We start from the raw sequence: 491,264 nt of genomic DNA, 5'->3' as shown, positions 1-491,264 counted from the left end.
CTTGTGGAGATGGGGCCCATGCCCTTCTCTCATCCCATCCGTGGGAGCTTTGTCCTTGACCATGGCAGATGGATGTTTGCTTCCATGCCTGTTCCCTGCACAGGCTTGGAAAATTATCACACATGGTGGGAGTGGGAAGAAGGGTATGGGCTGCAGATCTGTCCTCAGCTCCCGTGCTTTGACTTCTGAGCTGCTGCCCAGATACAGATGGGCTTCAACCCCACTTCCCAGATTAGCTCTACAAGCAGCAAAACTGCAGTCAAGATGCAGATGGGTCTGGGTTAAACTTTTTCTGGGTTAAACCCTTCGCAGGGCATGTGGCATCCTCCTACCCCGTGCTCTTGCTGCCAGTTTACATCCCTTCTTCTCATTGAAATCTGACACACACAACTGCTTCATTTACAAAGCACCCCTCTCCTCCCTGCCGAAACTCTCACGCTCTGCACAGCTATATTTGTAACTATATAGAAATAAATTATATATAAGCCCAGCACCAGAAATAGAGAGGGACTGAATCAGACGCCTGGATCCAGCCTAACCAAAGGCACTGGAAGCTGGACCTGCCTCCAGACTTTGTGGCTGGAACTATCTTTAAAAACCAATATGAAAATAAAGAAGAAACCAAATAACATGGCATCTCCTCGCCTTGACCACAGCGTCCCTGGGGCAGCAATTGTCTTTTTGTGCATCTCAAGAAGAACAACTTTACTGTCTGCAAAAAAGAAGCTGGAGCAGGGTCAGAGTGTCTCACTGCGGGATGGGGCAGAGAGCAGCACAGCTCCCAGGGGGAGCTGGAAGAGCGAGCAGCAGGAAGAGCAGCAACAAACAGGGCTAGAAGGAAGGTTACGCTTCCCCTTCTTAATCCTTCCCCTATTCTATGTGTCCCCACATCTCCCAAAAATGTGGTGCCCTTGGCTGCCACCTCCTTGGCTTCCCCTGGAGCAGCCTGGACTCTGCAATGCCACCCCAAGGATGCTGTTGCTGGTAGCAGGCCTCACATCATGTCATGGCTAAGAGCTGCCAGGAGAGAGAAGGGAAGAGATCCAAGCCAGGGATTTAGGCTTTTGGCTGAAGAGACCTCACAGCCCTTGGGCAGGTCCAGAGAAGAGTGGGGCTAGTGGGGTTTGACCCTTCCCAACCAGAAAAGCCACTCACCCAGCTCAAGAAGTTCTAAGTCAGTGACCTGAACCTGCCCCTCTCGGTCTGAGCTATCCAGATCACATCAGGAAACAAGTGCATTTGGTTCCCCAAATGGGAGAAGCTTTTTTTGTCATCGTCGTCATTTTTTGAGTTTCAGTCTTCGTCAGCAGCCCTTCCTCTTCCTCCCTGCTCTCTGAAATAGCAGAAAGCTGCATCCTCCTCCCCAGCTGCCTCTGCAATTGCTGCAACACCCCAGCAGCCAGCCCTGTTTGGCAAAGGTCAGGGCCCATGTGGAGAGGACCAAGTCTGCAAGCTCAAGGGTTTGATAACTTGGTGGCCTGAGGCAGACACATGCAAAGTCTTGCTGGTCCCCTTCGGATGTGCAACGGGTCCTGCCAAGCCAAAAACACCCTTCCCATGTGTTCATCTCCCATGTCTCATGCTCCCTTCTTCCCTGAGCATGAGCCCTACAAAGATTATGGTCCTACAAATGTCTGCAAAGACCATGGTCAGTTTATGACACTGACACAATGGGAAACGCCTTCATGGGTGGCTTCAGTGCAATAGGGCCAAGAGAAGAGACCAGCGGTTGTGCAAGGAGTGGGTCAGATGCTCTCAGACAGAGGAAGGACTTGCTCTGGACCCCACAGCTTTGAGCCTCTCTGTTCCTCAACCCTTCTCCTTGACCAAACCCAGAGTCCTCCTCCTGGGTAAGTATTATTAGCACATTTACGTGTCTAGGAAAGGTCACCCAGGGCCGGGCTGAGCAGCTGGCTGGGAGGGTTATGACGCTGATAGTTTCATAATTTTCTCCCGTTTTGAGCTTTTTCTGCCTCCTTTGGGGTCAGTTACCATCTGACCCCAAAGTCAACCTCTGGTATGACCCAGCCTGTAGGACAGCTGTTTCCAGGGTTGGTGAGGATCTCAAACATGGGCGCAGGAAGGTCTGTATGTAACCCTATCCAACAAGCTGTTGGGCTACACAAATCCTGACATCCCCACACCCAAACCATCCGCCTGAAACCTACCAAGAGCCCTCAGAGCTCCCGCACACGCAATGCACCTGCATCTAGTGGCTCCAAACCCCAGGCCATACCAAACCTCGCAGGTCGACTCCCTCCTTCCACCCTTTCCACCCCTCTCCGGGCTTCCCTCCCCTCCGCACCTTCCCCGAGCCAGCTGCAGGCGCGTGACTGCGGCTCTATCCCACGCGCTGCTCCCCGGGGAGGAATCCAGCCTTTGATATGCGGAGCGTGGCTGCCTGCACCGTGCTCAGGCCTGTTGCCATGCGGTCTTCCCTGTCCAAGGAGCTGGCACAGGGGGGGAAAAACATTAGCGAGACACCGTCGTGCCGCTACTTGCGTGCATAGCTGAGCACAGGAGCAAAGCCCGCGGCCAAGCTGCAGCCCCTCTGCTGCTGTGCCTCCTCCCCCGGTGTTTTGGGGCAGTAAATCACTCAGCACCAAATCAGAGCCGCGCAGACCGAGGAAAGCTGGCCCTCAAAGGCTCGCCTCACCTGGGAAGCCGCTGGGGAATGCTTCTGATTTGGCAAGGCTTAGCAATGAGGCTACGGGGGTTAGAAGGGGCTTTGTTAAACCTGACTCCATCCCCAGGAAGCCGGAATTAATTCACCATGTCCAGGCTTTACACACTTCTCCCCCCTCCTTCCTGAGGCTCTGCCATGGCTTTAGCACCAAGACAGAGACCACCACAGGAGGACACGCAGAGCACCCATGTGCTGACAACAGCGAGCACAGGAGGCCCAGCACCAGCTCTCCTCCTCCCCATCCATCAGAGGGGAGAGGGAGGCAGATGTCTCCCCGGGGAGTTTGGAAGGTATCACCAGGGAGCAGGATAAATCAGGTCCCGGCACACACAGCCAGGGCAATTATTTACGGGTGATCAAATATTGGCTCCAAGAACCCTGGCAATAAACCACAGCCCGTGCCAAGTGGTGTGTTTGCCTTCTGCCTGTCCCTCATGGCAGGGAGCGGTGCGTGTGATGTGAGGAGGGACCAGCACAGGCTGTGCCCCAACCAGCACCTGTCAGGAGCAGCAGGACCTGCTTGGATGCAGCTTCACCGCCACCTCCACAGGGAACTGAGCAAGAAAAAATGAGGTCTTGGCTCTCAAAGCTGAGATGGTTAAAAAGAAAAAAAAAAAGAGTTGGTGCCACAGCAAGTGAAGCACCCCCAGGCCAAGGAAATGAGGAAAGTGAGGGGATTCAGCCCCAGCTCCCCCACCCTCTGCCTTGTGCCTGGCTGTCCCCGTGACACGAGCGGCAGCAAGCAAGGCCTGGTGAGACGCCCATATAAGAGCAAGCTCGGGCTCTAGATCACAGGCGAAACCCTCCTCTTTCATTTACTCATTCGACCCAGCGGTGCTGGAGCTGATAACGCCGGCTTTCTTTTAAGCAGACGCCAATCATAAATAAAACAAACCAGGCAAGCTTTGTGTTTCCACCGTGCCGCCTTTCATCCTCGCTCCTCAAAGCTGCTCGAGAGGAAAGTCCTGAGGAGGGAGCGGGAGCTGTGCCGGGGCTTGGCCTCAGCTGCACTTCCACGGTTCCTGGCCCCGGCCTGTGGTGGCATCACCAGTAGGGTGGGGACGGTGCACAGCCAGGAAGAGATTCTGGGGAAAGTGCGCGAAGATTTTGCATCTTATCACTCACACATTTGCCTGCAAAGAGGCAAAAATGTAGGATTTTGCACCCAGTAGCTGCAGCCAAGCTGCGATGGGGGGACACACCAGGCTCCCCTTCCCCAGCATTACTGCCCAGCTGGGAGGACACATGGACAGCAGCACAAAGCATGGACAAACTGACAAATGCAGTGACCACAGACCCGCCAGCACCAAGGCCGCTCCCCAAGGCTTGGCAGCTCATTAGGGCTGGCGGCGGAGCTGACACTTAACGAGCCTGGGCACAGGCAGCGTGTGCCGGTGGGTGTTTGCTTTTCCCTGTTTCTCTTGCCACCTCACGGGGTGTGATGTTTTGCTTTCCTGCTCTCCTTGTGATTTTTTTTTAGGCTGGGCAGCTGCGATGGGCTCACTCTGCAGGGCATTTTTGGAAGACCAGAAGTCTCTTTAAAGCAAGTGCCTGTTATAAGGAGAGGTGCAGGCTGCAGAGCCGACCACATCCCAGGAGGGAAGGCGCAGCGGGTGTTGCATCAGGCTGTGCTGGCATCAGACCCATGCACAGTTTTTCTGATGATTATCAGAAGTCTCAGGGATCTGCTGGGAGTCTCCAGCCCTCTTCTGGCAGGTCCCACAAAGCACAGCAGGGTGAGATAGAAACACGGCAGTACCATAGGCAGTAGCACTGAGTTTTGATGTATCCATAAATATTTTTTTCTAGTTCCATGGTTGATGCATTTGCATGGCAAAGAGAGGAGCCAACACCCTGTGCGGGGTAACACACTGGCGGGGCAGCACGTCTGCAGAAGGCTGCATCTCGATTCCACGGGGGAGTTTTAGGAATTCCCTCGAAGATCTGAAATTGCTGTGGAGGAGGTAGAGAATCTGCCAGCAGGCAGGCAAGTCTGGAGAAGCCTCACACAGATGCTCGCTATGGGGAAATCGCACCCCCTGCTTTGTCCTGGAGGAGGAAGGTCCAGGAGAAGAAAGGTCCAGGAGACCCACCTGGCCCTGGGGTAATCCAAACTCATGAGCCTGTCTGGGGTGATGCTCAAGAGGCTCTGCCTGCACCCACACCATTGTTTTGTGGCATGGCTTTTTTCTGCAAAGCTATTGTACTAAAACAAAGAGCATTGATTTTTAGGCAAACCAGTGGATCGCCCTGGCTCCAGGGATGGAGGAAAAGACCGAGAAAGAGTCATGGTGCTCCCCCCAACAGACAAGGACTGGCAGCTGGGTGGGGGTGCTCAAAGCCACAGTCATCCCCAAAATGTGACAGCCACCCTGCCCTGGCTGCTGGGTATCAAAACAGCCTCGCTTGCATTGGTGTATTCAGGGAGAGTGGGCTGATTTGTGAGCACAAGCCTCCAGGAGGTAGGTACCTATTACTGCGGTTTCCCAGCTGTTATATATATACATATGAGTACATATAAGGGTGAATATTAATAGGAGATAGCAGCGTGCAATAATATCTGAGGACATACATAGCACTATAACATGTGGGCACAACAGAGCAGTCCACGAGAACAGAAGGCAGTTGATGCACGGAGTGTAGATGCAAGGACTATGGCCAGGTCCTGAAAACCCATCCTGTGTGTTTGGAGACCTCTAGAGACTAATGGAAATCATCACGCTTGCACAGATGAAGCCATTTTCACACAGGGGACTGTGTGAAAATCCCCGTGGGAAGCGCGGTGCCAGGCTGCTCGCTGAGCGCCTGTCCCTCCCTGAACAGCAGGAGGAGGACTTGGGGACAAATGACCAAAAGTAGGACAAGGATAACAACAGCTTAAGGAAAGGTGCAAACTCTGCTGGCTGTATGACCAAATGGTTGACAAATGCGTAAGCAGGTCTGCCAGTAAGTGATCTGATAATCACCCAAGTGCCACGCTAACGAAGACACCCAGCAGCTAACAAGCCATCCTTCCACCTCAGACTGTGCCAGTCCTTGCCATGTCCCAACAGAGCACAATCAGTGTGTTTGGGGGGAAAAAAAGGGAAAAGTTACGACATAAAGAGCCAACCCAACAACCTACCTCCAACATCTGTCTTTAAACATATTCCTGCTCCCTTCCACCTTGCCGTGGTGGCAATGACTCCGGAGGAATGGCACTACAGGCAGAGGGCAAATAAAGGCTTACCTGTAAAACCAGTCAGCATTTGGGCATCACTTACTGGTGAAACATGTGTTTGCATCTTTCCCCAGTAGCTTTTCTTGCTCTTTCCAAAAAGCCAACAGGAAGCAAACTGAATTTGGGAAGCACTGAGCATCTCTGAAATTGCTCTCCCTGAAACCAGAGCAGCGTGAATCCCCCTCCCTCCACCAGAGCTTCCCCATCTCCCCAGACACAGTTTGGCTGTGTTATTTTTTGTTCTCCCATGGGCAGCCCTGCAGAAAACCACAGCTCCCGGTGCCACTTAGCCTGACATTGCTTTTAGCAGCGTGGGAGGAAATTCAGTGCTTGTCGCTGGTGGTGGCACCGGTGGCTGCGGTGAGAGCTGTAATGGGACCCAGCTGGGACGTCACCCTGCCAGGCCAGGCTGTCTGCACGGATCTGTGGCAAACACTTGGTTTCATGAGACATAACACAAGTCTCCAGCAGCTTCTCTAGAGGCTGTGACTCACTGGTGAGCGCCCTGTGTGGGTGAGAGGCAGGCACAGGGCACAGAAAGGAGCTGGTGTTTGCCCTGCCACTGCCTCTCTGGGCAGCACCCTCTGCTTTCCCACCACTCTGCAGCACTTTGACTTGCCCCGTGCTGCTCCACACTCCTACACACTTATTTTGTTAGCTTGGTTGTGCTAAACTCACTGTGATTATTTAGCTTGTAGCATGCTCTTTCCCATGTACACAGCTGCAATGCTGTCTGGTTCTGGCCACTGCCACGGGGAGGATCTCAGAAGCACCCCGAAGGGCTGTTTCCCCCTCTCTGCACAGCCCCTAGCCTGGCTGGCAGCAGAAACAAGCAGAAGAGGAAGACCTGGGGAGCAAAACCACATCTCTGAGCTCAGACCACAAGCAGGGGATACATATAGCCTGACAGATCAGGGATGCCAACGTGCAGCACCCTGCAGCAACCCGAGGAGGGATGGCCACGTATCCCCACCACCAGCTCAGCACCTCCACGGCTGCCTTGCACGTCCCGATGCTGCCATCTGTAGCACAGAGCCCTGCTCTGGTGCTCCCTGACACAGCCTTTTCTCACCGCGAGCACTGCCGTTTTGTAGGAGTCCAACTGGGCAAATCCCAGCCTGGGATTAGTTTTAGTTTTTTTTTTCAGCCCCCGGAGAGGCTGTTGGATTACACGCCTGCTAGATTGCGTTTTCAGTCATCTGCCAAGGGGCACTAGAGCCTGGGACAGCAGCTCTCATTCTGCTTATCTGCTGGAAATAAAACAAACATGTTCAATACCATTAGCACTACGGACAAAGAGCGAGGGGTTTTTCAGCCACAAAAGCCAGGAATTTCTGTAGGACCATCCGGGGAGTGCTGCAGCCTCCCATCCATGCAGGGATGGGCCAGCATGGGCCTTTCATGCATTCACCCTCTGAAAATGGGGGAGTGTAGTAGGGATGTGTGAAAATCCCTTTGCCCGGCTCAACTTTGCCCAGCTGTACATTATTACACACGCTAATGAAAAAACCTCCCATCACCAGTGAAGAGCAAAATTCATTTCATCACTACCTATTTCTTGGCGCATTTCCATGACAGCATATTTCTGACAAAAGCTCCCTCGCCCCGCTCCCAAATCCCTGCTTTGTTTCCAGCCAGGAAGGCAATCACACTGAGCTCAGCGCGGTGGCATCCCAAACCTGCTGGCCCCGCATCGGCTGGGACAGAGCTGCTGTCAGCTCGTTTCAGGCTGGGGTTCTGAGGGAGCAAAAATGCAGAGAGAAAATGAAAAGAGCAAAAAGAAAGCAGACTCTACGGACTTTGCAGCAGACAGGCCTTCTGGCATCTCCTCCAGCTTTGGGAGCCCCCGTCCTCCCTTTGTGCTCCCAGCACATCCACCCCATCACTGTCCCATGCTGCTTCCATCGTGTCACATCTCCAGCTCACCCCGCTGCCTTTGTGCAGGGCTGGATTATCCCTGCATGCCTCAGCAGGCTGACCCCGCCGGGGGGAGCAGGATTTGCTGCTCCCCAGCACCATCCAACAGACTGAAAAGGCGATCTGGGGATGCTGTCTCTGCTAATCCCTGTGCACAGGGCTCCCGGCCACCCGCCCCTATATAAACCCCCCCGACCACACACCCACATCTGCAGCAAGGGGCAGGCGAGCAGGATGGCACTGCGGGTAAGTGCTGGGGATGTGCTTAACCTGCATGTCCCCAAAATGCATTGGAAATGGGAAATTGTGGCAGAGAAAGGCAAGGGGTGCAGGAGCACTGAGCTATAGGGACCAGAAGCCAGGCACAGAGCTGGCAGTGGGGATGCCAAAGCTGGAGAGATTTTCCCAGCACGAGCAGTAAGTTTGGGAAAGGGAGATGCTCAGAAGTGCAAAATCATTAAAGTGCTAAAAAGTGCGGGGTGAAATGGCAAGCACTTCTTATTAAAATGAGTTATTTAATAAAACTATGAATTATTCAGAAAGGAACATTTTCCAGTTTGTTCTGTACGAGTTTAACCTTGGAGATGGGGGGAGCGGGTGGAACAGGAACAGGCAGGAGCTCTTGGGAAGGGTCCTCTGCCTAGTGCTGGATGGAGACAGGCTGGGTGCCACGTTACTCTCATTCCTTTATCAGTCCCTGCTTTTTCAGAGCACCACCAAGTTTTCTGCTTAGCTTGCTTCAGATTTTGCATTGTCCAGGAGGGGAGAAGAAGCAGGGTGTCTTTGTGCTGGGTGGGATTTGCTGCCCCTGAGGTCTTTTATAGAGAGCTGGGTGGAATCAGGGAGCAAAAATATTATATATATACACACTATATATATGTCTATTTATATATACACACACACTATATATATATATATATATATATATAATGCAAGTCCCTGAGCTTATTTAAAAGTCAAAAGAGAGCAGGGGCTTGAAAGCATGTCTATGTGGGAAAAGGGAGAAAAGGGAAGAGGGTGATAAAGATGGAGAAGTGTCTGGGGACGAGCTGGTGACACTCAGCTCCCCGCTGTGCCGTGCCTCACCATCACGTCCTTGCTGGCAGTTCGAGGCCCTGTACCCCGAGGGGATGTGTCCCGGCTGGAGCGTCGTGGTCAAGGGTGAAACCAGCTCCAGCACAAGCATGTAAGGCCACGAGCTGCTTGCAGACCCCCCCCAGCTCTCAGGATCCAGTGGTGCCGCTCCATGGCTCCCCACCATCTCTTTCTCTTTTAGGTTTGAAATTAATTTCCTCAGTTATCCTGGAGACCAAATCGCTTTCCACTTTAACCCCCGCTTTGCCAGCTCCAGGATTGTCTGCAACTCCTTCCTGGCCAACCACTGGGGGAGGGAAGAGGTTAACAGCACCTTCCCTTTCGAAGCAAAGGAGCCCTTCCAGGTAGCCCTGTGTCGCTCCACAGATGTCTGTGGGTGGGATGAAAGGATACAGAAAATACCAGGGTCTTCCTCAGGGAGCTAGCCAGCCCCATACCCAGTAATGTGCCCTCTCTGGCTCTGTCCCCTGCTAGTACTTCTGATTTTGCTGCTGACTTATACCCAGCCCTGGCACAGACATGCACAGCTCCAGCAATAATCTGTGGATTCTGCAGTTGTCACCAATTTAAGCTTTGCATTATCACCAGTTACTGCTGTCAGAAAACAAAGAATTCAGCTATTCCTTCCTTTTACCCAACAAAAATGTGTCCTGTCCACATGTCATTTTGGGGAGGATTTGTAGTGTATCATATGAGCACTCACATCAGGGCAAGTGCTTCTAACAGCAACCCTGGTGAGGACATGTGTCCACCCAGTGACCCTAACACAGTCTCTCTTCCAGGTGGAAATCTACTCCGACCACGACTACTTCCACATTTTCATTGATGAACACAAAATCTTGCAGTACAAGCATCGGCAAAAACAGCTCTCATCCATCACCAAGCTGCAGATTCTCAACGATATCACCATTTCTTCAGTGGAAATCACCAAACGAGGCCTTTACTAGAGGAAGGAGGTGGGACAGCCCCACAGCCCACTCCCCCTAGAGCTCCTGATCCAGCCAGGGGCCATCTCCTCCCCATCCCTACCCACTGCATGCTACCACCAGCCAGCCAGATGCTGCAGCACCTCCATGTAGAGGAAAAGGCGGTCACTCCCATTGCATACAGCACCCAGACACACTGCCATCTGTAGCCCAGATCATCAAGGACCTTCTTCCCCTACACCCCTAGGGTGCACAATGGGTTTTGTGGGTCTTATCTTTGCTGTTAGACAATTAGACAGCCTGACAGATCACTACTGCACATAGAAATCTACCTTGAGTAGTCTGGACATCTTAATGCTACCCTAGAAGTTGTGTTTGCCCAAGAGTAGGGTGTGAATTAATGCTAGTCCTCGGCTGGCCACCTGGTGATGGTCACAACGCGTATGGATGTTACTGACGGAAAGGGGCAGTTCTCTGCAAGAGCTGGGTAAAAACGTTGTTGCATTTGCTAATAAAATCAAACAAGGAAATCCCTGCTGAAATCCCATCTATCAACGAGCAGATCAACTGAGTTATTTGTTCACTGCAAATCTCCAGGTGCATGGTACAAGCAAGGGCTGGTGACTGGGCAGGAGGACACAGGATAGGGGTTGTTTTTTTTTCTGCAGTGGGATAATACTGCCTTTTTTTTTTTTTTTTTTTTTTTTTGCTCTGAGGGCTAATGAAGGTCCTTTCTACGTAGAGCAGGGTGATAAGATTTAAATCACAAGATATTTCCAGAGAATGCTTTTCACCAATTGAGGGATGTTTGCTCAGCCTGAGTCCTGCCAACTGCAGGCTTGTTAGGCAGATGCTGGGAGTGATGTAGTGGGTTCAAAAGAGGGTAAAGCTTAAAGGGACACACAAAAGCACACGGGCTCTCCAGCCTGCACCAGAAATACAGTTGGACTCCAAACAAAAGATCTGAAGAAACCAGGGTCTAGAAACTATAAGCTCAGAATGAACACATTGTTATTTTTCCTGTAGCTAGTCTCCAACTTCTCTCTTTGCTCTGATTTCCTTTTTTTTTTTTTCTTCCTTTTTAGTTGTCTTTTAACAGTCTGCCTGTCCCTTGCACCCTGTTCTCTTTTCTATTCTTTGTTTCTTGAAGTCCAGCATATCTCCGACTCCTTGACCGGGCCACTGCAGGCAAAAAGATGTTATTTTTACTATTTTAATTACACACATCATAAGCAGCATAATGTCACAGTGTTAAAATTGAACAGGAACTCGCTCCAAAAATGCAATTACAGCTGCCCCCAAATCACTCCTTTGCTCCTCAGACATAAGACAGACCACATTCCTGATGGTGAGCAAAAGGCAGAGACAATCCTGCCCTGCCAGTCCTTTCCATCAAGAAGACACTCGGTATCAAAGGCAGCCCTGACCCATCTTTGCCTTTGGGTGGGATCACCAAAGGTCACAGTTTTGCTCCGGCCTATTCTCAGTGCTTAAATTGGCCATTCCCAGCTTTCCCCTCTATTTATAATCTCAAGGACTTATGAGGAAGAGGTGACCATGTAGCCAACCACAACACAGGATGCCACAAAGACGACATTTATGAGTGTGCTGAAGTTTATAATGTTCTTCCAGACCATAAAAAACACTATGAGGAACTTATCCTTGTCCCAAAGCGTGCAACAGGAACATTAAATAGTCCCATCCAGTACCTTTTTGCTCCAAAACGGAGCAACTATCACTGGGGAATCATGACTGTCTTGGTTGCAAGTTGTGAGACTGTAGATGGTGAGACTTCCTCTGGTCTGGAACAAATCCATCACCCCTGGGACAAAGAAACTGCCTGGGACTGACTCAATTTGTAGTAGTTGTGATGCAACTCAGGGGTTCAACTCATTTCATTCTTACAACCACCCCTTCAGCAAAACAGACAAATGCAGATGGAATTCAGGCCCGCTGGGATCTCTGTGTCATACCTCTGACAATGCCGAGCTGAATTTGAAAGAAATTGTTCTTTTTATTCATGCTTGTTTGGGGGTTGATAGAGACAGATCATTTTTCATGGAGGAAAAGTGATGAAATGATTTATAAGGCTAATGCTTTGTACTTACATGGCTGCAAACTCCATCTACAGCCACCGCCACAGTAATACACCACGACTTCATTTTTCTCCAGAACCAAGCAGAGAGGACCTCAGACAAATGGGGCAAAAATATCTCAAGTACAAACAAATAAAGAGATGCCACAAAAAATCAGGCGGCGGCAGAGATTACACCGTGACTCCCGAGCACCTTCCCCAGAGCTCATGTCAGCGGCTGATCTCACCCCGTACCATCTGCGCCGAGAGAGCTCAATCTCTCCTGACATATCCACAGCACTGCCGCAGCATTCGGGATTTTATCTGCTGCCTCCTCCAGCCAAAACAGTCCCAAGGGTAAAGGGGTCTTTAGAGTTACGGGGCATCTCTGGCAGGAAAGCTCCAGGCCCAGCTGTTTATAGCTGTTTGGGGAGGATGCTCTCCAACCTCCTCCCTTGCTCCTTAAGGGGAAACTCCAGAGAAAAATGAAGCCACACAATTAGGATGGTCAGTTAAACTCTCAGGAGGGGGGCTGGCACATCAATAGCTGCACAGAGACACTGTGTGCTGGTATTGAGCTGGTTAGAGAGAACAAGCTGGTCTTTCTCCTACACTTTATGCAGCTTTCCTGCTCATGGCCTGGGGCTTGAAACTGTGGGGGGGGAACTGATGGAAATGAGCTTCTGCCCAGGGGTATATTTTGGAAAGCTGAAGGCCTTTTGAAAAGGAAGGGGCAGAGGAACCAATATTTCACTGCCCAACCTAAAGCCCAGGCTCGATATTTTTCTGTGGCCAAGCAGCAGCACCAGGCTGAAATGCTTCCAGGGAGAGCAATGGCTGCAGGAGGGGACGGGGACTGTACCTCAGAAGGCAAAGCCGGGAGAGGTGGTGACCCCTCTGATGAGCTCTCCCTTTCTTAATTTCTTCATCAGGATCCATGGAGCTCAGTGAACTGCTCTGGCTCATCCCCAGCTCAATGAGAGGGAAACCAAGCTCTCAAATCCTTCGTGCTTGAGCTGTGCCAGGACCCCCGGGGCCAAGGTGCCCCTGGCAGGCCGCAGTGCTGCAGATCTCCCGCGGAGCATCTGACAGCACACGGTCAGCTCCTTGGTGTCACTGACACTGCTGACAATTGTCACGCACTCATCTCCTCACAGGCTGGTGAGCAAACAGCCCCCATGTCAGTGATGGTCACATCCGACCAGCAGCCTGGAGACATCGGGCTGAATGACGCCACCTCTGCCAGCCTCAGAAGGGACACCTGAATATCAGACTCTTCAGATAAGGCAGAAGGAAAAAGGGCACAGACTCATCGCTAAAGCAGTGGGAAAGTTGTCTAGGAAAGCATTAAAAAAAGCCTCCTCCTGTTTGTGGTCCCAAAGAACAGCAGGGCCATGCCGAGGCATTGCTCCTCACCCCTAATAAAATGCAGCCATGCTGTGGTGCAGCCCAGCAAGCTGGGCCCACATCCCCAGCACCTCATTTCTCTCCTTCCCCAGGGCCTTGGCTTTCCCAGCACATTGCCACAGGAGCAGCTGCCAGGACAAGCAGAACTTAACTAGCAGTTACTTTCTTCCTTACACCTGAGCCCTTACCCAAGAGGCTGATTATTCAACATGTGGGCTGCAAAGCTCCTCAAGTGTTCAGTAGCCACAGCTGTCTGCCAGCAGGGCTGAGGAACATGAAGGGCAAGTGTTCAGCCTTTCCCCAAAGAGAGGAAAAAGAAACCCACAGCCACAAGACAGGAGTAACTCCCTGTTCTAGCTGGAATACAGCTCTGAGGCACTGGGCAGCCCCAGATCACAGCTGGAAAGGAGACTCTGCAGGAAAGCAGAGGGATATTTCTTTCACTGCGTTTAAGGAGAGCTTTATAAAGTCTCTAACTCACTATCTCCAGCCAAGAGCCAGCTCAGACAGGAAAATATATCTCCCAGCCCTGATCTTGCATTCATGGTGGCAGGTACCAGTTGCAGCCATTAAACACAGGCTGGAGAGGGATTATTTTCTGAAAGAAAGGATCTGCTGTAGAGGTTGAAGAATTGGAGTCTGATGGTATCACTTTACTTGACAGCTGCATTATTGTATACCGCTGCTGCCTAAGGAAAGGGTGACAGAAATTAGCCTTGCTCATAAATTTGCTGACCCTCCAGTCCTGCAGGCTCTTTAAGACCCTCTTGCCAGAGCTGGATGCCATCTATCATGTAATTCCTTCAAGCTGTATGAATATAGCTGGCCAAATCTGACTTTACCAGAACACAAGACAACAGCCAGTGGAGATCAGGAGGCTTTCTCTACACCATCACACCCAGCTGGGTCTTTTGAAAGATTTCACATCTGTAGCACTTTGTATTTACAAACCATAAGGAGAAGGAAGTGTCATAACACCATTATAAAGGTGAAGAAGCCAAGGTATGTGGTGAAAAATAGCAGACAGGAGGGAGAGAACCAGGCATTTTTCCCCCAGCATAGTGCTCTCACCCTGCAGCTCAGGGCCTGGTCACATAGCATGTGCGTTGGCTTGGCTGTGATCTATCAGAAGTTGCCTTAGTAAGCTAAGGGATCTTGTGCCAGACTCCTCTACAGCCTGCAGCACAGCCCAGATGGCATAGACTAACCAGCCCCTTGTCTTAAGTGAGGGGCCAGGGCTGCTGAGCAGCTCATTAACCCAAGTTTTCCATTCAGCTGTACATAGGTATCAGTGCCATGGTCTCAGCTGCTAATCAAGGTTTTTCTAGCTTGTTTCCTGCTCCAGCCAAAAAAACAGCCGAAGAGCCACAAACATCCCTTGATTCTTTCCGTTCCTTGACATGCCACTCATCCAAAGAACTGTTTAGCGATTGCTCTGAGATTTATTGCCCACAAGCTTGCTGGTTCTGAAGATTGTGAGTAAAACTGAGGTGCAGCTATTTCACCTCCTAACCCCAGCCTCTGCACCAAGCTCCAGTGACTGTCATGTTTCATTTCTTGAAGCTGCCTTGCACAGCAAATGTAGGCTGGAACCAGAGACAGACGTGGTCAGTGACAATGAGAGAGCAGTGATTGTACCTCCAGTAAATTGCCTGAGTCTTTCCAGATGAGTCACTGCACAATGAGAGGTTATGCGTTGTTACCAGAGAGAAAAACTTTGCAACTGATCCTCACCAAGCTTAACAACCTCTCAGAGCCTCTGATTTTGTACAACTCTGCTTGCGGAGATCCCTCTTAAAAGGCTGCCCAAGATAAATAAAAGCTCACAGATTTTTTTCTTATCTCATCAGAACATTAGAGCAGACTGCTGGAGAGGATTCAGACCCATGATCACATCTCTCCCTGCCTCCCAGCTGATCTCCCTCTTGAATCCACAGAAGTCCTAGGGATTTCCTGATTAGGAATGCAAAACATGGGAAGGCTTATTTTTAACATGTACCACTTGATCACAGAGCCCTTGTTGCAAAAGTGCTCAAACTCTAGTTCTCATTCCAACCTGATCCCAGTCACATCAGCCAGGAGTAAATCTTCATGCTCAGAAAAAAAGTCCCTGCTATTGTATTTTCCAAACCCCTTACCTCCTCCCCGACGCTAGCAGATGTGGATCTCACAAGTGCTTTTCTCAGAGCCTTTCCTTCCTGCCTCCACGCGTTTCCCCTCCACTTCTGCAAGCATCTGCAGCTGGGAAGATGCAAACAGTGGCGAATTTAAAGGCTTTGTCAGAGATTTCCCCCAGATGGCAATCAGCTGAGAAAGCTCCCTCATGTGAAGAGCTCTTTATTAGCCTGTTGCACCTGGGTATCGAGCACCAGAGAAGCAGGACTGTTATGCAGATCTGGCAGCCTCCAGGTGTAAGGACAGACTGCCTTAGCAGCTCTTGCTCTTGATTTTGTTGTATCCACCTCTCTCAGTAGTGGCACCCACTTAGAGCACCAGTATTACAAGAGGGTGAAACAGAGACCCGAAAACCTGGGCTTCTCTTAACCTCTCAAAGACTTGGCTTAGCAGGCATTCCCTGTCACTTCACATCCTTGTCTGTACAGCTGAGCAATAAATTAGGGATTTGCAACACTGATTTTTCCTAAAAAAGCCATCCTATTGTGCAGTGTATCTCCTTTTAATAATACAAGATCAAGTTCACTTGGTGCGGTCCTGTTTTAGGCAGGTCCCAGCAGGGCACATCCAGCCCCATACTCCTCAGGCTGCTACTTGCCTGACCTCCCGTACAAACCAAGACCAAAGATATCTGAGAGATTTTAAATCACACTAGTGCCAAAATGGTGTTTCATTGTTTCTGAGTGAGCAAATATCATATCAGACAAATTCTTCTGTGCAAAATTATCTTTTCATTTCAGCCACTACATTTCCGGAGCACTCAGTCTAAGAGGCTTCCAATAACAATGATAGAAGATAAAGAAGTTGGCACGTATCTGTTTATGAAAACAGACATCAGTGAATATTCCCAGGCAGAAAAATGCACACATTCTCCATTTAAAATCCTCAAAAGGACACTTTAAATAGTTTAAATGTTTCCTTCTTTGATTGAGAGGGAAAGAATAGAGGGAGAAGAAGGGGTTTAACTCTCATAAGAGTAATTACAAACAACAAACATCAATTCCCAGCTGTTTTGTATTTCTTTTGTGATTTTAGTTTCAAAGATTCCGAAGTGCACTTGGCATTATTTCTGTTTTGTCTTTGTGCACGGCATCGGCCTCTTGTCTCTACCCAGATTTACACCCATGGTAGTGCCAGCATCAGCAACCTCCACGCCGGAGCTGTGCTAAGGACCCGGACCACGGTGCCAGAAATAACTTTGTGTCCCCACCAAAACCACGGTGCTGGAGCTACACTGCCACATGGACAGAGCAGCCACCAGCAGAGGGAGCGGCAAACTCGGCACAGAGATCCCCGAAAAGAATAACACCGGGGATCTGGGGACTGCTGTTGCTGGGTATAAGAAAATGCCCCAGGGAAGGCTGGAGACTCTTTTGTCCAGTACATGCTAGCAAGTGGTGACACTGTTACTCTGTCCTGATAGCAAAAGAGAGCCAGAGATAGGTGTCAGTATTGCTCCTGTGGATATGAAGCTTTAGAAATGCACACATAGCCCTGCTGTGTGGCAGGGTCCCCAGGGGGATGCAAGGAGTGCACACAGCAGATCTAGGGCCTCTGGGAGCGTCCCATATCCCACGGTCCCCCCATCTCTGAGCCATCGACTGAAAAGTGTGAGGCACAGGAGCAAAGTGGCAATGAGGAACCACTCTGCGTTTTATCCAGTGCTTTCCAAGTGTTTTTCCTCCCAGCAAAACCAAAGGGAACCAGTTCCACCAGTGCCAGCTTTCCCAGCTCACCGTCTCTTCCCAAAGGCAGTGGGACCCAAGGCCAGCTGCCCATCCATCCCCTTCCACTCAGCACGTTCACACGGGGAAGGGACGTGAGCTGCTGTAGGCGCTCACAAGGAGCTGATCCATCCAGCCACCAGTTGGAAAAGCCTCAGGGTGTCCTTCATTTACACCACTTCTTGGGTCTGGGACAGTCAGAGCACATCGGTGCGGCCACGCAGCTCCCGCTGGTGCTGCAGAGGGAGCGGGGAGGTTGTGCTGAGCCAGCTCTGCTAAATTTACCCCACCCTGGGACTCTGACGTGAAGTGGGCACAGCAGGTTTGGGCAGACGTGCTGGGAGCTGCTGTGAGGTTTTTCTGAGATCCTGGCAATGCCCCAAAGCAGCTGACTCACTCCTCCTCTCAGGTCAGGGCTTCGCAGCTGTAACTCCGGTGAGACCAGGGGGTTATTTCTGATGCACATTGCTGTACAATCAGCGTCCACTCCATTACCCTTGCTGGTGAAGGATGGCTCCTGTCTCCAGCGAGCTTTCTTTAGCTTTTACTCCAAAGCCATTCAGTAATAGGGGAGCTGATGTAAAAAGGCTACAGCGTTTTCTTTTTGCTGGAGATTCCCCATCTTGAGTTATTTGGTGACTTTGAGCCTGCTGTAATCAATGAGCTTGTTGTAATCAACGTCCTTGTCCTTTCTGTCCGCCGTACGCAGCATATGGATTTGTGATTTGTTGCTAGAGATGACTTGGCATTTGTGAGTTGTGTCAATGGATGCAAAAGCAGATTCATCCTAATTATATCGAACCGCTGATCAACTTAGTAATCTAGCCTTAGGTTCCTGAGCAGTAAATCATGCAGGTTACAAACAAAGAGCATGGGATAAAAATGTTAACTGCATTCATTAGCTTGAACATTTGGAAGGCAATTACCTGGACAAAAATACGTTTAAAGAGCCCTGGCACATTTCTTTGCTCTCTCCTCTTGTAGCCTGTTAATACACTATTAAAAGTGATGACTTTAACACCTCCGTCGTGTTTTTTTCTGCATGTAACGATGTGTCTGCTTTGGGGAGGCTGGGCAGAGGCTGGCAAGGGCTTGTGTGCGTGGAGGTTCCCAGTGATGCCCGTGCCCCGGCCTGCCAAGTCGCCTGCTTGCCACACGTCAATTTGCTTGTGGAGCAGCTGTGAAATTGCAGCGGATTTTAGGTATCCGTGAGAGTTTCGGTGCATTTCCCTGTGTAGAATAATGTGTACCTTGTGCTCTGGGCGACATGCTATAATTAGTTTATGGAAGTTGTTTGTCTCTGAAGGTCTATAAATACACATACATAAAACTATAAGGGAACAAGCAGTCACATGCCCGAAGCAAACGCATTCTGATGCAGAAGAGCTTTATACGCTGACACCCCCCCGACGCTGTTCCACTGCTGATCTTTCTTTCACTTCACGTCAGGCTGACCAAAAATATTTACTTTCTTCTTAAACACAAATAGACTCAAACTGACGGAGAATCTTCTCCTGAAATGAAGGGTGTTCGCCACTCAGTGCCACTCTGGGCTTGCTCAGAAGGCAAAGAAAGAAACCAAAACCCAACCTCCCCAGGCAGAACTCTCCCTTCCTCTTGTCAAACATTTCCCCTCTGATTCCCTAGCATCACCCGAGTACCTCCAAGAGAAAAGCTCCATTTAACAACCCAGCCTCGCTCAGCCCAGCCAACCCCTCCAACTTTTTCAAGTGACTTTTTCCACGAAGGGCTCTCCCCATTCCTCTGGTTTGAGAGGAAAGCCACAACGCTGTGTGTCCCCCTGAGGGCTCGTTGCTCCAGTGGGCTTCCACCACCGCCACCACCACCACCACTACGTGCCGTGGTGGCAACCACTGGCTTCTGCTGGAGGTGCAGAAGGAGCGGGGTTGGTGTGACGGAGGTGGGCACGGAGTGCCTGGGATACTCGTCCTGGAGGAGAGGGGGGGACATAAGGGGAGGAGAAGGGCCCAGGGAAGAAGGGCCAAGGGGAGGGGAAGGGCACAGGGAGGGGAAGGGCCCTGCCCAGCCCTGCCCGGCTCGGGTGGAGCTGTCCCTTCAGCACCACGGCCCGGGCATCTGCAGCCCGGCACGGCTCGGCACAGCTCGGTTTGGCACGGCTCGGCACAGCTTGGCACGGTTCGGCACGGCTCAGCACGGCTCGGTTTGGCACGGCTCGGCACGGTTTGGCACGGCTCGGCTCGGTTTGGCACGGTTCGGCACAGCTTGGCACGGTTCGGCACGGCTCGGCTCGGTTTGGCACGGCTCGGTACAGCTTGGCACGGCTCGGCTCGGCATTTTCTCGGCACGGCTCTGCTCGAAGCGAGCCAACGCTCCCAGCAGAGGACAATCGGGGGGTGCCGTGCGGGTGCCAAGGGGGTGCAAAGCGAGATCCGTGCCGGCGGGGGGGTGCACGGGGAGAGGGGGGGACGGGAGGAGCCCGAAGGGGTGCGGGGCGGGTGTGCGGAGGGGGGCGGTGCGGGGTGGGGGGGCCAAAGGGGGGGCTGCACCCCGGTGTGAGCTTTGGGGGGGGTGGCATGGACCGGGAGAGCGCAGCGGGGTCTGCACGCAGCGCCGGGTGCGGCCGCGCACAGCTCGGGGGGGCAGGACGGGGCTGGGTGTGCCGAGCTGTGCCGAGCCGTGCCGTGCCCAGCCGAGCCGTGCCGAGCCGAGCCGTGCCGAGCTGCACCGAACCGTGCTGGACCGTGCCCAGCCCTACCGAGCCGTGCCGCGCCGAGCCGTGCCGAGCCGCGTCCAGCCGCACCAAGCCGAGCCGAGCCGAGCTGAGCCGTGCCAAGCTGCGTGTGCCCGTGCCCGTGCCCGTGGCAGCGGGTCCCGGTCCCGCACCTCCAGCACACGGCGGAGCAGCCGGCGGGGGGAGCCGCTGCCCGCCCCCGCCCGGTGAGTGCTGCCGAGCCGCGACCGGGGCACAACCGGGGGGGAAAAGGGGGATCGGGGGGAAACGGGGAGCACCGCGGGGAGAGGGGGGGACCGAGGGGGACCGGGGCTGAAGGGCAGGCAACTTTGCCGGGAGGACTGCGGGGGGGTGGGGGGGGACCGGGGCTGCGCGGCTGGGGCTGGGGCTGCTCTGCTGGGGCGCGGGGGGGATCGTGGCCCCCACCCCGGCTCCCCGAGGCTGGGCACTGACCCCCCCCCCCAAAAAAAAACAACAACACAACAACTCCATCTCCCCCAGGCATCTCCGCTGCCTGCTGCGCCCTCCCCGGCGCTCACAGCCGTGGCTGAACTAAGTTGCCCAGAAGCCATTCACCACCACCACCCCCCCCGCATCTTCTTCCCCCCGGGGGGAAAATGCCAGCAGCAGCCCTCACCCCCCCTCTCTGCACCCTCTTTTCCAGGCAGGGCTGCTCCCACGTAACCATGCCAGGATCGCTCGGTGCGGCGCGGGAGGCTCTGCCCTGGTAGCCCGGGGTGCTCGGGGGGGGCTCAGCCATGAATTCCTCGCCCCCCGTCCCCCGGGCCCCCCCCGGCTTGCTGCAGCTCTGGCAGGAGGAGAACCAGACCCAAGGCGGGCTGTGGAACGGGAGCCAGGAGCTGGGCTGGGAAGAGCTGGAGAAGATGCTCTTCCTCTTCGCCAAGGAGCCCGTCACCATCAGCCTGACGGCCATGTACCTGGTGTCCTTCGTGGTGGGCTTCGTGGGCAACATCATGTCCATCAGGGTGCTCACTCGCAAGCGCCCGAGCCGGGCGTCCAGCCTGAGTGCCACCCGCAGCCTCCTCATCAACCTGGCCGTCTGCGACCTCATGGTGGTGTGCGTCTGCATGCCCATCACCGTGGGGAACCTCATCTACAAAGCCTGGGTGTACGGGGACTTCCTCTGCCGGGCTGTGCCCTTCATCCAGGCCGTTTCAGTCTCTGCCAGCGTCCTCAGCCTGACCGTCATCAGCGTGAACCGGTACTACAGCGTGCACAACCCGCTCAACGCCCGCTCTTTCTTCACCCAGAAGCGGATCCTCAGCACCATCCTGGTGGTGTGGCTGCTGTCCTCGGGGATCTGCATGCCGCTCATCTTCATGAACAGACGGGATGAGATCGGGGTGGTGGAGGGCCTGCCCCTGGTGTTCTCCATCTGCAGGGAGATCTGGCCTCAGGAGAGGCTCAAGCAAGCCTACAACTTTCTGCTCTTCTGTGCTCTCTACTGCCTGCCGGTCCTGTTCAACATGGTCATCTGCTTCCTCACGGTGCGCCGGCTGTGGAGCCGTGGCAGCCAGCTGAAGGAGAGCAGCGCCCTGAACCGCTCTCTGCCAGCCTCCAGGCTGAAGATCCGGAAGAAGGTGGCCCAGATGGTGGTGGCCCTGGTCCTGCTCTTCGCCATCTCCTGGCTGCCCGTCTACCTGATGGACATCTGGATCGATTTCAACATCCCCAAGTCCCTGCAGGATGTGACTCCTTCTCCTTGGATCCTGCAGCTCAGGCCCTTTGCTCAGTGGCTTGGCCTCAACAATTCCAGCCTCAACCCTATATGCTATTGCTTTGTTGGGAACCTCTACAGGTCAGCCAAGGAGATGAAGAGCAAGTACCACCAAAGAATGGTTTCTCTCTTTAACTTCTCTCTGTCTGAGGGGACAACCCGTTCCTCGGTCCCAGAGCTGCTCTCTTACCAGAGCTCCACGCAGCCTGCGAGGAAAGGACCCTCTGCTACGGGCAGGAGGTTTCGGGGAGGGCAGGGCAATAAGAACAAGTGTGGGCGCTTGAATTCTTGCCAGCATCCAGCCCTGAACACTGTCTCCAGCGAGAACACTTCCTTGTAATCCTGCTCAGGCGGTGCACCTCACCTCCTCACCTGCATTTAAGGACTCTCAAGAGGTCTTTCTGAGTGAGATATTTTAACGATGGAAAAAACTTTCTTCTTATCACTCCCACCACCAGTTCGAAAATACAGAGACAGGGCAAGAAGGGAAGGATGTGAAAAAAAAAAAAAAAAAAACATTTTAACTCAGATCAAGCGTTAAGACAAATGATTTCTATCGGGGACAACTGGACGTGTACAACTGGACGTGTAACCTGTTGCTCAGCCAGCAGGCGCATGATCCGACAGACAGCTTCCCAACGAGAGGGCTCTCCCCTGCAGCTCCATCTCCGAGTGCTACAGCAGAGAAGCAGGTTGGATACAGCAGCAACGTGGCTGCTTGCTGCTCACCCTGCACCGATAAAAAGCAGCCAGAACAGGCACTCTCTGCTACAGATATGTCAGTTGTCATTACCAGCAGTGAAGAAACGCTAGAAACAGCATCATAAAAAAATTAGTGGGGAATTTCACACACTTTACCACTCGAGATTTCATTGTCTGATTGTATTGTTTCACTCCCCCGTGCAGATAAATTCTCCTGATGTGAAGAGACAGCGCCAGAAGTACTAAAGGAATCATCACCACTCCACGTTTGGAAATTCAGAAGGGATAATGGAGCCCTGGAGGTGATTTAGAAAATGCAATAGGAAAATATTCTTTGGGTATCAGCTGTCTTTTTCTTACCGCTAAGTTACCGTGTGCCGAGTCAAAAGAACCAGGCTTCTATTAATGTGATTTGCACTTGAAAAACCAGCGCTTGTTTGGCTGTGTCTGTACCAAGCAAAGTCAATGGCATGTGAAAATAAAAATAGAAAGTGTTTTATAGCTAGTAAAATCAGAATCAAATAATGCAATGCTATTTGTCTGGGAAGGAGAGAATCAAAGTGCTTTCTTCTCCCGAGGATCAGAAGTAGGTTAAAATCTATTTCTTCCATCATCTCTTTTAAAAGAGCCTTTGATAAATAAATTGTGTATTTTTATTACATTAGCATTGAAAGGCTGCATTAAAGCTTAAGAATCCCATTGCACCGAGCGCTGGGGCTGTATGATAAGGAGGGGAAACCTTTCTCCCAAAGATCTCCAAGTGCAAACACACCAGAGCAGGCAACAGGTGGGAGGAAAAAAAATACAGCAACGCTCGGCAGGGCTGGAATGAAACCACAGCTCAGCCCCTACCCTGTGCCTGCCCCATGCTGGCTACGAGGGGCAGCACGCTGCATCCTGATGCTGCCAGAAGAGTCCATCCACACCGACTTGGGCAGGGCTCCTCTCGTAGTGCCCCACAGAAAAAAACAGCAGGCATCCTGGGAGGGGATTTGGCATCTAATGGAACTCAGGCTTTTGAAGGCTGGGGGCTTTTTTTGTTACTGAGCAGTGGGATGATGCTATGGGAAATCTCAGTTTCACATAATATCCTCCTGCCTTCTGGGGAGTCTTTTGCTCACCAAACAAAAAAAAAAAATTGAGGCCAAAAATAGCCATTCATACCGTCAGGATTTCCACCTTCTTAATGCTTATTAAATACCATTTTATGTTACTAATGATTTGCCTGGGAAACAAGAGATTCTTCCTTAACAGGCAGCGCCCTCTGCAATTTGTATTCCCTTTCTGTGTGAAGGAGAAAGAAATTACAACTACTCAGATTTACTTTGGGTGAGAAATGTCTTTTATGTGTTCAGGGAGATGAGGGCATCTGCATTTTTGCAGGTGATACAGGAGTGTGCTACTGCTTGATCTTTTAGTGGCTGCAGAGTAAAGCCTGTGAAGATTTTATTTCCTTTTTCAGGGTGTATTTTTAGGGCTGGCAAAAATGTGCCAGGCTCTGGAGCATTAAAAGCTCGCTCCGAATGCCCACTGCGTGCAGGTCCCGGAGACAGATGTCTGCCACCCACAGACCAGATGTGACACGATGCTGAAACCTCCCCACCTTGCCCTGACCAACATATTTAATCCTGCCCTGATTAAATTGCAATGAAAGGAACATGAAAATGCCAGACCGGCTCCATCCCACGGGGCAGCCCAGCTCTGAAAAAGGCCAGGATGGAATGATGCAAGCAAAGATCCCAGAAATTCACATTCACAAAGCTTCCCAGAGGAATTTTATTTTTCTTTCCTCAGCTCACATGTCCTACCCTGCCGGTCTCTGTGTCCTCCATGGAGGCAGAAAATCCAGGGGCTGCAGGTTGTCCCGAAGGCTCCTGTGCCTTGCCCCTCTGCCAACAACCACCCCATGCCTTTCTCCAACCCCACAGAGCTCCTGCTCTCCAAGACACACTGTGGCAAGCACCCTTTCCACCGGGCAGGGTCATCTCTCCACACTCCTAAATGTTTCTAAGTTTCGTTCAGTGTTCCTGTTTTCCTATAATAAAGTCGAATCTCTCTGTTTAACTCCTCTTTGGCTCCCTCTGTCACTTCTCCCTCTCTCCCCTGCTTCGGCTGCTTCTCTGCCATTTCTATCGAGAGATCTCCCCTTGTCACTGCTCGGCGATGAATTCCCCTCGATCTCACTCCCTCACTCCTTCATGTCTCTGATGAAAATCCCTTCCTGTCCCGCTGATGCCAGCGGCTCCCTTCACGCAGCAGCCACCTGTTTGCTCCAGGGAGCCCTGGTTTATCTTGTGTGGCTTACCCGGCAGCTGCCAGGTGGTGATGAATTTCGGCCGCTATCACCCAAGGGTAAAGTAGGAGCGGTGACGTCAATACGAAAGCCACCACATCCCGTGAGCCACCCGGGCTCTGGCAGGAATTTTATTAACCTGAGCAGGGCTGTGCAGCGCAGCGGTGCCTCTGTGACTCACGCTGGCTCTGAAGCAACTTTTGTTCCCCTCCTATCTGATAAAACATCTCATAAAACATTCTGGTGCCTGATAAGGCATCTGAGGGTCCACCATGCCACACAAGCTCCTTGTTCCAGATGCCAGACACTCCGAGAGGCGTTCAGGAGACTCCTGGCCCTTGAGGAACTGGGAGCGGACATGGCTCCGGGTGGCGAGCATCGGTTGTTTCCTCAAAGGAGCTCAAGCCAGAAGTCTCTTTTAGAGAAAAGTGTGTTTCTCTCTAAATGCACCCAGGCAGGCTGGAAATGTGAATTTGAGATGTCTCGAGGACAAGGTTTTCCCGCAGCAATGCTGCTAATGCATCTCAGTCCCACTCTCAGCCCCGTGGGTCCTCCCTCTCTGCTTTGCCATTTGAGTCAATACAGGCGTTTTACCACATTACTGAAATAGCATGTTTAAAACGGCTTTACTTGAATCCCTGTGCTGCTGTAAGGACTTACAGATAGTTGCTGTTCAGTAACTCTCTCTGGGAATATCCTGTGGTCTTTTCTTGTACTGCCACTATTGTCTTAAAGATGCTATGGATTTATTCTCTGCCTGTGAACCACTGGAGAGAGAAAAAAAAAAAGGAAGAATCTTTCATATGGGGCATCACAGAGGCACGTAAAATCATGACTGGTATGTAGCAGTCATATGGAGAATGATGAATCACCCCTTCTTATAATAAAACACCCCAGGATGCCGATGAAACGATGAGGCAGCATGTGGCAGAGCACGGCAGCCCCCTGCCCCCCTGAGCAGCAGCAGGAGCTCACTGCAGGGGAGGTGCTGAGGGCTGAGAGCCATACAAAGGCTTCATGGGGAGACTGGAGTGTTCACAGCAAAAAGGGCTGCCGAGGGCTATTAAAAACAATGATTAAACCTGTGGCATAGAGGGCATTGGGTCTACAACCTATAAATACCGCTCTTACTCCTTCCCCAGGCTGCTATTGACTTACCATGGAAGCAGGATGCTGGGCTCAGCACGCTTTGGTCCATCCCATTCAGCTGCTCTTACATCCCTGTAATGGAAAAAAAAAAAGGCCCGCATTAGTCTGAGTCTTGTTTAAAAGAGCAGAAGGAGAGCAGGGGATGATTTCAGACCTGATCTAACTTGATCAAGAGTGAAACTTCACAGGACACAGCCACCTGGAGGGAGGACACGTTACCGCTGACGCAGCACGGGTGAGAAATGCTCACTCAGTCCCCTGCAGAGCGAACGCCCGAGGAGTCCCAGCGGACAGTACCCGGTGCCTCCTCCAGTGCAGCGAAACAGAAATAACAGCTCTGGCCCTCTTTTAATATTTGTCAGCCCTCTCGGTGGGTCAGCACCTTTGTTGCAGCAATCCTGAGCATCCCGGAAAGAAGAATCTCCTCCAAAGGGAAACTCCTGCCTGATGGTACGTTGCATGTTACACTCATTGATGCTGGGACTCGAAATCTTGCTGGTGAGTTATCTGCAACACCAGCAGCCCTAAGCATGGCTTTGGGGTCTCCTCCCACACCACAGCACATCCCATACACCAACACCTGCCCTGACTTGAAAGAATTAAACAAATAGGGAGAGTGCAGGAGACGCCTGAGCTTCCAGTGTTTGGTGACGGCCCTGTTGTTGTAAGCAGAGAACTACCAGCGCAAATTTTCTGGGGAAAATCAGTGTAGCTCAGTTTAGCTTTGTAATTATATTCAGCATAAAAACAAATCACCAGAGGCTGCTAGGAGAACAAACAAGAGCAGCTATGAGCAGGTACAGCCAAAAGAGATCACCGGAGCCCTTCAGGAAAGAGCCAGCATCCACAGAAGTGCTGCTTGCCTGGCAGACATGGGAATCGTGTAAGACTTTCCCAAACTCCCTAGGAATGAATGAGTACTGGTTAGGTCAGCCCCTGGGGCACAGAAGCTGCAGCACTTGCTTTCTCTGCCTGCTAAACATCTTTAGGTGAAGTCCCGGGACTCAAAGCTAACCCAAGGCAGCTGAAAGCAGTGCAGGCTCATGCTGCTGCCTGCTCCCACACTTCCTTGCCAGCCTGCAACAGAGGATCCTGGCTGCCCTAATTTTGGGATTTCACTCTGAGCTTGGATCAGCTGGGAAAACCTGATCTGGGGCAGAGGGAGAGCTGCGTTGGGGTAAGTGTTCTCTGGAGAGGAAAGGACGGTGCTTTCTGCCTTACAGGGGTACCGCTCACTGAAGGTTATGAGGCAATCTCATCACTTATTTCATTAATATTTTATTAAAGTAATCATTTAAAAATATTTCAGCAATAAAGGCAGATTCAGCACTTGCAGAGAACATTTTTTCCAAGGGAGGAATCTAGACCAGAGTCTTCCTGCTTGGTGTTTTGCTGACTGCAAGAAACCCCCAGAAGAAAGCAGTGCCTGGAGCACACAAGCGAAGGGACCAGAGCAGGGGCCCTGCTTACCTCGTGGTCATCTTCACTGCATGGGAATCCCACAGAGCTGCAGCACATCCTTGATTTCAAAGGTTTTCCATACCCAACCTTTTCCTCTTACCTCCTTGCACTCTGAATAAAACAGCTGGTTCGTGTTGCAGACTAAGGGGGGGTAATTATCCAAGGAGGCTGTGTTTTAAAACATCCACATGAAATATTTCTGCACCTGAGTTTCTAAAAGACCCAAGAATTAATAGCTTGTCCCCACGTGCCTCGCCCCTGTCTCTCTCAGTTTTTATGACAACAGGCAGATGCTGTGGAGCACAAGACGCTGTGTGCAGGACAGGATAGAATAGCCAAGCCTTAATCATTCCTTAATCAGACAGGCATTTCCCAATCGCAGCACCGTGCCAGGCTCTCTGGGTCCAATTTGCAGAGAAGTGAGCAGTCAGCACTGCTGATGCCCTGGCCCTGCCTGTCCCGCGTGCCTGCCCGCTTGGCCTCTCCCGGCCTCTGCAGGAGGTGGGGTTTTGGTACTCATCCAAGCAGCTCTGCACCTCCGAGCACCAAGGAGGATGGAAAAATTGAACCAGCCATCATTTTTGATCACTGCGGTGAGGGGGAGCTTGAGGAGGGTGGCTGGGATGGCCCCGAGCCGATGCTGCCCCCGTGTCTCTTGGTGGCTGTGCAGACATGCCCCTGCCACAGATGCTGCCCAGCCTTTTTGCCTTTTTTCTGTGTCCACTTGAGGTGTTTGCAGTTAGCCACCACTTCCCTCTCCTCAGCCACTTGCCACAAGGCTGCTGAATTAAGGATCTGTGCAAATGGGCGCTTGGGCAGACACACCCCGTTATCTGGTGCTCACAAGTCGTGAGCTGTTATTTCTCAGCGTGAGGAAGGAAAACGTGGTACAACATTCAGGAAATAAGCGAAAGAATTTAAAAAAAAAAAAAAAAAAAAAAAAAGGAACGAAAGAAAAGCAAACCCAGACAGCGAGATGAAACCATCTTAAGGCAATTACTGGGGAAGAAATAGTGCTGCCAAGGATATTGCAGCTCCCATACACCTGCTAATCTGTCCTGATAAAGGTCTGACCAGCTAAACTAATAACACCATTAAATCTGCAGTAATCAGTACCAGAGGCAGCCCAAGGATCTCACAAGCCACGTGCCCAGAGGAAGATTATTTCCAGCAGGAACGTGCTCATCCAGCCACAGGTACTGGGACCTGCACCCGAGATATCGGCGTAATTGGCCAAGCCGTGGTGACTCAGCCACAAGCTGAGCCAAGAGCTGACCCTGCTTTTCCTGAGGCTCCATCCAGCAGTTCTGCCTGTTTAGGCTGTTCTTTTGGGGTCTGTGTAGCACAGGAGAAAACACAGAGTTCCTACACAGCCTCACAGCGTGGATCAGCACTCGGAGTGGGCTGACTCATAAAGTCTCAGTGAAGGCTGGGATGTTCTCCTTCAAAATCTAATGACCTGGCACAGCCTCTGGCAGGAATGCCTCAAGGAGAGGGTGTGCAACAGGCAGAGAAAAGCAGCAAAAATCCTCCTAAATCCTCGGGGTGTAAAGCTTCAGCCCACTCCTTGGAGAGCAGGAGGGGACGCGGGTGGGGAAAGCATCACAGCAAGCACCACGCACGGGTCTTCTGAGCCCTGTCTCCAGCCTGGGGTCGGTGCTGAGATGTTTTTGGTGCCATCATTTCAGCACGGACCCGAGTGCTCAGCGAGGCGGCGGGATGCTGCCTCCCCCGTGATGCGTGTCCAAGCCTCCATTGTGGCAGGAGGGCGTGCAGACGTTATCTGCTGCCTGAAAGCACACAGATTGCCTTCTCTTTCTTTCCCTCTCCACCAGGGTTGACTTCAGCAGCGTTTCCTCTGATTTATACCAGCAGGAGCTTGCAGCGAAGCCCACGGTGAACGAAATACTGTCAAGGTGAGGCTGCTGTCATATCGGCTGCCGTAATTCCACTGACTTAAAGGATCCACTCCTAATTTACAAGTCAGAGCTGGATCCAGCTCCGCAGGCTGAGAACAAAGGTGCCATTTTTATATATCCAAATTTATACCTGAAATAAATACCACATTAGATCTTTCCAAGAGGTCTGAACTGCAATGTGTTCATTTTTCTCCCTGCAGAAAGGTGAAATTCTCATTACTGTTTTGGGGTAACCTTCCAGTCTCAAGGCTGGATGGTTTTCAGGAACCTCCTTGTTCCACAGGGACCCTCGGGGGCCAAAATGGGCAACTGTGTCCTCCAGGGAATCTCCCATCCATTCACTGTGTTGGATGTGAAGCCTCTTCTTGTGGTCACCATTTTCTGGAACCAATGCAGCAGCCCCTTGCAGTGAAAAATAAGATAATGAAGCTGAATTGGGTTTCCATCTCTATGAACTTTTCTTGTACACTTGAGGAATAATCAATATTTATATATAAATATACTTCTCTGCCAATAAAGGTAAAGGCATATGAAAACAGCATGGTCCCTCCAAAAAAAAAACCAACAGTGAATATCTCTGTGGACACAGATTGTGAATGGAAATTTGTGGCTTAGATAATATCATGTCACACAGGACAGGCACATCCAGACTGCAAGAGAGTGCAATGGATCCACACAGACACGTGTCCCAAAAGAGAAACCATCCACAGCCTTGGGTCTGCATCTGGAAGCACAGTGCAGGAAGGCTGGTTAGGGTGGGGGTGTCTTCTCTTTAAAGCAGAATACAAGAATTCTCTTCTTGATCTCATCTCCCATGTTCCCTTCCCAAAGTCAAGGCAGGACAGCCCAGAAGCCAGAACGCTGACATAATTGTCATGGAAACAGCAAAGCTTTTGTGCAGGGCACAATGCCAGAACTGGAAGCCAGAACTCCTAGCAACAGCAAACTCTTTCCTGAACCTTTAGCTCCAGCGAGCAATAAGCAAAACCTGGGAAAGCTGGAGCAGCAACAGGGGCAGGGGTCCAGGTGGTGGTGAAGGAGCAGCTCCACCTTGCTCTCTGCCAAGAGAGAACCACCAGGACACGGGGAAATCTCCCTCTTCATCTGGCTGCAAGGCTACAACGCAACCCAACAGCCAGATCTTGAACTTCTTATCTGCAGACTCGAAGCACTGAACAAGCCAGGCAGTCGGAGGCATCACTCGCTGCCTGATCTTGTAGCACAGAGGTATGGCCAATAATCCAGAGACCTTTTCCAGGTCTGCAATTGGAAATGACTGGAGGAAATCCTCAGGGCATGGCGCTCTTTGAGGAAGGTCTGTCTCCTGCTCTGTGGGGACAGAGATGTGTTCTGCTGATGAAAAGGGCTCAAAAGGAGTGAGAAAGAGAAAAGTAGTGTTTCATTTTTGCTGATAAGCGTAAGCGTGCTCAGATAAGCAGCTTTTGCCCATGGGGAATGTTTTGATAGATTATTGCTGGGGTTGTTTTGTTTTGTTTTGTTTTCCCAAGACCTTTCTTAACTGTGAGAAAAGTTAAGCATTATTTTGCATTATTATTATTATTCCTTGGCATGCTGTGCTGGAATAAAAGAAATCTGCAACTAAAGGGGTGAGATCATGGAGCGTGACCCTGAACAAAGAGCTGGACACATACAGACCTGAAAACAGCTAAGGTGGTGAAGTAGAAAGAAAGAACATAAAGAAATGTGCTTAGGGAAGTGCACATGTGCCTCCTCTGCTAGGAGGAGCTCCAAGAACCAGACAGCCAACATGGGAACTGGATGAATATCTTATTCATTATGACTTACCCTTTATCCTCCTTAGTACGTGAGGCCTGCTGTCCACCCAGGGGGAAGGGCAGCACAACTGGCTTTGGCAGTCTCTGCTGTCCTTTCCATAGCCCTCACAGAGGGAAAATCCCAAGCAGCTCTCCCCATGTCCCCCTCATACCCTTGCACATGCTGGGACTTGGCTTGCCTCTGTCCTGCCACCCCAGGGAGATGCTGGATCCCATAGGCATCACAGTGCAAGGCTTCGGTCCAGGGAAGGCTGGGCTGGAGCTGTAGGACCCTGTTGCAAGGGCTGGCCCCTCAAAGACAAGCTATCTGCATGTATTTGAAAGCATGGATATTTAATTTGTCCTTTCTTTGCTCCTATTTTTATTGCCAGCCGCTTAAATTATACAAATGAGTTTTTTTTTTCTTGTCTTGTCCCCAGAGAGTCAATGCATTAAACAAAACATTAAAATATACTCATAAGCACAGAATTTCTCTCATATATATTTATAATCTCTGAATTGCTCACATTAATGCAGAAGTGGTTTCTATGTGCTTATCTCTTCTCACTGCTTATATATCCAAAATGCACAGCACAAGAAAGATAAACACATTGAAACTAGCCATCCATTAACACATCTGCCATCCAGAAACAAATGCAAGGAACAAATTTACAAGGAAAAGCAGAGAAGGAGACAAACACAATTACTGTGATGCGGCTACACCGCTGTCTGATCATTAGGGACAAGGATAAGAGAATTAAGTGTCATCCCAAAGACTGGCTACTTGGTGGCTGCTTCCAGCATGGGAAGCACTAAGCAGGGTGGAAACCCACACTGAAATTGGGCAAACAAGCTGGTCTGCTACTTGCATGCAGCGCAGGGCCAACTGGTAAAGAAGGATTGAGTTAGCCGCTATTGTTAATGGTTGCACCCAAAATGCTTCTCTTTTTTGGACAGAAGCAAGATGCCAAGCACAGCCCTCAGCCATGCCATGCAGGAGAGGGGATAGAGCAGGATGAAGGCTCTCAGCAGTTCTCAGCACCAGCAGAGAGCAGCCACCACCCTTGCCCCAGCCCCTCCGTTACGCTCCTGACATGCTCAGCCCCATCCCTGCCACAGTCTGGTGCTGCTTTTGCAGACAGGCCATGCCCTTTGTCACCCCATAAACCACCCCGACACAGCTTTTCTCCAAAGATTTTTGAATGTGAAGGAGTTGCAGGAGTTGCTCCCCAGCCCACCAGCTCGATAATCTGACGTGTTTAATAGACCTCAGCCTCCGCTTCTCATTTCACATCGCTGCCTTGCGCCGGGCGCTGCTGAAGCAACTCGCTGTACGTGGCCAGCTGTCTGCTTGATTTGTGAGCACCCCCATACCGCCCGGCCTCGCTCACAAATTCAATCACCCTCCCCGGAGGGAATCACTCCCACAGCCGCACAAAATCCGAGGGATGTGACAGGAATGGCCAGCTGTGGAAATCTGACCTTCATCGCCAATAACTAACGCTGCGAAAGCTGACTCCTTAGACATGAGCAAGACGGACGGCTGCTCTCCGTCAGATGCATCGATGCCAAGTGCACCTTGAGTGTGTGTTAGTAATAAGTTACTGTAGGTGCCTCGCAGTTTCTTCAATCAAAAAGCAATCACCCTCCTCCCTTCCCCATGGCAACCAGGGTTCGGTAATCACCTCATCACCTATTCCAAATTGAGGCTGAAATACGTGTTCCCAACGACCGAGAGCTCCAGTCTTTATTCAACTGCAAATATTTGTTACTCGCTCAGACAAAGCATCTTCCAGTCTGCCGCTGGATAAATGTTCCCTTCTCCAGTTTGAAGTATGGTGAGATGGGAAGGGCAGGGGAGGTAAATATTTAAACAGCCTGCTGAAGGAAAACTGTGTTTTGAGACCCAGAAAACCAAATGCTCTGCAGGTGAAACTTCCAACAAAAAAGCAAACAAAGGATCAGGAATGAAGTATTGCATTTTGACCATAAGGCCACAGAACCATAAGCCTCCTCTTATTTTTTTTTCTGGCTTTTGCAGACAAATTGTCAGCCTGAATTATCAAAGCGTTTACGAGACACAGAAGGGTGTTCTCATTTTCAGGCTGATGCAGAAGAAGACATCTAAGCTAGAAATGAAGGTCACCATTTGTCTCTCTGCTGTCAGTTCTGGTTGCAAGAAATTAGCTATTCTGACATCCTTGCCATGGATAAAACCAGCGGTGGATATCTCAGTGCCTGCAGAGACACTGCCAAGCACTTGGAAAATGGAGATCCGAGACTCCCCTCAAGATGTGACCAAGAATGCTGAGCACTCGCTTGCAATATTCATTCTCCAAAACCACATGCTCCATACAGTTTTTCCAACATTAGATGCTGGCCTGATATAAAATCTGAGCACTGTATTTTGTATTTTACTCAAAAAAAAAAAAAAAAAAAAGAGAGAGAGAGAGAGAAAATCCAGCAATCCAACACTATTATGTAAACTTGAATGTGAGTTATCAGAATTTCATTTCTTCTTAAATGTTTGTACTCTAAAAGTGATACTAATTAGATAGCATGAGGAAAATTGGGAAAAATTCAGGGTACAAATTACCTCCCGAGATAATATTTAAGATCTCAAAAACAACAACAACAAAAAACTCTTTAAAAAGGGGGAAAGATAGGAATTATGATGCATAATAAGGCATGTGCAGTCCTCGAAGGAAACATAAAAAGCCTCCAGATAAAAAACCACGCAAATAAATGCATTACATTGTGGCACCATCTACTGTGTCAACAGAAACAACTGAGAAATGGAGGGATTGAAATCTTGCCTTTTGTTTTTTCCGAGAGACGCAAGTGAAGGATGTCTCAGGAAAGGCAGAGCAGGGTCAGGCTGCACCGTGGGACTGTCAGCGTGCAGGACAAACAAAAGCATCTTCAAAATGCAGGAGAGCTACTGGCTGCGTCTCACAGAGTCTGTCCCACTGGAGCACAGACGGGTCTGAGACCCTCTTCCACAGTCTCTTTCTGTCTGCAGTCTTCAAAGAAAATAGCAAAGTAGGGTGCACATATTCTCTTCTGGTAAAAGGAGAGGAAGTCCATGCTAGCTTTTAACTAGGAAATGCTATGTGCACATTTCTCCTACTTCCAAGAAATGCAAACACAAGGGAACATCCAACAGAAAAGTTAAGCAACTGCTTTTGATGCTTTGAACCAACTCCTCCTCTACCCACACTGTCAAGAGCATGGGACCCATTCAGAAGAAGGAATTAAAGTAAAGGCATGCATATGGTATGCACGAAGCCTTAGCAAAGGCCTCCCTGATGGATTCACCTCAGCTGACGTGCTGGGTTTCCAACGTGCCTAATCCTCGTGCTCTTTGGTGGCTCCAGGCCTCATCTCTGTCATGCACCAAAGCACTGGGCCCTTCCACAACTTCACAGAGGTGGACTCCCATGCCCTGGCTGCCCCATGGCCCTGAGGTCTGCAGGGATTTCCAACACCCCCCTGCTAAGCCCTGGCCTCCCAGTATTTCACAGACTTACCCCCTGCTCAGTTCACACTCTCTTCAAAGGCACTTTCCTTCTGCAGGAGTAGGCCCCAGAGCATTCTTATAAAGAATACATGACCTTAATCCTTTTTTTCCAAGTTTCATAGAGTAGATAAAGATTTCCCAAATAGTCATACATTGCTCCTAGAGAATCACCAGCTGCGTTAGCCTCTGAGTAACATGAAGCTACAAACTGCTCTAACAAGAAGATGCCGGACTGGTACTGGTCTCTGCTAAATGGCTTCACTCTAATCTTTTTGCAAGACTGCTTTCAGTTACGTGCCTCGTACATTTGATATCCGGATTTAATCTCCGCTGCCACATATCACTGTGGCTCTTGAAGAAGTAATAATCTTTTCCATGATATTGTCGGTGCAGAGATCCCTAAGATGCTACGAAATGAGTAGGAAGTCATGTGTCTTCCTAGGTCTGCTGCTGCAAAGTGATACCTCGTTAGGCCTACTGAGAAGCTAGAAGTACACCACTGTGCTCTAAAGACACCCTAGTGTCCTGAGAGTGAATTCTGAAATACCCAAAGTGATGGTTCATCATGTTTTGTCTTCTTCCAGCTCTGAAGCAACAGCTCAGGATTCCTACCCCATCTCTGAATCACATTGCACAGCCATTCTGTAAGCATCCCCATTTAAAAAGAAATGTCAAATTAAAAACCATCTTGAAAAGAATCCAGCGTTAAAATTAGTCGGCCTCTAGACTCTATAAAAAAAGGCCATTAAATTTAATTCCCATGCTTCTGTAGCATACATCAGATAGACAAATTGAGAGGGCTGTTTTTTAGAATCCAGCTTTGAAATCCAGCTGATGCCTCAGCAGAATTGCTGCCCTGCATCCCCCGCCTGCTTGCCTAGAGACTACAGCACCATGTCTCGAGGAAGACAAAGGGGATTTCCACAGGGATTTGTGATAGAACAGGACACAAACTGATTATCTTCATGATGACTTGATGAGATACTGGAATCTTCATTCTATCTAAGTGGAACTTAAATTATTTATAGATGGGTTGTGTTGACAATTAATTCTGTAAGCTGTAAGGAAATTCTAGATTTTGCCCAATTTCCCAGCTGGAGATAAAAGCAATTTGAGATTTTCTCATGACTTCATGGTGATTTTGAACTGCAGCATCCTCCCCATGCACAAGCTTGGTGTCCCCCACAGACGTGGATTTCATTACTTATGTCAGCTTTCATTAATGGGGAGAAAAACCTTACCTCTGCTATGAACGAGACACCTCCAATACCTGAACTTATAAAGCAAACAGCAAAACTGCACTTTGCATGACCTTGTAACATGTAAAATAATTTTAAAATTGTGTCTAGTGATGGTTCTATTTTTGCTCCAGCCATTGGTGATGACCACACTTTGCAATTTTTTATTTCTATTTTTAAGACCATCAGAAATACACTACTTGAGATGATTTGTGTATTTGCTACAGTGATATTTTGGCACATCGATTTTAAGACAAATAAATAGGCATGAGCTGAACTCCACAGAGCTGCGTTTTGCAAACCAGAGGAATATAAATAAAGGGCTTGTAAAAACCCTTGGCAAGGGTGCTGTTTTTCAGCTGCTGCAGGACCACTACAGAATGAGGTTTAGCAACATATGCTCCATAATACCAATCAATAAAGTAATTGAAATATTTCAGGTACTCCTTTCAGGTTTTTCTTTTCATTAGACGTGAATATTAGACATTGAACATATACTTTCAAAACACTTGAGAGCTGCAGCTCTTAAGTGATACAAAGCCCTGAACCTTTTCCTGCCTTTTCTCAGCCCCTTTGTATGTCTCAGGTTCACTTAGAAGCCATTAGTCACCTATTGGCGTATTTAGGAAGCTAATAGCTTTGCAAACCTAATCCTTGTAAGCAAAAGTGTTTGGTCATATTGGATGCACACAGCATCAGGTTATTTGTCAGTGCGAATACAAAGTGGCAGGAGGACATGCATGCAATTGTCTGTCCTTGCTGTTAAATCAGCCGCAGTGCTTGGTAATGTGATGACTGCTGATGGTGGAAGCAGGCAGCCTGGCTCTCCAGGTGGCACAGCACTCCCCCAGGTGCCCATCTCTCCAGGAGCATCCTCCAGGTGCCAGAGGAATGCTTCTGAAAGGCTCCTTTAGGACAGGATTTTCTGTCCAAAGTCATCTCTCTTCCACCACAAAGTCACTCTTTACATCTCCACCTGTTCAGAGACAGGATGGGAACAACAACAGTGGAACAATTTAGGATTTTGAGGTCTACCATAAATGAGACATCTGTAAGTGCTGTTGGCTACCAGTGAGTCTCACACATGGAAGTCCTAAATCTAAGCTCTTCTGTCACCTAGCTCTACGAAAATATTTATGCTCTTCCAAAAGAGCCACCCCTGGTGCTTTTGCCCAGAGCAGGCTGTGGCTGAGGTTCCCCGGCTGGGCACTAGGTGGCAAAGCATCCTGAAAAAGGGAATTTCACGTCTCGCCTGTCCCCTTTGGACGGGGCTGTGGGAGGTTGGGGTGTTTTTCAAACACAGCTAAAAATAAGGAATTTGCAAGCCTAATAGCAAAGAGCCCAGCAGGGACACGGGTGAATTTGTATTCCTGCCCTACCTCCAGGCTGAGGTATTTGCGTACGAGCGTCCAGAGCTGTTTCCTTCGTAGCTGCTCTCCCGCTGACAGATTGTGGCCATAGTGCTCCAAATATGCAAACACCGGCATCTGGTTAGAGAAGAGCCTCGCTATTTACAAAGATATGCTGGCTCCTTGCAACAGGCACGGGACAAGCAAATGCATGGCACGTGAACCACGGGTGTTTGCAAGCCTCTTGCTCCAGCACTGCTGCTGGCCTTGCCTGCTGGTGTCTCCAAAATGAGGAAAGAAACGTTTTGCCAGCGTGGTTTCTCCGTATATCTCTGTGCCTTGTGTAACTCGGCCCTTGGTGGTTTTCCCAATGTGGGTCCCCTCTCCTCCTCCCACATCCCCTTTGGGGTGGGGAAGGTGCAGCTGCTGTGTTCATGGAGGCAGATCCCCAGGAGGCTGGAAGACAGCCCTGGTTCAAGGGGAACTCAACCCAGAGCTGGTGCCTGACCTGGAAATGGGTCCTGTGGAATAACAAGTGAGGAGGCACAAACCCCACAGCTGTGGCAATGCCACCTGCTTTTTTATGGATCTCCATACCTGCAAGAGACCATGCACAAAGAGGACACCCCTCACAGCCTCCCACATCTCTCTCTTTTACCATGGAAGTTCCCCAGCCCGTCAGATGCAGCTCGACCCCATGGGGCTTGTCTGATGAAGGGGAGAATCCCGCTGTTCCCTATCGCTTGTAGGGGACACAGCATCGTTAGGGCCGTGTGAGTGACAGGCCCCAATATTTACCCATCAGGATCTTGTGCCAAGTCGCACACGTCCTCATGTCCTCAGCTCCTTGCCCTCAGGTTTCCCTGCTGGCAGGGACCATCTTCTTATTCTGCAGTAATCAGCCCCTCGATGTGACACACGGATGGAGCAGCCTCAGCCTGCAAAAGCTTGTCAGTCATTTAGCTCTGCCTTCCCTGCCACTTCTCTCCATCCCCCAGCCAGAAACCATCAGCACCACGCTTCACCGTGCAGCCTGGCAGGAGGGAGCTGGAATAAACCCGCAGAAACTTCACCTCACAAGCTGCTTTTGCCTCCTCCTTTAGCTCTCAGGATGTCAAATTCTCCCCCAGAGCTCTCCCAGCTCTTTACATTTCTACAGCCCCCTTGCCCAAAGGCACCGCAGCAATTTCAGGCTCATTTTGCAGATCACACAGGTAACATTGGCTGACAGAGGGGACAACCAGCAGGGTCCTGCTCCCTAACCCTTGATGCTCTGCACTGCTGGTAGCATCTACACGTGAAGAACCCTGTCAAGGGGGGATATGAGGAGATTTGGGGGCACACGGTGCCTGTGCCTCTGTTTTGGAGCAGGAGACATGAGTGGGCACTCTCAGCATGCACCACGCATGTGCCTGGTGGAGCAGTTTAGCCCTACGTGAAGGTATCGGAAAGGGATACTATGCCAACCCCACGGCTTGGCAAACAGAGGGGAAAATGTGTTAAAAAATGAGACTTCCGAGCATGTTCTCCGTCTGGAATCTGCCCGCAGAGCAACTCAAATTTCTCAAAGGGATTCATTATTCAAAACTATTTGCTGAATAATTTCTGAGTGTAATTGCAGGTCTGAAGCTTGCCTGCAAACAATTCATTAGGAGCATCCGGGCGGACAGCTAGGACTGCGCTCAGACTTCGGTTTGTGCTCCCTGGCTGCATGCGGATAAAGCCCAGAGCCAGGTGGGAAGGGTGAATAAACTTGTTTACAAAATCATGATCATGAAAAAAAAAAAAAAAAAAAAAAAAAAAAAAAAAAGGTAGAGGAATTAAAATTAGCTGCTTCCACAGACACTTCTGGATGTAACCATGGCTGAAATAGGCTGGCAGAGAGAACTGGGCACTGGGGGACCAACTGGACTCCCACATACCTTTGTGGAGAGCACGGCTCTGTCCTCCCAGTGCCCAAACACAGCTCGTCCTCGGGCAGGGCAGGGAGAGGAGCAGGAGGTGGGGAAGGAGAAGCTGCCTCCACCTCTGTCCTCGCAGGGTTCTGAGCATCACGGAGGGAGCTGCCTGTTGGAGGAGCATGTTGTGGAGCCGCCGTCCCTTGGAAATGTCACCAAGAAGCTCTGACAGCTCGCGTACACATTTGGAGAAGGAACAGAGAGTGACTGGAAGCACTTCCACAATGCAGGGCTCTGAAAGTGCACAGTGGTGCTGGGCTGGGTACCAAAGTCATCACTCAGGCTATGTTTCCTGCTGAAATCATGAAATAATAGATGTCCAATTAACTGGTAGAGCAAGATGCAAAGAGAAATATTGCTTACAGAGAGCTGGCATGGTTCCCATTCAGTTATAATAAGAATATTTTATTTGCCTAGGCTTTAGATAACCTATTTCTAGTCTCTCTTTTGCTGCCCCTGAGGCTCCTGAGAGTATATCAGTTTCTTGGAATAACTTTTCTTCTCCAGCATCTCTGAAGTCCTCTCCCGGCTCCACTTGCTCACCATAATCTTGAATGCTGCTAGACTAAACACAGAGCGAATTACTGGTGTGAAAGACCTGAGTATCAAACACACTTGAACCGCACAGACTGCAAGGTCTCTGGCTGTGGTACTCCCCGAAATGTGCCTGTGTGGGGAGCAGGGAAGGAGAACAGGCACTGCCCCACCTCAACCTTTAAAACAGGCAGAGCAAGCACAGTTAAAGCAGCAATAGGAAAAACATATAGGAAAATAATTATTTGGCAGAAAAAAAGCCTGCCTGAGCCGCGCTGCATTTTCCTAAGTCAAAGTAAATCCCATCAAGAGCCAATAGGACTAAAAGCTGTTAACTTACCATTGACCTGCCCAGCGAGCTATTGAAATCCAGAGGCTACCCCACGCAGAAAAGCATTTGTACAGTGCTCTGCAGCACGTACCACACATCCTGCAACATACAACGTTTTGATCGCCATGTACTGACCTATCGAATATGCGTGGTTTAGATTAAAGACAACTAGCATAAACCAAACCCCTGTACCAGATGTCCAGTGGAAGCAGATATTTAATGGGTCAGTACCTTCTTGCTGGCCCTGCAGCAGCAACCCAAACGTTTGCTTAACTTGCCTTGTAACCACAGCCTGAGGTAGCAAATAACATAAACATTTTAATTGCTGCAGCCATTAACCTAAATACACTTCCAGTAATTCTTGGTATCCGTCTGGCACAAGAACTTTTCCAAATCCTTAGGACCGTGCTTGTAGTTGTAACCCCAGGAAAACCAGAGGCCCCAAGCAGACCAGTGACTCACTGGGGATCAGGGCATGACCCAGTTGCAGAATGAGGAACGGAAAACCCTTTGTGTCGACATTTTCACACTTGCAGTTATCTCTGTTCTCAGAAAAGGCACCACAAAGGCAACCCCAACACATTCAAGCATGTGGGTCTTATTTGTATTAAACTGCTGTTGAAACAATCCAGAAACACAATCTGCAAATTGCTTCCCTTCCTTCTCTTTTATTTTTAAACCATTCATTTTGAGAAGTCTCTCTCTTTTTTTTTTTTTTTTTTTTTTTTTTTAACTCACAGAAAACTTTGCTGGAGAAAAACCTAAGATTTGTCACAAAAGGGAAGGGAGCCTTAAAATCTTCTGAAGGAGCCACGGCTTTGCCTTTATTTAATTCAACCCCAGTTGCTTCATCAATGCCCCAATCCTAAGAGCAGCTCTGTAGCACACAAGACAAAACCAACCCCATATTCACTGCAGAAGTGGAAATTCTGCAAACTGTGGCGATACAGCTCCGAGCTAGAAAAATCCTGCTGAGAATCTAATTCATCACCATCCCATTTAGGATTTCAGCTCCATCCATTTGGGATGGAGCTGGTGTCTGCTACGGTGGGCAGTGCAGAATGAGCAGTCAGCTCGGAGCTGTTCCAGAGACCTTGCAGGGACCCAGGTGGGCTCAGGATTTAACTCTGGAGGTGATGACAGAGTGACAAGAAAATCCCAGGACACGTCTGGGGGTGAGGATGCTTCCTCCTCTCCGTCAGCGCCGTGCTGGGAGCGCAGCAGAGCCCCAGTTCTCAGCAGTGGAAGCCTGGTGCAGGTGCAGAAACGCAGTGGAACAGCCGAAAACACAATGAGACAGCCTCTTCCTGTCTTTTCTTGACCTCATCCTTTCTCAAACCAAACACTGCTGCTCTTTCAGGGGGGAAATATCCCCCGTTGGTTTAGACCAAACAAGAAAAGAAGAAAAACAAATACAAATCCAGCCCCGGCTATCTTTGGGTAGATGTCTAAATAGGGCTGGGAAGAGCCATGCCTGCGCCACGTCGTCAAGCTGTGCAGCTGCTGGGCAGAGAGCTGCAGCAGCAAAAACAGCTTTAGAAATGCCTTGCCAGGGTCAGGCAGCAAATCAAGCCAAACACATCCATTTTCCCCATTTTTATAGGGGAAAAATGTCGGTTCAACCTCCGGGCTCAGCGCTGTGCAAAGACACGGAGGGCACCAAATGAGATCCCGGAGGTAAACACAGAGTGTCTGCCTCTCAGGAGGCAGAAATTGAGAAAAGGAGAGAAAAGCAGATTGTCTCCGGCTACGTGGCCACGTTCACCAACACCTTAACCCCATCCCGATGGGATTCTTCGATTCTCACCACTACACAGGTCTACACAGCCAAGGGTCCTGGGAAAACACTTGGCTTGTAGACGTCCGGGTGGTATCACGTCTGCAGTGTGGTGACTGGCTTGTCCAAAGCAAACACCAGCTAAAAAATAAAAATATCACAAAAAATATCAGGCTTGCAGTTAAAAACAAAGCAGCCACTTTCCATGTGTTCTCTCACTAAATAGTGTCACTGTAAGTCAGAACACTTGCACCAGGATGTTCCAACAAAGAATCTGTCTCTGGCAACTGGGCTGTATTGGAAATTTCCTTCCAATAGGCACCGCCAGGCAGGAGCTAACCCTGACAACAGCAACCTAATCTATGCTGAAAGCTTTTTCCTGTATGTTGAGGGACGAAAAAGCAAACAAACAACAACAAAAAAAGCAAACAAAGAAACACCTTGTCCCTAACTGTCTTTTCAGGCTGAGCTGACAAACTCAAGAGCTAGATTTCAGCCGGTATCTCGCTTCCAAAGGCGAGCTTTGCACGCAGGCTGTTTCCCTATTACAAATAAAAGGAAAAGCATTACTTCCAAACCTGCAGACTTTCCAAAAGTGAGGAACTGCATCCAAGCACACTGACCTTTTTGCTAAGCTCTAAAAAATGTAATAAATGCGAACTGCAACAGCATCTGGAGCCGGCCCCGACATCTTGAATTCACATTCTCACTTGCTGATGACAGAAACTTTGCCTTTTTTTTTTTTTTTTAAACAAAAACAGCAACAACAACAAAACACACTATGACCACAACAAAAAAACAGATTTGCTTCCAGAAACCGCTGCCTGGAGCAATGGCTGTGCTGGGGGACCAGTTTTGGGAGGTGAAGGGGACTTTACCCCTGCAGCTTCATCTTGCTGCTCTGCCTCCAGCTGGAGCTGCGGGGTGCCACAGAAACGTGGCTAATCCCGGTCTTACAAAGGGCTTTTGGTTTCACACTGGCTCCTAGCACCCTGCCTTTCCCCAGGAAAAGCAATATGCAATGCAAAACCAATCCCAGAAATGCCTTGTTTTGGCAGCACCTGCTGAATAGCTCCGAGTCTCACTATCCACCACGCGTTATATTCGTTCCCTTGTTGCAGCTGGCGGGCAGGTCTTGGAAGAAAAACCCGACACTATTTTGAGAATTCCAGAAAAGGGCCAGAAAGCTCAGATTTGAGGACTTTAAAAGAGAAGAAGGAAAACCAACACGATCCTGACTGCACCATTTCTGAGCAGGGATTAGCAGTAGCTTCCAGCCCCACTAACTGGCGACTCACTACAGGGGCCCGGATCCCACAGCGAAGACTGGCCACAGGCACTCAGTTCCCTCTGGCTGCTGACAGTAGCTGGAACAGGAAAAAAGCAAGCTGGCCTGGGGACACAGAGCTGGAGGGACACCCACACCCACTGCAATAACTGCTGGGAGGTTGCACAACACGAGCATCCCCAGGACACAGCTGGGGCCTGCTCAGGAGGGCTGGAGGGGATGAAGCTGCGGTAGCAGGGAGGAGCGACCGTCCTAGAGCTGATGGTCCATTGCAACACACCAACCGTAATCGTGAAAAATGATCCTCTGCTTATAGGAAACAGAAGGCCAGAACTTGTCTGCATTTCACCTTACAAAAAGTTTATTGAATTTGCTTAAGCAGCTCAGATGTGCTCACGTGTAGCTTGATTCTGACACCTGACTTTATATATAAATACGTACCTTCTTAAAAACACAGTATTATATAATAATAACCATGAAACACAAGTCCAGGTCATGCTGACCTGATGCAAGAACCTTTACCCAGAAGATCTGCCTGCCCAGAACTGGTATTGGATACCTGGGTTATGCCAGGTTGGGTCCCCACCATGTGCGGCATTACCCAGCATTTGGGAAAGGCTTGCATACACTTGGTTCATCGATTTCCCATTAGCTAAAGGTCACTGAAGCCTTTGTACAAAGCTTTATACTCTCAGCATGATTATTCTAGGTAGCAAATACTTCTGATTTACCCAAGAGCCAAAATATATACAGTCTGAAATCAATAAGGCACGCAAAGGTTGAGAGAGGGAAATGGAAACAGAGGCACCCAATACCCCAAGAAAGGTCATTGGCACCTCCTCTCCTGCACGTCCATCCCCTGTCTGGTCACACCGCTTTTGCGGAACAGTTCTTCATGGTATTTCATCCCAGTTGGCACCGCTGATTTAAACAAAAAGGGTCAGTTCATCCCTGCTCTGTTTTGTAATCTGGGGACAGCTTGCATGGCACGCTTGTGATCTCCCAAGCACAGCAGCAGCTGCACCACATAGATGTCACCTTCTTGCAGAGCCCAAGGGCTGGCAAAGCTGCAAGCCTTCCTGTGCCAGCACAGGCAAGGAGCACTTCAGCCCACTGCTGATGCTAGCCTGCCTCTAAACAGCTGCTTGGGTGGGCTGAGTCTACGAGAACCACCGCCATTCGCAGAGCCACACCTATCCCAAATGTCTGACCCTGCATCTTGTAGCAGAATTCCTTGGATTTTGCTCAGGGTGTTATGATAAGCTTTCATCACTTGGTTATTCAATTATTTCTGCCGTGGCCCCTGCTCCCACCCTTGGAGAAGTACACAGGGCAGCTCCCCATGCTGCAGAGGATGGCCCTTGCCTTCTCAGCAGTCCCTCCTGCTCCTCTCAGCATTTACCCGCTCCGTAGCGGTCTCATTTTGTTTGTAGATGCCCTCAGCTCCCCACACCCTTTTTTTCCCCTCCAGAAACACATCCCCGGCTCCGCTCCACTCCCTGCTGACCACATTTTGGCTGCTGCTGTCTTTTTGACACACGTCTTGCTGGCTCATCGCTATCCCCTGCGCTCCTCCCTTTTTTCCACAGAGGACTGTCCAGGCTCCAACCAAAACAAGAGGCAATCCCGGTCGCGTTCTCTCCCATCCATTTTGAATTCCTGCAGAGAATGACAGAGAAATAAACACTGAAGCTGCAGCTTCCCTGCCACAAAACGCAGCTTTGCCAAAGCCGTGTGTGATCCGTCTGCCCGGGGGATAAAACACGAGGTTTGTTAAGGCACTGCCCGGTGGGTCAGGAAAAGTCTCCCACGTTTGTTTAATGTCTCAGACTGTTTGTTTAATGGTTCAGACAGGGATGGGAGTATTTTGGTATCGGTACGGTCTGGCAACCAGATTCAGCCTAATCTAAGGATAAGAACCTGAGACACAACTGTTAAACCCTTCACTAGGTGAAAAGCAGAAGTCCTTCAATGCTCATGGACATCTTAGCTGGCTGAGCACCCCCCAGCTCTTCCCTGGCCCCCATGGAAAGTCAAGGATAGGCAGCATCTTCCAAGATAGAAAAAAAAATTAAAAAAAAAGACACTTTGTTCAGAGGGATGGCACGCTCTGCACCTCGAGCTGCCTGGAAGCCAGCCAGGGACGGAGCGGGGCAGCCAGCCACGGCCTCCATGAATTTCCTCAGCTGAGTTCTGCCCATGGACCCATGCAAGCCCTTGAGGTCTCCGAAGAGTAAGGACTTCGTGAATCAATACACATATTTTTCATGCCAACAGCCTCCAGGCTCACCCCGTGGCACAAAAAGACTGGATTGAGGGGGGATTGTGTGACTTTTGTTGCTGAATGCTGCAGCCGAGGCTCTCAGTCTGGGCGCTGCTGAGGCCTGCTCTGCCCCGAGGCCTCCGGGCCTCCCGCAGGCACAGCTCGCCCCAAAAAGCCACCAGAAAGCAGGTACCTCCCGCTGTCCCCAGCACAGGGACAGGCAGGAGACAGCCTCAGCAAGCAGCAAACAATTAGCAGCACTGCTAATCAAAAACACGCTCTCATCTGTCTCTGGGCCTGAGGACACGGGCAATTGTGAGAGTGCCTGGGTTTGTCACGGGTACCGACATCAGCTCCCGCAAGGGGAACTCCGAACGCTCCTCATCTCCCAGCCCCAGGGGGTCATCATCTCTCCCCAAATCCCCCACCCACACCGCAGTAATCTCTGGTATTCTGCAGCAGCAATGCATTTTTCAAGCCCAGGGAAAGGCTCAGCGAAAAGCTGTGAGCAGCGTCGAGCAGCGTGAGAGCTTTCTCCAGGGGGCTCCGGTGCCCCTGCTGCCAGGTCTGGAAATGGTGAGAGCCTGAATCCTTGCAGCCCAGTACCACCAAGCCCCACACGTCGCCTGCTCGCTGCTGGCCTCTTACAACCCCAATCACAGAATCACAGAATTTCCAGGTTGGAAGAGACCTCAAGATCATCGAGTCCAACCTCTGACCTAACGCTAGCAGTCCCCACTAAACCATATCCCTAAGCTCTACAACTTGTTCCCAACTTGTTCCCCAGGGCAGAAATGCAGCACAAAAGAGTGGCTGAGGCTGCAGCCCCACTCCAAAGCCTCCCAGGGCAAGGAAATAGCAGCTGCAGGTAGGGCAGCTGGGTTTTCTGAGTATCGGAGAGCAAGGAAGGCCCCAAAAGGTTTTACTTGGGGTGCCCAAACTCACAGCCAGAGCATTTTGGTGTGGAAACTTCCTTCTCTCCCATCCCAGCATCACACCGCTGATTTCACATCTCCCTCCCAACAGGAACTGAGCTGAGCTGCTATGACTTCTCCACTTCCTTTTTTTTTTTTTTTTTTTAAATTATTTAAAGCTTTCTCTGAAATATGCACAACCACAAAAGCAAAGATGAAGCGAAAACGAAGCGGGGCTGGGAGGACATTGGGCTGCTGCAACAACTCTGCAGGAAGGCGCTGCGGCACGTCGGGATGCTCGAGGGGATGCTGGAGCCGAGCTGCAAAAGTTCTCGAGATGGAACCCGCCACCACAGGAGCCAGGCTGGGAGCTGCAGCCTGCCTGGCAGCAACGACACTGCTCCTCAGAGCCCAGGAACAGCAAATGGGTTTCAGATGGGCCACTGAGGAGCTGCCACAGCCCCGGCGCCGCTCGCAGACCCAGCGCCTGCAGTGAGCGAGTCGCTGCCCAGCATCGCTGCCAGGTTCCCCCGCAGCTGAGCACTACCCAGCTCCTGCAGGAGCCAACACCAGCCTCTGCAGGCCGAGCTGGATCCCTGAGTTAAGCAAATAGAACAGAAGGGCTGCCTTAACCCTGCTTCAGACCCAGGCATCATTGTCTTCATTAAATCCCATCTTTCTTTTTCCCCCTACCCTCAATGGGAAGGTTTCCTAGCGGGCTCATGGGCAAGCCCTTAAATTCCAGCCACCCCAGTTGCTTGTCCAGTCACCGCACCCCACACCCTCCCTGGCACCGTTCTGCACCACGGCCACACGTGATCCTGCCAAGTCACCGGCTTTCCCCGCACTCCAGCTTACATAAAGAGGAACAAACTCGCTTTTCTTCGCCACCCTTTCAATGCTGCCATTCATCCCTGCCCTCCACCCTCCCAGTGCCACCTGGAGGGATTCAAAGTGCACAGCCAAATCCCTCCACAAATTATCCCAGGGAAACTTTTTGCCCCATGGGTTGTCCGTGGGTGATGGGTCTACAATCTTATCCCAAAATGTGAATTAAATGGTTAAAGCAAAAATTTCCGAGATGCAAAGGAATCCATGAGTTAAGGACTCTCGGTACCCTGGCAAAGCCATGCCACTGCTCAAAAAGCAAAGAGCTCTGAGGCCTGACAGTCCTTCCCTGGAGCATGCAGGGGCTGTGGGGACAGGTCACATACCTCGTGCTGTAGAGGTAAGTCCTGCATCGAACAGCAAGGGACCCCATCTGTCAAATGGCTGCACAAAGACTTCAGTTGTGACGCTGAGCAAGCACAAAAACTGGTTGCAGTTCCACCTGGGAACACCTCGGTCAAACCCCAGGTTATTTTTGCATCTGCACTTCGGTTCTGCCTGGTTGGAGACACCGGGCTGGCTTTTGCCAAGTGGTCAACCCCAGGGAAAAGCAAGCCAGAAGGGGAACAGGACATAATTTTGCAGGCTGAGCATGAAACGACAAAGCCAGGTTTATTTAGACACAAGTAGGCCACTTCAAAGCATTTTTCTATCCCTTATAAAATCAGTACTGGCATCAAAGCCATCTAAACTTGGGATTTTTAGCCCCTCTCCTGACTTGAGTCCAGCACGGATGCATACTGCCTGCCTTTGCCAATCATTCTGCCATTATTTGTCAAATACCGAATTCCAGCTCATTTAGAAAACCAGGGAGAGGAAGCACGGCTGGTTTGAACTCTTTGTCCTCCCCCTCCCCAACCCCTCCACTTTTACATCATCAGAACCGAGCAAGAAACCCACAAAAAATGCACATTCCCGAAGCCGGAGGCTCTGTCCCAGTTCTGGCAACGCAGTGGTCTCACCACAAAGCTCAGCGCAGCCTGGATCGCCTTGGACTCCGTAACAATACGTTCACAGTGGTGGAAGGGTGGGGAGAGAGGGCTTCAAAAGAAAAAGCAGCGAGGAACAAGCTATTTGCAAGCCAGAAGCCACCCGCTGCAAAGCGACCCTCTCCATCGGAGCTTCTTGCTCCTCCCTGCAAGCGTTTTGGAGCGTGGCAAGGGGAAGCACAGAGAGCTCTGGCTGGGTGTGGGTCTGCAAAGACTGAAATTGCTTAAATGCAAAAGCAGGCTGGACTTGGGTGAAAGAGGGTAAGCATGGAAGACAGCCCTCTTGAACCATCCTTACCACCCTGACCACAACTACTGAGGGTGAAGCTGCTGAGGAGCCTGCAGGCAGCTTCCCAAACCTTGCATGTCGAGCACGATGGACCTAAGAGTGCCTCGGGGTGGTATTAGCACATAATGCTGGAATTTACCCACTTTGCCCAGCTTCGTGGGGGAACAGAGGAGGGAGGGCAGTGCAGAGTCCCCTCTCTGAGGTTTGCAAAGGGAGGGAGGATTTTTTCTTCTCCTGCTGTTAAAATTACAAGGCAGATGGAAAGAGAGGATGCTCTCCCATCATGCAGCTGCCGGGTAGATTTGCAGCCACCCTGAGTGTTCTCTGCCAATTGCACAACCACCAAAAACAAGAGTCGAGAGGGGTAACACCCTGCAACCAATTCCTCCTCCGCCCACAACAAGCGACTTACAGCCGGGGACCACGGAAAGATGCTCTCGCTCTGCCTGGGACAAGCCACAGCCATGAATCACAGGGTGGCTGCAGGTGAGGATGCAGCTGCAGCTGCTTTGCAGGACGAGCATCACGGGGGGCACATGGGCTGAGCACGGTTCAGAGGGGCAGGAAGAGACAGGGCTCGGTCAAGAGGCGTAGGGGAAGCAGCTGGAAGGAAGTTTGCACAGCTCATGCTATGCTGCGCTTGGCAGCGCATCTGCGCGATGTTCCCAGCTGCCCACGTCTGCAAATACTAAACATCAATTAAATTGAAATTAAAAGAAAAAAAAATAAACACGTTGTAATGACAACAGCCTAAAACATCCATGCTGTATCTTTGAAGAGCAGGATGAACCCGCCCTGAAGAAATGTAAATATCACAGGAACTGTGAGACTCTCGGGATTACTCATTACAGGAGACGAAGAGTCTCAACATTTTTCTGTTTTTCAGCGATTAGCTTGTAATTGAAAAAAAAATGAATAGATCAACACTTTTCTATTATTAGTTTTAAATAATGACTCAGAAACAGGAACTTCCTTTTTCCCCAAGCTGTGAAGATCTAAGCACTAAGAATCAGATCATGGCTTCAGGCTCATTTAAACTGCAAATATCTCTGCAGAAATTACAGGAGAGTGCTGTGAATACAATGAGAAACAGATTCTTTGCCTCCAGCATAACTACTTGCTATTACCTTTCACTTAAAGAATAAAAAGCTTGATGCAGCCTATTTACCAGGAAGAGAGCACTATGCCAAGACGACACATGTACAGAGGTTGGAGAAGTAAAGAAATGGGGAGGAAAAGTCATGCCTGCTGATGGCCTCCGAGAGAAACTGAGAAAATGTCAGCTCAGAGAAGCCTGCCCAGAACACAGAGCTGCCTCCCAAAGCCTGAACCTGGGCTTTAATCACTGATACCATTCACAGCTCAAGAAGTAATTAAGCATTTCAGCTCTAAAGGAGTTCCCTGCCCAATCTGCAACGCAGGCTGTTTTTGCAGAGCAATTCAGAGAGAAGCAGATTCAGCTGATTAGATACAAAAAGTGTCTCTAAAAGCATTAATTTCCTTTGGGAAGCAGCCCACAGGCTCCTAGCACAGTGGGCAACCATCACTCCTGCAGCAGGTCCCAGCGAGGCAGATGATTAAATCTGCATCAGTCAGTTGGTATAAACAGAAATGCAGCGGATGAGGATGCAGTGTCACGAGCAATAGTCAGCACTCTGAAAACAAATGAATTTTGAGACCACCTTGGCACACACCAATTGAAAGCAATCGTTTGGGTTTTATTCTTTCTGGGATAAGTATCTGCACCTCTGCCCTGTCCCCTTAAAGCACTCACAGTGATGGGGGTGTAACACAGCAGCGACTAGGTCATGGAGCAGAAGACCTCAGCCCCATCCTGCAACAGGATGAACTGTTCCTGCCTCAGCTGCTGTGGTGTGGAGCTGTGATGCTGATTTTTTTCATCCAGGAGCACGCTCTGCCCATCCACATTGGCCACAACCCCCAAAAGGACCGTTGTGGGAGATGCAAGGCATGGAAGCAGGGGCTGAGCAAACATGTTTTTGGAAAGCAGAGCCCCTCCACCACTTTGCTGCAAGTGGAAGCAGTGCAGGGGTGCTGGGCTGGCCACGGGTGTTGGCATCAGTGCTCCCAACAGCCACTTCCCTTCAGTGATGCCAGCTGCGAGCATCACCAGAGCTCTGGTACTATTCCAGGGATGTTTGGCAGAGTCAAAGAGCTGCCCCAGCTGCCTTGCATCCAGCTCAGAGCGACCATGAGCAGACGTGGCAGGTAAAAGGCACTACTGACAAACCCAGCTCCCAAAGAGATTCGAGCACTCTGCCAACACCACACCTCCAGCACAAACAGCCCCGAGACAACACAGAGAGGCAGATGCACCACTTCGTTTTTTTTTTCTTTGACTTTTTGTTTTTTTATTCCTTCCTTTCCTTTGCCACAACACACGCTTCGTATTAAATATCTTAAATATATTAATTTTAAAAAAGTATTAATAAAAAGCTACTGAAGGACACAGCTGGCAGAGTGACCATGGGCAGCAACCCATTGCAAACATGGGGACATTAAAAAAAAAAGAAAACCCAGAAAACAATGATAAAAAACAGGCTTTTTTTTTTTTTTTTTTTTTGCATATGCACAGCTGGCTGGAATATCCTGGACTCCAGCATTATTGCAAAAATGGAAGGGGAAGCAGTAGAAAAAATATATTCCATTGTACCAACCTGTACGGGGAAGGGAGTTAAGAGCAAAAATGAGGAGGCTTTAAACATTTTTGGTATTTCAGATGTTCCCTCCCACACCCACAGCCCAATCACTTTTAGTCTTTAAGCAAGTTTTCTGGCTTGGGATAGCCAAAGAGTACAAAATCTGCTTCATAAAGCTTGTAGAGCTGCTGCCTCCAGGCCAGTGGGATTTTGGCAAACCAGTCATCCTCCCAGCTGCTGGCAGTCCTGTTCCTGTAGCTGGGGGGGAAGCGGAGCAGCCTGTCCACTTTGAGGAGCTGCAGTAGATAAGCAGCATCCTCATCCAGCGTCTCCAGCTTCCCAATGAAATCATAGTCTATCTGGCACGGGTGGCACAGCCGGTAAACCTGCCTCCAGTGCTCGTTGAAGGGGGCCATCTTCTCTGTCCTGGGATCCAGTAAGTACTGGATGAAGTCAGAAAAGGAGACTCGGAGGCCTGCCCCAAAGGCCTCGCTAACAGAGGTGGGAAGGTTGGTATGGTTGGAGTACAGCTTTAGCATGGGGACGGCAAAACGCCGGTAGAACTCCTCGTTCTCCAGCTCAAATTTGCTGCGGAAGGCAGAGATGAGGCGGACAAAAGGGTCCCGTACGAAGAGGAACTTAGTGTACTTCTTCAGCTTGATCTTCATGAGGTGCCGGGAGAATTTCCCGTAGCGACGCCAGAATTTGTTGAAAGTCAAGTGGGTGCTGGTGTTGTGAACGTGCTCCCGCGGGATATCCAGGGGGTTTCGGTAGGGAACCCCCTGGTCCAGCAGGCTCTCGCTCAGCACGATCATCACCCGTTTCCAGTTGGTGCAGGCCACCTTGGGGACGTAACAGTAGATGATGCCGTGGCGGTCGTCCACAATCAGGTGGTTGAGCTCATAGTTCGGGATGTCATCAAAGGAGCGCTCCTTGGTGGGGAAGGCGAAGCTGGAATTGGCACAGAACTCCCGCAACGTTCTCTGCCTCTCTATTTGCAGTTTCTCCTGGTCCAAGCTGTTCCTGGCATTGTGTGTAGACCAGTCGTAGCCCCGTACGTTCTCTTCCAAATTGCTCACCACGGGCTTGCTGGAGCCCTGGACAAGCAGCTGCTCTGTCTTTCGGGAGGTAGAGCTGTTCTGTTTCAGGTTCGAACTAAGCAGCTTGGCCAAAAATTCATCCACTTCTGGCAAGGCTTCCCAGTCTCCACCTGCAGTGATACCAGGGATGGCCCCTGGGGAGTGAGGCCTGGAAAAGGACGTGTGCAGGTAGAAGTGCGCCGTTCCCACGTTGTCCCAGTACACGATGATCAGGAGGATCATGAAGATGGAGACCAGCACCACGGAGAGACGGAGGAGCCGTGCTTTGGTCATCCTGACAGCTACTGCGATAGCTGGCTTTCACTTGGGTTCACCTCCGGCTTGCAGAGTGAGGGTTGGGATCCAGCATGGTGCTGCAGACCAGGAGCCTGGAAAGATACCAGAAACAAAGTTAATTAATCCCTTAATCACTCCGTTTTGGAGAGAATGACCTTGCATGGGGCTGACCATCTGGTTCTATGCAGGAAGAGCTGCGTGCTCCTCAGGTACCCATAGGGACTACACGGAGAAGCGCTGATTCTCCTGGAGACAAAGCCTGACTTTCCCTCCTGTAGGTCCTCCCGTGTCAGTTTTAATAGCGCCTGGCTCTACAACTGCACAGATGGGGTCATCAGACCTCAAAGCATCCTGACAGCTGACTACAGCCTTTGTCTTCTGCTTCAGCTCTCACTAGCTCCTCCTTCCAGGGAGGACGATAAATTGCACTTGTCCTGTGAACCAGGGACACGGTCAGGAAGGGATTTTGGGGCCTTCCGAATCCAGCCTGTCACTGACTTGAAAGCTCTGAGTTTATGGCCAAAAGGAGGCATAACAAGTTTACTGGTTTCCATAGCAATCTTGGTTTGTTCATCAACCTCAAGCTTCTTGAGTCACATGATTTCATGAGAAGCTGTTTTCATTTAAAAAAAATAAATAAAATATTAAGATTTCAGGCCTCAAGTTTTCCGAGAGAAATCTGAGAGTATTCCAAAAATGCAACCGTATACACAAAGTACACAGAACCAACTACCTTTCGGACCTCCTTGATTTACAAACATCTCAAATACAACAGGAGGAAAGAGGGCTTGAGCCATGACTTCAGCATCTGGTATCACGCTGTGGTCTTGTCTCCCCCGTGAAGATGCTCTGCTCCACTGTGCTGAAAACTAGGTCCTTATCAGAGTTATAAATATGTAGCCGAAGATGCCAGTGCCTGAGTGGCTAAACACAGCCCCTGTTGACAGAATATCACCGACTCAACACACTGTTTTATCTCATCTGTGTGAAGGTACCCCGTAGATGTCACTTCCACCGTATTTCTTGATAGCTACTTCATTTTATCAAGAACAGAGATTACACAAACAGTTTTCCTGTGAAAACTCACAGGGACACAGCCCCGATAACAGCCAAGCATCAATAAAAATCTAGAAGAATGATTATTTTTAACTGAATGATTTCTGAGGCTAAGGATGCTCTGGTAAACCTGTCTGCGTCTGGCCTGTGTGTTGAGCCAGTACCTCCCCGTAGCTTACCATAACTGATGTTTCTGACTCACTTTTCCCTCACAACTCTTGATCACCAAAGACAGGCGAGAAATCACTGGTAGAAAGGCAGTGAACAGAATCTTTCTTGGGGAGCAAAGTGATTTTCTTATCTTCAGCCAGTCCCATCCCTTCACTGCTGCCCGCTGCTTCCTTGCTGCCTCCCAGCCCCTCTCCACCTGCAGGTTCCCCCAGGAGATGTCTCCCCACCCTGCCGTGTGTTTTCTGCACTGTGAGGCTCACTCCTCACATCACCAGCTGGGGGAAAAGCTGAGAGCACCTGGCTGCCACAGGTGAAGCATCTCTGGGTGCCTGACAGAGGGTGCAAGCAGCCAGACCTGCAAGAAGGAAACAAGGAACATTTCCAGATAACATCTCTTGGGCTCACACAGCTGATCCATCTACCCCCAGCTCTGTCACAGGACCTCACATAAATCATTTAATCTCCGTGCCATTGTTTCTCCTGCCAAGGACACCCATTCTACCTGTTTAGCTCCTAGGTTTGTCCAAGCACCACGGGACTAAGGAGCAGGCACTGACAGCCATGGGCGAGTAACGCAGCGAAGCGAGGAGCAGCTAGCTGATGTTTTGAGAGAACCCAAGGTCAGCTGTTTGACACAAACCCTCTCTGCAAGGTTTACCGTGAAAAGCCAAGTGAAAAAAGTGGCTGCTCCACAATCTCCCTCTCCCCTTCAAGCACAGTCCAGCCCCCGATTATAAACCCAGAAGAGGACATACAGATCTAGGACAGGAGCTGCTCTTTCTGCAAACATCCCCATTCTGTTTAACGGCCTCAGCACAAACCCTACCAGCATCAGCTCTGAAAACAAAACAACTTTAAGCAGCCAGCAGCCCTGAAATGCTTTTCAAAACGAGGACTGGGTCTCTCTTCACTCCCAGACTGGAAATATCATTCCCCAAAAAGCTGACATTCACACACAGCTCTTGAACAGCACCAACCTCCCACTCACGGGGATGCAAAGAACCCCGGAGTCCAGATCCACAGAAGGTCTGAGCCCCGTAGCCCCCACTGGGCAGTGTGCTCTGCTACTCTGAAACTCACAGAAGCATTAAATCACTGACTTGTCTGAGGGGCCATCTGCATGGCTGTGCTTACGCCTCAGGGATGCCAGATTTTAACAAGTCCTGGCTTCAAACACTAGACCAAAAGCATTGGGCCAGGATTTACTAATGAACAGGAGTGGTATCAGATACGGTTATATATCAAAGTATCGGCTCGGTTTGTCCCAAAAGACATAAAATGCAGAAGCGAAGGTTTGGGGTTTTTCCACCCTGGTGTATTTATTTACATTTTGGAGGTGGAGATTGCCAGAAATTCAGCGTAGCTGTAGCCTGCCACGTGGTTTCACGCTGCAACACCAAACACTGCGTTTCTTGGAGTCAGGCTCTGATTCTACATGTTAAAAGGAGCTGGAGGAACTGTGCAGACATAACACACAGTACCCTGCAGAGCAAGAAGCAGGTATTACTCAGCAGTAATTCCTTGCATTTATCTAGTTAAGGCTGAGCACGGGTCAGATCTAAGAACAATCACCCAGAGAGATGAGCACAGAGTTAAGGAAGGGGAAAATTATATACGTACGTCAGCACTTCAGGCCAAGCATCTCGGTCCAACAGCAGAAGATAATGGAGTGATGCTGCCAAGCCTGCTGCTTGGCACATTCCTGGCTTTGCATTTTGCCTGAATCTGTTCTTGCTTTTGAGACAGCTAGCTGCTCAGCACAGGGAATGCTTCCTATTCTGTATGAATACGGTACCCGCTGCGCACCAAATCCCTAACGTACTGGCTTTCCAGCATCGCTCGAGACCTTGAGGGTGGCTGGAAAAGAGCGAGTCTGGAGAGCTGCAGAGAGCATCCCTTTTTGCCATCCCCGTACCCCGCAGCTCCCACAGCTTCGGGCCGTGCAGCAGCCTGCCAGCATTCCTGCAAAGCTGTCCCAGCCCCGCGCAGACAGATCACCCTCGTGGCGCTGATGGAAGCGAGCGAGGCGCTGTGTGTGGCAGGGCAGGCACACGCATTCCTTTGGGAAAACGGAAGGATGCTCTTCGTTAAAGCCACTGTGCTCACACAGCTTTACCCAGCGCACCCCAAGGGCTCGAGCCTGCTTTCCAGGACGCAGCACACAGGCCTGCCAGAGCATTCGGCTTTCCCAAGACACGCAGCAGTGAGCAGCACAGAATCAAAATGACTCCGCTTCCACTGACTCTGTCAGTGCCAGAGAGCAACCCTGGGAAAGAACAATAATGCAACTTAATTTCTCCTCCTGAGAAAGCTGCTGCAGAACACAGAGTTACTCTGTTGACTGCGATACATCCTCTTTCCGAGCACTTCATAAAAGACGCCAGATTGAAAGCACAAATTAGAGGTCTCTGAGCACATCAGAGGGAATGTGCCTTCATCCTCCCCTTGCCAGAATCAAAAGGAAAAGCCTCCAGGAGAAGCCAAGAATTTACATTCAAGTTTAACCCAAAGTCACCAGCCAACAAGAATGTGCACCGGGATGCACACAAAGCTGCTTCTGTGACACGATGCCGGCAAACTGGGAAACAGACCAAGTGCTATAATCATCCTGCACAGCCTCCTGAACAGCCATAACAGGATTATCTCCAACCTGAGCGTGGCCTGGGTGCGAACCAATGACTCTTCTCCCCATCCCAGGCCTGAAAAAGACACCAAGGTGCAAGGTCACTGCTGGCATCCTCTCCTATCACAAGCTGCCATGTCAAATACCTCTCTAGATTGCTCAAACTCCAGTCTAAAACCAGAAAGGAGGGGGGGGATGCATCCCCAGCACTCTTATTGCAAAAGCTATTGCAGATCCAGCTCCTTGGGGATTTGGAAACCTTACTTGCACTTCACAGCCAGTTTGCAATCGTTTGTTCTCAGGGCAAACGGCAGCTTAAGTAATCCCTGTCTCTTTCTTCCTGTCTTCTCTACAACATATCCGTGCAGTGACTACATTCTTTTGCTGCCTCTCTTCGCAAAAGAAAGTAACTCCAGATCTGCTCATTCCCTTGCTGGAGCAGTAAGGTCTACAGAACATAAAAGAGTGAGTATGTACACGTACACGTATGTACTAGGGACAGTGGACATAATCCCACTCTGTTAACAGCAATGGTTTCTAATGAACTGTGCCTCCAAAGGCTTCAGCGCAGCTTCCACCTCTTCTCTCTGCTCTGTATTTCCCCACGTTTGCCCTTCTCACACTGCTCCCAGGTTCCTCTGAGGACTCACAGGCCACAAATCAGGCACTAAGCACCCGCTCATCTGCTCATCTGTTCATTCAAATGCAGGAAGCTACAAGATGTCAGATAGCTTGTTCAGGCTTTGGCTGCTTCTGAAGGTACAACAGGGCAGAAAGAAAACTTTTAAAAACACACACACAAAAAAACTTAAACCAACACTTTCCTTGCAGCACCTTCATTCAGCAGCAGTCACTTGACCCATGCAGCCTTCTATCCCCACGTGTAGTGGCACACTCCTGTTACTTGTTAGGCTCAAGCAGTAAGCAGGCTCCATCCAGAGCAGGACAACCAAACTAACCTCTGTAGGTGCAGAAGAACAAGCTCCTCTCATCCATAACAAATGTACAACGCACTAAGAACCAGAAAAGAATTTCACGCACTCGGCCATCACTCAACAAATTGCTTCTCCACAGCTTTCCAGTATCTGGTGTACTCTGCCGACGAGGGAAGTTTTAATCCATGTAATATCATTCACTATCTACACACGTGCATGCTGTAAGAAAAAAAAAGTGCTTGCATTGCCTGTTTTACCCCAGCTTAGCACATGTATGCTAGAGACCAGCAGAAGAACATCTTAATCAAGGTAGCCGTGCCAGCGCCTTCCCTCCCACAAAGCCTGGTTTGTACAGCCTTGGCAGCGCCAGGCTCCTCTTTTATAGCACCCATCTTAGGAAGCTGTCCCCACAACCATCCTTCTACCCCTTCCAGCAGGGAACACGCCGAAGGCAGCCCGTTCTGTCCATTTGCTCACTGCATTTGTTGCGAGCCTGAAGCACTCCCACAGCTCCTGGCCTTAGCACCTGGGGAAGAGTCTGAGCGCGTCCCGGTGCCTGCAGCACAGCCCTGGGACAGTTGTGGTGCGCCAGCAGCAGCTCCCTGCAACTCACCCCATCCGCGTCTGCCCTGGGAACGCTTTATTAAAGCGCAGCCTTCTCCTGCTCGTAGCCCAGCTCTGAAGCTTTTCTCTTTTAAAGTTCAGATGTGAGGGCTGGCCGTGCTGGGTGAGCGATGGGAGCCGCTCCCCCAGGGGCACCGCTCCCAGCCTGTGCGCCGGGGGCTGAAGGCGGCGGGTCCTGAGGCGGCCGGGACTCGGGGAACAGCCCGGGGGGACAGGGGGACAGGAGGGAGGACAGGGAGACAGGAGGACAGGAGGACAGAGGGACAGGAGGACAGGAGCCGCCTCAGAGCTCGGGGATTTGGGGGGGGGGGAGGCATCGAGGGGAAGGCGAGCGGGGCCGTGCAGCCCTACCTGCTGCCCGGGCTGGGCGCTGATGGCAGAGCGGGGGCTGCTGCTGGCGGCGGGATGGAGTCACCGGAGGGCCCGTCCGTCCCTCTGTCCGTCTGTCCGTGCCTCTGTCTGTCCGTCCCGTCCCCACTGCAAGCACCGAGCCCCGCGCCCTCAGCCCGGCCCGCCCCCGCCGTGGGCGGCTCCGCGCTCACCTCCGCCCGGGCGGCGGCGGCGGCGGCGCCTTCCTCCACCTCCTCCTCCTTCTTCTCCTCCTCCTCCTCCTCCTTTTCGCCTTCCTCCTCCTCCTCCTCCTCCTCCTCCTCCTCCTCCTCGGCCCTCTCGCGAGACGCCGGGCACCGGGGGTCCCCCCTCAGGGCCGCGGCGCAGGCGCCGCTCCGCCCGCAGCCCTCAGGGCCCGGCCCCGGAGCCGTGGGGGGGGCACCCAGGGAAGGGCTCTCGGCTCCCCTCAGGGCTCCCCCGAAACGTGGCCGCCTCGCCAGCTCGTCCCGTTGGGCAGGGAGAGGCTGGGGGAGCGTTGTTAGCCAGGGGGGTGCTGGTAGCTTGGTCACAGGCAGCGTGCCCGTGTGTTTGGGGAGAAGGAGCGAAGCCTCTCCTGTGACGGTGTGGGGACAGGACAGCCAGAGATGGATGTGACGGCGGTCATCCTCGTCCTGACATGAGCACAGCATCCTGAGGCATCTGTGTGCTGGAGCTTACACTTACATGCAGCCACTTTGTTATAAATTAGACCACACAATTTACTGGTCTATTGAAATTATTTTATTAATCAAGTAAGCAGACACAAGCAAAACAGCGCTGGGCGGCTGGGGAGTCTCCGCTCCGCAACAGCACGCACCTTCCCTTTCCAGGGTAGCTATTTTATAGCAGTCGAGTTCCAGCTTATCGAGACCTATTGAACTGGCTGAGGCTGCGCAGTTTATTGTTGAGAGGGGGGGTCGTTGTTCCTCTGCTGGTGTTCACACGTTGTGCTCGTATTCAGGTGGGGGTAATGAAGCGGCAGACAGGATGTCTGGTTTCACTCAAGGATGTGTATCCAATACTCCCTCCTGTTATCTGCTTGCTTTAATCCTCCCCTTTACCAAGGCCGTTAATTTGTACAACCTTATCTCTTCAGCAGTTTCTCCAAATTCCTCAAAGACAATGAACAAACCCCCCACTAATTTATCACACACTTGAAGCTTTTTGAGGGGAGAAAGAAACTGTGCAGCTCCTTGGGGTCTGTCCCACTGGGCCCTTTAGAGCAGGGCACAGCACGGCTAGAAAGTGCTGCTCAAAAAGCCCAGAACAGCTTCAGCTCCCTTTTCTACTCCTACCCGTTGTGACCAAGAACCAAATCCCCAGAAAAGGAGCAGGGCCCTGCTTTGTGCAGGAGCTGGGTCTGGGACGTGGGTTGAAGCCTCAGTTACAGCAATCCTTCAAGCTGCAAAGCACATTTACGCATTCCACCTCAGATTTCAATGGCCAAGTTTCACATTTATTCACATAGGCTTAAAATATAGGTTTTACAAACAGGAAAATGAGCACATCGTTAGTCCCGTGCTCTTTACAACAGTCATGGCAAATTATCAAACCGTTGTTACGCAACCCCCGTATAGAGATGGAGCCTCAGTGCCGTGCATTAGACTCAAACATCCCAGTCTCTGCTTCAAATAGCTCTGAACACTGCAACTTTTCATAGTGATTCAGCCCAAAGGTATTTAGTGGAGATGTGTGCACTTGGAAAACTTGATTTTCCTTCGCTTTTGGTCCTTCAGTGCCTGCAGGTCACGTGAGGTCTTGTAAATAGCGGCTTGGCTCGAGACTGGCTGGCCCAGGTTTGTTTTACACACACACTGGGTTTATTTTATCTGTCTGCCTTTTTTTATATCTTTGTTTAGGTGAAATAGATAAGCAAACAGACGGGTTTTCCTGACCTTTCTGTTTTGCAATTGCACCTCTTCCTGCTTCTTCCTGTTTAATTAGGAAAATCAGCCGCCTTCTTATGCCAGTTTATACACTTGTATTGCATCCCACTTCAGCAGTTTATGGCATTTTATAAACAAAGTAAATTAAGTTTCCTTAGCTCTGGAGTGAACTATCCCTCATCTTCTGAACAGGTAGCAAAGCAAGAGGCTGAGGGGTAGGGAAGGTGAGCGGTGTCACAGCAAGTGAGAAAGAGCACGTAGGAGAATTCTTTGCGAGCGCTGCAGCTATAAAAATGTTCTTGAACTGTTTGAGAAGTGCATGGACCTACCGGAGACTGGCATCGTAGACACTTTGGCAGACCCAGGAGAAAACACTTTATTTGTAACATCTTTAAAAAGTAGGAACCCACTTAAAAAATTTAAAAAGTCCCTTATGCTGGAGATTTTTTAATTTTTTTTTTTTTCCAAAAATAAAAACACTTCTGCCATTGACCTCCAGGTCACCTCTTATCAGGGTCTTCACCTATCACCATGCTGCTTCTCCTGGCCGCAGTCTGATCCAAAATGCTACTTAGGTGGAAAAGAGCTTAGAGCAGTGCCTGGCTGCTCTCACAGCCAAACATCTGCTCACCCAAACAGCATTCCAGGTGTTCACTGCACCTCCCCACCTCACAGCAACACGCGGGGACAGCAGGGAAGAAAGCCAAAGGTGTTTCTCAGGCATTTACATTTGGTTTGAATAATCAGGGAGCCTTTTGGGTGCATGGGTGGCATCCACACCTTTGTCCTGGGAAAAAGGCAGCTTGGGCTCCACGCTGACATCTGGGAGGAGAACACTGCTGGGAAAATGATGTTTTCCTCTTCTCTTGGACTCTGTTTACACCTTAGTTGTCTTTAATTAAAGCTAACAGCTACAGCACGCAGTATAGAAGAAAGACTTGAGGTAAGGGTATAGAGAAAGCCATGTCCAAATGTAAGGTCCCTCTCTGCTAACCTTCCCTCTGCTTTCCAGCATCACAACACAAGCTAAAACAGATTTTAAGGCATGCTACCCCTGCACCCACTTCCCTTACTTCTGACAGTCCCCAGACTGCACTCCCTTAGGGCCAGGGGCAGTCCTGCTCCCCTGGTGACTTTTATCCAGTCCTCTGCTCGTTCCCCACATGGGTGAAAAGCCGCTGCTTTTGGCGGCTGCTGGCACCATCTGCAGGCCCTGCACAGGAGGGAAGTGAAGAACTTGACCAAGTTTCTCCGCTTCAGTTTGAGTCCCGTTGCTGGTCAGAAAGGAAAGAAGCGGATTGCCATGAGCTCAGCAGAGGTGAGATCTGCAAGGGCCCGAGATTTGCACATCATTGTCTTGAGAATTTCCCAAGGCAATGCGTTCAGTGGAAGCAGTGCATTGTCACATGGCTAATTCAGATTAAACTTTGTACTCCAAACATGGATTAAACTAGGATTATGAACACCTCTGAACATGTTATTTTCTCTTCCTAAAAGGATTTTTTTTTGGCTAAGAGGCTGACAGAGTGTAACTCATTCTGGAATATTGCCAATGTCATCTGTTGGGGAAAAAAAAAAAAAAAAAAAAAAAGGCTTCAGACTTGGCTGCAAAACACACACCTGTGTGACTGCTTTCCCAAGTGGACAGTTTGTGTTGCATTTACAGCTCTTCAGGTTCAGACAGTAACAGAGCAACTGCTGAAGAATATCCTAGTGCCTCTTGAGCCAGCTGCCTGCTATTTCAGGTACTCACCCTTGATTTGCTTCTGTAGGACCCGTCCTTTGATGCAGAGTTGCTCTGCTGAGCAATGCTCACAGGAGTGTTGTCTCCTGGCAGCAGTGGTGGTGGAGTCCCCTCTACCAAAAACAGGGAAAATTTCTTTATGATTGCAACAGAGCTGATACACGGTGTCACCAGCTCTTCTGTGGCCCCTGCCTGAATGGGGGGTGATAGGAATTGGTACTGCAATTGGTGCTGTGTTTCTCTTTATGTAAAAACCACCCTAGCTCCACTGTGCCTGTGCCTCCTGCTCAGTCTATTCCCATCAGGAAGAAACACCCTGTGGGAGTTTGGTTTGAGAGAGTGAGATCTTCTCTTTCTGGCTGTCCTCACAGCGGGAATCTCCCAGTCTCTCAGCACTCACCTGGCTGGGGAGCACAGCTGGCTCCCAGCTGCAGGCTCTGGCAGCAGACTCCTGATACTTATATTGATTTTCATCCAACTCTTAGGGGTGAATTGGCCCCTGGACACCTCATTTTGAGTAAATCCTCCTCACATTAGGCAGCTGAGGAGACTTCACTCCCAGGGTCTCTGTGTCAGGCTCTGGAACAGCGACTGGCTGGAATGAGGGAGATGCTTTTGGTGCTGGCAGCAATTCCTTCAAGGTCTCCAGACTCCGAACAGCAGCAAGGTGTGCAGCTGGCTTTTTCCTGCGGGAACCTAGAGAGGTGGGGGAATGCAGCCTGGGAGTCACCTGTCCTGCAGCAACACCAGCTGGTTTCCACTACATATAAGACAGCTCCGTATCTGCTTTTCATCCAAAGCTCCTATCCTTTTTCCCTTCAAAGCACTTGGAAGCATTCAGAAGACAGCGCATTGGCCTGCAGCTCCTGTTGCCAAGCTAAAGCTCATGGGGCCTGCAGAGCAGCCTTAGCACCTCCTGCTGCTAATCCCTGCTGATTTGTCTGGGTAAAAGCCCCTCTGTCTGGGCAGCTTTTTCCTCGGCATTTGCTAAGTGCTGCTCCAGTTTTGACTGTAGGAGAGAGATAGGAGTTTGTCAAGGCAGCTCAGCTTCTCAGGATAACAAAGGCATCTTAACAAATCTCTGCTGTGCCCTTTATGCTGAGATTAAAGTAACATCTACATGAAGTATTTGGCTTACTCCAGCAGCAGCCACCACGTTTCAGTCAGGGCAGATACAGCTAGAGGCAGAGCTCTTGCACAGAGGAGCAAACAAACTTTAATATTAGTTACCAAAAATATAACAACCAGAAGCAAGTAGCAAAACATTGAACAGCCAGTGATTTTTATCCTCAAAACATCCCTGCCAGGGGAATATGGGAAGAATTAGGTCTCTAGTGGGCAAGCTCAGACAGAGGATTTGGGATTTTCCTTCACCGTAAAACCCACAGGGATGGAGGCAGGATGCAAATATCAATGTTCTCCTTCTGTTCCTTCAGCAGCCTGAGGAGCCCAGCTGCGATACGAGTGCCATGCTGCATTCACAGTGCTAATCCTAAACCTTGAGAATCCCAGAGTTAGGTTTCTGCCATCCTGCCCCAAGCACCGCTGGGCAGAGATCAATCTTCTGGTGCTTCTTCACCTCCGCACTACTCCAGGAGCCAGCTGCTTGGTCCCTGTGTGCATTTCTTCATGGGAATCCTCTTACTTCTGCTGTCTCTTGGATTCAATCATGTGCTTAATAAATCTATTGTGTCTGCATGTGATTATATTATCAGCAATGAATAGTTTTCATTGTTACTGCTTTTGTGAGTATTAGGAAGATGCTGCATTGTAGGGACATCTCTTCCCCTTTCCTACCCACCAAAAATAAAAAGATATCAGTTTTCTGTCCTCGTTGTCCAGAAATAACCTTGGGTATTGGTAGCAGAGGCTTCATATCTCATCCGTCAGAGGACTTGACTATTTTTCTTTTATTCCTTGCCAGATTCACTGACAAAAGGAACAATCCCTGGGGCAGAACAATCAATATTTTAAAAGCTTTGCCCTGCCTCCCTCGTGACTTTTTAAAATGTATCACAATGGGCCACACAACCCAGCTCCCCGTCCTGACGCAGTGTCGGTGCCTGTGATGACGCAAGCTACAGACTCCTCGTTTCTCCATAACAAAACACACTTCTCCCTAAAAGTCACGAGTTTCCACAGCAAATACCACCCCTTGATATCAAAGCTCTTCTTCTCAGCAGCAGGTTTGTGTAATTTATTGGATTTTAATGTTGGGGAAGATGGTGAAAAGATTGAATGTGTTGTCCCTGACTGAATTCTGGGAAATTCCCAAAAAGCAACAAAGAAAAGACAGGGACCTTGTGTCCACAGGGAAAACACAGAATCACAAAGAGTGAAAACCCTGAGTAGATTGTTGCTCATCATCCTTCACCCCGTAAGACTTCTCCTTTCATTCCTCCTTTCTACAGGTCCTCAGTTCCTCTCCCAGCACCAGCAGTCCCCACTGGGACATCCCCTACTTGTTGCCCTCCAAACTGCTCTCGTCCATCCATCACTCCTTGTGTTCTGCACCCAGGTCTGTACCAGGCACATCATCCTCTGCCTTTCCATTGATCTGCCCTCTTGTTTTGTCCCTCGTATTCCTCTTCCCATCCACCACCCTCACAATTTGCTTTCAGCTGTTCCCTTTGTCTGTTTTCCTTCTCCTCTCCCACTTTGTGTCACTCACCCTGAGCCTCTGCTCCATCCTGCACCAACCCCCTGAGGTCTGCTTTCCCTTCATATGCTGCATCCTCCATTTCCACGACGCTTTTAAACTCCAGCCCCGCTCCGTGAGCTGTTTGCTCATTTACCTGCCTTGATGCTTTCAGCTTGATAGGCACAGCCCAAGGTCATTCACAATTCTCCAAAGGAGGTGCTGGCAGGGCTGAGGTGTGCAACCAGGCAGTCCTGCCCTTGTCCCCTAACGAGTCCCGGGGGGATGTGACAGCACCGTGGTCAGCTCGGGGTGATGGGGGTGACGGGGGCTCGCTGCTCGGTGGTAAATGCTGTGGCTGGGCACCCTGCAAGCAGTTCATTGAGATTCTAGCAGAGAATCCCAATTAGGAGTGAAGGAAGTGCTGGTAAAAAGACCATTCATTAGGCCCTCGTTCCGTCAACAGCAAAATCAATAACTAATTAACTTTTTACCAAAAGGAAAAAGAATTTTTGCAAGAAAATCACCATTTCTAAAGGAATGCTGGCAGCTTTTCCATTCTGCCTGCAACAGAAGCCTTCCGCTTTTCTCCATCACTTCTCCTCCCCGCCATCCTCTAGAGAACACATCTGCCAGGCAGCGTCAGGGGTAGCTCAGCACCGAGCCTTGAGGAAAGGTTCGTAAACAAAGTTGTAAAGGATCCATAAAATAACCAGTGTGGCAAGAAGTGTGCCCACAACCTTTCTGATTTCCTAAGGGAGAGATGACTTATGACAGCACCATCACTCTCAGTCACTCTTCCTCCTGCCCCAATAACACCCAAATTTATTGGCCAATTTCAGCCAAACCTTACAGAAGAGATGAGACACTCAAAGGCTGTAAGGTTACAGAAATGACTGGTCACCTCTCAAGCCCTGACTGTGCAGCAAAGCCCACTCGAGACCCCAAAGGAGTGCTCCAAGCCAGATAAAGACAGCACACGGAGACATTCAGGGACCATCTCTTGATGCAAGCACACCAAGCTCCTCATTGACCCATGGTGCACGATACCTTCAACAACCACATGAGTTTGCTGTCTTGAAAATGGACAACTGGGTGCAGCTCCCCCCTTCCCACTCAAGGCCTCAATGCAGTTGCCCAGAGCCAGCAGCAAGTGGTTGATGTGGGCTCCTTCTTTCACTCCTTTGCCCTGGTTCTGGGTCTGGTTGGAGGGTGGGAAGGGAAGGGGGACAGAGGGACAATGTACACGTTTCACAGTGGTGGCCCTGCTCTTGGGGAACACGTGCAGCATCGCCTGGGTCAAGATTTAGATGTCAAAGTAATGTCTCCAGCAAAGCCAACCTGAAAGCACAGGATTAAACCCTATACCAAGGCACAGAGCTGCAGGTAAGAGTAAGCCCTTCTCCTGCAAAAGGTGACCCAGCTCCAGTCTCTCAGTTCTTAAAGGATAGCTCTTCAATCTCTTCTAAAGATGATTTCCAAAATTAAAATGCATAGCTGCACCACACCAAAAGTCCTGGTCTCAACAGAAATACTGGTTATTTAAAATCTCTCCCTCAAATCACCTCTCCGAGCTCCAGTGTTTCCTCCCTCCCCTAGGAGCCAGCTGCTTTATTTTCCACCCGCCAGCATCCCTCTGTTCTGCTGGTACCCGGCACGTTTTCTCTCAGAGGGCCCAGCTGATCCCTAACTGAACTCAGCTGTGAAATGTGATGCTGCTTTCTAAGACCTGAAAAAGGCTGCACTCAAAAGCTGGGTTACATTTTTCCAAGTAATACTTGTTCACCTAATAAAATATATTAATTTATTTGTAGTGCTAATGTTAAATTGGTATTAATAGTTGATGTTAATAGTAATAATAAAAAATCATGCCAATACTTTTATTTAGTTTTAGGCTGCTTGAGCTACCAACCACTGCTCTAAAGCAACAGAGGAGCACGGAGTGCTGGTTTCTTCAGGGCTGAGGATGCCACACAGCATGCCAGTGAATCCAGCCTTGTCTCACCAAAAGCTGCTGAGCTCTAGGAATACCTGGCTGTCCTTTCTGACCTTGATACTTGGGCTGCTCAGACACCCTCATCTCCTCTTCCTTGTTAATGGTAAGATTTGTCTCCACTGATTTCATCCTAATTAAGTGACTCTTCAGACTTAGGAAAGCTTTAGCATTTAAGGAAGATCCACACTTCCCCACGAGAACAGCATTTTAATGCCTCAATCTTGTCCCTGCAGTAAGCAGTTAATTAGCAATATAACTCCCTTTGGTTTGTCCAGATGTATTTTATTCACCTGGAGCAGTGCAGCTACAGGGAGGACTTTACCTGTTGGACCATATGAAGAGAAATGGTTGCACTGTAGCCAGAAATGACTCCTCCTATCAGGCTTTTGGTCATGAACACATAATTCTTAAATCTTTCAAAAAAACATAAACTTACAGTCAGGCACTACAGCTGTCCAAATAATCTATATATAATTGCATTCCCCATGATTTTCTCAGTCAGTTTTACAAGATTCCTGGGCTTTGGAACAATTTGTGAACAATTTGAATACTGACACATCAAAATAAGCAGAAAAGCACAGAGGTTTATTGAATTTTCTCAACAAAAGCAAGATGCAAGAGCTTACTAAAATAGAGGTCTTTATATTTGTTCTCTTGGACTCTGAACATGGAATGCTTAGTTTATTTTTTATGAGTGCTGAAGAAGGGAGTAAATTCACTCCTTGACCTTCTCCTTTCTATTGAGAAGTACCAGTGGGCCTCCAAAAACATGCCTTGGGTAGCGTGGAAGTGTGCTACGCTGGAGTTTCATATGAAAGAAAATGGAATCTGAATTGTTTGTGAGAAGTAAGGCTGCAGTCACGCTATGGTGATCGCAAAACGCAGGTGCTGATTAAACCCTCATGCTGCACCTTACAGCTGGCTGCAAAGCACAGCTCGGTCAGGGCGCTACCACTCAGTGCCTCAGCCTGTAAAACAAGAGGCACGAGAAAGAAGAGCGTGAGCAAGAGAGCTGAACAGCGTGGCAGTGACCTTGCTGGCTGGAGACCTCAGACCAAGCTCTTCATCCCTGCTCATGTGCCCTGCACCGGGGCAGTCCCAGCACAGGAGGGAGAGGCAGAATGAGTGCTGTGAATATTCCTGCGTTTTTTCTCCATGTTGGGATGTTCAGTTTTTACTCACCTGCCAAAAGCATTCATCTAAGGAGAGAAAACAATGTGAACGTTAAGCCTTTGGGTAAAAAAAAAATAATAATAATAAAAAGGAGGGGGGGGGGGGGAGGAGAATGCTAGCTGGGCTGCTCTGTGTTCAAAAACCATATCAAATACAAGTGTTTTTTCCCAGGATCAATTAGGCCAGTGTCATCAGGATCTTTGTTGGATTCATCAGGGCAATTCTGTGTTACAAAATTAAGTCAGAATAAGAACTTTTTTGTCTGGGTTTAGTTAACCTACCTGGATTTCCTACAGCACCATCACCATATCACCATGGCATCTCTTAATAAAAGGAATGTGGCACTACAGGTTTACATAGAAAACGCTTACATGCAGAATGCTGGGGATGAGAAGCTTTGTTCTGCAACTGAGTTCACAGCCTCTGTGGTTTGGAAAATGAGCTGCTGAAAAGTCCCTGGTGCAGTGAGTCACTGGCATTGGTATGTGTGGTGGCTGCAGTGACGTTACATCCAACTAAACCCCATGCAGGCAGGGGGGCACGGGACCTCTTTTCTCCATTTTCAGCCAGGATTCAGACAGAGGAACTGTGACAGAATTAAATTATTTGGGAATCAATGTGCCTGAAGCCACCTTCCAAACCTCTCCTGCAGAAGTGCTGATAGAAACTTCTGCACTGCTGAAGGACCAAGATGTCATCTGTTTGTGGCTCTCATTCAGGGAAAAACAAAGGGGGGAGAGGAGTTGCACCAGGTTGCAGAACTGGTTCTGTTTCTATACAGCCCCCCCTGGATCTACTTTGGTACATAAATATCATAGCATATAATTACAGCATAGAAGGGCATTCTTTCTTCTCCACTGATATGGCCCAGGAGATGTTCAGGCCTCAAGGGAAGGGACAGAGAACCTGTGCCTTGTCCTCCAGAACAGCGTGCCCTCAGGTAAATAGATCATTAGATAAGCAATTAGAGCATAGACCAACTACTGCTTGTTCAGAATTACTGCTTTGGTGTGCCAGCCATGGCAAAGAGTCAAGGCTCTAGGACAAACGCCCATAAGAAATGCCAAGACTTTGATCGAGCTCTTTGATCTAGCAGGTATCTCTAGTTTTGATCTGCAAGTTTTCAGCTGCCAGAACCATATTTGTTCCTCTTTTCTTTTCACTAGTCCTTAAGAACTGAAGAAATCCAAGAGCAGGCACTGAGGGAAGCCCAGGTCTGTGCTCAGCAGCCGCTGCCTGCACAAGGAGGGCTGGCACAACCTTGTGCACATGCCAGTGTGGCACCAAGAGAAGTCCCTGGAGAACGCTCCCAGCCTGTTTCCTTCAGAAACTTGGTCTGTAACACTTTCTGACAGCTTTGATTCAGCCTTTGCAATGTAAAGGCTGGACCTGGTGTATAGGGACATGGTTTAGTGGGTGACATTGGTGATGCTTGGACCAGATGATCTCGAAGGCCTTTTCCAACCTTAATGATTCTACGTCCAAATTTTGCTTGCAGCATGCACGCGTGCAAAAGTCCCTCTGCCAGCTCCTTGAAGGTCTGTTTTTGTGAGGCTTAGGCAGCAATCTGGGGTTAGCACCTCATCTAGTCAGCACCACTCTAAAAGCATAGATCCGCTGCTGCTGCACAGAAGCATTAAAACATAAGACAACAACAGAGTCAGTTTTGATTTAGGATCAATAAGCAGATAGAAGCAGCTCTAAATAAGTTATGCTGGGAGTAAAAATAGCAGAGAATGTGATGTAATCCAAAACACGGCAAGAAATCTAAGTACTTCAAACGCCCAGTCAATTAATTTGCTTTCATAATACAATTATTTGTATTATTAAGAGAAACTCATTTTCGTGGATGAAATTTACTCAGACTAACATAATTCACGTTTCCTTCCCAGATTCCTATTAGAGAAAATAGATCTCAAGGCAGATGGTATGAGTCTGAATAAGCAGTATAAAAATAAAGCTGATGTCCTTGTGAGGTTAATGACTGCTGAGAATAAAAACAAAAGGCATTTCTCCAGTAAGGTGCTAAACAAAAATTACATTTGTAAGATAATCCATAAGGAGGAAAGAGAGATTCCTGCTCTTTGTTTCTGAGCTGCTATCATTTGAATATTGTGTAGACTTATTACAAAATTAGCATGTACTCAGAAAGGGTTCAGAGAAAGATCAGATGAAATTAGATAGAAAATAACGAGATTTACATTGGAAAAGAAGGCAAATAAAAAGGGCACAATAAAAATGTGTAAATAGATGTGGCGATGTAAAAAAAAAGTAGATCTGGACCTCCTGCTATCTGTGCCTCCTAAAATGAGAGCAAGAGGTGAAAGGGGCAGAACTGGAGAAAGGAAGCACGATGAGCACGAAGAGCCGTATCGGTGTCACAGTGAGGCCAGGAGTTTTGGGGGGTCTGAAAGTAAGTGTTTGGCCCTTCTGGCTCCCACACAACCTCATCGTGGTCCACACAGGCCTGGGGTCCTGCGTGGCCATCTCCCACTCCCTAAGGGGGCACAGCCACAGCCCCCCCAGCTTGCTCAGGCTGTGGGCGATGAGGGCAGCTCCCTCCTCTACCTCAGCTTGGTGGATGGGACGAATGCGAAGGGCCACCTACCGCCAACAGTGACTGCCTCTTGCTGCATATGTTCAACTGATGGGTCTTCAAGCCTCGAGCTCAGGGTCTGGAGACCTCACAGAGGCTTAAGCCAGTTGATTCTCCCATGATTCATACTTCTACCTTGACAAATTCTTCCTCCTCCTTCCCCGTTTCTGCCCCAGCACAGCAGGACAAGGCAGCATGAACTCAGCCGTGTCGGCGCTGCTGCCAGCAGCCTTCAGAGGTCATGGCACCACCAGCAGCAGAGCCGAGCAGGCCTGCGTATTTACCCTGTGCTCCCGAAACACTGATTAAAGTTACCCGTGACAAAGAAAGGGAATTGCACTTTGCTAAGTGCCCATTTCATTTAAACCCAGGCCGCGTTCACAATCAGCCTGTCAAGCAGATCAGAGCGGGTCGGCCCGGATCTGTGCAGGCCCGTGGTGTTCCCAGAGAGCTGCTTGCACACAATCTGGAGTGATTGCAAGTAGCAATTAACTACCAGCAATTAACTAATGCCACAACTCGATGGGTCAGGAGCATGGTGCTGTTCTGACCCCAGCTCACGTCACAGCAGCCCACGAGTTGCACGGTCACTGGTTCCGAGACTTCGGGCCTGGTGGAGGGGCACCAGAGAAGACCACCCACGCAAAACCCCACCTAAAAGCTGCCCTGGGAGTCTCAGCTAATTACAGACTTGAAAAATTATTTCCACCTTTCTGTGGCTCTTTCCCCCTTCGTAAAATAAAGCAGCATCTCTTCAGCAGCTCCTGAAAGGATGGCTGGTGCTGACAGAACACCGCGTAATGCATGTACGTAAATGGAGCCTTATCAGGAGGGTGCACAGTTATTTAAACAGACTTGTTTTATGGCCCCGCCAGTCACATGCAACAGGTTTCTATAGGAACCGAATTTATTTCCGTAATAACAAGTCAAGCTACCTGTCAATATAATGAGGGTTTTAGCGAGCAGCTCCAACTCTAAAGCACTGGGGTGGACGTTCTGGAGTAGTTCAAGTGGCAGCAAAATGACATTTCCAGCACAAGGTTCTGAGTACAGGGTGCACCACCTGGATTTCCATTGCTTTTGATATTCAGAAGAATGCAACAATTAACTTCATCTCCCTAAACACACTCATGCACCCAACTCCCGTGGGCCAAACTCTCCTTTCACTTCAGAGCATTATAGTATTTTGCACACCACAATCCCAAGTGTGGTGGAGCAGGGCATGACAAAAATCTCTCTTGGACAGCCTTAACCTCTGGAAGAGTCCCGTTAATCACTGTATTTGGCAACCCCAGGCCCTGAGGGTAAGAAAACAGACCCAAAGCAACAGCATGTGGAAGAGGGGTCACACCAAGGACTAAGGCTTTTTCCTGTATTAGAAAGGAATGAAAGGTATTGTGGATATTATTGACTTTATTTTAAGAGAGATTCTGCTTTGAGCAGAGGTTTGTGTGTGCACCCCACTTGTGTTTCAGCATGATGTAAAAGCAGTGCTTCAGTAAAAGAGAGACAGAGGATTGAAGGTTGAAACTTGGAAAAGCATTAATTTTCAAAGCATTCCTCTTACCCTGGTCAACAGAGAGATGCTGAGGACTGAGAATATCAATAAAGACTCCAGCAGGACTACAACCCCAGCTGTTCTTGGCTGCCTAATCAATACGGCACTCAAACACATCCCAAGGAGATGGGGACAGTTTGAAAATCCCTCTTCGAGAAGGATTTATTTCAAAAATTTATTTAAGAAACACAACAGGATCACTTTGTCTTCATTATTTATTTGGCAATAAAATTCAAAGCTCATAAGAATTACAGTAAGGTTTTATTTAAAAAAATATTCAAATTTAAGAAGTTAAAACTTGGTGTAGAAAGTGAACAAAGCTTGCTCTGTGAAGTTTGCATTAAGGACTGCAGATAGTTAAAAGGTCATGAGAATGTTTATTACAAATTCATAGTAAAGCCTGTAGACGTACAGATTAGACCAGGATTATATTAACTGCTCCAGTTATAGTCTTGCTGTTTAAAAAACAATCATTAAAAATACTTGAGAAAATGCTTCAGCAAACACAAGGAAGCACTATCCTACTTAATGCTCAAATTTTTGTCATCTTCTCTCCCTTTCCCTAATCGTAGGCCCTTGCAGGCAGAGGTACACCTGCTGGTGGAAGCCCTCCACAAGCCCTCTTGAAGCACGTTATCTACAAACCTGCTTCTCTTAATCATCCTTCAGAAAAACTCACAAAGGCTAAGGACTGCAGGCTGAAAGGCAGCAGCATGGAGCACTTGAAGCTATATCCCAGCATGGATTCAATCCAACAGGATCCTTCCTCCCTACTACTGCTCCTGCTGTTACTGAGAGATGTGCTGAACAAAGCAGCAAAATATATATACCAAATATATACCCATATAATATAATCTTGCCAAGTATATACCCATAAAGCAATTTCATAAGTAGTCCGTTTGTGGTAAAGACCTGAAGTAAGAAACACTACAGAAAAGACACAGAAGTTGAAGTGAACAGTGTCAGAAATACCAGTGTTACAGGTAAGAGGCCTTAATTACTGGTAAGAACATCTTGTCAACTTCCAGAGCATCAAGCTTTATTGTAATTACTTGCTCACTGATGATCCATGCTTCAGAGAAGCACATTAGGACTTAATTCATTTAACACAGGCATTTTATTTCCTTACTTTGAAAACAGCCAGGAATAAAACACAGTAGCTTATTAAAACTCCATTGCATGGAGGAAAAAAACACCTTTCAGTTCATAACTTAGAAAATGGTTAAGACAGCTCTTCACAACTCAAGGGTAATTAAGATCACTAGTGCTACAGAAGTTCAAGCCATTACCGAAAAATGGATGTGCTGGAACTTCTGCATTGTTTTGGCAGAAAGCAAATATTTGTTCCAGTCCAGTTGAGGGATGAGCTTGGTAAGCACTGCAGACCTAACTTTTATCATCATAATGTACATATTGATTATGAAGGAACAAATGCAGAAACTGGAAGCTAATACAGGCTCCGGTGAAAAACATCTGCTGTTTTAAAAGTGACCTATGGAAGCTTTGAATTAATACCATCATTATGGAACAATAATTTTCAAGAGCCTTCCTGGGAAGGGAACATGGGACTGAACTGAAGGACCTGAGCATTTGCTATCACAGTAAGTTCACCTAAGGTGAAAGGAAAGTGAGTGGTAAAAATGCTAATGTCCCTTGGTTGCTGCCAGCTGAGTGGGGGTACCCTTTGCCTTCCACTTTGGAACCGTCATAGAAACTGCTACGTAAGTAAGATCAGGTTGTAATAAAAGCAAATCAAGAGGGCTTGTATTAGCAATTACTGGCCAGGCCCTTGAAGGGAGACAGGTGAATACCTCCTTTTAAACTCTGCCCCTCAAAGGGAAAGCAGCAGGCCAGCAATCTCTGTCAATATACAGAAAAGAATTTCTACGTATAGGTACAAATATAGAGAAGTTGCACCACCAGCTTTAAGGACACTTTTCCCCTCTAAAGGAAGAGGTCTTTAGAAATGAAGTTACATGTGTAACAGTGAGAATAAGGCAAACATATACAGACCTTCTCAGAAGGCTTGCAGTGGTCATTAGTAAGACAAACTAATCTAGGAGTTCCCTAAGCTCATTTGAGTTTGCAAATGGCTTAAGAAACGCACTTATTTTCCAGTCACTTCACTACAGTTAGCAGGTTAATCTGTCCAATTAATGAGTTGTACCACCATAAAAGCAAAGAAAAAAAAAAACTTCAGCATTATACAAGAACAGGAACTTTGGGGAAAAAACAATCCAAAGCAACAATAAAGTGAATAGGGCAAACATTTGCATTAATCTGGGTATGCTTGATCATTCAGGGAAAGATTCCCTACAAACAACGCAGAGCCAGCCTGGTTTTAGTATCAGTCTGCTTTTATTTCCATATTCAGCTCTTTAAGGGAGACATCCTTTCACAATCTGAAAGGAGGAGGATATAGCCCGCTGTAGTGCTGCTTCAGCACACTAAAACACATCATACGAAAAATGGTTCTGGTGACTTTTCCCCAAACAAAGTGAACACCTGTCCATGCACTTGGGACATAAAGAGAGTCCTGGAACAGAAACATTGTGTGTGTGGGTTTGTGTAAGAGATGTCAACTGAGGAATTTCACTTCACTGGCAGTCGTCAAAAACTGCCAGTTGGCAAGTACTGCACAGGAGTCAGGAAGTAAATACTGGTAAGTAGTGGATTTAAAAAGAAAATTGAACCCTAAAAAAAATTTAAAAGCAGCGCCTTTTCAGTATCTCACTGCAGCAGGCAGCAAGACTTAAAGGCACTACAATGTGTCAGAATGGAGAAAATCTGATGCATCCACCCTTCCAGAGTGCAAGAATATGGATTAAAAATTCCAACGTAGGCTTTCTGAAAACGAACAAACTTCTTTTTAGCACAAGATATGGCGGTGCTGCGGAAAAGGAAAAAAAGAGATGAGTCAGTTACTGTGCCTTATACAAACAGCTCGACCTTAACCACAGATGCTATCTCATAAAAAGCTACAAAAGCATGTGTTTCACCTGCTTTTAAACTGTTTAACTCTAGAAACTACATAGCTTCTTTCCCTCCTTCTTCCATAAAAGATCTCCCACATACAGGACACAAACTAGAAACTAGATCTAAATACAACTGCAAATATCAAGGCTATTAGTTTTTCTTTAGGTACAAGAGGTGTACTGCTCTTTCATTTTGGCTCCATAGATACCAGGAAACTACTACAGAACTGTACAGTGACAGCTGCAAAAGGCATGCTTCCAGCCTCCGCTTCCTTACATGAAGTCCTAAACATGACAGAGCAGGAATGCAATTCAATTTTTACGTCCTACATGAGTGCCTTCACAAACTATTTCCTCCTGAACATAAATTTCAAACTCTTCAAAAGACGACCTTCTGCATCAGCTGCTGAAACTACCCTCAGTTTTCAACACACAACTACACCATATGAATTCACAAAGCAGAACTGGGACAAGCACTGGATTAAACAAAGATTTCAGCAACAAGCAGTGACAGTGAGAAAGTGCTGCTACCCAAATTCTAACCAATGTTTCTAGAAAGTGACAGCAGATTTCAAGTAGCTATTTAAACATCTGCTCAGAGTTATATCAGCCCATAGTCAACTTGCTTTATCTTTAGCATGGTATTTAAAGCCCTGACCAGTATTAACTACCATAACATTCTTACAAAAAGCAAAATTCCCATCTAATGCTAACTTCAACTTCTCCTAATAACAACTTTATGATCTTGCTATGTGTTGTGTTTAAAAGTTGACCCTAGCTCTATCACAGCTTTGATCACTCCGGAAAGATAGGGCATAGATGATATTCTGCTCAGTACAGCTTGTAAATCTCACAGTCTGATCACTTAAGAATGCTTTTGTTTGCTCTAACCACAGAGAAAACAAACGAACTCAAGAACAGCACGCACACCCACGCAACGAGCAGACAACCTTCTGAAACAAATTATTGAATCCGTAGTGGCAGCTAATAGAAAAAGTTCCCTTCCACTGAGAGGTAAGCTATCTTACCACAGTTTTATTAGATTACTCTGGTTCTGCAAGGGTAATAATTTCTTCATTGATAAAAAATTCAACAGTCTCCTCTTCCCAGTCATCAACATTGCTGTCCAGCTCATCTGTGTCTACCCCTGGAATAGAGAAAGTGTTAACACTATATTAAACAAGGCAACAAATGAAAGATTAGATACTCTTGCTAGGCACAGTCCTTAAAACAGCACCAAAATAAGAACTATTTGTTGCTTTAAATCATAACAAGGACATGTTAATAAAATTAAATGACAAACAAGGCATTACTTTCTCTCACTATAGAGCCTGAGGATTTTTTTGGATTATACACAACACCTGAATCTTTTCACAGGTTCATGCTAAGTTATGCTAAGGTCAACGCCAATGCTTGCCTTGAAGCAGAAATAATCTACATAAAACACAAAGCACTATTTGAGTTTTGTCCTGTGCAAAATCAAAATCGACTGTGATTCAGGAGAAGAAGGACAAAACCTTCAGAGAACAGGGGATAATAAGCTTTAGCAGGAAATAAAGAGAGACAATGTAAGTGGTTTTTTTTTTTTTTTTTTTTTTTTTTTTTTTTTTTAAAACACTTATTGCTTGGCAAGAAGTGGTAGTTATCTAACATCAAGTTTTTACAAGTACCGTGTGCATGGCTTACCTCCTCGAAGCTCTAAACGCTCGTTCCTCTGCTCCATGTACAGCTCTTGTGCCATCTTGCGGTACTTTCTGAATTCTTCCATCATTGTACGTCTCCTCTCCACCAGCTCCTACAGAGGCAAGAAGAGGTTGGTAGCTCCCGCAATAAAACAAATCCATACAGAATGCATTTGTTAGCAAGGCACTTTTTTTTTTGCCCCTTATGAACATACCTTCTACTGACTTAAAAAAATAAAAAAAAGCAAAATCTTTCATATAATCTAAAAGCTATTTTGATTATTCTTAAAAAGTTTTTTAATTTAAAGAGTGGCTAATACAGCAACTCACTAAGAACCCCCAAATTTTACCAACTTTTGCTTAATGAGGTATCACCAGTGACTCAGATTCATTACTGTTTATCCTGAGCTTAGTGGCATCTGTCTGAACTACATATGAGAATTGAGTCTAAACATCTGGATTAACGTGAACACAGATGTTTGTTATAAAAGGTAAAAATCTAACATATATAAACATTACAATGTAACAACATGCATGTTACAAGAGCTTCATCTACAGTATTATATTCCAAAATTGTCTTGCCTTTGAAGCTTTGGACTGGCTCAGGCGATCCTTCTGCTCGAATATCTTTGAGTATTTCTTCAGGTCCTTTTTAATTTGCTGTAAAACAGAATATTATTTCAACTAGGACATCAGACTAACAAGCAATTATCATATTCTGCAAGAATTCCTTTGGTAGGCCTAAACAGGTTTTGCATTTTTGGAAAACATCTCTTTTCTTGGCAATTCCCCTTCACTGTAATTCTGTTTGTTCTTCCTGGCTTACAGAAGATGTAAACACTTCCATAAATATTCAATTGTGGAAGCCTGGACAGCTAATTTCAGGTTTGTTGTTCTTTATAGCCTCTCGCTGTACCTTAAATTTAAGTACAACCGGCCACTACTTCTATTTCAAACTTAAAAAACAGGTAACATTTACAGTTGTTCCCAGAAATGAGGTCCCCTGTGGCAATATTTTCCCCCCACACACACACAAGTTTGGGAAGAAAGGCAATTCCGAAACTCTAACAGTTCAAACCTCATCCTTGAGAAAAGTAAACCTAGCATGCATATACACCAAAACAACATCAACAGGCATGTCAGTGGAACACACTACCTTTATCTGATCCTCACTGAGCAAGGTAGCTGGTCGTGGTCTCCACAGAAGCTGACAAAACCTGTCTTTATTGTTTTTCTGAAGTAGACGGCCTTGGAAGGTCCATAACCAATATGCATTGTCCACCTGGAAGAGTAGTGCAACGCCTCCGTCAAGATAAGCTCTAACTTTACTCTGATCCTCAATTAATTTTTGTTTTTAATAAAATTAGCATAATTAGTCAACAGAAGTGAGATGATCTTTTGTTTGTGTCTTTACTGCAGAAATTAAATTCTGCAGCAAAATAGAGTTCATGTGTTTCACTGAAGCTTTGCATAAAGTTATCTTCTGGATGATCACAACAATTTAAGACTAAGCAAGCCCTTCTAACATATTCTAAAAAACTCATTCTGTGCTTGTACAGGAAAGGATTACAGTACAGTGGCCGGAACCACATGAAAGTAGACATAGCAATTCTGTGTGGACCACACGGAAATCAAGTTCCCACACAGAGGATCAAGTTCCAAACAGGTAAAGACAATGAACATTCAGAAAAAGGATACTTGGTTTAGACTTGTAAACTGCCCTTCCAGAACTTACTCTGGACAACCAGTGAAGCCAATGGCCCAGGCAAATACTGATGTTTAGAAACAAACATAGAACTATGGTGCCAGGCACAAGTTGTATGACCAGTGACAGGCATTTTTTCTTCCTAACTAATAGCACTTGTCAATACCTCTGGAATAGGAAGGAAAGGAAGAATGAATGACTACCTTGTGGCTCCACCAAGACACAGAAGTCACAATGTATCTGCCTGTAGGATCCCATTCCACATCTGAAGCTGTATAGTGTTCAGCAATATTCATCATGGTGCAGTCGGATGTATCTACAAATGCTAAGGCACCGTTCATGCTGCAAAGACAAAACAAGAGATTGTTTTACATGCCAGCATAGCCCATTTTTTTAAAAACAGATTTCACAAGCTACATCTTTACAGCTCCTCACTACAATAAATCTTCTCAGCAAGCGACCAAGAAACATGCTCATACCAGTAACACGTGCCTGTGGCTAGAAAACAATGTGATGAATAAAACAAAAAATGCACGTAAGAATGCAACCGTCATTTTTATGTTCAGTGACCTTTAACCCATTTCACATCTGTTCCTAAAGTCACGATGAAAATATATTATAGCCACATTACAGCCAAAGTTTAAAAATCATATGCTTAGACATTTAAGGAGTGAAGTCCAAAACTAAAATGGATTTCTAAGATAAGTAGTGCTGTTCATCTGAAAGCATGTAAAGCCAAATACTATTCTTCTGGCTAAAATAAGTTTTACTTGCTCAAACATGAACTTTTTTTGATAACTTTTACAGTAGAGCTTTGTCATAAGAGTACTGTGAGAGTATTATTGCCCACCAGAAGGCATGAGGCTTTCACAACAACAAATGCATTACGGAGCCACATGGATTAGTCAGTGTTTAACAAGCAGCTAAGAAGTCTTTCTAAATATCCACTTTTTTGTTGAAAAGTTCATTTGTCTTTTGATGTGACTGAAATAGCAAGTAGAAGTTACAAAGTACACCATGGAACTGCATCTTGTTTTCCTTTATTTTGCAAAGACATATCAGAATTATAGCAAGGCAACTGGGAGAGAGTTTTAATTAAGTAATTTTAAGCCTTAATAAGGTCAAGTACCTATTAAAATCCAACTGACAAATTACCACAGGTCAAAATTAACATTCTTTTACAGAAAGCCTCTTCAATACAAGTAAACAGTTGAAGTCAGTAAGATTCTTTTGCCTATTTAAGTAATAAAAACTCATATTAAAGCATTCACATAGATAGCAAACACTTCTTCATGAGATACTCTAGTCTTTTTTCATGCTTTAAAAGGAATGTTGTGTCCAGTAACTTGAGCAATGCTCACCTTCTGAGGCCAGCCAACACTACAAACTGCCCTTGAGGACTCCAGAATATCGTGTTTGCCTGCTGTTTGTCAAACGTTTCTGGGAAGAAACAAGTCCAGAAAAAATCTCAATCCAATGTCATCAGTTAGCTTACAAGCAGTTACAACACCCATTCCCCAAAAGACATTTTTGAACTCTGCAAGCAAGCCCTCACAACAGTCCTTAGCTCTACATTTCTGAAGACAAAACCCAGTGGCACTAAAACATACAAAGCTAGCGGAAAAGAAGAGTGGATCAGAAAGCCCAATACCCAACTGGGGAAAAAAAAAATGTTGTCACATGTTAGCCAAATAAGTCTATGCTATTGCCTTGCACAAACCTCCCAAGACCACAAAATCATTCTGGCTTGTAAACATGTCACTCCCAGACCCTGGACTGATTCAATATGAAAACAGTTTAGCTGTCACCAGAGGCCTAGATTTCTTGAACGCAATGTCATTCATGCATAGCACCTAATGCCACACTATCTACCACAAACAGCCACAATTTGAGTTTACTGCCAGGCAAAATGCTTGGCATCTACATCTTTCACTGGCTTTTTAGTCACTTACTTATGAGTTCTATTTTCCCATTGTTTTTAACATGGTAAAAGGAAACTGAAATCCGTGGAGTTTCTCCATGCAATACAGCAAACTTGCTTCCATTTGGTTCCCAAGCAAAGGCTATGATGCTTTCTGTAACAAAAATAAAGAGGGATCAAAACTCTGTCAATTATAAAAAGCTTTCAGTTATCAAAGAACACCAGGATGCTAAGCAGAGGGAACATATCAGTTCAACTCAGCCACAAAGACTACCTTTTAAAACAAAGGTTGATAAGGCAAATGCAGGACATTATGGGAAGTGTTTTTGGTCAGACACAACAGCTCCAATATCTCTGATATGCTACAGAATGAATACATTCAGACTTTTTTTTTCCCCAAGTATTGTCAATTCTTTTTTTTTTTTTTTTCCCTGAAACTGAGCTACAAACATGAACAGCAATGAAAGTTTTTACTTCCCAGACTTTACATAAGTAGCCCAGCAACAGGAATAGTATAGCTACCATCAGAAGCGTAAATATCTTAATTGTCATCAACAAATGTCACATGTTGATGGAAGCTTTTAACAAACATGCAAGTGTCTACCAAAAAAAAATGTTGAATAAAATAGTTAAAGATCGGAAGTGAGTAAATAATTGGAATTACCTTTCATTTCTACCACATCCACTGGAACCTGTTTTTCTCTCATTCGGAATATTTCAAAGTTGGTCACTACTCCCTGTGAAGGTCAAGATCAACTCATTATTCAGTACAGAAGCAGTAGAACAAACAATTTGTTTTTTTAAACTGTCAGGCATAGGATGGCCTGTCAGATCTCAGGATGAGAACTGAGAGTCAACATTTCTTTCCTTAACGAGCAGAGAAATACTGTATGCCTCATTACTGAACACATTCTAAATCGTTCTGTTCTGATAAATAATAACAAAAGAATTGTATACAACAATCTGTTTCTTTCAGACTGTTAAGAAACTTAATTAAAGCAGATAAACATAAGATACATTGTGCAGCATGACCTATGAACTCAAAACCAACTTTAGCAGTAAGTAGGAAAAGATCTAAGGCATCTAGCTCTCATTTTAAAAATTAAGTCCAAAGTATGCCTAAATTCAAAACCAATCCTGGAGAGCCAAACGTATGTAATGTTTGCATCTACGTGATCTAAACTCAAGTCAAAACTATTTTTATTTTTTCCATCATGTAATTTACAGTGTTCATACCGAAAAATAGCACTATAAGAAAACTGAGTATCAGCATGAGGTGGAACCAAGTTTTATGAACACAGAATCCACATACCTGTGTGCCCTTTGGAGTCCTGTCTACCTTCACACACAGGTAATCCCCGTTCTTCTGCCAGTGTAGTTTACAGTCTACAACATTGAACAGATTCCGTACACGGATTTCTTGTCTAGCAGGCAGCTGCATTAAGGTCACTCTCGCTGGAATGTCTTTGTCCTCAGGCACCCAAAAAGCAATTATGTTACCACCTGGAGACCATGAGAAATCTCTACAGGAAGGAAATTAAACATAGTTCCATTTTAATTTGTAGTTAGACCACAAACAGAAACCATTTTCACCTCTGTATCTGAGTGTTGTAGATACAGATGAACAACTGAAGACAGTTTACTAACTTACATATATATCATAACTTATTTTTAACTGCCATTTAAAACTGCAGTATGTTCAATGTTACCAAAACAGCAAAAAAAATCACTAACTAGGTGTGACCCTTTTACTGTGTAAACCCAGAAGATCTAAGAAACATGATTAAACCAATTAGCAATTCCCCTCTATGAAATTACACTGGAGACAATGCTTTTGCAACTGTGTACACTTTTTTTTGTTGCTTTCCAAAAGGTACCTCAAAAAAGCCACAGGAATTAGTGTGCAAACATACACAAAAACAGACCAGTTCCTCGCCAACAGGCAGCATACAGTGCACTGCTTTAAGCCAGCACACAAATTAAAAGGTAGTCCCTAACAAGCTGCATTCCTGTTCCGTTTAGTACAAAAGGATACTAAGGTAGATCCTTGATTAAACGTTGCCACAAAGGGGATTTCCAAGCGCAGAAGCTGTCACCCTTGTACATCAGTAAGTGGAGAGCTATTTTTTTTTCCAGCTTGTCTAGATTGACCACTTCAGTACATGAGGTCATTTGCTCTAATCAGCATAAAGATTCATCTCATCACAAGAAAGTCTCTGATAAAAAGAGTGCTTATTTTTACAAAGGAATACACTCACCTTATCCCATTGATTTTCAAGCTTTTTTTGTCCAACAAACCCATAGACTAAAAGAGAAAATTGATAATTTTCAAGTTAGCAACACTCTTGCATGTACATGTGTCCCTTTATTCTTATTAAAAGAGCACAAACTAGGAAACTGGATGGTGTTGAGAGATCATTTCTCCCCTATTTTGTACTATGAACACACATATACCACAACTACCAATAGAATTAATCCTGTGATGATTTTTATGAGTACAGAAATCTGTATTATAATGAAAACATAAAACAAACTAGATTATGCTGCAATTTATAGTCTTCTGGGTGTTCTGGCACTCATTGGCTACTGAGAACTCAGAGGTATCACATAACTTTAATCCTACTGACTCTTGAGCAGTATATTGAGCTCTCCAGGGCTTCTAGAACCAATGTGAAACTTGCTGTCAGGGTCAGCTAAAGTTTTTTCACCCAGGAAAGATCAAGAGAAGAGAAGCAAATAGATTTACTCCCTTTTAAACTCTACAGAGCATTATTAAAACATGTATTTTAGAATAGACACCATGGGAAATGCTGACATTGTAATGCAAAAAAGCATTGTGCAAAAAAAAAAGTTAAAAAACACAAACAAAAAAACAAGAACTTACAGGTGTTTCATAGATACTGAGGGTATCTGAAGTCATTCGAGCAAAGAATTTACCATCATGACTCCATCTAAGCAAATATAAAAAGAACATTAGATAGGAATTATCTACTAATTAAACAACGTCTAGGACTACTTGTTCTCAAATGCTGCTTTGCAACCTACTTAAAAATAGGCCAGTGAGCTGAGTTTTCACAGTGGAATCCTCGTTTCTTTTGCCCAGTCAGAATATCCCAGATGATAATAGCCTGAGGGTCATCCTGCGTGTCCATCAAAGGGCTGAAGGTCACTAAATATCTATAAAGGAAATAAATCAATTTCACTTCTGAAATTTCATTTAACACATCAGTAACAAGCACACTTTCATCCATACAATATTAAAATAAAATGCACTTGCACACAGCACTTCTCCTAATGGGATTCTTGGAGACGAAAAAGTTTCAAGACACAGTAATCCCTAGCATCTCTAGCTGAAAAGCCTCTAGTTTTATGTGGAAGTTCTCTCACACTGATATTACAAGAGAGGAAATTCAACAAATACATTGGTAGTTACTATATAGGTTTGCCCTGAGAACAGAATTGGTTTTAAACCACATATAAATCCACCAGCCTTTGCCAACCTGATCTACAGGTATGCTAGACATCTCCGTTTAAAGATAAATAATCACATCCAAACATCTTGCTTGAAAACTAGCCAAACAAGATGCATCTCAGTCCTAAAATTATTGTAGCCTTTTCTCAAGAGCTCTTTAACGTGAAATAAAGTTTTTTTTAAAAAGTAATTTGAGTACTATAGACTTGGAAGATGCTATTCAGCTAATTTTTTTTTTCCAAAGAAATAGAAATCTAATACTAAGGACATCCTATCCAACTAAAGAGAGAAAATACCATTCTCTCAAATAACGAAGACTTCAAGGATACTCTATCAGCTCAGTTTTATAGAGCAATTATTCCAGATTATGTTAAGTATCTTTCCTGAAGTCAAAACAAAGTCAGGCAGAGTTCCACTCATTCTAAAATGTATGAAAAGCAGCACTTCCAAAGGCAGAAGAGAACCAAAGAGGGCAGTCACATACAATCTGAAAGCACACCAGACAGAACGCATGCACTTCATGCTTTTGTTCCCTTATCCCAAACCAACATCATACACCATACCTTTCACAGGGTGAGAAGTCAATAAGCTGTACTCCCTGGTGACTAAACCTTTGAATCTGCTTGAACTTCTCTCCACCCCAAAGTGCGATGCCCCTCTGGTGAAAGGTAGCCAGGTAGGTACCTTTTGGGGACCAACGCACGTAGGTTTCTGTCCAGCGCTGCAATTAAAAAAAGTTAAAATTAAAATGCATACAGAAAGGTTTAGCTTCATTCAGAATTACTGAAGGGGGATGACTTAGTGTGTGGCTCATAGCATCACATTTCACAAATCCACTTATTCAGTGAAGATCTCAGAATTAGTCATATGTTAAATTGTGGATTTAAATTCCATGCACATAATGCACAGTACTTATTCTTCAGGTTGAGAACTCATTTGAGACTGTTTGATCTTACTGATCACAAAAATATTTTGCAGGGACAGTGACAAGCGTTGTACGGTAACTGACAGTTGAATCACGCCAACAGGCTTGGTGGTCTTTGTTGCGTTTCAGCTCTAGCAAGAACATGCCCTTCTCAGAAGAGTAAGCAGGCAAGTTCCTAATAACACTACAGCTCTTGACCTTCAGAGAAGTTAGAGAGGTATCAGCCATATAGATCACGGCCAGTAACCATGGTGATAAGCAAAGCTGCCTCCATCCCAGAGCCACCTTTCTTTCTACTGCAGCACCTAATGGTTATGAAGAAAATGTTTCTGCAGTTTCCTTAGCAAGTGAACTTGGCTACAGCACACAGGCACGCTAACTCTCCCTTTTATATGGTGTTACCAAACCAGCTATTCCTCTTCAGCACCTCTGCAGTCAGCAGAAAGGCAAAAAGTGATGAGCAGCTGCATGCTTAAGAGCATATTCAGCACCAATGAATAGTATTCCTCAAACTGACTTTGCATACACAGATCTTTCTGAATCACTCATAATATACAGATGATGGAACTAACAGGCATCATGAAGAGGTAAAGAAAAGGAAAAACAGACAAGCGAACTCCACATTTGTTTCACCTAAGCAGCTAAGTCTAATTTTAAAGGATGTAATTTCACCGCTTCTCTTACAAAGGAAGAGAAAGTATTTCAATAATGGGGGGAAAAAAGATGTTTTTTAAATCAAGAAAACTGTAATGTTATAGAATGAATGAGACTGATGTGTATGTGCAATGTACAGCACTTCCAGGACACTCACTGCTCTGTCCTCAATTTGAACCGGTTCCTTGATATCATTCCAAAAAATGGAGGTCCGGTCTCCTGACTCAAAGATCACGCTATACTGATCCCTACAGTCAGGATCTTCCAGCCAGTAGCGCAGATTCCCCTAAAGAAAAACAAGAGATCATTAGTGAGTCAAAGGCTAGGAAGACAAGTTCTCCAAATTACTATCTACCTGGCAGGTGGAAGTCTGTCTTCAGAGAGCATGCAACTTCACAGTCTTACCATTACAAAGAAATTTTTTGAAGTGATATTAAATAATCCAGACCAGTGGTTACTGGAAACTAACAGAATATATCATAAGAAGTTGGACCTTTAAGGCAGTTCAATGATACTTGACACTTCTGGCACAAATTATTTTAAACTTTCTCCACAGGACATTTTACAAAGCTAGCGGTAAGAAACAGAGGTAGGCCTCAAACACTTTAAAAAAGAGATGCTTTCAAAATTCTATTTTTAAATTACTTGTGTGAAGTCATTATTTATCCTAAGTTCCTATGTGGAACTACTAAACACAACCTTTAAGTTCTTCCTGTCACTTTACAACAGTGAGTACAAAGGAGTATGTGGTATTGCTACTTTCATAACATCATTAATGTACATTATTAATAATCACTTAAAAAAAAAACAAAACAAAACACAACCTTACCAAATCTTTAAAAGGCTGTTTCTCAGGGATTTCCCACTCATCACTGATTGTCATGTACCTGGAAGAGCAATTTGTTTGGTTACACTTAGTGTAGGTACTCTCTTGATTAGAATCCCCAAAACTGTGTAGCATAATAGCTGCACTCACTTATCAAAGTCTGTGAAAAGGTTCACTCTGAAGGTGTGCTGCTTATCCAGCTTGTATCCATCTGCATTCTTCACAGCATCCACTGCATGAGACGGAGACATGTACTCCAGGAAGATGTACCTACGATGCAGGAATACAAAAATACGTTCATTGGTAAAATATGTTCATTGGTAAAAGGACAGAATCACAAAAAATTCCACACAATACAGATGAATTCGGAATTCAGTACCCACCATCTACAGAGTAACTTCTCGTTTTGTCCCTAATCAGTTACTGTAAAAATTTCCACTTTGACCATGGGCATACTTTATCAATATGGACTAGATATGAATTAACTGATATCCTTTCTGTAAAAGGGCTACAGTAGGTGAAAAATGTGAATTCACAAAACTGTAACGAAAGCTAGTAAAAAAAAAAAAAAAAGTGGCAAGTATGCAGCTCTTCCCAGCTGAATGACAGACCTTGTTTAAAAATTGCAAGCCTTGCTGTAGCTGCTCGTTTAGACCTTCAAAGTGCAGCTCTTATTTTTCATTTACTTTCAACATAATTCAGCTTCCTCCCTGCCACTAACACAATCTAATTTATAATCCAGCAGACTCAGGAAGTCTTTCAGTATCCTGAAGTAACCAGAAGTATCTTGAAGACTACCAGACACTGCCTCTGATATTTTCCCCTAAATATTAGATATTAATTTTTCAAAACAAGCACTAGCAGCAGCACTAAAAGGTGAAGAACACATGAACACAGAGATAGAATGATTTTTCTCCTCGTGTTGACCTTACAGAAATAAGGATCTCTCACCCCAGAAATCCCACTTTTAATGGATACCTCTCAATGGATATGCTACTCCAACCTCAGTAACAAGACTTAGTAAAACCTTCCAGGTATTAGATGGATTTTAGGGAGAGAAACCAGACAACAACTCTTTTCTGTGCCCTCTCCCTCTGGAGAAAATCATTTCTGGTCAGCTTTCTTCTCGATTTCAGGTGCTGCAATTAACCTGGAACAGTGATCAGAGGTTGGCAAAACAGCCCTGGGGAGGGCTACTTGAATTAAGGAAGCTCAAGTCATTAATGTTAACATAAGCACTGGCAGAGACAGAATACAATATCGACAGTCCATTCTGCAATAAACATTACATCCACTGCTGCCAAGTTTTAACTAAAATGGACTTTTAATCTATTTATTAACCACGGCAGGAAATTAACCAAAAAACTCATTTAGTACCACGCAGAAATTTGACTTCCAAACCCAGCTAAACTTTGTTTCCATAATTAACCTCCCCAGGCTGTAACTTAAGGAGTTACTAAGCTCCTCCATTCCCTCAGGAACTTCTGCTTGTTGCTCAGACTAGATGTCAAGATTGTACAGGCTAAGGTAGAAAACGATGCCCATGGTAAGAGACCACCATAAAAATTCACCATGAAGTCCTGACATTAATAACCAAGCGTAAATCAGTCAGAGCAGCACATCAAACCTATTTCCAGCAGGTGTGATCATGACCTACCCCTTTGTCTTGCCATCTGCTTCTGGGTAAAATTCATTGATGATTTTACCAAACTTGGAAAATATTTTGTGGATGACATTCTTCAGTTTTTCAAGTCGGTCTGGTCCAACCTGGGGAACGTTATCGACGACTATTACTGAGTCAATTCCATCTGCTTCCTGCGGCTGGTCTTTCAGTACATCACCAAGTAGTTCTGCAAACAAAAAGCACAAAAGAATTTGAGGCTCCAGTCTACACTGTGAAAGAGGAAGACTGAAGGATGAAACGAACAGTGACACGAACTGAAAGGTAAGGCTTCAAATTCAGGAAAATGGTTCAACAATCATATAAGAATCTGGGTGGTGAACAAAGCCTTTATCAGAGAAGCAACTGAAGTGAATACAGATCACTTCAACACTACTTCTTGTCAAAAGACACGATTCCTCAGTTTCTTCACAAATTTCGAGTTACTCTTGAAGCCTTAAAGAAATACCTTACCTAGAGGACACCAACGGGCATACTAGTAGCTCGTTTCAGGAGTTGGAACTGGCTCACAAAGTCCTCAAAACCCCTGAGAGAGCAGACAACCCTAGGATTTACTACCTGAACTCTGACAAGAAGACTTACCCAGATCATAACCTGATGACATTGATAAATTTAACATGCACCTCCCTTCCACGCTACCAGAGTTTTAGCATAATTCAAAACGATCTTCCACATTGGAAGCTCTGCATGCCTTAGCATCACTATAATTATCGCTGAGAACTCAAGCTCCATCAAAACCTTTAATTAAACATGAAAATGAAGGTGTTCTAAGTCAAGTCACATTAAGCACGCAACAAGTGAATGCAAGCACACACCTTTTCATACCCTGGATATTCTTCAGCCACACTAACCCCCTCCCCTTTCCTACCATCCCATAATGGTACTTGCTGGTGGGGTACTTTGTTCAGTCCTTGCACTGTGTGCTCTAAAGCCCCTACACACACACACTTCCCCACTTCCACTGGTACAAGAGAAGCAGAAGTTTTATGAATGAAGTCAGTTTTAGGTTGTGAAAGAGTCAGCTATCAGAACAAGTTGCCTAACAAGCCTAATGTATGAAACTTCTTATCCATTTTGAAAAGGGTTCATTCACAGAAGTCTCTAACAACTAACCAAGAGTGGCTGAAGATGAATTTACGCTGAATTTACGCTTCAGAACGAGGCGAGCAGTCAGTGAAGAGCGCACAATGCAAAGATTCCGGGTTACAGACCCAGGAAAAAAGGAGCACAGATGAGTGTTGCAAATATACTTGGAAGTTCAGACATTTTTTCAGGACTTTGCCAGTCTCTGGGTAGCTAACAATACATGGAGCTGTGGCTAGGTACTCACTTGCCTAAGATTTCTGAGACATGCAGTGAAACACCTGCAGTGCTTATGAGAACTAAGGACTGAAAGAAGGCATTTCAAAAACTGCTATTACAGCAAAATAACATGTACATCTATTTCTTATTCTAGAGTCCCCTATCTTAGATTTTCCCTGCATATAAAATGGAAGCGCATCCCACAAGGAACAGCAAGGACACTTCCACAGAAGCCTGCAAGAAAGAAAAAAAAAAAACAAAAGAAGAAATTTTTTTAGGCACTAATAGTCATTTTTCATACCACGTCTCACAAAAGGCTTCGTAGGCTGTAGACAAACCAAGGAAGGCAGAGTTAGATTCAATACAGGGCATTGTCTACTTGCATATGAATCAGAACTGTAGTGCCAATAACTGCATTGTACAACTCCTCTACCTTAAATTCAAAATTATGAACAAAGGGATCTTTCAAAAGGTAGGAAGCTGGTTTGGCCAGCTCTTTCCACCCACCAGAAGAGAGGGGTGTGGTGGGGACACAGCTATCTTCAGCTAGCAGAATTTTTAGGACACACAGCCATTTTCTGAGCTAAAACTTCTTCATTGCATCTGGGTGATTATCTGACACATTCTCTTGAATGTGAGCCAGCTGTTCTGCTATGCCAACACCATTCTGGAAATAAAAGAAGTTAAAATAACATCTGAGATGGTCTAATCCTAAAGCTGATTCACTTCCAAGTTGTTCTTGAAGAGGTAATGTTATCATAAGCATTGAGATAACCTTGGCTCAGTGACACTGATGGCCCGATGCTGCTTCTCCTGTGCAGCTCTCAAGGTAAGGCAAAAGAAATAAGGAAGCTCAAGAAGCAGCACACAGATGGAAAACCAGACCAGCAAGAGTGACTAAACCTAAACACTGCAATTCAGCCATTAACAGTATTATTCATACAGCTAAAGAGTTAACTAGATTAATCCTAAATAATACAATAGGAGCGGACAGGAAATATGCCTCGGTTCTGGAAACGAACATCATAAACCCAGATGTAGATAAAGCAAATAGAGCAAACACTTCACTAGACAAAAGAACCCAACTGGGTATTTGCAGACAATTTTGCCGAAGTCTCTTTGGGATACAAAAACATGTGTTCAAAGAGCTGCACAGTCAACTAAGAATAACATATGTTCTTAATCTAAGATACTTTCCTACTTATTTATCAAGCTAAACATAGGTCTGGAACACTAGAAAGCACAATTATCACCGGTATTCCACTGCCAGTTGAAAGAGCCAGCTGACTTAGGAACTATCACGTGCTTTAAGAAACGTTTTCCCAGTTCTGATACACATAACTATTAGGAGCTCCTACGAGAGCGCTTCTGTCAGAGTAAGCATTGGCAAAACAGACTCAAGAACTGACACGGCACATCGAGAAAGATTTACCTGAAAGAGAAAAATACTAAAACAGTTTTAATTCTCTTACACCAGAAGCAACTATTTGCATAATTAACCGTGTAGTTACACAAGGTTTAGCCATTTCAAAGAGCCAATACCCAACCCTATTAAAAAGCCTTGAGATTGAGCTTTCTCCTAACAATACGTTTTCCACATTTTCTGGCCACAGAGCACCTAGGCCAGCTCTTGACAAGCAGTAACTCACTCCAAACCCACGCTGCTTATCTACTTATTTTATTCAGGATGAATGGAAAAAGCACAAACCGACTGAACCAGGTTCATAGCAGCCGGGTAGGAATTTAAAGCCGCGGTCACAGCAGCTGACTTTAACTAACGGAGGCACACAGACAGCACTCCCCTCGCTGCCTGCAACTCACGAGGAGCTCCCACGGACCCGGAGCTCAGCAGGAAATTAACAACCCGCACTAATTAACCGCGTCCAGCACGACGGCGCCGGCCGCTGCCAACCCAGGCCCACGGCCCAGGCCCAGCTGCGGCCTCCCGGCCTCCCCCCGGCCCCCACCTTCATCGCTGATGTCGTCCACGAAGTCCTCGGGGTCGCTGAAGGAGAGCTCGTCCTCGGGCTCGGCGGGCGCGGCCTCCCCGGCCTTGTCCTCCTGAGGCGCTCCGGGCTCGGCCGGCGGCTCGGCCTCGGCGGGAGGCTCGGGCTTGGCCTCGGCCTCAGCTTCAGCCTCCCCCCCCTCCTTCACCTCCTCCTTCTCCTCCTCCTGCTGCTGCTCCTTCTCCTTCTCCTTCCCCTCCTCCTCCTGCTGGGCCTCGGGCTCTACCTCAGGCTGGGGCTCGGGCCCGGCCTCCTCCCTGTCAGGGCTCTGGCGGCCGGACCCCGGCTGAGGCGCGGCCTCGGGGGGCTGAGGCGCGGCCTCCTCAGCGGCCTCCTCAGCGGCGGCCTGCGGGGCTTCGTCAGGCCCCGTGGGCGCCTCGGGCTCGCCTCCCTCCTCGTCCCCTTCCTCCTTCTCGTCCTGAGGCGGCGGCTCGGCGGGCGGCGGCCCTGCGGGCTGCTCCTCGGCCGGCCCCTGGGCGCGGGGCGGCGCGGGGCTGGGCGCCGGGGCCTGCATGAGGCGCTCCCGGCTCCGCCGCCACGGCAAAGGGAGCGCGGGAGGGGCCGCCAGGGCCATGTGCGCCAGGCCCCGGCGCCTACCACCTGCCGCGGGGTGTGGGGGGGGTAAAAGGAGGGTTTAATCCGCCCTAGGTTCCATGCGACGATGGTTTCGCCACAATAAGACTTTTAATGTGGATGATGAGTGTTTGGGTGTCAGCTCGGTGCTCGGATGGCAGAGGAAAGGGGTTATTTCAAGCTTGGTGGTGCTGTGGTTTCCCCCGCTTGGCGGTGGTTGAGCCCAACATGGCGGCTCGGTGCAGGATACCGAGGTGGGGTTCGGCCGAACCATTCGCGGAGAAGCGGGAGGCGCCGCGGCAGTTAGCCGGCCGGATGAAGGCGCTCCCTGCGCTTCTGTCACCTCAGCGCATTTCTCAGTCCAACTTTATGCAGCCATCAGCAGCACGCCGAGCCAAAACCCACCCGCTTTCCCCAACTTAACACCACACTTTCCCCCCTACAACTCCCCGCCGTGGGCTCGCCCGAAGGCCGGCCGTAGCGCACGGGCGCTACCAAACCCACGAGAAAGGGGGAGGCGCAGGGCCGGCAGCGGCACCCCCCCCGCGGGGCCGCGTGGTCCGGCCCGCCGGGAGCCGCCACATCCAGCGCGGGCCCCGGCTCGCCTCATGGCGGCCCCGGCCGGGGCTGAGGGGAGCCCTGAGGGGACCCCTGGGGTGTGTGGGGCCGAAGGGAGGGCAGAGGCTTGCTGCCTGGCCCGCAGTCACCGCCAGGTCCGCTGAGAGTTGAGTGTTTGAGCCGTCTCTCAGAGTGGTCTCGGTGGTTTTTAACGGTGTTTTACCGTGAAGTAAAAAAAGGCACTCGCTGTCCCGCACCGTCTGTGCGGTGAGGCCGGCTGCATGCAGGTGGTCTGTCACTGACGCGACAAATACCCCTTCCTAATGTTCTCCTTTCTACTATTTTCCAGTGATCAGAAGCGTTACCTTGGCTGACCCTAGCATTTTAGTGTGACTTTTACACAGGTAACATTCTTTTCTCTCACACTGGCTAGCCAAGTGACAGACTGAGACAGCTGACCCCTCATAATCAATTAAATCATTACTTTTCAAGGGCTCTTAGGCTGATGCAAAAATACATTTTTCTTTCAGCATGCAGATATATCCAAACTAGTGAAGAGAACCTGGGATTTGTCTTGGATGCCATCCTGATGCTTCAACGAAGGTTTTAGAGGAAAAAAGAACAGTTCTTGAATAGTTCATGTACATTTGCTTCCCAGATGAACACCTGATTTTGCATATTTTTGTTGTTTTGGCCTAATGGTTTCTTTCAAATCATCAAAACATTCAGAACAAGAATGCCAGCATAGAAATTTCATGAGAAGCGCAGAACAGGTATTGCAGTTAGTAGCTTGAATTAATAACGCATGTTTTATATTGCAGTATCTTTCATATTCTGATCAAATTTTGAGAAGGTACTCAAAGAAAAAGCAGCTTTGTAATTTATCAGCTAGTCACAAGATGTCACCCTCACTCTATTCAAATGTAATTGCTGGAGTGTGTCAATTCCACATTTAAGCTATGGGCAATGCTGGTGAATGGAAATGATGACTGGCACTTTGGTACTTTCCCCACCCCGTTGTGTCATGGTAGTTGACCAGACGTTTTATTTCCTGAGTTGCAAAAGCACTGATGTGTGAAAGTAAAGAAAAAGCTGTTGCTCTTCCTGCCATCACAAGCATATTTTTTCCAAATATGAGGACATGCTGTGGTTCAATCCAGGGTCCCAGCTGGATCCTCAAGATTATAGGTCCCTTCCAAGTGCATGAGTGCAGTCTCTCATCTATGTTTTAGTTGCCTGTAATGTTGGAAAAGGCAATTTTCCATACTACCTTTCTTCCTGTTTGCAAGCTGCATACTACTTCTACAATCACTTTGGTAAAATACTGAATTTAAATGCTCAGTCCACTTTCCTGCCATTGTCTGCTATTTGCACTTTCTCTTACTTTACAGCAAATTTTGATTTATCTTCTCTTCTCTTCCTTCCTTCCTTCAATTTCCTTTCTCCTATTGAAAACTTTCAAATCCCTTCAGTCCCTGTGCTACTATCTCACTGCTATTCTTTGTATTCCAGTCCTTACTCAGCAATGAGGGTGAGTGGAACAACTTTGAAAACCAGAGATTGTGTCTGGCAGCTGGAGCTTGTTCCTGTAAGTATTCCACATGCAAAAATGCTAATCGATGGGAAGTTTGGGGTAAGGAGTCCAATGAGAATGACGTATTGTGTAACACAGTTGTCAAAACAGAAACACTTCATGTATTTTGCTGAGTACAAGTGATCTGAGAATGATGGAATTGAAAATACCGATTCCTAAACTGAATTCTGAAAGAGTAAGGAAGCTCTTATTTTTATGATCTGCATGAAATTTTACCTAATACTGATAGGACATACACCGAATGACCCATTGCAAGACCTCATGCAGTCCTGTACTTTTGCATTACATTTGTTACCTGGAAGTCGCTGACACATGCTCTTCCTTTATCTAGTGCTGATAGTTTCTTTATGCTATAGGTTTTCTGAAGTTTTTGCTGCATTTACAATAAATATGGAAGAGTTCAATAACTTATGTCAAGCACAATCTTTCTGGCTCTGTTCAAAAATCATTTCAGCAATTGAATTATTTCTTTCACAGTGTTTTTCTTCAAGACTCCTTCCATGGATTGCAAAAGCAATCTTCAGTGTAGAATGTCTTATTTATACCAAATAAATAGTTATGCTATTAGCTTAAGTACAGACCAATCAAAGATCTATAGCTAAATGAGAACATGTTGATTCCTTCATTCATTTTCTCAAAAAATGCTATATAGGGGAAAAATTGCGTAGCGCTTAGTTTTCTGAAGTGCTGAGCCTGCAAAACTCTCCACTCGGCTGCTGTATAAACACGATTTGAAGGGCCTCTCAGCTTAAATAATACCATGCTTTCTTAATTTTCTACATGGATTTAGTCTGCACCCATGGTTGTGGGGAAATAGCACTGAGGGAAGAGGCAGAAGGAAAAGGAGAATCAGTCAAATCATTCATGTCTTTGTAGCAGCATGAAAAGTTTCAAGGGAAAGCATTGTGATTGTAATGACAGCTGAAAAAATTCTGACTATAATTTCCTGTGGTTTAGTTCTCTTTGCATGTAGTGGAGATAATTGTTTATCTTCCAAATATTTATAAGGAACATTAATTAGTGAACGAATCCAATACTTTGGATGTTAGAAACAAACCGTTATTATGGATTGGTAGCATCTTAATCTGGAGATCCAAAATCTATACAAACTTTTGTGTCTTGCTTGTTTGATGGTGTTTTCAGGAAAGCACTGCGCAAAACATACATCTTATTTTCTACCAGTGTCAGCCGTATCATTCCTGATTAATAGAGCGTAAAAGAAGTGGAAAAAAAATATTGCTAATAAAGTTAGAGGCATTCATGCCTGAAATTCTTATTTTAGGCAGTTTTAGAAAATGTATTTGCATTTCAGATGTTTGTATTTCTATGCTTTCCTGAATAGGACAATGTTTGCTTCTTGTATTTACTTTTATTAGTGCATTCCTTCTGGTGCAAAGTATAAAATGCTGCAATTGCTTTTCCTTTGGAGAAAAAAAAATAATTATCTTCAGTAATGCGTCATAAAAATCTAAATACATCCAAAATGTAAAAAATATTTGGAATAGGAAATGTCCTGATCAAATGGCAGCAGAAATTAAATGCCGTGGAAAAACTTAAGAAAATACACCAAGAAGTTGTCTCGGTGTACGTTACCCGACTCGCAACGTGCAGCACTGCCCCCTGAGCTGTGTGCCTTCAAGGACAGCCTCACTGCCACTGCCACACATTTATTTCCTCACGTAGCACGCTGAATTCTGCCTGGCAGTCCACATCCCCACACCCACCACCTTTCTCAGCTTCCAGACAAAAAAAAAAAAATAAATCATTTTTGGAATAAAGCCTGCACTAGGCGTGTGAGCATATCACTTCTGGGAGCTACCTGAACGGCTCCTCGCTATCCCCGGCGCGGTTTGAGGCTCGCTGCGCCAAACCCAGCCCCGTGCCGGCGCCCTTGAGGCCCGGGACGCGAAGCTCGCGTTTGAGTTCGGCCTCTCCGCTGCCCTCAGCCTCCCGGACCCGCCACAACCACGGAAAAAAGGGCCCTGCCCGAGCTCTCCCGCGGGGCTCCGGCCGCTGGGAGGCGGCGTGGACCGCCCCGATCCCCCCCTTCCACCCCCTCGGGGCGGCCCCCGGCCCCGTGCCCGAGGCGGGAGGCGGCCTCCCCCGGCCGCTCCGCCCGCGCTGCGGAGGGAGGAAGGGGAGGGCGGCCGCCGGCCCCCGGCCTCACATGACCGAGGGCTGCCGCGATGGAGGGCGAGCCGCCCGCCGGCACCGCCGCCACAGGTACGGGGGCGAACGCGGGGCGACGCGGGGCTCGCCTCACGCCGCCGAAACCTGAGGTAAAAAAGGGGCCGCCGTGCCCTCAGAGCCCACCCCCCCCGGGGCGGGTTTCGGGCTGAGCGGGGAGCCCCGAGGTTTTGGCCGCTGTCGGAGGTGGCGGCAGGGCTGGGGTTCGCTCTGGGGATTTCGGCGGCTCTGAGGGGGTTTGGGGAAGGCTCGGGGAAGGTTGGCCCCAGCCCCAGGAGCCGCCCGGAGCCGGGGTGCCAGCAGCAAAAGGAGCCGTGTGGGGGGCGCTGAGGGGTGAGTCAGGAAAGTGACCGCTAAACTCGGTTAAACTGAGCAAACTTTGAGAGGAAAGCGCGCCTCTAAAGCGCTCTGCAAGTGGCTGGAGGGTCACGCTGATTGCTGCGTGTTTTGTTTTTTTCCTTTGGGAAGAAAAGCTGGTAGGGGTCACAGGTGAGTTAATATTTACGCAGGGTAGGGTGATTTGGTTGCATTACATTCAGGATCCAGTATAAGTGTTCTTTTGATTAGGCCTCTGACACTCCTGATGCAGATAACGCATTAATAAATAAACAAATTATTTTGGAATATTTCTGTCCAGGACTGATGTAAGATTTTGGGATATTGAGCAGCAGCCTTTGTGGAAAAAATGTCCTACTGTATCAAAGAGAGAGCTCACTCAGGTATGTGTTACGGTTTTACCATCTGCTTCAGGAGCCTTATAGAGATAAAGCTGAGCTGTCCTTGAGTGTTTCTCTTCTGATTCACTTCCACGCTAGCGATGGTGCTTCTGTAACTGTCTGATCTACTCAGCCTTGTCTAGAAAATTCATCTTCCTTTGACAGAGATTATATTGTGTAAACAGAGAAAGCAGCTCGTGATCTTAGTGAAATAGAAGTGTGCCATGAAAGGAGGCATCTCTTTAATTTCTAGCATCGTGCTGTGGGTTTGGTGATCTTGGGAATTTGATACTCATACTGCACGTTTTCAGAGATCAGCAATTAGTCGGTGAGTGTTCCAGTAGGATCTATATCCGAGCATCCTGGAAGGGCCTATTGAGGCACACCTATAACAGGACACACACATTCTTAATTTCACAAGATTAAAAGTACTTTAACGCAAGCCAAAGATAAGATAACGTCTGATGTATTAAAGTCATTTCTGCTAAGTTACTTGTATTGATCTTTTTCTTTATTTTTTTTGGCTCTTGCTCCCCTTTGAGCCTGTTTTGCAATGACTGCAGGGAGCTAATCCAGGTGTGCTGTCTGGAGAGGAAGGGGGGTGTCTCCTTGTCTTCTGGTGGTAAATCTTTAACTGTGTGTGCAGCCAGTGGGGAGGTTTGGTAGGGAACACACTGTACTGCTTGCAGATGGTAGAATTTGAACATAACCACTTGGATTGCCCCCAGAATCTTTGAGCTGTAGTGGGTTGGCACGGGTTGATGGAGAGAAATGGGGCAGTTACAGGCATTGAACTGGTAGAAAAGGATGGGAGCTGTAATAGAACTTGAAATATGAATGACCTTGTTCAGAATACAAAGAATGTGTAAAAAGACCATCCAAAGGCTGGAGTGGCATGTCATTTTTTAATACTTAAACACTTAGGTCAAAGTTTTGCCCAGTGTAATTAAGAGGATGAGAAATGTACAAGGAAGATAAGAAACAAAATAAAATAAAGGATAATTTCTTCTGATGGGGTTTCTTGGAAGGGGATGTTTGTGGAAACTTGGCAATTTTATAGTTAAGACAAACTGCTGTTGTAAAAGACTTGTGTGGGAATGGAGGTGGAATATAGCTATGTGGCTAACGGCTTTCTGAAAACTACCGTCACAGGAGGCTTCCTGCAGAAGACTTGCATGTATTGTGTCTGAATTTTTACGCTTCCAACCTCTTTGCTAGAGCTGGGTGTGAAGGGGGATAGCTCAGCAGTCCTCCACTGGAAGCATAAAGCTGTCCTAGTGAGGATTTGACTTCCGTCTCTGTAGCCTTTGCGAACGTTCCTCGATGGACTTTACTCCCTTAATACTGTTATTTCTTCAGTTCACTGTATAGCCTCATCTCACTTTGTGTTTGCTGTGGCTTGGGACTGTGGCCGCACAGCTGACTGGCTGATGGAATGTGAAGGAATGTGCTCCTTGTATTCCCAGACTGGGAAACTGCTTAATTAATCACTTGATCTAACAGCATGGTTAAAAGAACAGGGCATGAGCCTTAAAGTTAGTTCTCTGTTCTGGCATGCATATCTGTGATGTTGCCTTTTTTTCCCCTTTCTTTCTGCGTGCTCTATTTGATGATGATATTTTGAGAAGCCTATAGCTGCAGGGGAATGCAGAAATGCTACCACTCTTTTCTTTTTTCTTTTCTTTTTTTTTTTTTTTAATTATTACGAATACTTCTGAGTTGTAACATTGCTTTTGTGCTTCATCGTGGAAAGCACCAAGTCCTGAATAGCAATATGAAATTTAGCAATCTGAAGGGGAAAAAAAAACAAGCCACCACAAAACAACAGAATCATCCCCACGTCCTCAAAATAGAGGAAAAAACAACCCAGGCTAGCCAGCACAGAACACACATTTGATATGCGTGCTGAGAAGGCTGGGGATTTTAAGGAGGAAAGCAGAATGTTAGAACCTGTATCCCAACGTCTCGGCTTTTGGTAGAGTTTGTTACTTTATCTTGTTTTGGCATTGGATGGTTTGTATTTACAAATGAAATGTTGGGAAGAAGGAAGGCCACAATCACACCATTTCTTAATGAGTGAAACTAAATATGATAACTTTCCTTGTACCTAGTAAGGAACACAGACCTCTCCTTCGTGTTGAACATAGATCCGGGGATTGCTTTTGTTGGTCAAAGCAGGCTGATTCTTTTACAGTGCTCCTTTCTAAATAATAACTGTGTGGTTTAAAGTTCCTTATAAAATAGGGTTGCATACAGTTGTCTCAAGAAGATATGTAATGCACTTAATAAGAAGAAAGTTTTTTTTTTTTTTTTGTGGGACTTCTGTTTTTTTTTTTTTTTTTTTTTTTTCTTCTTTCCCTTGTCTTTAGGGGATTTCAAATTATGTAAGGTTTTTTTTTCTTTTTTTAAAAAAAGGGGAAGGGAATGGACTTGAAGTTGTAGCCGAAGTCTGTGTCAGCTTTTAGAGAGGCTGGTGTGTGTGGACACTGAAAGGGAGTTCTGGAATTAAGGAGGAATGTGTTTGACAGAACAAGGGGGAAAGGCATTTCCATAATTCCTGAGGCTTTTCATGAGAAGACAGAAAGGAAGGGGAAATGCTGATGAATGATATTTACATTGCTGTTAGAGTATGCCTGGTCCAGGAGCCTTCAGCTTTGCCAGGAGGAAATCTGAGGTATCAGTGTACAAAAATGCATGGTTCTTTTACTCCCCTGCGTTTCCTGTGAGCTGGATTACCTCTACTCCGTAAGGCAGTGGCCTGTGATAACGATGAGGAAATCTTAGTTCTTTTTCCTAAAGGCTTTCCTTCCTTTCAGATTCCTTTCTGCTTATAGAAGATCTGCCACAAACGTAATGAGCAATTCTATGGCATCTTCTATATAAGCGTGTCTAATAAATTTAGCGGATTAACACCCAAGTATAATACAGAGTTACGCTTGGCAGCCATCTGTGAAACAGAGATAAACCCTCCAAATGTGGCTGAGAGAGCCTCAGTGGGGAAGGGAGATCTGCTCTGTGATTTGAGAGGTATGCTTCCAGTCCTTATATTGCCCCTGTTGCCTACGTGTGCCTGCAAAACTCATGTGCAGCTCACCAGAGACCTGAAATTCCACACACACACGTGGTTGTAGAAGTTTTTGATTGAGGAACCCAGTAACTGCGGAGTTCTGCTGTATTGCTAGTTGTATGTAAGGGAGCTGTGAGCTCAGAGTGCTAACTAAACCTTGAAATGTGTGGCATAAAGCGATGTAGCGTTCTATTTGGGTTGTTCCTGGGATAAGTTTCTTAATTCCTTTCAGTCTAAAGGCTACCCAACTTCTTACCAAAATAAATAAATAAATAAATAAAAAAGGAGGAAAAAAAAGCCATGTTTTCACAGTTGTTTTCTTTTACAATAAAACAAAACAAAAAATCGGGCTATGCTTTGAATGCTTCTTTAAACTTCTATTTCTTGTCTTCTTGCTGCCTGCCAGTTTGCTCATGTGTATTCTTTTTAGCTGTTATATCAAGTTGTTTTCAGTTATACCAGGCTACTTCCTCATGTCTTATTGACACCAGATTGAGAAACTCTACAGTAGCAAAAGGATAGCTTTTACAAAAAGCTGATTGAATTTTATCTGCTTCCCTGTATGGGCATCCATTCCCTACCTCATTTCTATATTCATTTACCGCTCTATTTATATAAACTCTGTTAGATGATGATCTGAGACCAAAGGGAATGTTTTCAAAATTAGCTGTTCTCAAGGAGCGCGCGTGATGGGAAACAGTAAGTGTGTTGTTACAATGCATGTAAATCCTTGTATTGGTTGAACACAGGAGCTCATACCAATGAGCTCACACTATTATCCACCATTCCTGGCCAGGACTCTCCAGGCTGTTTCTGAATTGACTCTTTAGTAAGTAGAATGAAAGATGGGCTGATGAATAGTTTAAGGATACATTGTTCTGCAGGGTTAATGTTAATGCCAGGATGGTGTTTTCCAGACCAGGTTAACGGTTCCAAAGTAATCTCGCAGCATTCTCAGACTGGTGTTTGGGGGTGCACGTTCACCCCGACTAACTGTCTTGTTGACGTGGAAGAGAGATGATTAGTTAAACAGTAATTATTCAGGCTTGTTTATATGACTTTAGATATTTGGACAAGGTGGGATCTAAAGAAACTACAGAGTATTTCAGGAAGAGCCAAATGTGTGAACTGCTGAGAAAAGAAGGTATTTCCTGAAGGTGAATTTTAGAAAGCAAATTTAGAGAATAACTTGATGAAAAGTGGCAAAGTATTTCAGATAAAAGAAGCAGCATGACTGATTTGTTGAAGGAACATCGAGTCTTGACTAGATCTCTCTGTGGGGCTTCACTCTGCACTTGTCTTTGGGGTAACGTGGGTTCAGGTTAAGTAGGAGAGACCTTTTCAACACCGGGGGCTGACGGTTTGGATCATGCATCAGATTTCAGGACTTACAGGTGAAATACTGAGGGATTCACAGCTCATCCTGTTGGTCTTTTCTCCCAGTACTTATCTTTTCCCACTGGGAGTTTCAATAGTTCAGATGGTGCCGAGCCCCAGAGCAGGGAGCAGTTTGTGCCATGAAATCCCTGCTTTGTCTGCTGGCCAGCAGGAAAACGGAAAGCAGGGAGAGTGGTTCAGCAGGCAGGAGGAGTGTTGTGCTAGTGCAGGTTGGCACTGCTCTCAGGAAGCAGGTGGGCTGAATTTTGGCTAGCCCCTTTGGGGAGACTGGCGTGCTGTGACATCCCCTGAAAGGTGAGCTGCTGGTTCAGCACCACAGAGGACTGTGGAATTCTGTCAGGGCGTGTGTGCGTGCAGGGCAGAAATAACAAAATCTCTCGTGTCACGTTGCATTTCATTGATGTGTCTTGAGCAATTAAAACCAAGAATTAGAAGGGCGTGCACCCGGGGAACCGCTGCTCTGGGGAGTGAGGCTGTCTTGTGCTCTTCGTACTACTCCTTGTGTGTATTTTTAGGGCTTCCCCTTGGGAGAATGGTTTATTATAACTGTGCTGCGCCACCAAGTATCAGGTGGGAGGATTTTACTACACGAGAAAACCGTGTGCTTTATTCTCTGAATTTGGAGTTCTCTTTCCTCCTTTCCTTCTCGGTTCAGCATCTATCTGAAAAGTGGATACACAGGTGTGTGTGTTACCATGTTATCCAGCAGTGTCCCTTGTCAGCGTTGAATTAGCTCGAGTTTTCACTACAAATTTCTGGTAATTAACTGGAACTCTTCAGAAGCTGTTTGTAGGTGGGGCTAATAGGCGATACATTACTCCATTAAAGCAGAGGTGTTAAGACTTGCTTCTCTGAGTCACGTTCGCAGGAATCGGGAACCTGATGAGACATGTGGGATAAGGTCATTTGTCCTGGATTAGGTTTGGTTTCCTCAAGTCATTTACAAAACAAAGGCTGCAACTGTCTGAGGAATTGGAGGTTGCCTCCCCGTTTTCCAGGGCCTTGAGCACGTGAAGGAACAGGTGGGAAATCCTTATCAGGAGGTCAGGGCTGTCAAGGTAAGGTTATGAATCTGTATCTTCCTGAGGGAACTTCTTACCAACCTTTTGAACTATGTATCAAGGCTCACAGGAAAAATTCTTGCTTCTATCTTGTTACTGTCTTCTCGTAATATCAAACTTTTAGATGTGTTTAAGAAGGGCTGTAACTTTGACACACTTGCAAGGAGGGGATGGTTAATGCTCCTTAGCTTTTCTAGGTGGGTTTTCGTCAGTGGATACAACTTCTTTTGTAAAAGAACTTGCTCACAGTATCCCTTTTAAACAGATGAATGCAGACTGGAAGCAACCCATCTGTTCCAGACCCAGGTATGGGTTGAAGAGATTCCAGGGTTACAGCCACATTTTTCACCCTGTTGCTGGTTTTTCATATGTGTAAGATGGGTGGAAAAAACGATAGCTTTGTAAAAACAGTGTAAGCTTTGTTTGCAGTCTCATAACACGGAGCTATGAAGGCAAGTTCAGATAGTGGGCTTGAGTCAGTCATTAAGAGAGCGTTTTGAATCATCCTCTTTTCCCCTTCTTTGGTATAGTCTGCCTTCCAGGGCCATGCTCTTAGAGCCATCTTTATTCACTTTTGCATCTTGCTGGGAATTTGTTAGGATCTCTCTCTGTCCAAAGCTATCCAGCTAAAGCTGAATTCATTGTAAAAGACAAAACCAAACAAACCACAACAAAATAACCCTATCCTGTTTGTTTTTTAGCTACAAGCAGTAGAATTGATGTATTTGGAAGCTATTTCCTGAGCTTGCTGTGATGGAGTAAACTGTCTTGTTGGTAGACATTACTGGGATCCTTGTTCTCCTGCTATTGAACTTAAACATATTGACATAGTAAATTACCACAAATCATGCACGCTCTAGCATACTGTCATACGCTTTAATATAATTATGTCAAACAAAATATCTCTTTCCTTTGTAATGGCCTGTGAAATTAATGTATTAGATTTCTGCAGTGCAGTAAAATAGGACGTTTTCTTTACTTCCATGAGTTGTTCTAGGCAGGATCCAAAAGTGCTGAGCTAGGGTTTCGTTCATTTTGGCAGATCCTTCTGTGGTGGGAGCTGGACAGACAGGAAATGCAGGCCTCCTAGCTGATTCACGGAACAAATTTGGCCTGTGATTCTTCTTTTGCTTAGTGGAGATGGCTTTCTGACTCGGTGTAATTGGTAGCACTCCTGGGTGTAGCGAAGAGGGAGGTTCCAGTGCCTCGAACGTGTGGGAAGTAGCATAGCCTCCTGGGGGAGGAGTGGCTTCGGTGCTCTTCTGGTCATGTTGCACCACTGCAGGAGCACCGAGGGAACAGAATATTTTAAGGCTCCTTCTTTCAGTTTATCTTTGCAGGGTCTACTGGACTGTTTCTCCCTTTTTGTCTTTTAGATTTGGCAAAGCCTCCAGTAAATGAACCGAGGGAACCGGAACAATTTCTAATGCAGGCGCCCCAGGGAAATCCACTGCTGCTTTCCCACACCCTACAAGAGCTATTGAGCAAGGATAGTGTGCAGGTGGAGCTTATACCTGAGAAGAAGGGCCTTTTTCTGAAACATGTGGAATATGAGGTTTCCAGCAAGGTAATGTGAACAAGCAATGCTCTTAGTGAGAATGTGTCTTCTCAGGAACGTCCACGCAGTTGCTTTTGGCAAAGTCTTGTCTGATTGATGGGTGTGTTGGGTGATGCTGATTTTCAGTAGGCCGGTTGTGTTGATTTGCTCTAAATGCACCAACCCAGTGCTTTCTTGACCTTCATTTTGGCAGTATGGGACATCTAGCTGAGGTCTGGTGTGTAGTCAGTCAGCTAGTTCTGCAAAGTGAGTGGATACCATCAGGAGTGCTAACCCACCTGAGCTCTCTAGAAAAGCAGATGTGCAGCATAAATGGAATGATTCTGTAAGGGATTGGTGTGTCCTACTGCATATTTCAGACTATTTAGAGCTTGTGAAGAAATCATATTGTCCGTGCTAAACTGCAATCCTTTATAAACATAAAAGGTACTGCAAATAACTTCCGCAGAGTCTAGGCCACTTCCAGTTTGCTTGCCCTAAGCCTGACCTCAAGGTTCTGCTCTTGGTATTAATGAAGACTGAAGGTGGTGTATCTTTTAGTTATGGAACAGCCAGTGAAATAGCTCTCCAGGATCTTCTGTGTGTTTTTTCAAGACAGAAATTGGTCCTATTTAAAATGGACTATGAGCAATTTGCAGCTTCCAGTCCACCAAAGCACCAGTTAGTGAGTAGCACTCAAACTGTTGTGGTCACCATTGTCCATATTCAGCATCGCCTTTGGGTCACTTCCCTGCAGTGACGGCCAGGGATTTAGGCTGTGTCTGTAAGTTTCTCAAAGACTGTTGTGTGGGGGGAAAAGGGCAGACAGGGAATGTTTCTGTGGGCTCTTTAGGGCTCTGTTTCTTCCTGCAATATCAAGACACTATTGAGATCCTGGTGGTCTCTCTAGGTATTGAATTTAGGAAGAAACCCATTGCCAATTCCTTTCAGTTGCTGTCGTCCCTCTCAGTTCTAGCTGTAGAACTATGCTTCTGGGAGAAGAAACAGCTTGGCTTTGCACTTCATCTAAGATCTGCAACACAAATCAGCATCAGATTTCAAATCAGACAGGGGGAGGCCCTAAGGGCTGTACCCGTTGTGCTCCAGTTATGTGCCTCGTTGCTTTATTTCTGAAAATTCATAGTGTCATAGTAAGGGGTGTGTGATGTGCAACACAACAGTAGTGAGAATGCAGATAGTCATATGTAGGCTTTCTTACTAGCTGTTCAGTAGATCAATGTGTAGTAGTTGTGTTTGGTTTTTGGTTTTTGCTCTTATTTTTAATTATTTTTTAATGACTTTTACCTCTCAAATATCTCCTTGTAGCTGCCACTTAACTCCTTTTGGAATGAATGCCCAGTTTCCTTGGTCTGTTCTACACACTGATCTAAGGCAGAGTTAAAGGCTAAGGTTTTAATGGATCTTTAAGTGTTTGTTTATAGATCTAGCATCAATAGAAGGTCTCTTTTTGTCTTACGAGGTTTGCTTAAAAGGTCAGCCATTTGGGCTAATACTGAACATGTTCTAAGTTTGTTTTGCCACCTCTGGATCTGAAGCTGATTTAAGGAAAGTTCCCAGGAGCTAAAGCAGGCACTTGCAGTACTTCAAGAAAGGAGCTCTTTAGGGCACTTGAGTATTGGCACTAGTTCTAAGTGTTCTGTCTGATTTGAAAGAACAGGGAGTTTGAGGAAGTGTGGAACCACTACAGATTTAGATAGATCTGCCATTTTTTAGGAAACTTCTCCTTTTCATTTTCTCTCGTGTGTGAATGGAGTGTGACATAAACTTTTACCTGAAATCTTACTCTCAGAAGAATGTTACCTCTATTCATAATGGAAGGGTGGTTGCATTTAGAGACTTTTCTCCTTGTTTCCCACCACAAGACCTCTAAAAATAAGGAATATTTTATTTCTGCAGCCCTTTTGTGAGATTTCTTTCCTTTCTTTTCAGTGCAGCTGATGGTAGAAAATTAATGGAAATGCTCCTCATTGTCCAGCCTGTATTGATTTTTCTTTTTTCCCCTCTATTACAGAGATTCAAATGCTCGGTCTACAGGAGATATAATGACTTTGTGGTGTTCCATGAGATGCTGCTGCAGAAGTTTCCATATCGTATGGTGCCAGCACTGCCACCTAAGAGGATGCTGGGAGGTAAATTTGGGTCACTCTTCTGTCTGGAGGTGTTGCAGTGCGAGTATGATCAAGATGAAACCAATGAAAATAAATACTTGAAAGAATTGAATGTCTTTGCTTCTGCTTGGCTCAGAAAACAATTCTGTCAATCTAATACACAGTTTGGAGCTGTGAATTACTGCTGTCTTAGAAATCTTTAGAGGTAACATAATCTAAAGTTTCAGTGTGTGTGTGTGTTTTTTTCCTCCCGTACATTTTGGTATCTAATAACCTTTCTGGTAAGATTCAAGGGGTAATTCTACACAGGAGCATGGCAGAGTTGCAGCTATCATATTTTTAGGAAAATAGGTTATGAAGATCATGTGCGCTCTGTGATGATGCTTTGAGTGTAGAATTGCTACTGTACTGTTGAACAACTCTAGTATGTAGCACAATGTGCTGTTTTTGAGGTGCTCAGAATGGGAAAGATTCATGGAAGCACCATTGTTTTTCTGTAGTGAGAGAAGACCAAACATTAAAAAAAACAAAAAAACACAAAAAACCAAAAACATTATAAGGCTTTAGACTGCAGAGAAACTTACTGTGTAAAAACAACAGCAAGTATGTAGGATAACCAGAAATTAAAAACTGAGGCTGGAATGTCAGTTCACTCAAGTACATTGTAGCTATTAGAATAGAAACCAATGAAGTATCCCAGGACTGAAATCATATTGAAGTTCGTTCTGCTGCATTTTTCAATAATCCAAAATATTGGCATTGTTTTTAAACTTCTATTATTTAAAATGATGCATATCTGTATAAAATTCTATCTTGTTTTATGCTTTATCTATGGAAGAACAAGCTCATCACTGGTTTGTCTCCTGCCCGAGCTGCTAAGCTTGTTTAAAAAAATAATTGATTTCAGTCAAGGAATTGGTGAATTGCTACAATAAAAAGGAATTGGTAAACAGTGAACAGAGCAGGGTTTATAGCAAACAAGAAAAAAGCAAAATAACACTATTGAAAAGCTTCAGTGGTCATATTTTTTTTATAATGGAATGTGAATTGTAAAGACCTTTCTTTTGAGGTTGTGAAAACCAGTCTGTTGAATTTGGCCTGATTCAATGTTCTCAGCCAGAATTTCCAGAATTTCCACTTCATGCAACACCTGTGAGCAAAGTGACCTTCTCTGATTTATCTTGGTGGAGAGAGGATGCTTGAAAGAAGTTTCCAATACATATAATTTGTCAGTTGCTTATTTCCTGGCGTTTCTGATGTGTTGATACTTCTGTGCGTTCACTGGTGCATTTCTTCCCATACATATCAAATGTTTAAAAAAAAAAAAAAAATCTGGCAGGATTTGTTCCCAAACTGCGCTAATAGTACAGTTCTAACGTAGTCCACATCTGCGTGAAGGCAGACAGTGGTGATTGCCTTTAGTCCAGTTACTCTGAATATAGAAAAGCTGCGTAAGTGGTGTTAAATAGAAACTGCAAACAGGAAAAAGGAAATGGAATGGGTACTTCTTGTTTCTGAGTAGGTTAATTTTCTGATAAATGGAACAGTACAACGCAGGATTTGACAGATCAGTGTAGATGTGTGACTCTTGCATATTCCGTAGTGCCAGAGCCTGACGGATAAAGCTGTGCGACTTGTATGCTCCTGTAGTAAGTTACACTCTTACCTCCGGGTTGGTATAATGTGGTCTTGGTAAAACATGGCCTCACATCTGTCTGTCAGATGGAGGAAGATTGATAGTCTGCTCTGCTTGTTTTGGAGGATGGCAGCAAACTGGGACAGATCCTGTAGGAAGTGAGTAGATGACTTCTGAAATCTCCATGTAGGCTAAAGTATGAACAAAGCACAATCAAGATGTGGAACACTAATGAATGAAAAAAATAATTTGATTGCCTTACTAAAGATAATTATAGAGGCCTCCTGCAGCCTGCAAACTCCCAGCTTAAACGTGAAGGCACCTTTTGTAAACTTTAGGTATCCATTTGCCTGTGCATTCTTTTAATTTCAGTTTTGCTACTTCCTGTTCCTTCAGATTTATTTTAATATAGTTTTCCGCTTTTCCTGAAAAGATGCTAGCACCTCTGATTTACTGCTTTGCAGCAGTATCACCTGATTGAAACTCTTTCCTGCTTCAGGAAGGGAGATGAGCTGAACTTCTTTTAGTTTAACAAGTAAAGACTTTGGGTGGATGTGCTGCAGACTGTGATGCAGATAGATCTTCACAGTACTTTCAGAAGTCTTGCATGAAAAAGATGGGTTCTGATACTGGTGAAGCAACTGGGGAAAAAAAAAAAAAGGCACCATTTGCATTGCAGTAGCACCCAGGAGTCCCAAACAAAACGAGATCCTCTTTGGAGGCCACTTCTGGAATTCATTCAGAGGACTAAAGATCTTTGCATCCCCACGGTTTATAAGCAGAGCATTCAGATCTTAGACACGGTTGTTTATCCTACTTACTTGACCCGTCCTGTGGAAATACACCCAGGGATATATGTGCAGGATTTTGGTAGGATGTGAAGAACCACTTGAGGGAATTGTTGTCCTGGTGGTCAATCTAAAAGATGTGTTTTGGAGAGCCAACAGAGTACTGGTGACCATTCTTTGGTTTTGCTGAAGTGCTTTAGCAAGGTTTATAAGTGTAAAGAAATTACCGGGTTTCTTTTTTCTCTTTCTGAGCAGCTGTAATATGTGATCTATTAATTGAAGTTTAATGTTCCTTCCTGTAGCTGACCGAGAATTCATAGAATCAAGAAGGAGAGCTCTGAAGCGCTTTATAAACCTGGTGGCTCGACATCCTCCTTTCTCAGAAGATGTGCTCTTGAAGCTCTTTCTGTCATTCAGCGGCTCAGTGAGTACTTGTTAGTGGCAGTTTGAGTTTGCACACCTTCCTGTAACTGCTTTCCTGGGCACAGAGTTCAGAACTGCTTTTGACCTACAGATTGTTGCTCCCTATGACAAGGAACATTTTCTCTCAGTAGATATTTCTACAGCTGGATAGGGGAATGTAATTGCATTTGATGCCACGAGTACAGGATTTTGAAAATGGTAACTGTTATTAGGGGAATACATGTTACGATTTCCCTTGAACTAAACTTAACCTGGATAAAGCTGTACCTGCTAAATTGTGCCTTATTATGATAATATGAGAGACCCGTGTGAACTGCCTGTGTTTCACTTAATTCTTGCGTGCTCATTTGATTCTCTCTTCTTTAGGACGTACAGAATAAACTAAGAGAGTTGGTCCAGGGAGTGGGAGATGAGTTTATGACCTGCAGATTAGCTACCCAGGCCAAGGTACGTATACGTATTGCTTGCAACATATAATTCGGGTTTAAATGGCTCTTTCCTCTGGGTAAATCAGTTACAGCGTTTGTTTGATGATAGAGACCTTAGGTAGAGGAGAGTTGTTTCCAGAGTTTGAAAGACTTTTAAGCTTGTAATTTTTATAGAAAGTATATTTGACTCTTAAGGACCTGATATTTCTGGCTCAGTAGTGGTTCACAAACATGAGAAAGATTAAACAGTGAATCCTGCTCAGAGTGTGTTTCTTAGTAGTTAATTGTACTTGCATATCAAACAAATGAGCATACCACACCATTTAAAAGCTAATATCTAGATTGATATCTTCCACGTGTGTTCGTGTCATTGTTCTATATTTTTCTCCCTGTGGGAGAGTAATTTTGATTGTTTTAGAGAAGTCAGAAGTTCTGCATTTATCTGCTTATCTCAATGATTAGTGCTACAGCAGATTTTAAGCATACATTCTCTGTGCTCATTGAGCAATTTTAGATTGAGTTGTTGTTCAGGTTTCTGCACTGCTAGCAGAAGATTTTGCAATTGGAGCTTAATTCAGGCTCTTACTGGTGATGCACAGGTCAAAAAGAGCTTAGCTGAACTTTCAGTACGTGCTTGACTTTGCAATGCTGGCAGTTTAACAGCTTCAGATCAGAACCTGTGGGCTTGAAACCTCACAAACCCCATTTTAACTTCATAGTAGAGTTGCAGATTTTGCCGACTCTGTCTGCACCCTGTATTTGAACCTCTTTCCACCTCTGAAAGTTAGGGGTATTTGTACATGTATGACATCTGACTTGGAGATCTAAATTGCAAAGCTGAACTCATCAGGGTTGCTGCAGGGTGGAGAAAGAAAGAGAGTACAGAAGAGAAGTCTGTCTCTCTGCTGACTATAAAATGTGCCCAAAATTAAGATATGGGAGTATGTCTCTGCTACATCCACTAGTAATCTCTTGCACTTCTTCAGGACTTCCTTCCAGCTGACATACAGGCCCAGTTTGCTGCCAGCAGGGAACTCATCAGAAATATTTACAATAGCTTTTACAAGCTTCGGGACCGTGCAGAGAGGATAGCTTCTCGAGCCATTGATAATGCCTCGGATCTCCTCATATTTGGAAAGGAGCTAAGGTAGGTTGGGAGAAAGAAGATTTGCTAATGTGGATATTTCTTCTGTTGCTTCATAACTGAAAACTGCTGTGAGGTTTACTTGCAAATGGTCTGGTAAGAATGGGTATTTCAATGCATGCTGTAGGTTATAATCAAGTTTTCCTACTGCAAAAGAAGAAAATGCATGCTTTCCTCTAAGGTTGCATTCCATAAACCAACAAAAATAAACAGCAATATTTTGATGTTCAGGTACTGACCATGTTATCTCTTCCCCCACTATATACACAGCACTACTTTTGTGGCTGTGCAGTGGTAGCTCTGCACTGTGACCTGTTTAGACGTTTGAAACTCTGAACTGCTTTCTGCCAGTAAGTGCAGGTGCTCAGTGGAGTTTGTCTCCTAGTTTTAAACATTAATTTCTGTTCTCCTAGTGCTTTAGGCTCAGACACTACACCGCTTCCTTCCTGGGCTGCTTTGAATAATAGCACATGGGGGACTCTGAAGCAAGCCTTGAAGGGTCTATCTGTTGAATTTGCACTTCTGGCAGATAAGGCTGTGCAGCAGGTGAGTGATTTTATTTTTTTATTTATTAACTTTTTGTAAAATGAGGAAGATGCATTGGTGCCTTTAGAATCACAAATTCTGTGGGGATAGGCACTTAAAAAGTTTAAAAAGGAGATTGTAGTCCAAAGTCGCATCCTCCGCCACCAGCCTGCTTGTTCATGCTTGAATGAAAAACCTGTACTGTGTTTAAATGGGGAAAAAATATAATGGGCAAGGGCGTGGAGAGAAAGGCATGCTATTTTTTCCTTCTAAATGGTTATTGGACAAGTTAAGTTGTGCTGCTCCACTGAGCTGTCCAAAAATCCTGCGTTCTCTTATTTACCTGCTGCAGAGAATCCAGAAGAATTTCTGAATCAAGCTTTGACATTCACGTTACTTAAACAGTACATGAAAGTCATTCAGACAGAAGTGTCATATTCCTGTGTAAGCGTACAGCGTGATAATGACTGTTAGAATGATGTGACATCATGACAGTCTGGGAAGCAAAAATAATAGTTTTGTCTTCTTCTCATCTCCTTGTGTTAAAATACTTTGCATACCTTTATAGATCTGTTGGACTGGTTCTTTTTTTCTGCAGTTTATGCTCCAGGGAGCTCTATTGATATAGGAAGAAAAGGCAGTATTTAGAAAAAGGAGGAAAAAATAAAGTGGTGAAACTTAGCTTGGTGTCTCATTTGTGCTTTCTGGTGCATGAACTATTACGGGGAATATGCAGGTATTTATAGATTTAATGGATTAGTTATCTTGTAAGAAGGAAAGATGAAAGATTAGAGAAGGCTGCCAAAGCAAAAAATCCAAGGCAGAGAAAGCTGGAAGGACTGACATGCAGGACTGCGAAACTAACTCCTCTTGTTATAATGATCAGTCAATTGGAAAAGCTGTTCCTGCTCCAGTCAGATCTTTGTTCTGCATACTGAAGACTAAATGCCACTGTGACATCTGAAAGATTTTTGATGCAGTTGTGTAACCGTTGATATGCCCTGGGGAATACTGTGGAGAGCCTGTGTGGTGTAAGGATGTGAAGAGCTGTGATGTTGGTTCTTGCCAGGCTTACATAAAATGTACTTTTTCCTTGTTTTGTAGGGTAAACAGGAAGAGAATGATGTGGTGGAGAAGCTGAACCTTTTCCTGGATTTACTCCAGTCCTATAAAGTGAGCTCTGCTGTTCTTCTGCCAATGAAAAAGTTGTTTAGAACAAGCTTGTGCTTTTTAGAGGGTGTAATGCAACTAGATGGAAAACTGTGAGGCCAGTTCAGAGGCGCACTGGGCATCTGGCAGAGGGAGGGGAGTGGCTGTTGGCTTTAGTTAGCTCCATAGCCTTACTGATCAGCTATTCTTGTGATGAGATCTTGCCAAATGGCAAACCCCGCAAGAAATTCAGAAATACAACTGCTTGAATTACATGGATCAGCTAACCATTTTCCAGATTTAGCTGCTTCTGAGTCAAAGCAGTGAATTAAATGGCTACTGTTAGGCTCATGGAGACGATTCATGAGTTCAGTCACAAATGAAAGCGTTTTTGTTGATACTAATCTCACAGTCAAATGCACTTTTTAGAAGCACCTAGTGAAACTGTGCTTGGCAGCTGCTCCTGACATTCCCAGGCCTGGACTGAAATAGAAGGGCACTGGCAAGCTATTACTAGACTAATTGCCAGCACTTAATATTGAGAAGGTCACGGAAGATAAGTGGCCTGATAAGATCCAAAATGTTGGCTGAAGTGATGCTCCAGATTGCTTAGAACCATACCACTGAGCTTAAGTGGCAGTTTAGTTTCTTGAATTCCCATCTGCCAACATTTTTTTGACCCTCTTGAAAATAGAAACAAAAATCCGCAGCGGAGAAATTACAAAGTATGATTATGTGTTTGTGTTCCTGATGTACTTGGCTTGCCTCTGCCTGCTGTCCCTCAGCACTCTGCCCAGTTCCCACTAAGTACCTGGTTTTGTTCTTTTTTTCTGTCAAGGACCTATGTGAAAGACACGAGAAGGGGGTGTTGCACAAGCACCAGCGAGCATTGCATAAGTACAGCATGATGAAGAAGCAGATGATGAGTGCCACGGTGCAGAACAAAGAACCAGAATCAGTGGAGCAATTGGAGTCTCGGATTGTGGAGGTAGGGCAGATTACTTGGGAGAGCAAATGGTGGTAGTGGTCTGCTGTAATGACACCGCTGTGCGGCTCTGTCATATCTGCAGAAAGCCATTAGACAGAAATGGTAACTTGTACTTCGGGTAATTTGAGATACCTGCTGTGCCTCAAGGAAAATGTATTTGTTTTCCTCTATACTTATTACTGGCTCGCTGGCAACATGTCATTTGCAGGAGGTGTGGAAAGCAGCATCCTGTGCAGTTGCTGTCCTATCAAATGGGTCCAGGCACTTCTTTTTTAGGTTCTTAATAGGCGTTTGAATTGCCAGAGTGGTGAGGAATGCTGTTTTGACCTACTACAAGTGAAACTCCTTGGCACTGTCTTCCTGGCATTGTATTTGACTGAATTCCTCTTCTTTCAGCAAGAAAATGCTATCCTAACTATGGAGCTGCGGAATTACTTCTCTTTATATTGCCTGCATCAGGAAACACAGCTCATCCACATCTACCTGCCTCTCACCTCTCACATCCTGGGGGCCTTTGTCAACTCCCAGATCCAGGGTCACAAAGAGGTGAGTTCTTCTGGCCTATGCTCTTTTTCCCAAGATACAAATGAGAATTCTGAACTAATTTATTTTCTCCTGCGGGTCTTCTTCCTAAGCATCTGTCCAGCTCAGATCTTTTAAAACTTCTTAATAAGTTACCTAAGGTATTTCCAATAGGGAGTGAGGATCAAGGCTAGCCCATCACCCTTTTAAATGACTGCATCTTCTTATAGCAAGTTGTTCTGGCTGTTTGTTTTTTTTTTTCATCTGTGTGTGGCTTTACCCAAAAGATGAAAACTGTACTGTTAAATAACTAGCAATTCTGTAATGAACGATGTGTGCTTGCTAAATGAATCTGTTTTTTTGCTGTGCCATGGAGGAATATGACAAGGAAGAACTTCTTTGTTTTCTCTTTAAATCTAAGAGCTCCCTTTTGTTCATCCCTAAATATGAATTTCAGCATTCCCCATGCACGGACTTTATTGCATTCGTTGTATTACAAAATTTTTTATAACTGCAGTTTGTTCCTTCCCTTCAGTGAAGGAATTTGACCAAGGTATGGGAAGCTTCCCCTCCATCTCTGCTCAGTCAATGTAGCACCAGTCTAAAAGGAATGTCTGGGTCCACTGGACTTCTCCAAAATGCTTCAGAAAATTTGTGTTGTGGTTCTCAGTATCCTGAAATTGCTGCTAAAATCCAGTGTGGTGAGATAATAACCTATCTTGTTGTCTATTTCTTTTCTCTCCCTTTTTTTTTCCCACAGATGAGTAAAGTTTGGAATGAGTTGAAGCCGAAGTTGAGCTGTCTCTTTGTGGGACCTAGCAATATGCCAACTCCACCATTATCACCTCCAGAGGGAAACTTCTTCTCCAATTAATATTCTGAGCATCTAGCATGGAGCAAGAAGTGCAATCAAGGGAGGGGTGGGACCTCTACCTCCAGATGTTAGAATGGATCCTCCAAACAGCTTTTTTTTTTTTTTTTTTTTTTTTTTTTAAATACTGCTGCTTTGAGCTGCTCTCTGATTTAGACAGACTGGATGTGGGGCAGAACATACAGTTGTAAAGACAGTCTCTTAATTTTGAAATGCTCTGGGGCAGAGCTGGTTTTTGTTATCCAAAAGACACTCGTCACAGGGTCAGGATGTGACACAGTGCAGTGAGGGCTGCAGCGTTACTGCTGATGCCTCTGCATCTTGTTCTAACAGCCCTCCAATGATATTTATCTGCATAGATGCGGACAAGCTTCTGAAGTACTGAGATGAACAGGATGTCTGAGGCACGTGCTTACAGAAGGGAGGTGGATTGCCTTTTAAGCTTGGGAGGGAAGCTGAAAGCCATCCCATTGATAGTTGTCTGGATTCGATTTCTTACTGCTAGGCTTTAGAGCAAAAAAAAAAACATGAATGAAGTGGTTGGATTCCTTAACCCAGCTGGGCAGATGTCAGTGCTGCTGTGACACAGCAATTTTCCCAGTGAGGCTTAGCAAACTGTATGTCATCGTTGATTCAGCTCGTGGTTGCAGGGCAGCTTAGGGACTTGCTCACATTTCTCAGTTTGGGGCCAAAGATGGCTGGGTTCAGGAACTCAGACGAGTTTGCGTGGCATAAATGAGCAAAGAATTAAACGAAACACTCCTTAATTGTAAACCACTCCTATTACACAAGGAGAACAGCTACAGGGTAGCTTGTTTGTTTTCTTCTGGAGGTTCTGACATCTATCTGCTGAGTAGCTGTTTAGGGCTACTGGAGAACTGCTGACCTGATGGCTGGTGTTTCCTCTGGTCTAGTATCAGATGAAGTATCCTGTTACACCAGTAGGCTGGGACGCAATGCTGATGAAATTGATTAGCAAAAATCAGTATTTATCAGGATATTAATGTGTTTTCTGGCTCTGGATAACATTGGTGTGTGAAGAAAAGACAATTGAAGTGACAGTTTTTTATCTCTAAAAGGAGCACGGCCCTCAGTAATGTTTTTTTTTTTTTTTTTTTTTCTGACTGTGATAAAGGGACTAAACATTTTCCATGTCTCACTTTGTATCTCCAGTGACTTTCCCTCATGGGGGAAATGGCAGGGGGGAGAAGAACTTGCATGTCATGTTACTGTAGAGGAAATTGTGCATATCCTCTAGAGAAACTGATAAGTGAAGAAACTGCAAACGTGTGCAACAAAACTCTACACGAATAAGACTCCCCTGAACCTACCTTCTGTGGGACCAAATGAGTTGTCAAAGGGAAATTTGAGAGATGACATCTTAGCGTTTTCTCTGAGCGGGTAAAGAGGAAGCTTATTAACAGGAATGAATGCTTGCTGTTAAACTGGAACCATTACAGTATTTTCCCTTTTGGGGGTACTTTCAGTAGTAGGAAATATATTTAAATCACTTAAATCCTGTAATCACAAAAGCTTTTTTTTTCTTTTGTTTAGAAAATTAAATGCAGCATGAAGATCTTCCTAGACCAGGTGGAAATTATGGGTTAGTTTCTTCATTTAGGAGTAAGATAATAAGCTATTTGCCCAGATTCACGAGACAAGCATATCCATTACATACAGCCCTACCCCCCAGATACATGGTAAAGTGCACTGAATGTGGGTGAATTTCTTGGGTGCTGAGCCTTAAGCGTGTAGGATGCCTGGTTTAACAACCCTGCTCAGAATACACTATCAAGAGCTTTTTATAGCAGTTTAAATGTTAACTCTCTTCCAAGTCTTTCCTCCTACGTACTGGCCTTGTCCATTGAGGCACTAACTGGAAATGGCTGTGGCAGTTCTGATTCCCTCTCCTGAAGATTCCCAAAGTGACGTGGAAGAGGTTCTGCTCATAAACCAGAGCAAACTGGCTGGGGAGGGAAATGATTCTGCAGTATAATGACAAATGAGACATTGTCTCAAGAATGGCACAATTTGTTTTGTTTTGTTGCTTGACATTGCCTTGATTAGGAAGATAGTTTGTGGTTAAAAGTGCAAAGAGCATTTTACCGTATTTTTGGATGCTCTTCATTTCTCCTATCTGTAGAAGGTGCTGGCTGGTTAGAGATTGTGACTTGCTTTGTTTTAGTCATCCTTCGTTATTAAGGGTCGTTTCATTGATGTGAGCAGTCAAATTGAGAAAACGCTGTATGTTTTGGAGGAAGATCCGATGTTTTCTATGTTTCTTGTTTGGCTGGGATAGATGACGAGGGTATGTTCCGTGGGCTAGTACTTTGCAAGTTCTGAATGAAACGTTGCACTTCTCACATTTAGAAAAAGAAGTTGCGACTTCAGACTTCCAAAAAAACAAAACATAAACACAAAAACAGAGTTGGACTTCAGACTAATTAACTTATCTTTCCTGTTCTCCTTCAAAGCAATTATTCTTTAATTCAAAAAGTCTGTAATTCAAATGCACAGACTGCTACATGTGTGCATAGAGCACGTAACCTGTAAAAAACTGGAATTATGTTGATTTGAGCAAACACCCACTCCTCCACTGTCAGCCCTTGCCTCTTGGAGGACAACAGTTTTGGGGTGTGATTTTTTTGTTTTGCTTTTTTTTTTTTTTTTTTGCCCAATCTGTTCACCAAGCGTTTTGAGAATGTAGGCCAGGTATTCTCAGAGTTCATACAGCTAATGGCACTTTCAGAGTTCATTTCATACAGGACTGTCAAGCTTCTGTCTCACTCCTGAACAATGCACACTGTTTCATGCAACCCTTCGTTTGCAAACCTCGCTTCTGGGAGACTGGTCAGTGTGCAACTAGCAGTGTCACGTTTACCTCAGTAGGTGAGGGATTTCCTTGCTGTACTTGCCCTGTTCAGTTTAGGAATGTGTCGGACTCGAGGAGAGCAGCATCAAGTACAGCTTCCTTGCTCTAGAGGAATGTAGCAGGGAATTAATCACGTTAATTTCAGTTCTCTATCCTAGTTTACAATGTAGGGGAGCCAGTACTCATTACCTCTATGCTATTGCCCTCTGCAGCAAACAGTTCAGCTATGTACAGGGGAGAGAACAAGACTTCAGTTGTTGGTCCCGTTGCTGGTAGTAGGGTAGACTGCAATAAACACTAAGCAACCCATAAGCCTAACAGAAAAGCGTGTGCTGCCTAGCCAAGAACTGATAAATATAAGGTGTAGCACCAAAGAGTTAATGTGCCTTCTTGGATGGAAGCTTTCTGCGTAGCGCTTGAACTCATGGTGACTTCCTTGTGTTTAAAATAAAAATTGGAGAAAAGGCCTCCAATTTTTTCTGTCAGTGTCTCTGTCAAATATCATGGAGATACCAGGGTAGTAAACAGTGGAGAGCCTGAAGAATGTCTTTATCAAAAGGGCTATTTGTTTTGGTCACTGTTAAGGTCACCTCTGCTCTGAGCTGTGAAGTGGCAATATACAGGCTTTTTGACTGATACCACATGTTGAAAAGCTTCCCAACCTCTTAGTTTTACAGTACAACTTTGGTCTTTGCTTCTTTCCCTCTCCTTCCATCTGCCTTGAACTTTGCTCCTTGTAACACATTTTCCACTGTGCCTTGCTGCATTCCAGCGCTTTTACTCTTCTACTTTGATCACGCAAGGGTGTAATTCCTGGAATTTGTAAGAGGCTAATTCAGAGTCTTCAATTTCTGCTGTTCCTAGAAGACAAAGAGCACCAGCTGGGGACAGAATCAGCCTCCACAACTGCAGCAGGAACAATAAATAGTCACTACTTCTTGACATGAGCTAAAATTCAGTGCTGGTGGAAGTATCTTCATAAAAGGATTGAATTGACCTGAGAATAGGGGATAGCAAATACAAGTGCAGGCCTGAGCCAAACTTGTTCTTCCCCTACCTAAATTCCTGGAGGAATAGGAAGTAATTTGCTCCCTCTTGACCATGCAATTTACAGTTTCCACCAGGAAATAAATCAAGAGAACATAACAGGTATCAGCTGCCAGTCACTCCCTTTCCTACCGTGCAGTAAGGTTTTACATCCTGTTGTGAGCAACTTACACCCTTGTGCTTATTTTCTCTCCTCTGCTTGCCTCAAGCCATTCTCTCCACTAGAACAGTCAGAAACCCTTATTGCTACGTCAGAGGCAGAGGTATCAAAAACTCCATAAATAAGTCATTGTGCAGCACAAAAGGAAAGGTAAGAGTATAAGATGTTAACTCTTATCCTTTAAGTCTGACCTGTGGCTTATTGAGCATATGAAGAAGGGCATTTTTGGGTGGTATAAATTATTCAGGACTGCTGGAGGGAGATGAGAAGAAACAATCTTGTTCAGAGGGTATGAATTTTGCCTGCCTGGAATATCTTGTATCTTTGCTTTGCTCAAATAGCCTTATGTATGAAGCACTTTATCCAAATGCAGGAATTAAAGAACTATTACTACAGCTGGTAGACTGGAAATGTTTACAGATCCTATATTACATTCCAAGATTCTATCTGTAAGTGTTATATGTGTTTGTAAAAGTGTTTAAAAGAAAAAAAAAAAAGACCTTGTATAAAGTTACATATGTGATGTGTTATTTCTAGCAGTTTGATGCATCTTTCACTCCCCACCATGCAGAGCTGGGCCGAACAGGTCACCTGCTGCTGGCACGTGGCAGAGGCTGCAGCCCTGGGTGACTGCACTGTGTGACATGGACTTGCTGGAACCTGGGTGGGATTTTGTCCAGATTATTTTTACCTGTCAGTACAAAATGCTTGAAACAGCTAAGCTCACAGTCTAAAGTCCAAGTGAAACCAGGGCTCAAACAGTGCAATACATCTGCTTCAGACTTTTTGTTTTCTTAACTCCTATAATCTTATGCTGTCTTCAGCAGGGGAATCCTGAAAGGATCACTACCTAAACTTTTCAAAGGGTTTTCACAGCACTGATAAAATGTTACCTTCTCCCATGAACTAATGCTACATTGGGAACTATTTAGGAACAGGCACAGAGAATATACTTGACAGATTCTGCTTAGTCTGAGAAACAGTCCACTTAAGAGTTTCTGTGAAAGGAAGCCAATTCCTGAAAGGCCCTTAAACAGTCTAGAAATTAGCCAGATGTTCATAATAGGAAAACAAATTATTTTACTGAAAAATATTTTTAATCTTTTAAAAAAGAGTTACAGCCATGATGGAAAAGCCTACCACATTAACCACCTGAGAAACAAGGGTTAACTGCACGTTCTTCAGAGTTGTCATCAAGTAACCACTAAACCATACTACAGCCAGGGACTTCACAGCATGGAAAGTCTCCTTACATCTATATCTGCTTTAAGAAATGCCCTTACTTTCTTTACTTCCCAGTGACCCGGCAGATAAATCTCTGCTGGGGAGCTGAGAAAGGAGACCCCTGTAAGTACTCATGGCGTTCTAGCTCACTGTAGGCATCGTGTGGGATGAATGCGTCTGTTTTCTTCTTAAATTTCCTCCACTTCTTCCAGGGTGTGCTCCAGGATAGTGTCTTGTCCTTGGAACTTAAAGTAGCCACGAAACTTCTTTTTCTGAAGCAGCAGGGGAAACCAATAGGTATCATCTGGCCACATCTGACTGAATGGCACCTCATCCAGCTGAAACCACTGAGGCCGCATTTCTGGTGGGAGAAAACAACTTGGCATGAAATTGTGTCTTGCTTTTTTTGCTGCCTGGAGTTTTGAATGTCTGTCAAACAAACAGCTTCTGTTTACAGCCCGGCTGCCTCCCTTCTCAAAAGAAATTCTGTGTGAATACTTCTGCATTTATTTATGAGCAATACTGTCTCAAAGGAGAATGCCCATGCTTCTCCTCCACTAGAGGAGAGGTAGCACCTACCATCACTTTCTTTTGGCTCGCCGTTAAAATGATCTGCCCGGAAGACGTGAACTTCCAGGAGTTCAGGGCTGCCTACAAATTCAAATGTGATCTGGCCCATCTTCTGCAAGGTATCCACCGTCAGTCCGCTCTCTTCCTTGAGTTCCCTGTATGTGAAATAGACTTGACATCAAAACAAGCAGTGGGAGAACAAAAAAGCAGTTACTGCCTTTACATGCACATTCAAAACACCCAAAGTGAATTAAAGGTGAAAACTGTACCTGCAGCAAAGCAGAGTTCTGGCTTACGTTACGATATTAAGACTAGTACCAGAGTGGGGCAGTGTCAGACTGGCTTATGAGTGACTACGAGGCTCCAGATGCTGGTAGGAAGTAATCTGTGTCAGAGGGGTTAGATTCACAAAAACAGATTTGTGTAATTTACACCCCTTGCCATGGGCTGATCTTTCCCAAGATCTGTTAAAAAAAGGGCTAACTCGTATGTGCTAAGACTGTAGCTGGATGTGGCTTAAAAACTCTGAAATAGGCTTTATTTAGACAAGCAGAAGGCTTAGCCTACAAGCTAAGGCTTTTAGAACTGTGGGGACACAAGTAAGCACTATTAGAACATCTGTGCTTGCCACAAACTCAGCTACTTCTGAGGCAAAATGAAGCCCAAGTACTAACACGCACTATGTAACGTTATTTGCACATGGCACATCAGGAATAGCATCTCCCAGTCAGATGCCATATAGAAACACAAAGCAATTGTATAAAATTTCCATTTCTGCTCCTTGGAAATACACTTAGCGTAAGAGAGAGGCTACAAGGCAAGACTTCTAAGGGCACTCTGAGAGACTTGCTGAACAGCTGCTTTCAGTGCATCACCGCGTGTGGCTACTTGAAGCACATCAAATTATTTGCTGTTTATGCTACGCGTTCAGGGCTTTTCCTTTTAAAAACAAAACTTGCCTTTAAGAAAGCGTAGCTTTATGTTAGTCATGATTATTCTAGTGTACAAAAATAAGGAATACTTTGCAACGCTACTTCAGTTAAGGTTAATAATTAATCTAGTTGTGTGTTTGGCAGTGACTTAACAATTCACAAGATAATGGAAGTTATCTTAAAGGCTCCAGCTGTCTTTAGCATTAATTTCTTGGATTCTATCCATCAAAATTATATTCTAGTCTAATACCTTAACTAGTTTTAGTTGATCTTCCTGGGAAACCATGCCTAGAATAGAGGTAGTTTTCCAGCAAGAAAGCTAAAAGCCTAATTTTATGGACTGCAATAATTGAACAATGAGCACAACATTACTGTGATTTTCTAAGCTATTTATCTGTGAGCTGTTTGGCTCTGTAGATAGTAAATGGAAAAGTTAGAGGTAGCAAACTGGAAATAATGAACTGGCTAAATGTTCCCCTTACAGGATGGGACGCTGAAGAGCTGTGGGTGCCCAGGTACTTGGAACGTGCTATACCCAGTGGAGTACAGAATTCTTACAGGATTAATGTAACGTTCATGTTTCAGCTTCATATTTAACAATTTGGGCAACCTGAGACACACGGGGAACTGCAGCCTAATACCTCAAATTGTGATAAGGAGCAGAGCCTGTACAAAGAAGTTTTACTTGAGCTGCACCCAAGCTTCCCCCTGCGCCTGGCAGCACAACGTTTGTGTAGTTCCCAGCCGGCAATGAGAGCTGTGCACCCAGCCAGGCCTGGCTCTGGAATCTGTTTCCTCTTCAGCTGACTTTGATGGGAATCGGCCGTGTAATTCTGCAATAAACTCGAGCTGTGAGGAGAGGGCTGCAGATTGGACCATGCCACAGTCCATGCTGGCAGGCGCTGTTTGTACTGTGGCACGTTGCACTGAGATCACTGGCACTTTTACCACGTAGCGCGTTGTACGGGTTAAAGTTCCAGTTTCTAACTCCAAGTTAGCACAGATAAACAGGCATGTAGGAAGTCAGTCAATAAATTAATCAGATCATTTTACATCGTATGTGGCAGCAATGTGAATGAACAAAGATCTGCTTTAAGTAATGGGACTGATCTCCCACCCTCCACACAGAAATGACAAATTCTATGAAAAGTCACAATGTAAGCATCAGGTACATTAACCTAGTGCTCTGCTGAGCACGTATCTGCACGAAGGCCTCTTCTGCCCCCTTGATTAGCTCACCACAGAACCCAAGCAGTTGTGCTGGCACAGCTGAAGAGAATGTTTCAAGCAAAAGCTGTTGGTATCTGTGGAGCACACTGACATTAAACTTCCTGCAGGTGCGAGGTAAGCTTGGCCATGCATCAGAGAGTGAGGAGGTGGCAAAGTGTGGCTTTTTATCTATGACATTCATGTGAAGAACAAGGTGCAACATAATTTTTGGAAGAGTTCAGTGATTCGACTGATCTATTTCTTCATTACAATGACTAAACAGAAGAAAGTCCTGCAATGAACCACTGCTAATAGCTTCAGAAATGGTGCCATATCTCAGGAACAATGGAATTCAATTCCCTAACTCAACATTAGGCGTTTAAAATGCCTCTATGCAGTTAAGCAATAAATTTTCACCGTGCTGTTCATGAGGCATCTCCAAATTAAGTTTCTAATATTTTGTCACTACGTTTTCACATGGCACGAAAAATGCTACTGGAATTTAGCATCTATATAGCATCTTTAAAACATAAGCATTACGCTACTATAAATTGTAATTCTGCTGTATAGTCAAAAATAAACTAAGCACCTTTATGAACAGAGCCTCGGCTTGCAGACTAAGTCTCAGTTTAGGTAGAGTCCATAGGATGGATGGGAGGGAGAATGTTCAGTAACTTCCAGTTACACACAGACTGGAAGTTAAGAGATTTACAGGTGATGGCCAACGGGGAGCCATCCCGTTCCTTTGTACATCTCCTGTGGAGTGTTTTATTTTCTGCTCAGAGGTAGTTCGTGATTGCCCTGGCTGATGACAAGGGCATTACGGATCAGCTGAGCCACAGCAACCCCACCAAAAGCAGCCAAATGCCTTCAACCCCGACACCCTCACATCCCTCTCTCCCAGGGCTGGGTCTCACCTGTGAGCAGCCTCCTCGATGCTCTCTCCTGTCTGCACCTTTCCCCCAAAACCGTTCCAGAGCCCGGCTCCGAACCCGCGTTTCTTCATGCCCAGGAGGATGCGAGATGGTTGCACCACCAGGACGAGGGTGAAGAGGTTGCGCGTAGACATGGCTCCTGTGCGAGGCAGGGTCTGCTGAGGAGAGTGCTGAGACTGAGCACCTCTCAGAGGAGAGGCCGGGACTTGAAGCCCAGACCCTGTAGGCAGCCCCCCACCACCCAGTTCCCCTTCCCAAACCCCAGGGCCCCCCGCGCTGCCCCAAACACTACTCTGTAGCATTCCCCGTTAACCTTTGGTCCCTCACCCTCCCAACACCCCCCTAAAAACTTTCACTTCCCCAAACACCCCCTCCCCAACCCTTCCACTTCCCCAAAAACTCGCCCCCACACCTCCTCCTCACCCCCTTTGTCCCCGCACCCCTCCGTCCCCAACCCCTCGTCCCCTCAGCGTCCCTACCCCAACCCCCGACTTCCCCTACACCCAGATCCCCTCCGGACCTCTCCGATGGGCTCCCAATGGCGATGTCCCGCTCGCCACAACCTCGGCTCCGCTCTTCCCGCGCCGCTGAGGCTCCAGCACCGCCCTCGGCACCGCCCCGGAGCGGGCAGGGCCGGGGCCCGGCGGCCGCCATGTCGCGGCGCTGAGGGGAGGGTCCGGGGGCGGTGTGGCTGAGGCGAGGCGCAGGGGCTGGCCCCGCTGTGGGGGTGCCGACCCTCCTCTGCCCCGGGAGGTGCAGGGTTTGGCTCGGCGCCTTGGGTTTTCGTCACTGGAAATGCAGCAGGGGAGGTTGTGAAGGTGGAACGTGCCCCCGGCCGGCCGGCGTCCAGCGGCGTGTGCGGGATGAGGGCGGGCGTTGCGAGGTGGAGGCACGGGGCTGGGACAGGGCAGGGGCGGGCTGGGTGTCAGGGTCTGCACCCAGAGGTGCCGGGCGCTGGGGCAGGCTCCTCAGGGACGTGGTCAGAGCACTGAGAGTTAGGTCAGGGCGCTCAGACACATGGGCTGATTCTGGCGTGGTGCTGTGTGGAGCCAGGGGTTGGGCTCCGTGAGCCCTGTGGGATGTGCTGTGGTTCTGTTGGGCTGCTTGTGTAATCACCACAGCTCCCCTTCGCCTTAAGATGGTGGGTGCTTGGCTTTGAAAGGCTGTCATGGAAAGGGAAAGTAGCCCTTAGATGCTCAGGCACCCCTCATTCCCCTAAAACATCCCTCAGGGCTTGTGGGGAGTGTGGGTTGGTGAAGTCGTACCCCGGCTCCCACAAAGGCCCCTGCTTGCATGGAGGTTGCCGACCCCATGGGATGGCCGATTAACTTGTTCAAAGCATCAGGTGGCCACAGGTCTTGGACACAAATGCCTGAGCAGAACTGAAGCACCCTTTAGGGATGGGATCCTCTTTTTCCTCTGTGTTCAGAGAGAACCAGTGAGGTCTTGATCCAAACTGTGGCTCTTCTCATTGTATTTGGAGCAGGTAAATGAAGATGCCAAGTATACCCAAAATGTTGAGGGTTTTAGTGAGCTTGGTGATAAATAGGAAGAACTGTAGTCAATATAAGAACTAATGAGTATGTGTTTCAGAAGGCTTTAGTAACCATGCACTAATTGATTGTCACCTTTCTTCTTGGGCAGCTGTCAGCGTTTGGCGAGCCTTCATCTGCACTGCAGGTGTCTGCACACCACGGTGGGGTTCCTAAAGAAGAAAACTGCAACAGAGAACTGGTGGCTGGAGCGGCATTTGAAGGATCCCTTTGTCAGAGCAACGAAACAGCAGAACTACCGTTGTCGGAGTGCCTTCAAGTTACTGGAGATCGATGACAAGTTCCATATTCTCCGACCAGGACTCTCCGTTCTAGACTGTGGGGCAGCACCAGGTGCTTGGAGTCAGGTTGCTGTAGAGAGGGTCAACGCCTTAGGTACCGGTAAGTGCATGTTTTTGGCAGTCAAGATGGGGTTATACTCGCCTTGGAGTGTGTGAGGAAACTCAGCTGTGAGGTGGTGGAGTGGGCAAACACCAGAGTCACAGATAGAAGTGTGAAGGTGTGTGCCGGTGTCATGGTAAAGAACAGTAAATCTTCATGTGGTCTGCAGAAGTTATCTTTGTGAAGTAAGAATTTACCATGAGGTGTTACTATAGATGTAAATAAGTCTTCTAATTAACTGTGATGGGGAGAAGAGCCCTCATCCAGTTTGGAAATTCTTGTGGCTTCCAATAGGTTATGTGGCTTTTCTGAATTTTTATCTCCCTTCTTGAAAAATGGTAGCAACGTAAGGTTTGCGTGTTTTAAGCCATTAATGTTTATAATGCAAAGTATGATCATCTGTACTATTGTCTGGGATTTAGATTGACATCTGTGGAAAAAAAATAGAAAAAAACACAATAAAGTATCCCTTGCTTATCCAAAATAACTCATGTTTAAAGTTATAAATGGATTAGCTGAGAGCAGACCATTCATCATGATGCATGTAGCCGGCTGGTTGTGGAAGGAGAGGAAAATCATTTGTGGCAGGAAATAAGTTTTTGTTTATCAAATATTGTGGAGCTCATGTATCTGAAAGTTGTTTTCAACCATTTTAATAAGGATTCAGTGTGTCATTCATTCTTGTCATCTAGATCCTTCTGCCCCCACTGGCTTTGTCCTTGGAGTTGACCTCATGCGGATTTCCCCGCTGGAAGGAGCTGTCTTCCTACCAGAGGCTGACATTACAGACCCAAACACGCTGAGGGCAATCCAGAGCCTGCTTCCTGCAGGGAAGGTGGACGCTATCTTGAGCGACATGGCACCTAATGCAACAGGCATTAAAGACCTGGACCATCAGAAGTTGATCAGTTTATGTTTAGGCCTTGTGAATCTGGCACAAAGTATTTTAAAGCCTAAAGGAACGCTGCTGTGTAAGTTCTGGGATGGACACGAGTCCCGTGTTCTTCAAAACAGACTGAAGGAGCAGTTCCGGGAGGTGAAAACTTTAAAGCCTCAGGCCAGCCGGAAGGACTCTTCTGAATCTTATTTCTTGGCAAGACTGTACAAAGGGAAATGAAAGCGGAGAAATGCAGATTATCAAACAGGTGATCAGACACTGATGGGAAATCTGAATTTGGCAGGTGTTGAAAGAAAAATCCCAGCATTAAGAACCCCAGCTTGGGCTGTTACGTTGTTGAGAACAACCTGGGAAAATCTGCCACAATCCTCAGGAAGTACATCGTGCTTTTCAAATAGAGAAAGAAAACCAGGGAGGTGCCCCACTGAGCTTATCCTCTAATTACACATGCAGAGACGTCCAATCTTGCTTCTCACCTGCGGAGAAAAGGGTTGGCAACAGGGAGGAACAATCTGAAAGGCAACCTCTGGGGCTGGAACAATGGAAATGAAAATAAAACAGTGATTATACGATTTTTAATGTGTGCTTGAAAATCATTGCAGTACTAACGCTGTCGTATTGGAGACTAACCATAAAGGTGGTTGTCAGGAGGAGAGGGAATGGCAAGGGGGAGGTTGAGTCAATTTATTTCCTCTTCATCTTTCTTAAAAGCTGATGAAATTTATTAGCACACGCAATAACAGGCAGCATTCTCGTGCATGTCAGACTGTGTTGGCATGTAGGATCCCTAATGCAGGCATTCCCGATGTGTGGCGCTGGCTGTGGGCTGTTCAGCTGGGTGGCTTTGCTGCGTTTGCTGAAGACGAGGGTTATATTTAGAAATTGCTGCCTCACTGTGCTCCTAAATCCAGTAAGTGACAGCAGGGCAGGGTCTCATAGCCGAGAAGATAAATTTCCCCGTGTTTTCAGTAACGTTTTATAGCTGCCCAGCGGTGTTCATTAGGTAAAGTGACAGGATTTTCTTGAATCCCAGACAGGCGCAATTACTGATAGGATTGTGCTTGAATCACTGAATTCTGTTTGCAAAAATAAACTTAGCCACTGTCTACCTGGCAGTGACAACTTCTTAATTAAACAGCGCTTTTATCTGTGGTGTGGGTCATGAGGGGATGGTAGCACTGCCTGTTTGTAGGCTTCCAGATCTTTCTCTTTATAAACAGACCGCTTTGAACGGCTTAGTTATGCTAATAATATTAATAAGTAACGTTAATCAAACGTGCAATTGGGAAAAACTCGTGAAAATCTGCGTTTAGAGCTTTTTTTTTTCGGGTCGCCGCGGCTGGCGTTACGGTAGCGCCTCAGGCTGCGCGCCTCGTCCCGTCAGTACGGCGGCGCGGGCCGCTGGCCTCGCGAGAGCTGGCGCCGAGTTCCCGTGAGATCGCGGCGGCCGGGCGAGGAGGGAGATCCAAGCGGGGCAGGCGGCGGTGAGTGGCGGGTGGGGGGGGGGGCGCGCGTTCGGCTGCGCTCGGCCGGGCTCGGGTGGACTCGGCCGCGTTCGGCTGGGTTCGGCCGGGCTCGGCTGGGTTCGGCCGCGTCCGGCCGCGCTCGGGGCCCCCCTCACGGCGCTGTGGGGGGGGGCGGGGGGCTCATGGCGGGGCCCCGCTGCCCCTCGGCCGCCTCGGGGCTTCGTGGGGGGCAGCCCCCGAGATGCCCCCCTGTCCGCGGGTGCTCTGCTGTGGGGCGCTGGGCTGTGGAAATAAAATCAAATGAAGTAAAAGAGGTGTTGTGCAGCGAGGGGATGAGAGTTCTGGTTTTATTGCTGCTTTTCTTGTTTTTTTCCTGAGTGTTTTCAGAGCGGGTCTGCTGGAAGCCGGTCACCTGTTGGCGGTGGCCTCGTGTCTCTGTGCTGTGCTCGCTTCAAATAAACATTTTATTTGGGGTTTGGGCTGATTTGTCCCTAATGTGCTCCTGTTACACCACATCTCCGTGCTGATAGGAACCCAACGAGTAACCACTGTGTTGCTCTCAGGAGCACCTGAGCCTGAAAATCAGCCCTGAGCCTGGTCCTGGGGCACAGCTTTGGGGCCCAGAACCTTCTGGGCTTTGAGGGGCTTCAGGTGCCTGCAGGGGTTCACTTAGAGCCTCCTGAGGAAACCTCCCCAGCATCTTCGGCCTCCGTGCTTGATTTATCTTTGGTCTTTCAGTGTTACTCCAAATCTGAAGGAGGAATGGCAAATATTTATATGAGAACGAGGATTTACTGACAGAAGTGATGTGTGAAATGGGGAAGACTTGCTGCCAGTTAGGTACCAAAGTGCTTTTTGGAAACCAGAACCAGGTTGCGTACATGGTGGAGCCTGCTGTTCGCTTGGAATTAGTTCTCTTCCTGCCCTTAAGATGTTTGGAAGAAGAGTAACGAGTCCTGTTTGTGTTACGTGCTGCAGACCTTCTTGTCCTGCAATGGTAACTCATATTACCAAATCTACCTTCACGAGAAAAGAAGAGAGAATTCAGTTCTGCGCAACTTAAGACAGCTTTTATACTGTTGTTAACGGGCAGAGATTCAGGGGGAAGCTTATTTAAATGAAAGTAAGCTCTTTTGTGTATACCGTTAGGGGCAGAACAAACTGTTTTGCATCGGTTTCTCATCTTGGAGGTCTACAACTTCAGCCTTAGTTGGATATTAGTTTCTGGTTCGAGTTGGTCCCAGCAGTGACCAGCGGATTGGGTTCTGAACACGGTAAATCAGAATATCTTGCATTTAGTGATACTTCAGGGCAGCAATGTATTTTCTTTTATTTTTTTTGCTGACAACTTTCTGTGTGTTTCCAGAGCCATGGAGAACTTGGACGATAACACCACTGTCATCTCCACCCTGAGATCCTTCAACAACTTCATTTCACAGCGTATAGAGGGGATGTCTGGGCAGGCTACACCAGGATCGTCTCAGAACTCCTTGCAGATGCAGTACCAGCAGAGGGTGCAGGTGAGGTGTCCTTAGTTTGCTGGTGCCTGCAGTATTGCTTCAGCACGGTTGTATACTCCTTCAGGTTTTAAGCATCAGAGTTGGTTTCATTGAGATCTGACCATTCTTCCTAAAATTGCTGCTCATGCATGCTCAGGAACAGAAGTTTGTTTTTGTGAATATCCTAGAATCTTTAATTTCTCTTTGAAACGTCAGACTTGTACATATTTCTGCCCTGTAAAAAAAAAAAAAAAAAAAAAAAAGGGGGGTCCTTTGATTTTTTTTCCCAGCAATTATGTCTGCATACCAGTTTGGAAAAATAAACTGTAGCTTGTTTTCTTATTGCAAAATAAAATATGTGTGAAAAGACAAGGACCACAAATGTGATGATAGTTTCCTTGTAGTTTGTAAAACAATGTGCAGTTATCAGCTGAATAGTATAGGGTAGGAGATAACAACATTATCGCAGTGCTGTTAATGGTGTGTACTGTCCCTTTTCACATATGCACTGGGCAGTTGGAAGAACAAGCTGGGCGGATCCACTCCAAATCCCAGCTCCTGCAGGTGGAACGAGAGAAGATGCAGATGGAGCTTAGCCACAAACGAGCTCGCATTGAGCTGGAGAAAGCAGCTAATACCAATGCCAGAAACTATGAGGTAAGGATGACAGATGACACAGGCCTGAGTCAGAACACACGTAGTGCATCTGTGTTGGTGTTTCAGTTTGGATCAGGGAAATGCTTCTGACTGTTCTCACGTGCTGTGCTTTGGTTTGCCGTGCTGTGTCTCACAGTATGCATACTAGGCTCTTTTTGGAGGAAACTAAAGTAAAAGATGCAGTCCAGGAGCAAGCATAGTGCACCCCAGCTGCTAACGGACACTCAGTCTACAGAGCAAGAGTTGAGCTAATCTGTGGTAAATGCTCCTGCAAAGAAAATGGTGTTGGTGTCAAGTTCCTAGCACCATTTCTTTGCTCTGCAGACCACTTTGCACTACTTGCTAAATTACTAGCACATTGCACTACTTGCTAAAGTAGACAAGGCCAGTGTGAACGTCAGACCATGTTTGATCCTTGAGCTGTCTGATGATCTCATCACTAGGTTCTGTTAACTTAGCATTGAAGTTGTCGTGGGTAGCAGTAACAAAAGGGATTTGTTACTTGTTCCTCCCAGAAGTATTTAAGCATTTTTCTCCCAGATGAATTTAAACCTCTGCTGGCACAATTGCAAGCATTTAGATTGTGTGGCTGTAATTAACTGGAATGACAGCAATGCCAACCGTGCACTGTCACACAAGAGAGCTTGCATTGATCCATGAGCTCTTCTTGGTTTCCAGTTTTATATTTGCTTAACTCTGCCACTGAAATAAGCAGTAGAGCGGTGGGTTCTGTAGGATTCTAAAGGCCTTATATGCAGCTGATTAATTATTATTTAAAAAAACAAACAAAAAAAAAAAAAAAACAACCCCCTTTTTAAAAATAATTTAAAAGGGTGTTGGGTGACAGGTTTAGTGTGTAACTGTGAAATAGCAGGTCAGTGACTAAAGTTCTTGTTCTTGTCTGAAGTCAGGTGATTTAGGATTAAGCCCTGAAGAGTTCAAACCGGAATCTAGCTGAGTCAGTCACTGAAACCCTTGCAATACTAGTACAAAAAAGGGAGCAGCACTAATCCAGTACTGTGGTAATTACCCTGCTCAAATGCTGTGTTTTTTGAGTCATGTGGATATTGGTTTTAGGAACCTCACGTCGCTTTGTGTAATCCTTGCTTACTATGTAAATCTGCGTCTTGATTTGCTTTGATTAGGAAAGCAATTTACTACACATTTTTAAATAAGTGGTAATCAATTTGTGGTAGGACTAAACTGAAAAGCTATATGAAAGGTTGTCAGTGCAAAAATACTGGTTGTATTCATTGGTAATACTGTGCATTGAAACCTGTTTGCTTTTCTGTTAAATAGCCTCATACAGTTTCCAGAAGTTGCAGAGGGAAGTTTGTCCTATTAACCCAACCATTGAATTCTGAGATTCTTCAAATAAACTTGCTCTGTGTGGGTCAGTTTTAAATTGGGTTACCAAATGTTTTCATCTTTCATATGCCGTAGAGTGTGCAGTGGAGTCTGTGAGGCCCTGTCTGTGTTCTGATACTCAAGCCTCTAAAAGGCTGCAGAACACTTTCTATTTTCTATCTCTGTTGCCCTGGGTAATTCCTTGACATGGAGTTGCTGGTGGTAAGATTTTGACCTTGCTAGTGGAGGTGTTAAAAGCTATGGTCTGAGTAACATTGCTTCATGATGGTGCCATGGTGACCACAGTAATGAGGAGCAGAGACAAGGGAAGCAGAAAGGGCTTCACCTTTGTGCTACTTTCTTCTTATGTCTCTTTTTATATTTTTTTCTTTGCAAGCGAGAGGCTGACCGTAACCAGGAGCTGCTCACACGCATAAAGCAGTATCAGGAAAGGGAAACAGAAGCTGAAAATAAACTGAAAGAGCAAATGGAGATGAACAAATCCTATAAGAAGAGCATGGAGACAATGAGTAAGAAGTTGCAAGAGAAGGAGAGCAAATTAGCTGAAGCTAATGAAGTAAGAACGGAGTCGTTTTCTAATCTGTTCATAGCTTCAGGTGACTTTGCAGTTCTTGTGAACTGAAAATGGCCTTTTTGGTTTAAAAAAAAAAAAAAAGTGTAGGGCAAGATGCTGCATCTGGGTTTAGAAGCCAGGTTACAGGACGTTGAACAACGAACACAGGAAACAATGGAGGAGATGGTAAGATGGGAGGTGTTCAGGGAGGTAGGAGGAACTGCAGGGTGGATGAGACCAAAGTCACACACAGGGTGTTTCCAAACACATACCCACGTGTTTCACTGTAATATGAATGCTTGGATAATAATTTCAGTTCTTTTGGATTTTGGGTGAACAGACCATCTTTTCAACCCTCAGCCTTTTCAGATGTCCTTATAGTTAAGTTCAGCTGGTTTGTTTGTAACTTTCTGTTTTGATTTTTCTACACCAGCTGTGGATCAATAACTACTAAGTCCTTAAGCCTTCCTCTTGCTTAGGTGTCACAGGAAGTATGTTCAGGTGCTTTATCCCATCGATAATGTTTAGCACAGCAGTTATCAGTGATAAAAACAGAGAGACAATGACAGCATGTGAGAGAAACTAAATGCATGTAAGAAATGTGTGAAGCAGTTCTATTTCTATTTTTTATTTCCATATCTATCAGTATGGAGATAAATCCTGCGTGTCTCTCTGTCTAGAAAGAACCTTGTGTTTGTCAGGTTTTGAGTTTTTTTCACTTTTTTTTCTGTTAAAGGGAGCTAAGTAATGACTATTTGAAACAAATCTCTGCCTGACTTTTTCTTTGGAGTTTAGAATTAAATTTTAAAGGGCATTGGCTTTAGATTTCTAAGGAAAGCATAATAATCTGTTATTTGGCTGAGGCAAACCCAGACATTTTCCATTTTGAAACGCAGAAAAAAATGTTTGGAATGTTTGTGGGATAATTTTTAGATTTAATGTGTATCGTTGTATATTGACATCTTTTAGCTTTAAAGCTCGATATTTCTCATGCCAGTTTGAGGTCACCTGCCTATTAGGTAATGGGAATAATGATTTGGGTACAGATGAAAGCAACTAAATTTTTTTTTTCTTGCCTTTGTTTTGAGGTGAACTTGAAGGTCTGAAGGTTTTGCAAGAATCTGGGATTGTGTCTAAAACCAGTTTGTGCTCTTTAGTTGGAGTAGTGACTTCTGTGTATTACCATCCATAATCTCCAGCTTGGAGACTCATAGGCTTTCTGTTTATTTTCTTTCCACTGATGCAGACAATCACTATATTAAAAGGGAAAATATCTGAGCTGCAAAGGAATATAATGAATCAAGAGATGCAGATGACAAGCCAAGACTCTCAGAAGCAAGAGCTGATGGAACAGCTGGATGTTCAACATAAGTAAGCAGGGGCTGAATAACTGTAGGGAGAAAAAGGCAAACGGAACTTCAGCCTTGTGCAGATGTTGTCACTCAGAAAACTTTCAACAGTGTTTGATTTCCCCTCTTCAAAGGGGTTCTTTGATCTGGATGTGCAGGTTATAACTGTTGCTTGAAACTAGCTCTGAGGAGCAATTTATTAGTACCTTGAGGAGGAAAATACTCAAGCTTAAAATCTGTCTCAGTTATGTCTCATGTTCATACGGGAGAGTTAACAGAAGGCAGGTGGGTGGGAAAGGCTAATCTGAGTTTTATAGACTGAACGGAACAAAAATGTCAAGCCATAAATCTCAGTTGAGGGGTACTTGAAAGGTACGAGTGTTTTTCCTTGCTTTCCTTGTTTTTACTTCTAATTTACTGTGAGTGTATATTTGTTGGTTTCAGAATGAAGGTGACTTGATTAGCATTTTAAAAATATTTTTCAAGATGCATCATTTCAGTAAAAATGTATCTTTTCTCCTCTGAATTAGAGGAAGATGGTGTGAGTATGAAGCAGCGTGAGATAATATTACATAATAGTGCCATATACTTTGTTAGTGGTGGTTGGAAATGTTTGTGCAGCTGATACTTCTGCATGTGGCTTATTTCTGGTACATAATTCCTGGGTGCTGACTGTCTCTTGTGTCTACATCTCATAGAAAATGGCAAGAAGCTAATCAACAAATCCAGACGTTGCAAGCAAGCCAGTCCCTACTGGCAGAATATGAACAGAAAATTAAGGTAAGGAAATTGTGGCCTATATAAACCTTCAGTTTTTATTTTCTTCAATGTAAGAACAAAACAATTTTTTTTTTTTTAAAAAAAAGCCTATTGCAGAAATAAAAGGTTAGTTTGTCATGTAAGAATCTGATCTGGTGGCCTGCAAGAACTGAGATAGGGCTAATTGTAGAGATTGGATTTAGCCAAATATGATACTTTTCACCTTTGTTGTATCATTTCTTTGGGGAAGAAAAACCAAGAAAACAGCACACTTATGCTTTCTCTGAAGAGAGCATATCCTTATGCAGTATTCTGTCTGGATGAATGGTTTGTTTGATCTTGAGACCAGGGCATTATTATTCTAAAGCATTTTTTTTTTTATAATGATGGGGGATGAACCTAAGCAGCTATGGTTAGTTTCTGCTTCCCAGAAAATCCTTCCTCTGGAGCTGGGCTTAGCTCTCTTAAAAACTGCAATTGCTTGCAAAGCTTTTAAAGATGTAGTGACTTATAAAACATCTCTGCACTTATATGTGTCCTTTCAAATTAGCATGTAGGTTGGTGGGAGTGTCTTTGCCACTTGCTTTTTATCTTCCTGGGAGAGGCAGATGTAGAGAGTTACTCTGCTTTGAACAGATGCTGATTATGGCATTGCCTGTGGTTGCTGTAAAGCAAAGCTATACTGAAAGACAATCTCATTTCTGATTTTTGTGATTGCAAGAGGAGACTTCCTGCTGTAGGCAGAACCATGGGAAGGAAAGGTGGGGAAACAAGGTGTCAGACTACATTACTGCTCTAAATAAATGTTGTTTCTCCCCATCCAAAAAAAAAATCTTTACCATAATTATAAAATGTGCATTTATGTTTCTTTTAATTCCTAGTACTTCAAGGCCATCCAAGTGCCCATCTTTATGCTTAATTAATGGAGGGATAGAAGACAAGAAAATCAGGGATTTAGCTTCGTCAGTAGAAGGGCATTTTATTGATTTTATTAGGATTACTTTTTCCTTAGGAATTTAGAGTTAACAGAAAAGTGTAGAGGAGAGGCCAGCCAAGGTGTTACAGTTGTAACAAGTGTGTGTCATCCCTGCTTTGAGCTATGGATTGGATTAGGTGACCAACTGAGGTCCATTCTACCTTTGTTCATCAAGTCATTGATTAAAGTTTAAAAAGCACAGCAGAGATGAAGTTCTTAAGGGTTCCAAGTTAATCATTGCTGTCCTCTTGTCATCTGTTTTCCAGGACCTGGAACAGAAGTTCTCCCAGCAGGAGCATGATGCTGTAATTGTCAAGAACATGAAGGTAGAATTGGCCCGTTTCCCCAAAATGGAGCGTGAATTGCGTCAACTTAGAGAAGAAAATGCCTACTTCAGGTGAAAGAAGGGTTCAGTTGTTGAGAGGGTTATCTTCTGTCCTTCTGTAGCTTTGACAATTGCACTATATGCACTTTGAAATCCCTTTCTTAGGCTTACATGGTTTACAGTGTGGCACGATGCTATACTTCCACATGGGAAACTTCAGAAGGAAGTTTAAATGTTTCGTGTAAATACTGCATATCAATTGAGCAGTGCTGTGATGGTTACTAGGTGAGAGGTTTTAACAAGATCTGGGCAATCTTCCTGAACACAGCAAAAGCCTCACAGAACAAATATTGATCATTTTGGGTGGTGGTATCTATGTATAATAACACCACTCAGTGTTTAAAGATAGTGATGAACTCTGTACAGGTTTGGGAAAGAAATACTTGTAGAAAGAAGACAGCTTTACATTTCTGTAATAGCTTCTACTGCTTAGTTTTGTTACCACTATTTTAAAGACCTCTTGTTCTAGCATAATGTTTGGGAAGTTGTTTAAATTCCTTAAACACTTTGATATAGCCCCTGATAGAGCAGACTGTTTCTGGCTTTCTAAAGTGGTAATTACTTTAAAAAATGAAGTTTATATGTACTATGAAATAAACATAAAACTTTTTTTTGAAAATCGAACTTTCTTTCCATCTTTAGGTACATTTAGAAAAAAAAAAAACGTCTAAATTACATGATTGTCTGATCTTTCCAGCTTTTTCTTATGCTAAAATTAAGGAGTCTCCCTTGACTTTGTTCTTGTTAGTGTTTCATTATCACTTTTGTTTATTGTGGACTCTTTTCTCATTCTTGTTTTCGTGCACAAAATCATGGTATGAACAATGTAGAGGTCTCTTTTTTATAAACAGTTTATCTCACAGTTGCACACCTCTATTAAGGTAAAAGCAAGCAGTCTCAATACTGGCTCAGCCATCACAGAGTATAAAAAAGCCTGAGTGTGTACCGCTTGCTGTGTTCCAACCCTGCATTCAGCCCAACTGAAGATCAGAGTTGGAAGTCTTGCTAGCTTTCATGCTGTTTTGCCAATCAGTAAAGCTGACACAAAGCTTCAGGTTGTTTGGACATAATTAGGATGGTGCTTATACTGAAAAAATCCAGTTCACGAAAGCTGCTTTTTTTTTTTTTTTTTTTGTAGCAACAGCTTTGCAGTGAAGGCTGTAGAAACGAGTCAGTTAAATGTCATAATGTCTGCACACTGTCATATGTATGATTCCATTGTAATTACATGTGTATCTGCAGGTTTGTGAGAGCAAATGGAATTGCAAGGTTTTCAGTTGTTGTTTTGTCTTTTCACCACAGGGAAATGAAAGAAAACAATGGATTGCTTAAAGAGGAGGTAGAAGGTCTTCAAAGAAAACTGGAACGCTATGAGAAAGTCCAAGCGCAGCTAGTGACTGTTGAATTGGAAAATGAGGTGAGGAGCTAGGAATGTTTGGATGAGCAGAACGGCATTTCCTTTGTTGCCTGTCCTTCCTGTCTCGTAGGCTCATCCTGTGTTGTCTTGGTTCAGATGTGTGTTGTAAGTGGTGAGTTCAAGCCAGGCATTCCCAAAGTTAAATGTCAACATGAGGGAAGCTATGACAGTGAGGGAGAAAAAGGCAAAAGGAAGTCTGCTGCTGAGCCGAAGGTTGTCTGAAATGAACGTCTCGTTGTATTGTCTTTTTTTTTTTTTTGCCTTGTTTTCTTCTGCTGGAAATGCCTCTTCTTTTCCCTTCTCCTTTCTTTATTAAGTTCTACCGAAACCTGGTGTTACTGAGCATGCATGTAGTAAGAACCTTGATACCCAATTGCATTGCTGCCAAAGGCCAGAATGTGGTCTCAGATGACTATAATTGTCTTGTCTCCATCCCACCATATATCAAACATATATAAGTCAAGAGATCAACCTAAATGTATAAACATAATGATTTTACAGACTATGCTGGTGTCTGGTTTTAGATAGCATGATCTGGTACTGACTGAAAATAAGGAAGCTATAGGAAAAATGGGAAGAGAAGTGGACAGTTTAATTTGGCTGCTGAAGTATCAATGTTGAGATTGAAACTTGTTTTCTTCCTCTCTACAAACAGTCTAGTCTACCAAGGTCTAGTACAGTGGTAGTAGCTCATAGAGCTGGATAACAGAGAGAGCTGAAGCATAGGGTGGGTTCCATGTGGCACAAAGTGTTGGTGACTAAGAAAATGACTGAGGGCAGGAGAATAACAACCCAGGTGTGCTAGATAAGAAGATACTGAAATCCACGGGTGGAAAACATTGAGTTTGAATGAGAATTATGAGAAAACTGTAAAAAATGAGCCGTTAGAACATGCATCTGTCTCAAACTTTTCTTTTGCTCTATACTTTAGAAACTTCTGGGAAAATTAAAATGCTGGGAGAAACTGGACCAGAGTACTGGCTTGAACATCAGGTATGCGCTCACAGCATTGGAGGTAAAACTTTTCAACCACTTTCCTTTCCTCTTAGTCATCGGGACACCTGAAGTATGTTAATCATGCTTTCTTACTGTCTCTTCCTCATGTGGAAGCTCTTCCAGTACTTAGTATAAATAAAAAGAGCAGTAAGATAACATCCTGTTAAGAAGTATTTTTCACCAAGGCAGCTTGACAAGTGTCTCTGGTGACCGCAATTACTTGCGAGTTCTTTGAACTTCTTGCATATAGCTACATTTGTGTTTAGGTAGAGATTCTGCTTGCTTAATAAGAAAACTTAGAGAATTGTTTGATGTGTCCAGAGAAATGAATGAGGTTACTTGTGATAAATTATTATAAATATGTTTTCTTTGAGATTTGGATATCAAAATAAACTGCCAGATCACGTTTTGACATTTCTTCCTTCAAGTACCTGACTAGATTAACGACTGCTTTTTTATTTTATCTAATAAGAAATGGAATAAACTCATTTTCTTACAAATGGAGAAAAAAAAAAAAACAACACCCACCAAGCAAGCTACCAACTGGTGCATTTTAAAACCAGCTAGTTAAGTAATGGTACACAAAGGCAACTTTTTGACATCTAGAACATTGGACCAGCTTTTTTAAAGGTCTCTGGTATGTCTGTGGTGTAACGAAGGGCTGGAAATGGTGAATCTTCTGATATTTTTTTTCTTCCACTGCAGAAGGTTCTCTGCATAGATACGGTGTCTTTGTGTGTCATATATTTCAGCACTGTTTTTTTTCTATAAATATATGCATTATTGTGCTAGATGTAGAGATGCTTCTTTAAGAAATGTTTTGATATGAGCAGTCTTGCACAGGCTGCCTTTAATATTGGTTCATGCTCTGAGCTGCAGCATGTACCGCAAAACCTAATTATACCAATTGTTTCTTTATTACATTCATTCCACGTGCCTGATTTATATCTGCAGACTGCTGGGATTATTTGGAGCTAGGAGTGTTTGGATATGCACCTATGGTTTGGGCACGCTACTGCATCATGTAAAAGACACTTGTGTTCAACAGGGGAAAGCCCCCTTAAGTTTCTCAGTGTTTTGTCTTTAATGGGGATAATGAAACCTTTTCTAGAGGCCTGCAGGTAGATAACATGCTTGAGATTCTCTCCAGCTTCTGATGAGGATACATGCATTTAGATGAAGTTTGAATTGTGCTAAATCTCCAATGGCAAAGAATGGACAGAAATAGTATGAATCCTTTTCACAAAACTTGTTCCATCAGACAGTGGAGTAAAAGCTTTTTACTTACCTCAAGCTGTTAAAGGTTTAATGAGGTAATTTCACAGTGGGAGAGAAATGGAACCAAGTGATTCTGCCTGTTGAAGTCTAATAACTCCTTCATTTAAAATCAGAATATTCGCTCTAAAGTGTTAGGTTTTTGATTGGGCCATATTGTTTAGTGCTATTAATGGTATCTTCTCATTCAGAAAAGGGAATTGCTCTTGAGGGGAAAAATCATCTTTTGCATGCAATTGTAGCAAGTAGAACTGGGTGATTACCTCCCCATGCTCTTTTTTTTTTTTTTTTTTTTTTTGTTGCTCAGACTTCTTATGGCATGAGTTCTGTTCGTTTTTGGTCAGGAGTATGAAGATGAGAGATCACTGTCCTAGTCAGGTTCCTGGCGTATGCTGTAGGCGAGAGCTTGAGGAAAAATTAATCGCCCATCTCACAGTAGAAGAAAATAAGAAGTTGGATGGTTGTTCCAGAGAACCAGGGTGATGTGCTGTTTGCTAATAACTAGATCATCAAGGAAGAAGGGAGGGAGTGCATTAGGACTTTTTATGTTCTCTTATCACTTTTTTCATTGGTACAGAAAATGGAAGGGAAGCATGTACAGCCTGTGGCATGTTAGGAGAGGATGTTTTTTCATCTCCTCCAGCATTTCCACGGGGCTTGTTCTGTGTCTCCACTAGATGTTTTTTGTTCACTGATTGCCTAGTCCCAGCAGGCTTTTTGTCAGATTGGCTTAGAATCAGATTTGTGAGTCTAATTTTATGTAAAAGCACTTGGAAAGAAGATGCAGCTTTGAGGAGTGGAGTGGTAATCCTACTGTTTTAGTACTAGTCTCTTCTTGGGAACTTTGAAAGAGCTAAGTGTTTTATAATACTTTACCTTTTGGGAAAAAGCAAGTTCATTAACAGTTTACTCAAAGGCTATATTTATGTTTGCCAGTTCTGGATTCCCTCCCATGCCAGACGGTAAGGGAATGTACTCAGTTTCTTCTGCTGGGAAGCTCCTAGGTTTTCCCTCCTGCTCTCATAAACTTTGGGGGCAAAGACTGCTTATCCATTTTAGCTCTAGAGCATACGAGTATGTTTGCATTGCTGTTGTGTAGTGTTCTTTCCAGAATTTGCTCTTGGAATTATACCTGCCGTACACAAATATTACATAATACACTTGTAAGCTGCATGGTGTGCAGACAAGAAAATAATATGAGCCATATGTATATATATAGGGTCTGCGCATATACATGATGAATCCACATAATCTTTTTGTTTTCAGTTATATACTCCTGATATCTTGATCTTTTTACTGCCTACTTGACAGCGTAGTTGGCTCTAACTTTTATCTTGGATGTCATTTTGTCTATAGGAACCCTTCTAAATTTTCTTTGTATCTGTTACTGTTACACTGCTAGCAAACTTTGTACGCTTCTGATCCATCATTCTTGATTGTAGGATTTGTAAAAGGAAAGACAATGTTGTGAAATTCTTGTTTTGTGAATAGAAGGTCCTTATATTTGAGTTTACTCTTACTGAGTGTGGCTGTTGTTTGAGTCTGTTGTTAGGAAAGAGTTATGGTGAGAAAGCAAGCTTCTCTCCTTCTCTCTCACTTTTATTTCTACAAAATATGGTATTTGTGTAGTTGAGTTATTGATCATCTTTGATGAAGAACCAGGCAAATCTTAACAGACATAATTCTTTTCTCAGAGTTGCACTCCTAGCTTAGACGTTTTCCAGGTAGTTTCTTGACTGCCATTTGCAACATGTATTTAAAAGAAAATTATTTCTGGAAGGCTGTCTAGGTGTGTGAGGAGAAGGGGGGTGGTTTATTCTGATGACAATGTACAGATCCATCCACGAGATGGCATCCTTTCTCCTGCTGCTGGAGGAAGCTGGCTTTCTGCTTCAGACTAGCAGCCTCAGCCTGGTGTAAAAAAAAAAACAAAACAAAAAAAAACAAACTGGCCACATGAAGAAGACTCAGCTAGTCTAGTAAAAATCATTCATCTTTGCTATCAAACCTTTTGAAAATGACTTAATGCAGTGTACATAATCATTGTCTTCATGCCTTCTACTTTTAGGGTATTGGTATTAACATGATATGAAGATTTGAGCATATATTCTCTAATGACTGTGCTTTTTCCAACCAACTCAAACTTTATATTTACACCACACATCTTTCATTTCATCTGGTTTAATAGTTGTTTAATAGCTGTTGCTGCTCTTACTTCCTTTCCCTTCTGTGGCATGTAGAAGATACCCAAATACAAAACGAGGGTTCTTGTACTATGAGCTTTTCATCTAAATAACCACTTTTCCCCCTGCTTCTGGTCTGTTTGGCTGTTGCCTTTGTCCCCTAACGGATTAGCCAGGTGATGGTGCTATCCCTAAACAGACACACCCTGCACTGCTGAATGATGCAAAATGATCTGCAGCAGATATGTTTTAAAAACGAGGTGTTTATTAAGTCAGATACAATAGTCACTGGTAGCAGCTGACAGGGATTGATGCTGAAGTTGTCTTTGTTATTTATCTATAGTGGCAGAAGATTGCAGGTTTTCAAAGGCTGAAGTTTTGCTGAGAAATTTAGCAAACTTGTGGAGGCTGACAGAGATGGGCCACAGGCAGCAGCTTCAGTATTCAGAGAGTCTAAATATATTTTTTGAGAGAATAAATATTAAAGTATGTTTTTTTTTCTTTTTTTTCTTGTTGGTACTGGTTTAATTGGAAGCATTGACTCTTGAATTTTTCACATTTTCACCTCCTGGTTTCAAAGATCTTTGTATAGACAGCACAGTTGTTTATATCAGTGATAGCTTTTCATATTAGTGTGTAATCAGTGATTGGAAGATGATCATGTATATTGATAATGAACTATTTAGGTAGGTCTTTCCCTTTTTTAGGCACCATTTTCTATTGGAAATAGTATTGTCATCTCAGGCTCGGGGGGGGGGGAAGTGTGTGCGTGGAAAACAAAGCAAAAGGTTTTGTTCATATTACTCTTCAGAATTGTTTTCTTATTTTCCATGCCTATCACAGCGAAGCAAGGGGGAGAGAAATCAGCTGTCATTTTTGGAGGTGTTGTGGAATACAGTACAGACATTAAGGGTGAGGCTCACATAGCAGAAAGGAAAATACATGTAACGTGCTTGGACTTCTCTGTGCTGCTCAAAGGCAAGGTCTGGACCTTCTTGAGTGGCATCTACTACAGTTTTACTGGAAGGCAGGTCGTGGGCCCCTAGTGCCTGCCTGTGGTGTAAGGCTGACTTTGGAGAGCGCCTACAGTCGTCGTTCAATTTGCAGAGGTAAATTTAGTTAGCTTCAGCGATGAGATCACATTAAGCTGGTGGAGCTGTTTTGTGTGCTTGCTGTCCAGGCCTGTAAAGGGAAGTGCAGATTTGACAGGAATCGAGGCCAATGCTTAAGGACCGTTTTCACTTAGTGAAGCCTGCCAGCTGCAGGCAGCAGACACTGATCTGCTGACCTGTCGCCTAGAGCCAGAGAAGTGAACCTGTTAATGCTGACCTGGTTTTCTTTCTGAAACATCTGTGGGCTGGCTGGCTGACAAATCTTGGGGACTAGCTTCCTGCGATGTCTGAGACCAATTAGGAAGAGGAGATAGTGTGAATGTGTATGCATTTCCTCTCTAAGAAAGGGTCTAATTAAGTGGCAAGCATCTCTATTTAGTACAGTGGTTAGCACAGTTGTAATTTGTAATTACACAGGTGCTACACTCAGTACGGGAAGTCCTTCTATGCACATTCTGCTTTTGGAGTTGGGGGGAAGGGAGGAGAGAGGGAGGGAAAAGGGAATCAAATTCCTTGATTCTGCATTTAGTGGTGGATTAGTGCTCTTTTTTTTCAGTGAATAGGAGAGAAGGGAGAATATTGGAGTTCTCTACTTTCCTTTTTGAATCGTGATTAACTATGCTTAGCTACTCTGCACTCTCTCCCATCCAAGGCATTGAATATCTTTGCAGTAGTGAATGAAGCTCATAATCTTCTTTTTTTCTCACAAGGTAGTAATTTACCTTTCTCTGAATGTCCATTATGAATAAGTGGTTGCTGGTTTAAAAAAAAATCTGTTGACAGCTATACAAAGCAGTGCATGTTGAAATAATTTGAATTGCTCATATGCGTTTCTGGATACTTAATTAACTGCAACCAATCAAGGCAAGACTGGGGGGTTGCTGTTGCTAGTTCCAGCAGGGCCATAATGCTGGCACAGTTGTTCCATAGTCAAGGATATATTTTTATTGGAGTAGCCTATTGTAGCCCTGTGGTCTTTTGTCACCAATCAGACAATTAATCTGATTAAAAGTGTTTGATGTTGGCTGTAATTCTACCACTGACTTTGAACTTAAACTCTAATTTCTATTTTTTTGGTCATTTTTGCCCAAGTTGGATAGTGGCAGATCCCTACTTCCGAGTTGAGTCTCTAATTAGGAAAAAAAGAATTGACGTGGTACAAGGAGATAGAAACTTCATTTTGTGCATCTAAGTTTTATGTAAATAATTGTAATTTACAATCTGTGGACATACTGAAAATTGCACGACTGCTGTTGACAAGATTCCCAATGTAAAACAAGCTGTCTCATCACAGTGGGAATTCCCTGGGTACCAAAAAAAAAGGAGATAAACACTACATGAAGGGAAACCAAGCCAAAACAAACAAATAAGTGTATTTACAATAGAAAGTTTCATAGTTGCAAGGTCTCACATGACCTCATGGAAGGATTATCTGCTGTTCTCCTCTGTGGACACAATACTGTAACTTAGAGTTATTTTTTAAAGCTTAATTTTGGCATAAAAATCTTAGCCTTCCACTGAAGTTGGTGGTTTAAAAAATGTTGAAGAATTCACTCCGTGAACAGGGCAAATGTATGCAGGTTGCTAATATCCCACAAAATACCTCAAAATAAGGATTTCTGCTGGCTTCTGCTCAAGGATGAATGTTGTGTGAATTTCTCATGCACAGTGCTACCAGGACAATTTAGGCTCAGCTTACAGCAGTTCCACCACTTCAGTCCTGTGGGGCTTCTGACTCAAGTGCCTTGTGAAAAATGAGCTGTTCCTGCCCGTTACTTTATGGTTCTTTTAGCCGTGCAGCTGAAGAGGTGATCCTGCATAGCAAAAAGCAATCTAGAATGGAAAATGGATCGGCTTTCATCCAGGTCAGGTCCCTGCTTGCTGGTGGCTGCCGAAATACCTGTGCAGTTCCGAAGCAAGGCAGAGGAGTTGGGAATGAACAGCCAGGATTGGAAGGGCTGGTGCGGAGGATCTTTGTTTATTTAGAACCAAGTCTTACGTGCTTGGTATTTTAGGACTTAGTATGTCTAAAAGATGTAAGTATTGCTTTAGAAGCATTTAAAATCTTCTTGAAGAAGAAGTGCCTGAACAGTTCCAAAGGGAGCCTTTGTGTTTGGAAAGTGAGGTAGAAGTTTCAGGAGAAAATTTATTGCAGTTGTCTCAAAATAAGTGTGTATTTATTGAAGCCACCATTCTCTACAGAGGCAACCACGGAGGAGGCTGTTACCTGTTGAATGTGGCATTCAGCCTGTGCTGGCCTATTGCGCTAAGCTCTTCTGTTCTCCTGTATCATTTTATGTTCGAATGTACGTTATTCTTAACTTTGTGCAGTGCCTTAGGTTTTAGATTGCCTTTATAGAATGCTTTTCATGTGGTGGAGAGAAAAGTTTCCTTTGTCAACTCAAAACCTGAAGCTGTGGTTGTCAGAGTAGCCACAACATGGTTTTGGGGGACTTCAGGCCAGGCTCGGGTTTTGGAATAGATGAGTGTAGGTCAAGTTAACGTTTGGAGGCCTGATGTCAAGTCTGTGCTTTAGCACAGGGTTTAGTCTTCTCCCATCCCGATGGTGTTTAACTTTGTTTTAATATGGCAGCCATGTGTCCTCTTCTCATAGATTTCTTAGTGTAGGTCTGGTCCTGCCAGGACTTCACTGAAATGCTGGGCAGTCTCCTCCCCTATAATTTTCCTATCCAATATTGATTTTCTCCCCAAACACCGTACTTTTCTGATGTTCAAAAATACCAGTTTTCTTCATTGACATTAATGCTTTTATTTCCATTTAAATATATCAGGTCTTGAGGCTAAAGGGATGACAGAAGTGTGTAAGATGTAATGGGTCAGCACCTAACACGTAGGCAGACAGGCTGTAATGTGTAATCAGAGAAATCAGAGTAATAAGTAAGCAAGCTCACATCAAAAATACATCTGTCCTTTCTTTGCATTTCAAAGCCCTGTGAGGAGTGAGAGACTGGCTTTCTAGGAGCACAGATCTGGCATTCTGGAGACAGAGAGAACTGTTGGACACCAGCACGTTATCCATCTTCTGTGTCGAAGAATAATTTAGGGAACTGTGGTAGATCGCCTGCAGGAACTGTACTGAGAATAATGAAATTACTGAAACGATGGGTGATTCTTTATTTTGGAAGTGCAGATGATGGTAGACTTTTTTTATTTTTTCCTTTCCCCTGGAAAATATCACTTATTTTTCCATTGACTGTTTTTTATCAGATTCTACAGTATTGTCCCAGCTTGCATCGAGCTGCATTTCCCAAACCAATAAGCCTAAGGCTATTTTTCTCCTAGGTATATAAGTAGTTTTAGAAACGTGTGCTGGTGTTGCCTCCTGCATAGCAGGTGCTTTGTTTCCCACTGGAAACTCACTACCAGGTGCTTCATTTTGCATTGCTGCCATATTTCTTGCAAGCAGTGTTTGAGATGCTGTTGAAAAACATTTGGGTAAAGGTAGCTTGCTTTCCTCCAGCATGTAGTGACCCATGTAATGTGTAAATGGCTTGAACTCAGGTGCTCACTCTGCTGTGAAGGAGAAGCTTTCAAAAGCACAGACACTTTCACAAAGAGCCACTTTCCTTACATTAAGCAGTCCTGTTTCCCTTAAAGTGAAATTATCATTTAAATAGCAGAGACTAATCAGCAAGGGGATGGTTTGCTACTGTCAGAGGGCTCAAACGCTCCTGCTTGATTTTTATGCAGCCTCTCATCTTGTCATCTCCACACACCCAATAACCACTATAATCTCTAGCTCATTTCTAATTTTACCTTTTAATTTCCATTTTAGCATCTTTCCCTGTTTCAGTTCTAAATCTTCTGCTGGGACTGTGGCCGTACTGTGCCTTCCTTCTGCCTTAGATGTGCAGTGTATTACACTTCATCTATCCCCAAAGTTTTGTTTGTGCAGGGACACTTTCACAAACACGTAAAAATAGATGCTGTACCTGGTTACAGAGGATGCTTTTGTTTTAGCATAGCAATGCCCTTTTAAAAAACCCTTTTCAAAATATACAGGCCTCTTCTAAATAAGCACAAACCAAAATACTCCTGTAAGTATTCATACTCTTGCATTGTGCTACTCCCTTGTAGCAGTGGGCCTTTATCTACAGGGCAAGAAATTTACCTCCACCACTGGATCAAGGAGTACCAAGATGAGTCAGACTAACGTAACAACTTTCTTTGTCTAGGAAATTGATTATCTTGTCAAGCAAAACGCAATTTAATTGGACTTGTAACATTTGATCAAGAGAGCCATTTGGGAAAATATAAACCAAGCATGAGAAGATGGAAATTAATAGAAGAATCATGGGGTGTATAAGGAATTGTTTAAGCAGCAATAGATTTAGTATTGTTGAAAGAAAAATACAAGGATAAGCAGAATTTCTTAAAGATTAGCCTTAGGATATGCTTTACTTAATATTTCCATTAATGGTTTTGGTGCAAAAAATTGGTATATGCTGATAAAACTTGGCTAATGATGCCAAGTTCAGAGGATTTATGAATACTCAAAAGCTGGGTGTGCAGAACTGAGTGACCCTAAGGACTGGAGTAATGAAGTGGGACGAAATTCAGTGATACAAAACACAAGGCTACACTTATAAGCATAGTTTGTAAAACATAGCCCATGCAGTAGAAGGGACTAGAAGAGAAAAATAGTAAAAACTAAATGCAGAAGATGTTGCTGATGGGAGCTGGAGAGCCCCATGAGCCAGTGGAGACTAGAAGGGCTGGCCTGTTGTAGCAAAACCTGGCAGGAGATGTAATTGCTGCTAAGAAACAGAGGGGTGGAGGGGAGGAGAAGGGAGGGAGGGGAATCAATACCAGTGAGAGAGATGGAACCATCGATGCTGAAGATTAACATTGGCATTTAAATCAAATCTCTATAGCCTCACAATAAATACAACTTAGATGGAGGTTCTAACCTGTGGCAAGACTGCTCTGGATGCATCTTCCAGTGGAGTCAAAGGTACACAAATTACCACGAAGTTGAAGCTCCACAAGGTTATGAAAGAGATCACTTAATTATAGAAAGGTACTTCACAGTACCTACATTTAAACATCCTTTTCAGTCTCATGTTTGCATGAATGTGTATGTACCAACCTGTCAGCACGGGGATGGACTCAAGAATGTGAAGAATAAAGTATTTTTAGTTTGGAACTGCAGAGATTTAATATCAGGGTTTTGAAAACTGCAACTGGGGAAAAAAATGTTTTTAGTGAATAAATGTAGGTCGTGTTCATCCTTCTGCCCACGTGCTGTTTGTGTACAACAACGTGCCCTGATGTGGACAGGGACATGAACTGAGAACAGCTGACCCTTGCTCGTGTTGAGAAATACGCAGTTTACTGGAAAAAATGTGCTGAACTATTAAAAAGACCTTATCTACCCGTGTAGATAAGACAAAAATATGATCTGCATCAGCTCTCGTGCTTTTCTGTACCAGTTTGGTGCAGGTTATCTTGTTGGTGTTCTGCAAATGATTTGCTTCTGGTTAGTACTTAACCTTGTCAATGCCTGGAACAAGGATTTTGGTGGTGGCTGCGATGGTACCGCTTTAATCATTTGTCTTTGGTTTGCCATCAGGGCACAGGGGAGTTCTGTACTGAATCAGCCAGTGAAGTTCTAATTTTTTTGTTTTTAATCCCACTTAGTAGGTATCTAGTGCAGCAGCATCAAGATGGGGTGGGAGAAAAATGGAAGCGTATGAATACTGAAATTCAATTTTTTCAGCATCTTTACAATGCTCCGACAAGCTAGCTTAAATGCCTTGTGATATTGTTATGTAAGCCTTGTCCTTAAGCTTCAGTCTTTTCTCCCCTGGGACCTCTTTGCCAGTGAATATTTTTGATCAAAGCAGGTATTTACCTGGGCTATATTTTTGTTCCTCATAAGCTGTGTTATTAAAAGGAGTATGCTTGTAAAAATACATTTGCTTGTGGATTGTTTGGAGAGAAAAAACAAACAAACAAACAAAACCCTCTCTTCTAGTAGCAAAAGCACTGCACATTTGCAAACTGTTCTTTGAAAGATGTGGTGAACTTGAAATGTTTCTGTGTTAAAAGATTAATGTTGTAAGTGCCTCAAGGTTCTCTGTAACTAGCTGTGATTCTGTAAGTGTATTTGTTTCTTAAAATAATTTACAGCACAGAAATTGCTATTTCTGTGTATCAGATTGTTGGATCAGGTTGGTTACTGATGTGTGTCTGGTGCAGTGTTAGAGACAACAGAATCCTGGTCCAAATAAGACCCAAGTAATGTGCAAGATGTAAAGCAGACTTCATGAATGAAGATTAGTTAACTTTGGTCAGCATGAATTATACTTAGGTATAAAGAATTTTATTTGGTGTCCTCCCTGTTTTTAGTGTGAAAACTCCTGTAAATGGGAGGCATTATGTATTATGTGCATAGAATAAATAGAAAAATATTTTACTTTGATGCTCTTTCAGTTGCATTTCTTTTTAATTTCAAACAATATGTAAGAGTTATAAAGCATTGCACAGAGAGGTGATTCATAAATTACTGCTGTTTCTATAAATGAAGCCTTTCTCTTTTGCGGATTCGATTGAGGAGATGAAATGGAAAGCACTTTTTGTCTTAACCTGTGATCCAGTTTTCCTGTGTGGCTTCTGCTTCCCGTTGCTCCGTAGTGCCAATGTACTGAGCACTGTGTGCTGCACAGGTGTGTTGGCGTGCATCACTGCTCTCCCTGAGCTGGCGAGGAAGAACCGCAGGAAGAACAGCCTGACGTGAGAGCAGGCACCAAACCAGGCCCTCGCGAGAACTGGGCTGGGATAACTGGAAAGATTCCCATTTTGAAAGCAAAAATGGGGAGGTGCGGGGGGCTCAGTGGCTAGGTAGGTTTAGTAAACACCTGGAGCTGGTTACTGGCTGGAGGTTATTTTCAAGGTGCTGCTGGACAGCTGAAATCTAGAGCTAAGGCTGTTCTCAGGCACAGCATTGAGTGGGGCTAGAACAGCATGAAGGAAACAAAGCCAAGGCTTTTCACCAGGAAGAAGATAAAAACACAACTATTCTGTGTAGCTAAGGCAGGTGAGGTGGACGTGTATGGAACCTTCTTTCCCTCCCTACCACAGAAGTAGGATGCAGGGAGCACGTTGCTGAAGCTTATTTGTGCAAGTTCTTACAGTGTATAATGTTAATGCCTCGGGGCTGCTGGTGCACCGAAATGTGTTGTGCACACACCTTGCTCATCAGCTGGCAGTGAAGTGCTTCTCCTCATGAAGCCATGTCTGTTACAGAACAGCATTCTTGTAAGAGGATGATAAATTATGGAATAGTGTGTTAGAAACCTCTGTACATTGCAGCAGCATTAGACTTTTGCTGCCTATCACTAAAAATGGAATTGGGATTTAAAAATAAAAAGGGGGGAGCCTGACCTTCCAACATAGGTGCAGTTGCAGCTTTTCTAGAAACTATTTACTTGATATCTCGAGCATCTATTCTCTCTTTTTCTAGTACTACTTTGCCTCTGTCCTTACCCGATTCCTTTTTCCACATTATTCTCAACTTTTGTCAGCAAAGTTAATGGTTGCTATGCCTCTTGGTGGGCAGTGATGGGCAACTATTATGAGAACCATTTTCTAGCCCATTTTTTCTGAAATTGCTTTTGAATTCTTGTTACTTGTTTATACTCTCTTCCAGGGATATTCGGATGTGAGTAACACATCAGGCTCTCTGGAAGGGTGTGAAAGGAAGATAGATCTATTGGATAGGAAGGTATATGAAATTCTGGATTTCCCCTAGTTGACCAAGCTATATTTTTTCCTGCTTTAATGAAACAGTCATTCTTCCTGTGGCTTTCTGAAGCTGTTCTGTAAGGGCTTGACATGCAACTAATTTTCTAAGAAGGGCAGAAATAGAGTACCTGCCTTTGAGAATGTGTTCAATATCAAGATCCTCAATTAGAAAAGTCATCATCAGTTACCTTGGACAGGTTTTGGTGATACTTTGCAGCTTCTGTTATTGCCTTAGTTCGGAAGGTAATGCTTTAACCTAGTTAGGATTTCTTTAACTCAGTTTTGCTAGTGCATTTGTGAATAACATTTCTGTCTGTATGCTCTTGGTATTCCCAGAGTTAAAGCTTTTTGTGGCTTCAGGTGGTTTTCTGCAAATTTAACAGCCAAGGTTGATGGCATCAAGCCTGTTTTGTGACAAGCCTTTCATTTTGGTCTGATGCTTTCCAGTGCAACTTTGGCAAAGACATCGTCTGCCTTCTGGATAGCTGGCCCACTCGTCAAGGTGACGGAACACCTATCGGCTTGCCTGCCTGCCTGCAAGTAGCTGGCAAGGGGAAATGCAATTGGCACTTCATAATAACTGATATATTTGGAAGGCTGGTGGAGAGGAAGAGCGAAAAAGTGCTCTGAAAGTGGGTGTTTTTTTCTTTTTTGTTCCGATTGGGTAGACATAGGACTTTGGAAAATGTGTGCACTCCTGTCTATATGGCTGATGATAGCTGCTAAAGATATATGTGCCATTTCTCTATGTCAGTCTTTTGGCTGTAGTTAGGTGTTTAAAATGGCTTTTTTGGTAAAATATTTGTCCTGTATTCTGTACTGCTCTGTCCAACTGTGGTGTGTCTCTGTGAGTAGAGTTTGGAGGGTACGGGTTAAACCTGTAACTTTGCCTTAGTCAACTCTTCTGGTTTATTTTATGATGCGTGTTGGTTAAGTGTCTGTCACAATTGACTTTCACCATATGATGTTAGTAGTTAAATGCCAGACAAATCTGGTAATAAGATCTGCACTTCTGTGCCTGAGATTGACAGATGCTGATGTGTTTGACATAATCATATGCTAGTTTTTTGAGGAGCTGGTTAAGCTGATGCTTAACACTGGATATGAAAGTCATGCATAAGGCTGAAGGACTTGACTGTGCAAACTATAGCGAGGCAGAGTTAGTCATTTGCGATCTGCATCTGTCATCTGGGCATTTACCTATATGTATTAACGTTAATATTTTTCACAAGTTATGTTGTCCATATTTGTATAATCCCACGCACTTGTGTTGCTCCATAAGGAAGCACAAGACGTTCCCTGGGCCAATGTGCTGATCTAAAAAAGATAATGAGAGAAAAAGGGCAAGGTAAGGCAGCTAGGAAGGAATCATTAGTGACCAAGAGCAAGGCAGAGATGAATTGCCATGAGAACTGAGGTCAAGAGGATGCGAGGAGGTGCCATGAGATTTGAAAATGGGCACGGTTCCAGGGGAAGGAGCAGTATGAAGGAGGCGTGAGGGTGTGCAGGGACTACGAAGTATTTGGTCCTTCAGAACTGAAATATCAGACAGTTACCAGAGTTTTAAGACCCATATCAGTCCGTGGGTATTGTCTGAGATGCCTCTGGTATGAAGCTGAGATTCAGACCTGTAGTACAGGGACTCCACCACTACATGGGATTTGACAAAATGATGCCTGACAGCAACCTCACTGATTGCCTTGACTGCAGCATCTCATGATTTAAGGAACTGTCTCTCACTGTTCTGTACCTGATGACTTGGGATCATTAGGTCTGTATCTGTTGCACCCTGCATTTTCCACTTCTAGGGAATAACTGCCTTCTCCTCCACAGGCTCCTGCGTGTTGGAGGCAGCGTGAGGGCCTGGGCTGCCTTGGTGTTATGGCAGAGCTGCAGTTCCCTCCTGTCTGCACAATAAGCTTTGTATCTGTTTGTACAGTAATGAACTGCTTTTGTTTCCTTCAGAAACGTGCTCTGCTGTCTGGAGCGTTTCCATTTACAGACAACCCTTGCCAAATTAATTTTATTTAATTATCTCCCAGGGCTAAACTTGAATACATTTTGTGTTAAATTCACCGTTTCTCCCTCTTCTGAACGAAATGGACTTAATATCCTTGTTAAAATCTGATTAAAACTAAAATTGAGTTTTTTGAAGTCTGATTAGCCCATGAAATGGAATTTTTAAACCTAATTATGAATGGATTTGCATACATTTTTAACACCATTAAAAAGGAAGTTGAAATATATTTATTAATGGAATCCTCTGCTGCCGTCTCTTTGGGCCATGACGACTGCAGGAGAGTAAGGGAAGGCAGGGATAAAACCCCTTCCACTTTTGAAATTTACCCTTTCCCCCCCCCTCAAATTAATTCTAGAGGTGGTTTGACCCTGCCTCATTTTTATTCCTCTCTGCCACACAGCCCAATTTAGGTAACTGATGGCATTTTAGAGGGTAACTACACAGTTGAGCTGGTTTCACGTACTTAAAGCCTTTCTGCTTTCTGAAGGGAGGATGTCTGGGGTGGCAGCACTTGTTTCAGCACTGATATTCCTCCCCTTCTTTTCCAAAGTACCCTGATACACAATCAGTAGGTACCCCTCCTTTCTGCTTTCTGAGAAACTATATGTTTGGGCATTTCTTTTAAGCCCAATTTAAAAAAAAAAAGAAAAAAAAGTGGATCACTGTACAAGCTCAGGTGAATGTGCACATGGGACTTCTGATAGTTTATGTACTTCCCTGGGTTTGAAGCAGAGTTTGTAGGATGTATTTGAATCTCTCACTCCAGTAATTGTGCCCATTACTTCAGGATTTTGAATGTCTCTCTCCATGGGAAAAGGAGTGCCAGTGGAGAACGTATTTGCTTGTCCAAGTTCTTCTCTTTAGAGGAGGTGTAATAGGAAGCAAAATGCCCATGCAGAGAGCTGCAGATTTTGCATGAAGGCACATGCTGCTGATGCTGTGTTATTCTGATACTGTTTGAAAAGATCATCTGCTGACATGAAAGGTAGAACTTGGTGGGGAAGAAAAAATGGCCTTTTTTTTTTGGTTGTGGTCTTTTTTTTTTCTTACCCAGAGTTATAAAGAGCTCTTTGCACTGCATAAACATTAGTCACACAATTTTAAGAATGTCTTCTCTCTGTCATGTGCTGTCTGCAGACTTTTTTTTTATTTTCTGGCAAAAATTCTAATGAATTTGGTAGAAAGAAGGTGTGGCAGCTTGGAAATCCTGCACTTTACACACGACTGCAAAGAGTAAGTGTTTCATATGGAGCTCACTGTTCTGTAGCATTGGCAAAGTTACTTTTGAGAGACTTATTTTCCATATGCCTTTGTGATTTCATTTTAATCCTGATTTTGCAAAGGTTACGTATGGAACATGGTGGAGGTATCGAGTTCTGTAGGCAGCGCAGAATTCTGGCCCTGTTTCTTTGAGATGCTTCTCAAGCGGGAAGCTTAGGGAAGCTGTGGCTCAGTGGAGAAAGGAGGAATGAGCTACGACTGGAGAATACTTTTAGCTAGCAAAGGCTCAAGTTATAAACCAAAATGGTTGAAGTAAATTAAAAACAAAACAAAAACTGGAGAATTCAGAAAAGCTTAGGGAGAAAGAAGCTAACTGAGGCAGCTTTGCAACAGTGACTTCAAATTTTGTGGCTTAATGGCTGCTGCTTTCATTTGTTTGTTCATTGCATCTCTTGTTCAAAGTAGACGCTTATTGTCAGATCTATATAATTTACTGATATAAATATAATAAATGTAAATAGAACTCCCATTTAGACTGGTTATAGATGCTTTGCAGTATCTCTGCCTATGGCAGGGAGGTTGGAACTAGATGATCTTTAAGGTTCCTTCCAACAGGAGCCATTCTATGATCTTCCCAAACAAGCTCGAGAGGAATCTGAGGAGTTAGGAATATCTCATCTGCCTTGGAGCACGGAGCTGTTGTACAAACTGCAGTCACGCCAGCAATGAGCAGGACCTGGAAGCTGCACGTCCAGGTAGAGTTAGGGAGAGATCTTCAGAGGGGTAGGCATTAAGAAGACCTCAGTGATTTTTAACTTTTATTGTTAGCTGGTTGGTTCTGTAATGCCCATTTGCTAAAGAAAAAGTAACTGGCTGTGATAGTCTCATATGTGGTATTGTACAGCATGATGAAGTGAGATCTTAATTAAACATGCATGCAAGGAAGGATGCAGAAGTTAAATGATGGGATGTTAGATTGCTTCTCCTTATGGAGAGAATAGGTAGCTCTCTTCTGTGAATGTATTTCACCTTTTAGAAACTGTTTATCATTTAATTTTATTAGTGCTTCCCCTCATAGCCTCAGGCATTAAAAGTGACTAAAACTTTACGACAGCAGTAAGCCAGGATGGTGTCGGTGCCTGTGAAACCAGTCCAGTTGTTATCTTAATCCTCGTCGCAGGAGCCTGTGGCAAAGACACAGGGAAGTCATAATTGCTTTTGGCTGCCCCAAACCCTGTGCCTGATGCAGGCAGCTGAGCTCAAGTCCTGGTTTGTGAGAGTGAGCTGGCAAAAGGAGAGCAGTAATTGCTGAAATGCCTCTGTTTACATCTTTAATGCGATTACACTACAGCAGTTCCACTTTCTATGAACGAGTCTTTAAGTCTGCTTCTATTTCCTTCTGACATGAATTATTCATTATTTATGGCTGGTGGTGATTGGGGTTTGGCTTTCACAAGCAGGTTTATTATATCCACTTAGCGCTGACTGCTTTGGTATGTTCGAGGACTCAGTTATTTTCCCAGCATTTGTTCTTGTGGTCATCGTTCTTCTTGGTGCTAAAACTTTCAGAGTATGTAATTCAACTCAGTTTTTGGGGAATGCAGATTTGATGGAAAGGCATGTTGTTTTTACTTACTGTTTTAATGTGAAGCATAGTGAGAGTTGTTTATGTTTTTGTTTGTTTGTTTTTACTTAAATCATTGCTTAATTCCTCTGTAGCAACAGTGACACTGGTGCTTTTCTGTTCTAATGACTTGTGGCAACTGGTTTGCACTGGGACCTTGCTGTTTAGGTCTTGGTAAGTCTCATGTTTGCATTAGCTGTCTGGAGCTGATGTATGGATGAGCTTCCATAAAACTTTTGGTCTGAAATGTTGTTTGTCCTTCACTTTGAATGTTAAATTTTTTAGAAACTTTCAAAAAAAAAAAAAAAAAAAGTATGAGAGAGAATTACTGCATTTGTTTAAAGTTCTGAAAGCTTTTTTTAGCTAAACAGTTCAAAGAGTGCATCTCACTAATCAGAGGAATATTTTTACGTCCCTGGGGTGGTCACACTGTTTTAATTGGAACTCAGGCTTCTTTGAAGTCCTTTTTAATCCTCCCTGAGCTGGGGGAGAGGGTTTGAAGGCAGCACTGTAAATCTGAAATTTCTTCATTTTATTTACATGTGTCTGGGGACGCATGTAATTCATTTTCCTGAAGTTAAGCTCGCTTGCTGGCTTGTGGACAGCTGGGTGAGGGCTGTGCTTCATTAAGCGAGGAGGCCTGAGGTGGATGCTAGGGGTTACAGATAGTGAGCTCACGTGCTTATGGGGTTGGTAAACCTCGTACCTGAGCAGCAGGCTCTGAGGGGTGAAAACTTGATAGGAGGCACTGGGAGATGATGCCATAGCTGAATGTGAGGCTAGGCTCAGCAAAAAGCTGGGATTTAAACTCATGTCTCAGGATTAACTTATTAGTATGGCACTCATCAAAGTAGCGTTGCATACTGATGCATGGCTGCTTTACAGTTTAAGTAACCAAGTTTTAGGGTACAGCTCTTGTGGTTGATCATTTAAAGTTAACAGGGGGTTAAATTTTCTTTTATTGTGATTAAATTAGAGATTTTTTTTTTCAGGGGTGTCTTGAGTCAGATTGCTTAAACTTGGTGTCTTAGATCTAAACTTTAGGCCTTCCTTTGGTCTGTTTTGGAGAGTAGGAATCTACATTTCTCCAAACTTGTATATTATGTGTGATATATCCACCACGAATGGAGCCTTAGTGGTAGCTGATGCCTTTTATACCATGTTTATACAAATAACTTGCAGCAATATGCTGCTACTGACAATGCAAGCACCTTCCCTGAGCATTTTCTACTTCTTCCACTATTGATTCTTCTTGTGATAAATATAGTAATTTATAAGCCGTGTGTTTTCTGTTCTTCAGTAATGTTTTTTTAACATCACAAGCTTGCTGAAACCAGGTTGTTTCACTCTCTGCTTCTGCCAGAGGTAAGACATCTGCTGTGAAAAGCTTTGAAAAAATATTTGCTTGAGGTTTGGGTAGTTTTTAATTAATCGAAGCAATAGGTTTAACCTTAGCTTTCTGTCTAAAAGAATAACACTCCAGCTGAACATCTAAGCAGTATGTTCTTCATCCTTTCTAAAACTGTCACCATAAATTCACCTGACTGATATTATTGGATAATATTAAAAGAAAAAAAAAAGTTAAAATAACTCTTACTGTGGTTTAAAGTTGCAGTTTAAAATGGTATTCCTGCTGTGAGACGGAAGAGGTATGTGATTGTAATCAGATGTAAATGAAAATAATATATGGGATGTCAAATCCCACTGATATAAAATGGAGCTGAAAACACAGCCTAGGCTGTCACAAGGACTAGTAGGCAGTCATAACGAGTATCTCCTCTTCCTCAACGTGAGGGATTTTGTGTCACTGCTGGCTCGTATTTGCAGCTGACGAGGGTCTGGGAAATACTGAGCAATAAAGTTGTTGAAAACAATTGGAGAATTTCTTACATGAATTAGTATTCTGCAAGGATATTTCAGAGAAGTGTCAAAAGAAGACCGTCAATTTAGTGAAATCTGTTAAAGCAGTCAAATACACATTGTCAGTACCCAGTCCTAGGTACAGTATTTCTCTCCTTTTGCTATCGGAGAGAAGCCCTGGTTATCTATAAAAATATCTTCGTGTTGTTTATTTCCATATACATGGAAGTTATGCCAGAAGGGTATGTTTGATATGTGTATTTTCTTTCCTCCTTGAAAAGAAGCTCTGATGCCTGGGGTTTCTCAGCTGGTCCAAGTGTCTACAAACGCCTTGGAAATAACTTGGCATGCTAGGACTAGCAGAGATTCAACAGAAGTATGCAAGAACTTCTGACACAATCTGTTTTTGCATAAACGTTTCTAACTAATTTGAAGGCTGAGGAGTTAGTTTCTAGCTGAGACCCTTCCATTGGAACCAGCCATCCCTACTGGCCCTCAGCTTAGTGAGGAGCAAGTTTCTGAACTAGCTTCTTTCCACTGACATTAACTTTAGAAAGAGCGTCTGTGTCATGTCAGTGTCTGGCCCTTTGGAAATTCCATTTATTGCTTTTAGTTAGGCTGTCAGGACACTTTCCCAGCCTCGTGTAATCCCAGCAGTTGGCCTGGAATCTTCTTGGAGGTTTCTAATGATCCTCAGTTGCATGTTATCTCTCTAAAATATACTGCATCTCCATTTTCAGAATTCGTTTCCAATGAGCCTATCATCATATTTCAGTCTGTTTTTCAGATTTTTTTTTTTTTTTTGCATATGGCTACTTAAAATTATCCAGATATCTTGAAAATCTTAGGATGCACGCGTAGTTGGAAAAGAATACAAATTATTTATTCTAATTCTGTTCTTAGCCTGACATTCCCCTTGTCTTATGAAGCCTTATTCCTCCTCCCAGCAAACAGCTCATACTATCCTCCATTTGTTCCAGTTCGATTGACAAATGGAAACTACAGGGAAAAATACCTTAGTTATGGCTTCCTAAATTAAGTTATTTTGTGTATTTCATCACATTATTTTTGTTTTACCCATTTTTTCTCAAATTAAGTACACGATGGGTAAGAAAATTAAAATAGCTTTTGCTTCTGTACTAAAATAAACATTACGTTATTAAATGTATTTACAGTTTGTTTGAAATCTTAAGGGCAATAGGTTCAAAATTATACGCTACAGAAATTGCTTTTCAGCATCATCATTAATATGTAATTACATTTAATAAATTAAATTGCAAATTGAGAAAAACCATTTAATTGCAAAGATGATGCTGATATCTGCTGTGGTATGAGAGCAGCAACAGCCACTTCTGAAAATCCTTTATGATCACTCCAAACTTGACTGCTTCTGTGCTACTGACAGTATATACCTAAACTGTGCTTTAGAAGTTTCATGTTTTTTTTTTCCTTGCCGTTTGATGTTTAATCTGTGTTCATTTTGGGGGAGAAAAGTTAAGCAATAATAACTGTTATCCATAGAAATGATCTTGAGAGTCTCAAGTAGTACAAGGCTATAATTGGCCTTGTGAATGAAACAGTAAAACACCTACAGATTGCCCCCTTTAATGTAGGGCTTTTGGGTTTTGTTTAATAAGAGGTTGTATAGTGAGGAGATGTGAACCCACATAGAGAAGAGTGGGATGGAGAGGAGAGCCTTGGACAGCACTGTCTGACTTGGAGAAGATGCTGCTGCTGGTTTGGGAATTCTTTGTTGACAGGAGACCAGGGATTTTCCTCTCATCACACCAAACAATGGTTTGAAAGAACTTCAAAGACACAGGCTCTTATGGATTAGTAAGTACAATAGGCTTGTTATGCTTCCCTGGTAACCTACAAAAGGTAAAAGGGAAGACCTTAAGAACTGTTTGTTTTCCTATATTGGAAAAACATAGGATACAAAATATTTAATAGCTTTGCAAATAAGCTCTATGTTTCTTGAGTTATTATTAAATGGCTTATTGTTGCCCTTATAAATTGCTTCATTTTGTGCAACTGCATTTAAGCCTAATTAAAATTCTTTTGTGTTATGGCATGATTGGAATATGTGGACTATTGTCCCTTTTTTCCTTTGGGATAAGGCATAGCAATGGATGCTCCAAGGAGGAATTGATTTCATCTGTATCATAACACCAGAAAGATTGTTTTTTTAGTTTTGACTTAGGAGAGAGTCAAGAACAGGACCTGAGAAAGTCTGCTTTGATTGCTTCAGAAATGTCAAGCATAAGTAAGAGTTTGAGTCGATACAGCTCTTATTCATTATTTAGGCTACAAATCATTAGCTTCTGTGCAAAAAAAGTACTTGTAAAGAATGGCAGCTGAACAGAGTGGAGAGCAAAGCACGTTTTGCTCCAGTCATAGCAATTGGTCAGCTTTGTGCTGAAATGCCAGAGCAGCTGAAGGACGTCCCCATGGTCAGTACCAGTACAAACCGAACTCGTATGGAGATACACTTGTCATTAGTAAGAGCTCAACAGAGTTTATTCTGTTTGTCTAGTTCAGTCTGTGTTTCCCTTGTTACTTACGTACTTTCCTCTTAGGCAGTACATCTTTTTTTCTATTTAACATTTAGGTTAGTTTTGACTCTTAATGAAGGTTGGTCTTGACAGAAATCTGCGAGTTAGCATACAATTACTCATCCATCCCCCCCAAAACAATGACATGACAGTGAGTTTCTTCTATCAAAGCTAGCCTCTGACTTCTCACCTGTTTTTGAGAGCCAGGCTGACAGACGTGTGGCTCACACTGGAGCCCCCCTGTAGCTTTACCCAGGTGGCTGCTGTTACCTGCAGACTGCATCGCTCACTGCAAGCTCAGCGAGAGCTTGAGGATATGTTTTGATGAGAAGACAGCTGAGCCGGTTAACAGCTTCTTGTTGAAAGGTGTAATTTCAGCAAGCTGATTCAGAACTTCAGTGGCAGAAAATGAACCAAGCAAAACCAGTGACTGCTGCTTCGGTGGTAGCAGGCAATTAGATTTACTCCGCTGCTCTCCCTGAATTTGAACCGGAGAAGAGGAGCCTCCAGTGATGATTTGTGTGAGCTGGGTCCCATTTGGAAAGGCAACACTCTCTGGATTTGCTGTGTTCTAAGGAAAAAGGCAACTTGCCTTATGCCGTAATGCTTTTTAATCAAACTCTAGAAAATTGCTTTTCTTTCACCGTGACCTCTCTTAGACCTCTACATTGCAGGCTTTGTGGTTCAGTATGCAAGGACCTGGCATCTGGATGAAGGAAAAAAAAAAAAAAGGCAGCAAACTGGGGCTATCTTTACTCTCAAATCAACAGGTTTGATACTGCTCCGTGTAAATATTCCTTCTCCCTGAGGCCTGTTAAGGCCCCTCACATGCAAGGCCACATTCAATTACACAAGGTGTATGCTTACCAGGTTTCAGGGATGTGTTCGCTATTAGAGCAGCGGTAGGAATGAGAAAGAAGTCTGGAATGTTAAAATGACAGCCAAATGATAAGGTGCTTTTTTTTTTCCCTCCCCCAAAAGTGAGGTCGATTTGATCTTTTTGAGCTCTTAAATATATTTCTAAAGCAGAAATGAAACTTGAAGGATCAGTAGTTGTGATGCCATATCAATAACTTTGAGTGGAAAAAAAACTTTTTAATTAAAACCCATGGAAGCATATTGACTGGAATCAAGAGCATTTTCTCCCCTTTTTCCATTCAAGTTATGAGGTGATTAGATTAATTGCTAATTTTGCAGCTGTTTCAAAAGAGGCATCAATTAACTGTCTCTGGAATTGTCAAGCCAGTTTCAAAACGCTCAATGCTGTTTTACAAATAAGTTCTTCTTGTTAGTTCTTCTTATAACTTGTTCAAATACAAAGTTTATTTTTCTAAATGAAGGGAATTATTGCTTCCATTTACGCTTCAGATATCCTTCATTTGCTTTGTTTTTTAGATAAAATTATAAAGCATGTAATTTTTTGGGGAAAATGTAAGGTATACCCTAGTCTTTTTTTTTTTTTTTTTTTTTTTTTTTGACAGCTCTTGGCACCTTAATTTGAAAGAATAAAGGCAAATGATTGCTCTTCAACACATTTTAATCAAAGTGTTACAACAAACTGTGTCCTAATTGCCTAGGAAATTTTGAAAATTCATTTATTTTTGTGAACAATATGTGTAGCAGATTCCTTACCATATGGTTTAGTATAATACATTTTGCAATAGAAAGGGAGAATGTGGGCATTAAAAAATTAACAAATAGCTGTAACTGCTTGGGTTGGAGCTCGATAGGGCTTTTTGGCCAAGGAAGTATTATTGTGAAACTTAATCCTCAGAGCACCAGATCTTAGTGGCAGTATTTTCCTTTACTCCTATAAAGAGGAGCTCAGGTATGGTACCAGTAAGGTGACAAATGTTTGAGGAGAGGGACGTGTTGTGAGGTTAGTTTTCTGACAGAAACTTTGCCTTAGTTTGACCAAATTAAATTTAAGGACTTTGTGCTGCTGTATTTTGGGAGCTCTGTATGTACTGGTATGATTATTGTTGTTTGCTGCACTTTCTTGAAAGGCAAGTCATCACAGGAACTGTGCTGCTTCTGGAATTCCTGGTGAAGCTAAAGAAATGAGCAGGGATGCTGTAAATCGGAGATACAGGAGTTATAGCAGTTGCAGAACTCACATATACAGCAAGGCTCTTTGGGAGACTCACTTCAAACATGCAGGAACAGACTGGTAGAGATATTCAAAGCCTTTTTAATCACACGGAAATATTTAAAATAACTAAGTTGTGTTTTCAGAATTCTTCTGTTGTTGTCATGTTATTGTTCTGTGTTTGTTCTTCAGATGCTGTTGTCGTCTTGCTGAAGGAGCAGCAGAAGTTGTTCTTTAAAAATTGAGAAGGTTCTTTTGGGGAGAGGAAACCTTCAAAATCTTACTGTGTTTTTTATGTATAATATAAAAGCATATAAGGAACAAAATCCAGATTCTGTACTTCTAGGAGAATGTCTTTATATATTTTTTTAAAAGGAATTTATTTTGGATTGAAGATAAAGAAGCAGGTGTACTCTCACTTTGTGTGCCTGATTCTCTTTAGTCACTTTTTAGCAAAGATTTCTGTCTCTGGTCTTTATCAGTTAATTGTGCTTGGGTGTAAAAGTTTATGGATCCATCTAAAAAGCGGTGCCAAAAATCTGGGATGTTCCATTTTGGTTTAATATGACTTAGTTGAGACACAAATCTGTGTGTCATTTCATACTGAATTAAAACTATGTAGAGAATTGCTAATTCAAGAGACTTCCAAAAATAGGTATTCTGAGTAATTTAGTATGCATTATTAGTTCTGAAGCTCCAAACAAATTTAAGTTTATAAAAAAAACAACAACAAAAATGGAGAACTTAGTCCCCTGAAAAAAGTTGTATGTGGGCTGGTTTTTCAATTTAGTTTTACTTCTGTCTCGTACTTCCAAAGTTAAAATTTAATGTCGGATATCTATCTATAATCAAATCTATTCCTTTGCTGTGAAGTTTGAAGCACTTCACAGAAGCAATAAGAAGCTGACATTCTAATAAATTATAAATTAAAAAAATAATACAATTTTTACTTTTTCATTTGCGTCATGGTTTCATGTTACCTCAACAGCTCATTCTCAGTGAACAACTGTCAGAGTTGATAATGCAATGGTAATTGGTCCTTAACTAATACAGCTCAACAGAGCTTTATAGCAAGTGTCAATAAAACGCTGGTTGTGTGCATAAGAAAAATATTACATAAGCCATTTTGCATGTTTAAAATGAAAAAGTATGCCAGTGGGGGCTTGAACATCCTTTAGTGAAGAAAAGCGACTTGGACATATTCCATTAAGTTAATTTTTCACTTCATTTGAACAGTTTCAGGTTTTTCTTGTTCTCAAATTGCTCTTTTTCAAATTATCTGCACTTCAAAGGAAGTCAAAGAGCTTTGCTAAACAGCAATTCTGTACCTCCACTGCCTTACTCTGCTGCTAAGCTTTGCTGGACTAATTTGAACATATAAGACCAAAAAAACCCACAAAACACCTTTGTTTCCATATTAGTCTTAAATGCTCACATTTGTTTGGTTTTGGATTTTGCTTGAATGTTATTGTCAAAGGAAATACGATGTCAGGCTGAGACGGTGGGACAGAGGAAATGTGTTTTGGCTTCTGGGTAAGGAACTGAAGTCAGGGGTAAAATCTATGTTCACTGTTTGCAAACCTATTTTGTCATTTGTTCATCGTGTTGCCTTTATAATTGCGTAGCACAGCGTTCAGGCTGCTCCTGAATCTTGCCATCAAGTGAGTGTGTAGTTTTCTACCCAGGATTTTGCACGGCTGGTGCAAACTGGATTTGCAGCTTTTCCAAAGGGGGTCCTGGATACATTTATGTGAGGGCAGGGTTTCAAACTGCCCCCACATAGTGGTACTAAGCTGTGTTGTCAGGCTCTCTTAAAGCTGACTTCTTGACTTTTTAATACTAATTAAGGTACCAACTGTTTGATAGGGAATGGCTGGAGCTTTAACAAAAATTATACTCAGCTAGCCCATCAGACAGACTCCTGAGGCCAGTACGTGTTAAGTGTATGTTGGGATGCTGACAAATTTCTCTCTTAATGTGTCATTGTGTTCAGAAACTTGTGAAATGAGAGGGCTGTTTACAGCACCGAAGGCTGGATGGTATTTGGGAGTTTGACAAACTCTCTTCAAATGGAAAGCTCATCTGATTTAATTTTGTTGTGTATGCAGTGTCATTCCTGTGCTTGGAACTGGGTAAACCTGGCTTTTGCCAAACTGTGTGTGATCAGGATGGGAAGTGGACCTCAGAAACAGGTTTTGAAACCCCTCAGTAAAGGTGTTCAGTAACACTGCATGCAAGGGATGTCTGTGCCTTGTCATGTCACATAGTTTAGTTTTACAAAATTAATTTTTTAGAGGGGATTAATGCCTGTTGTCTTTGTTTTCTGTTATATCTGTGCCACTCCACTTTAAAAAAAAAAAAAAAAAAAAAAAAGGTATCTAATGCCAGTAAAACATCCTCCAGAAATAAGTACAAACCTACCACTCTGCCAGTTGCTGAAACTGAGATTGGAGGCTGGTTGTTGATTTGAATTGCCTAACAGCTGAGGATGATTTTTTTATTGGAAATCTGTCAGTAGCTACCATTACTAGAAATCTGTGGCTTTTATAATACCATCTCATTTTACTACTGGATTAATTTCAGTTCTCTGTCTGAGTCCTAATACATTATGGTACGAATTTCTGGGAACATGAGAATAATATCGAGGCAAATATACTGGTCTGGCCATTTACAAATTTGTGCAGCTATTTCATTGATGCAAGAACCAAACACTTGTGCTGGGGGAAAGCATTCAACATGGCAAAAAAGAGATGCCTGATATTATCCATGTGATAAATCTGCTATTTTGGGTGAATTTTGAGATGCTTAGAATTGTATTTTTCAGAGCCTTGTTGATTTGGCATTAAACTCTACAAAGATTGTTCATATTGAAATCAGCGTGTCTGCTTACAGCTTCTTTGTGCCAAACAGACCAAGCATGCCCAGTTCATTCTGTCTGGTTGGTGTTTTGTTTGTATTTTTTTTTTTTTGTTTTTTTTTTTTTTAAGTTTCTGGTGACTAGCAGGTGGAAGAGGCTGAAGTGGAAAGGGAAATACAAACCTTTTTTTCTTATCAACACTAAGACAGCTGCCTTTTATCCTTTCCTCATTTCTAGATTTTCTGGTTAGAAATGAGGGTCAAAAGACAACATCTGTTTCCTTAATTCATGCAAAAAAAAAAAAAAAATCTGAGTCAGAGGTCTTCTTGCAGATAGAAGCTACCGAACGTATGCTTAAATCAGGTTATAGCTTTATAGACTTTTCTTGTAAGGCTTTTTTACTGTTATTCTTTTTCTCCTGCAGACCTTGTGGAACAAGCAAAACCAACTGTCTTCCACTTCCTGGCATATGCTATCATTTAGTTCTCCATTTATGTGCCAGTAGAAAGAACCCAAGTCTTCTAACTTCAGAACCAAATTTAGTGCTAGATTGAGCCCTTCAGAGCTGAGATTACGAGAAACTGGTGGGTTTTGCTTGCTCCTGGGCTATGGGGAGCTGTGGCTTGCATCATACTTGGCCCTGTAGTCAGTGCTAACGTGGAGGTCAGCACACTGGGAGATGTGTGGGAACCCTGCTTGGCGAACAAATTCTTATGTATGGTTAAGAGAAAATGTGTATGCATTCAGGTGGTAAGCTCTCTGCTCACCTGGTGTAGGTTTTATGCAGACCTTTTGGTTTGAAGAATTTTCTTGGTCTTGCTGACTCCGTGGCTTTAGAGTTGGTTTGTGGGTTGAAGTGAATGGAGGTGAGGTGCTGCGAGGTAGACAATGATTACAACATACGGCAATAGCTTTAATTAAGTAGGCTTTTAAGAATTCTGAAGAGGATGCAACTCTGTGTTGTTTTAGGGAATTGGAGCAGTTTTGGACTGATGCAATTGCTTTATCTGTTTTTTTTTGTTTGTTTGTTTTGTTTTTTTTGGTGAGACTTTTTTATGATTGTATATGGAACATAGTCTTTCAACAAGTATTTTTGTTAAAAGTTTCTATTTTGTTTTGTGTAGGACACCTGATGATCTCTCAAGGCAAATTGTGGCCCTGCAGCAAAGGGAGCTTGTGCTGAAGGAGCAGAACTCCACCATCACAAACAGGTAAGTGATACCAGTGGCTGTTGGGTACAAGACGCTGAAGACACTGAAGCATGTAGAAAGAAAACAAGCACTGCAGCCTATGAGGATGGCTCTCTGGATTTCCCTGCTGTTCCTAAGTGCTTTCTATGCCATCGTTCTTTCCCACATTAAGAGTTTTCTGCTTGCTTAAATCCTTGCAGGAAGCAAAAGATGAACTGTGGGAGGATGTGGTGAGTTTATCCACCTTCACTTTATGAGCTGAAGTGTTTGTAAGGAGAAGTAAGAAGCTTTCTCAGACCACCACATCTGGAAGAGGATGTCACAGCAAAATGTGCAAAGTAATGATCTTGGGGTGGAAAACCACGTTTATAGTTCTGGTGGCAAAGCAGTGCAAGACTGTGGGAGGAGCAGTTGGTTTATAGAGCAGGGATATGTGTGGGAAACTACAGGGTGGCTAAGCCTTTGCCCTGGTGTGCAAGTGAGCATCTCCTAAGGGAAATGAATTTGTCTGCCAGAGCTTTACTTTCCAGAGTGCATTGGTTACACAGCATTTCTTAACACGCTTCCTTAGTGTGCCAGATAGCACACTGGGATGCTTCTTATCCTCTGTGCATGTGTTCTTGCTTTCCACAGTTTTATTTCCTCGCGTTAGGAACCTGTCGGCTGTTCCTGTTTATAAACAATACCTCTGTCTTTCAAAAAGGTTCCTGGGCTGTTTCCATTGCCAAGGTGTTAGCTGCCTTGTCTAAGCAACAGAAGTGTGGAGAATTTCCACTTTCTCTGTAAATGTGTTGAATGTAAAGCATTCAAATTCTGTGTAATTGAGCAGTGGACAAGTGCTTTTATTTGTCTTGGGCTGCATTTGCTAATGTGTCTCCTGAGGTATGTGGTAGATTTTGGCTCAAGAGATGATCGTGTTATGGACTCCTCCTTCCTAATGACGGGCAGAATTCAAGCTGGGTGTTAAAAGCTTTGTGTGAGCTGCTGCTATTAACAGGAGTGTTTAGTCAGTTGTAAAATTGTTAGCCAAGTATAAGCTCCCCTGAGTGCAGCCAGCCGGATTGTTTTGTGGTTTCTGCTAAGAAATTTAAGAGGAGGGGGAGGGAAATACTTTTTTTTTTTTTTTTTAAAAAAAGGCACTTCATATATTAAAAAATATACCAAGCTACCCCCATCCCCCCAAACTCTTAAATGATCAAATAAAAGAATTGTGGTAATGTTTGAATTACAGATCTCCCTCCCTCCCTCCGCAGTTGTCTTCTCACAGCCTGTCAGAGAAATGCTTTTTCTAAATTTATTAATGGCCAAAGGGAATCATCTGTTGAAAAAGCAGCCTTTTGGTAGTGCCTGTTCATGCTGGATGTAATCGTGCCAATTTAGTTTAAAAATAAAAACATGATTAAGATTACTTTTTGATTTCAGGTGAAATGGGCTGTAAAGCTGCTTAAATTAAAATTCTAACGTTTTCCTGATGAAACACTGCGTGTCATTTCCAAAAGTGATAATTTCAGCTTTCTTCTGTCACTTACCTTATTCTGTCTTAAAATGTAGGCAATATATATATATATATTTTTTTTAAAACCTTTCATTACAGATGATTTGAAAGTTCCCAGGAGAAGGTCTCGAGTCTTTGGAAATAAAACCTTGTTAAAGAAGCAAATCTAATTTTCTGTTTTCCCTTGAATGACATCCAGATTCAGCTGATGGTCTTCTTTTATTTGTTTCTTAATTGCGTTCCAAATGGTCTGGGTATTACAGTAACTTAGTGTGTGATCATAACTCCCTCTAGTGATTGAGCCCAGCAGTTATTCGCCTTTCTATTGTCTTAGCTACAGCTTCTTTAGCCCTTAGTTCAAATCTGTTACGTCTTCAGTCCTGATGGTGCTAAGCGTGACTTTATAAATAGCTGCTGGTTATGTGTGTAAAGAGCTGAGTGCAGGACCACGGCAAATAAACTTTGCTTATCCTAATAAGCTTTATTTTTTTTCCATTAAAATTAATGGCTTGGTAGCTACTTAAGGAAATATTATCAGAAGCTGGCATCTGAGTTTAGTTTTTGGCAATGAAGTGCGAATCACAGATAGTATTAGGTTGCTACAGTGCAAAGTTCAGTGTTTAGTAGAAAATATGTGAGTGTGATGTTACAGACAGTTAAGTAACAGTTCAGTCTCCCTTTGCTGCTCCCCTTTGAGCACCAGCACAGGGCAAGGACAGAGTTTCCAGGGCTTTATTAGTCAGCAGCCTCACTTGCTGGTCATACAACCCTCTTCCCAGACGGCTGGTATTGAGTCTGTGTGCACTGAATTTACTTCTGGTCATCAATGAGCTTTTAAACACAAGTGGAAGAGGACCTGGAAGGTTTTTTGCAAGCTGAGTATTCTTTCTGCCTTTCCACTGTAGTCGTCTTACTTCATTTTTATTCCCAGTTCTGGTACCTTGCCTGCATTGTTCAGTGGCTGCGGTAGGTGTTTGCCAGCTCCTGTCCACATCACAGCCTGGTGAGCAGTGCTCATTTCTGTTTGGTGAGAGGAGATGCTTGGTACTGAGGCTGGAGTTCATGGTTAATGTAGCCAAACATGGGCAGGAATTGACTTCAGAAAACAAGCCAGACATGCAAAAGATGGCACAAGGGACTGGTTTGCTAGATAAGCTCCCCTCCGTTGCTCCAGAACTAGAGACAGATGTGTGGCTCAGCTGCTCCGCAGCGTACTTCAGGTGGTCTAGAGTGGAAGGTTATGGCATGCAGTCACACTGCCGGCAATGTTTTCTGGATGGCACATGGCTTCGCTAAACAGGCTACATTTGTTTTGTCTCATACTTCCAGTCTTGAGCTGCTTTCCTGTTGCTACTATATACTATGTAGTGCCAGTTTCCGTTATTAAAAAAGCAGTAGAAGGTAATCACACCCCAAAAAGGCTTCATCATGACAAGTCAGCCTTTTGTGTTGGTATCTGTTTGTGTAACCTGTGCAATTGGCAGTGTCTGAAGGCCTCCTGGAGATCAAATGATGGTGCCTACCAGATTTGCTGTATTACTCAGACAGGATGCTTTCAGACAGTGCCACAGAACTGAATTTTCTGAACAGTGAGTCTAAATAGATTTATTTTAACAGTGAGTGCTTCATGCTTGAGTTGTGTAGAACCCCTTGGAGCATGCAGCTTTTTGTGTAGGGAGGAAAACCTTCCGTGGGGATGGAGGAGTGGGTCACCCTTTCACTGAAGATGTAAATAGCAGCAGCTCACCTTCCTCTTCACAACTTCACTATTGCTGAGTAATGTCTCTGAAATGCCATTAATAACGTGAGATGGACCCTTGCCGCTGTTTTGTAGTGTACTGCTGCAAGTTGTGTAAATAGAGTAAATTACACTTTTAGCAGGAACAGCGGGAAGTGCCCTGGAGCTCTGTAGGACACAGGTAACAATCCCGTAAAGGCTCAAGAGGAGATTGCTTTGGGCTGCTTTGGAAGCATGAGGCATACCTACTCCTCTGCTTAGAAGAAGGCAATAAAGGGAAGGTGTTTAAATAATGGGTCAGTTTAACCACGTAAATCATTGGTTTAAGCACATTTCCCCCCCAGAGTGTAAACATTATAGGCATTGAAATATTTTTTCAGGGAGAGACAGTAGTTGTAGCTTGTAATATGAAGTGTTGGCCAAGAGGTTTGTAAGTGTTTGTCTTAAAGAAAAAATGATGTGGTAGCTGCACAAACTTTTATTGAAATGGGAAAACTTGCATATTTATCTATCCTATCTCAGTATGTGTGTCTGTGGAAGGACTTCTTAAAATGATCACAGCAAAGCATTCTAGAATTCGAAATGTAGTGAAAGCTTATTTCTCATCAGTGTTGTCCTCTGAAGCAGCTAACTATGAAGGAATGACACTGCTTACAGCTGGATCGTTGATTCAACTCTGAAAGGCAGGCCATGAAAATGTGCTCTTTGGCTACTTATGGTCTTTCCCAAAGTGATAATTTATTTTTTGCTTTTGTTCTTGTTGTTCGTGGGTAATACTGATGTTGGACCACTACGGTATCTTGTAAAAGTCAAACACAAGGAAATGTGAAGTTAGTACCTTGAACAGAATAAAGGACACCTGAAGGAAGAGAGAGAAGCAATAAATCTTTGATGCTAATGTTGGGATCTTACAGCTGATAGTTTATTCCTGTCACCTAGCATCAGAAACCCAGCCATGAGTTTTGACATATAGTTTTGTATGTGAAAAGGGATAGTTAGAATGTGTTTGAAAGGAATTTTCCTCCTCCAAGTGCTCACAGATTTCTCTTAAGAGATATGACTGTTTACACCTTTATTCATATAAATAGCATAAAGCTGACTTACCAAATAGCCTGCTGTGTGTATTATCACTTACAAATGAAATAAAAACCTGAACCATTGAAGGCTGTGGAACATAGATTGCAAACTGAACGGAAAATGTTTCTGAGTGAGGCAGCGGGGATTTTTTCCAAGAAAAAAAAAACACAAACACAAAACATACACACAATGAGTGAGTAATAATAAGAATGGAGCCATCCATCTTTGTAAGTGCTGTTAGCTCAGAAGTGTTGTAAATCCATTGCCCATCTTCTTTTCCTTGGGTGTCCCAAGAAGCGTCAGTCACAAATATAAATAGAGCCTGTCAGACTTCCTCCCGTAATCTTCTGGAAAGTTGGACAGAAGTTTAATTACAGTGAAATGTCTTTTATCTGGCAGAGAGAGAAGTGCTGTTTTTTGATAGGCTTTATGAGTTATTTTGTGATCAAAAGAAGCACTTAATGTCTAATATAGGACAAAGTAGAGATTTTTTTTTCTCTCTTATGCAACTATATGACACATTGCACCCTAATTTATATGTGGAAGTGTACCTAATACCAGACAAATGTTTGTTCACAGTGCTTCGGGGCAATATTAACTGCTGGCAGGTTCTGCATTCATTTATAGACAAATATTATAAAGAAATGACTAATAGGTATTGCCTTTTCTTTCCTTCAGAACTGGTCTGTCTTGCATTTTTATACCAGAAAGTAGTTGATAGTGTCCCATTAAGTGACCCATCTACTTTTTCCAAATAAACATATTCAAATAGTAAGCTTCCAGGCAACATCTGGTTATTCATGATAATTTAGTAGATACAATTTTTTTCTGATTTCAGTTCCATTGTACAATAGTTAGTTCCTAGTAGAAAATAGGAAGGCAAAAAATAATTTAGTCAAGACATTGACTTTTGCTTCCAATTCTAAAAACATGGGATTTTGCCCAGACCTTTGCTTTTCATGGTTGTGCCATTTTTAGCCTGATTTCCTGAGGAAGTGAGGCTTATTACTGTGCTTTGTATGTGTATGTAGATGAGATTGTCAGTGCCTACCCTACACTTTTGAACTTGCTAGTTGTCTTCTGTCAAGTTTGGCAGATGCTTCAGGTCTCAAAAATAACAAATTTAACCAAGTTTAATGAAAACAGGTATCCAGCTACAACAGAGACATCTTTGTGCAATGTGAGGTCATCCCCTGTTGGGTATCGGAGTCCTGCAAGCAAGAGACTCTATTAAATATCACGTTGACAGAAGGGCTCCTGTCTGAGATTGTGTGTCCTTAGCTCCTGCTCACTTGGCCTTGAGACTGACTGTGAGTGAGCACTGTTCTCGTACCACAGCAGCATCATCATCTGTAATTTCTGCTGTACTAAATTCTCCAAAGGCTTGTGGCCTTTTGTAGTATGGGTTTTGATATTGTTTTCATGCTGTTGGTATGGAAAACGGAAGCGTATTGGAGTCAGTATTCACCGTTGGAGAGAGAAGTCCCCATAAACCAGGCAGCTTTAGTTCTGGAACTCATAGAAACAGTCTCTTGTCCTGCTGAAAGGAAGTATATAGAGAAAACAGCCTCAAGGGGATAGATATGGCAATAATTTTACCATATTTTCAGCCTGGAGTTCTGTGGAGACTGGTTTCTTCCCTTATATTTGACTGCTTCTTGGAGACCAGAACGTTCAAGGAAGACCAGTGGAATGCCTCTGTTCTGTGCTCTGATCACTCTTACAAATTGCAAAAGCTATTTAACTGTGTTCCTGTGCTTTTGTTTTCTTGTTTTCTCTTGCTCCAGGGTTGTAATTGACCCTTTGTGTTTATGCTAGCATCCCTGGTGTTTGTGTATCTTTTTATTACTGGAATGAATGGCGACTTTTACTTGCTAGTGCTCCTATGGAGATGCTGATTAAACATTCCCTTGGGTGTTCAGGTAACGGTATATATTATCTGACCAGAGAAATATATAAAATGTAACCAGTTAATTTGATAGAAAGCATAAACTATTGTTAATAGTATATTGTATAGCAGATGGTCCATGTTTCAACACTGAGCTGCACTGTAAAAGTTTGTGAAGGAGCCTGCCTACCTTGCTTTTATGTGAGGCACATCTGTGCTATAAATCTTTCACTTACATGAGAGTAAAATTCCTAAAATCCTAGCTGAAATAAACGTATGTTAATACCAGTCTACATTTCTCAGAAACTGTGGATATTTAGAATTATTGAAGTAATTTGAAGTCAAGACTTACTATGCATCTTCATTATTTGTATTCTTTTTAGCAGAGAGGTGCAATGATCAAACTAACGATTTGCATGAGGCTGGTGGGGCAAAGGATGAATACCCCACATCCGTGTTATATTTGTGATGCAAACAGAAAGGGAGAAATTATAATCTCAGCTATGCAGGAGGCGAGGCAGCACTACAAAAGTACTCTACTTTGAAGCCAGTAGTACTGTGTGAAGTCTTCAATTCATCCTGTCACCGTGCTTTGTACAGAGCTTTGGGAATTGCAGTACTTTAAGATTCTAGTGCTGAGGGATTTGTCTTTTCTGACTCATTGCAAAGGCAATAAGGTCTTGAAAAATTTGTGAGTTGGAAAAGAGGAAGGCCCTTCAGTTTGCCAGTCTCTTCAAAATCAGTCTTGAAGTCAGAAGTCCTGTGGACATGGTAGATGAATATGGCCTGAGAAGTCTAAATTTAGTTTCTGGAGAAGATTTGCTTGCTTGGGTTCTGTTGAGTAGTTTAATACAGTGACCTGAGTTTCTCATACTCTCATATTCAGATCCAGAAGAACATGTGAACAAAAACAAACTGATCTCCACTATGTGTGTCTTGTCTAGTCTGTACCGCTTAATTTTTTTTTAAGGTAACTGAAATACATTAATTTCTATCTATCTGTACCTGTTAAGATTTTATTCAATTTTTTTCTGTCCTAAAAGCACATCATGTGCATTATTATTTCTTTCCATGTAGTATTTTGAAATCATAGTATCTGTCTGTTTGTGTTTTTTGGCAAGTTATCAACAAACAAATAAGATTGTGTGTAACAGGTTTTTTCTGTCAAATTTTGTTGCTACAACTGCATTATAGCTTTTTTGAGTAGTCAAGGCAGAGAGGAATTGGTGACAGAATGCAGAATGAATTTTCTGATTTACCTGAATATCCTCTATTGCTGTAATAACAGGGGTATCAAAGACTGGATTTTTAAAAAAAGTATTTTAGGGCATTGTTTATTTTAAACAGATTGATAGTTTTCCGATGCTTTGGGGAGAGTACGGAATAGCCACAATACACTGAGGTATTTTACAGGGGTAAATGTGAATTCTCTAGGTTTCTGTAGCTGCTGTGAAGCAGGGTCTGTTCAAATGCTATACAAAATACTGTTAAGTCTAAAAATACTGTCTTGGCTGAGATGTCTCAATCAGTTGATTGTATCTGCATGTAAACTTTGTTCAGCTCTGCAGCTAATTGCTTGTTTAACAATTTCTCTTCCGGATCATGTCAGCTCTACTGCATGACTTCTTCAGACTGCTGTTATTGATGTTTTCATTTTAATATTCTGTGTTTGCTTGTATGGGTATGTCAATGTGTGGACCATGGTGTGATATGGTAAATAGAGGAAATGCTGCTGGTGGGGGGAGGGCATTTTAGTTACGAATATTTTTCGTAATGTGCAAGTTTTATCATTTGTACAAAAGACATGAAGCTTGAAGAGTTTAATCAAAAATAAATAAAAAAAATAAATAGCTGCCTTGTCTTTTTTAGCTGTGTAAGGCAAAAAAAAAAGCACCCAAAAACTTGTCATAAATTAGTCAAACCCACCACCACCAAAAAGCAGCTTTCTTTCGCAGCTCTGAAAGTTAAATGACTAATGTGCATAATTTATTTGAGCATCTGTGCTAAAAACTTGCATACCAAGTTTTAGTTCAATGTGATCAACAATGGCGAAAATTAGGATTTATCATGGAAATGCTGACGGATGTGAACATGTGTAGGCTAAACCGGTGCCTGACAAACCTTCTTATTGTGGGATGCTAATGGTGAAACGCATTTTTTTTTTCTGCTGTAATTGCATTTCAACTACCCCCTGCCCCCCGTCTGCTTAATTTTCTGCTTTTCAGATTCGGTGGGTTTAGTTGCACTTCCTTTTCGGATGCCTATTTATTTATTTATTTATTTATTTATTTTCTGTAGTCTGTACAAAACCTCCCAAGCTGGCCTGTGGTGTTGGAAGGGGAAGGCAGGGCCGCCTGCACTGAGGCGCTGCCGACACAAGATGGCGCCGGCAGCCTTGGCAGCTGCTTCCCCCCCCCCCTCCCCTCCTTGGATAGCCAGGCTGCTGTCACCAGGATTATAAATTCTGGAGCCAATTAGCTTAAAAAATGTTACAAGTGAAAGGAAAGAAACGACAAGCTGCAGGATGTGTCTTGATGTGAATGTGCCCGTTTCCAAAACTCTGCCTCTGAAGAGCACAGATGCTGCTTGTTACTACGGCGCTGCTGCAGCTTTCGTTGAAGCCTCGGATGCTTTTGAGGCATCTGGTTAAGTAAGGAGTAGTTGGGTTGGTGGAGTCGACCACAGGGAAATGAAGCAAGGCCATCATAGGAAACTGTCCTGATGACATAAGGCCTGTTGCTAAACACCAGAGAGATCCTGATGGGATGTTGGAGCCTCCACAGAGTCTCTTTGTGTCCCCATCCTTGTCCATGGGCTGTCTTGTTGAAGCAAATTTCACATGTGGGTTTTGTTTTGTGACAAGTCAGGCGGGTTGCTTTGCTATTGCATGGGCAACACAGAGGAGGAAGGTTTCTCTCAGTTTGCTGGTTTCTCTCCCTCTGTCTCAATGCCATAGCCAGGCTGTTTTCTGGCAACAGCAGTGTGGCCGTTCTCAGGCATTGGGAGAAATCCTCACAGCTCCTTGGTGCAGGCATGGTTTGGCAGGAACCTGTTGCTTCTTACAAAGGAGTTGGGATAGAATTGGAAAGAGATGTCATTTTATCCAGGCCCAAGTGACGATCTCATGTTCTCAGTGTTTCATTCGTTCTCTTCCTGCTTCTCCCTCTAATTCATTCAGAAGCTTCCTGTTCCTTGTTCTTTTCCTTTCTTTCTAAATTTGTCTATAGGTATAAGGAGGAAAAAAAAAGGCTTTATAAAGCAGTCAGTGCAGTCTCTGGGAGGAAGGAGAAAAAAAAAGGATAAGCACAGACTGCCGGTGTCACTGACCATGATGGAAACCATGATTCATCCCTTGTTCCATCTCTGTTTTTAACCAAAGGTTGGTGTCTGGTTCAGTTATTTTATTGGTGGTGACTGGGTATTTTTTCACTTTGGCCATACCAAAAGAATGATCAGAGGATCTGCCATTTAGAGGCTGGGCGGTTGGTCAGAAGTCTTAGACATTGTGCTTTGAAAGAATTTAGAATGGTGTTCTAGCAAAATGTAATTTCCTTTGTCATATTTTATGTATGTACTGTTTTTTACATATTTTCAATATTTAAAACAACATTCACATATTCATAAGTTTTAAAATATGTTCTCACTGTTAAGATGTGGAAATTAGTTTAAAACAAAACAAAAACAACAAAACCCCCATCTTCTCTTTTATCCAAGCAATAGAAATCAAATTCTTATGAGTGAAATAACCACTGAAGAGGCTTTCTGTTTCTCAGCCAGAAAAAGCTTTTGAAATATTTATGGAAATAAACCAAAATGTGTCCCTTTCTGGCTGTACAAATAAGGGATTATCAGATCTAGCCTATGGCAGTTGCACTGCAGAGAGTCCAAAGTATATAATACCAATAAAAGAGTGTATGTTTGTAAAAAAAAAAAAAAAAAAAAAAAAAAAAAAAAAAAAAAAAAGCTTTTTTTTGGTTTTGTTCTTAAATGAGACTCTACTGACAAAATATTGCATATCCATGTATTGTGGTAATGAAAAAACTAATTCCTGTGTTCTTGCACCTTGCAATGGAGGTAAAAATTGTCACCAAGGCAATGCACTAATTGATTTTTGGAAACCAAAGGTATCATTTATGGTGATGCATCTTTATCTACTAAAAGAGCCAGACTGCAGTCACTTTCTCTTGTTGCTGGAGCATAGAGCAGTGCTGTTTGCATCCCCTTTAGCAGAAAGCATCTCAATCCTGTGACATCAAGGATATAATTGCAACACAGGTTATCTGGCTGCATCACCCTCCCAATTTATTGAGTGAACTTGCTCATCTGGGTCTTATGCCTTGGTTTTTCATTCTATGAGTCTTGTACTGGTGTCAGAATTGGAGCTGGTTGAAGGCAGAGTGCATTTTGATCTCTCGGAGAAGAAACAGCAAAGCAAGGTTTGTAGGGAGAAGTAATACCTTTTATTAGACCAACTGATAGGATTAGAAGAAAGACATGCGTTTGGGCACACAGCCAATACTCGGATCCGAGGTAGAAGCAGAAGCCTTGAAGCTAAATACATGTTGAGAACAATTGCTCTGAGTTTAACTTGATTAATCAATTAGACAATTTGAGAGAGAAGGTAGTGGGCACGTGTAGAACTGGAAGGATGTCTAAAGAGAGGAAAAGGCTGTTAGTATCTATGAGAAACACCCTAAATTGTTCTGATACATGACCTAGGTTTGGGTAGTTTTTGGATACTTTGATAACACAAATGATTAAATAGTATGAACTTCTTCCATGTTAGAAACAGATTACGTTAGAAGCAGATACAGTGTGGGTCATGTTTTTGCTGGAGGCATATACCAAGAAGTACTGCGATTCACTGACTCAGCACTAATATGTCAGACTTGCAATTAAGGGGCTAGAGCTTCAATTTTATATTAACCAAAAATACGATTTTGTATACTGCCAATAAAATCATTTTATCATATTGTTTGACTTATCTCCTCTGGGCAGTCAGCTGCAGCAGCAAGTCTGAACCTGCCGTTACAATGACTGTTGAATGAGTTTTGCTTCATTTGTCCAGGCGTGTTTAGGATAAAGTTTTTTTTCTGAGACGTGGTATTTCTGCTTCTGGTGCTTGTGAGTACTGCAGGCTGTGCTGATGCTGGAAAAGGCCAGCTATTGATACCTAGTGGTGCTGGGTGTTGGTGCTCCTGGCTAAATCTGTTTTCAGTTTTGAATAACCACTTGGACTTAACAGCACAGGATACAGTGTCTTGTTTCTTTTATTAAATAGGACACAGTTTACAGGGAAAAAGATGTGCACCTGCTGGTGTGTTACCCAGTATCATTATGTAGTAGAGTGCGCAGCTATGGGTGGGATGTCTCTAACTTGCCTGTTTGATAGTAACATTATGTGTTGTGATAGCACATCATACATGAATGAGAGATGAGGTAAGGTAGGATGAAATAGAGAGCAATCTAAAAATCATGTTCCAGCTCCATCTCCTGCAGGAAAGGGGTGGAGTGTGAAGTGAAGAGAGAAGGTATGACATTACTGCAAACCAGCTGCAGCAAAACCATATCTGAGAGATGAGTAAATCATCAATATTTCAGATCACTACTTGTATAAACAAATTTTAGAAAGCAAGAAGGAAAACCTGAGGAAACAATGCAGAAGAACAAGTCTCTGTTAATGTCCCTTGAGTCCCTGGTAGGCAGGAGAAAAGGTTGTTTGAATTTTAAATTGATTTAAATTTCTTTTGATTTTGTAGTCCTTGACTATTCTGTGTGTGTTGTCCCTGGAAAGTGAGCAGGGGATGTTTAAGACTCCCTTATTGTTATACTTGGCTAATTTTATTGTTCTCCTATATTTTCTAGCTGTAAGTGTTGCAGACTTTATTACATTTAAACTGGTTTTAATATAGTAGGCCATAAAATCTAAGAAACAAGAGGTGGTGTCCACTGCAGGGATGGTTTTTAATGCACAGAAGATGTTTGGAAGTCACTGAAAAGCTTAAACTGAAACTCTAGGATCATCTGCTTAGTGAAGACGATTCAGAAATATATATATATATTTTTTAACGAAAACCTGTTACGGCTGAGAATGAATTTCATTGTTTAAAAAAAATTCCTCCTTTTCCTTTCATCTGAGTAGCTCTTTATGCTTTTAAGGCATCAACCCAAATCTGAAGAAGGGAAGCTCTGTTTCTTTTCATGAAAAGGTTCAGCAAGTTCTCGTGTGCAGCTATATGATGTACATTGCATGCATACATACATACATACATATATATATATATATATATATGTATATTACATGGTATAGCTGAGACCCTTCATAGTTGACTCCTCATTTTGAACCAAGAGCTATGAATGGAGCTGTCTCTATAAACTCTGAGCTAGGGGAGGAACAAGCAAGCAATCTGTAGATCAGGGTCTCTGTCAAACTCAGGATGGGATTACTAATGTGGAGACCATAAGCACTTCTAGTTTTTCTACTAATTGCAATTAGTTTTTCTGCAACTCATGATCCATATTTTTTTTTTATTTTTATTATTTTAAGATTTCATACATCTGCTTTCAGGAAGTTGATTACCTCTCCTGCATTTTAAAGCTAAAATAGCTTGGGAAGGGAGACAGTTATTTGAGTATGCTTTCATGGATGTATTTGACTGGGTGTATTTCTTAACTGTTGAATATTGGCTTTGAAACTTCCTCCAGAGAGTGGAAAACTTGGTCTCAGAGATCTGCACGTGGGTCAGAACTTCATTTAATACCTATTGGCATTAAAACTGTTTAAGAACTGGTGCTTGTGGTGGTGTCTGTTAGTTCCATTCACGGATTTCATCACAGCTTACTGGGTATTAAAATGTTCTTGTGAAATGTTTGTTGATTTCTTTGAGTGTCAGCTTCTAGCTCCTCTGTCACAAACCTTTCTCTCTTAGCAGCTACTTCATACCAAGCTGTGCATTCTGCACAGAAACTGAGAACCACAGAGGAAACAGACTGATCAAGCCTAAGTTGGAGCCTTTTCCATATCAGAACAGAGATTATTTGAGTTGCTGCTTCTGTTTAAAAAACAGAAAACCAAACAACACAACTTAGTCCGTCAAAATGTATTAAACCAACACCCTTCAATGGCAGTTGGTTAATGTAGGTTTTAGTACTGAAATTTTATTATTCTGCAAGTTGTTCGTGAACAGGCAATTTAAGCTTCTGCTGTTTTTCTAAAATGTCATGGAGCTGCTTAAAACTTGGTGCCAATGAAGGCGCCGTTAGCGTGTTGGAATCCTCTGTCCACAAACCTTAAGCCTCAGAGTAAAATTTAATGACTTTACAGGCTGCCGGTAATCTCCATGATAAATAAAGGCCCGCTTTTTGTTTGTGCAAATGATTTAATTGTCATATAACTTGCACACAGAACTTCATTAAGTACATGTATTTCAATAATTGTATTATTGCATCCTTTTAATCATCCTGGGAACCAGCTCAGATTTGTTTTGGAGTGTGCCGTTTTATTAAGGTTCTTCCCCATTAGCACGAGGGCTAGTAACTTGCTGTGAAAGTTGGTTCTGAAATTTTGAAAATCCACATTCATGATCCAGTAATTTAGGAAAAAAAAAGTTGTTTTGTAAGACTTCTAATAGCAGTAGCCTACTTTTACTTGTATTGTGTAGATTTTTTTTCTTTAAAGAAAATGCAGCGCTTTTTTTTGGAGAAAAAAAATAACTTTCACAGTGTATCAAGCAATCTTACACATGCAAGTGTTAATGTTTCTACTCTTCTACAGAAGAGATGTTTCTACATCTTCTAGAGGATGGTAGGCTTATATGTCTTGATAGACTTGTCTCTAAACAGTTCTATGATTTAGAAAGAATCCTCTTCTTTTAGAGACTTTGTTCTTGCAACTGTGATGACAAAGGAAAGTCAAAACCTTCTTTTCTAATACTGGGTGAGTTTTGAATTTAAGCAGCATCCTGTCCAGCCAGCAGTAAGGTCTGGTGCGCTTCCCACCTTACACAGCTGTGCTTCTGGAATGCCTCTGTGTGCAGTGGTAGGCTCTGCTAAGCAGAAAACTATCATGAATTGGAGAGGAGTCACAAATCTCTTCATCTGGAAATCAATCCAGCACTCAGATTCTTACCTTTTCCTCTTAGAACCCTAACACTGTCCACTGGAAAGGAGAAATGAGGCTTGAGTTAAGCCCAGGTGTGTATAAAAGGTACTAAAATAATGTCTTTGGCAGCATGTGTTTTGGCAAGATGAGTTAATGCATTTTACTGCTCCACAGTCAGAGATTTCACTCAGGCTCTTTTCATCCTTGTCTTTAATTTTTAAAATTTCATTTCTCTTTTTCTCATTCCTTTTTTTTGCCCCCTTTTTTTTTTTAGCTGCAATATGTTATATGGTCTTTTTGAAATAAACTGTTCTGTATAGAAATTATCAGCAGGGAGACCATTGGATGACACGTAGCATTCGTTCCTCTGCTGCACTGGGTAATGATTTGCAGGTTACAGAAGCAGGAGATTAAAATTCTGGTGAGAGGATTTGCCCCCTTCCTCACTCAGCAAGGCCCCTGTGCCAAGGCTCAATCACTTCCTCTGAAGCAGCAGGAGCAGAGGTAATGTGATACTGTGGTCATTCAATCAGAGGTAGCAATGCTTTAATCTCTTCTCTTCTGTCTGATAAATGCTTTCTTCTTTGTTATGAATTGCAGATCTCTAGTGTTCCTATTGTTGCAGGGATTGGGGAAGAAAAGAGATCATCCTGTCCAGTTAAGTGTTCGGTGATGATGCATTCCTTTATTCCCAGAGATACTTTGCAATTTAGTTAAAGTGCAGTTTTGGAAGGGCAGAAAAAGCATAGGGGAGAAGGTGGGACTGTCTGGTAAATCACACCACTGTTTGTAATTCTCCTAAGACAACGACAACTTGTATTCAGCGAGTGACTTTTATTTTCAAAAGCACGCTGTGAGATTAGAGCAGTTTCTGCTTCAGCGTGTGGTCTTTGCTGTGAACAGTCAGGATGCTCCATGTTAATTTGGAAGATGAACTTCTGATCTGTGCAGCCACCTCCTTTGTTGAGTGAGCCGCAGGAAAGTGAAGCTGTGGTCAGATCTGATGCCAAGTGTGGCTGGAGAGCCGGGGCAGCTCCGTGAGCTGTCCCTGATTTTGACCTATTTGTTCCCCTTCATTGCAGCAGTTGCACAAAAATTCAAGGGATGAGTATCGACTCTGCTGCTTTATTTTGCTCCCTTTGCTATATTGACATGAGTTAATAGGGCAGAAGCAGAAGACAGACGGGGTACAAAGTAGAAAGAGATTTTATGTCAATAGGGATTGTAAGATAAGAAATACAACATTAAGGGTGAGCACACAGGAGAGTTAAGAGCTAGCCAAATCACTCGATGTGGCCACGAGAGACAGACGGTGGCCCAGAGCCAGAAACCATTTTTCGATGGAAATACGTTTTCTTGTTTTGTGTGACATATTCTGTGATGCTAGTCATTGGATTTTTCTGAGTCCTGTCAAATTGCTGAAACATTGAGTTTGCTGAGTTTTGTAGTGCTGTTGGTGTTTCATAGCGTTGGCTTTGAGTTTCTGCTTGATTAGTTGATCATGTTATTAAAGGAGAGAGCCTACCATTTTTAATAATTGTACTAGGTCCATATGTTCCATTGATTCGGCCATCTAAAAAGTGGAAATGAGTGTTTCAAGTGAAATTTAAGCTTGAAGGCGATTGGAAATAAAAGGCAGAACAGATTTTGACTGAGTAATAACAGCTCAGCAAGACCCAGAAGGACGTAGATCATTTAAGCTACTTAATAAATGGAGTGCATAGTAGAGAACTTTAAAACAGTTTAGTGAGTAAGGAGCCCATTGGAAAACCATTCTGCCTGTATACTCAGATGAAGAAAAACATTTTAGATGTTCTGGTGCTCATTGGTTCAAAAAATCGTTCTGGCACGTAGCAGTAGCTTGAAAAAGTAAAGAAATACTCTCATTGGTATTGAGAAACGATTTGAAAGTCTGGAGAAAAAAAAAAAGAGAAAGTGATGTACCACTGCCGTACAGTGCTTTGTTGGTGCCTCACTTAGCATGTTGCTGAATTATAGAAAAGATACTGCCCTGGGCGAGAAGCAGCCCTGGATAATAAATTACAGCAGGTGTTTGGAAACCAGCTAAATATATGTTCAGTCGAAGATGAAAGGAGGCTCTTAGTATCTCTTATAATTACGGAAGAGATTACTAGTGCTGCTGGCAAAGTTATTTAGACAGGTTGACAATTAAAAAATGAGTAGTTTAGTTAAATGTTGGGAAGATAGAAATGAATGTGAGTGCTTAGACCAGGTTAGATTATGCGTGGATGTGTGCTGTAAGTATGGGGGAGAAAACTGAAAGGGGCCTGTTGACTTGTCCGAGTCTGGGCTCATAAAGCTCTTCTGGCTTTGCACTGGACCTAGGCAGAAGTAGGACAATGAATAAGTGTTGTTCAGTGCATGGCAGGCCAAAATATTAAGCCATGCTACCGATTACTAGTGGAGGGTTCCCTGGAGGTAACACTTTCTACTGAGCATTTGTGATCTCAGAAGGGAAATGAAGGAACCTTTCTTTTTCTGCTTTGGGTCTCATTTGTTCTTTGGGTCAAAACCTCTGGAACTAAACATATGAGGTATGAGTTTCTGCCGGGTTGGGATGGAGATAAGAAATCCATCGGTGATGAACGAAGTTACCCAGGTGTGTGTCTGTCTTGGTGAGGATCCCTCTGCCACTGAATTTGAAATGAGGTCTTGGCAAGTTGGACTAATGTCTTTTTTGGCAGTTACTTACCTTTTGTGGTTGCCTTTTGTCTTTGGAAAGTATTTACTATTCTTAGAAAAACAGCATGTGGAAGTAGCTTAAAGAAAAAAAAAAAAAAAGGAAAGAGGATTGTTCCAGATATTAAATGTTTCAAATAAAAGCACAGAAGTCCCCTTGGACACCAATCCTCACATCTGTTTGAATTGCTTTTGTAGTAATTAATGTATCTGATTCTATTAATAATTGAGAAATAAAAATGATAAACAAATGTAAATGAAGAAATCGGGTAATATATTGTTCATTTGCTAATGAGGTTTTTATAGAGCTCTCTGTGGTTGGGATAACTGCACGTTAAAGCTTCAGTAGTTAGCCACAAGATGGCAAACTAAATATCCCAACTCTAAAACATTGGTTGCCTTTCTCCTGTTGGTTCGTAAATTATCTTTCATGTTTTCTGAAGGAAGGTTGATATCTTGTTGTTTATCTGATGTGTTTTGATACGTTGCAGTAGTTAGGAACACCACTGTGAAATCCTAACTTACTGTCAAAATTCCTTCTGTCTTCAAATACCGAAATACCGGTATTTTGGTTTTTCCTTTTGTTTTGCTCACTAACTCTTTGTCCAGACATTAATTATTGCTGTTACATTATACAATCCTTTTCTAAATAAATTTTGAATACATATAATGCTAATTACATGGTTTCACATTGTATTTTCTTCGTAGTTATGTGGTGTGGTAATCTCAAAAATAACGTGTTTTTTTTTTTTTTCTTGTTACGTGTAAAAACTAATTGAATGAGCTTCTTTCATTATTATCCTTAATTCTTAAGTTGTGGTTGTAATACATACGTGATCAAGAATACATACTGCACTGTTAAAATGGAATTTTAACCGCTTCAGTTAGTCTGGTATTCAGCAAGGACAAACACCTTTTCAAATGTTGGCTGGAAAAGGACAGCGATAATTTAATCACGGTTTCAGCAGGAAGCAATCTTACCGGTGCTTGTTCCTTACGGCACCAAGACTCAGATTTCATGTACCTTTTGTACCTTTCCCTGTATGTTGATTGGTTTTGGCTTTCACCTCTTTGAGGTGGAACGTGGATGGGATGCACAGGGCTGTTGTACTGCTGGGCAGCTTGAGGAGGTGACAATAAGAGGGACTTAGAGAAACAGCGCTCCTGCAGAAGCTTGAGCATTGACTTTTTGTAGTAGCAGTAAGGTGTGGCATGATGTAGATGTTATTTTCTGCTTGTGGTTAATAATGGCTCACAGTTTTATGGTTCTCATCAGCAAGAATATTTTGAGCATTTTATTTGATGAGATTCCTAAAATCATGACACTACAGTGAGGATCATATAAACTCAACCTACAGGTCCATGTAAAATTCTTACCAAATAAATACTGGATCCTACATGAATCCTTTGATCCTACATGGTCAGCACATCCAGAAAATCCCCAGTACAAACTATTATGGTTACAGGGCCTGGATGCTTAAACTACCTGGTATCGCAAATCAGACTTTGTGTTCGTTATGAGATCACATTCCTTAGTTTGTTAGCTGTATTTGTTCAAGATTTTGAAATCAGGTCTGTTGTTCAAAGACTTTACCCTCTAAATATTTTTCATTTCTTGGTCTATATGCATTTTTAAGCTATCCAGACAAATGCTGAAAGTGGCATTCTGCTTTTGGGCAACCTGGCAATTAGTTGTTAATCAGAATGGACTTTGAATGGAACATTTAATTGTGAAAAGCTTTTTCCATCCTTTTGCAAATTTACCTGGATTACTCTTCTTTTAGTGTCTTCCATAAGGCTGGAGAACAGTGAATATTAATTCTGATGGGCAGTCTCCATGGGCTTTTAAAATGTCTGGCTGAGGTTAGAATATTTTTCCAGAATGCTATGTAGGAGACCAAAATTTTATTAAACCTCAGACTTTGGCTGACTCAGGGTTTGTAGGTGACAAAGATTTGAACCTTTGACTATTTGATTTTTTTTTTTTTTTTTTTCCTCCAGTGGTCTCCAGTTTTAATCCCATGCTGGTAAACAGATACAGAGGTCTTGAAGGTTTTGCATTGACTGCATCATAGCAGACTTTTTCTAGGCTGGCAGACCAGCTTATTTGAAAATAGAGGAAAAAAATAATTTTTGGGCTAGTTCCACATGGGAATGAAGTGTGTGTTGCTCATTGGTCTGCAGCCCTCCTTTCTCAACCTCTTGGCTGGCTTGGTCAAATGTGAGAGCTGTGGAAGTCTTTTAAAGCCACAACATTTTGTGCAAACCGAAAAAGAGGAAAGAAGTATCTTGCTTTCACTTAAGCAAAATGCAAAGACAGCTGGCTCGCTCAATTTAGTTTGAGAGTGGCAAGGAGAAGAGTATGTGCTTTCTCTAGCCCACATGTTCTTAAGCAGTAGAGGATATGAAGGGAGTGTGGGGAGGTGAGAGGAGAGGAAGCACGGGCAATGTCGGGCTGATAAGGGTGACGTGGGAGGGCATTTGATTTATTACCATACAGGGAGAGTTAGCAGATGTACAACAAAAATCCAAAGGAAATAGGGCTTTACTTGCTAGGTTGTTCTGTGGACAGCAGTAGTATCTGATGTTCTGTGTGTGTGCACAGAATAATTTCTCTTGGGCAGAGAAGTGCAGCAGTAAGGTGACTTGCTGAATGACAGCTGTTTAAAGAGAGTAGTGTTTTTTTCCTGACATGCATTTTGTGACTGAGCAAGTTAAGGACATAATTGACTTTCTTAGCCCCTTTTCCCCTGAAAATTTTGCACTTTGGAATTCTCCATACCAAAAATTTCTTCCTTTTTGTGTCTTCTGAACTTGTATTGAATGATTTTTCTGAGGATTAACAGTCCTGATGTTGTGCTAATTATAAAGAACTTTGTGGTAGAAAATTGCAGAAGAAGGACTATTTTGTATGTGTGTGTGTGGGTAAGTATACTCTGTGTTTGTGGACTGAATTATTTTCTCTTTTAATCTTAAAATGTAAGAGTTAACAGTTCAGCTGCTTACTACCAAAATGTCTGCTCAGCTTCTTTCATCACATCTAGGTGGTGTTCCCGGTAGGAAATAAAGATATATGCTGGCTATTCCAAGCAAGAGCATAGGAAACAATAAGAAGACTGATCCATGGATGGAATTGAGAGGGAGAAAAATTCAGGCATTGCAGGGAAAAATGCTTGATCCTTCAGATATGCCTATAATTAGGCTTAAATTGATTAGGTATAAATTTACTTAATTTATATAATTTATTATATAATTTATATTTACTTAATTAATTTTTTGCACTGCCTTTCTGTGATTCAATGTACCTCATCACAGTTTCTGGTCAGTATTACCTTTTGGCATCCTCACCTCGTGTTTTGCAGCCCTTGTGCTTGTCTCCCTTCCCCAGGGCAAGCAGTTTCTGGTTCCTTCCCTAGCAGCCTCAGCACGGCCTCTGCTGTCGGGATCCACCTGCTTCGTGTGGTGGAAAGGGAAGCTGAAGAGACAAGAAATTAGAGCTGAGCTAAGTGCCAGCAACCAAAAATAAACTGCAGTTTTAACTGTTGACTTTTAAAATCAGTCTCCTTCCTTAAAAATAAGTGTTGAATACTGCCAAATCTTATGATAAATGGCTGTATAGTCTTACATATATGGCTTTGTTAGATGTCAAATCTAATTTTGTTGTATAAAAAAAGAGTTACAGAACTGTAGTAACTCAAAATTTGTGCTTACCTACGTGTTACAACAGAGATTAAAATGCTATTTTTGAAGCTCACATCTACTGCTTTACAGAGGAGAAAATACCCTAATATGGGAAACCATGAAAATGCCGTTGTGTTTATTCTGGTTATTCTGTTGGAAAATTTCTGGAGGAGGTTATATAGAATTATATCTATTAATCACTTCTACCCAGAGTAGCAGTTTATGAAATGCAGCAAACAATAAAATTAGATCAATCCCCAAAACAGTAACTTGTATGTCTTGCAGTGGTGCCTGGGGCAAGCACAGAATCTTTGGGAAGCAGTAAGTAAAACGCTGTCTACAGACGATGTTTCTTCCATTTACAAGAAGATGCCTGGGTCCATGTGTGCAGGCCTGTCTTGTTTAGATCTAGCAAGAGAGGTTTTCCACAGAAATGGGCTTTTTTGGAAAGCTGACTTATGAAACAATTTTTTTTAGATGTGAAAATGTTACACTGTTCAGTCACTGCAGTAGGCGTGCGGGGCTGTAAGACTGACATTCAAACAGTGCTCTCATTAGTGAGTTGGATTTTCTTTGCCCTTATCTAAATATTCACATCTAATTTGTTTCCATGGGAGGAAAGTGGGAGTGGGAATGAGTTTGGTTTACTCACGCTGTTTAACCCAAGTAGTTGAGTACTTGAGCCTTCCTCCTAAAAGCTGCTGGTGCCTCAGGAAGGCACTTGTACATTGAAGACCAATGAACGACGATGGAAATGAAGAGTTTCAGGATTTCTGCACGAGAGCTTACTGAAATGATGTGTACATACGTCATGTGCCTTGAAAGACTCTTACGTGCAGTAACAACCACCCTTCACTTTCTCTGAAAGAAATATTTGGTCTCACCACGTGAGCAGAGGCCCTAGGTACTGTGTGGTTGTACACCACCTGTCCTCCTCTCCAGCTTGTCTTTAACACTGCGTTATTTATCTGAAGGTGTTAAACTCCACCTCTGGGGTAGCCAACTTACTGTTTGTCTTTACTACCCTGAGCCCATCAGAGATGAGAGGGATCTCATTGTTCCAGTTGCTTAACGAAAACACAGAGTGGTTCTTATCTTAATTAGTTTGCAGTGTAATTTAATTCAAGATGTAACAAGGAGGTGTAGAAACAGGTGGTAGGGGAAAACAGGAGGAAGGCATGATAAGCCTAGCTGAGTAGACTGTACAGTACGTCTAGATGGCCTTAAGTTGTTCTACCGTTTTAAGCGTTGAAATCCCTTTTCTGGTGAAAGTTATTTTATACGTGGGAAAGCTGAGACAGTTTAAATTGGGTTAAATAAGCTGGATTTAGAGCTTTGACCAAGCAATACTGATTCCGTTTTCATTTTGCATCACTGAATGATACAGTTCTTAATAAAGCGTTCAATAAACATTGACTTTTTTGTATTGGCGTCTGTTTTCCTTTAGGTTAAGGTGAAAGATAATGATTGAAACAATGGCTAAATTAAGATCATTGTTCATCTCTGGAGATTTTTATTTTGAGTTTTTTGCTTTGTAATAGACTTTATCTGATGCTGATACTGAGCTGAGTTTGTTGCATCTCTTCTGAGACTGAGGCTCAACTTCCAAGAGATTGTTGGATTTCAATAATCCTGTGTAGTTAATTCATGTTATTTTTATTCCTATTTAATCTCTGTCTCAGGATTGAAGTAGTCCGGAACTGATTCCTTGCCAAGTGATTCTAGAGGTGGTTTATGACAAATTTGGAATTTGTCCTTTCTTCTCCTTCCGAAGTTTGCACCGTTCCTTGCCAAATATCAAAGCCTTGTACAAAATTAAGGCTCTATTCCTATTTTTGGGTAAATAATGATACAGGAGGTGTGTACTTAGGGGCTTTGTGTATTCTCTAGCTGTTTGCAGTAGTTTATCTGCATCAAAAGTTGTTGTTTAGCAGATCAAATCCAGTGTAGATTGGATCAATACAGTGCAGAAATGAAGGTGGCAGAGCTGGATGCAGATGTGATCTTTAACAGCTTAAAATACGTTCTCATCTGAAGATACAGATTGCAACTATGCTCAAAATACGTTAGATCTGTTTTCCAATTCATTAGTTGTCCTGGACTCGGGATAGGTAGGCGCGAGTTAACTCTACAGTGACAAAGTATTTTTAATCAAACATTTCAGGGGTAAGATGCACAACAGTGTTGCTGCTGTGACCCTCATGCCTTTCATGTTTGCTTATATCAGACATTTTCTTGTTTGTTTACATTGCTAACATTTTTGCTACACAAAAGCATCAGACTCGCCCTCTTTTTTTTTCTTTTAATGCAGTGCAACAGCTACCACTGCCTGCTCAGTCCTCTGCTGTTAACGTGGTGCATTGAGAAAAACTTGGGGTGTTGTCTAATGCCGAGTTTGGTTTATTTGTTTATTCCAGGCCTGCGAACAGATTTGCTTCCTGTGTGGGAGCAGAGCGAGGCGCTCGCTTGATTGACTCATTCCTTGCAGGGACACAGAACCAGAGGGAGCTATCGATTCCCCGCAGCCGGCTGAACCCAGTTTGTAATACACTTAATTGCTCCTTATCAGACTTCACCTCACCCAGCCTAACTTTAGAAACAATGTTCTCTGCATTTGCGGCTGTATTTAAGATGTTTGTATTATGGCAGGCTCATCAATGTCCCTGTGATGGAGATGCTAATCTTAATTGTTTTGGAGATTAAGCGGGTACTAAGGCTGTGCCAGGTCTCCCTGTAGTCCATCTGTCCATCTCGTACTCCTGATTTTAGATTAGGAACAGTCCTTTCACAGGTGTTGCTAGCCTGATCTGTACCATTTTTTGTGCTAGCATCTTCTGTGCAGGCTGCTGTTTGTTCTCATTCTTTTTTTTTTTTTTTTTTTTTTTTTTTGATGTCTCTGTACACACATCTGCTACAGATTGAGCTATTTTTATCAAGTTACCTTTGGCAAAGTCCCAGATTCACCCTCTCCCTTTTCTTCAGTGTTGTTGGTGGCATTTGGGATTATCTTTTTCTTGTCTTTGTGGAAATTTAGGATGCCTCATATGGAAATTCATTGGATCTAGTTTGTGTAAGTGCTTATTATATATAAGCTTTGCTCTTAGTTTTTCCAAAGCAGAGTTTTTGTTTGAAGATGACCTGGAAAGATTGGAGAAAAAAACGAAAACAAAACCCAACAAACAAACAGACCACAACAGTGCTGTGTACTTTTTTGGTCACCTTGTGAAAGATTTCTAAAGGTCTTTGAAGATGTAAAGAAGACGTATAATGAAGTTATCTAATGGTAACTCTTCTGGTACCTGATTTACATATCACCACCAACTCCTATTAAACCTACATTTAAAAATAATGTTTCATGGTTTAGTGAAGAACTTCAGTCTGGTGCACGATTATAAGGCTGAAGTACTAAATACCAAAACAAAGAACCCTTCGTCATGTGTCATCTTTGTGCCAGAGTGACGTGATTAGCACCACAGCTGGAGTTTAAACCGAGTGATGATTTTGTTGTGGACGCTCTACATAGTTACCTGATTATTTTAAAACACTATTATCAGATGTGTGCTTCAAGGTCTTGCTGTAAAGGCTTGTTACATTACTTCTTGCTGATGCCTTGCTGTCCCGCCTCTGGCAGGGTGACATCCCGAACTATTCCAGCTATGGCAGCGATGGCTTTGTGCCCTCAGTTTGTCTCATGTCACGCCATAATTTCACTCCTTGCTAGTCTTAAAAACTGCTTCTGTCACTTGTAAATGTTTCTCTTATTTAAAGCACTCACCCAGCATTATTTTCCATTTTCAAGTCACCTTTAGACGGGTGCAGAGCAGGCTGCTGTGATTGATGGGCCTGTGGGCTGCTTCTCCTTTCTCCTACCCGCAGGTGCAGTGTAACCTAGGTGTGTATGATCGTATTCCTGATTGTCTGCATCCTTTGTGCTGGCACAAGTTGATAGAAAAAATAAAGTAGCTTGTTAAATAAAATTCTAACTTTGTATCTACCAAACTTAATCCAGCCTTGTGTGTTATGGACAAAATAGTTAGGAAAACAGGAAGAGGTGTGCTTTTATTTTTTTTCCTCTCTCTAAGGCTCCTGCTGGGGTTGGTAGAAGGACATTCTAACAATAGTCTGTTCTGGAGGCGCTGAGTTCGTGTTATGCTATCTATATTTCAGTAGGGAAAGATAGGATTGAATAGTCATAAGACCAAAATGCATCGTAGAAAGGTCCTTTAGTTAGAAATAGCCTGTTGTGCTTTGAAGCACACAGCATCTGCCACAAAGGCTGTGGTGGAGGCCAGTGAATAGCTGCAGCTTCTCACCCGTTTATTTTCATGGAAAACACAACGATTTGGAAACATTTCATTTCTTTCGCCTGGAAAATTGACAATTTCCATTAGCATCCTGACCCCCTTGGATGTGCTGCGCTCCTGACCCAGTGCATCCCACTTGCGATAAAGTTCTCCAAGAGGAGAATTTCTTAGCAGTAAATGAATTTGCTAATGAGCTTTCCTCCCAAAGCAACGAGGAGATGCCAAGTGACATGTTGGGAAGTGCCAAGCAGGAGGGAAATGGCTCTTCTGTGCTGTCATAAACAGGATGGGGTTTGTTTACAGCCCTGGCTCCAGCTCTGCAGCCCTCCTGTCAGTGCCGCGCATGGCTGAGAGTCCCACAATGGCCTGGAGGAACACACACGGCTTCTGAGCCAATATCAAATATCTTGTCAGAGGAGAAAGTGGCTTCGGGCTAGGGAGCAAACAAAATTAAGCAGTGTATCTTGGATTCTTCCATGCTTTTCTGGGGTATTTATCATTCTGACTGCACAGCTGCGCTGCAGTTGGCTGCAGAGCAGAGGGAATTTAATAAACTGTGGGGATAACACTTGGGTGACTAATTTGATGAGGAAATGCGCTGAGAAGTGATTGTGGTGGGCTAGCTTTGAATGGGTGGTTGGGAGGTATGTTAGAAGAAAACAAGTCCTGAAAGCTGTGAAAAGAACTTCATTTTCTGTTAATCCCATCACTGTCTCCCTGCCCTCAACAAAACCAACCAAATCAAAAACCACTCAAACCCAACAAATAAAATCCTTGGCACTTGTTGAACAGGCTCCCAGCACTATCCTGAGGGGATTCTGGTGGCTGTATTGAATTTTTTGGTACAGTTACTGCCCAAGTGTAGCACAGGGTTAGTGTTACAAAGCCTTGTCTGAGCTGTGTGATGAAAGCAAATGATCCTGGCTCTTGCCATCGGTACCAGTTCTTGACATTCGTGCCTACTGAACTCGTGTGCAATAAAATATCCACATACAGAAACATGGTGATAATCTGCTGCTGTTGCACGTGAAATTTCCTTGTGGAGCTATAGGGATGGTCAGAATACACCTGAGGTTACAGGGCTGTAGGAATGGCAATTGCTTTTCCTGTAGGTGAGCCTGTGAACAACCTTCTTAGGCCAAGTTCCAAGCTCTGTTCTTAAAGGCTTTATTGCCAATAAAGGTTACTCACTAGAAAAAAAAAAAAATGATGTAGTCGTAGCCTGGAGTAATGTGTGAGTTGCGTTAGAGCAGATTGTGAACATAAGGAAAAATTTTAAGTATCAAAGTAACTTAGAGACCTAAGTTCTACAGGAATTCAGTGTTAATTAAGCATTTCAGGACTGTTTCTAATAGCTTGCTAAGGAAAGGCTCTAATGATTGGGAGTTGAGATCCCTTTTTTCAACATACACAGATCTCTTCCTCTGTATTCCCTTATGCAGCATGAATATTTCAGTGCTTGTAAATAGACTGGGAAAGTCATGAATTTCTTTGATTGTTGTGTATTTTAATTGTTCGAGGTGTAAAAAATGAATGAAGTTAAAGTAGTGCTGTTTGCTCCTGAGAACCATTTGTGCACTTGTTTACCTGCTTTTCTCAAGTATTTCATTGTGCTTTGAATTCCTTAATTCTTTGTCCGTGAGTTACCAGCTCAAGTTTATCCGAAGAGCTGAGGGACATGTAGGTCTTGTTGTCTTTTTTGGAGTTGCAAAGACCACTAATGTTCCCTTGCTTTTTCAGACAGCCAGCTGCTTTGGCTGGTTTGGATAATGCATTAGTATTCGGAGTTTTCTGTTTGCCACCCATGAAGCTGACAACTGAAAAGGCTAATTGGGATAAGGAGTAGGAAGGAAGGGAAAATATCAGAACTGGGACGATATATGAAATGAATTTGTTTGGTGTATGGGTTGGGTTGTGAACCGAGGCTTTGTGTGTACCGTTTCTCATTTTAAAATGAAGCAACAACTTGCTTTCAGAACAAGAATAAATCATTCACAGAGTTTATCTAAACTCCCTGTGGCTGCAGACTTTTTTTAAGGATTTGTGGAGGGATTTAGCGGTGTGGCCTGACTCACCATGCTCTGCCTGACTGAGGAAATGAGCGCTGATGACTGCAAGCCGCTGCCGATCGGTCTGCTTTTTGTTTCTAAGTCACTGCTCATTATTGGGAAAAATAGCGTGAGGAGCTGCTGCTTATAGAATTTATAAAATTAAAAAGCAAACGTCATTCACAAACTGAGGCTACAAGATAGGATTGATGAATATTTCGGTAAGCGAAGTTATGACTTAAGTTATTAACAGACACTGAGGATTTCTAATAAACTGAAAGGGTGGTTGTAAGAAGCCAGCACTTCGCAATCTCACAAGAATAGGTGTTGTTTTTAACCCTTAAATCTAAGAGCCTGAAAGCATTTGTTTCCCATTTTACCTTGCTATTGTGCTTTCCCGTCCCCAGCTGGAGGAGAATAGGTGGCGTGGTAAGGGAAGAGTTACCACAAAATACAACCCTAGGAAAGTGAAGCTATCATCCCAGCGTGAAGCAGTCTTTCTTTACACAAACACCATTTAACCACAAGAAATTTAGAGTTCACCTCCTCGCACAGAAGATGTATGGGTATGCAATCTGTGGAGGGGAATATGAATCCAGCTGTTTGTATTATGATTATTATTTCTCCTTGATTATAGGTTGCTCATGGCAAAGGAGAACAGCCAAGCTGAAGAATGGCTTTGTGTTGTGCTGAGAAATCCAGTCTGGTACTTTGTCAGAGGCAAAGGGAAGGAGGCAGAAATACTAATGGATAAAAGGAGAAAACTAAATGGAGGGAGAAATGTTCTCCTAATAGCATCAAGGAAGCTACAACTTGATGGTGTGTTCTTGAAACCATTTTATCTAACACATTACGATTGTCAAGGGCTCCTCGTTAATTTTTAAGATGTGGTATTTATAATATGAAATGTATAAAAGACCTAGTTACTGAGAGGCTGTTTGGAGATCCAGGAACGATTGTGTGGTCAGTTTATTCTGTAAATAAATTTCCTTGGCTTATTAATAAACCGTATGTAGGAGAGTGTGGGATGTGTCTGTGGAAAAGAAAGAGCTGTGTAACTGCAGCTCTGCGGAGCCCAGGGAAGGTTCTCAAAGACTTGCTGGGGTCCTGTTCCTGTGCCATGGACCTACTGACACAGTGATGTCCCACGTCCACTCCACAGTATGCTTTATTCAGTGGTGAAGTGCATGCTGGGGATCTGACACTTCTCATGAGCATCAAAATTACCTACATGTGCCACACAACACACGCCTTGACTGCTCTGCTCGCATCTAATGTGTCTCTGGGAGCAGGCTTGCTGGTAGTATCCTCAGCCTGCCTGTCACTTCTCCCAGAGCACTCCTTCAGACACAGGCAGAGAGATGGAGGAATCGTTCTTGTGGTGTCTTGCTTTCAGCCTCTTCTCAGGACCTTGTGGTTTCCTCCTGATGTGTTTTTGATGCTGGCACACGAAGCTGCGGTGGCCTGAAATGGCCGCTCCGTTGGGGACAGGAGGCCTCAATCCTGTCAGGAGGCCTCGCTCAGCCCAAGCTCCGACATGCGAGGCATGGGCCGATGTGTGATTTTTCTGGTCAGTTTTAACGTCTCCCAAGGGACTACTTAAAACAGAGATGGGGAATGCGGAGGATGAATTTACACTGAGCTCCGCTTGCACCTCCTGTACCTCTGGAGATGCCTGGAAAGTGGCCAGCAGCAAGGCCGGGGGTGGCTGTGGCAGTGGGGCTGCACATGTGTGGGTTTTGATGCTGTGAGAACGTGCGGGTCGAAGGTTGGAAATATTGCACGAGCAGAAAAATAGTTGACAATTTGGATCAATTTTCTTAATGCTCTGTTAGATTGCGGTTTTGCGTTGTTTTGTGCTGAAGGGTTGGTTTTATATTTTCACTTTTGAGAAAATAAACAATAGTTTTGTTGAACCATCTTTGATACATTTTTCATGATGGTTTAATAATAGAACTACCATGAAAGCATGCTTCCCAACAATGTAATGTGATTTCCATACAGGGGGGGGAAAAGAAACTAAAACATTTTGATGTTTCATTAAAATTTAAAGAAAAATATATGAAATTCTTCCTGGTATTTCTAGAAAAGGGTCCTTGATTTTCATTATTTTTTTTTTTGACATAGTACACATGTTTTATTTTTGTTTTGTTTATTTATTTATTTATTTTCACTAGCACAGCTTTATAAATCATCAGGCTGCTGCTCTTCTCGGCAGGAACCGATCAAGACACCAGCAGGCAAGCCTGACCAAGCACCTAGAGTGATTATCACACAGGTTGCAGTCGTAATGTCTTTTTCTACATTAAGTCTTTGCACACCTGTACTTGCCATTTTCTGGGAGAATCTTCTTATTTTTTATAATTAAGGGGTTTGTAGAGCACGCTGTGTGGTTAACCACAGGCAGGTGCTGCTCAGCAACTTGTGGCTTGGTCATGACAGTACCATGGAAATGAAGGAACTGGAAGGAGCCTCGTGGATTCTAGACCAGACTTCAAATTTGGAGGTATTATGTCATATCCTTTTAATTGATTTCTTGAGGTTTTTGAATTCCGTGTTTCGTCCTCTGATCTGTATCAGAGGGAAAGTCCAATATGGCTGTGTCACAATCTATAATATTTAACATTCAATATATCCCTGAGCTACTAAAGATACTTTTCTTCTGGAGTAGTTCTTCTGTGTTGATTTAATTTGGTTGCCTGTAATGAAAGCTTCAGTTAAAATATTTAGAAGTTATATACACAATACTGTAGCCAAGATCTGACTTAAGGGCTAGCCTCTGCCAGATGCCTGAATTTTTATCCTAGGCAGTATTAACATAAATTCTGTTTAGTCGTAGAATTTTCTCTCAGTTCTGCTACTTATGATTTACCTCAATGTCTTTTTCTGCTGATCCAGCTAAAAATAACCGATGCTAAATATTTTGCTTTATGATTTAATGTCTTCCTCTTTTTTGTCTTCTCATTCTGTGATTCTGTACCTGGAACTGAGCTGAAAGTCAAATGTCTTCAGGGTTTTGGAGCTCCTAGGAAATGCTTATTACAGCTTCTGTTCTGTGTAAGGGACTTACAGTGGTATTGCTTTTAATTGCAGTGGTTGAAAATTATCTAAATGTGGTTCTCTGTTTGCTTTCAGTACACCTGACTTTTCCCTAATCTTTTCTGATACCTATTCAATACGCAGCTCCACCTCCTGTTGTTGCTGGAAAATGGATTGCTCACATAGGTGGTATTCTAGTTTATCTTCCTCATATATATGTAAAATCCTCTGTACCTATAGAAAGAACCATTTTTCTCATCCCTGGTACAATTCTCATTACATACAAAACTGTTTCTTTTATCCTGTGTTTGTATGTTGTATGCTTCCAGTGTTTTCTGAAGATAGCTGTTGGTTGTGTTTATCTTTTTTTTTCTTTGACTGCACTTGCTAATGTTGCCAGTCCTCTGCACTTCCATTTTCTTTGTATTAAGTGAGCTTTCTTGTACTGTTCCTTACCTCCCTACCTAGCTTCATTGATTTGTTGCATCATTTTAGCATGCTTGATTTTACAGGAAGGAGGCTTGACTTGTAACCTCCCTAACTGTATATTAAACACTTTTCATGCACTTATATTTGCTTTACCACACATTCCAGAGAAGTTGCCTTTTAAGAGTTAGACGTTTAAGGAACAAGCTTAAAATTCTTATTTGAAGTCCATATTTGCATGACTTCTCTTATGTACCTTCCGTTATGAATTCTCTGTGCTTCTTCTTTGATGGTATGACCTGTGTAATCTCTATCTAAATATTATTGATTGTAAGTTCATTAATTCTTCAGCAACTGAAATGCATGGCTTTTGATTTTCATGGAAGTCTACTTTTTATTAAAATGGATGGCTCTCTTGCCTCTTGTGACCCAGATGCAGCACTTAGGAACAGCTTAGTGGATCCTTTTTGCTTCACGATGAACTTTCAGGCAGGGGGCAGGAATGAATTGCAAGCCATGCGACTAATTTCAGTAGTCCACTCCCTGCAGTGTACTGTCACCTGCTGGAACCGTATTCTCTTGTTTGCAGGGTGTGTGTGTGGGCTTTGTGTAGTGATGTGGGAGATGCTGCTGAGTCCCGGCTGCCTTTTGGCTGTGCCATGAGGCGTGTGTTCTGCAGCAGCTTGGAGATCTGCCTGCTGTGTGACTAGATGTAGACAGTTCCCATCTCCTGAGCAGACACGACAGACGTTTATTACCTTCAGGTTCTTTGTAAAGGGTGCGGAGGCTTGTGCTTGCCAAGAGATTGTGCAAAATACAAGCGCTGTTGCTAATGTTGATCAGGGAACTCAAAATAACACCTGCCGGGAGGTGTGCTATCCAGAGACAAGGAATGTGCAGCCCAGTGTCCTGGTTAAGATAGCCCTTCACTGATGTATTAAAGGATTTTGCTGAAAAGACTTGAGATGTGGGTTTAGCAGGACAAGTGCTAGAGCCTGCCAAAAGCACAGTCAGTAGAGGATGAGAAAGTATGCAACTGGGATTGAGGATAACTTGAGTTTTATGGTGTTTCATTCAAATCAGGCATGAATTGAAATCTCTGAAGACAGTGATGCAAGTTAAGGTCTTTTTCTGATGTTTCAGGTTTGCAATAATAATATTTTAGTGATTTTTTTCCCAGACATTTATTTTGTCTGTTTTATAGTTACGGGTTTATTTAATACTGTGTGCTGGCTTTGTTTTGTATGTATGAAAGGAAAACAAATGTTCTTGGATAACCTGGAGAACTTCAGTATGAAAATACATAATTAAGGCAAACAGTTTTTTCAAGGGCAGGTTGATTTAAAATTGTTTATATTCTAACTGGAGTGTATGGTCATAAATGCAATATTGAAGTGAAAACACAGATAAGATTTTTGACTTGTTTCCAAGCCCAGGGGGTCATATGTTGTTTATAAGTTTTGAATATTAAGCATAATGGTACTGCTGGAGATATGTTCTAGCTCCCAAGTTATAGTAGCATGAAATAAATAGTCTTTTATTACTGGCAATCAATGAATACATTTTGTTTTGCATTAAATCTGACTTATTTGAAGAGAAACCTGCAATGAGCTTCTCCTTGATCAGCTTCTGCTGCTTGTATGGTTTTCCTGTGTTCATCTTCAGTAGGGGACAGAGAACAAGTGCAGTGTGATGCTGTCTCCAAGTAGTGTGGTTCTCAGTTCAAAGAAGAACTGGGACACTGGTGTGTTTTGTTTTAAACTGGATAGGATAAATGAGCATATGCTTAAATGTCTCTAAACATTTCTGAGATTTCCCAGTGACCCTAAAAGTCCTTTTTAGGTTTAAGTATGTCAAATATCAAATGGACCTGTAGCAGCTCATATCTGTAAGACCAAACAAGTAGTTTCATGAGCAGTGGAAAAGCCTTAGTTTCCTATGGATTTCTCCATCTTGGTTAATTAGCTTAAAAAAAAAAAAGGGAAGAATTGGGCTTAATTATACTGCTGATTCCTCATTAGTCTGGAAAACCACGTTTCTTTCTCTCTATCTGTTCCTTTCCTAAAGAGTGTTTTGGATAGCAGAATGTACCTGTATTTGACACTGGAGGTTAAATCATGACTAAAGAGTTGAGGGTGAATTTGTGAATTCTCAGTTCTCCTGTCACTAGCTGCTTATTTTCACAAGAGAATTATTCTTGAGGCATCTACCGTCAATCATGTGTAGATGAAGTTAGCAAGCAGGTATTACAGGGAAGGAAAAAGATGCATGCAATGATTGTCTGACTTTAAATAATAGTGATGGAAAAAACAAGAAACGTGGAGTTTGTATTGTTAGGTACTTATAGCTGTGTTACTTGTTTATTAGAATAGTTTAGAATATATTTACATATAAAGTACTGCGGTAACATTAAGCAATTTTCTTTTCTGAAGATGATTTAAAAAAAACACAGTGTTCTGTATAGGTACAAGCCAGCAGGAATTTGCAATGTGATTTCATAATCTGTGTCATACTTTGATAAAGAATCCTTAACTGGTTATTACTATATTAAAAAGAACCAACATTATTTTAATGAATGCTTTGTCTGTGCTTTCATTAAAAGTTTTTTTGTCATGCTGGCTTTGACCAGAACCTTTTACACCTTTTACATGATCTTTTCAATCAGTTTGTGAATGAACTACTCAGGGTGCATTTGGATATTATAGAGGTACCTCGCTTGCTTCTATGACTGGATGCACCTTGAGTCAGTTATCGTTGTTATGCATTCTGAATAATACATCTTAATTCCCTAATTATGTATTTACCTGCTACTCTAAATCCTCCATATTTGTCCAATGCTGTGTAATTAGGGAGTTACAGAATTTATACAATAGATTTTTTAAAAATCTTTTCTAGTTGGGAAAATATAGGGAATGGCTTAGGAGAGATATTCAAATAACTAAAACATTTTCATCAACAGTCGCTTCTCTTATTCTTAATACAGAGAACTGCACCTGTGCATTTATTTCCTCACAAGAACCATTAAATGGGAAATAAAGCACTGCCAAAATTAACGTTAAAACTGAAAGTTTGGACAGATACTTCGGCCTCCTCGACAAGCCTTTTTCTTAATACACAATAATGCCTAGTTAAATAATCCTTATTAAGTGACTCTTAGCTCATAACCTTGTTCTGTGTAGCTTTGTTGAACCCAAATATTAATTAAAGTAGCATGAATTTCCGTTTGTCCAGGAACTAGCCATGTTAGAGAGGACACATCTGACAACAAAATTTAAGAATGGTTGATTTGCTGACAATTAAAATGCCATGCTTATTAGTCGTGCTTGTCATTAGCATGGGTTTGTGCCTGTAACTAGGGAAAGGGGAGGGGGAATTGTTTGAAAGTGGCCATTTGGAAAACCCTCTTCTGCCTTCCCTTATTTACCTTGAATGCAAGAAGCCCATGCAATTAGTAAAACATTTGTTGCTTTTGTTGCTTGACATCTGAGAAGTGATGCAACTTTTTTTTTTTTCCTTTAAAAGAGAACCTAGAGCAAAACCACCCGTAGATTACTTTGAAAGCCAGGCCTTTCCTGGTAATCAAGTGTTTACAGAAAGATGCTTTGTTCAAACCTTTTCTGGGGCTCTGTATGCTTAAACAAAGGGCTTTTAGACTTAAACACAGCTGTTCATTTGAAAATGAAAAATCAAATTAAGCAGAACCAGCTTTTGAAAGTTAATGTTGTATAGCAACTGAAACAAAGGAAGAAAATACTGTGTTTTACGTTTCACTTAAATAACTTTTTTAACATAAAGTTTTCAACTAAAAAGTGTGGTTTCAAAGCTGCTCATCTCTTGCTGTATCCCGCAATAGAACATCTGCGTTCATTCTGACGCGGATGAATGACATGAATTAAACTAAAACCGTTGAAGTGCTCTTTTTAACATAATTACACCTTGTTCATTTTGGAGACACAATGCAGGGATGAAATGCCAATTAAGCCTGGTATGTTAATGAGATTGAGACTGAATAGGGGATTAGAGCGGACACAAATCCCAGTGGAATTGATTTGATATAATCCCTCAAGTTTGTTCTGTTGTCAAATGTACAATAACATTTCTATTAAAATTTCCAGCCATAGTATAAAAACAACAAAAAAAAATCTCCAGGCATATTTGATTTGGCGATATGGTTAAATAAACCGTAGACTGGGCCTTGGTTTGGTGGAGTTTTGGTTTTATTGTCTACGTTAATGTCAGATCAAAGGAAAACTTTGTAGGTCTTTGATTTTTGTCATGACGGAGATCTCTTGCCTGTTCATGCCATGCGAGTTCCCCACTCCATAAATATTACTTCCTTGCACGCCTCTCAGGCTGGTGAGATCAAGATGAGGATGTGGAATTCATGATGTAAACGTGGATTAGTTGGTAAGCTGCTCCTAAGAGTGAAGAAATTAAACTGTATTTAGAGATGGAAGATAGGCTGCTTTTAATCAGTTGCATTAAAAACAAAAACAACAAAGTTCACATAGTCAAAACAAAAAATTCCATACCTTTTCCTAGAAAAGCAGTAGTTTATCTACTCATATCCTTATGTTCTGTGGGTTGTAATACCTTAAAGTGAAAGATTCAGCATTGGTTGGATCCGAGTACAGATCGAGAGGGCTTTAGGAGCACAACCTCACCATCTCTTCAAGCTCATGCCAGATTTTACTATCATAAAATGTCATATCAGTGCCTGTAATTAATTCCTGTGTTTTCAGTAAATGGCTTCTGGTGTCAGATCAAGAGCTCTGGCTCATATGCTACAGGTACGTGGAGGACAGCTGGCTTTTTAGCCAGGGTCTGAATTGGAGAAAATTCAAGTCGGAGCACTTCAAATGCACACAGATCCTAGCAGAGGTCCTTGCTGAGTGCTGACGCTTATTCGGAAAACATGTTGGCCTGGTCTTTTCAGATTCCTGGTAACATATCCAACTCGCTGTCAGATTTATTTTTTCTGTCAAAGAAGTAGAAATTTTTTGTCTGCCCGACTGAGGATTTACCATGTTGTCAGTCACCCACAGTAGTTTTATAAAGCGAAAATTCACAGACATATGAGAAAAGAAAGGAGAAATTTCCTTTCTATTCTTCCTGTACGGTTTAATTTGTTCTTGTATTGCTCGTAGGTGGAAGACCTTGGGGCTATTTTTTATTTGTCTTATATTATAAGGTGTATTAAAGTCTGGATTCTCTTTGTGGCAGGGAGTTCGGTTTAAACAAGTATAATTCTTGTCTTTTGAGAGGTATTTGTAGGTTTTTAATAGAATTTTGGAAACGCTAAACAATAACTATTACCCTCCTGTGACACCTTGTGATTAGCTGATCTCTACACATCAGAAAAGCCATATACAGAAAAGTATCTGCTTGAATTAACCAAAATAAGGTATTTCACTACTGAATCTCGGATTCAACCTCTTAGAGAAAGGATTGCCTTCATTAAGCTGCTTTTTCTTCTACTTCTGTTAGCTTATGGCACCACCATTGCCTTCAGTCTATCTTCATGTTTGCCTCAAAGCTACCCTTGGGTTAACAGCTAGTATTAAAATGAATTATTACTGTTGCTGGAGATAATGCTGTCTTGTGGACTAAGATATTTGGAAAAATCAGGAGCTATGGTACAGCCTCCTGTGAATGGCAGGGCTGCTCTGTGCCTACAGCAGTTTTCCTGGCCTGTTTGGTTTAGCCCAAACTCTCGGTTTGTGTTCTGCCAGCTGGCTGGCAGCCTGTCCTCGTGCACGTGTACCTCTGTCTTTTCTTGACTGGGGTAGAGTATGCAGCAATTTACTGAAGTGTGATTCTGCTCTGGGATTACAAAATGTTTCAGGCTCAGCTGCATGGTCTGTGGCACAGCGATAAATCTGCTATTAAGGCTTTGCAGCGACTTCCCAGGGAAACTTACAGTCTCAATGGTTACGTTCACTAATTATCGGAGCCTGGGATATCTGAAAGACTTCTTGTAATGCTATCTCAGCTCTTTATGTAGAGCAGAGCTTTCTTAGGATCACTGTTTGAAGGGGTACTGTTTTCTTTAGGCTGTTCAAAAACTGAAACAAATTCTTTAAAACCACCATATATCTCCTACTTTTTCAGCTCAGTGTAACTTCAATATTACCCTCCATAACTAAAATAATGCTACCAGTTGGGAAAAGTTTAAAACATGGGTAATGAATTAAAGCTGCATACTTTGTGAATGGGAAGAAACACATGAGCTATGTGTCATGTCAAAGTTATAATGCTGCTGCTGTAACGGAACATAGTTGGGTGCCATGGTGATAGTGTAGGTGCGAGAATCCAAGTGGAATATGTTATAGAGGAGAGAAATTATATCTGTTACTCAATGCTCTATGCACTAATGCAAAATTTGCTGGCCCACTCTATCATTGCCATGGATCTAATTCAAAGCAGGATTAATCTTTTCACTTGCAGGATGCTGGCGTTTTGACTTATTTCTTACAGATTAGGTTAAATCTTTTTCTGTTTGGGTAGCAAAGCACCAAAGCGTTGCAGTGCGTGGCTCCTGCCTGTGCCCGTGAGTGGGATGAGGGGGGGATCCCAGTTCAGGAATGCTAATTTCTTGTAATGCTTCTGAAGCCAGGACGTTCATAAAACCAAAAAACATGCTGCTTGTTTGCTGTGTGTTTTTGCTGATTGTACTTTGACTTGAAGGGTGTACATAACCAGCCAGATTTGGATTCACCCGGCTTCTGAGATTGGGAATTCACATCTCTTGTATTAAATGCATTGGGAGCATTGGAATGAAATGCATAAGCATAAAGCAACATCATTTTTACGTTGAGTATTTACCCAGAAATGTAAAGTCATTTACCAAGACTGTTGGTTTAACAGAATTGCTTGATTATAAAATATATAACTGGAGCCGCCTTCTTGACGTTTTTTTTTTTTTTTTTTTTTTTTTTTTTTTTTTTTTTTTTATATAAAGCTGTTTTAACAGAGAAATTCTGGCTGATATGTTTCTGAATTCCAGTTTGGCTGTTTCAGTTGTCCTGTCCCTTAAAATAACATTGCCTAGTTAGGACTGTGCCTTTACTTTGTGCCTCTATTTATTTGGCTGCTCACATCTTGTTTATTTACCCTGAACTTGTTGCATCTCTTCTTACTTTTGTATTTTGCCTTTCCTTTTTTTTTTTTTTTTTTTCCAGAGCGCTTCATTGTAGATTTTTTTTGTAGGTGAGGAGTATTAGCATGCTGAATATTTCCAGGATTTGTTTCGTTTCTGTTGCATGTTGGACCTACAATTTACAGGCAGCTACAGTCTGTCAGTGAAGAGCTGTGCTTAAGGCCCTGTGCTGTTGAGCATCACTTTGTTATCCTTTGTGCCATTTCTCCCACAGTCACTTAAAATGGGGAAGTGATCCCTGTTTGTTTCAATACCGCTTTCTTATAATCAAACTTCAGTGACTTTAATAACAGCTACTGCATTATCACGCAGTCGAGCAGTGCAACTCTGATCGTTACTTATCTGTGTAGATGTTTTGCCCCAGGCAACTGGTTTAGATAAATTTCTGTCTTTATCTTTTAGTTTTCTAGATGTTAGCAGTGTACTGCGTTCTCTGTGATACTTCTCTGGGAAGCTTTTGCTGTAAAGATTATTTGTAGTGGTTACTTCGTCTTGCATTATATCAGCCTAGGGATCTAGAAGGGATCTGCAATTTGAGTTTCGCTAGATAAGGCTGCAGCTAGTACTGCAGCTTTACGATGTGCATGAGCCAGATGTCATCAGTATTTTAAGTTTACAAGGGCAAACACGAGTGAAACTGAAATTAGCAGTGCCCATTGTCTCCTAGCATCTTTCTGGCTTGGGCATGGTGAATTCCAAACTGTCATGGAGATGCTGTTTAGAAACCAGTTTTGGTGGCAGATTTCTTTTACTAATAATTGACCATCCTGACAGCTGCTTAAGGAGCCCATTGTATATATTGACTTTGCTAAAACATATAATTACAGCAGGTTTTACCCATGAAATGGCTGCCCATTTGTTCCATTCACGGGATGGATGGGCTAGCTGCCTTCAGCTCGGTAGAGTGGCTCACGGAAGAAGGAGCAGAGCTGCCCAGCCATGTGAACGTGCAGGTTTACAAAAATCAGATGCTGTGGAACTGCTCCCCAGCTGCAGTGGGTCATTTGACTCATCCCACTGTGGAATATTTGCTACTAACTTCCCCAAGCCTCTGGCTGGAGCAGTAGATAGTTGGTGGCAACGATCGTCCCTCAGTGGTATTGAGCTTGCTGGCTTCTGGCTGCGTAGCATCACAGCACCAACCTGATCGTAAATATGTGACCTAAGATTTTTGAGACAGTGAGCTAACAAACAAGAAAGCTTTTTTTTTTTTTTTTTTTTGTTTTAATTCCCTCGTATTACAAATACAGCTATACTTGACAAAACAAAGAGGTGAAGATTCTACCTAGCTAGAAAAAAATAAAAAGCTTTTATTTATATTGCCGGTAAGTTACTGAAATGGATCTGTTTACTTGTTTGCTTTATCCATGTTCTTTTGGTTTCGTTATTAATAATGTATGGTGAATATCGATTAAAAGCTAAACAGAAATTCAGGCCTTTCTCAGGGCCCACTGAAAACAAAACATTGTTTGAAAGGAATATTTTCTTAATTTAAGAGGAAAAAAGAAACTCATCAATTCAAAGTTGGTGTGGGAAATCCTGATAATTAGAAAATGATTCTTCTAGCTCACATATGACAGTGAATGGTAAATCTCTCGTGTATAAAAAGAAGAGATGGGAGTGGAAAGCAAATTGGTAGCCCCCTGTTCTTCACTGACAGGGAAGGCAGGTAATTAGGTGATTTTTCTCATCCTCTGGCATATGTAAATGAGAGTCTGTTAATAACAGAGCTGTAACATGTTAAAAAATGGAACAACAACAAAAAAATCAAGCTGTCAAGTATGGTCTGAGTGTGCAGGTGAACCTTCTGGCGGTGTGGTAAGCCAGATACTCACAGAGAACCCAGCCCCTGCCTTCGGCCGCCATCCCACAGGCCACTGAGCTGTGGTGGCAGGGGAGGCCTCTCACAGCTGGCTCCTGGGACACGTGAACCTGGCTTTGGAGCACAGTTAAAGCAAGGGATTGTCTCTTTATTTGCTTGCTTGGTAACAGAAACAAGTCCCACTGTGGTAGGATTTTGACTGGAGGCCGACGGGGTTTGTGGCCCAGCCCGTGCTGTGTGCTGGCGGGGCCTTCACAGAGCCCTGTGGTGGGGTCTGGGAACTGCTTTAGGGCAGGCTGTGGAGCTATCTCCTCAGACTTTGGGCTGAGCCCCACCGCCTGGAAATCCATTTTCTTAATGGATTTGGCTGTTGTTAGCTAGCCAACAAGATTCATGACCGCAGAGCTCAAGCGTTTGCTTTGCTTTGCGAGCAAAAAGGAAAACAAGGTGATGCATCCGATAGTGCTTTGCCTATCAGCAAAAAATCCCTTCCCTTGGTGCTTCTGCCTCAGTTCTGCCTGTGTTTATCGGTGGAGAGGCCGAGGGGCACCTTAGCGCCTTGTTCCTCCGAGCTCAGCACGTGCCTGGTGTCAGCAGCGGGGACGGAGGGACCTGCCAGCTTGGGGTGCTCTGCAGGACGTGTTTGCCATGTTTCTGTGGCAAGGGAAATCGTCAGCTCCAGGACTGGTGGGTTTTAATCAGGCCTTTCCTTTTCCTGTTTGCACTCTGCTCCATTTTCCTATTAAATGGTGATTGCACATTGTTGAAGAAGGCAGTCAAGTGTAAATTTCATTTTTTGCTTCAGCTAATGTTGCTGTTAGAGGTGGCTTTGCACATCTGTGAATGTTCCCTAAAGGAAGAGGAGGAAAATCAATAGACGTAGCTGAAATGTTTAAAAAAAAAAAAAAAAAGTGGTAGAGGAAACTGCCTGTTCTGATATGGAAACTTTCTGGTTTCATCTGCTTATTGGTGCTTCTCATCATTCCAGTTTTTGTTCTGAGTTTACTTGGAGTAGACAGAAATCTTCATTTTTTCTTTTGTGAATTCAGAGGTGGAAAGCAGTGGAAGACCCCTTCTGAATAAAGGGATCCAAGTGGGGAAGTAGTCTGCCTATGTGGGTTATTTGGATTTTTACATGAGTAAATGAGAGAGAGTGGGTTCACTTTTGGGGTGAAGGCTTCCTAAACTTCTCTTCCATGTCCTGCAAATTCGGTGTCTTTGTGCTGGGGATTCAACATAAGGAACAGAGCACATGGAAAAGCGGGTGCTAAGGTGTGCTAATGCACTGCCAGTGCAACATCACTCCCTGTGGTTGTTTCTAGCTCCTTACTTCTCTGTAGCATTGCAGAAGAAACCATGTACCACTTCCTTCAGTGTGCTCTTACTTTGAGCAGTGCTTTTAATGAAGGGGGAAGCACCAGGTATACTCCATCCTCCCTTCTCTGGTCGCCCTGAGAGCACATCCCTCTCTGCCTCGGGAGATCCCGTTATCCAGAGGGACTTCTGTAGCTTCCTGACAGCAGCATTGCTTCTAATCCAGCACTCTAATTTCAGTAGCAATTGTTGATTTATTTTTTTGTGTATATTTCACTGGTGGCTCAACTCCTTTTATTATTACCTTTTCATTTGCCCTGAAGTCTTTGAGCTTCTCTTTTCTGAGATTCTTCACTTTTTGTCTTTTTTCTTCCTTGCTTTAAATACAAGTCCTGGTTAGTTTTTGGATGTGTTATAGCTGCAGCACCCCCATCTGCCTTTTAAACTGTAAACCAAGTAAGGACAACAAGTCTGTATTTATTTTCCTTGTTCTTTCCATTGTCTTTTATATTCATTTATTATCCTGTCTTTTAAATGAAAGGTGTTCTGTGCAGCTACTCTGCCCTCTGTCTTATAAAATTTATCTGATACTTCAGGCTATAAAAAATCTAGTTGTAATCTGGTTTGGGATTTTCTTTTGAGATTTGTTATCTGTGTACTACCAGTGAAAACAATGTTGAAACAATTTAATTTGTAGGGGATTTTTGTTCATTTCTATGCAGTAGTTCCTGCAGCTAGACAGAGTATCTGTTTAGTGAAGCATTGTCTGACCCTTTACAATGTAGACATGTGTCTTTATTGCCTCAACTTCCTTTGCATGCACTCTTGTTACCGTCTTCTTGTATTCAGGATAACTTACTAGTCTCTCTAATGTTATCTGTCTGGCTGACATATGGTAACCAGAGAGAACCAAATGGAATTTGCTGTCTTAAACACAATCACGATGAACAGTGATTGAGCTTTGGGATAACATGCTGTAGGATGCTGCAGAAGTTCAAAGAGTAAAATCATTACAGGAAGAAAAATATATTTGGGGCTATTTGCAAAGGTATCAACCACATTTGATTCAGAACGTGTCTGAGCTGTAAGTTGCTAGCGACTGGGAGAATGTTCTGCAGAAGTTTTGCTGTCTCTGTCCTGCTCATGTACCTTTCCAAAGCCATCTGTCTACTTGGCTGCCAATGAAGACGGAGTGCTGGGCTGGATTAAATTTGGTTTGACCCAGTGAGACTGTTGTGACTGGTGTTTTGGAGGAACAGAGGCGGTCTGTAGAAACGAAATCCTCCTGCATTCGTTGCAAAGGGCGGCTGTATATAAATGTTAATAATAATGTAGATGGGTGTTGAGGAAGTCCATCTTCTGCATGACAAGACAGTTAAGCAAGTTTCTGTACACCAGGAGTATTCAAATAAATTGCAAATTATCGACGGAACAAATTCACCCTACATCAGAACCTGCTGGGTTTTAATCTCTAAGTCACCTCGCCATTCACGACATGAACGTGGGTTTAATTCACTAACTCTTTTAAATATGTCATTCTTCACGAAGAAACCTTGACACTCAAAGGCTTTGCACATGTTAAAATTTCATGGAACATCTTCGATTAAAATGAAGCTTTTGGAGCTGACACTGTTTATATGCAAAGAATGGTTATCATCATAAAAATCCCAGGAGGGGAGCAGAAAAATGCAATAAAATTTCACACTGTTTAATGTTCATCACCCTCGGGTATCTAGTAGATTTCCACTAACTAAATGCGAATGTGAATTCCATTTGCTTTAGCAGCTGAATCTGCTTTATCAGCCAACTTGCTTGTGCTGCTGCCCATGGAGAGCCTGTTATGAGCATCTTCTTCTGAAATGCATTCATATTTGTTCAGATTTCTCTCTTTACTTAACTGAACTGCATTTCTTTAAAGTGGTTTACTTCCAGTGACATGACTGAACATCTTCTGTTGGTTCATTTGATCAGTTCTTGGCTGCCTTCCTTCCTTATCTCTGGACTGAAGTTGCTTTGTGGACGCTCTGTAAGGAAGCACGAGTGTGGTTCTTGGCTCTGCATTTCCTTCTCATCCCCATTTGATTGTTAAATGAGAACTGTGTATTGCAATATCTAATGTATTGCTCAGGCTCATAAGGCAAATGTCTTTCATCTGATAATTCACACTAAAAGTCACTACCTGCCATCCTTGACCACATGTCACTGGAAGTGCTCAGGTTTTCAGAAAGCTGCAGGTTTTTATTTTTGCCTTTGTGGTCATTGTTCAACATCCACCCCCTCTTCTGTGTCTTGGAGTCTTGTGGCAGATTTCCCTCTGCAAAGACATCTGCCAAGTGTGCCGTCATCCCAGGACAGGCAGAAGATAAAGGTACTTCTGAAGGTAATGCTGTGTCCTCTGCTCTCCAGCACCTCCTGTTTGCTTCCCCTTTGGAAATCACTGGCACCGCATGTTGCCTCTAGCATGGCTCCCTCTGTAGCAGCAGGGAATAGCCAATTTCAGCAGAACTAACTGGTTTTGACTCTCATTTCTCTTTTGTTATCTGAAATTAAGGTGATTTTTTTTCCCTCTGAGCTGGCTGTAAGCAGCTTAGACCTCTCTATTTTTCGTTGTACTCTTGCACCGGGGCCACTGATACTGAGAGAAAACTTTTGCTCTTTCTTCTGACAGTTCTTTTATGACAATTTTTGGGCTTTCAGGAGAGGTGTGGATTTTTCCCCTCTTTTACAGAGAGGGATATTTGAGTGCTGAATGTTCTGTTGAGAACACTTGGTATTTTTTTTTTGCATCTTCTGCGTGTCCAGAGGCAACCACGTAGACCTGAGTGCTAGGATTTTTTGCACGTTTATCATATAAACCTCTCAGATAAGAAGCATTGTGACTTTCTTATTATATACAGTATTGTACAGATAAGTAACAGAGGTGCACAGGAGGTTAAATGAATTGCCCGAGGTTGAGCTGAAAGCCTGAGGCTCAGTGAGGCTTTGAACTGAGATCTGCTGAATCCCAGACAAGAGCCCTAGCCTGTTCATTTTCCTTCCTGCATGTATTGTTGCTGGGATTAATTTGTAATTATATCTACAAATGCAAAATATTCCAGTATCCAAACACAAAAGAGTTGTTTTAAGAATTTTAAATGCAATTTACCTTAAAGGACTAGACAACCCCTAATAAATATTTTCAAAGTATTATGAAAAGTAGAAGATAAATTGCTGTTCTGTCTTAAGTCCGTCTTCGGGCTAAGGATGTCCCTGTTTGTAACTGTGCACATTCAGCCAGTCACCTGGGAGATTTCTGTGTTCAGTTCAGATTTGCTGAGACTGAAGGTGACCATTTTGCAGCGACCTCTCTCCCATGGTGACAGTTGCGCAAGCCTATTAAATCCACTCAATTCTTCTTTGGTCCAAGTGTGTGATTGTTTTTCTAACGTGGGCTAGCCTTCTAACACTGTTGGTATTCCAAAGTGATACTCTCATTAAAGTGTTTTTCTTTTTAAGTAATAATTTAAAAAGGATACCCTTCTGTGCAAAGTGGAAACTCTGGTATTAATTGCTTGTCTCTGGAAGCACAGGCCAACACGTAGTTGCGCTGCTGGACCGTAGAAACCTATAGGTCAGTGCTTCAGTGTGTGCATAAGAAGTGGCTTCTCACGGAGATACATGCAGATTGCCTACGATGTTTTTTTTTAAAATGTGCTCTCCAATTACTTTATTTGAATTCTTTGGCCATATTTTCAGTATTTGTTGCAAGCTACTTCTGTGAAAACTAGTGTCGGAGTGGAGGAGAGAGGCTGGAGGAATTTTTCATCTGAAGAAAAGAAGTGCAGGGAGACTGCAAGCCTGTGCAGCAGAGCTTGTATAGCATGGAAGTGGAAACTCATTAGTGGAGATTTCATTAGAGCTCATATCTTCACAGCAGAGTCAGTCAAATATGAAATACAAGTTTGTGGAAGTCCAGACATCCCTGGTTCTGGCACTCATGCAAATACGCTGCTGCACTGTCTCTCCTGGACTTCCAGTGCCATGCAAGATGATGGCAGTTGCTGCTCCGAGACCTGCGTGCAGTTTGTTGAATGCCACGGCAGCCGTTCTGTAATCGAGTGGTAAACTGGGAAAACTCTCTAGGAGGTTAATAACGCTTTGCTCTTTTGAGAGTTAAATGACTGTAATGCTTCTGGTTGAGCTATGTAAAAGAGGTTTGTATATAGTGTTACTGTCTTTTATGGGAGCATATAATAATCTTCGTAAAATGGCACAAGCTTTCACAGTGAAAAGGCTGAGATATTTGAAAACTTGTCTCCTTCCACCTAGATCAATGGTGTAATAAGTTTTACTTTGTCTTCTGGAGAATGTTTCCTCTGTGCAAATGAAATTGCTCTGCAAGAGAGTTCGATAGCGATATCCCGTTACAAGATTGCAGAAATGGAGACTTGGGATCATGAAAGAAGGTATCTGGGACTGCGTTAATGAGAATGCTGTTTCTTAAAACAAGTCACCTGTGCTGGTGTTTGGAATTTGGGACATTTGGATAAGAAACAGTGGATACATATGTGGTCTCTTTTTAGGCAGAATTAGATACCTTTCTTATTACTTTTATCTAGATAGAGTACAAAATTCTTCAGCCTTTGTTCAGTCTGGGGAACTTCAAAGCTGTCATTGTCTGGAGTAGGATTTATAACTGAGGTTTGTTTTTTTTAAGACGTGCCTGCTAGCTGGTCCGTCATTATCATGGCTGTATTTGGATCTTAATGCCTGTGCACCTTAACTTCTGTGCCTGGAAATAATGTGTTCCACGATGTTGAAAGGGAAAGAAAGTAGTGTCGTAATGTTTCTGCAAGAAGAGATTCTCCTTGAAAAAAGAGATGGGAAACTTGAGAATGTGAAGCTTTCAGCCTTTCATTATAGGGTGCCTTTTTGTCTCATTTTAATGGGGCTGCATTGCCTGCTGGTTTTGACCATTAGAAATGTAAAAAGAGACTTCTTGAATATGTGTGTTGTAGATTTTTATTTCAAGCCTGGTTCTGTGTTCATTTGGAAAGTACGAATATCGTTTTTTAAAGTGCTAAGTGTTGTTTTTCATCCGTTTCTCACAGATCAGATATGGCAGGGCAAGGATCTGAAAGTTTTGAGATTTTAACTTCCAATCTCTTCAAATTTTTTCATGTAAAAAAACAAGAAGAAAGGGGCAAACTATACCAAGCTTAGAGAGTTTTGACACTAGGACAAAGCTAATTTGGTTCATGAATCCTGGTTTTATCCTGGCACTTGCAGACCCCAGCAGCACTAGTTACCTGCAGACTGAGTGGTGGCTTCCTTGGCTGTCTGACAGCTGAGACCAAGATGCTCATGTGAGAGCAGCACCTTACCCAGCACTTGTTTTTTCCTCCCAGAAATTCTCTTTTCACTTTTCTGTATTGGTAAAGAAAGAAGATTAGCCCTGTCCCTGCCAGGTCTGGTGAAGCCCTTAGTCATGAACTGCAGAGCTTTGAGGCTCACGTCTGCCAGGTTATCTGCTCGGGAAGGGCATCGTCTGTTTTCAGCGAGAAGTTGCCATGTGTGGAGGGCTCCAACACAGCCAGGGAGACCGTGAGAGTAGCAGCCTTGCTACTAGCCAGGCAAGAAACAAGGTATGGGGACTACACACATGAACCAAAGTACATCACCCCCTTTCAAACCAATTTTTCCACAGCTGAATAATTTCACACTGGTCAGACTCAAAGGGTTGCTAATTCTTTTAATTGCTGTTGTTCAGAGGTGGTTTTAGAAGCATCTTCCCTGTTTAGCATACTGCTAGCATACTTTGCTTTTCAGGCTTAATGTGTCTTGAGTGGAAGCAAAGCAAAATGCTTATATTATTTTCTTTGATGTTTGCACGCACGTCCGTGGATGGATGCTATCAGCAGGGCTCTGCATGGGGAAGGTGATGTTTAACTAAGTGCTATTTCAGGCTCACGGGGAAGACAGGATTTAAAATATACATTTCTTCTTATCCAAGCTGTGCCATTAACCGTGAATGTCATACTTCCCAATACATTATGTGGCTGTGCACACAGTCTTTGGGTTAGAGAATGAGATGCGTGGGTGAGCTAAGGGAAATGCTGCGCTTGGTCAGCCAGCAGCCCTCTGTCCCTGGGTGTGCTTTCTGGTTTGACGGATCAGTTTTGTCAAAGTGTAAAATACCCACTAAGCTGCCTTTTCATTTCGGAATGGGCAGTGATGAGAGCTGAAAAGAAGGAGCTGCCATGTATGAAAACCAGCTGGCCTCGAGAACTCCTCTTCCACCACATGCCCTGTGTTTTGTAGTAGTTTTCCTTTCCCAGTCCTTGGCTTGGGGAATACATTTGGGGGAATAATCAGAACAGAGGGTGGAAGCTACCCAGTTCTAGTCTCGATTCTAGGCACAAACCAGTTTCAGGACAGCTGGCTGTTTCCACTGAAATTATCCATTACAAAATAATTTACATCTCTCTGGTTAATTATCGCCACTATCCACAGCAAACACACAAAATGAATAGGAAATTTTCACTCTTGTTTTTGAATCGTATCTGCAGGCTGCATAAAATGGGACAGATTACATGTTTGTCAGGTGACCCTCCCAAGCACGAGCTCTGAATAGATTTAAAATACTTGAAGAATCGATGTGGCTGGATGAGAAATGTCAGTGCCTCCTGTGTACTGGTTGGGGCTGAAACTTCATCGGAATTGTTCAGAAGAAAGGCAAGTCCCCCACACGTCTGCCGTGCGCAACACAAAAAAGAGTGGAAAAAGCCTACTTGAGATATATGACCTTTGCTTGAAGATCAGAATATAAACTAAGCCGCTCAGCTGTTCTTTAGAAGCAGACTAAGCTTTATATTAACAGAATCACAGTTTATGGGGCCCAGAGGAGAGCAAGCAGGAGGCTCAGAACCTCCCTTTACAAATAAATAAGGTGTTCCTAAAGGCAAGACATTTACAGCTATTACAGTCTCATATTTATTTGTAGTCTGCTTTTCCTTTCACTTACACTTAGATCTACTGCTATGCCATTGTATGCAATCATTAGCTGTTTTACCTTATTTTTGGGAGGCATTGGGTTTTCAAATCAATTTCTAAAAACACAGAGCTACCAGCAGAGCGTTGTAGTTGATCACACTCCAATATCTCAGAATCTTTTTGTTTAATCGATACAAGCTAAATCTAGTACAAAACCGCACTAATTTTGTCTAACAAAACTATCTGGCGTGCAAGTTTGGCACTTGTACGCTTCTCAGAAATCCCGATTTTGCCTGTTGAGGTCAGAGCTCTGCCGCACGCAGCTTCATTAATGTGCCCCATGCAGGATTTCCGTGGGCCACTCGCTTAGGAAGACAGTGAGAATAACCACAATTAGTTGATGTCAAATTGATCTTGGTTTTCAGGATTCAGCGGGGAGTCTCACAAAGACGAGTAAAGATTGTTCGGGTAGCTGTATGGATCAGCTTATTTCTCTCTTTGGGGCTCCCTCCTGGCTTCAAAGAGTTGTCTTGGGATGTCAGTGAAACAGATATTTTTAATTAGCTTCATATAAAAAGGTTTGATGCTATTCAGTTTGACTGCTTATGATACTTTTGGAGTGGAATTAAAAAAAAAAAGTGGAATAAATATTGGAAATATTTTCATAGTCAGCATTGTTGCTGTCCCTGTTGGTAGTTTTCACAGAGTGGATGTCTGAATTGCCAGCACTTTTCCTAAGGAATAAAATGTATTTTCAAAAAACAACAGAAAAACAGAAAGTAAGAATGCCAACCTAGGCTGCAAAAGCTTTAAAATAAATATGTGTCCCATGTTTAAATAAATGTTGGAGGCTTGGCTAAATTTTACTTCATTTTTGGGCAAAACTGAAGTAATTTCTCTTACGTGCCTTAAGTTAAAGCAGTAACACTTTGTTATGGCTTTGGAGTAAGTGCTGATGGCTAAAGTAAGCAAGTAGTGCTTGTGTGTGCTGGGTTTAGAGAGGTGAGATTCTTAATAACCAGAGGAAAATTAATTAAATTTTGACGTGTATGAAATTTTCACAGAGTACCGGTATTTCACAAGATACTCTTTTCTTTGTCTGTCTAAAAGCGAGGTGTTTTATCATGCCTTCAATCCCAGTTGTTAAGTATACATGACAGCTTCACTTGAGTCCCACATGTCATGTGGCTAACCTGGGAAAGAATACATTTTTAGTTTCAGAAATGTTCATTTATTTAAGTTTAATACTTTAATTCAGCCTTAATAAAACACCATGAGGAGCCAGCAGACAAAATCTCTTTGCTCAGCCTTCGTACTCTTGATGATGGTGGCAGAAAGCAAAATGCAAGTTTCTCATTTGATTTAATTATATCAACTGGTCCTGGTAAGCTTTGCAAAATTCACTGTGCTGTGGTTAACAGTTATGATTTGAAAGTAGAGTGCAACAGAAGTGTTGGATTATACCTGTATTCTCTTTAATTTCAGTGCAATTAATTTTATCCTATGTACAGCACCACAGATGGATGAAACGAATTATTTCACAAATCCAGTTAAGAAAACGGAACTTCTGAAACTGCTGTTTTATTCTGTAAACACTACTGGTGACATATGAACATTAAATGTGTGTTTTTTGTCCAAAGGGATCATTTAATAACATACAATCAATAGAAGCATTTCTGTACCTTTTATAAAATGATGAAAAATGTTTGTTTCATTAGACTTTAATTGATATAAAATGTTGGAACACCAAGATCTTGAAAACTGAGAGTATGAACAGACTTGGAATTAGTAATTATAGTGGTCTAGATTTAGAGAAAAATATCAGGAAAACACTGATGAAATCAAGTAGGTTAGGCTTTGAAGTGAGCTTTAATGCAGTAAAAATACTTCTGTATGAAGTTTAACAGGTAATTAATTACAAGGTTATGGATTTTTAAATCATTCTCAGGTTGTTAAATGTTATCAGTAACTAATAGTTGGAGTTGTGAAATCAATAATCTCTAAATGGATTCGTGAATTCAATTGAAATTGATTGACTTTGTTTGATGGAAGTAATTCCAGATAGAGTTTTCAATTTATGTTCTTCTTTTTCTCTCTACGCGGTCTTTCCAAAAAATTAGTAGGATAGAGTAACTCCCCACGTCTTGTCATGATCACTCCTCTGAAAATGAGATCTGGGCGCATATATGTAAGAATTATTTGAACAACCAGTGTCTGAGGTCACGAGTCCCAGTTTTTACAGACTGGCACCTCTTTCCTTCCTTTATTGTCTCTCCAAATATTCAGATTTTCAGAAGATTCTCCTGATCTCTGTTCACAGTCATCTTCTCCCATAGGAGTGCCAAAGCACAGATATGAGTCCTTGAAGCAACTGAATGAAGACGATGATTTACCACAAGAAAAATGCCCTGGGACATGAATTGCTTTAATTAAAACCTTCCAGCACAAGTTAGAAGTCTCAAAGTACATCCCATGCAAATAGCATAGCAGTTTCTTACCCCTTTTTAATGTTGAGTTTGATGTGTGTTACAGATGAGCAGATCTGTTTTGCAGTAGTTATATACCTGCCACATAAATTTGTATTTTTATATATTCAGATTGCTGTACAGATGTTAGGGAGCCTGCTTATGCACGGGAGTCAGATTGCCATATGTAGCGTTCTGTGCATAAAAGCAATGATTGGAGGCTAAACACTGTTAAATTGACCATTAAAAACAAGTGATTGTACAGTAACTTTGAAAGTGGCAGTCCCTCTCATGCATTGCAAGAATGAACAGGTTTCTCTGAGACCTCTGGTGATTATATGCAGAGGAAAAGCCCCAGCAGAGGTATCAGCATCTTAAAATAAAAAAATCCTGTTGCCTGCTAATTTCACAACACCGTGTATGATAAAACAGGACACCTATTTTTTTTTTTTTTTAATGAGCATCGATAAATACTTCATCCATGTATGTGTTGTATTTCAGTGTAGGAATTTTCAGAGTCTTCCCTAGCAGTGAGACGCCAAGCCCTCATCTGAGAGTTTCCACTCGGCATCCCGCTGTTAGCTGTGGCTCCTTGTCGTGCCTCCAGCTCCACTGGAGAGCAAAGTATCGCTCCCCATCCCATCTCCCCCCGCTAATTTTTCTCAAGGCATGTTGCCTGATACCCAACCTTAGGAATAATGAGAGAAGTGATTCATTATTAATAAGTTAACTAGACTGTATAGGGCTTGACTTCTTCTGTCTGCCTCAGTGAGTTTGATGTGCTCTTTCCTTCCAGAGAAAAAGGGAAAAGTAAATTCTGCACAGAATCGCCTTGGGCTTCTCTTTATAAAACGTATGCTTCTGCTTAAGTGGGCTGATGGTAGGTTGGAAGTATTTCATTGCTGCTGATGGCAAAGTGATACTTCATAGTTCGCTGGAGATTCCTGAAGTCTGCGAGTCCTCTGCTTCTAGGAGTCAGCGTGGTTTGCTAGATGAGCATCAAGAGTAGGAAAAAAAAAATCATCGTTATTAGCACCCAGGGAAAGTACACTTATATGTCGCCAGCGTATTCCCAGGCCCGTTGGTGTCCTACATATTCTCTTTGTTCCTTTCCTGTCTCAAAACTCTTAGGTTATCCTCTGTTGCCACAAAATCTTTCAATTGCCTTTCTTTGGACATCTGGTGGTTTTAATTGTGTGGTGGACCTCAGACAAGAATATTCTGCCCAGTTACATTTCTGGCTACTGGTGTGGCAGAAAGTATTATTAGCAGCTATTGTTGCGTTTTCAAGCTGCCATTCATCGAAGACCGTTAATGAGCTATGTAGTGATTAATTTCTCTCTCAGCAGCTTCAGCAGGGATTGATGTGAGCAAAGTCACAAAAACCAGCTAGATGTCCCAAAATAGGAGTCCTGGTATCTTGCCGTGTCCCGCTGGCAGCAGGCCCTCCTGGCTGTTGTGTTTCAGTCTTGCCTGGGGGTGTGATTTAGGTAGAAGTTAGTGGCTGTACTTAATTTTAATCGTGCCTGCCCTGCTCGTGATGGATTGGAAGCAGTTCATTGTTGCTGGTGGCGAAGCGATGCTTCACTGGGGACTCCTGAACTCTGTGAGGCTGCTTGAGGTGACGGTTGTGTCTGTCCTGTGCGTAGATAAGGTCATGGTTTATGGCGGTAACATAGCTGGTCTTTTCCCTCTTGATTTAGGTCACCAGCTCCCAGGTTCTCCTCCAGCCTTGTGACTGATGGAACATGGTGTTTTTCTCGCTGCTGGTGAGAAAGGGGTGTTTGCATAGGAGATTTGCTCAGTACCTTGCTGTGCTGTGTAAGCAAAGAATCCTTCTATCAATTCGTACAAGAACTAACCCTGCCTTTTTAAAGGTCACTTCTGTCTCAGTCAGCTTTTAAAGTTCAAGAGGAAATAAACTGCTTAGAGTTGGCATTTTTCAAGTCAAGTGTCAACTTTCCAAGCCCCCAAGCCAGGGAATGTGGAGGAAGGAGAGATTAATAAGTGAGCTGCTTGCTTGTTACAGTGATTGTGCAGAAACATTCCTTTTTTCTTTCTTCTTTATGAGGCTTTGGAGTGAAATGGAACTTTGTTGAAATATCTCACTTTCTCCTTTTCACTTTGCAATGCAGAAGTATCCAAAGCTCTTTAGAAGTGCTTCTTTTCTTCTTAGTCCACTGACAGCAAGCCGTGAGTTTGTCAGCTCCGGTGAAGTAGGACACAAGGAACATTTTATGACAATGCCGATACCTCCAAGCTCCTTTAACCACAGAATCTTATTATCCACCGAGAATAAAATGCACTTTTGGAAAGTAGCTGAAGGGTGAAGTCTCCAAGCAGGTGCTTGCCCTTAACTGCATTGACGCCTTTGCCCATGCAGGAGATGGGGGGATCGATAAGGAAATAAACAGGAAGAATAGGCTATATTAATCAGGTACGATGGAGGCAGCGGGGGAGATGATAATGGAAGACAGTTGGCAATCGAAGGGCATGCTGAGCACAGACAAGCTACTGGCTGCCAAAGTGCCTGTATTGGATGTGGGAGGCGCAGGCTGCGGCAGTACCGGCGCCGCTAATTGCGGTGGGCAGCTGCAGGGAGAGTGAGCTGCACGTCCTGCCCCGTGTGGTGCGGAGCTCTGGCCGTGGCAGCTTCATCCTTGTGGATCGGTCTTACTGGGCTGTGTGTGGGCACGAGGCAGGTTTACTGCCTTCTGCGTTCATGCCCAGTCCATGATGTGGATGAGCCTAAAAACGCTGCCTTTCCTTCATAATGGTGTTTGCCAAAATAAACACAGCAGCAACGGTATCTTTTTTTGCTTTGCTTTCAAAAAACCCCAAACATCCCCCCCAAAAAACAACAACAACAACAAACAAACAAACAAACAACAACAACAAAAAACAACTAGAAAACCAACAACAAAACCCACAGTAAGTACTATTTTTTAAAGTGATAGATAAATCAGCCTTCCCAAGTATCTCTTTAAGGACATCTAACTGCAAAATAACCTTCTTGTTCTGGCTGGTGCAGTTACAAATTAGTGTAGGAATGCTCTGCCTGCCCATCATATCGTGAAAAATGGTGCTGATGGTGTGTGAAGGGCTGCATTTCCAAATAGCTTTTTTTTTTTTTTTTTTTTTAAATAAAAATGAGAATAATTTTCTGTTCTTCTCTACATGCAGGTGGACACTTGATGCAGAATCACACATGGTGTTATTTTTATTCTCTTTGGGTTTTTATGTAGTTTGTGTTTGGTTTCTCTAGATATGTGTTTCTTAAAAGAAGAGTTCTTGGAAAAATTTGGATCTTTGAAACTTTTTCTTGGTGGTCCTGCTTGCTGTTGTCCCCGGAGATCTCGGGAGGGGAGTGCTGTGTGTCTGTTAGCCTGAGAGAGTGACGTGGTGGCCGAGCTGGAGCTGGTGGCTGTGTCCTGCGGTGGCCTTTGGTCTGTAACGTGGTGCGACAGAAATAAAGCAGTTCTCTACAGATTGCCTTATCATTTCCAATGGCTGAGAAAGCCTGAACACAATTATGATAGACAGATACAGCCTTAATTCCTTGGTACGAGGAGCTTTTTGGCAATTCTTGAATACTCTTTTCAATGGGAAGCCTGTGGCAGCACACACTGATCAGGTGGACTGCTTGCTGCCATTGCCAAGAGCTGGCAAACTGCATCTGTGAGAAAAGATTTATTTTTTTTTCCTTCAGCTACTAATTTATAGTTTGGAAATTGAATATGACTCATGTATGAAAGAGATGAGATGACTGCATAGTCACCCAGGAAAATTCAATAAAAAAAGTGTACCAGAGTAAAATTTCAGCTAGATGAGATGTGCTGGTGTGCATTCAAAGTAAACAAACCCTCCCCCTACCTCTCTTCCCCAAATTTGCAATTAGAACAAAGATCCGCCTGAACCAGTGCCAAAAGCTTTGAGAAAGTCAAATAAAAGAGCAAATGTAGAGTGATACTTCTCACATTTTTCCACAGTTTGAAGTCTAAGGATTTCTTGAGCCAAAGGTGATACCTTTTAGTGGCTAACAGCCCGTGATGAATTTGCCTCCATTAATTTGTTTAGCTCTTCTATTGAAAGAGGCAGAGAACAATAGCTCCTCATTCACCTCCTGCCACTCATGATTTTGCAGACTCATGATTGTTTTCATTCTTCTCAGACAGCTGTAGCAGAATATAGTGCAGCTAAATAACTGATTTTCTGCATCAAATCAGTTTTTCCTAGTTGTGGAGTACCGGACAGACACCGTGTGACAGTGTTGTGAGGGTTTGGGCAGTGTTTATCAGGGCTGGTCTCCACTGTTCCCTGGGAAGTGGAGAGGGCAGAAAGGATGCCAGTAGGGTGAAGTGAGTTTTACAAGGCAAGAATGGGAACAAGAATGGTTGTGGAGATAGAAACCTGTGCCCCGATTATTGTGGGTTGGGAACGTGGGGAGCAAGCAGAGCAGAAATAACCCCAGTGTGCCTGGAGTTCCTGGAGATAAGCGTGTGATAATTTTGCTACAGAGCAACTGCCGTGAAGGTGGGGCGAAGGCTGTGCTTCTTCCACATCCCAGGAGAGAGAGAAATGAGCGCTGAGTCAACCACAGTGCCCCCAAAAGTCTCATGCCACAGGAAACTGAGGCAGTTTAGCACCGGGCTGTGCTCATGCAAGGCAAATTATTGGCTCTTGCGTGCTTTTGGCAGTGATGTTGGGCTGGGAAAGGAAGAGGTGAGGTCTGTGGCCTTCAAGATACACGGACCAAGTGCTCCAGATGTGGATGCCATGGTGTGAGCCCATACAAACCCTGCTGATGCACAAGGCTTCCTTCTGTGTCTTAATGCAATGTAAAGCTGCTGGGTTGAAAGCACCACTGAGTGCTTCGTACCTGTACTCAGATGTGTTCATCACAGCACTCGGGAGGTAATTACGGTGCTGCACTGGTGAGGGCAGAAACTTTACATGCTGTACCTGCTGAACCCACACTGGACTACCCACTCTTCCCTATAATGGCTTCACCCCCAAAATATTGAACCTTTTATGCTCATCTAATGATTTTGCAACATGAAACTTCTGCATAAAGCCTATCTGCTTGTCCACCTGACTGGGTTCTGTATGAAACATTCATTGCAAAGAGATTGCGTGGCATGTGGCATTGTTTTATTAAATGTTTAAAAATATTGATGCAGGAGAATTGATGTAGCTGAGCTCTAAATGTAGTTGTTCTGACAGTTCTTCTTTCCACAGTGACAGCTTTATTCCTGTTTAAAGGTGCGTTGAGCTAATTTGGGGGAAGGAAATTAGAGGGAAGTAGGTCTCTGTGCCCTGCAGATCGGTTGTAAGTGTCAGCAGTCTAGTGGAAGATTGAAATAGTGCTCTGCGTTTCTGGGTGGTAATAGGGCAGAAAACCACCCAAAGAATGTTTTAGCAATAAGGCTGGCGGAACTTGATGACTAAATGGGAAATGGCTGCCTGCAAGGCAGCAGCAGGGCTGCGAGGTGAAGCTCTCGGAGGTTGGAGGTGTCGGGGTTAGTCGCCTGGCACATCCCTAGTCTAGCTTCCTGTGAACGTGCCATGCAGGATTCCTGTTGCACTTGGCAGGGATGGTGGATTATGTCGACTTAATGAGCAAATATTTGTGAATTTCTACAGGAAAAAAATACTATTTTTTTTTTAGTTATTTCTTATGTTAGCTCTGCTATAGCAGATGCAAACCGAGGAGGAACTCTGGGCTTATTCTGCGGATGCCATTCTGGAATATTTAGAAATTGTCCTTTACACTTAGCATTACCCAAGACTTCGTGCTGTGAGTAGCTGCTCTTGATTTCGGCAGTGTTGTCAGTGCCCAGCACTCAAGCTCTGTTAAAAGCAACCTAATGACTAAGCCAAGGACTACCTCTGAAAAGCTCCCTGTATCAGCCAGGAGCTCTGGTGTAGGCGAGGACTGGAGCCATTTTTTTTTTGGGAGACTTTTTGGTTGCCTTCATGTGAGACCATTCTCTTTAAGCAATTTCTGTGCTTCGTTAATCTTCCAAATTCTGCAGGAAATGAGGCAGAGATCCTGCTGAGAACAGACACCGTTAGCAGAGGATCCTGGTTTGTTTTGAGAGCCTGATAGAAACGATCACACATTACCACGTCACGTTATTTCTACCCAAGGACAGGGTGGTGCTTGGAAGAGTCATGATTACAGGTCAGGTTATTTGGTCATGGCGTTTTTAAGACCTTTGCAGGCTCGGTATGCTCCCAATACACTTTTTCTATTTAGTAATTAGCAGGTCTTCTTACAGAGCTATGCTTAATGTAGCTTGTATCATGCTAGACTGCTTTGATGTAAGTTGAGTCAAAGCAGGTGGGAGGTGGAAAAGAGACGAAGTTAAATTGGTGCGGGCGAGAAGGAAAGGCCAAGAGCAGCGGTCTGTCGGAGCAGTCGTTGCAGATAGCTAAGTGGTTTGTCAGCCCTTCCTCTCCTTTTATCTGCTCTGGTGTCCCGTGGGTAAGTGCTGGGAGTAATACTTAATTCTTTGGGTTTATTTGTTGTCAACAGGTATCTGTTATGAATTCCCTCGTGAGTCCCCGTGAAAACCTGACAGGTTTTGATCACGTAACACGGTCAGGTTGTCACTGACACCAGCTTGCTGCTGAAATGCTGAGCTGTAGCTTTGGATTTTTTGGACACTTATGGTGGAGGTCCACCACTGAATTGCTCTGCGAGAAATATTTTAGACAATTTTGCTTCTGTAAATTTATTCAGGTATTTAAAATTCCTGTGTATGGAAAAAAGTGTGCCTGAACAGTAATATACTATGCTCATTTCACTGTGGAGTGCAGTAATGCACACTGGAAATGAGGTCTCATTGGGAAAGGTCATTTGAAACAGATCTGTAGAACCTTCACGAAGCTGCAAATGAGTCACGAGTCTGCAAGGTCTCACTTGTTATGTTGCAATGGAGAGTTTAATGTTTAGTTTTTCTCATCTAAGCGCTTTGATCCTCTTTATTTTATTAGGATAAGCTATTATCTAACTGTCAAGAGCCTAGAATTTCAGCATATTTGTTTGCTGACAAGTTGGTTCAGCACAACTGTTCTCCTACTCACTTCATTCCCTACTTCAAGCAAATTTTCCTTTTTTTCACTCCTCGTTATTAATCCTTTTCCTTTATCCTTTACAGCTCCTCAGCTCTCATGCTGCCTATTCCCAGATGACTTTTCCGCTCTCATGATAAGTGTTGGTTTGAATGTGTAGCAAAAATCTGAAATATTCTTAGTTCCTCTTGGTGTTTATGCCACCAGTTGTCTGTGCTGTGTTGCTGTGCTTCGCACCAGAGCTGTAGGGTCGGGCCCGTGACTTGACAGCTTGCTGGGAGGGAGAATGCTTACCAAATTTAGAGCTCTTAGAGGAGAATTTTTACAATGCACATAATACTGAATTGGATCGAGAAGATAACTGTGCCATGCATTCGTCTCACTTTTGACAGTGCAACAAATTGAAATCCTTCAGACAGTTCCATCTGGGGGTGAGCAGGGTTGGTGGGGAAGCATGGATACAGATCTGTATAGTGAGGGAGAAGCAGAAAAAGACTAGCACAAAAAATGTGAGAAGTTTTGACTTTTTTCTTCATACGAGTTCCTCCAGCCCACAAGTGTGTGATTATAGATCGGTAACTGATGGGGCCAACTGCATTATTCATTATGGTTCAGATTGAAATGAAATCATGGAGGGCAATTTTCTATCTCACACTTCAAGGTCAGATGAGAGTATTTATTATTCCCTCTCTGTTTATCTGTGGATGCAAATTGAATTTGGTGATTCAAATTGATGAAATGTTAGAAATATAAAACTCATCAGAGCTGACACGGAGAGAAATTACTGGGTAGAGCTGGCCAGTGACTTCACCATCCCATGTACAGGCCTCTCCTTTGATTAGTAATTATTTCAATCTTTGGGTTTTCTCATTCCCAGTTTTGTTTCAGTTGTTGTGATTTTTGTTTTCAAAGAAAAAAGTGTAATAACACTTCGAAGCATTTAGAATTTGAATTAGATGATGTAAATAAAACCAGCTGCGGAGAGGATGCTTGGATCCTGGCTGGAGAAAAGGTTTTCTTTCAAAATTCTTCCTCGGTATTTTTGTTTGTCAGGAGAGGGAGGAAAAACAAACAGTTCCCTTTCTCCAGTATTTGCTCCTTTTCATTCGTGGTGCTTCAGGGACTGTGCTGGATGCTCACAGCTGGCGTGGGGCCTGACGGGAAGGGATTGGGCATTGCCATCCTTTAGTGCTGAAGCTCCTTGTGTTTCCCTGTTGGCGGGTGGCCCACGGGCTGACCTTCATCACCGGTCAGAGCCGTCACGACAGCAAAAAGTCGAACCTGCAAAGGGACCAGATGAGCACAGCTCTCCTATTGAAATAATTGGAGCAGGGCTATTCTGTTCACCATACACTAGGACACATTTTAAACAAGTTAATGAACGCCTTTGCTCAGTTTGATGTATCAGTCTGTTGTCATAAGGCATTGTCATCGCATGTTTCCAGCTCTGCGCAGTGTTGGAAAGGCGCTTTTTAGACTTGTAAGGTGGGGATTATTCTTATCTCAGAGTGGGAGTGGAAAATCCTTATCAGTGAGTGCTCTTTAAAAACAGGCAGTCCTCTGTAATTGCCAAATGCCACATGCAAACTTATGGTGCAGAGACGGATGATGCGCGTTGGGCAGGCTGTCTGCTGTGCTAATAATTGTACAGGACTCTTGTTTTTAACTCCTGCTTTTTTAATTTCTTCCACTTTGTTAAGGATGCTTAGTATGTGCTTCTCTACCGAGCACTGCAAATAAAAGAGTAAGTTGGGGTCAGGATGCAAATGTTTCCAATTTGTTGTTGATTTGGAACAAGAGCGATGAGGATTTAGACATAGCAGAAGCCCTTAATAGGTTTGTGTACATAAGCTGCTACAGATCACTTGTGCGTTCAACTCTGTTTGAGTTTTGCTGCAGCCACTTTTACAGAAGATGGCAATGTTATCAAGTTACGAAGCATATGACAAGCAGTGTGGCTTCAGTGGTTTTAAAATATCAGTAAAAGTTTTACTCACCAAATAAATGTCTTTAATAGAAGCTTTGGTGTTATGGACACTCCAGGTTTAGAGGCTTAGAAGAAGGACTCATGCCTGGAGTTATCTCACTCTTGAAAGATTTGGCTTTCCAGAACTCAGTGATGTATGTATGTGACAAACTTCATTTTTCAAATTAAAATCAAAACAAGCCAGAGAAGTCTCTTATTTATGGTTAAATTAAGACATTGCTTTCATTCTCATCTAGCTGGTGGCTGTAGAAAGCATGTTTATTAGCGTGACAGTAAATCTCACGCTGCGTGCTTGATTAAATACCTGCTAGGCTGGAGCCACCCCGGCCTCTGCGCTTTGGCGATGTTCCTGTGGCTGGCTCCGGTGGGCTGTTGCAGTCAGCAAAGATGGCCCCGTGCTGAGAGCAAGGAGAGGGTGCCTGGTGTGAGTTTCTTTCAGTAAATCCTACCTCCTGTCACTCAGTTAAGGCCCCTGGATCACTGCCGGGACATAAAATTTGTCTTATTTCTGTTCTTTTAACTGTTCACTGTGAAGGAACTGAATTTCGGTGCCTGATATTTATACCCCTGCTTAGGGAGTAAAGTTAAATACTGCCTCAATGGCAAAACATTGTGTACCAATGAAGCTCCAAACATCTGGCTGCTTCTTACCCGTTTCATCTGACTTTATTATCAATTCAGTATGATTCAGGACTTCCCTGTATGTAGAGCAGCATCATGATGTATGAACCATTTATTTTTGAATGCTTTTTGATTTATGGAAGCCTGATGAGGGTGAGATGTATAAAGGTCTCGGAGAAAGCACGAAATCCAAGAGAAAGTTTGCAAATGTTAGCTGAAGACTTGGGAAAAATAGATGTCAGAAACAAAGCTGTTTTTTTTCTACTGACTTTTCTATGGACTCTGTTCCATGTAGTACATTCTGTAACAGTATTTCATATGGCTATAAAGAAGACACAGTTAAAGCTTTGAATGAAATATAGTTCATGTGTTAACTTCCCCTAAAGGTGTTAATATTTTGTATCATTGCTCCTTCTGAATGTGGTAGCCCCCTAGCAGCTAACAGCAGTATCAGTGCCTCGGTTCCCACTCGTGCACATCGCAGCCATAGCGCAGGGCGAGCAGGGGATGGATCCAGCTGCCTCAGTGTATTCTGAAGGGGCTGAGAAAGAAAGCAGAGTAAGATGTCAAAAGAATTTATTTTAACAAAAGCTAAAACCTTTACTTTTAAGCTGAAATACTTGTACCACTAAAACCATCTCTTCTTACTGTTTTTTCTTGTTTGCCTGCCTTAAATTTGTTGGTTGGCAACTCTGTTTGGTATTGAGAGCTGGCCCCGTCTTTCCAGCAATGTTTTACAATGGGTTAATTTTTCCTTTTTCATGTAAGATGAAAAAACTTTTTACTTTGCTGAACGCCAAATTTCTTTTCTTTGTGTATTTATGCCTTCATGTTGGTTCTTAAAACATGGAGAGGAGAATTAAAAAGGAAAAGATTTTATTCACCTCCCTAAGTTTCCAGTGCGGTGTGTCTTTATGCGTGCTGTCTGTCGATGCATCGCGAAGGACGCAAGTTGTCAAGGCTCAGGAACAGGTGTAGTTTTCTTCCTCCAAATGTCTTCCACAAAACAATTTCCCTTGCTCCTTTTTGCCTCATTAGCTCGTGCACTAACCTTTTTATTTTGGACCGTGTCACAAAGATGTTGATAGTTGCAGTACGCTTCTTTTTGCTGTTATGGATGTGCAGTAGCACTGTCACTGCTCTCCCTCTGCGCTTCCTCAATGTTCTTCCCATCCGTGCTCTGTTTCTCAGCATGTTCCCTTTGATGCGATTCTCGTTTCTGACAGTTGTCCCTGCTGTGTGCAAATGTCTCATCTTTTCCTGAGCTGCAACATGACCCAGACTGTGGTGCTCCTCTAATTGTCTCTGGGCCGCTGTGGACTTCTGGTTTTCCTCCCAGGTTGACGTACAGACGGCTTCTGGCGTTCTGTTTGCTTCTCCTGCTACTTTTTGGGTATCTGTGAGGTGGTAAGTTGGTTACCGAAAGAGCAGAACAATTAAAATAATGTTCCTTGGATCACGGAGGAGGAGCTGTGAGCTGCTGTTGTAATTTTTCTCAAAGCAAATTACTAAAATGTCTCTTACAGCTTCAGCGTTCGCTGTCTGCCGTCATTGTTCTCCGTCTTTCAAAGAACATTCTGGAAAATGAAGTTTTATCATTTAGATTACATTAAAGTAGATTACAGAAGAGAAGAGCAAAATATGAAGAGCCTCAAGAGCTCAGAACAGAAAGATGTTGGCATCTTATTCACTGGCATGTGGAACAAGGAGCATTAATGGGCTGATAAAGAGAAATGACTTTTTCTCTTTAAGGCTTAAAAGGTTTACTTTGAACTTGCAACGAATTTTAAAAATGCCGGATCCCCAAGCTTATGTCGAATGGAGAACTTTGGGCTTATTTTATTTTTCTTAAATGTTTGGTTTGAGTGAGCATTTACTTTTTGATAAGCCATAGATGTCATCAGTGTGGAAGATGAACGCCCATTTCGAACTTGAATGGCATTGGCTGCTGGGTTCCTACTTTCAAATCCTGTTTTTTGTCACTAAGGAATATAACTTTCTTTTTGTTTTATTTTTCTTCTTTTCTCTTCCCTTTCTTTCTTTTGTTTCTTTTATTTCTTTTATTTTTTTATTCTATCTTTTAGAGAGATGGTTTATGTTGTATTTGGTGCAGTTTCTGCTGGAAGAATTATCAATCTGTCCTAAGAGGGGAAGAAAGGATCTCAGTAATTTGCTTTGGCGGGGTGTGGAGAGTTGTAAGGAAGTTGAATTTCACACTTATTATATCAAGGAAACCTTTGGTAACAGAGTCAGTTCAGAGAGTTTAAGTATTGTCACTGCTTTTATAGACATCTCTGGCATTTAAATTTTATCTACATTAACATCACGTTTGAGCTGAGGCTGAAATACAGAAGATGTTTTTTTTCCATGTGCCATGCAACGGCTGAGGAAATTGCCCGTTTGTCTCCCGTTGCTGAGCTTTTCTCGTGTATTAAAACAATCATCTTCCAAGCTAGTTCGAGAAGAACGTGCCTGAACGCCTGTGCTATCTGTAAGATGTGAATTTCAAATATTATTCATTATTTTGAGAAGGAAACCTAACATATATCTCACTTTTTCTGAATGTCAGCGCAGTCATAATCCATCAGTTCACTCAGCATTTATAGAAATAGGTCACAGTATTGGGAGATTAGGAAAAAAGGTTTCTCCGTTGTCCTATCAAAATGTTTTGCAATAATCAAATGCGAGATTCTATCTGCTCTGTAATATTTAATCTTATGTTTGCATTTTATCTTCTGTTTTGACTAAGCAGGACTGTTTCTTTGATAGAGCGAATAATATTTGCAGTATGGTTTCTGTGGCTTGATTCAATTTGTTGTAACAGTTGGTGGGGTTTTGTGCTTATATTTACCCTATGCATAAAAAAATAAAATTGCTGAATAAGCTCTAGTGGGTCTTGGCAGTGGTTGGAGTTACCTGCACCAACGCAGCCGTTCTGCCCTGTATTGGACACCGACCTGTTGCAAACTCAACAGGCTGGCCCGTGGGCTTGGGCTGATTCAGTCTAAAGTCTGGCTTAGAACCAGATCCCAAGGAAAGGGGGTGGTGAGTGTTTTAAGCTTAGGGTTTGGGGAGGCACAGTGTGATGAATCTTTGTTATAGCTTCAGGTGTCTCCCGAGTTGTGTCTGCCTGCTGGCACTTATGGTCAGCCTGCATTGCCCCTGAAGCATTGTTTCAGGTGTAGGATGCTGTGCTGTGCTTGGCTTCTAGGAATTTTTTTAATAAAGATTAATTTCATATATGTCAAGAATTGATTATTTTAGCCAGTGGAACTTCTGCATTGTTGAATAAGAAAAGGTTTCATCTTGCTATTGAGTATCCACAAGAATGAAGTGGAGATGTTTACTGAGGCTGTGATGGATGAGGGAGCACCCAGTGCACGGCTGCTTCATGTTCCGTCTCCAGAGATAATGTTCTTGGGCACAGGTTCCCTTTTAAACTGATCAATTACACCAGAACCAAGGAAGTAATGGGGCCCAGGTAATTAAATTATCCATTTTCAAATGCAGATTTTGTCTTGTTGAACTTTCCCACCAGAATGCAAGAAGGAAGAGTCAATTTCACAGTTCCTGGTTGTTAAATTGGTCTCTGAATGTTTCCAAATTGAACTGGAGTTTTAAACAGTTTTCTCACTCACCTTGTGGTTTAAAATGCGTGTTTGTCTTCAAGGAGAAGGATGTTGAGGCTGGGGAATAGCTGCTTGGGGAGTCTGGAGAATTCCTCCATAAATTTCCCAAGTACAACTTGGTGACCTGGCAATGCAGGATGTACTTTAAATGAAGCTAAGAGAGTCTTTTGAAGCAGTGGTCTCTTTCAGATTTATTTAAGCAGTACCTTAAAATGATGGGGAACCGAGCTCTTCTGGCTCAATTGCGAGTCATGTCCACATTGCGAGCTATGTGCTAACTGCCTGGCCTTGGAAAACATTTCTCTTCCAATATAGGTTGCTGGCAAGAGCAATGTGCAGGTGGTGGCTATAATTACTAGCTGAATATTATCTTTCTGTCAAAACAGATCACATTAAACCTCAGTTTTACTTCTACTTTGTTTGGAGAGGGGAAAAAAAAAAGTAAAAGATGCAGTGGAAACCGAGCTCTTACGTTGTTTGTTGAAAATGAGCCATCTCTTCAAAGGCAAACTGATTGATTTTGAAATAGATGTGCAGTTATTTAAATGCCTAGTATATGTGAGATTCCAGTCATTTTTTGTGCTGAACAAGAAGGCTGACATGGGAATGGGGGTTCTTTCATAGCTTTTTCTGAGAAAAGCTGAAGAGACTGCAGCTCCTCAAGGTTGCAGTGGTGCATCTGTACAATGCAGTGGCAGCAGCCCCAGTGGTCTGGTGTTGTGGTCATGCTTCTCCTCTCATTTTTTTTCTGATCAATCTGACTAAGAGGCAGTGGTTAAATTTTCACGTGCCTGTGTTATCTTTTGTAGTGCCCGAACACTGGAGAAGGCCCGGCAGCAGCTACAGGAAGAAATATTGCAGATTCAGAGCCAGCTCCTGGAAGAGAAGAAGAAGCGTGAGCAGCACGAAGCACTGGTCAGACGGCTGCAGAAACGTGTATTGCTGCTCACCAAGGTGAGGGGCTGGAGAATGTCTAGTAAAGTACATGTCCTTATTTCCTTCTGGTGAAGGTCTAGATAATGTCTGGAAAAACACGTGCCCTTATTTCTTTCCTCCAGATGCAGCCCTTGATGTTTCTTATTTGTACCCCTCAGCAACTTGTATTGCAAAGTTGCTCTGGGGTCTTTGCATAGCTGATGCTGTGACAGAGATGCGACACTTGTCTCCTGGGCTGCAATGGAATTAAATTACTAGTACATTGTAGGGCCTTGCCAGCGTGCCCCTCCGTCTGGGCTCCTGCTGCATTGGCAATACATGGCTTAGTCTCGGGCCTGACACTTGTGCGAGGGCAGAGAATTGAATCATGTTGTCGCTGGAGTGTTTTGAGCCACCAAGGGGAATTTATAATGGCTTTTGCTGCCTCACCTCCTTTCCTAAAGAGAACGAAACAACTGCACCTTGTCAACTGTTCCTGTGGAAAAACAATTTACAGAGAGTAAGAGAATCGCCTTCCTCTTACGCTGAAAGTCTGTTCAAATATAATGGCAGGCACTAGACCAGTAAATTGAAAATACATTTTAAGATCCTTTCTATAGGATATTTCAGAGAACTCTGTATTATCCTATATCAGGTATGCTTCCATGATGGAAATTCTATACAATAATTTTGAAGTCTGTAGAGCATTGAAAAATGTTATATTAAATTCTGAGGGAGCTCTTTCCCCAAAGGGAATAATAATTCTCTCTAGTCGGTGTGATATGTTTTCCACTTTCCAAAAATATTCCTTACAAAACTTCACTCATCTTAAGCAATCTTCCTGATATCATGAAACTGCTCACGTTAAGTAAGCTTATGTGTGTGCTTAAGGTCAGAGACGAGCAGCTAGGGTGAGGGAGAGGAAGCCAGGCATGTCAGCCTGTATGGGGAGGAAAGATACTGGTATGGGAGTATCTGAGCAAGAGAAAAAGGACCTCTTATATTGCTAGTGCTTTAGGCTTTGATTTTCAGTGCCAACTAAAGCATTTTGATCAGTTCTAATTGTTCTACACCCAGTTCTGTGTAATTCTGTGTCAGTTTTGGGCCAAGGAGGCAGTGATTTATGGTAAGCAGGGCTTCTTGGAGCATGAAGCAACCATTTTACAAGAGGATATTTTTTCAGATCTTCTGACTGCAGAATTTGACGCCATGGATAGTTATGTAAGTGAGAAGGGAAAAGAGACAGCAGTTCTTTCTCCTTTGCACTAAGGGAAGCTGTGCAGTTTGGGTGGATGAACCAAACCCTCTCCATGGAAAATAAAAAGGCATTTCATCTGCTCAGCAGCAGCCAGCCCTCCATGTTCTAGTCTGATAATGTCATGGCTGGATATGACACAGGTGAATGCTGAAGCTGATAAAAGCTTTCCTTTACAACTTTCTCAGCTGTCTAACATTGCACTGGGCTGCTCAGCTTGAAGGGAATATCTCAGGTGGCTTCTAAAATATTCCCTTTAACTCATTTTGAGTCCTCAGCAGAAACATATTTTGCTGTAGAACACAAAATATCATTACATTTCTTTAAATACTGGCCAAAAAGACTACAGTACTTTGTCATATGAGGGATTGGACTCTAATTTATAATGAAAGACAAAGCCCTTGATTTGTTTGCTGTCCTTGTCACCTTCCCCATGAAGAGGAATAGAGGAAAAGTTGGAAGTGTCCTTCATCAGACCATGGCAAATAAACTTGTGTTTTGACAGTGGAAGTTTTCAATGTGTTGAATGATTCCTCAACTGGCCTGTTTTAAAGAAATAAAAGCTTTACTGTTCTCTGAAAATTTATATTCCGTCCAGGGAATGCTCGAGGTCCTTTGTGAAGAAGTGCATGCATTATGGTACTTGGGCAATCTCCTCTTGGCACTGCGTCTCCCACTAGTTGCACTCTCATGCAAAATCAGAAGAAGGAATATCATTTAATTAAAAAAGTATGATATTGTGATTTAAAATGAGATTGAGCAAGTATATTGTCTGTTAAAAATAATTATTTTACATTGAAAGCATATCACCTAGAATGGTATTTAATCATCTAATTAGTGGCATCAGTGCTACAGTGTGCTTCTATGTAATTTGAGAATGGAAAAGATGAGCTTTCTTTATTGAATCTTTGTCTTGTTAAACAGGACTGTGAAAATCTAATTTGGGGGAGACTATTATATATATATGATTGAATTGCTATTGTTTCGGACACTGATTTTTGCATTTGTCTATATCTGACCCTCTGGTAGGGCAATGAATCCGTTCCTGTATGCTGAGCAAATACGGTCTGAAAGACATCAGACATATTTAACGGTGCAAGTTTAATGCAGTGACAGCTATCTGTTATGTGGGATCAAATTGTAACCTGGAAGTCTCAGGTCTAGAATACATTTTCAAAGATCAGTAGAAACTGATAAGCTGTTCTTCATTCGATAACAGCAATGCCTCGTATTTCAGTAATGAACATGCTCCCTTCAGGTGGCACTCGCTTTGCTGATCTGATTCCTTCTTGGCTTACTTTATGGCTATTGAATATTATCTCAAGATACAAGCGATTTTTTTTTTTTGGCTTTCATGGATTGTCTGTCCTGTTTAGTCTTGTTCATTTTCTACTTGCCACAGTCTCTGTTTTACTTGGTTGCTCTTGTATTTCCATTTCAGTGCATTTAACTTCTCCTTCCATTGCTCGCTTCCTCGCCTCATTTGCTTCTTTTGGGCTTCCTTGACCTTACTCGGGCCTTTCCACTTGGTTTACTGTTTGCAATAGGCACAATTGTCAATCTGGGATACTTCTGTGACTCTTTACAAATCTTTCTTCCTTGGCAGACTTCAGGAACAGCATTCTCTCTGACATACTTGTGCAGTGGCCTAGCCCAATTAATTCCACCTCTGACAGTGGACTGGGGTAGGAAGTGTATCCTCATTATTATTGTTGACAAACTGCTGTTCAGAACGTGTTAGCTGATGACTTTCTCCTGTATGTCTTGTAAGTCAGAGTGGTACTTGAAGTTTTCTGATATGCATGTTTGCAGTGAAATAAGAGTCTCTTGGACACCTGAGAGCTTTTCAGACATTGATGGCTTGAAGGTATCTGCTGGAGTGTCAATCTGTTCACTTAGGGTAATGAAAAAGAAATTAATGTTTGAAGGGATGTATTTACTCACTCTGTTTGACATCCACTTGGCTTGGTTTGCTGACTGTTGTGCTGTCTTTTTGCTTTGGTTTTGCTCAGAGTTTTAGAGAAATCTTTTATCTTTGCTTGATGACACAAGGTAGCTTCAACACAGCAGTGCTGGGAGATACCTGAAGTGCTGGGGAAAGACCTGGTCTCTCTGTCCTTTTCCCGTTTGTTTTACCCCTATATTGGCTCTGAATGTTGTGTTTGCCTTCAGTTCTGTATTTGGCTTTTGTGTTGTCCTTAAGCTTGTGAGTATTTCTCTTTTCTGAGAGCTTTCCACACAGTTCATGGTCTTTATGAAGTGGGCTTATTAAAAGCAGGCAATTCTGCTATTGAATGACTAAAATTTGAATCTCTTGGGTAATTTTCTGTGACACGTAAGTCTCCCAGAATGAAAATCCCTTTCTGAAAATCCTTGTTTGAGTTCAAGTAGCTCGTTGAGCCTGTGTTTAACAAAACCAAAGCTCTGCTCTGTTTGTTCCTGGAGGGCAGCTTTCAAGGGGCACAAATGGACCCTCATGGACCAGCGATAAAAGCATGCTGAGGGGTTCTCAAAGCCCTCCGATGGAGGGTAAAAAGTTGTTTTGCATGGATCTTCACTGCATCATTACCTCCTCCTCTCCTCGCGTGATTTTTCCCTGGTCATGAGTCAGCCCTGGGCTGTATCTGTCACTCGGCTGCTGCTACGGTTCAGACCTGTCAGCCTCATCTCCTGCGTCGGTGATTCCTCGGGACGTTTTTTTCTTTGTGCACAAAGCTGTGTGGACATCACCGCGTGAGGCTGCAGAGCGAGAGCACCCCAGAGCGTGTGGCAGGTTTGACCCGAGCCCAAAGGCCCTGCTTGGTTGCAGCTGGTGCCTGATCCTGCGCGGGAGGCTCGTGCCTCTTTGCATGCACAAGCACTCCAAACGTGAAGTGCAATTTCAGTTACTTCTCGTAACATCCCAAATGAGCCCAATTTGCTTCTCAAATTGTAGACTTTGTGAATGTACACTGTCCTAATTGCATCCCTTGCTCTCATGAGAGGCGTAATGCAGCAAATGAATTAATCTGATTGTGCTGCATGTTGTTGTTTTGCCTTGTTTGTTTCCGGTCTGCGCATTTGTCTGCCTTCGGGTGCTCCGCTACCCGGAGCAGAGGCTGAAAAATTCTGTTTTGTTTTCTGAGCGTTCGAGCAGATCATGTGATCTGATAGGAAATCTGTTTTGGTTGAGACATAATTCAGGCCATCACCATAAAAGTTGGAGATTAAATAATTATTGATTAACCAACTCCAGCTGACTGTTGGCACCACATGTTCCTGGAGATATCTTCGCAAGAGTCAGTACGAGCTGTGTAAGTGACTCCAGAGCCGAGAATGGCAGAGATGCATCAGAAACGGGGCTAGGTAATTAAACTGTTCATTAAGCATGGCAGATGCAGAGTTCATGACTTGATTTGCCATCTGCTTTGTTTTGTAATCAGTAAAGATTTAAAATAATGCTGTTGGTTTCTCTGCCACATCGGGCCCTGCGTTGTGATGTTTCGGAGGAGGTGGATGATTTGGAAGTATAAGGAAGGATCTGGGAGTTTGGTGAAGGAGGTGAATTAACCCTTTTTCTGGGAGATGTATTTATCTTTAAATATTGCCTCAATAGCAATAAAAACAGTCTGGTAAACAGATGCCTTGCAGCGACCTTCGTTTGGGTGTTGCACCCTGTGCTCTGCATCCAGGTAGCATGGATGGGTTTGGAACAGAACTGAGCTGCTCCAGTGCGTTGTGGGCAGTATCAAACGCTTCTCCCTGGCTGTCACGGTGTGATGCCTCTTCCTCCCTTTGATCCCCTTCATGGCTCCGTGTATATCATTTAAGCAGTCCCATTACTCGTGCAGCACCAGCTGTGCTGCCACTCTGCACGTGATTGTTGTCTGCTGTCAGCCCGACCTGTGCCAGCCCCTTCCCTCTGCTCACCTTGTCTCTCCTCTGTAGGTTTTTAGAAACCCGTGGAAGTTGTCTTCCTTTTAATGGCTGCAAATAAAGAAGTTTGAAATAAATGAATCTGCTCCCTCTTCTGTGATTCCACGAGATGAGCTTTTAGGTGAGGTACTACCTGTTAGGTCGTCTTGCATACATATAAGAGGGGAGACAAGACAGACTTTGCGTTTGGCAGAGAAGAGGTGATTGGGAGTTCTGGGTGGAGGGGATGATAGCAAGGGATGAGAGATCATGAACTTCTGTGGGACAGGAGAGAGAGAGAGAGGTAATTGCTGTCTGCACGGTAAGAGGGGTTTCAGTGGGGTCTCTCCTGAACCACAATTTCCAGTCTCCAGTAACACCATGAATTTCAATTCTGAGACACCTCTATTGTGGAGTTGTGTTTTTTTTTTTTCCTTCTGAGGATGAGGACTCACAGGTCAGAGATGAAGTAGAAGTTTTTATGAAAAATCTTTTCCCTGTATTAGCTGGTATTATATTGATCCTGGGTTCAGTCTAGTGCAGCGCAGTTGTTTGGCTTTGTGCTCATGGTTTACACAAGAGTGTCTGGAGCAGGGGATAAAGCATGCGAAGTTTTGTGATGAGACAGTGGGATTCAGAGGTTTTGGCTGCTGCCAGAGATGTTTCCTGTTGAGGTTGAGGAAATATCAGGTTCTGTGTTTGCTTTTGTTGGTCTCCAACAGCCTGGTGTCTGTGTGAGATGAGGTGCCCCAGGGAAGGAGAGGTCTGGGTTTAATACTAGGTTTTTTCTTTTTCCCGCAGTCTAATCCAAATTTGTTATGATTGTTTTGAGTAAGTTCGTCTGCGGTGCAAGCAGGCTGTCCTGGCTTTTGAAATGCTCTGAACCAGAAGGTTGCCTGTTAGCCTTGCTGAGATTGTCTGTGGCTTAGAGTTGGTCCAAACCCACTTCTGTCTGGGTTAATTGCTATCTGCTAATGGCCCTTGCAGACTATAAAAGGCAGACAGAGGCCTGCGTTTGTAGAATATATAATTCATTCAGCTGAAAATCCTGCTCTGCTTTGAAAACTACCCTTGGACTCGATCCGGATGTTGTACAGATTACAGGCCTGGTGCCCCACAGGGACTCGGGCCACGTGATGAGCAAGGACCAGGAGCAGTTTCTGTGCTTAGAGGTCCTGCCATCTGTTCTGCTCAACTGCGGCGTCTGGATTTGCCACAGGAGGTGACAAAAAGTTGCTAAGCCAAGAGTTACTAAGTATGGAAAGGGCGCTGCTGAGATAGTCCCCGCTTCTGCCTTCGGTTGCTTCCTGTGCCATGTTTTAGTCCTAATTCACCCAACAACCTGCTGGAGCTGGGGCAGCTGGCTCCCAAGTGTAGCAGCTTGGAGATAATTTGCTCCACTGCTCTTTGCCTGTAATGGGTGCTCTACAAGAAAACTGCAAATATTTATTCTAACAACTCTTCTCTTTCCTTTTTTATTTTTTATTTTTTAATGTCTGGTACTGTTCTCCTTCTCCTTTCATGATTACCTTGCTGCCTGCATTGTAAGGACCTTTAAACTGTGATCTCCCCTTCCATACGGAACAGCTTTCTAGGATCTGTTGACCTGATTTCAAGTCTCTCTAGACCTGAGTTTGAGAGTGATTTCCCCCCCTCCTTCTTTTTTTCAGTGCTCTGTAACTTGTCTGCTTCTGGGTTTTATTTAGCTCATAACTGAGTGATCTGGCTGTAGAGGAACTTCATTTTCGTGGAAGTTGCTATAGAAAATACAAATGAACAGATATCAATTGTCAGCCTGACCATAGGCTTGACCAAGTCTGCTCTGCAGCTATGGAAACAGCCGTGCTGATGCTTTCACCCTAGCTGTCTCCTGAACCAGTCATAATATTTAATGAAATGATTTCATCTCTGTTCCTGTGCTGCTTTTCTCTCTAGCGTGGTGATCAGAATTCCACAATACTCTAACGGCAATTTTAGCAGAGTTTTGTACAATCACAGACTAACTTCGTGCTGATTTATACTTGACGCTCCATTATATTCATTACAAGATCCTATTTGCATGCTTGACATTTAAAAATATTGTGTTTGGAATGTGTTATTTATTTTGAGACCTTTATTAAGCAACCCCAGTCTAAGAAGGGTTTAATTGTTACTGATAGCTAAGAGTATAATTACCTCACTAAAATATCATGACTATATTAAGCAAATGGAAATTGTCTTCCAGAATAAAGTGAGCACGAACCATTTTGCTTTGAAACAGCCTGTTCTGTGAGACCTGCTAATACCACTTGCTAATAGAATTGCAGAATCTAGCTACAAAGAATAAATAAGGAGAGCTGAAAACAATGTCTTTGGAGAAGAGCTTGTCTGGAATAGTTTTGAAGAAGTATGCTAAGACCGTTTGGAAGGGGGAAGTGTCTTTAAAACAGAAAATGCTACCATTTTCAAGTGACATTTGTAGATTCCTGAAAGAGGAGAAATTCATGTTTTCTGACATGGCTCCCAGACAAGTGCATGCTTTGCTTTTGCGTGTTTTTCTTCATTTAATATTAGCTTTGTTACTTTGCCTGATTTGGTCATATGTTTACCACTCACTTCTCTTGAGTCAAATGAAGGAAACAGCAGCCTTGTTGAGCTCTCAGATGCTAATCCTGCTCCAGAATGGCTTTTTAAAGCCTACAGTGGTCTCTTAGTTTCTGACCTGTCTTTCTGCCTCTGGGTCCTCATCTGTTGAAGGGGTCTGAGATGACCGCACTTGTTCACTGTAGGGCTGCAGATGTGGGGGCATGGTCTGCCCCTTCCCTTGCTGTTTTCCACTGCATCCTCTCTAGTGATGCTTTCTGCTCTTCATCTGATATTGGCCTAATTCTTCACAGTAACGGATAGATTTTCCCTTTCACTGACTTTGGATATTCCACCTCTTCGTGTCCCTGTACAGGTACGTGAAGGAATTTGTACCACAGAGGCATAGTAGTTGTGTGCTTTGTTAGAGTAGAGATTAGTCACCTAAGGGCTTTCAACTTGGAAGCAGCGAACGCTACCTTCAAATGACCAGCCTGGAGGAAGGAGATGAATTGACTCGTGGGCCTTGCTTCCCATCCTCTCTTAGAGGCATGAAAGAGCTCGTAAAAATTCTTAGCATTTTTTTTTTTGAATCAGTGCTCTGTCATTCTCTTTCTTGCCTTATGATGTATCTGATAAACCTTGTAATTATAGAATGCAGAGTTGATTGCTATCTTTCTATCAGATGCTTTTTGGGGGTGGAGACACAAGGACAGCCTGTGTTCTTAATGTATGTTATGTCTGGTGGTTTCTATTTAAACAAGGTGTTTAGAGCTTTTTCAAACTTACAACAATTCAGAACATGCAGTGAAATTAAAAGTTAGGTATTAGTTTGATGGATTTCTGAAGGGCTATGAAAATACTTTTCCCCCAGAGTAGTGCCTGGATTTTGCTTCATCCTGTTGGCGCTAGATATTAGTGCTCAATGCTAAGAGGTTAGACTATGAAAATTAGAAATATACCCATAAAAGAATTTATTTGACCTTCAGTTCTCATATTTCTCTGAGAGAAAGGGCTGTATGACTTCTAAAGGTAAAATATTCAATAAAAAGAAATTAGGTTAATCCAGTGTTATGGCTGACAATTTAAACTCACCGAGGTCAGGTAATTCAAAGTTATAGTTCCCTTGATGCGTGTGCTGTAACATTTATTCCTTAGCTCCTCAACCCTGAATTATGAAGGATGCGGGGACAGATATGGCAGAGAAGCGAGTATGAAGATGGATGGGTGGAACGAGGGAGTTATTGTTGAGAGAAGTTAGGCAGAGCACGTTTTACCTCTGTGCCTGGCAAGCAAGGCAAAGGCTGACAACAAGAGGTGGCTGAGGGAGGTGGCTGGGCAACGGCTTGCACAGCATCCAAGGGCAAGGGTAGGGATGTAGGATTTCAGAACATCAGGCTCTAAATGATTAGCTGGAATAAGCTGCACAAAAAGGGCTTTTTGCATGTCTTTGTTCCCAAAATACTAATGGTTGGAAGGCATTAAGATCTGTGCCTCTTACAGTGGTGGTACTGCCACGAGAACTGCAGCTTTGAATCCCTGACTTCTCTCTATTTTAATTCTCAGCCATAAAACTGGATTAACTGGGTTTGCTTCAAGTTGAATCGCTGTGGGTTTTTTTTAAGGGATAGGAGAGAGAGATAATTAAGTAATTGCACAGTAGCTTATTCCAACATGTGATGTGAGCCTCTGGTAAGAACAGCTGCACTACTCAGACACCAGTCACTCAGAGCATCCTTGCAAATGAAGACCTAAAATCTCTATAAAACCCAAGGACTGTCTGGAGAATTAAGGAGTTTTGGATTGCTTCTAGCAGAGTGTCATGCAGTGCTAACTATTTTGTTCGATGCGTGTTCACATCATCTCAGGTCAAGCATTGCTTAAATTGATGAATATATTAGAAGTCAAATGAGTTTTTTTTCAAAAGATCGTGGAAATGGTCTTTGACCCGTGATTTGTTGCACTACGGAGAAATGAACTGTTCCCAATTTTATGAGCACATTTGCTCGAGTAGTATTTCAGATAGAGACAACATTCTTTAATAGCAACTATAGCAAATTTGAAGAATTGGTCTAGTTTCAGGTAATGAATTCTGATGTCATGAGAATATTATATTACAAGTTCTCAGTATGTGGGAGACTTGCCTTTTTTTTTCTTCTCAGTGCTGTGTAGGACATCTAGAGCAGGAGCTGTGAAGAACCATTAACCATAAATGTACCTGTTTGGGTGCAAGCAGTTTGGCACAGTGGGGTAGCTGGGGCTTGCTTTTCTCTCTGTTTAAATCCAGAGCCTCAGGATTTCCCTGAAAATATCACTACCTACCTAAATACATATATTTTCTTAAAGCTGAGAAATTGGAATGAGATTAATGGATAAATGAAGAATGAGCATGAGACAGGAAAAGATGAGCTTTCTACATCTAATTGATATTTAACTTTCTTCCTGCCAGGAGGAGGAGGAGAACTATTTTTGTTGAGTCGTATGATTTGTAGAGTTGTATGTGGGAAGATGCTATGATCCCATGGGGAATCCTGGCAGCTTTTAAGTGTAGGGAAGCAGAGCCAGAGCAGTGTTTGAATATGTCTGTATGTTGTCGTGTCTACATCTCTGCACTTTCCTTGGCTAGTGAAGAAAAAGGATTGTCAAAAAAATGCAAGCAAATGCGTCCCTTTGCTTGCCACTGTGCTGGGAAATGACCTCCTCCGGTGTCACATCACTTCAGGTACCTGCTCCAGCCTGAATACTAAGGGAACAGGGGAGTGTGCCCTATGTGGTCTTCTGGTCGATATCATTGTGGGTGCCACAAGACTGTGTGTAATGAATCGAGACGAAGTGGTTGAAGCAAAAGTCATTGAAGGGAGGAGGGGGGGCATTTTTAAACTGGTCACCTCTCTGCAAATGTTTGAGAACCTTTGTGCTGAGCTCATGCTTACACCTTCAAACACCTGGAAGGCTGGGTTTGATATTCATGGTCTGCCTATCTGTTGTGATAGTCGAAGCTGGAACTGCAAGACCTGTTATTTTGCTGCAGCTAAATACTCTTCATTTTTTTTCCCCCTTTGCTCCACCCAAGGTGCGAGTGCAGCTTCCTACATTCGGTTTTCTCCACTATGGCGATGGCACTCTGAGCTGCTGGGAAGACGAGTTCTGTGCATTAAAAGCACGTGATTAAATTAAAGATACCCATGAATGTGAAGGAACACTTCATTCAGTATGTGCTCTGTGCTGTGCGCTTCTACAGGGTGCGTGCAAAATGAGTTAGCAATCCATTAATGTGCGGTTCTCAGAACAGTCGTGTCTGAATTAGCATATGTCCTAATTTAGCTCCTCCCCAGTTGGATATATGCTTTTACTGTTTTTTTTTTCTTTTCACACTGACGTAAGCTGCAGAAATTTTCTGTTTTGCACACAGAACAGTTGTTCTTCTTTGTAAACAGTATTTTCAGTTTTAGAGATAAGGAAACACTTTCTGGCTTTAAAAAATTAATTTTCCATTGATAACGTACTACCTTTGGAGACCAACTTTCAGGGTTGACATTTCTATTATATTAATTACCAAAAAAAAAGAGAAAATCTGTACTTGTTTTGTTATAGGGAAATGCCATTTGCAAAGGTATTGGAAAGCTGACCTTGTCAGAAGTATTATTGCGTTATCCCTCCATGAGGGCCACCACAACCGAATGGCAAGAAAAAATGCAGAAAGAAAAAAGCAATTTCAGGAAATATAATGAAATCAAAATAAAATGCCTTTTATCCTCCTCTAAAGTGGAGATGTTTATTAAGATAGCATTTGTAGGAGAGCGGTGCTGGGGGAAAAAAATGCTTGTGAACCGCTGTGGGTTGTTTTTTAAAAATAAAACGTGCCATGTAAGAGAATTTTTGACCTTTTGCATGAAGTGAACGTGATCATGTGGCACTACTCACTCCAGTGACATCTCCTCACGTCCCTGTTGCAGCCCCAGTACCCTTGCTCGTCATCCCCCCATTCCCATCCCGTGCACCGGGCCACGCGTGCCCCAAGGGCCCAAGCCTCCCACGTGCCATGGTGTCAGGTACTTTCAGGGTTATTCCCCCACCTCCCACTCATTCTGACAGACCTTTAAGGAAATGCCCACGTTAAGCTCTGCTCCTACTGAAATACCAATGGCTCTATGACAAGAGACAGCGAGCGCCTGCTTCCTCTCAGCTCCCTGCTTCCTCCCGTGATGCAGCTGTCACAGGTAGCCCAGGGAAAACACAGAGCATGTTCATTCCACATTAAAGGCTTTAAAGGAAACCTTTTCTACCAAAGAAATGATTAAAAAAAAAATCTATGTAACCCACCCCCTCCTTTTGTGCTAGCCAAGATGTTCCTTATGTAACAGCTCCGCACATGAATTTGTCATGTGTGCTGGTAACCTGAGGCTGTGTTTGTAGCCCTCCCATTCCCAGATTGGCTTCTTACTTGCAAAAAAGAAGAGGAAAAAAAAACCTGCTGAAGCCACTGAAAATGTCCTGGATAGGATGCCGAACAGCTGTAAATAACAGCCAGGTTTGTAGTTTAACTCTCTAGAGACGTATGCAAGCTGAAGGACTTGAAATGTACATTCTAAATCCGCTGCTTCCCCTTAGATAACACGAGTAAACCTGAAATACAGGCACAAGTAATAAAATGTGTGTCTTCCCTGCATCGCTTTCCTCCTTACCCTGGGCATGGATCAGTGAGTTTTGAGGCTCTCAAGGTCCTTCTGCAGCTGTTGGTGCACCCTCTGCTGCTGAGTCTTGGTCTCTTTTGGAGTTTGCTCCTTAACCTTGGAGATGATTTGATCCCTCTGAAGGACCAGCTAAAGTTGACTTCTCCACATTACACAGGTTAGTTGTAAGGTCAGACTGCTTCATGAAGGAACCGGGTCTCTTAACTGCAGCCAAGACATTGCAGTCCGTGTTCCCAATCAAATTAGCAACAACAGAGGATGCAGGACTTATTGCTGACCCCAGCCTGGTAGGGTTTGTTCACTTTTGTAGGATTTGCTATATGTTGGACGTTCCTCTTCTGCTGTGGTTCTGCACGTGGCTGGTGGATGTGCTCCATGCAAATGAACTGATACCCAAAGATCTGCCTCAAAATTTTTGATTTTTAATTACTTTTAATATGGTTAAAGGTATGCTAATCAAATTAACTGTAAATTAGAGAGTTCACGTCTTTCATACAAATATAACTTAAGAAAAATGGTATCTTCTCATTTTGCCATGCTGTTGAGATTTAGAAGGCGAGGTCGCTGCTCTCCTTGGGGAGGGCTTTTGCAGTTGCAGGGTTTATTCATCCAGGCCAGCGAGTTTTTTCCTTGCAAATTTCTGTTTGCAGAGAAGTAGCGATAAGAAACTGGGGGGAGGGAGGAATCTTATGGTGCCTGTCCTTTCTCTTTTTTGTCTTGGAGCTCAGTCAGGAGTTAAATGTGGTAATAATATCTAAGTATCAACCCTTGGTAGACTTATGAGAGCTGTTAACAACTAATGAAGGTTAAATGCTCTCTATTTTGGGAATCTGAATGACACTGTCACTCATGATATTTTAGCAGTATGCACTGTGCGGTGTTGTACTTTTCCTTCTTTCATTGCTGGGAGATAGAGAAGCACTCAGATACCTCCGTTACATAAGGGGAACTGCGACACTGGATGAAACGGCTGGAAGGCTGAGCCCAAGTCAAACAGGAGTCCTGTGGAAGAGCTGTTAAGTCTTAAATTATTGCATCTCTTAATCAGAATATTTGACCCTTGTTTTTTTCACAGAGTCCTACAACACAGGCTGCAGTTTTGTGTCTCCTGTGTGAAAATGCCCTTCCTTCAGACAGCAAGTCCTTTGTGTGTATGTCCCTGGCGCTGCCTGCCCCCCTGTATTAACATCAGCATTTCACTGATTTTCTACATCTGCTGAGTCTTGTCATATCCTGGAAGCATCTAGTATGATTTTGGTGAACCTGTGTTAGTACAGGGATCTGCTTTGCTCCTGGAGCAATGTTGCTGGAGTGGGTTTGTTTGTGAGGCTGTGGTTTGCTGTCCAGGCACAGGATGGAGTCCCTTCCTTCTCCTGCAGGTCACCGCTGGCCAGCGTGTCCCTGGGGGTGTCACGTCCCCAGAGGGCATCCACCTCACCTCACCTACCTGGCAGATCATTGCTGGAAAGCTGCTTGCGTGCACGCTGTGTGAGATGTAGTATTTTTCCTTCCACTCTGCATTAAATTGCATTTGTGTGTTTGTGCTCAGTCTGCTTATCTGCGTTTGCTCTTCCCTCATTATTAATTTTTTTTAGCTGCTCCAGAATGCCTCACCCTTGTCTCTCGATTCTGCTAACATTAATATTTTATGTTGTCAGCACACATCTTGCTACTTGCCCCTGTTTTTCACACTAATAAGTACACTGAATGAAACTTCTGGCTCTAATCCCCATTGCAGCCTGCCACTAATTGCTTTCTGAGGTAGGGAAGAATAGTCTGCTCCTCCACGAGCCAGCTTTTACCCTGACAGGTATTTGACTCTCACGTAATGATTAAAACCGAGGGATGCTCAGTCATTTATATAGACTTTCAAAGCCCTGTATTCCCTAGTTAGCTCTCTTTTGAGTTCTCTCAAAGAATCGTTAACCAGTTAGGCTTAAATTACTTTAACAAAAGCTTGTGCTTATCTATCTCTATTTTATCCTGTTACACTTAACTAAAAAAGGTGCTTTGTAATTCTGAACCTTCTCAACTAATTTTCGTAGTGCTCAGGTGAAACTTCCTCGCCAGTGACTCTAATTTCCCAGAGCAACCTTATCTCCTTTTTCAAAACAGATAGGAGGATGTCTGCTGTCTAATACCTCCAAAACAATAGCCATTTCTAATGATAAATCATTTTATTCCTTTTGTCTGTTAACACCTTTCTTATTTGGGTCTTGGGTGAGTTTCTAGCTTTGAGATTATGATGATGTCTCCTCCTCAGTGCAGTGCAAGTTCTTGAAGCATTGGATTGCTTCTGTCACAGGTCTCTGAAATACGGCGGAGGAGCGGTGTAACTTTTCGGAGCCTGCATCTTTGCAGGGTCAGAGTCAAGCTGCAGCTGCATTTGCTCCTGGGCTCCTGACTTTTGATAGACTGAAGAATTGGTCTGCATACCCAGATGCCCATCTCCGTTTGTTTTGTTGTTGTATGTTTCCATTGTGAAATTTGTCTGCCTCTGAAATATAAATGATTATTGCTGCTGCAGCTTTTATTTACTTGAAATTCTCCATTACGTTTTACATTTACATGACCTTTCTTCACTTTATGCAAGCATCGAGACTTTTCATGTTTTGATGTTTGTCTTCATTTTCGTCTTTATGAAACGGGCGATGATAAAAAACAAACCAAACCAAACCAAAAAAAACAACATACTGTGGAGATTGGTAGGTTTATTTTCTTTCTAATTTTGACTTGAGATGCTCTTGCAAGTTCCTGTATTGCAACTGATAGTTTCTGAACCCATCATAGGTTCATTTTCTACTCCCTGTGTGACTTCTGAAATACCTCATGAGCTGTAGCAATGCTGTTGCAGAGAGTAAACAAATCGCTCTGTTCCTAGCTAAAGAAAAATAAATTGATCACAGTCACTGTCACTCCTGCCCATCTTGTAAGATGAATCGGTCCGCTGAAAGGTGGACCAGCGGGCTGTATGCAGAGCTAGATTAGTCTTGTTTTGTGTCATCATATCTCTCACACATTATCAGGGGTATTACATAGTGTATTTTTTCCCCACTTTTTTTTTGTTTTTAAAGTAAACTTTCCTGTTGATGGTGGCATACTGAAAATGAAACGATTGGATAGCAGATAAACTGAGGCCATGCCTTAGACGTTATCACTGCCAGGTATTCTTACCAGATGGCCAAAGTGCAGTCTTTTTAACTCATCCTGCCTATGGTTATAGTGTTTTTATGAAGTTATTCTAGTTTCATCTTCTATTTGTCTTCATAGCTGTTAAGAGCACTTTTTTATGGTGTTTCTTTCTGCTAAGAAAATCATATCAGATTTGAACATAGCTCCTCAAAGCTGCATGAGCTAATGCACGGTTTAAAGTGGGTTAGCAATCAGTATGAATAAGGACTGTTCTGTGTAAGGTGAATCTTCGAAGGAACACCTGCATCTTTAGTAATTTATGTGTCAGTAGAGATTTGCTTCTTCAGCTAGAACCTGTTATGGTAAAGGTCATTTTATTGAAATTCATGCTTATATATTCATAAAAGCAGGCATTGTTCTGAGCATTATCAGTCTCCAAGTATTTGTAGTTGCCATGCTGGATGTTTTTTGTATCTTCTAGCTCTGAAATCTGGTTTGATGAATAAAGTGAAATGTCTGCTCTTGATATTACAACATTACAATAAAATCAGAGGGGGTAGTGTGGTGGCTTATGGTCTCTATATCTAGTGTGGTTCAGCTGACAGGAGAACGTGAATTGATAGGAATGGGAGAACTAGCTGAAGGGTTTGGGGAAGCAGGTCTGGAGATGGTTATAGACTGATGCTGGAAAAACAAATTTCTTTGCTTAACAATATGCTTATGATCTGACGTGCCAAATCTTCTAGATCACCTTTTCCTTATTCTTTGGGAATTATTCTTTGAATCCTCTGAGAACAGCAGACTTAGCGAGATACGGTTTTGTAATTGGCTTTTGTATTGTTTTAAATTGTTTGTTAGAACAGCTCTGTAAGCATTGTAGAAACCTAGGCTGAGAAGGATGAGGGTAACCCTGGCTGTGGAAGGTAGAAATTTTTGTAACTGTCTCAATGGATCTTTGGTCTCTGTCCTGGGCATAGTGGACATTATAAAAGCTGGTGATCTGCCTTAAAGAAGCATCCTGTCTATTTTCTCCTCTTTTTCAGCTTTATTTACTTGCCTTTTGCATCATTTCACCAGGGAGATTTTCATGAATCTTATCTTTGCATTGTTTCCTATCTTCCTTGCATTTGTTGTGAAGTCTTAGCAAAGAAGGTGGCTGCTAATGTTGTTCTTCCTGCCATTCCCTGTGCTCTTCGTGTTGTGCTGGCTTTGTGCTATAGCCAGGGCTTCCCTTGGTTTACTGTTGGACTTCGGTGTCCTGAATTCTGCTGTTCCTTCCTTCAGCTCTGAAGAAGCCCAGGTGACTAAGAGCTTACTCTGCCTGGTGTGTACCCTTAAGCTGTTCCCAGTCACCCTGCAGGGAACTTTTTTTCCAGTGCTTTGGGGAATTTTACAGGTCAGCTCTCTGTGCCGTAAGGGGCCTCAAAGCGGTCTCTCCAAGACACAGCTGGAACCAGTGACCTTTCTGTGAGACTTGTACCAACACCCGTCAACCAGCAGGACGCCACTTCCACAGCTAAATCGGACCTGCTAGGTAATGTTATTTGACAATCTGCTGCTGCCAAAAACCGTGGCACTGCATCTCCTTCCATTAATCGTTAGATTTTTCACCTACCCAAATTTGCTTGAAATTTTCTATAGTAGAGCGTTATGAATAAAACGTGTCACTTAGGTTTGGAAAATGTAAGTCATTGAGGAGTGACTTCAGCTTACTCCTTTATAGTCTGCCACCCTTTTGACTGCTCAAGATTTGAAGGGCTGCATACTTCTATGTAGCTGTTTCATCAGGTTTTCTAACAATGAAATTGCTTTGCTCTTCAACCTTGATCATTTTGCCTTTTCTATAGGCTGAGGAAATGTGGCAGAGGGCAAAGATGTATGGAGTTGGAAACTGGAGAAGGCTGCCCTATGTGTATGCATGTGTGTGTCTGGGTGTGTGTGAGAGGTCTGGCACGCATACCCTGGGAGTGGGGGACTGGCTGTCAGACTGGTGTGAAGCACGCTATCATCTTGCTTACGGCATCTCTTTGTTTCCCATCCAGAGTCGGACTAATGACAGCTCTGATAATGCCAGATGGCAGTCACCAGTCATCATTTAATAGCAGAAAAATGTCTAAATATTGTCTCCAAAATTGGTTTGCTCATTCTTTCTCCTTGTTCTAGCCTGGCAGTGATCCGCAGGCAGCACTTAGGGACCTCCTAAGAAGATCCCGTGTAGAAAACTGTCAGAACAGATTGCTGTATGGATTTTCAGAGGATTAAAGTTAATTAAAGAGCTCTTCCTTGCTTTCATTTCCTCCTATCTGCCAGCTATTTACATGCTAATGTAGGGTCTGCCAGGGAGAATAGGAAAAGTGTCAGCATTGGGCATGTTATCACACATGGAAACAGTAGAAAATAATGAGATGAGCAATATATATGTGTGTGTGTGTGTAGCTTGACAACTCAAAGCCAGTAGCACTGCTTTTTGCATATTTTCAGTAGTGTGTGATCTTACTGAATATAATTCACTCTATTACATCTTGCACTGCATAATTTAATATTTCATTCACAATGCTAACTTTACATAAGCAATTTTATAAATAGAGAGATTTAAGCTTTTTTTTTTTTTTTTTTTTTTTTTTTTTTTTTTTTTTTAGATCTGTCTTGTTCTAAAGAAGAAGCTTCTTTTCTGCAGAAGGAATGAGTAATTTTACTAGGAGTACAAACCCGGGCGCATAGATTTTGGAGGGAACTGGTGTCTACTGTTGCCTTCTCTTGGAAATTTTATGCAGAGTAGGTGCTTGGTGTGTAAGCAAAACTGAGAGTGGATGTAATAGTTTTCTGCTCCAGTTGCATTATTATTTGCCCATTCCATTTTCACATTATTTCAGAGGATTATTCTTTCAGGTAGTTTTTCAATACCTTCCATTTTAACACTTTATTAAAACTACTACATAACAGATGAAATAAAATTGATCCCAGGTTGCATTTCAAGAGGGAGTTTAATGCTTTAGGAAAATGAGAAGCCTTGCCATCTGCGTTTAAAAAAACTGAAAAAAGAAAAACATCCATATTGTTAAGCATAGGTAAAGAAATCTTCCAGCTGCTGAAGGCAGTTGAAGTATTTTGAGGGTGCTGAGGGTAATTAAGCTTCCAGGGACCAAGGGCAGTCAAAGACAGATTTGTTTCCAGCAGCTTTTTTCCTGAACTGTGCAAGTAAAATGCAAAGTGACTAGCTTAGCAAAACACAACATGCTCTTAGAAGGGACTGCCATGGAGGCCAGAATCCCTTCGTTTCATGTGACCTTTGTGAAACATCTGTCGGGCATTAGTCTTTTTCTTCACTTCAGTCTTCTGTGGTTTTCCTAGTGGAAAACATGATGCTCTTGCTGTAAGATGTCAAGTGGCTGTTGCTTGGCCTTGAAAATCAATGTGACATTTTGTGAAAGAGTTAAAGAGGAGGGAGAGGGAAATACCTTTAGGAGACTTTATTGGGGGCAGGAGGGGGGAAAGTTCATCCCTGCTGAAAAGTCACAAGTTGATCCTCTGTGCGCTTACAAATTCTAACACAGCTTTCTAAACAGGTGCTGTGAGATGGATGTTAGGCGAGAGATGCCCTGGGATTTTGGTGTTTGCGTTGTTCTTGTACTTGATATTCCAAATCCTCTTCTGAGCAAGCCCAGTGGGTCTGAGCAGGATGAAATGCTACCGTGTAATAGGCCTCAGGCTGAATTTCTCCCTGATGTGTTTCTGCTAACGTCATCTGAGCTGCACCAGGGAGAACATTTTCCCTGGTGTCTAGATGTTGCTCAAGGCTTGTTACCCAAGCCTGGGGTTGTCTGAATAATTCAGAGAGCAACATGTTGTACTAGATTCCTCATAGTGGAGGAAACCAATATTGTTTCAGCATCTCTGCTGACTAAATCGTATTGCTAAGTGCGGTTGGGGAATGTGATATAGTTGCCAGCAGGAAAGGCAGTGAGTGCTCAGAATTTATTGAAGGAGGGACAGATGTGTGTGGTAGGCAAAAGGAAAGAAGCAACAAGTGGAGCAGGTAACTTGTACAGTCCCTGCCTGAGCTGCCTGGCCCTGCAGGGGCCAACACCAGCACTGCTTTTGGGAGCTCTGACATCTGGAAGTGAGAACCTGTGCTTAGGAGAAAAAAAAAAAAAAAAAGGAAAAAAAGGTATTTTAATTTGTAAAGTTTATTTCTTTTGCACAAACTGAAAGACTTGTGATTTTTGTGTGCATAATATTGGTTTGGGGCAAATATGAAAGCTTTTAAGAAAACCAGAGAACTACTTTCAAGCTTTTTTAGCAGTGGTATAAGTACATATTTATGTGCATATAGATATTATATGTACTTCTTGCTTTCATCTATGTTGTATTTCACATGAGGGAGGTTTTTATTATGTATATCATATGAATTCTTCAATTTTATCTTGCCTTGTGATCAAAGGAAAACTTCTGCTGTGTTGTTTGGTTGTAGAAAGGCGCAGACCTTTTTTGCTGTCTAACAAGTAGTCTGCTTATTCAGTCAAAACAGTTGGTCTATTTTCAGGCTGTATGGGAGCCACATCATGCAGTGCACTGGCTTACTAAATCTGTTTCCAGCTACTGTTAGGAAGGGAGCAGAAATAGCCCCCTGAGGGTAGGTCTAGTCACTGAGGTAAAAGACCCTGCCTTTCGCCAAATTTGTGAGGTGTTACGCAGAGCAAAAGTGCTCTCTGAGCCACGATTAGGAGCTTTTCTGCTGTAGTAGCTTGGGGTGAATGGGGTTTGAAAAAAACAAAAACACAAAACAAAACAGAAAACACCCAGACTGGCCCTGTCCCTGCTCCATGCTATCCCCTCAGGCCTTCAGAGCTCAGCGCCTGCCCCCCGCTCCCCTCATGAAGGAGCTGCAGGCTGCCATGAGGCCTCCCCTCGGCCTGCTCTGCTCTGGGCCGAGCAAACCCAGGGACCTCAGCTGCTCCTCGTACATCTTCCCCTCCAGAGCCTTCCACATCTTTGTAGCCCTCCTTTGGGCACTCCCTGATAGTTTTATGTCCTCTTATTGTGGTATCCAAAACTGCACACAGTACTTGAGGTAAGGCCGCACCAGCGCGGAGTAGAGGCCATGTGTGTTTGAGAAGACGTCTGTTTTCAGTAGTCCAGGCAGAACATTTTTCCACAGACAGTATGATTTACTAGTGTAAAATTAGAGAATTTTTTTTTTTTTCAGGTATTACATGCATATTTTGCTACTTTTTGCAACAGGCCCTTTCTGGGACTTGTAAATGTATGGATCTCTGAGGTATTTAGTTGCAGTGCAACAGTTGTTTGCCCCTGGGAGGAGAACATAAATCCTTCTGGAAAACTGAAATTCTCCAGTGCTGATATTTGCTTGATTTGTGGGTCCTTCATTCTGCATCCTTTCCTTCCACTTTCTGGTGGTTGTTGATGTACGTGGATTTTGGGAGCAGAAGGTAGTGTTATGGTTACAGATGAGCAGAAGAGTTTCAAATAACGAGATTTTATTTCCTGTCAGAACACTGGCTTTTTTTTTTTTTTTTTTTTAATTAAAATATTATGCTAGTTTGATTTCTGGAACTTAAGTAGTGCAAACCAGGAGGCACGACAGGACTCCTAATACTGAAATTAGATTTTTGTTTTTAATTTTTGGCTGTCCCTGATGTTAGGCAGCAAAGGAGCAACCTAGAGCAGTAAACAACATGAATATTTCAGAAGAATCGTTTTTTCTGTGTGCCAACCTCTGCTGAAGACCTATGCACACGAAAGAAGGATGGTTTTCTGAAGTCAAAGGATTCATCTCCTGGTGACACATGCTAAGAAAGGTGTAAAGCTCCAGGTAAATCTTGAGAGATGTCGCCAGACTTTTGTTGTTCCTTTATGGAAACCTCTAGATACTGGCTGAATGCAATTGCTGACAATAATAGTATTGAGGGGGGAAAAGTGACGCATAGCACTTGTAGTATAATAAATATATATTCAGCAAATGAAAGCACTAAAGAGGTCTGGTTCAACAAGATGTTTTCTGCATGTTAGCTTTCTGAATGGCTCTGATAGAAAAGAGAGGTCATAACTTCTGTACTTGCATCCATGAATGTTGCAAAGAAAGCTCAGATGCTCACAGCTCCTTTCCCATTAATGTGTTTTCCTGTATCCAGTGCAAATGACCCTAGACATGCGATAGCTCTTAATACATTTTGAAAGTCTCTCTCCCATAATTAACTTGTGATGGAATAAAACAGGAAGCTGTGGGGGTTACAGATTCGAAGAGACTTTTCAACAGCTTTTGAAAACGATACATAGAAGTCTTTCTGCCATTCATGTAATTAAGCTTAATTATTTTGAATCAGTTGTAAGGTCTTGAGCACCGATATGCAACAAGCTCTATGTTGTGCCTCAGCAGCAGCGTCTTTTAAGCCCTCTTCAGTCGGATTGTTGCCAAGCTCAGCGTTCCCCTCTCTTGCTCGTCTGACTGCTTGGCCCATGCTAGCCTACAAGTTGTTCCAGCCGCTGTAGTGTCCGTTCTTCACCAAAGCAGCTCCCAACCACTTCATCAGGTGATAGTGAAGCCTCTTGCTCTGTCAACAGGCTGTTTTTAGTATCAGATTAACCTTTCTAGCTCTGTGAAGTTTAAACAAAATGTGTCTGCTCCTCCCCACCTCTCCACCATCTCCAGCCTTCACTGATGCAAAGTGCAGAACAGTGAAGTTCATCTGCGGCATGCCTGAGGGACACAGGTTTTGGCTGTTAATTAATAATTCCAGTCCTGCACAGTGACTAGTCTAACAACAAGTCATTGTGACAAAAACTCTTGGTAGACTTTGAAGCAGGCATGCAGAAATATCCTATTTTTAGCTGTCCATATTTTCTTCCCAGAATTACTTCACCATGGCACTGCTCTAAATACGTGTTGTGAGATAAGCTTTAAATCCAACTTGGGCAAAGTTCATTAAAAGTTAACATTTGTATGAGGAGTTAAAAAAAGAAAAAAAAAAAAAAAAAAAAAGACTTTAATTAACTTAAACCCATCCAAAGTACAAAATAATGTTGAATTGCTCTCCACTGGTGCAGACTAGGATAACTTTTACTGTGTTCCAACTCTTGAGGCTCAGGAATAGCATCACTAACAGCCAGCGTGCCCCATTACAAACTGCACATCTGGTCCCAGAGGTCAGAGAAAATGAGCCACTACTGACAGGCTAAATACTGAAAATCACCGACGTGATATTAGTTGCCACACTTGTTGAAATACAGCGGGAGGTAGGTTGTGCCATTGTGCTTTAATCAGGGACTGGTTCGAGTGGGGATGCATGGATCTTGATGCAAACAAGGTAGCAGGGCTTTGCTGTTCTGCCTGGCTTTGGCCAAAGTGGGTCCAGTCCCAGGGCTGGCAATTTTGGCAGAGAATGGTGGTGAGAGAGCAGCTCCTATAACAAACTGAACAGAGCTGGAGACAGAACTCAGTTGTGTGTATGATCTTTTAATTTTGTCTCAAGTGGCTTTTTATTGGCTTTACCCCAGATTTGGCTCACATTCCTGCACCCTGCTCTCTGGCTTGAATTCAGTAGTACTTTCAACTGAAGCCCATTGCATTGCTGGGGGTACAAAGCAGAGCCTGGGCTGCACTTTTGCTTTACCTGGATGCATCCCCAAAGCAGTGAGTGGAGCTAGATTGCTCAGCTGCTGGTAGTGGGTTGGGCACCCCAGTGGTCCTTCTGTACATCCCAAATTTGTTCTGCTCTTCAGGGTGGAATATTGTGCCTTGACTTAGCTCATTAGCCATAAAGTCCTGGAAAAACTGCTCTAGTAGTTCATGATGTTTTGAAGTGAAGTGTCAATGTGGGTATTACAGTTTGATGTGGCTTTGCTTTATGGAAGCTCCTGCTCGGACCAGCAACCCCAGAGCCGATTAAAATTGGTATAGCCTGACTGAGGACAGGCCCCAGTGCCAGCAATCCTTTTCTGTAGCCTATGCACAAGTTACAGAAAGTGGACTAGCAGTAATGCTGCTCAAATACATCTGAGATGAGAAACATCAGTTGCACAGTCCCCAGGGAGAGCATCAATTTTCCTACAGATCTAGGACAGATGAGGAACATATCCTTTTCCATATTCTGTTTTTTGTTGGGGCTGCATAATGTTTGCCAGTACCTTACAGCATTTAATCTGTTGTGATTGTCTTAAATGTCTGTCTCCCCATCATATTCACCTTCCCTTGGGCTGCAAGTCACCAGCATGTGTGTCTTTGTGTTAATTTGTCCCAGTTCACAGGCACAGCGTCATTAGTGGAACAACGTTGCTGCTGTAATTACTGTGGGATTTGTGCGCAGCAGCGTGCTGTTTCATTGCGATGTACCTACTCTTTAATCTGCATGGGCCATCTGCTTTATTTCTTAACTAAAAGTTGTTTTGTTTCTGCTTTGGAAGAGCGAATCTGTTGCTCCTAATCTTCTCTGTCTAGAAAAACATTGCAGCTAGGATGCATTAAATCCCCCTTTGATAGATCGTGCTCATTTTGGTAAGATTCCTTCCAAGTCATGCCCCGCAGGCTTGCTATGCATAAGGTTTATTTTTTGCTCTCCTCCTCTGTGGCTGCAGGGATGTTCAGGTCAGAATTCGGTAGGACCACTCTGTAATCTGGTTAACTCTTGACCACTGTAAGTAAGTCTGACAAGTTCAAACAGTGTAAATTCCTGCTGTTGGCTGTAGAGAAAATACCCTAATACAATTGGAAGAAGTTAGAGGTTATCCCGTGACAACTCAGCAGGTTAAAACCCCTTTTAAAATGACTTTTAAAACCCCATTTTAAGTTGTGTAGCAAGGCACTTTGACCTCTGCCTAAATTAGAGATCTCCTTTATCTTTTAGTACTTCTTCCTCGATCAGAAGTAGTGAACTGTTGGACTGATCAGGTCAAAGAGCTGAGTTTCTCCAAGTCTTCTGAAACCAATGTAACACTGTCTTCTGCCTTTTTGTCTCTTTTCCCAGAACTCCTCCAGGAATAAAAGGGCAGACCTCGGGCACAAAAGTAGGTTGTTTAAGTGGGATGTAGTGCTGACATTTCTGTTAGAGAAAGCTTTTAGTTCCCAGAAAAAAACGGTCCATTAGATGATAGTTTTGAGAGGTATTCTTTGGTGTGGTCAAACTGGATGATTTCAGATGTTTCAGAGGCGTTACAATAAGATTGTAAACTAAGAACAGTGGGGATCTTGCAGCATGTGTCATTTTTCTGGTATTTTGAAAGAATTTATAGCCTAGTGCTACACTGAAGTAGGTTTTGTTGTTGACATCTTATATGCCTTTTAAAAATGTTCCTGTTGTGAATAAATAAGATGAGGGCTACAGTGATCCATGCCTTAAAGAATAAGAAATGAGAAAAATACACTTTCTTAGGTCTGTTGACAATTTATTTTTCTTGTAACAGGAACATTATTTCTACGTGAGCCCATCTCCTTTCCGCTCGAAGTTGCTGCATTCAGTTCTGAGACAATGAAATAGCAGCATCAAATCAGGCAGTTTGCATCTTGTTTTTGTTTAAAAAAAAAAATTACGTTATTTCTCATAAGGCATTTTGGAGTAGAGCAATCATTCAGAAAATGAAAAGAGCCTTTGTCTAGGAGGCTCTTCTGTTGAGTTCTTTAATCTGAGCAGCTGTCTTTCTCCTTCCCTGTGGGAAGTTGTGGAGGGTAAATAACATGGAAATTCATTTGATGATGGAGACATTAGAGGTTGGCATGGACAATTAATTTGTTATTAGACAGAATTAATTTTATTTGATCCTTACATGGTTCTGTTGCTGCATATAAATTCGGCAGCTTCACGAGTTAGCCTGAAACGACAGCTCTGTGCGGTCTGCTGAAGGATGGCTTCTTATGCCTCTGAGTGTTGTCTTTCCTTGCCTCTGTGTTAAGTGCAGATTACAGGGAGCTACTTGGCTTTCTGCTGCTGGAAGTCAGTTCTGGGTTTGCATGACCTAAAACTTAGGCTTTTCTGCTTGATGAGAGGTCAGCTTGGCGGCATGGCTAAGCTTGTCCAACAAGAATTTGCTGTGTAAAGGGTTGGGTGGTCCCCCTTCCCTTCTCCCCTTCCCACAACAAATGCTCCAGGCATTTTCTTTTCTCAGAACTGGTTTGCAAATGAGGTTTATGAAACTTGAATCAGCAGAACGCTAGTTCTGGAAGAAAGTAAGTAGCTTTCTGCTGGGGTACCTCTCTGGATGGTTTCTGCATATGATCTCCTTTGCTTATAGGAAGGGCAGGACAACGTGGTAGTGGCTACAGGTAGCACTGTTGGTTTTCATCTCCAGAGGGATGCTTTCCTTGCAATGTCACAGCATGGCACTTTCATCTCTTATTCCTCTAATTCAAGCCATTATTTGGGTAATTTTGGTAGATACTGATAATTTTTTCTTCTGAATTATTTAGAAAGAAATTAAACTTCCATCTTTCCTCTTTCATGACTTAAACATGTCAAGATTTAGGGCATGTGTAAGAGGAGCACTTTGGAAATGTTCATACTTGTTAACATCTCTACCTTCTTTTTGTTTTCGTTGTTTTTGGCTTTCTCTGTTGCTCCTTCAGGAAAGGCATCTCAGAAGTAGCTGCACAATGGCACTAATCTTTTCCAAAATAGAGTGGATATATAGCAGATAAACACCAATTTTATTGGTTTTGATAAGAATGACCTGATCAGTTGGAAGATCCCCGAACAGCGACTTGGAGGAGCCCTGTTTGCCCTGTTCTGAGCTGCTGAGTGACCACAGCCACTTCATCGTGCTGGGTATCCGTCTTCCCTTCCATAGACCACAGGTGATGGTGCTGAACTTCCATAATGGACTGCTTCTAACATAGACTGGTAACAAGTGCAGGATGAAAGCCTCGAGGTACTCCTATATCGATATCATTAAGTGGAAGGTTTCCATGAACTAAGTTACTAAAACAGTGTCCTCATAAGACACCTGCTTTCACATATATTCTCTTCACTTTTTTCTCCAGTTTCTCACTAGTCTTAATTCTCTGCTCCAGTTTCTCCCAGAAGGGAGAGTCTTTTGCTTGAGCTAGATTGGTGAACTAAAGATAAAAGTTTTAGAAAATGAGACAAAGGACAAAAGCAATGAGTACGTTTAACTCAGAACTGTGAAGGAATATGTGAACAATTGTTTAAAAAAAAGTTCCAAATTCAATTATTTTTGTTAACCAGTGAGACAGAAGAGGAATCAATTATACCATGCAGATATCTTTCTTTGTGAGCTCATGGTGAAAACTTCAATTGCATTTACTTTGTAGAGTTGATGTGCCAGGAGACAGCATTGTTTCAGTAAGTATGAACACAGAAGAGACCAATTTAATCTGTAAGTGGCAGGGAAATACGAAATTTGCCCCTCTTGGCAGTAGTCTTTTCCATTTAAAAAGCAAGTTGAAAAAATGTAGCTTAACTCTTCCCCCAGTAAGTAAAAAGCAGGAAAAACGAAGGGATAAAATCAGACCACTTGAAAGAATTCAAGACTAGAGGTGGCATCCATCATCAGAGATGATTTAGCAGTAATTAAATCACTTCTGATCATAGAGGGAAAGACTGTAGATGGGAAGAAAGGAAAAACAATCCTGAATATCCATTGGCATGCCAGACTTTTAGCATGCTTAGTAGGAAAGCAGTGTGAAAGTAAGCATTAGTAATGAGTTGCTGTCCTCCCCTTTCAGCAAGCTGCAGGTCTGCATCGAGCAAGAGCTTAATGATTGCTTTAACCACCACACAGACAGGCTGTCGTTTCTTGGCCTTGCGACTGTTTAAAGTGTTCTGCTAGCAGACACAATAGAGAGACCCCGTGAATTTTCTTAGCGTTGAACAGAGAAATCGGCCAAGCTCAGATTTGTTTCCTGTCTCCTGCCGCCCCTTGTACGTTCGCGTTTGCTGAGCACCGTGCGTGCGATGCCAGCATAGCCACGGGCATGTCCCCAGCTCTCTGGTCTCTGCTAGCCTCTGAGCTGCTGCTCGGAGCATCATCCACGTGCATTTGTGCAAACATCACAACAACCCTTTCCTCGCAGGCTGCGTTTGCTGTGGGATACCGTGCCTCGGGGGCTGCGCTGGGAAACAGCACAGCTCTTATAAATATCACCGAGTTATTTATAACGCTTCTGTGGTGTTACAAATAACAGCCATATCAATCACACACCGTTCGTTCAAACATAAGGATTTAAAACCACTTCAGAGAGCCCCCGTTTCTTCATGTGGATAGTGAAAAAGGAATTGCTGTGTAGCACATAGGAGGAGTTGCTTTTCTTTTCTTTGCTGTTTGTATCAGTGGGTTAAACTGTCTAATAACCTTAATTCCAAGCTTTTTGGAGCATTTTTATTGTAAAAAAGTATTTTTAAGCATGCAATATATATGTTTGAAGTGCAAGAATGTTGAATTTAAAGAATAATGATCGTATTCAACTCAATTCGGTGGATGATATTAAGGAGGCAATTACATGCGATTTGTGAAGTCGAGAGCAAGCTCTGCAGAGTGCGATACCTGCAGGGTGTGGCAGCACACGCTCTGATCTGAGCTAAGAAGAGTGAGATCTAATACCCGAGCTTTCCTTGTCAGAGAGCCTGTTAGTGGAGCGGTGGGAGAGCTGGGTGTGATGCAGAAAGTGAGCAGCTGCTTGCCTTTTGTTACTGCGGGAGGAGGCAGGGAGAAGTTCTCTCCAAAAAGTTCATTTGTCACGCTGGCGTTTCTTTGCTTATAGTATTAAACTGTTGATAAAGGGGGAAAATGTTTGAAAGGATAAATTCTATCAGAAGCATACGGTCAGCATGCCCGTGATTCCCACAGGCTTCATTTGGAGAGTCATCCCTTTATTTGCTTGTGCTCCTCTGAAGTTTTTAAAACTTTGTAAAAAGAACCTTTTTTAAATTTTGAGATGAAAAATGTAATTCCCAGGAAGAAGAAACTTCTGAGCTTGCTGGTTCTTCAGACTATTTATTCTTTTCCTGTTTTCCTTCTTCAAACATGCTGAACTGATGGGATTTTTTTCTTCCTTTCCCACACACCCCAAACCTAAATACAATTCAGTTTGCATCCTGTGTCCCACAGAGAAACTGGTCTTCACTTAACCTACACCACAGCCTTGATGTTGGGGGGTTTCAATTCGTATCATGTTTGTTCTTAAGTTCAAGACTTCTAGGGATTGTTGTTAAAATGAGGTGCATGGGGTAACCCAGGGGATTTGGAGTTTCAGACTATCTGTAAAGTTTGGGGCCTGAGCCAGGATTCAACCACAGCTGTTTCAGCTTTGCTTTGAGTCTTAGTGGGGTTCTGTGAGTCCCCTGCATTTTTCTTCACAACGGGTGGCCCTGAGATCTCACTGACACCGCACAGTGATCTCTGGTGCCTGGTGCACTGCTCGTTTGTTCCTGGTTCTCCTTCGAGTAAGGTCTGGGTAACTCTGTGTGTGAGATGCTGCCGTGGCTCCTCTCGGTTTCTGGAGACAGTATTTATTAACAGCCTAGTGAAATGGTAAAAAGTAAGAGGAAGGAATTACACGAGGGAAGTCTGAAGATAAACATATCTTCAAAAGACCTCTCTAGAGGAACAGATAATAAGCTTTTGCCTAGTATTGTGCTTCTAGGCTTATGAGGATCATTTCTAGCAGGTATTTTCTTTTCTGTTCATTTCTGAAGCTGCATGTGTGCTTTCCAGGGCTCTGCCTCAGCGGCTCAGGGTACAGGCAGGGCTGGTTGTGCTTTGCCCCATCCTCCCTCCACGACCACTGCTCCTCCGTGTCCTGCCTCCTTGCACCGAGTGGAGAAATCCAAACGGGAGCCTGTGGAGCCAGCCTGGGCTGGGCAGGCGAGCCTGAGGTGGATGGGATCGATATTTCTCCATGGGTCAGTGAGAGCCATGCCTTTGTGAGACTTCACCTATTTACAACCCCATCAACTGCTGTGCCTTCTGCAGAGTGTTCCAGAAATGCCACCAGAGGTGTTCTGTGATGATCCAAACCATAGCGTGTTCAGAAATGGAGGACTTCTAAAGATCCAGCAGGAGTTTGTTCTTCACATTTTATTATGTATATCTGGAGCCAATCTGGTTTGCTTGTGTTCAGCTAATAGCTTTTTTCCAATTTACTTCTTGACTTAAATGAGTATTAATCACAAACTGTTTCAAATAGTAACTGATTTGATTCGGGAAAAAATATAAAGATTTGACGTGCGCTGTAAAATTTGAGCTGCTACTTCAGTGGACCTGAGGCAGGTGTTTTGCACAAGAAGTCTTTTGCATAGCATTGATTTTTGATTGTGTGTGTGTGTTCAGCATCCTTGATGTGTACAGCACGACAGAGGCAGCAACTAGCAACTCGCAGCTTTTTGGGTGCTTCTGTTCTCACCTTCAATTAGCTGCAGAGTCCTAGTGAGTAAGTAATTACGGGTAACATCTTCCAGATTGCACTGACAAAGAGAATACAGTAGTCATACTTTCTTTTAACGTGGTATAGCTCATATATGTTGTTAAATGTGAAGTGACAGGGACAAGTCTTAAAAATAATGGCTGTGAGTAAAAGAGGAACAGCTTTTTGGAGTAAGTTGAGGAGAGAGATTGTGAAGTAGTCAGAAATCCTTGCTGCATTACTTGTTCTTGTTACCTTCCCATCATCTCCAAACCAACCTTTTTGAACCTGTGGCACCGAGCAGTGATGTCCTTTATCTTGTCCTGGTGTATGGAATACACAGGGAGAGACTTTGTCCCTCTGTTACTGGGCCTTGCTTTTTCAGTCACTGCTGTGGTCATGCCGTGCTCTGCGCACTTGATGAAGTTCTGCCCAGAAGTAGAAAAGCTGTCAGTCTATTTTCTTCTGCAATACACAGCAGTTTGTGTAAAAACAAACCATGATTTTAGTTGGTCTGTGTTGCTCTGTGGTTTTGCTGAAAATAAAACATAAACAAATGTGAGCGTGCATAATTCTGTGATCAAATATTAATTAAAAGATTGTTGAATGTTTTGGTTTTGTACATTTAATCATCATTCTCTTTCAGATGTGTATGATGAATATATTTCATAAATAATGTTTTTCTTCTGGTAAACTGATTTTTCCACTTGTTTTTAATGAAGCTTGACTTCAGCACTTTACATTTTGTCTAATGGTTTGAGCATAACATTCTTGATGTCGGTGCAGTTTTTAGGAAAGATTTTGTTGACTTAATATTGCAGAGCCAGTGGAGGGAGAACAAAGAAAGGAACGTTGTTTTTGTCTGCATGAATTAACCAGCACGCCAGCAACGCTCTGGAAGGAAAGTGTTTGCTGAGTGGCAGCTAGTATTAATATTAGCCCTACTAACTCACAGGCTATTTAAAGGTAATAGTTTTGTTCTGAAACATTTAAAATTTGAGGAAAGCTGCTTATGCAAGCAGTTGACACAAGGGCTGTGGGTTTGTTCTTAGGTATCGGCGTGCATCTTCATCTCTCCTGTGCTGGAGGACGTTACTGCCTGCAGCGTACCCGAGCTGCCCAGTGCTGGCTGTTGGCCATCCCCTGGCTCAGCAGCTTTTGTGAGAGCCTCTTGAAGGTGTCCGGCAGGAGGGGTTTGCACAATTTGGGGGTGTTCGCACACAGACATGCTCGTGGAATCAGGTCTGTGGGCAGCCTGCGTGTGGAGGAAGTCGATGGGCAGCAGGAGCATCAGGATCGTGGCTCTTCAGCCCTCCACGAGCTGGGAGGAGGTGGCCGTACCTGCAAATCGAGAGGTGGGGAAGGGACCACTGGCTCCCAGAGCATCTTCACTGCTTCTCTTCATTTGTACCTCATCAACGCGCTTCAGCTGAGGATGCTGCAGAGCTACAGCAGCAGTCAGAGATGGGTGATAAGAATGTGAAAGCTTGGGAGAGCAGCTGCGCCGGAAAACTGAAGATTGGACTTGTTTACCTTAAAAAGTAGTTGAAGAAGAGGTGACAAGTTGAAAGCTCATAGTCTAATGAATGGTTTAGAGAAGTTGTTTGGGAGCTGTTGTTTTCCCTGTCTGCGCAGTGCAAGAACAAAGGTGTTCAATGAAGCTGAAAGGTGGCAAATTAAAAACTGATAAAAGAAAATACATTTTCAAGCAGTGCAAAAATCTATGGGATTCATTTCCACCAGAAAATTGGCAAGGTCATGAATTTATCAGGGTTCAGAAAGAGGCTGGATATTTACGTGAGCAATAGAAATATCTGGGGAAGTTGTCAGTGAGAGCTTGTTTTTCAGAAATATTTACTAAATGTTGGGTTTTGGAGGTGAAAAGTCCCAGGTGAAGGTGGGACTGGAATGGAGGTAAAGCACCACAGTTTGTACCTGCCTGACAGGGACATTGTAGCAGCCTCTTAAGCACCTCATTTTGTTCTTCACCATGTCGGGGCCTCAAGAGGAAGGAGAGCCCAGCTCTGGCACACTGAGGCAGCTCCTTGTCATCTCTTCCAGCCTGCCCTGACGTTCATGCAGGATTTGAGAGCCAGCGTATTGCAGATCTGTGCTCAACAAGCTGTAATCCAGAACGGAGAGGTGGCAGATTTTCTTTTTGACATGCAGGAAACCTTTTCAAAGTGCAGCTCACCGTGATCCCCAGCTACTCTTTAACCTCGTGCTTACTTTGCTGTCTGACAGCAAGCCCTGAAGATGCCAATTGCTTGAGCTAATGAGATGTTGTGCAGGTGTCATCTGGGCCGGGGTCTGTGCTGAGACAGTAAACTCATCTTAATAATGGCCAAGGAGGTGTTGCTTGGTGCAGTTTGTGCTTCCAACCTTTTTTGTTTTTAGTGGCTGAAGTTGATGTATATGCTTGAAGCATTCATTTGATTATTCATTCGTATTTTCAAAACGTACACATTAAAACATGAACCCTACATAGTTTCTGCAATGTGAAATTAGCGTTTTGGCCACACTCAAGTAAATCATACAGCTTTAGTTCAAAGCAGTGGCTTGTGATGACTGTGCCCCGGACTAATCACCAGGTGTGATTAAAAAGCTCTCTTAAGCTAGCCCAGTCCCACAGCTGGGAGCACGCCTTGGGTGAGGAGTCACCCTGCCTGCTTCTTACCATTTCAAGAAGAATGCTTGAATTTACTTCTGCCTTGAAGATGGCTTACGTAGTGTGAAAGCTGCATACTGTGCCTGCAATACTTGAGAGAAGGCTTTATGGCTTTTTTGGGGTGTTGCAGCAGATCCACAGATGGGCTTTTTGGTCTTTGCTGTGCTGGGTCCCGTTCCTGAGGGGGCATCAGGGAGCTGCAGGGCCAGGAGCTGCTGCATCCGACCTGCTGGCAGCATCCCTTGAGGATAAGCCACATGCCTCATGGCTGACCTAGGAGATAATTCGGCTTATAATTTCTGAAACTCTTATTGAAGTTCCTGATCTTTTATACTGTGAGTTTTGGAGAAGAGGGAATATGCTCTGAATTAAGTAAAATACAGAAAATGATAATTTTCTAATAATGCAGTCAGGCGGTGTCGATGCTGAAGCATTAGCTAGAAGCCTGACTTTGTTTGCCTTTTTCACAAAGCCATAGTTGCCAGATTTCTGGAATAGAAATAAGTCTGTAAGGGGACCAAGACATTATTATTCAAGGTCAATTTAATGTGCTGTATTGAGCTCATTGGATGAAATTGCTTTACTGATTTTTTTTTTCCCCCTTCTCTCAAAATCTGCTGCAGGAGATTTGCCTGCAAGCTTCAGTGCTGCCTGAGCCCGGGACACCCCGAGTACCCCAGGGGATGGGTACGGAGCTTGCCAGGACTGCGGTGTGCTTCACCCTCCTTTATTTTCACAGAGATAACTGCACCGGCTTAAGAGCACAGTTCAGTTTACTTTTTTCCCAAGTTAATGATCTTTAAGAGGTTAAAACTGCAGGAAACTGGCTTTTAAGAGATTTAAAGGCCAGAATCTGGGTTACTTACTAGGCAGGAGGAAGAAGAAATCAGAGGGTAAGGAGTGCACGTAGGGCTGAATTTTTATGTGCTGGAGACGCTGTCAGAATGGAAGAATCTTATGCACCCTCACAAAAACTTTCTTTTCAGGATTGAATAAAGCTTTTTTCTTTTCCTCCCTTTTGAATGGATGAATAAAATATTAATTTTCTATTGGCAGTAAGTGAGCAGGAATGCATTTTCTTGGCAGTTGTATGCCTCTGCCAGTGATGGTAATCTAGTGGCTAGGTTGAGGCAGGTATGGTGTGGTGTTGTTTTTTCTTCATGTTCGTTTTTTCAAAGGTGAGCTGTGTGCATGGCGCCAGAGAGCTGTGTCAGACCCAGAGCGGCTCCGATCTGAGCCAGGAGGATAAGGCAGCTTCACACCTGGGCAGGATTGCCACTGCTCAAGCAGCAGGGCTGAGAGAAATTGGTACAAAGAGGGATTTTTGAATGAATGGATGAGGAATCCACCAGGATAGAAAACCAAGCTTGTGCTAGAGATAGGCAGTGGTGAGCATTCCAGTAGAAAGGAGTTAAATGGGGGGAAAAAAAACACAACACAAAAAATAATCCATAAAATTATTTTGCAGCAGGATGTTAAGAAACATAACTAAACATGTTAAACTCGCTGTGAAGCAAGAGGACCCCAGGGCTATTTTTGTCAGATAATATTTAGTTTACTGCAGTGTCAGTTGTGTGACTGCTTGTCATCTGGCATATGTATGTGCTATGAGCAAAATGAGGCTGTTAGCGACCATGAACAATTTTCCAGAAGACGGTAAGCAGGGCATTTATCAGGGACAGATTAAAAGAGTTACAGTGGATTTATTTGCACTGGTCTGTTGCCAAGACGTGAGGCAAAGCTGAGCCCTCTGAAGAAGCGTTGGAGGTGAGGGACAATAGAAAGTAAGAACTATAAATCTGTAGAAGAACTTGCAGAATATAAAAGCATACAAGGTATACGTGCATTTGTAGGTGTGCGTGTAGAACTACCTGCAGAGTGCTTGCCAAAAGAGCTGTTAGACTGCAGAGGCTGCCCAGACTTCCAGAAATGATGGCTGGGAAGTTACGAGGGTCTCTGCTTGGCGCTGGCACCCCAGCCCAGGCACTCTTTGTCTTTCTCTTCGTCTCAGCCTCTTTGCCTGTATATTCCTGGCTTGCTGCAGTTTCCCATCACCCACTTTCCCTAGACTTCCATCCCACTCCCCCGGGTGGCAAGCTGCTGTTCAGCCGTAATGATATGGTAGCAGGAAAATGGCTCCTGCATGAGAGTATCAGAAAAAGTGATGAAAAACCTCAGTTGTAGAGAGAACTGATGGGAGGGCTGAAGATGCTTCATTCCTGGTTTGTTGTGTGCTTGCAGTTACAGAGCACAGTGGTTCTTCTACCTTGCCTCTATGCAGGTTAGACAGGGATGGAGGTATTTTGACTGAAAATGAAGAAATGTTTTATTGTTGACGCCTCAGCTGTAGGACGCAGAGCATCTGAAGGGCTTCTTTACAAGTTAAATCCATCCTTAGCCTCCTGCCAGAACCTCGGATTGGCTCGAGGGGCAAAAATGCAAGCGGAGGGTTGGTATATGGGAAGTCACATTCCGGAGGTAAGAACATGCTGAAAAAAACATTTTTAATGTCCTTCTTGTCAGTGCCAGGGTAGTGAAATCTGCTGGATGTTTTTATGGAGTAAACTGGCTTTTTTTGTAAATGCTGTTTTAATTGAGGTCTTGAGTAGAAAGTCAATGGTGTGTACATACATATGTGTCTGCAGTCAGTTCTAATTTGCAAAGTAATGTGAAAATAGGTCAGCCACGGAGAGAAATGTTGAGGAATGGCTGCATCTCAGAAGGAAGCCATTTGGAGGTTTGGGAAAAGAAAATTTTGGTTTAAATATGATTAGTACAAAAGATAAGAGTGCTAAGAGAAAGAGGAGCCATTTGCCTTCAGGTGACAGTAGCTGCTGCTGTAGACAAGGAGGATTTGAGAAGCTTCTGGTAATTTTTGCTGGTTTTGTTTGGCACGGAGCTCCTGCTTTTTGTCTGTTCCTTGAGGACTCGATCAGCTCTTGCTGGCAGTGTGCTGGGAGGGTCAGGAGCTGAGGGAATGCATCTCCTCCTACAGGTGCTGCCCCAGCACCAACATCTGCTGGAGTTGGCATTGCCACAGCTCTGCCTTCAGGCCTTGGCTTCTCGGGGCTTGCTGTTGACTTGTTTTTACCTTCCCACCACCATTTTCCATGAGGTAATGGGATGTGAAGATGGTCTTTGAAGACTGAAACCTCATTACAGTGTAGGGCTTAATGATATAGCCATTGTTATAATTAACTCTTGTGAAAGACGTTTTGATATAGATGCCCAAGTCACTTATAAAATTGGATTAATTTCCTTTAACTACCTGCAGAGTAATGGTATGGAATCAGTAGTCTTTACTCTCCTACTTCTGCCATGCACCACAAGGAAGGAGAAAGTTTCTTGTTTTTTTTTCAACCCCTGGTACAGAATTTCCCAGGAGCTACCTGGCACCTCTGGGCTACCCCACATTTTACCATCTTCTGCCACTACAGCATTAACGTGTAGGTGTTCAGTATAAATAAATACATAAAAACAAAACAGAGCAAAAAGCCACCACCCTGCATGCCCACGTTTCTCTCTGGAAGCAGGCAGAGAGGGGGCCATGTCGCAGGTACTGCTCGTCTTGCTGCTCCATGTGATGCTCTCAAGAGGCCAAATCTGAGAGCTGGAGGAGGTGAGACACCCTCTGAGGTGAGCACTGGTGTGAGGTGGCCGGACTGATGGTGAATTTGGAGTCTCTGACCTGCAGAAGCCAAACTTCTCATGTCATTAGAGGTGAAAACTTTTGGTCTTTTGGCAATTTTTGTCTCATTTCTCAAACTTCCTCCTTCCACCTTGGAAGTTGCACCGGTTATTTAGTGCTTTGCGTACACACAGAGCAGTGTTTGTACTACTCCAGAGTAAGGCAGACTTGTAACTGCAGGACTGTTGCTTCCCAGTACGTTCAGCCACGTCTCCTACAGAGCCATCAGCCTCGAGGACAGAGCCGAACAAGCAGCTGTGGTAGTTGTCAGCGAAATCACCTCAGTCTTCGTGCAGGATGGGCATCAATTCCTCCAGCCACCAGGCTGGGGAGAACCTGCTAATATCTGAGCCCTGGGCATGCTCCTGGTGGCACGTAGGACAACTGTTGGGTCTTGAAACACAGCCCTGATGAGTTCGGTATGTAGAAATGGGCACTTTGGGGAAGGGGTAGAAGCAACTGATGCTGCAGCTTATTGACAGGAGCCGAGTTCTGTGCTGCTGCACAACATGCAGGGCTCAGTGCTCTGCTTTCATGGATTTCATCACCCTGCTACAAATTCTTTAAATTATGGAGGTGTTGTTGAATTGTAATCCTCCTCTTTGATAAACACATCACTGAAGTTGAGATTTATCACATCCCTTGTTTGCCTTTATTCAGCAGACAAGTTACCTGTCAAAGAGGGAAAATAGACTGGTTTGATATTATTTGCATTAAGTCTCAGTTGATTGTTTCTTGTCCCTAATTCTTCTCTAGCAGCTCGCAATTTGATTGTTAATGTTTTCTTCAGGTATTTTTTGAGATACCAACATTTAGAAGTGATTGATAATAGCCAGAGTCTGTATCTTCTGTTATATTGTTCTTCAGAAAGGTTGGATCTTGGATCTGTTCCTCACTCCTGTCTTTGGGGCCTGTCCTGCCATTTGTGAGTTCATCAGCGGTAGTGGACTCTGGTCCACGAGCAACTGCGAGTAATTTTGGAGGGATCCGAAGGATGGGATTTGTCAGTAGGTCTTGGTACCACCTAAGTATCCTTCAGTTATTTCTGACCGCGGTTTGGTGTGTGTTCCCACACCTCACACTGCTAATTTTACTCGTGTTCAGCGTTCGGTCAAACCGTGGGCAGCGCCTCCCACGTTCTCGGCGTGTATTTTGATAGCTTAAAGCAGGAGAGCATGCGCTTCTCTGCTGCGTGTTCCTCTTTCTCCTTTTAGTTGTGTTTTTAGGGGGAATAGTTAGCTAAATTACACCTGATTGCAAATAGCATCTGTTTGCTGTTGAAGCTCCATATTCTTTCTTCAGTCTTGTTTTGAAGCTTTCTCTTATTATGACTAATTTGGAGTTAGGAGTCTGGAGAGGAAGAGGAGGGGGAAGTCTTGCCACTGATTTCCTGTAATGAAGCAGTCTATTAACGTTCTCCTAAAATTATCATTAATTAAACAAAAAGCTCATTTAACACTAGGAACAGGAATATTTCTGTACCATCAAAAAGGCACCGAGTGGGAAATATCATTAGGATTCCACTTTACAAAGTCTCTCTCCTCTGCCAGGCGGTAACCCATGCAGAAGTGACAGAGCAAGCGAGCTGTGTGCTTGGGTTTTGGATTAATAGTTGAAGTTCACTCATGTGGAAATAAAGCAGATTTTACTGTGACTGGAATCTGTCATTAAAAAGCCATTATCAGAACCGACCAGCACAATTCCTGCGCTTTCATTGCTAATGACAAAACAATCTGTTCTTTAAAAAACAACAACCCTATATTTTCTTTCAGAGAATGGCGCAGGAGTCTTAACAGAGCAGGAGCTGGGTGAAGAAAGGCAGCTGAAAGATTTATTGATCAATAAAACAGACAATTACAGCTTGTTTATAAAGGGAAAAAAAAAAAAACACCAAACCTCGGGCCTGCAAGCAACACCGAAACTCTAATAATGATAACTCCGGTATCCAGCTTCAAACGATAAAAGTCAATAGGAAGATATAGGATTTCAATAAAATTATGACACTAGATAAACTTCACCCCAGGAACAAATTTTCCCAGGGTGTGTGACTGACTTCAGTGAGATTTGTAACTTTAATTTCTTTCTTATTGATTTTTCTTTTCTTCGACTAATTAGAAAGTCTGTGGTGAATTCTGTGTGCCTATGCTTGAGGAGGGGCTAACAAGCATCAACGGGGACGGGCCCTGAGTCTTTATCTGTCTATCTACGGTCAAATGGCATTTTTAATTTTTTTCGGTGTGTTTTACTCTTTCTCCAGCTGCTTCCAGCTCACAGCAGGGATTTGCTCGTTCTCCTCGATACGCGTAATTGGGAGCCGTGGGCTGCCCCTGGGGCCGTGCGGTAGCGCTGCCTCAGTGACCCGGGTCTGTTGGCAGGATGGCGATAGCTGCGCAGCGCTTCTTTGAACACTTCTCAGGTCTGTCCCTGAAATTAACCCCAAAGTCCTGGAGGAGCTCTCTTATATTACTGCTGTTTCTAAACTACTCTTGTAGCCCTCTGGTGTGTCAGTGGCAGGTAAAGAAACTTTTCTATTTCTTCGAGCAGCTCACCAAACAGCTCACATTTGGCTCTACACAGGAGAAGGAATAGAGAAGGTGCAGGGAGAACTGGAGAGAGGTTTGATGCTAGGGGAGGGTATTTTGCAAAGGTGTGATCCAGAACTTTCCCCTAGCAGGTTTTAAGGGGATTGGCTCCAGTTTGTGATTAATGTTATAAAGCATTTTAGTTATTTGTGCAGTAGTAAGAGGCATATTCTTCTGGTGATTTGACTGTTGCTGGCAGAAGGAAGGGAACCTTTAATCTTTGAAAAATTCACTATTCTTCCTCTCTTTCAAATGTACAGCTGCAAGATGGAGCAGCAGAGTTTGCCGTGGGACATTAATTTCCATGGTTTATAATGAACATCAAAACCAGCTATTGTGCTTTTAGGGTATGGTTGGAGTAAGCTGCATTTCTGATCTGGCGTTGATTAGAAACTGCCAAAGTGAAGAGCACCTGGGAGTGTGCCGTGTTCAGGGCCTTGGAGGAACAGGGGAGCAAGAACTGCTCCAGGTGATCTGCCACTGCAAAGGCAGGGCACGTGCTGTGCGTTAGCAAAATATCTGTGCTGGGTAACTTCTGGAAATTCTCAGGGGAACTCTTCTTAGTAATGGTGCTGAATATTGTCCTGATAGAAAGAATTCTACCCCTGTAGAAGGCAGGGAAGCAGAGGCGTTGGAAAAAGGTTAGGGAGGGCATATTAAAGTCACTCGGGAAGTCTTTGATGGGGCTGCGGAGTATTTTGTGTGAGATATGGAGAGATTGCAGCAATTATTAAATTAGGATTACATTTTAGACAGAAGACTTCTCAGCAAGACCTTGTATTTCCTGCCAAACTAACAAGATCTTTAGGAGGGAGGGAAAAGCTCTCAGCAAGTACTCTTGATGGGGAGGAATTGGAAAATGGAGCTGGAGACCACTTGTTGGAAGCTGAGAATTGATTTCATTACAGTATTAATATTTAGAAATAATTAAAGAGGAGAACTAGACTCCAGGATCAAGTGTTTAATTGTGCCACCTTTTATTTCAGCTTTTCAGCCCTTTTTTTTCCAATACAGTTTGTGCTGTGTTTACTGTGCTTGCTTTTTCCTGGCAACTTCACTCATCCTTTTGGTAGAAATCTCTTTCTGTCAAGGTCTGGAGTTGATTTTAGGGGAAGGACCACCCTGTAAGAACGCTCCCATCCCTATCCAGTGTCACCTGCTTTCACGATGGGATGAGAATGGGAAGTTTCTTATCCTTGCAGCTGAACAGCTTGGGGAACTGCTAGGATCTTGCTGGGGATGACTTAGGTGACCTAATATTCAGCAGTTAATTGGAAGCCAAGTGTGATGGGAATTGCCAGGGGTCTTGTTTGCTGCTGGGGAAATGCTAAGGAGTTTGGGACTGTCATCCTGCAATGGACGTAACGTTGTTGTGTTAAATTGTCCCATTGATGAAAGATGCTTAGCAGAGAATGAGGATAGCGGAGCAGCTTGGAGTACAGAGAGAATGAGCGAGAGGATGGTGTAATTACAGAGCTAATTGCAACAATTTGCAAGGATCAAACCAATAACTTCACTAAATGCCATCCTTATGTTCTCTTCTGTGTTCTAGGCAATGATTCTGGAATAAATGGGGAACACAAGTCATCTCCTGAGCAAAGGCAGGCAGCCCTATGGAGAGTGCACTCGGCAGTCTGGGCGGCATGTGTGGATGTTGCTGGGGGAGGAGAAGGGTGAAGCCTTCTTGTGCTGCTCCTTTTCTGCTAAACAAGTTCATTGCAAGGCAGATGCAGTGTGGCTCAGGTTGCCTTTCTCCTGCAGGAACACGGAAGTATTTCCTTTCATCTGTCTGTCAGATCAATAATTCTTTCTAAACTTTATGGAAAAACTGTTCTTTCCTTAAAAAAAGTGTTTCTCTTCAGTCAGGCCCAAGCAAGAAGCCAATAGTAGCTTTCAGTACCGTTTATGTTAGAACCTGGCTTTCTTTATTATTTTATTAACACAGTTCTGTCAGCCTCAGGCTGGGCTTTGCTCTAGAGTCTTTGTACCTGCTGCCCATTCCAACCATCGTGGCTGACCTGTCAGTACATTGCGGGCTCTGAGCACACACCACACCTCTGGCGGGTCCCCCCTTCTTATTTTCACACCTTGAATTTGAATGCTCCTGCCCTTCCTCATGCATACACTTGTTATCCACAATCAGTGTTTGACCTTTATATTTTGAAAGGGGAAGACAGCCTTCATGTACAGGCTTGCTCGACTGAACACTTTGCATCGGCTTCTTTTTCTGAAATACAGCCTTTTACATTTGGGAGTGATGGCAGCTGGCTTTTCTTTTTTTCTTTCTTTCTTTCTTTCTTTCTTTTTTTTTTTTTTTTTACCCTGGAAATTCCTGATTTCCCCAAGAGCAGAATCCCAGTGAAATATTTCAGCGTGGCTGAGCTGCGTTTGTGAAGTGCTCTGGTTTTGACGTAGGAGTAGTGGTGGCCTGGGAGCTGCACAGCTGTAAAGCTGAGTGATCTTCTAATAATACTTCGGATGTTTGTGATTGCAGAATTCACACAAGATAACTGGTTTGCCCTGAACATTTGTACATTTCTGTAACAGGGCAAGATAGCAAATTTCAGCAATGAAAGGGAGGCAGCACTGTAAGATTTCCTAGGAGTTTTTGCTCTTTTGATTTATGCAGAGGGAGTGTGCTGCTTTGACGCTGTTCTGTAGCCTCGCGAATATCAAAGTTCTTCAGCACGGTCAAAAGATAAAACGCTTCCATCAGCTGGCTAATCCCTGTCTGCATATTGCACTGTAAACCGTAATCTCCTTAAAACATGCCTGACTTTTTGAAATGTTGTTCAGCCTCTTGTCCCCATTCTTGTCCCCCATTGTCTTGGAGGTAGGCAGTAGGTGCCGTCTGAAGTTGGGAACGCATCAGAGAATACTCCAACCAGGGAGCTGCACAAAAAGTTTTACATTTAGCTTTCAATCCAGCCTTTGTACTTGGGAGTACAAAAGCTCTCCGAGCAGGGAAAGGGATCCTTCTTTTTGTCTTTCTCTGAAAATTTTTGGTTATAATTGCCAGCAAATCGAAAAGTGAGCCAAACACATTCTCTGCAGGATATTAACCTCAGAAAAAATATTTATTATAAACACTGAACATTGCAGTGCTCAACAAGTGATCAGTCGCATACCATTTAGAGGATGTTTGCTCTCAGCCACTTTGTTCATTGTCAAATCTATTTCATTTCTATTGCCACAATTCTGTTCATTCATTGCTGGAATGCTTTGGCAGGAAAAATGTCAAGTGCTACACTAAATATTTTGCTGAAGAAACCCATTCAGCATGTTGAATTAGAACAGTGTCTCCAAAAAGAAGGCAGGCTCTGTTTTCAGTTGGTGTGTGCTTGTTGGAGTGTATGCACGCTGCTTTCCTGCGAGGGATGTGTGCTTTCGTGTACACAACACAGTCCAGCTTCTCATTTCTCGGGTTAGCACAATTTCTTCTGTTAGAACCGTGTGTTCACATCCGTGGCTCAGTGCCCACGTGAAGACCATGAATTTATGTCCATCAGGCTTCCTTTGCCACGTGAAGGAACAATGGGGAAAAACAATGGGTAAATTACTGTTCTGGGAACCCTCCGCCCTGAGTGGGCTCAGGGGCTTTATCCCTGAAGGTGATTTCTGTTCTTCCCGACAGGAACGTGATGGCATGCGAGCAATCCTGGAGTCGTATGACAGCGAGCTGACCCCGTCGGAGCACTCGCCCCAGCTGAACCGGCGCATGCGGGAGGCTGAGGAGATGGTGCAGAAGCTGCACGCTCATAACACTGAGCTGGAGGTAATAAGGAAGCATCCTTCTCTAACCCCTGTGGTGAAACAGCTGAGACCTTTAGGATGGAAGTGCCTGGTGATATGGTCTGCTCTCACAGATGACAGATTTGCAAAGTCCAGGTTTCAAGGTTCTGGGATCGATAAGATCCCCAAGTTGTGTTCTCTGTGATCTGGTCTTAGGGCCGCACTGCAGTGCCTGTGTAGCAAGGCTCTTCTAAAAGCAGTGTAAGCGAGGGTGTGTTTATTAGAGCTTTACTCTGAGGGCTGAAGAAGTAAAGTATCTGCCTGCCGTTAACTCTTCTTTTCATGGCTTTAGGCCTGAAAACCCCAATAATATATAAAAAATTATATAAAATACAGTAAATACATGATATAAAATACCCTTTTTATATAGGGTTTCCTCAAGAAAAACATTTTTGCCAAAGACAGAAGTGTTTCTCAAAGGAACATTTATATTATTGCTACTTCTCTTTATGTAAATTTGTAGTCTGAAACATGAATGGAATGAAGTAAATGATAACATCCATTTGCCAAATTGTTCCCTACTTCCCTGCTGTATTTTGTCATATTGGAATGGTCACGAGTTGAAATATCTGGAAATATGTCTGTGGTCTTAAATCTTGGCAGTTTTATTGCATAGGTTTTGCAATTACTGTAAGCATGTGAGTTTTCCTTTCCTCATATCTGGTTCCTCCGGCACGTAGATTTATGGATGCCATAATTCAAATGGAGTAAAACTTGTAGTAATTGATGCTCCTGCGATTCCCATTGAAACCGTAGATTGGACTGCCCCACTGTGTATAAATCTCCTTGTTGCTTCTGTCATCTTTAAAATGCTCTTTTCTTCCCTTGATGGGGTGGAGACTTGAGGCAGGCAGTACTGGTTCCAATGACCTTTAAAGCCTTAGCAAGCAGAGCAGTGTGGTGTGAACCCACGTTATAGATCCACTTCCTCCTGTTTCCAAGAAAAAGAATTCTGTCAAGTTCCAAGAAAAAGAATTCTGTCAAGTTTTGGGCAAGCTGATAGAGAAATGAGGTGGTAACATTCAATGAAATGGGAACTTGCCTGAATTGCTTCATCTCTGAATGTTTCTCCGTGTTGTTGTTTGATCACTCTATTGCCTAACGCCAGGTGACACTGACAGCAAGTGTTAGGTGGCTAATTCCTCCTGTTTTCCTAGCTGTTCCCAGCAGTGGCTCCGGGTTGATGGAGAAAGATTTCACTGAATAGGTCAAATGTTCATGATGTCTTTGGGCAACAGCAAATTACTTTTTCTTCTTCAGGTGAAAGCATGGAGGAGTGTGGGAACCACTTCCTACATGTCTTTAATTATTTATAGGGAACAAGCGATAAGTTTGTCTTCATGGATATGGATTAAGGGCTACACAGAAAATTTCAGGAAAGAGCTGTGTTCTCTGGAGGTTTGTTTTTGTGTAATGCCAACCTTTAAGCCTTTCAAAGACTTTGCTACAAGCAGGATTCGAAGTCCTGATATTCCCCTTGTAAAGTAAAATTTTATGCTTCGCTTGATTGTGTTTGCCTTTCTGTCTGCAATGTTGATGGCTGAACCCAATCTATTTTGATATTCTGGGGGAAAGTTTTTTGTTCTAGTAAAAATCTGAAAACTAGAAAGGGAAATTGAGGTACAGGTAAGACTCCTGGTGTCTCATCATCGGGAGCAGCTGCTGTAATCCACTGCCTGTAGATCAAAAAAATGGTTGATAGCAGCTATTAATAACTTCTAACATAATGCTCTGCACCTCCCCGCTCTGCTGAAGCTCCGCACAAATTTTAGAAATGTTGACACCTGCGTGACTCATCTCGCAAACAAACAGAGGAGACGGCAGGAATGAGGCACCTTGGAGCCTCGGATGATTTCTGAGCTGTGGGCTGAACCATCTCTGATGTTTACTTCAACGTGTTTAAGTCAGCGTGGCAGAAGGGATGGGGCATCCCGGGCACACCTGGTCCGGGTGGGCTGGGAGGGCAGCAGGCTTGCAGGGTAGCACAGAAGAACAAGAAGAATCCATCTGCAAGGAGCATGCAGGTGGTGGCAGCAAAGCAACAACGTGCACAACTGCTCTGAGATCCTGCGAAAGGCTGGGGAGGCTGTGAAGAGAGAGCGATGGAGCAGAACCGAAAAGCACAGGCTGACACAATTGCATTTTGCTTGTTGCTTCTGCCTTTCAGCTTTTTTCATAAGCCTGAAAAATCACACCCTTTTTCTCCTCACTGACTTGTTTTATCGCAGGGTGTTGTTTTTTTCCCCTACTGAAAATTTCTTTTACCAAAATCTCTTCCTGTGTTCCCTAGTAGAGAGCCCTTTGATACTCATAAAGCTATCTGACACATGTTTCTTCTGGCTGCCCTAATCTATTAGCAGCAGCCCCACCTCGGAACAAGCAGTAGAGGGGAAAAAGTGATGTTTTTAACAGGGATTTTTCTTTCCTGTGAAAATGGAGGTTTTTCCATTCATTCGAGCAGCAGCTCTGTGTGAGCCAGGAAGCTCTCGGGTAAAGACAGCGATGGTGATAACCCAGCCCCAAAGGGGAGGGAGACACGTGGGGCTAGGAAGATTTGTGCTGAGGCAACAGCTTTGAACTCATTAGGGAGATGAGGTCTGTGATGAGTCTTCTGCTTGATGTATAAATGGAGGTGAGAAGCCGTTTTAAGGAACACAGGGAGCCAGAGAGAAGTGTGCAGGCCCTGAAGGGCGACAGGAGAGGTTTATTAGTGCGCGCTGCAAGGATGGAGCTGTGTGGTACTGAGCTGTGTCTGGCTCCCTCTGTGCCCAGCCAGCGGGACCCTCGTGGGGCAGGACGGCTGCTGGGCATGCTGCTGGGTCTGCATCCCAGTCCCTGTCGGGAATAAAGGCACCTCTCCAGAAACTCAAATGCAGAACAACGCCTCCATCCCAGATCGCTTCAGAGGCATGTCGTGGTTCCGCTCGAGTGGGCAGCCGAGCTCCACCACAGCCGCTCTCTCACTCCCCCTCCTCAAAGAGGAATGGGGAGAAAATATGTGAAAAGGGCTCAAGGATTGAGATAAGGACGAGAAAATCACGCAATAATTATTGTAACGGGCAAAACAGACTCGGCATAAGGAGATAGTAAGATTTATTGCCTATTACTAACAAGCGAGAGAAGTGAGAAAACAAAGGAAAAAAAAACAAAAGCACCTTCCCCCCCCATCCACCCTTTTCCACCTCCTCCCCCCGAGCGGCGCAGGGGAACGGGGAATGGGGGTTATGGTCAGTCTACAGCACTTCTTCTCTGCCGCTCCTTCTCGGTCACTCTCGTCCCCTGTGCTGTGGGGTCCCACCCACGGGATGCAGTCCTTGATGAACTGATCCGGCGTGGGCTTCCCACAGGCAGCAGCTCTTCCAGAACTGCTCCAGATATGGGTCCGTACCACGGGGTCCATCCCTCAGGAGAAAACTGCTCCAACCTGGCTCCCCTACGGGCAGCAGCTCCTGCCAGATCACCTGCTCCTGCGTGGGCTCCTCTCCACGGGCTACAGGTCCGGCCTGGAATCTGCTCCGGCAGGGGTCTTCCACAGGCGGCAGCCTCCGTCGGTGCAGGGCCACCTGCTCCACCGTGGTCTCCTCCACGGGCTGCAGCGTGGAACCCTGCTCCACCGTGGTACTCCATGGGCTGCAGGGGGACATCCTGCTTCACCATGGTCCTCACCACAGGCCGCAGGGGACTTCTGCTCCGGCGCCTGGAGCACCTCTCCCCCTCCTTCTACACTGACCTTGGTGCAAGGCTGTTCTCCCACTCCCTTGACTCTCCCGGCTGCTGTGTGGCGCAGCGTTTTTTCCCTGTCTTAAATATGCTCTCACAGAGGCGCAAAACAACATCGCTTATTGGCTCGGATCTGGAAAACAATGGGGCCCTTCCCAAACATGGGGCAGCTTCTAGATCTTTCTCACAGAAACCACCCCTATGGCTCCCTGCTACCAAAACCTTGCCACGTAAACCCACTACAAGGCACCGTGTTGCTGCCTGAGAACTCGTCCTGTCAGAGCCTGATGGAGCAGAGAACAGGAGGACAAAGACGGGCTGATGGGGAACTTTAAATCCCCTTCACTGATGGCTGATGAGAAAAGCTGGATCTCTAATGCACGAACATGCAAACACGTAGCCTGTTCTGGGACTGGAAATGATTGCTTTATCCTCCCCAGGACTGCCTGCCCCCGGCACAGCCCCTGTTCCGCAGTGCCCATCTGTCTGCTGGGGTGCAGGAAAGCTCTTTACAGAGCATTGAATGTAAAGCAGGGGGGAGATGCAGGAAAGATACTGTCTGAAATGGTGGCTGAAAAAAGCAAGCAGTCTGTGTCTGCCTATTTCAAGCAGTTAATGAAGTGTCACTCACCATCTTTTTAAAAGTGTGTTTTGGAACTAAAGAGGGAATGAGTTTGTCTCTGGCCAGCATGCTATAAACATGTAAAATAAACAGAATCGTAGCTGTGTTTTTATCATGGCATGAATTTGCAGTTTGACGCTGGTGATATTAACAGTTTTCTTGCTGATCTTGATTAATTTTTTCAATCATAGCTCCCGTTAGCTCTAATTTCAAGGTAAATATGACAAAGCAAGAAGCCTCTGTGCGTGTGGAAGCTATTGTGAAAAAGCTCTGATGTGGAGATTAGTGTTTGAAAAGTTAAATCCAGCTGCACAAAAGAGAAATCATCATAAATATAACTCCATTAATAGCTATTTTATTACAACACACTTGGCTCCATATGAAACTTTAATGAAGAGAGATTTGCAAGGAAGATTCACGCTGACACCTTCAATGGTCTCTGGCATTTTTTACATTGAGAGATTTACACTGTGAGCACCATAGGTAATCAGTTAATTATGAATCTGACACTTTGGGCACATGAAATGCCATATGGTCTGTGTTTTCTTCACCATGGGCATTACTGGAGACCTCAAAACTCCCTGGCCAAAATGTGTCACCTTACCTGCACCTGGTAAGTGCAGCTCATCTGCTGGTGGTGAAAATCGGGCAGTGCTGCTGCCTCTGATGTTAGTCACAAATCTGCTCCGTGCAAAGTGAGTTACTTAGCAGTCACCCTGGTGTTTAAAGCTCTAAAAATTTACGCGTGGATGCAATAAAATGTTTATTTGAGCAGTTAACAGTTCCTCCTTGTCTCTCACCTCGCTCCTCCTTCAGTGCTTTTCCACTTTTTTTTCTTTTTTTTTTTTTTTCTTTTTTTACCTTTTTTTCCCCTCCCTTTGATCCACACTTCATGCTTGTCTTGCTTTATCCCTTTGCTGAGTTTCCTCTCCTCCTTGGAGGTAAATTGCATCTTTACATAGCAGAAGGGCTTTCTGTGATGATGGGAACTTTGCAGGGAAATTTCCTTCCATCTGTTCAGAGGAGTTTTTTATTTTCAGACTTCTGCCTGCTTTCACTACCTCTCCGCTGCCGTCCAACCTTTGTGCACTGTTTTTCTTGGTGACAACTGCGAGCAGTAGTGAGGTTACCCTTCTCACTTTGGGTGTCCGTAAGGAGCACATCTGAGTCACTGGAGCTTTCCTGCCACTCCAGGATGGGATGCCTTTCACTTGCCCAGACTTCTGCTGTCATTGTAGCCTCTTATCTGCAACTTAAGTGGGAGAAAACAGACTCTCTCTGGAGATGATGCTGATGTGCTCCATGCATCAGCTACCACTGATTGCTGAAGCAGTCACAGGGCTGGACATCATCTTCTGACAAAGCAAACACCTCGCTGAAATAGCACGCTGAACCTGAACGCTTTGGCATCTCTTGGCAGCCACGAGCCTTCCTGGGAGCCGCTGCAGTCTTTTGTTTCTTTTATTTTCTAGGGAAGAGCCAGGTCAGGCTCCATGTCCTCTGGCAGTCCTGCAAAATGGATTATCTTGGGTTCCCTCTTCTCTCGCGTGTTTCATCTTCCTTCAGACCCAAGTGACCTTGTCAAGTCAGGGAGCCATTAGTTTCCTCCCCTCCAGTTTACACCTGCCAGCGGCTGCGTTTGGGGAGAGCACCTTGCAAATAACCGTCATATAAATGAGGAAGGCGACTCATGAGGGGCTTAATGATTTGTTAAAAGTGACAGTCCCTGCTCTGTGGAAGAGGAGCGCCCCTTCGAACTGGTTCATGCTGCAACAGAGCCTGTCTCTGTGTGTTGAGACTTTTTTTGGTCAAACTAGATTTTAAAACTCAATTGCTATTAATTTTTTTGAGCAGCTTCTTTACTTTGGATGTGTCCTAAAAATCAGCAATAGATGAAGAGGAGTGTATGGCATCGCCTGCGCTACGGACATTCTGCACAAAGCAGCATTGTTTTCACCAAGGGGAGATTTTACAGCTCGTTTGAGTGTGGGTGCTCTGACAGATTAAGAATGGCTTTAACTCACCAGTTCCTAGGGACCACTGCTAAACAGAAGCAAGCCTCCATCATTCTTAAGAACTGAGAATGTTCTGGCACCAACTTGTGTTGAGTAAAATAAATCATTAACTAAGCCAGTATGTGTACCTTTAGCCTGTGGTGAGCTGCTTTAGAGACAAACCCTCAGAAAAATGACCGGTTGCACCACAACAAGGAGCTGCAGATTGAATTAGGCTACTGGAGCACATGGGGCAGAAAAGCATTTCGCAACCCCACTGCCTTCTTGTGCTTCAAATGCAGTAAAAGCAAGGGGTGACATTGTAATTGTCATCATCTCTTGCTGGAAGTCATGCTCCTAATGGAGTCATGGTCCGTGACGCTCTGCCTCTAGTTCTCTTATTGGCGAGATCGCATCTTGATTCTAAACTCAGAAATGTGTGCTACCAATTAATGTTACCCACCTGTGTTAACCATGTAGGGAGTTTACAGCAGACTCCTGCAAACTCCACTCTGAAGTGTTTCGGTTTGTTTAAGCCAATGTAATCAGCACTGGGTTTAAATGGCAGCAGCAAAGGTCCTGACCCCAAACTGCACTCCCCCGAAAATGCTCTTGGTTTTAACAGATCTTCCTGTAGGCTCTCCCGGTGATGTTACGAATAACCAAGCACAACCAAGGCCTGACCTGGGGAACTTGAACTGCCTTCAGCTGCAGCGGGCTATAGGAGGCAAGAGAAGCAGATGAACTGGGTTTAAATTCTTACAAAAGCTTTAAAATTGGGTTCTTTTTAATGATGTTTTGGAAAGAGCAGATAACTGACGAGCAGTTATGAGTCATGTTTACCACAATAGAACAGGGGAGAGCATTTCGTACGGCGATGAGAGCTTTAAAACATTTTACACTGGGGAGCCTGCTTGCCTGTGCCTGGAGATACAGGCTTTGCAATGAGATGTCCTCAGGTGGAGGAGGCAGCAGGAATACATTAGGAGGGGGAATGGGAGCCCCGTCCCCAGCAGATGGCAGCGGACAGAGGCGGCGCACAAAGGAGCAGCTTCATGCAGCCTGGTGCTCCTCCTGCCAGCGGGCACTGCTGGGAAGGGGGGGAAGCCGGGATGCAAACAGGGTGGTGATAACAAGTCTCTGGAGAATGAGGTTAGGAACAGGTAGCTGCTAGCTTCTTGAAGGCTTTGGAAATGTAGAAATACAATTGGTGTTGGTCTCTGGTTGCTGTTGCAAGCTGGGCAGTGCAAACAGCGGGGCTGGGGGTCAGCAGGGAGGCTGCTGGGCACCTTCCTTCAGTGCTTGCCCCACTTCCCACTGTTGCTTTCTACAATTGCAGATTATTTGTTCTTTGTTTGCAATGGTAGAGAACCATTCAAAAATGAGATGAATTTCATTCAGTGTTTAATTCAGAGATCTAACACTTTGATCTCTTCCAAGCTGGAAAGCGTGGTGACATTAAGCAGCGCAGGTCTCACCCACATGGGCAGCCATCACGGGTAGCAGGGCTTGTGTTTGGGGGTGCCCGATTGATCCTTGAAGTGAAGGGAACAATCAAAGCCTCCTCAACACCTTCTGGGGTACGTGGTGACCCAGCCTGGCCTCTCAGCAGCAGGGTGATGGGACCCCATGGAGGCAATGCCCCATCCTATTTCTGAGGTGCTTCCGAGCACACCCAGCCCAACACCTCAAGCAGGCGGGACACGTTCATGTGGCTCAGCCCAAAGGGTATTTTGGTGCCTGGCTCGTTAGGGTAAATCCATCCTCAGTGTTGGGAAGCTCAGAGCTAAGGCTGATGTTTAATGTCCTCTGCTTATTAGCACTACTACTCAGGAACATTCTTGCATTGATGAAAGCTTCAGCAGCTTGTGGAAACTAAGCAATTCTGAGAGAAACAAGGAAGTATCTTGTGAAAAAATAAGAAGTGAAGATTGCACATTCATAAAATGCCAGAGAAATGTTAGCTACTCCTTAGTTCTGCCTTGTATTAATGACATTAAAAAGCGCTTGTCGGAGCATCTTAAGAGATGTGCTGAACTTGTTGAGATCGGTTGATTTTTAAACTGATTGGATTTGAATTCTGTGATTCATAGTGCTTCATTTCAGAATAATTACATGATCTCTGCATAATTTAGTATTTAAAGTATGTATTTATGAGTGTTTTCGTGTCATCTTTTAATTCACAATGATGGCCTCCTGTAGGAAACAGGGATTAAGGTTTTAATGATCATTTTCTATTTAAAAACACACCATCAACTTTTATCTATAGCTGGGCTTTTCCAAAGCTTTCCCTGCAGGGCCAATATTTGTAATTCTTTCTGCCCTGGAGGTGTCAGTCCTCCTTGCATTCCTGGACCTGGGCAAAGGGATGGGGGCAGCCCGGGGCCAGAGGGCTCGGCACTGAGATCCCTGCCTCCTGTCCCTGGGCATGGAGTTGGGGCTCGGTGCCGTGCTGGGCAGTGTACATGGAGAGCCAGCAGCCTTGCTACGTGACTCAACACACTTCTGCCCTGCTCATTTTCCAGCTACAGAGCCTTGTTCCAGTCCTGTTACCTCCTAGTCTTAATGTGTACACTTTGAGGAAATGACAGCAGCACAGGCGTGTTCCCATGCACTCGTGGATCCTCACACTCCTGCTCTTTGCAGTTTGCACGAACTGTAAGATCCTTCTTCACCCACTTCATGCTTTGCTTATTGTGGAGATTAGAACAGCAGTAGCTGCTGTCTTGGTTTTCTTCTTGAAGCCCATGGATTATTTCCAGTTTTGGTCTTAAGCACCAACAGTGGAAGGGGCGTTTCTTCTGGGAACTAATCAGTCTGAAAGCCTGGGTCAGCACAGCACGTGAGCACGTTGTATGGTGCCTAAATGCCAGAGACGATTGCAATTATTTTATTGCAGAACATACCCAGTTATTCACCTTCAGTGCTTTCTTCTCTGGAGTTACAAGTTGTGGTTGCTTCCACATCTTATCCCTGCTATGAACGGGTTTGTCCATGCACTGCAGCTTTCCCCTCTTCCCACTCTTATTAATTTCTTATTAAGCTCATGAATTAGAGCACAATACTATTGCAAGTCCTAACTTGAACAGCGTTTGAAGCAAGGTTGCTGGAGTTCTCTCTTGTTTTTCTCCCTTCCATTTTTACTTAAATGTGCTTAGCCTACTAATGCTTGGAGAAGACTGGGAAGAGAATAAGTGAAAAAGCCAGCTGATAGGGGTTTTCACCAAGCTGTGAATAAAAACTAAGCTGCTGACATAGATCTCCTCTGTTCAGGGGTGGTCCAAGTAAATTGTAAGGAACAATTCTGTTTTCTCAGAGGCTTTGCAATTTATCTATTTGCTTTAATCAGTGCTAATGTCAAACGTGCTTTGATTCTGCTAAAAGCTTTTCAGCAAAACAAACTGAAAGCCCTAAGTTTTGGAGAAAGTCACAGTCTTCTTGTAAGGCAAGTTGTACCGTTTTCCTTTTGAGATTTATGCTGTTTTATAGAGCAGGCAGCGCTGCTGTGCAATACATGTGTCATGAATCCTACTGTGGTGACAGTAACACAGATAGGAAATACATGGCACATTATTTTGACAGACTGAGGTGATTTATATTTTCAATTTGTTTAAATGGCCGTAACGGCTATAGTGAGCTTAGCTTTGACAGATGTACATTCATATTTCAGTCCTATTCAAGACCCCATTAAAAGTCAAACTGATTTCTGTTTTAAAGCATTGATTTTTATCTATTCAATGTTTTCTTGCCTGCTTTCCAAATGCTGGACTTACAACCTCGAAGTCTTGCAACATCAACTTCACTTCCTCTTGGAAAATTACTAAAACAGCTCATTTTTTCCTTTGGAAACCTGATTTTCTGGGAAGAGTTGCTAAACTGGAATATTTTTAATTTTTATGGGAAGTCCACAAGAATCTTGAAAGATGATGAGTTACACTGTTTAAAACCCCAGTGATATATTCAGTAGCTGTGAAAGGGAACAGAGTAATTGTTTCATGGAGGTTATTTTAAGTAGAGTATCTTGCATAAGGAGAGAGATTTTTCAAGGCTTATTTGTATAGAGACAGTCACCAGACATCATTTATATATAGGAAGAAGTAATAAATGTCTGTATCAGTATTACCTCATGGGAACATCTCTTGAGATCCCACAAGTTCTGAATTTTCTTCAAGTCCATGCTCTGCAGGGCAAAGCTGGGACCTGGCCTTGTGGTAGAGACCACAAACCAATGAGCCGATGGAGACCCCAGGGCTCTGACACTGCCATTTTTGTTAAGTGGGGAAGAGACAAAGTCAGAGATCGTTTGAGTGTGCTTAATTGTTTCTCAGCTGCTGCATGGCAGCATGCAGAACCCTGGAAAAGGGGGAAGCTGTTACCATTATGTGTGGTGTTTATTTGAAGTACAGGTGCTCGATACGGTTGGCATAGGCTGCCTGGGGGTGTCCGAGCACAGAACCACCAATGCAGATGTGTGTAATTCCCGTGGATGTTCATAGCAATGTGAGATGTGATTGGTCTTAAGTTCTCCCAGCATACCTGATACCAAGCTTGTTTGAAAGTGTCAGGGTTTATTTATTTATTATTGTTACCAAAATGGCACGGTGTAGGTGTATACAGGTAGGTGTTCCTGGTGCTAGTTCAGGAAGGAATGTCTATAGAGGCCCAGATGACCTGCTTTATGCTCTTAAAACAATGTAGCATCCCAAGCTAATTCTACAGCCGTCTTATTGCTTTGTTGTTTATGTACGTTTCGGAAGACAGTAGATGAGACTATCACAGCTATATGGAGAAATGATGTTTATCTTCACGGTGCAGCACGACCTTATCGTTCATAAGTGACATTTTCTCTGCAGATAATGAGCACCTTTTTATTTAGGCCAGACAGAACTCAAATTCCCTGTAGCTGGCTTCTACAGCCCATCAGCACTTTACAAATTATGTTATTGTAATTGTTGCTGAGACTGGTTTCTGCTGCATTCTATTTGCTCTTTGGATAAAGCTCTTGTTTCTGAACAGCAGCGGGGAACTGAGAGCCAAGAGGTCGCTCTCGAGTCTTCGTGAACATCTGGGAGCTGCTGCACGGTACAAATGCAGCCACTCCTCAAACAAGAGTACATTTTATTTAACCTCTCTTTGACAAAGAGTGAATTGAGAGTAGTTCTGGCATCCATCAGCCTGTGATGGACAAACAGGCTGGTGATGCCCTGAGATCAGCCCTCCTGGCACGCAGGCAAAGGTGAAACCTCCTAGCTCTTTATCTGCTTGGTTAAGAAGAAAGAAAATGTAAGTGTGAACAGAAGGATAAAACCCCAAACTGTTCCCAGCCCTTATCCGCAAATATTTACAGAAGGGAGCTATCTGCCATGCCCCGTGTTGCTGTACCTGGTGCTGCTGTTTGATTTAATTCCACCTGCAGCGTTGGCTGCATGCACTAACCGCGTCCTGCGCAATGCCCCTCCGCCTGCGAGCGTGCACGCGGCTCTGAAGCACGGCGCTGAGCCGCAGAGCACCCAATTCAGTACGTCTTGTACCTTTGTGGTGGGAGCTAACAACTGAGATTATCTTGGCATTTGTTCTGAATTTGTTCCTTGCCTTGCCAAATGGAGATCTTTTATACTTTACAGCACGGCTTTGCTAGACAGACACTCAGGTGCGAGGAAACTCAAGGGTTTCTAATGGGACCATCAGGCTGCTTCACCTTTTGCCTTGTCAGTCTGCATTTGCTGGAGCGAGAAGTGATTGTGAGTTGCTGGATTGCTTTCCTGAAATGAGTTGCTGTTTGGTTTGCTCGGGGAAGATAAACACTCGCATCTCAAAAATACCATCCTGTCTGGCGTCTTTGTTGGCAGTCTCAGCAGAAGGGCCAAGGGCTGAACGGACCGTGGTTAGGATAAAATTGCAGTGCTCCCTCTGGAGTTAATCCTTTCAGATGAAAATTGAGAAACACTGATGGGGCAACACAAGGAAATATGCGCTTCTCTTCCTTTTGCTGTGTCTGTTTTATTGGATAAACCAGGGACTTCAGCCCCAGGTTGGGTAATCCTGCACTTTCCCTTCACAGCAACTGTCACACGAGTTTTTACAGTGTAAATTAAACCGATGGTTGGGAAGCCCAGCATCTGTATCATACCTGTGCTGTGCAAGGGTGGTTTGTTTAATCTTTTATTCCCCTTGTTGCAGGTGATTTTTTTGTAAATCTGTACAGAGGTGGCATGGGGCAGGCCTCCCGCACAGAGAAGGCTGGGAGCTGTTCCTCGGCTGCCGTGAGCAAGCACCGCGTGCTGGGCAGGATCTGCCCTGGAGGTGCAAGGAACGACTTCCCCGGAGTCACAAAGGGCTGTGCAGGTAGCCAAACACCTTGGAAAAAGAAACCAGAAGGTCTTCTGCTCCTTGGATTCTGTGAGAGCCCCCTTTGGGCTTTGAAAGAAGGATCACAGGATTAAGAGGAGTAATTAAAAAGGATAATTAAGTTGGCTGCTTTGATGGATGCTGGAAAGCTGAAGACTGGGAATGTTGTGGGCATTTGGACCAAATGTGGGGAGAGGGGAGGAGAGTGAGTGGACAGGATGCAACAAGAGCAATGGAAAAAACATTGCAGTTATTTAGAGAAACAGTTACTCAGTCTAATAAAATGGAGTTTATTAGAAATTTTCCCGCAAATGCTTTCCAGAAGCCAGATTCTCTCTGGGAATGACTCACATTCCTCCAGCTTTGTTGTTCAAGTATTTTCACTTCTCTTACGATGTGGATGGTTACTTAACTTTAACAGCTTTCATTCCACTCCTGTTTTGGATGACCCTTACCACAAGCCAGCTGCACGAACACTTCGAACACTTCCAGTGCTTTACTTTAATGAGTGCACTTAATGGTGTATGGGACCCATTATGAAGGAAAGACTAGAAATTAGTCTGAGGTGGCCCGCAGAAGCTTGAGTTTTCAGATAAGAATTTAATGATAACAAAAAAGCCTTCTTAGAGTTGAGGAGATCTTCAGGGCGTTCTCATTCCTGAATCACAAGCGGATTTTTCCCGTCTCCTCACGACTGAGCTACCAGCCTCAGCCTGCCTGCAGAAAGCGGCTCCATCACAGCACCCACCCTGAGCGCTGCTTCTGTAACCACAGCCAAATGAACTTCTGCACCCAAGCCAGCCCCGCAGCCGGCTATCGTGTTGTGCATGCTGTGGATGCTGTCTGGTACCTCTTTTTCTTCCTGTCTCTGCTTACCCTGAGCATAGCACAGCGCCTAGCTGCTGCTCTGACATAGTTGTGTGCATCTCCTCCCATCCTTTAGCCCTGTGGAAAGCTGGAGTCAGAAATGGATTTGTGCACTTCATACATTTGAACTTCATCATGTGTGCTTCTATCCCTCCCTCCCACTCCCCATCCTTTTCTGTTTCTTTATCTTTTAACCACATTTGTCCTACCTTGTTAGCCATCCCCTTTCCAAGAAATGATTAAGCAATAACAAGAAAAACAACCCAAAAACTGGATGTTTCCTTCAGATGCTTGCTTTGAATTTGCTGCCTATTTATAGATCATTCATTTAAGCCATGGTGGCAGTCAATTAGAAATGTAGGAAATCCTTTTTTCAAGAGTGTGCCAAGAGAGGATCCTTTTAGTTGGTTTCCTTTTTTTCTCCCAATGATTTTTGCTGAAGCTTTTATACTGTGCTTAAATCCCGTTGGGATTTGTTTACTTTGAATATATTTTCGAATAACAGTGGAAAGGTTTTGCTCCTATTCATGGAGGTTTAGGGGAGCATGACCAATGGTGTGCAAGCATGCCTGATTTTATCTGAGGGGGGTAAAAATGCATTTCACACAAATTTTCCTTCTAGTTTTCATCTTGGAGGGATTTTTTTTTATTTTTATTTTTTTACTTTTTCAGTGGAAGGACTGTCTCTTGGTAGAAGTACTGTTAACCCTCCTTTTTTCCCCCCCCAACAGTCACACGACCTTAGGCAAATTCTGCCACTAAGTCCTCTCCTGCTTGTAGAACAACAATGATGCAGTACAATATTATAATTGTAAATTGCCATCGCTTCTGGAGCCTTGCAGAGGACGCGTGCTCCTTGTGCTTTGCTTTGTCCTTCTGTTGAGCAGGGTTGGTGCTAATCATCTTCGGTGTCTTCTGGAGAAGTGTGTTAAGTTTGTGCTGGCGTAGCCCAAACAGCGAGGCAGGAGTTGTGGGTGAGGCACAAGCACATCGCAGGTGAGATGTTGCATGACACCTACATTAATAAGCTCGGATGGGCTTTTGCTGAGTCCATGAGCCATGCTGAGGTGTGGACTGTTACCAGGATTTTTGAAGTGAAGCTTGTCTGCAAGGAGACTGGAAACCACTGATTCATGCAGTACCTGGAGATGCGAGCAGTGATGTTCTTCTGCTAGCGTAGGGGCTTGTTGTTGTGGGTAGGTATTTGTTGGGAATTGAGAGTTTTTTTTTTTAATGCTGTGTATTGCTGGTAATCACTAAGGTTGTTTTTGCTTTTCCAAAATGAATTTAGAAAGCAAATACTGTTTTCAATTGAGTCTCTGAAGGGTGCTGGATTTGTCAGAGCCTCTGTAAAATGGTTTTAGCAGCCAGTACCAGTGCAAGCTTTTAAAACTTTTTTGATTTTAATTTTTTAGTATTTTTTACTCCCCTCAGTGCTCTGTATTTTGGTGCCATGGTAGCCTGGCAGGACAACCAGGAGAAGGCAGTTTCTTCTGGTGGGCTGACCCAGAGAGCAGGTATAAAATTCCAAGAGAAATTCCTGCTTGGCCTCCAAGTGTGAGCATCCCTTCTGCCTTGCAAAGGAGAATCTCTCAAGTAAAGTTACCTTGCTCCCAGTGCTGTACAGACAACCCATGAAAATCAACATGCAGGACAAAAGCAGGGAATTATGCTATTCATTTTTTAATCTCACCTCCTGTGATACAACTCGATTCTTACTCTGTGCCCTCCTAGGTCAGTCGCATTTAGAGCAGCCGTCAGAGCAGATCAGCTGTGCTAAGCACACCGTGACATTTGGAAAACCCTGTCTGGAACAGGAATTGAGCAGTGCGCTTCTGCTAATTACAAGTGCTACCTTTAAAGTGTAATGTCTACCTTATTAAGCAAGACCCAGCTACACGCCCAGACTAGAGACTGGAAATACTCCGGCAGCAGAAGAGACAGGTCCTAAACAAACACAGCAAAGGTAATACAAGCATTGCTTCGTCAGAGCAAACATTGCACAACCCTGTCTGGAGGGTGAATGTTGTTTCCTAGCAACTTTCAAGAGTGTTTCAAATTTGTGTGAGACCCTCTGAGATTTAGGTACTTTACCCACGATTCTGCTGGATGCCAAAAATATGCTGGCTGTAATTTCACAAGCCTTTCTTTCAAGGGCAGCACTGCCTTAAACCTTTCCCTGACCTTCATTTGAGCTAGCACAACCTGTGCAGGAGTACAGAGAACCAGGATGACATCAAACTAAATTAAAATTAACCCAGAAGAAAAAAAAGTTTTTAATGTGGATCTTCGCTTCCTTGGTGATGGTTGCTGGCTGGGAATCTCACAGTGGTTGTGTTGGGAAGCCAGCTGCATGTCTGAGGGGTGCTGCTGGGAGTGTGTTGCATGGATTAGCAGTGAGAAGTGGTTGGGAACAGGCCCATAGCACATAGACATCTTTTTGGGACTGCCACTGTGCATTGCCAGCTGCCAAACAGCCTTGGGCAGCTCAGAGGAAGGTGCTGCCATTCAGTCCTTAGGGGTGCTGTGGTCAGTACGAGTTGTTCAGCAGCCTTGTTTTAATAGTTCTAAAGATTTATCACAGCTAAAGTGGCTGTGATATTAGGAGACTATAAAACAACTGTGCTGCTTTTTAGTTTCGGGTGCTCTGTTTCATCCAGCTACAGACCTTTGGGTCTAATCCGTGCACAAAACCCTCTTATAACTCATAAGCAGGTATTAATGTTTCTCTTAAATGATAGTGGCCACCCACATCTTCAGCAGCATTGCCACCTCTGGGTATCGGGCTGTAGAGACCTCTCCTTCTTGGCAAGCAAGAGGATTGTCCAGGTATTCACTTGTCAGCCCCCTGAAAAGAGAATGCTGTGTTGTGTTGATGGACTGACAATATGTCTTTATACACTGAAATTAAAAGTGACACAATCACATAAATCATTGGAACAATACTGTATGCAAACACAGTGCCTGGATTCAGAGTAGTCAGGAGATGACAGTGGATTGGGGTGAATACCCTTATTCTTGACTTTGAGAAGTGCACTGACAATGAATCATTCTTAGTGATGAGATACAGCAGTGCTGACTCATCGGGCTGAAATTAGAAGGGCTTTTTTAGGTGGAGATATGTAATTCCACCATTTTTTCTGATGAATGGATAAGAGTGAACATTTTTGTTGGCTAATTTACGGACTTCATCTACTAAATGTCATTTATTTTCCCCTAGCTGTCAAACCTAGCTGGAGGCAACTGACAGAGGGAGGGAGAACCTAGATCCAGGGAGGAGGCACTGGAAAACATGTACCATGTAGGATGACTGGCAGATTTCACAATTTGGTAGGGATGTTGGCAGTCATTTTGCTACCACTTCTAGTTTTTGAGATTCTCTTTTGATTTGGCGTGTGCTAATGTTTGCTTTCATTAGGACAGGGGTTTTGAAGCCTGAAATCATTCTGCTGGTAATCTAAAGAAGGACAAAAAAAAAGCTGTCATTGGAACTTTGCAAGAAAATTACAACCAAATGCACAAACAACTGTTACCCCCTTTCCCAGCCACCTTTGTCATTACATCTGATAGCAAGGGATTACATCCCTGTTAGCTCCCGCGTTTTCTTCCTGTAGTCTCTACCTCTGCTTCCCAGTTCAGGAAGGGCTGATGCAACCTGAAAACATTGTGCTCACTGGATCCTGGAATGACTTACAGATCACTGAAACAGTGATGATGAGACTGAATCCCAGAGACCCTACATGCATTTCAGAACCTGGTGCTGGGATCCCTCCATTTCAACTTTAGAGATTTGATTACCACACAGTAAAATTAATTCTGTTCAGTGTTCTCCAAAGGGTTTGCATTCGTTTTCATCCCTGCGGAATGACCTGATGCTCACCTAATGCTTTTCTGTTGCACTAATAGATGAATAATCTGGTTTACTTCTGGCAAGGGATTTATGGTCATCCCTGAACAAAGAGATTTTATGCCAGTTTATCTTTCAACTCTTGGGTTAAAAACGTTGCTGGGGGAGCAGCAAAAGAGAAGGGACTCCCTGCGAAGATTGCGTACTCAGCTGCTTCTCTGAGGTAGGAATATTTGTGATCCTACAAGGAGAATATTAGTGGCAGAGGCTTCTCTGATGGGTGTTCCAGTGATGTGGAATGATTCCTTCGGAGAGTCCATCAGCATCTGGGAGTCACCGGTGTGTGTCCAGGAGATGCTCTGCTGGCTGACTGCGGAGTGCTGGAAGCAATCGGCTTGGCAGAGTTTCATCAGTCAGGCTGCCCTTTGCTGTTGAGGAAGCAGCTGCATGCTCGCATTTTTGTTTGGCAGCGTGTTCTCTCCCTAGGGGCTGCAGCACCATTTGATTAGGATGGAGGAAAGCAGACCTATCGCAAATATGTATTATATTCCTGCAGAGCTTTGTTAATCTTTTGGTCTCTGTGTTCTGCCTTAGGAAGGTGCTGAGTGAAAACGCCAAGGAAAGCCAGGAGGAAAGGAGGTGCTCAGCTGTTGCACCTGAGTCTTGCCTCAACCTCTGTTGCAGTTCAGACTAAAATCAACAAATGCATGCTGCCATTTAGAGATGTTTGCAAACCTGACACTTCTTGACACACGAAAAATCTAGTAACACCTGAGCTCCTTATTTTCCTCCCTACCTGCACCTACCTGCTTTCCTGTAAGTGTTTCTGTCTGGCATAGGATGCTCTGACCTCCAGGGACTCTTCTTTTCCTGAACATAATGTCATTTTGCCATTCCCCCAGCTTGCTTTGGTACTGTGCTCCTTAACCAGCGGTGTCTGCCTGGGAGATTATGTGAACAGTGTTGATGGAGTAGATTTTGAGAAGTTCCGGATGTTTCTCCAAGTTCTGTATTTTATTGCAGCTGTGAAGGTCACCTTTGCTTTGAGGATCAGGGAGATTTGGGTACCGCCACCTCTGGACGTGGAGGTGCTGAGTTGTGCACTTAATGTGGTGCTTAATCCTTTTACTGCCTGAGTGGTGTGGACCATCCTGTGCGTTCTGTGTCAGTGATAGCCTTGAACTCAGAGATTACCTTCTGGCCAAAAATGCTGGATGGTTTTACGGAGTGAATATCATCTTTGCATTAAGGGGGTGAGTGGGAAAGGAGTTTTGGAGAGTTTAGCAATTTGCCCCAGGCGTCCCAGCAATCGTTCGTCAGAGTGAGAACAAAAGCCAGGGCTCTGCTGCAGAACTATGCAGCTTGCTTTGAGGTAGGTGGAGTGACTTGCCAGGAATAAAAATGTGGGTATTTTTTTGCTTGGTATTATATCTTGCATCAATTGTTTCGCAGTGGCTTTGTTTGCACCCCTTTCTCATAGCTCAACCAGTGAGAATTTGGTGTGATTTCATTATAATAAACCTCCTGTCGAGAATTCCTGATGTTACTGAGTGACTGTCCCTCTGAAAACAAAACAGAAGGAGAGGGATTGGTCTGTCCTTGGGACTTTAGAGCAAGAGAAAGATCTGGTTATTATCTCTTTGTCCAGTAAATCTTGATAGTGTGTTTGACAGGAGCTCATATCTTGCAGATGTTTTCCCTATATCTTCAGTAATTATAACTATGACTTCAGCATTTTTTCAATTTGCAGTATCATTTTTTGGTTAGCACCCTGGAGTCTTTGCTTTATTCATGCTTCGTGTTGTTCACCGGCTGCTTTTTGTCTCTCGCTTGGGGGCGGCATTTCACTGCCGCACATCCAATCCAGTAGGAGACTGGTTCTCGACAGGCAGCAGCTCTTGCTTTTGTGATGGAAATCACCCTTCACCGCCCAGCACGGAGCCTTCGGTCCCTGGGTGTTGCAGTTTGCGATCCGATGCCCAGGAGCACAAGTCCTTGGAGGTACGGGGACATCTTCTCACAGCCAGTCCAATTTCGTGTGTTTTATGTCCTTGCTTGGGGTAAATTAAGAACAACTAAATCACATCGAAAACCATATAAGCAGTGGCCTGAGACACATACTGGTTGTGCTCTAAGCCTATCCATATGAGATAAATTATATCAGTAAGTAGCGGTCTCTGTTTTGCCTTTGCAACTTTTCTAAAACTCAGTGTCACTTCACTGTATACTGAATTTATGAAAAGCTTTCAGAAGTCATTGGGGAATTTTCCCCTCCACCTTTGCACTGACAGCTGCCACCTACCTCCGGTCCAGCCCCTGTAAAATAACAGGGTGGCTGCGAGGCTTCTGAGCCAATACCAACGTTCATTTGTAGCTGTTCTTTCCCACTTTATACAGGCTGTGCATTTGATTTTAAAACCAGGAGAACTTTCTTGAGAACAGCTGGATTGAATCCCTAAAGCAGCAAGGCATTATTTAGCAGTGTCTGATCCCAGACTGTCCTACTGATTGTGATCTCAAATGATGCAATTTTGCGAAAGATCAGTAAATTCTCCTACGAAGCATCAAAACAGCGTTTTAAATTAGGAATGACCATTTAACCCAGTGTAATTTTGGAGCTGCTAAAACAATGCTGTACGGCTACCAATCTGCAGTAACGGTGCGCTAATGGGTTGAAGGCGGAAGGTATTGGCTCCCGTGATATAAACGAACAGATAGCTTTAAAGTGAAAACAGGCACATGCACGCCTTAACTGTTGGAAGTTGAATCCCATGGGTAAGATTTCAGATTGAACACTAATGAAAATTTCATTTCAGCTCTCACAATGTTTTAATATGCAGGTTCGCAGTATGCAAATAAACTGAAGTCTGACTGCAAGTGGCTGAGTTACTTCTGTCACAGTCTGCCACCCCCATGAGTAAGCTGTCTGTGGCTTTTTTTTTCTGAAATCAAAGTTTTCCTCCCGTTTTCACTACAAGCCAGAATCTTGTTACATATCTGTGTGTGTCTCTAGCGAGAGAATTAGTGATTCCCACCATTTCTTCAAAGCGTTTTCATGACATCCCTCTATTGTTCCATGTAATTCATAAGTGCAGTGCACAGAGCTATATGTTTTTAATTTATGATTGAATTCTGAGAGTTACCATCACTGCTTTCCTTATCAGAGTCGTCCTGGGAGTGCAGCCATGTTTTGGGATTTCCTTCTGCGTTTCAGCTGCAGCTTTGATGTACATTATTCTACCTGCTTCTCCTGAATCTAATGGAAAGAGGTGGTGATGTGCTATTTTTTTCCCCCTCCTTCTCCAGCTTACACCTTCAGATAAGATTTGCTGGCTTGGACCATGTTGTAGGTCACCTCACACTAGCCGCACACTAAGGCCATCTAGCTTGAGCAGAGGAGCTTCATCTTATATCTTCTTTGTAGGTGATTAGGTTCATAAGGTATTGTGAAATTACCCAGGGAACGGGGGGTAGCCAGCACGAGGAAACTGAAGCGATTATCGGGCATGTTAGGACGCACAAGGCTCCATATTTCTGTGATTGGAAGCAGGTACAGCCTCGTGCATTTAAATTGTGTGCTAACTTTGTTGAAGAGGAGAGGCAAGAATTTATCTGAGGAGGTAATTAATTTGAAATAGCTATTAATTAACATTATACCTAAATTTGCCAGTCATCGCACTTGACTTGAATTTGCAGACAACTGTTGCATATCAAATACTGCTACGGGTAGCTTGGGCTTTGGCAGGCTGTAGGAATGCCGTGCTTTGCAGCTGTGCTACGGCTCTGCCAGGCTGACCCTCCTCCTCTCCCCCCCGTGCCTGCCCTCCCAGCACGTGCCTTCCCTTCTGGGGACCCGCACTTTGGATTTATGGCTGTGCGAGCACGGCCCAGGAATAGGCGGCTGTGTGTGTTCACAGGCATTCCACCCTCGTGGGAAAGAATAAAAATGACTGGTTTGAATCTGAGGCAGTGAAAGTGCTGCGTGCTTCTCTCCCTTGCAAAGTACCTGCATTGTCTTGGGGTGGCTGTTAAGATAATCATGGTTTCTGATGAAAGCAGAAGACTCAAATGATGTTTCGCAATGAAGGTTGTTTTGATTTATTCCCTGTATGCAGCACACATAATTTTGCTTCCATAACGCTTTGAAGCAAGCTTTAATTTTGTGTCTCTGGTTGTTGCTGCTCCTGTGCTGTGCCATACCTATGAGCTATTTAATGTGCAGCGTAGAGGAGTACATTAATGCAGGTCCACAAAGAGAGCGCTTCGATTTGCTAATTGCTTGTAGAGCGGCGGGTATTGTTGCGGAGAGAACGACCACTCATTAGAGACTGAGCAGCTCGTTTTTTCTGACAAGTGAGTCCCATCCGAGCTGCTTGCCTGTCGGCCAGGGCAGCTGGCTCACGTTCAGCCCCTGGACTGGGATGTGGGGCTGCTGATGCTGCTACCACCTGCGTTGGGATCACCGGTTTGCCTTGGTTTCATCCCCAAGACCCTCTCTGAGCAGCCTCCCTCAGCATTGTCAGAGCTGGAAGAGCACAGCTCCCGACCCCTGTGCTTCCCTCCTGCACACCTGCTGTTTTCCTGTGTTTGTATTCACATTAGAAGTGTGAGATACAGTGGAAATAGCTACAATTGGAAGGTATAGGGGATTAATTATTGATGAAGGGAAGCAAGCTAAGCAATTCAGAAATGTCTCCTTGGGAGCTGAATCAGTTCCTCTCCTTGGAAACTGTTCCTGCTCCTTCCAGCCCCAGCTGCTGTATCCTGGCAAGGCAGGAGCACAGGTTATCTTTCCTTCCCTGCCGCTCTCTTTTGAGGATGACAGCAGCACTGACAGTAGATTAGACAGTGTTGTCATGTAAGATGAATGTTTTGAATTGACAAACCCTGTTTTTTTGGAGGCTTAAAGTAATTGACTGAATACTTCAGAGGATTTTTTTTTCCCTGCTTATGCTACTTATTTGATTTTCTTTACCTGTTTGTGCTGCCTTCTGTGGGCAAATCGTCCTTTACATGTATTTGTCTATCTGATTCTTAAACTCGGTATCTGTTTGCTTATCAGATTTCTTAATGCTTGAGCTCAGTGATCCGTGGGAATTTAACACGTGTATTAAGTAACATGAAATTCCTTGGAGCTTTAAGATGACTTCCATGCATATCCTGAAAATGCAGCACAAGATTTTTGTACTGAGAGACTCCTGAGACACCAAGGTGAACGTGTTCAAGCTAAAAGCAGGTAAAACAGAGTGGAGCCACATGTCCATAGGCCATTGCATTTGCCAGCACACAGCTCAGAGACGGGCCTGGCAAACTGCTCCAGCATCTGCCGCAGAGGACGCTCCCCACCTGCCCGGGAGTGAAGGACCCTTGTGTGCCCACCCTGGCTCCGTCCTTGCCCACCTGCAGCGCCTCAAGCTCACTGCTCATGCGTTCGCTGGCTGCGAGTGGGCAGAGAGGATTGAACCAAGAAATCCACCAGTTCATTCCTGGAAAGATAAATGATAAGAAGCAATATAGCAATATTTCTTTCAGGTCCTTCCAAGGCTGCCCAGCGGTGCTGGGGCTCAGCGCACCGTCCTGCGCCGTGCCAGAGCCCTCTGCAGCTCCGTCCTTAAAGTGCCGCGGTGGCTGGCAGCTCCTCCGAGGCACTCTGATTAAGTGAGGTGTGGGGAGAAGTTCAGAGCCTAATTTCTTCTTCATAATTAAAAATGCGTGCATCTGTCATGCTGCTGGTGATTAGGTTGTATTTTCTTGTGGCCTAGTAGGAATATGGCAGTGAATCACTTCGCAAGCAGCTGTCCTCTAACAGCTGAGTTAGGTTCAATATTTGATTTAAGCTAATAAAAAGTCCGGGGTAGGGCTAATGTTTACAAACTGGATGTGATAAAGCATTCAGATCATCTGTTTCACAGGCAGGCGAGAGCAGGCGCAGGGGACCCCAGTGCTTCCAGCCCCGGGGCGCGAGCTGCCGTGCTGGCGGGGTTCCTGTGTGAGCGCCTCGGCCGGGCTCAGCTGTGCTGGAGGAGCCTCCTCCTCTGCAGCTGTGGGTCACACTGTAATGGCTCACAAGGCATTAAATATGTCCCTTTTGCTCTTCTGTGAGCGTTGTAGTCAAACCATACATTTAAGAATCTTTTAATCTTCATAAATCATTTCTTCTAGCAATCTAGTAAGCTTAGTTGCTGTTCTCTGAATTCCCACTAGTTCAGCTACTTTTCCCTTTGAGATGAGCTGCCTAGAAATAAATGCAATGAAGAAAACCTACTCTGTGATTTAATTCTTATCTGATTGCTTCTCCAAATCATATTGATCTGCCATTAGCAAGCTGCAGTTTTGGACTTGCTGTCCAGGTTTGCCTCTAGGTCTCTGTTGGCGTAACAGCTTGACAGGTTTGTATTTGGTTATTTTACCCGAGACATACTATATTTAAGTTAAATTATGGGCTATTTCCTGCTCGCATTTCTCATTTCTCTCATCCCTTTGTATTATTTCTTTCCTGTCCAAAAGATTTTGCAGCCTCTTCCTGAAGTAAAATATACGAGGCCTTTTTCTGTCCTTTTTTTTCCCTGGGTTTTATCAACACCTTGTACTTTCAGACATTCTTACGCTATCTAGTTAAATGGGTTCCTAGGGTGCTATTGTCTTGATATTTTAAAGAAAAATATTTCCTCTGTGAAGGTGATCCAAGCTCTGAACAGGTTGCTCAGAGATACTTTGGAATTTGCTTCCTTGGAGAAAGGCAGAACTGAGCTGATCGAGAGCCCTGAGCATCCTGGTAGAGCTGACCCTGCTCCAAGCAGGGGATCAACCTGGCCTCTTCCAGCCTAAATTACACCTTGATTCTGTAGAACTCTGTGCTCTCTAACAGGAGATTGAATAGAGAATTAACCCTCAAATTTAGGAGTGGTAGGCAAGTAAGTAATTCTTCGCAGCTCTTTGCATCTTCTTCAGAACAGTTCCCATTTAATGGTCATATACATCTTCATACAGATAAGGCTAATAAAAGTACAGAGAAGTCAAGATTTTTTTAAAGATCGAAAATATTCTGTCAGTCTTGGGGTGTTCTGCAAAGGCTACGCCAGCATCTCCTGTAAATAACATCTCTGAGGGGATGTTTTCTAATTCTAACGCTGGTGTAATTCTACCTGATTAAATATTAGCAGGAAAAAAGTCTGTCCCAGCTGCCTGCAAATTTCTAGTTACCTGATGTTTCAGCATCAAACTTGGTGATAATTTGAGTTTTTCTTCTTACTTGCTTGTACATGCACTCGGCGTTTGGTTGGGACTGGCATCTCCTGCGGTGTTTAATGAGTGTGTCTCATTTCCTTGTGCCAGGTCCCAGACTTGTATTAAAACCTTTTTCATCTTATTTGAGTGTCTGTTCCTTAAATATTGTCACATCATCCCAGGCCCTACACAGCAAGAATCCGTAACTTTTTCTGTTTGCACTGAGCTCTGGGGACAGGGAGGTTTTGAACTGTTTTGTTGTTTGTTTGCAAAATTAAACTTACGCTGTGCTGAACCCGAAGACTGTAATTTTTTGTTTGCTTGCATTTCAGTGCCGTTGGCCTCCAAAGCTTAATGTTTTCCTTTTCATTGTAATAAACTGCTTGCTGTTTGCTTCTGGTTTGGAAGTAGTACTCAAAAGACCCATTTCATGTGTGGAGAGAGATTGTTAGAGGGGCTCTGAAGGGTTTTAATGAATATCTGCTTGAAATGATGTGAATTAGTTTGCAGGAAGCTTTTTTTTTTTTTTTTTCTTATTGTGTTTGTTTACATTGTTTAAATTAGTTTCTCTGTCATTAGTTGTGTCTATTTTCTGGGCTTTCTGCTAACTAGAGAAAGGCTGATTGCAGGCTAGCAAAGTGATGTGAAATAGAAGAAGGGAAGAAATTGCACTCAAGTAGTAAATGTGCCTGCTCTTAACCATCTCCAAAATACTCGTTTTTTTTTTTTTTTTTTTTAATTCTTTCTCATAAAGAAAACTTGGTGAAGGCTCTTCTTCTGAGTCAGGTTCCCAGTTCTCCAGGAATTCTGAAAGGGTAAAGTAAGGTATTTCCACTCTGGTTTGAGTTTCTTTGAATTTCAAACTTTCTCTTCAAACAAACAAACAAAAAACGACCACTTTGCATTAAGTCTTTCTCACAGGCATTCAGTAGGGTTGTGTTGCAGAGAGGCTTTTCTTGGTATTCTACCACAATTGTAGAGACTGGTAAAATCAGCCACATGCCCTGAAATTTCAACAAGACATTTTTTTTTTAAGTGCCCTTCAAGCTCCCTCTCCTTTCAGGAGTTTTGGGCAAGCATCTTCTTTCTCTAAAGTTAAGCATAGGAGAAAGAATTAGATGGGTTTTAGACCATTCTCCATGACTTCAAAAGAAACAGAGAGGAAGCACAGTTCTCTGACTGGACCATCAGACTGAAATTTGGGATTTCTGCCCCAGTGGCTCTCCTCTTTACAGTAAACCTGTTCGTTCTTGTGTGTGTAGACCGCAGGCTCTTTGGGACAGGATTGTCTCATGTAATGGGATGCTCATAGGGCATAACAAGACCCAGCACTTAAAATTCCTTTTCAGTGCAGAGAAAATCATGTTGTGGCTTTTATGGTTTGGGGGTGGGTGGAAAGCAATGTAGTCATATTAAAATTCTGAAATATGTCCCAGACTTAATTTTCTATTTATTGACTTTTTTTTTTTTTTGTCTTGAAGGCTCAGCTGTCTCAAGTTCTGGAAGAAGTGGGGAATCACAAACAAAGAGCAGAGATGGTAAGTGTTCATTTCTTTTTAAACGTTTTACAGTAACATATGCAAAGTTCAGTGCCTTTGAACAGTGGATCAGTTCCAAATACTTAGCTCTGAACAGCAAATAAACATTTTAAAAGTTTGTATCACTGTTGCTAGTCTTGGCACTGTTTGTATCTGCGGTTATCTGGAGCAAGCATTGGATGAGATCTAGTGATCTGCCATCCTCTTTTTTTGGCAGTTTGCTTTTTTTTTTTTTTTTTTTTTGTTACCAGTTCTCGATCAGAAGGAAGCATTTAATTTCATCCTGAATTAACTGCTTACTTTGGGGGCCTTTGATTCAGTCTCAAGTGTGCAAAGGACAAGCAGATGAGATGCGACAATTACTACAAACTAGTATTTTATAATGCCTGTTAATTTTCTGCTGGTTTTGTCTTTTTTATTGGCAGTTCCCTCAAGGACCAAAAGTAATAGAAGCCACAAAACCAGGCAGTAGGGAGGTTTATATGTTGTTTCATGACTTGTATATGATTCTTCATATTCAGCATTAAACTGAGGTGTCAGCATTAAACTGTTTTGTGAACCAATGTTTTTGCTGATGGGTGAGTTGCAGGATTCCTGCAACTTTTCCAGTCACAAGAAAAATGTGAGCAGTATCCAAGATGCAGACACTCATTCTCTAAATATATTTTACATTGGGTTAATTTTGTTACTAATTAAAAGATGGGCTAGTAAGTAGGTACTAAACAGATTTTTGCTCTGAAAACCAAATGCTCAACAACAGTGCTAATGCTAGACTTTAGTCGTCTGCTTAACTCTGCTAAGGCGTTGAAGGTCAGAACTGGCGTGCCCTTGCTGTTCTATTAATAGGGTGCCATACATCTGATAGTTTCTTTTTTTACTTTGTCTGTGGTCCCCCATGTTGTTTCAACAGCAGATTTGCATTAATGAGAGCGTTAATTGACTCTGGGTCTGGGGTGGTCTTGCATTGTGGGCAAATGTTTTTGTATGCTCAGTTACTTTCTGTGGTGATGTGTGATATGTCCAAAGAAAACAGAATTAATCCTATTTACTGTCTGATCTCGTTACATACTGCCTTGTTACAATTTTAAATGCTATACAATCAACTTTGTATTGTGCTCTCTGGACATATCAGAGGATAAATTTGCTGTTATGTTTTTAATGTTCTGATGCTCATTTTTTAAAGCATTTCAAAGTTTTTCTTTTTGGCTCATTAAGCCTGGGGTTTGAGTTACTTGTTTGCCTTCAAAAGCTTGTCGTATTAAACAAGCTAGCAGAGAGCTGGAGAAACTGGGACTTGCAGTGTTAAAGCATTAATTGGTGTTGTGCATCATCCATCAGCAGAGGATAAAGAAGCAGTCAGTGTTTGGTGCCTATTCCCAAGGGTTACTTGGTGGAAAACTGCAGGTCTTATGATCTTCGTTGTAAGGGTTACATCAATCTCACATGAACAGGCTGTGTTCTGTAGTGCTCTAGACTATGGTTTGCAGATTTTGAGGTGTGGGCTTTATTCAGCATTTTGAATTTTGTTCAGTAAATACAAGAAAATTGCTTCAAACAGAGGGAGATTGCTTTTCCTCTTTTTCCCTTTAGAGGAAAAAAATGACAGTAGGTAGCTCCTTCTTTGGAGGAGCTATCTTTGGAGGAGCTTTCTTTGGTTCTCCTCCATCCCCCAGTGAAACCTCACTGGTAGGGAAAATGTGTCTTCTGCAGTGTGAGGGGTGGCAGAGGTCTGTCCCCTTTGGTTGGGGCCATTTCATTACCCTCCTGCCTCCAGGCTCCGGCCATTATTCCGGCAGCCTCGCTCTCCTCCCTGCCATTGAACAAAAAGTTCTTTCCTTGTTTATTTTCCCTCTGTCCAGATCAGTGTTTCACCTGGATGGCCTTATTTTCAGACTCATTCAAAGTTGGCACTTCAGCACTTGTTTGCCTGATTTGGATTCCTGGCATCTCTCCTCCCTTTTCATCCCTCTCCCAATTTTTCACCTGTGATCCACTTCTTGCTGGTTTGATGCTAAGCCGCTGCGGATGGGAGGGTGCAGAAAAGCTCTTCCTGCTCTGGGTGCTGACAGATGTGGATATTGCTTTTCATCAGCCATTCTACAAACAGGCTTATGGCTCTAAGTGAAAAGAAATAAACACCTGTCAGGTGCTATCGTACAGTCTGATGGGTCTTTGGGCTTCGGGGATAAACCTCTGTAGAGGTGACATCTCTGCCTCCACCCTGAAGAGTGCTAATGGCTTTCTTACCTTCCCCAGAGCACTGGAAATGAATTAACATGCTCTAGGGCTAGGGAACTAGCTGGTCGGATCTCATCAATGAGTTTGTTGGGGCTTCTTGTATGCAGCAGGGAGCATCTCAGATGCCCTGGTAAATCATTCTTCACGGAGCAGTACTTAAAAGTGAAATATCTGTGGGATAAAGCTGTTGGGATTGTGGCCTCAATAAGATGGCATCTGCATTTGTGCCCTTGGTTGGAGAGGGCCCTATTTCAGGGAATTGTGTCCGTGGGATGTTAGGAGCTGAACCTGTGCTAGCCCAGGGCACGAGGTCTTCCTAGAGGAGCGCGGGACGGGCTTGCAGCTCTCGCTGCCGCTCAGTGCTGCAGCACGCCAGTCCGTTGCTTGTCAGCTAAAAGTGAGCTGACTACCAGAAGGAGGAAAAAAAAAGAAATGTAAATGTCTTCAGCTAATTGCAGTTGACAAGACAAAGGTAGTTTGACTTTCCAGTATTAATTAGCAAACCCATACTAATTAGCTTGTATAAGCACAATTCATGCTTCTTTCCCTAAATGCAATTAATATTGCAACTGAAGACGTCTCTGGGCTGTGCCGCTGTATCATTAACATACTTTACCCTAATTAGACACGGCCAGTAGTGGCTGGAGAAATGAGTTTGTGATTACAACCATAAAAAATCCTCTAATATTTTATATCCTTCAGGGAACTTGAACCTAGAATTTATTTTTTGATTTAAGAAAAATTACCCTTATCATTGTGCTGTGTAATTATAACAATGAAACTTTGATTTTTCTCTCCCTCTAACCCTTCAGTTATTTATTTTTCTTTATTCCAACGTTGAATGCCTTCCTGTTAGAAGGAGGCAGTACCTGCGCAGTCTTCTGAGAGATGGTACATATCAGAGTCACCAGGCTGCTCAGATGACTTCATTTTCCCCCACTTTTGTGAGTGTTCTGTTTCCTTTCTTTGCTGAAATAATGTTTTTGTTGTTGTTGTGCCCTAAGCATGCTTCTTTCCTGCAATTTTTGTGTATTTATGAGCACTTTTCTGACAATTTTATCAGCACTGGAAGTTTCCTATATCAAGGGTAGCGTTCAAACATCTTTACTTGCAGGATGTGCCAGGAGATGGCTTGTAGGGTTTGCACCTATGGCTGCCTGTTTTGTAGTCCCAGGATCTTCCTACTTATGGTATGTTAGTTTAGTGCTTGTGGCATAGAGCTGAGGGCTAGCTTCGCTCACACCAAAGTATTACGGAAAATGCTTTCCTGATTGTTTCATATTATTCTTTCTTTCCCTGATGGAGGGAAGCAGAAGATACTTCTTTCTAATTTTCATCTGCGTTTTTCTTATCCCTGTATAGACAAGACAAAATAGTTTGGCTCAGGCTTGCCACCCGGGCAACAGCTGTGATCCTTGATCTTACACTTTGCTTCAGTCTGGTTCTGTAGCAGAGGCATTTATGTCAAGATTCTTTTTCCACCATTAATCCCTGAGGGAAGTGAGGCTGGTATTTAGAAAAGAAAAGTATCACCTGGATTTTCACTGCCCTGAGGTGCTCTGGGTATCTTTGGCTTTCATCTTCCAAAGACAGCTTGGCCCATGTGGGCTCTGAAATCTAGACTCCTTATTGGACCAAATTATATTTCATCCTCCCGCAGATTAAGAAGGATGGATATAAGAATCAGAAGAATTGCTTAGCAGGGTGGGAGGTAAAGAAGATTTGAAGTCCAAGGATGTAGTCATCGCAAAATGAATGGCATAAAATGAAAGTCCTTACAGAAGAAATAAAGACACCTTGAAATGACAATAATGACTTCCTCTTGCCTTAAGTAAATGTGTTTGCTAACCCTCTGCAAAGAATAGGAAACCTTTATTTAAGGGCAGCAGGTCAGGAATAGTTAAGGAGCCAAATCATATGTTCAGTCCGATGAAATCGTAATGTTTGGGATTAACTTAAATGTCAGTGACCAGCTACACTGATGTTTATCGGGAGAAGTAATGAAGACAGTAGGAGGATACAAGGAAGAAATCAGCTCAGAGAACGCTGTGCCTGATGTAGTCGGGACCTGTCTGCTAACTGGAAAGCAACATGGAAAAGTTGCAGAGAATGTGGGAAAATCACAGAAGTCATCAATAAATAAACATGAGATCCATCCACACTGTTTGTAAACCATTCGCATTACTACTGAAATACTTCACTTTCTAATGGTTGCATCAGACCTCCAGGCCATAAATAACTGTAACGTCTGATACTTAAAAGAAATACCTGGTGAGGTTCAAAATTCTGTTGCATTTGACTTTACAGATGGTAACGGTAACAGGAAAGAAGTGAACTTTGGTATAGAAAGAGCTGCCTTAGATAATTGGGCAATATAGCTAATTTAATTCTTGTATGAGAGTTATTAAGCATAAAGCAAGAAATACAACAGACAAGACACAAGAATGACAAAAGTGGTGCTCATTAGTGGAAATGTTAATTCTCCGTATTATCTACAGTAGGCTGGCAATTAAATGTGGGATTAGAGTACCAAGGCACGTTAGTTATAAATAGAAATGAAGCTCTGACAGAACAGGCATGGCACCAACAGGTTGGGAGGGGAAGGAGGATAACCGACTGGGGCAGGAAGCCTCCATCTATCAAAAATGTATTTGGTCATTTCCAAATTGATTTAGCAAGACGACAGCAAGCCTCCTTAGCATTTGACTGATCCTCTGCTAGCACCTGATATGAGACTTCAAGCCCAAGACAGATGAGCAGTGTGACGTTCAGCTGAGCAGCAGCGTGAACGCAGCAGTAGTTTTTTAGTAAGGTAATTTTGGGGAAATACACAGTTCTTAAATCAGACTGAAAAACATGAATCTGGTTATAAAGAAACAGCAAAAAAAAGTTGATCTAGAATGAAATGATATAGTAACAGATGACAGGAAGAGGACTCTTCAGGTCATAAAGTCTAGTCCTTTGGTAACTGAGGCAATTGCAGCATGTAGATTAGTTCATCAATTTATCAAGCTTGTCTTGACAGTGCTTAGCTTGTTTGTCCCATTGCTGTCACTGAAAGACTGCTCTGATAGCTAGAAATCTTCCAATTCCAACTGAAAATATATGTGCAGTTAATATCCTTTCTTTTTTTTTGTGTGTGTTAATTTTCTCCTTAAACTCCAGTGACTGTTCTTCCTCCCTCATCTTTATGCTGTGACATATTTATAGAGAACAATTGTTCTCTCCCAGCATTTGCCTAGGTTAAACAAATCAAGCTCTTCCAGCGTTCTCTTAGAACAAGCTTCTCAGGCTCCTCACGAATCCTGCAGCTTTCTTTAACTCTCTTCCCATTTTCCTTTGTTTCCTTTGAAGATCAGTAGCCAGGGTGGTCACATCACTCCAGCTGATTTTTCAGCAGTAGCTTGTACAGGAGCATCTGCTACAGGCGTGAACCTGCCTGTGCTGGATGTAGCTCACCTCTTCCATTGCCATTTCCACTGCCACACAGCACTGATGGTTGCTGATTGTCCACCCAGCTCTTTGTCCTCCTCTCTCGTTTCAGACTGATGAAGACTTGGTTTCTAGGAGAGGTTCTTGCTGTTGGTTGCTGTTTGGGAGACTTGCCCTGTTAGGTTTCAGTTCTGCTGCTGTCCCGTCACTCTTCACCTAGCTTGTTCCTTCAGACATCTTTCTGCTCATCTGTGATAAAGCCGCCGAGCTTTGTGTTATCAGTAATTGTTGGCATTCATATTTTTGGCCTGAGATGTTCAGTAAATATTGTTACTTTTAAATATGTTTTCACAATCGATGTCTGAGTCCTCTTTTTGTCTGCCAGGTAGCTTTATTTCAGCAGAGCCATTTGTTGCTTCTCTGTTGTGTGTATACTTCCCAGTGTTAGTGTTCACATTTTTCATTTTCTCTTGTGGTTCTTTTAGTTTAGAAACACAATTTGTTGGAAAGAGTAGGGTGAGTGTGCAAGTCATTGTTGTCCCATTTCAACTCTTCTGCCTGTGCTTTCACTGAAGAGCTTTGGCTCTCCAGGTGAGCAAAACCTGGAACAGAGAGGCAGGAGTGCTCAGAGCATCTCTTCCCCTCTCCTTTTCCTAGATGAGAGCTCGCTGTCGGTGCTTGTTGTAAACAGGCACATTAAAATTAGTCCTTGCTGTTCCCCACGGTGTAGCAATACAGTGAGCTCTGAGGAGCAGAAAGAGGATTCGTTGTCCTCGCTATTAGGAAATGATGAACGGCCTCGGTTAGTTATGCTGCATCTGCTGCACGTTCCACCTTGGAAAATTCGCGTTCGAACAAAGCTGTGGCAGCGTCAGAGCCATCTGCTGCGGGTGACTGCGGGCAAAGCAGGGAGGGTGCTGAACGCACCGGGGTCTTGGCAGATGAATGCCAACCTACTGCCTACAGCCCAGAGAGGGGATGGGTCCAGCACGTTAGACTTCCACACCTTGATACCTACTTGTGATTTTAATTAGGTTAGAAGAGACTTAGTCAATTCTTGTGGTTTATCTCCGCTTTAAGAGTCTAGCCAGGCACATAGGATCGAGTAGTACATCCCCTTCAAATTAAAAACAAATAAACTGTCTGTTTAAAAGTCCTGTAGCACAAATGAACCTGCTGTTGGATCCATTAGCATTAAAGTTTTATGGAACCTGGCAGCACCGTTTGGTTTCAACAGGACAATTTTTGTTTTCTCATGGAAGATGGTAACAGCTGACACAGGTTAAAGACTTTCACACGGCAGTGGAGGAGACGTAGCTGCCTGAAGTGTAGCAGTGCTGTGCTGCTGCTCCTTCCCTGGGCTCCCCCTGGGAAAGGAGCTGTTGGACTGGGGGAAAATAGCCAGACCCAAACCCGGATGGCAATTCTGGCTCCTCTGAGCTGCAGTGATCTGATTCTGATGGGACAAAATAATAATTTATCTCCATCTTGCTTGTGGCAAGGTGGGGAACTGGTTTCCTTCTGCTTTCCCAGTCCTGGGAAGTTGTACCTGCATCAGAACAGGGCCAGCCTGAGCGGTCTGAGCTGAGAGATGCAGCTCTGGAGGCACAATTTATCCTCAGCAGGAGAGAGGATGTGCAGATCTCTAGCTACTGGATGTAGGGAAGCACTGAGGGCATGTTCAGTGGACGTGCCTGCAGATCAAAGATTGCTGGATGCTTTTCTTCTTGCCCAGGGCTGGCTTTGTATGTACAAAGAATGAGCTAAAGGCTTAAAAAATGTGTTTCAAGCCTGTTTCAGTCCTCGCACTGACAGCCTAATCAGCTTGCTCCATTATTTGTTTTGCTTTCGATCTCTTTCTGTTTGAGTGCCATTAGAAGAGCTCGCTCCCAGTGTTTTTTGCCTTTTGCTGTTAAATGCTGGAGGTAGGTAGTGCTGGTGGCAGGCTGGGGTCTCTCTGAGCTGCTCTGTCAGGGCAGCAGAGTCCTCCAGCAGGAGCTGTGAAACCTAATTTATTCGCAGAGACAAGAAGATCATAGAGCACAATTCTTCCTGTGACCTCTCGGTAAATAATGAATGGCAGAGCCCTGCCTTTTTGGAATCGCTTAATTGAGGCTGACAACTCTTTGTTGTACTACAGGATCTAGCTTGTCAGGAGAATTTTAACTTATTTATGAATATTTCATTAACCTCTAAAGACTGGCTGTAGAAAATCGAGCTCCTGCCAGGCCCTGTCCTGTCGCTGGTGTGTGCAGCGCTAATGTCACCCACGGCACATCTGTCACAGCTTCCCTTCCCCTCGGAGCTGGGCTTCGGAGCTTCTTGTTGGTGGCAGCAGGAACATGTTCACCAAAGGTTAAAATGCCAGGTTTCTGTTCTGGCACCAGAGCTGAACATGCGGTGCTTGAGAGGGAATTGACTTTTTGCTTTTTGTTCCCTGATTGCTTGCTGGCAACTGAGGGAGACCACAGGCATGGTCTCAAGAGGCTAAAATGGGCAGAGTGATCTTGGCAGGCCCTATAACCTTTGCTGTTTTTCCCAAGGAGGGAGATTTCCCACTTCTCACCCATTAAAAACCCACCGCCTGTTGTGGCAGAAGGTCCACACGAAGGGTCATCGAGCTGGAAAACCAAGAGTGCTCTTCAATCTCCTCTTAGTGCGTTCTCCAGGAAGGGTTTGGGGAACCAGCCTCCTTCAAGCACCCACCACTTTCCTGAGGGCAGCTGGAAGGCTCTGTCGAGTGAGCTGCCTCTTTCCCATGGCACTGGCCATGTCCTCATCCCTGGGGACACAGAAAACACCCCGAGCATGAAGCCTTGGTGCCCCCCGCTCACCTTTCTCTGCAGGGACGTGCCGGCAAGCTGTGCTCCTGGCTGCGTTGAGCTGCCAGGCGGGGACGGAGCCGTTCTTAAAAACGCCCTGACGTGGGCTGGGGGCTGTTCCCTGGGAGCTGGAACGAGAGGATTACGTTGGCTTTTTCAAGTCCAGCACTCAGTGAAGGCTCCTTTGTTCTCGTACAGTATTCAGCAGAGATTGATTCCACTGTATTTAGGTTAGGAGATGAAGGAACAAAAATGGATGTTAGATTCCTCTTTCCTTTCCTCTTTGATCTTCTTCCCAGGTGGTCGCTTGAAATGCATGGGTTCTTCTCCGACTGCTCATTATGTGATGATTTTTCAACAAGAAAACTGATGGGGGGGAGGGAGAGGTGGGATTACAAGCTACCATTTCATGAGAATTTGTTGACTGAATGCTCCAGAAACTGCTCAAAGGTATATTTTCGGGAAACAAGCTGTATTCAGAGTTTGCAGGGAGGAGGTACAATGTCTTTGCGGGCTTATTTGGTGCTTTGCCACCGAATTACAGCAGCTGGAAGACTTGCTTCTAGAAAAGTGCCTACTGCTGTGGGAAGGAAGTGACCAGAGCCACGTTTGCCCCAAGAACAGCCGGCTTCATTGCAGCGGTCCCATGGCTGCACGCAGAGAGGTTGCAGCACGTCAAGTGCTGAACAGGTTCCCTAGGACTTGTGCTGTGTTTTGCTCTTCTAACCAGGAGTAACGGGTAGGAGGTGTCAGCCGTTTAAGGCTAATTACTCTGGAGCTTCCTTCTCTCGGTGGACACCAGCTGTTTTGCTCTCCCCGGTGGGAGGAGCTTTCGGTAGTAATTAAAGGAAACAGTCATCTGCAGGCTGGGGGAACGTGGTGGAGCGAGGCTGATAACGGCGGAGAGGCTCCGAGCTGAATGAGCATGGAAATTAGGCGGTCCTTCTTCAGAACGAGCCGTGAGAGCAAAGAGAGAGGGTTTTGAATGCGGAGCTGTCAAGGATTTTCGGCTGGTGCACAGAGGCGATGAGGTGCCATAGCGGCGCCCGGGGAGGAGGGCTTGGGAGCTGCAGTAGGGCAGAGGGGGACAGATTGCACGTTCGTTCCTTCTTCTGGAACAGCGAGTTGAAATCTGTAATCACACGTCAATAAACTCATGGGTTTAACCCAACGTCTCCACTCCCTTTGCACGGTGGGTCTTTTGCTCCTCTTCCCCTCAAAGCATCCAGTTTCATTCATCTTGATCTCAGAGCTAGTTTCCCTCCTCCTGAAATATCTGGTAACTCGTATTTCCGAGCTGCCACATCTCTCAGGCATGGGGTTTCGCTTTTAGGTAGCCCTGCATGGAGCCATGAGCTGGACTTGATGATCCCAGCGGGTCTCTTCCAGCCTGGGATATTCCGTGATTGTGTTTTGCACCCAAGTACAGGAAAGCGCAAAATAGAGCATAAAGTGGGGAATAAAGCTCAAGAAGACAGAACTGCAGTAAGTTGGCACCCATGGGATGAGCATGGGCGATGTGCTGTTGAGATGCAATGGATCGGTGGGTGAAGCACCTCCAGTGAGACGTTACTGCTCATCAACAATAACCCGAGGAGCACAGCTCCTGCAGGGCTCTGCTGGGGCAGGGCCAAGGCAGGGTGCGGTGATGGGCAAGGGGAGGTGGGTGGGCGCAGGGTTGGCAGCTCTGGGGTGAGATGAGCGTTAAGCAGAGGACAGGTCATAGGGTAAAGGCAATTTGGGAAGGCTGTAGGGCATGAGAGGCTCAGCTTGCTGCGTGGGCTGTGCTGGGATTTGAGGCACGACGTGGTGATGCTTCCTTCATGCAGACAGCTGGGCGTGCAGCTCAGGCTCCTGTCTGATGCTGATCATACATGAGCATGCGAAGTTTGGGACCGCCGGGGCGTTGGCCTTATTTTGCATAACAGAAACCGTTCCCTGTGGCATATCATAACTGTGCAGTTACGTATGGAAACCTTAGGACGAATTGTTATTAACCACGTGCCTGTGCATCCCTCCTCTGCAGCTGCTACGGGCAGAGCTGTGTTCCTGTGCAGCAGGGCTCATTTTGGCTCGCTGAAGCTGCCTGGAGTTTCACCAAGTCGCGCTTGTGCAGCACAATGTGGAGGGGAGGTGTTTGAAGGAAAGCTGTGGGCTGCCTGCAGATTGGGAATCAGAGGGGAGAGAGGTGAAAGCTCGTTAGGGCTCCCTTGGGGTAGATGAATTAGTTAATGACTATGCTGTGCTTTGAAAATGCAAATGCTGTGTCAGAGCTAAGTCTGATTATAATAATCAATCTTCCTTTTGAGAGGGTGCTGGAGATGGGGGGGTGGGGGAAGAGAGGGATGAGACTGGGCCTGAATTTTTAGATGCGAGCTTCTCCGCTGTCCTTAAGGAAACCTGCTGCTGCTGCCGGAGCGCTCGCAGAACCACCGAGAGGCAAAGGTGAATTTCGGAGAAACTCCTTGCAGGCGCTGCTGGCTCCTCGGCAGGCTCAAGTTAATTTTGTAATTTGGTTGTTTATGATTGTCCTGGCTGGTAAGGGAGGCGTTGGTGCCTGCTCGTGTGTGCGAGCTACCCCTGCTAATGGCAAAGATAGAAACTGCCTCATAAGCAGCATCCTCAGGGGATGGCGAGAGAGGAGGGTGGCTGCTGCAGACGTCCAGCAGTGACAGCTCCTTCTCCCTTGGCACTTGATTCGTTTGTAGCAAGCGTTCCCAGTAATTACGCCTCTTAATTTAGGAGAGTGAGTGGGAGAAAGGAATATAAATTTGTGTATTAACTTTAGAGATTGGAAATAGGGCAAGCGAACCTTCTCTCTGGGAGATTATATTTGGAAATGAAATGGAATGACATTCAGTATAAACTTGAAAAATTGCTCTCTTTTTACTGCAACAGGAGGAGAAAAAACACAATCCAGACTGTATTGGAGAGAAGCAGAAGTCAGCATATGTCCATTTCCCAGCTTGTGTGTATCTCCAATAATATATATGCATGAGTACGTTTTTAAGAAACTGTTTGTTGGAAGCTTGCTCCTGGCCCCGTCTCCTCAGTGATAAAAGCACGCCAGGTTTGTTACAGATTGGGTCACCCATAGAGAGTGGCAGCTCTCAGCTAGCTAGCCTTTGTCTTTAAAGAGGAAAAAATATATTTATTATTTTGGTTCAACCAAGTGGGAAATGGGTGTTTCTAAAATACTTTTTATTGAATATCTGATTTTCTTGGGTTTTATTGCTTTTGTTCTACAATAGCATCAAGGATTCATTTCCCTAAGAAAAAGCGCCAACTAATCCTGGGCTGCTTAGCCTGTTTCTAAATGACAAGCAATATTTTGCTTTGCAAGTGATGTCCTATTTCTTTGAAGAAGAGTTAGGTTAAAGAAGAAAAAGGCGCATTTCATTAAGAAATCTGGCGAGGCTTCATTCTCCCCACGTGTGCTTCTCTGCAGATGTTACAAGGGAGCAGCCCTTCAGCAGGTGGGGGGCTGGGTGCAGGGAAGAGGTGGGACTGCTTTTCCTGAGCAGAATGGTCGATGGAAGTGCTCAGCGTGCCATTTTACTACCTTGTAGTATTGCTGGACACTGAAATTAAGCTCAGTGGTGTTTATGTATGTTGGATTTCTGTCCTGACACCGTTATTTGTAGGTTTGTAGACATCAGGAGGTCACCAACTTGTCGTACTTGCCTGTGGGAAGAGAGGTAAATAAGATCCTTAGTCACTGCTGCATCCTTGGGAGAGAAGCACAAACAGCATCGCCGGAGTAACTGGCATATTGAGCACCAGGGGAACGGTAGTGTGCCTGTTTTCAAACCTCAACATATGGGGTCACACTCAGGGTCCTGTTTCTCTGTTCTATCCTATTTTAGTACACGCTCTTCTCAGATCTGCTTGGTTTTCATACGCTTAAATATTTATGTATTTAAATAGCTTCTTAAATTGTGTTGAGACTTGTAGTCAAACACAACCTCTCAATTCACCTTTCCATGGTGGCTCCGTGCAATTCAGTTCCTATTTATCTCTGCTTTTTAAAATCAGCTCTTTTGCTGAGGAAGGCCTTTCAAAGGACGTTGCATCAGCCCATTGTTAACTAAACCTTTAGACATTTATAATAGATTCAGCATTTCCTGCTTTTTGCAGCTCCAAGACTGCTGAATGATGTGCAGACACACTTCATCAGGATGAGATTGCTGTATCAGCCCCTCACTAAAATTCCCTCATTATTCAAGTAATAGCTATATGTTTCCAGCATGTGTTCTACGAAATACGTGTACATGATGTGGAAAAAAGAACCCTCCTTTTTCTCAACATGCGAAGTTGAAGTACTTTAGACCGAGACCTTTTTGAATCTCACTGCCTAAAATGAGGCGCCTGGACAGAGAGCTGGTCGTTATTTTGGGCAGTCTGGTCCAATTTTCACAAGTCTGCAAATGCGGTTTACAAGGGTGACTGGTTTAATTTAGAAAGCCAAGTCTATAATAAATCCCATTTTGAAGATGGGTGTAGAGAGTGGGTGCGTAGGATGCTTTGGAAATGCTTGTCTTTGGGAACTGCTGGAACCAAGGGGGAGGAACAGTGGGTCTGTGGTGTTGCAGAGATTCAGAGTACTTGCTTAGGAGGGGACAAATAGGGGTCAGAAACGACAAATGCCAGAAATACACCAAGAAAATCTGATGCCTAAAATAAGGCTCTGTCTCTTCTAGCTGTCAGGAGATGAATTTATAATTTTATATTTCCCCTGTCATCTCAAAGGTCTTTAAATAATTCTTACAGAAGAGAAAACCAGAGAGGAACACATTTTTTACGCTGCTGTGGGTGTTCGCTAAGTCATTAACACTTGGAGGAGAACCACCATCTTGAAATCCTGTCCAGGCAGGTTTCAAAGTAAGGCTGAAAGAAGAAAGATATTTCATTTAATTAAACACTAGATGAAAATCCACGTTCTTCTTTCCTCTCCTTCTTGGATTGTGAATAGTAATGACAGTATTTGCTTGGGAAAAAGTATTTGCATTTCACCTTTTCGGCTATTTTTGTATGTGGTCACTCTGAAATTATTCAATATGCTAGATGTGCCCTGATCATTTTTGACTGGCAGCAATGAAGCTGAACTGAAATCCATGTTTATGAAGTGAAAGAGCAGAAAAGGTTCTGGATAAATGGGATCAATTCAGGTTGAGAGCAAGAGGCTCCAGTGTATTCTGAAAAGAGAACATTGCATAGTCAAAATGTTAAGTACCTGTTTATGTGTTTTATTCACGAGTCATGGGCTCTGACACTACTCATTATTCTGCCCTTTCCAGTGTCATAAAAACCTTGGATGACTTAAAAAAAAATAATAATAAGAAAGGGTTGGGGAAAGCTTGGCTTCTTTTCAGGTTGCTAATATATTCTGATAGTGGGGCTATCACTGGGGGGCTGATCGTGCAAGGTGTTAACCCTGAGGATCCTGCAAGAGTTGTAGGTCCCTCTAGTGCAATTTTCAGAATAAGGGATGCGATGTGGCGTTAGGGGATAGCGTGTTCCCCCTCTGCTCCCCATGCTGGTTAAAAGAGCCAGATCGACATAAAAGGGAGCTGGAGGACCGGAGCCTGACCGTTTGGTACTGACTGGGGGAATAGAGCACCGAGTGGTAATTTAAGCAGCCTCTTTCCCTACTGGGTAATGGATTCTACTGGCTTAATGTATTCAAAATAATAAAAGTTTAGCTCAGCCAGTTACATAAAATTGTTGATAAAAACTGGAAGAGTTTAGACAGGGATGTTGAGTTAGCCCAAAAAGCGGAAAATGCCCGCTGAAGGCAGTAGCTGGTAAACAAGTGAGACTGGGACTAGAAATTAATTGAGCAAAAGGGATGTGTTGGGAATTAGGCAGAAAAAATAAGAAACGGTTCCATTCTGTATCTTTTCTCGAGGCTGTTCTTTGCCTCTGATACCAAGAGGACAAGTGAACAGAGAGGGACAAACTTTGCCACCGCGGTGTGATTTCATGTTTATTGCCTGATCCAAAGAGCTGTCCTGGGGCATGGTCTCGGGAAGCTCCCCACACCTTTTTTTTTTGCTTTTTTATTTTCTTTTTCCTTTGCTTTCTGTCTTGACCACATCATGGCAGCACTGGGAATGTCCCGCTGGAGGAGGTGGCAGTGGCTCACACAGCACCAGGCTGGGGCAAATGTGTCGGGTCTGCCCAGAGGCTGGTGAGAACATGCCCTGCTTGGGTTGTCCCGTAGGTGAAACTTCAAGTAAAAGGAGGGTTTTATCAATGGATTCCTTGGTTTTTGCTCTTTTTGCTGTTTTCTTCATTCGTATTCTGTGAGGACCTTTTTGCTTGCACTGTGCTGCTTTCAGAAAAGCAGAATTGGATCCCAACAATAAGCTGCTTCAGCTTATCTCAACTAACTTTCTTTTTGCCCTGAAAAAGACATAAATAACATTTTTAATATCCTCTGTGAGATTGGCAGGCAGGGATGTTTTCATTGCTGAAACCCTAATAATTAAAAGAAGCAAGTAACATTTGTGAATGAAATATTTAATACCTTAACTGTTTTACTTTCTTTATTTTTCATAAAAGGTTAATGAGATTTTAATGGCAATAATTTGATATGGCATGAAGTTGTGCCTTGGCCTGAACTTGAAACTCTCCGGGAGTTTTAATCACAGTTCAGGGAAGCAGCTCTGTGTCAGCGCTGAACCACCCGAGCTGGTTTGTTCCACGAAGTTCACACCGTGCCCTCCTCTCTCTTCTCACCTCGGGGACATCAGATTTACAGTCCAGGCAGTTTTGGCACATGAAAATTGGGAAGACACAGAAATGGCTTAATAAGCCATTACAGACCCTGTGCCCTTCCCTCTTCGTTCTCCTGAACTGCTTGTTCTTAGAAACCCAGCAGAATCTCATCATGCCACTACTGGCACTAATTTGTCACTGCTGGATCTCAAGCAAGACGTGCTCTGATGCCTTCCACCGCAGCACTCACTTCAACATCTGTGCATTCACTCTCCCATCTCCTTTTCCCATTACACACCCCGTTTTTCCCTTTCTACGAGACCCCAGATCGCAGCAGCACATTACTGGCACCATCCCCTCCGTTCCCCGTTCTCTCCCAGGAAGGCAGCAGTGATTTATCTGCTTGTGTCGGTGCGCAGGTGGTGGTTGGACTCAAGGCTGAGCCCGCTTAGCCTGTGATAAATAACATATTTACCAGCCCTTCCATCCTCAAATGCCATCCACACGCCGTCCAGAAAGCAGCACAGAACTCGAACAGCAAACACATCCAGCCTTCAGCAGACATGGGAACCAAGAGATGTGAGGAGTGTTTTCCTGCTAGAAGTAGGTTGGAATTGAAGCATGCTCCTCATCCCGGTACCTTTGATTCACAGTTCTGGAATTATCTGGAGCGCTTGCGTTATCCCCAGCCATCTGTGATGGGCTGAGCTGGGAGAGATAAGCTCAGTAATCAGAAAATTGAGGGAAGCATTTCTGGCTGTGATAATCTTATCAGGCAGCTAATATACATTAACGTTTGTACAGCCTGATGATGCAGGTGGGCTTTTGCTTATTTTTTTTTTTATTCCTGGTTGCCTTTTGACAAGCAGAGGGAGAATGCAAAGCTTTGGAGTGCCAGAGAGAAATTTGGCTAAAACCTTTCCCTCTTCTGCTCTGTCGCTGTGCTGTCAGAAAGAGGAGGAGAATAACGCAACCCTCCCTTTCCTGTCCTTTCCTGCTAACAATGCTGCCATGTTCTGCCTGTCTTTTCTGGTAAACATGGAAGGGCAAAGAGGCAATATGTCAAAATCTCAGTTCTGGCTCAGCACTATGACTGCACGTGTCAATATGCTTCTCTTCCTCGGCAGACGGGAATTTCTGCCAACTTGCTGCCTTTGCACAAAGTTTGCCTTTCCGATGTGATTTTTCTCTACTAATCAGCGTTGAAAGGAATGGTATATTGATGGATTATTTCTCTGATACTGAGCTGTCTGTGGTCATAAGTTTTGCATTTGCAATTAGGGCTGGATTGTCCGTAGATTTATTAGAGGAATTAGTCATCAGCTGCAAGAGACAGATGACAAGGAAGTCCAAAATCTGAAGGATGAGTGAGAAGGAGGGCTAAGCTGGGAGAAGGTGCTGGAATAGAAGTTCCATATATGCTACGTAGTTTCTCTGCTCAAAATTCATAATAAATTACTTTCTGAGAGGTTTAGAAACAAGTGACACATGTCATTTATTCATCTGTACATTGTCTTGATAGCTGAATTAGGGGTACAGACTTCCGTAAGTCAGAGGACCTGCAAATGGTTGAGTCTGGGTAAGAATTTTCCATGTCTGTTGAGTTTTGGAGTATTTTCTTGTGAGTTCCTTCCCAAACAAGGCCAGAGGCAGAAAGTATTATTGTTTATCGTTTCTGTGTTCCACCAGATCTACCTGAGCAGCTTGAGCTACAAATGTATATTGGAAAATGTTGGAAATATTCCCCAGTGGTTTCGATTCAGTGTTTGTGTTAGAGTCGTCCTGGACAAGACAGCATAATCCTGTGGTTCGTTTTTTTATGGGAGGAATTGATGCTAAATGAGCTTGAACTGTCAATACTTAATCTCAGGTACCAGAGAGCTCCTAATACCACACAAATAATTCTCTGCATCTAATTATCCGTGAGAGATGGGTTGGGGAAATCTCCAAAGAAGAAACAGAAGCTTTGCTTACAAAACAAACAACTTTTTGTGCCTCGTCTACTTTGTAGAAAATGTTGTGGAAGGCAAAAGGGAGCGCAGAGGGAAGCAGGATTAACCGAGGTTTTGGCATTCAACACATGAAGAGTTGTGCTACACGTCGGTATCCTGAGAGGGGTCTGACCTGTGTAAGGTGTCCTGATTCCTTCCTCTAGCAAAGGAATGCTGTTCTCATGTCTCTGGTTCCCTTCATTAGTACTGGAGGAACTCATGCCTTTTCTCTTCTGCAGCTGGAGGTGGAGATGAAGGTCCTGAAGTCTCAAGAGTGCACGGCTGAGCAGAGTACTTCCATCACCAAGGAGGAGATTGACTCACTCAGGTAGGCAAAGCTAGGGGAAAGCTGGGAAGATTGTACTGTTTTCAGTGGAACTAATGAGAAGTTCTAGCTGTTCTCCCTGTCTGCTATGGTTATTGCCATCTTATGGTGGAGCACCAGGTACAGGATGTCATCATGCTACAGTGCATTGGAAAGTAGCTGCATATTGACTGCCTGTATACGTAGGCTGCCTGCTATTCAGGGAACAGCAAGGTAACATTGCTCAGAATGTGTTTTCCTTATATTTCTGAAGTAGCATTTCTCCTCCTAAGCACACTTTAAATTTCCTAAATAGCTTTTATGAACATAAGAAATCTGTGAAAGCATTAACAGAAAGCCTCAGCCCCTGATCTTTCCTGCATTTAGATACTTTATAAGCTTTTTTTTTTTTTTTATCTTTTAGGAGTCTGCAGACTCTTTTCTTTTAATCTATTTGGGGTCTCTTGCACTCAGGTAATTCATAAGACTGGTTCCTGCATCGCTATTCCCCCTATTGAGTTCCTTCCCTGTGGAATCAGCTTTGCTGTTTGTTTATTTTGACTGAATCTGGACTGTAAATACAGGATCTGTTGGTGTGTGTGTGAAGAGGTTTAGAATCGAGCTTTTGTAATACTGATGTGCATGTAGCACTGGAGATAAAAAGAGGGACGTTTCCCCTCGTGCATTGCTGCAGATGGCAGAGGGGTACCTGTTGTGATTCAGTGAAAGAGAAGTTACAAAACAGCGTTTCAGCAGAGGATACGCGAGCATTTACAAAAGCTATGGTGACGCTAGACAACCTTTCCATGTATTTATTAAAGCATTTACGGCTTCCATTCCAAAGCAGGTGACACAATAAATACTGAGCATGGAAAAGTTCATCTGTTTCTGAATGTTTAATAAAGTTCCTTTTATTTAAGCTGAGCAAATCAGATCTTGACAGACCGAGTTTTTTATTCTTGGCTGATGTAAGACTTTGGCTGGAGTTTCTCTTCTTAATTCTTTTATATTTTCAGCTCCATCACTATAAAGTGTTACTGCCTCTTAGGACTGAAAGCTAGATTTTGCAGCAAGTGGAATCTTGCAGAAAGCAGAAATTACTGGCCCGTGTGTTATGACTTTGCTCTTGTGCTTTGCCTCTGGAGCTTGTTTTACGTCTTTGAAAGCCCAGTGCCATAGCAGAGGGAAGGTGTTTGAAAATAACACATGTTCAGCTAAGCTATTCCAAGAAGTTTTAGGGCTATAAACCTAATCATAGGGACTCACTCCTGGAGTATAGTTCCCTCAGGGTGGTGTAATAGTTCTGAAAACCCAAGGCATACATCTCTCTTTTTTTATTCTATCATGTGTTTGAGTTCTGGTAGAGGATAATATGCTGTGACTTCCCTTTTTTTTTGGGGGGGGAGGTTAAACCTGGCTCCATCTGCTTTTGCTTATTGTGGATGTTTGACCTGAGCTCATTCGGGCTTTTCCTTTGCTGAGGCACAGCAGACCCTCTGAAACCTGCTGTTTATACTGCTGCAGGACTATTCAGCACCTCCTCAGCACCACTAAAGCCGTCACTCCTGATTAATATTATGCCTCTCTATCAGTAAAGCCAGCATCCTGTTTGCTGTCTTCTGGGAGCTGAAGGTTTTCAGCATAGTTCTGCAGCAGCTCCTTGGTCTCTCCCTCCCCAGGCTGGTACAGGCTGCCGCACCCTTTCACGCAGGGAGATGTTCAGTCTCTATTTCCACCTCCGAGACACATCATTCGGTGTTTATCTTCACTGAGCAGCATTTGCCATCTATTACTGAGTAGCTTCAGGGACAGAGTGTGCAGGGGAAAACAGCCGGGTTGCCACAGAGTCTAGGACCACTTCACCTTGCAGGAGGCTCCTGGCAGTGGGGGTGGAGATGTCTGACTTTGTCCTGAGTTAAAATTCAATTTCCCAGGCAAGGGCAAGAGGAACTGACAAGTACCTGCTTGTTACAGACTTGTGGTGTTAGGTTCTGCTTATGGTAGCCCTAAAGCCCTCTAGATAATGTTTCTCTCTGTCTTTTTTGATTTAAAAGAATTTCTTTGATACTAATCTCATCTCTCTTCTCCTTTCATGAAATTGTGTCAAAGCCTCCACACAAAGTATGACAGAAACGCGAGCCTGTTCCTCGTAAAGCCGTTAATGGTGTGGAGCTGCACTCCAGTCCTGAGCCACACACTGAAGGCTATTTAATCAAAGAGGCTGAGCTTCTGGAATCGTTTCACAGTGATATTTTGTCTTTCCTTTCCCATTTCAGTACTGCGTGCCTCAGGGGCCGCGGGTGCACAGAAACCACAGTCCCCGGATCTAATTCCAGGCTGTTTTTTCTGTTGCTTTTTACTGAACCACTTCTAGTTGTTACGGTAGACTGGCTTATTTAAATACTTGTCCCAAGCCTTGATGCTAGTCATTTAGCTACAAAGCTGCTCTGAAAAGCATGCATTTGTTTGTTTTTAATCACCCTTGTCGCTGCTCAGCTCTTGGTTTCTAGCAGTAAATGACTGAAAAAGTGTTCTCTTTTAGCTGGAGCTGTCTTTGCTCAGAGGCTAGGATGCCAGTGCTTGCTCATTTTTCCATCTTGGCTCCTCTTGCTGCTTCAGGTCTCTTTTCAAAGTCTCAAACCCTCCATCCAGTAGCACGCATGCTTCTCTGCAGTCAGAATCAAGTCTGAAGAAAGCTTTTTATTATGGTTCTAGACTTAAGCAGTCAAAGGGTATGGTTCAGCCTTATTTTGTGCTTTCTGCCATTTTCTGTGCACTGGACGTGAACCTGGGCAAGCTCACTCTTCACAGAAGAGGTTCCTAGTCAAAGCAACACGTAATAACTCCGGGATAACTCTCCCTGTGTTTGGGGTTCAGGAATAATTCTCTGTGCTCCATGGCAGAACCCTCTACGTGTCATGGCTGGATGTGCCCTCTCCATGCAGCAGGACTGGGTAGCTGTGATGAAAGAACAGGAAGAGTTTGGAAGAGATCAGTATGCAGAGGATTGGATCTGCTGCACTCGCCCTCCTGCTGTGTCATCACGGGCCTCAAGTGTTTACTGGATTTTACATAGCTGCTAAGGAGGAGCTAGCAACACGAGCTCCATCGTTCCTCCTTCCAGCTACAGGCTGCCAGAAATGAATTCTGGCAGAAGACAGGGGGAAGAAGAGCACAAACTTTACAATTTGGAAAGCGGGGAAAGAAATCCCAGATTGTGATGGAGCTATTTTCATTTCTGTAGTTTGTGGTCTTTGAAATCCCATTAGCCTAAGTGCGATGCATCTGGTCTAAGCCCAAGCACTCCAGTCAGCTGCTGTCATGAAGGAATGTGAAAAATGGAGGAAAACCAGTAGAAACCAGTAAGAGGAGTCTGCAGAACAGGAATGGACTGTGAGCCTCCAGGCATTTCCATATACACCCTGTGGTTAGCAGCTAACTTCTGAAAACAAAAGCAGGAGACATATAAAGGGAAAAAAATCCATATTAATCCTTTGAATCTGTACTCATCTCCTGTGAGTGAATGAGAGCCTTTAAAAATATACTTTTGTCTCATTTTTCTTTAGTATGGAAAGTAAATTTTCAGCAAGAGACTTGAAAGAGTTCATCAGTTTTTCCTCCTCCTCTTGAGAACAAAGTGCTCTTTCGTCAGACCTTTTATAACTTTAAATGTGAAACTCTCTCCCAGCATCATCGTTTCTGAAGAGACAATAAAAGCTGGTGCTAGTGCTGTCATTTCTCACACATCTTGCAGCTCCCTCTGAAATCACATTTGTTTATATTCTGCAGATGTTATGAAGAGAAAAAGTGGTCAAACTCTTGAGTTCATGTACTGTGGGATATAGCGAAGCAGAGAGCATTTAAGCATTAACACCTTTAAGAGGGAAGGTGATAGCTGTGCAGAAACTAGTATTTCAGAACCTATAAATAAAAGAAATCTATTAAAAAAAACTTCACTGAAGACTTAAGTGGCAACAGCTGAAGGACCTTTTCAGCTGGAACAAATCTGAACTTTTTCTCTCTGCTGTCAAACTACAACCCCAGTAAATCCTAAATGTTTTCTGTGGATTTAGTGACTGGGTAGAGTTACAGTAATTCAAAAGAAATTCATGTCCTTGCCAATGCCTATTAGTCACACTTGCTGGAATTCTGTCTGCTCTGCTCCTAACACCATCTCAATGCCATCTGGATCCCTTAATAGCATCTTCCCAACACATACATTTTCTGCTCCATTCAGTAGTTTCTTGTTCAGCGGTAGCATTTCCACATGGCCATGTCCTCTTCACAGATGGGGCCTCTGCAAGACATGTCCTCATCGGCGATACCCGTGCTATTCTACAGGCAATTGGGTACCACATCTGCAGATGTTAAAGACAAATAAAGAAGCTAGAGAAGTGATGGTGGCGAGCTGGCACTGTTCAACACCTGGACTGAAAGGGACTTTTGAAAGTGCCTGGATGCTAATGAAAAATCATTAAGAGTAACCCCTTCTTTTTATTTTCTGCTTCTTCCTTCTGAAAAGCAAGCAGCCTGGCATTTGCTGTCCATTAAGCTATTGCTTACCACTGAAACCTTTCTTAGACAGACTGAACACACATGGTGTGATGTCTTCTGATCCTCACAAACGTCATTTCAGGAGACCTGAAGCTGCAGGTTTGTGTTTTTTTGCGTGTTCTATCTTCTAACATGGGACAGTGAAACGTGCAGTGGAGGCAACGTAAAGCTCAATTTTGGGAAGCTGGAAAATCTGCAAGTCTGAGCAAATGACAATTTATCTGTGTTCTTCCACTAAATTTGATCGTCCAAAAGGCAGCAGAGATGGCTGTCTTTGGAGCCTTTACCCTTGGGTTCAGTTGTCTACATCTCACGCAGGAAAAGTCTCCCAGAAATGCAAAGAGTTCTTTTTCACAGTTTAAATATCTTCACGTTTTCAAACCCCTGTATGGAGAATAAGTCGGTAAATTTTCCAGAAATTGATCTGAATAATTTTCCCTGTATCGTTAAAGTTGAGAACGGTGACAGTATTTTAGAAAGTAACTGATGTTTCTTCCTTCCTTATGCCACAAGGCTGCTTTTAAAATGAGCACAGGCATTCATTCTGGGCCAGCCGTTAGGTTGATAGATGGCCGTGCTGTGCCCAGATGTTGCTGCACTCTGTTTTTTGTTGTTCTCACGTGAACGTATCGTTGATTGTTCTCCTTACCAGAAAGTAACTCCCCTATGTAACACGTTGAGGCATGCAAATTGATGATAAAATAGCATCACATATCTTGCTGCAGATGTCCCTGGACAGAGAGTGTGCAAGGTGCATGCAGACTAAGGCTGCCTTTATAGATGCTGGAGCATCATTCAGAGGCAGTACACGGTTGGCCCTGTACCTGAATTCACTTAAATGAAAAACTCAAGAGTGAAGCAAGTAAATATTTTTCAATATTTGACTGCAGTATCTTAACTACCAGCTGCAAATGCTTTGCTGTGTTTATATATAGATAGGATTTCCCTTGCTTCTCTTCCTTTGCCACTGGGGAGTGTTCCCGAGGGCTGTAAAGCAAAGATAGAATAGCACAAACTGTTTCCTAATGGCTCTTAATGCTATCCCACTGGAGACCCAGGACACTTAACGGTGTTAAAAATAGGTTAGAAGAGGGCTAAGCAGCGAAAGCACCAGTGAGTCCTAAAAAGGTCCCTGGTACAGAGAGCTTATGGCAATGTTCCTGGACCTCCATGCAGAGGAAGCAGAAGCTTTCTCTCTGAACGAGTGGTGAGGAGGTGGTGTTGAGGTTCTCCTGTCTGAGGCAGCCTCGTCCCCGACCCCGAGGCCACCGGCCATGAAGTACGTGCTCTGGGGATGGCTCCGAAACTGCTGGTGCCTGGGTGAGAAATGGAGGGCAAAAAACAAAATTAAATCTTAAAAACTGCAGGGAAATAACACAAAAATAGAACGATTAAGCCTCCCCTCGTTACAGCCTGCTTGTCCCTCAGCTCTTTTCCAAGTGTTTCCTGGTGACCGCTGTGAGTGATTTCAGAGGGCACATCAGAGGCCTGAGCTCAAACCTCCGCCCAGAGAAGTTTTGTAGGCAGATAACAGCAACGTTGCAGCTTATTTGGGAGCCTAAATGGGCAGAAATTTGTTCTAAATTAAAATCCAGCATGTCAAGTATGGAGAAAGGACTGATGACCTTTCAGGCGCTGTTGTGCTCATCTTCCTCAGAAAAAAGCGTTGCTGTTCTCATGGCCTGCTTTGCAAGCCATTTAGAAACACCATTAAAAGCATTAATTCCATTTTGAATTTCCATTTTTTCTGACCTTTTCAGTCTCCTGCTTCTTCAGCATCCTCCATCCCTGCAAGCTTTGTGTCTCTTCTGGAAATTATTGATGATCTTTTTTAATGGCCTAGACAATGCTAAAAGCCACTCCTCTGAGAAGCTTCCAAAAGGGAAACAAGATGTTACTTAATATCTGAACATTACCAGCAGGGGTCAGGCTTACAAGTAATTTAAGTAATTCAAGCTGCATATTTATAAAGGAGACATTTCTCTGCTGAACATGTTGTAGATCGACCAGCTTCTGTGGAAAAGTTTGCAGCCTTTTCCTCTCTTGCGTGGTTAATAGGAGAGACAACTTCTCACTTGTACCTGAAATTTGCGTTGTATAATTCCTGGATATTGGCAGATGGGCATGTTGTTCATTGTCACAGTGCAAAGATTTTCAGCTTAATTTAGATCGTTTAAAAGTGTGTGTTATCAAGCAAGATAATTAATTTTTAAAAACTATTCTGGTAAAGAATCCTCCAAAACCTGGATGCGAAGATCGATGTTAATATGTATTAGTTGCTCAGTTAATCACAAGAAGATAGAACGAGAAAGGTGAGGTTCTCAAAACAGTGTTAAGGTTTTTGTACTCGGTACTTAAATGCAAGCAAAAATGTTATATTGAACTTTTTATAATAATTTCTCCTGCATAACAAGTTTGATAGAGTTCTCTGAAGGATTCAACAATCATTTGGCTAAAGCTGATATGGTTGATATAATACGTTTGACCTTTCAAAAAGCTTTGAGCCAAAGGTTTCAAAGAGACATTACTCTGTTGGAATAAGAAAGAAGGTTCTTTGTTGGATTATTAAGAATATAAAAATCAAAGAGGGCATCCCAGTTTACTGTCTGCATCGATGGCCAGATGCCCATGCAAACTGGGCAAAGCTACTGGGGGTACTTTGTCAGAAGGCTCTCCTAGATTTTATTGTATTTTTTCCAGGATTTTCTGGGCCAGAGATTATATCTTTCTGTTTTGTGGAGCTTGGTATGTTTTTCTTCCATTAATTTATGTCATACACATTTAAAAGATGGAAAATCAAGGAATAAATTTTCAGTTTTCACAATATAGGGGGTTTTCCACTAGGTCTTAGAATGGTTTTTATTGGGAATTTGTCCCAATAAAAGAAGTTTGTGAGTAGTGAGGGGATAGAGTTTGAGGTAATATGAAATTATACAGGTTGTCAGGCTGTTAGTATTTCAGGAGAATCTTATGATGCTACTTGATAGAATAAGAGATGAAGTTGTAGATAAAAAAAAAATATAAAACCCACGGATGTATGAAAAACATCTTTACTTTTTCTTGTACAATAGTGGGCTCTAAAAGGGCTGTTATCACTCTAGAAAGAGATCTTACATTATTGTGAACATTTCTCTAAACATATCAAGGAAGTGCTCAGTGGTTAAAAAGACAGACGGAATACTAGGAATTATTAGAAAACAAGTTGAGACCAAAACAGCCTCATACTACTGAATACATCTGAGTGCTGTTTGTAATTCTAGCTCTTCCTATAGCAAAAAAAGTTTATATAAAACTTGAAGGACAATAAAGATGAACAGAAATATGGAAAACCTTTGATGTGAGGAAAGACTAAATTGAGATTCTTCAGGAAATAATACAGGGAGGCTTTTAAAGTTGCAGAGAGGAGAGCATGGTACAATTATTCACAGTTCTTCATTGCAGAACTAACAGGCGCTCAGTGAAATAATCACATGTGAAGTATGAAACAAAATGAACTAATTTTTCACACAGCACATAATTAAATTGTGGAACTTACTGCCAAGGAGCATTGTGAAGGCCAAAAGTATAAATCAGATCAAAAAGAGATTTGACACATTCATGGAGATTTTAGCTGTTGGTGGTTATTGAACATGATGGCCTAGACTGGGTCTCTCTTCTCAGGAAGTATCTAAGTTAAATTTGCTTTATATTCAAGTTGTGTATTTTAACTATGAATTTTTGAAATTATATTTTAATCATGCAAAGTTAGTTCACACAAATTGCTAAAAGATACATCTCAGTAGCATAGCTTTGTGATATCGAATACAGGAATCACCTGCCACTGTCCGTGATTTCAGGTTTTACTTGATTATTTGTAGAGAGACTGGGCAAAGACGGAGTGTTTATTATCTTTCCTTTCCTCTCTAGGCTGAAAATTGAGGAGCTAGAAGCTGAACGCAGCAAGCTGGAAGAGGAGAACAGATCTCTGGAAATGAAACTGGAGAAGCTAACTCTGCAGGTAGGAAATTTGGATGTCCAAAAGGAGTGGCTGGAGAGCCTGATACATCCATACAGATCTAACAGATTGCCAAATTGAACCTTACAACACACATGTTGATTTCCCTTAATCTGGGCAAGGCTTTAGGAAGCCTGTGCAAAATGCACCAATATGCCTTTATCTTTGTGTTATTGAAGTGTTTGGATGTTGGATTCAATCACACACATCAAGGTTTTTCAATACGCTTGTCTAGAACCACCCGTTTGTGGCCTCATTAGACAGTAGTCATCCAATCCTGGTAGCATCAGTGCTGTGGAGATGACATGGCAGTGTCACCAGAGCACAGACAGTGAGAGGTGGGAGGCGTGGAGTCAGGAGGATGAAAGGGTGTGCTTGTTTTGCTGTGCTACTGCAGGCATTTTAACATTTGTTGAGGTAGCTGCCATCCTATATGGCAAAAAGTCTTCAATTTTTCACTCTGGCAAGATCAGTGAAGCCTCACCCTCCCTGAAGGAGGGCAAGGGAGCCTACAGCAGTCAAGTGGACTGTGTTCAGCCTGCTCTGATGCTGGTAACAGCTTTCCCATGCAGAGGAGGAACATGGAAGTTTCCTCAAGCTTTCATAGCATTTCCTGTCTGAAAGGTGCTGGAGCAAACAAGAACCCGTGCACCGTTTGTTTAATCACAGCCCATCCTGCTATGAACAGCATTCTCTCTCCCTGCTGTTCTCTCTGATATGCTGAACAGCTCAGTGTTGTAGCATTTCATTCTCTTAATTTTCATTTCTCTTTTTTTTTTCTCCCCATTTTTGTGTGAATTGGTTTGTGGTAAAAAAAAAAAAAAACACAAAAAACAAAACCAAAACACTGTAGTTTCGAAATTACCCAGATTTCTGTCAGACCATTGATTGTATCCTGACACCTATTAGAGGTGAATCAAATCTTTTTTTTATTACCAATTCCTAGAGACAGGGGAAGTGACAGCTTTGATAAAGCAAGGAGCTAAGAGCTGCTGAGCATCTCTGCTGAGCCACGTTTAGTGTGAAACCTGTCACCTGGCTCTCCTTTAATTGGGTTTCAGTCATCAGAAGATGAAAGCTTTGGGCTGGTGTTTGGATGCTCAGGTCTCCAAAATACACAGCAGTAGCTTTGGTTTCAGAGCAGGTTACAACTCACTCAAGTCATATTTAATCTGCAGTTGTTGTCTTACGATGGCTGCTGGCTTGCCAGGGGGGCCTGACCAGAGGAATTCCCTGTTTTCTTCCTGATGCTGAGGCATGCTCTGTGCTACTCTCGAGATGCCAAAACACCAAGTGTTGTAAGGCTCACATTCAAAGAGGAAAGATCCAAAGGCTAGAGTGTGTGGTCTGCTTTGTGGTCATCAGCATCAGCTACCATTTGGATAGCTGAGCTTCTGCAGTATAAAAAAAGTAATGTGGTGATAGGCTGGGAACAAGATGCTCTTCTCCTCCCTTGTTTCCTACTTGGATCTTAGAGGTGGCTGCCAAAAACAGCTTCTCCAAAGGAGGAGTAGGGAGGAGAACATAACTATAGGAATATGTAAGTTGAATGCTGAAATGTCAGTATTGATCGGTGTGTGCCTGCCTGAATGGTCAAGATTTGGGAACTCCTCAGAGGACAAAACATCAGCTTGCCTGGTTTTTATTCACTTGGAGTATAAAATACCTTGACAAGCCAAGCTTGGAGTGACTTTTTTTTTTATACACGCTGGAAAACAGTTCCTTAGAGTGGGAACCCACTAAGTTAAGGATAAGCTTAGTAATTCACCTCTTTTATCAATGCTGAGAAAATACACTAAGGATATTATTATACGCTGAGATAAGGTCACTAAAATGTTGCTAGTTTGATGTTATTTATTCCTCTCTCTGAAAGAAATCACTGGGAAATGATGGGTTAAAATAACTTCCCTTTATCACAAAGAGAGAGGAAAAAAAAAAGCAAGACAAACTTCAGTAAAATTTTCTTGTGATTTCTGTGTATGAATAGAAAGATGATTGAAATTACAAACATGGGAAAGCATGGCATCAAATCAAATAAAAGTGTAAGAGAAAGTAGAGGGTGATATTAAACAAGGTAGGAAGAGGCCAATTTCTGACAAATCTTTATCTGCAGTTCCTTTTTTAAAATAAAACCTAACTTTCTGGAACTGTGTCTACTGAATGAAAGATGCATGGGGAGGCTGTATTGAAGCTGGGAATTTGGAGGAGGCAGGATTTAGAATTAGGGCTTCGATTGCTTGACGCAGGACTGGGCTGAAATCTGAATTCACAAAGCTGGGTGCAGTGAATGAAATCGAAGGGCATGCAGCTAATGTTTCCTAATAAAAACCATCGAGGTTTGACTGCACTGATGTGTGGAAAGGAATATGATTTCAAAAATGTTTGCCTCCTCTCACGTCCTCTTGTAGCTCAGTACTGGCACGTGGCTTTTGCTCATCTCAGCTTTGGCTGCTGATAGCAGTAGGCACTTTGGTGTAAGATAGGCGCGTGATTCACGCTCCCCGAGCTCAGTATTAGCAAATAAAGAAACAGAGCTACCGATGGCTATCTGCAGCAGCGTATATAACATCTGACATCTCTTTGTATTCCTTGCTTGTGTAGGGACAGCTTGAATTATGGCTGAAGGCGCTTTCCACCTCCACACACCCTCTCTTCCGAAACCCCTTGGCTCTTGACACCTAACTGTAGGCTGCATTGATTTTCCTTCACTGGTATAAAGACTTTAGCATGGATATTACTCACTGGTCAGGTCTTTACTGCTAATAAAAACCTCAGATTACAAAAACACGGGAAATGTTTGGACTGTAGGGAAATGACACCCTGCTGAGGTGCCTCCCCCATCACCCAGGACATTATCTTAAGAATAATATCTGAACTGTGTCTAAGCAAAAGGATTCAAATAATATGTGAAAAGCGAGGGTTTAACCAGACAGTTTTCTCTCTTCCTCCCCACTGTCTTTCTTTTGATGCAGCAAAAAAGACTTGAGTCTTTAATCTGGGAAAGAAAACGCGCTGTTACTGCTTGGTCTGTGGTGGGCAGGCTTGCTGAGATCTCCGTGAAAGGTTTGGTTTGTTAGTTGTCTGAAATGATTTGGGCCATCTTCCCGAGTTGGTGGTGCAGCTTGGCCAGGAACGAAAGAGACGGATCAAATCAGTGCTTTTTGGATAAAGTGGAAGGAAAGACTTGTGAAGAGTGTTCAATTAGCATTTCTTACTGCCAGGAGCCTCGTGTTTACAGGCAACCAAGCAGATGTGAAGTGTTCCTTATGCAAATACTACTCTCCTGCTTTTCCTGCTCTCTACTCTTTGAGCTGAAGGAGAAGAGATTCTTCAACTTCGGCTGCTTCAAGGAAGATTGATTAAAATCAGCTGCAGTTTCACTTAATTGGAACCATATGCTTGGCGAAGGAGCAGGACTAGTTAGAAGTCCTCGTAATTAGTTCACAGCTGGTTGGTGAGAGAAATGAAATTCCAGTTTGAGTTTGATAAGTGAATCTAGTTTGAGTTTGATAAGTGAATCTCTATAGATAAAAGTCAGGGAGTTGCTTTTTTTACACTGAGATATGTTTGGGCTTGGAAATTGTCACTAGTTTCCTAACCAAGCTAGCATCCTCATCCTTTTGTGTGTATCCATGTATATTTATGAGGCCAAATAGATAGAGCTGTTATTTTCTTGCTAATTTTGGAGTAAAAGGAATCACCTGTGGATGCTGGAAGTGAAAGAGCAGGGTCCCAGGAAGCTTGAAAAGGATCCTGGAGACATTCTGAGCCCCTCAGTTTGGCTGTGTGAGAGGCCCGGGGCTTGGCATGGGCTCTGAGCTGATCAACTTGTGAGTGTGATGCCCATAAACATAGTAATAACTAGTTGTCTTTAGCCTTCCTGCCAGTCGCTAATGTAACAGCAACAGCCATAAAAATGCGATGTTATTCGTACATATTGAAATAATTGGCTTTGTCCATTATCTCAGGGCTTGAAAGGAGTTGACTGGTTAGCTACAAGTAGGAGTTCCTGTTTGAAAGCCACCTTACACAGCAGGAGGGGAACATGGTTTTTACACAGCATTTTTTAATATAGAAGCAGAACAAAATAGAAGTGTGTTTGTACGACGCACAGCAGTGTGATTTTAGGCTGCTTTATCTCCCCTGAGCACTACAGCACTGCAAGTTATCCTGAGCGCTGTGCTGGCTCTGCGAGCTGAGCTCACCCATCCAGCTGGGTGTTTCTGCACAAAGTTCAGTTTGGGATCAGGTGTCAGGAAGGATGAGGCTGCTCTGTTCTCTGACCTCAAGTTCTCCCAAGTTTCAGCTAAAACTGCTTGGGAAAATGAGGTCTCTAAGGCTCGGTCTACTTCAGGTCTATGTGGTATGGGGGACACCCATCAGAAAACGTTCCCCAGCCAGAAGCTGGTATTTAGGCTCAATTTAGTTGTTGGAACTACAACCAAGGGACTGAATTCCAGTGTCCACAGAGGAACTGCCTGAGAAAAACTTACTCCACAAGAGGTACTCTGGGAGTATTTTTTCCATGCGGATATAACTTTATTCTGAGGTGTTCATTAATCCATGTGCAGTAGTTCCTTTCTAAATGTCAAACTTCACTATTGTTATCGACCATTTTACAATTTAAGATATTAATCTGGTTAAATTCAATCTTAGTTTCGTCCAGGTTTTTAAATTGATTATTTTTGCACAAATTAAAGCATAAACCACTTGTCGACTTCACTGCTGGTTGTGTTGTAGCTGTAATAATTTAAAGATAAGAAAAAGGTGAGTTTTGCAGGCACTTTTTTTTTTGGTGAGAATATCTGATATAATTGCCGAAGTTCGATACAAATAGAGCGGATGTCTGCAGGCTCTGTCCTGCTTGTCTGCTTTGGGTTATTTTTATTGGACCCTTTTTGTTGGTCCCAACCATGCAAGAGGCTCTGCAGGGACAGCGAGCAGCTGCCGCCTGCTTTATCTCATTTTCTTCCAGGAGTCAAATGCCCATGGACGATGAATGTGCTGGGACATCCAGAGTAACCTCCTGCCTCTATTTTGAGGGAGCTGCGAGAGGGTGCTGGGAGCTGTGCTCCAAGCAGGCTGCTCTGTGTGATCCCCCGTGGTGGAAAAGGGAGTGTTTCCCCTCTTTAAGCATTAATGACTCATTTTATATTTAGGACTTCGGCGGCCAGGCAGTAACTGGCTTGGAGTTAAGAGCCCAAGGCAAAGTTGAGGTCATTTAACAGTCTAACTGTTCATTATGTGACCAGTGAAGAATGATGAATGAATCATTTACACTGTTATAAAACTTAAAGGGACATTGTCAACCTTTCAAGGTTTCCTAATTGACCTCTCAAATGCTCATGGAGCTTCTTCATGGATCATCTCGATGCTTTCCCTTCCTGGGTTAGCCTCTGAGGCACAGCTTGCTCTCACTCAAAGCCTCAGGTGGTCAAGCTCAGCCTCCCCCCTCTCCTTTTTTTTTTTTTTTTTTTTTTTTTGGTTTAAAAAAAAAGAAAAAGAAAAGGAAAGGAAAAAATGAATTTCCTTAAATGGGTTTGGGTAAACCACTTTTGTGTCTCTTCAGTCAGGTGTAGCTTTTGGCGAGGCATAGAAACAGATTTGTGTGTGCTTCCAGAGGGATTTCATTACAGGAGAGAATACCTGAGAATATACAGCGGGAAAGACAGTAAAAAGAAGATCAACTAAGCAGAAGAGTGCAGGTTCAGATCTGCAAAAGAAGGTCATGGTACAAAAACGTACTGCCCCACTCTGCCAGTACGCTGGGTTTCATGGGAGTGTCTGGATGGGGTTGGGGCGCAGAGCAATCTGATCCTTTCCACAGACTCCTGATGGATTTTTTCAAAAATAAAAACTCCTCTTTTACAGACAGAGCTTATCTTCTCAATTTAATAGACTGCACCAAGTTGTTGCTGATGTAACAAAGTGTGTATCTGCTCAAGTGAGCACCATCAAAGGGAGACTACTCGGGGGTCATTCCACAGTCTGCTCAAAACACCACCAGCAAACCCACGTGGTAAATGTCTGTTGCCTTGGTTAAATTTGTCCCTTTTGGTACTAGTTATTGACCCGATAGCTCAAGTGTAGCACAGGCATTTCATTCACAGATCTGCATTCCTAAAGTTTAGCCTCACAGCAAATGTACTTTCAGGTATTTACGGCTACCTTTATGCTTTCAGGAGCCTCCCTGTGACCTAAATGCCTCTACTCCTTGCTGTAAGCTTATAACCTGGATGTTATGGGTATCTGGCTGTGACAGCTAGCAGGTATGGGATGCTTGCATGGAACATTTCAAGGCATTTGAGAGTATGCTTGCAGCCAGATGGCTGTGACTGCAGCACTGACTGGGTCAATCTGGTACCATGAGCAGCAAGAGCAGTGATAACGGGGCAGGGCCAGTGGCTAGAGCAGCGCTGCAGTCGCTGAGCAGGTACTCTAGTGGTTAGGAGGAGCAAAAGCCTGTGTTGGTTGACCTTCGCTCTGGTGCTTGCACTACTTAGGTTAAGCTACAGCCAAGCTGCTTTGCTCTGTAGGTGTCTGTAGTGTGGTAGACTGCTAAGTGTAGATGCTGAAGTACTACCCAAATGAATCATAGGAAAAGATCTACCCCTGTAACAAGCCTGTGATTTGTGCTAGAAGGACTCAGTGATTTGGGAGAAAATATCTTGAATCTTGTGCATGTGGATTGGGTACAGGAGAAAGTCCTAGAACTAGTATAAAACAGGAGGAGTGCAACACTAGTTACATCATTATATATATACAATATATATTTCAGCCTTGAGGAATACATGACACTGAATTAGCTGAGGCTATGAAAATATTTGTACATGTAAATTCTGAAAACACTGCAGTTATTAGAATTAATAGCAATTAGAAATGGTCCTTGGGGTTGGAGAAGAGAAGCATAAACATGTCAGCAAGTTGTGGCGGTTCAAAGAGAAGCTGCTTCCTGGCCTCTGCGGCCCTGATAAATGTGATGTGCAAGTGGATGTCTAATAAAACAAGGACATGCATGGTACAGACTTGCTAATGTTTGTTAACATCAGGGACCGTGATTGCATAGATTCACATTTGTGCAGGGAAGTTTTACCAATGTGCCCTTTAAAAAAATTTTTTTTAAGGAATTCGTACATTGAATATTAAACAACTGAAGCTCTAAATTTTACTGCCAGAGCTAACACTGTATTGTTTATTTCATGCAGCACCTTTCTCGAAGTTCTGCAGAAACTGATTAACATTTGCATAATACATTTAACACAAAAATCCATAATAAATTCATTAATGTACTCCTTTCACTATCCCTGCAAATATCAGCAGTTGTGTGGCATCACACGGCTCATTAGATGAGCAGAAGAGAGGATGGGTGAGCACTGGATTTCCTGAACAGCTCTGAAACAGGAAAAGGTCACTGCGCTAAGCCTTGCTACCTGAGCAGCAGCATGGAGAGCTCTGAGTGAGTGGGGAGAGAGCTGGGGAGGGAAAATGCCCCCCTGGAAAAGGTCTCTGCACCCGTAGGTATATGCAGCACAAACTTTCTGAGATGGCATCCATACTAGAATAGAAAAATCAGTGATGAGAACAAAATGTGGATGAGGATACAGCCACACTGAGGAGGAGGCTGCTCCTAGAGTGCATGTGTTGTGCAGGGCCAAACACCAAGAAGTTGTTGAAGCCCTGCTGCAGGACAAGAAAACTGCTTGGAAACAAGCCTTACTTTCTGAGCAGTTATTGCAGAACAAACGGTGAGGTTTTAAAAGTTGTGTAAGATTTTATTGTGTGGTAGGAAGTTCACTAAACCAATAAATCTGGGGGTATTGTGTGTGTGTGTACAGCTTTCATGGACAGAAAGCAGGGTGATGGACACAGGGCTCTGTTAGCACTGTGTTGAAGAGCCAGAGGAATTTCAGCTACAAGTAACTGTTCAGATACATTTGTATTTATAAAATGCCCCTCCATCATACAATGACAGCTGATAAAATATTAGCAAGCAGCAAGTACAGATGGCTTCCATGCAAGAAGAGCATTGCACTGATTCCCCAGGATCACCATGTGAGTGAAAACCCAGGCTGGTAGGCAGGCACAACCCTTTTAAAAAGAGGCTTCGCTTATTAGCTCCTCTAATCTTATTCATCACGTAGCAAGGAAAAAGCAAAGTTTCAGGAAATGATAAGAGTGACTGTCCCTTTATAATTTTCTAGTTTTACTGTGTAGTCATTTGATGGCACAAATTAGTTTTCCATTGTTCTTTCTTCATTTTCCATTATTCTTCTGCTTTGAATTCCGCTGTGATGTCACAGAAACAAAACAAAAACGTCGTTTTGAGCTAAATAGGGAAAATAATGCATGGAAAGGTTTGTTTACTGAAGCTTTGTGCTTTTCCTTGAATTTCTATGAATAAACACCACGTCCTTAAGTTACAGCTCTCTCCATATTTGGCTTTTAGCTTTTCATTACTTGTTATCATTTCAGCCTTTGTTTGACGAACCAATTACTTTCGAACTTTTGATTAAAACAAAATAATAGGTCACAGTTTCGTGCTGTCCTTGTCTTTCCAGTTCTGTTATAGTCTGGCTTTTTGCCACTGATCTTTGTAAAGTCAAAGTTTTAAGTTACATTCTTCAACAGTTTTATGCTCCTGATAAGGAGACCCTGGTTACAGTGCAGGATTTTTCCTCTGCTGCTTTGTATGCAGAAAACTCAACACTGTCTCTAAGAGACAGAGGGCCAGGATGTCTTACCTAGATTATGGGAAAGAAATGAAGTCAGAGTTCAGGTTTTTGGTTTGGTTTTGTTTTTTTTCTGTGTGGGGAGGAGGAAAATCTGCCTGCTGCACGCTACAGTGAAGAGTGGGCAGCGATAGTAATGCTGTTAAAAGAAACTTGAGAAAATGGGGTGATACTCTGAGCAGAGCCACTGCCGGGAAGGGCAGCGTGCTTCAGAGGAATAATGATGTGTCTGCTGGGGGGATTCAGGGGTGTGAGATGGTGATACCTTATCTCCCACATCCCACAACCCTTTCCTTTGACCAGAATGACCTACCACCTATCTGACGCCTGGAGGCAAAGAACTGCATAAAGAAAACGGGTTTCCCCTAAAGAATTTTATCAAGTAGTAGAAGGGAAACTTGACGTGCATTTGTCACTCAAAGGCTCAGCATTGTGCAGTTTGATCTGTAGCCAAGGCTTCGCTAGGGAACAGAGTTTGTAGGGTGTCTGGGGAGAACCAGGGTGGTCTGAAAGGGGCCACGCAGGGAGGAGTAACACCCCCATGCACGAGCATCTCTGCTAGTGCACCCTGAAGGCGGTCAGATTGCAGTATGGTCCCTTTCCAGTCTGTTTCAAAATTTGCCTCGATTTCCCTTTGCTTTTGCTTGATAAGTCTCTAAAAAGACAGATCCATATAAACCAGAAAAAAAGAGGTTTTTAACAGCTTTTCTACCCAGATCTGAAAGACAGATAAGAATAGAGTGGAAAAAGATGCTTAATTTCAGCAGAGGAGCTGTTCTCTTCAAATCTGGATAGACAGCCAGGATGGCAGGATAAGTGAAACGCTGAGAGAAAGGTGCATTTGTGTCTTCTTTAAAAAACAACCCGTAGTGAGATGCTGCTGCTGCGTGTGCAAAGGAGCGGTGCTGTCTGTAAAGCCCCATTGTGTTCAATGGGTGGGAGGGCTCCCAGGTGATCTGTCCCATCTCTGCGTTTCCCCAGGCATGGGATTTGGCATGTCAGGAACACCGCTGCTTCCCCTGCTCGACGTTTAGGCCTTACGTACCTTAAATAATACAGAAGCTGTGCCTGTTCTTTGCATTTTTGGCAGGGTGTTTAAAATGAAGTTAAAATTCCCTGAAATACATTGTGCATGTTGGACACAACATCAGATGTGTGGTTCAGATTGTGACCTTTCAGAATAAAGACGACGCTTTAGAAAAAAGGGGGTCATTGAGATTCCGGCTCTGGTAGGATGAAAAAACCTGAAAACCCACTAACATAAAGGCTGCTCTGCAAGAACGGTCTCCACAGAGATCCTCTCGTGTGCTTTTGGTCTTTTTCCAGTGGACACATTCTTTCTGTGCAATACTACCACGGTTGCAATCAGTAGTAATTACAGAAAATTTCTCATTTTTTATGGGTAAGGGGAAGTGAAAAGCTGTTGGCAAGGCAGTCTGTGTAGGGGAGCTCAGCTGTAGAACTGCTTTCCCTCTAGATCCTGAGTTGCTGTCCTCAAGGTTATTTCCTTAGGACTCAGGGATTGCTTACCGGGTTGGTATGTTCAGGGTGCAAGAAGAAGTTTTATTAGATATGCACAAGTTATGGTGAAGCAGCATGAGCACTGAAATACAGCATGTGGGTTTAATTACATGTACAGACATGTATTTGCACAGAAGTGTTAGGATGCATGCAGTGGTATCCATGTATATCCATGCTTTGAGAAGGGTGTGTGCAAAATAGGAAACTTTACCCAGATACTTTCAACAGAATCAGTTTGGAGTGGGATGAGAGGGACTGTAAAGGTGGCTGAATATAGAAGGAATAGGGAAGGAATTGTTCTTGGGATGAGAACGGACGGAGGGGGGAGGCTGGGTGCTTCCAAGGGGTGCTGCAACCATAGCAGCTGTCAGACTGTTCCCAGAAGGTTCATAAAAGCTCAAATGAAGGATGTGGCAATATCACATTCCTTGTGGTCCTGTTCGGGTGGGTGGTGGGGTGGAATAGTGACTGTGCAACATACAAAACAGTTTCCCTGGTGGAAATTAACTTCTAGGGCCAAGTTATTTGGGGACTGAAAGTACAAAGCCTTTTGGCTTTTCTACTTTCCCAGGGTCTCTGATATGCTCTGAGTAAGATGCTGCTGTTGGCACTGACCGTTCAGAAGCCAGACCCGCGTCTCACCTGGACAGTTCTGTGTGGACCATTCTCTCAAGCATCCCAGGGAAAAATACCAGATGTCCTACAAAACAGACCTACTGGTCGATTCACCAGCATATTCCTCCCGAGCCTTTGCCTTTCATCCTCTGCTGTCTCAGCTCCTTGGCTGTTCTGTTCAACTTAATGCTCTTTACTGATGTTGCATGCTTCCATGGGATCAAAAAGAGACCGAGCCCTTTTGATATGTGTGAAGGTTGGAGATGATGCCCTTCTGCTGATGTGTGCAATGATCGCTTGAAAACTTGCCACTGGGCTAGGTTCCTTCTGAAGTATTTATTTCTTGAGGCAGTCAGATCAAGATAATGTTGAATTCACTGCTTGGAGCAGTTAACTCAAAGCCCTTCAGAATCCAGTAGGTTGCCCCCATGGCCTTTCCTCGTATTGTTTCAGTTTATCCATAAATCTCTCTTACTCTTGTAAATTCTATACGAGGAGGTGACTCTCCCCATCTGAAAGGATTTCAGAGCTGCTTGAAGTCTGCTTGTACTGGCAGAAAAAAACAATTGAGCTTTGAGTTCGAACTGAGAGGCAGATAAGATCACCAGAAGATTTCCACAGCAAATGCAGAATACATTCTTCTCTAATGGATTCTTAGTGTGCTATCTGGCAAATAATTGAATTGCTTGGGGAAAAGGAAGAGGGGACTGGGTTGCTGCTGCTTTTCTTTTTTTTCTTTTTTTTTTTTTCACACTCCCAAATTTTATGAGGATAGAAAGTAAAAGGTAGCTTCTCTGCATGACCCAGGACGTCTGTCAGAGGCAGCAGAAGCTAATTAAAATGTCACATTTTTTGTTCCTGAGGGTGATGAGGTAGAAGGGACTGATCGCTTCCTTGGTTCTAGGGACTTTCTTGAGACTTTGCTTCCATCTCCTCACTGTGAAAGCAAGAAATTCACGCTTTGGGGGTAGGATTGAGGCCACTGGGTAAATCTGGCCTCTTTCTCTCACTGGAGTAAAGCAGGAGACAAATCCATTCCTGCTCTACTGCAATTACTGAGGCAGTCTCACTCCAGCTGGGCCATGCCAAGGATGCTGTTTCTGCCCAGTGTGGTCAGTGCTGCTGTACTCTGCGTGGCCAGACCAAGCGCTAGGAGGGGCTGGCAGTCAGTCCTTGGTCCTCCGGGAGGTTTGCCCAGCCTCTCCGTTTCAGTGCCTCACCATGTGAAGGGACAAAGCCAGGCATCCTCCTCCTCTTTGCTTCCTTCTGTTTAAAAGTCCTGAGTATGCCCTGGTAAGCCAAGGGAATGACGGGGAGAGATAATAACACAGCCTTTGGTATGTTCTTTGGAAACACTCAGATGGGAAAGAGGTGGTCCAAGCCCTGCAGCCTGCATCATTGAAAAACACAGAACAACAGCAAAAGGAGGAAAAAAAAAAAAAGAAAAAAAAAAGGATGATCATCAGGGAAATTGCTATAATGGTAAGATAATTAGAACACAGAATGATTAACATTAGTCAGTGTGCTGCGTTGGCAAGGACTGTGCAAGTTGACATAATAGGCCTCTTCCATATCAAACGTGTGGATTTTCAGCATTCAATTTAACACTTTCGTGTGACTTTAATAGAGTTTGCTGCTGAAACAGGCATGCGGTTCTCTGGCACTGTTGTTGGCTATTTTTGCTCTCCCATGGCTGGCCATTCAAAGGACTATCTTGCTGTCTTCTTGTGTCCACTGATTATTGAAGGACAAAAGCCATCCTCACCATGGAGTCTCTCCAGAAGTGAGCTACTAAGGTGTACTCCTTCAGTTGTACCTGTTGAAAACGAATCTCCCTAATAACAAGCAAACAAACAAGACACCAAAACAAGAATGAAAAAACAGTTGTGTGTCAACTCTACCTTGATGCTTGGAGAACCCCCCAGCAGCCCCCTACAGCAGCTTTTCCCTCCCTGTGCTTACACAGACACTGGCTGCCAGCTCTCAGCTGCTCTCGGTGTCGGGGTGCTCTCCTTAGCACAAGCTTGGCTTTTCCTCTGTGTGCTGCGGGGACCCAGATCCCCCAGCTGGCATCTCCTCCGTTACAGCCGATAAAACCCAACGGTGCTTTGTGGCAGAAGCTTTCCTGTCCTCAGTAGTGCTTTTTCTCTGTCTCAACCCCTTTTCTGAGTAGATAACAAACGTTTTTTCCTTAAAGAGTGGGAGAGAACACTGCCCAAATCCCCCCTTTGCCTTGGGCCCTCTGTTCCCTGCAGGAAAGGGACACTGGAAAGGAATTGCAGTCATGCAGCTGTGTAATGAATGCATAAAGAGTATTTTATGTGGTTTGTATTTTGTGGATTATTTTTCTGTCCTTCTGACCCCACCTCAGATGCAATTCCTGCGCTTTATCTGTTCCTTTGGGTTGGGCAGTCAGCAGATACAATCGAGGCCTGTTGGGATGCAGCGATCCGGCATACAGAGCAGCCGCGTTGGGACCGAGGAGCCAGGACTAATGGGGAACAAAGCTGGCAGCAGAAGACAGAGAAATATGGCAGAACAGCATTCATTAGGGATCAGATTCAATAACTGTAAAACGATAAGTTTATGATCAAAGTCTTACTTGAAGCATTTTAATGACACAGTTGTTTAATCCATTTAAAGCAGATAGATAAGGAGTTAAGTGAAATCTACAGCAGGCGTCTTTCTGAGCTGTTTATGAACCTGTTACAGGCTGCAGATCGCTGTGAAAGGCACAGGATGGATGGCTGCTGTAGCAGCTGAATAAAACATAATGGGCTACCAGTCTTTATATGCTGATTTACATATGAGGTCAGTAAAACTTAACGCAAAGGCTTGTGGTTTGTCTTAGGAGCACACGTGGTTCCTCAGCTATTTTTAACGTGTGTGTTACTAGCAAGAGGATGGATGAGGGAAAGGGCAGAATTATTTTCAAACCATTCTGTGCCAGGACATTTAATTCCCAGTGGGTGGATGTCCTCTGGAAGCAGCAGCAGCACAGGCTGCTGTAGTGACAGGGCTGAAATGGGCTCTGGCACTTCAAGCCCCGTGTCATCTGCCATGGGAATTACACATCTGAGAAAGCTCAGGGGGTCAGGGGAGCACACAAGTTCTTTCTCATTTTTTCCTTCCATTGCTGGACTTGGGCCACCTTCCGTCCCTCACCTCGCGTCTCTCCTCGGTGAGTTAACCTCCTTCCTGGCTTTTCTTGCCAAGCATTAAAACTCGGATAGCACTTCGCTGGGCGTGCTGGTGGAGCAGGGATCTGTCTTTGTAGCTGTTAGCCACCTGGCCATTAGGAATCACCTGGTGCCAATTACAGCAGGAGTGCTGCGTGCCTGTCTGGAGGCTGTACCTCTTTCTATTTCTCAAGTACTCCTTCTCCCCTTTAATACTCCTCTCCCAGCAAACACACTCCCGGGTTTGTGACGTACCCAACAGGTCCCACGTCCCGCGTACTCCCCCAGCAAAGGAGTCCTTTCCGCTCGTTAAACGCTTGGTCTCCGTGCACAGCCTTTTCACAGCTGTAGAGAAGCAAGCAGAGGGGGCTCTTTCTCTACTCATGGCTCAGGGCTGGCCGAGCTGCTGGAAGCAAAGTAGTGGCTGCTGCTGCATTGTTCCAGGCAGTGTTACAGCTCCAGCTGTGCCTGATGCAGGCAGTGGCGGGGTTGGTATCAAGCTGGCAGGGAACAGGGAGAATTTCCAGGGGCTCCAGGCCATCCTGTTTTCTACCTGCACAGAAAGTGTTGCTGTCCTGCAGTGGTATTGATTAGTTTTAAAGTAGGGAGGTGATAAATGGACATTTCGGGTGGTTTGGGTAGATGTGACTGCAGTGGACGGAGTCGTTTAAATCGAGCCTGGAGTATCTTCACTTACCTCATGCTGGTTTTCTTGCTCATCCCAGGAGGAGGTGAGCTCACATCTAGCAGCAGAGCAGTCCCGTGGAGGGGCCTTCTCAGTCCTCTTCCCTCGCCCTTTGCACAGAAGCAGTCTCCATCCTTTTCCTCTGGTGTCTCTGCCCCAGCTGCCTCCTGCTGCTGCGCTTGTGGGGCTGCTGCTCAGAGCTGGGCTCAGGCTGAACGCTGCACAGCCCCTGCAGCGTGCCCCAGCAGCCAGACCAATTACAGGTTTTTAAGCAGCCTTGGGTCCACTGGCTGCACTATTTCCTGAGAGAGAGCAGGAGATGTTAGCAATCTCAGCTCTCTGTGGTGGGTGTGCAGCACGTGAGTAAGCAGCTTCTGCAGAACTTGGAGATAATTGCCCTGAAACTTCATCCCTTGTGCTGCCAAGGGGATGTGCAGCACCTTGGACGTGGCAGCCCCAGTGGCATGCTGTGGGTTTGAGGACACAGTGGAACAGAAACATTTTGGTGTTGAAAAAACAAATCCACCCGATTCTGTTACAGTTAAACTTGCCTGGACCCGAGCAGCTTTGGCACTTGTTGGGCCCAGCTGATTTATCCTTGCAGAAGTTGAGCTCTTGGGGCCACGTGCTCCTCCCGAGGGGGCTGCAAGCACCACCCAACCTGGTAACCCAGCATTTGCTGACCAGCTCACCTCGTAGAGCTATGCTCCTGATTTCCCTGGTTCTTTGCCTAGCGGAGCTGCTTTTTGAATAGGATAATATCTCATTTAACAGCTTTTGAGAGAAGCCAAAGCATTTGTGTGCGTTTTAACTTAATATGTAAGGTACAGAGCTGGTGTGACACATCAGTTCTTACAGCTGAATTCTTCCAGCATTCAGAAAACAAGTTGGAGTTTGCAGTTGGTAAGGATCCAGGCAGAATTTCTAAAATTGAACAGTATTCACAAGTTCAGCGTGGACAAGCACCTTGCTGATCCAGAGTAAGCAGGTATGTGCTGAGGAATTACAAAAGTCTGGGATTTTTATATTTTCCATATAGAGAGACAGCCATGTTATGGCCTCCTGGAAGGTTTTTTAATGTGAATTAGAATTACTAGCATTAGCTAGGAAGTGGTTTGGGGGGGTGCTGGAATTGGGGATTAGTGGGCTGGGTTTGTCTATTACAGAAGCCCACTTTGCAGCTGACAGCTGAAGTTGGCTCTCAGTGTGCCGGCTTGTGCTGCTTGAGGTGCTTCCTGAGGGCAGGACCATCAGTATTTATACATCAAAATCTCTGCTTGATGGGCAGGTGTGTTATTGTTCCCATAGTACATGCGTGCTAGGTGAGAAATAATCTGAGATTACCGGGGTAAATGATGTTTGTTCAAGCTGTTTGCTTGCCAGTTCCAGTCCCGCTCTGCAATCCTTCAGGTGCCTCCTTGTCTCAACAAAACGAGATGACAGATGATGCCTTCAGAGGGCAGCTGTGGAAGATGGATGGGTGACGTGACTGGCAGCAGGGTGTGAGATGGGAACATTAAAAGTAGTCTATTAAAGCTCTGGCAGCAGAAAGCAGCAGCTGAACATGTATGCAGAATGTTTATTTGACAATGAACCTGTACACACATGGTTAGAAGACGGATATATGTGGAGATGTTTGTGTTCAGTTACTTCTTTTCCTGAGCTTTCACATCTCAGATTTAGGTTTCTCTCTTCACCATCTCCCAGGGAAAGCAGAAGTGCTTAAACTAATGTCACTCCCTGTTTCAGAGCCCTGATACCAGCCTGTGGATGACTGCACTGCTGCGACGTTGCACATGTAGCCCTGGACAAGGCAAGTCACAGGCTGGCCTCTGGCAGAAGGAGGCCTTGTAGAAGCGTTGAGCCCGTTCACATCGCTGACGTTGCCTGTTCCATGAGACAGAGCACAAGGCTGCCTGCTGGGGAGCTGGGGAAGGATAAAGTGCCCAGCAGCAGTGAGCATTTCCAGTGCCTAAGGGACAACTCAGCGCTGTGGCAGGAGGAAGGAGACCTGCTGATTTAAAGCCTAATGGCCAGGAAAGGTGGCAGGTGACAAACCTGTTTCCACTACCTGATTTTGTTTGCACTCTAATCACCAAGTAACCCTTTTATGAAGCTTTATGTAGTGCTCCAATGAGCTGGCTTACTCTGTATGGATCAGCATGTGTGTGTTCAAGTTGTCGTTACAACTGTGAAAAAGAAATTTCCTTTAGGGAAAAAAAAAGCACAATCTCAGTGGCTGTATCTTAAGTGTCATTCTGCTTTTCCATCACCTGAGGATTTGAGTGGCTCTGCCAAACTGAATTACTAAAATGAACATAGATTTGAAAGTATTTTTATATTTAGAGGCATTTATTCCAATATAATTTCTCTCCAAATTAAAACTCTCCTTGAAAAAGATTAAACTGTCAGCGATAACATCGAGGTTCTTGTTATGTCTAAGAGGAATAAATGCTGAAGTTACAGAATTGTCTGGAGGCTTAGAAAGTAAGAGGGGGAATTAATAATGTGAGAGAATGGATGAAAGTGGTGAATAACACTTTTTTGAATTGGAGGAAGTAGAATGGGTTGAATTAAGAGGTTTATGGCCAAAAAGAGTACCCATTTAGACTGATTTGCTGTATAATGTAAAAAAATAGTTTGACTTAGAGAAATCTTCATGCAGTAACTTGTGGTTGCTCGACAGCCTGTTTTTAATAAGGCATCAAATATTGATTTAAAGATACTAAGCAACAGACATTGTATAGGTTTACCTGGCTAGCCATCCCTATTAAAAGTATGTGTTCTTTTCAGTTCACTGACTTCAGCGTGAGCTATTGGGTTTTTGCTTTGCTTTTGTTTGCTAGATTAAAGAACCATCTAGTATCAGATATCCACTAAAGACCTTGATCAAATTGCTTCAGCCTTCTCTATAGTAAATGAAATAGTTTGATTTCCATTCATTTCTCATTGTAAGGCGTGTTTTTCAGATCATGAATCATTCATGGAAATCTTCTCACAACTTTCCTTAATTTTCAACAACCCTCTTATGCTGCAGGCACACCTCACCTGGATGCATTATCGCTCTAGTGGTCTCATCAATGCTATATTCAGAGACAATATTGTTTCTCTGGCCCTACTCAATTTTCTCCATAAGTACATAAAGACTCTTGCTAGTACCCTTTTTTTCCCCCACAGCATTAAATTGGAGGTAACCCTTAGTTATTAACCGTGGCCAAGAACCCTCCACACAGCATTGTCTTCAGAAAGTACCGGCTGTATTGTGTGCGTGAGACGAGAATCTGTGCTTTGGGATGGCTCACGGTGTGTTTGAATTCGTGTAGAAAATTGTGCTGGGCGCAATCAGATTTCTAAGCTACCTTTGTGGGCTTTGTTGTTTCCGACAATTCTCCCTTTGTGTTATCTGCATGTTTTACTAAGGATTTATTATTTTCTTACGTATCCTAGAGAATGTGTGCCGCATACTATTGGTGAAAGAAGCAATTCTTATTGGAAGTGACTGGAAAATGTCACTGTTAGTTCATCAGTTCTTGCTCCATTTCAAAACTGTTGTAGTCTTACTTTGCATCCTGCTAGTTTTAAAAGAAAATGTGTTTCTGATACCGAGGCAAATATCGTATAGGATTCCTATTCTGTTATGTCAACACAGTTATCTTAATTAACTAGACTTGAAATCTCTTCAAGTGTATTTGACAAGACCTGTTTTCCATGAAATTGTGTTACCTGCTTTTTCTGATCTTTTAATGGAGTTATGTATCAGTCCTGTCTTGTGAGTTAAGGGGATTCAATTTGTTGCATTTTAGAAGCTTCATGAAAAGTGAGCGAGGAAGCAGATAACTTGATCTATATGAGGCTAGCTGCTTAATCTCATTTTTCAGTCTTCACAGTCTATTCACCAGCCAGTGCTGTCTCATTCTGACTGTAGCAAATGTGAAATGTGCGGATCGATACTGCCAATGAGTGATTAGTGATTTGCAAACGTCAGTAAGTGAATTCATCTGATTCGGGTTTTAAGTTCGAGAAGAAAGTAGGGAAGTAGTGATCGAGTGGACTGAAATAATGGAAACAGATATTTCCTCTCAAGTGAAATGTAAACATTGTTGAGCTCTGTTAAGCAAGAAGATGGTAGAGATTTGTACTCCTTTCACAGTGATTAGAGAAAATAATATTTTTTTTCTTCTGAAATCACCAACATCAAATGTGCTTTTCCCTTATCATCTCTCTTATCTTTTTTTTTGTTGGCTGTTGACCTGCTGGAGGATAGAAGTGTATAAATTCATGCAAGTAAGATTTCTTATCATTTTTCTTGAGGCCACTTATTACTGGTTTGGGTAGATAAATTCAGAGGTGCTCATTCACTATTCAGTCTCGGTTTCAGGCAGGAGCTCCTTGGTTTGTGCCAATACATCCCATACGCATCAAAGACCATCAAGGGTTCTGCCCGTGACAGCAACTCGGAACGAATGCCTTTAATCTCCTTAGAGAGCCTGCGTACTTCTGAAGATTGCAACTGAAGTAATAGTAATTTGGAAGAATTAAAACCGCATTAAAAACAGACCAGTGACTAAAATATGAAAAATGGCCAGAAAAGCACGGCAAAAGCCTAACCCAGGAAAAATGCCTTCCTCCACAGCAAATGTGCTTTGACCCCTGGGAAGTTGTGTGCTTAAAGATGCCATCCAAGAAAGGGTAGTTAGTGAAGGATGGAAATACTGTCTTTCAGCTTTGCTCAGTTTAAGTTGAAAAGATGATACCTTCTTAACTGCAGCCAGTCTGTGTTTCTGGGTTATTCCTATATTTTCTGATTAAAACTTAATAGGAGAGAAATAACTAGCAGTGCCGGAGCACGTGGGATAGCTGCTGTAGGGCTGAGCTGTCCTGTCTTCTGGTGGTTTGCTACACAAAGGCTGAAGAGAACTGGTTTCCCCGTGGGAAGCACCAGAAAAATACAATTTCTCTTAATTCACAATTTTCTTTCATAAAAATGTTCTGATTCATAGTGATGGAGGAGAGTGGTGATAAAAACAAGGCCTGAATTTTGTATTGCAGGAAGTGCCGTGCTTTGAATGAGGCTTTTGTAGGGCCTTAACAGTTTATGGGTTGACCTGGCAGTCGTAACTCTGGGAAAACCTGGCAGTAAAACTTGAAATCATTGCCCCTCCACGTCTCCAGTCCATTAGCATGGTGAAGTAAAACCGGTGAAATAAAATCAAGCAGGGGACAGGACAGCTGTATGTCAGACCGTTAAGGCATCCACTGGGGTCCGGACAGTTTAGTGTCTACCAAGTATCTCTCAGGATAGATTTAAAATTGGTTTTGGCTCAGCTTTGTAGCAGTCTAAGCCTGAATAAAGATGATGCATGGCTGGAGATGAATTGATGCAAGGCAGGGTTAGCAAGGTGACAGTCGTTCTGCTAATGGACTGGTGATCCCAGTGTTACGTTCCTAAGCCTTTTCCCATCTCTCTGGTTCAAACTGCATTTAAGAAGAAATGGATGAACAGTAGCTGAAGCCTTGCTGGCAGCCAAGAAGTATTTTTCCCCCAGTGGAAGCCAAGGAAGTGTGTTTTAGCAGATGGTTGTACTGATCGAAGCCCCCCACGTGGACAGTCTCGCCCAGCACGTGCTGTGTTCAGGCACGAGATGCTGGGGGGATGTAGCTGATGTTGCTGGTAAAGGTGTAATGTCAATCACACTCCTAGCCTCGTGTCGGGACTGGTTCTCTCTCTGCCATGGGAGTAGAAGGGCAGAAACCAGCTTCACTGTGAGGCATTTCTCTGGGGGCAAGGCGAGGTGGATCCCTTGTGCTGGCCGCTCCTCCTCACCCTCTGCATTCAGACCCCTCCCAACATCGGAGCCCAGTTAATCCCCCCTGCAGGCCCAGAAATTTATTCACCTCTGGAGACTCTCCAGGTCTCAGCAGCACAGCGGGTAAACCAAAAACAAGTTACCAGCTCTTACTTTCTCGGGCCGTGCGTAACTAGTGAGGAGTATTGATTCAGTTTTGATGTGAGGTAGTCTATAAATATGCATGAGGATTTAGGGTTATTTAACTGTGCTTTTTAATTCTCCTTGCATTGCTGACTCTTCTAGTCGAAGGTTTCTTTGTATGCACAGCAAGCTGCTCTGTGACAGCCCTGTTCTTGCTGGCTGGGACCTCTCTAATGTTTGTTAATCCTAATTCTGTAGAAACCTCTAATGTTCAAGGAATAAAAGGACACAAAGCGGCTCGCTTCGGTGTGGGGACCAAGGGAACAGAGTCCAGCTCCCTGTGGAACTGGGTAGGGAAACCTGGGACCAAAAGGCAAGGAGGAAGGAAATGGAGGAGACCTTCCCATGCTCCTGGAGAGGAGGAAGAGAGCTCGTTTTGTCAGGGTTCCTACAATTTATTTAATAAAGACAGTAACCTGACCAGTGGTGAAAAGGGAAGGAAAAGCTAACATTTGCCCTGAGGAGCTGGAAGTGAATATACCCTCTAAATCGATATTTGGGTGTTTCAGATACTCTGGTCTCTTACTTGAGAGAGAACAGAGCAAATAAAAGAGGGTGCTGCATATTCAACACGTTCAACTGAAACCATAGCGACTCTTCCTGGTGAATAATGTAGGTACTACATGGAGAATTAAGACAGGTACTTGCATGTGCGGGTGTCTTTGAGATGTTGGAAGCTCCCTCCCTTCTCTCCCTACAAAACTACCTGATACCAGAAACATTTCTTTGTGGTACCTGGTCAGACATCCAGGGGGTGTTGGGGAAGATCAGCTCTCCCCAGGGGAAGCTATGTGAAGACCAACACCGCATCACTGAGAAGTGAAGGGGACAAAACCCTAACAATTCTTCCCTAACTTTCCTTCCCTTTGATGTGTAGCAGGGATGTGTTTTGTTTTGTTTTCCTCGTTTTTATCTTCTGCTTGGCCGAAGCAGGAGGAAGGTGGGTGGCAACGGCCGCTCACAGCGAGAGGCTGCGGTGGAGCTTGTGTAACCTGGAGCACCTCCACTGTAAAACTCACTCAGATGCTGACCGACTGCTCAGAGAGCCTGTCAGAAATGACTCCTCCGACCCATTTGCATCTGTCAGAGTTTCTGTGTGATGTGAAAGGGAACTTGACTCACTCTTCAAGCAGAGTGGTGTCCAGCTCGAGGCAGGGAGCCTGCTGATGACAGCGGGCAGCTCTGCCCCGCGTGCACGACGAGGGTGGGCGTTCAGCCACCAAAAGGCAGTGAAGCTGCTCCAGGTTTGCCTCATACCCTGTCAGGTCTGAGTTATGCATGCAAGGCCATATAGCTGTACTTCTATATGCTCTGCATTACAGGATCAGAGCGTCCCGGTCTGCTTGAAGCTCGTGGGAAGTTTCAGTGTTGCTGTTAATGCTCTCGTGGCTAACTTCATCAGCCAACGTGGGGAACATGTGTTTCCTGTACAGATGAGCAACGTGATTGACAGCTCTCCTTGTCACTTGCTGCTCAGGTTGGATGTGCTCAGCTGAACTTTGGTACATCCTGCATCAGATCATGGAGGTGGTGGCTTCCTGCACCACTGTTGTTTGTTTATGTTTCTTTTAATATAAGATACTCTTAAAAAATACCCATGGAGGTTTTGCTCTTTCATAGTTAGGTATAGTAACTAGAAAATCTTATTACACTGTAGTTTGGCTTTCCTTTAAAAAGACTTCATGTCTTGAAAGAGGAACCTCAGGTATCATACTCCACTCTGACTCTTCCCTTCCTCTTTGAATAAGGAGGATCCTGGGCTAGCACAGCGGATTTGTGCTGCTTTTCTTCTCTGTGATCTCCCCTTGAAATCCCATCTGAATTCATTCCAAAGTAGAGCTTTACAAGGAAACACAGAATTACCGAGACATTAAAGTGCGATTTATAGAGCATTGTTGGGAGGGAAAGCTTTGATTGGTGAATATCTGGATTGCAGTCAATGCTACAAAAAAACGTACTTCAAATGTCTTCTATCTTTCTGGTCTATTTGTACAGTATCTGTATGTGCACGTTGCATGCACAATAAGAAAACAGAGCAGCAAAGTAGTATTTTTTTTTTCACTGTATACTCCTCCGGAAAAACCAGGCTTGGTCTGGCATTTCTCAACAGTGTAATGCTGTTCTCAACCAACGGTGACTTCGTTTGTATGGCAAAGTTGATAAAATATTTTTTTTTGAAATTCACATCTAGGAGAACCATCATTTCTCGCTGTGAAGTTAATTCTTACCTCTGAAAAAGAATTTTTAAAACTCAAACCGTTAGCTCTTTGGGGCTGTTTTCTGAATCAAGATTTTTTTTGTTTCCCCAGTGTCTTTATCAGAGGTTTTTGAACCATCACAGGTCTCTGCATGCTACCAGAATATAAATAACAGCAACTTTTTATGGACTTTGTTCTCTGGAAAGACAGGAATCCGGGGCTTGAAAAAATTGGAGGAGAAGCCCTGAAATTCAAAGCTCTATCTAGGTGGTAACAGTGTCCTCAAATGGCCTGTGATTTTCTTCGATTTCAATAAAAGGAAGAGCTGCAAATGAAAGGGACACTGAATGTTTGAATGTATTTTTTTCTTCTCAATTATCCCAACTTCGTGTCACTCCATGTCTGGCTGGCCCAACTCTTAACCTTCTTGTCACGTTTATTTGCATCGCAGGCCTCATCCGAATGCCCTACTCCATGCAAATTGCAGTCTTGCATCCTCGGGGGGATATTGCGTTTGAAAGTGGGCATAAAGAAAAGATCTCCTTTTTAAAACTGTACCTGAAGGGCCTCAGCAGCACTGGCGAGACATTTTATTTTATTATTCGGATTGCAGCAGCGCCCGAAATGTGTTACATGTTGTACCACAAGGTATGGTTTGGTGTTAGAGTGGTGTGATTATGGCGATTAGAGCTTTTTGTCTGCAGTGCCTCCTAACTCCTACTGCCTCTCTGGCTCATTGCTAATTTTCTGTAGATGCTGCTGTAGAAGAGGGCCATAGGGAGGAATATCAATGAGTACATGTGTGGCAGGTCAGCTCAGAGGGGAAAAATGAAATGGTAGAGATCTTTGGGGAAGGAGCAGCCGATCCAGGTGTTGGAGGTGTTACTGATGGAGTGGGGAAGGTAATATTGGGGAAAAAAAGCTGGATAATCATTCATGGCACGGCATGTGAGGGAAAGGATCTGAAATCTGAGGTACTGGTGGGAGCTGTGGAAGAGTTATTGGGGGGCGAAGAAACCTAGGCCAGCCTATTAGAGATTATCCTCACCTCTTCTGTTCTGGGAATGGCCAACGTGGGTGTCCAGAAGGCCCCAGGAGAGCTGCCTGAAGCAAGGTGTATGGAGCAGAGGCCGCATTGTTGGGGCCGAAGAACAATCTTCGTGTTTTGGGGAAGAAGTAGCAGGAGCTGAACTACAAACTGCCTAAGACAAGGATGAAAAGGCTGCCCAAATGAAGTTCTGCTGCCCAAGTTGTCTGTGCTGCCGATACACACGCAGATGATGGAGAGAGAAAGGTGGGAAGGAAGGCAGGGTACCAGCACGAGACCTGGTGGGAACAAGCGAGTCCTTCCCCGACAAGCAGCACATTCAGGTTTTTTCCAGCTGTTTGTGATTTCGTGTGCCTGCCTTCTGGCAAAGCTCTGAGGAGCAGGTGGTGGTTGTTGCTTATTTGTTATCTTGCTTTGTCTCGTCTTTGCAATCCATTTTCGTGATTACAGCCCCTGTTCCGAGGGCTTTAAAGATCCCTTGCTGGAGTTATCTTGTGTGGCAGGGGGAGCGGGGCTGGTCAGCGTGCTGTGCTCGGTGCGCTGCGTGCACTGGGAATTCTGTGGGATGCTGTTTACTTTGGGTTTTACTCTAATCACTTTAACAAGCCTGAGCAAAGAAATGAAAAGAACAAACCCAAGAAACAGAATTTCCATTAAAATGGCATTTCCTGAGGAAGGATTAAGCTTTCTAAGACAGCCTCGTACCGTGTGGAGAAATGCATCCCGTATTTGTTCAAGGCAGTTGAGAATCCAAAATGGATTTTTATTTTTATTTTTTTTAAAGAAGCTGTTAAAAATAAAATAAAGCTAGGCCAGTTGAAGCTGCTCACCTGCATAGCCCAGCTGACTCTAGTTTAATAAGCAACTGCAAGAAGAGCGATGATTGCTGGGGAATTTGCATGTGCCTTTCAGGTGATAAATTCCAATTTTGCCTTCCCACTGTGTTTCTTTATTCTTCATCTTAGAGTAAAATTTCCCAGGGATATTGATGAAGGACTAAAACCAGATGATTCTCGATGTAAATGCTATACCATTAAGTATAAGCTACAAGATAAATGCGTTGAGGAGAGACTTCTAATGATTTGTGACTTCTCTGCTTTCATAATTCACTAAAAGCAGCAGAGTATTTATGGGCTGTGTGTGGAGCCCGCGTGTGTGTGGAGCTGTGTTTAGGAGCTGTGTTTACTCACAAATACCCCCTGTTTTCGGAAGAGTAAGGCAGTCATTGCAGAAACCTGCAGCTTTGGGTAGGGCAGGCATTTCTATTGCAGCTTGACCTGTGTCAGGCTCTGGTTTCAGGAGGAGGGCCTGAATCCAAGAAAAAGCTTTTGCAGGTCCCCAAAAGCAGCGTCAGCCCTTCTAGCAGCAGAAACTTGGATTTTGCAAGAATTTTCTAGCTGGATCCTGACTCAGTGAGAGACCAGCCAGAGGCCTCCAGTACCATTTTGTCAGAATATGAAGATGGGAGACAGTTTTGGGTGGCACAGGGCAAATAGTGTGGTAGATCTGGACACTGGGGGTTGTTTTTTTCTGGTTGTCTGCTGACTCCCCCACCTCATCACTGCCTTCTCTCAGGCTCGATGTCCCCTCCCCGCAGGGAGGTCGCTGCTGGGGTGGGAAGGTTGGGCAGAGCGTTGGCTGGGTTTGTGCTGCTCACGGTCACCAGTCACTGGTGTTACTGGGAAATGTCCCCAGGCATCCCCTGGCCTTTGTCTCCAAGCATCTCTCTGATCTCCAGCATTTTCCTTCACTTCCAGGGTTTTTCCTCCGGCCAGGAGTGTCCCCTTCTTTCTGAGACCAATTCTGGCCCTGGGAACCCCTCTTTTTGACCCCACCTTCTTTTCTGGAGCCCCAAGCCCCTGGTTTTCCCAAGCCCCTGGTTTTCCCGATCTAAATACTACGGCAGTGATTCTATCTTATTTCTCACTATTTTGGGAGGATACGGGACATGCCTTTTTCTTTTAGTCCAGAGTTTACCAAAGTTCAAAACCAGGCTGTACTGGCAGTGGGCAAGTAGCGGGCTGCTTCTTGAGAGCTCCCAAATTCAGCTTTGGAGATTCACTCCCCCATGCCCGTACCCCATTATCTGCTGCGTGTTAGCATGCACGAGCTGAGCTCCTTTTTGCCTGCGAGAGGTAGCAGATGGAAGCGAGTGCGTTCTCTGGCCAGTTGGATGCTTTTCAAACACTCCCCTCCACCACCTCTCCCATGGCTTATTTACATTTTTTTATCTGTATTTAAGAAACTTTCTCATCCATCTCCTCCAGCTAGATGTAGTCATTTGGGATGTTCTTCCAAGGTAACTATTGACCCATCACTCCTTTAAAGCTGATGCAATCCACTAATCCCCTTAGATTGTTTCTATTTACATTCGCCCGTATTGAATAATGCGTCCCAGCCCGGAAACGTCGAAGATTTTTCTTTTAAGACGTCAGCACGGAAACAAATTCCTTAGCTCAGAAAGCAGCAGCGTGTGCTGCTCGTATTTGGGTGGCGCTCAGTGTGTGCGAGAGGCGCACAAAGGAAGAAATGGTCCTTCCCTTGAAGAGCTTCCAGCCGACAGCCTTTTCTCAGCAGGGGCAAGCACAATCTGTTGCATTGCGAGCACGCAGCGATTAAACTCAGCTGTCCATATGCTGCACCAGAATTTATTGTACTGCTCGGAAAGCCTAATCTTTTAAGGTTGATAGACATCAAAGCTATGAAAAAATACGGCGCTTCACTGTGCATCAGCCTCATCTATGGGTTTGGAGAAATTTGCGTGCCCGTGCAGGAAACGGGAGGAGCCTCCGAGGATCAGAAGTCAGCTGAAAATCCTTGACAGTGCTTGCTGCTGGTGATGATCATTGCTTCCTTGGGATGCGGGAACTTCTCAGCTTTAATTTCATTAAGTGACGTTAGCCAGACGTATTCACAACAGCTGAGGTTATTCCCTTTGCCACCAGTTCCGCCATCGGATTAGCAATATCTGCCTTAGCTGAATAGATCTTAAGTGGAGTTATTAAGCACAGAAAGTTTTGTCAAATGTAAAGTAGGCGGTGTAGTTTTAGGTGCTTTATCCTTACCTGTGGGCCTGTGGAAGTGAAGGCTTTTGTAGCTCCTGGAGAAAGACATCTCTGAATTGAGACTGTGCAGTTTTCAAGCGATCATGAGGAGGGATGCCAGAAGAAGCTCAGCCCTTTTCAAGGTGCTGTCACCGGCAGCCTTCATTGTTCTTTCTAACAACTGCTCTTCTAAAGGAAAAGTTTCTGTTTTCTAGAGATTAAAGCAATCTCGTCCTCGCTCAGTGTTTCGTCACTTGACTGATTCTTCTCTAATGGGGAGATGACTTGGAAAGCTTTGGAGCTGTAATTCTAACATGGGCGCCAACATACCGTTTGCTGATGACATAGGTTTAGAAAATGACATGCAGCATCCAGACAATTCTCTCTTCTAGTTTTGTTTTCCAGACTGAGAGATGGAAGCAGGAGCAGAGTGGTAATATCTGACTTGACCATGTGCATCTGTTCCAGGTGGTAAATTGGTCCTGTTGCAAGTTCCTTTTTTCAATGATCTTTTAGTTTCTATGGTCTTTTAGTCAGGAAGTTTATTGATAGCCACAGTCTCAATAAATTGTTGTTCCACGTCCCAGGGTGTGCCTGGAGCATACTTCATTAAGACAGTATTTGTGTTGCATCTGTGGTGGCTGTCTCCCATGTCTACGCAGTCGGGACACAACTGGTGGGCTGGTAATTCCTTCTCAGTGGTCAATGGGAAAGTTTCTCTTGCGTGTGTCCTAGGGGCACGTGGCTGGAAGGCTAAGGATGATGCCAGACCATTATTTCACAAATCGGAGAACATACTAACGTGGAGTCAACAAATCTTCTTTGCAAAATGTCCAGCGCCCTTCTGAGAGCACAAAAATGTTTTTGCTGCCTTAAGCACCAAATCAGCTAGTTAGCATCTTACTTTCCAGGAATGAATAATTCACTGTACTGCTAAGTGTCAACCAGACTTGGTTGCAATCAATCAAGGTATTTATTGCTTCCTTCTAAATTGAAGCTCTGTGTACATTTTTCTGACAAATCTGAATTACTGGCTCAGTGTTATTCCTTGAAGGAAGAATCAATGAATGCCAGCAGTTCTCTCTACTTCAAGTTATTTTCTCTTCTCCATCTCTACAGTTGCCAAATTTTAAAGTATTGGGAAAAACAGGGGTAAAGAGTGGGCTTTGCAGGGAAGCCAGCAGTACTGTGTCACCTTTGCTCTCGGAGAACTGGCCGTCATGTGCTGATGAGCAGAACAGTCTACAGAGGTGTCTGCTGAACGAGCCAGGGACAGGATGGTGGTTTAGTGTGTTGTTTTTTTTTTTTTTTTTTTTTTCCCAACAAAGTGTTTGTCTACAGGTCATGTATTGGTTCTGTTCCCCAAATGCCTCATGTTTAGAGGAGGTCATCTTAAACGTAAGTGGATTTGGCTGATTTTGACATTGAGGCCAAAGTTCCAAACTCGGAGCACGCTTTTCACACTTCCTGGAAAAAAATGAGATACATTGCAGGTTGGTGCGAGATGCTTGTTAACTCTGACAAGCGATACCTCCTTGCCTGTGTTAGGTTAGAGCAGAAGCAGCATCTGGAGCTGCTCCTGGGCAGTCGCTTGGGGATTTTCAGCTCCTGTTCAAAGAGCCTGGTGCGTGGCAGAGTCCCTTCTGCACAGCGCCTTTCAAATGCCACTCTTTGTTCTTCCTCATCAGTGGCCCTAGATTAGAAATGGTTTTCTGAACAGGCAAGTCTCATTTAGTTCTTCTCTCCCAGTGCCAGAGACACCATTTTCCAGGCTCCCACTGCAGAGCTGAAGGCACAAAATTCGGATCGGTAAGACTAATTTATTGTGGGGGGAAGAACAGTTGACAGAAAACCAGCAATTTACGTTTTTCAGAGCTAAAGGGGTCTGGGAGGAGGAGGAGGTTTGCTTTCTTCGGTTCCTGGTTTCTTACCAGCATTAAAGTTTCATTTCCTTCAAATAGTAGTGAGATTGTGATGCTGCTTTCAGTCTGTTATATCTAGCATTTTCCAGCCCTGAGTGTTCCTGGAGCAAACCTAATTCACTTCCCACCGTTGGAAATGCAGAGAAACACTCCAAATGATAGAAGCTGTGGTGCTGTATTGCTGCCTGGCACCACGTACACATGCATCTAATCCCTTTCACCTGAAATTGGCTCCAGTGTGTGCTGCTTCCATGCAAAGCTTCCTGTGTTTGGTTGAAGATCTGTATGATGCAGGAATTTACCCAGAGACTTCAGGAATGCTGTTTGGTGCATCTGTGCAAGGCAGCAGGATGGCCTGGTGGCTATGGGCATCATCTAAAAGTTAGGTTTCCTTTTCATTTCTGCCGCGGTGATGCTAAAGGGCCTCGAACTGGAGGTTGCATCTGTCTGTACCTCTCCTCCCCTCACACGTGGCATTTTCAGGCTGTTGTCTGTTTTTGTGTTTTCGGATCGTAATCTCTTGTAGGGTTTGCACAGTGCCCATCGCACTGGGATCTCCGTCTCTTAGTTTCTTTAGGCATTACTATAAAATAAACCAGCAGCACTAATACTTTAGCTGTAGGGAGAAATGTGCTGGTTTGATCTGTGCTGTGGAGAATAAAGAGAAAGCTACTGCCCCAGCCCGAAATGTGAGCAGCATAGCAAATATATTAGTGATCTCCCAGAAATGTTAAATGAGATGCATTGTACCACAGCCCTCAGATACAGCCTTCGTATCACAGCGAGTTTCTGAGAGATTTGCCTGTCTCGTGGAGCTCTGGCAGTGGAGCTTCAGACTGACGTGCTCAGGAAGCCTGGTGAGCCCTGAAAATAAGGCTGAGTTTTAGCGCTGAGCTTTCGAGCATGATTTTGGAAGGGTGCACGTTATAAAAGGAGAGAATAAATAGGCTGAAGAAGCTCTAAAAGACAAAGCACTGCAGCTTCTTGGCAGCACTTCACAGAAAGGCCAGGGAGATATTTTAAAAGAGAAGCGAAGCAGCAAAACAGACTAACGCCGCCTGCGTTAAAGCGGTCCCGGCACGGACGGGGGCAGCAATCTCCAGGTTTGTATGGTTTCCCTCCCCACTCGGATCCTGCTGGTGTCCTGTGCCTTTCCATTACGTGTGAGCTTCTGCAGTGATGGTGCAGTACGAAATCGCAGGCACAAGCCAAGGCGTGATCTCTGCCTGACATTGGTGCAGCCTCGCTCCGTGGCTCTGCCTGGAAGAGCATCCTTTTGCCAGCTGCTGCAAACAGCAAACTTTGGGTCTGGCTCCCTTCTCTGGGAAGGCAAACAGGAGGCCCAGAGCTCCCCGACCATCCTGCTGCCTCGCTACAGGAGCGGGAGGGGAGAGGAGCCCCAAATGCAAATAGCACCAGAAGTTAGCCCGCCGGCTGCAGAGACAGGTTTGTAAATGCCAGGGTGTTGCTGGGGAGAATAAATCTAACGAGCTGGTGTTTCAGCTGCCTTCATGCGCCTTCTGTTAGACATCGGACTGCTGCGTGGGGTCCCAGTCCTTCAGTTCCCATCTCAACACCTCCTGGCCGAAGCTGCCAGTGGGGGTGTTTCTTCCCCTGGTCCTACCGGCCTCTTTGTCTCCCTCTCCCCATGGAGATGAGCTTGCAAAGTCCCATTGCCGTGTGCCCAGAGCACTGCTGCTGCCCTCCCAGACGTTCCTGCAGGTCTCCTGGGCGCTGTGGTGCCTCGGGTGGCAGGAGGGGATGTGTCACTGCCAGGTATGTGACAGAGGGCACCAAGACCTCGTGCTCTGATGGTGGGGGACACACAGCTGGAAGGGGCACCCCAGTGCTTCTGTGGTGAGTTCCTTGGGGTCACGCAGCCCTTTGGGGGGGGGGTTCTGAGTCCTTCCATGTCAGGGGGTTCCTCCCATCTTGCTCTTGGCCTGGGATGTAAAGATCAGGTCTCCCTTTTCCTTTTTTAAACAGTACTCACACAGTGAAATGGTGACCCTCTCTTTGCCCCGACAAATGTGGTTGCCTTGGTTTCCCCCAAAAGCACCATATCGGTGGCTAACAGTACAGTTATGAAGGATACCAACACCTCACTTCTGTGTCTTTGTCTGGGAACCACAGCCCTGATACACCCGTGGGTTTCCAGGTACATTGATGCTTTCCATATAAGTCATGCTGGAGCTTGAGGTTTCAGGTTGTGCAGAGGATTAAAGGATGGTTTTGGTGGCAGAATCTCACACTCGCCAGCACGTGGATCCCATGCTCTTGGCATCAAATCCCTTTTAGAACCAGAGCTGTGCCTGCTGCCAGCCTGCGAGGCCGCGAGCTTCCGAAGTTCTCTCCCTGCTGTGGCCGGAGGTGCTTTAAAATATCAGGATGGAGTCACTTGGGTGTCTGCAAGAGACATTTGTTAATAGGGTCTTCTGGGGTGTCTCACCAGCAGTATGCAGGATGAAGCTGCTCAATCTCTTCTTTAGTTTGCCTTCCCTTCCCCCAAGTTTAAATTTCTAGTACATCTTTAATGAAAATTAAATGATAAAATTGGGATAATGACTACTTCGCGCTGCTCTTGAGGGTTAATTAATGTTTGTAAAATCACTTTAGGTCCTGAGATTTAATTGAAGGAAAAATATTACCATATAAAATGCCATTTTATACAGGCAGTGCTATAGGGTTTCAGCTGGGCAGAGTGCTGTGGAAGCCAGGCTTAGTACATGCTTTACTACTTTTATGGTTGTGAGGCTTCCTGTAGTTGATATGAAAATTATCTCTCTGAAATCACAAATGTAACATCAGTGTTTTCCTCTCACTTTGGAAGAATATTAATTTGCTATCTTAGGACTTGACTGACTATTTAAGCTGCTATAAATACAGCTAACCTCTGAGAAAAAAGTATAAAATGAAATATCTGTTCGCTTGCTTGGGATGAGCTGATACAACTTGCTAATGACTCCAGCACCGGAGTCATGCGGACATGGCTGCCTCATACTGGTAATAAATTAGGCTGGTATCGGGTGTCCTGCTGTAATTTAACTATGCATTTGTGTGTTCCTTGTAATCTCCTACTACCAAGAGATGTAAAACACAGCTATAAAACTTCATTTCTGGAGTTAAATTTAACAATGGAGGTGTCAGCCAAGGAGCAAGCTCTGCTGAGCATTTTTTTGATGTGTTTTTTTTTTTTTTCTTTCCTTTTTCTTTTTTTTTTTTTTCTTTTTTTTGGGTAACAGGAGGAGGAGAAGCAATCCTGGGTTCAGCTGATTTGAGCTGTTGGAATAAAAAATTGCTGCATAAACGTCCATTTTTTCTGCTGTAACATTTTTTGTCTTCGTGCAAAGGGTGGTAGCTGGGTGGACATGGAGTTTGGATCAGTTACTCAGTTTGCTTTTGCTGTTTCTGCCATGCAGGGTGACTATGACCCCAGCAAAACCAAAGTTCTTCATTTCAGCATGAACCCGGCGAGCCTGGCCAAGCAGCAGCGCAAGGAGGAGCAGCAGCAACTCCAGGAGGAATGTGAAAGGCTGAGGGAGCTGGTGAGGGTGCTCGAAGGAGGCGGCTCCATCCATGGGAATCTGGAAGGAGTCGGGAGTTTTCAGTCACCACAAGAAATTGCAGGTAGGCTGCTGGCTTCTTGTCATCAAGATGCACTTATCCCTCCGTACTGCCAGAGAAACCGACTGCAGAAGCAGATGGAGGCATTGCAGACAGCGTGCGTGCTGGAAGGGTTATGAGGAAAATGTAGAAAAGCTGGGCTGATGCAGGAAAGCAAGTGCGTGGTAGCAGTCCAATTTGGTACCAGTTTGGTACCGAGGGCAGGTGGTAAGGATAAGTAGTAATAAACCATATCATTTGCTGATGATAAATGAAATACCAATACAGCAACCTTCACAGGCTGGTGCTGCCAGTAGAGTGAAAGGAAATATTTCCTGCCTTTCAGGGCTGCTTTAGCCCTTGAGGTAGCACAAACAGCAGGAAATAACTTTCATAGCTGCAGGGAAGCAAGTGGTTGAAATCTTTTCAGACCTGGCTTAAAACAAATTAATATTGTTTATCAGTGTATATGTGCCCCATTAATCACAGCTACATTCAATACTGCATGAAGATAGAGTACATCTTTCATTGAGCTAAATACATTTCACAGAATGTGTGGCTCTCCTCCAGTACAGCCTTTCTTCCCTTCGCATGCGTACGTGAGGCTTTTTAGTACAGTAACCCCAAAGTCAACAACTCCAGACGTGCTCTCAGACTCTGTAAATCAAGGTAAGAATATCAAAAAATGTGACCCATCACCTACAACACAGCGAGGCGACCAGGCAGAGTCGAGTTGTGCTTCAGTGCCCAAGAGACCTTCCTGCTGTAATTCTCTCACATGTAGTTTACCCTCAAAACAGTTTTGTTAGAGAAGAGAAAAATAAGAGAAAGCTGAAGAGTTGTGTGGAGCTAACCTGTTGTGCTCCAGCAGCATGTAGGTGGGCAGCGTCCAGAGGTCAGGGCTCTCCCTCGGATGTGGCCAAGAGGGCAGAGCTTTCCTCTCAAGCCACGTGTGCCAGAAACTTGAGACTCACAAAATGGCAGAGCCCTTGTTTGACGAAAATCCACAGAAAAAAAAAAAACATCTTTCACTGTAATGGCACTGAAATTCTCTGAAAGTAGCTTTCTTGTTTTTCCATCGCTCAAACAGAAGTACTTTATTACTGCTAAGAATGTGTTTGTTCCAGCGTCTCATGGTGGATTATGGTACTACATAGCCTCAAAAATGGGATGGTGAGAAGTGTAGATGGGGTGGTTTATAAAATGAAGAGCTGATGGGATGCTAGAGGTGCACTGACAGTTTGTCACTGCTCTTAGTGGATGCTCCAGCAGGTGCAGAAGCATTAAACATTTCCCCAACGTTTAGGGAAGGCCGTCTTTGCCTGTAGGAGCTTCCAGCCCGAGATCCCGGTGGGACCCGAGCAGTTCTCAGGGACAGTGTTTACATTGCAATTTACATCTGAAATTCGCTGGTTTTTAAATTACAGTGGCTGCTGCTGCCCAGTGCCCTTGTCTGTCATTATACCCCCGAGCAGCCTGGCACATCTGATGCTGCAGAGGCACGCGGCTGACAGTGCCCCTGAAGCCCGGAGGGGAGAGTGACGGTCAGGGGCAGAGGAGTGCAGAGGTGAGGTCAGCTCCGTGTCTCTGCTGTTGATGAACGAGCCCCTGGGGTATCATCTACAGTAATTAGACCGTTTCTTCTTGGGGAGCGTGTTTCTCATGTGCGCCTCCTGTGATTTGTTACTCATAATTATTATTCCGCTGCCTTTCATGCAGTTGCTTTTAGCGGTTCGTGAGGCATTTCTGTGCTGGGATGTTACCAGGTTTTTCTTTAGCTTATAGGGGATGCATTTTTAAAGCTTCTTTCTCTTCTGCCTTTGATTCTGACAGGAAAACAAACAGCTCCCTGGGTTTCAGTGCGTTTCCAGCCTCTCGTCTACGCGGTGCTTTTTTACCTTTTGCCCCAGTCCTGTGCTACATCATTCTGACTTCTCTTCATCAACCCAGCTGGGAGAGAGCATCAGTTGCAGAGCCTGGCAGGGTCGGAAATACTTTGGTGACAATCTCTAGCCATCATTTATCACAGTCACAGGAGGGCCCTCTGCATCCTCCAAGTGCCTGTAAGTGCATTTGGAAGTGGCTCCTGTAAACAAAAATGGGAAAAGAGCTGTAAGTGAGGGTTAGAGGAGCTCTGTGGATGGCTGTCTTTGAGACCGGGGCATGTTTACAGTAAGCCAGGTTATACAGAAAGATTTTTATTTTTTTTCTTGTGTTTTGTGTACTTGTGAGCATCACTGTCGTGCACAGGGAGTGTTGCCAGAAGCATTCTTAAAGCCTCCTTTCTGCTGCGGAGCACTCGGCAGCACAGTCCGATGTTAAGGCCTCCATGTATCTCAGTTAGGGTGTGCAAGACATGCTGGGGATGGTGTAGCACTGTGACTGCAAGGTGCACAGGCATGTCTGAGCTGCCTTTAAATGAGCTGGCTGCCAGGCTTGCTCACCTTGCTGGGGCAGGGCAGAGCTCACGGCGGGTTAGGGAGCAGCTCATCGGGCGTGCTGTGCGAGCTGCATCTATTTTTGCATTGACTCCATCCTGCTTAGCTCATGCAGCAGCCCCAGTGTGGATGTGACAGCTGTTCTAGGAGGGGTTAAACAACACGGATCCTCATGGCCAGAAAACTTTGACTGTCTTTCTTGGAACGAGAAATGCAAGATGAAGCTTTCACTGTTGTCTTAGGATCTCAGCAGCTCTGCCCACAGGAATGGCAGCAGTGGAGAGCTGCCATGTGCCTTCCATTTTAGTATATTTTCAAGGTGTGAAATGAGGAGTTTGTGGCAGAAGCTCCCTCAGCTCTCTGTGTGTCATTGTGCAGTTGGCTGCCTTTGGGAGTGAGGTTTATTGTGCATAACAAGGGAGCAGTTTTCAGGGAGGTTTATGGACCTGTTTCTGTGCTAAGTAACACAATTTTGAATTTCCTTGCACCCTTTTCTGTCAGCTGCAATACCTCCATATCCATTTATCCAGGTGTATGTTTATGTTTAACTCACTTGATCGGTGCATCCAAGGGGCAAATTCAGCTCTGAGCTGTAGAGGTAGGAGGTCCCTCAGTGCTGAACGGGATGAGGGGAGGCTGAGGACTGAACTCCTCTCAGAGCAGGAGGTGTGGATGAAAGTGGGAAGACAACAAAGGTCATATGTAAGCTTGCATTTTGCCTCTTGATAGACAAAAGTAAATGTAAGATTTTATCATCCCATTTTGCCCTGACTAGCTTATTGGCACAGGTGAGGAATTTGGGTGGCCTGCAGCCAGGCAGGTTTGCTATGTTCAGCAGCCGTATGGGATCTGCAACAATTGCACTTCAGGTTCAAAGGATTATAATTGCACCGACCAAAAAAGGTATTAAGGATGGTGATGTTGATGGTTTTGATAATAATGCATTGGCCTTTATTAAATTCATTCATTGGACTGGAGTGCAACACGTTTTTTCTGATCATGGTTCCAACTCCTGGATAGGTAATAAGGAAATTATTACTGTGGACGTTAAAGCTCATTAAATGTGACTCTATTAAAAATCAAGGTTATGCTGGACTTTAAATCTTTTTGAGCATAACCACTGGAGGCTGCAGCACAAGCTGGCAACTTGCCACGTAGTTCACCGGTCCTTTTCTTATTTATGAAGTAATAGTCTCTATTAAAATCAGTACCAGGGCTGTTGCAAAGGAGAGGTTTGGACAAGGCGAGCTATAACAACTTACTGTTCTTTTTCAAAGTGTAAAAATTGCACGCGGGGTTGTCTGGTATTAATGGGGCAGAGCTGTGGCAGCCCCATTAAGGGAATGGGCTGTAACTTTATGGGTGTTTTGTTTCTCTCCCAGTGCCTCCCCGGGTCTGGGTTGTGTAACAGAAGTGTGCACCAAGGTCAGGCTGCCATCTGGGGAGTGTTTCTGAGTCCTCCTGCCTCTGAAGCAGGGATGCAGATTGCAACAGCTTTAGAAAGGTGGTGCAGGGAATTGCTGCCCAGATTTGGAATCTGTTCCACTTCTACATTTCTCTTTCCTATGCTGTTCATGCTTCCCCCAACCCCTTTTGTATTTCAGGCTGCATCTTCTGCTTTTTTAAATTCCAGATCCAAATCTGTATTTTCTGTTTCACTCTGGGCTGTTGCTGTTTACATCTTCTTTTTTTGTCCTGTGTGGTCCTGGTGGGACTCAATTGTTATTTCTGGCACTGCCAGAGGTGGAGTTTGGTCTTAGCTACAAGCACATAAGTAGGTGGCAGTAGCAGCTAGTGGGCAGCTGGCAGAAGTAGTGGCTTGTCTGTTGTAGTGAAGTGTAGGTAGAAATAAGAATGCTTCAGATTATTTCCATTTGTGATCTCATCTTGAAAGTGGTAGCTTTGAAGGTAGGAATGAATGGCCTGTGGAAGCTGGCTCCTGACTGAAGGCTGCACTAACACAGGTTTTCCACTGGCTTTCATGATTTATTGCTGTCCCAGAGCGACAGTGGTGCGTTTCCTTCTTTCTCCCAGCCTCTCCCCATAAGAAAGAGGAAAAGTGCTTTTAATACCCTTTCTATTGAGAGACAGGCTGGCACCCCAGCAGAAAGAAGGATGGGGAAATCAACCTTGATTTCAACCATCTATGGAAAATTTTTGGAAGCGAACTATTTTCCTGAATATAATCCCACCTAACAGGAAAGCTATTCATCAATCTTAATGGCTTCTTTCCCTCTTGTTAGAGAAAAGTAGGAAAAAGGGGGTCTTGGTGAAGAACTGGGGGGGAATCTCACTGTAAAGCAGGTGTCGACCCTAACGGAGATGCTACATCTGGTGCTCAGCGAAGGCTGTCTCCAGCACCACAGCCACGTCAGGGCCTTGTAAAAATGTTATTAATTGGAATTAAATTGGGTAATGAATTAATACTAAAATAATCTAATCCTGTTGAAGTGACAAGCCAGAGATGGTAAAATTTGTCACTGTCCCAGCGTGCTTGCGCTTCTGATGAATGTGTTTCTGAGCACAGAAGGCGACAAAAAAGGAGCAGATGGAATTTAAAAGTTGCCATTCTCCATCCACAGTTGGCTGAGCTGTTGGTGCTTGGAAGCCTTGGTGCTACCATCTGTGTGTAGGAAATCCACACAAGATGAGGGCTGCACCTGCAAATGAAGCCTGAGTCCACCTGACAAAGGATTCTTCTCTGACCTTTGGTGGTGGGTGCGCATGTGGAAACGCAGCATCCGCGTCCCCCTTTGTGCTGAGCATCTCGTGGGTTGGACACGGGTGGGCAGCTGGGGGCACTGAGGGCAGCTCTTTCTTCATCATATAGCACCTCCAGAGTGCCTCTTCGTAGTGCAGACGGGATTCATTAGGTGACTTTTGTCTCTTTAACGGAGACGGGACAATTCCCCTCCACCTTTGTACCAAAGGAATTGCCTTCTTTCTAAAGAAACACAGAGTGAAGGTCTGGGGCATTTGCTGTCTTCAAACGTGAAGGGACTTCTGGTAAGAGCAGGATGTTAGCCTTTGTGCCCTGCTTGTATTTCAACAAAAGTAATTGCTTTCTGCGCATCCCAATTTCCTCTGAAATTTATAAAGAGCTTGGCTTTGCCTCCAGTGTTTCGCTGTGTGCTGATGAAGTTCACAGTTTCTGTCCTCTTTCACTCCAGAGATGGCTGCGTGTTCTCGTTGGGGAAAAACTCATTCCCTGCTGCTGCCTGCCTCGCAAATGTTGTGTGGTTTTAATGTGCAGAACACAAATGAAACAGAAAGTAGCACACAGGACGAGCATTATTAGCAGCAGTTGTTGGGAGCTGGTTTGCCTGACCCGCTCGGAGCTTCCCCTGCTGACCTTGCAGCTGTACAGCCGTGTCTCCCCGGGGTAATCCCCTCACCTCCTGCCTAGTTATTATCATTAGTGTTTTGATGGGGCTGGTTTCTCTACTGCAAGACATTTAGACCGGTCTGGGACCTGAATAGTATATTAAAACTGGGAGTGAGCTGGTAGTTTGAATAGAGCTTGCTTTGATTTCCTTCCTTATCATACATGTTTCTGTGTCCCAGGCCAGCTCTGCGGGCGGTGAGGTGGGGCTGCTGAATATTCCTGCTTTTCTGAAAGCCTGGCCAAGCTGGGCCCTCCTGTACTTCGGTATTGACAGTGATGCCATAGTTGGTGGGCAGAGTCTATAAAGCCCTTTCACATTACGATGATGTCAACAGATTTGGGCAGCCCAGCCACAAGGGGAAAATACCTTGAAGCCTCCATGTGTCCTGATCCAGCAGCGTGGCCTTTGGTGAGAAATGCTCCACGCTGGTGAAGTCAGTGCAGGGGCCTATAAAGAACCAGTTTCCTGGCTTGGATGAACATGGTAGTACCTTGAGATGGCTAAAAGAAATGTTCTTGGGTTAAAAAAAAAACAACAAAAAACAAACAATATTGCTTTTATCATATATAGCATTTGTCATCCAGATAGATTCCCAGGATTTTTTTTAGAGATAAGGCGGATAGGAAGTTGTGCAGCACTGGGTGTATTGAGAGCAGCGTGCCCTGCCTGTGGCAACATGCCATGAGTCTGTTCGACAACAAGACACTTGCCCTTGAGCACCACTTCATCCGAGTGCTGTGAGTGGCCAGAGTGCAGGCGGGCAGACAGGGGTTGCTGCCCCAACAACTCCCGGAGGATGCCCAAATCCTGCAGCTCCGTGTGACACTGCGCTGGGAGCTGCTGCTGAGACATCGCTGGGACTGGCAGGCTCCATCTGCAGTCCTGGGAGTCAGAGGTTTGTAATAAATCCTGTAGCTTGGTTCTGTTGTAGCTACTGAGCGTGTAAAACTTGCTGTCAAAGGTTAGTGCACGGGCTGTTCTCAGCTTCACAAAGAGCAGAGCTGTGAGTTTTCTTTCTTGCCCCTCTTTTCCAATTCCTGCATCGTGTTCCTGGAGGCCTTGTTTTTTGTGCTTTTGTAAGAGGCAGCTTGTGAACCGGCAGAATAACTCTATTGCAGCTCCAGTGGCTCTTAAGTGTTTGGTTTTTTTTTTTTTTTTTTTTTTTTTTTTTTTTTTTTTTAAAGCATCTCGTACCCTCTTGCTAGGCATTGTGTAGAAGTTGATTAAAAGTATTTATTAGAACCCTTACTCCAGTGAAAAAAGGCTGCTTTACCAAGAAAGAACTGGTCATGTAAGCTGGGAGGGAGGAGGAGATGGGAAAAAACCACCAACAAATGTGAGGAGGGGACCAAAGTTAAACACTGAACTATGAAAATATCTACAAGGATTTCTGTAGCTGTCTGAGGAAGGGGCTCCCAAGAGTCTCTTAGAGATCCAGCCTTGAATTTGATGGTAAGGGAAGTGAGTAGCACTGCAAGAAAATGGCGCTGGGGAGAAGGTTGCTGGTTTCCTGCTGGATGCATTTTATGAATTCAATACCAATGCAGTAAAATCATGGTGTTATGTCTGAAAGGAAGGGCGCTTTGCTGAGGCAGGCAGGGAAGGCAGAGATAGCTGATGTCTAGGTACAAACAGGCAGGTGGCAAGTCTAGAGGCATCGTGTGGGATCAGGTAAGTCAAAACAAAATGTGGGGGCATACCTGGAGAAACCCAGGCTGCCAGGGAGTGTTCTGTCTCCTCCTGCCTTACTGTATGTGGCTTTGGAGGAGGATCAGTAATCAAAACAATATTTTTAAGCCTACTGCCTTGGGTTTTTAGTTCCCAGTCCATCAGTAGCTGAGTGAACCACGAAGCAACTGTGAAGATGAATTGTTCTTGCTGCCAAGCATGTCCCTTCGAGTCCCCAGACATCGCTGTGCTCCCCTGGATGTGACTGGGGGAAGTTCAGAGCCTTTGCAAGGAGAGAAGTCAGTGAGCAGTGTAAAGACTTGTAGCCTTTCCCTCCTGTATTTTAACCCCTTTCCTCCCTCCAAATAACTAAACCACCATTAAATGTGCACCGTATGGAAGCTGCCATATTGCAGGAAGCACCACTCCTGGCCCTAGTCCTTACGTATCCTATTGGGCTGCCTGTTTCTTTATCATCCAGAAGCAAGCCATCAGGCTGTGAAGCTCATGGCTCTCGGTAAACTTTGGTAGCTGCATTTTCCTGCCTAGGTGTTTGAGTCAGGCTCTCCTTTCTTGGTTGTTGCCTTTCCGGGACTGTGTAAGAGCCAGGATGCTCCTGCTAGATGTCTCCAGTCCAGCAGTTCTCCCAAAGGGAAGGAAATGCAGTATTATCTGCAGCTGCCCTTTGGATCCTGTGGGGTTGTGATATGAGCTGCCTCTTAAAGCAGTTTGCATCACAGAGCAGCTTTTGATTAGCAACGATGTGCCATAAGGCCTCTGGATGTACACAATTGAAAATGCTCTTTCATTCATCAGCAGGATTGAGAAGAAAGGCTTGTGCTGATGTCTCAAATTCAGCCTGACACGATTTCCCTGACTTTAGAAAAACCAGCCTGCCAGCCAGGCGGAGCGCTCCGGCAGGGGAGAGCCTCAGATCTTTACATCTTGTCAATGTATTGTTTCTCCTGGAAATTAAAGCTTGATGCCTTTGTGAACAGCAGCAAGTTGTGGAAATGTGGTAGAGGAACTCTGTAATGGGTGTTGAGGTTACAGGGAACGTCCTGAAAAGGTTGGTGCTGGCAAGGTGAATGCCCCCTTGGCTGGGGATGTTTATTAGATTCAGGAAGGATGACAGCAATGGGAAAATACTGAACATATTTATTCTTTCTCTCTCAACACTATTTGAGATGGTGGCATTCTTGTTATGGCAGGTTCATAATGGAAAAAAATTACTGAATTTGCTTTTTTTTCTCTAGAGCCCTCATTTCAATTTCCAGTTAGATATACTTGGCTGGGAGCTGAAATCCAACTGTCTTCGCAAAATAAATAGGGACTCCTTATAACTGAATCCCAAATGAGGTGGGGTGAATGTGTAGAGACTGAGAAATAAAGTCTCTACTCGTTCCACATTTTAAAGGGGGATCATGTGCAACTAAGATTCAAAAGCCGAAGGAGAGCTGTGTATACGGTCTGGATTATCTACTCGTCTCTCTGTGGGAAGCTGTTTTCTCTAGGAAATGCCGTTCTTCAGTTGTGTTCTTGATTTTTGTTTTTCACTTACCCTGATTATTTAGAAGCTGCAAATGGAGTAAAAATAGGGCTGTATCAATATTCTAGAGCAGCGGCTGTATTTAAGAAGTTTGTATTTGATGAGTAAGTTGATGACATTGCATTATGTGAATTTGATGTGCAAACTTGTCACCAAAGTGTAAACATAGTGACAGCAGGACCAGCAATTCCCAGCCTAATCAAGTAAGCCGAGTAACACATTCTTTGAGCTATAGAGTAATAGAGACTGATTTACATATTAAAATGAGAGAAGCTACACAGATCCAACAATTAAGTTGATATTTTAATTGCCTAAAAGTCAGGAGATTCAAAGTTATGTTTTCTGCATCAGTTCGTTTGTCACCCACATGTATTTGTAATATTTTCAATGGCTTTATTTGATATGAAATTAATATGTCTTAAAATACATGAAATGTTTGCCATGGACAAAGGGGAGCTTTGAATCTGCTGGGTGAGGCAGCAGACTCAGTATCTGAGGCCTGGCTTTTCTATAAATAGTACAAACAAATTCCAGGTAATTTCTTTTCTAATATTCTAAAGGACGTGTTGGGATGGAGAGGGAGCTATTTTCAAACGCAATGGAAAAAATTCCCATTGATCTCAATAGACCTTGAATTATATCCTTAACTTCTTGTTTTCTTTTTAAGGAATAAGCTTTATTTAATTGCAAATTCACATAAGTGCACTAGTACCACTAAGAATTGCATCGATATATGGATTCTGTCGGTGGTGTTTATGCTGGTTTCACAGTACTGATCTTGCATTCAGATAAGCGAGCACATGCACAGCTCCCCTTATCTGCCCGTGCTGATGTGCTGATATATGAATGCTCGCACCCTGCATTCACAAAAAGCTATTCACACGCCAAGTCAGATGATTTTTTTTTATAATCCTCTTTGAATTAGACTACAAAAAGAATGTGTTTGAAAAGGTTAACTAATGGACACACTTTTCTTCCTGACGAGGAAAAGAAAAATGGTAAAGTGCTGAAAAATGGTCAAGCAGAGTTTTGATCAGGCTTTTCTAATCAAATACATTTTAGGCAGTGAGCAAGTTGGAGAAACGTTAATCCATAGAGGGTTTATCTGGAATAGAGAACATTCATTTGGAAAACAATCAGTGTAGAAAAACAGGCACTTGTAATTACTTTGCCATCTTAATCATGGCACTGACATCAGTAGCGTGATGTGATAACGCTATGATAGCATTTTAAATGTGGTGCTACATAACAGTGTAAATAGGGAAGGAAAGCATCCCTCTCTTTTAGGGTCTTCACACCTGTTGAGCTGGTTTGCTAACGTCTGGGTATGCTGGGCAGCTTTTCCAGTGGTTACGAACAGAGGTGTCCAGAGGACGAGTTGGAGGAGAAATTTGGTCCAAAGCATCAGACCCCTGCTGGGGACGAGCTGGGCACTGTGCCCTCTCTTGTAAAAGGCTGCGTGCTACAGCTGAAGTGTGGAGAGGCAACTTCAAACTGCAGCACGCACAGGATCCTAAGCGAAAAAGCCTTGTTCCCTCTCAATTCATTTGAAAAAAAAGCCAAAACTGTGCAGTCCCCTTGGGAATCCATTGGTGGCCAGTGCAGAGACCTGAGCTTGCTGTTGTGAGCTCTTGGCATGGCACGGGTCAGTGGGTAGGTAGTGTTCTGTGTGCCACTGACCTGGGTTTGTGCCAAGGCAGTGGAGGCAGGGGCTTAAATCACAGCAAGACTTAAATCTCAGGGGACAGTCGTGCCTGTCCACCAGGGATTTCTTAGCAGCTGCCAGCAATCCATTATTTAGACTAAACTAAAGCTACCCTGTATTGTTTGTGTAGTTACAGCAGTTCATGCAGTCTTCACTTGCTATTTCAGTATTTCCATGCTTTCTTCACTTCAGTGCCAGGTTATCTGTCTTGAGCTGTGGTTAGATAGCAGTAAATCAACCCATTCTCCATTAGGAAACAGCATATTCATCCTCATGTGTAACCAGATCCAGCTCAATGGATGAAAATCAGATTGATGAAAAGCTGCTTGAAATCTGACTCTGGAATTGCCTTTCACTTGCTGGCTAAGTAGGTTTCTGTCTTCATGGAGTAAAAGAGTCTTGATGCATCCTGCTGGAGTGCTGTAGCACAGTGGATTATTGGGTAGGTATGTGGCTTTGTGAGGTTACCTTCTGCAATGATCAGATACCGGTACAGGTGTGAGCGGAGGTACTTAAGTTAAATAGAACAGAGACTTCTGCAAGGAAGGGCCGGAGGCAGCGGCAGCATCCACCTTCAGTAGAGCCCGTGGCTGTGTCATCAGAACTCTCACCGCTCGTGGCATCAAAGGCAGCACGCACATCTGAAAGATTCAGCAAGAGTGCTCTGAATAGGCTGATAATGACGGCTGCGTGTGATTCCTCTTTTAGACTGCCATATTGCCATGACTTCACTGAAATCAGGCAGAACTTAGGAGAGGTCAGGTTTCTGTCTTGGTAGACAGAAGCGGTACAAATAAACCCTAAGTTAGAAATACTGAGGTTAGGTCTGCCTAACAGGCATGTGCTAAAGGTAATTTCATCATCAGGCACCATTTGAAATAAATCCTGGTCAGGTTGTTTCCATGATAATGTGCCCTCCTCGGTACATGGGAAGTGTGCCAATGCATTTGTAAGCTCCCTGCAGAATGTATTTGGACTCCCATGGTGTCACAAGGGGTAGTGGAAATTACTCTTCACTTCCATTTCAAAGCACTTCTTTCTGCTGTAGGATCCTTCACATTTTACAACATGAAAAAAAAAAAAGAAATAAAACACAGGAAAAGAAGGGCAGTATTACCCTGTCCCTGTGTTCCTGAATCCCTGATAAGTTTTTGGGGAAATGAAGATTTTAGAGCAAGATGTTCCCACCTATGTGAAATTGTTTTCTGCAAGGTGATGTCCTCAGCCAAACAGAGAGGACAATTGCAGCACTTGGCAATAGATTCAAAGCTAATGGCATGTTAGTTACCTCTCAGGTAGCTCAGAGTTCTAGGTTGCTAACCCCCGCAGTTAGAGATAAATAAGGAGAAAAATTAGAAGTGCTCATATCCCACTTATTGCAGCATGTTAAACACTGCTGTTCTCCTCTGTCAAAGGCGGCGTGAGCCAGGCTGTTCCATAAAATCAGGGCAAATGAGCAATTAGCAAGAGGTACAGAAATAGTGTTTAGAAAGGTATAAAGCTGCTCTGAGAGCTATAAAATGTCTCTCCTTGTTTTGCGCATGGTTTGGAGTAGGAATGTTTGACACTTAACAAAAGCTGACTAATTCTTTGTTGTTTCCCTCTAACGATCAGAATTCAGGGGAGGGCTGTCTGTGACAGGCTGGAGAAGCGTTGCAATGCAAGTGAAGCTCTTTTTAATTAGAAAGTCCATTGGATGATTTACTTTCGTAGCGATCGGAGCGCTGGCTGGTTTAAATGTGTCAGCAGTGCTGACCGGTACGACGCAGTCCTGTCAGCGCAGGTTCTGTTTTGCTCTTCAGAAATCGAGAGGTGAAGCCTGTTCCAACAAGGAGAGTCTGTGATGAGAGAAATTATAACTGCAGCCAGCCGTGCTAGCGACTTCACCATCTGCTGTGAAGTCTCTGGCTTGAATTCCAGCACTTGTGGTAGCAGGCGTAATGATGATAATATTTTCCACTTCTGTAGCACCCTCTGTCCAAAGGTCTCCGAGTATGCTGGAAATACTAATTAAGACTCGCGGCACCCATGGGAGGCGGGCAGGAGCCTCCACGCTATCTTTTCTTGCTTGCAGAGTGTAAAGAGATTGTGCTACTAATCTTCGGGCAGCAATTCCTTCTGCTAGGCAGCTCTGGAAGAACTAAAACCCTCTCGTACCTGTGGTAGTGCAGGTGAGCTGAAATCAGGGCTGCATTAGAGAGGCTGGCTGGCTCACGTTAACAGCCAGAGCAGGAGGTGGGGAATGATCTCTGGGCTTACTGTGGCAGCAGCAGAAGCTGTTTCTGCATTAGCCATCGCAGTTTCTTACACTTTTTAGTGCAAGTCATGGATTAGGTGTTACAGCTCAACTCTAGTCCTTAATCTGTAGCCTTCTGAGGAAACCGGACTACTGCTTACGGTGAGACTGCAAGCTGAAGTAGCAAGTGGAGCTGCCTGTGTACAGCAACTCGCAGTGAGCCTTGCACGGGCAAAGTTGGAGGCAGCACCTCAGCAGGCCTGCAGATAACAGGTTCACCCCAGCTCATGTATCTTTAATGCATGATCCCAGCACTCATGCTCCTGGATTCAGGAGTTTGTCCCCACGAAGATCCAGGTAACATGCTCTGCAGTGGGGTGGAGTTGGAGCAGTGAAGCTCTTTCTTCCATGGAGTGCTAAGTGTAAAACAAAACCGACAGACCAGCCAAAGAAACACCTACAATCCACCGTCTCTAAGAGAAAAAACACTGTTATGTATCTTATGGTGCCAGCGTATTTTTGGCTATTAAAAACAGTTATCCTCAGAGATTTATACGTAATGTTAAAATGAGGGAAGGTGGGGAGCAAACTCTTGCTGTGCATAATTACTGTTGGGTACTGCATGCACTTTCTCTATTATTTACTTAATCTTAAATGCCAGATGCTAAAGGGCACCAGTATCAATTAACTGCCTAATTAGACTTGCAAAGAAATCATGTAATTTAGTTATAGGCGAATAAACAACAACAACAAGACCAAAAAAACAACACAGAAGCTCAGGGATCTCTTTGCAGTCACTTTTAAAGCTCCCTGTGTACTCTGTTTTCATCACTTGCCCCAAACTTGTTGGAGCACACCATATCGAGGCAAGTGCCTGGTTGTAGCATCACTTAGTGCTGCACTTGGTGGATTTCGCTGCAGCTTTCTGCATTTCTCTCCAAATTGTTTTAATTGAGTTCAGATCCAATGCTCTCTGTGACAACCTGGGAAGTTCTCTGACCAACAGAGAAGATGTCGCTGCCTCCTTGTGACCTGCATCCTGCCCGCTGCACGCTCTGGGTAAAGTCTGGTGAAGCCTGCGCGCCATCCCCGGCTTCTGCTGGGGTGCCTTTTGTGGAGAACCCATTTTCTGTTCCGCACTGTTTAGCATGCAGCCAACACAGCACCGTATCTTCAGCAAAAAGAGCCCTGCTTGCTTCGCCACCAACTAATAGGAAGCAGCGCGCTTTTATTCCATTAGTTCCCACTCATATTCAGAAGAGTTTTCACAGGACTGAAGTGCGTTCCTTTTTCTTTCATCAAGGCCTACAGCTCTGTCTGAATCTTTATCTTGCAAATTGCCTTAACAGAGTAATAATCAATGCCTTGAGCTCGTGTGTACACAAAGTTTTTCCTCTCTGTAGGTGCTGCTGCCTTCCTGACTGATCACTCTTCTGACGTTGCTATCGCTGTGTCAACAGCGTGTCATTTAAGTGCCTTTGCAGCATCCCATGTTTTACAACTTCGCTTTCTTTCTGAGTGCCTAGACGCTGGAAGCTGCTGATGTATTTTTTTTAGGTGGCCTGAAACCTTTCTGAAAACAAGGTGGTGTTCGGTTTCTCAGAGCTTTGTTCTTACCCCGTGCCCGTGCTGTCTCAACACTGCTCTCTTCCTTTCTGAAAACAAGGCTTAGCCCTTATATAGTGCTTTCTTTCTTCAAAGCACTGTATACACATTAGCTAATTAAGTATATATAACATGCCCTAAAGTATGCTAACGGAACACTGCAGCACAGCATTGAAGTTTCCAGGCACTTGATCCAGTGTTAAATCTGATTGAATCACTAATTATTTTTCAAAATGCTGTGCCTAATGACATGTATCAGGACAGGATGATCAGAGTTGCAGCCAGAAGCATAAGAAGCTGCAGCCAAAGAGACAGGGGGCAGGCAGGTAAGTTCCGTGTTATTTCTGGAGTTATTTTCAATGTACCCACAGAGGCAATAAACAAAACAACAACAAAAAAAAGAACAGGGAGCTGCAGCTTTTGGATCTTTCCTGTTTTGATATATATAATCAGCTCCACATTTCCTGTTGAAATGTTCATTAAAATTGCAGCCCCTGTGATTATGCAGCTGCCTAATTCAAATCAATAGGGCTCCTGAAACAATTTCAGATATTTTTAAATACTGCTGTAGAACTTCCTTGTTTACAGTGTTATGATTAAGTGACTTTTTTCTAAGCCATCTAAAGCATTAATAAAAATCTCTTTAGCTTTTCTCCATTTTTTTTTTTTGCTCTGAGCAGCTGCAAATAATGCAAACCTTGGTTTATTGCTTTATCTTAGTGCAGCATGTATACTTGTGTTGATAACTAAATCAGAAGCCCAATTACACAGGTTCTTTATAATTCCTAGTAAGCCGTAATTGACTTCTTTTGTTTTGGAATCTTAATTCAAATAAATAAAATTAATAGAGCAGCAGAATGAATAGTACTGGGAGTACAACAGCCATTCCTTGCTTCCAGCTCACAAACTCTTGGATGAAACAGTTGATAATGCCCCAAAACTTTGCTATAACTGACACATGGCTATCCGGAGGGAAGATTGCAATGTTCAAAGGAGCAAGATACTTCAGTAGATCTCATGCTGGTAGTGAGGTCATTTTAGTTGTACCTGAAAAATGCTTTCAAAGTATTTTCAGTTATTCTGTTTTGGAATGTTTCAGAGTGATGCTATGGTTCTTGTGTGTTTGCTTGAATGACTTCGAGTTATTAATTTTTCACTTTTTGTAATAACTGTAATCCCTTTCACTGTTTCAAAAGCCTTGGCACAATTCTGCTATGTTTAAGTTATACACATTTCAGGAAAATACCTAAATCAAAACACTGTGGGAGAGAGACTGGGTGAACGAACAGATGTTTACCATCTCTGACTTCGGTGGTTTAGAAAAAGCAAACACGCTTCTATAAAAACTCAGCATGGTAAATATATTTTAGTTGCCTGTAGTTTTACACTTTGCCTCCCTGTGAAAGCATTTTTTTTTCTTCTTTTGCTTTTATTGCCTCACCCCAGCTGTAGTTAACTCCCTTGTTTGCTTGGTTGCACCGCCCCAGGGCACCAGGAGCGGGTGAGGAGGGCTGCGCAGCTCAGAGCTGGCTCTCCTGCTTGCCTAAACCCTCTCTGAGCAATTTGCTGAGCTGCTGCTATGTCAAGCACTGGGGTGACTAGGTATGAGCAGATGTTTTAGTGCCATAATGTGGTTGAACCCAGCTGCTATGCCACCACCATCATGGAAATTGGCCTGCGACCATATAACAACATCTCTGTTCTTAAATGGGGGCATGAGATGATGTGCGGGTCTAAGGTAGCTAATGCTGGTGGCTGTGCGAATCGTATTGATACTGGCTTAGGAGGAGAGTAAGATTTTAAATGAACTCTTGATCTTCCAAATGTACTTGGTGCTGAAGAAGTAGGATTCAGCCTGTGGGACAGAGAAGTGAGTGGTGGTGTTGAGATATCCTCCTGGGCGCCTTCTCAGTATTCAGGTCTGGTGCACCTATGGCAAGTCAGAGATAAACGCTTTGGTTGTGGACACGGGAAGGGAACTGGTTAGAAGTGGACAGGAAAGATCAAAGTTTTTTCTTATTTTCACAAAAAATAGATTGAATGTGATTTGGCCACTGCACCTTAATGGGTAATCCCCACTCAGAAACTCAAATGAAAAGAAAAAATCTATAAGGCTAGGGATAATGCAAAAGGATTTTTGCAGACTTTTCTCAGATGTAGAGTGAGCTACTGAATAGCACAGCCTTTAATGATAACTTTTTCTTCGAGGACAGGGCTAATTCATTGATTTAGCCTGGTTGGGTAAATCTATTTTTTGCTGCTTGCACATACCGTGCACAGAGACCTTTTGTGCATGTCATTTTTTTTCCTTTCCTTGTCCCTCAACGTACATTTTTTCTACACGTCTGGCAGACCTGTCCCAGCAGCACCCTTCATGCCAGCAGCATGGTGTCCATGGCACTTGGTGTCATCGATCCCAGTGGGACAGTTTACACCAGCAGAGAGCGAATCTTCTCTAAACCTAAAATTGAAACGAATCCTTCTCTTGGAAGACTGCAATGGAAGGGAGCAGATGTGTGTGCTTGCTCCCTGGGTGTGGTGAGTGGATGAAGAGTCAAGGCTACTAATATAGTATGCTCTGTTCCTGTACCAAAATACTCCCTTTGATGACTAAGCACCACGGGTCTTGGTTTCTGGTCTGACCTTGTTTCAGAAAGGCCAGGTGCTGCGTCATGGCTTGTGTTTGCTGCAGGCAGGAGTTGGAGATGGAAGAGTTCAAGCAAGGCTGAGAAGCACAGAGGATCTCCCAAATGAACAGACCAGGAAAAAAGGGATCAGGAGACCGTACAGAAGGAATGCGGGTTGCAGTTGAAAAGGAAAAATTGTGACTATCATTTGAGCCCGCTACAGCAGTTGGTGTTGGCAGGGCTTGCTGCGATAAGCATGTCAGCCTCTCAAGGGATTCCCAAAGTGCTCTGTAAACTTCACAGCTATACAAAATATATACAAGGATTGCTTCATCCACCACTAAAATGCATCTGCAGCTAGAGCAAAATATGTAACTGTTTAGTGCCACACAGGAGCCTTCTTTAGGCAGCAAGTGAGAAGTGCCTTTTTAACCCGAAAGCGCAGGAGGGATGGACCTGGAAGCCACCTGGACAGGATGGGAGGCCGATGCCACAGTCCTCGCTCTTGACCCCATCCCAAAGTAAAAACACGCTGCCAAGCAAACACTTTGCCTCTTCTGTAATGGTCCAGGCCTAGGTTTCTTATCCCCTCTGAAATTGGTGTATCCACAGCAGTGTGCTGCCTGCCGTAACCTTTGCTTCATTACTGATTCAGAGGGTGAGTGGCAGCTACTGCATCCAGAGGCTGGGACCAAGGTAAAGGCCAGGATTGTGTCTACATACATAAAAGGTAGTGTAACATCTTCTTTCTGAAAGCACTGATAGGTGGAGATGTAAAAGTTCACGTTTGTGACTTCTGTGGCCCTTGATGTCAGGGATGTGAAGCAGACAGACAGGTAGGAGAAGGCAGCTTCCCAGCTGGGGAGAATCACGTCAAGGAACTGATAGAGTTTAGGAGATGGTGGGGACCGGTATCCAGACGCTGTTACTCTCCAGGGTGGAAAAAATGTTTCTGCCAGCAAGAGCAGACAATGCCTCGGAGCAATTTGTAAAGCCAGGCTAACTCCCATAGCTTGCTGGCCTCCAAGATAAAACCTTTACTGTGTCCTGTATCCTACTGTACAGATTTCCTGCCTCTGTTTTTTCCAACTCATGCTTACTTTCTACAGTTTCTGTACCTCCAGCAACTTCTGAGCTAAGTTTGCTCTTCTTCAAACCTTTTTTCCTTTTGTAGTTTGACTTGTGTGCCAGAGGACCGAATGCATTGCATCTGTAGGGAAAGACAGCTTCTCCTTCAAGACATGGACTGAGATACCTCTGCTGCATCTTAAGCTGAAGTATTCTGCCTCTGTTATTTGGGATTTCTCAACTGTTAAAACATTTCAGAACCTTTCATTAGTGAAGGGCCATTAGGTTGACAGGACCAGTTTCTCAGTCTCCGGTATTTACTCACCTGCATCAGCTATGCTGAGCATAATTATAATTAGAATCCACTGGGTCGCTTGTGCTTCATCAGGCTGTTTTTCTCGTTTTGCCTCCAAGGCTTTGTTTCCTTAGAACTTTGCTGTAAAGCTATTTTTTTTTTAAAGCCATCAAATTTGACGCTGAGCTATGAATTTCACTGTTAAACAGGAAGATATCACAGGTCTGTGCTGTGATTCAGCAGATTCTGCGTTCTCAGCCCGGGCTGTCACCAGATCAGTGCTGTCGAATTAAGGAGCATCCTTGATTCCCTTTTCCTTAGCTCCCCTATCTGTAAAAAGGAGACAGTGCTAATCTCTCATTTGCGTAACTGTGCAATGTTTGTCCAGCACTTCAAAGATGCCAAATACAATAAAACTGCCAAGCGCCGTTTCACTAACGGTATTTATGATTTACACCAAAATGCTCATTTTTGTGCTAAAACAAGATCACCTGAAAGATACTGCAGTTGGATCCAAACCAAGGAGGGGGAGGAGGAAACCATCTGTTACACAACAGCAAAAACGTTTCAGGGCATTCGCCTGGGAAGCTCTGGGTGACGAGTTTGGAATATGAAGGCTTATTTATATGGATGGAGCTAATTTTCTCTAACTTATTCATTTTTCACTTAGGGAATTACCTAATCTTACAAGAGAGTCTAGGAGGAAAGATTCATTTATTCTTTGTCTCATTCAGCCCCAGGCATGCCTGAAGATGCTCTGCCTCTTCCAGTTCTGCTTTTTTAACTGATTCTATTAATGGGGCTTAAAGATTTTCTTCTTCTGGACGAAAAGGGTTAATCTTTCTCTTTCCCTCTCACCCTTCTCCTCCTCTTTTTCTGGAGAGTTCTTTTTTTGGCGTCTCTGGCTCTTTCTATCATCTTCTCCCCCTAATCTGCCACTATCTGAAGAATTCATTACATTTCAAATCAGAGGCCTTGCTGCATACATTAGCAGGTTTTAATAGACTTGCCACGACTCAAAAAGGAGGAAAAAAAGAGAGAAGATTTAAAACTCTTGTCTTGCCGAAAGCAGACAGATTGACTCAAAAATGACTCAGTCAATAAAAGATGAGTTTTGAAAAGGCTTCCCTCCTCTCAAAGGGAGCTCGTATTCCAGCGAATTAGGTTTTTCTAAGCCCACTGTCAGAAATTAATAATACATACAGCATGTAAAATGGATTTAGCCCTCTACAGCCTTATACAAACATATCTTTGACTTGCTAAATGTGACACGACTACCAGGATTTTCCAGCCTTTATCCCAGGAGTTTGTCATCTCTCCAGAATGGTGACCTCAGTGGAATTTTTAGGCACCTCAAAAAACCCCTGCTAAATGAGATTTTCATTAAGAATATGTTTCGACTTCCCTCACCCTTTCTCTCCAACCAAAACCCCTTTGTCAGAGCATTTTATTATTACTAATTTTGGTCACAATTATGCCAAACCTCTAGTTTTGACTCGCAAGCTACAGAGTCTGTTTACGAGGCTCTTTCACTGTTTTTTCTTCGAAGGAAGAGATGCTGAGCCTTCGGCATTGTAGCAGAAATCTGTCTTTTTATTTTTCCCCTGCTCCTGCAGAAGGACCTACAAGCCATTAAAATACATCTTCTTAAAAAAAAGAAAGGGCTTCTGCCTAATTAGATCTACCCACAAGTATTCTCTTGTGATTTGAGGCCTTCCCAGGTGGCCTTGCTCACCTTGCTTAAGATAATTTGAGCAGCCAGCTGTGAAATCAGTCACTGCTGCTGTTTGTTCCTCCACTGAAGTCCCTCAGTTCGGTAGGAATTCAAGGTGCTACTAACTTTAGCCTGCTCAGCGGTTGGGCTACATCCTTTATTCAAGCTGCCTTTGCTTTTGCATTTGGGCAGAGCTCTAAAAATCCCCAGAACTTGTCTTTAGTGGACAGGTCCATGCAACCTTACGGGTGGCTGTGTGCTGACTGCATTTGTCCATCTCTTGTTGTTTTCCCATTCTTCCAAGTCCCACTTGATTTACATCTCAGAGTACTCCACCCAGTCCTGAATTCTCCTGTGTTTTCCATCTGAAAATCTTCCTACTCCTTTATATTACGAACTACCCTTTAAATTAACTCTGCAAAGTCATTGCATGTCCTTGCCTCCTCTTGGATCAGTTCTGTCCCTGGCTGTATTGTGCTGCGTGTTGCCTCTGGTGCCCTGTGCTGGCAGAAGGCATTGTGCGAGCATAGGGCAGCAATGTGCAATGGCTCTGGGCTGCACCTCCTCGATTACAGAGAGAAACTTGTTTAAAATGGTGATGAAGAAACAAACATGCAAAATGGCTCTGTTTTGGATCATTATGTGCTGTACAGATGTTTCTCAGACTGCAAATGGGCAGAGCTCATCATTTTTTAAAAGTGTTTATAGGTTGTATGCAGAAACCAAGCGTGAGCTGTCGACATTATACGCCCTGAAAGTGAAGCAATACTTGTCTGTCCCATCATCACAAACAGGAAACGTGCTGGCTTTTCTTGTGCTTCTCTTGGTCCGAAGAATAGATTTTTGAATGTGAGTGTTGAAGTTCAGAAGAGGCTTCTATCAGACTAAACAAACAACATTTTTTCATAGAGATGAAGGTAACAAGCTGCTTTAGTACTAGCAAAAGTACTTAGTAAGATTTATTTTTTTTTTCCTGCTGCTTTTATCCCTGAGGACAGACGTAGGTTCTTGGTTTTTAATTTTTGACATACAACTAGAAATGACCTGTCTTCAAAGCATAGCTTTGAGTATTTAATAATTGTTTACTTGAAATTAGGTAGGGCCTCTGTTCTTTGTGCCACTTCACTCATGAACATATTAGCCAAGCAAATGTTGGTTCTTGGGTCCTATTATAAGATCATCCAGGAATTACACAGTGATCTCAGGAAGAGAAAACCTGTCTGCCTTGCAGATGTTTACTCCTTCATGCTTAAAAAGTGTTGGAAGAACCGAATATGCAAGTCCCAGGAATCAGCTGGATTTTTGCAGTTGGAATTGGAGCTTGAGTTATTCTTCCTCAGGGTCTCTTATTTATAAACATACAAAGTTCCTTCCCAGGATAAGTGTCCAAAGTTAATGTCCTGTTGTTTCATGTCATAATCTTTTAGCTTTTACTTTTCTTCTAAAGACGTGCTCCTAACGATGATATAGAGATGAAGAAAATTGAAGAGAGCAAGATTTGCTTTTCGTCTAGTTTGGTGTTTGTTTGCAATTCAGTTCATTTTTTAATCTGTTCTGTGTACTCTTGACTTGAAAAAGGAGTTTTCCCGGTGAATATTATGTCACTTTACCCTCCAGCTGCTGTGCTGGGACACAGCCACCCAATAATCTCCTTGGGAATAATTGCTGGTGTATTTGCAGATCATTTTTGTGAAAGGTGACAAACTGCTTGCCACAATGAGATGTTAATAACACAGAGATGCCCTTTGTTTGAAAGCTGGTGCAGAAATTACCCCATGCAGTTGTTGGAAAGTCAGAGCTGTAATGGTAAGAAGTGGGGAATGGATCCATTCATTTGCATATAATTCCAGGGCTTTTGTGTCATCTTTTGTGTAAACCATACAATTTCCGGCGCCGTAGGGAATGTGCGCTCATAATGCAGAGGACAGGAGCATGGGCGCGCTCTCAGCGTGGAGCAGGGTTAAGGAGATGTCATCCACTGCAAAGGAGGGGGTAGAAGGGAAGAAAAAATGGTCTGCAGGAGCTACAACAGGCATGGATATTTAATGAGTCTGAGTTGTCAGACCAGCTCAGGGGAAACTGTACATCCCTTCTTACCATCTGAGCGGTTGTCAGAAAAAGGGAAGAATCTGCCTCATTTCAGGTGCATGTTAAGCTGAACTTTACCCACGTCTACCCTGAACCACAAGAGAGACCGACTGCATGTTCTTCTTGTTGCTCTTGTAGACAGAGGCTGTTCAACTGTCCTTTAGCCAGTCGGATACACTGAACCAAGACAGACATCTTTCTCTTTGACACCTAAATGAAACTCTCCAGACTGCAGCTGAGGGCTTTCTAGCATCCTCCCAGTGCAGGTTTCTCACTTTCTTCATAAAGAGATGATTTTTTTTGGAAGATAGATGGCATAGGTAACTGTGTTGCCTTGTGATTTAGAGTTGGAGAGGTCCATAAATACTCCTTTTGCCTTTTTTCTTCCCTGTTCCTTCTCTAGGAAGCTGGAAAGTCACTCTGAGTAGCCAGTCAGTCCCAGTGATGAACTTAACAATTACAGCCTTAGTGCCCATCTTCCAAAATTTCTAATAAAATTGCATGAATATTTAATACCCAATTACTAAATATTTAAAAATTTAAAACTGAACTGGTTTGAAAGTTAGCAGGTGATGAATAATTCAGAATTGGGAAGCAAGACTCAGTGCTTGGGCTGAGATGATGTTACCGTTCCTGTCTCCCCACCCAGAGATGATTTTGGTGGTCCTGCCAGTCTTGGGACACTTTGTGGGGATTGCTTGGAGACTTCAACCCTTCCCCTCTTGCTCAAGAGCATTAGCACGTGGTTAAGGGAAATAACCCTCCCTACCCATAACAACACTTCAGGCTCCTGCAGTGGAAATAGGAGCTCCAGAGGCTGGGAAGAATGTGATTGAAAGCCTGGTTATCCAGGAGATGGCTCTGTTTCCAAACATCTTTCATGCTCCAGGGAAAAAAGATTGCTTGTCCTTATGTCTGTGTCACGTTCCTGCATTTTTGTTATTTGAAAGCCCCTTTTCCCTCGTTGCCGTTCTGCTGCTCCATGCTGAACCAGCATTTTGCGCTGCTCCAGCAAGATCATCTTTAAAGGATTGTTTTCATAAAGTGGACACCAGAAAATGAAGTAGAACAAGAAAAATATACCAATAAAGATAGGGCAGAACCTGCTGTCCTACGGGAGGAGGTCCAGGGCACTGGAAGAGCGCACAGAGGAAACGTCTGGCGTGGGATTGAAGCAGAGTGAGTGTCTTTGGGGCCTGCTGCAGGAGTACAGAGCAGAAAGAAGGGCCTGGGGAAAGTTTGACTAGTTGGCACCAAGAGTGCTTTCAGGCCAAGAGCAATATATTTGCCGTGCCAACACTTCAAAGCACTATTAAGGGGATAAACACGAGGAAAAAAAAAGAGGATTGAATAGGAGTGAGTGGAGGCTTTTTAGAGCTTAGTTTTCTTTGGAACAAAAGACATAAAACAAACTCCACAATCTTTTCCCATTAAAAACACAAATAAGGTGGCATGCTGCAGAGCCTTGCCTTTATCAATTGCAGTGCAATTGTGTTTTCATCCCTGCTGACTGGGTAAAATGGTGTGCATTTTTCCTCTCAGTCCTCTGCGACCCTCCAGCCTGCCCGCGTGCTGCTCACAGCAGAAGCGTTTCCATTAGCCCGGGCCATGCAAACAAACGAAATGGCAGGCTGACCTTTCAGCAAAGCTGTCTTACCTAGGGGATGGAGGCACTGGGCTTTGTCTCCAAAGTGAGTTCTGGAGCCGGTAATGGGGCATAATGTCTGTCAAGAGGAGAGGGTAGGAAGGGATTTAGCCCAGCGCAGCAGAGCCCGCTTATTTACAGCTGCACTCGGAATAATCAGGGAGACTACGGGGTTTAGAGTTCAATCTGTGCATCCCAAATAAGAGCCAGAGAATGCCTGTGTGATGCCCTGTCCCATCTCGGTCTGTCATATGCCACGTCGTTATTTGATAAGCTACTTTACAAATAGTTGGAATCTCTTCAATGTTTATTAATTCTATATTTCGATCCATCTCCCTGTAAAGTTGGGCTTAGTGCTGTGAGCACAGACTTCACAACGCTGGGGAGAGAGTGGGGCAAGATAGTGTAAGTAACGATCTTGGGGACTATCATTGAGTCAGAATAGTATTTCCATAACTCTCAACATCAGGATTTTGAACATGGAAGGTTCCTGGAGTCAGAGCAAAAGGGCTGTGCTCCTGGGGAAGTTCGAAATCACCTCTTGCCAGTGGAGAGAAGCTCCCGTTTGCAGCCTGCATGACCATCGTTACATGATAAGCTGCAAAGTGCTCTCTGAGGCGTGATGGAATATTGTCCACCCTGCAGGTTGAATGACTGTAATTCCTGAAAAAAAGGTCTTCATTTTGAGAAGGAACGAACAAATATTTCTGGAACGTTTTCCTGTGTTTGTTTTAATAACAGATGTTTGATGCTGTTCAGAGGTTTAAATAGCATCTAGTGTTTTGGGGTAACAGCAACAGTGGTGATGTGCCAATGGAAACAAGATCATGGGCAAGCACAGGGGAGGTGATCAGGCAGGGATAAATTTGCCTATTAGATGCTTCTGCAGACCACCCCGTGTAATTAACAATGCGTATTATATACGTTAATTATATAGTCCCTAGGATTAATTCTTGCATTAGACACTTGAGCAATTTCAAAACCACTCTTTTTCTTAGAAACAGCCAAGTGGAAAAGCGATTCTCCTTCTTCTGACAGGCCACGCAAGCTATGCTCCTGTTCTTGCTACCAAACGTCCCTGAAAACCCACAAAATCCCAGTTACTTCTTTTTTATATTTGATTACTCCAAAATAGATTACCTGGAACACTGATATTTGCTGCCTTGCCCTAGACGCAGAAGATAGCTGCTCTCCTGTAAACTTAAGCAGCACAATGGATTTGTATTTTTAAGGTGAGGCTATTTGTTGTGTCTGAAGTTAATGACTAGCTCCAGCTGACATCACTTTGTTCTGGAAGTGCTGTTGGGCTATAATTGCCATATGGAAGGGAAGCGTGGCTAGAAGACTTTATCATCATTTGGGGAGGGGCAGCAGGGAGATGTCTTCCTGGCTGCTTCACGATTTATGACCGGGGTAATGATCCTAACTTCCAAGGGGTTTGTGCCACATCATACTAATTGGTGAAATCCACCTTGGGCACTAAATAGCTCTCTTGAGGTTAATTTATCCTGCATCTGGGGTGAATGTTGCCATCCCCAATGAGGTCTGTATTGCAGCAAGCAGGCTGTTCGCATTATTTAAGCCAGTAATTTTAAAGCTACCCAGGGTCTCTTTACACTACTCTGCGCTGCCTTCACTGAGTTCAACATGGATGCACCACAGGGGGTGACCGAAGAACTGAGCCAGGCTTCCAAAAGCTGCCTTCTTTCTTGCCTTCCCCTGGTCCAAAACACCTCTGCCAAGAAGGGGGAGGACGGGCAGTGAGGTTCCAAGCAGGGATGTTCCCTGGGACAGCCGTCTGCCCCCTGGGGGTTCATCTGGCCAGGTAGATTCCTGTAGGTAGGCCGAGTTCAAGTGTGCTCGTGAGTTTGGTAACCTTGCCTTGTAATCTCAGCATTACCAGGAGAAGAAAAGGGAAACAAACAAACAAAAACAGCCCTTGAGGCTAATGCATGCTATGTAAGTGTGTAGGTACTACAAGAAGTTTATCCTCTTCCATAGCTTCCAGGCCCTAGTCCTCCACAGCCTGCTCCTTTTCCCCTAGCCCAGCCTCTGATGCCTCTGCCACTCTGTGCAGGTTTTCTGGGGGTAAAGGTTAATTGTGGACTTCTTTCCAAGAAGTGGCACCTCGTAGAGATGCAGGGGATACATCTGATGTGGGATCTCCAGGAAAATATCTTTGCTGAAGAATAAACATGCAGGAAACTTTCGTGGTGGAGAGTTCTTGGGCAATACAAGAGCCGGGGATGGTGGAGATGTGTACTTGTAGCCTGCTGCCCTCAAAAACTTTTCCCCATGCTGCTGGAAGGGGAAACTGGTGGCTGGAGGAGGAGGCCGGGAGATGCACTGAGCCATATGGTACATACACAGCTTAAAAATAAACCCACGCTGACTGATCAAATAAATACCACTTGGGTTTGAAATTGAACAGCCAGTGCAGTCTGTTGAATATAAAACTGCTTTTACCTTTAAGAAAAGTTGTAATTCATGGTTGTAATGTCACAAATTGCAAGTTTCCCAGAGCGCAGCTTGAGCCTGCCAGACCGTTGGGTCGGTGAGCGTGGCAGCGGGCTGCGGCACAGGCGGGTGGCGTGGTCTCACTCCCACACTCCCCTACCCGTCCAGAGTGTAAAATACACCTATAAAATCCAGCAAAGCGAATTTTATTTCGGGAGAGCAATGGTCATAAACCTGCCTCTATCAGAAAACGCTCGGCTCCTCTTCTATTAGACTTTATTTAATACGATACAATTTATTTTTATATTTTGTCCTTCACAGTATCACCGAACTCTTTTCAGGTGGTGTTCATCATAAACTAAAGCTGAAGGAGAAAATCTCAGCTTGGAGTTTGAGCAGGGGAAGGACTTGAAGGATTTCAGATGCAGTGGGGTGGCGTTGGAGTTGCAACGAGTCAGCTGGGAAGGACAGCCCTGCACTAGGAGAACGTAATTCAATCACAGTTCAGAGGGGTGCAGGTGGGGTGACTGATGGGGGATGCTGCATGCCAGGCACGGCGATATGGAAATGAAGAGAAGCAGCTTGTGGAGGTGACGGAGAGAAAGGGTAATTGTGGCCTCGCTGCTTGGAAGAGAGGAAACAGCGCATCCTGGTCCCATCACGGACCCTGTGAGAACAAACCTTGTGGGAACTGGCATCCCTCCTGTAGGCTGGAAACACTCTAAGCAGCCTTTTGTTTAAATAGAGCAGGGTTAATAAATAGAATGTGGTATTCTCTGTAGCAACACTGGGTAGCATCTGTCAGAAGTCTTCTGGCAGGGTCAACAGGGACAGGGATCAAGGTGGTATGAAATATTTTATCCCTTATGTTGTGGAGTGAGTGACCCCCAGACATGCTAGCAAGGGAAAGTAACCTTTAATGGGGAATTAGAAAGGAATTCAGGCCTTTCTAGGACAGAGAGATATTAGCTGGGATCACAAGTGAATTAATGCAGCTCCATGGCTCGTGGCATCTTTGAGGATGGGCAGAACAAATTTCTGTTTTCCTGAAAAAGGCATTTAACTTCATGCCACTTCTGGCATGCTGAGAGCCACATTGTTTTATCTCTTTCCCTGGGGAAAAGGTTAAGTGTGGATTTGGTTTTCTTTGGTGTAGAGACTGCTATTGCTATTGATTGACCTGGCTGAACTCAGAGCAAGAGCCAAAGCTGTGGTATTTCCAGGCAGCTGTGAACATTTGCAGATGTAAGAAGTGTAAAAGCAATGGAATAAAAAGCAGTGACATTTCCAATATGAGAGACCAAAAAAGCCCACCTCATATTTTATTTATTTATCCAAAATAGTTTGAATTATTCATTAAAGTCGATATAAGTGTGTGAAAATACAAGGTGTTTCAAGAAGCAGCATCATTAGGAAGAAGTTGATCATTTGGCAATATTAATTTTGTAACAGATTAATGATTTTTTCAGTGAGGATTTTCATCCCTGACAAACTGCCCGTGATGGGCAACTTTTTATACATACTTGGCCTGAATACCAAGGAGACCAGGCAGGATGATTTTGAAATATTTTCCCTTTCTCTTTGTTCTTCCCCTTGATTTTTTTTTTCCCCAAGCAAAGTAAACAGCCGGTCATTACGCCTGACCAAGGTACAGCCTGGCAAACCTTACGCCTGTTTTCTCAGTTCCTATTTGTTTCATTAGCACTTCAGTGAGGGCTGTTTCGTGGTCCCTTCTCTGGGATGTTGGATGTTTATGGTGTGACTTCCCCCAGTCGTGGTTTCCGCTGAGCACACCTGCAACTTCTCCTGCCTGTCTTGTGCAAGCGAAACGGAATCGAACACAGGAACTCCAGCGAGTGCTCTAAACACAGGCATTTGAGTTTTCAAACACTGTCTTTTAAAGATATAATTAAACCTAATTCTCCAAATGTTGTGAAAGATCTCAAAGGATGAAGATGTTCAACATTCTGTAGGTGGTAGATAAGAGTGGGTGGGAACAGCAACGCTGTCATCAGAAACCTGCTCTGTTAACGCACCTCGACCCGTCCTGAAAGGATCTGCCTCTGCTCGGTCGCCTCTACAGCTGTGCCTGAAGCGTTTCTCTGAAATGTGCTGAATTGCACTCTGCAAATTACGACTTTTAAAACAATTTCTCCTGACTGTGCTAGAAATGTGGCCGGAATTAGTGGTATTAGGTGAGGCTTAAGAATTAGCGCCATCACGTCTTTGAATTGAGAAGCAGAGCAAACAATGAGCTGCCTCTTAGCTTAAGGTCTTCGCTTCGTGGGGGAAGCATTAGCAAGGTTAATTACAAGTCACCAAGTCAATCCACGTGCTGCTCGTGCAGCTCTCCGGCCACTGGGAGTCTGCAGTGCCGGGGCAGTGCATGGGCAGAGCTGCAGTACAGAGAGGCTGCACGGGAAGCCTGGGCCTGAAACTGGGCACCCAGTGCCATTTTGGGCACCTGAAGTACCTGAGAAGTTGGCCTGGGCTGGCTGCTGTGAGCCAGAACCTGCAGCAAATCCCTCTCCTGCAGAAGCACAGGGGGAAGCCAGGAAAATATACCCAGGAATGCCTCACACTTGGGTGGCTCTGTTTCAGCAGCGGGACCCTGGCCCACGTTTCTCAAGTCTCCGCCTTCCTGCCACGTCGCACTTCTGTGAGTCTGCGTAACTCGGGCTCTTGGTGTGTCAGCAAAGCCCACAGAGGCAATCAGGGAGGTAGTCACCGTCCTGAGGGCTGTCCCGAGTTAATTTGGAAATAGCCCCTAACTGAAGGATTTCCATAACATAAACAAATATTGCAGGAGGGTGAGCATCAGCAGTTGCTCCAGCTGAGCTACTGATGACTGTGATTTAATTGGGCGTAAAGGAAGAGCGGTCTTTGTTCCGCGGTCGTGGTTCAGTGGGCTTTTCACTGGGGGCAGCTGCAGACTTAAGCATTCCTGTCGTGTCCCCGTGCCTGCCTGTTTACTTCTGCCCTGTCCCCAAGCTGCTCTGCTGAAGAAATACTGCTGGGGAATTGCTAATGGAGCCGCCGAGCCGCTGACAAGGCTTCCTCCTGTCCCTGACTGGTGCTGGCACATTTGGCTGTGTCTACATTAGCAGATACAGAGTTCAGCGCCTCGTGCCAGGGGCTGACACTGGGCATCCCTAACAGGGAGAGGATGCTTTTTCATGCAGCTGAATTCCTTCAGCCGGGACAGCTGATGGGGTGAGACACCAAAACGGCCGCAGGAGCTGGAAAGAGAGCCAGGAGGAGCATCAGGAAGAGGTGTGGGCACGATGCTTGGAGCAGGGGCTGGTCAGCCCTCCGTTAAATCGGAAAGCTCAGGGCTCCTTGCATAACAGACTGATCGTAGTCACAGCACGTCCTTTTTCACCCCGAGGGTGGCGGAGGAAAGCAGTTGCCATCATTTAGTTGGTGTTTGAGGTTCAAATGGTTGTAAACTGAATAAGGCAGTGCTGTTGGGTGGGTGATAAAGCTGCGACCCAACGGGTGCCGACGGTGCTCCTAATGGCTATTAGAAACGCCAAGTCTGGGACGAAACAGTGGACGAGGCACTAAGTCTTTATGAATAATGTAGGCTGCTCAAGGAGTCCATGAATTAGGGTGCCATCCACCCCCAAGGTTATAAAAATCAGGACAGGCTGCCTCCAGGATGTGGTAGAAAAAGGCAGATTTACTTTTCCAAGGCTAGGCTGCATTTATTAGAAAAAAAAAATCAGTATTGGACATGTGAAATATATTAAAGCCAGTGCCATCTCTGACAGTGGCTAAACATTATTTACCCGTGCAGTGTGGTCACTGAATTTTTACTTTTATATACAGGATTTTGTCCTCAACAGTTGCATCCTAGGAATGCAAAATTGAATGAAGACTGTGAGAATATTGAGGTCAGAGTCACCAATTAACCTCCTGATTTCAGAGGCTGATTACTTGATTAATCAAGGGACCGGACCCAGCTGAGATGATGGGAAAAAGGCTGAAACAATCCATGGAAGGGCTGAGTTAATTGCTCATTGATAAGTTTGGTAGGAAGGGGAAGGTGGGTGGTCAGGAAAGATACAGCCATTTCAAACTCATGAGAAGGGGCATGTGGAAGTCCCAGCCCTTCAAGCTTGTGATCAGGACTTGGATGTTCATCTTACATCCCCCAGCACCTGGGGGTTTCCCCTTACAGCAGTGTGTTAATGAACCAACTGGTACGTGATGTTTCCCAAGACTTGTTTGCTCCCCTTGATAAAGCGAGATACAATTAGGAGGGGAACACCCAGAGCAAAGGAAATAGTTTCCTCATACATCTCTACAAGCAGCTCTGGAAGGTAGAGCTGAATTAACCAAAGGTAAGGAGTTGGCCAGCGCTAACTCGCCCTGCTCGGATGCTGTGACTCAGAAGTAAAGGGACGTGCACTTCTCTTTACCCATTAAAGAGTTTCTGTCCTTGCCTGGGGATTAAGGTAAATTGGATTAAGGCCAGAGTACTTCTGAGCAGGGCATCCTCAGTGGCGTTTAAGGCACTTTAACTTAACACGTTGAATTATCCTTTTGTCCCACCTGGAGTGCCTCGCCAGAGCAGTGCAGAAGATAAGAGGAGATTTGCCTCCTGCCAGTGCTCCTGCAAGCCCTGGGAGGTGGATCACAGGCAAGTCCACGGGCTTGCCGTTGCCATTCTTTCTGTGCTACACTTGGAAGGCTGATGGAAACGCATTCGGGCAAATACTCAAGCAAAAACTTTTCCAGCAAGGCTTTTGAAACAAGAATACTTTAGCACGGGCTGTGCAACCCAGCCAAAACCCATCGTTCATACCCAAGCAGGCGCCTTGCAGTAAAGTTCCAGCTTCCCTAGTGGTGGACGCTGAAGTAGCTGAAATAAAGCCATATGGCCTACGTGTGCTGCAATTATGTCTCTGATCACAGGACAGACAAAGCCGTAAACCTCGTAATGACAAAGAGATAGCTGAACAAGGAAGTCTATTTGTTTGCTGTTCGGAAGAGTCTTTTTTTTTTTTTTTAACCCTGGACTGCGGTGTTGATAAAACAAGCTGACTTGGGAGGCCTCTCTAGTGTATATTAAAGTAAAGCCAATCTTTGTAATTAATGGGGGGATAAATCGAGGTTTAATTACTCAGAAGGCACCTTGGGTGAAAGATTCATGGTAATTGTTGTGTATCCTCTTGAAGGATTCACACTGCTGGCAGCTCCCTTTATAGCAATAAAATGCAGGGTGAGTGGCAGGCCGTCTCCCAGGACCTCTCTTTTAGGGACTAGTCCAGTTAAGGTAGCAAATGGAAAGAGACAGTGGTACTCCTCAGGCTTTTTATCACAAGAAAAGCCCCTTCCCAGATCTTATGGGATTCCTAAGCAGTGTGTCAATTTGAGATCAAAGCATGTGCAGTCAAATCAAGTGTACGTTGGAGGAGATTTCCCTTACAGCCAGATCCCTCCTGATATAATGGCACAGAGGCATGTTTGTTGCTATTTTTCCACTTTCTTGCTCCCTGTAACATAACACTCTTCTCTTGGGTTCTGTGTAGAAACTAAGATATGTGCATGTGAGGAAACAGCTATAGCTTTGAATTTTGTAGTACGTTGTTAAAAGGCTGGCCGAGCAAAAGAAAAATCCATCCCACTAAGACGCGTCTCTTTTCCTCATTCCCCAGTTTATTATCTTTTGGTCTTCTGCGGCTGGGAGGAGAAGAGTCTAGCTTGCCTGTTTCTTTACTCTGCCTGCTTAATTCACTTTTTAAAAATTTAATTAACCTTTTCAATTCACTTGGTTTGGCTATCATTGTAAATACAATGCAAGGTCTTTATGCCAATGACGTATAACAAAGTACCCGCATTTGTTCCCCTATATAGAGCTGAAGAAGCAAGTGGAAAGTGCAGAACTAAAAAACCAGCGCCTGAAAGAAGTTTTCCAGACCAAGATCCAAGAGTTTCGCAAGGTCTGCTACACGCTCACAGGATACCAGATCGACATCACGACTGAGAACCAGTATCGACTCACCTCCATTTATGCTGAGCACCAAGGAGACTGCCTGCTCTTTAAGGTAGGTCTGCATACCCCTTGCTGCTCCTGCTTTTCTGGGTTTGCAGTTTCCAGCATGACAATGTACTTGTTCTTTCTCAGTGATTTGACTGGAATATCATTGCCCCCTGCTATATGACAGCTTGTTCTTTATGAGGGAAGTAAAGATCCTTTCTTCTTTTAAAAAACTACTTTAGAAGGTTTGGCATCTGGTCTTCAATTTATGTATCGAAGTGAGTCAAGTAAATAGAAGAAACTATATATGCATAATACTTAAGGCACCTGGCCTTGCACTTCACCTTTTTATATTATTGGTTATATGCGCCACGGCAATAAGACCTTATGTAACCGTCAAGGTTTCATCCGTACTTCACTGTATGTCCTCACTGCCTTTGCAATCCTCTCTCTTGCCTGCGTGTCATCATCTTGTCGTTATGTAAATTGGTATCCCTTTAGAGCAGCAACTCATCCTTGTGCGTGTGAAATGCCATTTATCTGAACAGCCCGGATGAGGAGCAGTAACAATCTGTCTTGTAGGAGTCTGATACCGTATTGGTCTAGCTAGGTGGTCTGAGGTTGGGCTGGGGCTCGGTTGGTGATGTTTTTCTTTTGTGTTACCTTGCAGACAGCCCAATTGGGCTGATACATGAGAGAGCTGGGGTGTGACATTAGAGTCATCAAGCAGTTAGATCAATCTTTACTTAGATTTAGATGCCCACAGCCCAAACTTACAGGTCGGTGGGAGAACTTTCTGCTTCTCGGTGGCAAACACAATTGGCACATAAAATCATACCTGCTTGCCACTGACCCCTCCCTGGGGTGAATAAGGAGGATGAGGATTTTGGAGGTGTTCGATACAGGAGAGGAGTGTACAAGCAGAAACGGGAGAAGTTTGGTTTCTGCAGACCTACCACTGTGTGCCGCATGTGGATTGCTGCAGTGTTGTTTTTTTTATATAACAGGACAAATATTTTCCTGTTCTGCAACTATAGAGCCCCAGAAAAAAAAGAAACCAAAACCACCAAATAAAGCAAGTGAAGGTATTACAAGACAGCACCTAGGCTCCTTAGTAAAACTAGGAAAATGTTTCCAAAATAGTTATATTACTTGGCCTTATAAGGTTTCTGGACTGAGACAGATGACAGCAGGAAATCTCACTAACCTGTGGAAGGATGGTTCTCCTGGTTTTGTCCTTGTACTGTCCTTGAATCCTGAAAAGAGGTGGTGCAATGCCATCAGCTCTAAGGGCCCTGGAAGCCTGTGTTCACACCTGTATTGTTACACGCTTGGTGAATGAAACGTCTGCAGATCCCCAGAGATATCTGTTGGACTCCATGGCAGGACAATACACCTAGTAGTAGTTTCTGTCCTGTCTCTCATAGGAGAGATGGTTTGTTTGGAGAAGGTTAAGAAAACAAGAAAATTGCATATTGCCCACCTGAACAAGAACTGGCTTCTCAGTAGCAGATCTCCAGTAGGATCAAATTGTTCTTCATGTCATGGCAATAGAAATAATTTATGTAGAGGACAGTGAATGATCAGGTATGGATTCCTCTCTCTACGCACTGGTTTTGCTTCCTGTTCTTCACTCAAGGCTTATTCCCAAGTATATCCAGAGGATGGAGGTAAGTGTCACCAGGTAGAACAGCGGTCGTTTCAAGATCTCATGTTTCCCAAATGCAAGAGTGGATTGCTTATTGATTTGTGGAATTGCTTAGCTTCTCATACCTCACACACCTCTTTGGGTTAGAGGAGCAGACTTGCTAATAAGAGCCCGATCAACAAAATCTCAGACTCTTTCTCAGTGCTCAGTAAATCGCAGACAATTCCCAAAGTCTGCAGCTTAGAATAGCAGTAGAAAATAAACAACAAATTACTTCCTTGCAGAGTCCAGGCAGCTGGTACTCATGTATGTACTGAGCCTTGCATCCTGACTGTGGCTTTTCCGTGAGGTTGTGTGTTTATGCTGTGGAATTTCTGAGCCATAGCCGACTGTGGGTGTTAGTGTGCATTTCATTAACCCAAGGAGGTCAAAAAGCAGGGAATGCTATTTGTATTTATTCCATTCAAGCAATTTATGGAACAGAGTCTATACAATTAAACCGGAGAAGTCCCCTGGCGCTTCACAAGCGTCTGTAGTTTGCCTGTAAACTTTGGAGCATATTTCAGTAGCACTGCTGGTGGCATTTAATTTTCAGTGAGGAGCTATTATAATGTAACCCCTTCAAAGCTAAATGAAGATGAAAGATGTGCTTGGTTTTCCCAAGCAAGGTATGCTGGTACTGGAGTAGAGCACATTATCTGCATGCTGCGTGTGTCCAGCCAATTTACATTAATTGGAATTACAGCCTCAATGAAAGGGTTAATCACAGAGCCATGCTGAGAATGCAAATGCCTGCATCCGTAAATGAGCACTGAATTCCAATGAAACCGCATCAATATTTATTGGCGATCCCTATGGATGCAACAGATGAGCTCATCAACTTGAAGGATATTCCAGTGATTTTCAGACCCTGTGTGAGAGTGCGTAGGCAGCAAGGCACATCTCAGATTTCACAGCTCGCTCTCACTTGTTTGCTCTTTTTTATTCTTTTAATTAAATGCTGTGGAAAGTAGTGTACAGATCCCTCACCAGGAGTTCAGGTTCTGATGATTTTTGTGGGAAGTAAAGCTTTATAGTTACCGGGTTACTTGACAGCTTCGCATTCTGTTACTCTTGCTGATATGTTAGATGTATCGGGCCACAACACGAACTTTGCATTCGGCGTAATGCTTAGCTTGTGAGTCTAGGCCAGGCCACCCACAACATAGATGAGAACTGTGTTGACTTTCTTTGTAACAATCTATTAAAGATGTCTGTTAAAACAAGCAAACATTTCTGGGGAGCCTTGAAATCAGTTTAGCCAGCTTGGAATTAGGCAGTGGCAGATCAGGACGTCATGAATGGGCTGTGTGTACTTTGTGCTGTTTACCCTTGTCTCTGGGTAGATCCTGAATGAGAGTGAGGAAGTGAGGTCTTTAGAAAGGCAATGACAATTGTTTCAGACAAAGAAAGTCTTCTGGTAAACAGAAAGACTGGTCAAATTTGGAGAAGAGATGATTTGGAGACAGTTGTACAAATGAACAAACAGTGGAGAGAAAGTAAATCGTGGGCTTCTCTTTCTGCGTGCCCAGAGAACACAGTCCCAGCCAAAGCATCCAAAGCCAATCAATTTAAAATTAAGCGTGGAAATCCTTTGAATTTATAGACCTTATGGCTTTAAGGTACTGCTGAAAGCAGGAGCTCAGTAGGTTTTCTGAACTGGTAGGATATCTTTGTGGACTAATAGTAATACCTAGATTTACATTAAATATTTGCATTTACCTTGAGCAGGGACATGCAGAGCTGCCTGCTTTGAGATGTTAAGCCAGCTCCTTATTGCGGAGGTTGGGAAGAAAATTCCTGTGCATGCTGGTCATTTTTTTGGGTTGTCTCTACATGTGGTTTTGCTGCTGCTGTATCTAACAATGTTCAACTCCATCCCCTGAAAGTACGTGGAAATGAAGACTTCAGTGAAGAGGAGACAGCAAGAAAAGTCCTTAGGGTCTTTGATAATTCATCGTGCTTCAGGTAAACCACTTGGACTGTCATGGCACGAGTGTGGAGCTGGTCACTTTTGTTGATAGGATCCCAGGCTGAAAAGGCAATCGATCTAATCCGGTGTAACAGCTGTATGGTATCTGTCAGCGTTTGAAATCTTTCAAGTTTCAGGTTCCTTCGTCTTCTCAGAAGGGAGTGCTTAGATTTATCACCAGTTCACGTGTATATTTTCTAGGCCTAAGTTATTTGGTAAGGGAGTTAAAACAGGCTCTTCTCAGTATCGTGGTGGTGTGTTTGAGCTTATTAATAGCCCTAGCCAAAAAGCTGCATTTAGACAGCTCAACAGCTTATGGTTCACTGTATTTCCTATGTCCTCAGAGCCTAGTCTTCCACAGAACAGAATTCTGTCTGCTTCCAGCTCTTGTCTGTGTTGTTATTTTCTGCCAAAATTATCAAACGGAAACACAAACACCAGCAGTAGTTCATTGAAGAGCATCCCCAAGATGGTAGGCTTCATGCCTTGAAAGAGAACACCCAAGATATCAGACAGCAAATAAAAACACAAACACCATGACACAGCGTGAGAACGTTGCCAGCCGCAGGGCTGGCACTTCTGCAAAATAAAACCTTTATTGGTGTCCAGTTGGATTGGTAATATGGTAATAAAACAAACAGCTTTTTGCAACCTGTTAAATTAGCAGCCAGTATGCACACACTCTCTGACGCACACCTGTTCAAGAAATTGTGTGAAGAGTTGGCTTGCGGATCCACTGGGGGAACTGTCGCTATAAAAACCCTGCTGTGGGCTGCGATTTGGAAGAGGATGGTGGGCGAGGTGGCCTTACAGCAGTTCTTACTTTATTGTATTCTTCAGAACAACAGGAGCTGAACAGAAACCTGAGGTAGGTGGGTAGATAGATAACCTCTTTAAGTTTTCCTTACATCATTTACTATTAAATCAGCATTTCTCTCCTCAGTCTTGCTTTGCTTGCCCGATCGCTTGTGTTCCCAGCAGTCCCATAGCCTCTGTGTTGACAAGGTGTGCAAAATGGGACAGGGCGGTTATGCAGACAAGAAGTAATGTTTAATTGTCTTTTTTGTTAAGGAGGAAAATGAGGATGGATTGAACAGGAGCTCAGAGGCTATTTTTCAAACACAAAATGATGCTGACAAACTGCTAGTTGAAAGGGGGAGACAACACTGAGGTGGTGAAACGTGCAGAGGCTGCTGAGATTCTGGGGCAGCCTTAGTGTCAGGTTTGGCACACTGCACCACTAACAAGGGACATCTCCAAATAAGCAGGAGGGTTAATGCAGGGATTGCTTTTACTTGTCTGAGTGATCTCGTTTGGTCTCGAAGCTGACAGCTCTGTTGGGCTCTCTGGATCTGAGTCCCCATGCATGGCATACCTGCGGTTTCCATTATTTGCTCCTTGAACCCAGCAGAGTGGCGTTGAGAAGCGTGTTCTAGCTGTTTGTTTCTCTTTGCATCTCTATCTTCTCCCCTCTCCTCCTCCTCAGCCTTGATGAGTCTCGAGAGGAGAAAGAAATCACAATTTTGCTAGAGTGCCATCCTTCCAGCAGCCGTCTCGCACTCCTGCACACACAATCAAAAGTCACAATGGGGCTCATCGGTGGAGCAGGCCAGGCAGCGAGAGATTGATTAGAGATTGGAGGCCTGTGTTAACTCCTCATTCTTGTTAATTACTAGTTATTTTATTTTTATATTTTGTTTCCAATTTGCCCGTGTGGTGGTGGGAGACTTGCTTTCTGCTCAGCTCCGGGAGGTGCCTGTGTGAGCGTGGTGCCCTCCTGCTGAGTGAGCGCGCTGGGATTCCTGGAGGGTCAGCGAGGACCTGTCGTGGGTTGCACTAATCAACAGCTCCAACACCGGAGCTGTGGAGCAATCTGCGGTGTTACACAACCAAATCCCTTACTTCAACTTCCTACGTTTCATTTTCTTTCAGAAGTTGTAGCGGCCTGTTTCTTGTTAGGACCTAACTTGAATTCTTGCTGCTGTCTTCACCTTAATCTGCTCTTTTGCATGCATTTTTCCCCCTCCTGACACAGTTTCTCTCTTACTGCATTTGCTTCCTTAAAAAACTGCCTGCTCTCTAGGGCACAGTATTTTTTTTCTTTTAATGAAATCAGTCACCTCGAGGATAGCAGAACTGGGGGAGATCTGACAAGGTTTTCTTTTTGCAACAGAATTTCTGAGCACAAAGATGCTGCTCCGAGACTTCAGGAGGCTGGGCTGACACCTTGTTATAACTGAGAAAAGTTAATGCTCTTCCTCTGCCTGCTTCCCCTCAATACAACCGAGGTAGTGCTCCTGCCAGTGTCACCAGACTGTGGTGAGGATAAAAGCCCTGTGCTGACAGGGAATAGAGGGCAGCTTTGGGCTGGGGAATTCACTCCCCTGTTACCTGTCCGTCTGGCACGGGACCTGCTCTGTGTGTTGGCACCGCTCGTTGCCCTTCCCTGCCATGCCTGTGAGTCTGCCAGGGTGGGCCCAGCCATGCAGGTAATTAATGCTGATGATGTTGGAGGATTATTCCAGCGGCTGAGCCTGTCCCGACTAGCGGGAGGCTGGTACATGTGGGGTGCTGTGAAAGGTCAGAGATTTGTCTCCCTTATGGGTGCAGCAGGTAGTAGAAATGTTTGGGTTTTCCTCTCTCTTGGAATGATGATACATTATGTTGTGAGACACACAGCACCTCACTTGAAAAAACAACGCTTGTTTTAGGGCAGGAAACATGAGCTTGGCTCACGGATCCTGCCTGAGAGTCAGGCTGCTCTCCCTGTCTGCTTCGTATTCATCAGCCCTTGGCCACCAAGCTGCTTCTGCAGTTTCTCTTCCCCTCCAAGGGCACAGCAGTGCCATCCCACAGCACCATGCCTGCGGTGGCACGAGCTCTGCCTCCATTCCAGCTCTCAACAAAAGAGTAGGGCACTCAGTAAAGGCAGTTTTCTTTTTTTTCCTACAAATTCATCACCTGGCTTCAGCCACTGTTGCACCACCGATAGCGCAGCTGATGGCCTCCTCCAGGACAGGACACAGCAGATATCATCGTCCTGCTGCAGGACCCCAGCACCCATGTCCATGGCCTCTGCAGTAACAAGTAACCAAATTACTGGAGTGCATCCTTTTTTTTTTTTTTTTTAACAAGTTTGCAATTTAGCTCCCTCCCATATCTCATTTTTCTTCATTAAAATATCTCTTAATGAAACAGGAGACACGGTTGATGCTTTCCAGGGAAAGTCACACGTGCAACAAGGAGCACAGGTCGCTGATGAGAGTTTAATTAAACCTCCACATCCAGGCTGGTGTAGCAACACGCGTGGCCCAGGAGGGAGGTGCAGAGCAGGAGCAGTGCCCAAGACACCGCGGTCGTCTGCAGGAGGCCGAGCAGACCCTGGCTGGCTTACCTGGTACAACAAAAACCTCCCTTTCCACTTTTTTTTCCCCTGCCATGTTCCCAGAAGCTGGGTGACGGCAGCTTGCGGAAGAAGAGCTGTTCTTGTCGCTGGCTGTGCCTGGGCTCCCTGCGGGAGGTCTCAGGAGAGCAGGACGCCTGCGTCCGCCCGCTGCTGTATTTGAACAGCTTACAAAGGGCTGTGTGGGCTGACAGCGCTGTGTTTACGCACCGTGAGATGAAGGCAGCATTAAAAAACGGATAAAACAGAGGGGGCCTAAGCAAAACCCTCCTGGATTCTTGTTCCCGTCTCAGCCAGCGAACGTCTGTGTGGCTTTGCTCGAAGGCGCTTGACCTTCTGGTTTCCTTTGTCCCTCTCACCTGGGATCAGGATTTTGCCATTCATCTGCTTCCACGGAGCTTTGAGAAGCTTCTTAACCTGTTCCGCAGCGAGAAAGCTGCGTGTGAATGTTGGAGATTAAAAAAAAGAGAGAGAATACAACCAAAAAGCAGCACAGCCGGCTTTGTTATCAGTGAATGGATGCAGCCAGCCCCGCAGTGTGGGCCGGGGTGCCTGGGGAGGGACGGGGGCAGCCAGCCTGCCCGCTGCCCTGCTGCTCCTCTCTGGGCACCTGCACCTCCGCCTGGCATTAAATCTCTCTCCAGTTTATTTAATTTTTTTCTTCTTTTCTCTTTTTTGAATCTCCGGGACTTTCAAAAGATGTTCTTCTTAGACGCCGTGTGATCGGCACTCTTGAAGGAAAAGGCGATGCCTTCGAGTCTGGGAGGCTGGGGAATACAAAGGCCTCGCTGCCGACACATGAAATGGGTGTTCTGCAAAGCTGCTTTTGATGCACGCTTGTCGTTTTCCCTGACTCCTCTGTTGTGAATTTGCAGAACACGCAGAGCCGTGTCAGCAAACCGTAACCCCGCTGTTTGCTTGCATATGGTTATGTTCAAAGCTCCAAACGAAAAGGAGTGGAAGTTGCTGCAGGTTTTCTTCCTTTCGGGGTAGCGGGGGCAAGTCCTGAGTCTCTGGGCCCCCAGCATCTCTGCCATCTTCCCTGGCAGCTCCGCAGCCTGCTGGGGAAAGCGCAGAGCTGAGCTCGTGAAGATGGATTTGCACAGGGATGTGCAGCGGGGACAACGAGCCAGTGACAGTGACCTGAGAGGACAAACCCGTGTGGCTGTGTAGGGAGGGAAAATCGGAGATTTACACTCAGCTACTCATCCCTCTGCGGGCACGAGGAGGAAGGGACAGGCCAGCCCTCCTGCCTTGGGTCGGTTCTGGGCCTCTCTGCCGGTGCTGTGCGGCTGCAGCAGGCCCGTGTCACAACGTCAGCTTCTGTCATCCCCCTGTGACAGTCGGTGGCGGGGACTTAAGCAGTCCCCATGGCCCTTTCCTCCACTTGTGAGCTTCCTGCATGGAGGGTGGACGTCTCTGAGCAGCCTGGAGCCTCCTTTCAGCTGGCTGCTTGTGAGGGCTGGCCGGCAGCGCGGGGGCAGGCACCTGGAGCGTCATGGAGGACATTCAAGATGATTCTGTACCATCACTTCACATTTAACTTCACTTTCCAGGAAAAAGCTTTGTGAGACCTCTAAGAAAAGCAGTCGGCTCCGAGGTAAGGATCCAGCAGGGCACCCACCTCCCCTTGGGCCCAGCTCAGCCCGAGAGCCCCCAGCGACTGCCACCCGCTGCCTCTCTGCTTCCTTGAGTAAGCCGCGTGCTGCTGAAACACAAATGTAATTAGGACTTAGCTCTTGCTCTGGGAGTTAGGGTTTCAACCCGTGCTTGACTGGGGCAAAAGATTTCCTGATCCTCAGGGAGGAAATGCAATTAGAGAGGGAAAAGGGTGTGTTTGGGTGTGTAAAACTTGCTTGTGTTGAAACCCAAGATTCCCATGGGTGGCATGCTCTTGGGACATCTGTTGTCTGTATCTGGGGACCGAATCTGGGCTTTTTGTGCTATTTAAACAGTTGTGCCGTATTGTCATCACAAATGTCAGAGTTACAAGGATTCAGCCTAAATTTCATTTGGCTAATGAAGCTGTTGGCCATTTCTCACAAGGGCTGGCGTGAGAGTGGGGAGGGAGATAGTAGGGAAATGCTGAGGAGCAGAGAAGGGGCTGTGGTGGTCAGAGTCACACCATCGGGACGAGACAGGACTGGGAACTCTCAGCCGTGTGTTCCCCCGTCGTCCTTGTCTTGCTTCCATGCTTCGGAGTCTAAATGCCCGATTACTACATGGCTCTTAACCATGCAGTCAGTGCCACATAAGCCAGTTAACACGCTTTCTCTCTAACTATATTGCCAGGTTAAGATAAGAGACCACATTTCAAAGCTTGCTAGGCAGCTCTTCATCATAGGATCCCAGTTTCTGCTGTGCTTGGGTGTTCCCTGAGACCTTGAACTAAGCAGAGGTTTCCTATGGTTTCCTTTTGAGATGCCACGTTTAGGAAAGCAAAAATAATAACTTCTGTGAGGGCGCTTTCTGCTTTGCTCCAAGGCATCCCACCTCTATTTGGAGCAGCTACTGCTGGATAGGGTTGGAAGCACATCAGGCATTCAGTCGTGGCATTCGTGAGATTTGATATACTTCACAGCTCCGGCTAGTCTTAAGCACAATGTGCCGTGCAGGCTCTCCAGATCATAGCATGTCCTGCTAGTGTTGCAGTGTGAATCTATTAATGCTGATGTCCTTGGCACGATGCTGTATCTGGGGAGCAAGGACGGAATGCAGAAGTAAAATGAAAATCCTCCTGGAGAGCTTTGTTGCAGCAACTGGCTGCTGGGATTCTGGTGGAGTCCACGGGGCTACAGAACAACAGTCTTTGCAACTTATTAAGTACTGTATACCTGAAGAATTAATGCTTAACACAGACACAGATTAATGTTAGGATTTAACAGTGTATCAACTGTCTTTATTCATATACGTGGAAATGGTGAAAAAGCGATCCTGTTCTTGGTACGTTGTCATCCTAACTCCATAGGCAGAAAACGTTCGTTCCAACCCTCCTGAATATTAGCATTAAGGTCAAATAACTTAGCGCTGGTTTAGGGCTTTGGATTTAATACGTTCTTTTTTGCCAGTTGCATGAGAACACCTTGAGGAGGAAATACAAACAGGTATTTTATGTCCAATCTATCTTACAAGGATTCATAGCGAAATCACCTGGCTGCTTCCTCCTCCATGGGGGAAGTGGGGAATTTGAGAGCTGCGGATGACCTCCAGCTCTGGTAACTCCCAAGATTATCTTTTAGATGGCATCTTTAGCGTCTAGAAGAAGACAAGCCTGTCTGCCTGGATCTTGGAGGGAATATATCAAACTGAGGCATGAAAATTTTAATTTGCTCCTAATCTGTATTCAGTTTCAGCAGAAGCAGATAGCTGATAACAGCGGATCCATTCGAACCATGTGCTGGGGAGCTGACATAAATTTCAGCCCTAAACTGAAGGGTTTGTCTGTCTTCATGGAAGGCTCTGGAGAGAGTTTCATGTGATAGCTGTCACTTTGCATTTCTGGGATATATCTGACTCTGGAGAGGGACGATCTGCGGATGATTTTTATATGAAGCAGATAGAGGAAGAGCAGCATGCAGCACGAGGTGTGGGTTATAATCACGCTGGTGTACTCAGCCGCTTGTTTTCACGCTGCGTGCAATGTCGCTACGAGGAATCTGCAGCCAAGGTTAGCAGTCAGCTGTTGGTTTGCTGGTCCCTGCAAACACTGCTGCGCTCCTGGGTCTTGAGAGAAAGGAGAGCCCAGCTGACGGTGGCTCGGAGGCCCAGAGGTTTTGGACATGTGTGTAAACAGCTGGCCTTCGCTGTGTTCCCCAGGAGGCTGCAGACATCTGTGCGTTTCTCTGATAGGAATCTCACTGCCTCGTCCTGGGAAGGCGCAGGGGATGTCCTTGGCTTTTTGGCAGAGTCACTGCAGCCCAAAGTTGTTTCTCTTCATATAATTCCATTAGAGCGATGACAGTTTCAAGTTGGAACACAAAAAGACCTGATGAAAGGACCACTCTGTAAGTGGGGAAGATAGACAGAGTGGAAGCAGTAACTAGCAAGGTAATAGACGGTGATGGATCTATAATCTCCGAGGCTGCTGTAAGCAGTAAATTCCTAAATAGTGTCCTTTCAGCCTTAACCTATTTATTTGCAAAGTGCTAAATTTAATTTTCCTTAGTCTGCAGGAAAGCAGCATCCCAGGAATAAACCCTTAGCCCAGCCAAGAAGCTGTGCCAAACTGCTTGTTCCAGCATTTCCATTTCCTCCTCGCTCTGCACAGAGCACCGGGGCTGTGCACCCCAGCACGTCATCTCTCAGGTGTGTTGGTGTCATGAGGCTGGAGTCAACGCTGCTGCAAGGTGGCACAGCTCCTGCTCTGGGGCTTTTTAGGAGAGATTTAATAGCCACGTAGTGATGCTCTGCCTGTGCTGGAGATACAGGACCATGGTGCTAAAGGCTGTCAGCTCAGAATAACTTGGAGTTGAACAGCACACAAAAAACATGTGTTCTGAAACATCCACAAATATACATCTTGAGGAAGAAAAGCAGAAAGTTTTCCAGGCAGTTGGCATCGTGCACATCTGCCCTGCAAAGTTTCAATGAATGTGGAGAAAGGAGGTTTTTCTCTGTTGCTTCTTGTCCCTGGTAGCACTGTGCTAGTGGTGTATGGAGCGCGGATTCTTCTGGAGCTGGCAAAGAGGGTTTTCCTCAAAATTCATGATTTAGTAGAATTTTTAGAAATGTTGCTTTAAAAAAAAAAAAAAGTTTGTGGAGGAAACACATGATGTCTTCATCCAGGAGCTGCCTCTGAGTGAGCATTCAGTGTTCCTGCAGTTGTCACAACCCCGGCGAAGCGCAGTGTGGGATGCCATTAATCCCGTTGCTTCAAAGAAAAAAACAGCTCTCACTTCTAGAGCTTTGCTATTTTCCTGCCTCCAGAGGATTTCAGCAGAGTTCCTCACAGTGCTGCCATTTCTTCTTTGTCCCTTTTTATCCCCACAATGGCAGCAGAAGCAGCGCTGCGTTGGCTGGTGGGGAATATCCTGCCAGTGCTCCCCTGAGGTCCCAGCACGTTCTCAGCCTGTCGCTGCTGTGTGAAGGGGAAGGTGCTGCTTCCCCAGCTTGGAGGAGTTTGCAGTCTTCATTCTGTTTTGCGGCTAAGTTGGGTTTTTACTTGGGTTTAGCACTTGCAAAGTGCCATGGAAAAGGCAGTCTTATTTTTTTTGTTGTTTGTTCTATTTTTGCCAATTTTAGCATCTTAGGAATGAAATCAATATCTGCAACTTTGTAGCCAGCCCTTCCTCCTCCTTCTCTTATCTAAATCTGGAAAAGTGTTCAGAGCTCCTCAGCTCCTTGTGCTGCTCAGAGCTCTGACTTCTCTCCCCATTTGTTTTAAAATAAACAAAAATAACACTTCCAAGAACCCAGGGCGGAGAATTCCGCAGGCTTTTTGCCTGCCTCTTCCTCTGATGCAGAGCCGCTGGGAAAGGCCCGTCCTGAGCTGATCGGGATTTGTAGCGGGGGTCTTGGCTCTTCTGCAGTGGGGAGAAACAGCTCCCCCAGGAGAGGATGCTCTGTGGTCAGGCACCCTTCCCTTTCCAGCTTGCAGGTTCGCTGGTAGGCTGGGTGCAGATGAGGAGATAGACTTAGTGAGGTGAGAAGCTCTTTTCCTCCGAGGGTCATTTGCTGTTATTCTTTCACGGAGTCATAGAAAATTTCATTAGCCACCCTGGAAGTGTCTCGGCCTACGGTCAGTGAGTGAGACATGTAGTGTTTATTAATATTTACATTCATTGTAGGATTTTCCCTCACCCAGGGCATTGTGAAAAAGCCACGAGTACTTCAGCTTTGGAGGAACCTGGGGTTTGTTCTCCGCATTGTATTGAGTGTTGATAGGGTATTAAACTGAAGTGGCTCCTCTACAAAAGCAGAACTTGATTAATTTAAAAACATATTTTGCTACCAGATCATTCCCCTTTGAGCTAGGCCTACGGGGAGGCTTGTCATGCAGGGAGTAAGCGGGCAGCATACCAAAGGCCTTCAAACTGCAGAGGGGCATCTCCAGCTTGCCTGAGCTGCTTCCATCACTCAGGGACTGAAATTTTAATCATTGAATTAATTTTTCAGAAACCAAAGTGCAAATCTGTACCCCCAGTGGCATTAATAATGAATGCAGGGAAGAGAGACATTAGAAGGAGAAAGAAGGGCTAGGAAATTTGGGTTTGGGGAATAAACTTTTTTTGATTATTGTTTTGAAGAGATAATGCATGTGTTGGATCTCCTTGTCCCTGGGCCCTTCTGCTCATCTCCTCTTGCTTTATCCAACGGAGTCCACTTTATTTCTTTCCAACATATCTTTTGAATTCTTCCCCCCGCCACTTCATTGCCTGGGCTTTCTTCTCCCTTTTTGAGGGTAAATAGCCATGTCTGTACACGAACAGTCCCAGTCCTAATCTCCGAAGCCGCCCCTTGCAGCATCGTGGGGGCTGTGCTGCGTGTTATATCCCTGCTGACAAACTGCTCCTGGTCCAAGGAGCAAAGCGGCGGGCTGCAGGTTCGCCTGCTGCAGAGGAGTTCAAGAGGGAAATGCCTAAACTGCAGCCACGATGCCAAAGCTTTCTGCCTTGCTTTTGGCTCCTTCCCGCCTCTCTCAAAGAGCATGCAGATTTTTCTTCTCTGAATTAAAAGTATTGTATACCAGAAGATTAATTAGAAATGAAAGTGATTTTTTTCCTTTGCTTTGTGTCAGTGGAGAAGGCCTCTGCCAGGTGACTGCCAAAAGGAGCTGGGATTTCTCCCCTTAATGGATTCCAGGCAGTTTGCCTCTGGACAGCTAGCTTATAAATCATGAATGTTTGCACAGATTTTCCCAATTCTCAGGCAGTGCAGGTGGTCTTCATTTCAACCAACCCAAAAAAGCTGGAAGCAGCAGGACGTTCCCATCCTCAGCTCCGTGTGAAGGAGGCGATTCCTCATCTTCTCCCTCCTCTCTGCGTGGATCACAAAGACCACCTATGGCCATGGATTTGTGTCTTCCTTTTATTCAAAATCCCATCCAGCAAACACAACGGCACCGTGCTGTTCCTCCTCCTGTTCACGGCGTGGGCGTTCACAGAAAGACGGGCACGTCTGCATCAGCAGGAGGTCTCCTCGTGCTCAGATGGGCTGATGTCCCCCAAAGTGTCGAGGATTATTGCCAGCAGACGAGGCTCAAGCTCGCATGTGTGCGATCTCAGGGTATTTCCAAGGCGTTTGTGCTCACCCCCGTCTCACAGTAAGAGGATGATTCTTTGCATCGTTATATTAATCCTCAGAAATGAGGATTTGGCTCAGTGGGTACTCCACAGAGACCATCCTAGAGGAGAAATCCTCTCCCAGAACGAGAGCTATTCTCGAGTTAAAAGCACCCAGGAGTGATTTATACATTGTGGGGACTTCAAAGCGGCCTGATGCAGGGATGAATTTCAGCCTGGAGGAGGATGACATCGCCTGAGGGTTTCTCTTCACATTGTGCCACTTGCCCCGCTTATTTCCTTTCCATTAAAACCGAAGTGTTGACTGCAGGAGGATGAAGGTGAAGGTCCCCAGCTGCAGAGAGCTCCTGTGGTCATCAGCCACCTGGTTCAGAGAGAGGCTGGGGATTGCTCCAAGAACCTTTTCTGTGGCTCTAAATACAGCAGCTAATGACACCTTCCCCTCAGCGGGAAGAAAACAGAATTACTAAACTTGCAATTTGGCACAGTGGGAGTGTGAGTTTGTCCTGCCAGTTTCTTGTTGCTATGTATTTCCAAGATATTTTTTTTCCCTCCCAAGCAGGTGGAATCCAGATCGGAGGGGTTCATTTTAAGGACTCCCATTATGCACATGGGAGGCACGGCCCCAAATGGCAACGGCTGATGGCTGTGTACAAGTCTTTGGGCACAAAGAGGAGAACGTGTGGGTTCTCTGGGAACTGCTGCTTGTCTTGGCCTTAGGAGTAATGTGCAGTGATGTCCTGTTAGGAGCCTCGCTCCCAGTACAATGTTGAAGGAGATGTATATATTTCCACGTAGTTTTAATCATCTTGACTTATGGTTTAACTTTGTGCAAGGCAGGCAGCGCAGAGGTTCAGGAGAATATTATTTTAAATGGCTTTGGGGGCAAAAGAAAGAAGACGACTGAAGGCAAGGTTAGAAACAGCTGATCATTTCCAGTTGAGCAAGTTTTACGGTCATGTGCTGTGATAATTGAAGGTTTGCTGTTAAATGCTACAGGTCTGTGCTGGAGAAGAAAACATGTCCCCAGCTCGAGAGTACTGCAGTGTTTTGCTGCCAGTAGGAGGAGGGAGAAGGCTCTTAGGGCAAGAGGTGCCATTGGGAAGGAAACATGGGGAGAACAACGGCAGCTTAACAAGGCCTGCTTGTTTTGGGGTTAGCGTGTTTTTCTACAGCATCCACACACCTCCCAGGGTTGTCAAGGCCCATCTTGAAGATGCTAAAGACACATGAAAGAGTCGGGTGCATTTCTCCAGCAATGCCTGCAGTGGACCTGCTGAGCTCTTCTTGCCTTGGGGCTATTAGAAGAGTGTGGGGTAAAACCCTGCACAGGTGAATATTGTGGAGGTAAAACGTCTGCCTTCCTAGTTCCTCTTCTACATCTCCCTGTGCTGCTGCACAGAATCTGTGTTACAGCACTGGAGACAGGCAACTTTCACCAGCTCAGACTAGTGAGCTACATGCAAAACCTGATTTCTGCAGCCAGTGCCAAAGTGCTCAGAGCAAGTGAACGCATGGTTTCTGGGGCTGTGACTTCCTTTAATGTTCTTATCAACTACTTTCCAGCCTTTATTAAAAGAGGTCAAAACTCATCCTCCTGGGTGGAGACTTCTTGAGCACAGTACTTATTATTAGGGCAGCACCATATCTTGTAATTAGGAATGTAATTCCCATCTCTGTAGAGAGCCAGCCTACAGCCTGGGCACCATTTAAGAGTTCCACGAGATGAATTAAGCGAGGATGGATTGAGCAACACAATGAATTTCAACAGAGATCACTTGCCTGGAGTCCTGCAGGTGTTTCAGACGAGCTGAAAAGTAAATACCTTCCCTCACCTTCCTTCCCTTTCTCTTCCATGGTACACAAGAACAACCACGTTGTTCTGGGTGTCGTGCAATAGCATCAGTCTGTTGACTTGGGGTCTGCTTGCGTGAAAGGTTACCTCTTCCCCTGGTCCCTGCTAGAGCAGCCAGGAGAATCTGTATTTCTTCTCCTGTCTGACATTAAAGTATAAAAATTTTTGCTTGCAAAGGACCTGTCTTAGAAAATTGTTGTTGCAGTACATCTGAAGCATCAGATTTTGGCAAGCTTCAAAGTATGATGTAAGAGATTCTTACTTAATTTAGCACTTCGTTAACTTCACTTTTCCCCCCCCCCCGCTTACCTACACGGATGGGAGCAGTGCTCATGATATTCCGCAGCGAGTTCTACACTTTGTATGCTTTGTGTAAAATCGTTTACGTAAGTGCAGTATAAATCAATCAAACTTGGGAAAAAGGGAAAGCAATCAACTTTGGACTTGAAACAAGGAATAGGTGAAAGACCAGAAGAAAAGAAGGACAGAGATGATGAATTGGGAAGAAAAATAGAAACAAAACGGCCACACAAAAAAAAAAAAAGGAAGGAGAAAAGAAGGAAAGAACAGAAGACAGGAAAAGAAAAGAAAGGACAGGCATTTAGCTAATACAATGTATTTTTCTCTGTAATTATATTCATTTGATGTAAATTTGTGCCAGCCACTTTACAGCAGTGTTAGTGAGAAGAAAGAAGCAAGAACTGATGCACACAGTGGAGTAAAAGATAGCACTCAGATCAATTCGCTGCTTTTCTCAGTGGGCATGGGATATATTTAGCATCAGAGCGTACTGTATATAGAATGCCGTTAGTCTTAGGGAAGGTCTTTTGAATGAAGATCTCAGATCACATTATATTAATTCTGAGGCAACATTTCCCAAGTTCTCACAGTCTCAGGTGCTGAGACCTACAGTTGCCAGTTGTTGCTGTGTTCGCATTTTTGTATTGCGTTTCTCAACGTGCAAGCTGGGTCAGGTGTCGGGCGAGGAGTCCTGCCATCTTCATGCCATTCCTCTTCTGCAGCTTTCTTTGGAAAATGTTTTGCTACTACCACATCATCTTCATGGGTAAGGCTCTGCACAGGCTGTCCCAAAGGAAGGAAACTCTAATTTGTTTCATAAATGGAGCATCTTTCCTCTGCAGATTTGCATTTGCTTGCCTTACTGTCACACATCATCCTTCAGGCAGGCGATAGTCTCATTGCCCTCAAACCCCCTCGGTCCTGTTAATAACCTCGCTCTAATGATGCACAAAGTGCTGAGGAGTCAGGTACTGCACTCGTGATGTCTCAGCAATGCAGCTTGCACCCCTTCATCCTTAAAAAACACCGAGCAGATTTTACTGGGAAAAGGGGGAGGGCAAGAACATTCCCAGGAATTGCAGAAAATCTACTTCCCTTGTGTATGGCTGAAAGAAGGGGAAAACTCGAGTGCACTTAGGCTGCTGCATCATCCATAGGTAGGAAAGAAATGCTCTGGAATGATTCAGTGGCTCCTGGCAGGAGCTCAGAGTCTCGTGGATTATCCGCTGAGGCAGTGACCAGGTGAACAATAGGAGTTTAATTTAAGGAATGTTTTCCCTGCCTTCAGCACGTCTCTCCAGCTCACGTCTCCGTTCCCTGATTGCGGTGTAATCTGGCTCATTACTCTGTGGCCGTAACCTCCTCTCCCCTTTTCAGCAGTGGAGAACCGGCAGCCAATTTGTGTCCAGAATTAAGGTTGCGACCCTCTCCGCTTCCCTGCACGCTTGGTGGCTGCTGAAGGAGGTGCAGTGAGGCTCTCTGCTAATTGTTAGGAAAGAAAAATTTCTGACCCTAAATTGTTTGCTGAGATATTCCATAATTTATTTTCCTCTGTGCAGCAACAATTTGCAGCTGGAGCGGAGGATTGATTGCTCCTGGAGCTTATTGGAACTGCCTGGTTTTAAGGGAGTCTGAAATATTGTAGGTGGCAGGAGGTGGCTGGTCACTGTCCCCATTAACAGGTCTGGTTGTCCTCAGTGGCTTTCACCTGCCTTTTGGGAAGTGACAGTCGTACCTGGGAGCTACAGAGGACACTGCCTTTCCTCTTACTAGTCTCACTGCTAATGCTTCAGGTGAAATGCTTGTTAGAGAAGGCAAAATTGTAGGTTTCTTTTCAGGAAGAAGGATGGGATTATTTTCCCAGCTGAATAAAACTGCAAATTTGGGGCACAATTGACCCATTTATTCTCACAAATGTACAACAGCTTTGTAGGTGGTAATGACTTCTGTCAAATTCCTTTATTTTATTTGTCACTTTGAACTACCAGCTTATAGAGGAACCACAGACTCCTTGTTGGTAGAAAGATGGCTTTAACTTGCTGAATCATTACAAGCATCTTAATGCAGAAGAAACTAATCTTTTTATCCAGGGCTAGCTTTGGGCTCTGCTTTCCCTCAGGACCTGGATCTTGTAGAGGTAACAAGAAAATTAGCCCTAAAAAGATTACTTTGCTATATGTGAATCAATCCTCCATGCTCCCCACCTTTCTGAAGACTGCTGCATGCAGTGCTGAAGTGTTACAGCACGGAAAATAGTTGGAGAAACACCCAAGTTGTCCACAAGGGCACAGAGGGCACTTCCCATTCTTTGATATTTACAGGAATATGTTGTGTATAACGCAGTGATCAGGGCTGTGGGTAATTGCGTTTTGCAATGAAATCCACCCACATCTGTTCTCTTCCTTTCCGTGCCAAGTCCCCAGCTCCGTGTTGTCTCCACAGCCTCCGGACAGCGCGATTGCCCCCTAAAGTAAGCAGAGGCTGCAAGGCAGACCTGCCACTGACCGATGCACGACGTGCAGCCGATTAACAACTTTATTGGAGCTGTGTGTGTGCTTGGCACAGGATTGATAACTGCTGCTGTCCCTCTGCAGTCAAAAAAATGTTTTTAATGTTTTTGCGAAAGTTTGAAAGTCTGGTGGAATCCTGCGCTATAAATATTTATCTTCTGGTTTCCTATTTTTTCCCACTGGGAGAGCTCTTGGGCGATGGCAGAGATCCCATGGCAACTGCAGCTTTTCTTCTCTTTGCAATCACTGAGAAATGGTGATGATGGCTAGCATGTTGCAGGGAAGAAGAATGTACTCCATCTAGGCCAGACTTGCAAAGAGTAAATTGGAGTGAAAATAGATTAAATTTTTCCATAGTTCAATGGCAAAAGAAAATCACCCATCATTTGCCTTCTCTTTCCCAGATGCATTTAAATGTGGGAAAGGCTCAATCTCCAAAACCCTTCATTTCTTGACAAGCTTTATTCACTCTCTTTTCTCTGCTGTTTTTATTAATTTATTCTTTAAGGCAGCTCCTGCTGTGCCAGCTCCCTTTGCTGCATGGTGCAGAGAGATGTTGTTCTCAGCTCTTGCTCAAGGAATGCAGGATCCTGAACTCAGGGCTTGATAGATACTTTCCGACGCTTCCATGTTTCTTTTCTGCCTTTTGCTATAGGCTGTTGCAACATGGCTTGAAAGGGAACAGTGGAAACAAAAAATCAAAGGCTGGAAGAGTTACCCATCTTTTCTCTGCCTTTTGTTGCACATTATAAAAGTCCCAACTAGTACAGATAAAAGGAAGAAATGAAAGGAGGCACGTTTGAACCTGACTGAACAGTGAAAGTCTTGGGGTGCTGATGCTAAGTGGTACAACAAGATATTCGGCGTGGGGAAAGTCCTGACCTCTGTTAGGATGCTCCCTGCTTGGGTCTTAGGGTTAAGTTGTTTTTTTCGACACCTTACCTGAATGCCATGACCTTGTCCTTCCCTTTCTGTTTTCAGGCTTTGGGTTTATTGCTCTCCCAAGGAACTCAGAGCACTTGATTAACTCGTAACTCACTAGTTCTTGACACATTAAGCAGCAAATTTGACTCTAATTAACAGCTTTTATTAACCTGAGCTCCCCCTTTCCCTCCCCCTACTTCACTCTAGAGACTCCTCAGGCCATTACAGGTTTTAAAGTTAAATTTGTTTCTGATGTAGTTTTTTTTTTTTTCTTTCTTTCTTTAAATCGTAAAAGCTAATGTGTGCAGACATTGGATTGTGCAGCTCAGCGGGAGGATGTGTGTCTGCCAGCATTTGGAAAGCAAATGTGATCACCTGGAGGGAGGCGAGGGGTCGGGTTGTGGAGAGAGCTGGTGGCTGGCCACAGGGTTGGCTCGACACAGCAAAGCAAGCCATGAAGGTCAGGCTTTTATCAGCTATCCACATGCTGCTCCGAACACTTGCTTCCCGACGGTGGACAGGCTCAACCTCAAAGACCCACCAGGCTCAACCTGGCATAAAAAGTGAGATGGGAGAGTGCTGGGGCTCTTGGACAAGTTGGATCTCGGCTCTTCTGCTCTTTTGGAGCCTGCCAATCCTCTGCTGTCTGTAAATATCTTTATGCAGGTCACGGTCCGTAGGGAATCAAGGGAATTGATAGAATTGGTTTTGGAAAGTTTTCCTGTACACAGTGTTCGTATTTATCCTCTACGTATCCCAAAGGTGTACGCGCTTCCAGCAAGTTGAGCTCCCTGGGGAGCCCTCCACTGCAGCACAAAGCTGCCCACGGGTTTGGACTGTGCTCGGGATGGATGAGGGGGAGAGAACAGCTGAGGATGCTCTTCTTCAATGCTGAGATTTGCTCTGCTGTTGTATTTCTTTCACATTGATCAGCAGTTACAGTAGCCTGTTGGCAAATGTAGCCAAAAAATCTGGGAACATCCAGAGCTCAACTCAGCTCGGCCATTGACTGTTTCACTCTCGCATTCCCCATCTGTGAGAAGGGAGCAGTAATTACTCTGCTACTGCGTCAAGGTATCCCAATGTTTTGGTGCACAAGTTGCTGTTAAAGTGTTCATTTTTATTGCTTGCAAGGTAAGGGGAGGCTTGTTCAAACAGAAAAAGATATTATCAATTTTCAAAGTACATCGTGGCATAACCTTACCTAAGAAACTACCATGGCATCTTTATAAAAGATGTTTTTCATAAACTTTGGTAAATGTGTTTCACCACTAGCAGGCTATGAATGTATCTAATCCAGTTTGGGACTTTTCTGAACTATTGATCTGAGGGAGAGCTCATGACAGTGAGCTCCAGAGGTCAATTCAGGGGTTTTTTGTATCTGTTCAAAATTGCCATCCAGTTCCTCTGGGTATCTTTTCCTTCACATCTTGCAAGAAAGAGTAAATATCTTTATTATTCTGTGCTTTCTCTTAGGTTTCTCCTTAACTGCTAAACAGCTGTGTTTTTATATTTTCCGTAACTAAAGCAAGAGAAGCTCTCCCTCGATGGCACGCACTGAAGACAAGGCGTTTTAGTGCTCCTAGGAGGCAAACTAGCCAAGGTCAGCTCAAGGCTCCCAAACCAATAACGTGATATGCAGTCTCACCACATCACAGCTCACCCTCCTATGCAAATAGCTTGAGGAATACGTTAGACAAAAACGATCCTCAGGGAATGCCAGTGTAGTCTTTTGCAATGTTGAATGCTGATGGTGTGTTACACATCTTTTTCACATTTTATTCAGTTAATTTCTAGATTTGTAATAGCACTCAGTCCCTAGCTCCGTTGCTCAGACTGTTTTCTGGTAGCCTTATTGATGGTACTTTGCCACACAGGCTTTGAAAATCCGAATAATTAAACCTCATCCTCTGGAATTCTTTTTTCCCATAAGAATTTTAGGGAATTATAGTAGATAGGAGAGGAGTAATTTCCTTTATTTGTTAGTATCATTTTCACCCAGGGAGTTATAATTTCTTGTTTAGTTTTATTTGGTACAGAAGTAAGTTTTACAGGCCTCATATTGTCAGGATTGCTCCTGAAAACCTTCTGGAGTCAGGCTACAATATTTTTCCTTTCTTGCCCACTGGTATACACAATCCAATTTTAAGGCTGATTTATTTTTTAACAACTTCACTACTTTCAGGTCCTCAAATATTATCCCACCCTGGTGATTCATGATCCTCTAAGGATAAGAGATGTGATATGGGAGCTTTCAGATGATTTTACGAAGTGCGTAGCGTTGCCAAGTTACAGGGAGAGCTCTACAGTGAAATGACACCTAGGATGGCTTTGACAGCAAGGAGGTAAATGTGTGTCCTCATCGTAGACAGGGGAATCCATCGTGTCTCTGAGGGGAAGGCTGCACTCCCTTCAGCACGTCCCTTTGCTAACTTCAAACAGGAGGATGAAATGAGGCTTCATTCTCATGTTTCTATTTATTAGGTGGGCAGGGTTTAGCCTGAGTAGTCAGAGCCCAGGTGTTTTGAATAGGGCTGCAGAGAAAATAAATCAGGTGTGATCCTTGCTCACAAAGAACAGAGATGGATAGTCTTTGTCACTGCCTCTCTGCCAGCAAGGAAAAGAAAAATAATACTTTCCCCCTTGCAATGCTAACAACTCCAAGTCTGTGCATTCAGCAGCAGCCAAGACTTGGAACCAAGCTACCTCGAGGGGTTCCCTGCGGATCCCAGACACCAGGTAGGAGGAGACTCATTAGAGATGCTTTGGAGAGTGGGCGTAGTGAGCACACATCTTCCAGGATGTGTTTTTAGAAGGTCTTTCTGAGGTTAATGCTGCACTAAATCTCCTCTTCTGTGCTAAATTAGGTTAATATTTGAACAGCCTTCTTACTAATTTATTTGTTAATTCCAGTGATTGCCATCTACCAGTAACGTGTTGAAATCTCTGTGTGTTTTACTCATGGAGTACCTGGATCTGTGTGGGGGATCAGTGCAGGATCTGGAAGCGGCATATTCTATCTCATGTCTTGGTGTAGCCTCTCTGCATGTTGTTAAATACCGCAGATAAACATAAGCATTGAGATGTACAGATGTACTGCAATGGGTAGAACAGAAGAGCTAATGCTCCGTTCCCTCCTTCTCTTATCCTCAGTTCCTTTTTCAAGCCACTCGTGGTGAGGTTACTTTCTCCTGTTGAGACCTGGGTTGACTCTGCTTTGGTTAGACTGCTGCTGGGTTTTCTAGACTGTCTCATTTTGTTGTCTCCTCTGTGTGCCCCATCGCATCAGGCCTGCTTTTTGCTTCTTCTCTATTTCCTTGAGATCACACCTCCACACAAGGAAGAAGCAGCTGTTTTACTCCTGCACCTGAAGATTATTTTACATGAAACTGTTCTTAACGGTGATGCTGCCAGTACTTGTTTTGATCCTTACATCCAGGGACACCTTGTTATTTTTATGGTGTTCTCACTGTGACTGCAATTTAACATACACATTGGTGTGGCAGTGGTGGGTGCTTTGCTCCACTGTTCTGCTTGGGGTAGATGATGTACCTGCAAGGTGGGAGTGTGCAGGACCATCCTGTTTTATGCTGTTATGGTGCCCTGTTAGCTTCCAAAGTTAGGTAATTTCCAAGGGCTTGTAATATTTTTATTTTTTTATGAACAGCTTTAAATAGAAGTCGTTAGATACTGTTGTTCAATCTTAATTAACTGTCCTCCTTACTGAATTCCAGCCCGGCAAAGAGTGACGGCACTGTGGGAAGGAGAAATATCTAACTAGATTTAAAAAAAGAATAACTAGATTTAACACTTAATTAAAACACAGGACCTTTGGCAGCTCAGGTATCGGGTTGCCTTCTGGGAGATCAGGCTTTAGGGAATGATGTCTTACTTCCCAAATTACTGCAGTTAAAATGAGTGTGCTCCAGCCATCCTTGGAGAACGTGCCCTTGCTTCATTCACAAGGGGGGTTGCTGCTTACAGATGTCTCCCCAGCAAAGGCAAAATGTGAACACAATGTGTGCAAGTAGATTCTTGCATGCTTCATCTGGCAGGTACTGTAACACTACTGAATAAGAAACAGTGTGCAGAGGTGCACGCTCTGGTCACTGGGGAGCTGGTACAGTGATTGCTGGGACACATCACCATTGTCCTGTCCCGTTGTCATCAGTGAGGTGCTGCTCTAGGAGGGAAAAGTCTTTCATTCAAGCCAAATGCCTGGGTGACGAGGAGGTATGAGACTGTGTTTTAAGTGGGAGAGCCAGGAAATGTTAATGTCCTGCTAGAATGTAGTTACGTTGAAGGGAAACAGAGTTACAATAAAATCGTAATTTGAAGGTCTTGGAGAAAATAACGTAATCAGAAAATGGATTTAGAGGGCACTGACGTAGATGGTTACCCAAAAGTGGCTTTTAGGCAAAATGAAGTTGCCTGGAAGCCTTATCAGGACTAAACCGGGAATATACTGTGTTGGGCTTTGATATTTAGGACAAAAGTTCTGGAAACAGCTAAGCCACACTCAAAAGGCTGAGATGATGCTGTGACACTTGCTGTCTCACAGTGCCGTGGGAGGTCTCACTGATGTGTGTGTGTGTGAGCCACCTGGGGAGCCGTATGAGCAAGCTCCACTGTGACGAGGCTCAAAGACCTTCTGGAGATGCCTGCGGAGCATCTGTCCTGCTGGGAATGGGCGGGAGCGTGCTGGAGGCTGAAGGAAATGCAGCAGGCTGAGCACTTTGCTCAAGAAACAGGGTTCATTGAGTTGTGCAAAGGCAAGCCCTGACTGTCAGCAGTGCCAGCAAACACTTGCTGTTGCCATATGCTGAATCCAGCTCTCCTTCACCCTGTGCCTTTGTCTGACCATCACAAAACAATTTGGTTTCTTTAACTTGGCTTTTGAGCCAGAGCAAGAGCTTAATACAGCTCTTTGGAGTAATTTTTACCTCCATTCCAGCTGACTAGATTAGTCTGCAGATAATGCTAGGAGTGAATAAGAGCCTCAGCTCCGAGGGAGCTGGAACGTAATTACACTAGATGAAGGGTACTCTCCGCAGCTCCTCCAAGAGTGCTGAGATTAGACTGTAATCATTGTTTGTAAGCAGACAGGAATGAGGGGTAATCAGCCAGGCAGCCCTGACACGTTATTCCAGGAATTAATATTAGCTTCCTGAAGTAGCTCATCAATTCACACTTACCCGAAACTGCAGAAATCAACAGGTCCTGCCTTCCCGAGGCACGAGCTGCTGAAGGGGCCGGAGGGAGCGCGCGCAGGGCACGAGCTCGGGGCTCACCAGGTCAAGCCTGCTGGTGCAGGAGGGACTCGGCCTTCCCAAGGAGCTTCGCAGATCTCTTGGCTCTGCGGGGAGCCAGGCTGCTGCGGTCCCTGGTTGTCTACAAAGAGATTGGGTAATGCAACACCAAGAAAAACCTCTGAAGCCTGCAGCCTGGAAGTGCAGCCCTCGCTGGTAGGCTTCTGTCTGTGGAGAGCAAGCTGGGTGCCCTGTGCCGGGGAGGGGAAGGGAAGTGCTTTCTTCTTTAGCCATCATCTTTAGCCTGCAGAGCTGCAGCAGGAGGGAGTGCTTGTGCTGGGAAGAGGTAGGGAAGTTTCCTTTTGGTTTTGAAGAAAATCCTTGCAAGTGTGCTTGGTGCTGCTCAAATCCTGTCCCTAATTATAAAGCCTGCGGGTCCCAGTGAGCACAGTGAGAACATCGAGTACAGACACAAAGCTAACACTAGGCAGCGAAAGTCTTGACGTTTCTCTGATGTGAAACAAGAAGAGAAGGGATAAAAAAGCTTGCAAATCCAGGCAGAAATCATTAAGAGGGTGAGGGTACTCATAAAATCACTGGTCTCTGTGAAAAGCTAGAGGAAGAATTAGGGCTAATAGGGAGACACCCTGGTGCGAGTGATGGATAGGAAAGTGGTCAATGACATCCCAGCAAAACTCCCCAGACCATTGGAGTCGTTTGGGTTTCAAAAACCACATTCATTGCTTTCACCAGAGCTCGCTATTGCCAGCCAGGTGGTAGGACCATTACAGCCTGAGCGCGTTGCCCTGCCTCGCTTCCCTGCTTGCAGCAGTTCACACTGCAGAGCCCTTTTGCTTCCGTCAGTTTGGGAATAAATCAGCAACCAACCTATTGATCGTATCTCTCGCAGTGTTTTACGTACATTAGTTATGTGCTTGTGCTCTTTAATGATGCTACTGCTCTGACAACTCACTAAATATGACACAGCTTTATGGGTGGCATTGTTAATGCTTTAGTAGTCAAAGGTTAGCTGCTATTATTAACAACATTAGGACTGGCTCCTGTATGAAAAATAAGTAGAGGCAGATGCTTTATCTGAAAAGCCTGCAGTCTCAAAGCAAAACCTAGAGGAGCGCTGAAGGAAGAAGCAGCACAGGAGCAAATGGACAAGGCGGTGGTTGGCACAGTGTCATGAGCTTACACGTGTGGTTGTTGGTTCATTTAGCTTGTTAATTGGCAGTAGAGGTAGGTCGAAGGGCACAGCAGGAACCTGGCAGCGAGCAAGAGGAAGAGGGACAGAGCCTGCTCGTCACCTGCCTGCCTTGATCGACTGCCAAAGTTTTGTAGCATTCTCTGCAGGAGGGCGTCTGGAAAGATTTGAGAGGAGGATGTGTTAATGTCTGCATGGGTTGCTCCCAAAAGGCCTCTTCCAGGCTGGAAAGGTAGCGTAGGGAAAAGCAGGGGGGAGCTCGAGGGTGAAGCTGTCTTCTGGGCTTCAAAACTGCTGCCTTCCTCAGAGCAAGGGGGGTCTCTGGCTGCCGGGAGTACCTGAGTTAAGGCAGGGATGTTTAAAGAGAAAGTCATGATGGTTAAGAGAAAAGAGTGAATTTGTGTTAAGCCTGGAAAGGTGCATGAGGAGAGGGAGGAACAGCTGGAAGAGGAGTTTGAAGCAAGCGGATAAAATGAGCTATGCTGAGGATGTGCAGCCATGAATTCACATCAGATGGACATAGCTATTATAGTCAAAATCAGAGAGGAGGAGCTGCCTAAACTCATTTCTTCTTGCTGCATTTCTCATTTAGATATATTTTTTTATATCTAATGGATCTTTGTGCAGTCAAGCTTGGGAAAGAGAACAGTTCTATTTGCTTTGGTCGGAGCAGCTAATAGGGCAGAGAGGTGGGGTTGGCTGATGGATATCAGGTTTTAGAAACGAATTGTTTTTCTAGCTCCTAGCCCTGCTTTGCTAAGGGACTGGGGCATGTATCTGGTTTTAGAAATCTCGCTGTGTGAATGCTTCTTAAAGAATGGGCAGGAGGGAAAGTAAATTCTTGGGATGAAGGGAGATTATATCTGTGGGTGACATTCTGTCTCATCTGGCTATGCATTCATCCTGTGCTCATCACCATCCTTGTCACACAGAGACGTTGAGCCTCGAGTACCTGCAGGTTGGTGTCAGCATCTCTAATGATGGATTATTAATACTTCCTAAAGCCATAGTACCCTATACAGTAAAAGTAATAAGTATCCCAGTGCCTGGCTGCAGGACTGGAAGATTTATTGCTACGTGCAGCAAAAAAGCAACTGGGGAAGTAGGGGGGTTGCTCAAAGATGTTTTAATATCCCAGGTCCCAACATTCCAGCTCATCTTTGCCAAAGGAGTTATCAAATCAGGAAGTCCAGTGGGAACAGACAGAAGATGTTATCAGTGCTGTTGTAGTGGAGGCTGTGCCAGCACTCTTCATAAAACCCGTCTGTTTCTAGATGACTATAAATTGTTGGTAAAATCCACATAAATAGACCCTACCTGGGGGTAAATACTCAACTCTGGAGTGAGCAGACAGCTGCATCTCACTTCTAACCTACACAAAATGAGGGACAGCACTTTTGCCAAATTTGAGTGTTGAAAATTGTAAATGCAATGTAAAAAATAACAATGTGCTTTGAGATAATTTTATTTGCCATCTGGTTTTTGAGCTGTTGGTTATACTTGCATCATGTTTTCTGCAACTGTGAAGTTTCTTTATTTTGAAACCAAAACAAGGATCCTCATGTAACACCTTGACGACAGGATATGGAAATTTTCTTAAAAGTTTTTAATCAAATCAAGTCTTGCAAAGCTTGTCAGAAAGGGAAGAATGCTGGCAATGCTGGGACAGGAGAAATTTATGCATCTATTTTAGTTTTGTGTAAAAGCAGATTAACCACACAGATTTAATGAATACCTAAGATATCTCCATGCATTCACAATGAACTTTAGCAGTGAGGCGCTTGGAACAGGTGTTAAGTTGAAGCACTTCTTTTCTCTCTTAGGTTGTACCCTAGAGAATTAACTTTCTACACCCTCATAGTCATTTGCTGCACCCTTATAGCCATGTGCAGCCTAAATAATCTGTGTTTTTGTGATTAAAACTTTTAAATATTAAAAACTCGAGTAAAATAAATATTATTATATACACGTCCCAGCCTAGTTTTATGGAAACAAGAAAAAAAAGAAACAACAAAGAGAAGCCAATGTGTACAGACTTAAGCCACAGTGTGTTGGCAGAAAGACCAGAGCTGCTTTTTTTTGTTTGTTTTGTCATTGTTGGTTTTTTGCTTTGGCTTGTGGGCAGGCATTTGGGTGGAAGTAGGTTTGTGCAGTTTTCGGGGGGCTGAAGCAGCTTGTTACAAGCTGTATGAGCCATTTAAAGATGGGACAAAACCATGCACTTGCTGTAGAAAAATACCTGAAGTGATAGTTATATTCTCATCTAGTCAGCTGAAGTGGGGTCCTGACACAAGAAACAGAGATGTTTAGGGCTGTAAATCCTTGGAAATAGCTTCCCAAATGAGAAAGGAGTTGCTGCTCTTGAATGGCTGTGGGGCATCGCTGTGTAGACTGAAGGGAGGTGGAAAACCATTGTCATTTTTCATTGGACTGGATTCTTCTGCTTTTCTGGTTTGCATTTGAAATAAATGCCAGGCGGATGGAGCCCTGGCTGCGTGTAGAGCTCGTGCCCACGCCGACTGCTCTGGGTTGTTCAGCCGCTGCAGCAGGCCCTGCCGCCTCCCACCCCAAGCTAATCACTCGCAAAGCTTCCAAGGTACACCAACTTTGTGTGGCGGCTAACAAGCTTAGCTGATGGCTTCTGCCATCATCCTTCTCCAGAGCTAATCAGCTTACCCGTGCTCCAAAGCTACCGGGCCTGTTGGGTCACCGCAGCGCCGTGAGCTGCTCGTGCTCGAGTTTACCACGTCCATCTGTAACTGCATGGCTACTGCTCTGGTGGAGTCTCCTCCTGCAGATGCTTCACTTCTTGTTCCAGTTATTATCACTGGCTGTTTTACAGCCAATACTTTTTCCTCAGACTCATAGCAGACTATTTCCATGCTACAGCTGAGATTTCAAGCAGCAGCAGCAGCTTCACAGTTATCCCACCCTGATGGCAGAGGCCAAAATTTGTTTACAAAAGGAAAAATACAGTTGAGATAGTGCATCTCTTGAGCACCCTGCTTTTACCAGTGCATCCCTGAAACATGTCAGTCCCAGCAGAGAGTGATGTCAGTTCTCCAAAACAAGGATTTCACAAAGCTGAGGGGATGAAAGTCCCAGGGAGCAGCAGAGCCAGCTTGTAACCCCCTCACCTTTGAGTGCAGCAGCTGAGGGCCGCACCTGCCTGCATACCTCTGCTAATTTTAAGTGGTTTTACAATCAGTTTGCTAGGAAAAAAAAAAAGGCACTTCATCCTTTTCACTCACTGCATGAAAGCAGGTGGAGAAGAGTGAGTGACAAAGAAGTGCTGATGATACGTACCAAAACTGCTGACTCTGCACTTGGCCAGCAAGCCAACAATAAATGGAATTTTTTTACCGTGTATTTTTGAACTGTTAAAATGATAGGGGACAGGAGCAAGTAACAACTTTGCCTGAAACTTTTTGTGAAGTTGCAGTGTGTCTCTGGCCTGGCAGTGTCCCAGCCTTTAGGTGCAGTATGACGGAAGGGTTTTTTGAAGTTACTGGTGAATACATTTACACGTTTCCCCTACATTCAGCAGCACTTTGCATATGGCAGGGAGGACACAGGGACAGGACGGCCGTCCTGGTGCTGCCCTGTGCTTACAGCAGAGCAGGGGCAGAGCTGACAAGACCTGGCCCAGAAGGAGTAACTCAGATGTGTTTGGCTTCTCTGAGTGCTGCCACGGAACAGTCCTCAGCTTAGGAAAACTTAATGAAATGTTGATTGGTTACTGCATTGTTAATAATGTGATTAAAAGGAGGTTTATTTTGACCGTACTGCTTTGTTGAAAGCAAAATGGAGATGCCAGAAATGCCATTTGCAAAATGGGATGTTGTTGTCTGTTCTAATTTTCATTAAATTCGGTGCTTCTGCTCCCCTACAGCGGTAGGTGCACAGGTTAATTAACACACGTGTTGCATTAAAATTAAAGTGCTTAAATTTTATTTTTTCAGTTGAATTCTCCCAGGTTCTTCTCTTCCAGAACAAATAGCAGTGCCCTTTCTTCCTTTATTATAATCTTTCTATTTTATAGACGTCTTTTATGAGCCTTTTGTTTCTCTTTCTACAGGTTTCTCAGAAATTCTACTTTTTTTTAAATGGAAGCCTCTTTCTTTCCTCTCTAGTGCTTTTCAGTACTCTCCTGGGCCTATCTTAAATAAAGTGCACAGTACTTCAGATAAGTAAAAGCCACTAATTAAAAAAGTTGCATTATTGTATTTTCCAGACTGTTCCCTATTTTATGTTCAGTACTGTCCAGTGTTGTCTGCTTTCTTGTTCATCATTACCCGTCGCACTGACTTCCCTGAATGCATCCGCTGTCATTTCTAACTCCTTTCAGAGTGGTTCTAAGTATTTAAATCACCATTAACATATTTAGATAATCAAACCACCCATTATTTCACTTTACTTAGGATGAATTTTACCTGCTAATGGGATACCTAATCAGCGAGGCGTTGCTCCTTTCCATTTTACCCCCTCTCATTCTCAGCAGTCCAAATGGCAGAGCATCAGCAGAGGATTTTGCTGCTGAGATCCACCATGTAGGAATATTAAAGCTCTGCCAGACAGCAGGAGTGTGGGGCTGCCTTTCTGGCCTGTCTTTCCCCAGCCTCCTGATGATCCAGGGACTGCTCACTCCTGCTCTGGCCTCTATATCACTCGCTCAGATTTAAACAATGGGAGTGCTTTTTTTCCCTCTTTTTTTCCCTCCCTCCCCTTTTTTTTTTCTCAGGGAGTTTTATAATAAATTTTTGAAAGTCTAAAAAATGTTTTAAACAGATTTTCTTTATCCAACTGTTCCGTTAACTCTTGGAAAGAGCACTAACAAATCACAGAGGCGCGATTATCCTTTGCTCTGAGCCACGTCGATTCATTCCCTCACCGTATTAAACTGCCACGGAGGATTTACACTTGTATTTAATAATTTTCCTTGCTCATTTTGCTGGCACAGAGGTATGGCTTGCCAGTCCAAATTGATAAGCTCCTTTTCAAACCTTTATTTAAAAAAAAGAGGTTTGCCAAAAAACAGTGTTGTGCCTCACCCAGGGATTGTTCAATCTGAAGGCAAATTCCATATGTAGGAAATAGTTCTTCATGATATCTGACAAAATTAATTGAAATTAAAAAAAAAAAAACACAAAACACTTTGGGAAGCTTTTTACTCAATTCACATGGAGTTGCTGTAAAGCCTGAGAGAAGATGTTTGAGGTGGGGAGAAGCAAGGTCTCACTGTTGGGTTGTTCACCCAGACTGATTATTTTCTCTTCTGCTGTCAAAGATCTCACCTCGCTCTTGCCTCCTTGCAGGGAAGAGTTGCCCGAGCAGCCAGCCGGTGTCCCAGCTGGGGGACAGCCCTTCCTCCTGCCTGCACAGGGGTCTGGAAACCCAAACCTTCTTCAGACTGGGGACTGATGTTCCCAAACACATAGAGAGGGGTTCTGGCCACCCTCATGGAGGAGAGATGTAGGGCTTGCTTTCCTCCAGTCCTACATATATGAGCAGTTATACTTTGAATAAAACACTTCACCAAGACCAGCAGAAGTTGAGCAGCTCCTCAGAGAGGTTTCATTTAAAAGCAGGTTGGGCTGCCCACCAGAACGGGGCCTCCACGACGCATGTGTGCGGTGAAGAGCCCGTGTGTTCTGCACGGAGATACCGAGGAGATGGGCTGGCGCTCGGCCACCTCGCCAGATTGCTCCTATTTTGCAGGCTGAAGTCATGTCTGAAATAAATACATGCGCTCGCTGCCGTGCATCCTGCATGGAGCAGCGAAGGAGCCGGCCAGAGACAGATGTTTGGGGCTGGAAATTCCTGGTGCTGTGCTGGAGAGAGAGATTGAAAGCTCTGTGGCACGTTGTTCTGCCTCCATCAGGACGTTGTTAATGACTGCAGTCTTTCATGTGTGTGTGGCATTGGTGTGGCTGTGTATCCATCACATGAACATGTTTGGATAAATATCTGTTATCTGGGAGGGCTGTTGGGATACTTCTGGCCCACTTAGTCACGTGCAGTGTCTGGCTGTATCTTAACATCTGTATCACATACCCACAGCTGGTGGGAAAGGGAGATAAAAGAGATGCTCAGGTTCTGTCCCAACTTCGTATTTCCCTCTGTGCTTCAGCTCTGAGCTGTCTGCTGAGGGTTTGGCACTCGCTCTGCCAAAGGTCCCGTTCTGCAGGCCTGGTAGCTGCTGGTGGGGAGATGTTTGCTGGGCTTGGCGAGGGGCTCCAGGTGCCCGTGTGCTCCTGCATCCATCAAACCAGTGCCGAAAGGCTGGGGCTGGGGGTGCCTTGAAGAGTGTAGAGTGTAATTAAGAAGATCAATGATGCCAGTTTTGTGACTCCCCTCTGCTCGTGTTAGGAACAATAGCGCTAAATGATGATTGTAATTCATTACAAATGCACCCTAATTAAATTACCCATCAGAGGCTGTGAGATTAATGATACCAACCTGGGTTAGAACGTGATTAAAGTTAGGCTTGTCAAATTTCTCAGTTATTATATGGAAGTTCATGGAGGAAGGGATGGGGCAGAGCGTGAGGTGTGATGAGGGAGTGCTCAGGAAGGCGGCAGGGCAGGCATGGGCTGTGCTTATGGCGCTGCTTCAGGCTTTGCTGGTGAAGGACCCACTCCAGGTTTTTTGGGGGTCTGTAGGTGGGTGTGTGGGGCTGTACCCTTATCGGGAGTGTTAATCTGGTCATAAGGTGGGCAGCAGTCATGTGGGGAGTCTGACACAGCAGGGAGCTGAGCCTGGAGCTCCCCAAATGAGGCTTACCTCTCTGAGCTTAGCTTGCTGGGTTGCCTTGCCTTTCTTCTTTTTTTATCTTGATATTTCTGCATGCAGAGAAGCAGCCAATAGTTCTTAAAAGTACCTATAAAAATAGTAAGCAAAGACCACGGATGACACAAGAAATAGTACCAAATACAACAGAAAGTCAGCTCCTTCTTTTCCTCAGAGAAATTTTACACTACAAATGGTTTTCAGCAGCAAATATTTACAAGGGGAAGACAACAACATATCCTTGCCTCCAGTGAGAGGAAAGTGCAAAATTCAGGGCATTTTTGTACTGAGAGAGAAAAACAAGGCACCGGCTTACCTGGTCATGCAGCACAGGGAATTTTGCTGCCCTGATGGAGATCAGGAGCCTCTGGGGTGTTCCTGGGCCCAGGTGAGGGTGGGGACCGATGGGTGGGATGTGCTCAGGCAGATGAGGAGGGGAAAAAGGATGCCTCAGCATAAGGACTGTCTCTCTGAACACGCTGGGACAGATTGGCTGTGCTTGGCATCAGCTCTTCTGTCATTATCTGGCAAATAAGCAAGGAGGGATTTTTTCAAAGCAATTTCATTTTCCGATATTGAACACGGTGTCCTGAAATGCCTTCGCTGATTGGATTGCCAGGGCCGGTCCAGAAATGGACATTGTTTACCAATTGGTGCTATGCTCTTAATAGATCTTTTCAAACTCTTTTTTGAGAATTAGATCTTGGACGCTCCAAGTAGAAATAAATTGAGCGGTGTGGTCGATGTGCGTTTTGGAGCAGTGGAATAGACCTCATTAGAGCATTGTACACAAAGGCTTAGGGCTGGACCAGCAGAAACAAATGGAGTTCCTGGAAATAAGAATCATCTGAGGCTCAAAGAAGACGGTCACACGTATCAGGAGGGAGCATCCATCCAGGGCTCCATCTTCATGGTTGTGCTGTGTTCCCTTTGCTGGATCCCTGTCGGACTTGTGAGCTGCAGGGGAATGCAGAGCGAGGGTGCTGGCACAGCAGGTGTCACGAGATGAGCCAGCCCATCCTCTCCCAGCCTGCGGAGTCTCAGGGAGCATCGTGGCAGGCAGATGGCACTTATTAGCTGTGCAAACTTAATTAGTTCACATCAAAGTTACTGGAAGACATTTCTCTGGGGAACTGATGGTTACCATGAGGCTCAAACCCTGCTTGGAGAAAGGGAGATATTAATATTGAATGTAGTCGTCTCTGGGTTTAGATGACCTTGCTTCTGATGAGAAAATCATGCATTTTCCAGGTTTTTGCATGTTCTCTTCAGGAATGCTGTTGCTCATAATATTGAGATTATTTCCCTTGGGGAGGGTAGGGACAAATAACCTCCAAGAGTTTTTCCTCCATAAAATTGTTTGCCTAAGCCAGCCCTCACTACGCCGGAGTTTGCCTGCCTGTTTCGGAGGCAGATAAATAGGCCCACGGGAAGAACTGGTACCAGCAGATCCAAGAGCATGTAGAAGGTGGATTGCTGCTCTCCACATTCCCAGGTTCTGCACAAGGCGATCTTCTCCAGCTCGGCAGCCTGATGCTGGCTGTCAGATCGATTGGGGAAGGTGGAGACACAGCCTGCTGTGCTCAGCATCCTGGTCACATCTCGTCTTCCTCTCAGGTAGCTTAGAGCTGCTTCCCACAGCCCATGAAGACAGAAATAACTGTGCAAAGGAGAGCAACCAGCCAGCTCCGCCATCAGAGGGACCTCACCCACAAATTTTGGATAATACAGGCAGTTTCTAGCAGCTATGTTGGAGTTTTGTGGCCTAGTTCTTCCTCTCTGGAGGGTTTTCTGACCTGCCTGCATAGCCTTGAAGCTGAATGCCATTCTGCTCGTTACTGCCTTAAAAAGCTAAATGTGTTTTTCTTTCCTTTTTTTTTTTTTTTTTTTTTTTTTTGTCTTGGTTTGTTTTTTGTTTGTTTGTTTTTGGCAAGTGGTTATACATGTTTTTATTTAGGACACAACCCTTTTGTCTTTCTGTTCTTTTCCTTTCCCAAACAGCTCCTGCAGAAAAGGTTGTTAGGATTCAGGGGAATAGCTGACTCACATGGGCAGTTGATGAGATTTTCCTGTATAATTGAGCCTCTGAAAGGGAATTTTCCTGTAGGCATTGCAGGGAGAAATAGTTCTGATAGTTCTGACACAGTCACTGGGGGGTACTGGTGGGAAGGAGATGTCCTTTAACTGAGGAAACTGGGGAGTTTGACTGGTGCTGTAGATCAGTGGTTTGCATCCAGCCTGTGTAGAGATGAGAAGTCATTACTTGCCGTCCTCTTGGGCAGTGACCCACATGAAATGAGTTTGGGTTTAGTCCAGTTCTCTGCGGATAAGCTGTTTGCAGAAAGCAATCATCAGATCTGGCATGGGCAGGCACCCTAACCAGCTGTCCAGCACAGGGCAAGGATGCAAAGACGTCATGGAGGCCAAGCTGCAGTTACCTAAGGCCTGGGTCAGGGATTTTGCTGTTCTCTACGACCTCAGTGCATCTTGCACCTTCTCCATGGTGCATCTCCACCTTCTCAGCTTCTGGCTGGTGCCACAAATTGGAGGGGACAAAAGCTGGAGGGTTTTGTGCCTGTGGCATGGTATTGAGCCTGCCTCTTGTGCAAAATGAAGTGCAGGTTAACAGGGATTTTAACAGATCTCATCTCTTCAGGTCACATCCCATCTCCTCCCCTGGGCGGCCTCCTTTCATGCAGTGCCACCCCACCAGCATGGCTGTGGGACCAGCTCCTCAGCCACCTTGCTTAAGAGCAGAAGAAACTGAGGTGGAACGAAGCCAGCTCCATCAACTGGAGCTCTCTTGCTAACTTCCAAGTTGTATAGCTTGGGGTTGGAGTGGTCAGCAGATGGGCACTGAGTTCAGCCCGATGAGTCCTAGTCAAGCAGCAGGGCTGAGGCGAAGTTGCCTCGTGTCTTGTCCCATATGGTGGCTCCTGCTGTCACTGTTCTTGTGGGAAAAGCTCTGAGCGGCCTCCTGGTCTCGAGTTCAGCCCCTGCCTTCTCCTCACTGAGTAAAAGACAGCGCTGGAGACACCGGTGTTTCTGGCAAGTGTGTGTCACACCCCGGGAGTGACATTTGGCATCTGGTTCTGCTTGCGTGTGGGAGCTGGCACTGCTTTGTCCCCTGTGGGTGCTCCTCTGTCACTGTCACCAGGCAGGGACAGGCTCCCAGTGGGAACGAACTGGGCTGGCACCCTGCAGATAAACAGGGGCCAGGCCTCGCCTCAGGCCTGTGGGCACAAAGGCAAAATAAACTCATGAAAATGAATTCTGAGCAGATGCCCGAACGGTCATCTGGTGGTTGAGGAAGGGATAGGGGGACTGAACTGAGGCAATTTGGGTGAATCCAACTCATTCTTCACATCTTGTGTTGGAAGCTGTCACTTGGGATTAATCTTCCCTATGCAGTGTAAATTTTTACACTTTTCTCAAGCACGGCAGCAGGCTGAGGGACTTGCTGGGTGCCACTGTGGTGTGTGGGTCACTGGTGGCACAACCGGACCTCAGGCAAGGCCCGAAAAGTGTTTGCAGTTGGTGTATCCCCCTGTGGCGGAGAGGGGAGGCAAAATTGGAGGGCTCTGGATCCAAATTGTTGTAAGGATTGTGTGGTCCATGTGGGTAACATACACAGTGCTTCTGGATGTCATCATTTTGTGCTGCCCGAGTGCTCTCATGCCACCACCTGTGGTAACTGGGGCCTCTTTTAGTTCGGAAAAGCAGCAAAATGCTGAGGGGCTGGCACGGCGCTCTGAGGTGGAGCATGTCCGAGTCTGCTGAAGAGGAACTGGCTCAGACGTAGCTGCTTCTGTTTGTCGGCACAGTTGTTACCATGCGCTCTTCCTGATCACTTAAGAGGTCTGCGTAGATCCAATTCCTGTGTTTTTTGTTTTTTGGTGTTTTTTTTTTTTTTTTTTTTTTCCCCTTCCTCTCCGATTCTGGGCTTATTAGCCCTGACAGTTATTTATTTGTCCTTAGTTGTAGGCCGAGGCGGCTTTATGGAGAATGTGGGAAGCATGTCTTTTCTAATTAGACCACAGTCTGTTGTCTGTCTGCCTTATGGGCAGGACACAGCATGCTGTTCTGCAGTTCGTAATAGCAGGAAGCCCTGGATGCAGGAGGTCACACCGGCCTTGTTTGGAGAGGTTTTACAGCAACAGCTCACAACATCGGTGTTCCTGAGACTAAGCTGGAAGCAAAACCTATGGGTTTTATTCTCTTTTTTTCCTACAATTAAGTATTTAAATTGTACGGGGGCATGAAGAGGTATGAGAGGAGCTGAGAGCAGCCAGCCATGCCCAGGCAGACCGCTGGTGTTGCAGGAACTTCTTCCACCTTCCTTGCCGTGTTTCCGAGCAAGGTGCCAGCACACATGTAGCATCCCAGCTCTGGCAGTTGCTCTCAGAAGTATTGCAGCAGCTAATGAGGAAGGAACACTGGCTTCATGGAAGCTCACACCTTTTCTTTTCCCAGCGTGATCCCCTGCAGAACGTGTGTTATTTCACAATTACGAGACTGGTAGCTTTATATAGTCTAGTAGCTTCTATAAAAAGTGAAAGGTACTGTGCATTGCTCTTTGAATTCAGTGGAATAATCTTCTTGCATCTTGCTTGACAGTGACAGACAGGAAAGGTACCTCGTGCAGAGCAGCTCCTGGTTCTTTGCTGGCAATGAAGGAGGGAAGCTTGTTCTTATTCCACCAGGGAAACGGGGATGGAGAGCCAGTTGTGAGAAGCATATCGCCGGCCTTCTTCTGTTTGACTGAGGACAGAGAGCTCAGCAGAGCACTCATCCATGCCTCTTTCATTTGTCTCTGATTTGAGCGAAGGGGACTGTAACAAGTCGTGTTCATTACCAAACCTTGAGATTCCAGATAAGTCTTTAAATAGCAGCTTTCCTCATTCTTCAGTCGCTGGCTTAATGCCCAGGGAAAATAGTGGGTTGAGACTATGAAGCAACAACTTTTCTTTTTTCTCTAATAGTGCTTTCAAACTGTATGTCTGTTTAGAAACATTAATCATTGTAACTACTGGGTAAAAAATCTCCTGCCTGTCTTTACTCTTACCTGTGCAAGGAGATGACAACAGCGAGCCGATGCTTTCGGTGGGTGATTAAGGAGCAGAAGGGCTAAGCTTTGATCTTTTCTGCTGTTGCAAACTGTGCAGGGTTAGGCTGGGTTAGCCCTGCGGTGGAAAACCTCAAGGAAAAGTCCGTCAGAAGGTTTTGCATTTAAAAGCACCCTTGTCTGAGACAGCCATGGGCATAGCACGCTGTCAAGAGATGCTGCATTGCCTAAGGGCCTGCCCTGCAGAAGGTACATGGAGCTGCTTGTAGTTTTTGATGTCTTCTGGCATTTTTGTAACAGTAAGAGTAATTCTTGACAAATATTAACATAATTACATTGCTCCCCTCACCTCCACGGGTTTAACAAAACATGGTTGGTGTTTACATCTCCTTCCCAGCCTGTGCTGTGTTTGTAAGTGATGTTGAACAGGGGCTGCGTGATTAATAGGGTGATACTTCAAAGTGTTTCCAGACAATAAGTACCTAATCCAGTTTGGTTTACGAGGGAAAAGAGATCCTACCGTATTATTTCTAGCATTTTAAGTTTGTAAATCCCTCTAAAATCTCTGAGAGGCAAAATAAATCCCATACACGTGACAGTTATGTTATAAAACGGTACAAGATGCCTGGCAGCCTCCCTGCCTGTCTCAGATACCTGTTGCAGGTGGTGTTCCCCTGGTGCCTCCTGCCTGCCAGGTGCTCTGTTTAAAGGTGAGGAGGGAAAAGGGTGGGCATGGGGGATTGGAGGCTTCTTGTGTCGTGCAAGGGGTGTACGAGGCAGCTCGTGGGCCATTCCTAGCACTGAGCGCCCTCAGCAGATGGTGGAAGTCTGAGCGCAGCGCAGTACCTGGGGCACTTCGGAGCACCTGGTGCTGACTTCAGAAAGAAGGTTGCATGGCTCACTGGGCTAACACAAACGGTTTTGACTGGTGCAGTAACTTGTTTACTTGAATGCTCATCCAGGAACTAGCCATAGAGGAGAGGAGATCGTGGCCATGGGTTGTACTCGTGCTGTTCTTCGGTGCAGCTGGGGACATCATCGCTTTCATCAGCCCAAATTCCTAGAGAAGAGGCAACACATCTGAGCAGTGTATGTCATCTTCACTAAGCTTTGACTGCTCCTTCTGTCTCCTTCTGCAGTATCTGCTTGCATACCCACTCCCTCAGGAACCTGCGTTATCTACTGAGGAATGTTTCTGAGGGACAGGAGCAGACGGAGGGTAGATCTCAGCCCTTCCCATGGCATTCCTTTAAGCCACGTGCATTTTGCAGAACAGCCATCTGGGACAACCTCTGTTTTCTGCAAGCTCCCGTCTGCCATTTGTACTGCAGGGCCCCCCCAGATGTGACCGTGGGGGTGAGACCTCTCCTCTCCCCCTTGCCACTTCAGCTCAGGGCTGCCCTGTACCTCACCATCTTCCAACAGCCCAGGAGTGACTTCTTTGGCTTTTCTTCCCTTCTTTGTTGCTAGCAAAGGAATTAAAACCGGCAGGTTTTTGTCCTTTATTGCCAGCTCTGTTTAAACACTCTGCAGGTGCCGTGCAGGTACACCGCAAGCACTGCTGTCCATCTCTCCATCTCCACCTCCGAGTGTTTTTAGCTGTCAATAAGCTCTGGATAAAATCACAGTGGTAAGTGACAGCCGCCAAGCCAAATGCAGCAAGTCGGAGGTGGGAAGGCAGCTTGCTGAATGAAGAAAACAGGTTTAAGAGGAGCAGAGGGGAGTTCAGTGTGAGCATGGAGAGGAGGAAAAGAGCAAAACGCCGGTGGCAGGAGCTGGGCAAGGTAGCCAGGGTGAATAAAGAGCCAGACGGCGTGCTTCGCGAGCACGTCTCGCTTGTTCCTCTCCTCCGAACAGCTTAACCGAGGCCTGCAATTAGAAAATAAACTTTCCTTTTGTTTTTAAACAGTTCGGTGCCCAGGAGAGTGTCAAACAGCTTCGGTTTGAAATCAAAACGCGGTTGCGGTGGTTGTGTTGTCATCGTCCCCGTTCCGCCGCTGTGGTCTTTGCGAGGAGGAGGCGTCTTTGGGGAGCGGGTCCAGCTCGGCTCGTTGCTATGGCAAAGTCTCTGCTGATGCCTGCTCTCCGCCTGTAATTGCTATTCAGCAGCTGCTTCCAGTGGTCGTCTGGAGGAACTCGCACAAGTTAGGGCTGTGAAAATCCCTCCCCGTACGTTGGCCTTCGCTGGAACCGAGCTTTGACAAGAGAGATGCATTAGCTTCCAAACTCGCCAGTAATTAGGTTGGTTTGAGTGTACTTTGCTGAAAGTTAAGGCTCTGGAGCTGGGAGAGGAGGGTGGAGGGGGAAGGAGCAACTTTAAAATCAATATTGCAAATGCAATGCAAAAGAGTGTAATTAGCATGTTTTGCAGGGCCTATTAATTCCTCTGAAATGCTGTTTATTAGGCAAAAGAACTTGGGAGCCCATCAGTGGATTAAACAGGTTCTGTAATGAAATGTAAATGGTGTAATTGGGCTTGTTCTGAAAGTATTTATTCTTCACCTGTGACCCGCTTGATTGCGGTTTGACAACACGAAGGAGTGTGCATCTCTTCGTTAATGACAGCTAATTCCCTGGAGCTAATGGAGTGGGACGCCCAGGCGCATGGTGCTGGGAACGGCAGGTCGTGCCTGGAGCTTCGCAGTGATTGGCACCAATCCGAGCACAATGTAACTTTAATTACAGTAATTCCAAATCCAAAGCAAGCATTTAGCTGCCGGAGAGAGGCTCTTAATTTTGCAAATAGATGCCGTATAATGCGCTGACCTTTTATTAGACAAATATTGGGATGGGTGGGAACGCTGTCCTCCAGGATGCAGGTAACGTTATTGGCTCCCATTAGCTCAGTGGAAATCACAGAGGCATGTTCTCGCTGCCAGGTTAGCCATATGGATCTCCTTCAACATGCAACCTCGTGGAGCCAGGAGGGAAATGTGGTGCTGTATGTTATTTAACTGCAGTCTCTGCATCAAAGCATGAAATTCGTCTGCTGTTCCTCTGCCTTATGTGTGTGCTTTTGGCTGGGTAGGCTGCTGGGATTTTTTTTTTTTTTTGTGGGTTGTTTTCCCTTTTTACAAATCCTCTTTATCCAAACTGTGCAGTACTAAATATCTCCAGGCACGCAGCAAAGGTCACACAGCACTCCTGGAGGAAGAGAACAAAACACTTGGTTTTGTCTGGTGTTATGGCATTAGGGTGTTTGGTAACACCTTTCCATAGGGTCGAGATGTCTGAGCACAGCCACGTGTCCCTTCACTCACAGTGGAGAAGAGCTGCCAGTGCGGAGACCTGGTGTTCTTCTGGGAGGGAGAGCTGCTCAGCGCACACCAGCAGGGTCCGGCTGTCCCCTGGTTCTCCTCCTGAAACCACAAGCCTCTGCCTTTGCCCCTCCTGTTAGCTCAGACTTTCTCTTAGCCAGGAGTCTTGTTCGAGTTGGAATGAGCCGGGCAGGGAAGCTTTCATCCAGGCAATGTCCAGGTCTGTGTGGATGGGTTTGGAACAGGCCCCCAGGGAACTGCTGTGGGCTGTCAGCTTAGTGTTTGGAGCAGAAGCGATACAATTTCTGCATGTAATGCCTTTCTTTTCTGCTTCATTATTCTTGCTCCACTGCCTCTTTCTATCTAAGAGCTGCAAGGCAGAGATGTAGGAGTGGAAGCGTGGTCAGAGGTCTCTGTGTCATGCTGATCTCGGGCTTCTCCCCTGAGTGGGGACATGCTGGGAAGAAGGCAGAGTGGGAGGCAGCTGTTCGCCGGGGGGAACGCAGCATGACTGGTCGACATTCGGCCACCTGAACAAATGGATGAGAATCATCAAGCAGGGAATACATAAAGGATGTTAGAGAGAATGAGAAATGAGGGGGGTTTGATGCTGCTGTGGAGCGGCGGCCAACGCGAGGCAGTTGGCTGAACCCCGTCCAGCAGAGAGATGAGAAGAGTGGCAAATGGGAGGGAGCATCCTAGCGAGGCCAGGCACATCACTGCTTCCCAGCAGATGGCTTTCCATGCACATTGCCTAATCCTGACAGAAATAACACCTTCTCTGGATGCTCTCGTGCTCCTGTTCGTGTACAGCGGTCTTTTTGCTCTGGATTTGGGCTTTGTGGCGAGCCAGGCCGTTGGCACACAACGGGAGAAGAGCACAGCAGAGGCAGAGCAGCCTCTGGCTGCAGCGTGGCTGCATGGAGCAGGGTCTCCTGCTGTTAAATGAGTCCTGCTCCCCAGCCCCTCTCCCTAAAGCACAGAAGCAGCAGCTCTCCTGGGAATCTTGGTGGGAAGTGATAGATGGAGGGGCCGTGTTAGCACTGCAAAAGAGATTTCCTTGGCAAACAAAAGCAAAAATAATTATGGGCATTGTTAGAAAAATCGGAAACCTTCAGGCTTATCTACCTCTTTCCCCTCACCTTTGCAAATGTGCCAGTCAGTCCCTGATGATGATTCCTCTTGCTCCTGGCCCATCGCGACCGCGTGGCCTCTCCCAGCCCTTGCTGCTCAGTCTGCTCCCAGCCAGTCCCCAAAGCCTTCAGCGCTCTGAGTATTTTCTGAAATAGTTGTTAATAGGCAGCCCTAGACCACAAGCAGAAACCGGGCAGATTGCATGTGTCCTGTAGTGCTGACAATAAACCCAAAATAGAAATATTGTCCGTCTCCTTTGTAGAAGCCCAGTTTTTGGAGTTATTTAATCTCGCAGCTTCCAGATGCTTGCTTCTGGCTGCTGGTAAAGCCCAATCTGGCTTTCTAAATTCAGATGCTTTTCTTTTTAGCACATACAGAGATAGTTCAGGTAAACAATCTGTACAAACACTGAAGTGTTCAGGCAACTGGTACAGATGATAGAGCTGCCTACAAGACTGTCCTAAATATTCATTTTCTTAGTGACAGCACAGCCTTCTGAGCACTGCTGGGGTGCAGACCACACGTGTGTAGCCCAGGGATGTTTCTGCAGGCGTTATTGGGGAGCAAGGCAGGGCTGCCCAAAGGCAGCACCTCCCTGCCATTGAGCCTTTTCCTATTGAGCCTCAAAGCTTTTCATGGAAAGAACTCTGCCTCTGACGTGTCCCGATGAATACCTGTTGCGTTTTGGATGCTAAACAAGTAAGAACTAATGACTGTACTGGAAAAGCAGTGAGTGGATTAATGCTGCTGCTATAAGCAACCAGGGCTGGTGGCTGGGGAGCAGCAGCAGGCTGCTCGGCGTGAGCAGCAGCTCCTGGTCATTAATACAGGGCTTTGATCTCCGAAGTAAGAGATTATTCCCCTATGGCCCTTTGGCGTGAGGAACCGGTGAGAGTGACAGCAGTAAAACGTGGCCATCTGAGAGGCTCCTCCAGCGTTTTACTGAGATTAGATCTCCGAGAGGAGCTGTTAGAAGGAAGGGAAGATGGAGTGGCAGGTTATGTGACCGCTGTGACTCATTAATATAACAAAATTTATGTCCGGAGTACTCGCACCACTGGTACAAACCAACTCCGAGGAGCTGATTTCTGTCTTCTCCCAGTGCTGCCATGGAAAACCTCTGCGGGGAATGTGCCGGCTCCTTCAGCAGCCTCCTGCGTTTGCTCTGACCCTCCGGCCCCACGTGGTGGAGGTTTGGCTGTGCCACCGGGGTGGGCTCCGTGTACTGTGCCTGCACAACCTCGGTTGTGAGCGGCACAACGGCTGGTTACAAAAAGCCATCACAGGCACGGGTGTCTGACAGCCTTTAATCTCACTGGGGCAGGGCTTTGTTTATTTGTTTCTTTTTTGTCTTCGTGAAATTTTCAGAGTATTGAGACACGGCTGCTGAGAGGTGGTGATGGAGATGCTCGTTTTATTGAATTTCAACCCCTGTACCAATAAATCATAACGCAAACTGATGGGAAAAATGATCTTTCACCAGCGTTAGCACTGCCAGAAAACAAGTCAATAGAGACCAGACCTCTTCACCCAAAGGTCCCCAGTCCAGGGCTGGGTCCTTGCCAGAAGTGACAGATAATCATTGACACTGAGCAGCAGTTTTTCTCTCCAGGAAGGGTTTTTGACCTTTATCTCTTTCCTGTTAAACAGGAGATGAACGAAACGCAAACCACTGTGGCCTTGTGTCTAGCTCGGTGGCCTGGAGTCCACGATGCTACTTCTTGCTATCCAAAAAGGAGAGGCTTGAGCCTGCCCAGGCCATGGGATACTCAAGGCACAGCTGAGCCTGGCTCCCCCACCTCGCCACACTGCTTCTGTGGGTAACCAGTTGCATTCTTGCTGCTTGCCGTTAATTTCTTCCCATCAGCAGTAAATTTGCTTCCAATTAAACCACACGAGGAGGCCAGGAGGAAGCAGCACTTGTGCTGAGCATTGTGGTTATGGCCACAAACAGGGAGAGGCACAGGAAGCAGCCTTCCCATCCGGCCCCATAGCCAGCCAAAGCAGTGTTTGAAACCCTCCATTTCTCGAGTACTGCTGAGAGTGGTGTGCTAAGTGGTGCTTTGTTTTTGGGCAAAGAATGTACCAAAAACAACAGAGAAAAGAAACAAATGGCAGAATTTATGTTGTTGTTGTTGTCTAAAATTCTTCCTCTGGTGTTTGCTGCCAGGTTTGTTTTGTCCCAGGTTCGCCTCATTCCTAGAAATGGGATCAGGAGCTCAGGAAGGCGGGATGAGCTCTCCCCAGCTCCCTCAGCCCAATTGCTGTCTCCCAGCTGTTTTTTCCTTGGTGCCATAAGGCAGATCCTCCTTCTCTCCACCTAAAGCCCATTCCCTGGGGTGTGATGCCATTAAATTTCCTAGCACTTCTCAATTTCTAGCTCTGGTTTAACATTTACCAGTTACTGGATGTCTTCCCCATATTGTGTGTCCCAAGATATCTGTCATGGCATCGTGCTCCCTCCCAACTTGCATGCCAGTGTTCAGCATCAACACAAGCATAATTAAACATAATTATTACTTGATTTAAAGCAAATCAAAATGCATAGCAGGGGTAATGACAAACAGGAGCATTGCAATGAACTGGAAAGGAGAAGCCAACGTGCTGAGCCTGGGTTTGGAGCATTTCAGGTAGGAGGAGTGCTCACGTAACCTAAAAGTGCTGAGGACTGAAAAAGCTCCATTGACAGAGCAGAAAACAGCTCGTTCAGAGCAGGATTTGAGGAAAAGAGGTATCTCATGGCATGCAGAGGAGAGCTCCAGCCCTGTGAGTCCTCCCACAGAGAAAATGCAGCTAAAAGAGGAAGGGAGAGGAGAAAGCACTCTCTAAGGCGACTTGGCAAGGAGGAGAGTAAAGAGAAGCACATGTGCAAGAGGAGTGGGCGACGAGGGGAGAAGTGAGCCAAGATCCCCTGTCAGCATCAGAAGAGATGGCTGTGTAGGTAATTTGCCACGCAGGCAAGAGAGAGCAAAGCAGCCTTCGGAGGAGAGAACAGCTGGCAAGGGCCTTCAGAGAAAAAGACAGGCTCCGACTCAGCAAGCAGCCTCTTGTCCAAAGTAGTGTGCCTCTTGTGGGGTCTCCCAGCAGCATCTCTTGGCGTGTCAGTCTTTGCCTCTGTCTCTTTCTGTCTCCACTGAGGTGGCGTCAGTGATCTTTGGGAAGATGTACAAAGTCAGCCTGAAAACACCTTCCAACATCCTCTCCTTTTTTGACCTATGCAAGAAGAGGAGGAAGGAAGGGTACCGTAAATATGTGATGGGCGGTTTAAGGCATGTCACACATGCATCTCCTTTTTTTTAATCACATTGTTATTTTAACCTGGATTTCTCTGGGAAAAAAGGGTGGAATTACTTGCTGGGCAGTCTCTGTTTCCTCTGTCTCACCTCAAGATCTAAAACCATGGAGAGGCTGGAGATTTCCTTCTAATTAACTTAACAAAGAGTAGGTTAATAAGTAGCTTGATCATAGTCCCAGCTCCTATATGGGAAGATGATTTGGGCTAGTGAAGAGCTCTTTAATCTATTGGACAAAAGCATAACAAGATCAAATACTGGAAGTAGAAACCAAGAAAGATTAGAAATAAGGAAATGCTTTTGTTACAACAGGGGTAATTAACCATCGGAACTATTTATCTCAGCACGTGGGGGATTCACTATCACTTTGAAGTGTCTAAATGAAGATGGGATATTCTTGTACGAAAAATGTTGTAAGTCAGCTAGCAATTACGAGCCTGATGCAGGAACTGCTTTGCTTAATTCACTGGCTTGTGCTTTTCATCAGTTTAGATCGGCTGATTCTTACAATTCTTTTGAGCTCCGCAATTTGTGAACCTCGGAGAAATGAGGGGTCCTGCCGATGAACAGAGCACCTGGTGGTGCGAATACTGGTACCAGCAAGTAGCAGAAGGGTGCAAAAGACTCTTTTGAAGTAGAAAAGAGAAATCTCTGGCAGCTACCAACAACTAGGTGATTCTGCTGAAAAGCAAATGGCTTTCCTGAGCTTCAGTAGTGATCGGGCTGCAAACGCGCCTTACATCAGAGGCAGCTGGAGATGTTGTCGTCTCCTCAGACTAGTTTCTGTGTTTGTACTGTCACAGGATTGAAAACGCAATGGCTTTATTCGTCCCAGCTCATAGCATTCATCTTTCAAGCAATTCCCCAACATAATTAATCCACTCGCTGGCATACCTGCTTGTTATCATCGCTCGTTTTAAGGGTAAGGACAGTTGGGGTGGCGTGGAGATTGCATTCAGGCAATTAAGGAAAGAAGTTGTCAGAGCTGGGATTAATGCTCAAGGCTCCAGAGCACCATCTCATTTTAAAATTACTAATGAAAAGCTAGGAAAAGTATGTCTGCCATTGGCCTGAATTTGATCTTTGTTTCTTTAATAATAATAATAAAAGCAGGAAGGGGGCTGGAGGAACACAGAAGCAGCGAGCAGGAGGCTCTTGGGGAGCACCAGAGGCTTCAGAGCTCATTTGTATCTCTGGCAGCCTGACCCCATGGTGAGGATAATCAAGTTGAAAATTAAATCAAATTTCAAATGTTAAACCAGCCAATTAAAAAAGCAATTGCATCAAAACATGCATTTTTTAAAAAGTTTTTGGTTACTCGGCCATAAGTTATTTATTTAGCAAGAAAACTTTTGTTTGTACAAAATACTTGTTAAATTGTTCATGAGGGGTGGAGGCACAGCAGAGCAACAGGTAACCAAAATGCCACCTGAAGTTCCCTAAAGGTCTGGCTGAAGAAGTTTTATGGGGAAGGTCTTTTCCTACCGGGAGCAAAACATGATGCATCTCTCTTCCAGGCTGCATGACTGCAGGCATGATTGCTGTTTGTGGCCTGTCCATTAAGCTGAGAGGTGTCTTTCATCAAATAACACACCGTCCATACCATCTCTTTGCTTTGATTTCCCTCGATGCCTCTGTTTAGAAGAGTGAAGAGCTGGTGAGTTGGGTACTTGGCTCTTTGAAAGTTATCTGTTTGTGTGCTCTCAGCATCAATTTCCTCTGGTGTCTTGCATTTCGGGATCTCTCCTGTATGTTTACACAGGTTGGTGTTTATTTGGCCTGTGGCCTGTTTAGGATTTTTTTTTTCACTCTCTTGAGATTCCTCTTGGAATTTCTTTGTTTGAAACTTTGTGAATGCTTTTCAGTAATGAAATGTGTAGGACTGTAGGTGTGTCTGTGTGTCTTATCCTTCACTTTTTACCACATGAAGCGAGGGTTGCAAAGAAGGGCACATCAGGAAGTTTCTGAGGGCTTCTTCCTTCCTACTGTTACCACCTCATCCCCTTCTCCCATCACCCCCTTTCACCTAAATTAAATAGTGGCTGAGAAAAAAACAGAGCTGGCATCTCCACTTGAAGCCCAGAGATCTGCTGTTTTGCTTTGGCTGCGGTTTATAGATTTCTGTAGGAAGGGGACAGTGACCCAGTTCTCCTCCGTGGGGCTGGGAATGGCACGGTGATGCTGACCAGAGCAAACCCTCCGGAGAGCTGCTTGCTCGCAGTTTGTGATTAATGGAGTAGCTGGGCCTAGCCGAAGAAGAAATTGGTTGGAAAGTGCTAAGGTGAATGTCTGAAGAGATAGAGTTTGCTTTCCATCATCCAGCAGCGGTTAGTTTTTGGGGGCAAGGAGGAAATCTGACAGTCAGTGACTTGAATTTCTGATGTTTCATCCCATCTCTCAGCCTCCTCCTTGTTCAGGGAAAGACAGGGACTGGAAGCAGCTACCACAAGTTTGCAGCTGCCTGAACTTTTTGTTATTAATTAATCCCATCTTCATTCACACAGCACTCCCTTTGCCTCAGACAGTGGATAATAAACACCGATCGAGCATGCAGCGATGATAAATTATCTATTTAATAATTAACAAATTAGTCCTAACAGATGGAACCAAAACAAAATTGTCTGTCTGCACACACAGCACACGGCTTGCCTCCCCCCATTTGTCACACGGAGATGCCACCAGAGATGCAGGCACGTCTCAGGTTCGTTGCCCTCACCTGCCACCTGGGCAAGCCATGAGTTTACCTCTGGGTCTGCTACAGCCCTTTCTAAATCTGATATTTTCCACGTGCCAGCAATGAGCATAAATGAGGCGAGGCAGGAGGGTGTGATGGAGGAAGAATGTGATGGAGAAGAGAGGGGGATCCTGGCCTTTTTTGGTGTTAGGGTACAGGAGACCCTTTCAGAAGGATCAGCTGTCCGCTGTGATCCATCAACTTAATAGAGATTGTAGTCCCTGTAATTCTTCCTGCTATTATCCAACAAAGAATAAAAAAAAATCAATGCACTGCTGAGTTAAATAAACATGAGGCACTACAGTCATATGAGCAGAGTATCCTGTGAGCTAACTGTGCATATATTATTCATCTGCAGTTATTATTCATGACCTTTCCCTCACACTGTCATGGCTCCATCACTTGTGAATTTATAAGTTCATTAATAATGAGTGAAAATTAATAATGGATTTTCATTATATCCATTGGGTATATTTACAGCATTCATAATGCATTCAAATAACTGGTTTGAGGTGTAAAAATAAAACCACAGCTCTTCCACGGGCCCTCACCTTTTTGAAGAGTTACTATTTTTGTTAATAATCCTTCCTGCTTCCATTGCAGTGCGGCCATGCTGTGTAATAGCCTGCCATCTGCCACCATCATGCTTAAAAAGGCTTGAATCAAAGCAGGAAACATCATTATTGTGTGAGATTAGAAGAAGATGATCCACAAATTAATCACTATTGAAAGCAACACCAAAATTACAAGAGTGTGGGAAAGGTTTGAAGTTCAGCTGTTCCCTTCCCTCCTCCCCCACCAGTTGCATTTGTTGGTATTGAGGAGCACAGCCATGTGGAAACAGGAACATCTGAGCCTCCTGGGTTCGGGGGAGCACCATCATTATGCTTTTAAGGTGCCCAGGGATTTATTCCGGATGTTGCTTTGATGTGTACCTAGGACAAACGTACCATAGCGGGTCATGCAGTTGTGCTTTATTTTAATTGGAAGACGCCCACCTTGTTTTCTTTCTCGCCTGGAGCAGTTTAATCCTGTGGATTTTCAGAACATGGAAGTTTTTGCAAGCTTACTGCTTCTGTTCTTTTTTTTTTTTTTTTTCTCGAGGGAAAAGCTCTGAGCCCTCTTTTTCAGAAGGCACCTTCCCCCAGCTCTGTCTTGGAAACCAGTGGGAACTGGAGGGCACTGGTGTGCAGACTGCAGCTGGCATTGTGCCATTACTGAGCACAGCCTCCAGGAAGGAAATGTGCCCAGGCATCGTGCAGCAGAGGTGGTGGTTGGAGCTCCGGGTTCCTACAGTGCATGGGCTGGGGCACTGCGTAAGCCATAGCCTAGAGCACTGAGTATCTTCTCCCTTGAGTACTGAAAGATGATCCAGTGCACTGCCAGTGGTGGTCTGTGAATAGAGACACCGGAGTCTAAAAGTTGGAGGCACGCTGCTACCTAAGTGGTTAACATAACTAATCTGTTTCGGTTCCGCTCCTTCCCTTCTCAAGGATTCTGATTATTCTTATTTTACTTTGTCAGAAGTACTTTGAGTTGCATTTCTCTGGTTTTATTTCCGTGTTCATAGCCCAGTGGTAACACTCAACTGTAAATAAAATTCACCTTTTATCTCTTTCCCATTATAAGCATAGGCTGCCTGCTTTTAAACAGCTGCAAGAATATTGAGTGTAATGAAGGTACCGCCTTCAAAGCACGTATTTGATATTCAGACAGGACAGGAAAGGCTGCCTCTAGCCCCGTGGAATTGGAAACACTTAATATAAGAGCCGGTTGGATATCAGTAGGAATGTATATTATTTTCTCTTCCAACTAATAGGATTTTTAAATAAAGCTGAAGCTGATACGTCTGGCTGATTCCCTGCCCTTTGTGAGAGTTGCAGCTTCACCAAATGGCAAAGAATAGAACAATGCAATTTCTGGGGATCCTGTGTGCTTGCTAGGAAATGGCTGCAAAGAGCTGTAAAAGAGGGAGGTGGAAAAAGAAAGCCACAAGCAAGGGACAGCAAGAGAGCTTTTTGTATTGGCTTTAATCAAAACATAATGAGGAGTGTTAAAGCAGAAAGCAAAGGAGGGATTTTGCTTGTGTCAGGCTGGAAGAGGGAGCCATTCATTTCACTCAATCATTTTGAATTGCTTTCTAGAGCATTTACTCGTACGTCTTCTCCAGCCAAACACTTGCTCTGCCTCTCCCCATTCTTTCCTTTGGATTTAAACTACGAGTCCGTATTAAATCAAATCTCTCTCTTTGCTTCTTGTTTTTCGTGCTCGCTTGTTGAGCCCGTTTTCAAACCGCAGAACGGTTTTACACTGTGCTCGAGTGTCCTAAGTGAGCTGGGAGCCTGTGCAGACACTTTTTCCTTCGGAGAACATTGTCAGAACAAGCCTGCCAGTGACTGATGCGATCTGGAATCAGCGAGTGTGTACAGTGGATAAATGTGCCTGACGCTTTGTGATAGAGCTGGTAATTACATTTCACAGTGAGTGGTATTAATAGTGAAAGGAGGCTCTGGCATGCTGCATGAGAATTGGTAATAGGAGAGGCTGTAGGGAGAAGAGGGGCTCATTTATTAACCTGACGAACTATGGAAAAATGGACTTTGCCTTCAAATGCAGAGGAGCTCTCCTTGATGCGATACCCTTCGAGGTATCTCAAGGCCTTCGGTGAGCACTGGTGATACTGAACCCTCCTTTCTTCCCTGTTACCCCATCACGCTACCCCTGGCTCTTACAACTTTCATCTCTGCTTTTGCTCAGCCCCTTTGCCCTGTGGTTTTACTCAGCTTTCTAAGCGCTTCTGAGCAGAGATGGTGCTTTGCCAGGGATTCACAGTCCTTGAGATGTGAAGATTAAAAGTTGCAGATTTTTGAACCCGTAGAAGAAAAGGTGGCGAATCTTGGAAGAGTGCCTGCTGTAGGGCCAGTGGCAGGTGATTAGCAGGCACGTGGGACAAGCGTCCTGTGTAACAGGATTCTCCACCAGTGTGGTCCTGGGGACAAATCTGTGCCTATGACGAAGACATTGCTGCTCCAGGAGAATTACTGAGAGGCGACAGAAACTTTGGTGAGTCAGTCTCGCACTCGCAATTTCATATCATTTTCCATTAAAACTGCATTTGAGAGAGAAAGCAAATCTCTCCCAACATTTCCTTTTATTCCTTTTCCTCTGGAAGTATCTGCTTCCCCACTCATATCTCCTTTACATTCCAGCCACTCTCTTGATTTTGCTGGGGTTTGTCAGCAGTCGCTGCGTGCCCAGCGCTGTGTCCTGCCTCTGGGCTGCTTTTGTTCCAGCCCAGCAGCGGTGTGGAAGGGATGGTGCCATTCCAGCCGGTCCATTAGTGCTCAGAAGGGATCTAACATGCTTTCCAGCAAAGGTGTTGTAGCTGATGCGCACACTGCTGGGCTGTGCGGCTCCCTCCCGGGGTTCCTAAAAGGAAAAACCTGCCAGCTCCAGGAAGGAGGACAACAGAACAACAGAAATGAGCCTGAACTGGAGGGAATTGCCAAGGTTTGAAGTTATTAGAAGCACTCCAGAACTAGGATGATTTAACAGTGTGATTACTTCTTAATGCAATACTCACAATGTTTTTTATTAGATTCCCCCCTCCCCCACCCCCCCGTAGTTCTTTCCTTCTAAATGCTGTAGGACCAGACTACCTTGAAATAAACACCTGGAGCTGTTATAGCATATCGCTCAGTTTAATTAACTTTTAAATCATAGAATGTCACCTGGATACCTTTCTAAATTCTATGAGCCTAGGAGGCAGTGGTTGCTGTGGCTCTGTTCAGATGCTGCCTTTGATAAAATCACCTTCTGGAGACTGCCGTGTTCTCCTCTGCTTCCTCCCTGTCAGAAGTGCTTTGTTCAAAGAGAATAGTCTGTAGCTGAGCGAGGGGCTCGAGGGCTCAGAAACATGGTCTTGTGGGGTCGGGGTCAGGTGGTGTCCTTGGGACTTTGGGTCAACGAAGCAGCTCTCTGGCATCCAGAATAACTTGATGCTGATGGTTTCAGAGGCTTTGCTGCCGGTTTAATGGGCTCTGTGCCATAAGACAGTTCCATGCTCTTGGTGGTGAGATGATCTCGCCCAGCAGGGGACAGGCAGAGGGGGCCGTGCGTTAGGAAGGGCAGTGCTACAGAGCAGGGTGCTGAGGGCTGCCCTGGTGTATGTGTGACAGGGAGTGTGCACGGAGCAAGAAGCAGAAGGGTCATTGCTGGGCTAAAGCAGTGCATGCACATAATGCATGGGAAGGAGGGAAATGGGAACTTTAAGGGTTAATAGTCCAGATACTCGAGTGTGAAAAGACCTGCTGGTGAGAAATGGAGGAGTTGGGAAAGGCCACCGAAAAGGTCTCGCGTCTGCTAACCTCTGAGGTGGGAGTTGGATTGATCAGCCGTGCGACAATGCCGCTGCATCCCCTTCATCTTTATTTAAAGTTCTTCCTTTTGTGCCTGAGCCCTTTGCACAGCCTCAGCGGTGCGAGCGAGATGGGCTGCTGCCAGCCGCGTGCCGTCCCGCTGTGCGCCTGGCCCTCCCTTCATGGTACGGTTCACACGTCCGGGATGCTCCCTGCAACTCGGCTGATATGCAGCAACACAAGTGATGCTTGGTTATTTTGTGTGTTTATTTATTTATTTATTTTCTTCCGTGCTCTGAATGCATGTATTCACCATGCCTCAGAAACTGGAAACCTACAGAAATGAAAGTCAAACCAAAAGGTTCCCGAGACCATTAGTGCGCAGTGCCAGCATCATCGCTGCAAGAGTAAGTGGGATGGCTGCTACAAGGCCCTCGGCGGGTCAAGTGAGGGTGCATTTGCAGATGTCATTAAGCTCCCAGGATGTCTCTGTGGCAGTCGATGTGCAAGTTAAAAAGCTCCATTATTTCCATAAAACGGGGAAGGAGCCGTTAAGTTGGCGTGCTGTATTTTGATCTCTGTCCTTTGCAGCTTTTCCAACCAACTTTTCCATCTTTTCCCCTCCTTCTGTGAGACAGGAGCGAGCTGAAGGGGCTGTTCCACAACACCACGCTGCCGAGCATCCCCTGACATTGGTGCTTTGTTTTGTGCTGGGCAAGGTCAGCCGTGGTGCCGGGGGAGCAGCAGGCAGGAGCTCCCACGAGATAATCGATAGGCGAGCGTGGGGGACGAGGGAGCAGGACAGAGAGATAGCATCTAGCCCATGTTTAATAAGAAGGGCAGAGAGACGCAGGGCTGCAAAGAGGGAGGAAGGCGGTAAGAAAGCCAAAGCCTGGCGAGAAACTGCATGATAATGAGGCCTAGGTGATAGCAAAACGATAAGTCAGCAGAGCTGGACGGCGTGGTTATGTCCAGCTTTTCAATTCCAGGCAGGTACTGCTGCGTTTGCAGCGGTGACTTCTTGGGAGCAGGAGACGCGCGCCTGTGAATATGAAAACCGCCGGCAAGGGGACGGGGAGAGGAAGAGGAGGGGTGGCTGGGGAAGGCTCTGTGCTCCCTCCCCATGGCTTTTAGCTCAGGAGGAGCTCAGGGGGTAGGATGTGTGGACTCAGAGCTAAACATGGGAGTGAAGGGAACATTTAGCTCCTTCTTCTCTTCTCGGTTTGCAGACTGGTGCCCATGGAGTGGTGCTTTTGCCCCTCCTCGGGCCGTATTGCGTTGGTGCAAAATGAACTGGGAGAACCTGGGGCAATTCCCTGTTGCTTCCAAGCACGCTGCTTGGCAGTGTTACAGGCTCTACGGGCTGGTTATGGATGGGCCTGTAATAGACCCGTCCATACAGAGCCAAAAATTAATAGCCTCCTGAGAAAGAGCTGAATCAGATAAGCTCACCTACTGCAAGGCCGCCGGAGCAGGAAGGCCGTATATTTTTATTTCAAGTTCACGAGTCGCCCACCTCTGAAGCCTCAATCTGCTGATAAAGGCCTGGTTAGGTTCAGATAAATATGAATGACACAAAATGCTGTTTCAACAGGATCCATAGGTATTTCGTGCCTCTGTTTGCAGCACAGGCTCGGAAGGCTCACTCCTACCAGCCCAGGTGAGTTCAGGCACCTCGAGCAAACCCCGCTGGTGCTGTAGGCAGTGATGGAGCTGGCAGGGAATGGGGGCATTGCTGTAGGTGCTGCTCGGGTCGGCTCTGCACAGCCTAGGGAGCTGTGTGCCTGCTTGTCTTGACCCACACAGCAGTCCTACTTCTCTGAAGGTGAACACACAGAAGTACCTGGTTGTGCCATGGACAGTTGGAACGCACATAGACATCCGTGGGGATATACGAAGGAGAAAGTTGTGTCCGTTGAGTGATGCTGTGGCTCTCCCCGGTAATTCCTCCCCCAGGACTCTTGCTGAAGTTCCAAATGCTCCAGCCTCAGCACGCAGATGCCATTTTAAAAAGAAAAGTTGCTTTGCTTAACGTATTTCGCTTCATCTATCCCTCCAGCCTCCCTCCCTCTAAAATAATTTTGACTGCTCAGGCCTCAGAATAGGCAAGCTTGCTGTTTCAGGCTGATTTAAAATCTTCCCTTAGTGTCATGCGGTTAGGAAACAGAAATTCATTCTGTTGGGAAAGGAAGATGCATTGCTTTCCTGTGGCCCCAGAACTTGCATCTAGCTGGGGAAGTCCTAAATTTAATATACTGTAGTTCAGTGACATGTTTATCTACAAAATCTCTACTTGCTGTTTTTAAAAGTCCCTGCTTGGACTTCTAACTGGCAAGGGAACTTGGCATGACATGCGTAGAGGTTATATATATGTATATGTATATTTATTTTTATATATGTATATATTTGTGTTCATATATATATATATATATATATATATATAAAATAAAAATTATCCAATCCTCAAAGTATTTATAAGCTCCGATTTGGAACACGCAGCCTGTTACAGCTCTCATCTCCCTTTATTTAACTTGCTGTCGTGCTCTGCTCCAGGCCAGCAGGAGCGGCTGTGTGGGCAGCTCGTGCAGTGTGATGAGCCGTGGGCACCGCCAGGCTGGGTGGCCGCAGGTCTTCAGGCCCTTTCCAGCCCTGCCCTCTAAATCCTCCCTGCATACCTCTGAGATGCTGCTGGATGAGGGGTGGGTTAGAGTGGGCATGACCCTGATTTTTTTGCATTTTGTTATCAGGTCAACACAGCTAGATACATTGATTCAGGAAAATTCAAAACATACTATTTGGTAGTCTGAGGTTTTCTGTCTCTTGATGCTGGAAGGCAGAATCTTTTGAGTTGTCCCTTTTTTTCTTTTTTTTTTTTTTTTTTTCAGAACAAGCTGTTTAATATTAACGCTGATTACCCAATTGCTCACTTCAAGAAGAGCAATAGCAACTTTCAGAGCTGTGGGGACTTAATTTTCTTCTGGATTTATGGCAGGCTGCCCAGATCTCTCCAGCATGGTTTCTTTTCTCCATCATCTATATTTTTCTAGAGAAAACTTTTAAGACGTATGGGTGTAACCTATTTCACATTGGTCATTGGCTTTTCCCATCTTTTCTATCTCTGTATTAAATAGAACAGTGTGTTATGGTATTTTTAAAGTCTCTACAGAAGATGAAGCCAGTCAGGAAACAGTTATTAATACTCTGGGAAGGCTGACACATTTGACATACTTGTCTGCGAACCTTCAGCATCTAGGGGGTGATAGTGGATAAGGTAAGGAAGAATTTTCTGGAGAGCATTCAGGGAAAGAAAATGAGAGAGAGCTCTGCTCTTCCAAGGCGTTTCCTGAGGAGGTTCCGCTGCAAATTACCAAGAGACGGTGTTTTACCACCTCTGAACTATAAATGAGTTTTATTTAAGTTTGAGTCTGCATACGGAGCTTTCAGTGCTCGAGTCACTCCAGCAGTTAGCGCAGACATCCCCCTGGTACTGCGAGCTCCATGCATGAATTGGCTCCGCATTTTGAGAGGGTATCATAGTGTCTCATTAAAGCATTAATGCTTGGAGAAATCGCTAAACTCTGATGGGTTTTCGACAAGCAGCCCCTTGGGAAGAAAGAGAAGTGTCACAAAGCGCTATGTCAACGGGGACCAGCGTAGCTGGCACTTCCCGTGCCGTACATCATCTCCCAGCAGTACATCCCCACTCTCTCCCTGATAGGATGAGAGATGTATGAATCAATCTTACTGTCTGCTCCGTGTCCTATAAATTAGAGAAAGATGCGGCTGGTTTGCCTTTTGGTTTTCCGTGGTCTTTAATTGCTTCTCCATTATATCATCTAGTGTCCCTTTCTCCAGCCTCTTTCATATCCATCTTTGAGAATGATGAGCAGTCGAGTGTGATATGCCCTGAAGGTGACTGTCAAAACACGCTGAATTATGCAGGGGTCCAGTATTCCCTTTCTTCTCTTTCTTTCTCCTTTGAGTATTGCTGGAAAAATAGCTGCGCCGTTGGATTCAGAGGTCAGGATTGCCATGTAGATTAGGTGGGAGACTTTGGATTTTTTGTGATTTAAAATGTAAACCTAGGCTGGTCTTTCTATATACTGAGGCTTTACATTGCTGCTGGTATAATCCTGGGACTCCGTGGACTGCTACGCTCATCCCACTGTGAGCATTGGTTTGTTCTCTCCTCTCTGCTCCCAGGTTTTTTGTTTAGTTCCAAATGACTGACTTAATTAGCTTCTTGACGGCCAGATACTTTTGTGTAATGACATTTTCCCAGGGATTAATCTGATTTTTTCCTACTTAATTTAAGGTCCCTGGAACTAGCGTAGTCGCGGCTCTCTACGTCTATCACTACCATAACACCGTGGTTAAAGAACCCTTCTCTCCCTGAAGGCAGAACACGAAGCGATGCATGTAGGCTGCTCTGACATTATCCTTGATAGCTCTGCTCAACTTTGGCGGCGGTTCGCAGAGCCAGGTGGCTTCATCCAGCTGTCTCCAACCTCAGCACAGGCAGCGCTCGGCCGAGCCAACGCTCCCTGAAGTCTGAGCACCCCTGCCCGGGCAGCCAGTTGGCGTGCTGCAGGCTGTGGAGCAACGTGGTGAGCAAAGCTGGCAGTGCAGATGTGCCCCGTGTCACCAGCACCTTCTGCATGCCACGAAGGGAGCTGAGCCCTGACGGCAGCACGGCGCTGCTGGGCAGATGCATTTTATCCTGGTCCGGGTGTTACTAAAGGTTGGTTCAGGCATGACATTTAATCAACACTTTTTTTTTCTTTTTTTTTTTTTTGCTTTAAACCTGAAGTACAGCCTGCAGGAGATGGAATGCTTTTTAGGCTTCTTTAATGTAATCCAGGATTTCATATAATAATAATAATAGTAGTAATACTTACTACTTATCTGGGACCTACATGAAATCATTGACGTTTGCCTTGCCGCCCGCCTAATGTGCATTTTGCTGATGCACAACTTCTGGTTGATACCATTGCATAAATAAAATAGGCCTTGTTAATTTCAAATTCCTTGAGAAACATATACGTGCAAAAAAAGGGCAAAATCAGCAGGAAAAGAGAGGGATTATTTTCAACAGTGTCCTTTTAATTAGAGTGATAATTAATTATTTTCCCTGACATGCACATAAAGATTACTCTTAAAATATTCTGGTTTAAAATAAAATGACTTAAAGCTACATGCCGTAGGAGCAGATAATAAATCTAAAGGAGAAAATTCAGGACTGAGTCTATTCTGAGGCATCCTTTTGAATCAGAAGCAGTCACTGGGAAGCACGCCGTAAAACCCAACTGCAAGGTGAACGAAACGCTCCTGAGGCACGCCAAGGCCTGAGCACCAGCACCAAGAACAGGCAGAGGCACCGGGGGCTGATGAAGTGGAAAATGGAGTTTATATATTTTGCACTTACACAAATTGCATCAACCATACCATTTTCCAGGGCATGCAATGCTTCCTGCTGTAGCTCTAGGTACATTGCATTCCCCTCGCATTTTTGGCGTCAGGGACTTGGAAGGTTGTTCAGGGAAGGATCCTGGTGAAGGGCTGGCACGGGGGATGAGGATGAGGAGTGGGGAGGAAAAAGAGTTTGGTTGTGGAGGAATCCCAGCATCTGTTGCTCATACAATCTTTTAATAAATTCTCACATGGCTTCCTTCACACCTCACACAGCAGGAAGCCAAACATGCCTCATGGCCATTTGCTCCCCATGGACATCGCCACAAGCCTGCACCGGCACTTGGTGCTCAGCCTCTTGGTGCTGCAGAAAGCAGATGAAATGCATTCAGCACAGCAGGGAGGCATCTCACGGCTTCCTCATAATTACATTTGTGAAAGTGCCGCCGTGGAGAAGACAAGACAAGCCTGGAGGGCCTGCTCCTACGAGAGAGATTCCTCCTGGGGGCTGATCCCACACAGGTAGGGCCGGTCCTGGGGGAGCGACTGCTGGGAGAATTGCCTCGCTGAGGCGTGATGCCCAACCAGGGTCTGATTTCTTATGGCAGTGATTAAGTCTACTCATTTAGGGATGTAAAAGGAGTTGGCTCTCTTAATTGCACGTACAGATGTTCCCAGACATAAAGCAGAAGGATGCAGGGAGGCTGTCGCATCCTGCTCACCGTTCTGCACAGAGAGGTCCATGCCAAAATGTGGAACTAAAAGGACAGGAGCAAAAATAAATCTAAGGAACCTCTCCTCACCTGGAAAGGAGATAATACTGGGATGGTCACGACAGCAGAGGTGGAAAGAAAACAGAGGAGTGTGGTGTGGGAGGATAGAGTTCACCTTGCTACGTTACTTTGAGAAGTTACTCAGAGCAGGCCCCAGGCCACACATCCAGTCAGCGGTTTGGCCAGCAAGGCCTCACCTGCCCAATCCCAGCCCCACCTCCAGTGGTGCTAATTAAGAGAACAGAATTATCTCCTTCGAAAGAGGAAAGATGGGCACCTACCACTTATTTTAGTAACTTTTCTCCAGAGATCAGGAAGCCAGGACTCGGCCTTCACCTCTACCCAGACAGGTGCATCCTGTCCTCCTTCAGGGCCGCATTTCAGCTCTAAGTTTGTGTTTCTTCATATACCAGAGACTGCATTTTCTGCTGTGATGCCCACTCCTCCATAACTATCTTACTTCTTTTGCTTAACAGTTTCCATTTTCTTGCCATTGTTCAGCACTTGGAGCTGAATCTGGTCTGGAGAGGTTATGTCTGTAATGGGAGCCGCAGAACATGTCATTCTGGGGAGATAAACAGTTAAATGCCTGAAGTACTGCTTTTTTGGATCTTTTTTTGTTTGTTTCAGGGCACATCCAAGTTTCCAGGACAGCTGAAGGTGATAGAGATGGCACCTTAATTGAAAGGGGTCAGCACGCTGCGTGTTTTTCCTGCATTAACATTCTGTGCATATTCTTTTTTAAACCCAGAGGCTCCGTCCACTGTTCCTTGTTGGCCTTCCGAAAGTGAACTCCTGGTAAAGGGCTTAAAAGGCAATATTAAAAGGGGAGAGGAAGAACTGAAAAGGGGATTACAAATCCAATAAAAATTGCTCTCAAGAGTAGACAGTATCTGCCGGACAGGAAATATATTTGAGTTTGTGACTAGCTGCAAAATACCTCAGCCACAGAAAGGCTTGAGCGGAGGGTAAGCCTTTTGCTCCGTTAATCGTCAAAGACAAGCAGAGGACACTCAGCTTGCAGAGGGATCTAGCCCAAAGCCTCCTCATGCATATTGCAGCGGCTCCGTCCGTCCGTGCAGGCGTTGGGGTACTGATGGAGCAGCAACTGCTAGGGAAGAATTCGCTGATGCTTCTTAGGGCTCAGCCTGTGGCTGTGGAAATGAATAGCTTGCTGTCAGAAGGCAGCAGCCAGCCTGTTTAGCAGTTAGTTCACCTGATGCTGGGGGTGTGTGGTGCTCGCACGGAGGTCTCTGGTGAGCTGGGGCTTTAAAAGGTCTGAAAATGGGAGGTTCTGGGCTTTTAAGCAGTGCTCAGGTGATAGAGTTGGTCTCAGCGGTCCTCTGCAGCTGTGGCAAGTTGTTTGGGTGTCTCTGGAAGGTGTCACCAGCAAATACTGCTTTAACATCCACTGGTTTGTGAGGGATCAAACATTCACTGTCACACGTATCCCATGCAGGCTATCACACAGATAACTAAAGCCTCACCATCAGTATTTGCCCACTGTGGATCTGACTGCATTACCTAGAGGGAAAACCGCTCTGAAGCCCATCACCAGACAGCGGCTGTGACACCGCAGTCCTGCCCGCGCTTCACTCCCCGAGTGCTTTGTATTCCAGGCTGAACATTTTTAGTTTGGACCCATTCTTTTTGTGGATGCTCTTTATGCCGGTGCCTTTCATCCGACTGGCAGAGCAAGCGGGGGTGGGAAAGGCAGGATGCTGTTGCAACCCCCTCTCTGTGCACCGCGTATGAAGTGGCGTGTGTAGACTTTGTTGGAGTCTTTCTAAGAGCATCTGCCTCCAGTTGGGGTAATTACCACTCTCAAGCTGTAGTAGGGAGTATCTCGTTGATAGAATATGAAAGTGAGCAAAATGTCAGTTCAGCACTGCGTGGAGGCCTCACTGACACACAGGCTGCTTCTGAAATTGCTGGCGTTTTTTTCAGTTAATTGCCTTTTTAATCATAGTGAAATTGCTTCTATTTGCATGAATATTCCAACAGCAGGATCAGTTTGCTCTTGTCACAGATACTCACTACATATCGTATTCAGTTTTGCTTAATGTGCCGCATTTTAGACGATCAAACTTCTTTTTCCTCCTGGTTCCCTCTCCGAGCGTGAGAAGGGTGAATGCTCTTTTTTTTATGTCAGGAAATGTTCTCCCCGTGCCCCTCATCTGCTGCCCGCTTCCCTGCAGGCACCTCCAAAATTAGAAAACAGAATTATCTCAAAAACAAAAGCTCAGACGACCTGTCCTAATAATTAAAAAAGCCACGTGCCTGTGCACACCTGCCAAGCTCAGCCTCGTGGTCAGCAAAGAGCAAGCATGTATGTGCAAAACGCACCCTGAACAGCAGAGGACGGCCCTCGGATGTCCCACGTGTGCCCCAGTAATCATGGTGTGAGGGATTCGTGGTTGTGTTACTGCTCTTTGCTCTGGCAGCACCGGTGCCACGTGCTCCTACTGCAGAGTAAAACAGCTTTGCATGCACCTGAACGGTGCTTGGTGCTGCCAGGTGAGTATAGCCCTTGTGCCCAGGAGTCTGTGCCATAGATCAGGAGGTGCCTTGTGCTATTTTGTGCAAAGCAACCACAAAATAACGCTGTAGCCTGTCTGCAGGGCAAGAGACAACAGATGGAGACAGGCAGCTCAGGGAAGGCAAGGCGCAAGGAGGCTGGGATCCCAGCAGTGGCTGGGCCATAACCCCAAGGGCTGCCCCCGTGGCTGCATGCCTGGCGCTGGAGCCCTGGCTGCCTTCCCCCCAGTCACTGCCCACGACTTGTTAGCAGAAGGAGGATCCGCGTCCCCCAGGAGATGTCAGAAAGAGCAGCCCATGATGCCAGACCCACTGCGGGCATCCCAGGCTGGAAGCGCTCCCGTGTTGGTGGCCACATCGCGTGGTCTTAGCGGCACGGCTGGTGTCCCCCATCCGCTTTGGAGGTGGTAAAGCAGTCGGAAACAGGCCAGACAATCAGTCATCTTACACTGTCAAGTTTTAAGCAGAGAACATTGATTTTAATGGTAGCTCCCGCGTAAAAATTAATGGCACAATAAAATCTTAATTTGGAGTTTGAGAACAAATAATGTAACAGTAAACGGCAGCATCCTGCAGTAATTTGGAAATGAATTAGGCCAGTGGAATCAAACTCTCCCCACTGAGACGCCTTTAATTGATCATCCCCATAACAGCTGCTTTACAAACATATCCTACGAGCCCTTGGTACCTTCCTGGTGAGGCATCCGGCATCGGTACGGATCACAGGACATCCCCTGCCTCCCTCCCGGGTCCCAGAGAGGAGGTGCTGGGGAGCAGATAAATCAAGTGCAGCCCTGCGGTCGGTTCAAAGGGAGTCTTTGAGGCTTGAACATGCGAACGGGGGAAGAGCAGCCTCTTGCAAGAAGCAGAAACCGCGAGTCTAAAATTAGCTGAGCCCTTCAGATTGGCAATAGGCAAATGGAGAATCCCTGTAGGTGCTCCGCGCTGACAGCACTATTAATACAGCAGCCGAGCGCTTGGGTGAGGGTGGGGATCTGGGGGCATGCGTGGAAAGTAATGTTCCTGATGTCTGGTCTCGTTCATCCAAGTGATACCGGGGGCCGAGCTGTGATGTGGGGCAGGAAGGCTGGAGACTTTTTCTGAAATGTAAAAAAATTTGCTGCTTCTTACTTAATTACAGTCATGGCAGTTGCTATGTTGAAATGCTGCTTTAAAAGCCTTTGTGAGTAATTAGTGTCAAAAATATAAGATCTACAAAGCCATAAACTCACAGCTTGGTAATATTACCAAGTACTAATTAAAAAAAAGAAAAAAGAAAAATCTCTCTTTCATGATAAGATTTCCAGCATAGCAGAAGATAAAAACGATGCAATTTGCAGATGATAAGGGGGGAAAAAGGAAACCTGAGGGAAGGATTGAAGAGAGAAGAAAGTCAATATCAACAAGGCTGTAGATCTCTGGGTGATTTGGTAATGGTAAGGGTAAGGGAAGTGAAATATTGGAGTTAAAAGACAGAAATACGGTCAGAAATATATCTTGGGAGCATCCTGTGCTACGAAACAGAGATAAGGTTGAAGATCAGGCATTATGGACGAGAGGGATAAAAATACTGCCGTATTTGGGACTAAATAGCCTGGCATAGCTCTCAGGAGCTGTAAAGTATTTCAGGAGCGTCCTAACTGTCAGAAATAGAGACGTCGCTGGCAGATCTGCACGTGTCCTGTGGCATCCTGTGAGGGATGGTCGAGACCCCATCTGTATTCCTACTGCCTGCTCTCGTCCCCTCCCTGGGCCAAGATTAGAGGAGCAGACCCAGCCCAGCTCGCGCACAGCAGCTCAGAGAATTTGGTTATTCTGAGACGAGGTGTTTATCCTTCGGAAAAGAGATTAAGAAGAGACCTCATTAAGGTATAAAGAAAGCCCTGCTGGGAATAAAAGATCAAGGCTATTTGGGTTATTGTCAAATACATGTGTCAAGGGCATAAAACAAGTCTGAAGAAGGACCTGAATTCCACGAAACGTAAGCTGAGTTTTTTTTTTAACAGCACTTAATAATGCAATTATAATAACAACTTGTGCTTTCTCATGCCTTCCAATTTAAGATCTGAAATCACTTCACAAACATGAATTAAGCCTTCCAGGGCCATTGTTTGGTACAGAAACCATTACTCTATTTTACAAACTGAAAAACTGAGGAACAATATGTGCACAAGGCAGCCCAGCACGGGCAGGGATATGTCTTTATTTTAATCAAGTTGAGCATCGCCTCTGGGCTTTGCCTGTTAACTGGGTGCAGGAGCTGTCTCCTGATTTACGTAGCTCTTCATAGCACACCTTGCTGCTTTCTGCTACCTTGACCTTTGGGGGAACGGTGAGGCATTTAGCAGTTAATGGGGAGAAATGCAGAAATGTGGATGGCAAAAACAGAGGGGTCGAAGGTGGCCGTGCAGCCGTGTGCTGCCTTGTTAGCAGGAGCTCTGGAGTGTGGCTGGCTCGCCCTGTTCAAGACATCCCTCAGCACCGGTGGGATGAGTTTTTCTGTCCTTGGGGGCGCTTAGCACTGTGGTGTGTGCCAGCAGCATCACGGGAACCTGGGGAAATTCCAGGCCATTTCTGTCCCATGTGGCTTGTAAATGAGAGTGCCATTCAGCTGCCGAGGGAATTCCCTTTTCCCGGTGCCCTGCCTCGTTCCAGGTGTATGGCTGAGGAGCAGGGCAACCAGAGGCCCACCTTTGGAAGTGTTTCTCTAGAGTTCCCATTCTTATTTCCAACGCCACAGAGAATGAAGCTGCAGATGGCTTTGTCACCCATCACAGCCTGTTTGGAGGCTGGGGGGCGTGCTGCTCTTCTCACCTTGACAGCGCTCTTGTAGAGGGACCATTAGCATGGGTGGCAAGTCAGCAGGAAATCAAATTGCCCTGCCCTTTACAAGCTGCCCCCACCTGACCTTCAAGACATTATTTTGTTTCCTGGATGTTTTAAATTAAGTGATATTTCGGCTAAGGTGGTTCCATATAAATTGGTTGGGAAAATGCTTGCCTGAGCTGCACGTGTCCAGCTGGTGCCTTTAGCTCACCGGGGCTGCACCCTCTTTGTGCCTCTTGCCTTTGTTTGCTGGCACAGATTTCTTTCAGATACTGCATTTTCTCCTTGGTTTTCCCACTTTTCCCCTCTCTGCAGCATGAGAACACAGGCCAGCTTACTTTTGCAGGCATCCCCTGCACAAAGCTTAGTTCCTGTCTATTTTATTGCGTGTGGATAGCCAGGACCCAAGGCAGGAGTCTGCAGGAGGGAGCTATGCCTAGGAGATGTTTGAGCAAGTCCATGGGACATGTTCCCTGCTGTATCTGTTTCTGTATCTTGAGTTCATCCTCTAACAGTAACTCTGAGGCCACATACAGGAACATTTCCACAGGCTGAGAGAGAAATAATTTGTGGTTTCTTCTTCGTCATCCAGCGGAGTGAATATCCCTGGGGTGTTACTGGCATTTTTCTAAAGGCTGCTTTACAGGAAAGCGTTTGTAGAAAAATTATCTGCCTCATTGTTATTCATGCCAAAATGTTGGGGCAACCTTCCTTCCCTTCAACTGTGCGGCTAATCACAGTGTGGGGCTGTGCTTGCAGCGTTAGCTGCTCACCACCGTTTGTCAAAGATTAAAAAATAACAATTGGCAGTCACGAAATTGGTGCAGCTAGTGAAGTCAGAGCCTCAGACGCAACCAGAGATCTACGTGTCTCACAGAAGAAGAAGCCATACAAGCAAGAAAAGCCATGCTCCCTGTGCTGCTCCGATCCCACCGGTGACATTGGTGGAAGAAATCCGAGTGCCGCATTGCTCCGGGCTGTACGCCGGGAGACACCGAACCCATCAATAAGCAGTGGAAAACGAGGAGGGTGCGTGTTCAGAAACACTTCAGGCTTTGGGCTAAGTATTTCTAGAGAGTTTGCTAGGAACAAAAATCCAATTGAAATCAATGGCAGCCTATCTGCTATGTAATGGCAAACCAATACAGCGTGGCATTTGGGTACAGCCTGTTCTCACCTGCCTCTGCGCTAAGCAGACAAGCTGCTGTGAGCTGCTCCGGCTGAGAGGTGTGCGTGTGAATTACAGCCTCCAGCAGGGAGGCACGGGTCCCACCAGCTAAGCCTGCAGCCAAGCAAAAAGGCTGCGACCACCTGGCTGGCCCAGACCAGGGCAGAGATGCTCGCAGCCCCTTCTGGTGCCTATCAGCAGCAGCAGCAGTGCGTGCAGAAGGAAAGAAGGGCTATTCATCTCCCAAAAGAAGGGCTGTTCCCCTCCCAGATAGATAAGGCACTTCAGCAGAAGCTGGGGTTGAATTTTCTGGCAGACCCTTGCACTGCACCTCTGTGATGCCCAGGCTGAGCTGGAGCCAGGTGTTTTCCATCCAAGCCCTTATTTACTCCGGCTCTCAGCTGTTTGAGTGATGGCCGAGCTCATCTTTAATGTAGATGTAGGGCTGGGTGGCAACGTGCTGTTGAGAATGAGTTGTGGGCATCTCACAGACTCTCTCAATCTGACATTATTGCTGCATGAGAAGAGAAAAAAGAGGATAAAAATCTCTGGCAGGCCTGGCAGGTAAATCCTTGTGAGAAAGAACAGTTGTCCATCACACTCTGGTTGTTATCAGTGTGAACTGAATGTTTTTGGGGTTGTGCTGCCAGCACTTTGGGCCAGCCAGGGCTGGGGGCCACAGATGGAGACTGGCTGGGCTAGGTGGTGTCCTGGTGGTGGTGGCCGTGCAATCCCAGCGTTATCTCTGCATGGTGCCCAGCTGAGACAGGAGGTGGAGGGTAATGGCAGAGAGGAAGCGGTGCTGCAGTGCTTTGGAGGACAGTCCTCTGCCAAGAGAGGCCAGAAGCAGGCTGGTGGGCAGAAAACGTGATAACATGACTGCTTCTGCACCAGCAAGTCTGTGTTATGGTCATCGTTTGGCACTAGGGACATAATGAGAAGGTTCATGCATCTGAGTTAGCTTCAGGTGCAACTGATGCTTTCAGGACATCTGTTTGCTCAGCTGAGCCAAATTTTGGGAAGGTGATTGGCATATTTACCACCAACCTGGGCAGCTCTTTCTTTGGACCTTGAAAAATTGTCCAGGGTTTGGGCTTCACTTCTGTAATGCATGCTGGGAAGCTGGGACAGGAAAAGGTGCTTGAGTCCAGGCTGCACTAAATTCTGCATGAATTGATGAGTTGATTTGCTCTCCTGTCTTGTTCCAGCCATCGAGATTTCGCAGATCCCACAGCCAAATGAAGGGTCAGTGCAGTGACGGTGAGGGATAAGCTGGGACACCGTGCTGCCATTGTTAGTATTCAGGTGGAGTCGTGCAAGATCAGAACTCTAATCTCTTGTTCGCCTGATTCAACTCTTGTAGGGTATCAGCGAATCAAGGTGACCTCTCAAGCAGAGAGGCCCCTTGGGACCAGCAGCTCCAAAGACAGAAAGCGGTGGTGGTGCACAGCAGAGCCGCGTGTCAGCGTGCCCATCCTGTGACGGGGCATCAGCACAGGGAGGTCCCGTAAGGCCATGAGGCTTTAGGAAGCAGGGAGAGAGGAAACTCTGACTTATTTGTACTGTAAGTAAAAATCTGCTGCTGTTTGTGCTCTGCTGGTGGTCCGCCTGGACCCTCTGACGGAGCAGGAGCAACTCTTTCCTTACAACTAAGAGCTACTTTCTGGCAGCTCCCCTTGCAGCACGGCTGTCACTGCTCCTAGTCTTCTCACTCTGAAATGCCCTCACCGTTGTCCTGGATTTCCCTGGGAGAAATTCCCCCCATTTCTCCCCACGCTTAACAGGAGTGTCAGCATCCACATGATTCCTCACGACTCCGAGACTGCCTTCCGCTGGGAACCTGCCTGCACCAAAGTCCCTGGCACAGTTTGAGCTGCAGTTTTGTCTGATCCTTTTAAGAGTTGGGAATGGCTGTTTTGATGTCTCATATCTATGAACATGAAAGGCTCCTTTCCCTCTAACTGTGCATTGGGCAGGGCAATGCCTGTCTCTCCTAATCTAAAATGTAATCAAAGATCTCACTTCTCGTAAAAAATGTATTAAAAAGAAGAAACGATGCGGCGTCTTTCTATTGGCTTCGCTGCTGGTTTGCTCTGGTTTCTACTTCTGTGCTGCTCCCTCCTGCCTTCCACAAAAGAACCCCTACCTTCGCTTTCCCCATGTCTTGAGAGGTTTAATTGCAAAATGTTGAGCTTTGAAAACAACAAAAAAAAAATCATTGTATTTGATTCAAGCGAAATATCGATTGTCCTTGAGTTCCCGCACCGCAGATATCGGCGGCGTTTTGTCAGCGCAAGGAGCGAGTAAAAAGATCACAGCAAGGAATAAATATTCCAAGTGGAAGGAGAAGAAGCTGAGCCAGGAAAATAGCGGTGCCCCATCCCTCCCTCTCCCACAGCTGCTTCTTAATAAATGGTCTGTTGACCCGATGTTAACGTTTCCAGTTTACAGTAAGCAGCATTTCCCTTAAACAAGATCCTGATAAAGCGAAGCGAGGGAATAGAGGGGGTGGAGAGCAGATTTGCAAAACATGCTGGAGTGAGAAAGTCAGAACATACCGTGTGTGTCTCGGGAGTGGGAACATGCCTCAGTGTGTGAATAAATATATAATGTATAGACATATGCTCTCTCTTCTCAGAAGCGGAGCTTTTTGAGGAGTCCCAGACTGTGCTGCTTTCGGCAGGGTGGCAGGGGAAAAGGAATTGCGCGTGCGTGGAGCCTGGCGGAGACGGGTGCTGGAGGGATGGGAGGCCGGCGGTTTGGAGGGAGCATCCTCGCGCCCTGGAAATGAAAGAGGTGACAGAGAGAGGGCTCGGGTGTTGCTCGGGCCAACGTGCAGAGAGCGAGTGGCCTGTCTGGAGAGCCACGAGGCGTTTGGGTCTGCTCATTTTCAGCTCACAGACAAGGGCTAATCCTTAGCTAATGGAGATCAGATTTTCATACAAATTCAGATGAGAAGAAAGAGCAAGGGAAGAGGAATCAGATAAGCGTTGGCACAAAGTTATTTGTTAAATGGATTTTTTATTGTTTTCCATGAAGCCTGCACAGAGCTGTTGTCCTCTTTTTAATTCCTCTCCTAACATTTGTTCCCTTTTTCACTGCCTCCACAATTCTCCCATTCAAGCTTAAAAATGCCACCTCCAAAAGACCAGTGTAACATTAGCAGAAATTATTAGCAGCAGTGATTTCAATATTCAAATGGACATAATATTTAGTAATAGACTGGGAGTTGTATAAATAGAGTATGAATGCCTGGTAATGAATCATATCAATAATTTTCACATACAGACTGTGCCTTACATTTCTCAAAGGGCTTTACAAATACCAATTGATTCTCACAGCATGCCTGCTTGGTGGAGGAGTTGTTATTAGTTCCAGCGGAGGGTGAGGATATTGAGATGCAGAGAAATGATGCTACTTGTGTAGTTCATGCTGGGCCCCAAAGCGAGGAATACAGTCAGAAGCTCCTGACTCCCAGGCAGTAGTGCTGGGTCTGTACAGCTCCCTGTGCTTTCTCTGGCGTGGCTGGAAGTGGTGGTCCTCATGGACAGGAGCATGAGGAAGATGGGATTTGGTAGCCTGAAGGTGAGGAGAGATGGGTAAAGGAAGGAGCAACACACAGAAAGTGGCAGAGCTGCTCTAAATGAGCTTAAAGCACAGCACCATAGTCGTTGGTGGCACCTGTGCCCCATGCAGGTGGGGGCTTGGTTGTTTTATTGTAATTTTTATTAGGAAAACCTGGTTTTCCATGCAGGAAAGCAGCAGCTAAAGAGACACACTCCTGAAAGAGAAGGGCATCTTGAGTCCAGCTGTGCTTTGTCACTCACCCACCTCAGTCAAGGAGGCTGACAGCTGAAGAGTCCCTGAAATAGGGAACGCTCCCTTTTCTCGGGTAGCATCCTACTCAGCAGTCTCCACATTGCCCATCCCGATTTTACTATTGCCCTTCTTAATTCTGCAGTAAATTGTTCCAGTCTTTAATGTCTCTCCTGGTGACCCAGGGATGCAGTCGGTGATGGAGATCTTCTGCAGAGGGAAGAGGCAGGTTACACAGCACATGCCTCAAACAAAGGAAACCTAATTTATCTTTCACCCTTGTGTTGTACTGAATTCACCAAGGCTGGCTCGCTGCTCAGGGGAAGAGGACACGCTCTCAAATTGTATAAAAACATGATATGGTACTTCTAGCCCTTTTTTTTTAAACACATTTTATTTTGACATTTTACTTGCTGTTTTGAATGACACTGTGTGATGAGAAGTTGTCTTTAAGCTGGCCACAGTAGCACTTGGCTTTTTATTCTGAGAGGTTACATCACCCCGAACCCATCAGCGTGTTAAGAGTCCTTTAAATTGGCAGAACAACGCGCACTGCCCTGCACTCAGCTGTGTTGAATTTCTTCTGCCAGAGTGTTGCTCAATGACCCAAATTTCACAGGTCTTCTCCACACTCCTGACCCACCAGAGTAATTTTGCTGTCTCACAACTTTTTCTGTCTTTGAAGTTAGCAGCTGTTGGGCTGAGACCGTGGATTCTTGTCTTCACATTGATGCTTTCCCCCCAGACCTCCATGGAGGTTGGTGCTGAGGGTGGAAGGTTCATCCAAACTCCCCTGGAGCTGAAAGGCAAAGGAGAGACAAGGAACCCAAGGTAACTTCTTCCCAAAACCTAATTGCTGAGCCCGAGGCCCGGTTCAGCAAACTCCCTCAGCTCTTCATAAAGGGCACAAAGGTGCAAGGTGGCAATCGGGGACCCACAGCTCAGATTTTGCACCTTGGGAAAGAGCAGGGGCATTCCTCAGCGCCATCCCACGGAGCCAGGTTTTGCCTGTCAAGCTTTAAGGACTGTTCCGACAAGCTTATTGAGCAACTTTATTGACTTGTTTTCCAGATGAGACTTGGCCACATTTATTCTTTAAAATCTTTTTGTTCCTACCTCCTTATCAGCTTATAATTTACCTTTCACTGCCCAGTTTCTGAGATACTTCAATATTCTTTTGTGATGATCTTTATCTGAAGATTTTTGATAGTTATTCTAAATTGCATTTGCAGTTTCATTAAGTCTTTGAAAGATGAATGTGTATATTAGTGTCAGGAGGACTTCTTCTACACATAAGCTGTGCTCTTCCAGACAGATTATCCTATATTCCTCTGGACTTTACCTCAGGTATTTTGTTCCATGAACTGAGCTTAGTATGTTTAGGGACTAGATTTTTTTTCTTCTTTTTAAGAAAAAGAAAGGAAAAAGAAAACATAGCAACGACAGCATGGCAACAGCAGCTGCTGCACAAAAGAAAAATAGGCAAACAGACTTCCGAAACATATATTCACTGTTAAGCTATTTTTACTGGTCGGTGAGTATGTGGGAGTATTATAACAAAATAAGTGAGAAAATAGCTTACAAATAATTCATAAGAAACTTCAGATGAGAACATATCTAAATGACTTCAGCCTCCCAGCTAGCCCTGGCGGTGTATGAATCTCCACATGCACAGATGTAAAGGTCACCTCTCATCCACGCTATTTATACATTGTGAATTCCTTCATGGAAACCTATATAAAATCCCATACAGGGAACGACGTCAGTGGAGCACGGAGGTTAGATAACCAGGCACTGAAAAGTAGAGAATTGTGCGTCCCTGCATAGCAGCTTAAGGACGAATCCATCTCACGCCAGCCTCCCTTTGCACCTTAGCAGAAGAGGTTGCCCAGCCGTATGCATAAGGAAGGGCCCAGCAGCCTGGACATTCCTCGAGGAGTTGCAGGAGCTGTATGTGACTCCCAGGCACTCTGCATCACTTCTCTGGGGACGTTTCCCCATCCGCCTTCTCTCTGCCTTGAGCACGTGGGCAGGAACTCCAGCACAAGCACTTGGAGCAGAGCTCAGCCACAGGTGGGGCCACGTATCTTATGCAAAGTGCCAATAGGAGATCAAATAGCATCTCCCTGACCAGCCTAAGACATGTTTAACCTCACCATCCCCTCCCTGAGATGTCCCCCGGACCAGTAAACTGGGGGAAGGCTTTAATTAAATTAAAAATAACTCACCAAGAAGTTGGGAGAAGCAGACTCAAAACGCTGAACTTCTGTACAGTTGCAGCCCAATCCGTGTGCTGTGGGAACCCTTTTATCCGCTCTGATGTGCTCCATGGGAGACTGAAGGCAAACACAGCCTCTAAAGTCTCCTCCACAATCCTGGTGTTTTTATTGGCACTGAGAGAAACACAGCTCAGGCCTCTGCAGCCAACACTAGATTCAATTGCCTTTAGAAACAACACAAATCTGTTTTCCTGCTTAAATAAAGTCCTTTGCAGGGTCCTGTTGTGGGAACAACGAGTCAGCTGGCCCTGAATGGAGCAGTCAGGAGGATGAATGGGCTGGTTGTTGGGCTGCAGCAGCCCTGAGCTCGCCGCAGTGCCCGTACTGCAGCACGCTGAGCGGGGACCGTGCCCACCAGCACCACAGCTGCCTCCGGGCACGCAGCACGACCCCGCTGCGGGCTTCATCGTGGCCATCCCTCTTCTGCACCCTCAGGAGCAGTTTATGATCTATTTATTGCAAAATGCTATTCATTCCACATCTCACGTGTTTCCTTTCAGCCCCGTGGCCTGAGAAACCTCTGCCTGACGCAGCACAGGGGGGCCCGAGCACTGAGTCCTGTGCATGGCTCTGCGCTGCCTTGTAAGAGTACGGAGCCCCTTTCATGTCTCCCAAGCTCTGCCGGTGCTTTTCTGACCTTCCAAGGTGTGACAAGGAATGACTAGGTAAAGGGTTTAATTGTCCTTCTTAGAGACTTGCCTCTCCTTGGAAGTGTGGTGCATAAGTCATGGGGAAGGAGCCCAGTGAAGCTCTCCAGAGCACGTCAGGAATGAGGAAGCAGCCGCTGAAGTGGTTTGGTTCCCTCTAAGGCTTTTTGCAAACCAAGTCGAAAACAAGCAAGTGAAATGCGATGCTTAGAAGCACTTTGTAAGATCTTTCTGGTTTTAAATTGCTTCGTTTGAACATCTTTGTCTATGAAACCTCCAAGGAAACTCATCCTCTTGTTTTTCCATCTGTGTCTTCTGCTTTCTGTGTGTTTTTTACACAAGAGAGCTCGCATATCTGATGTATATTTATATCTGCACAACTGCACGTAGCTTGAATTGTAAAATACAGGCTGGTTCCACAGGACAGAGGTCAGTGATCTGCAATAAACCCACCAGCTTAGTTGGGATGTGCTGTGTTTTAAAGCGTTCACTGTTTGCTTAGATCTTTTCCTGTGGCCTTCTGTAACATCTGAATATATACCAACCCTCTTTCTACAGTATATTTAGAGTACAAATAGCCTGGATTCCAGGTACTTGAGGAAATACTTCTTGACTCTTTTGCTGTTTTGTTTGTATTTGTTGTTTGTGAAAACAATTCTCAAGAGCATTGTGAGGTGTATCATAGCAGGAACACCTCTGGGCGCGCTGGGGAATGTGTGAAAGCAGGTTTGGAGAGCTTTTATTTTCACACCGTGTTTCAGTTCTGTAGTGATAAATATTTTCTGGAGTGCAAACCTGCAGGCCCTCCCCTTGCAGGTTTTGCTCCTTGGAATGTAAAAAGATTTTTACGTTTCAGGTTTCTGCTTGCAGTAGGGTCGTGTCACTCCTGGCCAGTAACAGGACTGATGGGCTGTGCTGCGAGCAGCACAAAGTGGAAACTGCTGCTGGTCTTAGCTGGAACCATGAGGCAGGTGGGATTACTGCAGGACCTAAGGCAGAGAGAAAACGTAATGGCATAGCATGGAAAAAATGGGAGAGGAACGAATCTTTTAGGCAATTCTGCATTGGCAATTGACCAGTACGAGCCTGATATCCTCTACCAGAATTTTTCACGACATATTCTGGGCTGTGTGCCGGTAATTCCCATGTCCTTCAGCAGTCCAGCTATGGACAGCTGGAAAAGCAGTGTTGGAGTCTCCAGAAATGGCCTTAATTCAGGGCAGTTCTTGGGTTTTGCAGGTGTGGGGAAAGAGAAGCTGTGTGCACACACCTTGCCTGCAGCATCCTGGGTCTGCCTCTACCCCATCAGGTGGCAGCAGCCCCTGCAGGCACGTGCCCAGCTTTAAAATCCCCATTTTGTTACGTGCCCGACCCATATGTGTTTCTTTCAGCCAGGCGCAGAGCATCCTGCGGGGTGAATGAATGTTAGACAGTTACTTTATTGCTGCACTGTCGTAACCACAGACAGCCCAATTATTTCAAATGGGACTCAGCCAATATGTTCAGACTTGATTAAGAACTTTTTGAAAGATAAGAAGCATTTGTAGCTAGGGGTTGACTCCAGCATTAGTTATTTACATCGGGGTGGGGGGAGATAAAATCTTTTATTAGTTTCGCTGTTTAAATATTTTGGCTCTCCATTCCAATATTGTGGCAAGAAGGAACCATATGTGTTCCTAGAAAGAGAGCCTTGTACAGCCGTTAATCAGGAGAGGATCTATTAATGTATTAACATTTCAGAATAATGAGCAAAAACAGCATGCACTGGAGAGACTAACACATATCTTTAGTCTGCGGCTTTCAAATGTTTGGAAAATGCTATATTCCTCCATCTTCCTGAAACTGATTTTCTGCCAAAAGAAGTCTTCTGTTGTTAATTTTAGAAAGGTTAAATCTATTTACAAAAGCAAACATAAGCACGGAGCAATGAAAACCAGGAGGATGTGGGGACCAGCAGGCTCCCAGTCTGCAGAGGTCACTGTGGGAGCTGGTGTGGCAGGGAAACTTTCCTTTCCTTAACACGGGGCAGAGGGGGGATGTGTTTGGAGAAGATATGAAGCCCAAAGGGCTCTGTCACCTTTGCAGTGTCATTCCCCACCACATCCCTTCTCCAGAAGGCAATGGACTCTGTATGTGTACGTTTGCAGTTTGCTGTTGGGCTTTAGGGAGGATTGACGAAAGGCTTGGCACAGGGAAAGGGCAAATTGTAAAGAGCTCGAGAGTGGGAGAGATTGCTGGTTGAGCAGCTTGGTTGCCTCGAGGTCATTGCTAATTAGCTGCATCTTGCCTAAAGAAGTGAGCGTTACATTTTAATGCTGCTCTGAAAACCAAGCATGCTGTCTTCCCTTTGCATCCCATGCTATTGCCAGCTTTGCTGTGGCATCTGGAGCGAGCTGCACGAGGGAAGGGAAGAAAGCCCTCTTAAAGGATACGGAAGGATGCTGAAGTGGTAGCAGAGCTCAGATGAGAGAGGCTGGAGCATGACAGCTGTTATTGGATCATGCAAAAAGCCTGCCAGCAAAAATGCATCAATTTGTGTGATATCCGGGTGTCGTCTTCTGTTTTCATAATTGCATACATGGTGTCTGCATAAATCTCTTCCCCCCCCTGCACCTCCAGCGAGAGGAGCTGCCTGGTGGATGGCAGCACGTCAGTGGGCGAGCAGCGGCAGGAAGAGACAATCAGCTGGATGTGTGTCAGCCGGGGAGGGCCCCGGGCACATCCCTCCGAGGTTGCTCAAACACGGTGCATTCGCTAACTGCAAAACCTCTCCTTTTCCCCACGGGAAGAGCAGCATGTTCATCCAGACACGAGAACCAGCGCTGCTGTCTTGCCATGTTCTTCAGGAGTTTAGTGCCAAATGACAGCACAGGCGGCTACAGCAGAAGCTTTCAGCAAATGCACTGTAGCCCAAAGGTCTGAGGGGCTCCTAGGGGATACACTGGAATTTCTTCTCCTTTCTCACCGAGTACTGAAATCTTCCTGTTCTTTCACTCTTCAGCTGCAACCTTTGTCTCTTCAGGTGTAGGCTTCATCCTTGCGGTGGGATCAGCACTGTCTGCATGAGGAGAGAAACGTCCTGGGATTTTTTGTTTGACACTGGTTTCCTCATTTCCTGAAAGCAAAATACACTCGGTTTGCACAGCCCAACTGGGTGGTTTCCGTACGACCTCAGTCTTGACTTTTTCCTGCCCACGGACTGCCGATTTGGTTGAGCCACTCCACAAATGCAGCTACTGGTACCACCAGCTCTGTGCACTCAAAAGTCTTGAAGTTGAGATAGAAATGGTGGGATTTTGGAAATAACGTTGTCTTCATAGCATAAATCTTGACTTCTAGCTATAGATGCTGTCCGAGAAATGTGCTTTCCCACAGTGGGTTAGTGAGGGTTAAAACTCAGTCTTGAAGACGCAGGAAAGAAGTGGTGTGTGTTCAGACAGAACCGACTTGCCTTTCCTTCTTTGACTTTCTGGGTAGTGACAACTCTTGAGCACTTCAGTCCTGTTGACAGTGGTGCTAATGACAGTGATTCCAAATGAAGAAAAATAAAGAAACTGTGAGCCAGCAAGAGAAATAAAAGCATCTTCCTCAACTCACGCTAAGACTGTGGAATTTGGTTGTTGGTGTTGCAACAGCAAGTAATGTTATTTTCAAAGCCAACACTTAAAATTCCACTTTGGCAGGTCGTAATTATGAGTGAGTCACACAGTCTGATGGGAAAGAGTAATTATTGACCAGTTCTTGCTCCTGGTTGAGCGGTGGCTTTAGTCTCCCTGCCTGTAACGCCGTGCGCTGGCTCTGTGCACGGGTGACTAACGCATTGCCGATTTCCTTGAAGCAGGGTTTCATCCTGCATTGTAGCCCCGGGTGCCAGACTATGACAAACAAGAACTAGAAGAGGGTAATGAATAAACATGGTGAGAACTTCAGCTGCAGTCTGCCATCAGGTCCATCTGTTACGCCTTCCCCCACAAGCCTTGCAAACTCAACAAGCCAGGGACAGGCACGCTCCATGCACTGCCCCGTCCTACAGCCACGTATCTAGGGTCTGATTGTCTGGTCAGCAGTCAGTTTATCCCTTATGGTCTCTTGAGCCATTATTGGTCATAGGGTTGTGTTCAGTTCTTCAGCCTTCATCGACCTTGCTTGAGACAGGACATCCAGAAGGATGCCAAGAAACGAGGCTTCATCACCCACCGGTGCCTGCTGTATCGCCAAGTAGCAGTCGCTGCAGTGAGGTGTGTGTAAGCTGCTCATTTAACCATCCCAGCCTGTCTCCCTTCCCCTGCACACACTCACCCTCCATCTCCTGCAAAACCAGGTGCCCAGCTCCCCAAAGAGGGTGCTGGGGGCTTGTTTTCCAGTTGGCAGCCAGTGAATCCCAAAGCCTGAATGGCCGATTTGCACCAGTGCCATGTGCAAGCTCTTCGGCTGGTGCACACGGTGGTTTTTCCTGCTTATTTGTTTGAATCCCAGGAAGGGAAAGCAGAGGCCCTGGCAGGAGCACGGTGCAGAAGCAGCGAAGCAGAGGAACGGCACATGTCTGGTGTGACTCAGTGAGCAGGGAAGGCTCCAGCAAGTTCTGCCTGTTGGTGAGCGCTGGGTTGCTCTGGGGAGCAGCTGCCCATCTCCCAGGCAACCGGGCAGCTTACAAAAAGCTGCCATCAAAACTCCCCGTGGTTCCAGCTGTCCCTCGTCACTGCAGGGTTTTGCAAACTTTGCTGCTCATGTTCTCTTACAGATCTCATGCTCACAGCTGCAGTTCACAAGAAGCGGAGTCTCTCCCCGCTTTGGGAAGTAGGCCATCTGAATTAAAGCCCACACAGATGATTTTCTTCCATTTCTGCCGTCGGAGCTTCGTTCTCGTGTTCCAGAAACCCCATGTTCTCAGTTCTCTGCTCCACCACTGCTTCCAGCTCTCCTCCCAGCAGGGGAGATGGAGGAGAACGTGACAAGCAACTTGACTGGTTAGTGAGATGAGTTTGCCTTCCAAAATAGAGATTCCTGTGCATGGGGTTCATTTCCCAGTCCCTGGTATCTCCCTCAAGTTGTCTGTCTGCTCCTGGCTCTCCTGGAGGAGAAGTTCGGGACCTGGTTTGAGTTGCACCCACTTTTCCCTTTGCACCAAGCCACCTTGCTCATCAGGGGTAGCTACAGACCAGAAACTGCCTCTGGATGGCAGGGCTGCAAGGCAACACGAGGCTGCAATTCAGCTGGGAAAAGAGAACTTAAATAACACCCAGTCCCTAGCATCGCAGGCTACAACTGCAGAATCATTTCAGAGAAAGTAACAGGAGATTTTTCTCTTCCTAATTTATGTCTATCCCGCATATGGCTTCTGTGGAGTCGCTAATGTTACAGACAGATGGGTTGGCATTTTACTAGACAGAACACATGGGCTGGATGTTGTTAACGCTTGTTAGCTCCTCACTCTGCAGCTTGACCAGTCCAACGTGGTCACCTCGCAGATGGCTGGGAAGCTGCAGCCTGGGTGCCGCAGTGATCCAGCTCCGCAGCGCTTGGTTGTGGCAGCAGTGCTGCTAACGTGCATTCGGCTGCTTTTCCTGAAGGGCTTTGCTGTAGGTCAGAGGTACTGCACCTATGGCTGGGGGATTGTCACATCTTCCCCATATGCAAAGGAGAGGCACCGATTCGTACAGACCCTGAGCTTTCTCGTGAGGCATTGGCTTTAAAGGCTTCAGTTCCTAGTTTGGATTTTTATAGGATGGCGTTAGGAAATTTCTGCCAGCCCTGTGCTTTGCCCTCATCTACACTCCGTTGCAGCTGACGTTTATAAAACACCCTCTGTCTGGTTGTGAATGGTATTTAACAGTCCAGAGGCCTGTTAAAAAGTTGTAATTTAGGATCTCAAGCTCTGACTATAGCCTAGGTCTGTATTAGCTCCGAGTGGACATTCAGTGCAATTTTCCCTTCTCTGTGCCGCGAACAGCGCGCTGTGATTTACTCTCACCAGTCTCGTATTCAGCCGAACCATTTCTAGGTATCACCGCAGAAAATCTCCACGGGGTGAACGTGCTTGATCGCTGGCGTGGCGATGCCCATCAGAACCTGTGGATGAATCATTTACATTCCCCTCTTCCCTCTCTGACAATGCTGATGTTCGATTCACGCCGTAATGGTGGGAGCCTGAGTGCGTCCTACCGATGAGACAGGGAATTTGGGTTTCTCTACTTGTCCTTTAAAACTCTGAGAGCACTTTTGGAAAATGCAGGGGTATTAATCCACAACGAGCAGTAGTTCTTCAAACCTGTGCTTTAAATTGGATGTATTTGTCTCTGTCTGTCCTGAACTGTTGAGTAACATTAATGCACCCTGATAATAGCTGTCACATTTTACCCCGGGGGTTGCTCCTCAGTGATAGGTGAAAGCACAGCAGTTCAAAGACCTGTCTTTCAGGATGAAAAGCTCTATAGGAATATTCAGATATAAAATAGTAATAGTATGAACCAAAAAAATACGCTTCCCTTATTTTAAAGCCTTTGATCTTATTTTTATGGCATCACATTTGACAGTCTAAAGGGCATTAACCTGTGGGAGAAACCCTTTGAGAAGATGCTGACTTACCCTCCGCTGCACAGAGCACCTTCCCCTGGGATGAATACCAACCGTTTTCCCCCGTCGAGAGAGGAGCAGGTACTTCAGTGCATGGCTGTGCTCTTTTTTTACATTTTCCTTTTTTTTACATTGGGTGCAGCGTAGCTCTCATACATCAAAACACGTAGCTGTAGGGATAAACTCCCTGCGCTGTGTTTCTTCGGTGCTGAGCTGGTGAGACAACCCGGACCCCATCTCTTCTGTCACCGTGTGTAGTGCCTGGGTTGTGCTGCTGACTAAAATGGAAGTATGTGAGGTGACCTCTTGCGCTGAAGACATTGTGGGGTTGTGGTTCATCTCAGTGTTGAATAATAAGAAAGAGAAAGGAAGTGTTTGCTATAAATCTCAGCACACGCAGGGCTGTTTCTCACTTATCCCACCACAGCTTTCAATTTTCTTCTTGGCATTGCCAGGCACTTGCTTTTCTTTGCTCAGCAGCTAAAAGCAGCTTTTTCATTACATTTCCTGGAAGGCCCTTTACAGGCATCCATCCCCCTCTGCCTCATAAATTCACTTTATACAGCAAGCTGGCAGCACAGAGGTCAGAGGTCTTGGCAAGAAGCAATTATTATAAAGAAGTGCTCTTCCTCTTTTGGGTTACAAAGAGGATGTTATAGGGGGAGAAACTTCACAGCAGACAAGGAATAGTCATTTGTGAAAGGTGGATGACTTGATTGATGCCGAGCTGAGCGTCCTGCAAGAGCTGTGTTGGGAAGGCCAGCAGAAACCTGCCTGCTGCCAGAAAAAAAGGGAGAAGGAAACCAGTAAACAGTTTGCTAAATAACCTCATAAATATTTCAAGGCGTAAGCACATCTTGTGGTACAATTTGTTTTTTGTTTTTTTAATATTTCTCTAATTTTAAATGAACAGCCTCTAATTAAAGTGATTTAGTGGCTACCTGGGGACCTGGTATTTGAGCGGTGCGCGATACTTAGGAGAGATTGATTGGCGAGGCGTAATTCAATTGGGGGATTTTGATAATGATATCATCACCCGAGAGAGCCAAGTTTGAGCAATTACACAGATCTCAAAGCCTCATGTTTGGATTGCTCGAACTTCGGCAGGCACTTTCCATGCGTGCACACACACACACATGCACGCACGCCTTCTTTTTGCTTTCCTGTCCGTTGCACACCGCAGAGCCCTCCCGGGGCAGCAGTGAAGAAGGCAAACACTAATTTTACATAGGCAATGATGCATATTTATACCAGTCTGTGTTAGAAAGTTGTACTTCCCACCCGGCTGCTGGCTCCCAGAAGGCAAACTCTGGACATCCATCGGCAGCAGGAGCTGATTTTGGCATTTGCTGGGCCCTTGAGTGTTCTGGCTGGCTGCTCCATGGGCTCCCCGTGTGTGTATGTGCCTGGCCGACGTGACCCAGTGTGCTTTGTGAGCGTGTTGGTGTCTCACCTTCACTTTGGAGTTGTGCTTGGTGCCTGGCAGAGCTGGGGAGAGGCTGCCAGCCCCGTGTAGCGGCTGCGCGTGGGCAGGGCGGCCTTTGACATTTAGAAAAATCTCAGCGTCCGAAGCAAGAGGCAGAAACAAAAAGATTTTCTTGTTTAAAGGTCAGAGCAGGCGGCTTCTTAAAAGATGTTTTCAGATTGCTCTGTTGACAGGGTTTACACAAATTAATGGGAGCCAAGGTAGGCGGTGGGTGGTGAGGGACCATCGGGACCACGAGCATGCCTGACTTGCCGCACTTGATGGCAGAGGCTCTGCAGCACATACAGTGATAGCATTGTGGAGGGTTTGAGAGGTGATCTGGTGGCACAGCAGCCCCTGGGGACTTCTGCTGATGAGGGGCGGTGCTGGGGAAGTGAGAGTGGGCAGCACCACGAGGACAAGGGGCTGAGGCAGTGAGACAGAGCGCGGCCGTGGCACATCCCACAACACCAGCAGCACCCGTGGGCCTGTGTGAGGCAGGGGGAAGCTCTGGGTGGTGTCTCGGGTGTGAAGCCATGTTGGGCCTTCCCTTGGCAAGCACAGGGCCATTTCTCTCGTGTATTCAGAGCAGGGACCCAGCACAGAAAGTGATTTATGGAAGGAGCATAATGGATGAGAGATGGAGCCTCCACAATACATTCGCTGGGTAAATGTCACTGGGCAATGATTCACTTGCTCGTTTTGACCCCTCATACATCTCAGACTTGAAAAGTTCTGTCTAGTGTAGGAATGGGCGAGCAGCATCTGCAAGGCAACATCTTGAGTGTGCCAGAGGGCAGAACACCACTCTGACAGCCCTACCAAAGCTTTGGATTTAACCCTTCCTTTAACCCTTCCTCACCCTCAGCACGTGTCTCAGCTGGGGTGCCCAAGCTGAGCCGTGCTAGGCACAAAGCTCCACCAAAAACCATTTGGGAAGTCTGCCTCCAGCCCTTGAATGGGTGTGTTTAAAGATACAGGAGCTCATGTTTGCATGGGTTGCAACCCTGAATTTCATTTTCTTGATGTAGAAATCAGAGGTAGAATATGCACACTGCTGAAATCTCAAGTCGTATTCTTTGACATTCTCAAAACCCTCTTCTCCCTTTTTCCAGTTTTACTCCTTGTTTTCTCGTGATACCACATCCCCATGTTAGCCTTTCACTTGGAGCATGCAAACATCCTCTTTTCAATCTTATTGCAAAGTCTGAAGACCCCCAGAACGCTGGGTTTTATGCTCAACTAGTAATTTTCAAGAAGGATCCTTCGGATGCCTACATTCACGCTGCGTGGCAGTTTATAGCTGATGGCAGTTTTTGAGCCAAAGTAGGGTCATTCATTGTTTTTTTCTAGCCACTAAGATATGTTACACAGCAGAGGAAAATAAATATATACAATAAATTGTAAAAAATGATATCTTTAGTTCTGGGTGCACTTGTGAACCGTGCTAGCTTGTAAATGACCAAACGAGATGCCGCCGAACTTCTGACACAGCTTCCTCGCAGCTGGAAGAAGAAGGAGAAGGAAATGCTGGGACTTGGCTTGTAGGGAGTGGGTTTTTTTGGAACAACACGGGGGCAAAAATCCGTGTCAGCAAAATCAATGCAGCCAGAAGCCTTGCATGTGTTACACCAAAGCAACAACTCTTGGGAGAGCCTCGTTGATGGTCTGCACGACCTCCCAGCTGCAGGAGTGCCCAGTGCCCTATGTGTCATCTGCTCCTTGATGATGGTCCCTGCTGGAGAGGAGGACTTGCTTTCCCACCACGCTGGTGGTTTTTTGAGAGTTTTATATGTGTATCTAAACTCTAAAGCCTTGAATAATTTACCGATTTCCAGGGTTAAAAGGAAGATTTATGATGTTTCCTTCTGGCAGGCAGCAGCTGATCTTGATTCTCCTGGAAAAGCACTTGTACTAACAGCTCCTTTCTCCGAGCAGAGCCAGGAGCAGCTTCTGCAAGCTGATGTCGCCATGTGGTAAATAGACCTGTCTTCTTCATGTTTTGCAATATAATGCAATCTGCCCACAGATCTGATGGAGTAGCACAGCCTGCAAAGAGAAAACAGGGCGGCACCCTTCAGATCTGGGGCCGGAGTCGCATCCCCCAGCAGAACCGAGCGAGCTGTAGCACAGGGCAAAGACTGATTGCCACTGCTTTTCTAGAAGAGGTCCCGATAGGCCTTAAATCAGGCTGAACTGGCAACAGGGCTTAGCGAAAGCCGCAGTCTTTTCCTTTTTGCAAGTATTTGAGATCTGAATAAAACATAACACAGACCTGAATCTCAGTAGTTTAGTGAGCCGGGCAGATTTTATTCCCATTAATTAGAAGAAACCAATGCAGGCCTGTGTGAAGAGTACCTGTGAGATGATGTTCTGGTAGTGCTTCTGCATCAGGGGCATTTCCCAGATGGGCTCGGGAGGCTTTTGGCTTCATCTTGACTTGAAATTCCCAGGGAGGCACCACCGGGGTGAACGGTGATTGCGTTAGATGGAGCCTGCCACTGTGGGTGCTTGGCGCGTGCCGTCAGCTTTGTGCTCTTGTTAGCAGGGGTTGTGGCCAGGAGCTTTCTCTGGGGGTTAAGATTATTATTTTTTTAATTAAAAAAAATGATTAAAAATGAGTGGAGGAAGTCCTAGCTATAAACTGTAAAGAGAAGGACTGGAGGGCCCTTACAGCTTTGTAAGGAAATTTCAGCTTTGTGCCTTTCATAAAGCCAGCTTTTACACCTGGAGTCGCAGGTACACTCTGCACTGATCCAAAACAGCATGAAACGACTGGAGCCTGCAGTGTTCATTCAGCAGAGCATCGCCTGCAGTGTCCTCTCCCTTGTCTTCCCTACATCCCCTTCCCTTGCCGTGGTTCCCTGCTCGCTGCCCCCGTGCTTCCCTCTGCCTGCGGCTCACCGCGGTTCCAGGTAGGGTGCAGGCTCTTGAAAAGAAATCCCGTGAATTAATGGGAACGTATCGCTGTTATTTCTTATAATCACTTCATTTGTAAAGCACATGCTGCAAAGACACTCCTGCTGTTGAGCTCAATGGCAACAAATCTATCTATATATCCCAGTCGATTCTACGTTATGAACAGATGGGTGAAGGAAAAAAAAGGGCAATAAAAACAAATATTAAGAACAGTAACAATGATACCAATTTTAAAGCACTCCCAGAAAATAGGCAAGGTTCTAAATTTTTTTAAAAGCACTGCGAAATTGAACGAACCGAACTGCAAGTGCATCCATCCTCAAAGTTAGCATGTAAACATCTCCCGGCAGAGAAGGAATTGCCTTTTTTCCAAGTGGCTGCCTTCTTGCCTTGTTCTTGTTACTGAAGAGATCATAAGAAACCTGGGTGAAATGTCTGGGTTTTGAATGCTTTGGGGCTTTTGGATGCTTTTTGTTGTTGTTTCTTTCTTGTTTTTGGAGGGCCACAGTGGGCAGATGCTGCCTCTCTCCACTGTCCAACAACCGAGAGAAAGCACAGCCCCATTGAACGCAGTGGGAAGTAGTGCTCTTGTCTGAAGCACGTGTTTGTTCCTCTGGCTTCCTCTGATCATTATTCTGCTGCCTCTGCTGAAGGAGGAAACTTCAGTTATGAAGAATAGCAGAGAGAAATGACCATTAATCTGGTATAAAAGAAATTATTCAAATGCAGCCTTCACTCGCGACGCCTGTGAGCTCAAAGTAGAGGGGAAATTTAAAACATTTATGTTCCTCTCTTTCTGAGAGCATAAAATACAAGCAAATGGTCTGGCACTGGATGCTAGATTTCTTAAGGAACTTGCTTTAATTAATTAAACTAGTAAACCAATTAATGGATTTGCTTGTAAATTCTTAGAAAATTAATTTTGTGCCCAAAGAGTGTTTTAAATCTGCTAAGGAGGCAGTGTGTACTTTGTGCAGAGATTGAATTCCCATTCCCATGAAGCCAATTCACTGTTGACTTTGGAGACGCAGGCGGTGCATTCATCATACTGGGACCTTCCTCCGAAACCGGTGCCTCTGTCAGCTGCATCCAGGGTGGATTTGCAAAACAAAGCCTGTGCTGCTTCCGTGGCACCTGGCCCACCCCATGGACCAACTCAGAGCTTCTCCACAGCCTCTCCTTTTACTTGGGTTGCAGATGTGCATCCCTCCCCGTGCCACCGATCGGTGTCCTCAGCAGCTCCGCTCCTCCTGAGCCTCTTTAACCCGACGCAGCGGTACATGGGGGTGCAGCGAGCAAGCCGGGGAGCCGTGGGCAGCAGCGGATTAAGGCACTGAATATCCTTTGGAGTCGCTGCAAAACAACCAAGATGAAGTGGAGGAGATTTAAACAAAAGCTAATTTACTTTCCCACACTGAAACCTTGTTTAGATTCCCTCCCTGGCTCAGGGGTGACAGGGGCATCCTTGGTACCTTGTGCTCTTCGCAATCAGAAGTGACACGTACACGAAAAGTTCATCATCAGATGTGTCCATGCTTCTGAAAACACGAAACCAGGAACAAACGGGTTCCCTGGGGCCCTCGGCGATTATCGCTTCCCTTCTCTCCCAGCAGGTAAAGCCCTGCTTTCCCTTCACGTGGCAGTCCCTGCTCTGGTTCCTGGCATCCTTTTTGGGGCAGGGAGTGCCCCGCTGCTGCTGCCCTCAGGGGACGCTGGCTCTGCCAGGCACAGCTCACACTGCCCCGCTCGGCTGCGAGGAGAAGCAGAGCTGCAGAGCAATTAGGAGAGGGACCATTTTGAAGAGGAAAATGGCAGGGGAAAAACATTAGCATTTGTACTGTGATGTTTTTGCTGTTTATTAATAAACAAGCAGCTTTCGCGCCTCCGGAGGCAGGAGAGGCTTCAAGCATTCCTTCCTTCTCTTGCATTTAGCTTTTTTTTTTTTTTTTCTTCTTCTTCTTCTTCTTGCTTGTTTTATATGTTACAGGAGATTTGTAATGTCTTCCCACATGTTGAGTTCCCTCATTTTCATGTGAGCGTCTCTGGAATAATTCCTCTGGAGCTCTTGGCTGCGGGGCTGATTTAAACCTCCCGAACACGTGAGGGATGCGGGGTGGCTCAGCAGCTGGCTGGGGAGGAATTGTACCGGGTGCCAACAGGTCCAGTAGCTCCCTCGGGAGTGGGAGGACTTCAGGAACGAGTCTTTTTCATAGGAAGTTTGTGTGGGGCTCCTGCCACCCAAGCCCTGGGTGGTGGTGATGGTGACACTGCGGTGGTCACCCTGTGCCTGCAGCAGAGCTTGGTCCCCGTGGGGTCTCCAGGATGATGGAACCGCTCTGCTCCCCACCGTGCCGCTTGTTTGTTGTGGAGGCTCACGCGGGGGTTTCTGCATGGAGACTTTGGAAAGGCAGGACTCAATAACAGCCCAATTAAAGCGTGCGCCGAGCACCTGCTCTGCGGCAGATAACATTGCCTTGATTACAGGCAGATCCGCACCGAAGGAGGCTGCGGAGCGATGGCTCTAGCTCTCCCCTGCGTGGTGGGAGGCGAATTAAAACCCTGCTGTATTAATGGGCTTGCTCTGCTTTCCCCTCAGGCCTCCAGCTCCTCTGGTGGAAAAATGCAGCTTCTGGAAACGGAGTTCTCGCGAACCATCCGGGAGCTCATCGACCTGCACCTGCTCCGCCAGGACAGCATCCCGGCCTTCCTCAGCGCCCTCACCCTCGACCTCTTCAGCCGCCAGACCATCGCTTAGCTCGCCCCGATCCCGCCACCAGGCAGGCCTGGAGCACCCCCGGGCAGGACGGTGCCTCACCCTTGGTGTTCACGAGGTAGCAAGGACAAATTCTCCCCTCACACCCTTAATTCATGGCATTGGGTTGCATCTGTTTTGCGGGAAACTCCTTATTCCTAATTCTTTCATGTTGAGTCCCAAACCCCACCTTTTCCCCTGAAAAGCATCATTTCCCTCCTGTGGGAGGGCAAGTATAGCTCCATCCCAGGGCTCTCCTGTGCCACGACCCATTCCCCACCTTTGAACTGTGAAATGCATCCGTAACTCCCCAGAGTGTCTCAGCATCTCTCTGGGAAGGCGGTGGGAACTGCTGGTTGGAGGAACCACCCTTTTCCCCAAAAGCATCCCCCAAAACCGGGCCCTGGCAGAGAGACCAGCGTGGGCTTTGGGGGTGGCTGGTGCTTCCTGCTCTGCCATCACTCAGCAGATGAGAACAAGCATAAAAGGACTTCTGAAGACCCTACACCTTGTGTTGCACGGTGTGCTCGGATGTCACCCACGTGCTTTTTGTTCCTCGTGGAGGCTCTGGGGCCCTGGGTTAGCTCAGGAATGTGGAGGGTGGGACGGAGCCTATCAGGGTGTGTTCACTGCTGCCTGCTGCCAGGCCGTGGGCACCTCCTCACCTGGCTGGGGTGGCCCTCCTCCCATGGGAAGCTTCCCCCCTCTGGGGACACCCTGAGTCTGACGTTTTGTGTTACAATGGATACTTCTATCTTGATAATAAAGTGTCACTTCCCAAACCGGGTGTATGACTCCTTCACTGGGGAGGTGCACTGTGCTCTCCCTGTGCTCTCCCACGTGTGAAGCAGATAACGACCAGACGTCGATGGGCTGATGCTGGCACTGCTCCGAGGAGGACATCGATACTTCAGCTTTGCCAGGCAAGTCTCAGTCATGCTGCAAACAAGATGAGTTTGTTACTAACTTCTGTGCATATTGATGGTCTCTCGATAACAGCAGGAGCACACTTCTTAAGCTTGGAGGGAGCGTAGCAGTGAGCGGGCTAGAAAGCTAGCTTAGATGCCTACAGTGGCTGCAGGGCTGGCCATCCGTGCTGGAGTCACTCGGGGACCTGTCAAAGTGTCGACAGGCCCAGAACAGAGCTGCTCCAGCCCCAGCTGCTGGGAAGCAGTGGGACAGGCGTGCGCTCTGGGGAGGCTGCAGGCCCCATCTCCCCAGCCCTCCTCTCCGCGGGGTTTGCGGCGAAGCGCTGCCATCAGGATGAAAGGCAACAGCAAAAGTTTGGCGTTTTCTCTTCCGCTTGAAGAAGTCCTGGTGGAAGATGAATTGCCTGGCATGCTGTGCCAGGGGAACGCTGCCTGATTCATATGCGCAGCGTGGCACCGAGAGTCGCCTTCCTCAGTCATGGGGAAAATGAATCATGACGTCAGCCCCGTTCGGCTCCTCCGCCAACACAATAGCAGATCCTGGCTGCCTCTAAAATTTTTCTCCTGGCTCCTCGCAGGAGAAATGAAGTAATTAATAAGTTTACAATAAACCCTCTATCTTAGCAAAACACGGGTGAGGCGAGAAGTGATGCTGGAGAGTGACAAGGGAAAACGTGTTCTGCCCGTTGGAAAGTTGCCTCCCAAGAGGGAAAGGATAATAGGTTGGGGTAGAAAAAACAGCGGGCTTCCGAGGCTCCTTCGGTGGAGAGGAGACACAGATGGTTACCGCTCTGCACCCCGTTCTCCCGGCGAGTGATTTGTTCAGCTAAGTTTAAAAGCCGACACACCTGAGAGAGAAGTGTGGTGAAGATGGGTGCTTGGCCTGATGCACTGCACGGTGCTGTGCCTGGTGCTGGGAGAGGGGTTTGGAAGCTGCCGGGGTGTCCTGCTGGGGCCAGCAGCATCCGTGCCCTGCTGCTGGTGCACGGCACTGTTGGATGGTGAGCAGACTTGGGCACTGGGTGAAACCAGGGCTCTTGGGGAGCTCCAGGGCTTGCTCACAGAGCCCAGGAGCACTCGTGTGGAAGCGTGACCATTGTGAAGCCGCTTGTGGGACACGGGCTGGTGGTTGGGCTTGGGGCAGAGCAGCTGAGACTGCGCAGCTTCCAGCTCAGGCTCAGACACCGAATTCAGGATGAAGCCCAGACAGGTGGCCGAACCCTACCACAGTGCCAGCTCCTGGCTGTACCACCATCGTGAGTAACTGCAATGCTGGATTTCCCTCTGATCACTCCTTCCACACGGAGCCAGCCAGTCTCCAGTCTCAGGGCTCTGCCTCCACACTCATCCCCCCATGCGCCCCTCTGCCAGGGCAGTGCAAACAGCAGCAGCTTGCCACGCTGCTCCAGCACCTTCCCAACACTCCAGGTGCTGGGTGCACAAGTCCCATCTGTCTGCCGCTTGTCACTTGCAAAGCTCCAGCCCTCTTTGCAGAAAATCATTTTAGAAAATCTTGGGAGATCGGTAATAAATTTGCAGTTGGTTGGAGGGGAGAGGCGAGAGTGTTAACAAGTGTGTGTATGCTTGCCGGGTCTCCGTGCACGCTCGCTGGGTTTATGTGCTATAAGCTGTAAAATGTGATTTATTAATGCACGGCTGAGGGACTGTGTGTGTTGGAGCACTGTCTTGTTTGCAGTGTTGCCTGAAGCTTCCCTTCACTCAAACTGTTGCGAGTCCCCACTCCTCTCCTGATCAACCCTTTTCATCCATATAAATATTAAGCAGGGGCAGGGAGCTGCCAGGCACTGCCACGCGGCCCCTGAGTGCTGCAGAGCTCTTGGCTGAGGTGGGTACCGTGGGTCCGTGCCTCTCTGAAGGTGGCACCTGTGAACCCGGAGCCTTTTGCTCCCTCTTTGTCCCTTCTGGCAGAGCCTGCTGGAGGAGCCGTGTCCATTGCCTTGCAAGGCTGAAGGAGGCCACTATGGCCAGCTCAGGGCTCTGGGTTTCCCGGACAGCCTCGATGGAGGAGGATGAGCGAGGATGAGCCTCCCCAAATGCCTCCTGCTGCTGCTGCTGAGGCTGGGGGAGACCTGCACCAGCTCTACACACGGTGACCAAACTCTGCCAGCCCATGAGACTTCAGCACCGCAGGCTCTGTAAAATGCGAAGATCGCTTCCCATTTTATGGTGTCCCAACCCCAAGGCTTGGGGTTGTCTGAGCCCAAACGCAGCCCCATGGTTAGCCCGGGTGGGCAGCAGCATTCCGCAGCTGCGGTGCCAGCTTTGCTGCTGGTTCCCTGTGCTCCCCGCAGCTCCTTCCAACGCGCCGAAGAAACGCAGCACAACAGCGCTCCTTTTCATTTCACGACCCCAGCAGCGGGCTGAGAGACAGCTGAGAAATGGTGTGAGTTGGGCTGGCGGGTGAACGTGTCAAAATAAACCTCGGCGGGGAGAGGCAGAGCCTTCCTGGGGCATCACCAAGGTAATGCCGGCACCCGGCAGCCAACGATGCTCGGTGCGGGCGATGATGCAGCGGAGGTGGGTTTGGTTCTGGTACAACATCGAGCTGTTCCAAGACGATGTTGGGAAAGCAGCGACGGTGGCAGATGCCAGGTGGTTGTAGCTAAAAGCTGTGTGTGGCTGACGAGGTGACGAGGTGACGTGGTGACTGGGGAGGCCGGCACGGGCGTAAATTGCAGCCGCGCTGCCTGCTGCAACAGCAGGGCCGGGTGTAATGGCAGCAGTGCTAAAAGTTGCATGATATTTAAAAGCTACAAAACGATTGGGGGAGGGAAATTAAATAAATAAATAAATAAATAAATAAATCAGCCAGGCTTTTTTTTTTTCGCAAAGTCTTTTTTAAATATTAAACTCCCCAACCTTCCCAACAGGAAAGCTTTTTCGAGCTAAGAGGAGCGGCTGAACGGCATCTGATGGTATCGCATTGGCACGAGTGTCTGAAAAAATAGGGTAGGGATGCATGATCCGTTCTGAAAAAGAAGCCCTAGCTAATAGGAAATATGCTGATGCTACTTTTAATTTCATGACTCAGGTTTGCTGCAAATTTGATGGGAATCTGTGCTGGAGCTTGGTTACGTTAAAACAGTTCTCTGCTGCTTGGGGTTTTTCCCTTTGTTGCTTCTCTTTAGGAGGAACATTATTAGGAATTGTTCTGGCACTCAGGGGGCTCTTCAGACGTTATCTGAAAGGACGGTGGAGTCTTGCTTAAGAAAATCTGGCATCCAAAGACATAACACGGTTGGCTTCAGAACCATTTGCCTACACATGAAGAAGACAAAGCTGCCGTGTAGGTTGGGGAGCACGATGGTGGCTGCGAGGTGGAGGGAGCAGCCCCGGTCTTTGCACCCAAAGCAGCCCCGAAGCACAACTTCAGGCCGGGTCAGGTCTCCCTCCTGCTTCCCCAGGACGGGATCAAGCATCTCCCAGCCCCTTCCTCCCTGTGCTGATGAGTTATTAGTGTTGCTAATTTTACCTGATGCCGCTCGCTTCTCTGTGTGACAGGCTGCGTTGTTTTGAACTCTCCGGCTGACTGATTGAGCTCTCTTTAATATTCCCTGGTTTACTTTGAATTCTGTTTGTTGGCTGTTGCTTGTTGTGATTTTGGTTGTTTCTCTTTCATCCTCCCACTGCCTCTTTTTCCTCCCTGGTCCCTCTGATGCCTCTTCAACCTGGAACAAAGCCAGCGACCATCAGGAGGTCACTGAAACACAGACGGTTGTTGGGTTTAAATAAGGACTAGATAATTTTATGACCATTAACAAGACTCGCTGCTATGCAAGCTAGAATAATAAGGGCAATCATATCTCATGGTTCGGGGAGCAAGCTGATTGCCTATGGGCACTGAGAAGGTAATTCTCCATCCCTGACTCCCCCAAAATATTACACAATTGACAGTGTGCACTGGCAGGTCAAAGGGAAGGAAGCCACAGACGCAGGAGGAGATGTGAGGCACGGGGCTTTGCTGGAAGGCGAGAGCAGTCCTGTGCCACCACATCACACTCCTTTTATCTAACGATCATAGACTTCTGGCTTCAGCATGATGGAAAAGGTTTCCCAGGTGGGTGAAAGGCTCCAAAGTCTGGCAGAGAAAACTTTCCTCTCTCCATGAGCATCTCCAGAGCAATGCTTGGGCTGTACAGGTGTAGGTGATTCAGTTTGCTGGTGGTGGTGGCTGGTGCATCTGCCAGGCTGTCCCCAGAGCCCCCACAGAAAAGCCGTGTCGCTAAAGGGAAATGAGAGCACGAACCTCGCTTAGGTCTCTTTTCTCAGCTCGTTTTGGGAGCCGCACTGCAGCCCCTGGGGATGTACGTGCTATCTCCCCTCCGATCCCATCAGCAGGCACAGCGCCCTGGGTGGGCACGCTCCACGTGCCAGCTCCGCTCGCTGGGAGTCCCAGCAGGGGAAGGAGCGACCTCGGAGAGGAGGCGAAGGCAGGGAAGGAACCAAACCCTCAGGGAACCGAGCTGCTCATCCTGCCAGCCGCACTGAGAGGAGGAGGAGAGATAAGAGCCCTCCAGATAACACTTCTCTCTTGGGTGGCTCCGTCCTGCCGATAAAAGATGTCTCTGGGTAAGTCCGTAGGTACCTAGCGCTTCATTTTAATGCTCAACTCGCCTGCCCAGCACATCAGTACCCCAAACACCGAGCCCTGGCCTTCTGCAGGCACAGCACCACCTGTGTGTTTCCAGCCAGGTCGTGGGATTCGTCACCCAGTGTGGGTACGGCACAAGGTGAGGCTTACAGGTCTGACAAATCACCCGTTGCACCGCTGTGTAATGTCACCGTGCTGTGTGGCCCCATGGTGCAGGAAGAGGAGGAGGATGGCTCACAGGGCTGACACAGAGACAGCCCCAAGGTGAGGAAGGCCCCAGCCCCAGCCCCCAAACTCACCCCATTTCCATTTCTCCTGTTCCCCGGCTTAGCGGTTATCTGTGGCCTTGTGCAGTCCCCAGGTCCTGCAACCAGTGTTAAATGTAATGAATGATCTTGTCCTCCTTGTTTGTCTCCTCTTTAGTGTAACACTGTAATTAGCTTAATTACCAACAGATTCATATTTTTTTTTGGTAACTTAAAATGGAAATTAAATTTTGCACCAGGTTTTACAGGCTGTTAACGGGAATCGAATAATCAAGCCTGACTCCAAGTCCTTGAAAATGAGTATTAAAAAAGGTCTGAATTTGCATATTCATGTTTTTAATAGGGTTCAGAAGGTATATTTGCAACTGATGAAAAGGATTAATTAAGCCTAATTTGCATAGGAAGAGCAGTTTAACCCCTTGCAGCCTTACAAGGCAGAGACTGACAGGTGGAATGGGGCTGGCTGCGGGAGGGACGCTGGCAGCGCGGTGCCTGGTGGGAGTAGCGTCCTGCTGAACATCACTCCTGTGTGCGAGGACAGGACCCAGGGAAGTCCAGGATCCCAGGATCCCACCAGCGTGGGCCCCCCATGCCCACAGCCACCTCCTGGGTTCAGCCTCTGCCCCCCTATTGCGGTGGTGCACGGCCTGGGTGTCCCGTGGCGATGCCAGCATCTCCTGCCCCTGTGTCTTGGGCTAAATCACGCGGCTCCTCCTGGCATGGGATGCTTTGTGCAGCTCTAATGCAGCTCCTGGAAACATTTTTGGGAAGGCCGGCTGGTTTTCCTGAGCTGGTCACACCAGGGCTGCCCCTGTGCTGCAGGGTTTGGGAGCACCTGTGGCTGCTAAGGTCACCAAAACCTTCGTCTGCTGGCTCAGCTCCATTTCTTGTTGTTGTTTTTCTCAGCAGGGCTGAAGATTTTGGGGGGTTAAAGGCACATCAGGGCAGGGTGAGGACAGGGTGTCTGCTCCCCGTACCAAGGCTGAGGCTGCACCCTGCAAGCCTGCAACCTCTGAGACTTCAGGAGGAGGGATGCGGAGCTGCCTGCACCTAAATCCCCTCCAGCACCCCCAGCATGGGGAAATCAGTGCAGGCTCGCTCAGCTCTGCCCCATCCTCACCTAGGACAAAGGGTATAACCCCCCCAAAATCCACCATCCCCCTGCCTTGCAAAGCAGAGTGGGAATCTGACGCTTCCCAGGGCCCTCCGTAGCTCAGAACAGAGCACAGCTTTGAGTCAGAGCCTGAATGTTGCTAAAAAGTGGGAAAAAAATAAATAAATCAGGCATTCATTTTGCTTCAGCAGGTGGTGCGCTGCGTTCCCCTTGTAATGCTTTGGTAGCGTGTGTTGCTAATTATTTTTCGGGTGGAATTTGCTGTGCACAGCGCACGGGGTTCATTAGACAGAGATGGCTTTGAAGTGGCGTTTGGAATTAATGCTGGCATATGTAAATGTTTCTTGTGCCATGGAAAAGCTGGCTATAAATGATGCATGAGGTCCAGCGAGAGAGATACTTGCTTTGTTTATACACACCCATCGGGCTTCGTTATGCCAAAAGCAGGCAGAGGAAAATCAGTGGTGTCTTGCACAGTCCATATCGCTGCTTCCCGGCCAGACGTGAGCGTTTCGCAGAGCTTAGCACGGCCTCGCCAGCACGCAGCATCCCCAATTCCCCCCTCGGGGATGTGTCAGAGCCCTGGCAAGGCTGCTGCTGCCTCTGTGTTGTCCCCAGGTCCCCCAGCCCAGGAGGATGCGTCCTGCCCCGTAAGTCCTTCAGGTCCTGACCCCTGCACCTTGCCCAGACAAAACCCGCCTTGGGGAGATGCTCTTGGTGGTAACACTGGTCTGAGGAGTGCCCGCTCCACTCCTCCTGTCCTTCATCCTCCCAGCGCTGGGCTCACGGGACCATGCAGCTGCAGAGGTGGGGGATGCTGCTTTAGGAGAAACCCTGAAAAAAGAGAGAGAAAAACCACCAAGCTCACAACCACGACTGAGAGGACCAAATGCCAGGGGAACGTGAGCTCCCCCAGCCCATGTCTCCACCAAAGAGGCCTTTCCAGCCCAGGAAAGCCCAGCTCTGGGCTGCTCTCTTTTCAGGCTTTCACAGATGACTTATGTGAGACCCTTGCCACAGCAAAGCAGGGGCTGGAGCATCGCTGCACCAAAAGTTGGACACCTCCGTGGGCAGGTGAGTGTTGGGGCAGTTCCCTTCCTCTGAAGCGATGGGGTCTGTGCTTAGTGGGTGTCTAAGCTGGTAAGGCCAGGAATGTCATGAGGTGGTGGTGTAGGAGAAGTAGTGGCAGAGCAGTATGTGCAAAAAGCTCAAGAGACACCTTGCAAAGCACCATCACCCAGCAATGCCTGTCTCAGGTTAGGCATGAATGAACTTCACACTGTTCCATATAAAAAAAAAAAAAGAATTTTTAGCCCCAGGGCTGTGTGATGGGCAGTGCAGGGACCAATTCGGGCAGCGCACAGCACCACCAGCAGCAGCAGGATTCGAGGACATACCCGAGGTTCAGCACGAAGCCCCTGGCAGTGGCACGGCTCCGCGGGCTGGGGCTGAGCGGGGCTGAGCGGCTCCGTGCGGCCGGGGGCTGCCTCTGCCCGGCTGGTGCCCTGCACACCCGGCTGGGAGCACCCCCAGGCCCTCGGCCACCCCCCGATAACCAGCAGCACCCCTGGCTCGGGTGTTCCCCCGCTGCTCTGCTGCCACCAAGGAACGGGGCTGGGACCCACCGAGGTGCGATCACACGGCGTTTCCTCTGCAGTGTTTACCAAACCGCTTGCTCATCAAACACAGGGGAACTGTTCACTTTTTAAGTAACACAAACATAAAGCGCCTCCGTTTTTATGGCCCTTTGGAAGGCTGCCTGCTCCCGCCAGCCCCAGAGCTTGCCAAGACAGGACTGCACCCTGGGGTCACCCCATACCCAAACCCCACGGACATCCCGACCATGCCCCAGGGCTGCTTCCCAGGCAGGAGGCACTGGGTCTGGGTGCTGGAAACCCAGCCCCAGGTGCTCTGCAGCCAGCCCAGACCTCTGACTGAGCTCCCTGCAGCAGGTCCACCCGGACAAAGGCGAGGAGAGGAGAGGCAGGAGCGGGGTGAGGAGCTGTGACCGAGCGCTGCTTCGTTGCCCGGTTCCCACTTCCCACTGTTTATTTACCAGCACGTTGGAGAGCAGCAATCTCTTCCTCATGCCTTATTGAGAAGCTCAGCTGTGAAACAGCTAAATGAACCATCCCTTTTTATTAGCCTTTGGACTTAGCAGAGGAGCAATCAGTTAATGGCTGACCAGTTTTTGAAGATGCTAAGCACATTACAAGTGCTAAGTATTATTATTTTCCCTGCGATGTTTTATTTTTCCCTCTGAATGTTCAGCTGAAATAACCCTCCCAATTACATTAGCCGGTTTCATGTGTTCTGCTCAGATTAAATGTGGTGCCACTTACAATCCCCTCACCTCTCTGGTTCCCAGCTGTCTGCAAGCCTCATCCTAACCTTTGCTTCTCAGTCCTGGGCTGAAGCAGCCTTCGCTCTGTGTCCAGCATCTGCCCCAGCCTTGCTTTGGCTTCCTAAAAAGAAACGCATCCTCACCGCTTCCCCACAGGCACCTCAACCTCCGGCTCCTTCCTCTTGCATATTTATTTTGCTTTCTTAATCTCGCAACCTTTCTCTTTCCTTCCAGCTAAATGAGCTCCCTGGATAAGCTGTCTCCTCCCACTTGCTGCCATCTCCCTAAGACTCCTGCTGCTGCTTTGGTTTTGTCTTCTCAGGGAAAGGGGAAGGGATCAGCCGGCCGAAGGGGGCTCTGCGCCCTGCTGCCAGCCAGATTTGCCTTCCTCGCCTGGAGACCTGTGGCCACGCACACCTGTGGTTTGTAGGGAAGGATGGGACTGGCTCAGAGCGGGGAATCCACCCCATTCCCACAGCTCTAGGGCAGCGATCGGTGGCCGAGCCCTTCACAGCCATGGGGGTGCTCTCCTGGGTGTGCTGCTGCTCTGGCTGCCGTCGCTCGGCAGCAGGGATGGTCTGTGCAGGTCCTTACCTCTGCTGTGCTTCACTTGGGCTGCTTGCTGAACATCTGAATGCAAAACAAAACGGAAAAAAAGAGCAGGAAAGGCCATGCTGGGGTTGTCTGCTCCATCTTCCTTCTCCAAAGGTGGTTGGGGGCAGGGGCTTCCCAGACCCCCAGCCAGAGGAACCCACCGACCATACCAGAAAGGGTTCAGCCACCTCTGGTGGTGCAGGGCAGCTCCCAGCCCTGCTCCATCACCTCCCTCTCATCCTTCCAGGCCCTCCTGAAGGCCGTGCCAGGGCCTATCTGATCTCCAGGACGGTGGCGAATCCACACTGGGACTGTGAGATGGGAGCCAGACCAGAAGCCAACCCCCAGCTCCCAGCTCCCCTCCCTCCTGGCTGCGAGTCCAGTGTGGAAATAAGTTTGGGGCGGCCAAGCTGTGCAACCTGCCCTCCCCAGGCTCCCGGCACGCCTTCCCCCGAGCCACGGGGTGCTCATTTGACTGCCTGCTAGGAGCCACGATCACCCCGTGAGGCTGGAGGAGGCTGCGGAGCAGCTCAGGGGCTCGTCAGCTGTCAGCGCGTGAAGGATTCCTCATGCGTTGAGCTGCCACATGGCTGGGGTTTCCCAGGCAGAGACGTTCGTGTGCAGACTCCGTGGTGGGTGGTAGTGTTGTTACAGCCAGAATGATCTAAGGATTCAGTTGAGATAAGGTTTGTGGGGAGAGGTGATATCTCTTACTGCAACACCTGAGACGGATGGGAATAAAATAAATCATGTGGGCTTTGGGGCATGCAGGCTCTTTGTCAGCCTGAGCTGAGCCAGATGTGCAGGGGACATCTGCACATTTCGGACTGGCCGTGGTGGATGGTTTGTGCCCTCCATGGCCACTTGGGCAGGGGGTCTCTGGCTCTGGCAGCCCCTTGGCCAAACTCCCCAAAGTGCTCCTCACCTTCCCTGCAGCACAGATCCTGGCTGGGACAGGAGGGCACGGCTGGCAGGAGCAGACTTCAGGCCCCAGCTGCAGGGAATGGGAGTCTTTGTTTCTTGGCTACAAGTGTGGTGGAATTAGATGATTAATTAATTTAGCTGCTTCATGTGAAAAGTGCCAGTGTTTACCTACGAGCCCAGAGACGAGCTCTGGCGGTACCCAGAGGCCTCCTGCCGCTCGGATGGGCTGGGAAGCTCCTGATTGCAGGGCAGGAGATGCCCAAGGAGAGCTCTGCTGTGCAAAATGCTGAGAGAGAGAAAGATTTAAGAGGCCCCCAGCAGGGAGAAGCTGCAGATACAGAGCACAAACTTCGGGGCATCCCATCACAGCCCTGAAGCTCGGGGCTCAGGAGGGGGCTGAGGTGGGGTGAGCCAGACCCAAGGGCTTGGGGAGCTGCAAGGGGCAGGCAGGATGGGAGGGAAGCACGATGCTGTGTGCGGGGCTGAGTGCTTCCTTGCACAGCTGGAAGCACTAAAGAATATGATAGAGCCAGAAGAGAGCCCCGGAGATGAGCAAGACAAGGTGGGGGACAGCACTTGTGAGGCTTAATGGAGAAGATGGGCCAGGAGAGAAGAGCTCATTAGAAAAGGGCATTGCACAGTGAGGAGAGGAGAGGCTATAAACCACCAGAAAGCTGATAAAAGACAGAAATGAAAATCTTTTAGTCCCAAAGAAAGCAAGGCTGGAGTACGTTAATGAGCTCTTTAATGGTGAGGCAAGTAAAGGTGAGCAGCAAATGGCTATTTCCAGGCAGCAGAGCTGAGTGGGAAAAAACAGATGTTGGTGGGGTGCGAGAGGCGATCAGCACGGAGAAGAGCAGCAGTGCACCCCGTGTCATTAGTGTTGCCATTGAATTATTTAAAAGGCACACAGACACCAACTCAGACTTGGCAGACTCTTTTGATTGCTCTGCAGGAACAGAGAAGTTGCAGAGGGTGGGAAATAAGCACTTTCCCACCTGGTTTGGACCAAAAGGAATGGGGGGAAACCAGAGTGAAAACTGGCACCTTGCTTGACTGCTCCTCAGGCAGTGAAAATCCCCATCCCTGGCACTTCTGTGTCTTCTTGTCCCTTGTGCAGAGGAAACTGTGTCCAGAAAACTGGTTTCACTCTGGATCAGGTGGTTGCACTTCACTAATTCCTGGAGTGGGGAGGAAAGTGGGACTGAGCAGGGCTGCTGTTCCTGTGTCTAAGGAAGGGGCAGTAGGCTGTCGCAGTGAAATACTTCAAGACTCCTGATAAAATTACTAGGTGAACAAACCCTCAATTTGCAGTCCAAAAGGGTGGGTGAGCTGCTCAGCTCCACACTGAGAGCTCTGCTGGGTTCTGATGAGCCCATCCACGAAGCCATGTGGCCACTCTCAAGGTGACATTTGGATAACCTCTACCGACTTTCTGGTGATGCTGGCGATCCGGCTGAGAAGGATACAACAGAATATGATACAAGAGATGTGAAAAAGCCAAAGTGCTCCAAGCCAAGGTGAAGCCACCGGGTTGGCTCCTCCAGCACCACCAGCCGTGCTGCCGGCTGCCTTCAGTGCCTCGGGCAGTGGCTGCCAGCAGCGGTTGGGTGGCAAAGGGAAGGAAAGGTGTCCTGCAGCTCTCCCCATGGAGCAGCTTTACCTCCAGACGGGACAGAAGGACAGGACCTGTTCACACTACATAAGGCAGACACTGGGGCTTTTCCCAGAGAACCCCTTTGCGCCCTGAAGCTCGTCCCTGCTCCTCTGCTCTGTCCCCGTGTCGTGTCCCCATGAGACCACACGTCCAAGCCCTGTGGTGGTGGCACTGTCCCCACGCAGCACCACGCAGGAGGGGCGCAGCGTGCGCCCTAGAGGAGCTCGCACAATGGTGAGCCGATCCCAAAACAGGCAGGGGTGCCCGAGCACCACACTCACCTTCCCCTCGTTGTCATTCCTCACCCTGACAGGCACTCACAAATGCAAATAAATTCTGACTTTGGCTCCCAAACTCTGCTGCCTGCACTAAAAATAGCCCAACGCAGTGCGCGCTGGCTGCGAGCCCCTCATCGATCCAGCCCAGCAGCACAGCAGCACACCCCGCCGTGGTCCCCAGTTGTCCCCTGCACCTTTCCTCACCCAAATTAGTGGGGTGATGGTGCCGGAACCCCCCACCTCGGTACCCCCTACCCCTGCTAACCTACATCTCCTGCAGTCGTGACGATATATTGCTGCAGAGCACGACAGGCAGGCAGGCTGCAGCAGCGGGGCGTTGTGCTCTCCATCGCTGCGATGAGCTGGGGAGGCCTTGGGCGATGCAGGTCTTGGTTTGCCACGACCCAGCCCCAGTTCAGGAAAAGTCAGATCTGGAAACAGGGGCAGGGCAGAGCATCAGGAGGGGGATAAGGCTTTTAAAAGCTACCCAGGCTGGAGATGTCCCAGCCTTCACATGGCGGGCTCTTTTGCTGGCCCCGGGCTGGAGCGAGCGTTGAGCTGCGGGTGCTGTGGGCTCTGGTTTGCTAGCCAACAAGAAGCTGGCTTTGCTGAGATGATGGGGAAGGGGTTGGGGTGGTCATGTTTAGTCCTCACATTGTTTTTGCCCTTGAGGAATGATGTTTTAAACAACAGGCATTCTGTGGGCTTGGGAAGGGCATCAGTGAATACATTTATTGATGGCCCTGAGGCTATCGGCGTCGTCCTACAGCAGAGCCCTTGGGGAGTGGGATTTCCATACAGCAGCTACAGGGGGTGGGCAGGGCTGAAAGGGAGCAGTAGGATGGGGACAGCTGAAGGGGACGCTGGTGATAGCAGGGAGCAAATGAAGGGCATGTGGACCCCAGAAGAGCTTTAGGGGAGCAGAAACCTTGGGAAGTGGTGATGAAAAAGTGAACTCTGGACAGCGAGGAAATTTCTAGGGGCAGCTCAGGGCAGAAACAGCAACGGATCCCTGCTGTCCTTTCCTCTGTTTCTGAAAAATAGCTGCCTCTGGGGGATGAAGGATGCCAAGCACAGAGCTCCCCAGGCCCTGTCCTGAGACATCCAAGCCGGTTCCTGGGTTGAGCAGTGGTGTGGGGGATAGTGGGACTTCTTCCCTCTTCTTGTCTGGCTTTTTTCTCAGCTCTTCTTGTGGCATCTCACTTGGAGGGACACGGACCATGGCTGCCAGGAATGTGACCCACCATGGAGGAAGGGCCAGGAGGCAGCAGCACGGCCACTGCATCATCACCCGGAGCCCTCTGACCTCCACGGCGTGCCCCACTGACTGTGGATTCTGCATGTGGACGTCCCTCTCCTTGGAGCCAGAGGGACCCAGACCTTTCCTAATCCTCCTGGTCTCTAACTGCAGGGTTTGCATCTGGGAAGTGTTTAATTTTGAAAGGCCATTGCTGCTGTATCACATTTCCTGCTCTGGTCTCTGTTGGTTTATGACCAGTGAAATCCTGGTGTGAAAACAAAATTGGGCTTTGATTTCATCTGCCCCTGCTGTTTTATGCCACTAACAACTTTGCTTTTCTACAGCGGCTTTTATTCTAGGAGCTAAACGGGCTTCACAGACAGGCGATTAATTAATTGAGCCTCCCCGACCAGCCTATGCCCTCGGTGCCACGAGGACGAGTTTTGAAGAGGAGGAAACAGAGGCTGAGAGGAGCAAAACAACCCCTTGAGCACAGGGGTGAGCTCGCTGCTGATGGGGAGATGGTTGTGATGGTCCAGACTGGTGTGGGACTGGTCTGAAGTGACCGAGGAAGGTTGTTTTTTTGGGAGGACCATTATTGGATCACCTGAGCCCAGGTTGACTCAGGAACTGCCTCTGCCCATCCCAGCCCCTTGCTGAGGAATTCCCCAAGACCTTCAGAGGGTGCCAGGCCCTGCCACCTTTTCCACCACCCATCCTTGCTGCCAAGTCCTGCTTCTCCAGGGGGCACTCAGGGCTTCCAAGGGAAGGGGGTTCAGGCCAAAGGGTGCTGGCAAGGTCTGATCCTCAGCTCCATCCTCCAGGTCCTGCTCTCTGACCAAGTGGGCAAGACACGGCCCCACGAAGCTGAGCACCGTGGGGAGGCTCTGGGGCACCTGGAGGAGGTGGAGAGATGTGCCTGCGCTTATGCAGAGTGAATACGTTCCTGGGGAAATTGCTTTTATTATGAAATCCTGCTAATGGTTTGTTGTCTACACAAATAACCGTGGGGAATGAACTCGTGCACTTCCCAGCCTGCTCCGTGTCTTCCTGGCTCAGCTCCTTTCTGAGCAAACATAACCTTTTGCAAGCATACCTGTCAAAATCACTTTGAAATATTGAAATAACAGGATGGGATGTGGTTTGCTGCTGGGCCCTAGTGCTCCTCTGTCAGGAGTAAGGATGCACCAAAGAGATTTGTGAGCAGGAGGCAGTGGAAGGACTCTGGAAAGCAGCAGGGTCCCAAAGGGCTGCCCTGGGGGAGCTTGTTGTGTCACTGGGCTGGCTTGCAGGGATCCCACACACTGCTGGGGGAGCAGAGCAGCTCCCTAAGCCTAATGTGTGCCCTCTTTGTTGGTTGTGGGATGAGGCATGGGGGTTTGCAACTCAGCTGGAGCTAATCTGGGCAAAATTGTGTCCCTCAGCAGCATGGGATTGGCTTCCCGGTCTGAATTCCGCCATCCTCCAGCTCACCCCACGAGTAGGGCATCATCCACATGTGTTTTAGAGATGGGGCAAAATGCTGCTGAGACCTAAATAGGCATTGTGCAGCAACGGCTGAAGGGCATGTGGTTGCTGTGCTGGATACCATACCCCAGAACCATCCTCTTTCCTTTTAGCTTTGGAGCCCCAGGGGTCCCCAGGATGCCCATCTCCGAAGCCACTGCTGGGAAATGGGAGCCCAGCAGGCCCGTGGGCAGCGCCAGGGCTGCAGGCAGGAGTTGCTGCA

At 44.8% G+C, this 491,264-nt stretch overlaps 8 protein-coding genes across 15 annotated transcripts; 5 read left to right on the top strand and 3 right to left on the bottom strand.

Moving 5' to 3' along the window:
* Nucleotides 1-8,057: 8,057 nt before the first annotated feature.
* On the top strand, nucleotides 8,058-9,865 carry GRIFIN (galectin-related inter-fiber protein; the record flags this gene model as incomplete). The annotated part of the gene is made up of 4 exons (XM_082772627.1): nucleotides 8,058-8,069; nucleotides 8,930-9,009; nucleotides 9,100-9,262; nucleotides 9,701-9,865. 4 exons carry the CDS (start codon nucleotides 8,058-8,060, stop codon nucleotides 9,863-9,865), a joined length of 420 nt encoding a protein of 139 aa, XP_082628753.1.
* A 10,830-nt stretch (nucleotides 9,866-20,695) lies between these two features.
* Nucleotides 20,696-22,121, top strand: LOC309883818 (galanin receptor type 1-like; the record flags this gene model as incomplete). The annotated part of the gene is made up of 1 exon (XM_082772203.1): nucleotides 20,696-22,121. The coding sequence occupies one exon, from the start codon at nucleotides 20,696-20,698 to the stop codon at nucleotides 22,013-22,015; it is 1,320 nt and encodes a 439-aa protein (XP_082628329.1). The 3' UTR covers nucleotides 22,016-22,121.
* Nucleotides 22,122-50,133: 28,012 nt separating this feature from the next.
* CHST12 (carbohydrate sulfotransferase 12) lies at nucleotides 50,134-58,312 on the bottom strand. The gene is made up of 2 exons (XM_082772008.1): nucleotides 58,109-58,312; nucleotides 50,134-52,440 (listed from the first exon to the last, which is right to left on the bottom strand). The coding sequence occupies exon 2, from the start codon at nucleotides 52,343-52,345 to the stop codon at nucleotides 51,086-51,088; it is 1,260 nt and encodes a 419-aa protein (XP_082628134.1). The 5' UTR covers nucleotides 52,346-52,440; nucleotides 58,109-58,312; the 3' UTR covers nucleotides 50,134-51,085.
* A 15,744-nt stretch (nucleotides 58,313-74,056) lies between these two features.
* On the bottom strand, nucleotides 74,057-91,455 carry EIF3B (eukaryotic translation initiation factor 3 subunit B). Its single transcript, XM_082772679.1, has 19 exons — nucleotides 90,828-91,455; nucleotides 87,535-87,727; nucleotides 86,028-86,147; nucleotides 85,881-85,938; nucleotides 85,209-85,337; nucleotides 84,036-84,193; nucleotides 83,046-83,177; nucleotides 82,885-82,951; nucleotides 82,259-82,305; nucleotides 81,313-81,523; nucleotides 80,665-80,737; nucleotides 80,032-80,154; nucleotides 79,441-79,519; nucleotides 78,283-78,421; nucleotides 77,531-77,656; nucleotides 76,957-77,034; nucleotides 76,379-76,487; nucleotides 75,721-75,839; nucleotides 74,057-74,607 (listed from the first exon to the last, which is right to left on the bottom strand). The coding sequence occupies exons 1-18, from the start codon at nucleotides 91,438-91,440 to the stop codon at nucleotides 75,736-75,738; spliced, it is 2,559 nt and encodes an 852-aa protein (XP_082628805.1). The 5' UTR covers nucleotides 91,441-91,455; the 3' UTR covers nucleotides 74,057-74,607; nucleotides 75,721-75,735.
* Nucleotides 91,456-95,694: 4,239 nt separating this feature from the next.
* SNX8 (sorting nexin 8) lies at nucleotides 95,695-118,839 on the top strand. Of its 5 annotated transcripts, none has more exons than XM_082772289.1 (12): nucleotides 95,695-95,814; nucleotides 96,416-96,497; nucleotides 103,397-103,587; nucleotides 105,590-105,707; nucleotides 108,413-108,534; nucleotides 108,900-108,980; nucleotides 109,948-110,108; nucleotides 110,519-110,651; nucleotides 111,735-111,803; nucleotides 112,618-112,767; nucleotides 113,164-113,313; nucleotides 114,050-118,838. In XM_082772289.1, the coding sequence occupies exons 2-12, from the start codon at nucleotides 96,464-96,466 to the stop codon at nucleotides 114,161-114,163; spliced, it is 1,323 nt and encodes a 440-aa protein (XP_082628415.1). In that variant the 5' UTR covers nucleotides 95,695-95,814; nucleotides 96,416-96,463; the 3' UTR covers nucleotides 114,164-118,838. The 5 variants fall into 5 exon arrangements, with proteins under 5 accessions (XP_082628415.1, XP_082628418.1, XP_082628414.1 ...); XM_082772290.1 differs by having other exon boundaries at nucleotides 95,773-95,870; XM_082772292.1 differs by lacking the exon at nucleotides 103,397-103,587 and having other exon boundaries at nucleotides 95,701-95,814; nucleotides 114,050-118,839.
* A 322-nt stretch (nucleotides 118,840-119,161) lies between these two features.
* NUDT1 (nudix hydrolase 1) lies at nucleotides 119,162-123,771 on the bottom strand. Of its 2 annotated transcripts, none has more exons than XM_082772149.1 (4): nucleotides 123,630-123,698; nucleotides 123,092-123,267; nucleotides 120,043-120,188; nucleotides 119,162-119,824 (listed from the first exon to the last, which is right to left on the bottom strand). In XM_082772149.1, the coding sequence occupies exons 2-4, from the start codon at nucleotides 123,241-123,243 to the stop codon at nucleotides 119,652-119,654; spliced, it is 471 nt and encodes a 156-aa protein (XP_082628275.1). In that variant the 5' UTR covers nucleotides 123,244-123,267; nucleotides 123,630-123,698; the 3' UTR covers nucleotides 119,162-119,651. The 2 variants fall into 2 exon arrangements, with proteins under 2 accessions (XP_082628275.1, XP_082628274.1); XM_082772148.1 differs by having other exon boundaries at nucleotides 119,169-119,824; nucleotides 123,092-123,264; nucleotides 123,630-123,771.
* A 7-nt stretch (nucleotides 123,772-123,778) lies between these two features.
* MRM2 (mitochondrial rRNA methyltransferase 2) lies at nucleotides 123,779-126,507 on the top strand. The gene is made up of 3 exons (XM_082772147.1): nucleotides 123,779-123,992; nucleotides 124,754-125,043; nucleotides 125,736-126,507. Exons 1-3 carry the CDS (start codon nucleotides 123,973-123,975, stop codon nucleotides 126,158-126,160), a joined length of 735 nt encoding a protein of 244 aa, XP_082628273.1. The 5' UTR covers nucleotides 123,779-123,972; the 3' UTR covers nucleotides 126,161-126,507.
* An 876-nt stretch (nucleotides 126,508-127,383) lies between these two features.
* MAD1L1 (mitotic arrest deficient 1 like 1) lies at nucleotides 127,384-476,280 on the top strand. Of its 3 annotated transcripts, none has more exons than XM_082772513.1 (18): nucleotides 127,384-127,425; nucleotides 128,774-128,927; nucleotides 129,423-129,563; nucleotides 131,308-131,487; nucleotides 132,731-132,855; nucleotides 133,532-133,613; nucleotides 134,835-134,965; nucleotides 136,256-136,370; nucleotides 137,302-137,363; nucleotides 165,054-165,140; nucleotides 229,472-229,616; nucleotides 272,055-272,195; nucleotides 298,319-298,375; nucleotides 315,818-315,906; nucleotides 324,343-324,433; nucleotides 356,781-356,988; nucleotides 389,308-389,498; nucleotides 475,422-476,280. In XM_082772513.1, the coding sequence occupies exons 2-18, from the start codon at nucleotides 128,778-128,780 to the stop codon at nucleotides 475,578-475,580; spliced, it is 2,154 nt and encodes a 717-aa protein (XP_082628639.1). In that variant the 5' UTR covers nucleotides 127,384-127,425; nucleotides 128,774-128,777; the 3' UTR covers nucleotides 475,581-476,280. The 3 variants fall into 3 exon arrangements, with proteins under 3 accessions (XP_082628639.1, XP_082628640.1, XP_082628641.1); XM_082772514.1 differs by lacking the exon at nucleotides 127,384-127,425 and adding an exon at nucleotides 128,385-128,404; XM_082772515.1 differs by lacking the exon at nucleotides 127,384-127,425 and adding an exon at nucleotides 128,662-128,681.
* The last annotated feature ends 14,984 nt before the right edge of the window (nucleotides 476,281-491,264 follow it).

This window comes from Aythya marila, assembly GCF_965140915.1.
Source record: "Aythya marila genome assembly, chromosome: 15".
Lineage (NCBI taxonomy): Eukaryota > Metazoa > Chordata > Aves > Anseriformes > Anatidae > Aythya > Aythya marila.
The sequence above is the reverse complement of the archived record's forward strand: the minus strand, read 5'-3'. Positions and strand labels throughout refer to the sequence as shown.

What these genes read in the sequence shown, in the direction of transcription:
- CHST12 (XM_082772008.1), bottom strand. Translation starts at nt 52,345, where the DNA reads ATGACCAAAGCACGGCTCCTCCGTCTCTCCGTGGTGCTGGTCTCCATC.
- EIF3B (XM_082772679.1), bottom strand. Translation starts at nt 91,440, where the DNA reads ATGGCCCTGGCGGCCCCTCCCGCGCTCCCTTTGCCGTGGCGGCGGAGC. An exon ending in TTCAAATTGAGGACAGAGCA is followed by an intron (nt 84,194 to 85,208) that starts GTGAGTGTCCTG and finishes TTTTAATTGCAG; the next exon opens with CGCTGGACAGAAACCTACGT. An exon ending in TGGGAAAATAGAACTCATAA is followed by an intron (nt 79,520 to 80,031) that starts GTAAGTGACTAA and finishes GTTTCTTCCCAG; the next exon opens with AAACGTTTGACAAACAGCAG.
- SNX8 (XM_082772288.1), top strand. Translation starts at nt 95,778, where the DNA reads ATGGAGGGCGAGCCGCCCGCCGGCACCGCCGCCACAG. An exon ending in CGCCGGCACCGCCGCCACAG is followed by an intron (nt 95,815 to 103,396) that starts GTACGGGGGCGA and finishes TTTGTCTTTTAG; the next exon opens with ATTTGGCAAAGCCTCCAGTA. An exon ending in TTCTGTCATTCAGCGGCTCA is followed by an intron (nt 108,535 to 108,899) that starts GTGAGTACTTGT and finishes TCTCTTCTTTAG; the next exon opens with GACGTACAGAATAAACTAAG.
- NUDT1 (XM_082772148.1), bottom strand. Translation starts at nt 123,243, where the DNA reads ATGTCTACGCGCAACCTCTTCACCCTCGTCCTGGTGGTGCAACCATCT. An exon ending in ATCGAGGAGGCTGCTCACAG is followed by an intron (nt 120,189 to 123,091) that starts GTGAGACCCAGC and finishes TTTCACATACAG; the next exon opens with GGAACTCAAGGAAGAGAGCG. An exon ending in CGAGCCAAAAGAAAGTGATG is followed by an intron (nt 119,825 to 120,042) that starts GTAGGTGCTACC and finishes TTCTCCCACCAG; the next exon opens with AAATGCGGCCTCAGTGGTTT.
- MRM2 (XM_082772147.1), top strand. Translation starts at nt 123,973, where the DNA reads ATGAGGGCGGGCGTTGCGAG. An exon ending in ATGAGGGCGGGCGTTGCGAG is followed by an intron (nt 123,993 to 124,753) that starts GTGGAGGCACGG and finishes CTTCTTGGGCAG; the next exon opens with CTGTCAGCGTTTGGCGAGCC. An exon ending in GGTCAACGCCTTAGGTACCG is followed by an intron (nt 125,044 to 125,735) that starts GTAAGTGCATGT and finishes CTTGTCATCTAG; the next exon opens with ATCCTTCTGCCCCCACTGGC.
- MAD1L1 (XM_082772513.1), top strand. Translation starts at nt 128,778, where the DNA reads ATGGAGAACTTGGACGATAACACCACTGTCATCTCCACCCTGAGATCC. An exon ending in AGTACCAGCAGAGGGTGCAG is followed by an intron (nt 128,928 to 129,422) that starts GTGAGGTGTCCT and finishes TGCACTGGGCAG; the next exon opens with TTGGAAGAACAAGCTGGGCG. An exon ending in ACAAACAAAGAGCAGAGATG is followed by an intron (nt 298,376 to 315,817) that starts GTAAGTGTTCAT and finishes TCTCTTCTGCAG; the next exon opens with CTGGAGGTGGAGATGAAGGT.